Here is a 477,323-nt window from a genome sequence, read left to right as displayed (position 1 = left end):
TGGAGTAAGAAGGAGTGGGGAGCAGGGGGAAGGGGTGGGGATGTGAATAAAGGAGGAGAGGATGGACCATGGTGGGAGAGTGGTCAGATATAACACATTTTCTCTTTTACTTCTTGCAAGGGACTGGGATTGGAAGGCCTGCCCAGGACCACAGGGCCAGGTGGATTCTGGGTCTAAGGGGTGGTATGGGGGCTCAGGGCTTCTTGGCCCCAGGACCAAGGATCTGTCTGCTGTGCCACTCAGCGACCCTACAGCAGAGTCAAAGTGAAAGGAGAGAGAAAATATAGTACATGGTAGTAGAGAAATAAGAAAGGAGGGAATTGCAATCATCAATGGCAATGGTGGAAAAACATGGAAGTAACTTTTGAGATGGACTTATCATAAAGAATGTGATCCACCCGTGACAGACTTGTTGGTGTTAGAACAAAGACTGAAGCACATTTTTTGTTATTATTATTTGGGGGAGGGTGCTGGGCAGGTGGGGCTGGGTGGCCTGCCTGGGGCCACATAGCAGGGTGATCTTTGGGTGTCTGGGGCCGGATTTGGACCCAGGTGCTCCTGGCTCAAGGGCCAATGCTGTCTGCCACCCAGCCACCCCTACTATTATTACTATTTCATTTTATTTTGGGTCTTTTTTTTTCTTCTTTTTGGTTTTTACAGGGCAGTGGGGATCGGGTGGCTTGCATGTCACACGGCTGGGTGATTGTTGGGTTCACAAGGCTGGATATGGGCTCGGGTGCTCATGGCTCCAGGGCTGGTGCTTTGTCCATTGCGACACCTGGCCATACCTAAATTATTACTATTATTTTTTTATTTTAATTTTTTTCTCCCCCCTTTACTTTTTTCGCCCAAGCAAGTCTATCTATATCATGGGGGAGGGGTATTTTGTTTACTTGTAAACAAGAATATTTTATTAATGTAAAAAAACATTTGTACAAAATGAGAATAAAAAACAAATAAATAGATAGGTAAAAAGATAAAAAAAAAAAAAAGAAGACTCAGGGCAGTCACACTACCTGATGGAACAACATTTCCTTCTTCAATATGTATAGGGATTTCATGCATACTAATATTTATAGGTTTATTATTGATTACAATATTTACTCACCCTAATACTGGAATGACTATAAAGGAAGGATTTCAGAAAAATTCCTTGAATAAAACAGATTGTAAACTCTGTCTAAATTTAACAGGACTGCCTTTCCCTGAGGCATACAAAAGGCTTCAATGTGGGTCGGCTAGATGGCACAGTGAATAGAGCACCAGCCCTGGAGTCAGGAGTACCTGAGTTAAAATCTGGCCTCAGACACTTAACAATTACTTAGCTGTGTGGCCTTGGGCAAGCCACTTAACCCCGTTTGCTTTGCAAAAAATAAAAAAATTTTAAAAAAGGCTTCATTATGAAATCTCTGGAAAACTCAACACTGGGAATTCCAAGATGTCAGAATATATACAGGGAAAACAGATACAAGATGGGTCAGATAGAATTCCAGGGAAATTAATAGTTTTGCCCCCCTTACCATACACAGGAATATATGAAAAAGATGGTGAGAAAATAGTTAGTACAGGTGACTGATATGTGAACTCCAGCAGCTTTAGTTTCATGGGAAAGAATAAAAAAGTCACAGAAACTGTGGCTTCTAACAAGGCCTGAAAGAAAAATTGGTTATTGTAAGAGTTAACATATGGGTGGACAAGCATAAAGACCCTCACTATAGATTGTTAAGGGAGTGTATCAAAAAACATTACTTACACAAAAAATATAAAAAACTTTCCATTAAAAGAATTGCTTAATTAATAACTTTAAATGAATTAACAATTATACAATGTAGTAATAAATAAGGTAACAGGTTAAGATCATCATGGTCTGAGTAGGGATAAGAAATCAATTAACTATATGATTATTACTTAAACTTGTAATCACATGATTAAAACTTGTAACCATATGAACTATATGATTGATGATGAAAATTGTACACTTTTGTAACCAAGGAAATGATCTTAGCTTGCTTGCTTGAAACATACATGATCCTGAGACTGTAAAAATAAATCCAAGCAGCTGACAAGTCAGTCAACCTGCTCCTGCCTTTACCCACTTGTTGACTCAACTCATTTTGCTGACTCTATCCCTCCTGTCAGGTTCCAAGGACCCCGCGGAGGCTGGACCCCCACAGACTGGCGCCTGAACAGGGGCTTGAACCCACAATCCCCAACTATACAAGAGACATCCGCACCAGTGTCTAAAATGTCTTGTATATATTTTCCATTAATCCTCAGAGTTTTTAATGGTCTTTGTTTCCCTACAGCTTGAATCCAAAAAGCAAAATCAGATGAACCAAAGCCACGATTTCCTCTATTATGTTTTGTGGCTGGGCTCCCAACCTTAAGTTAAAGGTATTACAAGGAGTTGTGCAATTCTCTGCCCTGAATGAATTTGAACAGTTTTTCCTATTGGTGGGGTAAGCATGATTTGAATCTCTCCTGTATAATCAGAATCTATCACTCCTAGGATTACTGATATCCCCTGTAAGGATGTTGATGATCTCCCTAAAATTAATCCTACTGTATTATCAGGGAGAGGACCATACACTCCCATTCTAATTTTCATGGGGAAAGAATCAGTGGTTAGTATGACTGAGGTTGCTGCTGATAGATCCAATCCTGCGCTTCCTGGGATGGCTTTGAGAAGGTCGTGAATACTGATCTTCGAGGGCCCTTTATTTGTTGAGGGGCCAAGGGCTGGCACCTCCTGAAGTTTCCCTGACCTATAGCAAGCAAGTGCCCATCCTTATGATGTTTAGATCTACAGTCTTTAAACCAATGATAACCTTTCATACATCTTGGGCAGAGTGTTTTTGGCATGTTACCCTGTGGGTCAGTACTGTTCTCTCACCAAATCTGATTATTTCCCCTGGGCACATGCTGCTGTTGATTCTTTGGGCAGTTTCTATTATAATGACCTAATTGCCCACAGGAAAAACAGGTTCCTCTTTCACCTGACTGCTTTTGGTTCTGAGTGGCTTGTTTAATGAAAGATGAATAAGTTTGTCCTTGCAAGGCTGCAGCTAGTGTCATACCTTGCAGGAAGGAAGGGTTAAAATCCTCACAAGCTTTAACATAATCTGAGAGGCTTCCTGTTTTCTTAAGATGCCTCATCATATTTTGACAGGCGGTATTAGCATTATCAAAAGCTAATCGTTTTATGATGAGCTCAGCTGCCTCCTTATTGTTTATCAAGCGTTTAGCAGTATCCATAAGCCGATTCAAAAAGTCCTCATATCTTTCATCTGATTTCTGTCTAATGTCAGACAATGCTGAAGTTTGTCCTGGTTTATTGGGAAGTTTTTTCCAAGCTCCTAATGCTATGGAGATAACAACATGCAACACCTCTTTTGGCAGAGTCATTTGACCTTGGGCCATAGCCCACAGATTTTCTCCTAATAACATATCAGCTGTGGTACCAAGTCTTTTAAAAAGGTGTCTTTGCTTCAGTTTTAGCTAAATCCTCATATTCAGCTTTCCACAAAAGACCCCCATCTAGACAAGCTTTTGCAGTCTGCTTCCAATTATGTGGGGTTATCCATCATCCTCCCAAAGCCTCTATTAATGTTAAAGTATAAGGGGAGGATGGGCCATAAGAAGCACAGGCTTGTTTTATTTCTTTTAATAATTTATATGGGAGTGGTTCCCATTGGGGAACCTCATCATCTTCAAATTCTCCTTCATCAAAAATGACAGGATAACATCCAAAGATGGTATCTCCATTTTTTTAGAGCTTCTTTAATAGCCCCATAAAATCCCACATCCGATAAGGGAGGTGGGGGTCACTATTTTTTTTTTGTTATTCTTACCCTTTTCTTTTTTCTTTTCTACAGTAAATGCACCCCAATCATTATATCTAACTGCTTCATCTTCCAGATCCTCCTCTTCCTCAGGAGTTAATTCATTAGGAGGAGGATCTTCCCCAGGCTCATCTCTAAGAGATGCCCTTGAGTTATTTCTAGATTTTTTTTTAATAAAGGAGTTTCCTCAGTTGCAGCACAAACTACAGATGATAATTTAGTACTTATTTTGGTAATTTCATGGTCAGGATTGAGAGTGTCCTTGACCAGGCTTCATAAACTAAACATATCTGTAGGAACCTTTTCTGGTCCTTGTTTTATATATTTTCTGATATCTTCTACTTTTTGCCAAATGTCAAGATCTATAGACCCACTTTCAGGAAACCAAGGACAGCAATTATGCATGAATGAGATGAATCGAGTGACTTGGACCTTAGAAACCTTGATTCCTCTTTCATGTAATAAATGAGTCAGAATTTAAATAAAAAGAACTCTCTGCCTACTTTTATTATTACCCATTATGTTCTTAAGATTACTGCCCTTTCTTGCCTGATATAACTCTCATCGGGGGCCTGCAGATTCACCCAGCAGAAACCTATCTATCCCGCTAAGAAAAAAAAGGGGGGGGTATATGAGTCTTCTGTGTATTTATTGTTTTACCACAGAATGCCCAACACAGATCATCGTAACTGCCAAAATAGTCAGCTGTGCAAAATAGTATATATAGTGCTTAAGTACAAATAGAAGACATGACATTTAAAAAATTAATACTAAAATTTATGGTCCTACAAAAGAGTATTTAAAATACAAGGTTTAAGTTGATCTGCCTTCTAGGACCCATAGTAACCAATAACCAATAGAATCAATATACTGAATCATCATCAGTTCCATCGTGTGAATGATGGATCACAATAAATGAAACCCTTTTCCTAAGAACTTTTCTTGGCTCCTCTGTAAATATGATCTAGCCTGAATAAAAAGACAACAGGAATTTCTTGGGGGCCAATGGTTCAAATTGCTTAGTATTGATAAGTATTTTATATGAGCTATTCCATTTTTAGTTAGAATGTTTTTTTCTTCAGTTCATCATGCAGAACAGGCCCCTATACCTCTCAGAACACTGGACTACTCTCATCTTTAGCAGTCTTCTTCCAGCAGTCAATTGTCCCATTGTACATGGTAGCAGCTTCTTTACTCCCAGATTACCTTCCTGAATCAAAGGGTTAGAAGACCACACCTGCTCCAGGAGTCACTGTTTGTGCAATCATCCAACTTATCACAATATTAATGTTCTTCGAATCTGGGAGCTTACCTTTTGCTGTATCATAGCTTTCAAAGTAGGCTGCTCTATGGATAAGGTTTCCCTGGACTGAGACGCTGAAAACTTGATACAAGCTTCAAATTCCATCAGACCTGGAGATTTTCACAAGGAAGCCTCCCAGGTCTTTGAATTCTCTCTCACTGCCAGATTTCCTAACATCAGGGGCCAATCAGCTTCTCGCAAAATCCAAGTAGACAAAACAGAGAACAGTGGCTCCAGCTGCACCAGCAGCAGCAAGATTGCCAGCAAAATACCTCCAAAATTGTGTATATTTGTCCACTCCTCCCCAAAACACCTGCTTATACCTCGCTTTAAAGGAAAAGTTTAAAGGCCTGGGTGGGCAACTATCTGAAGACATTTACTATGTTACCCTATCAAGGAAAGCAGCCCTTGTTCCTTTGTCATTCTGCCTATTCTATCCATTATGCCTTGGTACTGCTTCTCTACAGCAATGTGTTTATTTGCATGCTGCACCTGCAATAGCAGTTTGACTCTCTCTCCATGAGGAGTAGTCTCAGAGAAAGCAGCTGTGATGCCCCCAACCATGAAATCTCTGGTGAAGAAGATGGCCTGTTCCATCCTGGTTATAGAAGATGAAGGTGTTGGATTGGAGGAAGAAAGCCAGTGAGAGAAGGTCAATAGCTGGGGAACTTGTTGCTGCCAGCATAGTCATTTGCAAAATCTTGGACCAAAATGCTGTTTGAGGGAATTTAATCTATATTGCTTAGATCCAAAATGCATAACCCAGGGAAATTTAAGAGAAGCTGACAGTGATGCCTGTTCCTTTTTGTTCATTCAGTCTAGGGTGCTAGCAAAGCCTGTTAAAATGCCACATGGTGGCTTGCACATATACATATAATTACATATACACATACACACTTACATAGTACTCTGTCAGACACATTAAGCCCTAACCCCAAGGCAAGGAAAACTGTCCCTTAGGAGTCTTCAGTGGCTCATGAGAGGAAGGTTAGCATTGAACAAAGGACTATATTAGTAATTAAGGAAAGTGAAACTTCATTAGAAATTGTTAAACATACAGGATTTGAGTTCAAAATGGGGTTACAGATTTGCGGCCTCTATGAGGAGAGAGATGCATTTAAATGTAGATGAAACAATGCCACAGATCGCTCTTTTTTTTTACCCACCAAATTGTGACAGGATCCTTCTAGACTCATTGTCATGATGTTGGCCCATCACTGCTATGATGGATTTTTAAAAGGAAATGAGTTTAGTTCAGTATGATTTACTCTTGTAAAAAAGAACAACCTACAGTAAACTTGTCCCTTCGTGTGGATCCTCTAATGGAACTGAAGATTCAAGTGAGAGCAAGCATACCAGAGGCCCTCACATGGGTCATGGGTCCTTCTTTCCATCTGGGCTTTTGTATTTCTGCCAAGGCATGACTTGCCCTTTCTTAATCACTCCAGCCAGGCTTCTCCAAACTCACCCTGCTTTCAGTGGCAACAACATAGTGCCACCTGATACTTGGTGACTCACCTTTCACTTATTTCACAGATATTTCATATATTGATTCAATATACTGATTCAATAAATCTAACCTATGAAATCAGCAATCTTATTCAATAATCCCATAATCTTCAACCAGTTATATGATTTTTTCATTTTGTGAGTTTTACCTTCTTAAATCTTAAACAAGTTACATGCAAATGAACTAAGGGAAATGTCTTGCAGCTCCAGGCATTTATTAATTTTCAAAATAGTCCTCTTATACAGTCTGTGTCTTTGAAAACTGTGTTTCTTTATATTCACACATTACAAGATTTGAACAAATTTAAGTTTTCTCTTCCATATTATTTCACTTGATCTCATCAGCTCCTGTTTCTATGATCATCCCTAGGTGATGATTCTAATCTTCAGATTCTCATCTCTAACTGCCTGTTAGACATCTCAAACTGGATATCCCACAGACATTTTAAACTCAACATGTCCAAAACTGAACTTATTTTTTTCCCAAACTTTCTCCTTTTCTGAACTTCCCTATTACTGATGAGGACACCACCAACCTCCCAGTCCCCAGGCTCACAACCTAGGAGTTATTCTGGACTCATCACTCTTTCTCACTCATATCCAATCTGTTGCCAGGTTATGCCAATTTTGCCTTCATAGCCACCCTTGTGTATGCCCCTTCTAACCTCTGACACTGCCATGGCCCTGGTTTAGGCCTTCATCATTTCACACATGGATTGCTGAAGTAGCCTGCTGATTTGTCACAAATCTCTCTATACTTCTATCTCTTTCAGCTGTCAAATTGATCTTCATAAAGCACAGATCTGACCATGTCAATACCTCTATTCAATTCTGTAAATTCAGTGGCACCCTATCACCTTCAGGGTCAAATATAAAATCCTCTGGCATTCAGAGTCTTTCTTGGTCTCTTCCTATATTCCCAGTCTTCTTACAACTTTCTCCCCTGACATATACTATGATCCAATGACACTGGCCTCCTTGCTATTCCTTATAGAAGTCTCTGAGCAATTTCACTGCCAGAATACTGTTGTGTCACATATGTTCCAGGCTAAGAGCTATGAAGGGTTAATACAGAAATAGTTATGTGCTTTAACCAACAAGATGTACTTCAGAGCTTAGATAAGGGAGTAGCTGCATGTGTGAGCTAGGAGGTACATTCCCAGGCCCAGATAGATAGCTCATTCTGAGATAATTACCTTCTGCACTTTGTTTATCAAATCACTGTTTGGTTCTCAAAACAATCTTCTCTCTGTTTAGCAGAACACTGGTTCTCAAAACAATCACCTAAGACATACACAAGGTATGCATGTGAAAAAAATGCTTGCTAAAACGCTTATGTAATTGGTTACGTAAATGTATGATCAATAAACGAACCAGCTTATGCATCATATTGATGTCGGCCTGGGTTCCCTCCTCCAGACTCGACAGAATACTTTCCTTCCTTATAGCCACCATCCTGGTTTTCTTGGTTTCCTTCAATTCCAACCAACATCCCATGAGAAGCCCTTTCTGATCCCCCATATTGCTAGTATCTTTTATTGATCCTTTCCTATTTATTCCAAGCATTATTTGTTTATACGTAGTTGTTTGCTTGTTTCCTCCAATTAGACTATGAGCTCATTGAGAGCAAAGGCTCTATTTTTTGCTTTTCGTGGTATGCCTGGCACTTAGGGGCTTGGAAAGCCCTTATTGACTGACTTTCATCCCTCAAGTTCTTTTTTCACCTTATATCCTCCCAATATCCTTTACATGGTGATTTAAGGCTTTATACTTATGTCACAATTTATTTTCTGCCTAGTATTGGTCATATCTCTTTTGAAAGATAATTATTTGCACATGGATTTTTAGCAGTTTTTACTTAAACCAAAGTTCTTTTTAGATATCAAACTGCTTATTCACAAAAGAGGCTATATAAGAGGCTATATCCTTTGCCAGTTGATTTATTTCTTTATGCAATTCTTTATGTCTTTTTGTTGTGGTATGCACTACCATAATATTGGGGTTAGCTCTGGTCTGAAAAAGAATTCATGAGACACAGGCTCTCTCTCCCAGGCATGTTGGCATTTTATTGGGCACTGTGCTGGCACAGTGGGCTAAGAGTTGGTAGATACTCTAGCAAAGAGGCATCTGACATACCTTCCTTTATATAGGGAAAGAGTAGGGAGGAAAGAAGAGAAAAGAAATGATCTCAAATGGTTGTGGCTTTGGAAGTCAGAAGTTGGCCACCAGAAAGACAGGCCTTCCAATAGAGTTATAATACATACTTGTAAAAAGGGGTTTTGTACATCAAAGAATACTCTAGATATTGGAAGCGCTTGATTAATCTTTGCATAAGGTTGAAAGACAACCCTATTTAATGTATTTTGTTAACAAAGATGCAGGAAATCAAAGGCCTTGGGCAAAAAATAAGAGATAGGGGTTGTAGGACCAGTCATGGAGAACTCCTGATTTTAGCAAAGGACCCAGGAAGGGCACTCAGAGCAGTTCTGAATGTTGGAGAAGGGGCTCATTAATTGGGACCCCATCACTTTCAACACTAAACTGTGGGGCCAAAATATAACATATATTTCATTAAGGCCTTCACAACTGTTTCTCACACCCTTACCTAGATTTAACTTTCCCCTTTTTTTATCAAGAAAAACAAGGAAAGGGGGCTGCTAGGTGCCTTAGTGGATAGAACACTGACCCTGGAGTCAGGAGGACCTGAGTTCAAATCCAACCCCAGACACTTAATACCATCTTAGCTGTGTCACCTTGGGCAAGTCACTTAACTCCATTACTTTGCAAAAATACAGAAAAAAGGAAAAACAAGGAAAAAATATATCCACCATATTCTATCCTAGTCATCTACTTCTTCACCATGAGAGAAGGGTTATGTATTTCTTCTGTATGACTTTTCTATTGCTCAATTTCCTATTAGTGATCTTGTCATTTATATCATTGTATATTGTTCCCTTGGTTCTATTTATCTCTGTATCAGTGATACAACTTTAATAAACATGTTAGCCCTTGATGATTACAACTTTCCTAACAGGTAAAACAACATGATGTAATAGGAAAGTGCCAAACATACTGTCCAAAATCCACATGTAGCTGGCCCAATGTTAAATTGTTAATTTAATATTAAAATTAATTGGGAAATATTTAAGGAAACAAACAAAAATGTGATTTAACACATAATGTCAATATGCTGTTATCTAAGTTATTATTAGGCCCACAGGGATCCTTACATGGTTTATTGGTGTTCAGTGGATTCACTTGTATATGACTCCATGACCCATTTGGGATTTTTTTTTCGGGTAGATCACATTCTTTATGATAAGTCCATCACAAAAGTTACCTCCATATTTTTCTACCGTTGCCATTGCTGATCTCAACTACCTCCATTCATACCTCCCCACTACCATATACTATATTTTCTCTCTCCTTTCACTCTGTCCCTCTTCTAAAATGTGCTGTAGGGTAGCTAAGTGGCAATCACTGGGTCTGGGGCCAAGAGGCCTCAAGCCCACATACCACTTCTAAGGCTCAGCAACCACCTGGCCCCATGGTCCCAGACAGGCCACCCAATCCCAGTCTTTTGCAAGAAGTAAAAAAAGAAAATGTGTTATATCTGACCACTCTCTCCCATGGTCCACTCTCTCCTCCATCACTCACATCCCCACCCTTCTCCCTGTCCCCCTTCTCTCCTTTTGCTCTAGATGTTTATACCCCATTGAATGTGTATGCTGTTTTTTTCTCTGAGCCATCTCTGATGAGACCGAAGGTTCTCCTATTCCCCCTTGCCTTCCCCCCTTCCATATCATTGCAATAGCTCATTGCAATAAAAAATCTTATTGTACGAAATATCGTAGCATATTCCACCTCTTCTTTCTCTTACTCCCATTATATTTCCCTTTTAGCCATTGACTCCATTTTTACAATATATTTTTACAATATATTATATCTACAAATTCTCTCCTGTGCTTCATCTATAAAAGCTTCTTCTATCTGCTCTATTAAATGAGACGTTTTATGTGAATATTATCAGCATCATTTTTCTATGCAGGAATACAAGCTATTCATCATCATTAAGTCCCTCATATTTTACCCTTCTCCACTCTATGCTTTACCTGAGTCCTGTACTTGAAGGTCAAACTTTCTGTTCAGCTCTGGTCATTTCAACAGGAACATTTGAAATTCCCATTTCATTGAAAAGTCCATCTTTTCCTCTGGGAGAGGATGTTCAGGTTTGCTGGGCAGTTGATCCTCGGTTGCATTCCTTAGTTATTTTTTTTTAGTTTTTTTGCAAGGCAATGGGGTTAATTGGCTTGCCCAAGGTCACACAGCTAGGTAATTATTAAGTGTCTGAGGCCAGATTTGAACTCAGGTAGTCCTGACTCCAGGGCCAGGGCTCTATCCACTGTGCCACCTAGCTGCCCCTTTTACTCTTATTTTTTTTAGGAGTTATTTTTTTTAGGTCTTGGTTGTATTCCAAATTCTTTTACCTTCCAGAATATTATATTCCAAACCCTATGAGCCCTTAATGTAGTTGCTGCTAAGTCCTGTGTGATCCTGACTATAGCTCCATGATATTTGAATTGTATCCTTCTGGATGCTTGTAATATTTTCTCTTTGACTTGGGAGTTCTGGAATTTGGCTATAATATTCCTGGGGGTTGGTTTTTTTGGATCTCTTTCTGGGGGGAGATCAGTGGATTCTCTCAATTTCTATTTTTGCCCTCTGCTTCTAAGATATCTGGGCAATTTTCCTGTAGGATTTCTTCAAAAATGAGGTCAAGGCTCTTTTCCTACATGACTTTCAGGTGTCCCAATAATTTTTAAATTATCTTTCCTGAATTGGTTTTCCAGATCAGTTGTTTTTACAATGAGATGTTTCACATTTTCTTCTAATTTTTCATTCTTTTGGTGTTGAAGTATTGTGGCTTGACTTTTTGTAAAATCAGCAGCTTCCCTTAGCTCCATTCCACATCTGAAGGATTTGTTTTCCTCAGAGAGCTTTCTTACTTCTTTTTCCATCTGGCCAATCCTGCTTTTTAAAGCATTCTTCTCCTCAGTAACTTTTTGAACTGTTTTATCCATTTGACCTATGCTGGTTTTTAACATGTTATGTTTTTGGATCTCCCTTGACTAAGCTGCTTGACTTCTTTTTCATGTTTTTCCTGCATCTCTCTCATTTCTTTTCCCAATTTTTCTTCTATCTCCCTTACTTGATTTTCAAAATCTTTTTTGAGTTCTATCATAGTCTGAACTCAATTTCCATTTTTCTTGGAGTCTTTAGATGCAGGAGCTTATACTGCCTCATCTTCAGATTGAGTATTTTGATCCTTCTTGGGATCATAGACAATATATTTCTCAATGGTGTTCCTCTTTTTTTCTGTTTACTCATTTCTCCAGCCTGTGCCTGGTTTTGGAGTCCTTCCTGAGCTTTTGAGTATTATATTGGGACACCCTCACACACACACACAAGGATCTCAGTGTGTGAAGCTCTGACTTTCCTCCTGTGCCATGGGGCTGAGATGGGGTGTGTGTGGCATGTTCTATGGGTGGGGGCCTAGACTGCAATCAGGATCTAAATGTGGTCAGAGCCCTAGAGTCCTGTTCCAGGTACAGAGGACAGACCTATGAAGTCTTTCTCCACCCCCCTACTTTTGGTGGGCTGAGCACTCAAGGCTCAATTGCCTGGGGACTCCTGCTTATCAGCTCTGCTCCTGCTTACTGGCTCCGCACCTGCTTCCTTTTCCTGGATCTGGGCTTCCATGCGGCCACCACTGCTAAACTGACTGCAGCAACTGCCTTGAGGGTCTGGGCTTTGTGTACTTGCTCTGGCAGAGGTCCCTTCCACTGATCCTCCAATTTGTACCTGGGGTTCTCCGGGGTGTAGGTCAGGAAACTGCCCCTGCTTCTGGCACTGCTGGTGAGCTGCAGCTCCCAGGCACTCGGGAGGCTGAAATTTCTTCACTCTGGCAGGCTGCCCCTCTAACCCTGTGGAGCTGAGCCTTTCCACTATTTTCCAGGTTACCTTGGTCTGAAGAATTGCATCACTGGATCTTTCTGTGGGTTCTATCTCTCGCAAATTTAGTTAAGAGTCTTAATTTTAAGATTTTTGAAATATTATGGCAAGAACACCTAGGAGAGGCTCTTCTCCTGTCACCATCTTGGTTCTGCCCCTATTTGGAATTTTCTTGGCAAAGATATGAATAGTTTGTAATTTTTCTTCTCTAGTTTATTTTCTAGATGAAAGAACTGTGGTGAACAGAATTAAGTGACTTAGTTTACATATTTAATATATGTCTGCTCAGGAAGATGAGTCCCCCTGATTCCAGGCCTGATACTCTATCCTTTACCACCTAGCTGCCTGCCATATGTGTTTTAGTTGAGTCAGAGTTCTCTGTTTCTATTTGAGTTTTATACCACAAATGTAGTCAGAAACCTCAGAAAGACATGAATTTAAATTCAGCAATTGATATTTGCTAGCTGTGTGAGACCACAGAAAAGTCACTATCTCTTTGGCCTTCAATTTCCTCATTTACAAAAGGAGAATGAGACCCAGAGCATCTAACTTAAGGTTGTGATTTTTGAATGAGATAATGTCTATGAAGCACTTTGCAAAGTTTCAAGCATTATATAAAAATCAATGATTATTATTCTGCCCCATTTAGTTTTGGCCCAAGTTCATCTCTTGGACTGGAAATGGCTTAGCTTCTCCCTTCTCTCTTTGCAAATCATATTGTAACCTAGGCTAAACTCATTCACATAAGACTCCTCATTGAAGAAGAATGATTACTAGGTATTTCATACCTGTATGAGAGGCAGCATTGATTAGAGCTTGGGAAAGGAGAGATCTTCTTTAAGCTGCCTTATTCAAGAGAGAAGAACATGTGGTTCTAGGTTCTCTTCAGGGAGACATCCCTGAGGGGAAAACTCCGGGAAGAAGCCAACAAGTAGAGGAGCTGGCATCTCCATCGCATCACTATGTATCCTTAGTTTACTGTGGAGAATTTCCCTGAGGGGGATATGGGACTCTCTATTATGCTCAAACTGTGATCTCACTCCCCATGGAAAAGCTCATTTACTCTATGTATTGTCTGTTATATCCTAAACTACTTAATTTATCAGTTTGGATAAATGGGTTTATTAGCTACTTGCTATATGTGAAAGAGCTAGGAAGACAGTCAAGCTTTTGGATATATAACTTGGAGCTCTCTTTCCCTGTTAAAGGGATAGTAATTAGGAGAGTGATTTGAACCTAAAATTATTTCTCCTTGACAATATATAGGACAGCTGATAGGCTAAGTCGCATTTCCTTTCATGAAGATTTCCCTAATTATTCTAACCCAATGGTTTCTCATGATACTTATAGCCTGTACTTATAGTAATTTAGCGCTTGCTAATGAGTTGTCTGATGAGATTTTTGATTGTTTTGGTCACAACTTCATTCAGGTTCAGAAAATCACAGATTAAGAGCTAGAAGGGGATCTTATAATTCATCTAGTATAATACCTACATTTTACAGATGAGGACACTAAGGTATATGAGGTTCAAATGATCAGATCTGGGTCCTTGGAACCTCAATGGGGAGTCCTTTTCAATATTAGGCTTGGGAGCACTTGGAGGACAAGGATTATGTCCCTTGTCCACCACTTCTCAGGATATTTATTATAAGTATAATAAGTATAATATAATACTTCATGTGGACTGATGAATTTGTAAAAATAAAAAATAATAGCTGATATTTGTAAAATCCTTTAACATTATGAAGTGTTTTTTTTATAACAAAACTGAGAGGAATGGCTTTTCCTTTCCTAATCACCTAATTTTCTCTCCTCCTTTCAGTTACTTTGCATTATTTCACATTTTTGAGTGCAAATTATGTCATCCCAGGAGAATGGAAATTCCTGGAAGATAGGGAGCATTTCCCAACTTTTGTTGTCAGCACCCAGCATAAAACATTGCTTGTAACAGTAATAATAATTTGTTGATTTGGATTATGAGGTAGTTAGAACAGGTGTTACCTGAAAGGAAGAGGGACCCACTGTCATGGGCAAGGGCACTACTCTGGACTCATGGACCAATTTCAATCCTAACAGAGGGGAGTCAAACCTTTTTCACATTCTTGGTTTCATTGATCTTCCTATCTCAGCATTATGGGGAAAATTTCTTCTTAAAACTTAGGTAGGGTATCCTCTAAAAAGGATTTGTAGGATCTCTTCTAGAAATTATATTCAATGTATTAAATAGCTATCAAGTATAGGATGTTTATTTCCATCATTACAAAGGAAATGTTTAAACCATAAAAGGCTGTAAGCATTCAAGTAAAAAATTAAAACAGAAAACAATAACTCATTGCTTACATTATCAGTCCTCTTGCAACAGAGAGGTACTTTTGAAACTGCTAAATTCCTGTTTCACTTTGACTTTTGACTTTCACTGTCCATGAATCTCCTGGCAAGTTAGGATATAATATGTTCTTTCTCAGTCCTATTCACTATAATTCCTCTGGCATTTCCTCCCAGCAATCCAAAAAGCTGATAGTGAGTTGCAGGGGATAGCTAGCATGGACTCAGAAATGGAGGAATATGGATCAATAAAAGATTGACTTTGACTTGGAGAACAAAGTTTCAAATACTGCTTCTGTCATTTACTGTGTAATATAAACTCCACTATCACATCTGTGACCTGGGACCACTCATTTAACCTCCCTGGGCCTCATTTTGCTCAGCTGTAAAATGGAATCTGAGATCCCTTCCAACCCTAGTTCTATGATCTTATGACCTCTCAGACTCATTAGTTAAACACAGGGGCTCAAGACTCATTTCTCAGGATTGCTGCTCAGTCACCTGACCTTAGGGGAAAAAACACAAAGCAGAAAAGGTAGCCCTTTACTTCAGGTCCTATCTCAGGCTCACCTAGGCAAAGTGCTGGGAGGGACAGTGACTCAATCAAGGTGTGGGGGGAAGAAGCAGATATTTTCTCCACCATTCATCTTAAAACTGACCATGTTTTGACACAATCTAGTCTTAGAAACCAAAGGAGCAATCAGAAATTGTTGTCTTGTATAACCTCTAGCAGTGAGCTTGGGCACCATAACAGACAGAGCCAGAAGATATATTCAGACCCTCCATTACATAAGTATTGTTATCCCACATTTTTATAAGTAACAACATATTATTTAGTGATCAAAAGTTTACCAAGTGTTTCATACATGTAGCTTGATGCCTGCTCTCCCTTTTTTCTTTCTGGATTCATAGAGAGTTGAAGAAAGAAAAGGCAGACAGAGTAGAAAAGGAGGAGAGAAGAGAGGAAAGGGAGAAAGTTCAGATGACCCTGGCACAAAAAAAATAAATATATCCACCCAGTCTTCCTCTTCATATGGAGTTCATGGTTCAAATGAGAAAAATGAAATTCAGTAAGATGAAGAGCCTTGCCCAGGTTGCCCAGCTGGTTTACTGAGGACCCTGGAATTCAGACCAAGATCACCTGACTCCAGATCCAAGCAAACACTTCTCTAGTTTATGCTTCCTCTTCAAAGAATCACAGAATTTGAGAGTTGGAAGGGACCCTTGTGTTAACTAGTCCAATCTTTTCACAAACAGAAATTCCACTATAACATACCTGATAAATGATCATTCAGTATCTGCTTGAAGACCTCCAAGGGAGGGGGAACCTACCATGTTTGAAGGCAGCCCATTCCATTTTGGGACAGCTATCATGGTTAGAAAGTATATCCTGACACCAAGCAGAAATTTGCCTCTTTGCAGCTTTCACCATTGCTCCTGGTTCTTCCGTCTGGGACCAAACATGACATTCTTTCAAATATTTTAATACAGCTAGCCTGTCCCCCTGAGTCTTCTTTACTTTGGGTTAACCAGGCCTCTTCCTTCAACTGATCTTCAAGTCTTTGCCTCAAGGTACTTCACTATCCTGTTGACCTTTGTTGGTCACTATTCAATTTATCAATGCTCTTATTTTTTCATTTTTTATTTTTTAATTACCAAGCATTTTTTTCTTTTCCTTCCATTTCCTTTCCTCACTACTGGAAAAAAGGGGGGAGAGAAGGAAAATTCTCTGTAATAAATATAGTCAGGCAAAAGAAATTCACATATTGATTATTTCCAAAAATGGAGGTCTCAGTCTGCTTATTGATTCTATCACTTCTCTTTCAGGAGGTCATCTTTAATTGTGATACCAAATGAAATGACAAGGGCAGGGTTCATGTTTCTGCAACTTTTTTATTCTTAAAAATGTCCCCCTAAAGCAGCCCAAAATTGAATTAAAATTTTTGACTGCCACATCTCACTGCTGCCTCACATTGAGCTTGGAGTATACTTAACTCCTCAGGTAACTATGCCTCCCCTATCTTATATGTGTGAAATTTACTTTTTTGTACCCCAAAGCAAGATTTTACATTTATCCCTTAGATTTTAACTGCTTCTCTTTGTGGAGCTTTCAATTTTGGGGGGGGGGTTTCAAGGCAATGGGGGGTTAAGTGACAGCTAGGTAATTATTAGATGTCTGAGGTTGGATTTGAACTCAGATCCTCCTGACCAGGGCTAATGCTGTTTCTACTGCACCACCTAACTACCCCTTTCCAATTTTATGTAATCAAAAACTGCCCATTTTATCTTCTTCCTCTGATACTTCCTGTCTCTTGTTTTGTAAGAATGTCTCTCTCTTGTTGCAATTGGTAGCTACTTTCCTGTCCCTTAAGTTATTATCTGGCATTTTATTTTAGAATCATATATCCATTTGGAGTTTATTATGGTATTTTGTGTGACTTCAATATCTACCAGCTTGTTTTGCAGTTTTCCCAGCAGTTTTTATTAGGTAATGAGTTCATACCCCAAAAGTTGGAGATCATACTGACTGCAGATTCAAAGAGGACTTCTGGTCATAAACTGCCAGGAATTGTGAGCCATCTTTTGATATATGCATAAATTCTCCTTATGTGCTTTATTTCTATTGTACTCTTAAGTTTGAGTCCACTCTTTCCATGAATTATATTTGTGGAAGAGGGTGTATAGTAACTTTTGGAGAGAATGTTTTATACAAAATGATCTCACTTTAAAATTTTAGTAAATACCTTTACTAAAACCTAGTTAAGTTTATGAGCTCAATGTTAATCAGAAGCTCTACACACCCACTCCCTCAGGATTATTCCAAGAATTCAGAGAAGTAATAGTTCATTTCCCTGGGTACCCCAAGCCATGAATGCAATTTCAAGTTAGGACAGCAAATCCCTATGGGATGCTATTTTTGGGAACGGGGGTCCTGCTGATGGTGGTGATCATGATCACCCACTGCTGCTGTAGCAATTCAAAACAGAAACAGTATCAGAAAAGGCAGTGGGAGAACTGAAATCATATCAGGAAACATGATGTAAACTGAGATTAGATAGGGACCCTCATTTTCCTCTTGATTTTATGATTTCCAGAATTGGAGCCCCAGGGTCCTATAACTAATTCTCTTATTCTCTTTCTATAATTTGTGGGTGGGGAGGAGGTTTGACGATATGGTCAGGTAGAGCCTCAAATATTTTCATGAGATTTTTGATATAATAAATTGAGCAGCCAGTGAACATCATTTAGCAAAGTGATGCCTGACCAACAGAGAGCAAGAAATTTTGCAAGATTAGGTCTAGAGCCGAATTGTCTGTATACTTAACAATTAGAGCAATAGTTTACTTTTCACATCCTAGCATAATCCAGAACTTGGATTAGTGAGGAATTTCTTCCTTCCTCCCAGATCTATTGAAACCAGTATCTTGGTAGGGTTGGTTGACCTGCACATGTGCAGGGAACATTACATGTCCTGGACTGGTGGCTCAAGTAGTATACCATTTGATGGCAAAATTATGAACTATACTTCCCTTTTCGATAATGATAAAGTCCTACTCTTTCTGTAGGCTTACAAGAAGTTTCTAGGGTTTCAAGTGTCTCATGAGACAAAGACCATTCTTATTATCACATGCTTATGTTTCACAAAGTTTAAAAAATAGAAAACTGCTCTCAAGGAGTTTACATTTTTAAGAGTGGTGACTCCATAGAGTGAGCATATGTTTTAGCCACAGACTTTGACCTGTTGAGAAAAATTTTGTACAAGTAGAGGCTCCTTGGTCACCATGATGAGGAGGATTAGCATTTGAGCCAGGAAGCTTTTCTCCCCTTTCTCTCACTTCCCTTATTGGCCCTTTATTTTTTATTGCTTTTTTGCAAGACAATGGGGGTTGGGGCGGCTAGGTGGCACAGTGGATAGAGCACAGGCCCTGGAGTCAGGAGTACCTGAGTTTAAATCTGGCCTCAGACACTTAATAATGACCCAGCTGTGTGGCCTTGGGCAAAGCCACTTAACCCCGTTTGCCTTGCAAAGGAAAAAAAACACCAAAAAAAAAAAAGACAACGGGATTAAGGTGACTTGCTCAAGATTTCACTGCTAGTAAGCATCAAGTCTGAGGCAGAGTTTGAACTCAGGTGTTCCTGACTCCAGGGCCTGTGCTCTATCCACTGACCCACCAGCTGCCCCTCACTTCCCTTCTTTGGAGTGAGCTCCTTAGGACTTGGGGGGGGGGGGGTTTCCACCAAACTTCCTTTAAGGGGGCGGAGCAGGGAAAATCTTTTTCTTTTTCTCCTCCTCCCAGCAGTAATGATGACTCCTTGCACATGGCTTCAAGAACATATGCAGGCCTAGATGTATTTGAGACTTCACCTCAATTCCCTGGCTACTTCTTTTTGTTACTTTTCAGTAGCACAAATAACAAACCGATCCTATTGTATCTATTGCCTCAAAAGACTGGGTCATGGAGACTAGAGATCTAGCTATTCTAAGAAAGCTTTAAGAGCATTTAGAATTTTGAGGAACACAGTTGGTGTGGCAGTTCAAAGTGACAGTTAAAAATGGCAGGAAACAAAGCATAAGAAATAACAATAGCTAGCATTCATATAGAGTTTTGAGGTTTACAAACACTTTGCATATGTTAACTCGTTTGATCCTCAGAGCAATTCTGTGAGGTTGGTGCTATTATTTATTAGCCTTGAAGAAATTGAGGCATTCGGAAAGAATATAATTGCACAGGGAGTGCCTAGGGCAGGATTTGAATTCGGGTCTTCCTGACTGCAATTCCTGTTCTTTATCCACTCTGACCCTTAGCTGCCCACAGCATCTCTACCCCAGTAGAGACAGGGAGAAGGCAGGATTATCTGTGATCCCCTGGGATACACAAAGAATTTGTACCAAGTGAGGCTTTTCCCATGGACTTAAGGAGAGTCAAAGAAAGAGATGATTAAAAGTGTTAGCTCGAGAGAAGTTTAAGACATGGAGAAGAAAGAAATGAAGAGGTCTTTTTTGAGAAAGCTGCTTCCAATTTCATGAAGAGGATTTAAGGCTTTAGACACTGTCTTGAGAGACAGTGAGTGGAACAAGAACTGAGTTTCCTGAGTGCATAGGACTCAATTACTGTATCTTAAGAGTCTGAGGTGAATTTGGTCATAGCCAAAATATTCTAAATTGACTAGAAACAAATGTAGATGTCTATATAGTCATTAGAGAGTGATTCAAAAGTCATAATGAATTTATTAAAGCTTTAAAACTGTACTAAGATTTTTGAGACATCTTATGTGTATTGAGTATACGTTTATTATTTTCATTTGTCAAATTATACACATGTAATAATAGCAAACATTTATTGCTTTAAGTTTTGCAAAGTACTTTTACAATTATCTCCCTTTATCTTTATTACTACTCTGGGAGGAAGGTATTATTTTGATTCCTATTTTACAGATGAGGAGGTTAAGGTCACCCAGTCACAAAATGTCTGAGTTTGGGTTTTAACTTGGAACACCTAACTGTATAAAGGATCAACTGGCCCCTGGGAGGGCATATTCAATACATGTGTATTATAATCTGATGCTACCAAAATACATGGAGATCCTTGAAGAATCTAAAGAGTAGATGAAGCCTTGTTCTGTACCTACCATCTTTTGAGAGTAAAAGGTTAGATAATGATCCCAAGAGCTTCCATGAGCAGCATGGGTGTTAAGAATTCCTTTTGTGATGAAAGAAATGAATGTCTGTTCTAGATTTGATAGCTTCTTTCAAAATACTTATCTAGAAGAGATTTATCTCTTCAAATTTCATTCATAAAAGGATATTATCCATTTTGGTAATATCCTAGACATGTGCCATAACTAAACTTTGTTTTAAAAGATTTTCCTCAGAGTTCTACTCTGCAATGGGGTATAATAAGAGCAGTACCAGTAAAAGCCTGACTCCACTTTAGGGGGATCAATCTCCTGTAGGGCTAAATTCAGCCCTTATGGATGTAGAGTAAGGGTCTCTTGTGGGAAAGAGATGCCCCCTGAGCTATAGGTTTACACATTGTACTGGAGGGATGGTACACCCAAAAGTATGATACAAGGTAGGGAAAGATAAAGTAGTCTAGGAAAATTTGAGGGAAGGCACACTTTCATCACAGGGTAGGTATATGGAAATCAGTTAAGGCTTCATGGAAAGCTGGTGTTTGGTAAAGCCTTTAAGAAACATGTTGACCTCTGCTCTAGCCTCTGTACATTTCAGGAAAGAAGTGGTATGTCTAGTTTGGCTGGAACAGAGAGTGCATGATGGGCAATAATGTTAAATAAAACTAGAGAGATTGAAGTCCTATTGTGAAAGACTTTAATTGCCAGTCTTGGAAAGAAAAGGAATTTATATTTTATCATTATTTTCAACAATACTGAGTTACTAAACCAGAATGATATCACTGGGAGTGGTGAGATAGAGTACAGGAGATAGTGTAAGCAGAATCAAGGAAAGACTTGGCATCCAATTTGATAGATCAAAAAAGGCTGGTCAAAAATGAGAACTGGGATGTTGGGGAAAAGATAAGAACATAGATAAAAACTCTATAAAGCATTTCACAACCTGTCTCTCATTACTCCTGATCATAGAGTATACATTTTAATTAACTGGCCTTCTTGCTATTCCTCAAATATGATCTTCCATCTCAATCAATAAATCAACAATAAATCAATTATTAAGCTCCTTATATGGGCAAAGCATAGTGAAAGGCATGGGACTATAAGTACAAGAAAATGAAATAATATCTACTCAGAAAGAATTTCTATTCTAATGGGAAAGGGCAAGTCCATATATGTACATAAGTGTTTATATGGCATAAATATAAAATGAATAAATACAGAGTATTAAATGGCAGGTAATTGAGGAATAGGGCACTAGAACAGGCTTCATGTGGAAGATGATGTTTACATTGCATCTTAAAGGAAGACAAAGACCATGAGGCAGCGGTAAAGAGAGAGTGAATTCCAGACCCATGGTCCCTCCACTCCAGATGTACAGAGATATAAAGTGGAGTATTATGGGTGAAGAACAATCACATAGAGTATGGGAGGAGAAGTCCACTGAAGCTGGAAAACTAGATTGGGACCGGGCTGTGTAAGGCTTTAGATGCTAAAGCTAGTCAAACCCAAAGGAATTTATATTTTTATCCTAGGAGCAAGAAAAAACCATTGGAGTTTATTAAGGAGGTAAGTAACACTTTGATAGTTGAGTGGAAGGTAGATTGGGGTGGGGAAGAGACTTGACGAAGGGGGAGCAGAGACTTCTTGAAATAGTCTAGGTAGGAAGTAATGAGGGCTTGTGTTATAAATGTAGAATGGAGAGAATTTGGCAACTGATTAGATAGGAAACTGAGAATGATACCTTGGCTGTTCACTTTTAACACACACACACAGACAAACATACCTCAGTGCCTGGAATGTGCTTCCTCCTCCCCAGCCTCTTAGGATCCCTAATTTCCTATTTAGCCATATATAATCTCTTTTTAAATCCCAATCTTTTCAAAATCCCAATTGTCACTTGAAATATCAATGTTTGGGTTTGACTAGCTAGATATCCCCCCTCTTGGTTCTGCCCACACCCTTAAGAGCAGTGATGAAGTTTCTATTCCAATTGTGTTTTTCCCAATATCAACCTTCTCTATATCATTGACTACGACTGAATATGACAGTGATCTTTTTACCAAAGGATATTTGGCTGAAGAAAAGGGTGGCTAGGTGGCACAGTGGATAAAGCACTGGCCCTGGAGTCAGGAGTACCTGAGTTCAAATCCAGCCTCAGACACTTAATAATTACCTAGCTGTGTGGCCTTGGGCAAGCCACTTAACCCCATTGCCTTGCAAAAACCTTAAAAAAAAAGGCTGAAGAAAGTTACAAAGCATTTCCTTCCAACTCCCTATTCTGCCTCAGTCCCAGGAGTGGTCTTAAATTTAATGTGACTGCCACAAAAATTCACCCCATCAAGTTTGCTCCTAGCATAGTCACTGGAAAAATAGCTCCCTTGCTGTAAGAGTTTTGGAATCACTTCACTAGTGGAGTGAGTCAAGTGGGCTGCTCTCCTCAGGATCTCACTGGTGCCTCACCTGGCTAGGTTGAAGACAAAATCTGGTATTGTCTCCAGTTCTTGGACCAATGATGGTTCTCCTGACCTTTCTAAGTCTATGTGGTCTGTTCTTTTGTCAGTCAATACTCTGTCACCTAAGAGCAAGAAAGAACACATGTTAAAGAGGCACCATACCATGTTCATGGCCATATGATAGTCCTGGTGAGAACAGGCACCCAGCACCAGGAAGCTATCACTGCTTCTACTTCTCAATCATCTCAATCATCCTCCAGAACAGACCAAGTTGCTATCTTTAGGAGTATTTTCTTCATTGCAGCAGTAAGCAGCACACACACTCCATATTGCTGTGCATATTTTTATGGACAAGGTTGTAATTGATCATTTCTCATTATACCTTCAGAGTTCCACTCTAGTTTCACTGCCTACATTATGTTTTGATTCTTCTCCAGAATCCAGTTAATTAGACCTCCCTTCCCTTCAAAATTGCTTTCCATTTATTTTGTAAATATCCATGTCTCTCCTTATAGACTGCAAGCACAAAGTTGGTGCTTGTTGGTTGAAAGGTTGTTGAGAGAAAAAGGAGAATCTGGATGCTGAAAGAGGAATTAAAGAAAACAAATCAAACAACTCGGATATTGCGGGAGAATGAGAACCTGAAAATAAGGGTAGGATGAAGACCTATATGTAGTTGGGGTGGACTGTCCCAGGTTAGGGTAGGAGGCAGATGAAAACCTGGCGGGGGGGGGGGGGGGAGTGACAACCAGAATAATTTAGTTTTTTGGGGGGGAGGAAAAGAACCTGAGTGCTATAGATTGGCAGGGGGAAGAATGAGATTCAACTAAAATCTGACCTTCCACTGGAAGCTGGACTGTTTTATTTCCAATTTCTCCTGTATAAGCTTGCTTTGTAGATTTTTGTTGGCATTGTCTCCCCCCATTAGGTGGTAAGCTCCTTGGGGACAGGGGTTGTTCTTTTGCCTCTTTTTGTATTCTTATTGCTCTGCGTGGAAGCAGTGCCCACCTGGACTCTGGCAGACCCGAGTCCACACGTGACCCGAGACACCGACTAGTCAGATCACTTAGTCGCTGCCTCAGTTTCCTCATCTGTAAAATGGTCATAGCAGTCGCACCCCCCTCCCGGCTTTGTTCTGACCTCAGATGAGATAATAACCATAAAGCGCAGTTCACAGGGCTTGGCCCGCAATAAGTGTTTGCTATGATGACGAGGATGATTAAGCGATCTTGGGAGGGGGAGGGGGAAGAGGAGAGCCTCGGGGGTGCGTGGGGGGGCCTCGCAAGTGTGAGAGAACTGGAGGACGCGGGTGCAGGGGCGCCAGTCACGGGATGGGGGGCGGAGGATGCCACACACTCATGACTGGAGGGTGCCGGGGCTCAGGGGCGCGGCACCACCCCTTGGGGAGGGGGAGGGCCTCCGCGGCTTGGTCTGGGAGCCTGTCCCCCTCCCCCGGCTCCCCTTCGCGGGGCGCGCGCCGCAGCCCCCTCCCCCCGCGCCCGCCCAACTGTCAGGTGCGGGAGATCACGTGGCGGCCGGGCCGGGCCGGCGGGGGATCCCGAAGGGCGGCCCGAGAGGAAGCCGGGGGGCGTGGCCTGGAGCGCGCGTGCCCGCGAGCGCGTTGGGCCCTCGGGGCCGTGTCGGGAAGGACCAATCGAAATGCAGATGGCTAAGGGGGCGGAGCCCCGCGTGCCGGGCCCGGCGCGGGAGTTGGCTGAGGCGGGGCCGAGGGGCGGGGCTTCCGCGCCCACCGAGCACGGGCGCGCGGACCGGCGGCGTGACGCGCGCGCCGCGGCTCCCCCTTGCAGCCGAGCTCGGGCGGGCAGTGGCCGCGGTGGCTCGGGCGGGGGCTCCGGAGACGGCTGCGGCGGCTGAGGTAACTAACGGCGCGGGCCGGGGGAGCTGGCGGCCCCGGGAGTCGCTGAGCCGCTTCCCCCTCGGGGCTTCCGGCTCGGCCCGGGAGACCCGGGCGGCCTCCTTCGCCCAAGGTCACGGCCCGCCGGCTCGGGCTCTGCCCGCTCCGATGCCGCGGCCCTTCCCCGTGCAGGTGTGCTCCCGCAGGGCACCTCCGCCTGCGCCCCCACCGCTGCCCTCTTCCCGCAGACCCCGCGCCGGCCCGGCTGTCATCCCCGGCCCTGGAGACCCCGCCCAGGCTGGACCCCGCTCCCCCGCCTCGCTGGGTGTCTCTCAGCGCCGCCCCTCCCCCCCCGTGAGGCCAGACCCCGCTCCCTCACCCCCCGAGGAAGGCGCTCTCACCTTGCACCCTTCCCTCTGCGCCTCCATGCTGCTCAGGGTGTTTCCACCCAAGGAACAGCCCCTTCCCCTCGCCTGTTCTACTGTAAGCCCCGCTCACACAACCCTCTTAAAACCTCTCTTGGAACCAGGTCGATTATATCTGCTTCGTTGACCAGTGAGCCAAGTGGGGTCCATAGAAATCAGTTGTGAGTGACCGTCTGTACGATGCTCTGGAAATCCTAACGATTATATTTAGTTATTAGCAATAGTCATTAGTAATAGCGTGATTATCATCATTACTAGTGTTAGGCAGGGTGCCCAGGTCTCCCAGTCTGTGAAGGATGTTGCAGCCTCATCTGAAGAGGTGGCGTTGGTGGTGGTCAGTAGTCCCAGTAACAGTAGTGTGAGTGTTTGTGTCCGGAAAGACCCCCCCCAGGACGTCACAGGCTCAGGATGCCTCTTCCCGGGACCATAAATTTAGCAGATACCTGTTGACAGGTTCAAGGGTCCAAGACAATGGAAGACCTTGCCATGGACTGTTTGGTGGTGTCTTAGATTTAAGATAAAATTCTGCTTGTGCTTTGTTATTATTTTATTGGCCTGATTTGAAGTTAACTCTTGTAGAACTTTCCAGATTTAGCAGTTTGTATTTCCTTGTGGAGAAAACTGTTAAGCAATAGAGGAGTCCATTACAGTCTAAAGATGTAGAACAGATAAAATTTTACAAGGATAACTGAATGGGATTTTTCACTTTTCTGATCTCTGACACATAACAATATGTTCAGAGTCTCCCCTTCTGGTGAAGTCTTGGTCATTTTGTTCTATTTATAAATTCCTGGCTTATTTTTGTTGGAACTTAGACTCCAACCCAATTCTATGCAACTGAATTTCTTGTACAGGATTGCAGGCATTTATCTGTGCTTATTAAATGAGGAAATATAGGTTTATTTTCCAGATTTGTGTAGGAGACAGGATTTGACTTCTGGATCAACAATAAAAATCAAAACGACAGGTGACTCCATCCAGCATGTGTGCTTTCAATGCCTGTCTTTAACATGAAGCAGTCTCCTTCATCACTAAGCCAGACAGAAGAAACTGGTGCTTACTTTAGGGGATTTTCCAGTTCAATCTGGTAATGCAGCTTGGTGTATTGCATGTCGGGAAATGACATTTACAGGAGACCAGTATGAAGTAAACTCAACTTTAATTCTCTAAGTTAGCAGTGGCATTTTCTTTATTCTACTTCTGTCTGTAATGTGATAAGACTTTTCTTTCCTCCTTTGAGCTCTGTAATAAGGAAGAAAATTTTTTTGTAGTCATGGAGCAGGGAAATGGTTCAACTAGAACCAGTGAACAGTTGTCAGTCTCAAATAATAGGTAAATTTCTATTTAATATTTATTCATAGGCCAACAGCAGCTAAGTGATTTTGGGAATTACTAAGCCATTTTTATCATCTACATGCTATACCACCTCAGAAAATTGTGAGGAGCTAGATAAAGCACTTTTTAATTTTCTTTTCTTTTTTCTTTTTTTAGGTTTTTGCAAGGCAATGGTTGCCCAAGGCCACACAGCTAGGTAATTATTAAGTGTCTGAGGTCGGATTTGAACTCAGGTACTCCTGACTCCAGGGCCAGTGCTCTATCCACTGAGCCACCTAGCCACCCCATGCACTTTTTAATTTCCAAAAATCTATCGAGGCATTTTGTTTTGATACAACAGACATTCCCCAACAAATACCTAAGTCCTCTTATGTGTAAATTTTCCTGAAACAAATTAACACAAAGGAATGTGTGGTCTTTAATTTTGGTAGTATGGTACTAGCATTGACCAGAGGAATTTTAAAAAACATACATTTTCTTGATGCCTTTTGTCTTTGTCAATCATTTCTCAACTTGCCCCTCTAGGTTGAACCCTCCTTTTTGACAGTCAAGAAAAAAACAGTTCCTGTCTGACTGTAAATATTATTTGTTAAGAGTTTTGTTGCCTCTCAATGTCAATTTTATTATTCTGTTGTGTATATTTTAACTATTTTTTTCTGCATCATTTCATGTAAGTCTTGTCTATGGTACAGTAATATTACATTCAGTTCTGATATTTTCCAGTTGTTGGGTACATATATTGTTTCCCAGGTTTAATTATAAAAAACAAAGCTGCTGTGAATATTTTTGTTCAGCTGGGTTTGCTCTTTCTGTCATTAACCTCCTTGGTCTACAACATAGTTCTAATATTGGAAGTTCTGAGTTATTAAAGGGCATAGGAATTTATTAGCTCTTCTTAAATAACTCCATTGACAACTTACTTTTGGGGAAATATCACAGATTTGTGTAATAGGTTTTGGAGGTCTGATGTACCCGCTTCTAGCTGATTGCTTCCACAATCATCCCTTGTCTCTGTAAGTCAATCTTACTCTCTCTTAGGGTTCTTTCCCTATTGTGGAAGAATAGAATGAGCATTTATATAGAGCCTATTGTGTCTCCATCATTGTGTTAAAAGAGCTTTTTATACAAAAACCATCCCAACTGTTTTTCCCCACAATCCTGGAAAGTAGATGTTATTTTTTTCCCCTCATTTGGGGAAACTAGGCAAATAGAGATTAAATGACCTATCTATCTAGCCAGGCTCAGTTCAGTTCAATAAACATTGCTAAGAGCTGGCTCACTTAGTAAATTTAGAAGGCTGTATTTGAACTCAACCTGGGTCTTCTCCGTTCTTAAAAACAAAACCAATATCAGCTCCTGGAGCTATCACCTTATACCTCTCTTCCTTTTCTCACTCAATTTTCTTTTAAAAAGCTATTTTCATTTGAAGTTTCTGCTTTCCCTTCTAACTTACTTTGTAATGTGACTCCCAATGTCTTTACTCAACTGAAATTGTTCTCCAGAGTTACCAATATCTCTTAATTGTTAAATCTGATGGGGAGTTTTTCCACGTTCCATTCTTCTTTTCTGCATTTGACATTGTTGACCACCTTCCCCTCCTGTATACTCTCTTCTTTTTGTGGTATCACTTCTTTCACTAATAGTTTCCTATGCCTTGGATTATTTTACTCATTTTTTTATCTCTTGACTTCTCTGTCTTCCTTCAGGTTCCAACTACAATGGACAATTTAATGCTAGTGCTTTGTCTTTGTAAATTATTCTGTTTATGTCTTATTTATACCTAGTTGTTTGCATGTTGTCTCCCCATTAGACTGGGAGCTCCTTGAGAGCTCCATGTCTACACTCCTTGGGCCAGTGCCTGGTACTTAGTGAGAGCACCTAAGAGATACTTCTTGACTTGGTTCTCTCTAGGCAGCCATATCATATGCTCTAATTGAGAATGTTCTCCAAGGTTCTTTCCTGAGCTTCTCTTTTCTTTCTCCCTATGGGTTTCATTATCATTTCCATATGAATAACTCACATCTATGAATCCAACCCCAGACTTTAACCTGAACTTAGATCTTCCATCAGTAGATTTCTATTGGACATTTAAAAACAGATGCCATAGAGATATTTCAAACTCCTCATGTCCAAAACTGAGCATATACTCATACTTACACAACTCCTCCCCCAAATCCCCTTTTTTATCTTTGATATTTTTGTTAAAGGCACCATCATCTTAGCTGTGTCCCAGATTTATAACTACTTTGTTACCCTTAACTTGTTCCCTTCATTCAGCATATCCTGACCACCATTGCCAAATCTTGCTCTTTCCATCACCAACATCAGACCAAAGTCTCAGCTAATTATTTTTTCAATTACATGTTATGAAAGTTTTTCAGCATCCCTCTACATGCATATTTATAAGTTGCACAATTTTCCTATACCCTCCCTTCCCCCCCTCCCCTCAGTAGTGAACAGTCTAGAGTACCTGTATATTTGCGTTTTAACATGTTTACATCTTAGTCATTTTCTGCATGAGGAATTAGGACTGAGAGAAAAGATTTTATTTATTTTGAATTTTACAATTTTTCCCCTAATCTTGCTTCCTCCCCCCCCCCCATAGAAGGCAGTCTGTTAGTCTTACTATTTTTCCATGGTATGCATTGATCTAAGTTGAATGTGATGAGAGAGAAATCATATCCTTAAGGAAAAAACGAAGTATGAGAAACTTCGGTTGGGTTTAGAATACCTACCAGGAGGGAATTCCAGTTCTGATACAATCTCTGTTATTTGTGCAAATTATTTTTACTTCTTTAGGCTTTAATTTCTTCATCTGTAAAATAAGAGTTGAACTAGATGTTATATACAGTTCCTTCCAACTTCAGACCCCACGATCATGGGATGAAAGAAGGGAGGACCAGGAAGGGATTCAGTTTGGGTTGCTCTTCAACAGAGCAGTAGAGCTGAAAGGTATAATCTCAAAGATAGGGAACTGAGACCTAGAAAGGGAAAGGGACTTATTGCCCAAGGTCACAATGCTAGTGAACTGTAGGTGCAGGCCTCTGTACCTCAGGTCCTCAGGTGGAGTTTTCGGTTCTTTTCATTCTAGCCCAGTTGCAGTAACCAACCAAGTCTTGGTCAAAGTAAGGCTCACCTAGCTCTTCCTTCCTTGTCCTCTTAGTCCTGAGCAGGACTTAGGGAAGTGTCATCCCCCCCAACCCTAGGTCTCAGCTCCCAAGCTCATGAGGACTGAGAGAAAAGAAAGGAAACCATGGTATAGGAAGGGAAAACATAAGAGAAATTTTTAAAAAGTGAACACAGTGTTCATTTAGACTCTAGTGGTTTTTTTTTTTGCTTTGTTTTGTGTTCTTCCCATCTGGATTATCCTTAATTAGGTCTCCCTAGTTTTCTGAATTGCTGAGAAGCTGCATCCATCAAAGTGATCAGCTCACAATGTTGTTGTTAATGTGTGCAAGGGTATCTTGGTTCTTTTTCCTTCACTCAGCATCAGTTTCTATAATTCATGGTTTTCTTATAGAACAATACTATTCTATAACATTCATATACCATAACTTGTTCATTTTCCAATTGATGGACAGCCCCTTAATTTCCAATTCTTTGCCACCATAAAAAGAATATGCATATTTTGGATCATGTGGGACTTTTTCCACTTTTTATATTTATATATTTTGAATATAGGCCTAGTTATTGGTATTGCTGGGTCAAAGAGTATGATCAGTTTTATTGCTCTTTGGGCATAGTCTCATACTGTTCTCCAGCAGCAAGACTTATAACTACAGAACCATATTCTGAATTCCCCACACTTTGGTGGGTAAACTTAGCTGGGGAAGGAATAGGTTTATATTAGAGAGCAAGAGTAGTTTAAGTTCTTTGTTGACTGGTCTCCCTTAAGTTATAATTATAGGTAACATTTATAATAGTGTTTTCTAGGTGCCAGGCACTGTTATCTAATCCCGTTTTACAGTTGAAGAAAGGCAGACAGATTAAATGATGCCATGGTCCTATAGCTAGTAAGTATCTGAAATTGGCTTTGAATTTGGATCTTCCTGATTGTAGACCTTGGGCTCTATTCCTGGCTCCAACAGTTTCCACCTTTGGGGAGTATTGTCGCAAAAGTTATCTTAACTCTGACTTATTTCTTAGAATAGGGTGGACTGTCCATCCTAAGGGGAACAGTTTTCTTTGGCCTCCCACTGTGAAGGGAGGTAGCACTATGTGTTATAAATGGCCTGAGAATATTTAGTCTGGAGTGATTAAAATGGTTCTTTATTAAGATTAAGATGTCTTAACAAAATGGCACACCTCTCTCATGGTGGGAGAGAGGGGCAGGGAAATCCCAAAATACAAGTTCTTTTATGCAGTTTGAAAGGCTTTGTTCCTACCCCTTCATGCCAATCAGAGGCTGGGGTTACAAATCTGATTGATACATTAGTTCCTATACATTTCTATCCCCCCCTCCATCATTATACCAATGAGCAAGAACAGCTAGATTTCCTTGAGCAGCAAAGAAGGCCAAGACCCACCTTAGAAAGGTGCACACCCACCTAATCTTAAATTTTTGATCAGATTGATTAGCTACCTGCCTATAAGGTAACTATAGGCAGAGCCCAGTCTTTGTAATGTAAACTAACAATCCTCCCTTTACATTCTTGTGGAACCCAAACACCCAGATATTCCTCATAATTTCCCCCTTTTTAAAAATTTTTTATTTTTTATTTTTGTACAAATGATTTTTTATACATTACTAAAATATTCCCGTTTAAGAGTAAACATAATACCCCCTCCCCAAAAATATAGACCCTAATGAACAATAAAGAGAAAAAAATTAAAATTAAAAAAATAATAATAATGATAGGAGCAGCTAGGTGGCGCAGTGGATGGAACACTGGCCCTGGAGCCAGGAGCACCTGAGCCCAAATTTGGCCCCACACACCCAACAATCACCCAGCTGTGTGACTCTGGGAAAGCTACTCCAACCCCATTGTCCTGCAAAAACAAAAACAAAACAAAATAATAATAGTAATAATAATAATGATGATGATAGTAGGGGCTGCTAGGTGGTGCAGTGGACAGAGCACCAGCCCTGGATTCAGGAGAACCCAGGCTCAAATCTGGCCTCAGATACCCAACAATCACTCAGCCGTGTGGCCCTGGGCAAGCCACCCAACCCCATTTGCCCTGCAACCCCCCCCAAATAATAATAATAATAATAATAATAATAATAATAATAATAATAATGCTTCAATCTGTGTTCCAACACCACCAGCTCTGTCACAGGTGGATCATATTCTTTATGCTAAGTCCATCACAAAAGCTACTTCCATATTTTTCTACTGTTGACATTGCTGATCACAACTCCCTCCATTCGTACCTCCCTACTACCATATAATATATTTTTTCTCTCTCCTTTTACTCTGTCCCTCTTCTTAAATGTGCTGTAGGGTAGCTGAGTGGCACAGCGGAATGATCACTGGCCCTGGGGTCAAGAGGCCCTGAGCCCACATACCACCCCTCTAAGGCTCAGCAACCACCCGGCCCTGTGGTCCCGGACAGGCCATCCAATCCCAGCCCCTTGCAAGAAGTAAAAAAAAAAAATATGTTATATCTGACCACTCTCCCCCATGGTCCACCCTCTCCTCTATCACTCTCATCCCACCCTTTCCCTTCTCCCTTCTCTTCTTCTTACTCTAGATGTTTATACCCCATTGAGTGTGTATGCTGTTTCCTCTCTGAGCCACCTCTGATGAGAACGAAGGTTCCCTCATTCCCCCTTGCCTTCCCCCTTTCCATATCATTGCAATAGCTCATTGTAATTAAAAAAAAATCTTATTACATGAAATATTTTGGCATATTCCCTCTCCTCTTACTCCCATTACATTTCCCTTTTAGCCATTGACTCCATTTTTATAATATATTACCTTTAAATTCAGCTCTCTCCTGTACTTCATCTATAAAAGCTTCTTCTACCTGCTCTATTAAAAGAATTTTATATGAATATTATAAGTATCATTTTTCTGTGCAGGAATACATGCAGTTCATCATCATCAAGCCCCTCAAATTTTACCCTTCTCCTCCACACACTATGCTTCACCTGAGTCCTGTATTTGAACTTTCTGTTCAGCTCTGGTCGTTTCAACAGGAACATTTGAAATTCCCATTTCATTGAAAGTCCATCTTTTCCCCTGGAAGAGGATGTTCAGTTTTGCTGGGTAGTTGATTCTTAGCTGCATTCTGAGCTCTCTTGCCTTCCAGAATATCATATTCCAAGCCCTACAAGCCTTTAATATAGTTGCTGCTAAGTCCTGTGTGATCCTGACTGCAGTTCCATGATATTTGAATTGTGTCCTTCTGGCTGCTTGTAATATTTTCCCTTTGACTTGGGAGTTCTGGAACTCGGCTATAATATTCCTGGCGGTTGTTTTTTTGGATCTTTTCCCAGGGGAGATCAGTGGATTCTCTCAATTTCTATTTTGCCCTCTGCTTCTAGGATATCTGGGCAATTTTCCTGTAGGAATTCTTTAAAGATGATGTCAAGGTTCTATTGCTGATCATGACTTTCAGGTATACCAATAATTTTTAAATTATCTTTTCTGAATCTGTTTTCCAGATCAGTTGTTTTTTCAATGAGATGTTTCACATTTTCTCTAATTTTTCATCTTTTGGTTTTGAAGTATTCTGTCTTGATTTCTTGTAAAGTCAGCAGCTTCCTTTAGTTCCATTCTATTATCTGAAGGATTTGTTTTCCTCAGAGAGCTTTCTTACTTCTTTTTCCATCTGGTCAAGTCTGCTTTTTTAAAGCATTCTTCTCAATAACTTTTCAAACTCTTTTATCCATTTGGCCTAAGCTGGTTTTTGACATGTTATTTTCTTCAGCATTTCTTTGGATTTCTTTGACTAAGCTGCTAACTTCTTTTTCATGTTTTTCTTGCATCTCTCTCATTTCTTTTCCCAATTTTTCTATCTCCCTCACTTGATTTTCAAAATCTTTTTTGAGCTCTGTCATAGCCTGACCCCAATTTCCATTTTTATTGCAGTCTTTAGATGTAGGAGCTTGTACTTCATCTTCAGATTATTTTGATACTTATTGGGATCATAGACAATGAATTTCTCAATGGTGTTTCTCTTTTTTTTCCCTCTGTTTACTCATTTCCCCTGCCTGTGCCTGGTTTTGGGGTACTTCCTGAACTTTTGAGTATTATTGGGACACCCCCCCCCAAGGATCTCAGTGTGTAAAGCTCTGTCTTCCCTTCTGGTCTGTGAATGACCATAAGCGTACCCCTCTGCCACAGGGATGAGGTGGGGGGGGCTGCTATTCTATGGGGGGCCTAGAATGTGATCAGGATCTGAATGTGGTCAGAGCCCTAGAGTCCTATTCCAGGTACAGAGGACATACCTCAGAATTCTCTCTCCACCCCTCTACCTAGGCTGAGCACTCAAAGTTCATTTGCCTGGGCGCTCCTGCTTACAGGCTCCGCCTGCTTCCTGATCCTGGATCTGGGCTGCCACACCATGCTGCTTGCTGAGTGCCCTGAGGGTCTGGACTTCGTGCACTTGCTCTGGCAGAGGCCCCCCAGCTGATCTTCCAAGTTGTGCCTGGTGCTCCCTGGGGTGTAGGTCAGGAAACTGGCCCCACTACCATGAGCCAGGACTCCCAGGCGCCCCTCTAACCCCATGGAGCAGAACCTTTCCACTATTTTCTAGGTTACCTGGGGCTGGAGAACTGCCTCACTGGATCCCTCTGTGGGTACTGTCTCTTGAAAATTTAGAGTCCTTATTTTATGAGTTTTGAAATATTATAGAGAGCACCTAAGAGAGGCTCTTCTGTCCCCATCTTGACTCCACCCCACCCTTTTCTTTTATAATAAGAATTTGGGTTCCACACACCTTAATAGTGATTTCTTTCTTAAATCACAACCCTTGTTACTAACTATTGACTTTTTCCTTCTATCAAGATTTTTACTTCCTCATTATCAGAGACATGGACCCATCCTATTTTCCAGGTTTGTGCAGGAGCACATGTCAACTTTAAGCTGTCTTTTAGTATTTGCCTATTGTCATGTATCTTGATTCAATATATCACAAACTCCTTCTCCAGTCAACAGATTTGTTTGCATGGCTTAGCCACCCAGAAAATTGAGGGCCCTAGCTGTCTAATTGGTAATTGTTTTCCTCTACTGCTTAGAATTTAATCAGGATATCAGGATATAAACTCCAACTCCCATCCTGTGCCCAGGCCCTTGAGTCTAGATTACAACTCCCTGACCAACCCTTTGGATAAATGGGTGTAGGCAGTAGTCCCACAGATCCAATAATGTCCAAAGGGACAGTGGTTGGTTTTCCAGAATTATAGTTTCCCAGTTTTCAACAGTTGGATAATACTATTCAGCCTTACTTCCAAGGAGCCCTCTTAAATAGGCCATGTAATCATCATGATAATAGGTACATTTCCAAAATTGCTGTACCTCCTTCCACTGGCAGGTTTTTATACCAGTGTTTTTAGATAGGTCTTCCTTGCTCCGAAATTGATGAAAATAGGGCAGCTAGGTGGCGTAGTGGATAAAGCACCGGCCTTGGAGTCAGGAGTACCTGGGTTCAAATCCCATCTCAGACACTTAATAATTACCTAGCTGTGTGGTCTTGGGCAAGCCACTTAACCCCATTGCCTTGCAAAAACCTTAAAAAAAAAGAAAGGAAAAAAGAAAGAAAGGAAAGCAATCATTCATGGGAGGTTTGTCTGAAATCATCTGTTCTAACTCTATATAAAGGTATTATATCAAATTCCCCTTGGCTTGAGACCCCTCCTTCTAGCTAGTTGTATTATACAACAAATAAACACTTCCTTGTCCAGGAGATTGCACAGAAAAATCTCAAATTATCTTGTGTTTATCTTTCTCATATTACATAGGTGCTTTTACTTCAAAGCAAACAACCACAGCTCTGGAATGTATATATGCACAGACACACATCCAAAATATTACCAGTTCACTTATATAGCTAGAAACTTCTATACATAAACTTGTTTAGCTACTACCTGTCCCCAACATACAAATTGTTATTTTTGTTTTGGCAAGACAATTGGGCTTAAGTGATTTGCCTAAGATCACACAGCTAGGTATTAACTGTCTGAGGCCTGATTTGCCCAGGGCTGGTGTTCTATCCTACTGTATCACCTAGCTGCCCCCTAACAATACAAATTACTTTTACTTTTCAGAATTCTTTAAAACGATTAGAATATCTTAAGTGAATTTAAATTTCTATGGTGTTATTAATTTCAAATATAACAGAACAGCAATAAGAGTAACACAAATTACTAGACCGTGCAAACCAATTCTTCCATTATTACATTATTCATGAACCCACAGATCTATCCAAGAAGGGGGTCATACTTTTTGTTATTTCCCTTATTGCCCTTCAAAGCATTCACATGTTAATCCTAGGCTTTAACAATATAGCATTTAAATAACATATCTTCACAAGAGGGACACTGCAGTTACTTCCAGATTTACTTCCTTCTCCCCCACCTTCTGAAATTACTCAGCCCAATTTACAGCTCCCCCAGGTTAAAACTTAAGCTGAGTCCCCAGGCCCAGAAATAACCAACACAAACACTTATGATTAGGACAGGACATACATGAACCCCCCCCCCCCCCCCCCCGGAACATTTGAACTAACTCAAACATCAGACTGTATCCAATCGGTTCCTTGGCTTTCAATTGCCAGTCATGTGGCTCCTTTGCCCCTCATGTCTGGAGGCAACTTTCCTCCTTTAAGATTTTCCACACACTCTCCTTTGGGGTACACTATCATCCTCTGATCTCTCTGGGGCAGATTTCCCACATGGAGGACTTTTCAGCTAGTCCAGGGTGGTTCTAGTCACCATTGCCACCCTGGAAATTGCCCCTTACCAAGGTTCTACTCCCAAACATTTTAATCACTCTTGGCTCCAAACCTTTGCCAACCTTCCCAGGAATCTCTGAGATATTTCCCCCAGCAAAGAACAACAAGAAATTGGACTTGAAATCAAGCCATTTGCTTGCATTATTTTCTTGTGTTCTTCCTGGAAAATACCAGGAAAAGAGATTAACATAAATATCTCAAGACAGGCCCCCAAATTGTTATAAATGGCTCAAGAACACTTAGTCCAGAGTGATTAAAATCATTTTTTATTAAGATATGTTAATAAAATGGGGGGAAAAAGTGATTAAAAAAAGTTATAAAGACTACATGGACTGTGCTGAATAAATTGACCAGGCCAGCTGGCCAGGGTTCAATGAGACTAGAAAGTTAAAAAAAAGGGAAATCCCAAAATACAAGCTCTTTCATAAGGTTTGAAAGGCTTTGTTCCCACTCCCACCCCTCATGCCAATCATAGACTGGAGGTATAAATCTAATTGATACTTTCGTTCCTATATAACCGCCCCCTTCATTATACTAATGAGCAATTACAGCTAGATCTCCTTGAGCATGTGCTAAGAAGATCAAGAAGGAACCTTAAAAAGGTGCACACCCACCTAATCTTAAATTTTTAATCTGATTGAAGCTACCTGCCCTTAAGGCAACAATATAGGCAGAGCCTAGTCTTTGTAATGTAAACTAACACTCCTCCCTTGGGTTCTGGTGGAACCTAAACACCCAGATATTCCTCACTATGTGTTTTTCCTCTTTTCTTTAAAATCCCATGCCTTCCTTCTACCCCAGCCCAATAAAAATCAAACTACCACATTTACCAGTATATGCTTCCAGAAGGAATGCTAGAAAGTAGAGGTAGACAGACTGGAGGTAATGACACATTAAAATGAAAGGGCATGATAGAGCAGATTTAGAGGTTACAAAGGAAAAATTTACCTAGTGTGGAGGAAGAAGTTAGGTGTACTATCTACAAGAACTCTGTGGCTCTGGGCTGTGACCCCCTTGTCACAGCTGATTTGTTTCTTGGGTTCGGTTCTGCCCCTTGATGAATTTCGACACAAACTGGGGAATGAAGATTTTGGAAAGAAAATAGAGATTTATTAAAGGAAGTTACAGCATGTTAAGAAAGTGATAAAAAAGTTAAGAGTTTAAAGAGAAGACCATGTGGACTGCTGATTGAATTGGCCAGGCAAGCTGGCCAGGGTTCAACAGGAGACTGGGAAGTAAAATGGGACTAGCTCCTCCCTTGGATCTCCTTACATTCTCTCCCAGAGTGCATGGGAGGGAGTGGTGATCTGGGAATGATCCAAGTCCCTCTTTGGAGAGTTTGCCTCTTGGGGAGGGTTCTCTTTTGGGTGGTCTTCCAGGACCTGTGCTCCCTGGCTGCCCTACAAAAAAACAAAACAAAACCCAAAAAACACCAATGTAATCCAAATCAGGTTGAAGGTCAGGCCCTCAGGGTGTGGAAGGATGAAGGAAGATACCCTTTGCAATGCAAACAAAAGTTTTACCAAGTTTATTTCCAACTGATCTCATCACTCCCATGCCCAGGTTTCTCTGTATCAACCTGGGTTGGATTTTTCTTTCAACAATTTGAGTCCAGAGAAAGAATTATGGACTTTGAACAAAGACCAAAGACTATTACCATCAAATTGGAGGGGGGGGGAAGCATTATATTATAATATAATTTTGCTATCTCATACTTTATATTTCTTCCTTAAGGATATGATTTCTCTGTATCACATTCAACTGAGATCAATATATAACATGAAACCAATGTAAACACTAACAGAATGCCTCCTGTGGGGGGAGGGAACCAAGAATGAGGGAAAAATTGTAAAACTCAAATAAAATCTTCCTTTAAAAAAAAGCAATATGACGAAAGCCATACGGATTAAATAAGAATGATTCAAGCCATTTGTGTTTCAAGTAATGTTTATTTTTTTGGATAATTTTGAAGGGAATGCTCTCTAGTGTAATTTTGATACTAAGAATGCTTGAACTTGGAAAGTTTTTTAATTTTATACTTGGGGGTATTAGATGGCATTGTCTCTTTTTTATCTTAATAGTATTTTCCCCCATAAATGTATATAGTTTTCAACATTTATTTTTGCAAAATTTTGCATTCCTCCTTTCCCTCCTCCTTCTCCAAGACAGCAAGTAATATGATGTAGGTTTTATACAAGTACAATCATATTAAACAAATTTCCAGTAGGTGGAATTTCTAAGACTTGAGGATAAATGTCTTTAAGCCTTTCTCACATAAAAACTCTTATTTTATTTTATTTATTTATTTATTTATTTATTTTAGGTTTTTTGCAAGGCAAATGGGGTTAAGTGGCTTGACCAAGGCCACACAGCTAGGTAATTATTAAGTGTCTGAGACCAGATTTGAACCCAGGTACTCCTGATTCCAAGGCCGGTGCTTTATCCACTACGCCACCTAGCCGCCCCATAAAAACTTTTATTAAAGTAATCAGTTACATGACTACTGTGTAGAAATATATTTTTGTATGACTTTAAAAGTATACTTGGTATATTGCTTTCCTTTGACATGAGTGGGGAGAGATGAGAGAAAAGGAGAGTGTAGAACTCAAAATTTAAAAAGAAAAAAGTATATTAAAAATGAGGGGAGAGGAGAATAATCAGTTATTGGATTAGAAAGGAAGCATTTCTCTTTGGAAGGACTCCATTCTCCATGAAATTATGCTTTCTGAACCTAGCGAAGAGGGATTTTCTCTATTTAGAAATGGAAAGCAGTAGTAAACTTAATTTGTTAATTTTTTTCCTTTGCAGGCCTTCAAGCAAAGAAAGATGCTCTAGAGAATGATATAATCAATATGTTAACTCCTGGACTGAAGTCTACAAAGAAATCTACATTGAAGTGATGATGGAATAGCTTTTTATTATATGCCAACAGAAACTATCAGAAATTTAAAAACAGAAGATATTAAGCAATTGTGGATTGTTAACGACTGGAAAATCAAGAGAAATTTATTCTTAGTGGATAGCTTATAATCTTCTCTTCCATGGTTAAATTCAGTATAGAAATTTCAGCTTAAATTTTTTTCCAGTAGATTTTGTAGTACAAAGAAAAACATTTTTTTGAAAGCTAAGCCATGGTGTGAACATTTAGGAATTAAAATTTTAGTTCTTTCTGGCATTCCAGGCTTGAGAAGAAACCCATTTTTGTTTTGGAGAAACTTCAGAACACGAAAATGGAAGAATCAAATGTGAAAAGTAAGTGTGTGGGAGTGTGCTCTTGCCTGCGCTCATGTGTGTGCTGCCTAAACATTAAGAATACAGAACCTGAGAGAATCTCACAGATCTATCCAGAGAGGTTAAGTGACAAGCTTTCTGAGTGACAGTTTTAAGATTTAGAACTAGGTCTTCTGCTAGTGCTTTTTTTTTTAAACAAGGTTGTTTGTTTTGTTTTTGCAAGGCAAATGGGGTTAAAGTGGCTTGCCCAAGGCCACCCAGTTAGGTAATAAGTATCTGAGACTGCATTTGAACTCAGGTACTTCTGACTCCAGGGCTGGTACTCTATCCACTGCATCACCTAGCTGCCCTTAGCCAAGTTTTAAATCAGTTTAGTGACTTTCCCACATATGCCTCCTATTTGCCCTGCCCTTAAAGGTAGGCATTGGATTAGGCCGTTGGTAAATCTTGCTTTTAAAGAGTATACTGTCCAGAGTTAAAATAATGTTAAATAGGTGGAGTGAAGAGCAGACCCTTAGTTTGTCTATGATCTTCTGTTCACATTCTCAAAATTTCACATTACTTACATAATCTCAGTTTGGAATATGAGAAGAGCTTCTATGACAGAGAAGACTTGAGGTTCCCAGTACCAATTTCCAGGGAGTGAAGAGTAATGTTTTCCTTCTTACTGATGTACTCTTGTTGGGGCAGAGATTTTAGTGTATACACATATGTGTGTGTATAACATATATTTTTTGTATGATGTATATGTGTAATAGTCTTTGTTTCTCTCCATTCCTTTTTTCCTTTATTAAAAAAATCAGGAAGCATTTATTAAATGCTTGTCTTGTGCCAAGCACCTTAAATGCAAAGGAAAATCATCACTGTCCTGACAAAGTTTATATTATGCAGAGGAAATAACATGTCATAGAAAATAAATGCAAAATATATACAAAGTAGATTAAAATTTCCTGGGGAGGGTATTAACAGCTGAACTCCTTTCAACATTCCTCTCCCATTCTCCTTCCTACCCGCTGGCAGATCAGTATCATTTTTTAAATTAATTATTTTTTTGGTTACATTTTGAGTTCTGAATTGTCTCCCTCCTTCCCTCCTAACCCCAAATTAGAGGTCAATATTTGATAATCTATATGGAGCCATACATTATATACATATATGATATATATTTGATATGCACTCATACATATATACAGTATAATACATATATTAATTCTTTAAGTCTTTCTGTGTTTTTTTCTAAAACCAATCTCTTCAATTCTTATAGTATAGTCAGTAGTATTCTTTCACAATCATCTACCATAATTTAATGAGCCATTCCCCAATTTGATAGACATCCTCTCACTTTTCAGTTCCTTACCAACACAAAGCAGACAAGTATTTTTTTTTTATTTTATTTAAGGCAAAGGTGTTAATTGACTTGCCTAAGGTCACACAGCTAAGTAATTGTTAAGTGTCTGAGGTTAGATTTGAAGTCAGGTCTAAGGGATTCCTGGGCCGATGCTCTATCCAGTGCTCCACCTAGCTGCCCCAGACAAGTATTTTTGCCACAACTGATTACAGTCTTTGGGAATAGCTGAAATCCATTGGGGCTGAAGAATTGCCAAACTAGGAAACAAATGCTAAACTCATAGCTCTGAATCCTTTGGTTGTATTGTCCTGACCTTAAGAAAGCCCCTTTCTACAGGAGAATAGCCAATATCATTCCAAGAACCAATTTAATTACTCCACTTCATGGGTCCTCTTGCTTTGATGGGTTTATTGGAATAATGATCCTTAATGCCTTGGAATTATCTATTTCAATGTATAGTACATACCATTCTCACTTTATATAAGTGGACCATTCCACAGATCTCTACATAAAATGATTTTTTGCATAATGCAATTTGCCTGTGGATGTGAGGAAGAGAGGGAAAGAGTCAGAAAGGAGGTTTTGTGTCTGTGAATGGAGGGAGTGGCCAGCACAGCCAGGGATAGAGAAGTATGATGAATAAAATCTGAAATAATTGAGGAAACACAATCTAAGCTTCTGAGCTCGATTTATTAAGCAGTGCATGCCAGTTGCCCATTTTTGGGGGGACCAGGCTTCCTCACCTTGACATTGGAGGTGACAAATAGAAAGAGGTACTGAAAGACTTTTCTGAGTTTTACCAAATGAGAGCAGAATCAAAACAGCAGTATATACTTGTAATATAAACTATAACAATATTATTTGTGAGATCTATTGCCCCTGCTAAACCAGATTATTTTAGGACATTTAAGGATGAAATGGGACAATGAAAAAAACCTGTGAATGTTTTATTTTTTAAAGATTAAATTTATTTTTCCAACCACATGCAAAGGTAGTTTTCAACATTCATTTTGGAGTAAGATTTTGAGTTCTACATTGTCCTCATTCCCTCTCTTCCTTCTCCCCCCCCCCAACAGTGACTAATCTGATATAGATTATATTTGTACAATTATTCTTTTTAGTTTTTTTTGCAAGAGAATGGGGTTAAGTGGCTTGCCCAAAGCCACACACAGCTAGGTAATTATTAAGTGTCTGAATATGAACTCAGGTACTCCTGACTCCAGGGCTGGTGCTCTATCCACTGTGCCACCTAGCCGCCCCCTGTACAATCATTCTTAACATTTTCTTATTAGTCTTGTTATGAAAGAAAAATCAGAAAGAGAAAAAAGCCATGAAAGGGGGTAAAAATATAAATAATATATAAATATATAAAAATATAAAAAGCTTTGATCTGCATTCAGACTCCAAGGTCCTTTACATGTTATCTCATTTGATCCTCCCATTAGTGCAAGGAGGTAGATGCTTTACCCTATTTTACAGATGAGAAAACTTGGGAACAAAGAAATTAAGTAACTTGCCAAGATAACTCTTATCCATTAATCACAGTGTAGATACTCATTTGGATTTTACTATCACAATTCCTGATTATTCTACAACTTTGAGGGATTGTTTCTTCCTCTTTTTTTTTTGAGGGATTATCACTTTTTTTACGAAGGGAAATTCATTCTTATGGTTATCTAAAAGAAATGGATTACAAACCTTAACCAAAAAAAGTGACTGAGAAAATATAAGAATTCTCAATCCATATTCTCCTTTTTTATCAGTATGTAAATTTTGTGAAAATTTTATATATAGATACCCAAACAAATATATATTTATACATATACATACACATACATATATACATGTACACACGTATATTTACACACAGGCACATATATGGAAGGGGAGAGAGAGAGATAGACTTGATGAAAGTATGAGAAAGGAACAGGTAGAATTGCACAAACTATTCCATAGCAAATCAAATTTTACGGTTAATCAAGTATTACTATACTCTTCTGGTTCCCCTGCTACCTGAAATTCTGTCCTTTATGAAATATTCTTCTAGAACAGGAGTGGGGACCTTTTTTCTGCCAAAACTTAAATTAGTCTGATATATTTGATCAAACATTAAATTAATTCATCCCTAAAAAGCTCCTAGATTTATTGAGTTTCAAATCCTAACTGAGGTTACCTTGGCAGCACCAGACCAAATTATTCTCAGGCTTTATATGACCTGTGGACTGGATGTTGCCCTCCCCTGTTCTAGAAGCTTCAAAGATGTGACATGAAAGATTCTAACCACATCCAATTCCCCTTAGAAATAGGCTTGCAAAGATTTAAAAGGATATCTAATAACAGCAATAGCTAGTATTTATATACATAAAGTTTTTTTAAATTTTATTTAAGGAAATGGGGTTAAGTGAGTGTGAGTGTCTGAGGCTGAATTTGAATTCAGGTCCTCCTGACTCCAGGGCTGGTGCTTTATCCACTTTGCCACTTAGCTGCCCCTGTACATAAAGTTTTTAAGATTTGCAAAGTGTTTTATAAATAATCTCATGATCCTTATAACAATTGTAGGAAGGTAGATGCTATTATTCTCATTTCACAGATAAGGAAACTGAGTCAAAAAGGTTAAATTATTTACCTAGGTCTTCCTAATTACAAATCCAAATCTCTATCCATTGTGCCACGTAATTGCTTCAATGAAATAGTAATTTAGTGGAACCAAAAAGAAATATCTCGAAGTTCCTTTTTCTACATGGTGCTGTGATCAGGGGTATATTTGTGAGGAATGGCATCTGAAAGCAGTTTAGCTTAAGGGAAACAGTCTAAAGCCAAAAGGAAGTCAATCTTAGCCTCTTTGAGCCACAGAAGAGGTCCAAGCCAGCTCCCATTAGATGACTACCCAAAGAAACAAGACAGTTACTTGCAGGCCTCACTTTGAATTGTTAACTCGAGGACTTTGTACCTTCCCATTTACTTCTTTGTTTAAGCAGGGTAAGGAGGTGATCAAAATTCTTAAACTATCCTATTCTTTGATGATGTTGTTTCTCCTTCAATCTTAAAGAAGACCATGACATCAGGGAGATTATGCCATGACAAGCACATGAATTGGATTTGAATGCTATGCTAAATTACCAGCCTCACTTACTCCTCCAGAGACTTCTGGGTCTAGTGGCCAGATATGAATCAGGACAACTGGATGTGAAACAATCGGGGTTTAAGTGACTTGCCCAAGTAACATAGCTAGTAAGAGTCAAGTCTTTGAGTTCAGATTTGAGTTCCCATCCTACTGATGGCAAGGCCAGTGCTCTATCCACTGGGCCATCTAGCTGCCCTGTCTAACATCTTGAAATGAGTGACAGCAGCATCTAGAAAGTAGCAGGAAAAAGACTCAAGCCTTGCCACCCCATTCAAGGGTACACGTAGTGGTAGAACTTGGCCTTGACATAAAATCCAAAACCAGAAATTGATACTGATAAAAAGGAAGCAAGAGAGCTTCTAATACACGAAGAGAAGCTTATTAAAAAACCTAGAACTGGAGAGCAGTTTTTTAACATTTTATTTTCTTCCAATTGCATGCAAAAAGTTTTCAACAGTCATCTTTTTTGTAAGATTTTAAGTTACACATTTTTCTACCTCCCTCCCCTTCCCCATGACAGCAAGTAATCTGTTATAGGTTATACATGTATAATTGTAATGAACATATTTGCATACTAGTCATATTGTGAAAGAAGAATGAGAACAAAGGGGGGAGGGACCCAGACGAAATAAAATTATGTTTTCAAAAGGGAAAATAGCATGCTTTGGTCTGCATTCAGACTGCAAAGTTTTTTCTGTGGATGTGGATTGCATTTTTTATCATGGTTTTTTTTTTTAGAATTGTCCTTGATCCCTTTTTAGAATTGCTGAGAGGAGCTAAGTCCATCATAATTGCTTATCACACAATGTTGCTGTTAGTGTGTACAATATTCTCTTGGTTCTGCTCACTTCACTCAGCATCAATTCATACAAATCTTTCTAGGCTTTTCTGAAGTCTAGCTGCTCATTATTTCTTACAGAACAATAACATTCCATCACTTTCATTTACTACAGTTTGTTCAGCCATTCCCCAATTGATGGGCATCCCTTCAATTTTCAGTTTGCCTTTACAAAAGTTGCTGCTACAAATATTTTTGTAAATGTGGTTCTCTCCCCCATTTTAGTATTGTTTTATGCCCTTTGGGCTGTTCCAAATTGCTCTTTAGAAAGGTTGAATCAGTTCACAACTCCATGGTAAGTGTCCCAGTTTTCCCACATCCCCATCAACATTGATCATTTTCCTTTGGAGAGCAGTTCTACAATGAGTAGAAGTAGTTTCAGAAAAGAAAAAAATGACCTGACCTTAAGAATTAGAAGAATGAAGAAAAAGGTAAAAATGGAATTAGAGCTTTTGAGGGGAAAAAAATGAATTAACAGCTGAGAACAGAAGGTGGAAAACTAATTCAAATAAGACTCCTTGAAAAAGAGAAAAGAGCAAATAGAATTCATTGAATAATTCCAAGAGACATTTAGATATATTTGAACAAAATCAAAAGAGTAAAAACTTAGAATGTAAAAGGTATCTTATCAAAAATAACTGACCTAGAAAACAAGACAAGGAGAATATCTTAAAAATTGAACTTCCTGAAAGACATGATGAAAAAACATATTTCAGTAAATCTTAGGAGAATATAGATCCAACTCTGTTTTACCATAAAGACATTTGATTTGCTAGTGCAAAATGTCTTTCCCCCTTCTTACAATGAATTCCTTATCCAAGTTTCTTTTAATTGGAGATAAGGGGAAGAAGTCATTTAACAAGCATTTCCATAGTATAGTGAAAGATTTTAAATCATGGTGAACCCTGACACATATTGTGTGAATTAGACAAATTATTCTGTGTCCTTGTGAAATGAGCTTCAATTAAATTTTCTGTCTCTTAAGATTCTTTTCAGTCCTCATTCTCTACACTTTGCTAGTAGAGTGACTATTAATTAGTGTTTTCACTAATTCCCATAAGGCATGGTGGTACCTGGAAGTGGTTTCTAAATTATGAATGAAATAGTAAACTTAATTTAGTATTATAATAATAAAGTCAAGTTGTTATATTCATGCTTTGACAAGTGATAATCTCCAATAATAACTTTGCACATGATATTTGTATTATATCAGACTCTGGAACATTGTAGGTACTCCTAGGTGAGAGTTCAAAAGATTTTAGCCTAACTGCATAGGAAAAGCCAGTGTTTGAAGAATGCCTTTCTTACAAAACTGATTTTTTTCTTAAAAAAAAAAGACTTGGAACTGATCCTTCAATCTCTATCTTCTGCAGGTAAGGGGTGTATAGGTGTTCAAGAAGGACTAGTACCTCTGGTGCAAATTCTTGCTGAGTCCTCCTTAGGGCTCCTCATCACCTTTGGTTTCCACCTGATTACCTGACTCACCTATGGCTTCATGAAGCTGTAGCTTGCACATCAATCACATCCCAGTAAAATCATCTCAACAGATGGGCTAAACTGGGTTGAGGGTAACTGGGGGCTCTCAGACCTGTAGGTGAATTAGTGGGGTGTCTGCCTTAAACAAGTGTACCTCTTGCAGGATGGGTGGATGAGAATTATTTGTTCTTTTTTTAAAAAAAAATTATCCATGTTAAGATTTTTTAATTTTATTTAAGGATTGGGATTAAGAGTGACTTGCCCATGGTCATCCAGGTAGGTAATTAAGTATCTGAGGCTGGATTTGAACTCAGTTCCTCCTGACTCCAGGACCAGTGCTCTATCCATTGTGCCATCTAGCTACTCCCAAGAATACATTGTTCTAATGGTTATGAAGGCAACTGAAACCTGTGGAACATTTAAGAGATTAATTAGACCTTGCCTTGACTTTTTTTTTTTGTCTTGCCACTGAACTTTGATGATTTAGGAACAGAGGATGAAGCTGAAGACTTTGTGCAATTCTGCTTCACTTAAATCCCATTCACACACTAATTGAGGCATCATCCCATGATGTCATTGGTCCTCTTCAAAAATGAAGGACAAACAACATCATCCATCTACTCATCTAAGCTTGGACATATATTGCAGATGGACAGTGAACTGGCTCAGAATTGGATGTAGAGGAAAGTGGACTGGATTACCTTTGAGAAATTGCACATACTGTTTTTAATTACCCTAACCTTGCAGGAACAAAGGCCCATCACTGAAACATTAGTATTCCATTGAGGTTATATATCTGCAATTCAAGGGATACCACCATCTTTGTTAGACTTAAAGCTTTACTCAGTCTTTTTTTTTTTTTTAGGTTTTTTTGCAAGGCAAATGGGGTTAAGTGGCTTGCCCAAGGCCACACAGCTAGGTAATTTATTAAGTGTCTGAGACCAGATTTGAACCCAGGTACTCCTGACTCCTCCACTACGCCACCTAGCCGCCCCTGCTCAGTCTTTTCAAAAAGATATTCTTCAATAAAAGCAGTCATACCAGGAGTGATGGCCAGCATTGATAGGCACACAAAGTTAAGAAATTTAGAGGGTGGCTAGGTGGTGCAGTGGATAGAGCACCGGCCCTGGAGTCAGGAGTAACCTGAGTTCAAACTCGGCCTCAAACAATTATTACCCAGCTGTGTGGCCTTGGGCAAACCACTTAACCCCACTGCTTTGCAAGCAAAAAAAAAAAAAGAAATTTAGAGAAAGACCCCAAGAACATGAGGTGGATCCCTTGTTTCATGAAACCTATGTACAAGTCAAGATGATGCAGCATAAATGGGTTGCTACCTGTACCTTTGGGAAGGAATTTATTTCAATTAGATCACCGATCTGTTGAAGTTTTTATTTTAAGTATCTTCAGACTATGTTCACCATAATTTATCCATTGATTGTCTCAAAGAAGATAAATGTGACCAAATTTGGTTCTGAGTCATGTTATATGTCTCAAAAGAGTCTTTCTAGGGTGGCTAGGTGGCGCAGTGGATAGAGCACCGACCTTGGAATCAGGAGTACCTGGGTTCAAATCTGACCTCAGACACTTAATATTTACCTAGCTGTGTGGCCTTGGGCAAGCCACTTAACCCCACTGCCTTGAAAAATCTAAAAAAAATGTCTTTCCTTCACATGTGGCATAGTGTGACCCTAACTTGTGTTTTGGCTTGCCTGTTAAAGCTTTAATCAGCCAATTTAATAACTAGTGGAAAGCAATATTTAAATCTATTCTTGCTGAAATTTTGGAATCCTTAGACCTTGATTTTTTTTTTTCACCTGACTCAGGTAAATTGATAACTAGAACCAAAAGGGGACAGTGTGCCTTTCAGAAGCTTTTCCTCTCTGGCATGGGTCCATTCTCAATTAACTTTTATCTCTGCTCTTGTGAAATTTAGTCATAACTTTTTTTCTTATTTATTCCCATCGCACTGTTTCTTTTGACTAGAGATGTTTATAGTATAGTAGAGTGGAAGAAGTTACATAGTTTCAAGAAGTGTTTATTGGTCATCTTGATGTGAGATACTAGTGTTGTTTATAAAATAATTTTGTGCAAACTTTGTGAGTTTTGGATCAAGTCTGAATTTCATCTTTTCTTTTGAGATCCTTCGTATGTTGGTCCAGTCTATAATCCACCAAACTTCTTTCTCATTCTCTTTAGGTTCTCATCTTCAGCAGGCTGGTCTTGTGAATTGTTCTTTTTTGCTGGTTAATTTGTTCTTATTATTATTATGTTTTACCTCTGCTTTTTTTCTCCTTTCTATAAAGTGAAAACGAATGCTTCCTTAGAAATCCAATTGGACTCTCCTCTTTTTGGAACCTTATTTGCTTTCCCTCTTCCACACAAGTCTTCTCATTTTTTAATTTCTCTAACTCTGACTAATACAGATACTACTATCGTACCATTAAGTATTTCTTGTTCTTTTTTTAAAAATTTTATTTATTTAAGGTAATGGGTTTAAGAGTGATTTGCCCAAGGTCGTGCAACTAGTCAATTAAATGTCAGAATCCTGATTAGAACTCAGGTGTTCTTGACTCCAGGGCGGGTGATCTATCCACTGCACCACTTAGCTGCCCCTCATTAAGCACTTCTTTTCCACTAGTTGAGATGGTGTTTTCAAATGTCTCTAAGATGTCTTGAAGATATTCTCTTGACAGTAGGTGGCAGTGATACTGCATTGGATAGATATTTGGGTCTAGAGACAGGAAATTCAAATATGGTTTCAGGCACTTAGTATCTGTGTGACTGGATAAGTCACTTAAACTATTTCCTTTAGTTTCTCCCACTCTAAATTTGGAATAATTTTATATCTAGCAGGATTGGTGATGATCAAATGAGATAATATTTGTACGACTACTTAGCACAGTGTCTTTTTCAAAGTAAGGGCTATATAAAGGCTTCTTCTTTTCCTCTCCATCTCCCTTCCCTATTAAAAGTAATCCTTTTGCATTGGAGCATTAATCACCAAACATTTATTAAAAATTTACCATCTTCTAGACCTGTGCTAAATGCTAGGGATACAAAAAATAAGTAAGCCCTTGCTCTTAAGAAATTTAAATTCTAATGGGAGGGGGTAAAATATAAGTATATACAAAATACATGATGAAAACAAGATAAGTTTTGTTGGAACAATGAAACTGTGTTGTCATCAACCTAAGTCATACCGTGCCACTTTCCTTAGCCTTTAGATTCCTTGAGAGAAGATACTATAGAGGCTTTTGTAAATACAAATTACCTGCTAATAACTTGGCAGCCACAGAAGAAGCAGGCAGACCAGCCTAGCTGAAGCAGCAAAGCATAATGAGTCAGATCAAAGGTGGCCTTTACTGCCTAGGACCCCAAATCCCAAAGCACTGGTATTCACAGTGTTGCCCAAGCCATATATTCTTCTTGTAGTTACTATGGAGTAGAACAAGACTTCGAGACAAGGAACCTGCCCTCCCTGCCACTACCTCCCATTGTTAGGTAAGCTCAAGAACTCTGAACTAGCAACATCCCCTCAAATCCTGCCTGTACTTCTGGCTTGGTTCTGGCAGCTGTGCTTCATGCAAGCTGCCTTTGTGAGGGTATCGCCAGACAATTTTTTCAGCAAGTGCTTTGGTCTTTGCTTTCTTGGCAGTCATAGCTATTGAAAATCCAGGAAAAATAAAGTTCTCTACATTAGCCGATGGTTGGGCCCTTCTATCATACTTGTAGCTGATACCTTTATGTGTTGGCTCTGATTTTTATATTGAGAACTTGAAAGCAACAATGGTCTTGTCTTTTACTTGCATCACCTGTGCTTAGCACAATTCTTTGCACATAGATGCTTCATAAAATGCTTTTTCATAAATTCATTTTTGAAATGAAAACAATTCTCTGGCATTGATCCTGCTGTGTTCTCTTGGCTCTCTAAAGTATTGCCTTGCACAAGATTGTCAGATAAGCATTTTATAGACTATGAAACAGTGAGGCTTAGGAAGGTTAGCTGGGGGGGGGGGGGGCTTGTGTAGACCTGCTTTGATCTATAATACTTGTGTTATTTCAGGAATTATTGATCATTATTTTTCAATATTCTGCACTTCAGTACTTCATAAAATCTTGAAATTTAGAGCTGGAAGTTGCTCAAAGATCATCAGTCTAATATTCTCATGATATGGAGGAGAAAACCGAGGTGAATGAGGAGAAATTTGAGGATGTTGTCAAAGACCATGGTCACATATTTGAGTTTCAAGCCCCCATCTTCAGATCCAGTGCCCTTCTCCCTCAATGACCTTTCCACTCAAACCTAGAGCCCCAAATTTATGTCCATATTCCAACAAGTGGCTTTGCACTTTGGTGTGCATGTGTGTTCTTCTATCTCCCATATTACTTGATTTTTTTTTTTTAGGTTTTTGCAAGGCAAATGGGGTTAAGTGGCTTGCCCAAGGCCACACAGCTAGGTAATTATTAAGTGTCTGAGATCGGATTTGAACCCAGGTACTCCTGACTCCAGGGCCTGTGCTTTATCCACTGCACGACCTAGCCACCCTCCCCTATTACTTGAGAGGGCAATTCTGTTCTTCTAGATTTCTTGAGTCCTCACTGTCTTTCATCCTTCATATCTGTTGTCTTTTGTCAAGGCCTGATGCAGGCCCTCCTCACCTCACACCTGGACTATTACAGTAGCCTGCTGGTGGTGTCTATGTGCCTCAGTTCTCTTCCCCTCGCCAATCATCCATATAGTCCCCAAAGTAATTTTCTTAAAGTACAAGTCACCATGTCACCCTCCTACTCAGTATTAACTAGTGACTTCCCATTGCCTTCAGGATCAAATACAAACTCCATTGGCATTCAGAACTGTTCATAACATAGACTCTTTCCATTTTTCACTCTTCTTACACATCACTCCCCACTTTGTTCAGTCTTCAGTTCAGTGCTACTGGCCTCTTGGCTGCCCAACAAACAGAACACTTTTTTTTTAAAGGTTTTTGCAAGTCAGTGGGGTTAAATGAGTTGCCCAAGGCCACACAGCTAGGTAGTTATTAAGTGTCTGAGGCTGGATTTGAACTCAGGTACTCCTGACTCCAGGGCCGGTGCTCTATCCACTGCATCACCTAGCTATCCCTCAGAACACTTTCATTGGCATATTTTCTAGCTGTTCACCCATGCCTGGAATAGTCTCCCTTCTCATCTCTATTTACTGTCTTCCCTATCTTTTAAGTTCCAACTAAAATTCCATATTTTATAGGAAGCTTTTTCTAATTTCTATTTATTTATTGTTTGTATGTGTTTTCTTTTTATCCTAGCAGATTGTGAACTTCTTGATACTACTGTTTTTTTGTTTTTTGCCTATCTTTGTATCCTTTTATCCTCCCCAATCCTTCCCACAGTGACTTGCATTTAATAGGTGCTTAATAAATTTTTATTGACTGACTAATGGAATAGAAAACTCTCCTACTTTTTCTCTCATTTCCATTGTACAATTTTTAAAAAGCAGCACAGGAAATGACAGCCAAAAAAGCCAGGACCTAGCTGGATTCCTGGCTGCAGTTTGGAGAGGGATTACTTTTTTTCTCTCTTCCTACATTAGGCTTTACCTTTAGGAACCAGACATAAGGATTTTCCAAATTGGTGAATTGTATACTTTAGCTGGACATTAATGTAGATAACTGCAAAGAAAAAGAAGATTTTAACTTCAAAACTTCCCTGAGAATAAGTCTGCTATTTGAAGCTCGACTTCTGGACAGCGACCTGACATCTGAGACTTTGGCCCTAGGCAGGGTTCTGGTAGTAAGAGTTTGGATACTTGTGGAAGGATGAGGTAGCATTGTTCGTGTTTCTCACATACGGCTGAGAGAAGGGCAGACTAGTTCATGCCTCCACACATGGCAAGTTATGACTATACTTATTACCCTTTATTTGTCAGTCTTCTAAAACCAAATCCTTGGACCTTGGTGGTGATGAATTGCTGAACTATTGTGCTAAACACTGCCCAGAATAGTTCATGGGTAGACAGTTTGAAGATACCTCAGCTTCTCATTTCATAGATGAGGAATTTCCCCCCAAAGGTTAAAATGACTTTCCCAAAGTCACAAAAATAAATGAAATAGCCTGGATTTGAATTTGAGTTTGGTTATTTACTCCTTGTTAAGCTTTTTGTTCCACTTTCTGGAGCAGCCTACACATAGTTCTAGAGGTTACAGATGGAGGAGACATCCAAAGAGACTGGCATTAGAGTCTCACCCTTCCTGGACCAGTAACAGAAAAGGAAGGAAAAAGTGCTGGGACAGGAGATTTTAGTATCTTTGAAGACCCCTGGCTTTGTTCTGATGACACAATACTGAGTAAATAGAACCACCAAGCAAGACAGTATATACCAGTGAAAAGAGGCTACCTAAAAAACCTAGTCCCTTATTATGGAGACAAAGAAACTCCATTTATCTTTAATCAAATGATTAATCCAGGGGAGAACCTAGATCTTTAGTAGAGTCACAACTAGAATAACCATCCTAAGGGAAAAGTGATACTCCCTACCTTGATCCCTTTGGCTTTGTCCTGAACCCAAATGAATAGTAATGGCTTTTAAGAAGGTTGGTTGTTTTTTTGTTTGTTTAATTAAAGAAACTTTTTTTTTTTGCAAGGCAAATGGGATTAAGTGGCTTGCCCAAGGCCACACAGCTAGGTAATTATTAAGTGTCTGAGACTGAATTTGAACCCAGGTACTCCTGAGTCCAAGGCCTGTGCTTTATTCACTACGCCACCTAGCCGCCCTAATTAAAGAAACTTCTGAGAGTCATTCTGTTTGTGAAGTTGACAGATCTGTTGACCAGGTAGAAGATTCAGTGAGAGAGTTCTGGCAGTTTGAGAAAGGTGGGGAGGAATTCTAGAGGAAGACTTCTGTGCTTTGAATTTGATACGCTGTTATAAGTGGAATAAATGCCTCTAGTTTTCTTCTTTTTTTTGTTGCAAGGCAGTGGAGTAAACTGACTTGCGAAGGTCACACAGCTAGGTAATGATTAAGTATCTGAGATTGGATTTGAACTCAAGTCCTCCTGACTTCAGGGTTTTAGTTTTCTTCTACCGACAAACTGCTCATTCCTGGTTTCAGAATTTTATTATTCATATAGCCTGTGTGAAAGTATTTTGTGATTTTGAATGTAGAAATCTTGCTCAGAGGTTCAGCTGGAAATGTTTTCTTTGGGTTTTTTTTTTTTAGGGTTTTTTTGCAAGGCAGTGGGGTTAAGTGGCCTGCCCAAGGCCACGCAGCTAGGCAATTACCAAGTGTCTGAGGTCAGATTTGAACTCTGGTACTCCTGACTCCAGGGCCGATGCTCTATCCATTGCTTCACCTAGCTGCCCCTTCTTTGTTTTTGCAAGGCAATGGGGTTAAGTGACTTGCCCAAGGTCACACAGCTGGGTAATTATTAAATGTCTGAGGCCACATTTGAACTCAGGTCCTCCTGACTCTAGTACCAGTACACTGAGCCACCTAGCTGTCCCCAGGAAATGTTTTCTTGATGGTTATAGCATAGCTGAGTTCTTTACTTAATATTCACTTAGAAAAAAGCTATTTATTTGGCACTTTACAATATATCTGCCCGGGGCCGCTAGTTGGCACAGTGGATAGAGCACCAACCCTGGAGTCAGGAGGACCTGAGTTCAAATGTGGCCTCAGACACTTAATAATTACCCAGCTGTGTGGCCTTGGGCAGGCCACTTAACCCCATTTGCCTTGCAAAAACCTTTAAAAAAAAAACCCCAATATATCTGTGATGACCTACTTTCTTGAAGCTTATGTGTGAAAGAGAAAATACAGTACAAGTTGTGTGACCGTGGGTTTCAGAAAATACTGGCATGAGTGGGAAAGAAATGGTGATTGGAAAACTCTTGGGGAATTAATTGCTTCAGTTTGTAAGTCCTCTTATAATTGGGTTCTAGCCTTGTTTCACATTATTTTCTCACAAATACTGGATATTTCAGCCAGTTTGGCCCACTAGCTGTTTCCTAATCCTGTACTTTACTCTCCGCCCTCTGTATTTTTGTAGCCTGCTACTCATATTTTTAATGTATTCTCTCCTTTTTTACTACAGAAATCCTTTCTTGAAGCTTTAGCTCATGTTACAATCTATTCCACTTAACTACCTGAGATAATATTTGTAAAGTGCATCAGGCACCTCTGTAAATACTAATAAAGTACTCTATAGGTACTCTATACTGATTTCCTTCCTGCCTTGCCTTCTCTTCCCTAACTTCCGACTCAAGTCTTTTGAGATAACATTAGGGATAATATTGCTTTACTTTGTGTTACCTATATTTATGTACGTGTCATAGCTCTAATATTAGCCTCTAAGCTCCTTGAGAACAGAGGATGCCTTGTTTTTATCCTCATTTCATGAATGCCCACCCCAGGGCTTAGCATCGTATGTCAGGTAGCTAGCTAACTCAGATTGATAGGAACTTGGCTTGGAATAGGAAGGTATGAGTTCATATACAACTTCAGATACTTATTTTTTAATTTTAATTTAAAGCAGTGGGGTTAAGTGACCTGCCCAAGGTCACACAGCAAGGCAATTATTAAGTGTCTGAGGCCGGATTTGAACTCAGGTCCTCATGACTCCAGGGTTGGTGCTCTATCCACTGCACCACCTAGCTGTCCCTTATTTTTTTTAATAAATATTTTGTTTTCAAATTATATACAATAGTAGTTTCTACCCATCATTTTTTTCAGAGTTTTAAATTTTGCAGTTTTTTCCCCCTTCCCTCCCTTCCCTCTCTCCTACCCCCTACAGAAGGCAATCTGATAGTCTTTACATTGTTCCATGATATACATAGATCAATATTGAATGTGTTGAGAGAAAAAATATATCCTTAAGGAAGAAAGAAAATATTAAGGTTAGCAAAATTATGTAATACAATAGCTTTTTAAAAATTAAAGAAAGTAATATTTGGTCCATGTTCAAACTCCACAGTTCTTTCTCTGTATACTGATGGTATTCTCCATCACGGATCCCCCCAAATTGTTCCTGATTATTACACTGATGGAGTGAGCAAACCCATCAAGATTGATCAACAGATAACTTATCAGCTGTGTAAGCCTGGGCAAATCACTTAAGCACTACCTGCCCCAGTTTCCTCAACTGTAAAATGGGGATAATAATAGTATTACTTCCCAGGGTTATGAGGATAAAATGAGAAAATATTTGTAATAATAGGAATTTAATATAAGAAGAAAATTTTGTCACAAAAATTTACACTGTGCTTACTAACCTGGTCTCTAACCTCCCTGGGGAAGCTGCCATTTTATTACATCAGTTTTCCTCCAGTAGGGTGAGTCACAGATCTTTTCTGGCCTATCCAGCCTCCTTGTAGAAAGAAAAGTATCATTGAAAACACCATTCTATTGTTCTGGGTCTCCTGACTGACCTGTAACATTTTATGGAAATAGGAGAAACTCCATTACTTGAGATTTTAGTCTGGTCTCCTGCTTCAGGAAAGGAAGTGATACCATTCCTTCCATCTCTGAATACTTGGGGCTCTTTCTAGAACTGATTAAAGCCTTTAGAGAACTCCACCCCATGACAATGAAGATTTAGCCAAATCCTTAAGAACAGTTAATATATCTAAACCAATTAGTAGAAAGAAGTAGAATGAGCTTCCCAATCACCCCCCCCCCAAAAAAAAAAAACCAAAGCAAAATTATCTATACTCCTACAGATAATAGAAACACACCAGACTAAATCTTGGTAAAATAAAAGAAAAAGTCACTTTTTTAGCCTAGTTATGACAAGACATTTTGGACATTGGGGACAGTCTGGCCAGGACAGTGTCATGTGGAGCACTCTAGTGCAGGAAGAGGCTGTATATCTGAGCAAGATCTATACTGGAGCACCTTGACTGTTCAGGGTGTGGGAACAGGTGCCACCTGGAAGGTTTGAAGATCACTCCCCAGTTAGTGTTCTGTGTCAGATCTAGACCCAGTGAGAAAGATCTATACCCAGGGGTAGTAACTATTAGTTTTCATTTCTACATCTGTTATGAGAAACTGAGCAAAGGTGTCTATGTCTTACAGATAACACCTAGGGAGGATGAAGAAAAGTATAGGATAAGTTGATTGTATGACAGGGAGAATGGGGGAATCCATGAAGAAAGAAATCACCTTCTTCTGATAAGAATAGGTAAACTCAGAACAGGAAAGGAAGAAACCATAAAATTAGAATGTTCGGTGAATTAATGAATAAACTGGCACCAGTCTAAGGTGTCAGATTCATATATCTATGTTATACATTATAAGGATCTGTTCACCAAATTGTGGGGAAGGGGATGTTTGATAAGAAATGGGGACCCACATGAAGAGAGAATTAGGCACTTCTCATAGACCTTTGACCTCAATACCCAGCCAACCAGGGACATGAGAGGGACTTACGTTTATAGTTGGGGAAAAAGGCTATACCACTGTGCCCCAGGTGTGCCCCAGGTGTGCCTGACTTTTGGGATACCTGGTTTTTTTTTGCAAGGCAATGGGGTTAAGTGGCTTGCCCAAGGCCACACAGCTAGGTAATTATTAAGTGTCTGAGGCTGGATTTGAACTCAGGTACTACTGACTCCAGGGCCAGTGCTCTATCCATTGTGCCATCTAGCCGCCCCGATACCTGTTTTGGTAAGGATCTTGTTTCTTACAGTAACTCAGAATATCCTGGGTGGCGATTTTTTTTTTTTTTTTAGTTTTTTGCAAGGCAAATGGGGTTAAGTGGCTTGCCCAAAGCCACACAGCTAGGTAATTATTAAGTGTCTGAAGTTGGATTTGAACTCAGGTACTCCTGACTCCAGGGCCGGTGCTCTATCTACTGCGCCACCTAGCCGCCCCTCTGGGTGGTGTATTGAGAAAAAAGAAAGGTCAGGAGCAGAACAGGTTCTAATTTCCAACAATATCTGAAGCCTATAAGAGAAATAAGTAGTACAGGAATTCTAGATGAAAGGGAAGCTTACAGTTTGGTCACTGAACTAGCAGAGCCTTTCCAGTTAGCTAGTCAAATGTAGCATAAGGTCAGGAACTCTTAAAATTCAGATTGAGGAGGCAGTGATCACAGACTTGTCTTAGATCAATTCCCATTTTGGGAGCACTGAAAAACATCTTGCGCATCTCAAATCTTGAGCAGTCCCCTAAGATCCTGGAATAATAAAATACTTAGTACCTCAGGTGATGCAGTGAAAAAAGTGCTGAGCCTGGTATCTAGAGAGCCTGAGTTCAGATGTGACTTCATGGTTAGCTATATGATCCTGGGCAAATCATTTAATCCTATTTGCTTCAGTTTCCTTAATCTTAATTTTTAGGAAGGAAATTGCAATTTATTCTGATTTATTTGCCAAGAAAATCCATGGACCTATAATCAAAGTTTGAAGTCGGGAAATAGACTGGAAAAATAAGCAAAAAAAAAAATACAGCTTGGGCACAAAGTAAACCAGAATTCCAGAAGAACTGAAGTGAGAGTTTAAAAGTATTTTTATAAATGAAATAAGATTACTAGAAGGAAATATTGGAAAAGAGATTAGAGGGGCAGCTAGGTGGTGCAATGGATACAGCACCAGCCTTGGAGTCAGGAGGACCTGAGTGCAAATCAGGCCTCAAACACTTAGTTACCTAGCTGTGTGACCTTGGGCAAGCCACTTAACCCCATTGCCTTGCAAAAATTAAAAAAAAATAGTTGTATTACCATGACCAAAAAGATTGTCTATATCTCAAGAAATCTTACTTCTCAGATCTCTTAGAACCAGTATGAAAAGTAGACATGGAATCACCACCTGAAAGAAATGCTCAAATGAAAATTTCTGAGAACATTGTACCCAAATCCAGAGTTGCCAGGTCAAAGAAAACAAACCAGAAAGAATGAATTCAAGCATGGAAAGCCACAGTTATGAACATATATATGATACAACAACCATCACAATGAGGAAATGGAAAGTTTGGTATTTGGTATTCCAGAAAGCAAAGAATTGGTTTATATCCAAGAATATCTTAGTTGGAAAAACAGAGTAAAATGCTGCAGAGTGAAGATTGGATCTTTAATAGAGAAATTTCTGAATTTCTGGAATGTCCATTTTTCGGACATGAGAATTTTTAAGCATTCCTAATAAGCTAGAGCTGCATAGAAACTGTGAAGTCCAAACATAAAAGTTGAATAATATAAAAAATTAAGCACAGATAAACGTGAAAAGCTAAACAAAATAAAACTTGTTTTATTCAAATATAGAGATGTTCTTCATCAGGGATCATAAAGCCTAGGAGTGGTCTGATTATGTCTTGATATCCTAAAAGAAGAAAGAAAAGAACTGAGAACTGGGTTGGGGTGAGGAGGTTAGGGAGAATATCTCATGTAATCAGGCTGTGCATGGAGAAGTCTTATTCAAGTAATGAAGAAGATGGGGGAGCAGCTTCATGGGTCTGAACTAGTCAAAGAAAGAAAACTAGGAATGAGCTTCATATATATTTCACTCTTGAGGAAAATGGAAAGGAAAGGAGAATTAGAGAAGAGAGGAATTGGTCCATAGAGAAACAAATTCTAAGGATATACAACAATAGCTATAACTTGCTTTGAAATGGCAAAGAATGGGAGTCAGAGGATGCCTATCAATTGGTAACTGACTGAACAAATTATGGTATATCAGTATATTAGAAGACTGTTGTGTTGTGAGAAATGATGAAGGGAATGGTTTCAGAGAAGTCTGAGAAGGCTTGCATAGACCAGAACAGGAGAACAATTTTGAATGACTTAGGGACTTCATTCAGCAAACAACCAACCACAACTCCAGAGGACCAATGATTAAACATGCTACTCACTTTCTGATAGAGATGAAAGAGAACAGGAGACAGCATAAATACATATATTTTGTGCATGTTAATAATAGCTAACATATAGCATTGTGTCAGACACTGTGCCAAGCACTTTATTACAATTATTATGTCATTTGATTTTTACAACAAGCCTGAAGTTAGGTGCTATATTATTATTATTCTCATTTTACAGATGAGGAAACTGAAGGCAGGTGGAAAATAAATGACTTGCCTAGGATCACACAACTTATAAGTGTCTGAGGCCAGATTTGAACTCAGGTTTTCTAGACTCCAGGCCCAGTGCTTGACTGCAGATTACATATATATTATATCATATCAGATATATAAATATTATATAATATGTAATAAAAATAAAAGGGGATATATTTGTACATAAACATATATCATAATATACATATATAATCTGAGAATTGTTTACATTGTAACTTCCCACTTTATCAATTTACTCATTTCTCATGGCCTCTACTCCTCTTTATTCACACACACATACTGATGGTCATACCATTGATCTTACTATCACCCACAAATATTCCACTTTCATGTTCATGAAATTCTCTTAATCTGATCACAACCTACTATCATTCTGTCTTTCCCTCTACCTTGCAGTGTTGTCCTGTTCTCTATCTAAATTGTGATCTCCAACTAGATGCTATTCTCCCCATCTTGACCCCTTGGTGAACCAGTTTAAGTTGTCCTCTTTTCCTATTACTGATTTTGCTTGTCTAAAATTTAGCTTTAGATTACTCCTACAGTGGTATTGCCTTTATTCCTGCACATACTTGCTGCTGAACTAAGGTGGAGAAAATCAAGCAATTGTTCTGAGCAGATTCACTACAAATTTTTATATAGAAACATTGTGTTATGATCAGCTATGATAGACTTGGTTCTTCTTAGCAATGCAATGATCTAAGACAATTCCAAAGGTCTCATAATAGAAAATGCCATCCTCATCCAGAAAGGGAATTGATGGAGTCTGACTACAGATCAAAGCATATTTTCACTTTCTTTTTTGTGTTTTTTTCTTCTATTTCTTTCACAATATGTCTGATGTAGAGACATGTTTGACATGATTGGACATGTTTAACATATATTGGAGGTGGGGAGGGAAGGAGGAAAATTTGAAACTCAGTCTTATAAAAATGTTAAACTATTTTTACATGGAAATTGGAAAAAATAAAATGCTATTTACATTTTCAAAAAGAATGAATAAACCAAATTTATGTTATATACCCTTTATTACAGCAAGACAATAGTCTTACAACTCTATCATTAACTTGTGCCACACACAGTGGCCTTCCTACTTTTCATGTTATGGAGAAGTCTCTGAAAGCACAAAATAATGTATTGAACATAAGATAAGAGTACAATAATGCTATAGATAGTATATGCCTTGAAAAATCAGTAAAAGGAGGACCATGATGGAAGGAGTTATTGGCACAGGTTTCCATGAAGGGGTTGGGAGGATTTAGATAGGTAGGATGGAAGGAAAAAGTCATTTTAGGAAGGGGGTATAGCATGAGCAAAGGTCTAGAGTCTGAAATGAGCCTATTGTAAAAAGGCTTGCCTAATTTCAGCAGAAACATGATCATAGAGAGTAGTGGAAGATTAACTGGAGAAGGTTGCATGGATTCTCACTATGGAACACAACATTTGCTCAGATGAGGAATTTGGTCCTGAGGAACTGGAATCAGCTAGAGGAATGAAATGTTGGAAAAATTACTTAGGAAGTTGAGTGACAGCTGTATACTAGATGGACTGTAATTAAGTAACAGAAGCTAGGGAGACTTAAGTAAGAAACCATTCATATAATCCATGTATGGATTGGTAAAGTCTTTGGATTAGGATAGCTTTAGGTATGGAGAAAAATTTGAGGGCAAAAATGGTTGGTGAATACAACTTTCTGTTCCTTGATTCATAAAGTCTGCATGTTACTCTCTCTTTTTCAGGGCTTGCCTCTATATTAATAGAAGCATTAACAGACAAGGATCCCTTAGTGCAAGAGCAGCTTTGCAATTCTTTGTGTTACCTTGGAGAATCAAAAGCTGAAGAAGCTCTTAATGCTTGTGATGAGTATCTTCGGCAGCATGAGAAGGTACTGTAGACCTCGGCCTATCATATTTGGGAGAAGCTAGGATTCTTAGGACAAAGGGAAAGGGTTAATTTCCATGGTCTTGTTTTGTCAGTAATGGGATTTTCTTTTATCACCCCTTTTTCTTTTCAAAATTTATCCTCTCTGTACTTGCTGCTGTGCAACTTTCCAGAAAGTTGGCTCTATCTCTTGCTGAAGTATATTTGTATATTTAATTTCTCTAAAGTTAATATCTTGTAGCTCTATAAATTACCTGCTTGATGTAAAACATGATGCTTGGGAAAATGTTTCCAGGAGGGGTGAGATACACTTTTCTGTTGTTCCTTTAAGCACCAGTGGAAGACTGGATCTTTACTTCTAGAATACCTGAGGTAATATGGAAGCTCAACTTGCAGGTGCATTTTTTGATTGCTATAAAAGATTTTGTGTGTCGATATTTTTGCCCCTTTTCTCTTGTGAGTTTTTTCCCCTGAGTAGCTAAGCACCCAAGCTAGTCATCCTCATTACATTCCTAGCAATAGGCAATGCTTCCCTTTGCTTTGATTCACTCTTACTGACTGGATGAAAAAAAGCATTAAGTGCTTAGTATGGGTCAGGAACTAAGCACTGGAAGTACAAATACAAAAAGTGAGAAAGCCTCTGCCCTCAAAGAACTTCCATATCTTAATGAGGAATGGGAAGTTACATTTAGTATACAAATGAAGCTGGAACAGGTCACAAAATTGGCTAATCTCAGCTGGCCCCTTGCAGCCAAACAAACATTCTATTCTTCTCTAATTAATTTGTTACCCCACTCTGCACAGTAATTGTTTCAGGCTTTCTCATCTTCTCAAGCCCCAGCCCCCACTATACATTTTCCCTTCCTTCTTAGCTGAAGACTTAATTTCATATTTCACAGAAAAAATTAAGAACATGACCTTACCTTCTTTCTTCCTCTTCACCTATTACTAAGACATCTTCCTCTATTGTCTACCCGTTCATTCCAGTGCATCTCAGACTCAACATATGTGGTAGATAAAAGATGAAATGACTGAGGAAAGAAAGGTTTGAGTTTGTCAACATCAATTTATTGAGAACTGCCTGCCAATTGCCCAACAAATCAGCAGCAATAACTGTGTAGCACTGAACCCTGAATTCAGAGGGAGATAGACTTTTTTATATTTAAAACAATCAAATTAGACCAATTAATTAAGAGAAAACCAGGATACAATAGTAGATAATCTGATTTTTAGTTGGAGGAAAGATTAGAAACTTTATAAATTGAGAGAAAGAGAGTAAACAGGAGTAATTGCCTGAAATCAGAAATGGGCATCACACTCCCCAAAATATCTGTGAACAATCAAAAGAACAGGGAAACAATAACTGATCTATCAGTATGAGACCAACTTTTATATAAAAATATATGAGATTGATTGATACAATTGGGAGGAAACTACTTACATCAGTTTTTGGGTCTGACTGCAGTTTCTGTAGTCTAGTTTTGGGTCTGATTACAAAAACTACAGTTTCTGATCAGCATAACCTCTGTCTGGGGCAGGGAATCTCCAGCCTGCAAGCAGTATTGGTTTGGTGTTGTCAAGGCCACTGCAGGTAGAACTAAAAATTCTATAAATCTAAAGCTTTTTAGGGATGAATTAATTAAATATTTGACCAAATATAGCCCTCAAATAATGTTATAACTATCTAAATAACATTCTCCACTCCAACCTAGGTCAGGGTCTCTAAACAGCTTATAGAGATGGGCTAGTTTCTCAGTCATGCAGGGCTAGGTTCAAACAGTGCAGTAAAGTTTTCCTCCACTCCCCACAATTGATTAAAATTTTCTCACAAGACAGAAACTGGAAAGGAACTATAATTGAATAGAAAGAAAGGGAACTGAGCAAGGTCCAGAATTTAGTCACAAAAAAGAAATCAGGGTGGTCCATTCAATTCCCACATCCTACTCCAATCCCCTCAATTCCCTTACATGTCCAAAACAGAACTCATTATCTCTCAAACCAACTTCCCTTTTAAACTTTCTTATTATTGTTGAGGAAAACTCCACTTTTTTAGTCACCTAGAACTGCATGCTAGATAATGCTTCCTCTGTGAGAAGTAGTGCAGAGGTGGAGTGAGCTTCCAGGACACAGTAGAGAAAGTCCTATGGAACTGAGTTCCAAGTGCAGCCTAGAGAGGAATGAAGGCATCTGTGGCCTGGGTCTCCTTAAATTGGAGAGTCTGAGAGGAACAAGCCATCAGAAGATGAGGCCATGAGGGGAAGCTTTTATGGCAGAGTAGTAGGAAGCAATGCAGCTGAAATTCCACCTACAATTCCACACATATCTAGGAAATGCCCCAGGCTGAATTCTTATGGGGAAATCTAAGAAAAACCAGTGAATCCAGGTTGACATCTAGATAAAGACACTAGGGACTGATTTGAGGCAGGAGCACATCACATGTAGAGCACTGAAGCACTACGGAGAGGCTGAGCACACTAGGACAAGAAGAGATCATACCCTCAGACCAATATTGAGTCATTTCATTGGGGACAAGGTGCAAGCTAGCAACTGTGTTGCCCTTTATCCAGTTGTGAGTCACAGATCTGGATCTACCCTGGGGTGGGTGGAAGAGACCTGAAACATACAGTGGTGATGTTACTGGGTATGGAGGTCCTTGGGAGTGTACCAAGAAAGGGGAAAAGCAAGTAACAGCATTTTACTTAAGATTCTAGGAATAGAACAAGATCTCAGTTCAGCATCTATCCCAGAATGCAGAGATGGCTAGAGCAAGAAGCTCAAACCATTTCTGCCACTCAGAACCAGCAGAACTTCCTGGCTGAGTCCAGCAGCATTTTATTATGACTTTAACTGAAGCCCAGATCAGAAAATTGTAGCGCTCAGACTAGCGGGATAGGAATCAGATTTTGTAGAGCTCATATCACCCTAAGATCACTGAAAATTTGCAGGTGCCCAGACTGTCTCCAAGAATGTCCCCAAAATATATCCCTGTATTTTTATAATATTAAGGACCAAGAAAACAGCAACAAGACTAGGCTAGACCTTTCCTCCAGAAGTGTGGCAGAATCCATCCCTAATATCAAATCTGAAGACAGGAAGTAGTAGGCTGGAAGAATGAGAAAACAAAAAAAAAAGAAATCCATTATGAGCTATTTTTGGTGGCAGAGATGTGTCTTGTGGCTCAAGACAAAAAAAAAAAGACACAAATTAGAAGAGGGGAATGACTCCAAACTGTCTATTCAAAGAAAAATAACAGCTTGACCACAAACTTAACTAAAATTCTTGAAATATATGAAGCAAAAGGTGCAAAAAAAGTTTACATTTTTTTTTAATGAAATGAGAGCACTTGAAAAAATTAGAAAAGAGATAAGAGCTATGGGAGAAAGGAGCTAACAGTTTGACATAGAAGATATAAAACTTCGCTCAAGGAAAAAACTCTGAAAATTAGCATGGATGAAAAAGAAGTCAATGACTCCAAAAGACAACAAAAATAACACAATTAGAAGACTGAAAAATACAAGAAAATGTAAGGTATTACATAGTCAAAAACAGTGTCCTAGAAAACAGACTAAGGAGAAAAAAAAATTTAGAATCATTGGACTATTTGAATTCCATGACCAAAATAAGAGCTTTGACATATTATTTCAAGAAATCTTAAAACTGCTCTGGTTTCTTAGAACTAGTAGGCAGAATGGAACTAATAGAATGAATCCATCAGTTATATCTTTAAAAAACTGCCAAATCAATATGCCTTGGAACATCATAGCCAACATCCAGAGCTTCCAGATCAAAGAAAAAAAATACACCAAGTTCTTAGAAAGAATTTTAAATTGAGGAGCCACAGTCAGGATCACCTTTGATTTAGCAACTATCTCTATAAAAGAGTAGAGAACTTGGAATATAATATTTCCAGAAGGCAGAGGTATGGACTTAAAACAACCAAGAATTAGTTATCCAAGATAACTGAGTAGTAATACTCTTTAATGAAATAAAGGATTAAGCAGCATTCTGATGAAAAGATCAGAGTTGCATAGAAACTTTGAAGTTCAAACACAGGAGTTAAGAGAAACAAACAGTCAACATGAAGATTTGCATTCATGTAAATTATTTACATTTTAATATATGGAGATGATATATGTGCTCCTCTGAACTCTACTATCAACCAGGGTGATAGAGGACATCTACTTAGTTCTGGGAATGATTCTGTTATATCTCAAGTATTTTAACAGAAGAATGGAAAGGAAAGAAAGGAAATTACCACAGAGGAAAAAGAAGGAAGAGTTAGGGAAAATTTTCTCACATAATTAGGATACATATATCCATATAAATTGAGGTTAAGGGGAGCAGCTGACAGTTAAACTTCACCTGAACTTGTTAAAGGAAAGAATAAAACACACACACAGGGATAATTTGAAAATATGTTTTTATTCAACAGAGACAGGAGGGAAAGGGGATATGAGAGACTGAAAATTAAGAGGAGGATACCTTATGGGAGGGATTATTAGTCTTAAGCAAAAGAAACTCTTTAAGATTGTTTTGTTTTTGTTTTTTTATTTTTGCAAGGCAAATGGGGTTAAGTGGCTTGCCCAAGGCCACACAGCTAGGTAATTATTAAGTGTCTGAGATCTGATTTGAACCCAGGTACTCCTGACTCCAGGGCCGGTGCTTTATCCACTGCGCCACCTAGCCGCCCCCCCCCCCCCTTTTTAGAGAAACTCTTTAAGATTGTACAAAAATATTTATAGGTCTGTCTAGATGGTATACTAGGAATTTGAAGGGTTGCCCATAAATTGGAGAATGGATGATCACATTTGGTATGTAAATGTGCTAGAATACTATTGTGATGTAAAAAATAATGAAGAGGATTATTTCAGAGAAACCTAGGAAGGCTCATATGATCTGATGCAGAGAGAAATGAATAGAAGCAGACCAATATGCAGACATCAATATAGTAAATGGCCTAATGGTTTTGAAAGAGCATAATGATGAAACAATTCCAGGAGACTAATGATGAAACGTGATAAAGAAGTGATGGAAATTTTTCTTTGATCATCTAGACATGCCTATAGTGATATTTATTGTTCTTTAATTCTCAGTGTGATGTGAGGGAAGGATTAGAGTAGAGGGTAAGAAATAAAGACATACACATACAAATATTATTTTTAAAAAGTAAGGCCAGCAGATCCAAGATGGTTGAGTAAAGGCAAGGACTCAGCTAAACTCTGCTAAATTCCCCTCCAAGTAATATTAAAATAATATCTCAAAAAGAATCCTGGAGTGGCAGAAGAACCAAAAATGGATGTGGTGAGATTTTCCAGTCCAAAAACTTAGAGGGTTATAGGAAAAGTCTGTTTCACTGGGTGAGAGTAGAGTGTGATCTAGCACAGTGTAATCCTGACCCAACAAGCCAGCAGCAGACCTTTAGTGAGACTGAATCAGAGGCAGCAGCAGCTTCCAAAGTTCTTAGCACACAGATAGTAAGGGGATCAGTCAACTGCTCAGAAGGAGATTACAGGAGTCCCTTTGCTAGTTCTTTGTTTTTTTTTTTAAGATTTCTTTTTTATTAAAGATATTATTTGAGTTTTACAATTCCCTCCCATCTTACTCCCCCTACCCCCATCTTACTCCCCCCCCCCATGGAAAGCAATCTCTCAGTCTTTACTTTGTTTTCATGTTGTACATTGATCCAAATTGAGTGTGATGAGAGAGAAATCATATAGTTAAGGAAGAGACAAGAAGTCTAAGAGGTAACAAGCTCAGACAATAAGATACCTTGTTTTGTTTTTTTTTTAATTTAAAGGGAATAGTCCTTGAACTTTGTTCAAACTCCATGGCTCTTTATCTGGATACAGATGGTACTCTCCTTTACAGACAGCCCAAAATTGTTCCCAATTGTTGCACTGATGGAATGAGCGAGTCCTTCAGGGTTGAACATCACCCCCATGTCACTGTTAGGGTGTATAGTGTTTTTCTGGTTCTGCTCATCTCACTTAACATCAGTTCATGCAGATCCCTCCAGGCTTCTCTGAAATCCCGTCCCTCCTGGTTTCTAATAGAACAATAGTGTTCCATGACATACATATACCACAGTTTGCTAAGCCATTCCCCAATTGAAGGACATTTACTTGATTTCCAATTCTTTTCAAATAAGGGAGAGTGGAAGGGAAAGGGAGGAAAAGAGGGAATTTGGAATTCAAAATTTTAAAAACTATGTTAAAACTTTTTACATGTAATTAGAAAAATATAAAATATTTATAGGGGGAAAAAATGTGAGACCACAGGAACAGAGGATATTTTCACCATGAAAAGTAAGATGTGAAAGGTGGAGTGAGCTTCTAGGGTGAAGAGGCTCTGTGGCATATTAGAGGAATGACTGTACAGATGAATCAACAGTACAACCTGAAGTGGTAGGCAGTAGACAAGAGAACCATTGACAATGATTGCTGTGAGCAAAGTGTATCAGGTGTAGAGGAATTCTTCAGTCCCCTCTTAGAGCATTTCATTAATTAATGGACCTCTCAACTTGACCTGTGGATTGTTCTTGTCTTTTAGCTAGCATACCCATACAGAGTCATTATCCTGAAGGCCATGGAAACGATTGTGAGAAATAACATAGATGAGCTGGATAGGTGCACAGCCAAGATCGTTATCATTTTGGCCTCAAATGAAATGACCAAATCTAAGGTAAGAACTGAACACATTAAAAACAATTTTCATATTCTTTCTTATCTGCCTTGAAGAATGAACTACTTATTTTGCCAGTAAATTCTATCTTTAACTGCAGTTTCTACATTAGCAACAGCACTGAAATATTTAAAATGTGTTCCTCTACTGTCTGATTTCTGAGGGTTTAAGAGTACCTTCTAGAAAAGAGGTATCGAATTAGGACCCTTGAGCTACTCTGGGCACATACATTGCCCAGTGCTGTGGGGACCAGATTAAAATACAATTGGGAAATGTCTAACAAAGTAAATAAAAATATGATATAGATAATGTTAATTTGTGAGTTTGTAAATTAATATGTCACTTGAATTTGACCCCACTGCTCTAGAGGAACGAAACCTTCTAAAGTCCTTGAGATATAGATTTGGATGCAGAATGAACTGAGTTTTTCAAGTGGGAAGCTAAAGTCAGAGCATAGTATTTAATATTCCATAGGAGCCATAGTAGCACCTATTACTCCTTGGAAAACTATACTTTCTCCAGCATATTCTTTTCTCTATACAGTATTCAAGCATACAGTACTATGGAGCTTCTAAACTTCTAAATTAACCTTTATGGAAAGAAAAGGTACGAAGAGAGCATGATATTGTGGAAAAAGCTCTTGAGTAGGAGTTATATAGCCTAGTTTCTAAACATGGCTGAGTTATCTTGAGTCACTGAGTTATCCTGAGTCCTTACTTAAGTCATTTACCCTGACAGGGCCTTAGTTTCTCTATTAATAAAAGGAGGGCAATAGACTATGTGGTTACTTGATCTTGTCAATTCTGACATTCTGTGATTTCAGCTAATTCATTTTTGTTTTGCAACAAAAGTGATGACTGGGATCACTTAAGAGTTTGTAAAAGAATTTGTGTTCTGGCACTCAGGCCATCATTTGGTCACCTAATGATTTTTCTTGTTTATTTGTTTCTCCCTAGAAACTGTTTAACTCATAGTTTCAGGGGCATATACATCATAGGTCTGTAGTGCTTGCTATATTTAACTTTAATTTTATTGATATTTTTTACTTTTATCACCTTCATTTCCAAATAGATCCCTCCATTATTCCCTATCCCAAGATATTCTTTATTTTAAAAAAGGAGTATTTTTAAAGAAAGAAATGAAAAATATTTTCCTGAAAAAAAAAAGTTGACATCAATTCACGCAAACAATGTAGTTAGTCCTCCATTCCTGCCCCTGGGGTGGGGGGGGTGGAGAAAAATTTTCATAGAATCACAAACTGTGGAGTTTGAAGGAACCTCAGGGGTCATCTAGTCTAACCTATATATGCAAAGAATTCCAATTTTAGCATACTTGACAAGTTGATATTTAGCCTCTGCTTGAAGAACCCCCAAAATGAAATAATCCATCACTATGGAGGCAGCCCATGTCACTTTTGGACTACTCTAATTTGAGAGCAGTTTTTCCTTATATCAAGCCTAAATTTGCCTCTTTGCAACTTCTACCCTTTGTTCCTGATGTTTGCTTTCTAGGACCAAAGAAAACAAATCTAATCCCTCCTCTGTAATGCAGCCTTTCAAATACTTGAACACTTGAACAAAGTCTGTGTTTCCCTTGAGTCTTTTCTCCTCCAGGCTAGACATTTTTCAACTAATCTTCATATGACATGGACTTAAGTACTTGCACCACCCTAGTATATTAACAATGGCTTTCTTAAAGAAGACATTCAAAATTGAACATAATATCTGTTCTCCAGGGCCTACCTTAGTTATAATTACACTGCATTCAGGATTGGATTTTGATTGTTACTGTTCCTTTTCTTCATGTGTTGTTGTATTTCTGGTTTTACTTATTTCATTTTGCATTAGTTCATGTAAGTCTTCCTTGAATCTTCAAATTCTTCATAGTGATAAGTTTTTACATTACATTAATACAATAATATCAAATTAACATTCTATAGTATAACTTTTGATAGACACTGAACTTTGTTTTCAGTTCTTTGCTATCCCATATCATGCTTTTGTATGTAAGGAACTTTTCTTATTGTCTTTGTTCTCCTTGGGCACATATCTTTGGATCAAAAGGAACATTTGCTTTTTTGTATAATTCTAAATTGCTTTTGGGAATGACTGTAGTAATTAATAGCTCCATCTACAGTGTATTAATGTGGAGACCTTAATTTTCCATGACATTTAGGATGACCATTGGTTTTTGTGGAGAGTACAGAAAGTTGAAAAGCTTCTCACTCCCCTACCTTACAGGGATTCCAATATCTCATGCACAAGGATCTGTTTCTCTTTTTACCTCCCCTTGGTTTTTAGTGATGTTTTAGATCTGATTTGCCTTTCCTGATTGTTGTTAGAATGTATGGTAATATCTTTTTTATCTGTTATATCTATTCACTATGATCTAGGAATTAATCCCAGATTGGCAGCAGGCTGCAAGCAATGTTCTTGTTGCTGTGGGGAAACGGTTTATCAACAAAGTGATGGAGGAGGTTTTGACCAAATTTCAGCCAGGGATCCTGCCTCATTATTTTGTCATGCAGACATTTGCAAACCTCTCTATCACCAATGGTAGGTTCCAGTTATGTTCTCTTCTTTCTTTCTCCCTCATCTCACAACTTTGATCCTAAGTTAGCAAAAGTAGCTTCATGCTGTGGTGATTAGACTGTTGGACATGTAAGTTAGTCATGAGACCAGAGCTAGAGTCCTTTACCTAACACCCACTAACTGGATCAGCATGGCAAAGTCATTTCATTTCAGTGAGCCATAGTTTTCTTACTTGCAAAATGGTAGTAATAAGACCTATAAGAAACTACCTCTGAAGGTTGTTGTGAGGCTTAAATGCGATAAGGTATGCAAAGTGCTTTGAAAATCTTAACATGCTAAATATTATTGCAGTTAATAAAGAGCTGGTAACTGGCAGTCAGGAGACCAGGCTTTCTAAGTCACAGTGTTCCCACTGACTCACAGTGTGACTTTAGGCAAGTCCTTAATTGCTTTCCCTTTCCAGCTGGTCAATTTGAGTTTTAGATGAGTTGTATTCCTTTTCCAGCTGGTCAGTTTTATTTTTTTGAAGATTTATATTCTTTTTCCAGTTAGTTATTTTTACTTTTACTTTCAGTCAATTTTTTCACCATTTTCTTGTATGAATCTTATTTTGTTTTTTCTATTTTTCTTCCTCTCTTCTTTGGTTTTTAAATTCTTTTTTAAGCTTTTCTGTGAGGTTTTAGATTACTTCCCCCATAGGAAATTTTTCACTGCTTCTTCTGAGGTGGCATTTTTAACATCTTTATTTGCATAGTAACTTTCTATGATTAGCACTCTTTTAGTTTTTTGCTCATTTTGATTGTTTGAGCTCTGTTCTGGGGTATAGGGAATATAGAGCCAAACTCTTTGGGGAGGGGCTGGAGTCTGATTCCTAGCTTATCACTGGCCAAGATGTCACCTAAACAGCCCAGGCATTGCCTGTGCAGAGGTTTGTTTCTTCCTTTATGTACAGGCTCTGTGTTTGCAATGATTTGTTCCCAACCCAGTCCCGTCTTTTGCCCCAATGTTCCCAGGGTTTAGACTTTGTTTGGGGTTGGGACCTTCCTTGCTGGCTTGCTCTCTAGCTGCCAGAACCTGAACTGTACTGTGGCTAAAAGTCTCCCATTGGCTTTCTCCCTCTCCTGCCTTGTTAGGCTTTACTTCTTCTTTTCCTCCAAAGACACAGACCTTCACTGAAGATCCACCACCAAAGATCTACAGTTGAAAACTTCTAAATAATGTTTTACAAAACCTCCAGGTCCAATTCTAAGAAACAGGTTTTTGAGTTGTTTTTGGGAAGAGGGCTGCTGATATTTCATAACTGGTGTGATACTTGCATAGGTGCACAACCTCCCCAAAGATTGAGAAACCCAAAATTAAGCAAACCCTACAGAGCACTGAAGATCATCCCTGTCAAGTCTAGGTGGTTTTCATATCCTTTTGCCCCAGCCTTGGCTGTGGAGTTTCTGGTATAGAGGGTATTTACCAATTTGACACAAACTTCCTGATCTGACTTGAAAAAGGTTTTGTTCCTTGTTCCCTTAAAGAGTTATTTAATCCACAATTCTTTTTTCCTGAGCACCCTGAGAGACACTGTCCTTGAACTCCTATTTTATTATGGGAGACCTAGACCATACCCACTGAGAGAGAGAGAGAGAGAGTAAGTGATATAGCGGAAAAAGTGGAACCACAAAGCCTAAATAATTCTACCTCTGATATTAATTATATAACTTATGGGAAGTTATTTAACCCAAGTTAATCAACAGTCAACAAGTCTTTATTACTTTATCACTAACTATGTACCAAGTACTGTGCTAGTTATACATGCAAGTGATTATATTCAAAGATTTTCTATTCCAGTGGAGGAGACAGTAAGGACATATATCAATATATTCAGAATAAATACGGAGAAAATGAATATAAAGTAGTTCAAGGAAGTTTGAGAAGGCAGGACTGTAGACATTAAAGAGATTAGGAAAAGTGTAATTGTTGAAGGTCACGTCTGAGTGTGATTTGAAGAAAGGGCTATGACTTGAAAGGAGAAAGTATTCTTAAAGTAGAAGTGAGGAATGAGTGCAGATAAGCATGAGAGAAAGCAAGTGTAAAGGTGCAGAGAGAGGAGTTTTAGGGTATTGTAAATGATGAAGAAAAGGCTTGTTTGACTGGATCATCATCAAGGATAAAGAGTAATATGTACTGAATCTGCAAAATAGATTAGGTCAAAATAGTAAAGTGTTTAAAAAGGACTTTTATGCATTTTAGAGGCAAAAGGAAGCCACGGGAGCTTACTGAGGGACATGATTATATATATATATATATATATATATATATATATATATATATCACACTTTTTTTGGTTTTTGCAAGGCAATGGGTTTAAAGTGACTTGCCCAAGGTCATACAGCTAGGTAATTATTAAGTGTCTGAGACCAGATTTGAACTCAGGTCCTCCTGACTCATACACACTTAAAGAAAATAATTTTGGTAACATTATGGAAGGAAGACTGAAATGTAAAGACATTTGAGTCAAGGAGATCAATGAGGAGGCAAATGTAATAATTTAGGCAAGAGAAGATGAATGCTTGATCTTAAGCTGTATGTGAATATTAACGAGTCAGATTTGAGAAGTGTTAGGAAGTAGAAATAGCAAGATTTAACAACTTTTTATACACACAGGATAAGGAAGAATGTGGAGTTAAGGTCACCAGTATTATGAACTTGGGGGTTTTGGGTGGTAGTGCTTTTGAAGTTTGGAAGGGGGGAAAATTTGTGAGTCAGTTGAGTTTGAGATTTCTCTCACACATTAACTTTTAAATGTCCAATATGTAATTAGTAGTGCAAGATCGAAGCTCAGGGTAGAATGAGAATGATAATAAAACCCATGGGAGCTGATAAGTACACTGAGAGAGAAAGTATAGAGGAAAAAGAGTAATAAACATAGGTCAGATCTTTGAGGAACGTACAGGAAACATGAACTGGATGATGAAGTAGCAAAGGAGACTGAAAAGCTGTGGTTAGATAAAAAGAACTACTCAAGAAAATTTTCATAAAACCACAGGGAGGAGTGAGTATCAGAGATGGTCTGCATTGTCACATGCAGCTATTGGATCTTGAGGTATGACTGAGAAAAAACCCATCAGAATTAGCAGTTAACAAATCATTTCTAACTATGGAATGAATGTGAGATGAGCAAATAAAGACAGAAAGGATTCATAGTTTATTTTTTTTTTCCCCTGGAATTTTGAGAAAGGAAGATGAAATAAAAGGTAGTAGTTTGAGCAAATGAGGGAATCCAGGGAAATTATTTTATTTTATTTTTATTTATTTAAAGCAATAGGGTTAAGTAACTTGCCCAAGGTCACACAGCTAGGCATTTATTAAGAAAAGAGTGCTTGTGGTCACTCACAAATTGAAGCTCAGACCTGGAGAGCAATGACCACACCTCTTCTTAGATTTTACCAATTTGAAAGAACTAAAAGTTTACAAATTCCCAGAGTTAATTTGGAAAACAGCTGAACAAAAATCCTGAAGCTTGGAACAGGGCCCCAGCTGAGCCCAACATAAAAAAAAGTCAAGAAATGGGCTGAAAAAAATGACAAAAACAGCAACAAAAAAAAAATCCTAACCATAGGAGGTTACAAAATGAAAACACAAAGTCAAAAGAAGACAGCAAAGTAAAACTGATAAATTCAAAACCTCAAAGAATATGAATTGGTTTAGGCCCAAAACAAATTCCTAGAAAAGCTAAAAAAGGATTTTGAAAATCAACTATGTAAAGGAAAAATTGGGAAAAGAAATTAAAGTGATGAAAGATAATCAAGAAAAAAAGTAATGGCTTGGAGCCACAAAAAAGTACTGAAGAAAATAACACCTTAAAAAACAGAATAGACCAAACAATAAAAGAGAGACTAATGCCTTGAAAAGCAGAATCGGTCAAATCGAAAAATATATATAAAAATTCACTGAAGGAAAGAACATCTTAAAAAGTAGAAATAGGGGTGGCTAGGTGGCATGGTGTATAGAGCACTGGCCCTGGAGTCAAGAGTACCTGAGTTCAAATCCGGCCTCAGACACTTAATAATTACCTAGTTGTGTGACCTTGGGCAAGCCACTTAACCCCATTTACCTTGCAAAATCCTTAAAAAAAAAAGATATAAAAGGTAGAAATAGCCAAAAAGAAAAGGAGATACAAAAAGCTCACTGAAGGAAATAATTCCTTAAAAATTAGAATCAGGTAAATGAAAACCAATGACTTTATAAAACATCAAGAAACAAATAAAACAAAATCAAAAGGATGAAAAAATGTGAAATATCTCATTGTAAAAATATCTGACCTAGAAAATAGATCTAGATGATCTAATTTAAAAATCATTAGACTACTTGAAAAATCACAATAAAAAAAAGAGCCTAGACATTGGTATTTCATACTTTTTTGTTTGTTTGTTTTTGCAAGGCACTGGGGTTAAAGTGACTTGTCCAAGGTCACACAGCTAGGGAATTATTAAATGTCTGAGGCTGAATTTGAACTCAAGTCCTTCTGACTCCAGGGCTTGTGCTCTTATCCACTGTAGACATTGTTTCTGAAGAAATCATTAAGGAAAACTGCCCTGATATTCTAGAACCAGAAGGAAGAACAAAAGTTGAAAGAATATACCCTTCACTTCTTAAAAGAGATTGCAAAAACAGCTAGGTGGTACAGTGCATAGAACACTGACCCTGGAGTCAGGAGGACCTGAGTTCAAACCCGGCCTCAGACACTTAATAATTATCTAGCTGTGTGGCCTTGGGCAAGCCACTTAGCCCCATTGCCTTGTAAAGAAACAAACAAAAAAAAAAGGTAAAAGAGATCTCAAAATGAAAACTCTCAGGAATATATTATCTTCAAATCTAGAACTCTCAGGTCAAGGTGAACATCCTACAAGCAGCCAGAAAGAATCAATTAAAATTTTGTGGAACTTCATTCACAAAAACATTTCTAGCAGTTTTCTACATTAACAATTTGGAAGGCTTGATATATTCCAGAGAGCAAAGGAATTATGATTACAACCAGGAGTCATCTACTTAGCATAATCCTTAGGATGGTAGGGATTTTGTGTATGTGGGGAATCAGGGAGACAGAGAATTTTCAATAATTTCTGATGAAAATTTGCTCTAAATCACTATTGATCAAAGAAATTAAAAACAACTCTAAGGTACCACCCCTCACCTTTGAGATTGGTTAATATGACAGAAAAGGAAAAAAAGACAAATGTTGGAAGGGATGTGGGGAAATTAAAATGCAATGTTGATGAAGTTGTAAACTGAATCAACCATTCTGGAGATCAATTTGCAACTGTGCCCAAAGGGCTATAAAACTGTATACCCTTTGAGCCTTCATCACCCCTACTAGGTCTGTATCCAAAAAGAGATTTAAAAAAAAGGACTTATTTGTACAAAAATAGTCATACCAGGTCCTTTAGTAGTGGCAAAGAATTGGAAATTGAGGGGATGCCCATGAATGACTGACCAAATAATAGAATCTGATTGTGGTGGAATACTATTGTGCTATATGAAATGATAAGCACGGACAACTAGGTGGCACAGTGGATGGAACTTCAGCTCTTGAGTTAGAAGGACCCAAGTTCAAATGTGACCTCAGGCACTTAATACTTAGTTAGGGACCTTGGGCAAGATACTTAACCCATTGCCTTGCAAAAAAATTTAAAAAAATTAAAAAAGATGATGAGCAGGATCCTTCAGAAAAACCTGGAAAGACTTACAAGATCTGATAGAAAGTGAAGTGAGCAGAACCAGGAGAGCATTATGTACAGTAGCAACAATATTGTACAATGATCAGTTGTGAAGGATTTGAACTATTCTCATTGATATAATGATCCAAGACAATTCCAAAGGTCTTAGGATAAAAATGCTATCTATTTTCAGAGGAAAAACTTTTGGAATATGAATGCAGATAGAAGAATATTATTTTTTAACTTTATTTTTTTGGTCTGTTTTCTTTCACAAGCCGACTAATAGAATGTTTTTATGACTGCATATATATAAAACATATCAAATTGCTTGCCTTCTCAATGAAGGGGAAGGGAAGACTGGAGAAAGAAAATTTGGAATTCAGTATTTTAAATAACATATATAAAATTTTTTCAAATGTAATTGGATAAAAATAAAATAGTAATTTTTTTAAAATTTTATTTCTTTCATGAAAGATAAGATCTTTCATCCTGTCTTTATGGAGGTATTCTTAAATTCTTGTCCTTCTGTTTAAGATTTGAATGAGAAGTGATAGCTGAGTAGACAGTCTGCTGGAAAATATGGAAAAGATAGATATGATAGCAAGAACAGATGTAGATGATTTGACTGTCAAGAAGAAGGGTCACCTCATCATTAGAGACTGCTAAAAGGAAGAGAGTGGAGATTGGTTTCCGTAGGTTGAGATGATAGGAGCAGCTAGGTAGCATATTGGATAGAGCACCAGCCTGGAGTCAGGAGGACCTGAGTTCAAATCCGATCTCAGATATTTAATAATTACCTAGCTGTGTGACCTTGGGCAAGCCACTTAACCCCATTGCCTTAAATAAAAAAAATTAAGGGAAAAGAAACGTTGTGTCACGTGATCTGTCTTTGTCAAGAGGTAAAGTCCTTAGCTGAGAGAGGAGGAGGAAGGGTAATTTGGGAGATTGGAAGGAAGAGAAGGTTTGGCACAGTTTCTGTGGAGAGGGAGAGAAGGAATCAATTTGGAAGAAGCATTTGCCTTACTGTAGGGAGGGCCCAGGTGTGGTTGGAGAGTATAAATGTATTTTTCAGTATGGTTGTGTTCTTTTCAGCTTGGTCAAGCATTACTGAGACTAGAGTTCTGTCTTCTGTACCTTTCTGTATTTCTCTGAAGGAGTTGACAGAATGTACAGTATCATATCCAAAAATACACAGTCAGAAAGAGGAAGAGGTAAGACACTTATACAGCTGAAGAAATAAAGGTTTGGAGAGATTATAAAACTGTGATCTTTATAAAATTGAATCAATAGTACTTGCGTTATCTACCTAGGTGATTGCTGAGAGGAATGTGATTGTAGAGCTTACGAGTGGTACAATCTGGTCTAGAACCCAAGCCTCCTGAATCCCTGTTCATTAATTTTTAACTGTGCCACACCCCTTCCTACTTCTCCAGCTGCTCTGGGAAAATCACTTGTTTCTGCCAACTTTGCTCATGCTAAAAGATCCCCTGTGGTCTCTTATATAACAACAGCATTGGATTTAGAGTAGAATACCACCCTTTTGTGAAAGACCATTTGCTCAGTTCTAGTTTGGTACTTGGTGATGTAAGAGGACTGCTGATTATTTATATTGATTCTTCAGGAAGGAACTGCAGTATTCTGTGGTGATCCTTTCTCCAGTTAGTAGCCTACTGTATGACTGAATGCAACATCTCCTTATGGAGATGCCAGGGCCCAAGTACATTCTACAGGTTAAGACAAATCAAATTTTATGAACCTCTCTTTTTTTAATCCCCCCCCCAAATAGTTTTATATAGGTGAGAGAGATGATACCATTAACATCTCTATGGCAGGGGGCACAAAAGGCCAGCCTGAACAAAGGATGATGGGTACTTTGGTAGGGGGAGTGTTTTTCATTAATTATTATCACCTTCAAGCTTTTTTTCCATTACCTTGTGTCAGAATGCCATCTCTTATTCCTTTCTTCACTACCTAGGTAAGACTTTTGGAATTGGTTTTTGGGGACCATGGACCTTATTTTCACCTGTCTTTTCTATGATGAACAGTCTGCAATAGATGCAAAAATGCTTTCCTGTGATCCCTTGGATGGGTTGCTATTTCATGACTAGAAAGGATGAATGAAGGAAGACAAATGATTTGCATTATATTTTTCTTTCTTACAGTGTTTGGTATGGTGCCCTTTTTAAATTCCATTCTGACAACAATGTTACCAATGCTAAACCTGGCTCGGCAAGACCAGATGAAATCTGTATTTTGTTTTGGTAAGAATGGGCCCTCTATAGGCTTTCATCTCTTATTCCAGCTCAGTTTGAAAACCAGAGCAGAGATTTTAGAAGGAGAAAGAGACTGACTGATTAAGGGTAGAGAAAAAGAGCAGAGTTTAGAACCTAGCTCTCTCATTGTGACCTTATCTACCCTCCCTTGGGGCAAAGGAAAGCAAACAGGCACTTTTGACACAGGTTTCCTCATCCCTAATAGTTGAGAAAGTACATATGATTATTGCTTGCTAGCAAGGGTATCCCCTGCCTTCTCAGGAGCCTTCATTTTCTTGACCTCAAGCATTTGACCCATTGAGAGCAGAAGGTACTTCCCACCACCAGACTCAATCCAGAAAGGACATTTGATCTTGATTGTACCTTCCATTTCCTGCTCTGTTTTCCTTTGATCCAGAGAAAAACCCTCTAATTCAGTTGAACAGTCATTTTAGTGATACCCTGTCCCAGGAACTAAAATGGATACAGCATATGCAAAGTTGAAAACTTTCACAGTTCCTGCCCTTAAGAAGTTTAGACTTTAATATATTCATGGAGGGGGTGGCATATTAACGAGTCCTTGTAGAAAGAGGATTTCAGTAGTTAAGAGGCAAAGTGAGTAGTGCTCTTGTACTGCTCACTTGCTAACTTGTTTGATTTTGAAGTGATGATAGCAATATTGATGCTATCTGAACATCAGAAAGCAGATATTCATTTAGATTATTTATACCTCAGCTCTGCAGCATTTCAGTGACAGTATCCTGGAATACCTAGCCAATCTGGATCAAGCTCCAGATCCCACAGTCCGGAAAGACACATTTTCCACTGAGATCTTCAGTGCTTATGATATGCTTTTCAACCATTGGCTACAGAGTCGGGAAGCAAAGGTAAAAGCATTTTGGGTTACTTTTACTTTGTGTTACTCAGAAACTAATCAGTTGTGAAATTTTTTTTTAATTAAATAGTACCTGAATGACTACTCTTGTTATTTTTAAGCACCTTGAGAACAAAAATTATGTTTTAAATATCTTTGTATTCTCCCATCACTCAAACCTTCCAACACAGAATCCTCTCTGTTATATAAAATCTTTGTTAAATAAGGTGAAGGTTTTCTGGACCACCATAGCCCACGGGGCTCTCTTACCTGAATGTGATTTCACTTAGTCTTGGTAGCCCTAAGGGACAGATTCCTGTTATTCCCTTTGTGTCCACACTTGTCTTCCCACTTAGATAGTAAGCTGAAACTCACTGAGAGCAGATTGTATGGTTTCTCATGTACTCCCATAGGGCTCATTTATTGCTTTACACATAATTAAGGCTTGATTAGTATTCTCTAGCAAGTTAATATCTGGTTGGGATGAATTCTGGCTTTTCTTTTCCCAGCTTCGACTGGCTGTGGTTGAGGCTCTGGGGCCCATGAGTCACCTGCTGCCCAGTGAGAAGCTAGAGGAACAGCTGCCCAAGCTCATCCCAGGAATCATTGCCCTCTATAAGAAGCATGCCGAGACCTTTTATGTGTCCAAGGTAAGCCACTGGATTCAAGGTTCTTGGTCTGAGAGGGCCAGCACTTCATTGTGGACATATTAAAGAAGCTAAGTTCTCATTCACATGAGCTAAGCACACACAGCCAGTAGACTTTTCCAAAAGAGCTCACTTTTATTTAAAGAGAAAAGCGGGGTGGCTAGGTGGCATAGTGGATAAAGCACCGGCCCTGGAGTCAGGAGTACCTGGGTTCTAATCTAGTCTCAGACACTTAATAATTACCTAGCTGTGTGGCCTTTGGCAAGCCACTTAACCCCATTGCCTTGCAAAAAAAAAAAAAACCTAAAGAGAAAAGGGGTTTATTTGTGGCCCTATAAGTTGTACATTAGGGAAAAATTTCTTATGGTCAAGTAGTTATTAAAGCTTCTTTCCTGGAGACTTTTAGAACTAGAAAATGAAAGTGATTTCTTTTTATGTACCTTGCTTACCTAGGGTTGGATATACCAGATTTCTTTTAGTTTTCTTGCCAGAACTCCTGTGGGTTGTTAGCCGATTTGGGGGGGGTCTAAAAATGAATCAGACTCTCCTGACACATTAGAATGGCTTATAACATCTGAGTGAGGTCTGGAACCACTTGGTGTCACTTTCTTTAGATGCTTTCTCTCCTGGAAACTAACTTTTCCAACTGAAACAAGCCTTCTGTAGCAGCTTTGCATACCCAAGACACTATGGATCTGGAACTCCAATTCTGAGATTATTTTTGGGATATTTAATGGAGCAAGGGATTCTGTAGCAGGCAATTGCCATTTCTTTGGCACTGAACTGGCCGGGAGGAAGAAGAGTGCTTTTCTCAAATGGATTATTAGGTTCATGTTGTTAGGGAGATACAGGTTTAGTTTTCTGCTCCCCATCCTTGACAAAGAATTGTACCCTCCTAGCTGACTTTATCCATTTTTGTCCTTCTTACTACATGAACAGAGTCTTGGGCAGATTCTTGAAGCTTCTGTGAACATGGGGAGCCGCATGTTGGAGGTACAGGTTGATATGCTTCTGGCTGCTTTGCACCCTCAGGTAAAACTATTTGGTCAGGCAGTCAGAAAAGGGGAGATGAGTAAAGGGAGAGGAGGGAGAGGATGTTTCCTATATACAAGGGATTGGGACTAGACTTGAGCTGAAGTATTGCCTCAGGTTAGGGAAAAATGAGCCTTTAGTTTTGTTGCTCACCTTCTGGAACACTAGACTAAAGACTTTAGGGGAAAAAACGAACATCTTCTTACTTGCATTTGGGTAAGTTAGGACCAGGGGGAAGAGAATATACATTTAACTATTTGTATGCTTTATGGAAAATTTTGGACAGTTCCTTAGAACTTCTTTTGACCCTCAAACCATCCCTATCCACCTTTGAGTTTTTGTGAGTTGGGAAGCAGGGTGACCTCATTGCAGTAGAGTTGGTTTGGAGTCTTTGGTTGAGAGTTTGCTTTTTATTCCGGTGACTCCACAGAGAAAGGGTACTTCCTGGAATCATGTCTTTAGTGCCCTTTATAAGCATAAAGAGTGATTCTCTCATGGTTATCTTATGTTATAAAGATTGTTAAGTGAAGCTACATAATCCTTCTTTCCTCCCAATATAGAAAAATACTTTATAGTCTCTTTGACAGAAGGGTATCCAACTTCTGCTTAGGTGCTGCTAGTGACAGAGAATACTCATTTATTCAAGAATCAATCCATTTATTCAGTCATCAGATGTATATTGAGTTATTCCTTTGTAGCAAAGCTCTGAATAAAACAGGGTTCTTATTTTTAAAAAATGGCTCAGGACCCAAAGGAAACTTATCTTAGCATAGCCATGCTTTAAGAACTGTTGAAGTGGTTGTTTCTTCTGTCCCTCTCCTTTGGCCCTTTAGAGATTTTGTTTCTCTTTAAGATTCTCTTGTCTTCAATGTGGACATGAGTTAGATCAGCTGACAGAGTTAACTGAAATTTCTGTTGAATCCAGGTTATCTATCTCTCCATCTCTCACTCTTTTGTTCTATTTGTCTTTCTGTGTCACCTTTAAATGGCTTGTGAAAACTTAGTCCAGAGTGATTAAAATTTTATTAAGACATCTTAAAAAAAAGGCACACCTCTCTCTTAAGGGGAGAGGAGCAAGGAATCTCAGAAATGTTAGGTCTAATATGCAGTTTGCAAGGCTTTGTTCTTGCCCCTTCATGCCAATCATTGGCTGGGGTCACAAATCTAATTGTTACATTTGTCCCCATACATTTTCCCCTCCCTGCTCATTATACTAATGAGTAAGAACAGCTCCCTCCTTGAGCAAGTGCAAAGGAGGAGGAAGCAGACCCTAGGTTAACTTAAAACTAGATGGCACAGACCTGGCCTGATCTCAGGTCTTCTTTGATCAGGTGAGACTAAGTTTTTTTGTCTTAACTCACATACCTGCTCATAGGCACCAATACAGGCAGACCCCAGTCTTTGTAATGTAAACCAACAATTTTCTTTTCGCATTCTTGTGGAACTCAGATACCCCCATATTCCTCACAACATGAACTCACATATACAAGGCTTGTTTCTGTTGCAACCTTGTACTCTCCTGGTCCTTTCCCATGTCACTATTGAGAAATCTAGGGACCAAGTTGCAAACACTTTAGCTCACAGGACTCTGTACCTCAGCAGGACTCTAGAAAAATCACTGGTAAATTGTAGTCTTGCTGTTTTTTAGTTCTGAAGATTGAAGGAAATGAAGTTTATGAGAAGTTTTCCTATTCTCAGATTCCTTAGATTGATAGTAATAAAATAGAAGAAATGAGTAGAAGTTTCAGAGAGGCAGATATTAGAAGTATCCAGAAGTGAAAATAAACTACATTAGTGCATGAAATTTTCCTATCAGATGTTGGATGGCCTCTTGGTTGGGGATAATTTAGATAGGATTCCTTTTCTGGTACAGATTGCATTTGATACCTTCTGAAGTTTTTTCCAACTCTGGAAATAAGGAAACCCACATTTATCAAGTGCTTATTGTATACCAGACTGTGCTAAATCCTGGGGTTACAAATACAATTTAAAAAAAAAGTAGTCCTTGCCCTCAAGGAGCTTACCATTTGAATGGAAAACTGGTGAACTAGTGGGAGCTGAAAGAAAAGTGGTGTGGGGAGCAGAGGAGAAGGAAACTGAAAATACTTGGTTTCAGACATGGAAGTCAGCAAAGTCAAAAGCAGAACAGGAAGGGAATAAAGTCCGTATAATGTGGTCCCCTACATAAAATGGAGGAACTTCCAAAGAGACAAGGAGGCTTCTCTGGTGGAAGAATATTCTGTATTGAAAAGGCCACCAGGAAATAGATGTTCCAGGATGAGGAGGCCCCAGGGGGACATTCCAGTGTGAGACTATAACTGAGGCATAATTTTGGGATCAAGAAATCATGGAAAGTCAGACCTGTAGAAAGTGATTCTGTCTCAACATCAGACAATACTTTATGATTCCTAGTGGCTCATTTCAATTTTTAGTTATCATAAAGGAGTAGTTGTTCTAAAATGTAGGGTTTCAGCAATTTACAGATGTATATTGTTGGGGCATGGTCTATGGAAAGGAGGCCTGGTGTTAGCGGAAAAAAAAAAAGAGATTTATTAGCTTTGCTATTTCCATCAGAGATAACTAAGTAGGAAAAGGGTTGGTAATTCATTACTGCCCCTGACCAATTATTACCCTAGCTGATGCTAGACTGGCTTGAAAAATTAGCTTTTTCTAAAAATTTCCCCATGTCTTACAACTTAGAGGCAATAGCTGCTTTTTTAAAATTTGCTGATAATTTTTGCTTTCCTTATATCCCACAAGTGAGGAGAGACACTAGAATTGCAAGTCCTGAGGTCTGGCTTGAGAGTCATGATAGAACTTCAGGTATTATCCCAGGAAGGCTCCTAGGAGATCCTAGGAAGTCTGGGCTTTTTTGGTTTGTTTGATTGTTTTTGCTGACACAAGTTCTATTTTCATTTGCTTTCAAAATGTTGGGAGGATGTAGTCTAGAAAATGAAGTAATCTCTAAATTGGGAATACACTTAAGGATGCCATAAATTTTGGGAGAATTCTGGGTGCCTTCTTCTGGCCCCTTCTGCATCTCAAATGCTTCTGTTCGGTCCCATGGACTTACTGTCTTAGCAGATGGTGAAAGGAGGAGATATAGGAGAAGTGGATTTTTCTCAAACACCCCTTTTCCTGTAAGATATAGGAGCCGTGTGTGTGTGTGTGTGTGTGTGTGTGTGTGTGTGTGTGTGTGTGTGTGTATCAGTATTGCACAGGTTGTTGGGAAAGTTGAAAGGTTGTGGTGGTCATTTGTCCCCCATTTTGAGCATTTCCCCTATATCTAGGGACTGGTCCTTTCCAGATACATAGGGGACAACATTAAAATGAGGGTGCTCAGGCAATAGTCATCTTGGTAATTTCTTTCCTCTGTTTCTTGGAGCAGATTTGTGCCCCAGTGGATTCACTCAACCCCTTGGTCATTAAGAATCACAATGAAGTCCTGCGATGCTTCACAATTCTGGGTAAGATGGGGGATTGGGAAGAGATTTGGGAGTGGGATAAGGAAAGAGGAAATTCTATGCCAATGGAGCAGAGTCCAACCTGTTAGCAATTTCTTGTAAGTAAGAGGGCAGAAAATTCTTCAGCATTTCCATTTGGGTCTGCAGCATCTGAATATATTTATTGCTTGCCTAGTTTGGGGGCTTTAAAAATGTTAATCATAAGAATATTTGTGAAAGTGCTGAAACAGAATACAAATGTCCTGAAGGAAAGTGGGACTGACAGATTATGAAAAGTGTTTAATGAGTTTGTGCTGGTGCACCTGAATGTGGACAGCATGGATGTCCGTGTCTCCCTCTTCCTCAATAACTTTCACTTGACTTATTCATCCCCACAAGCTATTATAAATCTCCTACTGTTTTCTTTCACAACATGACTAAAATGGAAATGTTTTGCATGACTACACACACACACACACACATGATCTACTTCAATTGCTTGTCTTTTCAATGAAGGCAGAGGAAAAAGAGAATTTGGAACTCAAAATTTTAAAAAATTAACATTAAAAATTATTTTAAACATAACTAGAGGAAAAGGAAAATACTAAATAAATATTGAGAGAAATCCACCTCAGAATAAATACTTGGTGATTGACTGCTTAGTAATAGCAAGAATTCCTTTGAATAAGTCATAATGATTCTATATAACTTCTAACAGAGACCAAATTTTTCAAAGAGAAGAGAAATTCTTACTTCTTTTGAAAAATCTTTAGTTAAGATACCAAGTGAACCCATTGCTAACCAAGGCCCTGTCCTGTGAGGGTGAAGAAAATCTAAATCATCAGGTCCTTGAAGGAGAAAGTTAAATTCTCAATATAAAATTGGTCTGGGGACGGCTAGATGGTGCAGTGGATAGAGCACTGGCCCTGGAGTCAGGAGTACTGAGTTCAAATCCGACCTCAGACACTTTATAATTGCCTAGCTGTGTGGCCTTGGGCAAGCCACTTAACCCCATTGCCTAGCAAAAACTAAAATAAATAAATAAAAATAAAATAAAATAAAAGTGGTCTGAAAATTATATTTGGAGTACAGGTGGGGAAAAGATCAGAGTTGATATATGATAGACAACAATACTTACTTCAAGCCATCAATCCCACCAAAGGAGTTACTCTAACAAAGAAAGGCTCTAGTAGCCCTCAGTGGACATTCTTTTCCACTCTGTTGCCCACCACACAACATGTCAACCATTGTCCTAATTTACCATGATTTCTGAGATACCACCACAACATGTAACTGCTGCTAAGAATTTATGAATCATACTTAGAAACTTAAGCAATTTAAATAGATTTCGCCCAAGATTATCAGGAAAAAGGATTTACTCAGTGGGAGACCTGTAAGAACTATTAATGTAACAAAAATCTTTTCTTGCTAGAAAAATAATTTCTAGAAATGAAAAATTGCAGAAACACCCTGGAAGAAGAGAAAGAAACTAGTTTCTCCAGTCTATTCTGCACTCCCCTTTCCTCCTAGATCCTTTTATTTTTCTGGACCAGACCTGTGATCTCATCATTATAGGGAGTTCTCCCCCAAGAAATTTCATTCAATAAATGTAGATCAATGACTTTTTTTTTTTTGGCAAGGCAATGGGGTTAAGTGACTTTGCCCAAGGTCACACAGCTAGGTAATTATTAAATGTCTAAGGGCACATTTGAACTCAGGTCCTCCTGACTCCAGGGTTGATGCCACTGAGCTACTCCTGATCAATGACTTCTTTTTAATTTATTGTCTCAGAAAATTTTTTAGAAGCCCTGGGAGATTAAGCAACTTTCCTGTGGTCACATGTCCAAGTGGTTCTTTATCCACAAGGCAGCACCTGCTCCTGTTTCCTACCACATACAAGCATTTGTGTTTCAAGGTCACAGGCTCCATTTTTCTTTTTCTTTTGCCAGGAGCTTTCTCATGCTAAATTTCTTAAAGGTTTGGAGATTCCTAAACCCACCTTTATATATTTGAGGACTAAAATCCCCAAAAGACTGAAAATTACTTGAGGGCAGGGATTGTCACTGTTCTCTTTATTACGGGGAATCTTGAACAAAAGGCTTTGCATATAGAAGACACTCAATACCAAAAATTTATTGAATCAAACTTCTTATGGTTCTCAAAGAACTATACTGCAGAAGCATAAAAACCTTTCCCTTTGGGAAAACCTTTCCCCTAAAGGCTGAAAACTCACTTCACCTATCAATTTATATTCTTTCTCCCTTTTAGCTAGCAATGGAGGTTCTACAAGTATAGGTAGAAATCAGTATTTTTTAATAGTTTACTATGTCCCATGTCAAGCATTCATTCTACTCCAAATTCTAAACTGTGCAAATTACTGTTGATTCCTGGGAAGGCGTTAGAAAATAGGATCTGAATACAGAGCCTAAATAAAGTGACATGATAATGGAACCTTTTAGCTGCTCCAAGAAACATCATCATGCTAAGAGGAAGGGAAGAAGGCTTTGACAAGTTACTCATCCCAGCCTTGCAAAAACCTTAAAAAAAAAAAGCAAATAATAAATAAAAGACAGTTTTCAGTCTTCATGATGATAGTGTGTGTGTCAGTGTGTGTGTGTGTGTGTGTGTGTGTGTGTGTATGTGTATGTGTTAAAAGAATAAATCATGCCAGACTAATTTCCTTATTTGGCAAAATGCTTAGCCTAAATGAGTCAAATGAATGCTAAACTGCCTAGTTTCAAATATTTTATAATAGTAAGTATGCTCATGTCTTCCTGTTCTGCCAGTATTTGGCTCCAATGCCACTTTTTCCCCAAGAGAATCCATTTAACCTTTTTATTCTCATGGAGATTTAGCTTCATTTGAAGTATTATGATAATACAACTCTTGTACCATAATGACAATTGATAATGGATGGATGGTTAATCTAGGGGGACATAGTTTTATCACAGTTATCCTCATTTTACCATTGAGGGAAACTGAAACAGACAGTAATTAAATAACTTGCCCAGGATCACATAGCTAATACATATATGAAACTAGATTTGAATTGAGGTCTTTCTAACTTGAGGCCTAACAATCAATGGACTAGCTGAATTTATTAGACAGCTACAAAAATATGTTCTTTGCCTTCAAGGAGCTAGATAGATAGCTATTGTACTACATAATGTAATGGATATTGTTGTTGAGTTGTTTTCTAGTTGTTTCTGACTACTGTGATCCCATTTCTTAACAAAGACACTGGAGTGGTTTGCCATTTCTTTCTCTATCTCATTTTACAGTTGAGCAACTTCAGCAAACACAATTAAATGACTTGCCCCGGGTCATAGAACTAGAAAGTATATAAGACATGATTTGAACTCATGAAGGTGAGTCTTTGTGACTCTAGATCTGGTACTCTATCCATTGGGCCACCTACTGAATACAGAGGTGAAAAAGATAGTTTCCTGACTCTAGAGAACCTGTAGTCTAATTGAGCAGACATATCATAAAAGTATAAAGAGATCTCACAGGGAAGCATATGGTTAATTGCTATTGAATCAGTATGGACAAAATATGCCATGAATTTGGGGGGGGTGATGTTTTTGTGGACAGAGGTTGTTTGGGAAGGCTTTAGAGTACCAGTGGTGTGACTTAAGCTGAGATGGATTTAGATAAGTGAAGAACAGTCTAGGTGGAGGAAATTATCTGAGCAAATGGATTTTAATCTAAGCTTCATGTGGGCAGGGCATCTTATTTAATCTCCCCCAAATACCTAGCACAGTGAATATATTTGAACCAAACATATTTAGTTGATCCATGATTTCATCCTTTTGACTCCAGAAGATTGAAACCTTGCCACAATTTTTTATTCCATATGAAATTTCATCCATAACTTTGTATAAATCCTCCAAAGAGGAGAGGACCATAGGACTAGAGTTGGAAGGTATCTCAAAGACTTTTTAGTTCAACTTCTTTATTTTATGGGTATGAATATTGAGGCCTGGGGAGGTTTTTGTTGTCAGAGGTCACATAGGGAATTAGAAGTAGGAGCTTCCTAGTCTGTAACTTCCTAAAGGCTTATCCTAAAGAGATAAGGTAGTATTTGCCATATTTGGCAGCCAGTGTAGTACATGAATCATCTATTGTCTAATTCTTGCTATAGACTACCCCACTTCCTTTTCTATGTATAATCATACAATGCCTCTTATACTGATCTAGTTTTGTATAGTAAAATTTTAATTTGAACAAGGCAGGGCATCCTTTCATTTTGTATTGTGGATACACTAATTTCTGGAGATAACTTTCTCAGTAGGGTAATTAATGGAAGAGTTCCTTTTACTTGGCCCCTTGATCATCTGATCTACCCCATTAGAATTTTTCTTGTGGGATCACATCAGAACTGTAATGATGCAACTTAACCTTAATCTTTGGATTGCATATTCAATCCTTTTAGTATCTGAATAGCAGCTGATAAGTTACTTCCAAAGTTCAAAAGTTGACTAGAGTGATGCATACATGGCATAAGACAGTGGTTGTGTTGAATTTTAATCAGAAATATATCAATATTTTAAAATTTTAAAATTATGTTTCAAATGGTTTTTTGAAGTTGGTAATATTCTATTGAAATTATTAAAGCTTAAACTATACTTTGGGGACATTTAGGACTAATACTTTTTGGGATACTCTATGTCATGTTATCTTTTTCGTTTATGTATTTATTTAGTCAACAAGAATTTGTTGAATGTGATAGTGATATACATATGCATAGATTTGTATAGAGATGATTGTTTAATCCATGGGAGCTGTTGGGATCACCAAGAGAATGGTGAAAGATAAAAGAAGTGGTATTTCAGAGTAAATTTATTAATATAAATATTGAATCAGATAGAGAATAGGGACTGGATATGTGATTTCATTAGTATAGGGATAAGATAGGATAAGAAAACTCTTTCTCTACAGTGCAAGTCAGCATTTTCCTTGAAACTCCATAGCTTTCCTGTCACCTGTAAGAAAGGTAAAGGGCCTTGCTCAGAGTCCCACCGCCCCCATGTGTCAGAGACTAGACTTACACTCATCTCTTCCTTGCTCTCTAACCATCTTTGTATTCACTCTGTCACACAGAAATGTTGTCTGATTTAAGTGCTCATGAAATTAAATGTGAAGAAGAGAAAGAGAAAAAGAAGAAAATATATATATAAGACAGTCAAGACAACAAAGTGGCTAGATCAGTGGGAGGGTAAAAAAGAAGTTCATTTCCAATGGCTTGTTGAGCTTGTTCAGTAGAGCAAAATTCCTCTCCTTGGAACATACAGCCTGAGCCCTCCCAAGGATTCATGCTTTAGTTCTAAACTGTGGGAGACAGTCTTGAACTGTCTCTTGAATCTAGACTCTGCCCTCCATTGGAAAACTAATCACATTTATTGTTGTCTTGCAGCTTGCTCCTTTCCTGATCGCCTTTTGGCCTTCTTGCTTCCTAAGTTAGAAAACAGCAATGAGCGAATTCGAGTGGGGACTTTGCACATCATGAGACAAGTCATCAATTCAGCCTGTAAGTAATCTCCTACATATACTGACTATATTGTTGAGCAAATTTGATAATTGAGGAGAGGAAGCAGTTTATGGGACTGTCCAAGAAACTTCTTTCTCTTTCATCTTACCTCCTCTAGTTTCCAGGCTTTGCCCCATTTCAGTGTTCCCCAGCACCTGGAAAGTGCACTTAAATAAGTCTGTTTACCTTTTTAGTAGCAGGTAACTAATTTGATGATCAAAGAGATTGATTGCCTGTTGGCTAAAATTTGATTTATCTGTAGAGTCCAATAATGTATGCCATATGTATTCCTCTCAATCTGACAATGCAAGGAGGGTTAGAGGCAGAACCCTGGGCTGAGAATCCAAAGACCTGGATTCTAATCCTGGCTTTACCATATGATCTTGACCAACTCACTTCTCTACCTCCAGGGCTTGTTTTCACTCTGAGAGGCTACTTAATTTGAAAGTTAGACTAGATAAGGTTCAAGATCTCTTCCAGCTCTGGTTCTGTGATTTTCTGTCACAATTCCCTTTCCCAGGTCTCCTGAAGTAAAAGATTTCATAAAGTCCTATTTCTTTGGAAAAGGAGATTATCAAATTCCTCTCTAAATGAAATACAAAATGATGTCTAAGGGCAGCTAGGTGGCACAGTGAATAGAGCACTGGCCTTGGAGTCAGGAGGACCTGAGTTCAAATGTGACCTGAGACACTTAATAATTACTTAGTTGTGTGATCTTGGGCAAGTCATTTAACCCTATTGCCAAAAAAAAGGACAATGTCTGCATTATTGGAGTGGACAAAATGGCATCTTAGAAATACGAAAAGAGTAGCTTCCTTTCTTTTCAGTATTATATGATCAGAAGCTATCCCTCTGCATACTTCTAACTTGATCCCTTGCTTATCTCAGCTCTCTGACAATTGGGCAACTCTTCTGACTGAGTAAATCCAGAGAGACCTTCCCTCTAAGGAAATTCATTTGGCACAAGATTCAACCCTGTTCCTGCTTATACCCTCCATCCTTAGTATGTGCCTTGTGTGTGAACTTCTTGGGCATAGAGGTCCCAGGGTGATAAAAGCAGTAAATAAAAATCTTTTATAGCATCTCAAAGATAGAGAATGGGTCTTCCCTTTCCCTTTTCCTGCTGTGACCAGAACCTTAGACCTAAAAATAGAGAATTGGTTAAATGAAGACCAGTCATATAAAGAAGTCTTGGTTGACTTGGGTTCAAGGGATTATTCAGATTTATCCTTCTGTCCTGGGTGGGAGAAAAGGGGGATAGGGTTAGGAAGGTTGGGAACAGAGGATGCTAAGCCACACTGATTGGTTTGTTTCAGCTGCTCAGATGGAAATTAAAAAGCCATTTATTCTATCATCTATGAAATTTCCTCTGCTGGACACTAACAATAAGGTAAGTGGAGTGACTTTTATGCCCTTTGAATGAGATATAGGACAGGGTAATAATCACAAAATAGCTCAGCATTGACTTGCCAGGACTCACTCCTTTTTGAGCCTAATCTTGATCAGAGAAATAACAAAGTATAGTCATATGATGAATGAGATTGTCTGGACAATGAGACCTGCACTTAGAGACAATTGGTATCTACTTCTCTCACTGTGTGATAGTTGACTCCTCTGTAGTGTGCCCTATTGGTTTTGGTGCAGAACTTGGAGTTGTGGCTCAATCATTTGTTCCTATGGCTCGTTGTTTGCTGTCATTTGTCTTCTTTGCTTGGTCTTTTAAGAGAAGATATCCAGGGGCGGCTTAGGTGGCGCAGTAGATAGAGCACCAGCCCTGGAATCAGGAGTACCTGAGTTCAAATCCAGCCTCAGACACTTAATAATTACCTAGCTGTGTGGCCTTGGGCAAGCCACTTAACCCCATTTGCCTTGAAAAAACCCCCCTAAAAAACAAACAAACAAAAAGAGAGAATATATCCAACTTGTTTGTGGAACTGCCTGTAAATTGCTGACTTGCTCTGATCGCTGTTTTCTCCTGAATAGGTGAAGAGGGCTGTGGTACAGGTAATCAGTGCAATGGCCCACCATGGATATCTGGAGCAGCCTGGGGGTGAAATGATGATAGAGTATATCCTTCGACAATGTGCCCTGCCACCAGAACCACTGGTAAGGGGTGAATTTAATCCCATCTGAGTTGTAAACAAGGACCTGGAATAACTAACAAACCAATCTGACAAGAAACACTTGGCTATAATTTCACTTGGGCATAATTAGCCTTGGGTACAGACAGATGGAGAAGAAACTTGTAGAAAAGATCATAATTTGGGTGGTTTTTTGTTTTCTTTTTTAGCATAATCAGCTTATAAAGAAAAAAGATCCCCTAGGTGGCAAAGTAGATAGAGCAATGATCCTGGAGTCAGGAGGACCTGAGTTCAAATGTGGTCTCAGACACATAATAATTACCTAGCTGTATGACCTTGGACAAGTCACTTAATCCCACTGCCTTGTAAAAAAACTAAAAAAAAAGGATTCCAATCAATCTTGACCTCTCACTATTTGCATTCTGACCATAGTTCGTATTGTTGATGCCCTTGGCTCTGGATTATGTCAAACTGTATCATTCAACATTTATTAAGTGCCTACACTGTGCCAGGAGCTCTGCTAAGCAATGGGGAGACAAAAAGAGACAGAAGACAGCACCTGCCCTCAAGGAGCACAATCTAAAGGGGGAGACAACATACAAACAAATACACACAAAGCAAGCTGTACACAGAATAGATGGAACAGGAAAGGCACTGGAATTAAGGTTGAGGAAGACTTCCTATAGGAGATGGGATTTTATTTGGGACTTGGAATCTTGGGGGTGGGGAGTCAGTAGTCATAGAGGAGGAGAGAGAGCATTTCAAACATGTGGAATAGCCATTGAGAATTCCCAAACCTCAGAGATGACATGTCCTCTTCTTGGAACAACTATGAGGTCAATGTCACTGAATCAGAGAGTAAACTTTGGGAAAAAGGTATAAGAAAACTAAAGGAAGAAGGTGGCTAACTTATGAAAGGTTTGGAATCCTAAACAGTATTTTTTTTTTTGCTCCTGAAGATAATATGGGATCACTGGAGTTTATTGAGTAGAGAGATGACATGATCAGACTTGTGTTTTAGGAAAATCATTTCAGTGACTGAATGGTACATGGATTGGAACGTGGAGAGATTTGAGTCAGGCAGACCCATCCACAGGCTATTGCAGTAGTCAAGGTGTATCAAGGAGAGAGTGATTAAGTGTCAAAGACTGTAGAGCGGTCAAGGGAGAATAAGGATTGAGAAAAATGCCATAGAATTTAGCAACTAAAAGATCACTAGTAACTTTGGAATAGGGAGTTTCATTGGAATCATCATTGAATAGATGAGGTCAGAAGCTAGATTAAGGATTAAGAAGAGAGGAGAGAAAGTAGAATTACTTTATTGTATAATAATTTTTTGAGCAGAGCTCCAAAGGACAGAGGAGATAAATGATAGGGATGAAAGGATCAAAAAAGGTTTTTGTTTTTTGTTTTAACAGAGTAAGAGAGATGGGTATGTTTGTAGGCTGTAGGGAAGGAGCCAGTAAAGAGGAAAATAGAAATCAAGAGCAAGGAATAACAGAAGAGGTATTCTGTTGAAAGAGAAGAGATAGAATGGAATCATTTGAACAAGTAGAGGGATTAGCCTTGATAGAAATTATAAGGTCACCTCTTCCTGTGAGATGGGTGGAGGAGAAGGTAGCAGAAGGCATCTGAATAATAGTAAATGAGGAAGAAGGGAGAAGAGGAAGCTCTTGGTAAATGGCCTCAGTCTTTTATGTGAAATATGAGGCAAGTTTCTTATCAGAGAATTGGGGGAGGGATACCCATGGGAGATTTGAGGAGGGATTAAAAGATTTGGAAGAGTTGCTGTGGAGAGTAGGAAAGTGAGTTGATAAGGGAGGGCCAATGGGATTGCCTAGCAGCACTTCAGGCCCAGTTGAAGTTGGGTAACAAATTTGTAGTGGATCTAGTTAGAATAGTTGAGTGATTTTATCCTTCTTCTCATTCAGTAATACATTGTGAGAGCGAATTTGTTGAGTATGTATATTTTGTCCTTTCAATTCCCCCAAGAACCACTAGACTAACACTCCTATTAAAGAGCTACCACTCCGGGCAGCTAGGTTGCACAGTGGATAGAGCACCAGCCTTGGAGTCAGGAGTCCCTGAGTTCAAATCTGACCTCAGACACTTAATAATTACCTAGCTGTGTGGCCTTGGGTAAGCCACTAAACCTAAAACAAACAAAAAAAAAGAGCTACCACTCCTCATACTAGAGTACAGTTACTTGAAGCAAATTCTCCCTTAAAAATAAAAACATTTTTATTAAATAGTATATGTATAGTGAATAAATACTAATCATGTAAAAACAAAGTGCTGCCCCATGCAGTAAGGTTAAGATTTAAAAAAATCATACTCCATACTGTTGTTTAAGTCCCCTTGTATTGCTCAGTTGAACTATTAAGCTCTATTTTTAAATTGTTTCTGGTCCATTGATGGCTTTCAGGGATGATTTTGATAATGTTTGTAACAACCCCAGATCTGAATACTTCCTCTCCTGGTTAATATTCCTGGCATGGAGAAACTTTCTGATTTCTTGAGCAACTTTTTTCCATTAAATTTTCAAAGATACCTAATCCCTTATCTTTTATCAATTAACAATAACTTATTAAGTGTATGTGCCGGATGGTGGAAATACAAGTACAAAGAGCCAAACAGTCCTTGTTTACAGAGAGCTTACATTCTTTTTTTTTTTTTTTTTTTTGCAAGGCAATGGGGTTAAGTGGCTTACCCAAGGCCACACAGTTAGGTAATTATTAAGTGTGTGGGACCGGATTTGAACTCAGGGACTCCTGACTCCAGTACCGGTACTCTGTCCATTGCACCACCTAGGTGCCCCGAGAGCTTACATTCTAATGAGGAAAACATACAAAAACATATTATACAAATTTGAAGCTCATATACATAAATACGCACATATGCACAATTCTTAAAATAAGATCAACAGATATTTGTCAGCCTGGCAGAATCTTTCTCAAAATCTAGAGATATTCTTTCCTCCGTATTCCCCCTTTCTTTTGCTCACATCTGTTTACCCAGCTTTTTGAGCTCTGTTCAGAGATCAGAATGTAGTTTAAACAAACTCTGGGATGTTTATGAATTTATTTATTATGCATACAAAATAGCATATTTCTGAAGTTGAAATCTGTCAGTGATTTTTTTGAAGCCAGAACTAAAAATCAGGTTTTAGAGTAGTTTTTGATAATTTTTTTTGTTTTACATCAATTGTTCATCTTTGTGAGCCTTATGGTGTAGAAATGGAATAACAGTAGATCTAAGATCAGAAATGTCCTTCATGGTCACTCAGAAAGAAGGAAATATCTGTGAGAGACCCTCTCCAAACAAACATGAAAAAGAAGAATTATTACTAGTGACTAAATTAGTAGCCAGTATGTGTGTGGTGTGTTCTACCCAGGTTTCATTGTTGGCACCAACAAGGGTTTGGCAACCAGGCATTAAATAGCTCTTATGCTAAGCACTGGGGATACCAAAAAAAGAGATAAATGACAATCCCTACACTCACAATTTAAGAGGAGAGACAATGAATAAACAAATAGATACAAAGCAGACTGTATAGAGGAAAAGTAGGAGATAATTAAAAGAGGGAAGGCACTAGAATTTAAAGAGAAAAGATTTTCCTGTAAAAGAAAGGATTTTAGTTGAGACCTAAAAGAAGCCAGAATGCCAGAAAGGCAGAACTGAAGACGGAGAGCATTCCAGACCCAGGGACCAGCCAGAGAAAAATGCCTGAGTATCTAGTATCTAGTATCTTTGCTCCCTGAGTATCTAGTATGTAGAACAACAAGGGGGCCACTGTCACTAAATCAGAGTCCATTGTGGGGAGTAAGGGAGAAGAAGACTGGAAAGGAGGAGAAGCATAGTTTATGAAGAACTTTGTAACTGATGCTACAAGTAAAAGGCAGCCCCTGGAATTTATTGAGTTAGGGGTAACATGGACACCCATGTGAATATGAGATTTTTATGGGTGTCATGCAGGAGCAATGCTATTGGGCTTTTATCATTCAAATGAACTGTAGTATTTACTCAGTTCTCTTATTGTGAAAGTAAATCAGTAGTACTTGTCAGCAATTGATGGTTATGAAAGGGAGAGAAGAAAGTCAAAGATAATTCTAGATGTTGAGCCTAGGTGACTAGAAGGATTAACAGAAATGGGAAGACTGGGGTAAGGAGCAGGTTATGAGCTGAACCTCATATTGACCTGCAGTGTGGGAAAGAATAGGGTAATGCTGGACAATCATACTTCTGTTTTCTTACATTCTCTTCCTTTCTTGAAATAGCCTAAGAAGCAATTTATAGAAAATGAAGACTTCTTAGCTAGTGACAGTGTCCGGACCATCAGCATCAATACTCTCTATCTTATCAGCACCACTGTGGACAGGATGAATGATGTAAGTGTCCTAAATCCCTTTGTGTAAATAGAGAATATATCCCTGCCACTTTTAGAGAGTAGGTATTTAGCACATCAACTATAATAAGTCACTGACATACCCTACCTGTGTTGATGATTAATGTTCTTTATAAGCTCAGAAGAATGGATTGATTGAACAGAGTAGACTGGAAGGTCATTGAGCATATTATTACAGCAATCCAGGCAAGAAATGGTCAAGTGGTGAGCAAGAGTGGGTCAGATTTAAGTATGAACTTGAGTCAAATCCTGGTTTGCAGATTTGCTACCTCTTGAAACCTTGGATTCAGATTTCATCTCTGATATTTCACCATGTGATCCTGAAAAACTCCTCCCTGGGAATCACTTTTCTCATCTGTAAACTGGGAGTTTGAATTAAGTGGCTTAAGGTCTCTTCCAACTCTATGTTATGATCCTGTGATTGCAGCCCATGTAGGCCTGCTCATCTTGTGCTGTGAACCCAGGTCATGGATGAAATCAATACATTTATAGCTGGAAGTGATCTTAGAAGTCATCTGATCTCCCTACATTTTGGAACTGAAAAAACTGAGACTCAGAGAGATTATGTGACTTGTCCCAAGCTACAGAAAAAATATAATTTCATAGGATATTTGGTTATCATATATTGCAGTAATAATTTTAAATATTTACATGAAATATAATCACAAAATATTTACAGCTTGTGCACAAATATATCCTGAGAATGAAAGAATATAGAGAAATTATAGAAAAACTTGTCTAGAATTTCTAATTTAGAATTCCAACACTCTAATACCTAATGATTTCATTGCAAATGTAGGAAAAGGTAAGGAGGGGGTAAAATATATGAGAAAATATGATCCAGTAGAAACAAAGGAAAGAAACCACCAACTTGTAAGTTATACAGAATACTTCCTTCAGAAAAAAAGAATTGATAGGTTCTGAATGTGGTGAGTAACAGATGACATCAAAAAAGAATTAAATTGATTTCATTTTAACAGGAAAAAACTCACTCTTGACATGAAATGTCAGGTTAAACTTAGTTCTTTTCAGCAATACAATTTGGATCCAAGACAGTTCCAAAAAACTCATGATGGAAAATGCTATTCACATCCAGAGAAATAACTGATGGAGTCTGAATGCAGATCAAAGCATACTATTTTCATTTTCTATGTTGTGTGTTTGTGTGTGTGTTTCCTTTTGTTCTGTCTCTTCTCGCACAACAATATATTTCCACTAATGTGGAAATATGTTTTACATGATTGCAATGTATAACCTTGCTATCTTGGGGATGGGGAAGGAGAAGAGGAGAAAAATTTGGAAGTCAAAATTCTTATAAAAAATTAATGTTGAAAATTGTCTTTACATGTAATTGGGAAAAAAGATAAAATACTATTTACATTAGGAAAAAAAAGAAAGCCTGGCAAGATTCTCAACTAAATAGAGTCATCCCAAAGGCACCCATGTTTGCCTTTTTATTTGTTTCTTAAAACTTGTGTATATACTTCAAAGTTTCTATGTAGCTCTGGTCTTTTTTTATCAGGAATGCTTGGAAATCCTCTATTTTATCTAAGATCCATTTTCCCTTTTTGACCCTTTTGTTGGATTAGTTATTCTTTTGTCTTTTAGAATATCATATTTCAACTTGTTTTCCTTTATAGTGCTGGCAGCTAAATTGTGTGTGAACCTGACTATGGCTCCCTGAGTATTTGAATTGTTTCAGACTATTCGCAGTTTTTTTTTTCACTTGACAGCTCTGAATTTTGGTTCTTCTGTTCCTAGGAGTTTTTATTTTAAGGTTTCTAGGTTCCCAGTGGATTCTTTCTGTTTATGCTTTGCCCTCTGGTTCTAAGAAATTAGATAGTTTTCTTTTATGATATCTTGAAATATAATGTCTAGACATTTTTTGTTTTGTGGTCATGGCTTTTTGTGATTCTTCAGTTATCTATCTGTGATTTGTTTTTAAGTTCTATTGTTTTGGCTATGATGTATCTTAGATTTTCCTTTATTTTTCTACTTTTTTAACTTTGCCAGTTATTTTTTGTTTTATCAGGAGTTATACATTCTATTTACTTCATTCTAATTTTTAGGGAGTTTTTCCTTAAATAAGATATTATGCCTCTTTTGTCAAGCTTTGATTCTCTTTCTAGTGCTTTTCCACTCTCTTTTCCCTCCAATTCTTTTCCTCTACTGTTCTCAACTCATTTAGAAAAGCATCTTAAGCTCTTTTTTAGTACCCTTATGTCATCTCTTCCAGGAATTGAAGTTGAATTTGTGCTCTTGGCTTTTCTTTTCTTTGAGACTCTGCATGTAGATGTTTTGAGGTCTTTTTCTTCTTCTGGTTGAGTATCTTGAACATCTCTGTCACCATTATAACCCATTGCAGTAGAATTTTTTTTTCTAATTGCTCATTCTTTCCACCTGCTTCCTGAGTTTGAACTTTATATTAGACCAAACTATATGTGTTTTGGAAGGGAATGTCTACAGTGCTCCTTTTGCTGCTTTCCTGGGATAGTGAACATTGTATTATTCTTAGGGACAGCTCAAGCTATGACACTGCAAACTTTCAGTGTTCCAAAAGTGGTTTTATCCAGGGCACAGTCTGTTCCCCCACTTCAAGCTGACCTCTGGTATGAGTTCTGCAAGTTCCTAATCTCAAGTCTGAACCACAAGGTCTCATGTTAAGTTTTAGTAGGTTCTTAAGAATTTTTTCAATTTTATGTAATCAAAATAATCTAGTTTATCATATATAATTGTCTGCATCCCTTTGTTAATTGTATTTTGCAGCTGTTCATATGCTTCTTTATGGAAAGCCTCTACCACTACTCCACCACTGCCCTCTGTATAATGTTCATTCTTCTAGGTCTTCTGCTATAGAGCAATATCTGCAAATGTTTGTATTGAAAATATGGATCTTTGCTGTTATGGGAAGCTTAGAGCCAGTATAAAATTTCTCTGATAAGAATTGTTATTGCAAATATATGAATAAAACACAAACACACAAACACACACACACACACACACATATATATATATATACACATCCATCCATATGTACACACATGCATACATATGAATAACTCAAATCCATTCCCTGTCAGATAGGAAAATGAATATTTGAAATGCTATGAATGAGTGATTTTTATTTTTTTTAATTTTTATTTTACTTTTTAGATTTTCTAAGGAATTGGGGTTAAGTGGCTTGCCCAAGGCCACATGGCTAGGTAATTATTAAGTGTCTGAGGCTGGATTTGAACTCAGGTTCTCCTGACTCCAAGGCCAGTACTCTATCCATTGTGCCACCTAGCTGCCCCTAGAACAAGTAATTTTTTTATTTTTTCATTTTTATTTAAGATTTATTCTCATTTTGTACAAATAATGTTTTTTTATACATTAATAAAATATTCTTGTTTAAGAGTAAATGAAATACTCCTCCTCCCATAAATATAGACTCGCTTGAGCGATAAAGTAAAGGGGAGAGAAAAAAATAAAAATTTAAAAAAAATAATGGTAATAATTGTAGGTATGGCCAGGTAGCACAATGGATGGAGCACCAGCCCTGGAGCCATGAGCACCCGAGCCCACATCCTGCCCTGTACACCCAACAATCACCCAGCTGTGTGATATGCAAGCCACTGGAACCCCACTGCCCTGCAAAAAGAAAAAAAAGACCAAAAATAAAATAAAATAGTAATAATAGTAGGGGTGGCTGGGTGGCAGACAGAACATTGGCCCTTGAGCCAGGAGCACCCAGGTCCAAATCTGGCCTCAGACACCCAATGATCACCCTTGCTATGTGGCCCCAGGCAGGCCACCCAGCCCCATTTGCCCTGCACCCCCCCAAAATAATAATAATAAAAAATGTGCTTCAGTCTTTGTTCCAACACCAACAACTCTGTTGCGGGTGGATCACATTCTTTATGATAAGTCCATCACAAAAGTTACTTCCATATTTTTCCACCATTGCCATTGCTGATCGCAACTCCCTCCTTTCTTATTTCTCCACTACCATGTACTATATTTTCTCTCTTGTTTCACTCTGACTCTGCTGTAGGGTAGCTAAGTGGCACAGCAGACAGATCCCCAGCTCTGGGGCCAAGAGGCCCCGAGCCCCCATACCACCCCTTAGGCCCAGCATCCATCTGGCCCTATGGTCCCAGACAGGCCATCCAATCCCAGCCCCTTGAAAGAAGTAAAAAAGAAAATGTGTTATGTCTGACCACTCTCCCCCCATGGTCCGTCTTCTCCTCCATCACTCATATTCCCTCTCCTTCCCCCTGTCCCCCTCTTTCTTACTCCAGATGCCTATACCCCATTGAGTATATGCTGTTTCCTCTCCTAGCCACCTCTGATGAGAGTGAAGATTCCCTCATTCTCCCTTGCCTTCCCCCCTTCCATATCATTGCAATAGCTCATTGTAATAAAGAAAAATCTTATTATATGACATATCTTGGCCTATTCCCCCCTCTCCTTTTTCTTTCTCCCATTACATTTCCCTTTTTTCTATTGACTTCATTTTTACACCATATTTTTATCTTCAAATTCAGCTTTCTCCTGTGCTTCAACTATAAAAGCTCCCTCTACCTGCTCTATTCACTGAGAAGGTTCATATGAGTATTATCAGTGTCATTTTTCCATGCAGGAATACATGCAGTTCATCATCATCAAGTCCCTCATATTTTCCCCCTCTCGTCCAATCTCCATGCTTCACCTGAGTCCTGTATCTGAAGATCAAACCTTCTGTTCAGCTCTGGACATTCCAACAGGAACATTTGAAATTCCCCTGGTTCATTGAAAGTCCATCTTTTTCCCTAGAAGAGGACATTCAGCCTTGCTGGGTAGTTGATTCTTGGCTGCATTATAAGCTCTTTTGCCTTCCAGTATATTATATTCCAAGCCCTACGAGCTTCCAATGTAGTTGCTGTTAAGTCCTGTGTGATCCTGACTGCAGCTCCACGATATTTGAACTGTGTCCTTCTGGCTGCTTGTAATATTTTCTCTTTGACTTGGGAGTTCTGGAACTTGGATATAATATTCCTAGGGTTTGGTTTTTTGGGATCTCTTTCTCTGGGGGATCAGTAGATTCTCTCCATTTCTATTTTGCCCTCTGCTTCTAGGATATCAGGACAATTTTCCTGTAGTAATTCTTTGAAAATGATGTCAAGGCTCTTTTCCTGATCATGACTTTTAGGTATTCTAATAATTTTTAAATTATCTTCCCTAAGTCTGTTTTCCATATCAGTTGTTTTTTCAATGAGATGTTTCACATTTTCTTCTAATTTTTCTTTTTTTTGGTTTTGAAGTATTGAGTCCTGGTTTCTCGTAAATTCGTCAATCTCCCTGAGTTCTATTCTTTGTCTGAAGGATTTGTTTTCCTCAGAGAGTTTTCTTATCTCTTTTTCCATCTGGCCAATTTTGCTTTTTTAAAGCATTCTTCTCCTCAGTAACTTTTTGAACTGTTTTATCCATTTTACCTAAGCTGGTTTTTAGTATGCTGTTTTCTTCAGCATTTTTTTGGATTTCCTTGACTAGACTGCTGACTTCATTTTCATGTTTTTCCTGCATCTCTCTCATTTCTTTTCCCAGTTTTTCTTCCAACTCCCTCATTTGATTTTCAAAGTCTTTTTTAAGCTCTGTCATAGCCTGAGCCCAATTTCTGTTTTTCTTGGAGTCTTTAGATGCAGGAGCTTGTGCTTCCTCATCTTCAAACTGAGCATTTTGATTCTTCTTGGGCTCATATGCAAAATATTTCTCAATGGTGTTCAACTTTTTTCTCTGCTTGCTCATTTTCCCAGCCTGACCCTGTTTTTGGGACACTCCCACAAGGGTCTCAGTGTGTGAGGCTCTGTCCTCCCTCCTGGTCTGTGAATGACCATATGCACCCCCCTCTGCCATAGGGCTGAGGTGGAGGGGGCCCTGCTGTTCTATGGGGGACCTAGACTGCAATCAGGATCTGAATGTGGTCAGAGCCCCAGAGTCCTGTTCCAAGGGCAGAGGACAGAGCTCAGCAGTCTCTCTCCACTCCCCTCCCTAGGTTCAATGGGCTCATGCCCTGGGGGCTCCTGCTTACCTGCTCGGCCTGCTTCTGTTTCCTGTAACTTGGCTGTGCTGGCCACACAGCTCTCTCTGTTCCCTGAGGGCTGGGCTTCACTTGCTCAGCTAGCTCTGGCAGAGGTCCCCCCCCCCTTTCCCCCAATTTGTGCCTGGTGCTCCAGGAAACTCCCCAGCAGCCGGCAGCTGTGGCTCCCAGCGCCCTGGGGCTACCTCCCGAGGCTGAAGTTCTTTCACTCTGGCAGGTCACCCCTCTGGCAGTAGGAGAACTGCCTCATTGGGTCCCTCTGTGGGTTCTGTCTCTCGAAAATTTAGTTAGAGTTCTTAGCTTATAAGTTTTATAGGAGAGCACCTAAGACTCATCTGTTCTTGTCGCCATCTTGGCTCCGCCCCCAGAACAAGTAATTTTTAAAAGAAAAATTACAAACTATTAAGAACCATATGAGGGTAGCTAGGTGGCACAATGGATAGAGCACCAGCCCTGGAGTCAGGAGTACCTGTTCAGCCTCAGACATTTAATAATTACCTAGCTGTGTGGCCTTGGGCAAGCCACTTAATGCATTTGCCTTGCAAAAAAAAAAGAAAAAAAAGAACCATATGAAAGAGTGCTTCTAATCACAGTAAGAGAATGCAAAAGAAAACACTTCTCAGATTTCACCTCAGACCCAGAAAATTAGAAAAGATGATAGAAGATGACAATGATTAGTGTGAATGGGATTATTAGAAGATAGTTTATACATACTACTGCCTTTTTCTTGGAGTTGTGACTTGGTGCAACCATTTTGAAAAAGTTTTGAATTTTGCAAAATAAAGTGACTAAAATGTCTTTACCCTTTGACCCAGAGAGATTTCATTACTACTTTTAAAAATACTCTTTGTTTTATATAATGGCTCTCTGAAAGGAAGGAGGTATAACAAAATATATGAATAAAAATTTTAATAAGAAACTGAAGAACATCTGGTATGGTGTCATCCAGAAATTGTGACAGAGAACATGGACTGGTTATATGGTAAGAGAAGGCTAACCAGTGTATAGCCACAGTGCTCTATTAGCACCATCTTGGTGCTGGGGAAATGTAAGGAAGGCCTCTGACACATTATATGAGCCTCTCTGGTAGACTTTCAGGAGAACTTGCATAAGACTTACTCAGGGCAGGGACAGGCATGGATAGATAGGCTGAGATCTGCATTGTTGGAAGAAACTCCCAAATCAGTGAGATAACGGATTCAGTTGAGTAAGTGGTAAGAACCAAGTCCAAGAGAGAGATTTCCTGGTAGTCAAATATTTATTAAGTACTTAATATGCTTAATTGTGCAATTTTGGGAAGCCAAAATTATTTAATGTTTTGTTTTTTGTAGAGTAGGGTGTTTAGTTGTTACATTAAAAAATTAAGGTAAACTGAGTCAATGGTCTGAGTATGATCAATTTATTAGGCAGACTAGCAGTAACCAATAAATTGGGTCTATGGCCTCTCAATAATCTAATACTCTTGAGTTTTGGAGAGTTTTGGGATGGTGGGGAAAACAATATAATTAGTTACAGAGTAGACAGCATCATGATGGTGGGGACAAGATAACTGGTAGACAATTGGGAATGAGGAGCTAGAAACAACCTCCTCCCCTGCTGTGAGTAAAGAAATATTCAAGGTTAGAGATAATGGACCAGGTTCTTTGAATAATAAACCAAACATTCTTGAAGGATAGCTTGGTGATGTAAAGATACTAGAGCAGACTCCCTTGTGTCCACCTGTATCCCTCAAAGATAACAGATTTCCTTGAGGCAAATATAGAACAGTGATTAGCAGGAGAACTGAACTTCTAAACTGAGTTCATAGGCAGCAACAAAGAAATGAGGTTTGAGCAATCATATAAAATGGGAATAATACAATATATTATAGAATAGGATCAATTACAGATTAGAATCAATTTAACTTCTTCATAATAGATCTGGATTTTGGAAAGCCTCTACCACTACTACAGATTTATTTAGTGGAGCCATGTCATCCAAATGGGTACTACCTCTGATGATGTAGGATGTAATCTACCTGAACCTACCTGTAACTGTCATCCTTGTGACTCCATGTCCTCTTGTCATTTTGCCTCAGGGTACTACCAAACATGTTGGGGGTTCTCTCTTGATGTTTTGATGTTGTATGGGTACAAGTGAAACTTTTGAACTGTTTATTAGCTTCCCCTCATTCTCCCTGTGATCAACTCATCTTCCGAACCCACCCTCCCCCAAAGCCATAATTTATTTCTCAGACTTTGCAGTTCTTCATTTGTTGTATGTTACAAGCTGCATATTACTTCACATATTATTCTCTTTGGGTGATCCTCAAATTTTTTCAGAGACTGTGCTAATTAATGATTTCTGGCCACACAACTTCAGGAAGATTTTTATTGTTCAGTCATTTTTCAATCATGTCCATCTCTTCACCACCCCATTTGGGGGTTTTTTTTTTTTTTGGCAGAAATATAGGAGTGGTTTTCCATTTCCTTTTCCAGTTCATTTTACAGATGAGGAAACTGAGCAAACAGGCTTAAGTGACTTGCCTAGGATCACATAACTAGTAAGTGTTTGGGGCCAGATTTGAATTAGGCACCACCTAACTGCATTACCAAAAGGATATGTATGTTAAAAAGAAGGTCCTTGTTTCAAAGGGAAGCTTGGAGTCTTTAAAATTGCATAGTTTCACAAATGGAATTCTTACCTCCTGCTGCTAAATTTTGGGTCCAAGTTATTGTTAATTTGTAGTTTGATCCAAAGAATATATACTGAAGGAAGTTTTTTATGGTTTGCCCATCTAACATTTTTCATCTGGTTGGATTTCTTATGTGAAGACTTATTCCATACTTTTTTTTAACTTTTGAAAAACTTGTATTGATATGTGTTTTTTTAATGTAAATAGTATTTTTTCAGTTCCCTGTAAAAACAATTTTCATTCATTTTTATAAGATTTTTGAGTTCCAAATTTATATCTCTCCCCAGCCCCAAGACAGCAAGCAATCTGAAATAGGTTATATATGTGCATTCATGTCAGATATTTCCACATTAATTATGTAGTGAAAGAAAAAACAAAACAAAGGGGAAAAACTATAAATATATACACACACAAACACACAAAATCCAAAATCTTCATTCAGACTCCATCTGTTCTTTCCCTGGATACTCTTTCCATCATGAATCTTTTGGAATTGTCTTAGATCATTGCATGGCTGAGAAGAGCTAAGTCAATCATAGTGGATCATCATATAGCCATTACTGTGTTACAACATACTGCTACAATTTTCTCCTGGTTACTGTTATAATTTTCTCCTAGTTCTGTTCACTTTACTCAGCATAGTCTAAGTTTTTCTGAAATCTGCCTGCTTATCATTTTTTATAGTACAATAGTATTCTGTTACAACCATTTACTACAACTTGTTCAGCCATTCCTCACTTGATAGATATCCCTTCAATTTCCAATTCCTTGTTATCACAAAAAGAGTTGCTATATAGGTCCCTTTCCCTTTTTTATGAACTCTTTGGGATACAGAGCTCATTGTGGCATTGTTAACTTCAAGGATATGTTGTCTTGCCCTTTGGGTATAGTTCTCAATTGTTCTGTAGAATGGTTGAATCAGTTCATATCTTCATCAACAATGCATTAGAGTTACAATTTTCCCACATTTTGCTCAACAATTATCATTTTTCTTTTCTGTCATATTAGCCAATCTAATAGATGAGGATTAGTCCTTCATAGTTCTTTTATTTGTACTTCTCTATTCAATAGTAATTTAGAGCATTTTTTCATATGACTATAGATAGCTTAGATTTTTCATTTGAAAACTTAGGCCAAACTCTTGAATGATTGCTGTGCTAAATCACCAACCTCGTTTTCTCTTTCATAGCCAACTAGATCCAGTGGCCAGATATGGATCAGGAGGACTGGAGTTGACACTGGAAATGAGACAGTCAGGGTTAAGTGACTTGTCCAAAGTCACATAGCTAGTAGGAGTCAAGTGTCTGAGGCCAGATTTGAACTCCTGTCCTCCTGACTCCAAGGCCAAAGCTCTGTCCAAACACTTAACCCTGATTGCTTTGCATTCAGGCCATCTCTAGTCCTCCTGATCCATATTTGACCACTGGACCCAGATGACTCTGGAAGAGAAAATGAGGCTAGTTACTTGGCACAACATCCCCTCACTCAAATCCAATTCATATGCTTGTCAAGGTATCACTTCCCTGATGTCAGGATCTTCTTCGAAAATGAAGGACATTTTTTTAAAGTGGACAACAAATAATTAGCATAGTGGGACAATGGGATCCTATATTCTTGAATTGCTTAAAGTAATTTGTGTGATTATTAATAAAGATGAGATATTTATATAATAATGTTTGCAAAACCTGACTCTTTTCCTTTTCATATCTACATTAAGGATGTCTTCTTTATGTATGTAGATTTTCACAAAATATTGTAGTGATGGGAAAGTAACTATATGAGTTGGTAATTATTGATATTTTCTTAGTCAGCTGTTTTTTCTAATAATAAGGTCCAAAGTTTTTATTTTAGCATTGTAATCTTTTCTTTTCCCTCAAAATTATATCATTCCCAGCATATGATGTCTTCTGTATATTTTTGTTGTTCTTCACTTAGTCTATAACTGCTCTTCTCATAGTCTATAACTGCTCTTCTCATCTTTGTTTTCTTGGTTGCTATGTCTGCTAAATCGTACAAAATATCTGGGATTCTGATTTTTCCAAGTTCAAATCTAGTGTCTTCATTGTCTTTGATTATAAAAAAGAGTTTGTTATAAAGTCCACCTTCTAGCTTTACCCTTTGCTTAGTTATATCTTTTTGAACTTTCTTTAAATTTTTATCTTCTTTGCTTTTCATTATTTTAAGAGATGATATTGTTTATAATCTTTCATCATTTTTCTTTATAAGATTTTTACACTCAAATTTTTATTTTAAATTGGTGCTGCTTTTTTGCACCCATGTCTCTGTGTGTTTGTTGGCTGAGGCAGTTTCTAGACTCTCTCCAATATGGCAGTTAAGGTATTTTTTTTTAAGTTTTTCTTCAGGCAGTGGGGTTAAGTGACTTGCCCAAAGTCACACAGCTAGGCAATTACTAAGTGTCTGAGGCCAAATTTGAGCTCAAGTACTCCTGACTCCAGGGCCGGTGCTCTATCCACTGTGCCACCTAGCCACCTCAGTTAAGGTATTTCTTAGTAAAATGGCTGTATCCTGTGTTGATAGTCATTTTTATATACGTGTGTGTGTGTGTGTGTTTGTGTGTATTTGCCTTTTTTTAATCAACAACTTAAATAGAGCAGATTAGAGTTGATTTGATGATCTCATATATGGTCCTATATATTTTTCACATTTTTAATTTTCTTTTTTTTCTATTTTTTGGTATTTTGATCTTTATTTTAACATTTCAGTGGAAATGACTCCAACATTAAGAACCAGCTGTTTGCTGTCAAAATATAATCATTTTCAGTTTTATGATGCTATTCAGTGCTTCCTTTTTCTAGCACCTCCTGACTCATTTCCCAAAGAAAGTATTTATGAGGCTCCTGTGTATTGCAGCTCTTTGACTTCTCTTTGATTGTTCCTGAATTATATTTTACAAATCATATTTTTGCCCATCCTACCAAATGGCCATGATAACAGTAATATCAGATTGTCCTCCTTTCTTTAGGATTAATTTATTTTGCTTATTATTCATAATTCATTTATTTATATAGTTATCTGAAGCTTTAGATTTTTGTCGGCTTATTTATCAGATTTTGGCTTTGAATTTTTAAGCACCTCTGCTAATAATCTTTTAATCTTGTACTCTAGCCACTCTCTTTGGTATGTAACTTGATGGATATTCCTAGGCAGTTTTCTTTATTTTGTTTTTGTTTGTTTGTTTAAAACCTTTTGGGTTTGACTTGTTAGGACTCCAGACAAGTTTATTTTTAATCAACCCTTTGCATTTAACAATGCATATCATCTTATACAAGAGACCAGAAATCCTAAATTCTTTGTCTTTAACTAGTTTTCTTTCCACTATTCACATTGAGATAGGATAATCTGTAGGTTAATTTCAGATAATGAACCTTTTTTATTTTCTCTCTGTGATCTCATCTACTCCTTTGGCTTAAACCAACATCTCTATGTAGATGATCCCACATCTATGTCAATCTATCATCTCTCATCTCAGTCCCAATTTCACATTTCCAACTGCCTCCTACACTTCTCCTCATGGATATCCAATAGGCATCTTAAACTCAACCTATCCAAAACAGAAGTCATTATCTTTTCTGCCTAAGTCCACCCTCTTCCTGTTTTACCACAGTTTTGGGAGGATGGACAAGCAGTCAGATTAAAACTACACAGGATAATTACAGAGGCCAGCTTTTCACAAATAGCACTCTGTATTCTAATCTTAAAATTTTATTTCTTCTCATCTTCAATATCACTGAAAAACAAAACTCTTTAATAAAGGCATAGTCAAGTAAATGAATTTCTACATATCCAAAAATACGTGTTTCATTCTGTACCTTCAGTCTATCACTTCTCTTTCAAAGAGGTAGGAACAAAGTTGTTTTTCTCTTCTTTTTCTTTTTGCTTGGAGGAAGGAAGCTTTAAGGATCAGGAGGGTAAGAAAAGGCATAGATTTTAATTCACAGGTTGTTTCAAAACCTCACCAATTACAAAAAGATCACTGGTTAGGTTCTTTAGCAAAGTAAAGAGTTCTTAAGACAATAATTTTTTTTTTTTTTTTTGCAGGACAAACAGGGTTAAGTGGCTTGCCCAAGGCCACCCAGCTAAAGACAATAAATTTAAGCACAGAAGAACTTTGGCCTGGGGAGAGCAGCACAATTAAGAAAGGGTGGGGGGAGGGAAAGGGACCTGCCAGTGATTGGGTTTAGATTAACACGGATCCACCTTCACGATGAAGGTGGTTGTTCAGTTTGGGGATGATGCTCCCCAAGAGCAGGTTGACCTCCAAAGGAGAGGAGCAAGCTGGGATACATAGGAAAGAAGTACATAGGGGGGTGAGAGGCTATTTGGGGAATTATGTCCCTCAGAGTAGTCTGATCTTACAAAGGAAATAAAGAAATTCAACTGAGTGAGGGCTTTTAAGGAGGACTTGGAAGTGGGTAGCTGAGGTAATTAGGTTATTTGTGTAGAAACTTAATCATTTCAGGCTAAGGCAGCATCCATTGTTTAGTTGCTAGAGGCTTGTTTTGTGCCCGGGGACTGGGATTTACAGGAGTCCTTCCTTGCCAGTTTGGGGCAAGATACTTTACTAAAAATTCACTGATTTCATCTTATAACCTGGACAATTGAGATGGTAGTGGGATCAGTGTTAATGGAAGGTATATGGTCCATGCAGAGGAAAAAGATTAAAGAATAGATTTTTCTTAATATTTTCCCTACTTCAATTTCTTCCAGGTACTTTTATATTCCTTGTGGCTATATATTCTTTTCTCTGAGACTACTTAGATTTCTTAAAGTATTCTTTTTCTTCTGAGGTTACCATTTGGTTTTCTCTTAAGTCATAGTAGTTCTTCATTATGTTCCAGCATTTTCATCTGTTTTCCTTGATTCATCCTCAGTCTTGATTTCTCTATTGGAGCTTTGTGCTTTGGTTATTCTTTATTCACCTCATTTGATAGGTTGACAGGTCATACTTGGTCCTGGATATTGTGCCTAATACCAGGCTCAGGCTTCTGGGAATTTATGTTTTAGCTCTGCTTCCTGCTTCCAGAACATACATTTGGTTCTTTCTTTGTCTCCTATATTATGGAATTAACTCCTTACTGGGAATCTGATAAGCTCTAGTGATATACTGTTGATTGTATTGATAAGGTAACCTCTTTTAAGATGCCAGATACTTCTCTTTCCAGGTGACACCTGGACCCTTTTCTCTTCAGCTTCTCTGGGTTTTCAGGTCTATCCTGTCTCCACTGAGGGTACCTAGTAATAGCTTCTGTGAGTTTGGCCTGCCACATCCATGGTTATCCTAGGTTCAACCATAGTGATGGAAAGGGTGGGAGCCAGATGGAACCCAGGTCAATCCAGAGAACACTAGATAAGAGTTCTGTCAACTTGCCTATACTGAGAAGCAAGTCTTGTGAGTCCAAGCCAAATGCTTTCCTGGTCAGGGAATCAAAATGATGACAGAGAAATGAACCCACTAGGGTGGGCTAGTATTATAAAAGGCTCATGAATACTTAGTCCAGAGTAATTAAAATGTTTTTATTACAATATCATAATAAAATGGCACACCTCCCTCCTTCATGATGGGAAAGAGGGGCCTACAAAGTTGTTTTTCTCTCTAATGTTATCATTGTTAGAGGGTTCTCCTAGTTTTGCTCACTTTAATTTGCATCATTTCATAAAACCTTCCCAATTTCCCTCTTGTCATTCCATTACTTTCATATACTATAATTAGTTCAGTCCTTCCCTAGTTAATAAGCTTCCCCTTTGTTTCCAGTTCTGTGCCACCACAAAAAAGCTATTTTTTTTTTTTTTTGGTACATGAGTCTTTTTCCTCTTTCTTTGATTTCTTTGGAACGTTTATACAGGCTAACTGGTATTGCTGGGCCAAAAGGAATGTACAATTTTGTGTTATTGTTTCAAATTGCTTTTTGGAATGGATTTACTAGTTCACAACTCTGTCACCAATGTGTTAATGTCCCAAGGATTTTTTAATTTTACAGAATGAAAATTGTCCCTCTAATTTTTGTTGATTCTTTCTTATTTAATTGTGATCTTTTCCTCATTCACTTAATCTGAAAGATAATTCTTCCTTGCTCCTCTAAGATTTTTTATTATATATTTATGTCTTAAGTCATGTGCCCTTTTTAAACTTACCTTGGTATATAGTATGAGATATTTCTGCCAAACTGCTTTCTAGGATTCTGAGCAGTTTTTAAAAATCTAATAGGGAGTCAATGGGAAAGAAATAGTAGGACCTTTAGATATATCAAACAGGTTGTAATCTGGTGCTATTAGTTCCCTTTCTTCTCCCCATTTTTTCACTTTTCCTCTTGAGATTCTTGGCCTTCCCCCCCCCCAGATGAATATCATAAATTTTTCTAGCTTTACAAAGTAATGCTCAATATTTTGCTACATTGAAGTAATCCCTGAGTCCTAGGAAGATGATAGTGCTTATTTTTAAGATCCCATCTATTGGCAATTGATCATAATGACTTCAGCTATAGTGGGTTATGAATATGCTCTAGATCTGTCCCTGTCAAATGCAGAGTGAAGCTGTGTGGCATTGCTGAAGACAACTTACAGGAAGAATACATAGAAGACTGCTTCTTTGGGAAGGATGCTGTGTCATCTGGTATCATATCCCCTTCCAGGTTCTTTGGCCATACCTTCTGGAGTTCCTAATCCCTGTCCAGTTCACTAATGCCCTAACACCACTCTGCAAGAGTCTCATGCACTTGGCAATGAAGAGGCAGGAGGAAGGGGAGAATTCATTCCTCATTCAGTATGATTCAAATGGTTTGTAACATTTGTACTAACAATTATACCATTGCAGCCCATAGAATGAAGCTGCTTGTAAACTTGGGGGAATATCTGTAGGTGGAAAACTTGATGTTTTTTTTTCCCCTCACGATGTAGGGTGGGAGGAAGAAAGGAAATTAGCATTTGTTAAGTTCTTATCAAGTATCAAGTGCTGTGCCAAGCACTGAGGAAAGTGGGGAGGAAGCTGGAAGGGAGGAAGGAACAGAATCCCCTTTAGTTAAGTGAATGTTTTTGTTACTTTTTTTCAGTAAATCTGCCATCTCCCTTTGCTCTAACTACGAGACTCTTGGTAAGTGTTTGTGGCATAATCTTGAAGCTTCCAAGGGAACTGGGCTGTTTTTTTTCCCTTTGGAGAGGGTAGGGAGGTAGACTTAGTGGAATCACTGTCTGAATCTCATCTGTTTCTGAAGGAAGTAAAGTTTCCCTGTATCCCATAGGTCTTTCGATAATCTTTCAAGCTTTGTTTGCTCTGCACATGATATTAGGATCACAATCAGTAAAATTTTTATGCATCCAACATTAAACTCTTGCTCAGAATCTTCAGTTTCTGATTTTGATTTTCTGTCTCTTCATTACAGATTGTGTCTTCACACCCTTACTTGGGGGAGGGCAGAGGAGCAGCCTCTCTACGGCTTCTGAATGTTTTGCATCTTAATATCCATCCTCTATTGGGTCAGCGTTGGAAGAAGACCATCCCTCCCTTAGTAGACTATCTAGAAGGTAAAGCTTCACTGGTGGAGGGTGGGGAGGAGCAAAAGAGGGAAGAACCTTGCTAGTAAGGGGAGAACTGTTTCTGTTCAATGAAATGCCTCTTTTTTTTTTTTAATGGCGTTTAGCTGGGATCCTATAAGGAGTATATCCTTGAATAGCATTTCAATGCTCTAATTGGCACCTTGGAATGTTGGTTTTGAAATCAATACTAGGTCAAGTGGGAGGGATGGATTTGACTATTGATCTTCCTTGAAGCTACAGGGGGAGCCAGGGGTTGGGGGGGAGGGAACCTATCTGTCTTTATGAATGATTATGCTCACTCCCTCTAACCAGTCTAACTGAATTATTATTTCAGAACACAATGAAGAAACCCTCTCTCAGAAGGAATGGGAAGAAAAGCTGCTGATGGTAGGAAATGGGAAAGGAAGATTTATGTTTTCTGATGGAAAAAAGACAGGGAAAAGACTGTATAAAAAGAGAGCTTCTAAAGGCAATTTACTATACTGGAAAGAAGATCATATTTGGAAGTTAAGGGACCAGAGTTTCAATCCTGACTCCAACTGTTAGTTAACGTAGAGACAGTGGCTGTGGACAAGTCATTCAACTTATTTGAATCTGTTTCCTCATCTTTAGAATGGGTGTTAATAATATTTGAATTCTTTATATTAACAGAGTTGTCATGAAGAAAGTGCTTTATAAAGTTTAAAACACTGTACAAATTTGAATTATGTTAGGCATCAGCCAAGAGGAATTATTAAGAAGGGACAGTAAAGCCAGAATATCTGTTCACTCCCAAAATGGGTGGCCAGCTACCTAGGTATCATTTTCATAGTGGGTAGAGTTAATGGTTTCAGTCAAGAGTTTGCTGTCCCCCATAGGGTAGATTGCTGTATTCCTTTACTTTCCCCCTAACCCAAAATGGAGAGAAAGATCACAAATCAGGGCAAATTAGTGACCTAGAACAAGAAAATGAGGTATACCCAAACCTTTCTTAGTAGGGAGGTGGGGGCAGAGAGATGAACAGACCAGAGTGAACAACCACTCTAATCTCACCTAACCTGGAGCAGTCTAAGGGGCTCAGCAACTTGGGTGTACATCTGGACCACTAACTTGCTCAGTGACACTGGACTGGTAGCCACACATCTGGATCTCCAGTTCCTGGTCCCTGAAATAGGGGAAGACATTTAATGAATTAATCAGTAAACATTTATTAAGCATCTATGATGTACCAAGTACTATGTTAAGACTAGGCTACAAATACAAAAAAGAATGACAGTCTGTGGCCTCAAGGAACTTTCTAATGGGGGAAGATAGTATACAAAGGGCATCTAGTGAATAGACTGCAAAGTCTAGAGTCAGGTAGAGTCATCTTCATGAGTTCACATTTGACCCTCAGAAACTTTACTAGCTGGGTTACCCCGGGGAAATCATTTAACCCTGTTTGCCTTAGTTTCTCATCTGGAGAAGGAAATGACAAAACACTCCAGTATCTTTGCCAAGAAAAACTCAAATGGGATTATGAAGAATGACTAAGCAACAACAGAAGTACACAAAAGAGGGTGGAGGGAGAGGGACAGGAAAGGTACATGGAGGCATGATGGAAAAGTCATAGAAGTCTTGGTGTGTGCAACCAGGTGAGAAATGAAGGGATGCTTCTGTGCATGCCTGTAAAGATGAGTTTGTAGAAGGCCATATGGCTTTATAATGCTACCTTCCCCATTTATTCCTTCTTTTGCCAACATAAAAGTACAACAAACTTCTTATGTGGCAAAGATTATATTGAGGATCCTTATGACACTAAATGTTTCCTTTTGGAGATGTGAAGACTTCAGAGAAGGCATGTTGGGATCTCCTTGTCCTCCCTTTCTTAAGGCTCTCTTCCTTAGTTGGCCGTTCCTGAGGTGCAGGCTGTTCCATGAATGAATCATTCCATCTCTGACATCTGGAGGTTTCCTCTGTCTGTCTCCTGTATCTGAAACACTTTCCCTTCTTCATTTGGACTGCTGACTTCTCTAGCTTCCTGTAAATCCCAAGTAAAATCCCAGGTTCTACATAAGACTCTTAATTCTAGTGCTAATGATTTCCTATTTATCCTGTATATACTTTATATATTTGTTTGCTTATTGTCCTCTTAATTAGATTGCAAACTCCTTGAGGACAGGGGCTATCTTTTGCCTTTTTGTTGATGGATTGCTGGCCAACACTAGCTACTGAGCATTTTCCAGTGCTTCAGGGAGCCTGAAAACTGATACTCAGGAAGATCCTGTGACATTGGCAGTACCCAATGGCACATAGCTTGGTGATATTAACTGCCATTATTGGGTTGGGGGAGTGGCCTTTGCCAGTGATCAGATAACTTGACTTTACTACTCCCAAGCAGTTTGCACTAATGTCTATTATATATTTACAGTTCCTCCGGGATACCCTGATGGTTGTGTCTGATAACACATGGATTTGTCAGCTGAGCTTAGAGATGTGTAAACAGCTGAACTGCTATAATGGATCACCTCTGGAGAAGGTCTGTTTTTGCTGTTCCAGGGGGTTGGGGGTGGGAGGTGAAGTTGGAGAAATGAACCTTTGAAACAAGCCCCTGACATTAGGGTAGGGTGGGAAAAGACCATCTTACAAGAACAGGTTTCCCTGAGATCGAGAAGACAGCAGTGAAAATAAATTTGAGATCTCAAGTCTTATCAGTAGTCCTAGATCACAAGCCCAGCAGCCACAGCCTGGTGAAATACAATCATATTGACAATTTAATGTCAGTGATCAGTATGATAATGCCATGTGGCACTAGTTCTTGTTCAGTCATTGTACCCTTTCAACTAGCCTTTATTATAACTGTTTTTAGGAAGCAGATCTAGGTCTGGTCCACAGAAAAATCTACATCTGGTCCCATGCTGTTGACTAGAACATAGTATTTAAATGGAAACTACTTCTTTTTGTTTCTTGCTGATTCAGATCTTGCTGCATGTTCTTCCTGTCCTGTATATTTGTATTGTGTGAAACTTGACTGACTGACATTCTCTTGTAGTACAGCACAGGGCTTCATCCCAATGATTCTGTCATAGTTTGTAAAAGATTCTCCCCAAACTATGGGTCCTTCCAAGTATCTTAACCTTTCCAGGCAACCAATTTCTTCTCTTCTTTGTCTTCAGGATCCTATTTCTTTGACCTAGAGCTTCCTTCATTCTTCCCTCTATATATGGAAGTTACTAATTTTTAATGGATGCAAAAGAGTAACCCAACCAGTCTTCTATTTAGAATAATACACTTCAGGATCCAGAAGACCCTTCCCTACTACTAATCCAGATTACACTAACTCTGCCTTCAATTCAGTTTAACTTACTTTGGTATGGTATTGGGGATGCAAAGAAAAAAATAGAACTCTCCTTGACATCAGGGAACTTAATAGTCTAATAGAGTTGGGGGAGGTGTGCCTGTGCTACAAATACATATATTAATTAAGTAGGATACAAAATAGAATTTAATAAGGGCAAAATAGAGATCCAAACAAATGCTCTTGAAATATTGGTTATAGTAGAAATCCTTTTTTGTTGGGAATGATTAGGCCAGGCTTCATGGAGAGTGTGGCTTCTGAACTGAGCCATGGGGGAAGAGAAGACTTTCTGAGAAGGGGATTTCAATTCTAGATATATTGATTTTGAGCTTCCAGTTGGCCATTTAGATGAGAAGTCCAGCAGATAATTCAGAATGTTAGATCATAACACAGAATTGAAACGGGGCTGGAGATAGAGATTTGAAAGCCATTTGAAAGTCATGGGAATAGTTAAGTTTGTTAAGAAAGAAAGTAGAGAAAACAGATAAGTATGGACAGAACTTTGGGAACATCAATAATTGAACAGGAAATATAAACCATTAAATAAGACCAAGAAAAGGCAGTGAAAAAAGAAGAATCAGAAAATAGTTATCCCTTCCACATCTTTATTTTCCTCACTGTGGTTTCAATACATCAGAGATTGGCAAAAAGAATTAAATGAGAATTTGGGGAAGAGTTTTACAGAAGCCTCTATGACACACAAAGGCTATCAGGTGACACAGAAAACGTTTAGAAACTCAGAAATGCATAAAATATATGTATAGTATAATATAGCTTATAACCAAATACTTAATTAACCCATATTTTTACAATATGGTAACTAAAAATACTCCATAAAAGAAAAGGGAACCAAATTCAGGTTTCCTCTCTGGTACAAAGGGAGATCCAAAAAATGCAGACTTTTGATAAAACAGGATTGCCCTATCCCTAGCCCTGTGATGTGGGAAGGGATAACTGTATTATCATAAATTGAGGGAAAAGAGAGGATTTGATTCAGGGTAGTAAGCCATATTAGTTACTTCAGAAACCTCCTGAGACAGAGATTAGGTAAATGAACTGGGAATCTTTAGCTTGGCAAAAAAAAAGAAGGCACAAGAGACATAATAGCTAAGTTCTTGTATTTGAAAGTGTTGTGTGGAAGAGGGAGTGAACTTTTCAATTTGATTTCAAAGGGCAGAACTAGATATAGATAGCAAAGTCAAATTTGGGCAGCTTGGTGGCACAGTAGACAGAGTAGACATCTTCCTGAATTCAAATCTGACACTAGCTATGTGAACCTGGGCAAGTTGCTTAGCCCTATTTGACTCAGTTTCCTCATCTATAAAATGAGCTGGAGAAGGAAAGGGCGTTCAAGTATCTTTGTCAAGAAAACCATAAATGGGGTCAGTAGAAGTCAGAAATGACTGAACAATGATGGAAAAATGGGTGTACTGGGTTGTCTTGAGAGATGGTGGATTCATCTTCCTTTAAGATCAGGGGGCATTATACTTGGGATTTTTTTCAGGTACCAGTTAAACTAGATTACTTTTCTAGTCTCTTCCAATTCAAAATGTATGATTCTGTGAATCAAAAAAAAAGACTAGAACTGAGACTGATAAAGTAGTTAAATAATTATCTTAATTAAATTAAATTAAATAATTAACTATATAAAAATCTGAATGAGAGAAGACTGAGAAAAGGCCTTTCAATTTGAAAAAAATAATTCATAACCTTAGCATGTTTCAGTAGGGTAGAAAGGAGGGTAACCATATTGTAGGAGCAAGGGAAATTGAATAGTCTTTTGAGAAAGAACGAGAAACTGCTTTCCTGGCTTCAAGTTGTACTGAGAAGCTATTAATCCTAGTGATCCTTGATTCCCTTTCTTCCCAGGAATAACTGACTTTCTGTGAATTGAAGAAATAAATTTCTTTTTTTAAATGGTTTTTGAATCATTTCTTTTTTTAAAAAAATTTTTATTTAAGGCAATGGGGTTAAGTAACTTGCCCAAGGCTACACAGCTAAGCAATTAAGTGTCTGAGGTCTGATTTGAACTCAGGCCCTCCTGACTCCAGGGCCGGTGTTCTATCCACAGCACCACCTAGATGCCCCATAAATTTCTTTTTAGAATCAAACTTTAGTTAATTAGAATGGCATTCAAAGAAGTGAATTATTTGCAAACCAGGTATTCACAGAAGGCACTGGAGGGAATGAGATTACCAGGGGAAAGCTAAAGAGAGCAGAAGGCTTCACTCATTAACACAAAGTTCATGCTCCAACTGTACTTTCCTTAGATCATCCATTTATAAGGGCAAGAAAAACATAAATAACAGAATGAGGTTTAGATAACAAGTACAGCTATACTTAGCAAAGACCCTTGCCAAACTTATCCTTTTAGTTAACCTTTCTTTTTGATTGCTGATCATAACTGATATCTTGGCTCAACTTAAAAACTTCAATAATGAAGGACTTGCCTAATCCATGATTAGAAATGTTCTTTTCCTATATGGAGTTGAAAATCGCCTCCCTCTAACTTTCACCATTCATCTTAGTCTTCTCTGGGATAATACAGAACGAGTCTAATCAATTTATTCTTGGCACAAGATTTCTCTCTTGCTGTATTCTATGCAGACATAATTATTCCTTCCCATTTAACTTCAATCTGAGTAATTACCTCATCCCTCTTCTAGGAGAGACCATCACATGAACATTATAGAACATCATAGACAATCTGTACAGAAATACTTCCCAGAGGTTACATAGATAGCTTTCAGGAATGAGGAGGCTGTGTGTGTGGGAGGGTCTGTATCTGTGTCTGACTATATCAGTGTGATTGTGTTTATGTTCTAAGATACTCTGGGTTCTCCTGAGCAAGAGGGTAGAGATAAGCAGGACACAGCCTCTGAAGGGAATGTGAAACCATGTCTGGAGTCTGAGTTTCCTTTTCAAAAAGGAGTTGTATAGAAACTTTGATATTTATAATTTAAACAAATCTCAAATTTCGTTTCCAGAACTTCCTCTATAAATGCATAGGAACTACATTGGGGGCTACTTCAAATAAGGAGATAGTGAGAAAACATCTTCAGGAACTTCTAGAAACAGCCCGGTACCAAGAAGAAGCTGAAAGGGAGGTACTGAAACATTTTTCTTTTCTTTTTTTTTTTTAATCTCTAGAAGCCAAAAATGTCTTAAGTCTGGGCAAACCCTTGTGCAATCCCTATTTTTCCTCCATCAAACAATAAGTATTTTTATTTCCCATATTGTATTTCAAGAATGACTGTTTTAATGCATAGCATGGAAACAATGTAAAGATTATCAGATTGCCTTCTGTGGGGGGAGGGGATTGTAAAATTCAAAACCTTACAAAAATGATAGGTAGAAATTACTATTGTACATAATTAGAAAGCAAATAAATATTTATATAATAAAAATAGGGGGAAAAGAATGTGTTAAAATTAAGGAGGATTAGCATGTTCCTTTCCATTCTAATTATACTAACTTGATGTTCTAATACATTAAATAATAAATGTCACTGTCCCATGCCAGGGCTAAGATTCTTTAAAATATCCACCATTACCTCCATGTGCCCTTCTCAACATTTGTCTTCCCAAAGAAACCTCTCAGATAAATAAATGAGGAAACTTAAGAGTGCTCTCTTGTCCTCAGCCCCAGGACTGTAATCCTTCAGGACACTGGTTCCCCTCTGAACTGCTGTGATCCCAGAAGAACTTGGAGTTCTTCTTTTACTGAGTGATTCACCATTTTCCTTTCATAATTAAAAAAAAAAGTCATACCTTTTCCCAGGCTATATGGAGCAAGTATAACCTCTACCAAACTTGCTAATCTTCAGAGCAGAGGATACATGACTGGCTCTCCCATTTCCCCCTTTTGTGACCTCTTTGGTCAAATGCCTTTAGGGCAAGTCTGTGTGGTTCCTATGAACCCCATGCTTTTTAACCTGGGGGTATCCATTTGAGCAATTAAGAGGAATCTTGGGAGAGTTTCTGAGTTTCTCCCAACAGTTGCTATTACTGTTTTTCTTTTGGGGAAGTTCTTTTCAGAGGACACTCATAGACAGTATTTTTGAGCTCTTAAAAGGGTACTTAGTCCTGTATTGAGGTATTACATGGAGTGGTATAAAGAGGAGCTTGTTCCCTTAGTTGGTAGAGAGTCCCAGAAATCCCCATTGGAGAAACCAAGTAAAGTGGTTTTAGGGCAAGTCAACTTGCACAGAAATCCTAGGCTGGAATATGAAGCCCTTTAACTTGACTCTGTTTGTATATGCCATGCTCAGGGGTTGGCCTGTGGCTTTGGGATTTGTGCCATCAATCACCTAGATGACACCCTGATAAAGCTGGAAGACTTTGTGAAATCGGATATCTTCAGGAAATCTATGGGCATATTTAATATTTTTAAGGTATGTAGCTAATCTTCTTTAGAAGGGAAATTGGAAAGAATGATAAATATTAGGGGAAGAAGATTTATCTTGCTCTCTTGGTCTCAGGCCTCTAGAATCACAGTGTGTTCCCAGTTCTTCTATGTTTGGTATAACTATTATTTTGCCAACTTTTTGTGTCATGATTTTGCATCATTAGATGATGCCCATTTTGTCCCCTTTTCATGTTTGGGCAAACTAATGCACAAAGAATCAAAGAAAGTGAGTGATTAGTCCATGCAGATGAGATAGAGCCAACTTTAAGCCCTCACTGAATAGATTGGTGAACTAGGCTTCCTTTCTAGGGAGATCCTAGAAGATGATTTTGTAGTATTATCTAAGCCCTTTTGGTTTGCCTGGAACGCAGCATGCAAATTACCTTCCTTGGAAATGAGAAGGAAGAGGTCTTGAAGGACAGAAAGTCCAACTTTTTTCCATGATTTCTAGTAATCTAAGAATTAGGGGAGTGAGGGACCCTTGGAGTGCTTCTTCTAAGGGACATTGCCATCAGACAGCAGACTTTTCCTGGGACCTAGAATAGCTGCTAGCACTGAGAAGTTACTCTTTAGCTATTGGCTCTTAGTTGCCTGTCTTTGCTTTCAGTGTTAGGACTGTTCAGTAGGGATTTCTTAGGTTGCCAAAACTTCATCCTAAGTTCTTTAGTTTCCCTCTTGCTGAGGCCACATGGCAGCCTTGAGTTGGGAATTGGCTATCAGAGTTTTTCTTATCAGTCTCTGTACTCTGGTGGCGAAAATGTCTATTTTGAATCATGTTCAACTCTTCATAACCTGATTTGGGATTTTCTTGGCAAAGATACTGGAGTGTTTTGCCCTTTCTTTCTCCAGCTCATTTTACAGATGAGGAAATTGAGGTAAGCTGGATGAAGTGATTTGCCCAGGATCACATGGCTAGTAAGTTGTCTAAGGCTGGATTTGAATTCAGGAAGATGAGTCTTCCTGACTCCAAACCTGGCACTTTAGCCACTGTGCCACCCAATGGAGGCAGATACTTTTGTCAGTCTCTCCTACTTTCTCAGGTCTCCCCGGGCCTGTATTCCTCATTTATGTTTTTTCAGACTTTAACACTCCTTGTCCATCAGCATTTGTATAGGTGGGTTCTCTCCTCAAATGGAGATTCACTTGCCACTAACAATAACATTTGAATTGATTAAATACTCACTGAGCTACATGAAAATAACTCTTCTCACCTTCCATTGTCTCCATCTTTTCCTTCTCTGAGTGGGGGGGGGGGAAGTGTTGATGGTAATTGGGGGCAACACTGGGAAGACAGAACAACACATAGATGTTTTGAGTGTTTATTCACCCCTTCTCTGTCCTGTTAGGACCGCAGCGATACTGAAGTGGATAAAGTCAAAAGCACCCTGATCCTGTGCTATGGGCAGGTGGCCACTCATGCCCCTCAAGAGCTGGTGCTGGCTAGGATTGAGTCTGACATCCTCAGGAATGTCTTCCAGTACTTCAACACCAAGGTAGAGAGCTGGATAGCTTTTGTCCAGGGGAAAAAAGGGCTTGGAGGGTGGTAGGAGGGTACCAGCATGGCAGTTGGCTCCTGTTAGGAATGACCCTTCATGTAGCCCTGCCTAGTATGGGGCTTAGCAGGGCAAGGGTTGAAAATGAGGAGACCTCTAGACACTTAAGTGTTTGATTATATCACAGTTGCTCATTTTAATTTTTTGTTTTACTTTTTTTGTTGTTCAGGTTCTGGGAATAAAGTTAGAAACTAAGGTACAGTGTTGAGGAACTAAAGCTGAACTTTCTGTTCTTTCTTTGCTGTTTCTGTTTTTTCCTCTGTACTTGATCATGAGCATCAGGGAGGAAGGCTCTAGGAGAGAGCTTCCTGGGGGCTGCTGTCTTGGGGCCTGTGTTGAGAAGGAGGAAACTGAACATTTGAGGAAATTCTTTCCACTTTTCCCTCCCTCCTTTCTTTACTGGACTTTTTGGAGCTGGGACTGGCTGGAGCCTATGGAATCTGGGTAGGGGTGGGCCCACAGACCTCCTGCCCTATAGTTATACTTGTCTTGTGGGCCAGGCTTGTCCTGGGTCCTCCTACCCTGTGCTCAGCCTCATCCCTATCATTCAGGATCAGCCAAACAGAGAGATGATCAGAATTATTGCTTAATGCCAGGTCTTCTGAGCCCCCAAAAACCTTAGAAATGGCATTTCAGGTTATTCTTGAATTCCTCAGACCCAAGGGCTCATACTTCTCCAAGCTTCACTAATATGTTTCCCTTCTGCATTCGTGTTGGCACTAACCTGATGAGAAAGGGCTTCTGTAAAATGACTGAGAGTACCTTTCTTTGGGGCAGGTGGACCTTCTTTCTAAGAACAGACCAAGTTTCCTGGCTCCTTCATCTTTGCTTCTGTACTGCCTGGGGGATTCTTAGTGGATGGAGCAAATCTAATGGATGTAATTAAGAAATGTTTATTGATGGGAAAAGGTATTGAAGGCAGGAACATAAATTGGGATTAATGTCTCTCTTCACTCATTTCTTAGATGCTTAAAATGTCAGAACTGGAAAAAGATTTTAGAAATCCCCGAATTCAAGCCTCTTTGTCAGAGGATGAATCTTTAATTCATGGTATATTGCTGAACAAAACCTTCCACCTCCATCCCCAAAGAAAATCACTTGTTGAACAGCCCTTTTGGTATTGGCTCAAACCTCCTTGTCCAACCCAGTAATCCTCATATGATGGGAGGTTTCTGTGGATCAAGGTTTCCTGGGGTCTAGGTAGAGCAGGTACTGACTCCATACTATCCATGGGATCTTGGGGGACTTTTCCTAAACCTATCCTGGTAGCTTGTCTCCCCCTTTTCATTATCTTTAGGAAAGGATACTGACCAGGAATGCAAATTCCCGACTTCCCCATTTAGGGAATTACATTTCACTATTCTCTATAATTAGAGTATATATGTTGGAAACTGGCCTTCTTGGTAAATGGACATTTGATGTATGATAATGCCTTTAGCAGGAATTACATTTTGCAAAAATGTTTAAGTGATAACTATAATGCCTTATGACAGGCAAAGGTTGTTTCTTTCACTCTAGAGAAGCATTCCCCAGTTTAAGATAGTACTGGACCTCATAGAGTAAATGACCCTCAGATTTGGGGATATTGAATCATAGTAGAGCTGAATATCTTAGGATGCAGGGAATGAATCACTTGTCCTTTTGGACCCTCTTTGGTGCAGGTCCAGACCTTCAAGATAACTAGCCAGAGTAGAGGAAGGAGAAGGCAGCTTCTTTTAATGCACCTTTCTGATGGAAGTAGAGAATATTTCTGTCTCTAGAAAGGAAAAGACCAAAGTTTTGCCCTGTGGTAGTAGTCAGCAGCATTGAGTGATGGAAGCCATTTATACTAGGTTCTAAACTTGGGCCTTATTTATTTCAGTCTATTGTTCTCCATTTCAGAAGTTTGGGTAATATAGTTACCCATCTCAGGCACCTCAAGTATTCTGCCTTTAGATCTAGGACACTTAAAAGACATTGTACAGAGACCTGAAACATCCTGTCCTTAGATTCCTTTGTCCCACTTGATTTAGCTTATGTGATTGTCAGCTTTGGTGGTGGTAACTGGCTCTGGCAAGCCTACTGGCTCTTCTTTGGTGGCCATGTCCAGCCTTTTCTCCTGTGGTGTTTGTCATCAGGACCTCACCCTGAAGTTATGCCTCATTCGGAGCATCTGCATGATCAGCCAGGCCATCTGTAAGAGTGTTCAGTCTTCTTCCTTCGTCTTCTCACAGAAAGCAGAGTTGGTGGCTCAGATGATGGTGAGGCAAAACCAAACTGGAACTATTCTTCTTCAATTTAAGGATTAGTGGGATTTTTATAGGGGGGGGGTTGGGGAAGCCTAAGAAGAAACTAAGGTGGTTAAGGTTAGCAGTAGACATTGTTAGGGATTATGTTGCAATAAAATAGGAGAGGGTCTCCTAATGGGTTGTGGAAGGCCTACATGGGAACCAATGCAAAATATTGGGAATATGGTTGGAGTTCATTGGGAGGGTCTGTGAATTTAGATGAGGGTGTTTAAGAGTTGTAAAGAAAGAGTTGGGATGAGCATATAGTAGGGGACAGTAAGAACCTTCCACAACAGGGAATTTGTCTCTAGAGAGGAAAGGAAGTCTTCTCAGCAGGTGAGTAATAAGTGGGTAGTATAACAGAAAGAGAAGCACTGAAACAAGTGCTGTGGGACAGTTGTGGATTGCTTTGCCTAGGAATTTATAAGAGCAGAGTCTATGGATTTTCTGAAGACAGCAATACGCAAGAGAGCCATGATCACCTGTACTTACCTATCGTATCCTTTCTCTTCCTTCTGAAAATTACCTAGTTGGATGGTAGGTTGCTAACTGAGCTGGAGGAGAATGTCTGCTGAGATTGAGGTGATTTTAGCAGACTGCTGTAGCATTTTCCAATTGACCTTAGAGCTAAGGGCACATCCATCTTCTGTGGCTATAGCCCTTTCCTGGTTAGGTGGAATCAGGTGCCATTACCGAAAGGTTCTCACTCCTGCCATAGGTCTCTTTTTTATTTGTCTCCATTTGCCTTCCTTCCTTCCAGTTGAGGAACCTGACACTGTCCAGAACTATCCTCTCAGAGAGGGCAGATGGACTTAAGTGAGATAACATGTTTATCTCTAATGTACTAGATTACAATAACCCATATCAGGGTCCCTGACTGCCTTAGAAAGAAGCTCCTGCCTGTGCTCAGTCCTTAGAAGTCCTATGAAGTCCTATGAAGTGGAGATAAGATTTTAAGTACTCAAGGTGGGCTTCCTTGACTTACTTTCAAGAACATTGGAGCCTCCACTAGAAGATCTGGACAAAGCTGAATTGATCCACAGCTGCCTACATAGTGTGTTGGCCCTCCCTTCAGATGCTGGGACAACCTCCTCTGGCCAGCAGGTCTGAATGATAGGGGTCCTAATCAGACTTAACCTGGGGGCTTCACCTTGGGTGAGGGTCAGGGACTGGCTGGAATTGGCTTCTTTGCATATTCCCAGGTTAGTTGGGATGTACTACTGGGGAAGCTACTGTTGCTTGGGATTTGGCTCCTGTATTGAGCCTTTTCCTATTTCCTCCCTTATAAGACTATTTGGAGGGAAATGGGGGGGGGGTTATTTAAACCAACGGAAGGGTTACTTTTCTTCATCTAGACTCTGTACTTTGATACTATGACTGCACTCAAGGATTTGCTGACAAGCCTTCTACTTCGAAACTTGACTCCCCAAGGCCTGCAGACCATGTTTGAGGTATGATCAGGTTGGGTGGTGAGCTACATAGAACAGAGGGCCTATCCAGACCCTTATAGCTTCATCCTCACAGCTCCAGGAAGTTCAGCCAGAACTCATTCTCAACTCTTGAAATGGTTTTCATTTCTTTTAATGAGGTATGGAACTTTTCTTCTACTTCCTCATTTAGCCTGGAGCTATAGGGTGAGCTGGATAGCCAGTTTTTGTTACTTCTTTCATGGGTCCTGTGTCCCTTTGGGGGAGGCTAGGTGTGCTCCAGGAGGATCCTTCAGGTATTACCTCCTTGAACCAGCAGGAATTCTTGACTAGAACCCACCCTCCTATAACCCTGGTTCTTGTTTGGGAGCAGAGAAAGGGGAGTCCATGACTATGGTTACTCTATGCCATAATATATAACCCTATCTCCTTGACAAGGAGTCATTCAGTTTCCAATTCAGGATCTCCATTGATGGTGAACTCAGTACTTTCTGAAGTAGTCCATTCCTCTTTTGGACAGTTCTAATTTTTAAGAATTTTGTCATAGAGAAATCTGCATCTCTGATGCTTCTCATTATTCCCCTTCTCTGGTCAAGAACAAGGCTATATATATTCTTCTGCATAATCGTCTCATGAGAGTTGTTTGGATGATGAATTTTGGATGATGAAACTACAAGTTTTGTACTTTTTGTAGTCCTCCTAGTTTTTCCTTGAACTGTATTTCTTTTAACAACTGAGTTATGAAAGTTCTTGTCCCTAGTCTGATTGTCTCATATGTTCTAGAATGGTTTTGGTTTGTTGAGCCATTGAAACATGTCCACAGGTTGAATATGGGCATGATTATATTTCTCTGCTTTATGTCCTGCCTTTCTTGGATCATTTCCCTACCCTTATAAATTAGGCACAGGAACCATGTTGCTAAGACTTTCTTGAGTTGTATCGATACAAAGCTAAAGGGAGTTGATTCCTCACTGAGATAGACTTTTGTTTTGTTTTGTTTTTTTGCTTTTTGGGTTTTTTTTAGGTTTTTGCGAAGCAATGGGGTTAAGTGGCTTGCCCAAGGCCACACAGCTAGGTAATTATTAATTGTCTGAGGCTAGATTTGAACTCAGGTACTCCAGGGCTGGTACTTTATCCACTGCGCCACCTAGTCACCCCTTGAGATAGACTTTATACTTGACTCTCATATGAGTTTCCTCTTTATTTATGAGAACTTTGTCTCTCCATTAGATATTGAGCCCACAATGGCCAACCCTATGGAGGTACTTCAAATAGGGTAGTTGTAGGAGCCAGGCAAACCAGGAAACAAGGGATGCTATTCATAAATAGCTGGTTTCAAGCTCCAAGGGCAAAAACTTCACTCATGGCGCTACTTGTCAAAGTGTGGGGTCAATTTGAATGTGTTTCAAAATACTATCACATTTGTTCTCTCACTTGGACATTGTGGGATAGCTAGATCCAGATGACTATGATACTACAATTAACTCCCTGTGCAACACTCACACTTCTCTAAACCTGGAATTGGTCTTGTAGTGGAGCTGACTGAGAGGCTTGTAACCCAAAAGGAGTCCTGCTCAGCTATCTCTTTCTGTGCCTAGTGGGACTTTTATCTCTGAAATCTGTGTACATCTTACCTACCTCCATCCCAGCTGGCAGTGTGGTAAAGCTCTTTTCCTCCTCATCCTACTTACAGCACTTGACCCCATGGATCAAATCCCCCAAAGGACATGAGCGGGAACGTGCCCTTGGGTTGAGTGCCTATCTGTTGCGCTACTTCTTGGAACATTTGAATGTAATTGTAAGTATATTTGTATGCCTCCAGTTATTTCCATGCCCTTGTTACAGGTCTGTTCCCTCATGGCGCCACTGTCTCTTTTGCCTCCAGATGTGTTGGCTATTTCCTCCCTTGCCAGAGTTGGGAGGGACCTCTAGGGTCATTTAGTCCAAATCCCTGATGAGTAGTTATTAATCTGTGCTTGAAGTCCTCCAATAGCGAAGAACTTGCTTCATCCTGAAGTTTCTCATTCCACTTTTGCAAATCTCTATTGAAAAGAAGTTACCCTTTAGTCTGCCCGGCCTATTTTTTCCTCTGGCTGCCTGGCTTTCATTTAGGCCTATTTTTCTGTGTCCCCTGTTTACCCTCATTCTGTTTTGTTTACCTTCCACAGTGGAATCCTTTGACTTTTCTTTTCATCTTTTTTTCTCCTCCCTGCCTTTCTGTTGAACCTTTATGTCTAACTAGGTGTTAAGGATGGGGAAGCAGGAGAAGAGGCATTTTATTAATTGGACAAATATTTACTGAATATTTGCCATTTGCCCAGCACCCCTTCACTCAAATCCAGTTCATGTACATTGTAATATCATCACCTTCCTGATATCATGGTCTTCTTCAAGAACAAAGGACAAACATCATCATCATCACAAATGAAAGATATGAATCAGGATGACTGGAGATGGCCCTGGATGTAAGACAGGGTTAAGTGACTTGCCCAAGGTCACACCATGTCAAGTGTCTGAGACCTATTTCAAACTCCTGTTCTCCTGAATCTAAGGCCAGTGTTCTACCCACTGTGCCACCAAGCTGCTGCCATTTGTGAAGAACTGTGGGGAAATGTAAAAATTTAATATGATAGTTTCTGACCTAGTAAACTTAAGTATCCCATGGGGAAGAGAACTTGTTATTAATCATAATACAGGATACCATAAAAGAAATTAAGTTCTATAAGAATTCAGAGTAGAGAGAGATCACTTTTACTTGGAAGGATCCAGGAAAGTGTCCCAGAGGAGAGTGACATTTAAGTTGACCCAGGAAGAATGGGTAGGATTTTGACAATTGAAGATTGTCATAGGAAAATATGAAAAAAAGGCATTAAGGGAGGGATAGAACAGTCATGTTTGATGCATGGCTTGTAGTCAGGCTGAAGCAGAGTCATTCATAAGATACTGCTCCTCTTGTGGGAGACAAGCTAGAAAGGCAAATGGAAGGGGGGCAACAACAGTGTTTGAACTAACCAGTTTGGACTTGATTCAAGAAGAAATCAGTGGCTATTATTAAAGGTTGATAAAGAGGGTAGTGACTGATTAGACATGCATTAATATGCATTCATCTGATGGTCCTTGCAGAATGGATAAGGATATAGAGAAACCAGTTAGGAAGCTCTTGCAGCCACTCAGATAAAAAGTGATAAGGGCTTGGACAGGGGTGGCATCTGTGGAGATAGATAAGGGTATGAATTTAAGATGTTTTCAATGATACCACCAAAACAAAGGTGAAATGCAAGTAAACTTGATTAGCACAAATAGACTCTAAGCTGGCCATGCACATTTATGGATGTACATTCATATGTACACCCCTGACATACAGTGAATGATGGCTAGAGTGACTAAAGACAATTGGTCAGAGGATTATCCCAATAGGGAGAAGGTTATCTTTCAAAGTTGTAATCTGCTTCTCATCTGTAACTTGACCTCCCTTTCCTGAGTTTCTGGACCTAATTAATTGCACTGGTTCTTTATGTGAAAATCCTGGAGCAGTGATAACTATTCTCAGTTCAGCAAGGTCCAAAATGCCATCTACACTAGCCTTGGACAAAACTTCACTAGGGTCCTACCTGACTTAGCCTCCCAGGTATAAGAGTGAATGATGTTCACAAGACTCCAAGTTTCTTTTCACTTCCATTCAGGGTTTCCCTCTCTCCCCAGGCAATCGTACCATTCCATAACTTGGGGCTCCTTGTTGGGATCTTCTCTCCGAGGTGTGCAGACTCACTGTCTTCTCTCCGACAAGATGCCTTGGATTGTGTTTACTCCTTACTCTACATACAGTTATTCTATGAGGGTGAGAGCCACTGGGCTTTGGGAAGGGGGTGGGGTGTAGGAGGGAAGAATGGTCATTGTAAGACTGCCTAATGAGCCACCAGCTTCTAATCTTGATTCGGATTAGTTGTAGGATCATGGGTAAGTCACTTCCCCTTCTTGTGTCTTCATCTTTTCATCTTTATAATGAGAAAATTTTATTCTGTAACCTTGTGGGCATTTCCCACCTTGTACAAGAATGCTGTCTGGGGATTTAGATCTTCTATTGATGACTAAAGATAAATAAAGTAGGAGCAGTTAGATTTGATATTGGGCATATTTTCTAATGTCTCACAGACCCATGGATAAAACATTTATTGTTCTGTTATTGTTTAGTCATTTTCAGTCTTGTCCAACTTTCCATGGCCCCATTTGGGTTTTCTCAGCAAAGATACTGGAATGGTTTGCCATTTTCTTTTCCAGCTCATTTTCCAGATAAGGAAACTGAGGCAAACAGGGTTAAGAGACTTGTCCAGGGTCACCCAGCTAGAAAGTGTCTGAGACCAGATTTGAACTCTGGTCTTCCTGTTCCAGGTCCTGCACTTTAGCTACAGCACCAGCTAGTTGTGTTTAGGTGAAACCTGCTAGCCAGTATCATATGCACCCTGGTCTAGTCCAGTTTATCCCACCCGACAATGCCCCTCAGGCTTTGCATTTATTGCTTATTTTTTTTCCTCCCCCTAAAGTGGGTTAGACTTGCTGTTCCCTACTTATTGCTTACAAAAACAGGAAAAGAAGTGGCTCTCTGAAGTGCCCTGGAGTCTCATGAAGCCCATCTAGCCCCAGCTTAACTTTCTAGAACTGTTGCTGCCAGGAGAGGGCAACCTGATTCCAGGAATTAGAACTTCCTAAATTGGTTGTGTCAGACTAGAGAAAGGCTTTACTTAGGCTATACTGATAAACTTTCTTTTCTTCCACAGGTTTTGCCCAAGATTATCAGGATGAAGTAGCAGAGAAACTCTTAACTCTCAAAGATAGTCTATCTAATCCCGATGTCGGTGTTCTCTTCCATACTTGCTACAGCATTGCCCAGGTAAGAACAACTAGAACCCTAGCCCTGGAGCCCTGCTCCAATGGGACAGTGGAAGATGAACGCTCAACAGCCAGCCTGTGAACAGCTTCAGCAAGGCCTTCTACTTCTCTGTGAACCAGACTGGTGCCAATAAGTTCAGCGAACAGAGAAAAGAAACAGAGGTTTTAGTAGTACTTGTAAGCAATTAGACCAGTAGATGTGGATCGGGCAGGGCAGGCACAAACCAACTTTCCATGGAGGAATTATCTGGGAAATTCAGGTCAAAATGGAATACTCCCTCTTCTTAATCAGACCCCTCTATAAACTTAGTCTCTCAAGGCTACAAAAAAAGGAAATACCAAGATCTGAATCCATTTTTGAGACCATACCATTCCTTTCCACCTTACTGGAAACCTCAAGACAATACTTGTTGACCATTAACTTCAACTTCATCAGCAAGGGAGCTCGGGCTTCATATAAATTCAGAAAGTGATCCAGGGGCTCCTGCACTTTTAGTTTATGACCCCTCACTACTCTCTTTCTGGAACACCCAGCTGGTAGGGACATTTGTCAAAGCACTTGATCTTTATCCAGGGTTGGAAGGAACATGTACCTATTAGCCTCTGGAAGGTCAACATAGGCTGCAAATTACAGACATAGTCCAGCCTAAGGATCTTTTGAAGCTGTCTGACTTTTGTGAGTGAATTCCCAGGAGGTCCTAGTTAAAGGGCATTGCTGCAGTCTAATATAGTGGCCCCTCAGGCTTGGTTTTGTTCTGGTAGGGTCCACTTCAGAGGGAGGAGGCCAGACTGCCTAGTTGAAAGTGTCTGGTTAACAGCATTTTTGGCTGCAGCTCCCACCTGGAAAAGCTGGAGCTGCTAGGAGGCCAGGAACTGTACCAAAGCTACAGACCTCAGTGGGGAAGGGCCATGCCACAAGAAATTTATTTTGTCCCCTTTCCTTCTATGGATCATCTAGCATCTATCCTTTTTGGACTTAGCCTTATTTGGTGAACTTCACAGTTTGATGTAACTATGTACTTGCTATGGGCAAAGGTGAGAGGGAAATAGCAAACACCCAGAGGGTAGAAAGGCACTGCCTTACTAATTCAGTTATCATCTTTCCCCAGCCTCTGGGGATCAGCCATCCAGATGAGAGTCCCTTGTATAGCTTGAGCCATTTTCTTAAGCATTGTGGGCCTAGCATGGGTCTTGGGAAATGCCATATTCAATTCAATTAAAGAAACATATATCAAGAAGCTACTCTGGGTTTTGATTTCTCTACACTAAACAATGGAGATGCAAAGATGAAGAATCACATTCTCCTTAACTTCAATAAATTTATAAGGAAGTAGGAGAATGACAAGTAGATTCTTATAATAAAGTTAGAATGCAAAAATTATAGGAAAAATTTGACAGAAAGGCTTTAGAGATTGAAGATGTGGAGGGTCATTTTCAGGGAGGAATCATAGAAGGCCTAATGGAAAATATAGTCTGTTGCTTGAAGAAAGAGAAAGATTTTAGTACCTAGATATGCTGAGAAGTCATCCCTTTTAGGCAAGATAAAATCAGGTAATCTGCTTGGTCTTGAAAATAGAATGTAAGGGGCAGCTAGGTGGCACAGTGGATAGAGCACCAGCCCTGGAGTACCTGAGTTCAAATCCGGCCTCAGACACTTAATAATTACCCAGCTGTGTGGCCTTGGGCAAGCCACGTAACTATTGCCTTGCAAAAACCTAAAAAAAAAAATAGAGTGTAATGAATCCCCTCAGTGCTACTTGAACAGGGAACTCTAAGTTGATCTCTGAACTAAATAGGAAGGGGAGAGCTTCACACTTCCTGGAGGATCTTGAGCTGCTGTCACTAGTAATCAAGCTTTGGAGGATAGGATAACTTCTGATGAAGAGGTTGGGCATAATGCCAGACAACAATGAACACCAAAAGCTGTGAGATCAGAGACAGATTTCTTTAGGTACATTATCCAATTCTAATCCCCACCATAAGCTTGGAGGAAGCTGGCTCCTCACTTTATTGGAAAAAGGTTCTGGAGTTAGTTTCTCCCTAACGTACACTCTGATATTTGATTTTCTCCCAGACTTTGACCTGGATGGAATATTTTAATGGCTTCATTCTAAAACCTGGAAGAAAGATCTATGCTGGGACAACAACCCACCCCTTTCCTTTCTTCATTTTAGCTAGCCTCAGAGGCACCTTTGGTGGCAAAAAGGGAGTCATAGCTCATATTTCTCCTTCTTCCCAACTATTCATAATTCCAGTCTTCTTTTGTTTCAAGGGTGCTCTTGCCTTCTGGTCAGAATCCCTCCTTTTTCTTATTTCTAAAAGCTATATTTCTAGTCATTAAATGAAGATTTCTTGCCAGCTACATCCTCCATGATGGCCAAACTGAGGTCATAACCTTTGCCTTGAATTGGGCCAGAGGAATGGGAATACTTTGGGCCCATCTTCATTTCATTTTGAATATTATGTTATTTAGTACAAATTGATGGACTAAGAGTGAAGAAAACTGTTGTTTGATGTGCAGGACCTGACAATCAAATGCATCTTCCCATCTGTCCATCAACTATGCTTTCCCCATCCCATCCCATTCCACTCCCGCTCTTACTCAGAAAAATAGTAATCAAATGAATATTATTGCTACTAGAGAGGACTAGAGAAGACCTAATGTAATGTGACTATACTGAGAATTCTTCGACTGCCTATACCAGGGCTTCTTTTTTTAATTTTATAAAGGTTTTATTTATTTTGAGTTTTAGAATTTTCCCCCCAATCTTGCTTCCCTCCCCCCACCCACCACAGAAGGCAGTTTATTAGTCTTTACATCATTCCCATAGTATGCATTGATCTAAGTTGAATGTGATGAGAGAGAAATCATATCCTTAAGGAAGAAACATATAGTATGAGATATAGCAGAATTACCTAGTAAGACAATTTTTAAAAAATTAAAGGTACATAGAAAATCTTTGGTCTTTGTTCAAACTCCACAATTCTTTCTCAGGATTCAGATGGCATTCTCCATTGCAGATATCCCATATGTGGAGGCTCATTTTCAGGGAGGAATCATAGAAGGCCTAATGGAAAAACATGGTCTGTTGCTTGAAGAAAGAGAAAGATCCTGTTGTGCCTGATTGTTGCCCTGTTGGTATGAGCATGTCCATTAAGGTTGATCCTCATTTCCATGTTGCTGTTAGGGTGTACAATGTTCTTCTGGTTCTGCTCATCTTGCCCAGCATCTCCTATCCCTCCTGCTTTCTAATAGAATAATAGTGTTCCATGACATACATATACCACAGTTTGTTAAGCCATTCCCCAATTGATGGACATTCCCTCAGCTTCCATTTCTTTGCCACCACAAACAGATCTGCAATGAAAATTTTTGTATAGGTGATGTTTTTACACTTTTTCATAATCTCTTCAGGGTATAGACCCAGTAGTGGTATTGCTGGATCAAAAGGTATCCATATTTTTGTTGTCTTTTGGGAATAATTCCAAATTGCTTTCCAGAAAAATTGGATGAGTTCACAGCTCCATGAACAATGTATTAGTGTCCCAGATTTCCCACATCCCTTCCAACACTGATCATTGTCCTTTCTGGTCATATTGGCCAGTCTGAGAGGTGTGAGGTGGTACCTCAGAGATGTTTTAATTTGCATTTCTCTAATAATTAGTGATTTAGAGTAATTTTTCCTATGACTATGGATTGCTTTGATTTCTCCATCTGTAAATTGCCTTTGCATATCCTTTGACCATTTGTCAATTGGGGAATGGCTTTTTTTTTAATTTGACTAGTTCTCTGTGTATTTTAGAGATGAGTCCTTTGTCAGAAATGCTAGTCATAAAAATTGTTTCCCAATTTACTACATTTCTTTTGATCTTGATTAAAGTCTGTGCAAAATATTTTTTAGTTGTTTTTTTTTTTTTTTTAGGTTTTTGCCAGGCAAACGAGGTTAAAGTGGCTTGCCCAAGGCCACACAGCTAGGTAATTATCAAGTGTCTGAGACCAGATTTGAACCCAGGTACTCCTGACTCCAGGGCCCATGCTTTATCCACTGCACCACCTAGCCACCCCACAAAATCTTTTTAATTTAATGTAATCAGAATTATCTAGTTTATTTTTAATGGTGTTCTCCATTTCTTCTTTGCAAAGATCTGACAGGTAAACTATTCCTTGATCTAGTTTGCTTATAATATTGTTTTTTATGTCTAGATTCTGTATCCATTTTGATCTTATCTTGGTATAGGGTGTGAGGTGTTGGTTTAATCTAAGTTTCTTCTAATTTTCCCAACAGTCCCAATAGCTGGACTCTTTGGGTTTATCAAACAGTAGATTACTATAATCATTTCCTGCTATTGCACCTAGTCTATTACACTGATATACCAGGGCTTCTTAACCTCTTTCTGTCATGGACCTTTTGGTAGCTAAGTGAAACCTATGGACACTTCTCAGAATACTGTTTTTAAATGCACAAAATACAATACATAGGATTTCAACTAAATTGAAATCATTAGAAAAAGTGCTTTTAATAAACAAGTTCTCAGGTTTAGAATCATTGGCCCAGACTAAAATTCCATATCCTATTAACCACACTCAAATGGATGCTATATTCCCCTTAGTAAATTGCAAACAGAGACTCTCACTTCTTTATTTTTATCCTTTTTCACCAGCACAATGCCTCACAGGTTAATAGGATCTTACTAAATGTTTGTCTGTTGACTGATTGAAGGATGTGCTGTGGGCTGTTTGAGGCTTGATAGACAATAGAACCCATCCTAGGGGTCAAGTGAAGCAAGTGAGAAGGAAAAAATTTGGTTTAGGGAATGAAGATACAGTTGTATTTTTCTTTCTTTTCTTTTTTTTTTCTTTTTTTAAGATTTTTTTGCAAGGCAATGGGGTTAAGTGGCTTGCCCAAGGCCACACGGCTAGGTAATTATTAAGTGTCTGAGGTTGGATTTGAACTTAGGTACTCCTGACTCCAAGGCCAGTGCTCTATCCACTGTGCCACCTAGCCGCCCCTTGGTGACCTTTATCAACACCCATAAGTTCAATTATTATCTCTGTATAAATGGCTTCAAAATCTAGATCTTCAACCCTGATTGTTATATATCCCCAACTGGATGTTCTCAGCATCTCCAAGTTAACATATATTCAAAATAGAACTTATCCCCTCCTCCATAATTCCTTACTTCCATACAGGGCACTGCTATCTTTTCTAGTTACAATCTCCAAGTCCTTAATTCTCCCCTGACCAGTCTCCTCTCCCAGCTGCCAAATTTTGATAGAGTTAGCTCCATAATATCTTTCCCATCTGTTCCCTTCTCTTCACAATTCTAGTTCAGATCCTAATTGCTTCTTTTCTAGATTATTGTAGTAGCCTCCTAAAGGGTTTTTAGCCTTCTAAATTCTCTCTCCAATCTATCTTCTAGTCAGTTGTCAAAATAATTTTGCTAAAGGACAAATCTGATCAACCTCTGCTCATGAAGCTTCCATTTTTCTCTAGATTAAATTAAAAATTTCTCAGCTTGGCATTTAGAGCCCTTTATTATCTGTCTCTAGCCTTCTTTCCAGACCTGTACTTGTTACTTTTCTTCACCTACTCTGTTTTATCTAATTTGACTTGATTTCTATTCCCTGAATTTGGCTTTCAATCTTGCACCTCCATGTATTTACATATTAAACCTTTCCTGATCTCCTTGTATCTCCTTAAATTTAAGGAGAATGTCACCTTCTTGAGGCATAGACTTTGTCTTTTTGTGACTAGTACAATACTTTGCACATAGCAGGTATTTAATGTTTGTTGAATGAGTGTGTACTTGATCTTTCATTAGATTATAAAATTCTTGAGAGCAGGATTTGTATTGTTGTATTTCTTTGTATTCCTAGAACTTAATGTGGTGCCTTGCACATTGTACTTAGTTAATATATATTTATTGAATTCAATTGCATTCTCTGTCCACTACTTTTGTGTGAATCCTGGGCTGAGAAATTAAGGACCAATCTCCTATATCTGACATATCATGAGCACTTTGACACTTAGAACTGGGTTCTTTCATAGGAATTTGACTCTTGCCATTGCCTGGATCTCAACTAGAGATTTATATCAAGTTTACCTCGGTCTGATGAATAAGAGATCTCTTAGGAATCACCTTCTTGCTTTTCAACCACTGAACATATCTGTACATTAGACTATGTTTGTTCAAATATTTATTTAAATTACACTTAAGGGAAAACCTCATCTTGTGTTGGGTAAGCTTTATTATTGTTGGATGGGTATGGGGTGAAAGTTGCCATTTTTGCCTTCTGTTCTTCCTTGGTCCTTCATCACCTGGCCACTCAGGCAGTTTTAGCAACTTAAATGATTTCCTTATCACTCACAGTGTGTAGTTGATTTTGTTAACCTCTCTCACCCACTGGACCCCATCCTATTATATGGAATGTATATGAATCTTTTTCTCCTAGTTCCTTGTCATCTAACTTTTCTCTCTGCAGATTACTGGGAAGCGCCTCCCCCCAGATCAGTTTATCTCCTTTCTCCTGACAACATTTGAAGGGCTGAAAGACCCTGATATAAATTGTGCCCGTGCCGCCACAGTCATTATCAACTGCCTTCTGAAGGAGAGGGGAGCTGTATTATTGGAGAAGGTAAATAGCTGTCTGGGCTCAGTGAAGGAGCTGTCTAGTCCTTTTCCCCATAGAAACTGATTTTAATGTTTATGAGTCACTAACAAGCCTTCCTGTGCAGAGCCACACCTATTACCTGTCTCTTGGAAGTTGAGAAGGGAAACAGTAGTGAGGTGAATGACATTTTAGGCCCTGTTATTAACCTTCCAGGAGAAGGATCTGCACTGCAACAGCTCAGAGAACTCTGAAAGAGCATGAGAAAACAAGCTTTTATTGGGCAGATCCTAAATTGAAACCCTGGGTCTCATCACAATTTGCCCCTAAACCTGGTGCTTTTTCACAACTGTGCCCCTTCAACCTCCATTTACCTCAAACAAACTAGACTTTAAGGCATCTTACTGCTTGCTGTTAGCCAACCTGGCCAAGAGAATTTCTTTGTTCCCCCCTCCCCCTGCCCCCAAGAGTGATGCTGTTTTGCCAAGGAATAAAGCCAGCATTCTCCTGTTGTTTTTTTTAGAATTTTATTTATTTAAGACAATGAGGTTAAGTGACTTGCCCACACAGCTAGGCAATTATTAAGTATCTGAGGCTGGATTTGAACTCCAGGGCTGGTGCTCTATCCACTGCGCCACCTAGCTGCCCCTAACATTATCCTGTTTTGCCAAAGACTCGTAGCTATGCAAGGATGCTAGAATTTAAAGTACTAGCTTTCCTTTCTTTAGTCAGCAACCAAAAAATTCTTCTCCCCAAACCCTGTTTCCTTGAACCATTCCTTCATGGCACGTCACTATTTGGGATTGTTCTGCCTCCTTCTGCCCGGTAGGTTTTGATTCAAAGCCAATTAGCATTAGGCCCCCGGGGGCAAACCTGGATTTGGGTCCAAATCCTGACCTAGAAAGTTTAGCAGAGAGAGCAGCTCCTGGAGAAGTAGGAGCCTAGGGTTTTAACATGCTTTCTCTTTCCTTAACATGCCTTCTCTTTCCTTTTTAAACTTTGGATTGAATTTTCTTTTCATTTCCACCCACTGACATTTGGGGGTTGTAATTGGAAACACCAGTTTTCTTCCTTCCTTGGCTTTCCTGTTACTTCTAGAATTGCTGCAGAGGTCCAGATCTTTACCTATTAGAGCTGGCTGTACCTGGAATTGCTCCAATCTTGATGACTCACCTTCTAGACCCATGCAATCCAGACTAGATCCTGAAACCAAAAGTGATGTTAATCCTTCCCAAGGGTTTGGGGGAAGGTCCTAGATCAGCTGGTAAGGAGGGGACAAGAGAGATGCTTTTGGCAATGACACCAGAAGATTGGCTATATCTCTAAATTGCTGTTAGTAGCTTATACTTTGCTTTCTTTGTCAGAAATTGTCTGTTTTCTGCTCTGAGGCAGAAGTATCTGACTTGTAGTGAGATTTGACCTTGGAACTAGCCTTTTGTAATCATCTTAGTGAGGGCTTTTAAGGCTATTAAATATGAATAGAACTTGTGGGGTGAATTTGCCCCTTGGGTCTGGAGAGGTCTTGGGGGAAAAAAAGGAAACAAGTATGTATTCTCTGTAAGGCACTGTCCAGTTCACTATAAACAATGCTTGGTTAGAAAGATATTGATGGGCTCTGTATCAGAGGAGCTCTCAGTCAAGGAAGCTACAACTATAATACAAGTTGGAATCTGATGAGAGGTGAGGGAAGGAACATAAGCAAAATGTCATAAGAATTCAAGGAGTGAAAAAAAATCATTTCTTATATAGGTATGAGGCATTTGTGCTGCTTTTTTGAGGCAAAGTTTTGCTATCTTTCTGATAAAAAGATTGAAGGATATTCCAGGTAAGGAACACAGCATGAACAGAAACAGAAAAGTATGAATATGTGCTTACAGAAAAGCAACCATTTCGGGGGGGCAGCTAGGTGGCACAGTGGATAGAGCACCGGCCCTGGAGTCAGGAGTACCTAAGTTCAAATCTGGCCTCAGACACTTAATAATTACCTAGCTGTGTGGTCTTGGGCAAGCCACTTAACCCCATTGCCTTGCAAAAACCTTAAAAAAAAGAAAGGAAAAAAAGAAAGAAAGGAAAGCAATCATTTATGGGAGGTTTGTAGGGGTCAAGTCTAGAATTTTCCATGGTTAGAAAAATGCTCCCTAACCTGTTTCATTATTGACTCAGTAGAGTCTAGCACATAATTCAGCCCATGACTATTTCTTATTAATACCTATATCATAAATTTCTTATTAATAAATTAATTTCTTATTAATACCTATATCTAGTGATCCTAGACTAGGTTGTTGAGGGACTAGAGACCCCAGAAGAAACAAGAGAAAGGCCCTACATCAGTTGCTAACTAGGTTAGGACTTAGAACCATATTTGAACAGGAAAGATTTCAGAAGAATCGTATTTGGGAAGCTGGCTGACTTTGATTTCCTGGAATTTCTTCCCTGACCTGGAAAAAAAAGGGGTGGGGGAGGACTGTTGTTTTTGCTTATCCTCTGACCCCATGATATGTTTGTTATACATTTCTCTGTAGGTGCCTGAGATTATGGGTCTGATTCATGGCAAATTATGTGAGGTCAAGGACGAACATATGGCAAAGGCTATCCAACAGAGTGTATATCTCCTTGCATCTCAGCATAAGGCAGCAGTGGTGGCCAGTCTTTTGGCCAGTCCCTTGCCCTTTGACAGGTATGATTTCTATGGGGCTAATGTGGTCTGTTAGCAGGGCAAATGCTAATCCTATGGTTCTGTAGTCCTGGAGGAGGTTCCCTCAGCATTTTTTCCAGGGCTCAGCATTTTCTCATTTACACATTCTGTAGAATCACTTAATGGATTTAGTGTCACCTGTAGTATAGTGAACTCAAACTCTGAAAAAGTGACAGGATTTTTCTTCCCTGATTCTACTCTGATATCATGGCCACCCACATTGAGCCTTTTACTAACATAGTCCAGATACCTCAGCTTGTGAGGTTCCTTCACACCTCAACTATGACCCTTCCATTTCTTGAGCAGGTTCCATATATGCAGGTTCTCCTGTCTCATCATTCTAGGACAAAGGTTAAAGGGAAGTACAGCCAGCAGCAGGCATGGCAATGATACAGACCTTACCTGCACTAACCCTCTGTAAGTCTGAGGTTATCTCTCTGCATATGGCTTTACATCCAGTGAGGTCCAGTTGGGACCAAGAGGGGAAGAAGGAAAAGGGGGAAGAAAGAAAAAGGATAGTCTATTTAATATTCACACATAGCCTGCACCTGCTCATAGAAATTCTTAATTCTTGCTACACCTTTTTTTTAATTGTTTTTTGCTTCTATACCATAAACTCATTAGATCAGGCCAGGTTTTGGCTTTTAGTAATAGAGTTATGAATGTTAGGTTTGGAAGAAATCTTTTCAAACCTCCCACTCTATACATTGTTGAACTCCCTTCACTGAATCTTTCTCTCTCTGACTTCTCTGATACTGTCCTAATCTCCATCTTCCTCTCCATAGATTCTCTCTCACCTTCACTGACTCCTCTTTTTCATTTCCACCTTTGAACATTGGTCAAGATTCATCCCTTGACCTTTTGCTGTCTTTTCTGTATGTCCTGAATTTCAGCAAGCTAATAGTTTTTTGTGTTCTCATCTATCCATTTGCTATTCAATTAGCTTGATACAAATGATTTTCAAAAATTTATCTCTAGTCTTTTACCTGAGCAGGCATCACAGGACAATTGGATTTGAATATCTCCTCATTTCTTCATTTAATCATTTCAAAACCAAACTTTTTTTATTCTTTATAAATCAGAGAGTTTTTACTTGAGGTTAAGAACTAAAGGTATCTAGGGCTCTGGATAGATTTCAGGGGATTCTGAGAATTATATAATTGGTTTTCCATGATATTTGAATTGTGTCCTTTTGGCTGCTTGTAATATTTTCTCTTTGACTTGGGAGTTCTGGAACTTGGCTATAATATTCCTAGGGGTTGATTTTCTGTGATCTCTTTCTCTGGAGGATCAGTAGATTCTCTCCATTTCTATTTTGCCCTCTGCTTCTAGGATATCAGGGCAATTTTCCTGTAGTAATTCTTTGAAAATGATGTCAAGGCTCTTTTCCTGATCATGACTTTCAGGTATGCCAATAATTTTTAAATTATCTTTCCTAAATCTGTTTTCCATATCAGTTGTTTTTTCAATGAGATGTTTCACATTTTCTTCTAATTTTTCATATTTTTTGGTTTTGAAGTAATGAGTCCTGATTTCTCGTAAATTCATCAATCTCTCTGAGTTCTATTCTTTGTCTGAAGGATTTGTTTTCCTCATAGAGTTTTCTTATCTCTTTTTCCATCTGGCCAATTTTGCTTTTTAAAGCATTCTTCTCCTCAGTAACCTTTTTGAACTGTTTTATCCATTTGACCTAAGCTGCTTTTTAGCATGCTATTTTCTTCAGCATTTTTTTGGATTTCCTTGACTAAACTGCTTGACTTCATTTTCATGTTTTTCCTGCATCTCTCTCATTTCTTTTCCCAGTTTTTCTTCTAACTTCCTCATTTGATTTTCAAAGTCTTTTTTGAGGTCTGTCATAGCCTGAGCCCAATTTCTGTTTTTCTTGGAGTCTTTAGATGCAGGAGCTTGTGCTTCCTCATCTTCAGACTGAGTACATTGATCCTTCTTGGGATCATAGATAATGTATTTCTCAATGGTGTTCCTTTTTTCTCTGCTTGCTCATTTTCCCAGCTTAAGCCTGTTTTGGGGGTGCTTCCTGAGCTTTTGGGACACTCCCACAAGGATCTCAGTGTGTGAGGCTCTGTCCTCCCTCCTGGTCTGTGAATGACCATATGCGCCCTCCTCTGCTACAGGGCTGAGGTGGGGTGGGCCTTGCTGTTCTATGGGGGGGCCCAGACTGTGATCAGGATCTGAATGTGGTCAGAACCCCAGAGTCCTGCTCCAGGGGCAGAGGACAGAGCTCAGCAGTCTCTCTTCACTCCCCTCCTTCAGCTCAATGGGCTCATGCCCTGGGAGCTCCTGCTTACTGACTCTGCCTGCTTATGTTTCCTGGACCTGGAATGCAGTGGCCATGCTGCTCGCTGTGTGCCCTGAGGGCTGGACTTCATGTATTCGCTCTGGCAGAGGTCTCCCCGCTGTTCCCGCAATTTGTGCCTGGTGTTCCCTGGGGTGTAGATCAGGAAACTGCCCCAGCTGCTGTGAGCTGCAGCTCCCAGCACCCTGTGGCTGCTTCCGGGAGGCTGAAGTTCTTTTGCTCTGGTGGGCCACCCCTCCAACCCCGGGGAACAGAGCCTTTCTGCTCTTTTCCAGGTTACCTTGAGTAGGAGAACTACTTCACTGGGTCCCTCTGTGGGTTCTGTCTCTCAAAAATTTAGTTAGAGTCCTTAATTTAGAAGTTTTATGAGAGAGTGCCTAAGATACAGTCCACTCTTGTTGCCATCTTGGCTTCACTCCCTAGCTTTTCTCTTAATATTTAAAATTTTTTTAAAAATATCATTTGATTTTCCAAATATTTTTTGAAATATTTTTTAAAATATTCATTTGTTTTTCCAACTACATGTAATGATAGGTTTTTACCATTCTTTTTTTTGCAAGATTTTGAGTTTTACATTTTTCTCCCTCCCTCCCTTTCCTCCCCCTGACAGAAAACAATCTGATATAGCCTCTATATTTATAATAATGCTAAACATAGATCGATAATGATCATGTTGTGAGAGAAAATCAGATCCAAACGGAAGAAAGAAAACCCTAGAGAGAAAAAAATGACATAATACATAGACAACTTTCAAAAATTTAAAATAATAAGCTTTGGTCTTCATTTAAACTCCACAATTCTTTCTCTTGATATGGATGGTATTTTCCATCACAAGTCTTTTAAAATTGTGTGATTATTGTTCTGCTGAAATGAACAAGTCCATCATGTTTACTCATCACCCCATGTTGTTGTTAGTATGTAAAATGTTCTTCTGGTTCTTCTCATTTCTTTTTTTTAATGATTATTTTCACATTACTATAATAATCTTGTTGTGAAAGTAAACATAAATCTCCTTCCCCACAAAAAAGATAGAGAAACCTCAAGAGAAATGAAGTGAGAGAAAAAAAGTGAACTTTGTCAATGTTCAGATACCACCTGCTCTATTTCTGGGATGGGTTACATATTGTAAGTCCATCTGAGTAGTTGCTTCAGTATTTTTCCCACAGTTGCTATTGTTAACTGTTATTTCCCTCCATACTTTTCCTCCCCACTCCCATTTTTTCCTATTCTCTCTCTCTCTCTCTCACCCTCCTCAGATGTATGTTGTATCTGACTACCCTCCCTCACGATCTTCTCTCTTCTGTCTACATTCTCCCCCTCCCCTTCTCCTTTCCCATTTCTCCCATACCCTTCTTTTTCTTTTTCCTCTAGGGTAAGATATGTTTCTATTCCCCATTGAGTGTGTATGTTATTTCATCTCTGAACCATTTCTGATGAGAATGAAGGCTCACTCATTCACCCTCAACTTCCCCTCCATTGCAAAAACTATTTCTTGATTATTTTACATGAAATATCTTAGCTCATTCTGCTTCTCCTTTCTCTTTATCCCAATACATTCCTTTTTCACTTATTGACTCCATCTTTTTACTATATTATACTATTATATTCAGCTCCCTTCTGTGCCTTGTCTATATATGCTCTTTCTAACCACTCTTCTAAATGAGAAGGTTCATATCAGTTATCAGTATCTTCTTCCCATGCAGGAATGCATGCATTTCAACATCATTAAATCCCTCATAATTTACCCTTCTTGTCTACCCTCTCTATGCTTCACCTGAGTCCTGTACTTGAAGATCAAATTTTCAGTTCAGCTCTGGTTGTTTCAACAAGAAAGTTTGAAAGCCTCCTATTTCATTAATGTCCATCTTTTCCCCAAAAGAGGATGTTCAGTTTTGCTTGGTGTAGTGGATTCTCAGTTGTAATCCAGCTGAAATATTATGTTCCAAGCCCTTAATGTAGATGTTGCCAATCCTGTGTAATCCTGACTGTAGCACCACAGTAGTTGAATTGTTTCTTTCTGGCTACTTGTAGTAATTTCTCTTTGACTTGGGAGTTCTGGAATTTGACTATAATAATCCTGGGAGGTTTTTTGGGGAGATCTCTTTCAGAAGGTGATCAGTGGATTTCTCAGTTTTTATTTTACCCTCTGCTTCTAGCATCTCAAGGCAATTTGGCTGAATTATTTCTTGTTTGTTTTTTTGTTTTTTTTTTTCAAGGCAATGGGATTAAGTGAGAATCTGAGGCCAGATTTGAACTCAGATCGTCCTGACTCTAGGGTCAGTACTTTAACCACTGTACCACCTAGTTGCCCCTGGATTATTTCTTGAAAAATGAAATCTAGCCTCTTTTCCTGGTCATGACTTTCAGGTAGTTCAATAATTTTTAAATTATCTCACCTGGATCTGTTTTCCAGGTCAGTTGTTTTTTACAATGAGATATTCACATTTTCTTTTATTTTTTTATTCTTTTGTTTTTGTTTTATTGCTACTTGATTTTTCACAAAGTCATCAGTTTCTTTCAGCTCCATTCTAATTTGAAGGAGTTGTTTCTTCTAACTTTTTTTTAGGTTTTTTTGCAAGGCAAATGGGGTTAAGTGGCTTGCCCAAGGCCACACAGCTAGGTAATTATTAAGTGTCTGAGGCCGGATTTGAACTCAGGTATTTCTGACTCTAGGGTCAGTACTTTAACCACTGTACCACCTAGTTGCCCCTGGATTATTTCTTGAAAAATGAAATCTAGCCTCTTTTCCTGGTCATGACTTTCAGGTAGTTCAATAATTTTTAAATTATCTCACTTGGATCTGTTTTCCAGGTCAGTTGTTTTTCCAATGAGATATTTCACATTTTCTTTTAGTTTTTTTTTATTCTTTTGGTTTTGTTTTATTGTTACTTGATTTCTCACAAAGTCATCAGTTTCCTTCAGCTCCATTCTAATTTGAAGGAGTTGTGTCTTCTTTTTTTTTAGGTTTTTTGCAAGGCAAATGGGGTTAAGTGGCTTGCCCAAGGCCACACAGCTAGGTAACTATTAAGTGTCTGAGGCCGGATTTGAACTCAGGTACTCCTGACTCCAAGGCCAGTGCTCTATCCACTGCGCCACCTAGCCACCCCAAAGGAGTTGTTTCTTCAGAGAGCTTTTATCGCCCTTTGGACTGCTTTTTCCATTTGACCTAAGCTGGTTTTTAACATGTTACTTTCTTCCGTGTTTTTTAATATCTCCTTCACCAAGGTGCTGATTTTTCTGCATCACTCTTTCCAACCCTGGTCCTGGTAGAATAGACCTTTCTGGTGGATCTACCAAGTTGTCTTAGGCTGGCAAATTGTTTCACTCAGTCTTTCTGTGGGTTCTGCTTCTCTTGTTAGAGTTACAATTTTATGGCTTTTAGAGTTTTGGTGGGGAGAGCTTCTGGGAATTCCTGCCTCTATACTGCCATCTTGGCTCCATCTGTTTCTGCTCATCACACTCGGCATCAATTCACAAAAGTCTTTCCAGGCTTTTCTGAATTCCCATCCCTCTTGATTTCTCATGGAACAATAGTGTCCCGTCATGTGCAGATATCACAGTTTTTTCAGCCTTTCCTCAATTGATGGACATCTTCTCAATTTCCATTTCTTTGCCATTACAAAAAGAGCTGCTATGAATATTTTTGTACATATGTGATTTTTTTTTTTTACCCTTTTCATGATCTCTTCAGGATATAGATCCAGATCTTGCTGGATCAAAGGGTATGCACATTTTTATTGCCCTTTGGGCATAATTCCAAATTGCTCTCCAGAAAGGTTGGATCAGTTCACAGCCCTACCAGCAGTGCATTAGTGTCCCAGCTTTTCCACATCCCTTCCAATATTTATCATTTTCCTTTCTAGTCATATTGACTAACCTGAGAGGTGTGAGGTGATACCTCAGAGATTTTTTTAAAATTTGTATTTCTCTAATCAGTAATGATTTAGAGCAATTTTTCATTTGACTAGAGATAGCTTTTGATTTTTTTGTCTGAGAATTGCCTTTCCATATCCTTTGTCCATTCATCAATTCCTACAAATAATTTAAAGACTTCCCATCCCTAAGAAAAAAGTAAACAAACAAAAACACCACTTTCCTTTTTTTCTTAGAATGACTAGTCTGTACTTCATACATTCTATCTTTGATTTCTTTCTGTAACCATTCACTTTGTTACCCCTAAATCTGACTTCCACTCTCATCACTCAATAGAAACTACTTTCTTTGAGATGACCAATGACTTCTTAATTTCCCAAACCAATAATCTTATCTTAGTTTTTGTCTTCCTTAGTCTTTCTACACTCTTTGACTCCATTTATTTCCATGTTGTCTAGATAATTTCTCTTCTCTTTTTATTTTTGTGACACTGCTCTTTCCTGGGTCTCTTACCTCTTTGACTATTCAGTCTGGTTATCTTTTGCTTTATTTTCTTTCTTTAGCACCTTAAACATAGGTGTCTCCAAGATCTATTACTCAACTCTTCTGTCTTTCTACTTTCCTCTTTTGCAACTTCATGTGTTCTGACCTCAGTTACTTAACCCTATGTATATATCTCCCATATCTTTATGATAACTCCATTGAATTCCAGTCCCATACTTTCAGTTCCTTGCTGAACATCACTTAGATGTCCTGTCAGCATATCCAACCCAACATATTCAAAAATTAACACAATTTCTTCAGAAAATATGTCCCTCTTTTTAACTTTCTCTATTTCTGTAGATGATGCTACCAGTCTTCTAAACAACCAGACTGAAAATATCAAAATGATATTTGTTTGATTTTCTTGTTCCTTGACATTCATTTTATTGTTAGGTATTAGGTTATTCTCCTTATGAAACCTCTTCCATGTTTGAGTGTAAACAAAAGGGCAAGTACTGTGAGTTTTTCACCTCTTTAACTTTCTCATTGCCTTGCAAAAAGTTTATGCTTATAATAAAGCCTCTTTGAATTGCAAACTGAAAATTTCCACATCAGTAATATTAAAAATATCTTATCTTACCTTTCTAATTTATAATCTTGCATGTTTGGCTCTCATTATAGCTGGAGAAAACCAAAACTTTAGAGAGCTACCTTTCATTTAATACCTAAAGGTCTTCTCAATACTTTGAATGTCCTTTTATGCCTATGATTATAAGTTTAGTCCATTTTGACCATAGCTTCATTTTATCAGAGGGGAAAACCAGCCTTCTAACACCTTTAATAAAGTAGGTACAGAATCATAGAAAAATAGTGCCTTAAGCATTATTCTTAAGTTCTCTTAAAGAACTTAGGTAAACATCAAGTTTATTTCATTTATTTTCTCCCTCATTCTTCCCCAACTACCCATTGGAAAAAGAAAGAAAAACAATTTTTTAACATTTTAACAGTCAAGTAAAACAAGTCCCTATATTGATCATATCCAAAATTGCATATCTCATTCTGTTCTATCTCTGTCAAGAGTTAGGCAACATTTATTATCAGTCCTTTGTAATTGTGGCTGACTATTGATCAGAATTATTCATTTTTATGGTATTGATATTAGAAAATAATTTGTTTTTTATAGTTCCCTCATTCTACTCTAATTCTGCTCAGGCAGGTTTTCCCAGTCTTTCCTTTCTCAGAAGGGTTTTGTAGTTAGTTCCATACTCATAGAGAATATTGGACATGGGACCATGAGAGATCTATGACTGGGGACAAACTTACCCCTCTGAACTTCAATTATTTATTTGTAAAAAGGAAGTAACTTGCAACACTATGAAGAAGTGTTTTATAAACCTGAAAGTATTATATAAATGTGAGTTATTTTTTCCATTTTATTTCATTTTTTCCCAATTACATGCAAAGATAATTTTCAACATTCATGCTTTTTTGTTTTTGATTTTTTGCAAGGCAATGGGATTAAGTGACTTGCCCAAAGTCACCTAGCTAGGTAATAATTAAGTGTCTGAGATCAAATTTGAACTCAGGTCCTCCTGATTCCAGGGCCAGTGCTCTATCCACTGTGCCACCTACTCGCTCCAACATTCATGGCTTTTGCAGACTTTTGACTTCCTCATTTTTTCTACCAGCTTCCCTTCCCTCCCCCCTCCCTATGGCAATGAACGATTTGATATAGGTTGTGCATATATAATCATGTTGAACATTTCCTTATTAGTCATGTTCTGAAATAGGAATTGAAACTAGGGGGGGAACTATGAGAGAGAAGGAAAAAACATAAAAGAAGTTAAAAAGGTTGATTTGCTTTGCATTCCGAGTCCATTGTTTTTTTCTCTGGATGTAGATGGCATTTTCATAACAGATCTCTCAGGATTATCCTTGATAGCTGAACTGCTGAGAAGAGCTGCATACCTTGTAGTTCATCATCTCATAATGTTGCTGTTAATGTGTCCAGTGTTCTTCTGGTTCTACTCATTTCATTCAGCATCAGTTCATGCAAGTCTTTCCAAGCTTCTCTGAAATCCCATTTCTCCTGATTTCTAATAGAACAATAGTGTTCCATATTTGTTCAGCCATTCCCCAATTGATGGGCAATATCAATGTCCAATTCTTTGACTTCAAAAGCAGCTGCTATAAATATTTTTGTACATGTTGATCTTTTCCCCTTTTTATGATCTCTTTGGAATATAAATCTAGTACTGGTATTGCTGGATCAGAGGGTATGCACAATTTTATTCCCCTTTGGATATAGTTCCAAATTACTTTCTGAAATGGTTGGATCCATAAATGTGAGTTATTTTAAAAACAAACTTGAGGCCTGGAGAGGTTTAGTAACCTGTCCATACACCTTCTCTCAGTAGTATTTTTTTTTTATGTACCACACTACCTTACTCTGGACCTATTTAAGGCTTCCATCTTCCTCAGGTTCCAGGTGGTGGTCCTATTTTGTCACTGTCAACTGGTAAATAATATGGGTAGATTAGAGTTAGGTGGATGACATCCAAATTTGGCATGCTCTGCTTGGGAACTGGTCCTAAGAAGGCCTTACTGATTTGAGAGTAGTCCCTGGGACTCTGATCCTTTGTCGGGGAGGGTGAGTGGGGAAGATGTTCTGGACTTAACTGTATTTCCCAAGGAACCTCTCATTAATAGGTTAACTCTTAAGGCTCCAAAATGATCTGAAGGTAGATGTTCCTCAGGATTTGGCAGCTTTGTTGAGTGTTTCTGTCATAGTGTTGGTTGTGATATGAGAACCAATGCTTTCCTTTACCACTCACACTGAACTGAGACTGTGGTTGGCTGGTGGAGCACTCAAAAACTTGATTTTCTGTGATTACCATCATCTTGCCACTTCTTTGGTGTTTAACATTTGTTCACATATTATTGTTTTATTACATGTATATTATATCCCTCCAACTAGGCTTTGAGTTTCTTAAGTACAGGAACTATATTTTCTGCCTGAATGTTCCATAAGATCCTATAATATTTTTTTAGATTTTTCAAGGCAATGGGTTTAAGTGGCTTGCCCAAGGCCACATGGCTAGGTAATTATTAAGTGTCTGAGGTTGGATTTGAACCCAGTTACTCCTGACTCCAAGGCCAGTGCTCTATTCACTACCCCACCTAGCCACCTCCAAGATCCTAGAATATTAAAGTGGAAAAAGACCTGTGCTTCAAGCCCATAAATGAGAAACTCCATAGTTTCTCAGTAACTGTCTGTTTATAATCATGAGGAGTAGTGGTAACCTTGGTGTGGTGATGAATTTTTCCCCTATCTTCTCTGCTTTATTTAGTCATACCTGTTCCCTTTGGAGGGCTCTAGCTACAGAACCCACTCTAACATCCCAAGTCCTGGAGCTTCTTTTAGATAAGATGAATAAAGATGTCCCATTCACGGAGAATAAGTCCTTCCTGTTGAGCAGCAGTTATGACCGAGTGGCCACAGTGATCCCACTTGCTGTGAGTATAGTAGCTTTGGTCTATCCTTTTCCCTGCCTTTGATGCGCAGGTATGTCATGGGATTCCAGTGGGCTGTGGTGGTCGAGGGATAGGTGATGGATTGATGACTCGGGAGAGGGAATAAACCATTGGAGTGGGTATATACCAATCCCAGAGGCTCTAGAGTAACATCTGACAGAGGTAAGCCTCCCTTGGCTCCTAGGGCTTACTTTATTGCCTTCTCTCCTCCCATCTGGCACTTAGCCTATCACCAAGCCACCTGATAGCCCAAAGGAAGCTTTTCCCCCTTTTAATGAATATACCCACAAGCTGCTTTTCTTTTTTTGGCACTTAAGTCTATCAGTACTCCTGTTCCTAGGAGTATAGATAGGGAATATTGTGGGCAGGTTCTATACAGGATGACCCTGGAGACCATGGTATGTATTCATCGGTCTTCTTCTAAGGTCTTTCTTCCCTATTTCCATAGTCTCTTGCTTTCTCTGGTGCTGTTGCCTTGGCCTGTTCATATTTTCTCTTTCTTCCCTACAATGTGCTGGGGCAGGGGGATGATGTAGGAGAGGGTTGTAGTAGAGGGCATGAGAGGGTCAGGGAGGAGAGTCTTGACCTTTCTAGAAGCTGTCATTCTGGATATCACTGGCTGAAATGCTCTTTTCATTTCCTCTACTCAGGTGTCTTTGCCAGTCCCTGCTTGGGGAAATAACGCATCACTATATAATGCCTATTAGCTCTAAGCTCTAGCCTCATAAAAGGCCTCTCAGGTGTTCATCCCCAAGGGAGATCATTTTGCATTTTATCCCTTTAAAAAAAAATAAACCCAGCTTGGCAGCTTTTTAAGCAGTAAAACAGCTGTGAAAATTTCCTCCTCTTCTCTGAAGAGCCGAGTACAGATGGTACAGGATCAGTCCCTGTGAAAGCCAACACTTTGCCCCTCCCTCCCTCCCTTGTGCACATTGCAGTCACCCCCAGTATGTTTGGTGCTGGGTAATTACCGCGCTCTTTAAATCAGCCGGAATAAGGTTATGCAAGTGTAATGTTTGCATGTGTGTAGTCTTCCTGCCCATAAAATCTGAGCTGTCAGATCTCCTGTTCTCCCCTCCCCCTGAGCAGAGAATTCCAAAGCATTTTAGTTTCAAAGTGAAATGGCCCTTAATGGTGGCTTTTGTGCTTTGTTTCTATTGGTCCCTTTTTTGATACTATAGGCCTCCAAGCCAGAGTAGCACAGGACCTTTGGAATCATTGTGGCCAGAATTGGAAAAGAGTACTAAGAGCTGACTTCCTTTGTTTTTGTAACTGACTGAGCCTAACCCATTCAGGTATTGTGGTAGTACTGGAGATCCTTTCTTTAATCCTCTTCTTTTTCTCCTCCCCCCATCCCCCTTTCTCCTCCAGGCCACATGTGCTCTGTATGAGATCATGTCTGCTCCAGAGTCTGGGGCAGCAGTGTTGGGCCTTTACCCTGAGCTGTTTGTGACTCTCCTGTTGCGAGTCAGCTGCACCGTGGGTGTCCAGCTCCCCCGGAACCTGCAGGCCAAGGAGAGGAAGGGTGCCAACCCCCGCCTAGCACCCAGAAACCTCGAACCCTGCAGGTAACTCATCTTGAATGAGGTTTCAGCTCTCAAAGGGAGGGCCACCAGCCATGTGGATTTGATTATTTTTCATAAACATAATCATGACAGAGAGAGAGAGAGAGAGAGAGAGAGAGAGAGATTCTCTCTGAGAATATGTTCTAATGGTTGACAAAGTAATTCTAAGTTAAGGCAATGATAGTAAGAGGAGAGGCGCTCCCTTGTTTGTCTTGGGATGGGGGTTTGACCCAGTAAGTGATTCTACTTTGGAAAAAATTATCCTTTTTTTTTCCTGACTGGAAGATGTGTTTTAGGTTTATTGATTATATTTACAAAATGTTCTCATTGCTTATTTAGCTTTCAAATAAATTTATAAGGACCTCAAGAAAAAAAGACTGATGTAATGGTAAGAATCCTCATCTTGGAGTCAGGAGAGACCTGAGGTCAGATTATGACTCTTGATACTCAGTATGTTTTTTTAATCTTTAAAATGAGAATAAACATGCCTACAGTACTTGGCCTTAATATATGTAAATTGTATTGCAAATTATTGTGTAACTATCAGCCATATAATTTCTGTGACTTATACAAGATCTCCCTAAGTTCAGCTTTTCCTTTTTCTGTCATACTTATGAGCAAATCCCTTTGGGCTTGAAGCTTAATTGGGGAAAAACAAGGTCAGGAATAGTGAGCAATTCCTTGATTCTCCTTCTTGTCCCTAACCTAAATGGGAATAAAACAGGGAAAGGGGCATCCTGGAATAAATTTGGATAGTGATCAGGCCTTTCCTCCCCCCCTTGGGCTTTGCCTGAGGTGGGAATATGGTTTGGACTTCAGGCTGGTGGTGGATCATATATCTGTAATAGTGGAAGTTTTGTTAGCTTCAGGAGCCTAGAAGTGCCTAGCAACTTGGGAGCCAAGCCTACCCTCATCTTCCTTCTAGTAGATACTTAATAAATTATCAGTTGAATTGAACTCTAGAAATGTAAGGATGTTGTCTGAATCACAAGTACTTACTTCTGAAAGAACTTTCCTTCCTTGACAGAAGTTTTGGGGGTGGATGAGTTAAAGGTATATTGAGATCCTTCTCAGAAACAGTGATCTTTCAAGATCCTTCATTTTCTGAAATACTCTATTCCTAAAACCAACCAAGGAACTTTAAAGTTCCACTAGACACTTCAGAATGCAATTGATGGAATAATTTCCATAGCTTTGGGTGGGATAGTATAGGGACCCTGGGGAGCCAAGACTAGCATGGACTTCCTAAGAAAACTGCCTTTCAGCAGTCAATTAATATTCATGGGCATTGCCTTGTGGCCCAGGTCAGAAAGGAAAATGGTGTTGATCCTGTTAGGAGCTGACTCTTCCCAGACTTCCTTGAACAAGGTACTAGGTGTACCTTATTGGGATGGAATCACTTTCATATTTCAAGTGCTTTTAGGGGATTTAAGAAATTTCCACAGAAGTTAACTCACCAATAATGCCAAAGCGAGAAAACCTTTTAGTATAGCTACATTTTACCTTAGTCTTAGTCCAGTCACCAGTACTAGGTACTGGGGATACAAAGAAAGGCAAAAAATAGTCCTTGCTATCAAAGAACTCATCTTGTACTGCAAAAAAACACATGCAAAGCTATGACTCCATTGAAGGGAGTTTGGAGAAAAGGCACTGGGATTAATGGGAATTGGGAAAGGCCAGTAGAAGGTGAGGTTTTAGCTGAAAATTAATGAAAGTCAGAAAAGCCTGGAGTGGTGATGCAGAGGGAGAATACTCTAGGCATGGGAGGACAACTCAGGAAAAGACAAAACTGGAGATAGAACTTTATGTTCAAGGAACGATAAGGAGGTTAATATCTGAAAGCAAAATACAGGGTGGAGGAAAGTAAGAGGTTAAGGACACTGGAAAAGTAGGAAGAGACCAGGTTGTGAAGAGCTGTGAAAGCCAAAAAATGGAGTTTATAATTCTGGAGATTACTATTGAGAAAGGGAGTGACATGGTCAGACAAGAGAAAAATAGGGCGCCTAGGTGGTGCAGTGGATGGAGCACAGGCCCTGGAGTCAGGAGTCCCTGAGTTTAAATCTGGCCTCAGACACTTAATAATTACCTAGCTATGTGGCCTTGGGCAAGCCACTTAACCCCATTTGCCTTGCAAAAACCTTAAAAAAAAGTTCAGAAGAGAAAACTAGATTAGAATGAGAAGAAATTTGAGGAAAGATGACCAAACAGAAGGTTTTTGCAGTAATCCAGGAATAAGGTGGTAAGAGCTTACACCAAAGTGGTGGTCTGTGAAAAGTGGCAATGTCAGAGTAAAGAAGAGGTTGTATACAAGAGATGTTACTAAGGTAGAATTGACAGCACATGGCAGTTACTTGATTGCCAAATTGCGGGGGGGGGGGGGGGGGGGGGTGGAGATGGGGAGGTAGTGAGAGGGAACTGAATCAAAGGTGACTTGTCATCATTGCAAGCCTTCATGATTAGGACAATAGTGGTTCCCTTCACAATAATAGCAAAGGTAGGAAGAGGGGGAAAGTGTGAAGAAAAAGATTAGTTCCATATTGGACTTGTTGATTTTGGGTAGAGATTATCTACACAAGACATTCAGGTCAAAATGTTCAGTATGTAGTTGGAGAGCCAAGTCTAGAGGGCAGCAGAGAGTTTAGAGCTGGATGAATATCTATGAGAGTCATCGCCACAGAGGTGATCATTGAATCCATGGGAGCTGAGATCACCAAGTGAAGTAATCTAGAGGGAGAATCAAAAAAGGTCCAGGAATCCAAGATCCCCCTGGATCGCCAAAAGGGCAAGGTTAAAATAAGGGGGTTATGCATGAGCCTGGAGTGAGATGATTTTACAGAATTTATTCTTTTGACAGTGTAGGTTAGAATATCCATAGTTTGAGCTCCCTTTTAGTCTTCGAATTTGCTTGCATTCCCTCCTCCATGAACTCTGCTCTTGGAAGTTCTTTCATAATTTTCATGCGAACCCCCAAGGAGGCAGCCTTGGCTATCTTGTCATCAAATGCTCATCCTCATGAGCCATGACAATCCACCTCCAAAATTCAGTTGTGGCCTGCTTTGATGCCTGTAGAGACCCAAGGCATTGTCCCATGATCCGGTCAGATCTAAAGTCAGTTTGGCATGGCTTGGGTTGGTATTAGAGAGAGGCCTAGGGATTAATTGTGTATTCTGTGTAATCAGACCAGACTTCCTGCAGAGACCCTCATTTCTCAGCCAGAGAAATAATATCTGTCACAATCTGCCACTTCCAGAAGTGGTCCCATGCACTTGTCTATATGGTGCTGCTGCCTCCTTCTCAGCAGCATCTTCTGTGCAGGAAGAACTTTAACACTAGAAGAATGTCAGTTTACCACTCCTAGGTCTATGCTACTCTCCTCTATTAGTACCCAGAGTTTGAGCTCACTGGATGCTGCTGAAACCACAACACTTTCCAAGGCAAAAGCTCCTCTCTTAGTGTGAACTCATTCCAGGATGGCCCTGCCCTTCACAGAGAAAGGAGAGCTCTCCCTGGGGCTCCCACTGGCTTCTCCAGGATCAGACATGTTGCCACACTGGACATTTCTCGGCCTGTATCTCCACCACTTTGGATTTGGAAGTCTTAGCCTGACTGACCCATGTTCTAGCCCACACTGACATGCTGGTACTTGCCCAGTATTGATGAATTGCCTTGGTGCCTTGCTAATGAGAGCAAGAGAAACCAGTTCAAGGCCAAGAGACTCTAGCAGCAGCTAGACCTTCACCAATAGTTTTGTATCCTATCAATCACATGCCATAGGGTGGAATAGTTCTGGTAAAGGTGAGTGAAAAGGATGCCTTGCACAGCAAACCCCTCACTATAATAAATATAATTGTGCAAGTCATGCCACTGATCACTCAATTAGTTGATGTGGTCTTCTTCCATACTAAAGGACAACTAGTCTGAGCAGGAAGAGGAAGTGGCCAGAGATAGGATTAAGATCTTTGGCTAAAAATAAAAACTGAGTTGAGGAGACAAATAGGAAGCCTCCTCCCCTCCCACCCCTCCCTCCAATTTTGTTAATGCTCTCCTTTTTCTGCAATCTTTTCAGAGGCTTGTCTAGTATGACCAGGACCAACTTGTGACTGATAAAATGTCAGGAAGACTTTTCCAATTATAGCTGTTCTGCTTTCTGTATAGCCTGAAAGAGATTTAAACAAAGCAGCATTTGTGGCAAGTAATTTGGCACATTCCACATAGATGGTACTGGAGGAGGGTATCCAGGACCTCTGCTTCTTTGTCTGTCTTTCTCCCACTTAAAAGAATTTTAATCACCTCCAGCCTGCTGGCCTACTAGTTACCCTGGTCCAGAAGTGGCCTCCAGCCTACTGGGGCTGGTACAACCTGTCTGATTAGCCATTGGGTGGTGCATTAAGTCTGGGCAGCTGCCACCGCAGCCTTAGCTCACCCAGTCCTCAGGATCATCTCATAAACTTTATTTATAGGAGGCCCATCTGCCAGAACCTTCTAGGCACCTCACAAAACAAATGGAAAATATGAAAGGGGACAGAGACAGTACTGAGGCTTGAGCAGAAGGATTCAGTCCTGGAGCTCAGGGTAGTAATCCTATTACTACCTGTCTCTATGTTAGTCTAAGGATCCTCTGAATTCTTAAGATTCAATCCTAAAGAAAAGAGGTAGCTACACATCATTGTGGGAGAAGTATTTTCAAGGATGGATGGATAAAGTGATTCTTAGTCTGTCCACTTCACTGTTGTTGTATTTTATACATGAAGCAAAATCCTAGCTGTGTTAAAAATAAATGATATGAAATCATAAACTTAGAAATAAGTATCTTTTAAGGGGGGGAGGGGAAGAGGAGAAAACAACCCTAGGAGCTAAGCAATAGGTAGAAACAACATCTAAATTCCTAATAGATTCCTAAGCCAAAAAATAAGTTTTATCACTTTAAATTTGGTATAACTGACCAAAATTTAAAGTGATAGGCTCTGTTTTCATCTTGGAAAGCTGCCACTAATTCAAATGGTGGCTTTTCCAGCCAAAAAACTGTAATGGATGGAAGCAAGTTATTATTCTGGATAGGAAAGCTGCTATCTGATTAGGATTTTATTCAGGCCACATGTTTAATAAAATTGAGAAGCCATCACTACCCACCTCCTCAAAGAAAGGACTTTAGTTAACCAGGTGTCCTCTTTCTCTCTAAATGGAAATAAATCAGCATCAGACAGAATTCTTTGTCATTATCATAACATTAGTAACACATTTACTTTTCTTGGTCTAGTTCTGTGGATGCCCTCAGCATTGGCTGTCACAGCTATGCTGTTGCACCCAGGCAGGTGGCTTGGCTGCTCTTAGAATGGTGCTAACTTTGCTATTGATGCCATCTTCCTGGCTGCCCTCCCTGTCATGCTCTATGTGAAGAATCCAGACCCACCAAGCCTGAGGAACCTTAAAGGCACTTGGAACAATTATTTGTCATCTAGGGAAAGCAAATCTGGAACCAGCAAATTGGCATCTTGACCACAGAAATAGTGACTACTGTTTAGAACCAGAAACCCTCTCCAATGAAATGTGGTTGACATTTCTATATGAGGTTCTAGACATATGTACTCTAGGGCCAAATTCTTTCTCGACACTTCTCCCTACTCCTGATCAGATTTCCAGTTTGTCCCAGGTGAAAAAGGGCTTGTGATGGATCCAATCTTGAGTGCTAGACTCAGCACATTTTTTTCCTTTGGCCCTTCCTAAATTGCATTGTTTGTTCCTTTGACCCATTAACCCTTTCTTCTCCACAGAGGGTCAGTGATCTGAAAGAACAGAGAACCAAGAGTCTTTCTCAGATCTTGGCTTAAATTGCTCCAATTAATTTGTCCTATTTTCAGAGACTTCTAATTAATTTTACCTTCACATCTCTTGCATTTACCCAGTTCATAAAGAAGCTCAAAGTGAAAACTTTCTGATAACTTTCTGGATTCTGGCTACCTTTTATGTTATTGAGGAATGAAGATATAATCCTGGATGGACTATATGCCCCATCTGACTTTAGGGAGGGGGAGGAGTGGAAGTGACCAGAAGGATCAGAAAGACTTTGACCCTTCTTTTTTTTCAGTTCAGGAACCTGCAGTGTGGTGAGAGAGCTAAAAGAGGTCTTGGACCTGCCTCTCCAGGGCTCCTTTTGTGCTCCAACATCATCTGGAGATCCTCAGAATTGGCTTTAAATGGAAAGAAATGTGATATAGGCTTCAACAGACTTTTTTTTCCCACTCATCTTTGCTTCAAACTGCAGGTGTGATTTCAGAGTCATGGTGTTTGTAAAGAAAGGGTAGTGAAGAGAGTGAGATTTGAGTGAGAAGCACCAGCTTAGGAGTTGAGGCAGGGCTAAAACCCAGTGCCCAGCTATGCAGGCATTGGCCCAGGCGGCCTCATCTGCTTCTTGCCCTCCATGCAAACAGGCAGTGTGAGCTGCCTGGCCTCGACGTCATTGCTGATTAATAGGGGAAAATAGTTTATCCGAAGTAGAGAAAAATGCACAGCCTCTAACTTCCAGACTTGCCCCAGGAGGTGGTTATAATATCAAAGTAATTTCCTGTAGGACTTTTGAATTTGAAGACTTCATGGTTACTAATGCCAGAGAGAGACCATGAAGGTAAATAGGATAGCTTGGCTAGGAGCAATTCTGGAAGCCCCTGGCTTTTGTTGGAAAGGGAGGAAGCTCCTGTGGGATGCTGTGGAGAAAGGAAACTTAGAGAAGGAATACTGTTCATGGTCTACAAGCAAGTATCCTCTCAACAGGCCAACATCTCCCCCAGCCTGAAGAGGAGGGGGGTGGGCATGTAGCTATGGGGGCAGCAGAGTGAACTCAGAGGCCCTCCCCAACATCCTGAGTCCAGTGGGCAGCTGAACAGAAAATAGAAGTACTGATAGTCAAATTTCCCCAAAAAAACAGACAGGAAAGAGCTATGAGTTCCCAACCATCCATATTACATTGTTAGTCAAGTTCTTTCTTTCCTTTCTCCTTATATTCATTGTGGTCTGCCATATCCTAGTGGCAGGTGTGATTTCCTCAGACTTACCCCACCCACTCCTTACCTTTTCCAGCCTCCCCCAGTGTCCTTACTTTTGATCCTTTCCCAGCCTCTTCCACTAACTCTTAACTTTTTGTCTTTTCTCAGCCTTTTCCTCCTTGTATTGCTGAATTTTCCTATCTCTTTTTCCTCCATCTTAGAACATCTTTTCCCATGCCACTGCCCCAAGGCATTCCTTTTCCCTCTTACTCTCTCACAGCATTGCCTTTCTTCTCTCTCTTACTGACCTAATTCACTATGTTTTCTCTTTCTTCCCTCTCTATTACTCTTCTGACTTATTGTCTCCTTCACACACTCCATCCTGTACTCCCGGCCCCTTCTCTCAGCCCAGATGTGGAGACTTCTTCCTTTTAGAAGAATTCCTCACCTCATTTCCCCTCTCTAATCCTGCTTTCACTTTCCTTCCTCCCCATTTCTAGACTTTTCTTCATCTCTAGTCTTGGGAATTTCCAGATCACTATAAATTGAATATAGATTTTAAAACCTAATGTAAGAAATAGTCCTTACCCATTAACAGGCTACTCTACCCTAGCTGTGGATACTCCTCTCCCTTTACCCCAGCTCCTCCACCTCAGTCTTATCTTGGTTATGAGAACACTGAAATGAATGGGGCTTGCTGCTGGAGGGTTAAGTTTGGGAAGAAGATGGGGTTACTGGGGGGCAGGAAACCCAGTTTGGCCTCCAAAAATCTTTGGCATCTTGGAATTCAACAGAGTAGGAAGAAATATTCAGAGGAATGCAAACTCCTTAAGGGCAAGGACTATTTCAGGTTTGTAGTTGTAATATCAGGTCTTAGTACAGTGTCTGACACATGGCAGGAAAGAAATTTGTAAAAGCTTATTGATGAATTGAAGAATGGGGACTCCTTTGGGCTCCAGTGACTGAAGCATTAAACTTATGTAGTTGTCAATTCCTGGAGGAGACAAGAAAGGAGAGGAGATGGAATAGGAAGAGAAGTAACTTTTGTTTGAGAGCTCCTCAGTGAGTAAGCCAGTCTAGGGGTGGTAGAACTTTGATTCTCTGGACAGTAGTGATCTCAGTCTGATTTTTCTGAAAACTGTTTCACAGAGCTTAATGCTATTGAACCCTTACTGAAAGTCATCTGGGGCAAATTGGGCAAGTTATGATGAGAACTTTAACTATAGGACTCTGAAACCTGGCCAACCCAGGAGTGTCCAGATCTCATCCGAGGATTAAGAGTTTTTGCTCTGAATAGTGAAACAGTCACATCTCATCTTTGCAGCATAGGTACCTAGGTGTCTATGAAATATATCTGGAAGGCCAACTAGGAATTGCTCCTTTTGTGTTTAAGGAAAGAGAGAAAGGGTGACCTGAGGAGGGGAGGTAGACATTTATCTGAGATGCATTGGACAGGGGCACAGAGAGAAGGGGGTGGGGAAGTACCCAGGTGTGCCATCTATCCCTCAGCAGTAAAAACTGAAGGCAGCTGGAAGGGATGTAAGAGGAGGAGGGGAAGGTACTTTGGACTGGCAGGGGGCCATAGCAGCTTGGTTGGGCTAAACAAAGTTAGCTCAGAAGTGTTCCCCACACATGGCACAGAAGGTGCTAAAGGAGCAGAGCTGGGCGGCCCAGTGTGCTTTATGGAACAATTAAAATTAACAGTCCAGATGTTGGGCTCTGCCAAGTGGAATGAGATGGGAGCTTGGATTAGAACACTGAAAGGGCCAGGAAGTTTCCTCAAGGCAGCTGGAGACCCATGCAGCCAGAAGGTTCGACCTTGGCACCACACACTAAGCAGTGCCCCTACCCTCATCTGATTTTTTCCTTTATGATCATTATCACTTTCCTGCCCTATGGAAAGCCCTAAGATCTCAGAATCAGATGAGCAACTTGGGACTTAAATTGGCTCATCAGAAGGAGTTGCAGGCTACACACACACACACATATATATAGTCTGAAAGCTACTAGGAGATAAGTCATGGATAGAATTTGCTTTATTTTTAAAATAAACTGTGATGAGGGATGTGAGAGGGCTACCCCAAAAATTATTGTAATAATTTAGAGGAGGGAAGGGAGTAAAAGGCATTTGAGCAGAACTTTGAAAAGGGGGTGGGATTCTACCAAGTCTGATGTTGGGGAAGGACACTGCAGAGGAAATAGCATTAGGTAAAGAGGGTGGGGAAATGCCAGGCATGTTTAAAAAATGCAGTGGAAAAAGCCCTGGACTTGGGTTGGTTGAATCTGGGTTCTGCTACTAACTAGCTGTGTGACTGTAGGTAAGTCTTTTTGAGATAAACCGGGGGTGATAATATTAACATTAATGGGGATAATAATAATGTTCTTTCACGGAGTTCTTGTCAGAAAAGTGCTTTATAAATTTTGAAATGTATTGAATGTTATTTGTTATAGAATCATAGACTCTTAGACTTGGGGGTCATGTAATTCACCTTTTATGTGAAGCTTGCTTAGATAAAAATGTGTTTATAATTGTTCTTGAGGAGATATTACTGTGGCTCTTAACTCAAGAATAGGGTAGGGGAGCCCTTAGAGTTCCCTGTTCATCTTACCTCACTTAAATCCTATTTTTGAAAATATATGTCTCTTTGATTACCACTGCTATCACTGTGTCACAGACTGCTCTCTCATCATTTCTTCCCTGATCATTGTAATAGCCTCCTTTCTGGGCTACTAGTTTTTCTTTTTTTGAAATTGTTTTTCCTCCCATTACTCAAAACCTTGCCTTCCCCCCCCCCTCTTGTATCTGAAGGTGGGTAGTATGTTTTAGCTCTGGTCATTATGCTGATCAGAGTCTTTCAAATTTGACTTTACAATATTGTTTTTCTCCCACTCACTTCACTCCATAACAGTTCATTCAATTCTTTCCAGTTTCTCTAAAATCATCTTCTTCAAAATTTTTTACAGAAAGATAATATTCTATCATCTTTATAACCCATAATTTGTTCAGACATTGCCCAATTGATAAGTGGCCCCTCAGATTCCACTTCTTTGCCTCCTCAGAAAGAGCATTCACTGATTTTTATATATTCCTAGTGAGAATTTGTATTATATGTTCCTTAATCTTCTTTCCTTCCCCCTTCTTCCCTTCCCCTCCTATTTCTGTGGTGTGTGTATGTGTGTGTGTGTGTGTGTGTGTGTGTGTGTTTGTGTATGTTTTGCCTTTATGGGGTAACTAGGTGATATGGATAGAATACTAGATCTAGAGTTAGGAAGAACTAACTCAAAATTCTAATATGGAGGCTGAGTGATCTTGGACTAGCCACTTCACCTCTCTGCCTCAGTTTCCTCCATTATAAAATGAGTATGATCACAGCACCTATGTCCTGGGGTTGTTGAGAGAATAAAGCTATTAGCACAGTATGTGGCATGTAATAAGTGCTATGTTAATGCTTATTCCCTTCCCTTATCTTTTTCACTTACTTGACCAGTTAAGATGAGAGTGAGTTCAAGTGTCATCTGCTTTCCTACCCCTTCTCCTTGTTTGTAAGGCCTTCTATTTGTATACTTGCTTATGTGTGATAATTTTCCCCAACCCTTTCCTCCTTTTCCTCTCCAGTGAACTTCTCCATAACAGAACCATTACTACACCTTTTAATTAGACTCCCTCTATGACCTCTGATGATAATATGGTTCAAAGGGAGCATATTTCTGTCCTCTTCCTATATTAAAATGTAAGAAGTTTGCCCTTATTTAGTTCCATATGATTATTGATTCATGTTTACTTTTTTATTTTTCTGTTGACTCCTGTGTTGGCATATCAAAATTTCTATGTAGCTCTGAACTTTTTATCAGTAATGCTTGGAAAATTCTATTTTTTCTCTTGTAGCATTATACTCAGTTTTACTGGTTAGATTATTCTTGACTGTAAACTCATAACCTTTGCCTTCTGGAGTATCATATTCCAAGCTTTCCATCCACTTCTTTATTGTGGTTACTGCTAAATCGTGTGTAATACTGACTGTGGCTCTTTGGTCCTTAAATTCTTTCTTTCTGGCTGTTTATAGTGGGGGTTTTTTAGATCTGGAAGTTCTAGATTTTAGCTAATGTTCCTACAAATTTTCATTTTGGAATTTCTTCCAAAAGGTGAGCAATAGATGATATGTATTTCCACTTTGCCCTCAAGTTTTAAAAGGTCTGGGCAGTTTTCTTTTATGATTTCTTAAAATAAGATGTCTAGACTCTTTTTTGGTCATGGCTTTCATCACCATTTTTTTCTGTATCATCTGTTCATCACATACTGCCTTCTTTGTCTATGACCCTATTCATGTTTGTTCATTCCCAGAAATGTCTAATGGATAAAATCCAAACTCCTTCATCTAGAACTCAGCTGTCCATGATCTAGACAATCTTTCTTTCTAACCTACTTTTCCAGTCTTACCTCGCACTACTTCCCTTCACATAGGTTATAAACCTGGACTACTGGATCATATTTTTCTGCTTCCTTGTTGTCTTTCATGGCAACTGTTTCTTTTGGTTGGAATCTCCTTCACTTCCTCATTCTCCCCCCCCCCCAACCCCCCAATATTTGTTCATCTTTCATGATTCTGTTCACAGTGCAGACTCCCTTGTGTTGACTTTTATAGTTTTCATTGCCCTTCCCCAACCTTAAGCTAATCTGAATTATCATGAAATTGTATTTCTTCATAGTTTATTGTAATTTCTGTTCATTTGTATCTTATTATCCACTACTCAACTAGAAACTCCTTTGAGAAAAGACTCCACATTTTATTTCTTTGTATTTCATCAAATACTCACTAATGATAATTAACATTTATATGTTTCTTTAAGGTTTACAAAGCACTTTACATACATTATTCAATTGTCATTATTCAGTAAATGTTGAATAAATCAATATTTAAATGAGTGTGAAGGAGTATCCAGAGAGGTAGAAGAGATCCCAGAGAGTTCAGGGTCGTGAAATATAAAAAAAAGCATGAGTAGAATTTGGAACTGCAGAGAAAGAAAGACATTTGAGATATAGTGGACAAAGTCCTGGGTTTGGAGTCAAGAGGTAGGAATTCAGATTTAACTTTGCCTCTTAGTAGCTCTGTGACCTTAGGCAATTTATTTTACCAGTCTGCAGTGCAGTTTTGGAGGATCATCCTTTCATTGCTTTACATATCATGCTGGTTTACAGAAAAAGCATTTTCTAAATTTTAAAGTCTGTTATAATGTCAGAGGAAGTGTGGAATAGTAAAAAGGGAATTTAACTTGTGGAGAACAGAACCAATTTAAATTCAGACCCTAGCTCTCAAACTTCACAGATCAGCCCTGAAACTATAATGGGATGAAAGAGACCTTACAGATGATCTAATTCAATCCCTTCATTCTAGAGGTGAGGACACTGAGTCCCATCAGGATATAATGATTTACCCAAAAAAGATTGATACTAAGTGGCAAAGATTGAACCCAAATCTTCCCATCCAAGTCTAGTGTTCTTTCCTCTATGGTACACTTCCAAGTTAATTATTCTTTCTAAGATTCAATTTCCTCATCTGTTAAATGGTGATAATACTCCAACTTCATGTAATGGTTTGACAGCTTTGTAGCTTTGTTTACCTTAAAAATTCAATAGAAATTTGAGTGTTGAATTTTTCAGGAAGGTCTTTATCCTATTTTCATCACTCAGTGAATCCTGGTGCTTTGAGCCTTCACTAGTCTCTTGTGTTTTCAGGGTATCCTCCTGTTCATCATTCATAGTTCCCATGAAAATGTGCTATTTCACCCCTTGAAGATATTACATCATCATTAATTTCAAGATAATAAACACCCACCAGATTGTACCATAGAGATTTTACTTGGACTTCACATCTGATGTGTTGTGGTGTCTGCTGTCTGTTGTTTACTGAACAGACTTTGAACTCTAGGACTGACTCCTCTTATTTCTACCCTGCCTCCCCCAGGAATGGGGAGCCCTGTACTTCCTCGTTAGGGCATCCAGCTCAGGCCTTAGGTCCTTTGTGTTTTCAAGTAAGAGTTAGTCAAGTAGAAATAGTTTCAAGCTCTTGGATTTTTTCTATCTGTATCATGTCCACCTCCTTTCTTTCCTAGGACCTCTGCCAGGTTTTCTTCATGGACTAGATCATGTTTTTTAGGTTCCTTTGGGGAAGATTAGATCACTGGAAAAGCCTTTTACAAGAAGAGACATAGAGTGGGAGGCAGGGATGCTAGGGCCTAGGGGATTCTGGGTCACCTAAGTCTAAATTTCTAGCATTCTGTAAACTCTCATAAGAAATATGTTCATTGGAGAATACTGCTTTAAAGGTTTGACTTTGAAAGACTTTTTTTTTTTTTTACAGACTTTTTATTTCCTCTTGGAAACTGTGACTTTTGTGTGGGAGGGTGAACTGGTGCCCAGGTATGGCTAGGAACCAACTGACTAGGGGCTTTTCTGTTGCATAGACAGTAGAGATGGGTTTTACATTCTTAAGGAATTGAACAGATCTGTATTCCCATAGACTGTAGCAAAGTAATGAGCATCTATGAAGCTCTTATGTGCCAGGTACGGGGAAATGATAGAACAAAAGATCAATGAAAAATTATCACGGGTAAAGAGGAGGCTTTAGATTCTATAATCTAAGTTCTTGTTGCACCTTGGACAAGACATTGTTCATAGCTGGGCACTTCCCTGTGGCAAACATCCTGATCCTCATTTTATGCTTTTGTCTAATGATCATAAACACTTCTTAATGGAAGAGACCCTTTAAGAGGTCAGGCAGGCAGGCAGTCAGCAACCATTTATTAATATATGTTCAGCATCATATTAAGCACAAGAAAAGTAAAAGCAATTCGTGCTCTCCGGGAGAGACAGCATGTAAATTAAGTTACACAAGGAAGGTATCAACAGAGACCTCCTGCCCCAGATGGAATTTGAACAGAATCTTGAAGCAATCCAGGGAAGTGAACAAGCAGAAGAGAAGAGTCAGAGCATCCCAGGCATGTGGAACAGCTGATTCAAAGGCACACAAACAGTGGGATTGATTTTTAATGTATGAGCAACAGCAAATAAGCCAGTGTCACTTATTTTTTAAATTTATTTATTTAAGGCAATTGAGTTAAGTGACTTGCCCAAGGTCTCACAACTAGGCAATTATTAAGTGTCTGAGGCCAGATTTGAACTCAGGGACTCCTGACTCCAGGACCCATGCTCTATCCTCTGTACCACCTAACTGCCCCATAATGTCATTTATTTTTCAATTCTGAGCTTAACATCTACCAAAATGAGTATTTCCACATGTATGATAGAAGAGAAAGAGTTAAACATGAAACTGATGTACTCTTCTAGTATATAATTTAGCACTTTACTTTCAAAGCTTTACAGCTTTTCTCTTATTCCTTCTGACCTATAGTAGCCTTTCAAGGGCCCTGAGCCACTCTCTAGGTAATTATGCTTTTAAAAATAAAAATGTAGTTTTTATTAACAAGCATAATTAACTTCACATTGATATTTAGAACAAAATTTAATATAATTCTAAAATGCCAGATGGTACCTTTTTCAACTATCAATCATTGCTTGATTGAATTCTGGTTCTAAGAGACTGAGTAAACAACTTTACATTTAAGTTTTCATAAGAGTTCAAGGAGGGAAAAGGGGAAGGAAGTGGGATTTTTTTTTAAGTTTTTGCAAGGCAATGGGGTTAAGTGGCTTGCCCAAGGCCATACAGCTAGGTAATTATTAAGTGTCTGAAGTTGGATTTGAACTCAGGTACTCCTGACTCCAGGGCTAGTTCTCTATCCACTGCACCACCTAGCTGCCCCAGAAATGTTTTTTTTTTTTAAATAGTGCAGCTAACTAATTCTAGCAACTTCCCCTCCAAACCACCTTAACTAAGTTTCCCCCCCCTTTAATAGTGCAAAGTATTAATGTTCCATCCTGGAAAACTGAAGCCCAAGTCATAGGATCATAAATCTCAGTGATGGCCACTTTTCTATCACATCAGTTCTTCTGTATAGAACATCATAATTGAGGTTGTCAAGAAAAATTGATGATCTTCGATTGCTGTGCTATTGACAAAGGTCACTGATGCATAGAGAGTTGGAAAGTTGAAAGCAGTGAGCCTCTATTGACAGAGCAACTGTTTTTGAGACTTACTTAACATAGGCCAGAATCTAACCTTTATTAACTCTTCCTAGGTCATCATTCCTTACTCATTTTAGATTCTCTCTCCTTTTGTCACTTGGCATCCTGGTCTGCCACTTTCTCATTGATTCCCTGGAACCATTTCCTTTCTTGTTCACAGGCCTTGATGAACTTAACCTTCAGCTGTTTTGGGTTTCAGTAGTATCTTCAGAAGACTGGGTCCCCATAATTAGATCTTGTTTTCCAAGATTTTGCACTCATGCTCATTCTCATGTTCTCTTTCTCCTTTCCCTTCCTCCTTTTCCATATCCCTCTTTCTTTCTTTCTTTCTCTCTCCTTAACATTTGTGTGATTATGCTCTGTGGGCTTCAGTTTTCCTAGTTGGAACAAAAGTACTTTGCACTAGACTACACTCCTTTTTATGATTGAGATTTATTCTTGCCCATTCAGGGCTTTCTATTATCACCTGTACCTTCCTACTTGTCTCCAGGAAACATTTCTTGCCCTGTATTCACTGTCCTTCTTATAAGAGTGGAGAATCACTTACCCGGTAGGTAGTGGAGAATTGACCCTAATAGCTCATATCTCCTCTTGCCATAAACTCATGTAATAGGGCTCTGTATATCCATAATTTCCTGGGCTAGGATGTCAATTGATTGTAAATATCTCCTCTCCATACATGCTAGGTTTCTTTATTTTTATAAAACCTGAGTGTGGCTTTAGTTGGTGCTAACATTGATCCCTTTTCTTCCTAAAAATCTCTCTATTCTTTAAGAAATTTCAGAGAGGCAAATAATTTCGGCTTGACAAAAGGAAAATTTTCCCAACAATTTTAGTTGAAATGAACTGTTTAATGGTTAGAGAATTGCCTGTCAATTGAAGTAGATTTGTTGGGGGTGGGGATTTCTGTAATACAATTTGGACTAGGTGACTTCTGTAGTGGAATGGGGACTGTGTTAGGTTTAGAGTTTGAAGATATCTGAATTCAGTCCCTCCTCTGACACTTCCTTGCTGCATGACAATGGGTAGATCATCACATCACCCCTGAGTTCTGTGATCTGTAAAGTGAGGATAATAATACCTGTGGTACTTCACAGTATTATTGTGAGGATCAAATAAAATAAGGTATATAATTGCTTTGCCAACTGTATTATTCAGTCATTTCAGTTGTCTGACTTTTTACAATCCCATTTGGGGTTTTCTTAACAAATATACTGGAATGAATGTCATTTCCTTCTCCAGCTCATTTTACAAATGAGGAAACTGAGGCAAAGAACAAAGTTAAGTGACTTGCCCAGGGTCACACAGGAAGTTTCTGTGGCCATATTTAAACACAGGTCTTCCTGACTCTAACCCTGGCACTCTATCTTTTTCCCTACCTAGCCACTCCTTAAAAATTATAAAATGCTATATAAATGTTTACTATCATTATTATTCTGAGACCTTTAGATGGTTTATTTATCCCCTAACATCTCCCCTTCCCCTATATACACATGTGTAATTTTGAAGGATTGGCAAAATTGGACTGATTGGTACAAGGCAACTGATTTTCTCATTTATGTGATGGAACCATTTTCTGTCACTCTATAATCTAATCTGGACATCCCTGGAAGAAAAGGAAAAGACTTATTCTGGGTTTGTAATTGTTCAAGGTACACCAATGTATTCCAGTATAATGAACCACAGGAATGATTGTGCAGAAGTGTGAGTGCTTTTGTGAATGTCTACCCATGAACATGTTTAGGCCAGCTAAATATCAGTAACAAGCCCAGTGTTCTGTTAATTTGCAGTGATTTGGGGGAGGTTATCTTTGTGTTTGCCTGACTATTTGAGCAGATATAAGCAAGTATATATAGATTTAGATACAGTCTCTCCTCAGCCAGTGAAAGAAAATTAATCCATAAGTTCAATTTATTTAAGTCTGATAGTGTTATACGTATGTTCTACATGATGCTAGCTCTGTGGTGGTCATGGGGACCTCCATCTAACTATAGGTAAGCTGTCAAGATAGTCTTATGTACAAATAGAGGCCTCTGTGTACCTCCAATAACTCATTTAAGCCTTAGGTTCTGTTATGCTTATAAGCAAGGAGAGGAAAGAATGATTTTTCTAAACCCCATAGGATAGAGAGAATGTTGTCCTTGGGACAGGAAAAGTAGAAAAATTCTGTTTCTTTCTAGTTGTGCTGTAGAGACACTGCAGGCCATGCTGTTCCGTGGAGGAAGCGGTGAGGTCATAACATGTATGGGTCTGGAAGGCGGCTGGGAGCTGATGAAGACATCTGAAGGCCATGAAGAGGGAGTTACTCTTCTTGCCAGGTAAGAGGGGTCTGGAGGGGAGAAGGTGGTTTTATGTCTATTGTCCCAATTGACCCTTTCTTGGTCAATAGTAACTTTCCCTTACCCCAAGCCCTCCCTTTGGATCTCTGGTCACATACCCAGAATCATTAAAAACTTAAGAGTTGTATGGGACATTTTAGAGGTCATCTTGTCCAGTTCAGGAATTCTTGAGGTTAAAAACAGAACAGGTAGTCTTAAAGACCTTTCTTTATGTCCTTGATTAGGGAATTGGCAACACCCGTTCTGAGCTTTAAATGGTTTTCATTGCAGGATCTTGAATCCTTCCCAGACAAAATCCTGTACAAAATATTATTGTATAAGACTTGTGCCAGGTAGAACTGGTAGAAGAGATTTCTCCCACCTCTTACCCCCATAACCTCTCCATCGTTCTGCCCAAACTTAGAATTCTCATTAACAGATGAATGAATTCAGAGATAATCTGGCAGGATCATGGCTCTTGATGAATACTTCATTCCTTCAGAAATAGCTTTGAGAGTTGGCCAAGTCAACTTAATTGAAGGGAGAGTTCTCATGATTTGAATATGCTCTCTCTGGAGGCCAGAATCAGCAGGTAAAAAAAAAAAGAGAAGGAAAAGGACAAGTCAGAAGCAAAATAAAAGAAAGTAAATCCAGAGGAGGTGTTTCCCCTAGCTCTGAGAACATAGGGATCAGTGAGCCCAGGCTACTGTTGCAACCACAACAAACATTTACTGAGAACTTAGGTATCATACTCTGAGCTCAGGGCCAGGAATACTGATAGAAAAGTGAGATAGCCTCTGATCTGAAGGAGATTACCTTTGTTCCAGATCCGTCCTCCCTTTCTCAGCCAAACTCCTTCAAAAAACTGTCTACATTTATTGTCTCCACTTCTTCCTCTCCTCCAGCATATTGCTATCTGGCTTCCAACTTCATCAAAGAACTAGAACTACTCTCTCCAAAGTTACCAGTGATGTCCTAATTGCCAAAACAGTTTGCCCCTTCTCAGTACTTGACCTTTCTGCTTCATTTAAAAATTGAATTACTCCCTATTCCCGTGGATACTCCCTTCTCTCTAGGTTTTTGTGACTCTCCTGGTTCTATCTAACTACTACTCAGTTTCCTTTGCTGACTCATCATTTATGGTACAATTTAACTGTGGATATTTCACAAGGTTTTGTCCAAGGCTCCTCTGCTTCCTCTCTCAGGAACTTCATCAGCTCCTTGCTGAGACAAGGCAGGAAAACCAGTTATATGACTGTTGATGATGACCAGCAGATCTATAATATAGCTAGTCCCAATATTCTAGAGAACTTCATTTCTGAATCACTAATTGTTTTATTGGAGATTTCAAACTAGATGTCCCAAACTCAACATGTCTGAAGTTGAATTGATTACCTTTCCCCTCAAAACCTTCCCTCTTCCAAAATTTTCCTTTTTCTGTTGGAGGTATCACCATTTTTCTAGCCTCCCAGTTTGTAACCTTAGCATTATCATCCTCTCCTTTAATTCTCACATGTTCAGTTTGTTGCCAAATACTTGATATTTCTATCTTCATAACATCTCTCATATCAGACCCCTTCTTCCAAATCTAGCTACTTCTTATCACCTCTTGTCTTCATTATTACAACAACCTCTTAATTGGTTTCCTTGCTTAGAATTAGAACTCCAGTCCTTCCAACACAGTGTTACCAAAGTAATTATTCGTAAGCAAAAATGTTACCTTAGGAATCCTTTACTCAATCAATTCCTGTGACTGCTGTTGCCTCTAGTATAAAACAGAAGTCCTCTATCTTTTGAAGCCCTTTTATCACCTGACCTTTCCAGACTAATTGGACATCACTGCTCTCTCCTGCACTCTACAGTCCAGTCAGATTAGTCATCTCCACTTCCCATTTCCATGACTTGGCACTTATTGTTCTTCAAAGCCTTTCTTCATCTTCCCAATTACTAATTCCCCCCCAACTACTTTTTATTTAATTTTACATATACTAATTTTTATTGTCTTGATATTTATGCTATTTATGTTACATATATTTGTTATTTAATTGTTTTTCATTCATGTCTGTCTTTTTGCAACCCCATTTGGGGTTTTCTTAGTGAAAGATACTAGAATGGTTTTCCATTTTCTTCTCCAGTTCATTTTACAGAAGAGAAAACTGAGGCAAATGAGGTTAAATTACTTGCTCAAGGTCACACAGCTAGTAAATGTCTGAGTTCAGATTTGAACTCAAAAAGATGAGTCATCCTGGCTCCAAGCTCAACACTATTTACTGCGCCACCTAACTGCCAACATATATATGTGTAATATATTATATAGTGTTTTATTCTCTTCTTGTATCTCTGTTGCCTTGAACAATACCTGTCAGAGTAGACACCTAATACGTTTCTTATTAATTGATTGATTTACTTGGATGATTACAGTATGTTTACAGATAAGTCCATACTGTTCACATACAAAGTAAATACCAAGTAATTTTTGAGTGCATGGTGGAGAACTAACAACTGGGGAAACATCCTCTTGAAGGAGGTGGCATTTGAACTGAGCCTTGAAAAAAAACTTCTTGGGTTCCAAGAAATAGAAGTGAGGAAGAAGATTGCTCCAACAAGACAGCTCTGTGCCAGAGGCAGGAAATGGAATGTACACTAAAAAGTGAGTCGGCCAGTTTGGTTGGAGTAGACTGCATGAGAGGGAGTAATGAGCTGACTCTAGGTTGTGAAGGGGGGAAACTTGTCCAATGAGAGTTTCTTGGGTGGGGTAGTTAGATAGTCGGACCTGTGATTTAAGCAGTTGTGTGGATCATTATGGAGAGGGGAGACCCTAGATTCCTGGAGATTAATTAATTAATTAATTAATTGATAGGGATCTAGATAAGTATGGCCTTGTTGTGTAAGAAGAGATTAGAAGTCAGATGCAAGTAATGTTTGTACATAGAGGTTAAGTCAAGGATGACTCCTAGGCTGTGAACATGAGACTAGAAAAATTGTTCCCTCTTATAAAAGGAGGAAAGTTGAGGTGGATGAGGAGAGTTGGAGAAAAGAGTTCTGTTTGTGGGGCCTGTTGAGTGAGTTACCAATGAATTGGTCAAATGAAGGTGTCAGGCAGATCAATTAGGAGGCAGAAGTAGAGATCAAGAGAGAAAGTAGGGTTGGATGGGGAGATCTAGGAGTCATCTGCATAGGAAGGAAGGAAGAAAAGAAGCATTTAGTGAATCTCTGCTGGGGTTCCTGGAAGCTAAGTGCTGTTTTTGTCCTTACTTTTCAGCTAAGGAAGGGGAGGCAAGATCACCCACCTAGTAAGTGTCTGACATCAGATTTAATTTCAGATTTAATTAATCAGATTTAATTTCATATCATCCTATATCTGTTATACCAGGGGAGTTACATTCAGGGGAGTTTATGAAATCTTACCAAAAGAAAGACTGTAGCAAGAGAAGAGAAGATGATCCAAGGGAAAGAGTCCTGTAGTACACCTGTACAAAGAGGGAAGGACATAGATAATAATCTTGCATAGGAAACCAAGAAGGATTAGTTCTTTTTTTTTTAATTTTTAAATTTTTTTTAAATTTTTAAATTTTTAAAATTTTAAAATTTTAAAATTTAAAATTTTTTATTTATTTAAGGCAATGGGGTTGAGTGACTTGCCTAAATTCACACGGCTAGGTAGTTATTAAATGTCTGAGTCTGGATTTGAATCCAGGCCGGTGCTTTATCCACTGTGACACCTAGCTGCCTCACCAAGAAGGATTAGTCCAAAAGATGAGAAAAGAAGTATCACAAAAATCAATCAACAAGAATTTGTTAGGCATCTTAACACTGTCTTCTAGTAGGTACTTGGGATACAAGCACAAAAAAGAAAGCAGTCCCTAATCACAATAAGCTTTACATTCTTTTTTTTCTTTTTTTAGGTTTTTGCAAGGCAAATGGGGTTAAGTGGCTAGCCCAAGGCCACACAGCTAGGTAATTAATAAGTAGGTAATTATTAAGTGTCTGAGACCAGATTTGAACCCAGGTACTTCTGACTCCAGGGCCGGTGCTTTATCCACTGCACCACCTACCCACCCCTAAGCTTTACATTCTGATGGGAGAGACATAAGAGAATAGACAGCAGAAATATAAGGTGAATAAATGCAAATGTATATAAAAGAATTAAATACAAGGTAGTTTGGCAGGGAGGGCACTAACAGTTGAAGAGAGGAAGTGTGAGACAGAAGTAAGGAGGAAGTCCATTCCAGTCATGTAGAACAACTAATGTCAAGTCAGTAAGATGGAAGATGGACTATTATGTGTGAGGAACAGAGGGGAAGGTCAATTTATCTGTACTGAAGAATGTAAGAGAGTGAATAGTATTCATTAAGGCTGGAAATTCAAGTTTAAGAGCAGATTGAGGAGAGAGGAAAGAATATCTAGGAAAAGGGATAGTGTACAATGTAAAAAAAATCACAAAGAGGTCAAGAATAATGAGAACTAAGAAAGGGCTTCCCACAAGGGATGTTAACACATACATACACAGTCTTAGTCTCAGTCTGTCTGTCTGTCTGTCTGTCTGTCTCTCTCTCTCTCTCTCTCTTTCTCTTTCTCTCATCTTTTTTCTTACCTTTCCCCCCCTCCCCTTTCTCCTCCTATTCTCTCAAAACTATCTTCTGCTTTTTCATGGCCAAGGTTAGAGAGTGTGACATTTCTCACATAGATAACGAACATAGAATCACTGACTTCTTCTAGGTGAACCTAAAAGAGATGTTTCTAATGGAGAAGGGAGGTTCTGGTGAGCTAAAGGACCTTTTCCCTAATCTCTATTAAGTACTCTGAAGACATACTTATTAAATTTGTGTTCAAAGCTGTAAGGGATAACTAGCATATTGAATGTCAGCTTCGAGGGACCTATAAATAAATGTTTCTAGACCAAAACAACAAGCAGGACTAAGGAGATAAAACTTAGAAGATATAAATGTAAATTCCATCACTTGAATTAAGAAAAGACAACAAAAAACAGTTGTTCATACAGTTCATACAAAAAAGGACAATGGAAAAGGCTCAAAGATAAGAACAACTTGTCTTCCAAAGAATTGCTAACAATTAACAAATATATGAAAAAATGTTCCTAATTTTTAATATAAGTGAAATACAAATCAAAACAACTGTGAAATTTCATTTCATACTCAGCAAATGAGCAAATTTGACAAAAGATGGATAGTCAATGTTGAAGGGATTGTGAAAATGCACAAAAATACATTGTTGTTAGAATTTTGAATTAGTTCAACTATTTTGAAAAGCAGTTTAGAATTATGTAAATAAATAAATGGAATATATGTCCATAAATCTTGATTCAGAGATTTCACTATTAGTAAATACCCCAAGGAGAGCATTGATTTAAGGAATATGCCAGGGGCAGCTAGGTGGCGCAGTGGATAGAGCACCAGCCCTGGAGTCAGGAGTACCTAAGTTCAAATCCAGCCTCAGATGCTTAATAATAATTACCTAGATGTGTGGCCTTGGGCAAGCCACTTAATCCCATTGCCTTGCAAAAAAACTAAAAATAAGTAAACAAACAAATAAACAATTAAAGAAATAAAGAAATATGACAAAATATTTATAGTAGCACTTTTTTTTTTGCAGTACCAAAAAATTGGAAACAAAGTAGATGTCCAACAATTCAGGAATGGCTAAAAAACTGTGGCATATGTATTTTTGTAATTGAATATTACCGTGCCTATCTGAAATGACAAATATAATGAAAACAAAGAATCAGCAAAAGATGAACTGAGGAAAAGGGAAGAAAACCAAAGAAAACTGTCTATATAGCAGTATAGACAGAATTAATACAAAGGAATAAAAAATTAATGTCAAATTGCAATGGACAAACTTGTTCCTACATTCAATAATAGTCTGTAAACATTTCTTAAGTACCCACTATGTGCCAAACACTGTACTAAACCTAAAAGAAGAAATATGAGAAGATTCTTCTCCCCATTCCTTTGCAGAGGTAGCAGAGTCCACAGATGTGGAATATTACATATATGTAGAAATTTTTTTCCTTTTTTTGAAGGAGTGACTCTGGAAGAGGTAAGGAGAAGAGATACCAGAAATTCAGGTGATATGAAAACAAAAGATGTCAGTCAAAATTTATTTAAAAAATAAAAAGGCCTGAGAGATTTAGAGAACTTAAGGTTAACTATAAGTCAGTAGCATGGCATGACAGCCAAAAAAATAAGGGCCATCTTGGACTCCATCAATGAAGACATAATATCTAGACATTGAAGTTTTTAGGAAGAATGTTAGCAAGCAGAGAAAATACCCAGCAGAGCAACCAGAGTGAAAGAGAACTGAAAAGCTTATCATGCAGTATTCGTATTAGCACTTTTTGTAGAAGTAAAGAACTGGAAACAAAGATGCCTATCAGGGAGAGGCTTAAAAAATTGTGGTATAGGAGGACATGGAGTACTCTTAAGAGGTGATGAATAGGATGATGCCAGAGAAGTATGAGGAAAATATGTACGAACCAATTCATAGAAGAAACAGAACCAGGAACAACTTTAGATACCACATTTACCACAATATAAATGGAAAGGACAGCCCCATTAAAACCACTGAAAGTAAACCTTGTAAAATTATAGTGACCAGACTTGGCTCCAAAGAACAGAGATGGAAAAGCCCTTCCCTCACTTATTTGCATAGGTGGATGGCTAGAGAACCCTACATGCATATGTGTGTGTGTGTGTGTGTATGTGTGTGTATAAAAAATATAAAACTATATATAATATCAAAAATTTCTACATATTCATTAGTTTTGCTGAATTGCATTTTTTTTCCTCCTTGGTATGAGTTAGGAGAGGAAGTAGGAATAAATTGGAAAATGGAGGTGCTTTAAAAACAAGAAAAAAATGGGTGAAATGTTTTTCTTGGGGCGGCTAGGTGGCGCAGTGGATAGAGTACCGGCCCTGGAGTCAGGAGTACCTGAGTTCAAATTCCACCTCAGACACTTAATAATTACCTAGCCGTGTGGCCTTGGGCAAGCCACTTGACCCTGTGCCTTGCAAAAAAGCTAAAAAAAAATGTTTTTCTTTTAAAAATGCCATGACTAAAGGAGCGGCTAGGTAGTGCAGTGGATAGAGCACTGGCTCTGGAGTCAGGAGTACCCTGAGTTCAATTTCTGCCTCAGACACAATAATTACTTAGCTTAACCCCATTTGCCTTGCAAAAAAACCAAAAAAAATGCCATGATTAAGGGTGAGAGGGATAAGTTTGAACAAATCTATCAAATTATCCCACCTTACTTAAAGTAGTTGAAAAGATGTCCTGTTAGCTTCATGAACCAAGAACAAGTCTCAAGCAATCTCAGTCATAGGCTTTTGTTTCAATCAATTAATAATCAGACATAGACTTTAAACTGTGAGAAGTCCTTAGAAATGGAACAATATTGCCCACAAATTATGTTCATATTGATTGAAGAAATTTGGTGATGCCTAGGAATTATCTATAAAATATCATTCTAATTGAAAATCTGTGTCATTGCAGAGATTGGAGTAGATGTAGGGTTACAGTAAAATCCCTAAGAAGAAACTGCTTAGTGGTGGGGTAAAGAGGGGATATGACTTTGACTTCAGCATAGGCCTCTTGTCCCTTCTGGCCAAAAACCTCATTAACTTTAAAGGGTCAGGAGGATTTGGGACTTTTCCTCTTCTCTTTGGTATCCTATTGGTATCTAGTAATCAACTGACAACAGTGTCTACATTGTTTTTTGGTTTTACAAAACAGTAGGGTTAAGTGACTTGCCCAGGGTCACACAGCTAGGTAATTGTTGTCTGAGGTTGAATTTGAACTCGACTCCCCCTTACTACAGGGCCAGTGCTCTGTGCATTGCACCACCTGTTTGGCCCTAATGTCTACATTGTTAACCAAGGACAGATTGGATTTAGACTTTTTGTGAATGGATATTATACCTAAGAATTTCTTGAGCATATCCCTGGAACTAAAAGAACTTTCAGCAGTCAGGAGTTATGAGTTACTTCAGTTCTTTGTCACCATATTCTCTAAGCTTGAGCTTCTCTCTCCCTTGGACTCTGTATATTTTTGTGGAAGAATGTGTCATAGTCTTGGGAAAGGGGAAGCTGTTTTGAATGAACTTGGCACAGTGGATAGAATGCCAGGCTATAATCAGGAGGACCTTGCACCTGGGGTTGTTGAGAGGCTCAGATGAGATAATGTTTATAAAATGTTTAGTATAGTGGCTGGTACATAGTAGGTGCTTAATAAATACTGGTTTCCTTACTGTATTTAGTAAATATACCTCTAAAAACTATTTAAATTTGGACTGACTAACTTGATTTTCAACTGATAATCTTGGTGTGAAGCACACCAGAATGGGAACTTGAGCTAACAACACTAACAAAAGACATTCTTCCATCTCCTTTGGAATATTCTCTAGGACCCTGGGTACTCAATCTGTTAGTTCACATGTGAGTTGGGAAAATTAGCCCTGAGTCTTGCATGTGATTAGTCCAACAACATGAAGATCTGAATAAGCTAAGGTGAATCCTGGCCTTTGTCAAAGAATTGGAGGGTAGAAGAAAGTCATACAGAGGAAGAATGGAAAAAGAATTTCTGTTCATTTAGAATTAAGAAGTAAATTTCAGACTATTTGAAGGATAATCCTAGATACTCTGAGTAGGAAATAATTGCTTGTCATTCAAAGAATAAGGTAGATCCACAGGTGTTGCAATGTAAAGTCATCCAATGAGGCTCAGAGGAAGAAAAGTATAGTGGTGGTTGCCTCATGGATGGATTCTGAGATAGCTTTTTGTCAACATGACCATAACAGTGTCAAGAACTCCTGTCTTCTTTTGATAGATACCTAATATATGAAAAAGTTTCTCAGTACGTAGCAAACAGATAATTTGAGCAAAAAATGAAGCCTCAGTATCACTGGTAGGATCTGCTTCACTTTGCTGAACAAAAACAAAAAGCCTATAAAAGAAAAGCATTTGTTAGGCAAGTGAGTTGTATTTAAATGGTCCAAAAAGGGCATTTGGACTTCTGGATTCCAGTTTAAAATCAAGAAAAGATGAGGTCCCATGATAAGATTATATTTATAAATCTAGCCAAACAGCCTTTACTCTGAAAAGGAAGGCAAAAAGAGAAAAAGTTGTCTTTAGGTACTCTAGAGTAGATCAATAGAGTGTCATGTGAGGAAGTATAGCTTTAGAAACCCAGAAATCCAGAGGAAACAAAATCCAAGAAAGTAGTCCATGATAAAACTAGTAGTCTCGAATTGACAAATGGACAGATTCTGACTAACAAGCAAAATAAACGAGCTCCTTATAGATAATAAGATTTGGTAGGATGAGACTTATGATTGGAATCCATCTAAGGGAGGTGCTATATACCTTATTTGAAAACAATAGAGAAAAGGGGATAATAAAAGAGAAGACTCTATTTAGAAGATAGACTTGTGTAAGGAAATTTGGAGACTGAAAGAGGAAAGTATGATAGCATTTTGGTAAAGATGGAAGTAAAAGCAGAAATATTTTATCAGTATAAAATAAAAATAGTAAAGGCATGTTCAAGGTCATAAGCACATATATGATAGAGCTATGGTAGTGATGGGAAATTTCAATTATCCAGATATCTTTGAAGTTCTCTTGTCTTTATACAAATGATTCCAAGATTTATTTATATATCTAGCCCCAAGAGGGCAGTTAGGTGGTGCAGTATTTAGAGCACTGGCCTTTGAGTCAGGAAGACTAGAGTCCAAATCCCACCTCAAATACTTCCTAGCCCTGTGACCTTGGGCAAGTCACCTAACCCTGATTGCCTCATAACGAAGGCTATCTCCAGTCATCCTTATTCATATCTGGCCCCTGGACTCAGATGACTCTGGTAGAGAAAGTGAGCCTAGGGTTTTAGTTCAACTTCCCCCTCCCCCTTAAATTCTAATTATGTGCTTGTTATGGTATCACCTCCCTGATATCATGGTCTTCTTTGAGAACAAGGGACAAACAACTACAGTAAAAGACAATCCAGCCCAGTCTCACCTAGAATCCAGGTCCATAGCTTTCATCCTTATCGATATCACAAACTAAACATGACTAACTCCCACAAATTTATCAGTTCACTAACCAACTTAAATTTTTAAAAGATGCTACAGGAAAAGATGCTTCTTTAACTGAGGGATCAAATACAAATTTCTCAGTTTGGTAAATTTCTTTGCTGTATGGTTCTAAACTATCTTCAGTCATTCTCAGGTCAAGCCAAACCAGTTTTTCTGGTTTTTCCTCAAATCCAGGCAACCATCATTTTCACTATTTACAGGGGTGATGAGGTGACACAGTGGAAAGACCTGGAGTTGGGAAGATTCGAGTTTAAATGCAATCTTAGACACTTAGTAGCTGGATGACCTTAGGAAAGTCACTTAAATGTCTCTTTGTCTCAGTTTTCTCAACTGAAAATGGGGAAAATAATAACACCTTCCTTGCAGTGCTACTGTGGGGATCAAATGAGTTATTTGTAAAGTTGTTGGCACAGTGCCTGGTAGGTAGTACACACAATGAAGGCTTAATCACTCCTCTCCCCTCCCCCATTCTTCACTTCTGTTTTATCTCCCATCTTGGTTCAGACTCTCTTCCAAGCTTGGAATGCACTCCCTTCCTCTTCTTGATCTCTTCAGCTCCTAGGGACTCCCTTTATTCTTGCTCCTTTTTAAGAAATTGCCCCTACAATTTCATTAGTAAAGGGAACTCAGGGTGAGGAACTTAACTGATTGAAGACATGACTGTCTTCTCTACAAATTCTCCTCTTAGAGAATTGCCTAGGAGAGTTAAAGAAAACTGCCTAGGCACCCAACCATTGAATAGAGAAGCTGGTGCTTGATCCAGGACCTTTTGCCTTCAGGCAGGCTCCCTGTACACCATGCTAAAGAGGCCAGAAGCTATCTTTTCCAATAGAATGGAATTCCTATATGGGCAAGCACTCTTGGAATTTTGCTTTTGGATCCTTAGTGCCTGCCTGGCATCCATTAGGTACTTAATAAATGTTTGCTAATTGATTGACAGGTAAAAGAATGTGGAAAATGATCCTGTGAGAATATTTTCAGGAGTGGCAAAGCCTAGATGAGGTTAAGGGTGACAACAAGGGTTTTTTTCAGCTCCATTGGAAAATGGGGTAAAAGGAAGGGGTAAGACCTCTTCTTGGTATAAATGAAAAGAGGGTGCAGGTAGTACTGCTTCCTTTATTTTACTTAGTGATCCTTCAACTGACAAAACAAATAGGAAGAAACTAATAAGAGAACACTTAGCTGCATTTAATGAACTCAAGTCCTCTGATCTAAATAATTCCTAGGTAAACTGACAGATGATACTGAATCTTCTTTAAAAGATTATAAAGAAAGGATAAAACTAGTACTTTCAAACTAGAGAACACTAAAATGTATCATAAAGGGCGAGGGTAGACATCACGAGACATTTAGAAAAAGACATGGTGATCACATAGAGGTAACAACTTCATTAAGGACAAGTCATGCCAGAAACTTTATTTCTTCTTTTGATAAGATTATTAAACCAGCATATCAGGAAAACACTAGAATATCAAACATTTGGCTAAATTAAAAATCTCCAATTCAGTCTATGTGGAAAAAAATGAAAAAATGTGGGCTAAATACTAATCAAATAAGGTGGCTTTGCATTTGGTTGGCTGATACCATCTTGGAAGGAAATTTCCTGTTGATTACCCAAGAATCTATGCTTTACCCTTAACATCTAATGGAGATGGCTTAGATAAATGCATTGATAAAATGCATATTATGGATATTATAAAGTAGGATATAAAGCTGGGAGGGATAACTAAAACACTGAGCGACAGTTTTAGGATCCCAAAAGATCTTAAGGCAGGGCATTGGTCTAAATCAAATATTTTGAAATTTAATTAAATTTCAAAAATTTAAAGTCTTATTGCTGAAATCAGTTTCTGAAACCAAATATAGCATGGAAGAAGTATGGCTACACAGAATATCTAAAATAAATCTGGAGGTAAAGTTAATGTGAGATTGCATTGTTAATGTTAATGTGAGATTGCATTGTTTAGGACAGCTAGGTGGCACCAGGGATAGAGTGCCAGCCCTGGAGTCAGGAGGATCTGAATTCAAATCCAACCTTAGATACTTAGCTAGGCGACCTTGGGCAAGTCACTTAACCCCCATTGCCTTGCAAAAAAAAAAATTATTTAGGAGCCACATTTTAGAAAGGTTATTAAGTTATAGAACACCCGGAAGAAGGCACCCAGAATGGTTGAGTTCATGCCACATTAACATCAGAGGGACTAGGGCATTTTAGCCTAAACAAGAGGATTCAGGGCAATGAGGGAAGTGGAAATGGCAGGACTGAATGCTATTCCATTCCCAACCTATTCCCAGTCTAATATTTGGTGTCTGATGACTTCAAAATGAGGAAACCTGCTACTTTGTGAAGGTTGTTGGTTTTACCTATGTATTAGCTATTCTTGGTCAGAAATTCTTCCTGATGTTGAACCTAAATTGGTTTCTTTAGCTTCCATCTCCTGCTTCTGGTTCTCCCATGCCAAACCAAACAAACCTGACAGCTATTATATTGCCCCTCTCTTGAGTCTTTTCTCCAAGTTCAAGGCCCCCAGTTCATTTCATTTGATTAGTTCTTGTATGACATGAACTTGAAGCCCTTGCCATGTCTCTCAGGTGTGGTACTGTAGAAAAAGAGCTGGAGAATCCAGATTGAAATCCTGCCTCTAATGTTTATTACTTGTTTTTCCTTGGGCACATTTACCTCTAGACCTCAGTAAGATATGGGATTTGGACTGAGAGATACTATGATTTCGCCATACTGGCTGCCTTTGTCTAAACGCCATCAGCTTATTCATGTCCTCCTTAAAGTAGAAAATCAAGAAATCATAATACTTTATACATGGTCTGAAGAGGATAGAGTATGACTTTCTGGGAGTTATGCCTCTTTTCATGCAGCCCAAGGCCACATTAGCTGTTTTGGCTGCCACATTATGATGCTAGCTTGTTGAATGTCAACCCAGTGGTCTTTCTTAGGCAGACTTCTGTCTAACTGCCTTTCCTATCCTGTACTTAGCCTTCTTCTATTATTTAAAGGGTTGTCACTGCAGAAGAGAGATTAGAATTGTACAGTTTGACCCCAAAAGGCAGACTTGATGTAAGGGGAAACTTGCTACCTATCAGAATTTTGAGGAAAAATGGAATGCAACATCTCAGATCATGCTCCTTATTTAATGTCTTCATATAGACCTAGATAGCTAAATCACTGAATATGTTGTAGAGAAACTTATTTTCCACAGAACCCCCTTCCAAATTTGAAATAATTTGATATTGTAAACAGGGGATGTTTAGTTTGAAAAGGATTTTGGTGGAGGACATGAAAGCTCCATCTCTCTTTTGTCTCATACTCATTGTTCTTATTTTATCTTCCCTTGCATCCATCAGGACCACAAAAGCAGGTAGAAATTGAAGAGAGGAAGGGGGGGGGAAATAGAAAGAGAGAGAAAATGAGAGGGAAAAGAAGGAAGGTAGGGAGGTAGAAGAAAAGGAAAGAAAAAAGAAAATGGGAAAGAATATTATGGCACAGTATAAAGAAAAATAACAAAATGCTCTCCCAAAGAGAACTATGAGTTCTCTGTTGTTCATGTTTTTCAAGCAAAGATTAGGTGACCACTCAACAGGAATATTATGAAGGGGATGCCTATTTTAAAGTACAACTGCATCAGACACCTTCTGGGTGCTCTTCCAACTCTGAGATTTTAAGATTCTGTGACCCTGGCTCTAGAGGAATCCGAACTCAGCTCAGTCATTGAGAAAGCCACGACATCCTCTATCTGCAACATTTACTGCTCTCTTTCCTTAAAGTCTGGAGCTGGCATTAATACACCCTTGTAGGGTGTGAGGAAATCCTCCAGTTGTTAGAGAGCTTAAAGCTGAGCCTGCACCTCCTCCAGGTTTTGCCACTCTCTCTGATGATCCCCATGATTTATAACTTGCTGCCCACTCCTGGTGATAGCCTGAAGTACAGTGACCTACAGTTTGGCATTCACTGCTCCTCTTTGCCTGCCTGAAGTGTTTCTTCCTAGGGAGGCCCCAGGACTTATTAGAGTTGAAAGTATTCCTGCAGGGAGAGCTAACGTTATAGACATATTACCTTTGGACTGCAGATGTCCCAATGGGGGAGGAGACTGGGAGCAAGGGAATGTCCTCAGGGCAAAGCCAGCTACATCCCAGAACCCTAGTATCCAGAGGATGAGTCAGGAAGATCACAGAGCAGGGCCAAATATTATGGTGGTAGTTGTCTCCATCTGCCTTCCCGCCTGTCCACCCAGGCATTCATGTGCCTGGCATCTATCTCTGCAGAGCCATGGCCAAGCATTCAGGTCCCAAGCTCCCGTTGATTGTGAAGACGCTTATCCCTGTGCTCAACAGCGTGTACGAGATCCAGAGGATCACCACCATCGCCTACTTTGCAGAGGTGAGGATGCGACCGCCCTCCCACCTCCACTCACTGGGTCTGGCCATGGATGGCCTCATTTGCCTTTGATGCTCCATAGAGACCTTTAGCAAGCCAATGGGCCCTGGCACTGAGGGATGGTTCATGGCTCCTGCTCTTTTTGCTTTTGTCTTGAAAGCCTGCTTCCATGTCCTCTGTTACTCAGGGCAACTTTCAACAAACCAGGGCAAGTAAGGACTGTTGGATTCTTTGGATTTGTAGCCCCAGTGCCCCATCCAGCTTCTGGCAGTTGGTAGATACTTAATGAATTTTTGTTGTTTGATTGATGGTAAAATGAAAAAAGAAAAATTTTATTCCCCTTGCTGAAAGGACACAGTAGAGGAGGGGTGTGTGTGTGTGTGTGTGTGTGTGTGTGTGTGTGGTGGTGGTGGTGGTGGTGGTGGTGGTGGTGGTGGTGGTGGTGGGGTGGTCGTTCTTCTTTTAAACTTGGAATATCTGAAGATTTTATGGGTGCAGTATTAGTCATCTCATGCACATTTGAAACTTGAGTAGAAAAGTCTCTTTGGGTTTGATGCTCCTGAAGAACTACCTTGAGCTGGGGCAGCCACCTCCAATGTGATGGGAATTTGGGCTAGACCCAGGACCTTTCCTTGGTATTCCTAACTTCATGTAGGCTGGCTGAACTTGAAGGTCATGCTCCCTCCCTCCTTGTTCCTGTTCCTCCCATGGGGTAAATTGAGATGTTCCAGAGCCACAGAACAAAGTCCTAGGATGGAGCAAGGTGCTAGGTGGAACATTTACCCCCTGCAATGCTTTGGTGTGAGCTAAGATGAAAGCTAGAAGCTAGAATTTGGCTTGCCTTGGGTAGGTCAAATTTTTGTGTTGAGGCTCAGCAGTTTGATGTTCCTCTGAGCATTCCTAGGGAGAGTATTCATTTGTATTAGTGGTACCCTGAGAGGATCCCTATGATTATCCTCTCACCTTTCAACTGCTGATAGATTCTCTGTGCATTCATCTTTGAAAAGGAAGGGGGGGTGGGCAGGGTGCAGGACTCAGAAGATTTGCAAACAGATTTAGGTTTGATATAGGAAAATCTTCATAATAATTAAGAGCTATTCAAAAATAGAGTGGACTCCCTCAGGAAGCAATGGTTTCCCTCTCCCTTGGGATCTCAAATGGCTACTTGTGGGGTGAATATAGAGAGGATTTTATCTTGGACTAGATGGGCCCCACAGTCCCTTCCAACCCTGAGGTCCTGTGATTCAGAAGCTTAAATACGATAGTCAACAATAGGTGAATTCTATTCCTCATAAAATTCTTCTTTAATAGTGAAGAACTTCTGATAGTCCATCTCCTTGCTCACTCTAAGCAGGGCAATGCCCCGAGCTGGCCCACACTCCTTTTCCCTGCTTGACGTACCACCTTCAAGAATGATGTGACTCAACGCCTCCCCCCCATCCCCTCCCCACCCCTCCGCACTCCTCACCAGGAGGAAGGGGGAATGGATGGGCAGTGCCTGCCTTCGACCTGTAAGCTAGGTCAGGGCCAGCAATATGTAACACGCCCTCTCCTCCTCCTTTCTTCTTATAAACCACCTTTTAAATTTCTCCATGGCTGCTGCTGCTACCACTGCTCAGCCCCAGCCCTGTTTTTGTTTAGTGTTTGGCTGAGGTGGAAGGGAGAAAGGGAGGGAACTGGGGAAGGCCTGCGATTGGCAGGGACCCAGAATCCAGCTCTGGCTGAGAGTGAGGGTGGCTGGCTCCCTCCGCATCCTTGAAGGGTTTAAAATAGCCCTTTGGCTTTTACCAGAGTGATTGGGGGAAGGAAGCCGCTTCCTGCCTCTTTCCCTCTGAATGGCTGATGAGGTGAGAGTGTGAGTGATTTTTTCAATTATGATCCCTTCCTTTTCATTGCAAAGGAGAAAGGCAGGATGGTGAGGTGGTCTTGGGGGCAGGGTAATGTCTGGATCTGAGGCCAGAGGCTCTTCACCTCACAGAACCTAGACAATAGGTCATTGTCCCAGCTCCAAGGTCACATGACCTTGGTTCCATTGTCCTTTAGGTTCCACTTAGCTCTCCTTGGACCTGCAAACAGTGAGGGTCCAGATGGATGAGATGTCTTGGCAGATGCAAGAGGAGTCCTAAAGTTATATTGGATTTGACCTTGGTACCTTCTTCCTCCTGTCCAGGCCCAGCTGGGGGCACTGGATGGTGATTATCATGGTTTGTGTTGGTAATGAAGAACAGTACAGTTATCTGTAGTTAGAGGTCATGGCTTGGAAGAAGGAGGGAGGAAATGGGGGAAGATAGGTTGAGGAGCCAAAGGCTTTGGAACCATGCTGAGGGAGTAAACGAGTTGATGGTCCTGGTCTGTAGTCTGCTGGCTGGAGATGGTTCAAGCCCATATGGTGGGGCTGAGGCTGAGGCTGTCCAAGGCATTTGAAGGCTTTTTCATTGCCTGGGATGGCCAGGGGATACCCATGGTTCCCTGGCCCCTGTAAGCAGTCTTTCATTTGACTTTTCCTATGGACCTAGCCATGTGCTCAGCTGCACCAGGACTGTTAGGGGTAGACCTTGTCCTTTCTCTCAGAAAGCTTCCAATCTGATTGGAACATCTTTGTTCCAAGGACATACTTGAAACACTGGTAAATAACTATACAAGAGATTGAGTATCAAGTGCTCAACTATAAAACGATATCTGAAGGAGTAAAGCAGCATGAACCGGGACAAGTAAGGAGAGCCTCATGGTGAAGGAGCTCTAGAGCAGTGAGTGCCCTGAATGATATCAGATTTGAATAAATAGAAGAGAAGAGCAGGGAGGGCATTCAAAGCTAGGGAAAATGCCCAAAGGGGTTAACCAGAAACCTCTGGTTATTGATGCAACCTAACAGAGCAGGGGATGGAGGGGTTGGGCAGCTTTGAATGTTTGAGGCATGAGCTCCTGAGAATTTCATTGGTAATGTTAGCACTCAGCACAGTCAAGAGGTACCGCCTCTTCCCAAGGAAAACCTACCTTCTTTCTGACCCAGGCTTCTTAGACCCAAAAAAGAATCAGATGGCAGACACCAACCTGAACTCACCTATCTGTCCATCTCAGGGCCAAGAAATGTTTGCCAGGGAGACATTTTGGATTTGGGGGGAAGGAACAGAATTGCCACATCTTGTGGTGATATGGACTTTTCGTCTCTGAGCATTATGAGTATTGTACTGTACTGGTTCCTATAGAGAAGAGTATTTATAAACTCCTCATTTAAATTATGGTGAAAATTCTGATGAGGAAGAAAAGAGGGGAATAGATGTGGATACACAGGGAACTCGTAGAACCTAGAATACATGGCTAAAGTTTATAACCTCTTGCTAAAAACACAAAGCACAGACCTTAAGGATATAGTCTCTTGCCTTTTGAACAAAGTGACTCAGAAAAGGTAGATTTTGGAAGTGACCAGCTAGCTAAGAAGTCGTATCTGTAAGTGGCCTTTATATTTCTTAACCATAGCTTAAAAATAAGGTAATGATGAACTGTTGCCTGGTGAAAGAATAAAATTTCAAGGGATGATAAAAAACATAGCTTTATAGAGTAATGCAAATCTGCACACTTTGTAGTGAAAATGGTAGAGAAGGAAGAAAACAACCTGTGTAGATCTCCCAAGTCTGGTTAGAACAGGTACAATATAAGAAAAAATAAAAGACTAGCAATTCACAAAAGATAAACTATAAAGGAGAGATTGTACAATTAAAAAAACTGCCTCAGATGACTATAAACAAATGTACAGATTATGAAAAGAAAGATACTGATTCAAGAAGGCAAATTTGGCCTCAGACATCACTGAGATTCAGAAGGGTGGGACTCATGAATGTGTAATGGCCCTAGAAAGGGCATATATTAATCAAAAAGAACAGGATAGATTACCTGGGCAGTGGAAGTGGTATTGCATTTGTTAATGAGTCATGGGACTTTAGAAACCAAAGGGAGTGGGAGAGAAATCAATAAGCATTTATTAAGGATTTAATGTACTGACCCCAGAACTAAAGTATTGGAATAGAAAGACAAAAGTGAAAACAGTTCTGTCTCCACAAGGACCTTATATTTTAATGGAGACAACCTGTATAGTCTACACCATATACAATGGTGTACAAATTAACTGAGATGAAGTAAATATTTAAATAAATAAATAAATATTAATTTGAAGAGAAAATGTAGCATAATGAAGTGAGAGAATCAACTTTGGGGTCAGGAAGACTTGAGTTCAAGTTCTGCCTCTGACACATAGGGGCTCTGTGACTCCAGGCAAGTCACTTAATATCTCATTGCCCTCAGCAATTCTCTAAGACTATTAAATTGCAGAAAAATGGGCAACCTGCATTGGTAGAAGATATCTTTTCCCCAGGAGCAATTTATACTAATGAAATCACAGGTATAGCCCCTATCCCTAAAAGAAACCTTGCAACTCTTTGCACCTTCTTTTAAAAAAAAACAAAAATAAAAGCAAAAAACAGCTTTTAATGAATTATATCTTCCTTTTGTTATAATCACTCTTTTTTTACACCATCTGATATAGAGTTCACAAGATTTTGACATATATTCTGTAATTCTTCATCATGAAACTATATCACATTGGATAGTAAGTCTACCTTTCATAAATAATCTTTTTTTCCAAGTCTAAATAATAGATTTTAAAATCAGATGCTTTTCCAGGCCATTGAAGCATTTTCCCTCCATCTCCTGGATAAACTTCATAGCTTTTTTTGTGATAAGTAGCAGTGGTACATGACCATACTGCATACCATCTTCATTTGGGAATTTTTATAATAGTAGAATAATTCTGCTTTGCAGGATATCAACATATGTATTCAAGTTCATAATTCCTTCAGGGAAAAACAAGACTTGTGAAAGTAAAAAATCCCCAAACATTTTTGAAGTAGATGTTTTTGAATCTAAATAAGGTCACCCAGATTTTACAGAATCACATGGACTTTTTTAATAGTAATTTTGATTTAGATTTGAGAAAGTAAGATTGGTCAATAAAAATTACCCTTTTTTCATTCTTTACGACTCTAGTCTTTGTATTGCCTTTGCTTGTAACAAGTGTTTATTCTTTGTTTCAAGTTAGCAGCTTATTGGTTTTTGGGGTTTTTTACTAGTCTTTTTTCCTATTCTTATAACTTAAGGAAGCCTATAACCACTCCAGTTGCCAGATTCCTCTGAAGATCTCTGCTTATTTTCTGAAGCTTAATTTTATTCTATTTTGCAACAATAGTTTCTCATTTCTTTATATTCCCCCCCTTCATTTTCAATTACACTTTGAGGGAAATAATTCTTTTTGACTTTGAATGATGCTTGAAAGCTTCTCCACACCAGCAACTGCAGCTTTATCTGTCATTAAAGTGTGTTCCTTAAGAACTACAGGTTTTTGCATGTTTTCTTGAATAAATAACCATTAAATTAAAAAAAAATATTCAAGTAACTTGTATTTTTAAATCAATCTCTCCTACTGCCTTCCTTCTATTTAAGCAAATTTTAAAAAATACACATACACACACATTTCCACATTACCTTGTTTGAAAGTGTCTTTTTCTGTATTTTAAGTTGATCATCTTTGTGAGGAGTTAAGTGGTTTATATTCATTCTTTTGGACATTGTTTCTGTCTTTCTATACACATTTATTTTAGGTTTTTTTTTTTTTTTTTGCAAGACAATGGAGTTAAGTGGCTTGCCCAAGGCCACACAGCTAGGTAATTATTAAATGTCTGAGGTAGGTTTTGAACTCCAGTACTCCTGACTCCAGGGCCAGTGCTCTATCCACTGTGCCACCTAGTTGACCCTGTTTCTTTCTAAAAGCCTTTCAAACTTGTTTTACTCTATAATATTGTTGTCATTGTATAAATTGTTCTCTTATTTCTACTACTTTTCTCTATATCAGTTTGTAGAATGTCTGAAATTGACCATTTCACAATTTCTTTTGGCAATATTCCATTATGTTCACCTACCACATTTTGTTTAGGCATTCACCATAGACACAGCCTTAGTTTCCAATTTTTAAAAATAAATTTATTTATGAAAAGATAGTGTTCAACATTCATTTTTTGGTAAGGTTTTGAGTTTCACATTTTTCTCCTTTCCTTCCCTCTCTTCTTTCCTTGACAGTGAGTAATCTGATATACATTATACACTACATTAAAAATGTTTCCCTATTAGGAATGTTGTGAAAGAAGAATCAAAAGAAAAGAGGAAAAAAACCATGAAAGGGAAAAAAAACACAAAATACAAGTTTAAAAACTTGAAAATAGTATGCTTTGGTCTGCATTCAGATTCCATAGTTCTTTCTCTGGATATAGATGTTAATTTTCTGTCACATGTCCTTTAGAATTGTCTTTGATCATTCATTGTACTGCTGAGAAGAGTTAAGTCTATCATAGCTGAGCATCACACAAAATTGCTGTTAGTGTACAGTGTTCTTTGTTTCTCACTTTAGTCAGCATCAATTCATGTAAGTCTTTCCAGGCTTTTCTGAAGTCCAGTCACTCATGATTTCTTACAAAATAATAGTGCTCCCTCACATTCACATGCCACAATTTGTTCAGTCATTCCCCAATTGGTGGACATCCCCTCAATTTCCAGTTCTTTGCTACTATAAAAAGAACTATAAATATTTTGTCTTTTCCCCCTTTTTATGATATCTTTGGAATATAGACCTAGTAGTGGTATTGTTGCATGCACAATTTTATTGCCCTTTGGGCATATTTCCAAATTGCTCCCCAGAATGGTTGGATTAGTTCACAACTCCACCAACAATGCATTAATTTTTCCCACATTCCCTCCAACATTGATCATTTTCCTTTTTTTCATATTGGCCAATCTGATAGGTGTGAGGCAGTATACTTCAAAGTTGTTTTAATTTGCATTTCTCTAATCAATAATGATATAGAGCATTTTTTCAAATGACTATGGGTAGCTTTACTTTTTTCATCTGAAAACTAAATATTTGATAATTTATGGAATGACATTCTTATAAATTTGACTTAGTACTCTATATTTTGGAAATGATTCTTTTATCAGAAACACTAGCTGGAAAAATCATTACATTCCTTTTTATCTTAGTTGCCATGGTTTTATTTGTGCAAAAATTTTTAATTGAATGTAATCAAAATTAACCATTTTACATTTCATAATATTCCCTATCTTCTCCCTTTTCCATAGAGCTGAAAGATAAACTATTATTCCTTGTTCTCCTAACTGACTTATGGCATCACCTTTTATGTCTAAATCCTGTATCCATTTCAACCTTATTTTGGTATAGGGTGTAAGATGTCGGTCTATGCCTAGTTTCTGCCATATTTTTCAGTTTTCCCCAGCAGTTTTTGTCAAATAGTGAGTTTTACCCCTGAAACTGGAATCTTTAGATTTATCAGAGTAAATTACTTAATAGTCATTTACTACTGTTTCTTTTGCACCTAATGTATTCTACTGATCCCACCACTCTATTTCTGAGCCAGTACTAGACAATTTTAATGACTACTGCTTTATAATACAATTTTACATCTGGTATGGTTAGGCTACTGTCCTTTCCATTTTTTCATTAATTCTTTTGATATTCTTGACCTTTTGTTCATCCAGATGAATTTTGTTAATATTTTTTCTAGCTCTATAAAATAATTTTTGGTAGTTTGATTGGTATGACACATTTAATTTCAGTAGAATTGTCACTTTTATTATGTTAGCTCGGCCATTGACAGCAATTGACATTTTTCCAATTATTGAGGTCTGATTTTTTTTTTTTGTGGAAAGTGTATTGTAATTGTTTTCATTTAGTTTCTGAATTTATCTTGGCAGGTAAGACTCCCAAGTATTTTATGTTGTCTACAGTTATTTTAAATGGAATTTCTCCTTCTATCTTGCTGCTATACTTGGTTGGTAATATATAGAAATATTGATGATATATGTAGGTTTATTTTATGTCCTGCAAATTTGCTAATGTTGTTCATTGTATCAAGTAGTATTTTAATCGGTTTTCTAGGATTCTCTAAGTTTATCATCTTATTGTCTACAAAGAGTGAGAGTTTTGTTTCCTTGTTGCCTTTTCTAATCCTTCTTTCTTTTTCTTCTCTTACTGCTAAATTTCTAACACAATGTTGCATAATATGGTGATAACAGGCATCCTTGTTTCACCCCTGATCTTACTGGGAATGCTTCTAACTTATCTCCATTATATATAATGCTTGATGATGGTTTTAGATAGATACTGCTTATCATTTTAAGGAAAACATCATTTATGCTCTCTGGTGTTTTTAGTAGGAATGGGTGCTGTATTTTGTCAAAAACTTTTTCAGCATCTATTGGAATAATCATATGATGCCTGTTAATTTTGTTATTGATATGGTCAGATATTGTTGATAGTTTTCCTAATATTGAAGCAACCCTGCATTCCTGGTATAAATCCTACCTGATGGTAGTGTATTATCTTAGTAATAACTTCCTGAAATCTCATAGCTAATACTTTATTTAAAATTTTTGCATCACTATTCCTTAGGGAAATTGGTCTATAATTTTCTTTCTCTGTTTTGACTCTTCCTGGTTTAGGTTATCAACAGCATATTGATATTATAGAAGGAATTTGGCAGAATTCCTTCTTTGCCTATTTTTTCAAACAGTTTATATAGAATTGGAATTAATTGTTCTTTAAATGTGATAGAATTCACTTATAAAACTATCTGATCCTGGAGATCTTTTCTTAGGGAGTTCATTGATGGCTTTTCAATTTCTTTTTCTGAAAATTGTGTTATTTAAGTATTTTATTTCTACTAATGTTAATCTGGACAATTTGTATTTTTGTAAATATCCATTTCACTTATTTGTCAGATTTATTGACATACAGTTTGGTGAAATAGCTTCAAATTATTTAATTTCCTTCTCATTGCTGGGGTCATTCACCCTTTTAATTTTTAATATTGGTAATTTGATTTCCTTCCTTTTAACAAAGGTTCATCTATTATTTTTTCATAAAACCAGCTCTTAATTTTAATGATCAGTTCAGTAGTTTTCTTACTTTCAATTTTATAAATCTCTTCTTTGATTTTTCAATATGGTATTTAATTGGGAATTTTTAATTTATTCTTTTTCTAGTTTTTTTAGTTGCATGTCCAATTCATTGATCTTCTCTTTCTCTATTTTATTTATTTAAGCACGTAGAAATATAAAATTTCCTCTAATAACTAATTTGGCTGTATTCCAAAAGTTTTTGTGTTGTCTCATATTGTCATTCTATTGGATGAAATTATTGAGTATTTCTATGATTTGTTGTTTGATTCACTCATTCTTTAAAATGATATCACTTAGTTTCCAATTTTAATCTATCTTCTCATGGCCCTTTATGACACATGATTTTTTTTATCACAATATGATCTAAAAAGAATGCATTTAATATTTCTGTATTTCTGCATTTGATTGTGAGGTTTTTATATCCTAATATGTGCTCAGTTTTTGTGTAAGTGTCCTTTACTGCCCAATCCTAATCTCTGAAGAGTTCCTTTCTTTGTCCATTTGTTTTCTCCGGTAAGTTTTTGTGTTTTCTTTTGCATGATGTTGAATTCCTGTGGCATTTATTTTCCCCAATTTTTCTATTTGATTTTTAAAATCCTTTTTAAGCTTTTCCAAGAAGTCTTTTTGTGCTGGAAGGGCAACTAAATGTGATAGAGGATAGAGCACTGGTCTTAGAATCAGGAGAACAGGAGATCAAATCCAGCCTCTAACATTTACTAGCTGTGTGACCTTGGGCAAGTCACTTAACCGTGATTACTTTGCATCCAGGGTCATCTCAGATTGTCCTGATTTACATCTGTCCACAGGACCCAGATGGCTCTGGAAGAGAAAGTGAGACAGGTGACTTAGCACTGTACCCCCTCACTCAAATCCAATTCATGTGCTTGTCATGCTATTACCTCCCTGATGTTGTGGTCTTCTACAACAATGAAGGATAAACATTTTGGGCTGGAGACCAATTCATATTCTGGTACTTCACGTGCAATACATTTTCTGCCATGCTCCTCTTCTGAGATGGTGTTGTGATCTTCCTTATCATCAGAGCTTTTTTCTGACTTTTCTTACTTTATTTTGAGCTCTGCTCCCTGGGCCACAGGAATACTGTGCCAAGCATCTTTTGTTGAGGGAGGGACCCTCTTGCAGACTGTTGGGAACAGCTGCAACTTGCTCGATGAACTGGGACTGTTCAGCCAAGTCACACCAGCTGTGCAGGGGCTCTCAGGCTCCTATGTTTGGAGCCTTCCAGCTGACCTGCTAAGCCTGGATGCAGGGGACTCAGTCACAGACCTCTTCTGTACCCCACCAGCATACAGTTGGGGGAAAGATTTTATTTTTGCTTTCTGTTTTTAATCATTGTTTACTGGGAACAAAATTAGTCATTGTAATTAATCTCTTTGACTGCCTTCTAATATAGTCATAATTCGCATCATTATAGCTTTTGTATTTTATTCTCTTGGATCTGCTTTCCACAATTTGTATCAGTTCATATGCACCTACCCATGTTTTCCTGAGTTCCTAATAATTATTTTTATGACATAATAATATTCCATTCTATTAGTCAACTGGACCATGAATTGCGCTGTTAGGGATATAAAGAAAGGTCCCAAAAGTTCAGTCCCCACGGGGCTCACAGTGCAGTAGACATGCAAACATCAAATCTACTTGAGGGAAATGGGGCCTGTACCCAGAGGGACAGCCCTGAAATTCAGGATAGTTAGGGGAGGCTTCGTGCAGAAGATAAGACTCTAGACATGGAAGCCCAGAGAAGGGACTGAGGAGAAGAGGGTTCTAGGTAAGGGTGCAAAAAGAGAAAACAATGGTTGAGAAGTGACCTGATGTTGTATGGGAGGTGTCACTGGAGGGAAGTAAAGGAGTAGAGAGAGAGAATTAAGCATGATGAGATAGGAAAGGTAATGGGGGCAAATGATAAAGAGGTATAAAAGCCAAACAGACAAATTTATGAAAAAAAATCAAAATCTGGAATTTGAGGGAGTTTTTTTGAAGAGTGGGGTAAGAGGGTTAAATCTGTATGATTACATATATGAGAGAAAGAAAAATCAGGATGACAACTTGGATTGGAATAGGGAGAGATTTGAGGGATAAGGACCCATGCCAGGGAGGTAGCAGTGACAGAGGAGAGAACGGGGCATATTCAAGAGATGTAACAAGTGAAATGGATCAGATTTGACCTAGACTAGATATGAGAGTGAGAAAGGGAAGAGTCAAGAATGATACCTTGGTTCTGAGCCAGGATTACTGGGAGGTTGGAAGAGCAGTAATAAGAACCATGGGAAGAGGAGAAAGATGACTTGTGTTTTGGACATATCTAAGATGATATCCAGTTAGTGATGTCTAGAGGACATTTGTGGGAGCAGACTAGAAATTGTGAAAAGTTTAAGGATGGACAATCAACCTGGGAATCCTCTGCATAGAGATAATTAAAAACATAGATGCTGTGAGATCACCAAATGAAATAGTATAGAGGGATGAGAGAAGAGGACCCAGTACAGAAACTTGGAGGACCTCCCCAGAGTTAGTGGATATGACCGGAGAAGCTATAGCGACAGGCAGGGAGAGATTAAGGAAAAGAAAACACTCTTTATAGGTTGCAGAATGCAAAGAGGTCAAGAAGTATGAGCACAGAGAGCAAAAACCATTAAATCTGATAATTGAAAAATCATTAGTAACTTTGGAGAGAACAGTTTCAAGTGTTTTGTAACCAGGCTACAAAGAGTTTCAAAGTAAGAGGAGAGAGGAAGCAGGGGCATCATAGACAGGCAGTAGGGCCTAGTAAGCACTTTTGAACAATGAGGTCAAGAGCCAGAGTGCAAAGAAGAGGAAAAGAAGAGAAAGTATTATAAGACTTAAGGGAAATGAGTTATAAGATAATTAGCAAGGTTAGATGGATCAAGTAGAGTTTTTAAGAATGGGGGAGACATGGGCATATTTGTAGGCAATGCAGAAGCAACTAATAGAACAGGAGAGATTATTTGTGAGAGTGGGTATGATAGAGGACACCATCTATTGGAGAAGGTGGCTTGTAATGAGATCACTTGTACATGTATAGGGGTTTACCTTGTCAAGAAAACAGGTTACCTCATCATGTGAGACAAGTGACAGAGGGAGAGAGTCAAAGGGCATCTTGAGTGATGTGAGATGAGGAACAGGGACAAAGAGGATGCCTCTGAGGATGGTCTGAGTATTTTTAGGGAAACATGAGCCAAGCTTCTCAGTTCAGAAGGTCAGGGGCAGGAGAGCTGTGGAAGGTTTGAGGAGACATAAAAAGTTTGGAAAAGCCACTGAAGAAAGTGAATCAGGTCAAAGGGTATGAGAGAAAGATTGGGTAGCTGGTGGTTTGGTGGAGATTTCCAGATCAGGAAGACCTGAGTTCAAATTTGGCCTAGCTGAGTGTCCCAAGTCAATTAACTGTTTATCTTGGCTCTCTCATCTATAAAATGACCTGAACAAGGAAATGGCAAAATCATTCAGCCAGGAAAACCCCAAACGGGTCTTGGAGAGTCAGACACGACTAAAACCAGTCAACAAGGATTCCCTTTCCATAGTGGGGCCCAGTCAAGGTTAATGGATCCAGGAAGCAGTTTCATGATTTTCTCTAGCTTTGTTCAGCAATGTGTATGTATGAGTGAAGGCAGAGGATGGTAGCAGCAATACGAGGCTGGGCTTTGGCACCCCAAGATCTTTGCCAGGCTAAAGGAGCAAAGAATTTGAGCAAGAGAATGGTGTAGTTTTGAAGTGGGTCACCGAGGTGTCAAGATAGGGAAGGAACAAGAAGAGGTGGAGGGGTTGGAAGAAGGACAAAAGGGCTTTGCCTTGGCCAGGCAGAGGCAGAAGTGGAGTGACATGAGATTTTGATCAGAGAAAGGAATTCGAGAGTTCATAAACAAGGCTGTGAAACCCTTGGGATGATGTCAAGATCAAGGGTGAGTTCATGGATCCTGCTCACTGCTGCATTCCAATAACTGGAGCATCTTCTGATCAGAATCGCGACCTACAACCAAGTCCTTATTTTTGTCTCAGCCTTCTCCCAGCCAGCCAGAATTAATGACACAACTTGACGATAATGCAACAATGACACCCAAAGTAGAACGAAAGTAAATAGAAAGGAATCTTTCAAATTTATTTATTTTCATCCATATCTACATGTATATAATTCCAAGTTACAACATTTCATTCCACCCTCCCTTCCCACCCCCCCTCTTCTCAGTAGGGAACAGTCTGGTTAGCATTTTACATGCATATTTTGTTAAACATGTTTACAAATTAGTAATTTTTGGCATGAGGAATTAGGATTAAGGGAAAGAGATACATAAGAGATAATTTATAATTCATCAGATTTGGAAAGGTTTTTTTTTTTTCCTGTGCGTTTTATTTTGTTTTTCTTCCTCTGGTTGGGGATAACATAGTTCATAACCAGTCAAATATAGTTGTTCTAGCTCTCTTGGCTGCTGAGAGGAGCTGCTTCCATCAAGGTTGTTCATCTCATAATGTTGTTGGTGTGTACATTGTTCTCTTGGTTCTACTCCCTTCACTCAGCATCAGATCCTGTAAATCATTCCATGCTTCTCTAGAATCCAACCATTTATGGTTTCTTATAGAACTATAATATTCCATAGTATTCACGTACCATAACTTGTTTAGCAATTCCCCAATTGATGGGCATCCCCTCAATTTCTAATTCTTTGCCACTACAAAAAGAGCTGCTATGAATATTTTAGAACATATGAGACTTTTCCCATTTTTTATGATTTCTTCTGGATATAGTCCTAGAATTGGAATTACTGGGTCAAAGGGTATGAACAGTTTTATTGCTCTTTGGGCATGGTTCCATATTACTCTCCAGAAAGGTTAGATCCAGTTACAACTCCACCAGCAATACATTAGTGTCCCAATCCTCCCACAACCTCTCCAACATTGATCATCTTCCCTTTTTTTTCCTCATCTGGGATAGTCTAATAGTTGTGAGATGATACCTCATTGTTGTTTTCATTTACATTTTTCTGGTGTTTTGGAGCATTTTTTCATGTGATTATATATAGCTTTACTTTCATTTGGAAATTGTTCATATCATTTGACCATCTATTAATTGGGGAATGACTTATGATCTTAGAAATTTGATGCAATTCTCTATATGTATTTTAGAAATGAGAACTTTATCAGAACTCCTGGTTGTGGAGATTGTTTCTCAGCTTTCTGCTTTCCTTTTCAAACTCTTTTTTTTTAAGGTTTTTTTGCAAGGCAAACGGGGCTAAGTGGCTTGCCCAAGGCCACACAGCTAGGTAATTAAGTGTCTGAGACCGGATTTGAACCCAGGGACTCCTGACTCCAAGGCCGGTGCTTTATCCACTACGCTACCTGGCCGCCCCTTTCTGCTTTCCTTTTAATTTTGGCAACATTGATTTTATTAGTGCAAAAACTTTTTAAGTTAATATAGTCAAAATCATTCATTTTGCACTAATAAAATCAATGCTGCCAAAATCTGCTCTGATTCTTATTTGGTCATAAAATTTATCCCTTTTCCATAGATCAGATAGAGTAATTTGGGGTCTATTAATTTATCTATGGTATCTCTTTATCTAAATACTGTACCCATTTTTGAACTTATTTTGGTATATGGTGTGAGATGTGGATCTATGCCTAGTTTTTGCCATACTATTTTCCAGCTTTCCCAAGGATTTTTGCCAGATAGTGAGTTCTTATCCCAGAGGCTGATGTCTGTGGGTTTGTCAAATAGTAGATTGTTGTAGTCATTTACTGTGACTTCTTTAGAATTTATCCTAATCCACTGATCCATTACTCTATTTCTTAACCAGTGCCAGGCTGTTTTGATGATTGCTGCTTTGTAGTATAGTTTTAGATCTGGTAGAGCTAGGTCACCTTCCTTTACATTTTTTTCCATCAGTTCCCTTACTATTCTTGCCCTTTTGTCGCTCCAGAAGAATTTTGTTATTACTTTTTCTAGCTTGACAAAGTAGTTACTTGGTAGTTTGATTGGTATAGCACTGAATAAGTAATTAATTTGGGTAGAATTTTCATTTTATATTAGCTTGACCTACCCATGAGCTTTTGATATTTTTCCAATTGTTTAGATCTGAGTTTATTTGGGTGAGAAGTGTTTTATAATTGTGTTCATACAGTTTCTGAGTTTGTTTTGGAAGGTAGATTCCTAAGTATTTAATGTTGTCTACAGTTATTTATTTTTTTAGGTTTTTGCAAGGCAAATGGGGTTAAGTGGCTTGCCCACTTAAGTGTCTGAGGTCACATTTGAACTCAGGTCCTCCTGACTCCAGGGCCAGTGTTATATCCACTGCGCCACCTAGCTGCCCCTATGTCTACAGTTATTTTAAATGAAATTTCCCTTTCTCTTGCTCTTGGGCTTTGTTGTTCATATATAGAAATGTTGATTATTTATGTGGGTTTATTTTGTATCCTGTTACTTTGCTGAATTTGTTAATTATTTCAAGGAGTTTTAAAGATGATTTTCTCGGGTTCTCTAAGCATATCATCATATCATCTACAAAGAGTGAAGGCTTTGCCTCCTCATGGCCAATTCTGATTCTTTCAATTTCTTTTTCATCTCTTATTGCTACTGCTAGCATTTCTAATACTGTATTGAATAGTAATGGTGATAATGGGCATCCTTGTTTCATCCCTGAATTTATTGGAAGTGCTCTGAGTTTATTCCCATTAAATACAATATTTGTTGATGGTTTTAGATAGATACTATTTATTATTTTAAGAAAAACTTCATTTGTTCCTAAACTTTCTAGTGTTTTTAATAGGAATGGATGTTGTATTTTATCAAAGGCTTTTTCAGCATCTATTGAGATAGTCATATGATTTCTGTTAGTTTTGCTATTGATATGTTTAATTATGTCGAGTGTTTTCCTAATGTTGAACCATCCCTTCCTTCCTGGTATCCAACCTGATCATGGTGTATTATCCTGGTAATAACTTGCTGTAGTCTAAAACTTTAATATTTTTGCATCAATATTCATTACAGAGATTAGTCTATAATTTTCTTTGTTTTGTTTCTTCCTGGTTTAGGTATCAGCACCATGTTGTTGTCATAAAAGGAATTTGGCAGAACTTCTTCCCCTTCTATTTTTTTAAAATAGTTTATGTAGAATAGGAATTAATTGTTCCTTAAATGTTTGGAAGAATTCACTTGTAAATCCATCTGGACCGGGAGACTTTTTCTTAGGGAGTATATTAATGGTTTCTTCAATTTCTTTTTCTGAAATGGAGTTATTTAAGTAAAGGAATTTTTAAAAGCAGTAGACACCACCTGCTTCCCCAACTGCTTTCTCCTCCAGCTCCGTCCCTGGAGAACCCAGCTCTCCCTTGCCTCTATTCACTGCACTGGCTTCTTTACACTGAAGGTAGATGATGGGCTTAGAGTCCACAGCAGTGATGCGCAGGAACCAGAGCAATGATCCCTGAAACTCTAGGCTTCATTCTCACACCATCTTGACACAATGCCAGGCTGGATAGGAAGGTACATGAAGGTAATAGAGATGACAAAGCTGCTTCTTTTGTTTCTTATTTGTATTCTTTGCCAAGGAGGTTGACCTTTGTCCAAGAAGTGATAAAATAAAAATGATTCAAAGTGACATAAGGTAAGAAGTAATGAGAGCCTCTCGCTGCCCTGGATAAATGACCATCACTTGAGACACCCTCTTGATACAGACATGCCACCTCCTTGAGTACTGAAAGAACTGTTCAGTGTGACTTGCAGTGAGAGTTGAGAGATCAAGGAGAATAGAAAGACCTACAAGACTAGGCTAAAGTAAAGGAGAGATACTTGGAAGAGAGCATCCTGCAAGCTGTAGGCCAGTGAGCTTGATTGATTCCTGGGTTTATTCTAGAAGTAATCATTGAAAAGAAAGTTAGAGTACATGATGAAAAAGACAGTGATTCCCAAGGGACAGCATGGTTTCTTCAAGAACAGGCCGTGCCAGAGTAGGAAACCAGAAGATCAGGGAAATGCTGTACATAGAGTTTATTTAGATTTTAGCACAGTTTTTATATAAAACTATGGATTCTTACCTTTTTTCCCAACAAATCTGTTTGGCAGTATAGTGAAGCCTATGAATTTCTTCTCAGAATAATGTTTTTAAATGCACAGAATAATATACATAGAATTAGGTATAATTTGCAAAGGAGACAATTGCATTGAAATAGCTATCCTTTATAGAGAATTCATGCACCCCTGATCACTACTTAACTTTGGGTTTTTTGAGTTGTGTTTTAAGGGTAAGAGCTATCTGAAAATAGAATGGATTGGGGCTACCAGGTGGTATGATGGATAGAGCACCCGCCCTGGAGTCAAGATGACCTGAGTTCAAATGCAGCCTCAGGTACTAGATATTTATTTAGTCATGTGAACTTGGGCAAGTCACTTAACCCCATTGCCTGACCAAAACAAAGAAAAATATAGAATGGGTTGCTTCAGGAGATATTGAGTTCCCATCAATTGAAGTATTCAGAGACAGAGATAGAAATTAACCAAAGATGACTTCTCAGATCCTTTTCAGAGCTGAGATTTCATAGCTCTTTGATTCTGATCTGTTTTTCAGCTGCTAAGCAGCAATGTGGTGAATGATCTAATCCTCCTTGATTCCCTGTTGGACAACACATTGAGTAGGCAGAAGGATGTGTGCACAAATGTACGCAGGTTGGTACTTCACACACACACACACACACACACACACACACACACACACACTTTGTAAACCTTGAATTACTTACTATATAAATACTTGGTATTATCCTCTTGAAGTCCCTTATAGCACTGATATTGTAGAAAAAGTGACTAGACTGGCTAAATAATAGTTCTTAATTTGGGGTTCATAGACTGCTAAGGAGTGAGTGAATAGGTTCACAGAATCTCTAAATTTGGAAGGTAAAAAAAATAGATCTTTATTTCAATAATTCTTTTCCTTTGCAATCTTATATATTTTATTTATTGAAAAAAAATATTTCTGAGAAGAGGCTAAAAGGCTTCATCAGACTACCAAAGGGGTCCATGACAAGTAAAGAACTCCTACATTAGAGGATGAAAGCCCTTTCCAACAATGAGATTCTATTTTGTATGTACTAAGAGGCAGAAGACTGGGTAGAATACAAAGAAATTGGCCTTCTAAGCACTCTGACTTGTTTTTTCCCTTTCTTGAAAATTCCTTTCTCTGAGACCATGGGCAGGGAACCTTGAACTCAAGGGCCATATTGGTCCAGAGCTGCCAAGGCAACCAGACAGGATTCGAAATTCAATATATCTAGGAGCCTTTTAGGGGTGAATTGTCTGACCAAATATAATAGGTGAATAAAATCATAAATATCCAAATGGCCCCTGACAGAAAAAATTTCCCTATTCCTGTCCTAGACAGAGGTAAGGCCAATAGCAAGAAATGTCCCTTTAAATCCCACTCCACCCTGTCCTCCCTAGGTGAAGAGTCGAAGTTTGCCATCTGCTCCTGAGGAGAAGAGCCAGGGCTGGGTGGGGTGGAAGCTCACATCCAGTACCCCAAGGTCTCTGTTTATTGTGTGGCCTTTGAGAACTTTCACTGGCACCAACAGCGGGTTCTGTAGGAGATCACTGGAAAGAAAGAGAAGGGACATCAGGGCCTGTTACTGGGGCAGATCACTTGGAGGGATGAAAGACAGCCAGATGGATGAAGGATTGTATTCTCTGGAGGCTGATAAAGATAGGGGAGTGGGAAGACATGAAGGGGTGGGGGGAGATTGGGGGGGGGGGGATCTGGCAAAGGGATTAATACTTACTTGTAAACCATGCCATGGCAGACAATAACACTGCCATCATCAGATCCAGAGGCAAAGAGTGGGTACCTTGGATGGAAAGCAACAGCCCTGAGGGCCTTCTTGTGGTGCCTGTAAGATCCAGGTTAGAGGGAAATCACTAAAGGGTAGGTGGAGGTACATTTTAATGTGTATCCCCAAAGCTGCCTCACCTTAGCACTATGGTGTATGTGAATACACTAGCTGACCTTCAGTTCCTCAATTTTTCCCTACTTCCTTGACCCACCAGCTTCTTCACTAGCTTGATTTTTCCTTCAACTTTGTCCTCTTCTTTTGTCCCTCCTGACCCTCTTGTTAGTCTCATCCTGATAACCTCCTACTTTCCACTTCTACTTTGAAACTGGAGAGAATCATTAATCTGTGCTGCCTAGGTCCACTGCAAATCAAAGTAGGTAACCTCAAATGGCCTTCATTCCTTCAGACAATCCATTTAACAATCTTTTATCAACTATCCAATGTTCTATTCTCTTGAGCACCTAACTATACTTCTTCTCTCCCCCCCTCACCAGCAAATAACCTCTTCCTGCTCTCCTGAGAGTGACACCAGCCATCTTTGTGTCCTCCAATCTTAATTAACAGAAACCAAGAATCTCATACGGCTTGCATTTTTAAAAATTTAATAAATTCAACATCATTTTCAAAGCTGTCCTATTTGTCTGTTTCTCTTCTGAAACTCCTTCCTTTTCTCTCCTGTGTGTTTTTTAATCTATTTGGTTTAAAAGAAATGTTTCCCCCAATTCAGTTTTATTTCATTTTCAATCTGTGCATTTTTTAAAAAGCCACAATGACTCTTCTTTCTGGGTTTTCTTGGGGGTGGGGTGGAGGTGGGAGTGAGTAATTCCTATTATTAATCTCCCTCTCTTATCTTTAATCCCTCCTTTTTAATTGGATCCTTGTCTGTTGAGGACTCCTCTCTCTTTTCCTCTGAAACTTGGACCGAGGAATCTCTTCTTCCATGAAGCATCATTCCTGGCCTCTGAATTGTGGTTCTGTTTCCTACTAGCTCTACCTTAAGCAACTCACTTGACTACTCTGGGCTTCAGTTTGTCACATCTATAAACAAAAGAGCTGGACTAGACACCAATTCCTGTTCCTAAGATCTTTTATCTGTGATGAAGCCTTTTTCCTTGATCAGATAACAAACTTCTTAAAAGCAAGATTTGTTCATTCATTAGCTCTCTAGCACCCTCTTACCTTAGTACTTTGTAGGGTTTGGTTGAAAGGTCAAGGTCGAACCAGATCAGTTTACTATCGTAGCTGCCACAGATTACATTGTCTCCTGTGTGGGTAGGAAGGGGAATTATGGGGCTAGGTGACCCAGAGTCCCCAACTTCCCCTCAGTTTTCTCTAAGAGTATTGGGGGGGGGGAAGAAGGGATTTGAGGTCAGGCCATTCCTCAGGCCTGTCCTCTTACCTTGGGGGTGTACAGCCAGACTAGACACCCATTTGCAGTTAGGCATTAATTTCTTTGTGAGTTCCTGGCGAAGCAGATGGTAGAGACGGAGGCTGCGCTGAGAAGCCACAAAGAGGAAGGGTCGAGATGGGTGGAAGGCCACACACTGCACCTGACCATGGCTTCGACGGAAAGGACTTTGGCTGCGCCGACGGCTCACTTGGTGCATCAACACCTGTGTGTGCTCAGCAGCTTCCACCACAGTAGCCAAGTAATCTCCACGGCCATGCCAGGTTACTTGCTTCACTGGCTGGAGAGAAAGGGAAGGAAAGAGGATGAGATTGAAAGAAGACTAGCTCTGATGGCTTCAGCCCACTGCACTTTGCTGCATAGCGTTCTCTCTTATCTAGCCCCATTTTCCCAAGTATCTTGTTACCTTGTTATGATGGATTCTCAGCCTAAGGCCGTGCTCATGCTCTTCGGCTGAAGCCTCCTGCCACTCCACAGGCTGCCCTGCAGGCTCCTCAGGGGGCGAGAATGCGCTCAGCAACTGGTCTGTGCTGCTTGTCACCGACAGGTCCCCTAGACCTGGATTCAACAGCAGCACTGACTCTGCCCTTTGGGGACGCATGAACAGAGAGAGTCCTTTCAGGCTCTTCCCCCTGCAGCCCCACCAAGCCCTCACCATTCTCCTCTCAATGGCCCCCCAAGACAGAGACGTTACGAATAATTAATTTAGAGTACTTAATAAAAGTCTTTCCTCACCATAGCCCTATGAGGAACCACATGAGGATAACTGTCCACATTTTACAGATATGGCTAGTAAAGAGAGAGTCTGGAATCAAATCAAAGTCTCCTAAAACCAGTGTTACTTCCCATACTGCATCTTGAGAGGAGGAGGAAAAATTCTCTTCCTTCTAGGCTTAGTGGGAATTGTATGAACTGAGTCAACCAGATGTGAAGTAGTGGAAGTTAGGTCCACCTCAGGAAGCAGACTAAGAGGAAGAAGGGCAAGGGGGGACAGTTTTGAATGTGAGCTACACTGAGGCAATAATAAGAGGATAACACTGTGATCTGGATCAAATTCTGCTTTAGAGTGCACTCAACCTCTCTTAGTTTTTTCTGTGTGAAAAGGAGAACATTATACCTACTTGTGAAAAGTACTTTGTAAAGTCAGAAAGTGCTATAGCAATGTGAGGCTTTCCTAAGGGGGAGCCAGGCAAGAACAGACCCTGGTCACTCACACAGCCACAGCTACTAGACCGATGGTAGGGTTGGGATTCCAGGCGATGCTCTTCACCACTCCAGACACAGGAATCGTCTTCAGGCACCGCCCAGTGGTCACTTCCCACAGTCGTACTGAATGATCATCTGACCCTAAAGAAGCCAAGTCCCATCACCAGTGGGGTGCTTCCCCAGAGTCTTAGTCTAAGTGCAAGGAAAACTCTGGCCCCAAGAATGTGAGAAGCAGTCCCTGTAAAGCAGTATGCTTTTGGCAGCACCAAGAGCAGCCCAGCGAGGAGGACATGCCTCTTAGCATCTTCCTTTCTCTTCCCCTTGGACATACCTGAAACAAGCCAATGGCCACTGGGGGAAACACTGAAGCATCGTACCAAGTCAGTGTGGCCACTATACACCTGTAACAGGTGAGGAAGGAAGTGTTAAGTCCTAAGATTAGAGAAGAAAGTGAAGATCACTCAGACCTTGGGTCACCCCCACAGAAGGACTCCTCCTTACCTATATTATTATTCTGTATTCCACCCCCCCCAGTCCCACCCCCCCCATTCATCTCTGATCCCCATTACCAGGGATTGGGTAGTGGGAAATGGCTGCAGGTCCCGGGGTTTGGGAAGTTTGGGGATCAGGTCTTCAGGATCCACATTCACCTAGAACATAGAACATAGAGGCCTTTCGCACTCCAGCTTCAGGCTCACAGAATGTGTGACTTGGAGGTGAGAGGAAGAAGTATGGTCTCAGCACAAATAACCCTACCCTCTGTTTCAGTATGCATGATGTAAGGAATGGATTAGTGAGATATGTGTTGCTGACCCCAACCCAATAAACTCAGCCTCTTGAGCAATATTCACATTTTTCCCAACCCCAATAATCTTGATGTCATACAAGGCATGCATGCTCTAGTACTGAAAGCTGGAGGAAAAGGCTTTGATCCTACGTTACTTAAACCCCCACCCCTCAACTTCAGCTTGCCACATTCAAGTGCTCCCAACCACACCCTCATCTTGCGCTGGCGAGGGCAGAGGTAAAGGTCAAGGCAACGTTCAAAGCGCTCATGGATGAAGCGGCCGTATGAGGGCACTGCCCTTAGGCATTGAAACTGCTGAGGCAAGAAGTTCAACTTCCTTTCACCAGGCTCTTGCTGTTCCCAGGCCAATCGCTGTAGGCAGAAAATCAGTAAGAATTAGGGGAAAGAAGAGATGATGGGAGGCAAAAGAATGAGAGTGCTTCCTGCTCCCTAAAAGCCTGATCCAGCTCCACCACCCCCCCCAACCTGCTCTAGAGTTCCTGCCTCTTACCTCTTCTTCACTGAGTAAATACTCAGGTGGGGGGTTATAGGATTCAGCATGGCCAGGCAGTGCGAGTTTTGGGGCAGGCACATGCATCTTGTGGCGCCCCAAGATGGCACTGGGGTCTTCTTGGGCCCACAGGTCATAGTACTGGGGAGTCAGGTCCTTTGGTCGTCGTGGCAAAATCCAGCCCATCTTAATGGCATGAACCATCCGGGAGACCTGGAAAGGCAGACAAAGTGTGAAGCAGTCCACAGGGTGGGAAACAGGGAACAAAGTGGTATATGGAGGAGGCATCTTGTGAGGAAAAAAGTGCTCAGGTATGGGAGAGGCCAAGGGCTGAAGGGCAAATGTATGGAAGGAGTCTATCACAAGAGGTTATAAGGGATGACTTCACCTTCTCCTTCTCAATGAGGGATGGGATAAAACTGCGTTTGTCAGCAGGACGGTTGGTCACTGGGTGGATCATCAGGCTCCCACTGAAGAAATCTATAGCTGGCTAGTAGCAGGAGAGACAGAGTGAGTTTTCACGAGTTCATGTTCCCTTCCCCCAAACCAAGGATCAAGCACTGTTAATGTTTCTGTTCCTCATTTTCCTCTTTCAATCCGCTCCTCCCAAGTCCCATACCTCATAGGGATCAAAACTGGAGTCTCCAAACTGGCCCTTCTGTAGTCGCTGTACCAGGGCCACTTGTTCATCTGTCAACCTTACATCCTGCCCTGTCATCTTGTCCTGTACTGTTCGCCTGTAAGAGAAGGATTAGAGAAAGGTGGGTCAAAGAGAGGCTGTAAGACCACCTAATACCTGATTCCATGCCCTGAGGACCACCTCCTAGCTCTAATATGATTCCCAAAAGAAAGCCAAGACTCCTCCTACTGGCCAATCACCCACCCCTCTTAGTGACATTACCCACAGTCACTGCCTTCAAAGTCCAACTGACCAGTAGTCAGGGTCATCCATCTTATCCAGGAAGTGATCAAGTTCATCTCGGCTACGTAGCGGTTTATAGATTCTTTTCCCATCGAGGTCATAGCCAATGTGGGGAAAATCCTCATACCATTCCAGAGGGACATTCCCTACTGTGTTCCGGATATCCTATGTAGGGGTTACAGGAGAAGGTAGAGATATCAGGTCAAAGGTAGGATAAGGCCACACACTGCCACTCCACTGGACCAAATATCTATTAGGGAGACTGTCCCATAGTCCCTGTGCCTGCATTCTATCTTCTAGGTTTGCCTGTCCCTCAGGAGTTGGAGAATTTGTCCATAGTTTGTTGCTATATAGTTTCTATATCTGAAAACCCCACTTCCCTATCCCTTACTCCCTCCTCTATTCAGACCCTCCCTCCATTTCACCACTCCCCCCCAAAAAACTTTGGATTTCTTGGCTATGGCCCTGGGAAGCCACAGCAGTGACCTCATTGCCCGCTTGCTCATTGCCCTGGCATGTGGGCCAAGTACCTGCTGCCAGGGCTGGGGGCATAGATCCAAGAGCCATTCACTACAGGGCGGAAGGGAAAGGGGATGGGAGGCATGGTGGGGAGACAGGCACAGGAAGACAAGTACTAACAATTTATCCTGCCCAGCTCTAATATCTCTGAGCTCCCAAGAGGGCAACATCCTTGCCCAATCAGAGTTCTTCCCAAGTGGGAATCCTGCAAGTTTCTTGATTATACCTCTGGTGGGCTGGCTGGTTGGCTGACTGGCACTGACCAAGGAAGAGGGAAATAGGGAACGCAGGTGTCTCTCACACCCAAGAAGGAGGTGTGAGTTCTCCCTTGGAATTGGGGATGGTCTGAGTCCAAGCCCCTCCTCCCTCACCATCTGGTCTCCATAAACACCCCTGAGGAACACACACCCCATGGGGCCAAAAGGACAGAGAACTAAAAGAAGGGAATAACACCTATGGGGGGGGAGAAGCCTTGAAATTATTATTTTTGTAACCATTTCAGACAAGACATCAGTTAGATTGTACTTTGCTAATTTCAAATATCTTTATAATAAAAACTATTTGTCTATTTACCCATCTATTTATCTATCTTTTTCTGTGTCTATCATCTATCAACTTTTCTGTGTCTATTTGAATTCCCTTCAACATTCATAGCCAATCCTGATTCCTAGTTATCTTGAGAAGAAAAGAGTTCCCCCAAAAGAACACCAAAATGGGTCCCAAAGATTGCTTTAAAACTAGAGACTGACTCTGTGAGAGAATCATGGCATGGGGAAAGGAGCCTGTCTCTTCTCTCTGCTTCCACTCTTCAGTAGCAGCAGAAGCTGTTCTTGGATATGGCCTCCTTTCCCTCCCCCCCTTCCCCAATCCTATTCTCTTCTCTGAGGATTCCGGGTGTGAGCTCAGCCTCTAAGGGCTGTCTCCCCCACCCCCACCCCATCTTCTCTCCTCTCCTTCGATGATCTGCCGTCACCACTTGCACCCTCCCCAATCCCCCCTTCCCGAAGTCTGGGAGCTGAGCTTGGCCAGAGTCAAAATTACATTCCGAGACGCACATTCCTGGCAGAAGCTCCCGCCAGCCACCACTACACTCACTGCTCCTCCCTAGTTAAAGGCATCCTTCCCCAGGCTCGGATACCAAAGCACTTCCTTCAACAGCCCAGCACATGTCAGGCAGAGAGGGGTGAAGGTGGATTGGGAGAATTAAAAAGGATCCTTTTAAGTGTTTGGTGGGGAGGGAGGGAGGGAGTCAAAGTAATGAGGAGACTTCAGTCAGAACCCTGAGGAAAGGAAAGGGTCAGGGTCATTCTGCCACTGGAGCTTAAGGGGTAAGGGAAAAGGACAGGGTCCAATTTTATTGACCTAGGACAATGTGTGGGTCCCTGCTTGGAACTTCCCGATCACCAGAGACAGATTATTTTATAGGTGCTACCCCACATGCAGTGCAGCACAGTGAATAGAGACAGCTGTCCTAAATTGGACATAGTGGCTGTAACTGCATGCAAGTCATTTAACCTCTGAATATCCTCAGACAACACTCTTAAGTAGAACAAGTACTGACCTGTAGAGGTAGGAAGTTCCTCGTCAAGAATTCCTAGCAAAATCACAGCTGGCCCCCTGAACTCTTAAAAACAAAATTTCCTTTATCAGGTTTCTTTTCCATCTTGTGTAGGTGTGTGACTCATATAGATACAGGTGTGTGTAGAAGGACACGTGTGTATACACATGTGAGAGAAATGGGTGTAACTGAGCCCCTAGGTGAGTGTATCACTGTGTAGACATGATTCCTCTAGGACTCTCAGGTTTACTTACTTTCTCTCTCTCTCTCTCTCTCTCTCTCTCTCTCTCTGCCACATTGGGAAACAACTCTATGAGGTGACAGATGATGAATCCACTAACTAGCACTTTGTAGATGCTTTGCATTTTACACAGCACTAAGTGCTGGAGAAAAACAAGGCCCAAGCCCAGAACCTGCCATCCAGAAGTTCTGGGGCATGAGACGACAAGTATGCACATCTGTGATCTCTGCTGTTTAAATGGGAGGGAACCATAGAGAGAAGGCCTAAGGATAGAAGAAAACCAGAAAAGGTCCCTTGCAGAAGGTCTAGAAGAGGCAGAGGTAAGGGGTGGGGGGGAAGAGGAGGGAAACAGCAGAGAGACAAAGGGAGGGGAGAAAAGTATGGAAGGGACACAGAATGCCAAAGAGAGGAGCCCACAGAGCTCATTGGGAGTACAAGCTCAGACAGAGACTTTAGAAAAATCCCAATGGAAGCTAAGGAGAGGATAGCCTTGAGGAGATGACCCAACAAGAGTTTAAGAGCCACAACTAGGACTATGGCTGTGGGACTGGAGAGAAGGGAACATAGAGATCCAAGGGCTTTTGTGAAGGTGGAATGAACAAATCTGTGACAGATTGGCTAGTGGGAATTGAGGGTGACAAGCCCCTCCTATCCAGATGACTAAGAAGATGGTGGTCCTCTCCAGTCACAGGGTTAGTCAAGATGTCCAAGAGGCAAGACTTCATAATTAGCTCAGGAGCTGGATAAAGGGATGGATATAGAAATCTGGGAATAATTTACCTAGGGATAGTAATTGAACTCATAGGACCTACTGAGACCACCAAATGGTAGTACAAACTCTTTACCACCCACTCCTACTTCATAGATGAGATGGAGAAAGATTAAGTAACTTGTTGAAGAAGGAAACTGAATCTAAGGTTGCTGACTCTGGCAGGAGTGGGAAATGTGAGAGAGACAAAAGTGTGTGTTTGTGTGTGTGTGTGTGTGTGTGTGTGTGTAAGTAACTGAAATGGAACACAAATCAGAGACTATCTGAAAAAATATATATGATGTCTGATTGAGGAACTGACACTATTATGAGAGCATGCCTCTGACTGAGAAGACTGAGATGGTATGTGTGAGAAACATCATCCATCTAGCTGTGTTACTGACACACTTTTCAAGTGACAGTGACTTAGAGATCGTATATATGTGAGAGGAGATTTGAGGGAGACCACCCATGTGTGGACAGAAACAGGATGTGTGTTAACTACTGGCCTGAAAGAGATGGTGTGTATGTGAGGGAAGGAATATGTAGTGTGCATGTATTATACATAAAAAGCACTGTCTCCTATCTAGCCCGCTTAAAAAATAAATTGTCCCCACCTCCAACTATGGGACCTTTAAAGAAAGAGGGAAACCCCTGGCCCTGAAGGAGTTAATACTCTGGCCATTCTTCATACAGCAGCTGGGTTAGTTTGGTCATGCTGGGGTGAGTGTGTGTGTTCAGTGGGGGGGAAGAAGGGGCAGAGAGAAGCAGGTCACTGATGTTATTTGACCCCCTTCTTCCCTCTCAATGGTGCTGAGAAGACGCTCATGGGATTCTTCCCTCACAGTTGCCCCAACACCTTTCTGCTCCTTAATACCCCTTATACCCATGTACTCAGCACCCGAGTCTCACTCCAGAACAGAAAGGAGGGACCCCAATCCTACTCCCCACTGTTAACAATGACCCAAAAAACCCTCCTCCAACTAGCACTCTGACCCTACCTACCATCTCTACAATAAACCAGAGGAATCAACTGTGCCCCCCAAAAATGGTTGGGGAAGATTTCCCCTTCTCCAGAACTGATCTAGAAGAATCCTTGCACACCAATTCTGAGTCAAAAGACTCTAACCCTATTGATAACCACATTAAGTCTTTCTCCCCCTACTTCTGCCTCCCCTTCCCCTCTAGGAAAGGTGCTCTGGCTGCCCCTGTGGCCCAAACTCCAAAGAGAATAAGAACTAGGCAGATGAGCTGTTCTATGGAGGTGCCAAAAGGGTGGCCCCTTTTCCACAAGGGAAAGCCCTGACTCTCTTCCACACAAACACACACCCTCAGGAGGGAGGGAGAAGGGGAGGCTGTGGTACTCTGAGGAGCCCCCTGAGCCAGTTCCAGGCAGTGGGAGGGAGCTGTGTGTGCTGTGGGGGAGGGGCCAGGCTGACCGCCCTGTGCTGAGCCGCTGGCGGATGCCGAGGCTATAAAGCCGCTGGCTCCTGCCACGCTCAGTCTTAAGATGCACATGTGTGCTGAGGAGACAGCAGCAGCAGCAGCAGCATCGGCGGCAGCAACAGCGGCGGCAGCTGCCACCAAAGCCTCGACCTCAGAGTCTGAGAGAACTCAGGCTCTACTCCTTCATCAGAGACCCCAAAAGAAGATACTACTGACCAGAAGAAGACACCTCCATCCTCTAAAGACCCAAAGGAGAGGGGCAAGAGGCATGAGCTGTGGCCAAAGTTGAGGGCCTGTGGCCAGTCCCCAATCCCAACCCTTAATCTCACTTGGCCTTCACACCCCCTCCCCACCCCCACCTTCAACATGTCCTTTGCCATGCTGCGCTCAGCCCCCCCCAGCCGATACCTCTACCCCGAGATCAGCATGTTGTCAGAGGACGATGAGAACGGGAGTGAGAGCTCGGGCTCAGATGAGAAGCCCTACCACCTGGATCCTGAGGGCTTTGGCCTCAAGGGCTCTAAGAGGCGAGCAGGAGGCAAGAAGGGGAGTGGTGGTGGGGGGCGTCTGAGCCGAGAGCCCCGGCAGAGGCACACGGCCAATGCTCGAGAGCGGGACCGCACCAACAGCGTCAACACTGCCTTTACTGCCTTGCGCACCCTCATCCCCACAGAGCCCGCAGACCGCAAACTGTCCAAGATCGAGACACTGAGGCTGGCGTCCAGCTACATCTCCCACCTGGGCAACGTGTTGCTGGTGGGTGAGGCCTGTGGAGATGGGCAGCCCTGCCATTCCACACCAGCTTTCTATCACCATGCTGGGGGAGCTAGTCCCCCACCCCCGCCTCCACCTCCCCGGGACAGCGAGAACTCCCAGCCCAAACAGATCTGCACCTTCTGCCTCAGCAACCAGAGAAAGTTGGTGAGTGGTAAATTTGCTCTGGAATTATATGCATGGGCTGTTTATGAGGGTGGTATGCTCAAAGTCTAGAGGAGAAAACCACGGTTTCCAGTTTTTTCCTGGGCCTGAGCTGGGGACCACAAGAATTTTTAGTTGGAGTAGGCTAGAAGTAGTCTCCCACCCAGAAGGTGCCCACCAGTGCTAGGCTGGGAAGGAGCTCAGCAAGGAAGCTCCTGAAGACCTCTCAAGGCAGGTATTGACCCTTCTCTCTTGTCTGAAGTGATAAAGTGACAACTCTGCTTGGTTCTACTCACATCTATTACGCTAAATTGTGACCTCTTCCTACCCCTTAGTCCCAGGGGCTTCCGGAGGAAGCGCGGCCTGAATCAGTTCCACAGAGATGGACAAAAACAGAGCAGAGACAGTCTCTCCTCTGCCTGGCCCCCTGATGCTGAGGGAGACAAATGAACAGAAGTATGACCATCATACACCAATGGCCCTTAGGCTGAGATGATCAGCTATGGATGTGGGGCTTGAGGGTGGGGTAATTCATCCCATTAATGCAACCCAGCTTCCTCGGAAGCTAAGGCCTAGGGGAGCCCATTAAATCCAAGCCAGCTGTGGCAGCTCCGGAGCTCTCTGGAACTCACCCTCCAGCAGGATTTGGGCTAAGGTGCTTCTACCTACCTAGAGGCCCTCTGATCCAACCCTAACCACTACCTCTGGTCCAACCTTACAATGACTCCTGCTCTTTTATAGCCCTTCTTCAGGGTCCCCACAAAACCAGCACTAGACTCTCAGGTCACTTCCCCAGCTCCTTTTGCTTTCTTGTCTCTGTTCATACATAATGTGCCTTAGCATTGGAAAAGCTTCTTCTCCTTTGCTAACATCCCTGATATACTACCAGCATAGCACAGACAAATCCCCATCCAAATTAGAATCCTATATCTCCCCTTCCTGCTAACCAGAACTATAAGGCTTGTGGGACAAGTTTATGGGCACCTACAATCTCCCCACAGTGAGTGCAGATGGTGGTATACACTCCCTGCATCCATACATTTCTCAGCCCAGTGGGAAGGAGAGAGGGAAAAATGGAAAAGAGGGGAGGGGGGGGAGAGAGAGGGAGAGAGAGAGAGAGAGAGAGAGAGAGAGAGAGAGAGAGAGAGAGAGAGAATAAGAATGCATATAAATGAAATCAGAGCTAAAAAGTAGGAAATTATGCCAAAGACCTACCAGGTCCAGCAGATAAAGAACTAGGAGAGAACAGGTATCAAGCCTCAAAGCTGTGTTCTTCTCTTCTCCTTCCAAGTCTACTCCAACTGGAAGTATGAAAAGATCAGAACCTCTTCTCTAAATCTAGCTTCTCTCACATTTCTTAGATGTGGAAGTTCCTAACATGAGACTCGAAGAGTATGCCCTTTATTCCCCAAACCACCTGTAATCCTACCCTAACCCCTTTTATTTCAAAAGCCTTGTCCCCAGAGAGAATGGGAGGGCACAGCCAAACTCCTGCCCAACATAAAACAAACTGGAAAGGAAGAGTCAGACTGGGAAGATTTTAGGAAAGAATGACACAGCTACTGAGATTCAACAACCAAATAAATTGAGAGACGTTCCTGAGTTCTTTCCCAACAAGGTAGACAGAACCAGGTGGTCTCATGAGAATTCTGTGGGAGGCCCCATTAATATGCTTCACTCATTAGAGTAAACAGTGCTGTGTACTGCGGAGCAGAAAGTCCAGGGGTCATCACAGAACACAGAGGAGAGAGTTGAAAGATGGCACAAATCTTTGGGGGAGATGAGGATTCAGGTTGGATATAGCCTGAGAGGGAGACATCTTCTAGGAAGGAGAGAAGATCTGTGGCTTAAGAGATTTAGAAACAGCTCTGATCCAGGATACTTACCTGATGAGGACTGGACAGACACAGGAAGGCAAGAGGGTGAGAGCCAAGACAGATCAAATTGGAGATGGATACAGAGTACTGCTGGGGACATGGGGAAAAAATGAGGATGGGCACCAGGGAGTTAGTTCCAAAAGGATATCAGGAAGAAGAACCCAACCTGAAACTTAAGGTTTTAGACTTAGAGTGCTAGTGACTGGCTGGCTCCACAGCAGCAAAGAGTGAGGAGGGAGAAATGGAGAGAGACCATAGCAGCAGGACCAGCAGGGGTGGGATCAGAATAGCCTAAGGGACAACAGAAGGCCTCTTGCTTTGGCTGGGCAGTACCAGTAAATGAATGACTGACCAGAGAATTTTGATCTACAGATCAATGAAGGAGAGAGAGGAAAGATAATGAAGAATGGAGTGTGAATGTTCCCAGTGACAGCCTGAGCAAACAGAAATAGCCAGAGGCAGGGGGATGCCAGAATAGCCAGGGGGGTACTTTTTTCCCCCTGGGGCACAGATTTTTAGTACCCCATCCTCCTCCTCCCTGGCAGTAACATCCTTTTGGATGCTCCTGTTCAGCTGCTTACTTATGGACAGGTTCCCTCTCTTTCTCCTACAACCAGAAAGAAAGAAGACCTTGCATTTTCCTCCTAACCTGAAGAGAGGGATGAAACTGTTCCACAATCCTACCTCAGGTATCAACAGCCAGGTCTATAAAAGGGGAAATAATCCAGGATCCAGGGAAGTATTCACTAGCTTGATTCACTACAGTGAGGAGAGACTGGTGGCCCTACCTGGGAAGTGACCAGCTATTTCCCATTCTTACTAATGATAAAGTAATTTGGGGCCCTGTGAACAAACAGGTCAAGTGAGGGATTTCAGGGACCCAAACTATTATGGACTGGGTCATGGAAGGGAGAGTAGGGGAGGAGCAGAGAAGAAAAGAGGAGAGGAAGGCAGAGCCATGGGACAAAGGGCTCAGGAAGCAGTTTGGAGGCTGAAAGAACAGCCTCCAGGGTCCTCACCTCACCCCCTTGCACTATCAGGGAGATGGGCCAGCCCCAGAGTCTAGTAATTTATGGTCCTTCCTGCACTTGGTGGTACCGGAAAGGCAAGGTGAGAGGGGAAAAAATACGAGGCGGGCTTTTCCCAATCCCCATTTCCTCTCCAGACAGCACGAGAGCGAGCTCCTGGGGCCCGAACATCTGGGAAATTTAATTTTACAATTTCTGTTCTGCAGCCCCCCTCCCACTCCAGTCTCCCCCTCCCCAAACTGTGGTAACGAGAGACGAGGCGGTCTGCATGGAAGGAGGCAGGGGGACTCAGGAAAAGTTTCCCCCTTACACCCCCCCCAAGCAGATCCAGCTAGGTGGGGGGGGAGGGGAACCAGGACCTGGTTCTCAAAGGGAATGAGAATATACTAGGCCTTTAGGGCAACCCCTCTCATCATGACCTGCCAACCCCATGATGAGGCCAGCCCAAGGGGAGGGCATTCCATCAGTCTGACCTAAGAACCATGGTTGATGTACATGTGGGGGTAGAAAAGCTCCCTTGGGGCATCCAAATCCCACCCATTCTTTGCAATATGTCTTTCTGTTATCCCCTTAGCCCCAATTTCCTAACGGTACTTTCCCTCTCCTTTCCAGAGTAAAGACCGGGACAGGAAGACTGCGATCAGGAGTTAGGAGACACTCCAGGAAGGGGGTGGGGAAGCAGAAGAAGGGGAGATGACAGCAGATGGAGACAAAGGAAAGAAAAAAGTCCTCTGAGTTATACACCTGCCCCTTGACCTCTGAATCCTCTGGGGACATGAGCCTCGGTGCTCTGTACTTTAGCTCATTGGATAAACCTCCCCCCCTGTCATGAAGCAGACACTGTACAGAATGGAAAAGGCCACTGTGTAGTGGATTAAAGGAAGACTGTGCCCTCTACCTCAGAATGAGGCCATCAGCCAGATCAGCTGTGCCTGGGAGAGGACAAAGGAAAAGAAGGAGGGGTGAGGAGGAGAGGACTGTTGGCATATACCCTCCCCACCTACTCCCTTAACCTAGAGTTAAGCCTTCTCTCCCTAAAGACCCCAGCCCTCAGGGCTTTCTGGTCACTGAAGAACTTTAAACTATTCTGAATTCTGACTTTCTGACTTGGTTTTCTTTCTGAATCAATACATGCTGGTGCTTCATGTCATTGATACAATAATATAAAGTCCAAGTTATTTGTATAATTAAAGTCATAGGGCCCAAGAACAGAGGTAGACCACTACTACCTCCATTCCACCAAGTTCCCCCTTAATCAGATTCAAAGGTCTAGGAAGTTTTCTGCCCCAAGGGAAATTCTAACCTAAGGAACCCCAAGCCTACTATCCCTCAGTCATTGGTCAGGAAGGATCCATTAAAGCTGAAAGGCTCAGCCCAAAATACAGCTGGAAGCCCCCTATAGACCCTAAAGTTATGGGAATGGAAGTGGGGGGGGTAGGGGGAGTGGGGGTGGGGGGAAACAACACAACTTCCCAAAGGCAGAAAGCACTAATTCTCAGAGTACTCTTTATTTTAATGGTCACTATGCCCCAGGCCAACTATCTGCACCAACAACCACCACACTCCTCAGACCACCAGGTAAGCGTTGGCCCTGCTGGGAAACAGAAGGCATCTTACAGAAAGAATGAGAACTTGAAGAAACAGACCAGGGATGCATACAGGTAAGGGAATGGAAAGCAGGGTTAAGAAGGAAGTTGCTGCAGAAAGAAACAAACAGGAAGAAACACAGAAAGGAGAGACAAGGAAATTAAAAAAAAAAAAGGATAGAGACAAGATAAGAATAAGAAAAGACACTGTAAGAAAGAAGGGCTATCACATTAAGGGATAGAGAAAATGAAATAGAATGAGAACCTCAGAGAACATGGCCAGGGGTGAGTAACAGAGTGCTAGGAACTAGCCAAGGAATTGGTAAAGCTAAAAACTTTAGACAATCTCCCAAAGGAAAACAAGATCCCAACCCTGGATGAAGATAAAAAGGGTTGGCTCACCTGTAAACTCCCTTCTCTAGGCTGTACTTTGCCTAGTAGCCCTGGAAAAGAGAAAATCTTTTCAGCCAAAATTCAACCTCTGGTGAGGGTAAAGTGGTGGCTAGCTATGAAGACTTGCCCTAGATAAGGTTAACCCTGGCAAATCTTTGTTCTGCCTGTCTCCCACCCCCAAACAGACACTAGGAAGCTTCCTTGCCCAGAGAAATATTCTTTCCCCATAGAATTGGGCCTGCAGGGAATGCAGAAGGGAAAGTAATACTATTTATTCCCCCTTCCCTAGCCTACACCCAGACAAGGTAGGGAAGAACCAGAGACAAGGAAGTGAAGGCTTTATTCAGACCTCAGGGTGGAGGTCTTTCCACCACAGTCCTAGTCCTAGAGACCTATTTGAAGAATATGCTTAAAAGGATGAGGATTCCCAGGTGAGTGGTGCTCAACAAAAGTCCCAGGTTCTAAGGAACAGAGAGAAAGCCCAAGTATCAGCCAAACAGAATTTCCAGTCAGAATCCCGAAATGGCAGGTCTTCCTTACCTCTTCTGCATCAGCAACCTGGACTAATGTGGAGTCAAGGTTTTCAGACTTAAAAATTGGAGAAATTATGGGTCTGAAAAGGTTCCTGCCTGGGCCAACACTCCAGCCCAGAAGCAGACAGGCTTCATTCCCTGACAGGGGAGAGAGAGGATTAAACAGATCAAGCCTTCAGGATGGTAGGGCAAGCAAGCTAGATGCAGAGTCAGGAGGAACACTCATAATAACTATAACACCTGGTATTTTAAGATTTGAAAAGTGATCAACCTCATAATTGTGGGTTAAAGTTGCTATCCCCAATGTAAATGAGAAAACTGAGGTTTTGAGTAGTTAAGTCCCCCAACCATGGATCACATAGCTAAGAAGTGTCTGAGGGGGGATTCAAACCCAGTCTTCATCTAAACTCATCCCACAGAAAAGCACATGGATGGGGATACCCCCCCACACACATAGAGACACACAAAATGTGTCCTAAAGTGGGTCTAGCTCAGGGCTACCCCAACATTCCCTGTCACTTGCTCTCAGCAGGCATCAACCTAAGGTGGGGCCTAGTTCTGTCACGGATCTGATCTACATTAGAGCTACAGCTCTGCAGCAATTTGAGATAGTCCCTATGTGGTACTTGATTCATTGCTGCCCCCCATTCTTTTTTGACTGCCTGTTCCTCACAGCCATGAGGTTACTATTGGAAGCCAAAGCCACAAGAGGCAATCCTGAAGAGGTGGAAAGAACACCAAGTCATTTATCCCAGCCATGCCCAAACTGGAAACCCTTCTCTGATATCTTGGATAAGCGGCTGCTTAAAAAAGCACAGGCTATCAGGGCTAAAAAAGAACCTGAGCCACATCAAGGCATCCTTTAATCCAGAAATGAAGTGACTTAGGCATAACTAGTAAATAGTAGTGAAGCACTGAGCCCATGTCAGTAGGATAGTGAGTAAGAAGCAGCCTTTCTACCAAACCAGCTTGGGGGAACTATCTGCCTTCTAAGACTATGCATCCAACTTGAGAGTTAGACAGCCCTAATTGTTGGGAAGTTTTTACTTATATTGAGCTATAATTGGCCTCACTACAATTTCCACCCATTTCTCCAAGTCCTGCCCTTTGGGGTCAAGCACAGTTAAGTTTAATCCATCAATCATAATAATTCTCATGCCCCAAGTATTCTTTTCTCCAAGCTAAATACTCCGTTTCCTTTCACCATTCTGATGACCCTCCTTCAGAGGGACATGTCAATGCCATTTCCAAATGTGGAAAGTAAACTCAGAACTGAAACAAATGAACCAATATTCCAGTTGTAGCTGACCCAAGGCAGAGACCAGAGGGACTGTTGTCTCTTTAAAAAGACATTACAGGAAAGCCCTGGAGTCATAACTGAGAGTATACTGGGCCTAAAAAAAAATCATAAAATCAGAAAAGGAAATGGAAGGGATGGTAGGGTTCATCTAATTCAACACCCTCATTCTACATATGAGGAAACAGAGGTCTAAGATTAAATGACTTTGCCAAGCTCACACATATAACGAATATCTGAACTAGGGTTCACTGACTCCAAATTCAGTGCCCCTTTTCCACTGAACTGTGCTAGGTTCAAATCTAACACCTCCAATTCTTAAGAATGGGGTGACCTGGAGCAGTCATTTAGGTTACCGCTCTCACATGTCTAATTCCAGAAGAGGGATAAACAACCATAATATCCACCTCAAAGACTTGTTCAGAGTCTCAAATAAGAAAATGTATTTAGAATATGTCCTCTAAGCATAGAGAATGGAACTGTGGTTTACTGGCATGAGGAACTCCCAACTGAGAAAACTCCATCTTCCAAAGCAGGTAGGCAACTTCTCTGCAACTTAGAATCTTAGAGAGCTGCCTGTATCACTGAGAGGTGAGTGATCTCCCCAGGAGAACTGCACAGCAAGTCTGTATCAAAGCAGAACTTGAACTCAGCCCTTCCTGGTTTGTCGGGGACATCAAACTACCTCTCACTTTACATATTCTATCAATGTCAATTTCAATGATTACCTCTCCTTCGATGCAGCCTGACTACATTGGCTTTACTGGGACGCCAAGGTACTTAAGAGGAGGCATGGTAGTACAGTATGGGTTTAGTTTAGTTCCCCTCTCAATTTTCTAAGTGGCAAAATGGCCTCTATGATCCCTTCTGGACTTTAGATTCACAATCCTACGTCTTCCATTCAATTTAATTCAATAAGTATTAAGCCCTTAATATGTGCTAGCCACTGGGGATACAAAGACAAAAATGAGAGTTCCACCATGGAAGAACATTTATACAGTCCCCAGAACCCAAAGGCTTTTTCACAGGAACCACTTCTCTCCTAATCAAGTAGGTAAGCACATATTTAATATACAGGATATAACAGGTCCTGTGTTAAGCCCTGGGGATTCCAAAAGGGGCAAAAGAAGCCCCCCAAAAGATTCCAGTCTAATGGGGAAGACAACAAAGCAAACAAATCTGCACACACACAAGCTACATGTGAGATAAACAGGAACTTATTAGGAGAGAGGAGGCACAGAAATTCAAAGGGGTTGGGAAAGGCTTCCTCTAGAAGGTGGAATTGAAGGGGATACCTGTGAGAATGCCCAGACACCAGAGTGGCCAGGATCACTGGAAGGAAGAAAACACGTCAGGGAGAAAGGGATAGGAAGACTGCAAAGGCAGACAGAGACAAGTGAATACTAAAGGAATTTGTGCACTAGACGGTTTTTTTTTAATTTTACAATTTCCCCCCAGTCTTGCTTCCCTTCCCCCACCCCCACAAAAGGCAGTCTGATAGTCTTACACTAAATGTTGTTTTTTTTTTTAAAACCAGGACTTCTATTTTTTTATATTCACCATCATTCCCCAGGAAGTCAACTATATGCCTATATGGCCTAATGGAAAGAGGGCTGGGCTTGGAGTGAGAAGATCTAGGATTGAATCCTCCTTCTGTCACTAAATACTTATTTAAGCTTCACAAAGTCCCTTAATCTCTATAGGTCTCCATTCCCTCATCTATAAAATGAAGGAAGTTAGCCTGCAAGGTCCCTCCAGTTCCACAACTACAATGTCAGGATCTTCTGTCCATCCTTATTGCTGACCTCCCAGGCTCTGAATGCAGATGTAGTTGACTTCAAGGATGGATAAAATTCTTTTCAAAGCTGGATGAGATTAGAGAGGCCAAAGAGTATAACCCTATCCTTAAATAAAAATCCCTTTGTAAAACAGCCCCTAGAAAATTTTCCAAGTATAATCAATACCTATCTACTTTATAAAGCTATGATCCTGACTTAGGCCCCCATGCCATGGCTGTGGTACTATGAACTACAGTCTAGTTTGAATTAAAAGTCAGTGATGGTTATGGGAGTCAGATAATTCTTTTAACTCCTACAAAGGTCAGTAAAGATCAAAGAATAATAATTTGCTTTCAAGAAGCCACATAAGTACATTGGCAAAGGAGAGGCCTGGGTATAATAGGGAGAATGGAAATGGAGCTTCTCTCTTAAATATTACCTGTCTCCTAAATACAAACCCAATTTATCCTAAGATTCAGCCCTATTGCAAGAGGTCCAGCGGTGATTTAGAACTGGCTTCCCTCTTCCTCCCTTCTACTATCCCCATCCCCCTCAACCCTGCACAGCTGGTCAGTCATTAAAATCCTGCAGGTGACAATTATAGTTTAGTGGTTAAGAGCAGCACCACTCACTTGCAAGAAGAAAGGCTGAGCGGGTGGGGGTGGGTAAACCTCCCTGGTAAAAATAAGGTAGAGATCTCACCTACCATGACTCCCAACCCTCCCTGGTCCCTGGTACCCACAAGATCTGACTTCTGTACTGAGAATGAAATCTGCCTGAGGAGACAGATAATCTTTTTACCTATAGAGTGTGAATTGGTTTAAGGGTTTCCAGATCCCTGGAGGTGAGAACGACAGTGTCCTTTCCCCATGTCATTAATCCCTGGATCCAACTTCTCAGACACACCCAAGTTCATTCCTCAAGGAGTTGGGGGGGCTGAGGGAGATGGTGGATCAAGACTGTCCAGACACCTCACCCCCTGGACCAGTTGCAAAGGCTGAGTCATTGACGGGAAGGCCTAACCTCAGAGGGCCTAACCACAGGAGTATGAGAGCACCCCTTGTAACCCTGTCACTGCTGACCTCACTCATCCCTTAGGTTGGCAGAGAGGACCTTTGGAAGCCTAGACCGAAGATATGATCAGAAGTCAATTCGGGAGTGGAAAAAAACTCTTCGGCTTAGTGGTAGTTGGTCCCTTAAGCACAGTTAGGTGGAGAGTTGCATCTCAGCCCAAGGCTGAGTTGAAAGTTTCAAGGGACGGAGATATTGGCAGAGTCACAAGTAATTTGAAAATCAGACCCTCAACTATGATCTCAATGAATGCATCTATCAGCTTCAGGTTCATAAAATAATCCATCATTGTAAATCACACTTGGAGAGCACTTTAAAGTCTGCACAGATTATCTCATTTGAGCCTAGCAGCCTTGTGAGATGGGTAGCTCATTATCATCTCAATTCTGATGAAAACACTGAGGTGAATGACTTGCCACCCCAGGCACACACAAAGAGATGTTCTTCTGTGTGCACTCCAACATATGCACACACGTGCGCACACACACACACACACACACACACCCTAACAAGGTCTCTTTCCCCCTGGCTACTCTGCCCAGCAGCAGGCTCCAGAGACCTGTGCAAGCAGGAAGCCAGGAGTGTAATTTTAGAGGAAATTCTCAAAGCCAAAGCCATTAAGGGCTAAAAGGGGACTGCGTCCAATTGATAGAACTAGAACGGGATAAAAAAAATCATAATGGCAGGTTCAATTCGGAGAGAAGTCCACCTCCAGATTTCCTCTCCTTAATCCTGAATGAGCCCCTAGCTGGCTGAGGGGGAGGGGGAGCAGCCAACAGGATAGCTGTCTCCCCAGCTTCAGTTCTCAAAGACAGGCAAGCTCCTTGTGGAGCCAGCTGCTGCCATGTGCCTTAGCTAGATAGAAGGAGCTTCAACCTCAGACTCTGAATGAACCTGCCAGGTTGGCACAGTCCCCTTAGACTAGCATTCTCCAAATCTGGGCATGGGGTCTGTGGCCACTTTCCTGGAGGTCTCTACTGTGTTCTGGCTGGGCAACTAAGTGAAAGACTGAGAAGGAAACCAATAGGGGAGCAGCAGAGAAGGGGGTCAGAAAAAGATTTTAACTTGAAAACTGTCCAGAGAGTTGACATGTTCCAACTGTTAGCAAATATAATTTATTCCTCTGCCACAAACCTATCTCTTTTGGAGGAGAAACCTCCAATAGTTGAATATCCCTGAATGACAGTGCCAACATTTTTCTTCAGGCCCCCTGTCTGCATCCCATCCCACGTTCCATTTCTGATCATAGGATCATGATTCAAGAGCAGAAAAGGATCTCCAAGGTCACTTCCAATCCAAACCCCTCATTTTACAGATGGGAAAACTAAGATTCAGAGAAGGTGAAAAGATTTCTGAGGTCACATAGGTGGTGTTTAATAATCTCTCAGATGCTCAAAGTTCAACTTTTCTAAACTTGTGCAGTGCACATGTGAGGCAGCTCCCACACAATGAAGGGACAGAAGCTTATCGTGAGGGGAGAAATGTCATTTCTTGCCGCTCTAGAGTTTTCCTATCATTTTCCTGCTTCCTAATAAAGAGAAATGGCGAGTAAATGTCTTGACCAGTGACACAGCAGTTCACTTCTTCCCAAGACTGGCACCTTTCTTGGGGTATCTCTTGGATCCTAGCCCTATTACTTTGAGGCAGGGATCCCAGGATTCTGTCAATCAGGAGCCATCTTAGATTGAGCCCTGAACTTACCATCTAGAGGACCTGAGTTCAAAGCCACCTGCAGACACTCTCTAACTTTATGACCTTGGGCAGGGGCCAGGCAATTTTCTCATTTATAAAACAATGTTTCTGACAGCACCTACTTCCTGGGGGGTGCTGTGATAATCATGGAAAGCACTATCTGGAATGTTTGCAAGCCTTAAAATGCTAGGTGAATTAGTAAATTGTGAATGAATTGAGAATTTTAAATAGGTAGCTTCTTAGCAAAAATCTTATCAGCTGACATATGTATTCTGCCTGGTGGCAGCAAACAAAGCCTCCAGAAGCATCACTGAAGACCTAGGGAAAGGAGTCCAGGCCCCAAGAACCCCTCTGCCCTCATTTTGGTTTCTTACTTCTCTATACCACCCCCTCCCCTTGACAGGTCATTAAGATATCTTTTTAGATAGGGTGGGAGAGTCTAATGTCTTCAATGCTGGAGACAGTGGGTTAGTAGAAATAACTCTGGCCTAGGTGTCATAAGACCTGGGTCTCTTTCAGTTCCAATATTCTATGAATTCAAAGTCTATTAGCCTATAAACATCTACATCATCCCAAGAAAAACCAAGTCTTCACCCCACTCCAATCACTACAAGCAACTCATGGTAGACCAGAGATCAGAAGACACTGGAATGGAAAGGGATTTCACAAGTTAACTAACCTTGGCTTTGAAGTATCTGAGACCCAGAGATTTAGTGACTTGTCACATCATATCTGAAATACTCTACTTGGGGGGCAGTTAGGTGGTGCAGTGGATAAAGCACTGGCCCTAGAGTCAGGAGTACCTGGGTTCAAATCCGGTCTCAGACACTTAATAATTACCTAGCTGTATGGCCTTGGGCAAGCCACTTAACCCCATTTGCCTTGCAAAAACCTAAAAAAAAAAAAAATACTCTGCTTTGTTTCAAGAACCACAACTGACAAGTCATATTATAGCCAAAGATATATGAGCAGAATGATGAAGATACTCAAGGAAATGGGAAAAGTTTAACTTAAACTTATACTTGGACATAACTGCTTTCTTCTAGTATCTGAAAGGCAGTAATGAAGAGCAAAAGTGTCAAACTCAAGTAGAAAATGATCTCTGATGACACATATTGACTTAAAACCACAAATTAACATTTAGCTATGTTGTATTTTTATTTTGTTAAACATTTCTCAACTATGTTTTAATCTAGTTCTGGCCACACTAGAGAGTTTTGCAGTCATCATGCAACTCACATGCCCCAAGTTTTGACAGCTTTGATGTAAAAGAATTCTATGTGTTTTGCTTTGACCCAGTATTTGAATCCATCAGAAAGTCAAGGTCTACCTTACCTAGTGCTCAGGTCAATTCAGACCTTTGTTTCACTCTTCAAGAATCAGTATCTTCCTTTGGTTCATTTGAGCATCAACTCTGTTGATGCCACTGTTCCTGGATAAGTTGTGTTACTCTATTTCTAATGGCCCCAACTCACCATCTCAATAATTTTCTAGAACCCTTTGCAGGCTATCAATTTCCTATGAGAAAAGTTTCCCTCATTAGAAATGTAAGTTCCTTGAGGTTGGAACCATCTTTGCATTTATATTCTATTCCTAATACTAGTTAGCATAGGCCTTGGCATGTAATAAAACCTTAATACTATTTTCCATTATAGTAATTTTCACTTATTTGGGTCAGGGGGTTCAATTCTAATACAGTCCAGTTAGTTGGCCAAAGGAAAAATTCATATTCATAGACAATAATTGTAGATCTACCTTAAAAATCTTAAAAGCTAAAGGGAAGAAAAAATGGAAAAATCAGAAAAAAGAGAGTAAGAGCTGACTTACTGCTCTCCTACTTATCTCAGTTCTACTTGTGTCAGGGATAGATTTAAGAGACAGAAGAAGGTGGGTCTGAACTCAATCTCCTACTACAATGAAAGGGCACCATAAAGGCAGACTCTGGAAGCAAAGAGAGCACTTGATTGAGCATCAAAGGCCCTGGCTTTGAATTCCAATTGTGCTACTTATCCGTAATGTGACAGTAGGCAAGTCACTCCTACTCTGGTCCTCAGTAACCTCATCTAGAAAATTATGGGGTTGGAGATGATCTTTGACTTCTCTTTTAGCACCAGAGGTAAGACAATGAGAAAGCACCACTTCAGGGTCGGTCAAATCCAGTCCACATGGATGTGCCCGTCTCACCTGTATGAAAGCCAGTTTTCTCCTCTAAAATCTTGAAGGATGATCAGGGGGCCTCTTTCTCATTCAGCCCAGGGAAAGCAGAGGAAAAACTGACCTGAAAATGGTACCCCCTCAGATCAAAATAACATCCCCAGCAAGCCCATTCAAGCAAAAGGAACCCTGGGGTGGGGGGAGGGTTGATAATGGTTGGTGGGAGAGAAACAGTCTCTCCCAACTCCCCCCCCCCTTTCCCCATCATGGCTCCTCAGGGCATGGCAGCCCAGCCAAAGAACTCAGCAGCTATGAGCCTGTTATTCCTTCCATAGTTTGGCAGGGCTTCGAGCCCGGGCAAGGTTCCCAGCTGCTCCCAGAGAGCGCCATCAGTAGCAGCCGGGATCCTGGCCCGCCAGCCAGCAGGAGGGAAAGGGGGGAGGTAAGCAGAGAGGGAGGGAGAAGTACTCCGTCACCCTCCACTGCTCCGAGAACACAAACCAGACCCTTCAAAAGAAAGGAGGGAAGGAGGTAGGGAGAGAGAGGGTCACAGAAAAGGGAGGTTAAAGAAGATGAACATTCCTTGATTTTCGGCTTCTCAACACCCAATCAATTCTCAAAAATGCTCAAGGTAAATGGGGCCTCTCAATGGTCAGTGAAACAAAGAATGAGCTGGGGACTTGGTGACAGGTGCTTGTTCCAGTAAGTCAGCTTTTACTTCAGTTAAAGGTCTCATACAAGATATCTACTCCAAGCAGAAACCCCACTTGTTCTCCCTTTAGTCTGACTCTTCTGACATTGAAGACATCCTCTCCCACTTTCTGGAGAGAATGATTCTCAGATCAAAGGAACACCCTGTTAATGCTAGTCCCCTCCAGAATGAGAGGTGCAAACAAGAATATAGACAGAGAAGATGGGGTTCAGTTAAGACAGCCTAGAATATACTGAGAAAGGTAGGGACCCTGAAATGGGGATTAGTGATTGACCTTTTAACTACCCCTCCCCATTCCCATCTCACCAGCCTCCTTTTAGAGAGCCCAGACTGGACTGGAAACACTCCACTTGGGGCCCTCAGCTATCAACTCCCTGTCCCCAGGCCTAGGGAATGAGCTGCTGCCTGCGCCACATGATTCATCACAAGGTCCTTGCTCCCTCCCTCCCTCTGCCGCTGCTCAGCACCTGCAATGCTGCCAGGAAACACATGTGACCCTGATCGGGCAAGAGCTGGAGGGCCGCTGCTCCCTCTGATTTAGTTGCTGTAAGCCCACTCCCTCACTCCTAACCTCACCGCCCCCTCCAGGAACCAAATCCCCACCCCACCCCCTTTGCCCCTCAGCCTTCCCTGCTAGCCAAGACGTCTGGCAGCTGGGGCATTTACTCTTCTTGACCTTGGCCAGAGGAATAAACAAGGCAAAGGGCAGGGTTTCACCTCAGGAGCAAGAAAAGGAATTGAGTGTCAACCTCCGGGCTGATGGGCCTAGAGGATCAGGTTTGCCTTCTCCTAGAAGGTGAGGGCAAACCCAGAGGTCCAACCAAAACGGTCAAGGTAGCTCACAACTCTTCTTTGTTTTCTGAACCCATTTCTCTAAGCAGGGCTGAGTAAGGACCAGTTATGGTTGATATGTAGGCTATGATTTTTTCCAATCTCTCCTGAAGCATCCCCCCCACCCCATCCCCCTCTACTCCCCCTTTCCTCTTTCCCTCCCACCTCCTCCCCTCCCCAAAGTGGCTGCAGCTGTCAGGACTACAGATTGGAAGTGCAGGTACAGAGCTGGCCCACTGCCCGCCTCCCTGTGTCTGTCTGCCCAAAGAGGAAGCCAGTCCACCTCTGGAATCCTTCACTCTCTCCTCGTTCCGCCTCTCCCCACCTGTCCCCGGGGAGCACAGGGTCAGCCGCCCTCTCTCGGTCTCTCTCTTTTCCCTTGCCCCCTCTCCGATTACAATGCCGGCAGTGTTCATTCCCAACTCCCCCACTGCACGTTAATTCTGTGCCTCTGTCTCTAAACGACCAAACTGCCTTCCTGTGCCTCCTGTCTTTCCATTCCTCCTCCTCGATTTTTTATCTCTGACAAACAGCACAAGGCAAGGGGGGGGGGGCCTTTCCCCTGCCGGGGTGGGGGTGGGGGTAGGGGAGGCCAAGGGGAAGAGAACCAACCATTCACATTGAGCTTGCCTAGCTAGAGGAAAGGGGTAAGAGATGAGCTCTTCCCATATACTGGTTGGTCAAATCCTGACACCCCTGTACTTCAGACCACTCACCTGTTCTAAGTGACCACAGATTTTGAAATAAATGTTTCTTAAAAGAGAAGAGGGTCAGCTTGAGGAACCATCTAGTATGGCCAAAGCCTGAGGCTGAAGACCCAAGTCCCCATTATGTCAGTGCTGAGCTACCTATAAATCATGCTGTTCAAATAAGTGAAAAAGTTCTTAATAATTCCAAAAGCACTTACTTGGAGCCTATTTTGTACATCAGCTTGAAGTAAAAGACAAAGGTCCTGGAATAAAGAAAAACCAAGTTCCACTTCTTCAGATATTTACTAGAAAGTTATTTGGCCTCTCTAGGGCAGTTTCCTCACCTGTAAAAGGAGAGGACCAAGCCTGACCTCTTAAGTGCCTTCCAGTTCTAAATCTACTTTACTATCCCTCCCGATCCCCAAATGAAACAAACTGGAGTTGGGGGTAAAGGACAGACTGATGCTCTGCATTCTCATAGGAGATCCTAACAGGGACCAGGGGGACAGGATAGAAAAGCTAGAAAACCACCTACATCTCTTCAAAGTTAGCTCTTCATTAGACAGTCTCAAAACATCAGACACACCTAATCCAAAGATTTGTACAAAAACACCTTCCAAAAGAGAAATTATTTCAGGATTATCCAACCTCCATATGACTATCTGATTTGCCCCATCCTCCAATGTCTAGTTCCAATCACATAAAAAAGCAGGGTAGTTTCTTACTCTTAAACAACAAGTTAAAGCTAAAGGAGATGGATGGGAAGAACTAAAAAGACATCTTCTAGGGGAAGCACATGAGAGACTAGTAACTTTCCAAAAAGGAAAGATGTCTTTTCTCCATCACCTGCACACACCCCCTATTCTTTCACCTTATGCTTCTCTCTCTTCTCACCCAACACAATAGGATATTTAGATTATTTCCATACAGGAATTTTTCTTTCTTCTAAGCCTTTCCTCATTGAACTCATGAGACTTTCAACTTTTTCCCAGTAAAATGTGACAAGTAACTTGCCCTCTCAACCTTCTCTTAAAACACTGATGACTCCAGAGCAGCTCAGGTCCTGAAATGATAAAGATCTGACTCTTCTGGCTAGACTGGGCACTCTCAGAGCCCCCCCCCCCCCCAAATAAACACAAGATTTCATGAACACCCACTAACTCCTCCTTGGAAATACTCAGGCCTGGGGCTGCTAGGTGACACAGTGGCCCTGGAGTCAGGAAGACTTGAGTTCAAATCCAGCCTCAGACATTTAATAATTACCTAGCTGTGTGACCTTGGGCAAGTCACTTAACCCTGTTGCTTAAATAAAATAAAAAAAAAGGCAGGTGGAAATACTCAGGCCCAGTATCCTACTCACACAATTCTAGATTCCCTCAAAGTTATGGCAGCAGGCAGGCAAGAAGCATGTATTCAAGGCTTACTCAGAGCCTGACCCAGCAGGCTACTTGCCTCTCCCCAGAGCTAAGAAACTAAAAGTTATAAAGGTACAAAAAGAGTGTGAATGCTTTAAAGAAATTAGAGGCAGAACTGCATTCAGGAAATAGAAAAACCCTCACCACCAACTTCCCAAATCACATTCCCTAAGCATCAAACATCCCTTCAAATTGTGCCAACTGGTCAAAGCAAAGTTTTTTTGCTGTTCAGATTCCAACCTATTGTTATTAGCACCCATGCTCCAACCTCAGAGGGAAATCAACATCTCCACCTCTCAAGTGATTGTGGGGAGGGGGGAAGGAAAAAAAGTTTTTCTAATCAACTGTTCTGAATCAGAAAGTTCCTTGCTTTACTACCAATGAACTCCATTATGGTACCCCAATACCTACCCCCGACCAAGGCACAATTGGCTTTAATCCTATGTCCCATCCTTTCTTCCCTGAGAAACTTCTCTCTCCCCAAATGGAAGCAAAGGAAGAACCAGATGTAAGGCAGCAGCTTTAAAATTCAAAGGAACCCTCAAAAGCAGACCAGAATGACAGGTGGCTAGCTGGTCAAACAGACAAGGCAGAGTTGTTCTTCACCCATCACCTCCAAAAGAAAACATACATATGTACCTGCATCCCACCCCTCTCCCCAAGAGTCCAACACACAAGGACTTGGACAACCGTGAGCACACAGTAGATTTGTCATCGTGGCCTTCAAGAGAGAGACAGACAATTCTTTCATATCAACATGGCTTGGCTTGAATCAAAGAAGACCCATATCATTCTAAACAGAAATGTTACCTACTGGGAGAGAAAGAGGTGAGGATAGAAAATACTAGCCAATTTTGATTATTCTAAGCAAAATTGCCATGGATCCCTACTAACCTTCAGGGTTACTGCTCCCCATTAACTCTCCAGTTTCAGCCAATCAAAAAAACATTTATTAAGTCCCTACTACCTACTAGACCCTATACTAAGCATTGGGGGATACAAAAGAGGTAAAAGACACTCCCTTTCTCAAGAAGCTCAGAATTTTATGGAGATAACATGTAAACAACTATGTACAAACAAGCTCTATCCAGGTTAAAGTGGAAATAATTTAAGAAGGCAGGCACTAGGTCAAAGAAGAACCAGGAAAGGCTTCTTGCAGCAGGTGGGATTGGTCTAAGACTGGGAAGGAAATAAAGGAAGTCAGAAAGTGGAGATGAGAAAGAGAGTATTCAAGGCCTAGGGGACAGCCAGAGCAAGATGAAGTGCTTAATTAAGGAATAGCACTGAAGAGGTCTAGGCTTCTTTAGTTTAATCCCCATTTATATTCATTCCCATTAGACTGGAGAATACTCTCATATAAGGAGAGATAAAGCAGATCATTCCCACCAAAATTAGGGCCTTCACAGATCAGATGTCTCCAAAGGTTGTGTGATTTTGTTAGTAACACATCTCTTCACTGATCCATTTGGTGAGGAGTCTTGCCACACCGAGGCTAATCCTCCAACAAGAGATAGAGAGTTTATGTGTTGGGGGTCATACTTGAACTCTTTCTAGTTTACCCACAACTGACAGAGAGCCTTCAAGAACCCAAGAAATGGTACAGCTCAACTGGCCTGAGGCAAAGGAAATCTCACAATCCAGATGGAAAAGAAAGAAAACAGTCTAAATAAAGCAAAGGGGAAGAGGGTTTATGGGGGACCCTGTCTCCTCACTTTAAGGGCTGTCCTGGTCTATGGAGAGGGGGTCAAATGAAAGTAAAAGATCAACATTTTTTAACCCCTGGTAACAAGGTATGAATGTGAAAGGGTTTAGGGGTGGGAAGCTTTTATAAGTATAGGATGTGAGTGATTTTCAAGATGCAAACAGGAGTCAAAAAGTGCTTCAGGGTTGATCACAAACAGAATGGGGAGGGCTCTGGAACTCAGGAAACCTGAGCAGTGAGAGCTCCCCCTGCCAGAACAGTGGAGACTATTCTGAGTGCAAATGGGGGGGCTCCAGGAGCAGGGGGAGGCCGCCAACACTGTAGGCAGCTGCTAGTTCGGTAGCTGGGAGAAGCCATTAACGGTGTTTGGCTAGAGAGCAGAGGGGATCGTAGTTCCTGGACACACATATAGGCCTGGGTTTCATCCCTATGGAATCTCCAGTTACAATGGAGTTTTGGGAGTGGGGGGAGATGAAGAGCATGTCCAGAGCCATAGGCCCCCATTCCTTCCTAAGAGCCCAGCTTCAAGCCAAATTCAGCCAGGCAGCACTCTCTTATCCCACCAAATCAGCTTCACTGATCCATGAGCCATCAGACCATATTTTTTCCATGGAGGAGTAGAAGGTGGGTACAGAAAGAACTCTAGTCCCAGTAGCATCCCCATCATGTAGCTAGGAATTGAGAACTGGGGTCTTTCTACTCTGCACAGACACCTTCCTTCCCCCTAGTTTGACCTCACTCGGTTAAAGTTCACAGTATCAGTCTGGTGACCCCAACTGCACTTCCTAGAAAAATAAGACTTTGTGAAAATGTATTAAGAAGCAGCAATGGCACTAACAAAGTCTGGTTTGGTAGATAGATGGTAATGCGGAGTTTACAAGGAGGGTGAGAAGGGAGAAGCAGAAGCAGGACTGGACACCCTGTGCCTCAGTTTCCCTCATCTTGAAAAGTAAAAGAATAATCTTTATTGCTGAGGCAGCTGTCTTTCCTTCCTTTTTTCCTCTCCCCTAGACCACCTCCCTGGGGGTCTGGGCAGCTAGATGAGATCATGTCTGTGAAAAATGCTACAGCTTTGTAGGGAGAAATGTGAGGTGGACATAAAGAGAATGGGAGGTGAACAGCTGATCACTGCTACTCGAAAACTCCAGTATGGGCAGGAGGCCCAGGAGATAGAAACGGGGTACAGAAATGAGGACTGGATGGCAATTCTAAAACTAGGGTACACAGACAGATCATTAAGAAGAGCATTCCAGGCCCCTTATCTGTAATCAAAAGATGGATTACCAAATTATCAAACTGCTTCTTGGTCTTGGCTATTCTAGAATAAATAAAATGGTAATAGAGAGTAGGGGGAGAGGAGATAGAGGTGCCCATACTTTTGCTGTTCATGTAGTCTCATTCTTGCAAAGTCATAATACAGTATTTGCTTCTGAGAAAGCCAAAAGTCTTTTGGGGGTGAGGGGGAAGAAGAGAAGATAGTGAGATTTCCAAATTGAGGAGAAGGTCAGCACTGGTCCCCTAAAGGCAAAGAGTTTTGGCTGGCATACCCATACAATTTAATGATGGCTAGAGTTTCCATTCTTCAGCTCAGAGGCAGTGGGTCCTTTCTATTTCCCTCCCCACTAGTGAGGGGAAGGAGATGAGTTCCTACTGATGTCATTTCTTCCAGAATAACACACACGCCACCCCAGCCTTCCCCAGCCCCACTGCCAGGGCTCTGGGTATGCTGTGGGCCAGCCAGAGAGCCAGCAACACCTCCCTGCTAATGGCTTCCTTTTGCTTTGGGGCCCCATCACCACACCCCACCTCTCACCCTTTAGGACCCCACAGACAGAACTGGAAGGTTACAGAATAGGGGGAAGGGAGGAGAGATAGGTTAGAAGGAAAGGCTAAGGGGCCTGGAATAGTAGTGTGGCCGCTCCCCTCCCTCAGTGCCAGCAGCCATCCCAAGGCCAATCTGTTTTTCCATTCAATTGTGCCAGCCCGGTCTAGTGGGGAAAAAGCCAGCTTGGCTGGCTGGCTCAACTGCTATAGGAGGGGATTTTGGCAGAGAGGCTCAATGCCAAGGATGCAGCAGGAAAAAAGGGGTCTGTGAAGCTAAGCTATCTCTTCAGAGCTAGTTCTGACACACATACCTTACCCATCCCCATAATTCCTCAGACTGGAATATGTATTCCAACACACATGTACAAAATTTGTCCCAAGTAAATGTGCCAAGTCTATACAAAGATCGTGTCCCCACATATCATACACAAGGTAGATATCAACAAGGAATGAGGGACTCATACCTTGGAAAAGAGAGGGAAAGTCCACATACCTGAATACACATGCACACTGGGCAAAAGGAAACTTTCCATTCTGGCCCCAAAAGTTGGCAAAGAAAATGCTGCTGATCTGAGCAGACTATTTAGACCATCCGTTGGTCTCAGACTGCAAAAGTTCTCTTCCCACCCCTCCCAAAATTAGGCACCCTGTATAGCAGGGAAGAGGAACCTTTGACCCACGGATAGTATTGGACTAGTATTGCCAAGATAATGGGAGGCAGGACTGAAATTCAATAAATTTAGGAGCTTTTTAGGGGTGAATTAATTGTTTGACCAAATATAGCTCATGAATACCCAAATGGCACTTGGCAGAAAAAAGGTTCCCCACCACTGCTATCTAGGACAATACCTACCCTATCATCTCCCAAATACTCAGTCCTGAAGCAAGGAAGCAAGTCATTTTTGTCACTGGGACATGATAGAGAAGTCCTAGGGATAAGTAAGAGATAGGGCCACTGAGGAAGGATTATTTATTCATGCTCTCGCCCTATTCCAAAGCTCCAGGGACACTCAGGAGGGTTTTGCATCCAATAAAATATACCTCTTGCCTTCCAGAAGTGCACTTGAGTCCAATAATTCTATGAAAAGGCCCATACACTTTCTACCTTGGTCAGCTCTAAGGAGTTAGCAGGGCAGAGGGATATAGTCCTGGATGTGAAGGTAAAACACCTTATTTCAAATCTCAGCTCTGCCACTCACATTCCCCCCGCCCCTGCATTTGTACTCAGAACAGTCTCCACTGTTCTGAGACCTCAGAATTCCTTCACCTATAAAGTAGAGGGTGAACTAGATGTGTTTTGAAGTCACTTCTGCTACGAAACCCTATGGGATAATTTAAAAATGTCAATCCATCTCTTGTCTTTCCATCAGATTAAAAATTCCTTGTGGGCAAAGAACTCTCTCTCTCTCTCTCTCTCTCTCTCTCTCTCTCTCTCTCTCTCTCTCTCCCTCTCTCTCTCTCTCTCACACACACACACACACACACACAATTTAGAACTTAAAGAAATTTTAAAGGTTACCTAATGAAACTCAAATCAATTTAAAGAAAAGTAAACAAGGTCAGAGGTGCTATATATCATGCCCAATGGTCAAATGAATAGTGCTAGGATTCAAATCACTTTTGACCCCCAAACCACTAACTATATCTTCACCTTTCTAAATGCCCCTGTATCCACTCCCCTTCAAAACTCCCAGGAAGAAATGTCCATGACTCCTGGCCAGGCAGCCACCACACTAGAATAACTGAAGATATATTCAAATACTACAGTAAAGAATCAACCCAGAGTAGTGAAGGCACACACACAGCCCCTGGAGATGGGTGGGTGGCTCATCTGGAAACATCACATTCTGGAAGGACCACTCTCTAACTCCTGACTGCTTAGCTCCTGAAAGCTGAGCTCTGACGCCCCCTCTATCCTTCGGTCAGCTGTGTGGCCACAGGAGGTGGGAGGTACAGTGGGAGGGAGGTAAATGCTGGAAGGAGCAGGCAGCACTGTGAGGTGCACTCAGCACACTGTCATTCATTAGCATGGACATATGGAATAGTCATCGTGGAAGGAAGCAGACCCAGGCAGCCCCCAACCTGTTTCCTCCCAGTGCGGCCATGCTGCACCACCACGCAGCTCCCCCCACCCCCCAGTGGGCAAGGGGATCAGACAGTAGGGCTCAAGACAGGGAAAGAAGGGGGACAGACAAGAAAAGAAGAGCTGTCTAGGGACAGAGCTGAGACTCTTGTACCCCTGACCAAATTCTAATTCAACTTCCACCCACCTTCTCACCTCCACACTCTATTTGCTATCATCATTGATTTTGTAAAATACAAAATATAAAAAAGTAGCCGACAGGATGTGGCTGCTGACAGCCAGAACCCTTGGGGTGGGGGGAGGTAAAGAGCCGCACCACTAAGCTTGTTCCCTCCCTCACCCGAAGCGCGCCCGGCTGCTCCCGGCCAGGAAACCAATTTATTTTGTTTTGTCTCTGTTCTCTGAAGGCACAGCAGAGACCGGATCGGGCTGACAGCCAAGGCTCGTGCAGTCGGCTGCCAAGTGAACAGGAGGACAAGCAAAGAGGGGAGGAAACAGAGTTTGGAGAGGTGGGGGTGGAGATGGAGACTCCTCCTCTTACCCTCCCATATCCCAGGAGAGAAGAAAGATTAGGAATCGTCAGAGAAGGACTTTCTGACTTAGTCAGTGACCTGACACTCTACCAGTGCTAGGAAGAAACAGTCACTCATGGGGACCACAAAACAGGTCATTTTGCCCTAAGAGAACTGGACTGAAAAAAGTGATCATTGATAAGTGATAACTCTTGAATCTTGGAGGCAGGAAAAATATAGCAAGTCTCTCCTTAGGGAAAGGTCCAATAGAGTCCAGTCCTTCCCAAATATATAAAGACTACAAATCCCAACATGCAGTGCAGCCTGTACAGCACTCTTACTTAAAAGGGAAGTACTTTTCACCTCCTGGGTAGGGCCACAGTACTACCATTAGCCTTGGGAAGGAAGGGGAACTAGGGAGTCAGTTCCTATTTGTGCAGCTGTGTATTAGGATGTTGGCAGAGTCAAGCAATGTATGAATATGGTGGTGACTTTTCTCTCTAATATTTCATTCAAAAACAATCCCTTAGAGAATTTTTAACCAACAAGAGACAAAGGAAATCAGAAAAAGATACAATACATACTTGCGATTACATGAAACTGAAAAAAAAAATTTAGACAAACAAAACAAATACAGCCTGAGAAAGCATCGAATGGGGAAAAAATTTTGACATCAAATATATATGATAAGCATCTGGTATCCAATATATGCAGTGAATTAAAATAAATATTTGAGACAGAACCATTCCTCAATGAATAGTCAAAGGATATAAACAGAGTTCTCATTAATAACCATAAGAGGGAGTGTTCCAAATAACTAAGAATAAGAGAAATGCAAACCAAAATAACACTACATTTCATCTTTTCAAATCTAGAAAACTGACTACAACGTCAAAGTATGAAAAAGCTGCACAAAAGACAAACACACTATAATATACTACTGGTGGGATCTGTTAACTGACCCAACCATTTCAGAAAATGATTTGGAATTATGCTTACAAAGTGACTAAAATGTCCATATGCCTTAAACCAAAGATGTCACCTCAAGTGTCATCTCAAGGAAATCAAAGATAAAGTCTCATGTGCATCAAAGCATTCATCTCTGTATTTTCTGTGGCAGAAAAAAAACAACAAAAAAGTAGATGCCCATTGGGCATGAAGTAATGAACTATTACTGCACCTTAATAATTAACATAAAGAATTTGAGAAACATGAGAAGATATGTGAATCAAGAGTGAAATCAACAGAACTAGGAAAATAATATACAAGATGACTACAAAGCAAAGAAAAAGAGGGGAAAAATTAAGTCAGCACTATTTAATTACCAAGATCAAACTTGTCCTGCGAGAGGAATTAAGAAGCCATGCCCCTGGAATTGGGAGACTATGAATGTGGAATTACTTTATACACTCTCAGGTTCATCTTATGATTAGTTAATTCGACCGAACTTTTTTCCTCATTCTTTTTTCATCTTTTCTGTAAAGGATGGTTCACTGAGTTGGGGCAGAGAGGAGGGATAATTTGTAAATAAAGGTGATAAAAAAACACAAAAGGTATTAATCAAATAGAATTTTAAGAAGAAAAAAACAAGTGGCACATAGTCAACTGAAGTCTGCCTCCCCAACTCACCCTTGAGAGGAAAAAAGGGTATCCTCCTCTTCCCAACCCTTCCTTAAGTCCTATGTCCCTTGCCCCACAACTAACTTTCCAAGGAGCTATCTCTCTGTTACAGGGTCTGGACTATTTCCCTTGGGAACATCAAAAAGTCCTGAGATCTTTATGGGAAATGAGGAGAGATCCTTACCTGGGGCAAAGAGGAGATAGTGCTGAATAAAGGAAGGGGATCAAATCCAGACCATATTGATCATTCCCATCACTACTGACTGCTCATAGTAATTATGGCCTCCATTAAGCAGCTCATCATTTGATCCTATCTTATAAGGTTCTTTAATAGTTTTCAAATCATGCCTTGCCCCCCCCACCCCAAAATTCTAAATCTCTCAGAAGGTAAGACAGTTCAGGGTAAAGAATTCTGGATTCAGAGGCAGAGAACCTGAGGTTCAAATCCTGGTTCTGCAACTACTACTTGGGTGATCTTAGGCAAATCACTTGCCATCCCTTGGGCAAGTCGCATACCTCAATTCCTCCTCTGTAAAATGAGAGGGTTAGGCTAGATGGTCTCCAAAATGTACATGTCATATACTTTCTTATACCTTCCCAGAATCTAACACTTGTACTGTACATACATACTGTAAGAGGCAAATAAATAGCCACTGAACCTAATGGAAAAAGACTACCAGGCAGATCAGAAACAGTTGCAAACCAAGAGGTAAGCATCAGCTCCCACCAGAAAAATTCCTAAAAACTCATATCCTAAGGCAGAGAAAGAGGGAAAAGGGGATTTAAAAGGATGGTAGGGGATAAGGATCTGGGAATTAGAGGGAAAAAAAGCTCATGGAAGCTACTAATGTCAGCAGATCGTGAATGAACCTCCCCCGCTGGGGTGCTGACGCTGGATGGACTGTGTAGGAGAAGCCTTGAGAGTCTTTCATGCAAAAGCCCTTGGACAGCCTGTGGCTCCCCCACCCCCAGGCATGTCTGAGACATTACACAAGTGCACATTTTCTGTCCTCATATATTTCCCTAACTCCCAAAGCTTTATTCCAGACCCAGGGGCAGGAGACCCTAAGCCAGAATGCTTATTCAGTCAAACCCCTAGTCCCACCAAACACACTTCCCACGCCAGCAGTAGCTTCCTATGGTTAGCAGTAGATGCTCTCCTAGAAGTTAGCCCACCAAACCACTGGCTGTATTCCAGGACTCTATACCTCAATGCCAATCCTTTGGAAACACCAAGAAGACAAAACAGTTCTGATCTGATTCTCATCCTCATCCTCACAGCCTGCATAATATTGTCTGATACTTCAAATGCACCATCTACTTCACCCTTCCACAAACTTTTAAAGGTATTCATTTAAACAAATGGCTAGCCTGGGAGAGGGCAGCTTCTCTTTGAGGCCAACAGTCCCAAAGACAGGGGATCCCCTACCATGCTTGGCCATTCATGGAGAAGTCTCACCAGAGTCACAAGTGACAGAGCCCATACCCCCATGTTCTGAAGATAAAAGAAAAGAACCCATCACCACCCTAATTTCATAAAGCTCTAAAATGGCTTCTGCAGTTTACAAGAAGCTTTGTATCTGTCAAGAGCCTAATAACCAACTCTGAGGCCAGGAAGGGAAGTATTCTGATCCTCATTTTATGAATGAGGAAACTAAGATCCAATAGCATTGTGAACAATGCAGCAAGGACCAGGATCAGGACTTCCTGATCTTCCTTCTCTAATTTATTGGTCCTTATAATTCCACCAAAAAGCCAGTCCCAGTCTGTTGAGGGCCTTTCACTGACAAACCTCAAGAAGGCAGGACTTATTTGTTACTTTTCTTTAAGTACACAAGTTAATTTATTTTCTACAACATTCACTTGCCTGTGAAGGCTGAAGTCTGATAAGCACTTAAGGATTTGAAATAAAGATCCAGGTGCCAGGCCCATGCATCAAGATAACAATATTTCAAGGTCAAGTTCCAGGTCTATCCCCTTTAGAATGACTTTCCTTCCTAAATACATCAGCTCACACTGATCTCTTCCTTCAACCAACTAGTACTGCATTTACTACAAAATTTAGCAACTGAGCATATATTCAGTTATGGATCTCTTAGAATGTGAATTTGTCTTGTTTGGCTTTTGGTGTGTTCATTTTCCTCCCCTGACATACTCATTTAGTGCCAATCTGTAGTATAGAGGGCACCCTGAGAACTCAAAAACTATGCAAACAAGATTCAAGCTCTGACAGATCTTACCCAAGCTAAGATTTCTATGCCCAAGGATGAGATTCCTCAAGAGCAAAACGACATTGAAGAACCATCCAATGTTCATCTATTCAGTTGTGCAGAACACAAAGCAGGTCCCAATTCATTCCTGTTGATTGATTTGCTAAGGGTATGGATATGAGATGGGATGAAGTCCTCAGACCCTTCTCAGCTTCCACCTATGCAAAGATGCATAAGTCTCAACAAATCCCACCACAAAGCTGTCATCTGCACAGTTCAATTTTCCTCTATAAGTGATGGAGGAAAACACACAGCTGGTAGCATAATAAACTATTGCCAAGACAGCTTTGGCTGGCAGAGGGTGGGAAAGCCTGCTTTCAGAAAAAAGATCCAATCCAACCTCAAGGATTAAAGCAAGGCACAGACCACAAGCAAACCAACAAAAGCACAGGACAAGACCAATCTGTAATTGAGAGGGAAGAGAGAGAAAGAAGACTCCCATCCCAGTCAGATGCCCTTCATCCCTCTCTTATCTGCAGGTTGGCAGAGCCTACCTCCTCATCAGAGCTGTCCTCTGCATACTCCTCTTCTTTCTTTGGTTCTTGATTCTGGTTACAGGCTTCCTTTGGATTCTGCAAGATGGCATCAGTCTAAGGACAGACAGGAATGGATTAACTCATTATGAAGGAACAACTGAAACTCAGTCCCAGCAAAAATCCTGCCTCTGAAGACTTCCCTCTGCCCTTGGGAATGACCCAGTGGCCACCATCCCCAACTGTATCTTATTCCCCACAATCATTCCTCTGATAAAGAGGTCCATGGGATAATTCCTAACAAGGAAGACACAGCCCCTAACTGGTGCTGAATCTCAGGTTTCTGGGGTCCTTGTTCCCAATCTACCCCCCCCCCCCCAATCCTCAACTCAGTCAACACTACTCAAGCTCCCGTTCAAAATCTCAGGCATGGCGGAGAAGGGAACTTCACATTTCCGTAGTACCAAGGCTCACTGTGACCCAAGTCTCTCTCCACCAAGAGCTTCTGCAATAAATTTTAGTAGTGCCTCTGCTGCCCTAGCCAGGCATTATGCAAGGGCCTAAGGGAATAAAATACAAATTAAATAGCCCTTGTCCTTAAGGAGTTTCCAATATATCAGGGGAGACAATATGAACACAAAATGTAAGACAGATTCAGGGTAGAATTTTTTTGTTTAGGGAGAGCACTAGTAGTTAGGAGGCTTAGAAAGGTTGACATGTAGAAGGTAGGAACTGAGCAGTTTGAAGGAAATGAAAAGATTCTAAGGTATGAAAGTATGAGAGTACATTCCAGGCCTAAAGACAGGACTGTGAGGAACAGCAAGGTCATTTTGGCTGAACTTGAGAGTGTATAAAGTTTGGAAAGGTAGTTTGGGGCCAGGGTGTGAAGAATCTAAAAAAATAAATACAAAAGCCATCAGAGTTAGACTTGCACTTCAGGAAAATCACTTTGGAGGCTATGTGGAGGATGAATTGGAGAGGGTCAAGGAGGACAATTAGGAGGTTATTGCAACAGTTCAGGGCAGAATCGATGAGGACCTGCAACAAGGTGATGGCCATATGAATAGAAAAGAGACAGAGGCTAGAGATATGGTAAAGATACCAACAGCAAGATCTGAGTTCTTTCTTAATCTCTAGTAGCTTTTGCCACCTCCTTCATGTGAACCAGAGTACAACCTCTAACTGATGAATTGCAAAGTGAGATGGTGTGGGGCTTAGGACTGGTTAAGTAACAAAGCAGTTCAACTAAGAGCTTCAAAAATCCTACCCCCCTCCCCACCTCCCCCACACACTCCAGTAACTTAAAAAACGGCTGTAAGGATGCTGCTCCAATGGCCCCCACACATCCACCCTACTCTGGGCTCAGACCCAGGAGGGGAAACTGCGGCCCCAAGAAGGGGAGGAGGTGGGAAAAGGGTTCGGGGAGCTATTGGAAAACAACAAGGAAGGAAAGAACCGCTAAGATACCAAAGCCAACAGAGCTGCTTACATATCACAAAGCAATAAAGTATCACTACTTTCATCATTACTTTTTGTAATTCTTATGTTTTTGCAAACTTTGACTACTTTTCCTTCCAGAGGTCACCATTTCACTGATGTGATAAAAGAGTTGAACTCAACAACACTTGTGTTATGGGGGCAAGAAGTACACAAAGATATTAGCCTTGATCAAGGGAAAAACTTCAAGGAAAGCCTTTCTGCTTTGTTCAGTCTCTCAAGTAACCTGAAGTTATCTTCTGTTTAATAAGATAAGTCTAGAGAGTCCCTTCTTCATCAAGATCTGAGTGCAATGGGTTCTACTGTGGGGCAGGAAACTCTGAAGTCAACAAGTTTAGGTTTCCTTTATGATAGAGATAGGCAGCATTATCCCAGGCAAAGAGAACTGGGGGCTGGAACTGACACCCCTTTGCCATCTACCACACCCCATCTGGTCCATGCCAACAGCCACTACAGCAGATCAGTGAGTGGGCGCAATACAGCATTCAGATCTTGCCCTGGAAAACAGATTCTTCCCTCTCATCACCCCGCCACCTCCCCCCCCCCACCTCCACCAGGGAGGCACAAACCGGATCGAGTTTACTGGAGGAACTGGGGAATGATCGAAAAAACAGCCCCCATCACTCATCCCCCAGAGGGAAGTAAACTTGTTGCTGTATAAGGATCACCTTTTGCTCACTTTAGCCAATAGTTATGTGCCCCCCCAACCCACCCCCACACCTGATGCAGAGCACTGGACTCTATATCCTTGATGCAAAAACAAAAGACTTGACAAAAAACAAATTTTTTTTTTGTAATAAAGAAAAATGAGAGATAAGTTTTTTTCCAGGCAAAAAACAGGGTGGAATTCAGTTTCCACATTTCTCCCTTTCATTTGCTCCCGCCCTGTGTCCATAAGAACCTCCCAACTAAAAGTGGGTCAGTACTTCGGTAGCACCTCAAATTGAGAAGGCTGAGGGACTGCTTAGACATATTCCCTGTCCAGGTAGTTTTGTCCTTGAAATGACCTTTCTGAAGCCTTTGAGCAGAAGAATGAGACACTTATGGTACTTCCATATCTCTACCATCACATCTTAATGGTAAATCATATATGCCACTGTGAGTTTAATCCCAGTTATACCAATATGGAATGGTTCCAGGTCTAAAGAGGGGTCAATCAATCTAATTACACTGTAGTAGGAAAAAAAAAACTGGAGGACAATCATAACATTCAATTCATGGGGACTACAGCTGCAGTATTCTAGGGAAACTATTCTGGGCCAGAACATGGACATCATTCCTGGCTCTAAAATAGGACATTTCTTCTTCCCCAAATCTCAGTTTTCTTATAGCTATTTGCTTTGATTTTATATATATACCAGAATATTTAAGGTCTGGCAGCCAATTAATGGATTCAATCAGAGGTACTATGGTATAAACTTCTCTTCTCAAAGCTTATGATTTATTCTTTACATTAAGACCTGTCTGATCAAAGGTGTTACTGAGTAGACATAGCTGATAAGCCTGGTTTAAAGTTGGGAAAAGACTCACATGCAAACCTACAGGTGAAATTCATATAACTTATAATCATTTGAAACCCAAGAAGAATCTCTAGAAAAGAATGCAAATAAGAAAGTAATTTGGGCACCATATTTGAGGAAATATATTAACAAGCCTAAGAGTTCAGATTGCTTCAGTTTTCTTGCCAAGAAAACCCTAAATAGGGTCAAACATGACTAAATAATGACTAAACAAGAACTAAGAGTGTTCAGAAAAGATGGATGGATGTTGAGTTAGACTCAAGAACATACTGAGGATGAATATAAAAGAATAGCACAATATGGTAAGAATTCTATCAGAACTGCTAAAGTCCAGAATGAGATGAGGCTAGAAGTGAATACTATGGACAATGAAAGGGATTTTCTAAGCTATGTTGGGGGCAAAGGAAGGATCAAAGAAGGGGTAATATTGCTAAACAGGAGGCTAGAATAGCCTCCTGGTGTCAAGAGATGATCATGAAAAGGAAAAACTGAAGGGTTTTTTTTTATCTTTTTAAAAGAATGATCTTTGTATTAAAAAAGATAAAAACAAGGGGGCGGCTAGGTGGCGCAGTGGATAAAGCACTGGCCCTAGAGTCAGGAGTACCTGGGTTCAAATCTGGTCTGAGACACTTAATAATTACCTAGCCATGTGGCTTTGGGCAAGCCACCTAACCTCATTGCCTTGCAAAAACCTAAAAAAAAAAAAGATAAAAATGGTTAACAGGGAGTATAAACTCCCTCCACCTAAAAAAAATGAAAAGATGGTCAGGCAGCATCTACAGTTCAAGTCACCAAGCTCAAATAAACTACGTCCTACAGAACTACAAGAAGTGACAGATGTGACTGCTAAGATGCTGTCAGTAATCACTGCAAGGTCACCCTAAGCTTAAGAATTTCCTATATTCATACCACCCACAGTATATGCAGCAGAAGGTAGGAACTCTGTATTGGATGTCCTTTCATACTCATGAGAGGTACCGAGTGTTTTCTACCCAGAATAAGCAAATAAAAATCAGGCTAACACAGAAAAGACAATAAAGTTGCAGGCTGTGCAGTGTCCACCAGAGGGCAGCAGACTATCCTTTGAGCTGACCAACGAATACTTAAAGGCTGACTCTCAGGTTCTCCCTTGTTAAGTTCATAGTATATTACACATTTGGTCATCATATACTTTGTAATATCCCCCATACTGATGTCTTGTGCTATTTTTATTTTTTTTGCCTATTCATTGTCTTCCCAACTAGATGTAAAAGGCAGCAGCAGAATCTTATATCATACTACATCAGCCACAGTATCTAGTACAAGGCCTTGAAAGAGGACCTGGAGGAGCATTACACAAGCAACCCCCTTAAAAGCTTCAAAACATACATTAAATGACCCTACTTGTCATTATTTCCAGTCTCTCCGTCTCATTCCTAGCATGCCTCCAATTTAATCCCCCCCCCCCCACAAAAGGGAAGAGATGAGAAAGCTTTATATCAAAACTACCATTAAAGATCCAATGCTTCTCACACATCTACCTCGCTTTGGGCTCAGAAATGGTGTTAAAGTTAGTACAAAATCAATGCAGCTAAAATTAGAAGGGTAGCAGATAACTGGGGGAAAAATATTTGCAGCAAGTTTCTTTGACAATAGTCTCATTTCCAAACTATAATAAGGAATTCATCAAATTTTAAAAATTAAGAGCCCTTCTCCAAAAGAAAAATGGTCAAAGAATGTGAACAGGCAGTTTTAAAAAAGGAAGAAACCAAACTATCAATGAAAATTGCTCCAACACTATTAGAGAAATGCAAATTAAGACAACTCTAAAGTTCTACTGCATATCTATCAGTTGGCAAAAAAAATGACACATATTGAAGGGACTTTGGGAAAATACATACACTAATGCTCTGTTGATAAATGGGTGAATTCATCCAGACAGCTGAGAAATAATTCATGCCTCAAAAGTCACTAAACTATATATTCCCTTTGACAAAGTTATACCACTACTAGACCTAAATCCCAAAAAGATCAAATCTTTAGGAAAAAAGATCATCTGTAGAAAAAAATTTATAGCAGCTCTTTTATACTGGTAAAGAAATGAGGGAATTGGTTGGTTCTTGTCCTTCATAATCAAAGAGACCAAAATGACATTACTTATGTTAGAGACAAATTACAGTGTTTGACTGTGGTTGATCAAACCAATATGAGATGAGAAATGCTCCACCACAAGTTGGGCACAAATAATCCTTGTGATTATCTGGGATGTTTCCTCTAAACTTATACATCTCACATTTCCTTTCAGCTGCTTCAATTCTGCCTTGCTCCTTTAGCACTGCACTCTCTCTATAAGGCCATGTCATGCTGGGACAGTCTCCCATGCTGCAGATTAATTCCAAAGTTCTTAAGAAAGATCTTCAGTGTCCCTATATTGCTTTTTTTTTTGAGTTTTTATTTTTCTGAGACAACAGTTAAATGATTTGTCTGAGGTCATACAAGCTAGTATCAAGTGTCTGGGACCAGATTTCAACTCAGGTCCCCCTGAATCCAGAGTTGGTGCTCTATCCACTGCATTACCCAGCTGCCCCTATATCACTTCTTCTGACCCTATTATGAGCATTTGCCCTGTGTGAGTTCCCCATAAAAGTCTTTTTGGCAAGCATACATTTGGCATTCGAACAATACGGCCAGTTCATAGTAGTTGCACTCTCTATAGAAGAGTTTGAATGCTAGGCAGTTTAGCTCTAGAAAGGGTCTCAGTGTCTGGTATCTCCTGCCAGATGATCTTCAGAATCAGAAAATTTAAATGGAAGCGATTCAATTTCTTAACATGGCTCTAGTACTGTCCATGTTTCACAGGCATATTGCAATGAGGTCAGCACAACTGTTCTGTAGATCTTTTAGTTTGGTAGTTAATCTAACAGCTGTTCTCTTCCACATTTTTCTTCAGAGGCTCCCAAATAATAGAACTAGCTCTGGCAATGCAGGTGTCAACCACTTTATCAATGTGTACTTCCCTGAAAAATACACTACCAAGGTAAGTGAATTTATTATCCATAGTATTCAAAACTTCTCTATTTGCTGTAACTAATGGTTCCATGTATGAATGATGTAGTGCTGGCTGATGGAGCACCTATGTTTTCTTGGTGATATTGTTAGGCCAAAATTGGCACAAGAAGCAGAGAACTGATCCATACTTTGTTGCTTCAAAGCTTCAGAATGAGGGCACAACCATCTGCAAAGATCATGTATCAACACTACCTCCACTTTGGTCTTGGCTTGTAGCCTTTTCAAGTTGAAGAACTTGCCATCAATGCAGTAGGCTGACCTTGAAGTCATGTTCATCCTCAGTGAAGATGTTTGATAACATGGTTAAAAACATCATGTTGAAAAGCATGGGAGCTAAAAAGTATGTTTCACTCCATTGATGACTGGGAAATCTCAAGAGCATCATCCAGAATCCAGGCACACTGGCTGACGTAAGATCAACATACAATACTGATAACTTAGATCTGGGCAACCAAATTTTGACATACATAATTTTCCACAAACCTTCATAACTGATGGTATCAAAGGCCTTGGTCAGCTTTACAAACGTTGTACAGACCTCTGTTTTGTTCCTGGCATTTTTCCTGGAATTGTTGGGCAGCAAACAACAGGTCAACTGTTCCTCAACCCTTTCTGAAGCCACACTGGCTCTCAGGGAGGTGACCATCCTTCAAGTGAACTGAGAGGGACTCTGACAAGAATCTTAACAGCAATAACCAAAAGAGAAATACCCCTGTGATTGTGAAAGGACAATCTATTCCCTTTACCTGGGGAATAACCTCCTCATGCCATATTACCTGGAAAATTTCAGTCAGTTTTTGGATAAGCAATGAACTCCCCATCCCCCACCACCACCTTATAGATCTCAGCTGAAATAGAAATCAGCACCAGGTGTTTTGCCACTTGAAAGGAGCCTAATTGCATTCAAAACTTCTTTATAGTTGGAACTTTGGGTAGAAATGAATTGACTTCAACTTAAGGCAAATGGTCAATGGCCTCAGTATTGATTGATGATGGTCTGTTGAACAATATGAAGTGTTCAGCCCATCTCTCTAGGATCATGTCCTTATCACAATCAATGTGGATACATCAGCACTGAGCAGTTGAGATGCCCCTTATGTCTTTGACCTATAAATAACCTTCAGGGCATCATAAAAGCACTTTGGATTGTTAATGCCTACATAAAACTTTTTTTTAAAGATTTTTTTCAAGGCAATGGGGTTAAGTGGCTTGCCCAAGGCCATACAACTAGGTATTTATTAAGCGTATGAGGCCGGATTTGAACTAAGGTACTCCTGACTCCAAGGGCTGGTGCTCTATCCACTGCGCCACCTAGCTGCCCCTCATAAAACTTTATTTCATCTGCCTTCTTACTGAGTCAAGAATTCTGCATTTTTTAAAGTTTCTTTTGTACATCACTTTTGATGGAATTTAATGTTAGCTTCTGAGAAATGGATAAACTACCCTACAGAAAACCTTGTGGAGTTCTTTTCATTTAGCAGCTTCTGTATTTCTCTAACCTTTTCATCAAATCAGCCTGGATATTTGCAAGTGTTCTTACTCAAATAAGCACATGCAGCACTGTACACCAATTCTCTAAAAGCTGTCCACTCCTTTTCTGTCCATTGTTACCAAATGTAACAATTTTCCCTTCGAATTAGCAACAAACTGTTCTTGCTCAGAGAAACACTCTAATCTATTGTCATTAATTCTTCTTATAATATTTTTGCCTTGGGAGTCACCTCTTCAGTTGACTGTAAATGTTTGACTTAGGATGAGTTTGTGATCAGTCCAGCACTCTGCATCACATATTACCTTCATCATTCTCACATTTTGTCTGTTTCTTCTCCTTACAATCACATAATCTGGGGGCGGCTAGGTGGCGTAGTTGGATAGAGCACCAGCCCTGGGGTCAGGAGTACCTGGGTTCAAATCTGGTCTCAGACACTTAATCACTACCTAGCTGTGTGGCCTTGGGCAAGCTTAACCCCATTTGCCTTGCAAAAACCTAAAACAAACAAAAAAAAAAACCAATCACATAATCTATTAGATGACAATGCTACACAGGTGCATCCAGGAAGTTTTAATATGTTTAGGTAAAGACAGTGTTGGTGAAGGTCATGAGATGCACAAGTCTTCAGTAGTAGGTGACCATTGCTGTTGCAGTTTTCAACTCCCAAGAACTGCCCTATCTGGTAGTCTTGAGCCTAGTCTAGCATTAAAGTCACCCAGAGAATTATAAGCTTCTCCTTATAAAATTTTTCTTTGATTTCACCAGGGTTCATCATGATGGGAGCATAATTATTAATAACGTTGGCATGGCACTTTCCGACAAATGGCAACCATGTCGTCCTTTTGGGAGAGAAACAAGCTTGCTGACTAGATTAGTTTTGACTGAAAACCTGCCCAGCTTCATTCACAGTGTCCTCCCCTTCACTGTGGCCACTCCAGAAAAACATGTATCCATTTCTTACTTCAGTAATCTGGCCTTCAGCTGCCAGCTTTGTTTCACTCAAGACTGCTATTTGTATGAGATACTTGCTGACTTCTCTTGTAACAAGAACTATTTGTCTTTCAGGTCTATTGAATATTGTGTTGTCTGGGAGTGATGTTCAACTTTGAGGGACTTGCTCATTCCATCAGGGCAACAATTGGGAACAATTTTGGGCTGTCTGCAAAGGAGAGTGCCATCTGTATCCAGATAAGGAGCTGTGGAGTTTGAACAAAGTGCAAGGACTATTCCCTTCAATTTAGAAAAAAAAAACAGATAGCTTATTGTCTGATCTTGTTACCTCTTAGGCTTCTATTTAAGGATATGACTTCTCTCTCATCACACCCAATTTGGATCAAGGTACAACAGGGAAACAAAGTAAACACTGACAGAGTGCTCTCTGTGGGGGGGAGGGGGGAGGGAAGCAAGATGGGGGAAAAATGTAAAACTCGAATAATATCTTTAATAAAAATAAATTTAAATAAAAAAAGAATATTGTGTTGTCTATGAGTGTGCAACACATTCCATGTACCGAAGGGAGTGGAATTATCTTGGAAGAAGTTTTGTGCTTTTGTGCTTTTTTGTGTTTTGATCACAGGGTGGAATCCCCATCTGCCACGGTAATCAGACCAGGGTTAAGCCAGCAGACAAATTATAGGGCACCTTTTCGTGCCCCTTTCTCACATCAGGAGGTGAGCAGGGAGATCCTTAAAAGACTGCTCAGATACCCAGGAGGCTGCCAAATCTCACCATAGCTTCTAGTGAGGAAACAACCCTATGATCTGGGTCACCTTTGTGAATGTGATTACAGCTCCCCTTGTATCTGTACCTGCTGCTTCATCGTTTGGCTGTCACCACAGGACTCTAAGATAGGAATGGTAAAATTGTATGGTTGATGTCTTTTGGTTCATACATGCTAGATCTAAGAGAGGCAGAACTGTATGAAGTCATAGCCTCACTCTCTTTTCCAAAGTCATCATAGTCTAATGACAAGACAGAGTCAAGAGAACTTGTGATGGTTCTAGATGCAGTAGATAACCAAGGCACCTTCATTGTCTAATCTGTCAGAATTATGTCTTAGTCTTGGCTTTTCACATACTAACCATATAACTAGGGTAAGATGATGAGGAAGAGGATATTAATCATCATCATCATCATCATCTAATACTTTCTTACAATTGTGGGTTTTTATAATAAATACTTATTATGAGAGACTCAGGTAGGTGGACACAGTGGATAAAAGTGTCAGTTTTGGAGTCAAGAAGACTCATCTTTCCAAGTTAAAATCTGGCCTCAGATACTTAATAGTTTTGTGACCTTGGGCAAATCACTTTAAGACTATTTGCCTCAGTTTCCTCATGTGGAAAATGAGCTGAAGAAGGAAATGGCAAATTATTTCAGTAATCCTTGCCAAGAAAATCTCAAATAGGGTCACAAAAAGTCAGAAATGCCTGAAAAACTATAAGAGAAACTGAGTAGATACAAACATAAAAATGAAAACAGTCCCTGACTTCAAGTAGTTTATATTCTACTGAGCCAAGCTTAAGTCAGAACAAAGATATGCACTCAGATAAGTAAATACAAAAATTCAAAGTCAGATAGGATCCGAAAACAAGCACAAACAACAACAGAAATAAGGCAAAGGCCTAAGGAAGGAGGTAGTATATGAGCCATCTTGAAAGGAAAAGATAGGGAGCAGTCTATCAAAAGTTTAAAAAGAAAAAGAAATGTGTACAAGGAACAGCAATGTAAGCCAGTTTATTTGGACAGTAGAATGCGTGACCGAGAATAATTAGAAATCAGTCTAGAAAGACAAATTAGAGTCAGACTGTGATTGTGCTTGTTTACTTAGTTTATACTTCCTAATCATACCTTACAAATGGATAAGTAATACTTTCCTAATCACTTTCACACATACTATCTCATTAAATCTTTACTATAAAGCCTTCAGGCAGGACATACATTCTCCTCAGCTGAGACCTGAAGAAATAAGAATAATTTGCCCAGTATCTCATGATTTGTTAGTGGCAAAGTCAAAATGAGAACCCAAGTAATTTGGATTTGTTTCCATTATACTCACTGCCTGCTCTGTAAGAGTGCTTGGACACTTAGTTTACAGGCTTGGCTAAGTCCCTTAGACACACCCTATGGACCTAGTTTCCTCATCAGTAAAATGAGGATAAAAATACCTGACCCAGCTAACTCGAAGCATTGCTACAAGAATGAAATGGATTAATACATATGGCAAATATTTTTTTAAAACTGGAAAGTGCTGCCATAATACCAAGAATAATCTTAGTATAAGAGGAGTCTTAGGACCTTGACAAGCTCTCAGATAAATATGCTATTTTTAATCATTTTGCTCAATAGCTGCCAGAGACCCAGTAAATAAATAGTAGTAAACACAGAAAGGGAAGAATTCATGTTTTCTGGTCATATTCTCATGTATAATGCAACAAAGATCCAGACCATTGCTAAAATGCTTTGGGCAAACAGAAAATAACAAAAGAATCTTATTAGATTATGAGGCAAATTCATAACTGACCAGAAGTTCCCTTGACAACTTTAATAAGCAGATAGTCACTTAGCCTTTTCTTTAAGACCTCCAGGGTGGGGGGGGGGGGATATAAATACATTACCCACCAAAGTGCCTATCTCACTTTCAGAAAGTTCTAATTTTTTTGTTTTGTTTGAACTTTTTTAATGTCCAAATTTCACAAATATAAACCTCCATTCAAAGCACAGAAAGGATAGCATGTGAAACTATGATCTTTTCAACATGGAACCTATTCTTTTTCAAAGCATCAAGCAAATTCAACAGGTTAATTTCAAAGCTTTCTTATTTGCTTCTGTCTCCCTATGAACTTCCTTCTATTATCAATGCCTTTTAAAAAATATTCAATGGCCTTTCTTCTAAATCCCCTCAATTAAAAAAAAAATTCTCCCTTGAGAATTAAGTATTGTCAGGCAAAGCAAATCCATGTATTGGAAAAAAAGAGAGAAAACATTTAATAAGCTAAGCACTGGAATGTAAAAACAAGCCACAAACCAACAACTACAACTAAAATTCATGTCCTATTGGAGCTTACATTCTTCTGAGGAGGAGAATATATAAATTGAGTCATCCAAGCTGGCATAGTATGGAAATGCTAGGAGAATGAGGAGACTTCAATAGAGGCAAGTTAAGGTCAAAACTTTTCCTAACCCTTGGGATGGTAAAACTTCTAGTGGAGAAGAAGAGATGATGGCCTGAATGGTGACTGCACTGTGGAGATGGCCACGCAGTGCCACGACCAAAAAGGTACACATATTCTGCAGCTCAAGTCTATCACCTCTGACAGGAAGGAGGTAGCAGTCATCATTCTCAGACCTGTAGGGCAGTGGTTAGGCATTGCATTCATCAGAATTCTTAAGTCTTTCAAAATCATTTATCAAGGGGTGGCTAGGTGGCATAGTGGATAAAGCACTGGCCTTGGAGTCAGGAGTACCTGGGTTCAAATCTGGTCTCAGACACTTAATAATTACCTAGCTGTGTGGCCTTGGGCAAGCCACTTAACCCCATTTGCCTTGCAAAAACCTAAAAAAAAAAACATTTATCATTAAGATATGGTGTATAGACTTTGACTAACTTATTCTATTTCTGCTCATCTTACTTTGAATCAGTTCATAAAGGTCTTCTCATATTTCTCTGAATCCATCTATTTCAACATTTCTTATGGTACAATAATAAAGTTCTAATATGTATTTCCCCTTACACTGAGCCCACATCTGTCCTTCATCAATTTCCCTTTACTGTTTTTCATTCTGTCCTTAGGTTCCAACAGAACAATATGTAATCTTCCTTCCACATGAGAGACCTTCAAATTCTCCAGACTAGGAATACCTAGTTCTTTTAATAGTCTGGTATTGAACATTCTGAAAAGCCCACAAGGGTGAAATTTGTCTAAAATGACATAACTCACATGGCAAAGTGGAGTCAAACCTAGATTCTCTTTTGCCTGTGATGTGGTAAAATACCTCTAGGAGCTTCAGTTATCTCATCTATAAAATGGGGATGATATGATCTGTACCTATCCCACAGGACTGCTGTGAGGCTAAAATGAGAAAATGGATCAAACTGCTGTACTATTTTTAAAATCACCATATATGAGTTGTCATCATCAAGGGCATACAGGGTGGGATTCTGACAGTGCCATAAAGGAGAAACACAAGCAGCTAGTTCTCAAATGTTCTTCCTAAATGTATCAATAACCATGACTGACAAAATCTCAAAGTATTTAAGGGATTTCTGCTTAATAACATTTATTTAGCACTCTTGAGATCTGTAAAGCATTATCCATATACTATGTCATTTGAACACTAAAACCTTATAACAGGGCTGTCCAAAATGTGATCTACCACATGCTGCCTGCAGGGCAATTTTATGTGGTCTGCCTGTTGGTTTATTAAATGCTTTAGTAATTGAAGCTGAGCTACCCCCAGGGCTCTCACTAAAATGGCAAATCAAAATATAAGGAAACTGAAGCTCCCAGAACTTCAGTGACTTACCTATGGTCACACAGCTAAGTAGAACTTGACCCCCAGGGTGGGACAGAAAAAAGTACATATTGCCATGTTTTGGTATATTTTCTACACTTTGTAGAACATAAGCTATGACACAGTAAGAAACAGACACAAATTTAATAAAACCCTGGGCTAATCTTGAAAATCATGGAAATGAAAAGATGTGGTTTCCTAACCTCAAGGAACTAACATAGGAGAAAGAACCAGAAACATAAAAATAACACAATGGTGGACACAATTATGCATCATGAGAGAACTACTAAACACCATGCTTTTATGCTCCTAATCCAGGACCACTACTATAGTTGGTCTATTCAAAATTATGTGATAGAATTTTAATCAAAACCTGGATTATTATAAAACAATTTTAAAAATCCTCAGTCACTGAAGTCTCTTACCCACAAAGGGTTACTTTTTATTTTCTCAACCTCCCAACTTGATATGACCAACCCTCCTGCTTCAATTACTTTCAGGAGTTGACTTTAACTTCAAAGTATTGAGAAACTCAAGGCAGGGAGGGTGAGAAATAACAGATGATTATAACATTGTGAGCCTGAATGAGCAGATAAAAATTGTGAAGTCTGAAAGAGGAGTGAGTTTTGGGGGAAAATAATTCTGTTTTGGACACACTGAGTTGAAAATGTCTGTGGCATCATTTTGTTTTATTTTGCTAGCATTTATATGATGCTTTAAGGTTTGAAAAGCACTTGATTTATGCTATCTCATTTGACCTTCACAACAATTCAGGGAGACAGATACTAGTTTACATTTTATAGACAAAGAAACTGACGTTGAGTGGTTAAGTGATCTGACAAAGTCACACAACTTGTATATGTACAATTTGTATTCAGGTCTTCCTGACAGTGTTCTACCTAGGACACTACCTAGTTACCCAGGCTGAAATATGTAATAGACAGATGATGATGAAAGACTAGTGCAACAGATATAAACATGAAGATCTAGTTATTGTGCATGGAGATGATAATTGAACTTGGGGTAGTTAATGAATCACTGAAAAAAAGAAAAGGGCCAGAATAAAGCTTTGAGGTACACTCACAGGCAGATGGAGCAAAGAAAACTAAGAGGAATAGTTCACCATAGAAGAAACAAAAAAGAGTAATATCACAAAAATCAGCCAGAGTATCTAGAAGGAACACTGTCAAATGCTATAGGGAAGTCAAGACGATTAAGACTTAGGATACAATGGTGATGTAAGAAACAGAAAATATCAATAGTATTTTTATTTTTAAAAAGGGATCATGGGTAACTTTGAAGAGAATGGTTTTGGTTAAATAATGAAGTCAGAAGTTAAGGGGTACAGGAATAAGAAGCCTAGTGGCAAGGAAATGATTGAATGATTGCCTAAAGGGATTCAAATTCAATAGAAAGTATATGATATGGGGTGGCTAGATGGCGCAGTGGATAGAGCACTGGCCCTGGAGTCAGGAGTACCTGAGTTCAAATACAGCCTCAGACATTTAATAATTACCTAGCTGTGTGGCCTTGGGCAAGCCACTTAACCCCATTTGCCTTGCAAAAAAACCCTTAAAAAAAAGTATGAAAGTATATGATATGACCAGGTACTAGTATGTAATTGCTAAGTGAAAGGCACTCTCCTCTTCCCAATCTTTGGACTGGGGATCAGATAAGAGACAGAAGGCAGGTAATTAGATGGAAACACCCATTTCTCCTTTCTTCTTCCCTCAGGAGCCTGGAGAGAGGTAGGAGATGATATGCCTAGCTTGCTGTTCTCACTCATGTGAGGAAATCCAGGAATCATAAGGGAGCCCAGGGGTGGCGCAACAGGATGACACACATTACAAAGACCATTTGGATGAAGATCAACAGAGGGAGAAACAAACGCTATTTTGTCACCAGAGTGTACCATAAACTATCCAAAAAAAAAGAGGAAACAGGTAAACAGTGCAGGAGATAGCACAAACCTGAAACAGGAAATATGACAGCAGTAATGAACTTCAGTTAGTCAAACATTTGCAAAAATGGAACAAATCAATTTCTTGAATTGCCTTTGTGATAATTTCATCCTTCAAAAGGCAGAAGAACCAAGGGAAAATTCTACTGTGGATCTGTTTCTCACTAAAAGGGAAGAACTTGGAAATGATGGAAATTCTAAATGGAAATGATCATATTCTCCTAGAATTCATGATATAGAAAGAAAGTCTGGACATTATCTGGAATGCACTCTTAATTTTGGGAAAATGATTTCCAAAAGTTCAGAGGAATGCTAGGGAGGATTTATCAATATAAGGAAAATCAGCCTAGGATTAATGAGGAAAATCAGCCTAGGATGAAGAGAGGAAATGGGATTTTTTTTTTTAGGTTTTTTGCAAGGCAAATGGAGTTAAGTGGCAGCTAGGTAATTATTAAGTGTCTGAGGCCACATTTGAACTCAGGTCCTCCTGACTCCAGGGCTGGTGCTCTATCCACTGCGCCACCTAGCTGCCCCAGAAATGGGATTTCTTCAGAAAAGATTGATATAGATGCACAGGAACTCATCAACCATTTTAGACTTTTTTTATAAAGAAATGATAAGAAATATAGAAGCACAAAAATGAATTTAATATAAGGCAAAATATCAAAGCATGAACACAAAAGAGTAGTACTCCTATAAAAGCTGTGCCAGGAATTAGAAAGTTCACAATGATCTGATGCTGATAGGAAAGCTAAAATGAAGGGAAATAAAACAATACAAGGGAAAGGTCCTTTGCTCCTGGTGGAAGGGATAAAAACAGAAAACAGAAAGTAGTTAGAGCCACTAAATTGATAATGTTTGTTTTTTTCTTCCAAGAAAAAAGATCTTTGAATTGAATATGACAAGGTAAAATAGTACCCAAAGAGTCAATATCCAAGTATTGAGACAGTAAGAGAACATTTAGTTGCCTTTGATAAACTTCAAGTGACCTAGCTCAGATAAGGAGCAAGAGATGCCAGTGATACTTGAAATTCATCTATAAAAATCATGGAAAATCAATGGAAATGGGAAAATTCAATGAGAAAAATGTGAAAAAGTGGTACCACAAGTTTGGAGATGTACAAATGTCCCAATTTTTGCAAAATGGAAGAGAATAGAGTGATGTCTATTGTGAGTATTAAGAGAGCATTTCAATCAGTCAATCAATAAACATTTAAGTGCCTACTACTTACCAGGCACTGGACTAAAGATAAGGATAGAAAAAGAGGCAAGACAGTTCCTGCCTTCAAAAGACCTTACAGGGGGGCGGAGCCAAGATGGTGACAAGAAGGGATCCAGTTTTAGGCACTCTGATAAAACTTCGAAACTAAGGACTCTAAACTTTTGAGAGACAGAACCCACAAAGGGACCCAGTGAGGCAGTTCCCCTACTCAGGGCAACCTGGAAAAGAGCAGAAAGGCTCTGCTCCCTGGGGTCAGAGGGGCGGCCCGCCAGAGGGAAAGAACTTCAGCCTCCTGGAGGCAGCCCCAGGGTGCTGGGAGCCCCAGCTCACAGCAGCGGGGGAGTCTCTGGAGCTGCACCCCGGGGAGCACCGGGCACAAAGTGGGGGAACAGCTGGGGACCTCTGCCAGAGCAAGCACGTGGAGCCCAGCCCTCAGGGCACACAGCTAGCAGCTTGGTCTTTCCCCAGCCCTGATCCAGGAAACAGAAGCAGGCAAGCCTGTAAGCAGGAGCCCCCAGGGCATGAGCCCATTGAGCTGAGGGAGGGGAGTGAAGAGAGAGAGATTGACCAGCTCTGTCCTCTGCCCCTGGAACAGGACTCTGGGGCTCTGACCATTCAGATCCTGATCCCAGTCTAGGCCCCACCATAGAACAACAGGCCCCCCCCCCACCTCGGCCCCGTGGCAGAGGGGGGGCGCTTATGGTCATTCACAGACCAGGAAGGAGGACAGAGCCTCACACACTGAGACCCTTGTGGGAGTGTCCCAAAAGCTCAGGAAGCACCCCAAAACCAGGCCCAGGCTGGGAAAATGAGCAAGCAGAGAAAAAAGAGGAAGACTATTGAGAAATATTTTGCAAATGAGCCCAAGGAGGATCAAAATACTCAGTCTGAAGATGAGGAAGGACTAGCTCCTGCATCTAAAGACTCCAAGAAAAACAGAAATTGGGCTCAGGCTATGACAGAGCTCAAAAAAGACTTTGAAAATCAAATGAGGGAGCTGGAAGAAAAACTGGGAAAAGAAAGGAGAGAGATGCAGGAAAAACATGAAAATGAAGTCAAGTAGTTTAGTCAAGGAAATTCAAAAAAATGCTGAAGAAAATAGCATGCTAAAAACCAGCTTAGGTCAAATGGATAAAACAGTTCAAAAAGTTATTGAGGAGAAGAATGCTTTAAAAAGCAAAATTGGCCAGATGGAAAAAGAGATAAGAAAACTCTCTGAGAACAAATCCTTCAGACAAAGAATAGAACTCAGGGAGATTGATGAATTTACCAGAAATCAGGAAACAATACTTCAAAACCAAAAAAATGAAAAATTAGAAGAAAATGTGAAACATCTCATTGAAAAAACAACTGATATGGAAAACAGACTTAGGAATGATAATTTAAAAATTATTGGAATACCTGAAAGTCATGATCAGAAAAAGAGCCTTGACATTTTCAAAGAATTACTACAAGAAAATTGTCCTGATATTCTAGAAGCAGAGGGCAAAATAGAAATGGAGAATCCACCGATCCCCCAGAGAAAGAGATCCCAAAAAACCAACCCCTAGGAATATTATAGCCAAGTTCCAGAACTCCCAACTCAAAGAAAAAAATATTACAAGCAGCCAGAAGGACACAGTTCAAATATCGTGTAGCCGCAGTCAGAATCACACAGGACTTAACAGCAACTACATTGGAAGCTCGTAGGGCTTGGAATACAATATACTGGAAGGCAAAAGAGCTTAGAATGCAGCCAAGAATGAACTACCCAGCAAGGCTGAATGTCCTCTGGCCTTTTGGAATGGCCAGAGCTGAACAGAAGGTTTGATCTTCAGATACAGGACTCAGGTGAAGCATGGAGGTTGGAGGAGAGGGGGGAAATATGAGGGACTTAATGAGGATGAACTGCATGTATTCCTGCATAGAAAAATGACACTGATAATACTCATATGAACCTTCTCAGTTAATAGAGCAGGTAGAGGGAGCTTTTGTAGTTGAAGCACAGGAGAAAGCTGAATTCGAAGATAAAATATGGGGTAAAAATGGAGTCAATAGAAAAAAAGGGAAATGGAATGGGAGAAAGAAAAAGGAGAGGGGGAATAGTCCAAGATATTTCACATAATAAGATTTTTTTTATTACATTGAGCTATTGCAATGATATGGAAGGGGGGAGGCAAGAGGGAATAAGGGAACCTTTGCTCTCATTAGAGGTGGCTAGGAGAGGAAAACAGCAAATATACTCAATGGGGTATAGACATCTGGAGTAAGAAGGAGGGGGGAGCAGGGGGAAGGGGTGGGGATGTGAATAAAGCAGGAGAGGATGGACCATGGGGGGAGAGTAGTCAGATATAACACATTTTTCTCTTTTACTTCTTGCAAGGGGCTGGGATTGGAAGGCCTGCCCAGGGCCATAGGGGCCAGGTGGATTCTGGGCCTAAGGGGTGGTATGGGGGCTCAGGGCTTCTTGGCCCCAGGACCAGGGATCTGTCTGCTGCGCCACTCAGCTACCCTACAGCAGAGTCAGAGTGAAAGGAGACAGAAAACATAGTACATGGTAGTGGAGAAATAAGAAAGGAGGGAGTTGCAATCAGCAATGGCAATGGTGGAAAAATATAGAAGTAACTTTTGTGATGGACTTATAAAGAATGTGATCCACCCGTGACAGACTTGTTGGTGTTAGAACAAAGACTGAAGCACATTTTTTGTTATTATTATTTGGGGGAGGGTGCTGGGCAAGTGGGGCTGGGTGGCATGCCTGGGGCCACATAGCAGGGTGATCTTTGGGTGTCTGGGTCCGGATTTGGATCCAGGTGCTCCTGGCTCAAGGGCCATTGCTCTGTCTGCCACCCATCCACCCCTACTATTATTACTATTTCATTTTATTTGGGGTCTTTTTTCTCCCTTCTTTTTGGTTTTTGCAGGGCAGTGGGGATTGGGTGGCTTGCATGTCACACGGCTGGGTGACTGTTGGGTTTACAAGGCTGGATATGGGCTCTGGTGCTCGTGGCTCCAGGGCTGGTGCTTCCATTGCGCCACCTGGCCATACCTACAATTATTACTGTTATTTTTTTAAATTTTAATTTTTTTCTCTCCCCTTTACTTTTTTCACCCAAGCAAGTCTATCTATATTCATGGGGAGAGGGGCATTTTGTTTACTTATAAACAAGAATATTTTATTAATGTAAAAAAAATTTGTACAAAATGAGAATAAAAAATAAATTCAAAAAAATAAAATAAAAAGACCTTACAATTTAAAAGACTGATTGCTTGACTGACTGATCAACTAAACATTCAATGAGTTGGCAATGTGATGTGGCAGCTAAAGTCATCAGATCTTAGACTACAAGGACAAGCAAAATTGCACTCTGCCCTCCTTAGAACACATTTAAAGAATTAAGAATAAATTAAGAATACCGATAAGCTAAAGCATGTTCAGGTAAAACAGGATGTTGAAGGGCTTTGAGACAATGCTTTACTAATCAGAGGCAGCAATGCTACAGTGGCAATCGCTGAGTTCAACTAGATATGGAATCCTGGGGATGTCACTTAAGCTCTGCCTCAGTTTCCTCAACTGTAAAATAGGAATACTAAGAGCACTTACCAAGCAGGGCTATTTTAAGGATCAAGTGAGAGAACAATATAAAGTATCAGTGAATGCCCAGCACTCAGAAGGCACTAACACTTGCTCATTCCTCCCTCTTCCCCTTCCTTCCAACAAACCAAGTGCAACTGTAGGGGCTGGAAACTTGAGAACTGATTAAAGGATGTAGCTTTGAAGCTGAGAAGACTAACAGATAACATAGCTATCTTCAAGTATCTGAAGGACTGAATTTGTTCTGTTTAGCACCAAAGAACAGAATCAGGAATAGAGGGGTAGAAGTTGCAAAAGATAAATCGAAGTTTGCTGTCAGGAAAAACTTCTTGAAAGGCAGTAGAGAAACACTGTTAAAAATCTTCAAACAAAAGCAGTTATGTCACAGGTGGACTAGCTATCCAATGAAATGGCTAAACAAATGATAGAAAATGAATGAAATGGAATACACTGTGAATTATAAATACAATGAATACAGAGAAGCACAGAAAAATTTATATGGATGTGAAGTAAAGTAAGCAGATTCAAGAAAATACACAAAAATGTAAATGTTAAGAAAAAAATCAAATTGAGTACTGTGTAATTATAATCTAGTCCCAAAGAAGAGAGAAAAAAAACACAGCTCATTCCCTTTGGAGAGGTGAGGGATTATGGGTATGGCAAATTGTATAGACTGTCAGATTCAAATGATGTGTTGATTTGTCTTATTTGAACAACTTTTCTTTTGGAGGGGGCAGGGGGAAGGAGGGAAGACATGGAAATAAAGATGACAAAAACAAAATCTATAAATTAACTTCTTCCCTTCTATCAATGCCCAGTTCAAATACTTATCTTCCATGAAGGTTTCCCTGACTACCCCAGGATGGAACACATTCTTCCTCATATTTCTCATCAAATCGCTCTCACTTTGTACTTATTATTTTCTGCTTTACAGGCAAATATTGGAGGATTCCATAACTTTGTGAGCTGTCTGAAATTCTTAAGAGACAAGTATCAAGTTTTCCATATTCCAAATCCTTCACTTTATCCACTCTACTAGATTGCCTTTCAAAATGTCTTTCTTAAAGGACTTTGTTCAGGGTCCCAGAAATCAATATTCAAATCCAGACAATCTAATTCTAAACCCAATGCTACTGGTTATCTTCTCTCTCTCTCTCTCTCTCTCTCTCTCTCTCTCTCTCTCTCTCCATACATACACACACACACACACATATACATATACATACATATATATATATATATGCATGTCAGGAAGACCTGGGCCTCAGACACTTCCTAGCTGTATGGCCCTGGGCAAGTCACTTAACCTGTTTGCCTCAGTTTCTGCATCTGAAAAATGAGCTGCAGAAGAAAATGGCAAACCACTGTAGTATCTTTACCTAGAAAACCCCAAAAGGTGTCACTAAGATTTGGACATGACAGCAATTACTAAACAACAAAAAAAATCTTCCCTAATGGAGTAAGCTCCTTTAGGAGAAACCATGTTTTATATTTAACTGGATCTGCCCTCTAGACCTATTAAAGTGCACTGTACATAATATTTCTGCTGATGATATGCTATCTATTTAGAAATTCCTAAAAATCAACAATGAAACTAACTGAGGCAACAGTTTTAGTAAAGTTTCAGGCTATGAAATCAACCTGCAAAATGAGCAACATTTTCACAGAAATATTACAATTCCAATTTCTAACAACCTAAACTACAAAAGAATTGAGCTGAGTCAGGCCCTGACAAGAATAACTGTCATAGGCTTACAGGATTAGAAAAGAATGAGCTCCTAGAATTGGGGGTTGGACAGTGCAGGTCAACCTAAACTATCCTTTAAGCTTCTGGTGATAGTTTTTTCTCTTTTTTTTTTTACTTATTGCCCAATTACATGCAAAGATAGCTTCCAAAATTCATTCTTCTGCAAGCTTTTAAGTTTCACATTTTTCCCACCACCTTCCCTACCCATCCTATCTCCATCCCTATGGCAACAAACAAACTGATATAGGTTGTTCATAGAAAAATGACATTTAACATATTCCTATGTTAGTCAAGCTATGAAAGAAAAATTAGAACTAAGGGGGGGGGGGAGAAATAAACATGAGAATGAAAGAAAAAAAAAAAGAAGTTTTAAAGAGTAAATACAATATACTTTACTCAACATTCTGATTCCAAAGTTCTTTCTCTAGATGTGGATGGTATTTTCCATCATAAATCTATTAGAATGTCTTTGATTAATGTACTGCTGAGAAGAGTAAGTCCATCATAGCTGATCATCATACAATGTTGCTGTTAATGTGTACAATGTTTGTCTGGTTCTGCTCATTTCCCTCAGCATCAGTTCCTGCAAGTCTTTCCAGGTTTTTCCTAAGTCAAGCCAATCATGATTTTTTGCATAACAATAATACTCTATAACATTCATATATATGGCTTGTTTATCCATTTTCCAATTGATGGGCATCCCCTCAATTTCTGATTCTTTGCCTCTCATTTTACTTTTGGTAATGACTCCAGAAATAATGGTTGCTTATTGTGAAGCAGTCTTCCACACCTAACCATACCTTTTTATCCTTCCCACTCCTTGCAGATTAGTCAGAAAGATACTTGTGGTCATTCAACCAAGAGCACTATGCCAAGATCCCTAGCACTCTATCTTAAGATATAATAGAGGTCCTTAATCCCTCTAAAGATTCTAAATCTCAAAGAGTCAGTGAGAATAAACCCCAAAGGGGAGGAGAGCGCTAACCTCAGTGTTTCAATGTCAGACAAAGCAGAATTGACTATTCCATCTAAAAGCACAGCCATGGACAGAATCAATTCAGGAAATTAAAAGATAAATAAGTCAAAGGAAACACAAACCAGTAAAAAATCATGCAAATCTAGAGATTGCAAAAAGAGAGACAAACTCCATTAATAATTTCAAGCAGAGTTTCAAAGGAAAAAAATGGATTTTCTACAGGGATTACATGAATATCTAGAAGAAATGAAGTGAGAGGAAAAAAATTAAATTAAATAAAAATCTCTGGAGCAAAATTTTAAGAAAAATAAATAGTTCAGAAGAAAAAAGTTCCATAATGGACTCTTTGAAAACTAGAATAGACCATGCAGAAAGGGACACCAGATTCCCCCAAAATCATTACTTTCTGATAAGAGGAACAGTCAAGTAAGAACTCTAAAATGCAAACAGAAAAGTCAAAGGGAAACTAAGAAAAGTAGGTGTGTAATGTAACATTAAAATTCTAAAGAAGCAAGTGTTCCATATGAACCTCAATCTGTTCAAAGGTATTAAGGGAATTATATAAGAAAGAATAAAGGCTAAGATAGTTCTGTTCTGAGGGTTTGTAGAAGGAAAAGCAAAAAGAGAGTAAAAGAAATATACTAATATAGAAAAGGAAAAAAGAAGGGGATGGAACTTCCTGCTTCTCATACTTGAGACATATAAGAAAAAGAGTACACAAGGCACAGAAGAGGAGAGTCAAGGTAACAAGAAATCAGATGAATCTCCCTTTTATCTGAAATGGAGAAAGGGTTGAACAAACACACACACACAAACAATTTGGTGCAGAAATATACTAAATCTCACAGAGAAACAAGCCAGGAAGTTAAGGGGGAAGATAATACAAAGGAAGGAGGGTAGAACCACAATGAAAACAAACCTCCTAACCTGAATGAGGGACTAAAAATGGAAAATGGTGGTGGTGGGTGGGTGGGGGAATTTTAACACAAAGAACTAGAATCTAAGGAGGTACCTTTGGGCTTCTCTTACAGAACTGGAAAAAGACTGAGAACTGTGGTGTATAAATATAAAGGCTATATTTTTTAAATTTATTTATTTTGGGCATATTACTATAAGAGACAGAAGAAAAAAAATGATTTCAGAATGAGTATGAATTGATGAAAAGTGAAAAGTGTGCAAAATCAAGAAAACAATGTGGCTAAGAAAAATATCTTCAAACAACTAATGACCATGTCTCTAGAGGATCTATGACAAAATGTCCAGATTCAGACATGGGTGACAGACTCATGGGACAGAAAGGGACACACATTTTTAGACATGGATACCATGTGCATTCATTTTGCTTGACCATGCTTATTTAATTCAAGGTTGGGTTTTTTTCCTTTTTTCGGTTTTTTAATGGGAGAAGTAGATAAAAAGCAAACCACTGAAACATTTTTCCAAATGCACAGAAGAAAATAAAATGAATTCAGAAGGAAACAGAGAAATAGGCAGTTTTAAACGTAATATGCATAATTCATACTTTTTTCAAAAACTGTATTAAAGTAGATTCCGATTTTTCATATACATCCTATGTATTCTCTCTATATGGAAATGGTCTTTCAGTTTTTAAATTCAAAATTTTAAAAATAAAATGAAATAAAATTCAAGCTTGTTGACTCCCAGCCCAATCTCCATTCTACTGTTTAGAATGTAATCTCCTTGAGAACAGACATCTCTCCTTATTTATCTCTCTATCCATGGCATAGTAACCACCTGTAGTAAGACCTTAAATGCTTTTTCACTGATTACACAGTAACAAAGAATATGGAAGGATAGTCTTTAGTACTCCTGAAGGTTTCAAGGGATAAAGTCACAGAAGAAAGAAATGGCATACAATTTTATTATGTTTCCTGAAGAACCTTTAACAAAAACCATTTTACTTACCAGTGACTTGACCCGAGTCATCTTTGGGATGCTCCTGGGTTGTTCATCTTCAATACTGCTGGCATCATCCTCATTACTGTCACTGCCAGAGTCCTCCAGACCTGAGAACACACTCTCTTCACTGTCAGATGGGCCAGACTCACTGTCTGCAGCACTCTGACTGGGAGCTGGACCGGTGAAGAGAGACAGCTGCCAAAGAAGCATTTATGTTATAGTATAGAACCCCTCAAAACAGCCTCTGTCTATGTTATGGTGCCAGTCAGAAGTGAGAAGGATTGAGAGGCACCATTAGCCAGATAGGCAGATCAAGTTCAATACCAATCAAAGGAGATAATATATGTAAGGTGCTTTGCAAATGCTATATAAAGACTAGCTACTGTTATTATTTCCAAATTCCTTTATCCAGGGGTTATTAAATTGCTCCTATTGAGTTTAGATCTTCTTTCACTTAGTCATTCACAGTCTCTCAACAAGTATACGATTCTGCTAGGTTCTATAGAGGATGACAAAGGGTATAATATATAAACTGTACCCTTAAGGAACTTACTCTTGTTCTCCCAGTGTCACATGTCTATAAAATCCAACCTCTTTACATTTAAATTGAAATATGCCTTCCTCTCTGGACCACCAAATCAGACCCATAATGGAAAATAGCCTTATATAAAACTGACTGCTAAGAAAGGTAGCAATAATCAATCCACAGGTCACATGAAAAAGGCTGGCAAATTCTAGGTGCTAAGAGGTATTTGGATACAGAATGAGGAAATACCTAGCTCCAGAAATTCCCAGTTTACAATCTGGGGTCCACACCTACTATAAACAAAATCTCTGATCTCTCTAAGATGTGAGGTTTACAAAAAAAAAAAAAAGCTATGAAGTGCAAGGGTACCCAATGACCCTAGAGAGAATCTCATTCTGAAAAAATAGAAGCAGAGAAGCAACTGAAGGAGAAGGGAAGGTTTCATTTGTCAGTGCGTTAACACCTCAAGGGCCTCCATCCAAAAAAGACTAGCTCTTTGCCCAGGGTATTCTAGATTCTATATACCTTAGTCCCTTTTCCTTCTTCACCTGGACACTCATCTCTCAAACTCCTTTCCCTCCTCTCTCTCTCTCTTTTGGTTTTTACAAGGCGATGGGGTTAAGTGGCTTGCCCAAGGTCACACAGCTAGGTCATTATTAAGTGCCTGAGGCCCGATTTGAACTCGGGTCTATCCCCTGGGCCACCTAGCTGCTCTCCTTCCCTCACTCTTCTCTTTTCAGGATGCCTACCTCCTCGACAAACCCATCTCAAGGTATCCCTCTCTCCTCAATTTCTCCACCCCGACTCCCCAACACCCCCAAGTCCCACCTCCTCGGATCCATCATCCTCAGCGGTTTTCCCTACACCTTCTCTCCCTACAGCGCCGATTCTTCCCCATTTTACTTCAGCACCACTTCTTGGGGTCCTTCTCCGCTACTCCCCAGCTTTTCGAAGCTCCCCTCAACGTCTCTCCCAACCACTCTGCCCCTGCTCATGGCCATCTGCTGACCCCCACCGGCCCCTTCGCCTAAATCACCCCTTTGGGAATCTCCACAAAATGTTGTCAATCAGCGACGAGGGTCTTTTCTCCGGCTCCCGCTCCCTCGCACCCTCGCACCCTCTCTGAGGCCACCAGCCCTATGTCCTGCTTCTGTGAGCCCGGACACGGCCAGGCCCCCCCCGTCACTTCGGGGCCCCTTCCCCATGCCAGGGCTCTCAGCACGCCCTCGCAGCGCCCTCCTTCCCACCCCTGTCCCCGGTCTCCCCGGCCCCCGGTGCCCTCCGCCCGCGCACGTGGCCCGCCTGGTACTGTCACCTCCTCGCCGGACTCCGCCTCCCGCAGCCCCGGCTGGCGCTCCGCGGGCCTCTTGCCGGCCTTCCCTCGGGCCCCCGCTGGAGCTCCTGCGCCCGTGCCCGCGCGCCTCCCGCCCCGCGCCCCAGCCATGTTCCCGCCGCTCCTCGCGCCGCTTCCTAGCTCCGGCGGCCAGGGACTTCTCTTCCCTCTTCCCTCCCCTTCCTGTCGGGCTCGGGACCAGAAGCAGAGTGCGCCTGCGCTTGGCGCGGCGATGGGTGCGTCCGCATCGCCGAGGCTGCGCAGGAGAGAGAGAGAGAGCCTGCCTCGCCTCGTTCCCGAGGAAGACGAGTGCGCATGCGCTCAGGCGGCCGTCGCAGGGCGCGCCTGCGCCCCGGCGTCCACCGAAGGCGGGGGGGGGGGGGGGGGGGGGGCCGGAGATCCAGGAAAAAGAGTGGCCAGGAGGAAATAAACGCGCACGCGAGAGGCCGAGCCGGGATGCCGTTGGGGCGGAGCGGACGTCGCGGGCGTGCGGGCGTAGGCAGCGCGCGTCGCCGGGGGCGAGCCCGTCGCAAGATGGCGGCGGCCATGCTGGGCCTCGGAGTTCTGTCTGCGCAGCGGGCGGCGGTAGCGGCTTGGGCAGCGGCGGAGTCGGCTACGGCGCCTGAGGCCGAGGCAGCGGGTCCCCTGCAGCCCCAGCGGCGGCGGCGCTAAGCGGCAGCCGTCCTTCCTTCCCTTCCCGGGCCTCTCGCAGCAGGCCGGCCCTGCCCCGGCCGCCTCCCGGCCCGGCCCGGCCCTGCCCAGCCCGCCGGCCCCCGGAATGGAGCTGCCCGGAATCCCCGGCATGGCGGGGCCCAGCAACGTCCCTGCCTTCCTGACCAAGCTGTGGACCCTCGTGAGCGACCCCGAGACAGACCCGCTGATCTGCTGGAGCCCGGTGAGGGCCTGGGCCGGGCGCGGGCTGGCGGCGCCTCCTCCCCCCGGGAGCCCGGCGGGGACCCGGGGCGCCCCGAGGGGCGGGCCTGCCGCAGCCCGGGCGGGGGGTGACGGCCAGGGGCCGGCCCGCGGCGCTCCTGCCGAAGCCCGGCCAGGGGCTGGCCACGCTGGCCGCCCCTCCTCGACTGCACAGCTAAAAGTGGGGGGAAGGGGCTGGGGGGCCGCTTGATGTGGGGGGAAGCACTACTGGGCTGCTGCAAGACTTCTCCGTGGCCGAGGGAAGAGGCCTTCACAGTGGAGCACCAGAGAAGAGCTTGGAGGTCCATGAGATCACTTCCAGCTTTAAGATCTTGTGATCCTGAGTTAGAGCCTGGTGATGAGAAGAGATAGTATTGGCCTCTAAAATCATCAGGGAAAATGCTGTGATTTAAATTTTCATTAGGCAGAATCCTGGTAAGAGATATTCGATTCCACCTTGTTTTATTTTCCATTTAGGGTGGAATTGAAGATGATGGGGTCACCTACCTAGGGAGCACTGTAGTTAGGGTGCAGGGATTGGTGTCAGGAAGACCTGAGTTCACATGTGGTCTCAGATACTTAGGAGCATCATGACCTTAGATAAGTCAGTTAACCCCTGAAAAATGGAGTTGATGGTAGCATTTATCTCCCAGAGTTGTGGGAATAAAATGAGATACTGGTTGTAAATCACTTGGCACAGTGCCCGGAGCATCTTAGAAGCCCTATAAATGTTAGTTATCATCATCATCATCATTATTATTATTACTTCTAATTGATATCAGTCTCATAAAAGTAGTAACAGAACAGAGAGAGATGTATGGTGGCAGTCAGGCATAGCAACTAATTAGAATACTGGACCTGGAGTCAGGAAGATCGATCAGTTCAAGTTTGCTCTTAGATAATTAGTATATTTGTGACCCTGAGCTTGTCACTTCACTTAAGTTTACCTTGCTTTATTTCCTTTGTAAAATAAGGATATTAATAGTACCCACTTCCCAAGACATTTGTGAGAATCAAATGGGATCGTATTTATAAAGCACTGTGTAAAAGATAGCTGGTATTGGCATATCATATCATTACTAACCTTAAGATTCAGGAGTGCAATCCCCTGAAAAATGCATGCTCTCACTAACTGGTGAGCAGGCAGCCGTGGGTTTGTTCCAGGCTGTGGCTAAACAGAGGTAGGTGGAAAAAGTTTTTTTCCAAGCCCATAGAAGTAGAGGTCAACAAAACAATATCAGAGCCCTTGGCTTTCTTCAGTCATATAGCTGCTTGTCAGAGTGATTAACCCTGCATCCCTAAGCTTTTTCTGACTAAGCTTCCAGTTGTTGAGCTGTTGAACTGATATCTACCCTTGGGATGGGCAGAACTAGAAAGAAATGGGTTGGGCCAAGCCTTCTCATTCCTTGGTCTTTACCTAACTGTGAGACAATTAGAGAAATATTTATCAGTCTCAACAAGCTTAACACCATCCCCAGGAAATCATACTGCATGATAATTAGTGTATTCCAGGGTAGTAGCAGTAGAGAATGTGGTGTGATTTGGCCCAAAATATTGGGTTGTGCCATGTTAAACTAAGAGCTGGCTATATGGTGAAAATCCTTACAAGAAAGTTCAGAAACTGAAGATTGAAAGCAAAATGTGACAGAATCTTAGGTGTGGGAAGGAACATCCAAAGGAATAAACAGCTAGAGTGTTTTTGTTGTTGATGATGACTAGAAGCTTGACCCAGGGCACTATAAAGCCCCACTCCCTTGAGCAACTCTGATTTGCAGAATAAATCAGGGTGTGCATCTGGAATTCTAGATCAAAGCTCAACTGGGTAGGAGCTGTTGTTTATATTTTTGCAGCTTTGTCCCAGGATACCCTGTAAATTCCATAGAAACCAGGTGTTTAAGGCTAAGGGGGAAAGGATATCTGATTCTCCTCCCACTTTGAGGATGGACAGCCCTTATACTCTGTGGAGGAGAAGTTACAAGCCAGCTGAACCTGGCAGGGTATGGGTCTTTTGGTATACAGAACCCCTGATGAGATAAAATAACTGCCTTGTGAGTGCCTTTCTCATCTTGAGATATTTGGTTTTTCTTTCCCAAATCAGTCCCTTGAGAAATCAGGAAAAGGAAATCTTTCATGTATGAGCCTTCCCTTGCTGGAGCCTAGCTTGGAACTCTCAGGCTAGACTTACTTTGCAAATTATATACAGCTCAGGTTTTTTTGGTTTGGTTTTTTAGCAGTTAAAGTGAGTTTCTTTATTTTCCTTTGATTCTCTTTGTCTAAAAGTTTATCTTGAAGAAATGTCTCCTAAGAGAGCTCTAGAGGTTGTTTTCTACAAATAAGTGCTTCATAAGAGTATAATTTTATATCTTGCCTGTTATCTTCTGGACTTGGATATTTTTCATCAAAGAGTTCTTGTGGTGGACTGTCCCTGACTGTGTCAACTACTTCTTATTCTTAACTCTTAGTCTGTCTAAAAGCAGAATAGCTACCTCAAGAGTTAGTCAAACAGTAAACATTAGGTGTCTATTATGTCCCACTAAGTGCTAATACAAAGAAAGGCAAAAGATTTCCTTGCTCTCAAGGAGCTCAGAATGTAATGGGAGGAGATTGAATGCAAAACTATATTCATACAAGCTATATAGAAATTAATTTGGAAATAGTCAGCAGAAGGAAGACACTAATATTCAGAGGAATTGGGAAAAGTTTCTTGTAGAAAATGGATTTTTAGCCGGAACTTGAAGGAAGATAGTAGGAAGAGATGAGGAGGTTCTTCATCTTTAAAGGTCTTTAGACAGAGATTGGATGGTTATTTTGGGTATGTGCCATAAAGAAGATTCTCATTCATATAAATATAGAATTAGATACTCTCTGTTAACCCTTCCAGCTCTGGAATTCTTTGATTGTGGGTATAATAAGTTATGAGAAAATGTTTACCTTCTTGTAATTGTTTCCTTATTTTTATGATTATTACTTCAAGTGTCACCTTGGACTTTTTTAACCATCCTTTCTACAACTTTCTTGTCATGAATAACTTGAAAGAAATCATTTCTAAACTCTTTTCTTATTTCTTGTGGCCCATTAGTTCTGGGGGTCTTCCCTGTAAAAAGGGTTATGAGCTGGTGAAAGGAGAATATCAAGGGTCCACTTTCTTTCAAAGAAGTCCTCTTTCCATTTATGTTGCTTGAAGTTTAAAGGAGAATTTAACTGGAGAAAATCCTTACTAGGTCTGTTTCCAGACCAAGTTGCAAGAAAACTCCAAAGAGCCAATGCCAAAAATTGCCTCTGGTTTAAGCTGAAAAAGAAACGGGTTTTTAAATTGTGTGTGTGTGTTTCCAATGACATGCATTGGAGTTTTCACCAATTATTTTTACAAGGTTTTGAGTTTTACATTTTTCTATCTCTTCCCTCCCCCTGACAGAAAGCAATCTATTATAGACTCTACATGTGTAATAATGCAAAGCATAGATCCATATTAATCATATCGTGAAAGAAGAATCAGATCCAGATAGAAGAAAAAAATTAGAGAGAAAATAACGACATAATACATAAGACATCTTTTAAAAATTGAAGATAGTAAGCTTTGATCTGCATTTAAACTCCACAGTTCTCTCCCTGGATATGGATGATCTTTTCCATCATAAATCTTTGATTATTGTACTCCTAAAATGAACAAGTCCATCGTAGTTGATCATCACCCAGTGTTGTTTGTTAGTGTGTACTCATTTCACATAGTGCTCATTTCACTCAGCATCAGTTCACATAAGGCTTTCCAGGATTAAAAAAGAAAAGGTTTAAGTGGTACCTCTGGACTCCTGATGAAGTAATATTCAGGACTTCTGGAAGAATCCTACTTGCCTAGACTCTGTAAATCAAAATGAACAGAGCTAGCTCTAGTCTTCTCAGAACTTATAGCCAGTTTTGTTTTATTGCCTATTGTATTGCAACCCTTTTCTCCTTTTGTGGAAATGCAAGGTAGAGTTGGGACCAAAACCCATTTGTAGTCTGTTGTCCGATCTTGCCTAGTCAGCATTCTGGTTAGACTAGGATTGGTGCATGAGATGGCTGGTAGAGTTCCAATGATGACAATGCAGAAAGGACTGCTGAGTAGAGACAAGAAAGGGACCTGGATTGGTACAGACAACATAGAAATGCATTCCTATTCAAGCCAGGCATCAAACCACAAAACTTCCTGAGGTTGGCAGCTGAGCACTCACAACATATCTTCTGTTTCTGTGACCAGTCTGTTATACCTTCTTGAAACAAGACCCCTAGGGGCAGCTAGGTGGCAGTGGATAGAGCATGGGCCCTGGAGTCAGGACTTGAATTCAAATATGACTTCAGACACTTAATAATTACCTAACTATGTGACCTTGGACAAGTCACTTAACCCCATTGCTTTGCAAAAACCAAAAAGAAAAGAAACTAGACCTCTAGGCAAGAGTCTCTTTAAAGGATTTACTATCCTTGATCCCTCCTGGCTAGGATGATAAACTTTTCTTTGTGAGAACATCAACCCCCCAGGGAGGATTGTCTGTTTGATGGATGACTAAGGTTACCAGGAAGCTAAGTGACTTGGCCACTACTGAGGCCTGCCAACCCTTAACACTCCAATCTGTTGCTCCACCTAACATCTCTAGTGGATGTTTTAGTGAGGCTTGTTAAGGAATGATGGACCTTTTCTAGAAATGATAATCTTATATCCAGGAGGTTTGGGGGCAGGAGGAGAGCTGTCTTATCTGCCTAGTAATAGCCTAGGTGACCTTTAAAAAACCTGGAAACCTTTTTGGTTAATCCCAGTATTGGGAGAAAGAAGCCTAAGACACCATCCACAAGAACTGGAGAGAGATTATAAAGACTGCTTCATTTCTTTAAGTAGGATATGTTATTTCTTTCTCATTTCCACCCCCTTAATTAAGATTCCATTGAATAGAACATCTTTTTCCTGAGCATTCAAAGTCATCTAGTTTATGGTCCCCTTTCTCCTCTCTAGAACTGCTCTAAAAATATGGTTCCACAACATACACACTTAATAGGATATAGAAATCTATCTTACCCCAGAGGAAAAAGGAGAGGAAGGGAATGGGAGAAAGGGGTCAAGGGGAAAAGAAGGGGTGGAGTGTAGGTGATAGAGAAGAGGGAAGATCATCGGAGAGGGTAGTCAGATACAACACACTTTTTTGGTTTTTGGCAAGATGGTGGGATTTGGAGGCCTGCCCAGGTTCATGCTATCTTGTGGTTGTTGAGTGTCTGGGGCAGGATTTGAGTTTGGATCATCCTGTCTCCAGGGCCAGTGCTCTCTGCTGCACCCAACACATTTTTAAGGAGCGATGAAGTGAAAAGAGAGAAAATAGAATAAATGGGAGTGGGAGAAATGGATGTAGAGAAATACAATTAGCAGTCGCAACTTTGGGGGGGGTGGACATTGAAGCAATTTCTCTGGACTTTCAATAAAGAATGACATCCATCCCAGAGACAGAGCTGATGGTATCTGAACACAGATTGAAATGCAATTTTCTTTTTCTCTTACTTTATTTTTTGTGAGGTTTTTCTATGGGGGGAGGATTATATTCACTCTTACAAGACTATTTTGGTCATGTGTAAATAAATAAATTTTTAAATATTGTGGTTCCACCTTGCTGCCTATCTAGAACTGGTTTAGGGACCTTGACATCAGGATTAAAGCAAGAGTGTGTAGGTATGAGAGCAGTCCTTTTAGATCTCTAACATAGGAAAGGAAGTAATAGTAAGATTGTCCCTTTGTCTCTATTTGAGAAGTCTTTTTGTAATAACTTTCAACTCTGAGGTGTAGACTTTTATCCCATCTTATCTCTTCCAATTCCTGCTGTTTTTTTAGCCTACCTTTCTTATGGCTAGGTATTCCTAATACTCAAGCTTACAAAATGGTGAATGTTGAAAGCTATCTTCACATGTAATTGGAAATAATAAAGTAGAATTTTAAAAAGAGAAAAACTACATGTTTCTGCTGCTAACTTTGGAAAGATTTGCTTTGGACCTTTGTTTCCTCCCCTCATAATTGATGTCCATAGGGTATTGATATGCATAATACAGGCTATTATCATCTTCATTATCACTTTTATTATTTGAAAGTAACAGTTTAAAGGTCAAGAATCCTGCTGCTGCTGGTAGCAGGTGTCCTTAAAGAATAAAACTGTAAATGAAAGAAAAGGCTTTTTATTAAGTGTTTACTAAGTGCTGGGATACAAATGCAAAAGAAAAGTCCTCTTATCTTTTCTGAGTTAATATTCTAATCTGAGAAGCCTGGAAGGGGCACTTTCCTCTGGAGAGTTTCTAAATTCTTAGAGTCAAGCTACTAGGGAGTAGATTGACAAACACCCTTCTTCTAGGAACTAAGGAAGAATTGGTTCCTCTTAGTTCTAGTGCTTAGCACTGTAACTTGTACTTAGTAGATTCTTATTAGTAGTTTTTATTGACTTGGTTCTTCATCCCAAAACTGGAGAGAGGGGTACAGTCAAGCAAATGGAGATGGTAACCCAAGAGGAGGAAGTGAAGTGAAATTAAGCTTGGTAGAGTTGTCTCAGAAGGACATATGTAGTAGAGTTGGAAAAATCTTACTTTGTAAAAGGAAAACGCAGAACAACAGGGTTTCTGAGACCAGTCTTCTGAGCATATCCTAAAACAGGAAAGGATCTCCAGAGTCTTATCTCCCCCAACAGTAGAGTTCTGAAAAAGGGCACAGGAAACATCTCAGTCAAGGCAGCTGATTTCCTTCTCTAGAGCTGAGAGCTAAGCATGGAACAATTTGAATATGAAATCACAGGATTTAGAGCTCAAAGTATCCTTAAAGATCATCTAATCCAACCCCTCCATTTTACAGAAAAGAAATTCAAAAACGAAATGTGAATTCAAATCCTGGCTCTGATTCTTACTAGAGTTATGGTAAGAGTTATATTTAATCCTTTCCATTCCTCCATTTTATCATCAGTAAAATAGAGAAACGCCTTAGCCCACCACCACTCTTTTTTTTATTTAAATGTATTTTTATTAAAGATATTATTTGAGTTTTACATTTTTCCCCAATCTTGCTTCCCCATCCCCCCACAGAAAGCACTCTGTCAGTCTTTACTTTGTTTCCATGTTGTAACTTGTTCCAAATTGGGTGTGATGAGAGAGAAATTATATCCTTAAAGAGAGAAGTCTTTAAGAGGTAACAAGATCAGACAATAAGCTATCTGTTTTTTTCTTTTTCTTTTTTTTATTTTAAATGTATTTTTATTAAAGATATTATTTGAGTTTTACATTTTTCCCCCCCAATCTTGCTTCCCTCCCCCCCACAGAAAGCACTCTGTCAGTCTTTACTTTGTTTCCATGTTGTACCTTGATCCAAATTGGGTGTGATGAGAGAGAAATCATATCCTTAAAGAGAAATCTAAGAGGTAACAAGATCAGACAATAAGCTATCTGTTTTTTTTCTTAAATTAAAGGGAATAGTCCTTGAACTTTGTTCAAACTCCACAGCTCCTTATCTGGATACAGATGGCACTCTCCTTTGCAGACAGCCCAAAATTGTTCCCGATTGTTGCACTGATGGAATGAGCGAGTCCTTCAAGGTTGAACATCACTCCCATGTTGCTGTTAGGGTGTACAGTGTTTTTCTGGTTCTGCTCATCTCACTCAGCATCAGTTCATGCAAATCCCTCCAGGTTTCCCTGAAATCCCGTCCCTCCTGGTTTCTAATAGAACAATAGTGTTCCATGACATACATATACCACAGTTTGCTAAGCCATTCCCCAATTGAAGGACATTTACTGGATTTCCAATTCTTTGCCACCACAAACAGGGCTGCTATAAATATTTTTGTACAAGTAATGTTTTTACCCTTTTTCCTCATCTCTTCAGGGTATAGACCCAGTAGTGGTATTGCTGGGTCAAAGGGTATATACAACATTTTTGTTACCCTTTGGGCATAGTTCCAAATAGCTCTCCAGAAGGGTTGGATGAGATCACAGCTCCACCAACAGTGTAATAGTGTCCCAGATTTCCCACATCCCTTCCAACAATGATCATTATCCTTCCTGGTCATACTGGCCAATCTGAGAGGTGTGAGGTGGTACCTCAGGGAAGCTTTAATTTGCATTTCTCTAATAATTAATGATTTAGAGCATTTTTTCATATGGCTATGGATTACTTTGATCTCCTCATCTGTAAATTGCCTTTGCATATCCTTTGACCATTTGTCAATTGGGGAATGGCTTTTTGTTTTAAAAATATGACTCAGTTCTCTGTATATTTTAGAAATGAGTCCTCATCAGAATCATTAGTTGTAAAGATCATTTCCCAATTTACTACATTTCTTTTGATCTTAGTTACATTGGTTTTATCTGTGCAAAAGCTTCTTAATTTAATGTAATCGAAATCATTTCATTGGTTTTTGGTGATGTTCTCCAACTCTTCCTTAGTCATAAACTGTTCCCCTTTCCATTGATCTGACAGTTAGACTAGTCCTTGATCTTCTAATTTGCTTATAGTATTGTTTTTTATGTCTATGTCCTGTAACCATTTGGATCTTATCTTGGTAAAGGGTGTGAGGTGTTGGTCTAATCTAAGTTTCTTCCATACTAACTTCCAATTTTCCCAGCAATTTTTATCAAAGAGGGAGTTTTTATCCCAATGGCCAGACTCTTTGGGTTTATCAAACAGCAGATTACTATAATCATCTCCTGCTTTTACACCTAGTCTATTCCACTGGTCTACCACTCTATTTCTTAGCCAATACCAAACAGTTTTGATGACTGATGCTTTATAATATAATTTTAGGTCGGGTAGGGCTAAGCTACCTTCTTTTGCACTTTTGCACTTTGCACTTTTCATTAAGCTCCTGGCAATTCTTGACTTTTTATTTCTCCATATGAATTTACTTACAATTTTTCCTAACTCGTTAAAGTAATTTTTTGGAATTTTGATTGGTAGGGCACTAAACAGATAGTTTAGTTTTGGTAGAATTGTCATTTTTATTATATTAGCTCTACCTATGCATGAGCAGTTGATATTTGCCCAGTTATTTAAATCTAATTTAATTTGTGTGAGAAGTGTTTTATAATTGTTTTCAAAAAGATTCTGAGTCTGTCTTGGCAAATAGACTCCCAAATATTTTATATTGTCTGAGGTTACTTTGAATGGGATTTCTCTTTCTAGCTCTTCTGCTGTTTCTTGCTAGACATATATAGAAAAGTTGAGGATTTATGAGGGTTTATTTTATAACCTGCAACTTTGCTAAAATTGCTAATTGTTTCCAGTAGTTTTTTAGATGATTTCTTGGGATTCTCTAGGTAGACCATCATGTCATCTGCAAAGAGTGAGACTTTTGTCTCTTCCTTCCCAATTCTAATTCCTTCAATTTCTTTTTCTTCTCTAATTGCTGATGCTAACATTTCTAATACAATATTGAATAGTAGTGGTGATACTGGGCACCCTTGTTTGGCCCCTGATCTTATTGGGAATGCCTCTAGCCTCTCCCCATTGAGTATAATGCTTGTTGATGGTTTCAGATAGATACTGCTAATTATTTTAAGGAACAGTCCATTTATTCCTACACTCTCTAGTGTTTTTAATAGGAATGGATGCTGTATTTTGTCAAAAGCTTTTTCAGCATCTATTGATATGATCATATGATTTCTGATAGGTTTGTTGTTGATATAATTGGGTATATTAACAGTCTTCCTAATATTGAACCAACCCTGCATTCCTGGAATAAATCCTACTTGATCATAATGTATTATCCTAGTGATGACTTGTTGTAATTGTTTTGCTAAGATTCCACCACCGCTCTTGAACAGATGTTGGAAGACATGAAGTTTGCAAATGTTAAAGTGCTGTTTAAATATGAGTATAATTCTTGCTATACCTTTGTTATCCTGTTCAGTTGATGAATATCATACTATACCCAAACAAATGTTGTTGCCCTCATAGAAGCCTAGAGGTGAAATTAGAAATCATGTTTTTCAACTGTCCAGTCAATGAAAGAGCCCTTTTAAAGTATCTGTGACATTTGACTAGTTAGCCTCTGTTTAAATACTTGCAGTGATAGGAAACTCAATATTATTCAAGATGAAACCTTGATTCAGACCTTATTATGCACTCTGTACCATGCTGAGCATATGCCAGTGAAACAGCCCCTACCTTGGTGACCTGGCAAAGGGGTAAGGGATTTGAAAAACAAGGGCAGGAAAAGGGGGAGTACAGAGCCTACCTAAGGGCAGTTAAGGGAAGTCCAACATGGCTGCACCCTTGCTGCAGCAGTAGTCCCCAAGCTGGCATTTAGCAGTCAGAAGAGCAAGCTTCAGGGCAGAGGTCTCTTCAGGGTGCAAAAGTGGCAGCAAGTAGAAGTCAGGAAGGGCCAGCCCTTGTTTCTTCCTTTGAAACTGGGCATATTCCAATCCTTTCCTGTGAGAATCTGTAACAGTCCCAGCTAAGAAGTCACTGAGACAGAGACCTTTTATCAGTAGTCAATTAAACCAGTGGGAGGGGAAACCTCATATACAGATTTGAAGGAGAGCTCAATCATTGGGAAGCATTAAGAATTGATGAAAGGCATTGAATGAAAGTTAGATTGGAAAAGACAAGACAAAAATTGTATATTAGAAGAACAGACACGCTCAGACAACAACATGAAAGTTTTCAGCAAATACCATACAATTTCTAGGATCGTCTTAGTAACAAAACCAAATAAAACAGAGGATCAGCAAACAGAAAAATATGTTAGAATAATTCCTCCCGCTATCATCCTCCCTCTGCCTCCAAACAATACCATCTCAGAATCATAAGGAATTGTGCTCTAAATTTAATCCAGTCCCTCCTAGGGTGTGCTGACCCCCTCCCATTGTCAATCCTAGTGGTGCCAACAACCATGTCTAAGAGGCCTGGGCCCTGAGCTTCCTCAGTCCCAGCCAGAACTAGGAAATAAGCAGCCAGAATCTCAGCCCAGCTACCCCATCTATGACTTTTGAGAAGGAGCAAGGTACAAAGACTGGAATCCCAGGCTTAGACACCCTATCCAGGATTGTGTTATCTCTTGATGCTCCAATACCAACACTTCTGGCAGCTGCTGCTGCTGCTGTTGTGTTCAGTCACATCTAACTCTTCTTGACCCCAATTTAGATTTTTCTTGGCAAAAATACTTAAGTAGTTTGCCATTTCTTTTCCACTTCATTTTACAGCTGAGGAAACCAAATCAAAAAGGGTTAAATGACTTGCTAGTGAGTGTCTAAAGCCAGGTTTGAACTTGACCCTATTCTAGAAATTTTATCTACTGAATAACTTAGCTGCCCTTTGATTACTTTACTCTCCAAGTCTATAACTGAAAACTGAGGGTGGCTTCTTGTAGCTACTCACTTCTTATGATTTCATTTTGTTTTGTTTTTCAGGGGTTAAGTGTCTTGCCCAAGGTCACACAGCTAGGTAATTATTAAGTGTCTGAGGTAGGATTTGAACTTAGGTCCTCCTGACTCCAGGGTCAGTGCTTTATCCAATGCACCACCTAGCTTCCCTGTAGCTTTTCATTTCTACCATTTACTGATATCACTCTTTGAGAAATGATATCTTTATTACAGACACTTGTAAAAGTTTTTTCCCCAGATTTCATTTTTCTTTGTAATATTGGCTACATTGATTTTATGCAGCAAGATGTAGATCTATGGCAAGTTTCTGCCATACATACTCTGCTGCTCCATGTTTCCCAGCAGTTTTAATCAAATGAAAACATGGATTTGGGTGTTTAACCAACACTAAATAATTATGGTCATTCTCCACTGTGCAATCTCTGATGGTGACCAAGACTGGAGTGGAATGTAAAAGCCTTTCCACATTCATTATATTTATATGGTTTCTCCCCGATGTGGATTCTCTAATGTCTAGCTAGACTGTGTGTGAAAGGGTTTCCTCCCGTCTGTGGATTCTCTGATATACAGCAAGATGTCTGCCACCTTGTGAAACCCTTTCCAAATTGATTGCATTCATAAGGTTTCTCTCCAGCATAGAATCTCAGATGTACAGCAAGACTGGAGTTTTATTTATTTTGGGTTTTTGCAAGGGAAATGAGGCTAAATGGCTTGCCCAAGGCCACACAGCTAGGTAGTGTCTGAGAACAGATTTGAACTCAGGTACTCCTGACTTCAGGGCCAGTGCTCTATCCACTACACCACCCAGCTGCCCCAGGAGTTCTCTCTATTGATTACATTCATAAGGTTTCTCTCCAGTGTGGATTCTCTGATATCTAACAAGATTGGACCTCTGGGTAAAAGTCTTTCTACATTGATTACATTCATAAGGTTTCTCTCCAGTGTGGATTTTCTGATGACCTGCTAGACTCCCTCTGTATGTGAAATCCTTTCCGCACTGATTACATTTGTAAGGTTTCTCTCCAGTGTGGGTTCTCTGATGTTTAGTAAGACCTGAGAGATGAAAGAAACTCTTTCCACATTGATTACATTTATAAAATTTCTCTCCAGCGTGGATTCTCTGATGATCACTTACCTAGTCTTTCTTTGCATGTGTAAGCCTTTCTATACTGATGACATTCATAAAGTTTCTCTCCAGTGTGGATTCTCTGATGAACAGCTAGTCTCTCTTTGCATGTGTAAGCCTTTCCACAATGATTACATTGATAAGGTTTCTCTCCAGTGTGGATTCTCTGATGACCAGCAAGATTGGAACTCTGTCTGAAAGTCTTTCCACAATGATTACTTTCAAAAGGTTTCTCCCCAGTGTGGATTCTCTGATGTTTGGCAAGACTGAAGTTCCTTTTGAATGTCTTTCCACATTGATTACATTTATAAGGTTTCTCCCCAATGTGGATTCTCTGATGTACAGAAAGACTGGGACTCAGTCTGAAAACCTGTCCACACTGATTACATTTATAAGGTTTCTTTCCAGTGTGGATTCTCTGATGTTCAACAAGACTGAAGCTCCTACTGAATGTCTTTCCACACTGATTACATTCATAAGGTTTCTCCCCAGTGTGGATTCTCTGATGTACAGCAAGAAGGGAACTCAGTCTGAAAGCCTTTCCACACTGATTACATTCATAAGGTTTCTCCCCAGTGTGGATTCTCTGATGTACAGCAAGAAGGGAACTCAGTCTGAAAGCCTTTCCACACTGATTACATTCATAAGGTTTCTCTCCAGTGTGAATTCTCTGATGTTTAGCAAGACTGGATCTCTCTCTGAAAGTCTTATTATACTGATTACATTCAAAAGGTTTCTCTCCATTGTGGATTCTCTGATGTGCAGCAAGACGGCAGCGCTGTGTGAAACTTTTTCCACACTGAGTACAGAAGTAAGATATCTTACTATGGTGGATTCTCTGATATTGAGCATGACTAGAGTTCAACATGAAAGTCTTTCCACATTCATATGATTTCTCCTCAAGGTGGATCTGGTAATACTAGAACTCTTATTGAAAGTTTTTCCATGTTGTGTATATTTATATTCTTTCTCAACAATGTGAGTTCTCTGATGTTTACCCAGATGATCCCTCTCTTCACTGTAACAAGAATAGTCATTGCAAGATGTCATTTTCAGATTTGTACTCCTCTCATCAAGCCTGGCTTCATCTGGACAGGAGATCCTCACACCTTCTTGCTCCAAGTGGATGAACAAATGTTCTCTAGGAACTGGAAATCCCAAGAAAAGCAAGTTCTGAGCAATCTCCAGCATGACATCCTTGTGCAGCTGTTTCTGAGCATCATCCAACAGGCTCCACTCCTCTGGGGTGAAGTCCACAGCCACATCCTTGAATGTCATCACCACCTGTGGTGCAGGGCTATGTCTCCCAAGGGCCATTCCCTTTGGCTCTGGTCTCCCTGCCTGGGCCAGGCCTGGGTCCTCTGAAGACTGAGCTGAGGAGGAAGAAGGTTCCCAGAAGCAGAAAAGATGAAGTATCTCTTTTTCTTCCTGGGCAAGAGGCTGAGCTGATATTTTCTGTCATTGTCTTTTATCCTAGCTGTGTGATCCTGGGCAAGTCAATCAATCCCATTGCCTAGCAAAAACCTATAGCCGCAGAGGGGCCCCAGGGCACGGGCACGGGGGGGGGGGGGGGGGGGGGGGGGCGGCTCTCTGGCCCTGGAAGGAGGGGCAATGCAGTGGGGCCAGGGGAGGGGAGATGCTGCAGAGCCAGACAAACTGATATCACTCTTTCTTGCATTTATAAAGACAGCTTGCTGAAAGCCAAACTATTGAGCATTCCTGAACACAATACAGTCTTGTGGGGAAAATTTAAAGAGCGTTGGTCAAAATTACTGAATCTTTTTCCAAATAATTCCTGCATTAACATATCATCTAAAAAATAAAAACAAAGTTCAAGTCACAGTCAACAAAAGACAAGATGGCAAATATACTCCAGCTGACAGTAAATATTAGTGTGAAGAGTAATCCAGCATGCCCAAACAAGATCAGATTTGAATTGGTTTCTTTGAATATGCTCATGACTCATGAGTTGTTATTGCTATACTTTGCTATGCTATGGCCTTTGACATAAAATGTGGCTTATCTTGAAGTTAATCATTGTGTTAATGTTTTTAGCCTATATTATTTCATAATAAAAATATAAGCTGATTTTCTAGAAAACTACAACTTTTAAAATATTGAAACAATTCAGTAATTACAAATAATTTATGAAATGTTTAATTAAGTTTAAATTTTAATGTCTTAAATATGTTCAAGTTTATCAATAGATATATTACATTTTTAAAGACTTATGTGGGCTAAAATTATTTTTCATCTACTTTAATAAAATAAGGTTTAATTTAAAATTTCATTAAATTAAAATTTTATTAAAAGGGGGATATCTTGTGGCGGCTAGGTGGTGCAGTGGATAGAGAACCAGCCCTGGAGTCAGGAGTACCTGAGTTCAAATCCAGCCTCAGACACATAATAATTACCTAGCTGTGGCCTTGGGCAAGCCACTTGACCCCATTGCCTAGCAAAAAAAAAAAAAAGAGGGATATCTTGACAGCTTATTCTTAAGGAGGGGTTTGGAAACCATTGATAGTTCTCTCAGCCATTTCTCATATGTCATAGCTTCTGGATACTTCATCTTGCTCTTCTACCTCTGGGCATACCTTAACCCCACTGTCTTGCAAAAAAAAAATTCCTCTCTAAAATGAGGTTTGGATTCCATGACTCCAAAGTTCCATTCGATTCTACATTTATAATCTAAGGCTATAATTTCCTTAGTTCAGAATTCTCTTCCCTTATCAATGAAGTCTCAGATTTAAGCCTCTGACCTCTTAATTTGGTCCTTTGCAGAGCTGCAGAATAACTCATTGTTTTCTTTCTCATAACAGGCCTTTGGAGAGAAGACTGTTAAATTTGTCCCTGTCTTTCCACCTATCCCCATCCTCTTCTAGATGCATTAATTATATAGTTATTATCTCCCATTTCCCTAGCCCTGTGCTAAATAGATACTGGGAGGATATTGAGAAGAAATTCAGTCTTTTTCCTTCCAAAGGCATACATTCTTATTGGGGAGATGAAACACAGAAACATGATTAAAGAACAATATTAGACTACATGTAATTAGTGTACAGCTAATTGTACATCATTGTGGGCAGGAGTCAACAGAGAAGGCATTGTAGAAGGGACCTCAAAGTGTGAAGAGGATTTATAGATGCTTTGAAAGTCTCTGAGATCTCTATCTCATTCTTCATAAGTTACCTGTTTTTTTTTCCCTGAATCTTCTCCACAGAGGTGGTTATTCTTCATTTGTTCAGTTGTGTCCAAGTCTATATAACCTCATGGATTATATAGCATCCAGACTTTTCTATCCTTCACTATTTCCCTAAGTCTGTCCAATTCTTGTTTATTGCTTCCATGACACTTTTCATCTCCTCTACTATCCCCTTCTCCTTTTTCCCTTCAACTGGTCTTTTCCAGTGAGTTCTGTATTCTCTTTGTGTGGAAAAAATATTTAAGCTTCAGGTTCTCTATTTATCCTTTTAGTTTATCATCTAAATTAATTCCTTTTTAAGTATTGACTAATTTAATTTCCTTTCAGTCCAAAGGACTCTCAAATTCTTTCCTAGCTCCACAATTCAAAAGCATTGATTCTGTGTTGGTCAGATTGCCTTATATTCCAACTTTCACAGCCATCCATTTCTACTTGAAAAAACCATAGCTTTGACTATCTGGAACTTTGTCAGCACAGTCATGTCTCTGCTTTTAGTATGCTAGATTTGCAATAATTGTCCTTTCAAAGAGCAAACATCTAAAAAGATAGAAAACTTTAAAAAGCCATAGTATCCTCATAAGAGTTGAGCAGTATGTAAAGAATAGCTTGTAGAGGAAAAGGGGTTTCTAGATTTTGCATGTAATTTTGGGGTAACATTCTAAGTTCAAAATTAATCTTTTTCTTGTTCGGTGTATGTCACAGACTTCACTGGTTCTTCTTCATTGTTCCTCCTCTTAAATCCTCAAACAGCCTACCTCTATTGTACCAAAATATTTTGGCTTTGGTTGCAGTCCTAACTTCAGAATCATAAACCACTTTTGCATCTATAAATAAAGCTTGAGCATTTAGTTCCATGCAGGTCATTAGTAAAGATAATGAGAAATCACTAGATTCAGACCCCAGGGAATGTATTCTTACCAACTCATTCAACTTACCTGTGCCAAACAAGATAGAGGATATAGTTATAATATCTTACATTCCATAATAAATTCCAGAAATCTATGGGTTGTTTTACTCAGAGTAATTCTATCAAATAGGAAGTACAGGGGCATCTAGGTGGCGTAGTGGATAAAGCACTGGCCCTGGAGTCAGGAGTACCTGGGTTCAAATCCAGTCTCAGACACTTAATAATTACCTAGCTGTGTGGCCTTGGGCAAGCCACTTAACCCCATTGCCTTGCAAAAACCTAAAAAAAAAAAATAGGAAGTACATATATTAATTAGCCCCATTTACAGGTGAGCAGGTGCAGCAACACAAAAGCAGACTACACTCCTTATCTTCTGACAGCTTCTAGTCTAGTTGGGATCATGTCATGTATGAAAAAAATTAAAGAAGATTAAGAGGGCAATAAAATAAGATGATTCACTAACCTTATACATATTTCTGTATAATGGGAGACGTGTCCTATTAGTCTTACCAGTTTACTCATGTATGTGATAGAGGACTTTTTCTTTTTCCTTACCTCCTTCCTGGCAGAAATCATGGAAAGACCTTCCAGACTTGACTGGGTTCTGGCAGTAAAGTTGGAAAAGACTGAGTTTTACCTACCAACAATATTCTAAAAAAAAGAATTTCCCAACTAATATGCATGGTTTGACCCAGAACTCCCTAACATTTTCCAAATGAGCCATTTTCCATTTTCTCTTTGTGAATCAGAGCAAGATCAAGGGAATCATAGAATTCCAGATTTGGATAGAGTTGGAAGGGACTAGAAGCCTCAAGTTGAGGAACTGAGGCTCGGGAAGATTGTAACTTACCAAAAATAATTTTTATCATGCAACTAGAAGCCATATTCCTCTACTGATTCGGAATCCTCCTGAACTCAAGAGGATTTGCAGCAATATTTGGTCTGAGGACTGGCCATCTATCATAATTGAATGGTACAGTTGACTTGTATGATTTTTTTTTAAAAGGCTTAATAAACACTTATTTGAGGCTGGAGATACATGTTGATCTCATTGTTGTGAGTGTTCCTATCAGTGGTACAGATTGGATCCCATTTTTGCCTTCTCATCTTGTGCTTAGATTAAGGCCACCAGCAGTCCTGACTAATGATAGATTATTGATCTTGGAGAAACTGAGTCTGTGCCCTATCCCTTACTGAGGTTATAAATAGGATAGCTGAGTTAGAATTCTGTGGTTCAGGTCTCTTCGCCCTTTCTTAGTCTAGGTAGGATTAGAGAAGATGGGAACACCAAGGCCTTTCTAGATAAGGAACCTAAAGCAGGCATCTTCTCATTGCCCCAGTTACCTAGAACAAGATCCTTTAAATCTGAGTTTTGTTTTGTGTTTCTTGTTTGAAGGGAGGAGGGAATTACCCAATTGATATTTGTTTAACTCTATTGATCTTCTGTTTTACTTTGCATTATTTTCCACTGATCTTGAGTGGTCTTAGAAGAAGACCTTCTTAACTGGAAACTTTCATGTTGCCAATTTTGCCAGCAATCTCTGCTCTGCTTTCCCAATTCCCAATTTTTGTCTTGTTCTAGTTTTTCTAATTTTGCTTGTATTCCTAAATGTTACATTTGTTTCTTTGACTCAGCTTACCATCTTATCTTTGTTGAGATTTCTGCATGGTTTTATGGATATTCTGAGGACACTCTAGAGTTTCTCAGTTTGAATATCTGGGGTAAACGGTATATATAGAGGACCATTGAGCTGGGTCCAAAGAAGCACAAAGGAAAATGTTTGGATTGCTGTCAGGAAATTGCCAAGTTCATTTACTGACCCTGTTTCCTAATGAGAGCATAAACCCATCTTTTTAGTACTAAGATTTTGCCAGTGTTATCAGATAGAATTATCTGAAACAGGACTGCCTTCAAAGAATTGAAAAAGAATACATACATAAAATGGAAATGAGGGCAGGTAATTAATAATAAACATTTGTGCTTATTGTAAAGCACTTTTCAGATATCTTATTTTATCTTTGCAACAATCCTGGGAGGTAGGAGCTACTGTTATCCTCTTTTTACAGATGAGGACACTGATGCAGACAGAAGTTGAAATGACTTGCCTAAAGTCACATGTATAGTGTCTGAGACCAGATTTGAACTTGTCTTCCAGACTCCAGACTTAGCACTAATAATTTCTGTAATGTTAAACTCTAAATTGACTGTCATGTGATGTTACTAGAGGTCTTCAGAAAAAATGTAGAGTATGACCTGTGTTTTTATTTCATTGTGATAATCTGAGAGCCTGTGAAGACAAGACTTCACTCCCACTGACCTCTAAATCTGATCATTTATTGTTGCTGTGAGGTGGGGAAGGGCAGGGCTTGAGGGCAAGAATGCCTACCTATGGAGTTTTATAGTACCAAATGTTGGAAAACTCTTTCCTGCATCTGAGAAAGGCTGTGTGACCTTATCAAAACTCCCTAGATGTTCTTTATTATAGCTCTCTTATCATCTCCAAGATTTCTCAGAATTGTCACCTCCAAGTATTAGACTGTGCTTCCACTAACTAGGTCAAGAGAGGATTTCAAATTGATTCTTCTCCCCATCAACTCTTGGGTAGAACATTTAAGGTTATCTGAAATTGTTAAGGTTAGTGGTTTCTTGTTTTCCCTGGCCCCATCCTAGGGGTCGGGCATTCTTAGCCCTCAGGGCTTTGGCCTGCCCAAATCTAGGGCCAACTAAAGAGGCACAAAGCAGTTCCCAGAAGAGAAATTTGGATGCTTTGTCATTCAAATTCCCTTAGTTCCTGATCCCTTGGGGTACACCCTGGCTTTGGCTCTGCCACACTGGAGCTGTGAACTACAGGAGAGTCAGATCCTCTGCTCTCCCACCCAGATCTTAGTGGGCTCCAAAGAATTTGTGACATCTCTTACTTTACATGTTTCTATATTATTCACAATGCCTAGTATTTACATATAGTGGGCAGTTAGTTAATATTTTATTGCTTGACTGATTCAGTGCAATTCTGCAAACATTTTTACTGATGTCTCCTTTATACAGAGTTCTGTGATGAAAACCTAGTCACAACTTTCATGGAACTTGCTCTAGTTAAGACACAATAAGACAACTAAATAAAATTAGTATGGAATACAAAATTGCATGAAATACAGCTGGAAAAATAGATAGCTGTGACTACCAGATGGAGAAATTTAAATTTTATTCCCTAATACTATAGTGAGACATTGAAAGTTTTTGAGCAAGGAATTAATGTGCAGAGCTCTATTTTCAGAAGCCTAATTGGACAGCCTGTTCAGGAGAGATGGAAATAGGGAGTTCCTTTAGGAATCTAAGGCACCAGTCTCAGTGAGGGGAAGTATTAAATTTGGGGTCAGAGGGCCTGAGGTAGAACTTCCCTTTGGGGCCTTATTGATTTCACTTCTCTGGATCTGCTTCTTCAGCTGTGAAGTGAGTGTGTTGGACCTGATGACCCCTAAGTGCTTCCAACTCTAAGATTGTGATATCCTGGGTTTAAGTGAGGTGTATAGGGGGAGAAGGGAAGAGAACCTAATTTGTGGAAAACCCTGTATTGAACAGTGAGGAAACCAAAGTTTAATTGAGATGTAGTTATTATTTAAAAGACTTTAAAATCTAGTAGGGTAATAACAGCTGTAAACAACATTACATGAGAAGTGTTATGTGAGGTGTGAATCAAAGATTGTTCCTCATTGGGACATCCAGGAAGATTTCATGGAAGAAGTAATATTTAATTGGGCTTTAAAGACTTAGTAATAGTTCCGTGGGTTAAAACATAAATGTTGGGCCAGATGACTCCTGAATACCCTTTCAATTCTGTGATTCTCTGGAACAGTGTACAATAACAAGGTTTATTTGATCCTTCTAAAGAAGAGAGTTCCAAGAATGATGAAAACTGCCTGAGTTGGGGCTTTGGGATCAGGGTGAAGTGGTTGACCTAGGTATAGGGTCTGTCCTATCTCAGTCTTGTCTGTTTATAATTTCCATGGAATGCTTTGGTACACTCCCCACCTATTCTATGAAAATCTGTGAGGTCAAGGATGTCTATCACTGCACACCCTGGGAAGCAATTGAGCTTCCCAGAATGAAGGAATAGATTTATTTTTATATTTATCAGTCAGTCATCATTTCAGTTCACCCAAAGGATAATGGACCTCACACACAGTATGCATAAAAAGAGTGAAACCTATAATCATATTACCATTGCACATAAAAAACAAACAAACAAAAGACATCTTCAAAGAGATAATACAAAACCCAAAAGGAAGTAGACTGGTTGTGTAGCAAGGATGAAGCCACAAATAGTTTTTAAATACTTATTGTGTATATGGCACACAAATGCTCTATTGATAGGAACTGATGAGATCACCTCTCTATAGAAAGAAAAGGGAAGAGAACCCCAGACAACTCCTTCAGGTACTCTCTTAGGTACAGGGCATTAAAGGAGGAACAACCAGCAAAGTCCCCTGGTCAGACATAGAATAACCCAGACAGCAGTTTTAGTAGAATCCAAAGTGAAGAAAGTGTACAAAGGAAGGCCAAAGGCAGTTCCTTTCCTCCAGGAACTCCCACTTTACTGGAGGAGACCCACCTGCAAACAGCAGCAAACAAAACAGCTTGATCAAACTGGAAGAACTTCACAGAATGCAAGGAGAAGGCATTAAGAAAGATCTGTAGTATTTGAACTGGGACTTGAAGGAAGCTGTGAAGGAGAAAATAATACCAAGTTGGGAGATGGAGGCTTGCATTTGAAGAATAGTTAAAAAAAAAACAACACATTGTCATTGGATTCCAGAGTGTATGGTAGGCAGTAAAGTAGAAGACTAGAATGGTAGGAGGAGCTGGATTGTTATGAAGGACTCTGAATGCCAAACCAGAGGATTTTACATTTGATTTGATCCTGGAGGTAAAAGGAGCCACTGAAGTTTATAGGGGAGGTGACATATTCAGACCCTATTTGACACTTTGACAACTGAATAGAGGACTAGAGTCGGGAGAAACCTGAGGTAGGCTGTTGTAATTCGAGGTGTGAGGACCTGTACCAGGTTTGTGGTAGTGTCACAGGAGAGAAAGGTGAATATTTGAGAAATGTTTCAATGAACAGTCAACAGACCTTGACAACAAATTGCACTGGAGGGGGGTGGGGAGTGAAGAGTTGCTGATGACACCCAGATTGGGAGACTAGTGGGGTTGATTTGAAAATCATCAGAACCGAGATAATTGTATCATAAGAACTTATGAGATCACCAAGTGAAACAGAAGAATAGGACCCGGGACAGATCCCTGTGGGACACCTATAATTAGCAAGTGTGACCTGGATAAGATCCAGCAAAAGAGACTAGACAAGCAGTCCTGATAGGAAGAAGAACCAAGAGAGAGAAATGTCCTGAAAACCTAGAGAGAAGAGAATATCAAGGAGAATATGACTGGCAGTGTCAGAGGTTGCAGAGAATAAAGCTCAAGAAAAGGCCATTAGATTTATCAATCTTTTGTAATATTGAAAAGAATGGTTTCAGTAAAATAGTTCATAAGCCAGACTATAGAGAATTAAGAAGAAAGTGAGAGGAAAGGAAGTAGAAACTACTGTTGTATGTGGTTTTCTCAAGGAGTTTTTCCCAAAAAGGGAGAAAGAGATATGGACAGCTCACCAGTATAGATGGACCAAGTCATGATTTTTTGAGGATGAGGAAACACAGACATGATTGTAGGTGAGAACCTTTTCTGAAAAATAGTGATGTCATTCATTCTGAGCTTCCCCTTATCTCTTTCCTCCCATATGCCTTCCATTACTATCTCTGACTTCACCTAAGTCTAACATAATTTCCTTGCTTAGATAAATCCTTCTACTTGAACAAGGGGATTCCATTCAGTTTTGTCAAAGTGATCCTTCTATCATCTCCACTGTCTTGTACCTCTGGTACATCTAGCTTCAAAATCCTATAACTAACGAAATACCCATTATGTCATGGGTCAGAGAAATAGAAAAGTTTTACCTAGCTGGGAAGATTTGAAATTTATCCCTGATATCTGTCTCCCAGCTGAGTTCTGAAAGATTCATTTTCATATGGTAAATTTTCTGGTCAAAGCAACTCTCAAAGACTTAAATATTATGTTGGAAATGGGGTATGATTTATAGTCATAGAAGGAAATACTCATTCTGACAAATCACAGATCCCTGAAATATTGAAGTCTAGATTTCTTCTTAAGAATAAACACCGAGCAAGAGTGGGGGGGGGGGGGGGGGGAATTGTAAAAGTCAAAATAAATAAAATCTTTCTTTAAAAAAAAGAAAAAATTCTGCTGCACTCATCTTAAATTTACTTTATTCTGGTACAAAAATTTCAATGAACAGCTCTGAAATACCCTCTGAAACAAGCTTGTTTCTGAAAGTTGATAAGTAACAGCAAGATTTCCTCTGTATTCTAATAATATGTATTCAATGCTTTGGGGAAATGAAAAAAAAAAGAATAAACACTGTTGGGGTGGCTAGGTGGCACAGTGGATAGAGCACTGGCTTTGGAGTCAGGAGTACCTGAGTTCAAATCTGGCCTCAGACACTTAATAATTGTGTAGCCTTGGGCAAGCTATTTAACCCCATTGCCTTGAAAAATCTAAAAAAAAAAAATTTTTTAAAAAAGAATAAACAGTGTTGAAGGAAGTACCTATCCTGATGAAATCACAAATCCATCTAAATGAAGTATTGCTTGATTGTGTAAGCACTTTCAGCTTCTTTTTTGCAAGTTAACAGTGTAATTTCTTCAGAACAGTTCACAGCTCTACTGTCCGTTTACAAAATTTATGAATTTGACTGTTCAACCTTCTGGGGAGGTCTGTATACTGAACTAGCCTGGTCCTTTTTATATCCAGTCCATCACCAGATCAATACACGAAGTCTTCAAGAACTCAGGATTACCTCTTCACAAAGATGAGACATTAAAAGAGAACTTTAGTGGAACCAATCTAAGTTCTAAAAGAAACCAAAAAAAAAATTTCTGTTTATGCTTATCAGGGGATGTGACAACTTCCCAGTAAGTTATTTCTTTGTGTCTCTTTCACAGTAGTCCCATTTTAGTCCTTGAGCAAATGTGAACTACTGAATGCTATTCATTGGCTTAATTTATCTGGAATCTTCTAGTTCAGATTCAAGGAGATTTGGTGTAATTTTCTCCTCTGAAGATTTTTGGCTCGTGCTCATCTCCTCGAAAGTCACAGAAGTTTTCTCTCTCATGTATACTTCCCTACCTCATGAATGAATTTTAAATTACAGGAAATAGATCCTTAAGAAGCATAGTCCCTACCAAATGTCTTTCTTTTCCTGATGAACTTCATATATCCAGTTATTCCATGCATAGTATTGCAATTTCCTTCTGGTTTAATATTTAAAAAAAAAAAAAGCTGTGTAATTTTCTTCTTCCAGAAGTATTTTTTTTCTTCTTGATTACTGGATAAGGATATCATATTTATAGTATGAACAGCCACATTAAAGCATATAGATAGTCTAAAGCATTCTCTTAGAACTCTGCCATCATCACATCAGAAACCAGGAAAGGGACACATTAGACTTAGCTCTGTTTTGCATTTTCTTTTGTTTCATAGGTAGCTGACACAAAAGTATTTGTTTCTGATTGACCTATTGGCAATAAGCCTCTTTATACTTAACCAAACTGTTCCTTGGAGTCTTGGTCTGTACTTTTCCATCATGGTAGAACTACCAGAGTTTTTATTCCAAATGTTACCTGTGTATTATTGTGAGGTATCAAAAAAGAACTTCAGGGAGGTTAGTAGAATAAAAATACTAATTGGAGGAAGAGTATAGTTCTCTGGTTTTAGAATTTCCAGCAATTTTCCATCTCTCTTCCCTGGACCTGATAGACTGGCACTCAAAAATATCAGGCTTTTTCTTTTTTCTTTTCTATTTTTAATTAATGTTTTCAGAGGATCCCATGATTTCTAAATTATCTCTTTATTACCTGTTTTTTTAAGTTAGCTGTTTAAATCTTATATAGTCTTTTAGCTTTTCAGTCACATGATTTTGTTGCCTTGTCCCTCAGTTTTTCCAGATTTTTCTTTGACTGTTCTCTTATATATAAAATCTGTTTTCTAACTAAATTTAACCACTCATTGTTCCCCATAAAGATCTAGTGCTTTACCTTTTCTAGCCTTTTGCCCTTCTCTCTCTACTTGCCTGGTGAAATCCTACCCATCTTTCAAATTCTAATTCAAGTGCTAATTCTCTGATTTCCCCCCAAAAGTAGGTGTATTATTCTGTTGCTACTTGGAACCTCTAAAGGATATTGTATCAAATAAGACAGTATTGTAAGCTCCTTGCAAACTTTAAAGTACTATATAAATGTCAGCAGTTATCTGTTACCCTCTCATGATCTCATACTATATTTCCCGTTTTATGTCTTCTGCGCAACTCTTCCCTACAAAATCTTATTCTGCTGCCTGATTATTGTATAGTAGTGTAGCCTAGGTCTCCTGAGAGTTAAACCAAAGGAATACAAGCTCCAGCATGCTTAAAAGGCTTCAGGTAGAACCCTAACAAGTTATATCTGCTATCCTGCCCATCTCAGTACAGAGAGACACACATTACCACACTGATGAATTCCTTGGTTTCTCTGACTCTTCCATTTCTGCATTTTAGGTGACAGAGAAGTGAGTATTAACAATCACAAAGTTTATAGACAATAAGTACTCATGTTCTCTATATGTGACATCCTTTTCCAAGAATCACTTAATCAACATTTAATTGCAGGAACTAATATCAATATGGAAATTCCCCATGTAAATGAAGCCAGAAGGCATAAGGAAGTTGCATCATTGTGAAAGGATGAGTTAGATTCTCCTTGGAAAGGCAAATAAAAAGTTTCCAGAATTGACTTTATCCTATCCAAAAGCAAGTAAAAATATCATTTCATGAAATGCTTTGTCATCTTAGTTTATAATGCCCGTTATTTGCAAAAGCAAAGACTACCATTAATTTCATTGTAGCTTATTCACCTTTATCAGTCACAGGTGATAAATTTGATCAGTTTGATGAATCTCTCCAAATTAAATCAACATATTCTTTATTATTCAGGATCCTCAATGTAAAAATATCATTAGAGGAGAATAGCCAAAAAAAATTTTTTTTTTAGAAAATGATGGCTCAGGATCAAGAAAATGAAAGACCTGTGGTGGCAAAGAATTGGAAATCAAGTAAGTGTCCTTCAATTGGGGAATGACTTAGCAAACTGTGGTGTATGTCATGGAACACTATTGTTCTATTAAAAATCAGGAGGAATGGGAATTCAGGGAAGCCTGGAGGGATTTGCATGAACTGATGCTGTGTGAGATGAGCAGAACCAGAAAAAAAAACTACTCCCTAACAGCAGCGTGGGGGATGATGATCAACCTTGATGGACTTGCTCATTCCATCATTGCAACAATCAGGGCCAGTTTTGGGCTGTCTGCAATGGAGAATAACATCTGTATCCAGATAAAGAACCGTGGAATTTGAACAAAATTCAAGGACTATTCCCTGTAATTTAGGGGGGGAAACATATCTTATTGTCTGATCTTGTTATCTCTTATACTTTAATAGCAAGAAAAAAAAAGAAATGAAAGTCTTAAATAGAAACCTCCTTCAAGAAAAGTAAGGAAGTGGTACATATGGTAACGAAATAACATCACAAAAAAGTAAAACTGACAGGAAATGATTGGTTTCAAAATTAATTAAGAGATATTCCCCAGTAAATAAATGGTGAAAGGAGATGATCAAGCAGCTTCCAAAAGAAAAACCCAAACTATCAACAATCAGTTGGAAAAAAATCCTCCAAATTTCCAATTATTAGAGAAATGCAGATTAAGACAACTCTTAGATTTTACCTCATATCCATCAGGTTATCAAAGATGTAAAAAAGGAACTTGACAGTTTTTAGAAGGGCTGCTTAAGGATAAGAACACTGTTGATAGAGTTAGGAATAACTGTTTTGTAATGACTTAAAAGTCACTCACTGCACTGTGCACTTTGACCTAGGAATACCACTCATAACCCTCCTTATTTATAAGCAGAACTTTTAGTTGAAGCAAGGAACTAGAAACAAAAGAAATGCTAGTCAATTGAGGATTAACTGAATGAATTGTAATATTATTCTGCCACATTGTCAATTCTTTGATAATTTTGGATGTTATTCTGTCATAAAAAAAATGACAGAGATGATGGATTTCAGATAAACCTAGAAAGACTTATATGAACTGATGTAGAAACAAGTGAACAGAACCAAAACATGTAGGTGATAGCCACAAAGCATGAAAGAAAACTACCTTGGAAAACTCTAGAAATGTGATCCATGCCAAGACTAGTTATGGTTTCAGAAGACTAGTGATGAAGCATACCTTCCTCTGTCTTATTATAGAATTGGTAAGTGTATGAGGTATAGAAAGAAACAGATATCTACAGACATAATTTGTTGAATTGATTTTTTTTTTAATCCTTTTTTGTGAGGGCTTCTCATAGTCAAAGCTATGGATTTTCTAGCAGTCATATGTAGTTGTAAGAGTTGAATTATCGGGAAAGTTGATGAAATGTGGTACTGAGAAAGACTTTCGAGAGTTCCTTAGATAGCAGGGATATCAAATTAGTCAATATTTGGAGAAATTAAGTCCACTGGAGGTACAACTACTAAAGTTGAAACTTAAATAAAAGTCTTTACCATCTAGTACTCACATTCTCATAGAGATGAACAACATACAGAACAACATACAGCAGCAAGTCAGATTGAAAAGGACTGTTGTTCAGATGTGGTGAGGAAGCATGATATGTATTTCCTGTAATGTAATTGGCAAAATTGTATGATTTCTGAAGTAGAACTATTTATTTAATCTGCCGAGATGGAGAATTTTCTATCCACTTCTATCCAATTCTATCCACTGGGCCACCTATTCGCCCCAGAGTTTTGAATTATTAAAAGCTTTATGTATCTATATTTCTAGCCGTTGTGTGTCATCTATCAGCATTTACACTTTTCCCAGATTTTAACTTTAAAAAAAGAAATTGTGTATAATTATGGCATTAAAAGATGAAATATGTTGGTATTATGCAATTACACATATTTTATGTGCTTTTTTTGAGTTTCTAAACTTTCTGTGTCACCTGCGTGTCTTTTGCAGCTTCCATACACCTCACCAAAAAAAAAAAAATAGAATCTAATTTACAGTAATTTCTTATGCTGACCCATGGTTTATCAAAACCACAATGAGGAAAAGTCACAATATAGGAAGGATAATTGTAGAGTTTCAGGAAGAAATTTTTGTTATAAAATAAATTTTATTTATAATGAGAAAAAATGGCAAATTCAGTTCAAACATCATTTGAAGTACTTAAGCATGAAAAGACCAGCATTTTGAGCAACACTACAGAAGCATCCTTATCCCCTACCCCACAATTGTTAATCACATAATTTTGGAAAGAATATTTTTGATGTTTTTTCCTAAGGCTGATTACTCTTATAATGACTTAAAACTATGTGTAACCCTTCATTATATTTTTTTCTTTCTTTCTTTCTTTGAAACAATCAAGATTAAGTGATTTGCCCAGGGCTACACAGTTTGTAAGTGTCTGAGGTCACATTTAAACTCAGGTCTTTCTGACTCCAGGGGTAGTGTTCTTTTTTAGTTTTTGCAAGGCAAACAGGGTTAAGTGGCTTGCCCAGGACCACACAGCTAGGTAATTATTAAGTGTCTGAGGCCGGATTTGAACTCAGGTACTCCTGACTCCAGGGCAGGTGCTCTATCCACTGCGTCACTTAGCCACCTAACTGCCCCCTTTGTTATATTTTTCAGTACAAGTGATTGTGAAGCAAGCAACTTACCCAGATTGCACTAAGAGCTACATTTTATACTAAAATTTTATACTAACAATGTTTTTCAATTATGATGAAAATTATCTCCTAAAGTTATTGATAATAGTTTATAGACAGTCAAGCATCTATAATTGCATTTGTTCCTTCATCTATTCATACTACAAATAGGAAGATTTTGATTTCTCAGTTAATTGATTATAAAGGTCTTCAGACATATGGATAAATATCCTTTCCATTCTATTGTATCTGTAGTTGGAACCATTCAGAGTGCTTTGCTTCATTTCAATTCTGTCAGTAGTTATGGATAGCACCAATATATTTCTCTTATCAATGATGCTTTTTATATTTAGTATTTCCTGCTTATTTTTTTTCTTCTTATTTTCAACTATCCTGGTGAATTTTTCTCTACAAAGCAATGATTTATTCATCATGAAAGGATATTTCATTAATAAAATGGAAAATATAACAACTAAATTGCTAAACTTTTCGATCATAACTTTTCTTGGGTTATCAGTTTTATAAAGATGCAAGTTTTTTTAATAAGCTAACTTACTATATTGAACTGACCAAAATGAATTGGCATTGAGAAATATAGCAACAATTTTGGTTCTTTTGACTTCAACACTAAGATTATTTAGCTTTGAGCTTACACCTTTCATGTTATTTGCAGTAAGCCAAGCAGCATAACTCGACTATGTCATAAGCCTGTGTTAACTGACAGTAACAGTGGCAGATCCCCTTGCATTGAAATCTGACACAGGCTGGTTCACATGTGACCTTGCTTGGATATGCCCTGTTAGATGTTTGTCACACTGAGACAGAGTAAAGTGAACATAATTATCTGTTATATGTGGCATTATGTGTCACATTTGTTTATTTCTTTGATTCTAAATTTTTTTCAATTAAATAAATGCATTATTTATTTCCCAATACTTCAAATGTACTGGAAAATACCCACCATCCCAAGAAATTTTCATAACTTCCTACCATAGAGGCATACCCCTCTTCTAAAAAAGTTCAAGTCATAAGATATCTAAATAAGGGGAACAGAAATAAATGATCAGAAGAAAAATAACTGACTTCATTGCTGCAGGGGGCGATGCAATCAGAGAGCAGCCATATGCTGTATTCTTTCTTTCACGTCTCTTTAAAATCTTTGAGTTATTAAGAATTATCGGGGCGGCTAGGTGGCGCAGTGGATAAAGCACTGGCCCTGGACTCAGGAGTACGTGGGTTCAAATCCGGTCTCAGACACTTAATAATTACCTAGCTGTGTGGCCTTGGGCAAGTCACTTAACCCCGTTTGCCTTGCAAAAACCTAAAAAAAAGAAAAGAATTATCTATACAGTTATTTTACAAAAACACAAGAAGGCATTAAGCATTTTCTTGTAAATTGTATTCTCCTGCAGATGAGATCTTCATATCACTCAATTGAAAGATTCAGAGAATACAAGATCCCACTAAGCTTATTGTCAGGTGACTACAAAAAAAATTTTGACTTGATAGAGGAAAACACAAACTTGGACTTTTCAAACAAAGTGTTTTCCATTCCCTGTGTTTAAGGTCATATAAGATTCATTAATAGGTACAACATAACTTTTTTCAGTAAGTCCTAAGCTAGGTCCCAATTAGTGAAAGTGATGAATCCCCTGAAAGTAGTATCATATATTGAATTTATTCTACTTGTAGTTATAATTATGTAAAATATGGTAATTGCTCCCAGCCCAGTGGAAATATGCTGTGAAAATTAAAATAATGTGACCACTTAGAGTGATTTATTGTTGTACACCATTAAGAAACCTAGCTGTATTTTTATCCAGGAATATAGACACTCAAAACTGAGTTCAGCTTAATGATGCAGAAGGGAAAAAATCAAGTGGATGAACACTTGATGATATCCACTTGATCCATCTGTTCATATAATTTTGTCCAGACACTAAAAATAGTGCCCTAAGTTATGGTTGAAAAGTTAGAAGAAGGGGGCGGCTAGGTGGCGCAGTGGATAAAGCACCGGTCCTGGAATCAGGAGTGCCTGGGTTCAAATCCGGTCTCGGACACTTAATAATTACCTAGCTGTGTGGCCTTGGGCAAGCCACTTAACCCCATTGCCTTGCAAAAACCTAAAAAAAAAAAAAAAGTTACAAGAAAGACTGAATGGGACTTGGGAAATTGTACATTTTCGACAACCCCAGACTTCTCCTTGAAACAAAAATCTGTTTCACATCAATATTCTTAAAGCATTGTTATCTATCAGGGAATGTTGGACAACTTCCAAGAGTCAAAATTGAGGGCAAGCTGAAGGAGAGACTAATGCTTGGCATTAATAAAGTATGCTAGTTTTTAATGCATAAGTGAGGGTGACAGGAATAGGAAATGAATCAGTCAAATATTGAAAAGAGATAACACTTGGTCTGAAGTAACTTGGCATTGGTACCCTCATAATGTTCAGATGCAGAAGGTGGGTTCCTATATGGGATTTTTGAAAGGATAGGGACAACAGCTCCACAGAAAGAGAAAATATGGTTTGATCACAAACTATAACCTTTGAAGAGACTATCCATACCAATGAAATCACAGATCCTTTGAAGAATTTAGAGTAGACTGTAAGCATCTTGAGATCAGGATCTCCATCATTCTTTTCTTTGTAGTTGCACAGTCATACTTAGGCATAGATGGAATAGTAGACAAATGAACATGTCTTCATCAATTCAAGGTTTACAAAGCATTTTATAGGACCTTACCTCATATTTTATTGGAAAAATTGAGTCCATTTGTCACAAGTGCCCTCTCTAGGATCATTCACCCCAGCATTTTTCCCTATTCCCTCCTTAATAAGATAATATATGTATATCATTTTGCAAACTTTAAAGCATTATTTTAATGCTTGCTATTATTAATTACTCCAGTTGCAAAAGTGAAGATATGCCTTACTAATATCAATCCTCTCATCCTCTTAGCAACCTTACCTCTTCTCCCTAATTTTCAGTCTCTAGCTACTAGTTTTTTCTCCTATTATTTATTTTTGTAGAATCATTTTTTAGTCATATCTGACTCTTTGGGACCCCTTTGGTTTTTCTTGACAAAGATACTAAAGTGGTTTGCCATTTCTTTCTCTACCTCATTTTACAGATGAGGAAACTGAGTCAAACAGGGTTGAGTGACTTGCCCAACCTCATTCAGCTAGTAGTTGTTGGGGGCTTGATCTGAACTCAGCTCTTCTTGACTCCAGGCACTTCATTTGTTGCTTGGTAATACAGGAAGAATGAGGTTTTCTTTCTGGACATCTGAGTAGTGGTACCAGGGAAACACTTTTTAATTGTAAGCTGAAAGCTTAGGATTTTGGGGTTCAGCCATGTGCGTAGGGAATGGTCAGTAGCCTGCCTGGCTCTTCCCTGATCTACAGTGTAGCAGAGGAAAAGGTAGAGCTAGGATAAGCCTTGCTCATGAAAGGAAATGTAAGTGATAAAATGTATTCTGGTACAGAAAATTTTCTATCCAGGTTTTATAGGCATTTGTGATTTTTTTGCCCCTTAGTTATTTCCTGCTTCATGTATCAGAAATATAGCTACCTTTTACTCCCCAAAACACTGTCATTGGTTTTCCTCTCAAAGTGTCAAAATCCAGATTTCATTTTGGGAGCAAACCCTTTCAGTGCGCTGGAAAAGAAAAAAGCCTAAGGAAAGGTAGAGTTTAGATTATCCAGAAGAGAGACTATTGTTCATTTGTTTTAGGTGAGTCGAACTCTTTTGGGGTGTGACCCCCATCTGGATTTTTCTTGGCAAAGATCCTGAAGGAGTTTGCCATTTCCTTGCCCTACTCACTTTACAGATGAGGAAACTGAGGCAAACAGGTTGAAGTGATTTGTCTAGGATCACCCAGCTACAAATTGTCTTTGGCCTGATTTGAACTTGTCTCTTCCTGCCTACAGGCCCATTGTTCTCTCCAGTGAATTTCTGAGCTGCCTCACTGGAGACCCTCACCCCTACCCCAGACTTCCTGTAGGGGCCTGGAAATAACCTCAGACCTTTCCAATTTCACTGCCAGGTTGGGTCTACAGAACAATAGTGAATGACTTGTGGGCATTGAGGATACTTTTAATTTTGAGTCTAGCTTCTGGTAATCCATTCAGGTCCTGGGGGCAGCATTCTGTATGAGATTCCTCTAGCTAGGAGAGGACCAGAGTGGTTCTGGGTAAAAAAGAGGAGTAGTTGGGAGAAATTAACAGATCCATGGGGGTAAGCCAGACAGAGGGAGTCTTCTGTGATGAAGGAGTCTGACTCAAAACAATACATGGACTTGCCTTTTATCTAGCCTGCTGCTAGACCTCTGCTTACAGTTGGGGTGGGCGGGGGGTGACCTTGCTACAGTCAAGGTTACAACAAAGATTCCAGAGAATTATCTCCTACAAGCTCCTAAGGCCCAGGAAAGTGAGAGACAGAGAGAGGGCCTATTCTCAGCGGCACATCCACCACTAACTCCCCTCTGCTTTATTTTTCCACAGAGTGGGAATAGCTTCCATGTTTTTGACCAAGGCCAGTTTGCCAAGGAGGTGTTGCCAAAGTACTTCAAGCACAACAACATGGCCAGCTTCGTTCGGCAACTCAATATGTGTGAGTAATGTTGGGTGTGGGTGAAGCCAGGCCAGGACTTGTATGAGAGCAGGAGTCCACTTCCATTCTCCTAGGGGTAGCAGTCAGTCCCAAGCTATCACAAGGAAGACAGACCAGAACTAGAGAAGGAAGGGAGGTGGGGAAGATGGAGACCCTGGGCACCTTAAGAGAACCAGGGTGCTGGAGTTACAATCTTCTTTTCAGGATGAGGCTAGAATAGCATGGTGTCTGGTTCTGATCCTACTTCCTTTGTCAGGCTGGCCTCAGGACTTCCAAACTTCTCTGGACTGGGGTTTCTCTATCAAAAGAAAGATTCATCTAGGTGATTTTTCAGGTCATTCCCAGTGCTAAAATGATTCTGGCAGCAGTCTCTAAGATCTGATTCCCCCAGCACTTGATTTCAAGGGTTATGCAGTTTTCCTGATGAGGGTACTTCCTTCAGAGCAGCTCATACCCATCTAGGTTTTCTCAGTGAGGCATAGAATCTCTATACAGGACTAGCACCAAAGTGTTTTGTGAGGATCACTTGGAGCATTTTACCTGTGCCAGCAGTCATCTCTTGCTCTTGCCAGAATGGTAGCCTGACTCTTCCTTCAAGCACCCCTTTAAAGATGGAGTGACCGCTAAGCTGCATGTCATAGGATAGATAATAGGCATTTTTTTTTATCCATTTAGTTTTTCCTAAATTGATTGTTAAACTAGTCTCTTTAAGATCGTGACTCTTATTGAGGAAATTCCAGTAGGTTCTCTCTAGGACTTGATGAAGTCGGCATAGTATCATCCATGAGCTGGACCATCTAGATGCCCCTATAGAAAAAAATATCTCTTGGACTTTATTTTAAAATGTTCTCAGTGACAATATTTAACACTCTTGGAAATAATACATCTCCATTGAAAATAATCAGAAGAACAACTTTCAACAAATCTTGTGTGATCTTAATACATATATGAGAAACTTCTTGTTCCAGGAGAGTCTTTAAGGCTATGATTTGATCTTATCATGCCCAAGGCTTTAGTGCGATTTTGGTTTTTGTGGATTCCTTGCATCTTTTCACTGGCAAATATTGTTATATCAGTTGCTTTGGGGAATATTAAAATCATCTCTGACTTATTTTATCATCCTTTTGTTTAACTTCTCTAAAATTTCTTATAAATGTATCCTCAATTCCAGATTAAGCATGCTGCTCACCTCCTGAGAGAGAAATGATAGATTCAGCATATTTGTGTGTGTGTGTGTGTGTGTGTACACACACACACAGGGTGGGGTGGCCAATATGGAAGTTTGTTTTGCATGTCTATATATATTTGTAACAGATTTTGTTTTTCTTGCCATCTCAATTGTGGGAGGGAGAGAATGAGGATCTGAAAATAAAAATTTAATTATTTATTAATTTAGGCTTTCAAGTTTATATGGCATACAGCATGGCTTTCTTTGGTGTATACCTGGTTCTGATCCTGTCACTTTTCCTGGCTTTGCTCTGGCAGGGGGTGGGGTGATAAAGGAAGAATCTGAATTATCCCTATTTTTTCCAGTCTATAATTATGGTAGCTACTCAGGGCCAGATATAATAGTGATGAACTTAAAAGCTATAACCTGCTCCTTTTTTTATCATCTGGGCCAGTTCATCCATCCTTAGGTAGCCTATTGACCTTCAGCCTTTGGGAACACACCATAATGGGTTCAGACTTATACTGGCATCTGTTTGACTTTAGGCCTGCTAAATTTAGGCAATCCACAGACTCAGCCTCCCTAGCAGAAGGACCCATCTAGGTTTCACCTTTATAAAGCCATTTTTAATTCTTAACACTGAACACTAAAGTGTTAGGGTCCAAATGCGATAGTTCTTCTGTCACTGATTATGAAAATAGATCAGTATAAAAACTTTTGACTGATTCGTTTCATTTTTATTGTTGTGCTTCTGACAATTTTATTTATTAATGTTCTTTAATTATATGACTCATTTGATTTTCAAGTCAAATTTTCTGTAAACTTGTTTTTACTTTTACTATTTTGTAAAAATGATGTTTGTAATTTTTCTCCATCATAGTTTCTGATTAACTGTATTCTAAACTGGTGTTGCCTCTTGACTAGAATATCTCTCTTCTGAACAATGAGATCAAATATTTGCTGACAATGGCAGTTTCAGACTCTTTTTGACCACCTCTTTGTGGCACCTGCTTTACTTTGTTTAAACACTAATAGAAAATGGTGATACTTAAGGTCAACATCTTTGTCTTCCATTTCTCTCTATGGTTGTCAAAGTTTATTTGAATAGATCAAGTCAAAACTCTCAGTGTCATTTTCTCATCTTTGACCTTCTGATTTATTGATTTTGACCTTTGATATACCTCATCAATATTCTAACTAAAAGAGTATTTATTCTGATTTGGTTTCCATATCAGTAACCATTTTCACTTTTTTGCAATGTTTGGAGCTCACCATGTCCAGCAGCTTCTGACTTTAGTTGAAATAAAATATTTATGATATGTAGGCATGAAACTTCCAGGTAGTCTATAAACTTTGACCATTTCTCAACCTGAACTGTTTTCAACACATTTTTTGTTGTTCCTTTCCTTATTTAGCCTGAAGGATCCACTGACAATAGTTCATATTAAAGAATGTTAGAAATGTCTACATGAAAGACACAAGGCTAGAGGTGTTTATGAAAGGAAATTCAGGAACTAGAAATTAGCAGTCCTATGATTCCATTTCCACTAGCCTAGCAGTGAAAGTCCTATTTATCACACCTGGCACAACCAATCAGTCATTTTCATCCTTAGAATATGTTACAGGCTATTTATCACCTCATTACTGATCCAGCCTGCCTGCCCTTCTGTAGTGATGAAAGAGAAGAACTAGAAGGAAAGAACCAGCATCTTGGCTTGGCACACCCAATGTAGCTTTGAATAGCTTTACGTTAAGGAGTAGGTAGAATCATGGACTGAAAAACAAGCACAATAGCTGTAATGATATTCTTTTTAGTGGGAAAATGATGACCCATGAGAAATGGTACAACCATCTGCCCACCAGTAATACAAATGTTGTTTTCCACATCTCCTGACTTCACATTGAAGACACCGAAAAGAAGAGCTTGTTATGTTCTACTCAGAATTCCTCTAACCTTGTGTCTTGTAAACATATTGACCCAAACTGCAAGTATCTTTGTCGTGATCTTTTTGCTCAAGCTCTTCATGAGGACCTCAAGATACAATGATCAAGTGTTCATGTTTTCTGTTGCCTTTGAGTAAATGGTGAAACCAGTTCCTTTGCTTCCAGCAGAATCTTTTTGCTAAACTTGCAGTTTCTTTTGTTTTTTTGTTTATTACAGAGGACCTCAGTGATTGGTATGGTTATTTTCCTTACAGTAGTGTGTTGGTTCTGTACTGCCTCCTAGAGTACTTGACAATTTTGTTTATAAAGTATGGAAACTAGAGGTGAGAGCACTTTCTGCTCACTTCTGTGCCCCCAGCACTGCAGAGGGGGTTGGAATTGACCTTGTATTTTTGGTTCATGTGTATGCCATGGTCAAAGAATTCATCATCTAGCCTCCCACCAACTCCATTCTTAATTTAGTTAACCCTTGAATAGTAGATAGTCTGTTGCCAGCCCCTTATGTAAGTTAAACCTTTCCAAAAATGATAGGACCTACTAGAATTTTATGCTTTGCTTTGCATAGCCTTCAAAAACTCAGGGTCACCTTCACTGCACAATGAGGCATTGTAGAACATAAGTGTTAATACAGTAAATATTTCCTAAGTTCTTGTTGTATACCAAGCTGCCCACTGTGCAGTGGGAACAGAAATGGTACTTAAAGACTCCATGCCCTAAATTAAGCACTATGGATCCTAATTATTCTTCATAGGCAAAAGGGGTATCAACAAGACCTGAAGTAGTCAGGTATTTCAGGAAGACAACCTGAATGATATTAATTGAAGGATTAATGATATTAATTAAAGGATTAATAGGACTTAAATGGTGAGGAAAAACTAGGATTTTCTTTTTTCCTTTATTTTTTTAATTACATTTTAAAACAATTTTAACATTCATTATTTGAAATGTCAAGTTCTATAGTCTTTCCCTACTCCCACCTTGAGAATGCTAGGAATTTGATTTAGATTATACATCTGAAATCACATGAAATGTATTTCTATATTAGCCATGTTGCAAACCCCCCCCCAAAAAAAAGAAGAAAAAGAAAAATTAGTAAAAAATAAATAAACATACATATATATTTCCATTTTCATTCATATCCTCCTATGGAAGTAGATAATATTTTTCATCGTAAGTCCTAAGGGTTTTCTAGCTAATATTGGGTGATGGAGTCAAGACATTAAATTGACAAGTAAGACCAATGGGCCAAATCTAATAAGATGAAATATAATAAAGATAAATATAAGACTTAATACTTGAATTCCAAAAAGCCTACTTTACTGGTAACAAGATACATATGTGGGTAAAGAAATGTTTTATCTTGAAAGGATCTGGAGATTTTAATGACCTGAATACACAGTGAGTCAGTAGTATAATCCATAAACTAAGAAAACCAAGGTAAACTTTGTCTATATTAGTAGAGGTCCGGCCTCTACCTAGGGACTGATAACCTCCCTGTGCTCCACCCCTGCTCCAGACAGATCCTAACTGGAACATAATGTAGGAAGGACTTTGATGCATAGGTGCCTCCTTCCCCATTACTATTCAAGGCCTCAAGGGCTTTTATGAAGTGCCTCAAAGACTAAGGAATCCTGCTCTGGTTTCTCCTTCCTTCTAGAGAAGACATGTAATGGAAAAGAATGTGTTGGTACACCTGACGTTTCTTTCTCTTCTTTTTGATGCAGATGGTTTTCGGAAAGTTGTCCACATTGAACAAGGTGGCCTGGTGAAACCAGAGAAAGATGACACAGAGTTTCAGCACCCATATTTTATTCGAGGCCAGGAGCAGCTCCTCGAGAACATCAAGAGGAAAGTGACCAGTGTGAGTCCCTGCCTCTCACATCCTCTCTGGGTTTCTCAGCCCTGAAGTAGAGTTCTGGCAAGGCCGAGGAGCTCTTTTTCTTTCCTCCCCTTTACCTACTTGTAAAGATCACCCCTATGGGTCTTTCCCTCCTCTAAGTGATTACTTGAATCAGATTAGGATTTCCTTGGGGATCAGGGTACTGAAATGGTACTTGGCTCCCTCCCTGCACTCTCTCCCTTCAGCCTTCCTACATGTATAGATAAATACAGGTCAGAATTGGAGCCCTAGAATGCCATGAATACCTTGAGGCAACTCATTAGAGCATACTGTTCTATACTACTTTATAGCCAGAGAAAGCATTCCCACCTCCCTCTAAAAATGGACACAGTGTCCAGGTTAGCTTAAGGCTAAGGAAGAGCTGCAGGGATCCCAAACCTCATTCACTCTCCCTCCCCATGGTGCTTGAGGTCAAATAAACTGAGTAGCTGCCACTTCAGAATAAAAGCCAGTTAGTTCAGGGTGGTTAGGTGGTGCACCAGCCCTGGAGTCAGGAGTACCTGAGTTCAAATCCAGCCTCAGACATTTAATAATTACCTAGCTGTGTGGTCTTGGGCAAACCACTTAACCTCATTGCCTTGCCAAAAAAAAAAAACAGTTCAACCACTCCACTTTCTCCCCATTAGCTCAGTGGTTAAATTGCTTCAGCCCTAAGGTATTTGAAAATGAAATGCTTTTGCAGATATGACTGTGTGTTTCTATGTGTTTGCCTGCATAACCAGCCTGGTCCAATCTCACCCTCCTTCCTCTCCTATAAGTTGAAGGGTCCCCTCAGCTGTAGGAAAAACCATAAATCCAAAAGACCTTGTTTTCCCCATCTCCTGGCCTGCTTCAGGGTCACAGGGCTAATTACTTGGTAATGTAGACCAAGCTTGGATGAGGGACTTCATTGACTCAGTCTTTCTTCTCCCGCTCCCAGGTCTCCAGCATAAAGCATGAGGATATAAAGGTCCGACAGGACAATGTCACCAAACTGCTAACAGATGTTCAAATGATGAAGGGCAAACAGGAGAGTATGGACTCAAAGCTCATGGCCATGAAACAGTAGGTACCCCTGGAAGGGAGGGAAATGGGCGGTACAAGACTGCCTGCTTGGGAATTGTGAGCACATGGCCAATATCCTGGGTTTGGTGAGGGGGACAGGTTAGGAAAGCATTTGGAATCAAGGTACATTCATTCTCTCTTCTACTTCCACAACTTGATCATGTGCTTAGGCCCCAGTACCATACTGTGCTGCAGACCTACTACTGCCTTCCTTTTATTTGGCGAAGCTATCTAAGATGCAGACAGCACCTCCCTTCTCATCCTAGGGCCTTCTACACTCCCCATTCTTCCTCTTCTGCCCACCCACCCCAGCCCCATGGTATTGGGCCTTGGAGTTTGTCCTATCCTTATAATTGCTGTCTTTCTGGCTTAGACGCTGAGACCAGTGTGGAGTTTTCAAGGATGACTCAGCTTTGTGCTTGATTCCCAGTTGAAAAGTTGTTTCTTAAGAGATACCTTTCCCCCTTTAATCTTTCTAGAGTCTCTGTGCTGTTCAAAGCACTTTGGCTCTGAGGGTATGGGCAAAGCCTAAAAGTCAGAGCAGTGTCCTGGCTGCCAAACTGAAGGGTCAGAGGATCATAGGTTTAGAGTTAATAGGGATACTAAAGATCCATCATCCCATTCCTTCTCCTCTAAGGATGTCTGGTCTCAGCTCTGCCAACCCTTCGAAGAAGCATCTGCAGATTTTTCTCCTTTATCCTAGAACTTCTTCTGAATTAGTTTTCTGGATCTAGGAGCAGAGTTGGTGTCCAGATTCATATCCCTGACCATTGTCTTGTTGTCTTTGAGACAAGAATCCTCCCCATATAGTGAGCAGCCAAATTTTTTTTAGCTTCCTTTTGTGACCTCAGAGATGTCACTCCCTGGGGAACAAGAGAGAACCAGTGCCCAGAGGGTCCTGCAACTTCATCAGATAGGGACTTTGGAAAACACATGGGACACCTACATCTATTGTCTGCCTTGAAAGGAGACAGGGCAAAATCCTGTACATGTCAGTAACAAGAACAGCTTTTCTTCTTTCCAGAAAAGAAAATGTATTTGGTTATCGTTGCCAGTTATTTGTCATTTCCCTGAAGTATGAGTCAGTGCTCTGCAATGCCCCTAAAGCCTGAAACCTAACTTGGGGGCTGGGGGGGGGGAGGGGATTTGCTCATTGCAACCAGGGAACAGCTGTTCCCACCTTAATTCTTCCAACTCAGAAAGGAAGGAATACTCTGCTACTATCAATCTCCAGGGGTGACCTGCAGGCTAGGAAGACCTTCCAAGCTCAACCTAGAGACATGTTCTCTGTGGCACTGGGATAGAGGCCAGGGACTTTGGAAAGTGCTGACAAGAGTCCTGGGACCTGTTTCAAGGTCCTCCAAAATCTCTATATATTTCATATTTTAGCCCAGGACTTTAATTTACATTCTGTGCTCCAACTTCATGAAATAAAACCATTCTTGGCTATTTCCTATCCCCCACCCTCTTCATTCTGCTCTCTGCACCTGCCTGGTATGCCTTCTTATTTCTAACTTTTGAATTATTTTTCCTTTGAGGGCCAGCTCAAATGTTACCTCCCTCATCCCTGCCCATGAGAGATGATCTCTCCTTCCTCTAGTTGTTATTTGTGTTTATGTTTGCCCTTATGAGCTCCCTAAAAGGGCCAGGACCTGGACTTTTCCATTTGTGTGTGAACAGGGTCTGAATATAAGCATCAAAAAGTACTGGTAGATTGCATGAACGATAGTGATCTCTTTTGGAAGACAAGTCAGACAAAGTGCAAGATGACTCAGAACTGGGAAGAAGGGAACTGCACTAGGGATGTGACCTGTTCTACAGGCTTTTATTAAACATTCATATGTAGTTATGCAAAGAAAGTTCCAAAACTGCCCTTGCCCTCAAGGAACGCATATTCTAATGGAGACATCATGCAAACCATGTTGTAGATACAACTCTGTGCTGGCATGGTGGAGATCGTCTTGGATAGAGGGCACTGGTAGGAAAGCCCCAGCAGTGGGGACAAGTGGAGAGGCCAGCATTTTTGTCTGGGCTTTGCCACTGGCTGTATTTTAGGCTGGTTACATCTTCTGTATTTTGCAGGGGTTTTGCATATTGTCTCTCATTAACTTCCGAACTTTTTCAAGATAGGGACTGTGTTTTTGTCTTTCTCTAAGCCTAGTGACAGAATTAGAATTTAATCAGTATGTGTTATCTAGCTGTCCTCCCCTTCTCTCCAGAAGCTTGTACTCCAGGCTCCCCTTGACAGATTGGAGGAAGCCTGCAACTTCACTCTCTTCTTTCAACTGTTTTTCTCCTCCCTCTCCAGCCCCAGTCTCTGCTACAATAAAACTAAGAGACAATGGGATCTGGGCATGCATAATAAATGGTGAAGGTGAAGACCCCACATACCCCTGAACCAAAGTCCTTAACCCCTGCCTAGTTTCCTCATCTCTAAACTGAAGAGTGATAGCACCAACCTCGCAGCATTCTTGTGAGGATCAAATGAGGAAGTGTTGGGAATTGACTTCGTTAACCTTTTGAAGCATTCTATAAATGTTGCTATTTACTAGATCATACATCTGACCATAGCCACCAGAGCTTATGCCTTCTCCCATCCCCATCAAACCAACCTGACCTCCACCCCCTATTTTTTCTCTGCTCTATCTTTTCAAGCTTCTTTTTTGTTTTTCTTTTGTTGTGTTGTTATTCCATTTAGGGTATCATAACCACTCTCAGATTGAACTATATATATATTCTACCGAGTACCATACACCCCTGAAGGGCCTAGAGAGAGGCCTCATGCAGAATACCTGAGTCTTGGAGAACTAGGGAAGATGTCTCAACTGTTGAACAGTTAAGACAACACATCTCCCCTAAAACGTGTGGAATTTTTGTTGGGAACATGAAATTCATTTGGGGAAATTTCTCCTCAGCTCTGGTCCTTTGAGCCCAGACCATACTATGATCACTCTCTCCATTACTACGAATTCCCTCAACCCATGTAACTCACACAGATTTGTACTTTCTGGGATGTGGCTTCATCTTCTTTAGCCTTTGACATGACACTTCTCTCTGTAATAGTCACATGTCCTTCAGTTTCCCCCACTGCACTAGAAGAGCCAGAAAGTCTTAAGCCCCTATGTAATTTTCCTACGTAGTCTTTATGCCAAGTAGTCCCCTAAATGAAGAGTTTCCCCAATCAGTGGCCCTTGATTTCATTTGTTACCCATTGAATCCTAGGAGGTAAGCTCCAGACATAATTAGAAGTAATGAAGAAATCTTACCTCTTTATCCCAGGGACATGCCTTTTACCATCTCTTCCCCAGCCTAAGCGCTCATATGAAATTCAACTAATAAATCAGACCATACCATTAATGCCCTTAATCTCAACCTGTAAGTGTAACCCGTAGCTGGGAACAGGGTATTTTTTCCCACCCTTATAGAGTTGTTCTCAATCAGGGACTTCACCTGTTGACTCTTAAATATTCCAAAGAAAGTTGCCTCAAAACATGCTGTCATCTACTCAGGTTTTAGAGAGCTTACCATGGCCTCTATTGTTGGCCTGTGAAGAGAGAATAAGGACAGGTGGATCCTTCAGACCCTCTGACTTTGCTGATCTTACTAGGCTTAAGTTGCAGCTGAAAGAACCCAAAAGTAGATATCAGGAAGGTTTTGAATTTTCTCATAGAATAGTTATGAGATTCAAAAGGAATTTCATGTCCATGAGCTGAGGCAAAGTCCTTCCCAGACATAGAGTAATGAATTAAATAATCTCTAGAACCCCTTCCCTAAGATCGTGGTATATTTAGACCTAGAGGACCCCAACCTCCCTTCACTTCCCAAAATATTCCATTAAAGCTCTAGAAATTCACAAGTAGGAACATTATATCCATTTTCTTTGGTTTTCTTTATTATTTCTTTCTCCTCCAGTCTAGAATTACACAGGAAGACATAGAGAAATCAGTCCTGAGTGGAATGAGGGGTAGATAGGATGCACAATGTGTAAGCAACCTGGACCTCTAGCAGGAGTCAGTATCTGGGCAGCACCTGACATCTGGCAGGATGTATGCTCATAGCTCAGTATATATGTGGTTGGAGCCTGTCAGCTCTGAGATTAGAACCATGTAAGGAGGAGAAGTCACCAAGAGACTGAGTCAAAACCCAAAAATAACCATAGAAGAAAGGACTTAGTTACACATCCAGCACCAAGCCAGGTCTGCCCACTCCATGCAAAAGGAAGAATCATAACAGTATTTCCTCCAGCACTTTAAGGTCTGTAAAACACTTTACTTCTATCATTTGATCCTCAAAAATCCCGTGAGGGAAGTTCTTTACAGATGAGCAAACAGTCATACAGCTGGTAAATTTCTGAGATAGGATTTGAACTCAAGTCTCCTTAAGTCCAAAGCCACTGGACTTCCTTAGAAACCCTAATCCAGAAATTAGGCTGGAGATAGATGTATACAGAATGAAGAAATATTCTGGATGGAGAGTAATTCCACAGCATGTCCACAAGAAGAGCCTTAAAGAAACAATAACCTAGCCACAAGGACAAAGACACCTGTGAGCAAGAAGTGACATGAAAGAGAAAAAAAGAAGTTAAATGAACGGAAAGTAGGGCAGAGAGATTGCGAAAGAGAATAGATAGCCTAGAACTGAACTGAAGGTGGTGAACCTTAGCCAGAGTGAACCCTACAGAAAGCAGCACTTTGAGACAACAAAAAATAGTAAAAAGCAAAAGCCAAGGATTAAATCCAGAATTCCGCATCAAAGAAAAAACACTGCAAGCAGTAAGAATGAATTCAAAGGTCAAGGAACCACAATCTAGGGGACTCTGGAAGTGGAAGAAGTTTGATATTCCAAAAGCAAGAGATAAAAGACTTGCAATAAAAAAATAATAGTATTCAAATAACACTTAAATGTTTGTGAAGAGCTTTACAGAGATTTTATCCTTCCTGTAACTGGGAAGTAGGTGCAATTATGACCATTTTATGAATGAAGAAACTGAGGAAGCCAAGTTAATTGATTTGCCCAGGCTCAATGCTTCTAAGCAACTGAAACCAGATTTGTTATTGACAGTAGTCTAATACTCTGTTTTCTGCCTCAGCAATAATTTACAACACTGAAAATAATTTAGGAGAGGAATGGATCTTTACTAGAATTGAGGACTTTGAAGTGTTCCTGACTTAAAAAGAGCTGAGTAGAAGCTTTGAAATTTTCACAGGAAAATTAGAAAGGCAAAATACATTTGAACTTTTGAAAGAGCTTATACAAAGATAAAATGTGGACATTCTAAAGGAATAGATATCAAGATACCAAGTCCTTTCAGAGCTCTGATGTCTTCAAGGGCAAAGAGAGAAAAAGAGATGGTTTGAGACTGATTTTCTTCTGTTTTAATAGTCTTAAGAGAACGAAGGGTGGAAAAAGAATAGATAAAGGAAGAAAGAACTGGGAAAGGAAGGACCTTACTATCATATAAGAGAACATGGAGGGCAAGAGAAATGTTATGTGAAACTCAGTTTCATCTACACTTAACACAAGAAAAGAGAGACTTGGAGGTAGAGGGAGATTTAAGGGGAATGCTAAGATTGGTAATGGAGTAATCATAAATAAAGCAACCCAGTAATAACGGGAAGACATGAAGAGGTAATAATAGTTAACACACATACTGATGACTGCCAGATACTGCTGAGTGCTTTACAATTATCTCATTTGAGCTTCAACCTGGGAGATAGGTGATTATTAACTTCATTTCATAGAAGAGGAAACTGAGGCAAAGAGGTGAAGTGACTTGCCCAGGGTCACATAGCTAGTGTCACAGGCAAGTTTTGAACTCAGCTCTGCCTGATTGTAAATTTGTACTCCATCCATTATTCTACCTCGCTACCCTTGGAAGGAAAAGTAAAAAGTAAAAATTTCTGATGAGGTACAGGGGGAGAGGAAGACAGGAAGGGAAGCAGAGTGGAAATAGAGCTTCAACTGTAGATCACTGGAGTTAAACACATTATTCCTTTTCCTACCTTCAATCTAGAGAAGAAAATGGAAAAGTATTAGAAGATAGTATAGAGAAAAATGCATCATCAGCAGTCATCTGAACATTAACAGGGTAAACTCACCCATAAAACAAAAGAGACAGCAAACTAAGTTAGAAAGCAGAATTTGACAAAGTATGTACAAGAAATACCCTTGAAACCTAAAGATTTATATTGTACAGGGTGGGGGGGAGCTATTATGTTTCAAGTGAATTCAAAAAAAAATAGGAACATAGAGAAATCATCTAATGCAAGGTAGCAAAAAAAAAAAGATCGTTAGCAAGGAAACTACCCTAACCTTAGAGGCACTATAGTTAGTAAACCAATGGCATTGTTTAATACAGTAATATCTCGTTACTTGTGAGCTTCAGCACTAAGCAATTATTTTTTTTATTTTTTTTTTTAGATTTTTCAAGGCAATGGGGCTAGTGGCTTGCCCAAGGCCGCACAGCTAGGTAATTATTAAGTGTCTAAGGTCAGATTTGAACCCAGGTACTCTTGACTCCAAGGCCGGTGCTCTATCCACTGCGCCATCTAGCCACCCCTAGCACTAAGCAGTTTTGACAAGGAAAAAAATGTTACAGCATTTGGCACTTGCCTGAGACTTATCTCACTTGCTTGAACCTCGTATGACTAGTGATAATGTCCTGCAAGAGAAAATGCTTCATCACATGTAACTTGCTTGTCACTCAGGTGCTCTTCTCTTGAGATAAAAACAAGTTCAATGAAACAAGTCCAGCAGTCCCATGGTAGCTCATGGACAGTGCAGAACCTCAGCAGAGCCCAGTTGCTCATTGTTTGGGCCTTTATTGGTTCAGAATGAATGTAAGTAACAATTTTTTCTATTTTGGCCAGAAATCCTGAGGACCTCTCCTCTTAGATTGAATTTTTTTGGATGGGGACTATGAAAACAAGGCTATTCTCTGCTTCAGTTCTGCCTTAATCACTGAGAAGCCTCCTAGTTTAAAAAAAAATTTTGGACTAAGCAAAAGTGACCATTCTTGGCCTCATCTCTTAGCATCCTTAATCTCTGAATGAGCTTTTTCTCAGGACTGGAACCTGGGAAAAATCCTAGCTTTAAAAAATTCCTAATTTAAAAGTCTCCTGCTACATCCAGGACCATCTCCAGTAGTTTTGATTCCTATCTTTCCACTGGATCAGATGGCTCTGGAAGAAAAAGTGAGGGTGGTGACTTTGTATAGCACCCCCTCACTTAAATCCAGTGTAGTTGCATGTTATGGCATCATCCCCCTGACATCAGATGTTCTTGGAGAAAAAAAGAATAACCATTATTCCAGGAACTCTTCTCAGTATGCCTTTTTACCCATGTCCATTTGGTCTTAAGGTTCTATATTACAAGTAACTTCATTATTTAATATTAGCCCATTATATGAAAGTTCAGAAGAACTTTGACTTATTATTTGCAATTATATTATTTCTCATGGCAGGGAAAGCATTCTGGAATGAAGTTTTGTGTGTGTGTGTGTGTGTGTGTGTGTGTGTGTGTGTGTGTGTGTGAAATTGCATCTAAAGAAAAAAGGTAAATCTAGGTTCAAGAAGAATTATACAGTAAAAAATTCATTGTAGTACTTTTAGATCTAGACAACTCTTAACAAATTTAAGCACTTTAATAGAATCTTAGAAAAGTTAGATACTATCTCTAGGTAAGAAATAGATCTCTAGAAATTGAATGGAATCAAAAAGAATTAAACATATCCCTCTACTATACAATCTACCTTTTCAAAAATTTACCATATATTATTAGTGCATGATGTTTGTCCTTTGTTCTTGAAGAAAATCATGATAGCAGGGAGGTGATGCCAAGCAAGTAGATTGGATTTTGAGTGAGAGCATACTATGTTAAGTCACCAGCCTCACTTTCTTCTCTGGAACCATCTGGGTCCAGTGGCCAGATATGGATCAGGACAACTGGAGATGGCCCTGGATGACTTGCAAGGACACACAACTTGGAACTGTCAAGTATTTAAGATTGGATTTGATCTCAGGTACTCCTAATTCCAGGGCTGGTGCTCTATCCACTGCACCAACTAGCTACCTTAGCCACCTAGTGAATAAATACCATATTACTAACATGAAGAAAAACTGTGACACAACCTTTACTCAGAACAGTACAACAAAAGTAGATTGACTAAAGGGTCTTTAAAAAAAAATTAAAAATTAATTGGAAGGGGCGGCTGGGTGGCACAGTGGATAAAGCACCGGCCCTGGAGTCAGGAGTACCTGGCTTCAAATACCGTCTCAAACACTTAATAATTGCCTAGCTGTGTGGCCTTGGGCAAGCCACTTAACCCCATTTGCCTTGCAAAAGCCTAAAAAAAAAAAATTTAATGGAGACTAATCCTGAAGAATTGGTGGATCAAATAACTAATCATAGAAGTACTAGAAAAATTCACCAAAAAATTGGAAATGAGAGAACATAGTAAAATTTTAGGAGGGCGTATAATGCATTGCCTTTAAGGAAAAACATCTTTTAAATAATTTCATCAGCAAAAAAAACAAAACAAAACACTGAGTAGAGCATACAACTAAAAACAAAACTGGAAAAGCAGCAAATCAGACACCAAGTTGGACATTCTGAAGATAAAATATTGGCAAATCTGAAGCAAAAATGCTATTTAATAAAAGCTAGAAACTACTTTATACACTATACCCTACAAAAAAGGGATTGTATATAAAACTGAATCTCAGTTTAACTTGCCTTTAAAAAAAATCCATATATTCTTCTAACTTCTTTTTCTCTGCATTTTTAGAAATTTTTCTATTACCCTATACATTTTTTCTGCTTTACAATCACTACCATACTTCTCCCCTTTAAAAATAGAAGGGGAAGAATCCCTTAGTTACAAAAAGTCAAGGAAAACAATTATAGTCACTCACAAAGCATTTATTAAGACCTGCTGTGTACCAGCAAAAAAAAAATAATGAACAAAAAAAACTTAACTGTACTAAACACTGGGGGAGTATAAGCCTTCCCCATATCATTGCCCCCCCCCCAAAAAAAAGCTATTTTCAAAGAGTTTACAGCCTTAATAGGGTAAAAGAACATACCAGTAACTGAACAAACAAGTTGTATGCAGAATAAATGAGTGATAATATCACAGGCCCTGGCTTTAAGGAGGATCAGCAAAGGTTTCTTGTAGATGAGATTTTAGCTGAGACTTGAAGGAGGGAGAAAATTTTAGAGCTGGGAAGAGGGACAGCCAGGAACAGTGCCTGAGATGAGCCAGTGGTTATCATGGTCCAAGAACATCAAGGAGGCCCCACTCATGTCCCCAGAGACTCCCAGACCAGGTTTTAGATTGTAAGGGTCAAGTCCAGGCTCAGATACTTAGTAGTTCTGTGACCCTGGACAAGTCGACCTCTTTCGGCCCTTTTATTTTTTGTAAAATGGAATAATAGCCCTTGCCTCTCAGGGTTGTTGTGAGAATCAGATGAGACACTTTACCAGTCTGCTATGTAGGTGATAGCTATTTCTACTTAAGAGTATAGTAGTGAAATTATGAGGATTGGGGGTATATTTATGAAGCGTGTGAAAGAATCATCCAGTTATACCTCAGCGGAATGTTTTTGTGCCTCATATTTCATTTAACTTGGAGAACTCAGATAATGAGAGACCCTGGACTTGATGACTTCTCTTCTCCAGCTACATATCCCTACTTCCTTTATCTGACCTTCACATGGCATAGTTTCCAGTTCTCAGTTCTCACCATGCTGATCATTTCCTGTGATTGATTCTTCCAAAGAGAGGAAGATGGGGAACATAGGCCCTTTTCTTGGGGTGAAAGGGTAGGACTTCAGTTATTTCCCAAACCTGCAGCTCCTTCATGTCTCCCATTCCCATCTCCCAGAGAAAAACACAAATGTGTGGCAATCATCATCTAAGAATGCCCTTCTTCCTCTATATTTAACCCCAACCCCTTTTTTGCCTTTGTTTTCACTTAGAGTTTCCCCTCTGATCTGACCACCCATGCTGAATTAGATTCTTTCATACTCTTTTTTTTTTTTTCCTCTTTCTGATCCCAAAGCATAGGCATATGCTTGCTTAGATCCCCAAGTACTCCCAGATGCTAACCTTTAACTACACATTGGCATTTTGACAGCCCCCAGTGCTTGGATCCTGGCAAGGGCTGACATAAGGGTTTTGCTTTGGTTTTGTTTAGAGGCTATGGATAGTAGGTAAAGAATTAAACTGGGACCAGCCCTATCCCATGCTTGCTGCCTCTCCTTCATTTGATCAGGAATTGCCAAGGATGCCCCTTTCCTATATGCACAAAGCTCAATTCAGATGTAGGAGGCTTGAGGAAAATACATTCTAGAAGCCCTCTTTTCCTCTAGACACCCACACCCTTGATGGTACCTTAACTGAGGCATCTTTCCAAAGAGTCAAAGAGCACCATTTCTCAGGGCTTAGAGCCCTGACTTGTGACAGAGTTGGATAGAAACCATGGTCTCCTGAGAGTCTTAGTTCTGCAGCTATCATCCCCAACTTACCTGCCTGCCCAGTGGAAAACACCTCCAGTACTGCTGGGCCTTCCCTTTGCTATTTACCTCCCTCCAAGTTGTAGATTGGAAATGCTATAGGTGGCACAGTGGATGAAATGCTAGGCCTCCAGTCAGAATGACTCATCTTCCTGAGTTCAAATGTGACCTCAGATACTTAACTAGATGTATGATCTGGGCAGTTCACTTGTATTGCTTCAGTGTTTTTCATCAGTAAAATGAGCTGGGGAAAGAAATGACAAACCACTTCAATATTTTTTTTTCCTTTGGTAAGACTGTTAGGATTAAGTCACTTGCCCAGGGTCACACGCTTTTGGCCACATTTGAACTCAGGTCCTGATTCTGGGACTGGTGCTCTATCCACTGTTACACCTAGATGCCCCTCCAGCACTTTTTTCCAAGAAAACCGCAGAGGAGGTCATGAAGTGTTAAGGACATGACTGAAAAACAACAATTATATGTTCCTTTCTGTGGGGCAGGGGAGCAGAGAGTGATAATTGCACATTGCAATTGAGAAGTCCCTCTCTTTGTCATTGAAAAGAGGAGGGGTCTGACCCAGCCACAAAAGCCATTTGTTGAAACCATTCCCCTAGCATTCTTTATCTGATTTCAGAGTGTTGTTTGGCATATATAGGCTGACTTACTGCCCATTTTCCCCACTGTGGAAAGAGTGAGGCCTCTCCCTAACCTGAAAGTCTGTGTGTGGGGTTGGGAGAGAGGCTGGCCAAGATGATCATCAGGGGTCTGGAAAGTATACAGAGTCCTCCTATGGGGGCCACAGCTGGGTCACTAGCCAGATTAGCTCAGGCTAAGATAGAGACAAAGAGATCATTTTCCCTTCTACCAGTGGGATCAAATCCAGACCTATCACAAAAGATAAGCCAAAATTAAATAGAAAGTTTGGTGACCCCAAAATATAAATGAGTGGATAATCATCCTTAGTGACATGGAAAAGGGGATGTTTGTGTTGATTAATATTCTTAATCTTTGCTTTGATTTCAAGAAAACCTTCCCCCATGATCCCAGCCTCTTGAAGTATAATCAACTGGCACCAACTGCCTCTCCTCCCCCTAATTCCTTTCAGTGACTGACTCTAGTAACTCCAGAGCTCAAACTTGACCCGAAAAAGGTCTCATACACATGCCCCCATCTCTACCCCAGGGGCTGCACTTCAAGCACAAGTTGAGTAACAAATTGTATTCCAATGTAACTCTTATTAAATCTTTCAGGGTCCACCTTTTTTCAAAAGGGGTTTGAAGTGGATGATATCTGAGGTCTATACCAGATCAGAGACAACCCACATTGTTTTCTGAATGGGATTCTATTTCCTGGGGCCTTTAAGAATTCAAGTTTCTGGATTGCTAATAGAAACCAGAAAGCAGACTTAAAAAGTAAGGAGTCTGAGAACCAACACATGAAAAGCTATCATGAGGCTTCTGGCACACCCTAGGCCCAGGAGCACTGCCCCATCAGATAACCTGTCCTAATTGCTATGTGATGAGATCCCAGTCTCTGTTTCATTAAGTTGCATCTATGACAGCTCCAAGAAAATAAAATAGTTACCTTGATGTTCCCTTGTCCCTTCCTCCTGATTTTCCAGAGTTGGGAGCTTGGGGTGCTGAGGTTTTCTCCGATTCCTGCCTCTCCTGCTTAGAGCAGTATACATTTGTCCTTCCTTTCCCAGGGAAGCTTTGGTTCAATGAATCCCCCGTTTCTCTAGCAGGACTGGCCAGTGATTCAGCAGCCATGCCATTTTGAGGCCAGCTTGAGACCCCCAGGCATGCTCAGCTCCTTCAGGAAGCAGCAAGGAGCTGGGAGGGAGAAGTTCTCCAGTTATTCTCTTTCCCTCCCTTCACTCCCCCCATAAAGCTTAGTGTGGTACAGGGGAAAGCCCCAGAGTAGGAGTCAGAGGACTTGTGGAGTCAGATCGTGTCTCTGCTATTTATGATTAGGGTAACCTTGTGCAAATCATTTTTCAATTTCCTCATCAGAAAATTAAACTAAATGATCTCTGACATGCCTGCTTCTGTAAAGCACTGATGTACTACTGTATAAAAGGATTAGGCTTCTTTTAGTGTCTTATGCCCATATTAAAGGCTCCATAAGGGTAGTAAATGTGTTTGATTGAGGCATCTCTCCCCCAGGGCCCAGTGGATACTGTGGGTTCTCAGAGTCTTCTTGTTCATCCCCCTTCCTTGCTTTTCTTGCAGTGAGAATGAAGCTCTCTGGAGAGAGGTTGCCAGCCTTCGGCAGAAGCATGCCCAACAACAAAAAGTAGTCAACAAGGTGAGAGCTATGAAAATAGGGTGGGTCAGGGCGCCTAGGTGGTGCAGTGGATAGAGCACTGGCCTTGGAGTCAGGAGTACCTGAGTTCAAATCCAGCCTCAGACACTTAATAATTACCTAGCCTTGTGGCCTTGGGCAAGCCACTTAACCCCATTGCCTTGCTAAAACTAAAAAAAAAATAGGGTGGGTCATCCTTGGGTCCCAAAACTGTTTGCTTTCCATTTCTTGGGCCTAAAGAGAGTCACCATATGCCTGAGACCTAGGAATGTGGGAGCCCAGCCAACAGTCTTTTCTGTTTTCCTACAGCTGATCCAGTTCCTGATCTCCCTTGTCCAGTCAAACCGTATGCTGGGGGTGAAGAGGAAGATGTGAGTAGTTGACTGCTGCCAGCTCTCTGAGCAGACCTTGAGACACATTACACAACGTGCGCACACACACACACACACACACACACACACACACGTCCCCTAGACACTCCCCAGCACTGGGACTCCTCCCCCAGGAGTCCTTGAACTCTCTTCCCTTCCCCCTGACTTCTCCTTGTGACTCCCTCCCTTGCAGCCCTCTGATGTTGAACGATAGCAGCTCGGCACATTCCATGCCCAAGTACAGCCGCCAATACTCCTTAGAGCACGTCCACAGCGCTTCTCCCTACACGGTGAGCACATGGGAAGGCATGGGACCAAGCATCTGTTAACTGCTAGGTGCTGGAAGAGGTGCTTTGCAAATAGGTTTTCATTTAATAATATTCCTGGGAGGAGGGGAATGTTGAAGAGACAGGAGAAGGGAGACACATTAGGAAGGCACCAGGGAGGCTGGGATAAAATCAAGTCCACAATCCTGTTGTCAGGACAGGGAACAGAGAGCTTGCCCCTGCAAAGGAATCCCATGTGGAGATCCTCTCAAGCAGACCTCATCCTATAATCTCATGGGGAAAGGAAGAGGAGGGGGAAAGAAGCTAGGGTTGCTACCTTGACCATCCCTCCAACCCTGTTTGGCTGTTCCAGGCTTCTTCCCCAACCTATAGTGGCTCCAACCTATACTCCTCAGACTCTGCAGCCAATAGTGGACCCATCATTTCAGATGTCACAGAGCTGGCCCAATCCAGCCCCTCGGCTTCCCCCAGTGGCAGCGTGGATGAGAGGTAGGGCCCTGGCACCACCCCCTCCCCTGGCACCACTCCCTCCCCTCTACAGCTTTAGGGACATACTTTGAAGGTCAGGATTTAGAGATGACTCTGCAGGCTTCTGCTCAACCCACAAGGCCATAGGAAATCTTGACTTTAATGTTGGCTTTTCTCCTGGGGGCCTCCCTCCTCTTCCTCCTTAAGCACCCATTGTGGCTTCCTGCCTTCTTCCCATGCTGTTCTTGCTTAGATAAAACCCCTGCCTTACTAGGCCCAGTTCATAGTGGTAGAAGCTGTAGACCATGAAACCCCAGGGATGGAAGAGGATGTAAGGAAACAGGAGGAAAAAACTGGACCTTGGGCTGGGCCCCCCCACAAGCTGTGCTGACCTTGCTTTTGGGGGTGTGGGTGTGTGTGTGTATATATGGATAAAACCATCTTTTCTCAGGATCAGTCCGATGATACGAATTAAGGAGGAGCCTTCAAGTCCACCAAGAAGCCCCCAGATTGAGGAGACCAGTCCAGGCCACCCTCCCTCAGTGGTGGAGACGCCCCTGTCCCCTTGCACCTTCATCGACTCCATTCTTCAGGAGAGTGAGCCCAGCACTGCTGCCTCTGCTTCTGTCACTGTGGGTGGGGCCATCTCCTCTGCAGCTCCAGGTTCTCTCCAGCCTCCCGAGAAGTGCCTCAGCGTAGCCTGCCTCGACAAGTGAGTGTGGGTGTGCAGAGACATCACACACACACATCAGCCTGGATTCAACCTGAGGGAAAGAAATCATACACGGGCCCTGGGACTCCCTAACTGAAATCCCCTGCACCCACACAAACCTCTACCCCACAAAACTACTGCTGTACTGCCGCCACCACCGCTGCCTCTGAGTCTATCACTAACTCTGCTGCTTTCTCTCTACCCCATCTCCCTCCTCGGATGAGAAAAAGAGTTGTGGATGTGCTCACAGACTGTCTGATAGGTACCTACCCCTGCCTCTTCAGACCTCAGCTCCTAGGGAACCAGGCAACTCAACTCCAGCTCACCCAAAGTTCAAGGACTAGGGCAGCCACAAAGGAAGTGAGGAGAGGCTCCACTCTAAGAGGGCCTGGCAGTTCTTTGTAGCTAGAAACACTGGGGTGGGGCGTGCGTGTGCTGTTCTCTTCTGTATCTTGCTGTTTGACTCGCACTCCACAAATGTCTGAAGTCACCCGCCTCTTCCCCAGCCCTGCCTCTTCCTCTCTGCATTGCTGATCACAGCCAGGGTTAGCATTGCCCCCAAAGTGGGGAGGGAGGAAGGGCAAATTTGGAAAGAGCTTCTGATCCATTCACTCAAAGCTCAATCTACTGCCCATCCCCTGCTTACTGATGTCAGTGACTGTGATGACATCCTGTGTGTTCAGCCAGGGTGAACTTTCCCCACAAAAGGAGACTTGCCTGACCAGAAGACATCCAAGGGAAGCCTGGCTTGGATGAGACCAATATAGCAGTCACTCCCAATGAAGCCACATCAGTCACCACCTTCCTGGGCCAGGTGCTCCCAGGAATAGATAGTAGAGCCACCTTAAGGTAGGCTCCCTTGTTGGGCCTAGTAGTGGTAGAGAGCTAAGCTGCCTAACCATGCTCCCAGCCCATTCCTCCCTGGGATAGAGGGGGCTTGATCATAATGCACCCCCTTTCTGCACTCAGACTTTTCTTTGCCTGGTTTTTCAAAGGACCTCACTTCCCCGGTGAGACTGGAATCTTTGGGAGTACAGAAGCACAGTGAGGGTCAAGGTGACCCTAGATTTGGACTGGAACCTAGAGAAAGTTGGACAGCTCTTGAAAGTTTTTGAGTTTTCATTCCTCGCAGGCCCCAGCCACCTCTTCCTTCATTGGTTGAGGGAATGGATCGCTATTCTGATTGGTCAGATAGGATTGGTGTTAATCACATATTAATTTGTGGCCCAAGAAAAGTTTGCTTACTACACTAACCTCTGTCTCAGTCTCCTGTTTGGCACCGCTTCCTTCTCACACTTATTTCCCAAGAGCCTAACACTAAAATAGCATCCAAAAAATCTTGTAGTTGAAAGAAATCTCTCAGGTCATCCTGTCTGGCCAAATACTCCCAGCACACAACAGTCTCCCAGCCTCTACTCAAACTCTTCCAGGAACAATTTGCTCATTGCTTTCCTCTCACCCTGTTCCATTGTTGGATAGTCCTTCTACATAGAGTGAAAATCTTTCTCCTTTTATTCACAGCCATTGCCTCTGGGCCTGATGCAACTTAAAATTAGTCTATGCTCTCATTCCTTATCAGATGCTAAAAGGAATTGGATTCACTCTTCTCTTTAGTTTTCTCATACTATATTATATCTAAACTTTACATGAACTTTTTTTCCTTCCTAAATTCCCTTGATCCTCCAAGAAAAGCACCTACGTCTTGAGTTACCATCAGTCTACCAAAAATCATTCTAGGGTGACTGAGGATTAGTGAGTGACAGAACCTAGCTCTTCCCTGGGGGGATGACAGCAGTTGATCAGTCAATCGTGGAGATGAGTGGAAAGCAGCAATCATGGAGGATGAAGAGGGACCTTGGGGTGCAGAGGATAGGGAAGACAAGGCCTGGGGCTTGGTGGGTGGAGCAGAGGGCTTTTGTCTTAGGGAACAGTGGGAGAAGAGGTTACAAAGTGAAACAACCTGCTTCAGGAAGTAGTGAGCTCCTGTCACTTGATAGCTTCAAGGAGAGCCTGAATAAATATCCAGCATTTTATAAAGTGTGTTCATGCTCTGATCCTAGTTGGACTAGATTTGGAGGGTCTTGAGCAGGGAACTGCCATGGAAATAGTGTTTTAAGTTGATCTGGTGGTAAAGCCAACCCACGCTTAGACATCTGTAATGTGTGGGCCACTTTGCTGGGCTTACGGTGGGCAATCAAAGCCTAGAGGCAGCAAATTAGTCAGATCCAGGGCATATCTGCAGACCTTAAAGGAAAATGGAGAGAGCCCTGGACTGGGAAGAAGTAGCTGCATCCAGTTATGTCCCACTAGCTCTCTTAGCTTCTCGAACCCACCCATTGACTGGGTCAATCATCTTGTCTCAGGGCCCCTTAGCCTGTGAGCCCTGCCTGTCTTCCCCATTCCACTCCCTGCCATGAAGTGATGAGAACGTTTCCTCATGTAGACTCGTGTTTCTTCTCAGAGACAGATGGACCATCATGGGTACCCAGCCTTCTGGTGGGCCGTGATTAGCTGCCTCCCTGCTCTCTCCTTGACCTCTGCTCCAAGTAGCAGAGCTGGCTTTGGTCTGATCCTGCCCCTCATCCTTAGTCCCTTCTTTTTTTGCCTGGTTAGAAATGAGCTTAGTGAGCACCTGGATACCATGGACTCCAACCTGGACAACCTACAGACCATGCTAACCACCCACGGCTTCAGTGTAGATACCAGCGCCCTACTAGATGTGAGTGTTCTGAGCCCGTCTACTTCACTGTCCATCCTCTAGTGAGATAACCTTCCCCTTCAACAATCTGTCTTTTCTCTGATAGCTCTTTAGCCCCTCAATGTCTGTGACAGACATGAGCCTGCCTGACCTGGACAGCAGCCTGGCCAGTGTGCGTAGCCAAGGGCCCCTGGGAGGGGGGTGGGGGTGGGGAGGAAGTGATGATCCTGGGTGCCCACCATCTTTTCTGCCAAAACCCCAGGGCCCCTGACACAGGTGGGAATGGGGTGGACTAGGGTGGAATGGGAAAGGAAGGATGGAGTGGGATGGGAGAAGGGAAGAATGGATAGGGTGGGGTAGGGTGGAGTGGGATGGGCTGGGCCATTACAGGGTGGGGATAGAGATGAGGTTAAGACCTTGGCCCCAGACCCAGCTGCCCCCCCTCCCCTTCCCACAGCCCCTCACTCCCCACCCCCTACAGATCCAGGACCTACTCTCCTCCCAGGAGCAACCAAAGCCTCTGGAGACTGAGACAGGTGGTGCAGATTCAGGTGAGCTGGACTCTTCCTTGGTCCCCTGCTCCCGCCCCAGGGGTCCCAGATAGCAGTGTCTGAGCTCTCCATTTCTCCTCAGCTCTGATCTAGCTTGGGACCTGTTCCCCTTCTCCATGATCCTTCTCAATATCACACCAATCTGGGCAAGGGATCCCCATACTCCCCATAATTTTAAGTCTGAAAGCCTTCATTTTCCCTTTTTCCCCCACACCCATGACCCTCTTCCTCTACCCACCCAGGGAAGCAGCTGGTGCACTACACAGCCCAGCCCTTGTTCCTGGTAGACTCCAGCACTTTGGATACAACAGGGAATGACCTACCCATCTTCTTCGAACTGGGGGAGGGGCCTTACTTCTCGGAGGGGGATGACTACACTGATGACCCCACCATCTCCCTGCTGTCTGGCTCTGAACCCACCAAGGCCAAGGACCCTGCCGTCTCCTAAGACTCCTCTTCCTCTGGGAGGGGGATGATCCAGGCTTCAGGGTCCCCCTCCCTTCCTTGCCAGTCTTCCTGAGGGTGGGAGAGGGGCACTGTCCCTTGTGTTTGTGCTCAGAGAAGTTGCCAGAAATCTAACTTGGGGTCAGTCATGCCTGGTGGAGGGAACCTGGCAAGAGATAGGACCCAGGCTATAAGGGGCCACCCATCTGAGCAAGGGGAGTGTATGTGCCCAAGGGGCTGTTCTGGACAGAGTTTGGTACAATGGAAACAGCCCCAGATGAGCAGAGGTCAACAGGAGAGAGGACCCCAACACCATGCATGCCATGGAGTGGGATCCTAACCACCACCTTTCACACTTTCCCAAGGCTCCACCGGGCAGCAACCTGTGCTTGCCCCATTCCCCATCCCTGGCTCTGTATGTTCTCCTGTTGGTTGGTTTGGGGTTTTCTCGGTTATACTTTGTACTGACCCCGGTGATTGTTGATAGAATTGTATTTTGGATTTTTACACAAGAGAAGTTTCTACTTCTCCCCCTATATAGAGAATATATATGTGCATATATATATATATATACATACATATATATATGTATGTATATACATACATATATGTATGTATATACATACATACATACATATATATATGTATATGAAGACAGACAGATCTATAAACAGAGAGGCTATATGTTTGTGGTTTCTCAGCTAATGGGGAGTGTTTTCTTCCTGGCATTCAGGAGGGAATTACACTTTACTCTGATTCTGTTGAGCTTGCTATAATGGCTTCAGTATTTGGGGAGGGAGGCCAGAGAGGGCAGGAAGCAGTCAGGAGCTGGTCTCTCGACTGGGGACTATACCTAAGTGAATGAACCTTCTGTTGGGGGAAGATGGCTGAGTCCTGATAGGTTTGTCTGTGTTCCCTTGGGATAGATGTTTGAATGGATGCCCTAGGACCCTCCCCTCCAGGACTCTACTATTTAGAACATGAGATTTTTTTATCCAACCTCTTTTTATAGGTGAGGAAATAAGACCAGAGAGGTTGAGAGAGTATCATGCTACAGAAATAACAGTAGATTATTTGGAATCATTGGGCCCCAAAATTGCTGTGTGATCTTGGACCAAGTCCCTTAACTTGGTTTTGAGGAAATGAGATCTTTATGGCAAAAAAAAGCCCTAGTTTGAGGTCCCATTTCTGAATCCTATGATCCTCAGTGACCTGCTCAAGATCACAAAGCTTGGTAAGTGAAACTGGGATTCCTAACCAGGTCTTCTAGATTACAAATTCAGTGCTCCACTACCCCCACTGCCTTCTCTTTTCAGTCCATTCTTGTCTCCTTTTTTCTTGCAAGCCTGCTTCACTGGTAAGTCCATGATGCTTTACCTGGATTTACCCTGCATCCCTGAAGGATCTCTCACTTACTTGGCATTTCATCCTTCCAAAGACAGTAGCATGAAAGGTCTATGGACTTGAGCTGCTCCCAGCCTCCCACAACTAGCTGTCATTGGGCCTCAGGATGCCCACTTTAGTATGGAAGGCAGATGCATTCAGATTTGTAGCCAAATTTGAAAGAGGCGCGCGCACACACCTGTCCCTAGTTCAAAAGGTTAGATACTTTCTCAGATTAATTTATTGAGGGGTTAGAGCAAATATTCCCTATCACCCAGGAAAAAAATGGGGAGAGGGAGCAAGGTATAAGGACCAGGGACAGATTATCATCAGAGGATCCTGGCAGCAACTTCATAGGCCTATAGGAGAGAGAGGAAAGGATGTCAGACAGAGCTTTCTTATTGGGCCCACATACCACCAATCTAAGGCCTATGCTGTCAATCAGATTTCACTTAGGAAAGTGGTCCTATACCAGGTCTCCGGTGTTGCTACACCGCCAGTTCTTCTGCTGAGGTCCTCTCCGTCTCTGAGATGACAAGGAGGGCACAGATACAAATCAGTGTTGACATCTATAGCAGTCACCCATCCACTTGAATTCAACAACTCCTCACCCATTTCCCCCCATGTCCCTATATATTCTCAGTATTGAATGGGGGTAGATCCTTCATAGATGTTCCCTTTCAGGCACTCATCTGAGGAATATTCTGAGACCGATGGGAGTTAGTTCCTGGGATTCTTCCAGTTGCCTTTCCAGTGGTCGGGTTTGAGGGATGTGGAGGACAGGAGAACTTACTCCGGTGCTGTCCCATTAAAGCGAAGGGAGTGCAGGCATCTTGTGCTAACTTGACTTGAATGCAAAGCCTTTCCTTTGACCATATTTCTGATCATCCTTGCCTTCTAGCAAATCAACTCCCTCTTGCCCATGCAAATCCTTCAAGCACTTGGTGACAATGATGATACTAATCCTCCAAGTTAAAGATCCACAATTCCATTAATTCTTTCAAGACCTGAAATTCGTTAATTTTTTCTGACTTTCCACTTCCTGTCCAGTTTCCTTTAATCTTTCTTGACTCTACATCGTGCCTACACACATACACATTCCCTTCCCCTAGGGTCCAAGTGGAAAATGCTGAACTCACCTTGGGTTGTCTTCTGGAGAGGGGATTCTTCTTTCTCATCCTTCTGTTCTCCTTCCTCTTCTTGCATGTCTACAAGGGGTGAAGAAGGGGAGGGGGGGTGAAGAAGGAAGGGTAAGAGGCATTCTTAGATGCAAACTGCTTCATTCCCCATAGCCCTGCCTAGGCCAGGGGAACTTGGCCCCATCAGTTACAGGGTCATTGTCTGATGCTTGGCCTGAAGAATCTCACCAGCTGCATCCTTGCCCACGGAGTTCTGGTTAGAATCAGAATCAGGGCTGTCTGAGGACTGGGACTCGGACTCAAAAGCATTTCCCTCATTTTCATCTTCGGACTGCAGGGCATGTTTGCTTGACAACGAAGCTTCTGCTTTGGGAAAGAAAATTCAGGAGGGCATAATGGAGATGAACCTCTGAAGTTGGGAAACAGGGTCAAAAGGAAGGGGTAGGGCAGAGGTCTCAGGCCAACCTATCCCAAAGTCCTGCCTTCATACAGGTGATCTGATAGGGATCTTCCCAGGACAACCAGGATAGATAGGATCCCCATGGGGCTAAATGGCACTGTGTGGTCCCAATGCTGTTTAACGGATCCCAGATATGTTACTGTTCTCCACCCCTAAGTTCCTAGAATAGACAAAGGAAAAGGGGAGTGAATCTCACCTTCAGCAGCCACTAGAGCCAGAAATAAGATCAGCAAAGAGACAGGTAGCAAGAACCTGGGATTGGAGTAGGGGGGAGTTACCTGGGTGGTTCAGGGACTCCTAAGGTACAAACCCCAGCATCCCCAGTCCAGCAAGACCTATAAACCCTCCTTTCCTTAAAATCTTAGACCCAGTGTTCCAAGACCTCACCGGGGGCTGGGAGCCATGGCTGCGTCCAAATGATGGAAGAAAGCATTAACATCTTGGACCCAAACCCAGCTATATAAAGGGAAGGAAGGAGGGTGGGGCCTGGGCAGGGACTGCCCATGAGTCTCTGAGGCCTCTCCCCTTTGCCCCAAGCCTGTTCCAACACTAACCCCACGATTCTATCTTACATTTACTAATCTTTATGGGTCCTTTAAGGAGTTGGGATAAGGGAGTCAAAGCAAAAAAGACCCCAGAGTAGGACTAGGAGGCAGAGTAAGCAAGACAGTATCAAGGGAAAGGGAGAGAAGTGGCAGGACCAGGCAGGATGGTCCTGGGCTGAGGTGAAGGCCTGAGAACAAGGGGCCCTTTCTAGGGATCCAATTCAATGCCCCATTGTCTTGTCCAGAAGGCTGGGGGAGGGGCCGGGATTGGAGGATACACCCAAGGGCATCTCTGACTCGCTTTGTTTCCCATATTTAACTGAAATGGGATCCTGGCCCTGCTTTGTACCTAGGAAGGACAAGAAGAGCTATTCTTGTATTAGAAGCTGTTCAAAACTGTTGAATTCCCTCAATTTAAATCTTTATTCAAGGCCATCCCTCACCCTCATTCTAGATCTTGTAATGCTGCTTTTCTCTTCCCAAAGTCCATATGTCACCACAACTTAAAAGGTCCTTGGTATGGGGATTAAAAGACTAGTTGACCAAGTGGAGTTGAGAGCCTGGAGCTATAACGAACCTTGGATCTGCCATGGCCTTCCTCCTCCCAGGACCCCCTTCCACAAAAGCTCGACCATCAGGGCTGTACCCAAAATCAGAAGGAAACAAACCTGGGCCAAGTCCTGCCTAGTTCCCAGAAAGAGGCAGGCTTCATTGTGCTTGGGAACTTGCAGGGCTTTCCTGTCAGTCTGAGGAGCCTCATAGGCTCGCTCCCTTGCCTCTGTCTCCCAAGAGTGACCTCTCCCAACAGTGAGCCACTGGAACCTGGTAAGGGTTATTGTGACCTAGACAGCATTCTGTTCTTTGGAGATACCACATATAACTCCAAAAAGCCTTAGCAACACTTCCAGAGTTCCCCTCTGGATGATACCAGAACATCGCTTCCTTTAGGGATGCTGTTTTAGGCCTCGGGTTGAGGCATCTATGCCCCTAGGGTCAGTGTTCTGCCTCAGGCAAGGATGTTCAGCTAGGATCAAGGTTTTGTTGGAGACCAGGGTATCTGCTATCCTTCGGGTTCATGTTCTCCAGGTTGAGGTGTGGCTTGCTTGCCTGGTCACCCCTCTGTCTCAATCCCTAGTACAGAATAATTCCTGGAGTTCCAGTTTTAGGACCTTGGATCCAGTTGGGGTGAGCAGCCGCATTCTAGGTAGAATGTCCACCGTCCCTAAACATCACTTCCCCCATCCAGCTAGCTAAGTCAGGGTCAGTGGAGAATGGAGGGGACTCCCCTAGTAGTTTCTCCTACATGAATTCAGCCAGATTAATCTTGGGCTGTTCCTCATTGTTGACCACTCCTTAGGGACCTGGCCTCCTCAAAGCAGATCTTAACTTTCTACCCTCAGATAAAACGATGGGGAACCCTATTAGCATCCCCAAAAGTGAAGCTAGTTTCCCACTAGGACAGAATACACAGACCAAAGGATACAATCTGATTAGTAGACACTCGAGTTCCCCTAGGTTACAGGAGCTGCACAAGCTCTCTTTTATAATTAGACAAAGGAATAAAATTCACAACAGTCTTCCAGGGTTGGTATACCCATTGGGACTAGCAATAGTTCTTGCAGGCACCTTATATCCTAATTTCCTAGCATGATTGGGAAAGGGTCCATCAAAATCAGTCTTTTGGACATGTTAGTCTCCTGTGGGTCTCAGTTTTCTTATCTATAAAGTATGGGAGTTGAACTGGATATATCCCAGGATCATTTCTAGTTCTAAATCCTGGGAGTTATTTTTAAATCAATTCAGAATTAGCTGAGGGTGAGATCCTGGTGGGATGTGAGTGACAAGCATGGAGGCAGTTGCCTGGCCAGAGATAAGAGATTTAGGCATTCTGTAGTTGAAGCTGGGGGAATTAATATGGAGATTAAGCAAAAGAGCTGACTAATGCACTAATGTAGAGGGTATTGCATGATAAGGTACACCAGTCACAGAAGTACAAAGTATCAGGAAAGGTGGTAGGGGGAGGATAACATCATTCGGAAATCAAGGAAGGTTTCTTGAATAGAGAGCATTTGATTTGAACTTGAAAGAATTCAAGGATCATAGATTTAGAATGAGAAGGCATCTTGGAGCCATGCCTAGTCCACATTTCCCTTTTTTAATAAATGAGGTCCTGGGAATTTTGTAGGTTTTTGCTAGGCAATGGGGTTAAGTGGCTTGCCCATGGCCACACGGCCAGGTAATTATTATTAAGTGTCTGAGGCGGTATTTGAACTCAGCTACTCCAGGGTCAGTGCTCTATCCACTGTGCCACTCAGCCACCCCAGGTCCTGGCATTTTTAGAGGATATAGCTCAGGTCACACAACTAGTTCAAATGATGAAGGTAATGTGGAAGTATAGGTCTCCTGATTCCAAATACAAGACTTAATGGATCTGTGATGCCTTTGCATACATAAAAGACCAGGAAGTTGAAGAGCATGGAGTACTTGTGAGGTGATGGGGGTGCAGCCAAGTTGATCATAATCATTGAATTAGAATGTTCCATGTAAGAGGTGAAGTAGCATGTTGGAGAGGCTAAATGAATAGAAACAGGCAATCTTCCTGAAGGTTTTTACTATTGAGCCCTAGGGATTTGTCCATCAATCAAATATTTATCAACCACCTACTACTATATATGCCGGGAACTGCTAAACCCTGCTTTTTCTAATAGCTCAGAGGTGCCTAGGATATATCGCCTGCCTATGAAGAGCTGTCAGCATGACTGTCACTTGGGACCACCAAACTCTGCCTTTCCTCCCAATCTCCCTGTAAGGGTTCCATAGATCCAGTTTTCCCTCTCCTTCCCACTCTTGGGCTTTTAACACCCCAACCTCAGCTCAGTGGGTACCCTAGAGGGAAATTTAGTACCAAGGTTTCTTGTCCACTCCATCCCTAAACAAGTTGCCACCACAAATATCCCCAACAAATAATAGTCCAACCTCCCCTTGGACATCTCTAGAGATGGGGAACCATTCCCCTCCTAGACAACTGGAATTATTTTTGTTTCTTTTGAATTGAAACTTCCACTGCTCCTAACTCTGGTCCAATTGCTCTTGCACATGACAGGCCTCCAAATACTGGAAAGCTTACCTCTTCCAATCATAAATAACCCAGTCCTGGGCCTCAGTTTTCTGTGTCCTTCAGTTAACTTCCAAGGATCTTAGTTTCTCTGTTAAAAACTAAATCCCAGGGAACCTTAGCATCCTCCTTCCTCTTGTCTTCCACTTCCTCTGTAGCGTTCCCTATCCCCAGGCTTGCACTGCTCTCAGAAGCACCCAGGTGCCTTACCTTAGGTTAAAAATAGCCCTGATGATCCCTTAGTTACCTTCCCGATTCAATAAAAAGTAGTCTTCAACCTGTGTTAAACTTTTCCTGTGCAAAGTGGCTAACATTTGAATTTAAAGGGAAAGTATGTTCATTTTCTACCAAGTATTGTTGTTACAAGCTCTGGTCTCCTTTTTCCCTTTCCTTGTACATCACTCCTCTTCACATTATGTCTAGTCCAAGTGGACAAAATTCTTTTTTTAACTTGGCATGCTATTTCTCATCTCCCTTTGTAAAAGGCTTTCATTCATAGCTAGGATGCTCTTCTCATCTCTGCTTAGAATCTTTTATCTGCCTTTAAGGTGCCATCTCCACAAAGCCTCTGATTTATGCCCCATAGACCACTGATTAATGAACTTTCTCTTTATCTATTTGAGCACATGATACCATACCACTCCAGTATAATGTAATTTCCTAATGGGCAGGGATTCATTTTCTTTTTTATCTTTGTATCTGTAGCAGCACCTAGCACAGAACCATTCCCAAAGTACATCCTAAATAAGTGTTCTGTTTTGTTTTTTAATTTGATAGATGAATCCCAACTCAATACCCCTTGAACCTGTTTAGATCTCTGGGATCAGAAATAAGCCACCCCAATCCCTACTGACCTCCCTTTGGCTGCTGCCCCTGTTGTGATTGGATATCCAATCCTAGCAGTGGCTTCTTTTTTTCCCTTTTGCCTATTGTTACACCCTCCAGGTAATAGGAATGTATTTTCTGGGCTTGGCTTATAAGGAAAAGGAGAATAAACCTTCAACTCATTTTCACAGACATTTGTTAAGTGCCTAAAGGAGAAAAACCACACTTCTTGACCTCAGGGAGGAATATGACTTCTTTGATCAGGGGTCTTCAAGTGGAGGCTGCATGAGCACTTCTCGGAAATGTTGAAGAGGGATTCCTGTTGAAATCTAATCAGTCAATAAATACCAAGGGCTTCCTGTGAACCAGGCTCTTAGCTAAAATATAGATTGAAGGAGGTAATCATTGAGGTCCCTCCTAACCCTCAGATTGTGTGATTCTCTGACATATACACAGATATTCTGGTAAAAGTAAAAAGAAAAAAACTCTAGGAAAAATTGAGGGAATAATCACTTTCAACTATGGAAATCAGGGAAAATTACATGATAGAATCTAAAAACTAGGAAGAACCTCAGAGACCACCTGTCCCTGACCAAAGATCTCATTGTGCTGTTGTTTTTCCAGTCCTGACTCTTTGTGACCCCATGTGGGGTTTTCTTGATAAAGATACTAAAAGTGTTTTGCCATTTCCTTCTCCAGCTCATTTATAGATAAGGAAACTGAGGCAGACAGGGTTACATGACTTGTCCAGGGTCACTCACCTAAGAAGTGCCTGAATTAGATTTGAATTCAAGGTGAATCTTCCTGACTCCAGGCCAAGCACTTTATCCATAGTGCCACCTAACTGCCCTATCCTTTCAATATCCAAAATGATTGATGATACAAGCTCCATTTAAGGGCAGATAAGTGACACAGTAGATTAGATAACAGGATCAAGGTCAGAAAGACCCAAGTTCAAATCTAACCTCAGACACTAACTTTGTCATCCTGCTCAAGTTACTTAACCTCTGACTGCTAATTTCCTCATCTGTAAACCTGAGGAATCACTTTCTTTTCTAGGGTGGTTGTGAGAATCAAAAGAGACAATACATGTATTCTTTAAACTTGTAGAGCTATGTAAATGCTATTTTCTCCAATGAGGTGTGGTGAACTCATCATGTGTCATTTTTCAGTTGTATCTGACCCCTTAGCAAAGGTACTGGAGTGGATCATTTCCTTCTCCAGCTCATGTTACAGATGAGCAAATTGAGACAAGTAGGGTCAGGTGACTTGCCTAGGGTCACACAGCTGCTGAGTGTCTGGCACCAGGTTTGAACTCAAGAAGATGAGTCTTCCCTGCTCTAGACCTGGCACTCTGTGCTCTGTGCCACGATAGCTGCCCTAACCACACCCCTTCCGTTTTGGGATAGGATTCTTTGGATCTTTTTCCTTATATTGAGCTTAAATCTGACTCCACTAAGCCAGTCTAGTATGGCTATGTAAAACTCCAAGAGTAATTTTACTTGGCTCTGGCATTAGTTTCCAAGGTAGATATGGGAGTTGAAACAATTCCAATGTGTGGCTATGGACTTGACTCACAAAAGAAATGCAATAGTCCTGAGGTTATTGGTCATCCTGAGTAGGAATAAGCTGCCTATCAGCCACAGGTTAGCAAAACAGCAGCCTAACAGCATTCAGAATCATAGATGTTAACTAGTTGGAGAAGCAGCAGATGGCAACCTAATAGAGGAAGCAGCCCAGCAGGTGACATCAGAACCCTTGTGGAAGCTTCAGAGGCAGGAACATTGCCGTAGGAGTAGGCTTAGTTTGAGTTTTGGGGGCTTCCTTTTCCAACTGGTAATGTGAGATTCTGAAAGAGTATACCCTAATGTATGCAGAGGAGGTGAGGAGGGAAAGGTTATTTTATTAGGCTTTTTTTTTTTAACTAATGTGTTCTTGCACCAAATCTGATTTGGTCTGCTAGAGAATACCGTTTTTTTAAATAGAAGATTTGAATAGATAACTGATCCAAAGAGTATTGGCTCTGGGTTATAACTTTCAGGAGACTATGTTGAAAAAGACCTGGGCTTACAGTTATCAACAATACCAATGAAATTTTACTCTTCTGATGGTCAGTATATCTTCCTATAGGATATTCTCTAATTCTCTCATTATCTGTAAATTAGGGTGACCCAGTGCAGCAATTTGAAGGAGGGTTATTATATTTGTGAATCCTCAGTTTAAAACAAGAAACTTCTTATTCAGTTTCTCCTGCCCATTTTCTACATTTGATATGAAGACTTCTCAACTAAGTGATTAAGTAACAAACCATCATCTCTGCTAAGAAGAAGAAAATAACTGACACCATAATGTGTCCAAACGATTTATTCAATAATTTTCTTTATACACCTAGTAGAGGACTGCTACAGGTTTGTAAGTCTTCTAGCTTTGAGTCATCCTCAGTTGAATGACAAAGATGTTGACTGACTGCAAAGCAAGGTATTATGTTATCTCCATTTTTCAGATTTTCATTTTAGATCCTTTGAATGTTTAGTTCCTTTGAAGGGACAAAGGAAGGGTAAAGGAAATGGAGGAGAGAATCTGAGTCATTCCATGACTGATTTAGGGCTTATTCTCATAGAGATAATAAAATCTGAGTTTCTAAGAAGTTACCCTGCCCAGATCATCATGAGTTCATACCAAGAACAAAAGTGCCAAAATCTGTTCACAGCCCATTTCTGATTCAACCCTCCTAAACCAATTTCTAGACTTGGCAAAGCAAGCTATAGAGACAGTGAACATATATATGAAAATTCACGTAGGACCTTCCGTTCAGTATTTATGAGACAGGACAATAGGCAGCAGAGTAGGCCCTGACACAACTAGTCACCCTCTTCTAGATAGGTTGAAACTTATTTGTCTTTTCTAATGTAACAGTCTGAACTCCACTCTAGGGTTCCCACAGGATAATTCAAAGGAGGATGAATTATATTTGACTCAAGATGCCCTCCAGGGCAGCCTTTATTCAGAGGCAAATTAGGAGCAGTTACATTAAAGCATTTAATTAGGCATAGTAAAATAGAATGAAGAGGAAAAATCTATAAGCTAAAACCATTCTTAGTCCCTTGTTTAAAACAGAAAATGATCCCCACCACCACCACCACTCAAAACTCCTTCAAACTCTTGTCAATCTCCCTAAGATCCAAAGACTCTCAAAGGAGGGTCACCTTTTGCTACTACTGGAAAACTGGAGATAGCAATGTCGATTCCATTGGCTAGAGTTATACACCACTTTCCTGCTGCATCTATAAAAAGTCAACCCCTCATTTAGCATTAGAGTCCCCAAAGAGCATACTTGGAGGGGTATTATTAGTGGGGGGCGGGGTTCCCAGAATCAGTTCCTCCAGTTAGTCTTCCTTGTGGAGACTGTTATTAGTACTCTTTTATAATAGGTGGTTTTTATAATAATAATCACCTCGCATTTGCATAGCATGTTAAGGTTTGACCCCACCCCAGCTGTAACTGTTAGATTGGTCTTTTGCTATGCCTCATCTCTTTGCTTAAATGACACCGAAGAGTGCAGATCTGGCAGTAGTACAGCAGATTTTTTCCCTTTAATCTCCCTCACCTAGAAGACCCCAGGATGGGTTAGAATGAGTGCTTTTCCCAACTCCAGGTTAAAATATCCTTACCTTTCATTGCCTTCATCTGAAGCTGAGGACAGACTCACTCCTCTTTACATGGACCTTTCCATTCAGTAAGCCCAGGAAGAAATTACTAAAATTGGGAGAATGGCACAGTCTGGCTGGCTCTATCAGCATTTTCATTGGTATGGCAAGGCCATTGTCACCCTTGTAATGTGATGTTTTCAAGTGAACCCAGGTGCTCATATGGGTGTCCTAACAAGAACTAAATGAAGCAGAGAGGCCTTCTTTTGTCCTGGACACTGGCCCCTCTTGTAAAGCAACCTAAGAGAACAGTCACTGCTGGCTGCTGTTGTGGCATCCTACTCCATAATGATCTTGTGCTCTACTAAATCCCTTGCCCATTAGATAATTTGTGAAGTTATTTGCTTTAGCCTGTGTAAAAGCTTACTTGTCCCTGACACATTTTCTCTTATTGGATTTGATCCATCATTCTAGCTTGTTGAAACCTTTTTTGATCTGAACTATGTGTTCTCTACCTCTCCAAGCTTCTTATCTACAAATGTGACATGCACGTTATGCCTTCATGAGTTAGTGATAAAAATGTTAAATAGCACAGAGTCAAGGGCAGAGTCCTGGGCACACCATTGGAAATAGCCCTCCAAACTGACATCAACCCATTAATAATTTATCTTTGGATCTGATTGTTCAAGTTATTTAATTATACTATCATATAACCCAGTGATTCTCAAAGTGTGGTCCAGGAATCTCTGGGGGAAGGGAGCTTCAGACCCTTTTATGAGGTCCACAAGATAAAAACTATTTTTATAATTCTATGAAATTTTAACTTTTAACTACGTATATAGCAATAGATATTACCAGGTGTCCTGGTAAGTGTTTAACAACCACCTCTCAGGGAAAAAAAATGTATGCACTATACACTTTTAAGTTCAATATGCATTATTACCACTTTCTTCATCACTCTTTTAAGTCTAGACAATCAACAAATCAAGCCCCGATTTGTAGCATTTTCTGACATAAGTGCTCACACTGAAAATTTAACAATCAGCTCTCTCAAGTCAGTTTAAGCTGGATTAAAGCACATTCCTGGATATAACTCATACAAAGCTTTGGGGGAGTTGGAGGGGGGGAGGGAAGGTCCTCAATACAAAGTGTAATGGGGTCCTGAAACAATAAAAAAAAATTGAAAATCAAGTGATCCAACCCATAGCTTTCTGTCCTATCTACAAGCACAGCATGTAAGACCTTATGAAAAATTTCACTGAAATCTCACTGACTTTATCCCTCCTCTTATCTGCCCTCCTGGGAAAACATCTCCAGATAAAGAAGCTTCCAAAACGAAACATTCGGGGTTGTGTCAGTACTCTCAAGCTGGGCTTTATTTCACTCCTTATTAGCAACAACAGGAGAGTAAGGCTGCTTCAATATTGAAAGAGGTCTCCATTATCTTAGAAGCTAACCACAGAAACCAAACTTGATCTTTATCAATTCCTGTGGCTCCCTGGTGTTCACACTTTACCTGTTTTCTTTTCTACTACTCAATGCTGTATAAAAATCTTTTTTCCCCCTTTCTGTTTGACTACTCACTTTGACTCCTAGTCTTGTAGATCTGATGGTGTGATGGTGGATGAAACTTCCCCTATGTTGGAAATCTCCCACAAAAGGTTACACAAGGTGCAGCTAGGTGGCACAGGGGATAGAGCCTGGCCCTGGAGTCAGGAGCACCTGAGTTCAAATCTGAACTCAGACAATACTCAGCTGTGTGACCAAGGACAAGTAACTTAACCCCATTACCTTGCAAAAGAAACCCCTCCCCCCAAAAAGGTTATAGTGCTATGAACTGCCATAGATGAAGTTTGTGCTGACTTCTCATGGTCATTGCTTCCCTTTCTAAATGCTCACAAACTATCCTCTTAATAATGTGATTTAGGATTTTTCAAAGGACTTAAAAAGTCTTTGTTCTAATTTGAAGATTCCACAACATTTTTTTTAAATTGGAATATTCATCCTTCTCTAATCCTGAAGCACAAGTGTCAGGATCATAAAAGCGGATCCTTTTGCTGGTCATTGCATACTAACTTGAAAACCACAAATATCTACATTCTATTGTATTTTATTTTAACATTTTCCAATGACATTTTAATCTGGTGTAGGCTTGATACTTCTGAAGAATACTTCTTCCATTCTCCAACATCTGGCTGATCACTAACAGTGGCTTAGCGGGCACAATGACTTGCCAAATATTTCAGTACCCAAAAGCTGTTTGTTTGTCTGCGTCTAGTTACTTGTATTCATTCAGCAAAATGATGTTTGACTAATTGTTAGGAAGTTTTTCCTGACATCAAACCTAAATTGTCTCTTTTCAGCTACTGTCCCTCCTAGTTTACCAAACCCTATATTTATTTAATCTATTAAATTTTATCTTACTCAATTCAGTCTAATGTTCTAGCCTTTTAAGACATTTTTTGAATACTGTCTTTAATGTTATCCCTCCCAGATTTATATTATCTGCAAATATAAGCATATCAACAAACTTTATCCAAGTAAGCACTTGATAATAAGGGAATGGAAATCAAAGGAAAGATTAGGGCTCGATAGATGAAATTTAGGAATCATCTACAAAGAAATGATGATCTAACCTAGAGGAGTAGGTGAGAGCACCAAAGAGAGAGAAAGTTCAGGTCTTGAGGGATATCAATATAAAAGTGCAAGAGATGAGCAAAGAAGCAATAGAGAAGACTGACAAATTCCTGTAAGATCCACAGAAGAGAGTAATGTCAATCAAGGGAGAAGAGAATCTCCAGGATAATGACAAAAATCAACAGTATCAGCTACAGAAAAGTCAAAGAAATATACAGCACCATTGGATTTAACAATGAAAAGATCTTCTGTAAAAAAAAATTTCATCTGAATAGTTATATAAGACCTTAAGTGGTTGAGAAATTAATGAGTGAGGAAATCAAGGCAATCACTCAATAAATCAAGTATTTATGACGCACTTGTGTGGAAAGCACTGTGCTAGGCAATAGGGATGCAAAAAGTATAACAGTGTCTGTTACCAAGGAACTAACATTTTAATGGAGACAAAATGCACATAAACAGGTATGAACAAGATGCATATAAAGCAGATCCAAGTGTCATAGGAATAGGGGAAATTTTAGCAATTGAGAAAAAGTGGCACTTGATCTGAGGAATCCCAAACAGCATCAGGAAGAGCCTTCCAGGCAAAAGTGCAGAGATGGGAGAGGCAGAGGCACATGTGAGAAACAGCAAGCAGACCAATATTGCTGAATTGTAGAATATGTGAAAGGGAACAATGTATAAGACTGGGAAGGTATGGTGCCAAGAGCTTTAAATCACTGGAGAAGAATTTATAGATGATCCTAGAGTTTACTGGGTAGGGATGAAATGGTTAGAGCTGTGCTTTGGGAAAATCACTAGCAGCTGAGTAGAGGATGGGTGGAATTGGGAGAAGCTTGAGGCAGAGAGGCCAGTTAGTAGGCTATTGCAATAGACTAGACCAGAGGCGATGAAGGTGTGAATGCTTTGGTAACCATGAAAGTGGAGAGCAAGGACTATTGAAGAGATGTTCTGGAGATACTTGCAAACAATATTTGGCAACTGACTAGATTTCTACAGTATCTAAATCTGACTATTTGAAGAAAACACTGAAATTGCAAACTTGGATGAAGACCAAAATGATGGTGGCCACAACATAAATAGGGAAATCTGGAAAATGGATGGGTTTAAAGGAAAGAGATGAGTTGTATTTGGATATATTAAAGTTGAGATACCTATGGAAAATCCATTTTGAGGTATCTAAAAAAAGAATAGATATTAAACCAGAGCTCAGACAGAGTAGATCTGGATATATATCTGCACAAATATGATAACTGAGCTGATGGGAACAGAAGAGAATGTAGAAAATGAACCCAAGGTAGAGCTATGGGGTTCACATCTAGTTTGAGAGTGGATGTGGATAAAGATTCAGCAAAGGAAATTGAGGAGCAATGAGAAAGTTAAGAGACACCAAAGAAAGCAGTGTCATGAAAACTCAGAAGTGTAAAAGAAATGACCAACAGTATCAAATGCAACAAAGTAGTAAAAAAAAAAAAAAAAAGGTTAAATTTGGCCATTAAGAGACCATTGGTAACTTTGGACAGAACAGTTTAGATTGAGTGATGAGATCTGAAGACAAGTTGTAGAAGCTTTATTAGTGGGAGGATAGGAAGCATAGATATGAAGTAAAAACTGCTTTTTCAAGATTAGCTGAGAAGAGGAAAGATACAGGACATAGTTAACAGGGATGCTGAAATCAAATAAGATGTTATGGAGGATACTGGACACAAAGTATGTTTGTTAGTAGTAGGAAGGAAGGCAGTAAATACAGAGATCAACAGGGATGACACAAGAGGCAAACTGTTGGGGAAGATGGGAGAGATTAAGATCATGTGTACATGTAGAAGGATTTGCCTTGGCAAATCTGTGCACCATCTGAAGAATAAAATTAGTCTTCATCAACCATACAGACAACTTGGTATTCAATAACATTGACTGAGCCTTAATACACAGCAAAGCAAAAAGAATGGATTAATGTTGAGAAGTTAGGTAACTATAAACCATCAATATTGCTTAGGGGCAATCTGTACAAGTTTGGGTGCTGGGTTTATTTTTCCACCTGCCTGTTAGCCTGTGGCTCTGAAAATAGGACTGGGTAGGATTACAGGAAAGCTTCAAAGGTTCAGAAATTCCTCCATTTGAGAGGAAGGCAAGAAGGGCTTTAAGATATGGTGGGGGAACCTGTCAGAATGAGGGGAGAAGAAGCTCTCAGCAAATGGCCTCAGTATTTTAGGGAAGTATAGATCCATCAAGGTTCTTAGCTGAGAGGGTATTTATATAAAAATGCTATATTATCACCAACAAAAGAAATAAAAATTACATTAACTGGGGTTCTACCTTACATTGATCAGATTGGGGAAAAAAACAGCCATAAAAGGAAAGTGGAAATTATTGAACTGTGGAAGGACAGGCACAATGACGCACTAGTGGTGAAAATTATGAACTGGGTCTGATCACTCTGGAAAATAATCTTAAACTCTACTTAAAAAAAACTAGGCTTATACAAACACACAAGGAGAGATCAACAAAAGTGAGAAAGGACTTTATGCTACAAAAATACCTATAGCACCACTTTTTTATTTTGACAATAAGAAACAAGGGAGTACCCATCAATTGAGGGATGGCTGAGCCAATTATGATATATTAATATAGCTAGAGGGATAAATTCAGAGAAACCTGGGAGCAGCATATAAACTGATACAAGACAACAGTTTAAACAAAACTATGACTTGTAAAGGAAAACTACTCTAAAACACTTAAGAACTCTGATCAAAGGAAATGAACAATAATTCCAAATCAATGTGACTTCCCACATCTTGGATTAGAGATAAAGAAGGTATAGTTCTGACCTGGCTAATATATCTATCTGCTTGCTTTGACTATACTTATATGTATAGTCAGGGCTTTATACAAGACAGGGCTTTATTTTTAAAGGTAGTGTGGGTAAAGTTATGGGGGAAGAAGAAATAGATATGTCCAAAAAAGAAAAAAAGAAAGGAAGAGTATTAATGAAACATTAAATAAATATACAGAAGAGAGTAGGAGAAAGTTCAAAGACAGAGACAAGGAGAGCAGTATTGGAACTGCTAATTCCAAATAGTTCAATTGATAAAATACAGTTATGTGTTAAATTTGTCATACTTAAAAATACAATCTGTGTATCATGATTCATCATCTCAATGCAATTCTCTTTATGTTTTTGGTATATAGAAATGATCATGTGTACTGATAGCTATCAAGGTCAACAAATAAAAAGAATAAATATGATTCAAGGGATGTAAATAAACAATTCTTAAAATAATTGTAAACTATTACCATTTTTAAAGAATGCTACAAATCAATGGAAATATAAATCAAATTCAGGCTGAGGTTGCACTTAGCACCCATCAAATTTACTAAGATGACAAAAGATATAAGAATAATAAATGGCATGATTGTAGAAAAAGAGACACATTACTGTACTATTGATGGAACTGTGAATCGGCCCTATCATTCTGGAAAGAAATTTGGAATTATCTGGCCGCAGACAATAATTAAATTACCTAGTTGTGTGGCCTGGGGCAAACCACTTAACCCCATTGACTTACAAAAAACTAAAAAAAAAATTGACTATAACATCCATACCCTTTGATCCAGACAACCCACTAGTAGTCATATACCTCTAGGAGGTCAAAGATATGAAAGGTCCAAAATAATTCAAAATAATAATAATGCGCTTTTTTTTTTAGTAGCAAAGACCTGGAAACAAGGTAAATTATAAAGAGAGAAGCATGGGAAGATATATGAACTAATGCAAAGTGAAGTAGCAGAATTGAGAAAATGTATGTACAATAATTACAATGTAAATGGAAACAAAAATTACAAAAATGGAAACTGAAAAACTACAAAATTATAATGACCAAACTTGGCCCCAAAGAAGATAATGCATCTCCTCCCTTTTTTGCAGATGTGCAGGGATATAAAAGTTAGAACATAGCATAAATTGTAAATCTTGATTAAAGAGTTAAGTTTTGCTAAGCTGCACTTTTATGCTCTTTTTTTTATTCCAGGGGATGGCCCTCTGAATAGGGGAGATGATGTAAAAATGAGAGATCAACAATTTAAAAAAAAAAAGAGTGAGGGATACCTTAGCAAAGGAGAGATGAAAAGTGAAAAGAATGGAATGATTACTGTGACAGGCTCCTTGTCAAAGAGAAGGGTCCATCTCTTCCTCAGACTGAAACAAAGGAGGAAAGGAGGAGTAAAGATGTGGATGGGTTCTGGAGGAATGGAGTAGGGCAAACAAAGTCATGTAGTAGAATCAATCAACAAGGATTTCTCAAATACCTACTCTGTAGCAGGCTCAGTGTTTAAAACATTAGGGATGGAAGCATAATTAAACAAACCCTGCTCAAAAGGAGTTTACATCCTAATGGGAAAGACAAACATATGTATAAATATACACAGCATAAACATAGAAAGAATACAAATTTTTTTTTTATATTTTTGTATTAATTACAATGTACTCTGGAGAGAAGGTATTTAATAGCAACCAGGGGGCATCATTAAAGTTTCATGATTGACTTAGAGGTGAGGAGGGAATGCATTTTAGGCTTGGAGGATACCCCAGAGTCAAGGCATTGATCTGTGTGATGCAGTGTTTTATATGAGAAACAGAGAGGTCAGTTTGGCAGAATGAATGTTCAAGAGCAGAAAAAAATGGAGAACAAGGCTGCAAATATAGACTAGGCCTTGCCATGTTGAAGAGGCCTTTAGCAGTAAAACATATTTTGTGCTACAGACAATAGGGACCTGCTGGAATTTATTAAGGGAGCTGCATGAGCATAATAAAAATCAATTTGGCAGGTAGCAGTATGTAGATTTAATATAGGGATATGAGAAGGCTTGTTGGAATAATCTAAATGGGAGTTGCTGAGGGACCTGAACTAAGGAAGTAGCTAATATGAATAGAGAAAAGGGTTAATTGAAAGAGAAGCTAGGTGGTACAGTAGATAGAGTACCAGCCCTGGAGTCAGGAGTACCTGAGTTCAAATCTGACCTCAGACACTTAATAATTACCTAGCTGTGTGGCCTTGGGCAAGCCACTTAACCCCATTGCCTTTCAAAAACCTAAAAAAAAGAAAAGAAAAAAGAAAGAGAAGTTGTAGTTAGAAATGCCAACTGATGGGCTCTGTGAGGTAAAGGGGTACGAAGAGTTGAGAAGAATGCCAGGGTTATGAACTTGGAAGACTGGCAGTATGGTGGTACCTTCTACAGAAAAAAGGGAAACTTGGATGGGGGGAGAAGATAAGAGTTCTGTTTTGGACAGGTTGAAATTGCAATGTCCCTGGGAAACTTGAGTTTGGTGATGCAGGACTGAAATTCAGTGGAAAGTAAATCTGTGAATCATTTGCATAGAAATATTTAAACTTGTGGTTGCTGATGTCACTGCAAGAGAAAAGAGCCCAAATCCAAGCTTTGGGTAACACCCACAATTAGGGTGTAGGAAACCACAGAGAAGGAAGGAACCCAGATCCAGGGGTCGGATTACCCAATGTTATCTCAAGAACATGGGTCAGACCTTGAGCAGCAACGAAACTCTAGTGATAAGACTAGGTGAACCTGTCTGAAATGCTGAATGCCAGCCTTGCTTTGTCATTGAGGACCCTGGCCCAATTCTCCATGAGTCAAGTTTAAGAGTGTTTCCTGGTGAATCACTCAATAAGTATTTATTAAGCTCTAACCAAGTGCCAGACTGTGCTAAGAGCTTGCAATACAAAGGCATAAACAGTCCAAGCCCTAAAATAGCTTCCAATAAATAACAGGAGGGAGACAACTGGCAAATAGGTTAACCAGCAGATCTCTCCAGAACAGATGGTCATTTAGAGGGACAAGCCTCTCAGACTGAAGGGGTGAGGGGGAGAGAAAGAGCAACATCTATCTCAGTGGAATTTGGAAGTAAAAATATGTCCCCTTTAATTTTACCTATATGAAAACTGTAGTGATCACTACGCTGTGTCCAAATTATGTGGCTACAGAAGGGTGAAAATTGTAAAAATCGTTATCTCAAGGTATAGAAGGAGAGACAAGATCATCAGAGCAGTGGGTCATTTTTTGAGATGTTATCTCCAGAAGCTAAAGTAGAGGCAGATGCAAAAAGGACTGGAGATGGAAGGCAGCAGTCTAGAGGGCTGGAGAATCTTGGACAACCAAGGCAGGGAAAGAACCGTATGAAACAAGTGCCACCTGGTGGCTACTTCAGAAAATGCACCCCCTTGACTGGATTTTAGATCTCTTCCTTAAGTGTAAAGGAAGCAGGATCAGTTAGTCAAACCAAGCCTAAAAATATTGCAAATTTTAAGGCCCTACCTAAGTGCAGTTATAATTCTGAGGGCAATCCATCCACTAGACAGCTAGATGGCACAGCCCTGGAATCGGGAGGACCTGACTAAACAAAAAAGCAGGAAGTTTATCCTTAATAACTTTGTACCGCTTTCCCTGCTCCTTCCCCACCCTAATTACTTCCAATTCTTCTCTTGAGTCAAACAGAATAAATCTACGACAAGCCATAGCGTTGGAGAACTGGGAGTACAAGAAACAAGGGAGGTGACAGGGTCTTCTGGTTAGGCCGAGTATGGAGTAAGAAATCCTTGGTGTATGAGTTTCCCCCAGGACTGAACTGAACTGACCAGCACCAGGTCCTTAGCCTCAGCCCAAATTGAGTATAGGCTTGAGATACACCCAAGGATGACAAAAAGGAGCCTGGAGTCAGCACGGTCCAGAACTCTGAGCTTTTCTAGAAAGAACCTTTGTCATCCCTCAGGATGGGATCTCTGCTGTTGAGTAACCTGCTATGCTCCCTGCTCTCTCTAGAGATCCCTAGTCTTAGTCCAAGACTCCAGAAATTGTAGATGGTATCCTAAAGGCTTCAGATTTTTTATCAAACTGCCTGAATGAATTCCTTTCTCTGCAGGTCCTCTAGAGTAAGGCTCAACTCTTAGCTTCCATGCCTTCATTAGGGAAGTTTCTTCCTCTGAAAATACAATTCATCTGTATCATCTTTAGGCAAAATGATGACATTTATCCCTCCTCCTCAAGAATTAAGATTAGGGAACCCTGGGAGCCAGCCAACTCAGAGGACCTCATCCTCTCTTTTCTTCCTCCAACTTCCAGCAGTAATTACACAAAGCCATGGTTCTATATGGGATTTTTTTTATCTGCTATTTTCTAGATGGGGCCAGAATGGAATAGAAAAACTCAGGGAAATAACAATATAGCGGACTCAGGGCTTTGTTATGGAAGAAATTTTCAGATAGATGTAGCAGGTCTGACACTGGCCATCTTGGAAGTTATAGCGAGTGATGTCAGCTCACTGTAAGGGAAAATTCCCTAACAATCAGTGAAATGAGCTACCTTGGAGCTAAATGGAGGTTAAAAGTCAGTGAACTAACATGGGGTATTGTAGTTGGGTATCAAGTGCATCAAAATTCCTCCATGATCCTTTCCAGTTATGAGATTCTGTGATTTGTTTGTCAGAGGAAATGTACGTTGTATTTGGGGATATAATATAGCTATATAATCAAACCTACTAAGTAAGATCTTGAGACAACTCAGAGGACAACCATTCAATTTGGAGGCAGCTTTCTCAATTGAGAATTTTTTTTCTTATGACATTTCCATGCATTCCTTTAGTTATGCCCTCTGAAGCCAAGAGAACAATGAGCTCTTCCTTCTGATTGCCAGAAGAATGCCAGCCCAAAATCAATCTTCACCCTATGTGCACACATTTCCCAAAATGGAGTGCCCGAAATGGAATTCCATAGTCCAAATGTAGTCTATGACAGAGGACACCGGAATCATCGCCTCTCTTGATCCTGACAATATGCTAGTATTAATACAGACTAAAATTGAGTTAGCTCTTTTTGTTATGTTGTATGACCCACTCATATTCTACAGAAAATTCATGCCATGTGTTCTCATAAATCCAAGATCTTTTTCACATGGTCTGTAAACTGGTCCTGATTCTGTCATTTATACAGTTGTTTGAATCCAAATATAGAACTCAACATTTTATCCAAATTTAACTTCAAATTAGATTGACCCCACTGTTCTAGATCTTTTTAGGATTCTGTGATCCAAAGTGTTTGCTCTCCCTCTGTCCCCATCATCTGTAAATCTGATCAGCATGCCATCTAAGCTTCTTTTATCCTAGTCATTAATAAGAGGCAAGGCCACATCACTGCTTAAGTCCAAAGAATTCACTCACTCTCTCTCTCTCTCTTTCCCTCCCCCAACTCTCTCAATGACATCTAGTCATTAATTACTATTCTGAGTCACATCATTCAATCATTTTCAAATCTGATTAACCATATATATTTAGCCATTTCACTATCTTCCATAAAAACAGCACAAGCGACTGTCATGTATATTATGTTTACATCATTTCCCTCATCAGTCAGTAGCTCAGTCAAAAAAAGGAAATGATCTTTTCTTGATTAAGCCAAGTTGGTTCTTCAGTACTCATTGCTTTTTCCCCCACTTAATCTATGCTAGCCTAGAGTAAAGGAAGAGAGAGGAGAGAGCAGAAGTGCCCACACAGTGAAGGTGAAGAAAAAGCTAATCAGACCACATATCCAACCCCCCACCAACCCAATGTCCTGTGCCCCTTCTACTGCACAACCCCCATATCCATTTGCCTTCCAGTTCTGTCCCTCTCCTTTCTGTCTTCAATGAAGATTCAATGAAGCTGGGATCACTTTGGACATTGCTTTAATGAGAGACTTGGTCACATGGGCAGAATCATTAAAAAGTCACTATCAGGACCAGTCCTGGGAAGAGGACCCAATCCCTCTTCCTTGGGCTGGGGACAGAGCCATTTAAGGCCCACACATTCTGCGGTCAGTGGGGAAATGAGGGTTGGGGAAGGAGAGAATCCCCAAGAGGATAATCTCCTCCTACAAAAGGAGAAGGGAACCAGAAGAAATGAAACCCATAGGACTGCTCTATCCCTCCCCCACAAGGACAAATGCCCTAAGGGAAGGAGACAGCAGATATGGTGACAAACCCCACAGGAACAGGACAGCTCTTTTCACCCTTCATGGGGATGAATTAGGCATGGAGGAGAGGGGACGATAACCCCAAAGAGGCAAACCTAAGAGGAACGAGAGAATTCCTGCACTCCCAATCCATAAGTAGACTCAAAGCCCTTAGATGAAGGACAAGTCTTTCATAAAGTGCTATGGAGATAGCTGTATCACAGCTGGAGAAGCAGGGGTCACCCAGGTCTGTCCCTTTAATGTTCTTGGAGCAGAAGCCCTGTTTCCTCAACACAGGGCCATGTCCGGGGCTTAGGGAGTCGGCTGGGCCTCATAGTTGAGCACGTAGTAGTCGTGAACATACATAAGCACAGCCACAGGCTGCCCGATGATCAAAGACAGCCACACTGCTGCATTGCCATAGTTCCCCTGAAGAAATCGGCCCACGAGCCAGGCCAGAGGGAGCTGGAAACACATGGAATGTGTCAATTCTATCAATGATCCCAGGATACAAGAGCTGGGTGCCATAGATCAGGGCATGAACGGAGGGATCAAAGAAGGGGCTGACAGAGAGCCTGAGAGTATGAGGGGGTTTGGCAAGGAGGCCATAGATGATGGAAATTTTCAGGGTATCTCACCTGTGCCATCATGCCAGTGAAGGCCCAAAGCCGGAACATCCTGAGAGGGACACTCACAAGGTACTGGGTGGAAGAGAGGTAAAAGAAATGGTCATTTTGGGTCACTTCTGAGGTTCCTTCCTACAAGGCTAAAGGAGCATGACCCAGAATGTCCCCAGTCCTCTCTCTTCTGGGTAAACTAACCTCATGAAAGAAGGCTGAAGCCAGGAACACACCAGACTTTGCCATCCACCTACTGACTCCCATCTTTAATACCGGCTTGTAAAAGTGTCTGATGAGGAGAAAGACAAGAGTTATGCTCTTGATTTCAGGTTCGGCCCAAAATCAAAACAAATTTGTTTTGCCCATTCCTGTCCTCCCATATATAGAGCCCAGAGAAAACACCTCCCCACAGCCCTGCCCAGCTCCCCACCTGAGGCACCATTTGTGGACAGGAATATTCCAGTTCTGCCAAAAGTAAGTGACTGACTCTGAGTTCCTGAGGAAGCAAAGCACTGTCAGGTGCAACAAGGAGCCCTCCCCACCTTCCTCCCAACTCTGACCACATTCCACTCACCACCAGTCTCTGTAGAATTCTCGGTCACCAAACTGCAAGAGTTCAGCCACAGCATTGAGACAGGAATGGAAGAACCAGTAGAAAAAAATGAGCCAGATAAAGTGGTTGGGGACCTAAGAAGAAAAGGGCTGCAGTGAATGAAGGGCTCTCAGAGGTCAGATGCCATGACCTTCTTGCTCCCCTTTCCATATCCTGCTACCCCCCTAAGGCTTATTGTCTTAACATAACACTTACTGCTAACTTCAAAAGCCGCTCAATGATTCGGGAATAGTCCATATCCTAGGGAATGATAAAGGATCAAAGCTCATCTCTTCAGCACATTTGGGGGCAGGGAGAATAACATCCCTCACACAACTTCCCAAAAAGAAATTCTAGTCCCTCTCTCATCTAATACAAATTCCCATTTCCCCATCCACTAAACTTCACCACTCTCAAAGTGTTCTGTTTTCCCTCCTACACATTACACCCAAAGTGTCCCTCACCTTGAATGGCTTCATGGAGTTCTGAATTGTGGGGACCATCCACTGAAAGAAGGGGAGGGATTTTATAAATATCAGTCTCCAAAAATCCTATTAAAAGTACCCTTCTACCAGCTTGGTTGCCCCACAAACCCCAAACCCTATCTTTCTTCTCATACCTGCTGGATGAGCCCCACCAGTAGCTGAGTGAAGAAGAGCTAAGGCAAAAAGACAGGGAAAAGAGGATGACAACAATTCTGTGCCCCCAGAGCCCTTTATCAAACCAAAGGTCCCTCCCTTACCATCTCAAAGAGTCTGCGTAACAGGAAGCGTTTTCGGATCCGGGGGGACCGAGGAAAGTTGAGCTCATAGCACAGAGTAGGGGCAAACAGGAAATAGTATAGATCTGTAAAGGGGAGGAGAGGAGATGGCACTAATACTAGACACTCACCACCCCCACAGCACAACCCCACCAGCCTGGTTCTGCCCCATCATTCTGCAGAGGCTCCAGGGGTGAGTCCTCCAGTCTCTCCCGCCTCCTCTTAGGCTTCCTAGCTTACCTCCATAGGTCAGATTGGCAGGATAATTCACCCCTTTGGATGCTACATCCCCATTGGCCTTTTTGGTTCCTGAGGCTGAAATTCCAAGGAGGATCATTAGGAGAAATTTAGGGGAGATTTGAGGACCCTGATCCCATATGCCTCAGGAAGGCTGGCAGATAGGGGTTTTCTGGCCCTCCTCACCTGCTCGGCTTTTGGTCCGGTATTGCCTGCACCACAGATTGACCTGGTAGTAGGAGACCATCTTTAGGAAGAGAATAGTGTAGACACCCAGAGCAAACACTGAACCCACTGTTGGAAAAAAGAAGAAACGTGGCAGGGACCAAGTAAAGCTCAGGACAGGTTGTCCCCCAAGAATGTCTGCCAATTTCCATTCTGGAGGTAGGGAAGCCTCCCTGAAGAACTGGAATCCAGGGGCAAAGGTAGATATCTGGATAGGAGACAAAAATCCAGGGCCTAGAGAGTGGAGTGTAGGACCCAGAAAATAAAATAGTGAAGGGTATAAACAGGGAGTACCTGGTGTGATAGATTTGACCATAAAGACCACAGCTGGGGGGAAGCAGAGAATGGTGAACAGGTTGGCCAGGTAGAGAAGCAGCCCTACCCGCTCTGTGATGGTGCCCTGGAAGGAAAAATGGAGAGGAGTCAAACTTGTTCTCTCAAAACTATCTCAAAGTTCCTATTGTTGCCCCTAAACATGATTACTGTCTGAGCTTTGTTCTAAGTTCTCTTTTCCCTAATACATTTTCTTTCTAGGACAACCTCATTTATTCTCTGGGCTTCAGGTATCATGCCCATGCAGATGATCCCTTAAATGCATACCTCTAGATTTCCCTTCTTCTGACCTATAATCCTCCATCTTCAACTGTCTGCTGAATATCCCACTGGCTACCCACCCTTCCCTCTCAAACTTGCTCTTGTCACTAACTTCATTATCTATTTATGGCATCATCATCCTCAAAACCTCCATCATGATTACATGAACTGATACAGAGCAAAGTGAGCAGACCAGAGGAGTAACAGCAAAACTATTAGATGAAAAATTGTTAATGACTTAGCCATTCTCAGCATTATAATGATTCAGGATAATTCTGAAGGACTCATGATGAAAAATGTTATCCACCTCTAAGAGAAGGAACTGAAGTCTGAATGCAGATTGAAGCACACTTTTTCATTTTTTCCTTTTTCGGTATTTTTTTTAATTTTTTTTTAAGGTTTTTGCAAGGCAAATGGGGTTAAGTGGCTTGCCCAAGGCCACACAGCTAGGTAATTATTAAGTGTCTGAGGCCAGATATGAACCCAGGTACTCCAGACTCCAGGGCCGGTGCTTTATCCACTGCACCACCTAGCTGCCCCCATGTGTTTTCTTTCACAAGATGAATAATAAGGAAATATTTAACATGATTACACATGTATAGCCTGTATCAAATTGTTTACCATCTCAGAGAAGGTGGAGAGGAAAAATGGGGAGACAGAATCTGGAACTGAAAAATGTTTAAAAATGAATGTTAAAAATTGTTTTTAACTGGGAAACTGGGAAAAATGTAACTGGGAAAAATTAAAATATCATTTTAAAAAACCCTTTGTTGTGATTTATTTTTCTCCTTAATACTCCTGGTCTTTATTGATGCTTCAATATCAGCAAAGCAGAAGGTCTCTACTGGAATAACCCAGGGATCTTTGCTTAGCTCTGTGTTGTTTAACATTTTTATCAATGACTTGGGAATAATATGGATGACAGTATGGATGAAATGTTTATCAAATTTGCAAATGATAGAGTTGAGAGAAAGAGCTAACAGTGCCTGACAGAGACAAGATCCAAAAGGACTTTGACAGGTTAAAAACAGATTCTTAATCTTTTTTGTGCCCTGGATTCCTTGGGAAGCCTGGTGAAGATTATGTGACCCTTCTCAGAAAATTTTAAATGAATAAAGAAAAATATATAAAATTACAAAGAAAACTAATAATATTGAAAGACAGTTTTTCAAATTATAAACAATAGCAAAACAAATTCCCAAATCCCAGGTTAAAAATTCCCAGGATAGGGGCGGCTAGGTGGCGCAGTGGATAAAGCACCGGCCATGAAGTCAGGAGTACCTGGGTTCAAATCTAGTCTCAGACACTTAATAATTACCTAGCTGTGTGGCCTTGGGCAAGCCACTTAACCCCATTGCCATGCAAAAACCTTAAAAAAAAAAAGAATTCACAGGATAAATCGAGCTTGAATCTAGGTAGAATTCAGTTAAGTATAAAAAAGCAGCTCCCTAAATATAAGATGGATTATTCTTAAAAAGATGTGAGGATCTGGTAGATTTCAAGCACAATATGAATTAATAGTGCAATGTGTCAACCATAAAAGTTAAGGCACTATTGGGCTGGGCACAAGGCTTGTAAGGTGATAGTCCCCCCACCCACAACCCCATACTCTGCCTTGTCAGACTTTACCTGAAGAATGAGGTGCAGTTCTCAGCACAACAGTTTAAGAAGAGCATTGATAAACTAAGAGGGCAACCAGGAGATTTAAGGGAGTTGAGTCTCCTGAAGGTCAGGGGAAGGACCTGGGGAGACAGGAGGGCTAGCTGTCTGCAAGTGCTTGAAGACAGCAGTCTGGAGGAAGAATTAGGTTTGTTTTGCTTGACCTCAAGAGGACTGACCTAGGAATAATGGGTAGACATTGCAGAGTGGCAAATTTGGGTTTGATGTGAGAAAAAATTCCTAACTATTACAGCTAATCAAAATTAGAATTGACTGCTTCAAGAGGTGTTGGATTTCTCCCTTGCTTGACAGTCTTCAAGAGGAAAATGGATAACTTCTTGTCAGGTATGTTAGAGCAAGAATTTATTTAGAGAGGGGCTAGAATTAGTGGCCACTAAGATCCCTTCTAACTCTCAAATTCTGTATTTCTGTTCTCTGAAAATTCAGACAATATAGCTCTCTTGATCTAGGGTCAGAGTTCTAGTGTAAACCTAAAACCTCTCCCCTGTACTGCTGAAACAAGCTCCTAACTGCTCTACCTACCTCTAGTCTTTTCTCCCTTCAATTCATCCTACACCATCAGCCAGGGTCATCTTGCTAATGTGTTGACTCTAATTGTTTCTCCCTTGCTTTAAGAAAAATCTTCAATGGCCCGTTACCTACAGAATAAATTTTAAACTCTTTAACTGGAGAATATCAAGACACTATAAACTGCTTTTCCTACAGTCTTGTCAAACTGAGATCCTCATAGAATTACAGAACTAAAAGGAATCTCAGAACCAACATTATCCCAACCTATATCCCAATGCATGAATCCTTTTTATGATATCTAGTCTTAATTGACCAATTGCTGCTACCTTTTGTTGTTTAGTCGTTTTTTCAATGACTTCCAACTCTCTGTGATCTCTCTTTTTTTTTTTAGGTTTTTGCAAGGCAAATGGGGTTAAGTGGCTTGCCCAAGGCCACACAGCTAGGTAATTATTAAGTGTCTGAGACCATATTTGAACCCAGGTGCTCCTGACTCCAGGGCCGGTGCTTTATCCACTACGCCACCTAGCCGCCCCTCTGTGATCCCTTTTTGGGATTTTCTTGGCAAAGTGGTTTGCTAATTCTTTTTTAAGCTCATTTTACAGGTGAAAAAAACTGAGGCAAACAGGGTTAAGTGACAAGCCCAGGGTCACAGAGCTAGTATCTGAGGTCAGATTTGAACTCAGGGAGATAAGTCTTTTCAAATCCAGTCCCAGCTCTCTCTATATATTGCACCACCTAGCTGCCTTTTGCTGCAAATTGGAATTCTTTTATTCTTCCCAGAATGACAATCACAATTCCTCCTCACAAAAGTTGTTCCAAGCCTTTACCAAGATAAGATCCAAATGGTTACAGAACATAGATATAAAAAAACAATACTATAAGCAAATTAGAAGATCAAGGACTAGTCTACCTGTCAGATCTATGGAAAGGGGAACAGTTTATGACTAAGGAAGAGTTGGAGAACATCACCAAAAACCAATTAGATGATTTTGATTACATTAAATTAAAAAGCTTTTGCATAGATAAAACCAATGTAACCAAGATCAAAAGAAATGTAATAAATTGGGAAACAATCTTTACAACTAATGATTCTGACAAAGGACTCATTTCTAAAATATACAGAGAACTGAGTCATATTTTTAAAACAAAAAGTCATTCCCCAATTGACAAATGGTCAAAGGATATGCAAAGGCAATTTACAGATGAGGAGATCAAAGTAATCCATAGCCATATGAAAAAATGCTCTAAATCATTAATTATTAGAGAAATGCAAATTAAAGCTTCGCTGAGGTACCACCTCACACCTCTCAGATTGGCCAATATGACCAGGAAGGATAATGATCATTGTTGGAAGGGATGTGGGAAGTCTGGGACACTATTTCACTGTTGGTGGAGCTGTGAACTCATCCAACCCTTCTGGAGAGCTATTTGGAACTATGCCCAAAGGGCAACAAAAATGTGCATACCCTTTGACCCAGCAATACCACTACTGGGTCTATACCCTGAAGAGATGAGGAAAAAGGGTAAAAACATTACTTGTACAAAAATATTTATAGCAGCCCTGTTTGTGGTGGCAAAGAATTGGAAATCCAGTAAATGTCCTTCAATTGGGGAATGGCTTAACAAACTATGGTATATGTATGTCATGGAACACTATTTTTCTATTAGTAATCAGGAGGGACGGGATTTCAGGGAAGCCTGGAGGGATTTGCATGAACTGATGCTGAGTGAGATGAGCAGAACCAGAAAAACACTGTACACCCTAACAGCAACATGGGAGTGATGTTCAACCTTGAAGGACTCGCTCATTCCATCAGTGCAACAATCGGGAACAATTTTGGGCTGTCTGCAAAGGAGAGTGCCATCTGTATCCAGATAAGAAGCTGTGGAGTTTGAACAAAGTGCAAGGACTATTCCCTTTAATTTAGGAAAAAAACAGATATCTTCTTGTCTGATCTTGTTACCTCTTAGACTTCTCTTCTCTTTAGGGATATGATTTCTCTCTCATCACACCCAATTTGGATCAAGGTACAACATGGAAACAAAGTAGAGTGCTTTCTGTGGAGGGGTGGGGGGGAGGAAAGCAAGATTGGGGGAAAATTGTAAAACCCCTCTGCTTTTGTCTTTGTGCTTATCTGCTTCTATATCTTTAGGGAGCTTGTCCCAAGAATCATTCCCTTTCTCTTTTTACTATCTCCCTATTGCCTACAAACATACCTTATTTTAAAAAAAAAAGACTTTCTGCTATGACCCTGCAGTCCTCTCAAGATAATATTCTATACTTAACTCCTTTTCCCTGCCAAAATCTAGGAAAATTGCATACTCTTGCCAACCATTTTCTCTGTTTTTCAATACCTTGCAATCTTTCTTTAATTCTACCACTCCACAGAAACAGCTTTCACAAAAGGTAATCCATAATTTCATGTGGACTTAGATGGACTTTTCTCAGTCCTCATTTTCCTTGATCCTTCTGGAAGTCTATTTGAGAGTCTATTTCCTGGATATTATCTATTACTTTGACTTCTCTCTCTGTCTCTCTCTCTCTCTTGGTTCTCCTATCAGTAAGCTTTCTCATTCACCTTGGTAAATCATTTAGTATGAATATTCTTCAGGGTTCTACTTTGAAATCTTTCTCTTACTTCTCACTACACTATTCCTTGATGAGTTCATCAGCTCCCATGTACGCAACTATCTCTATTAGAATCTAATATATCTAACCCTGATGTCTCCCAAAAGTCCAATCCCATATATCCAAACATGTAGTAAACATTTCCACCTTGATATAGAATTCAACAATTACAAAATAACATTTCTTTCCTTCACAATCCTTTCTTCCCTTTCCAATTTTCTGTAGAAACTACAAGGTACCAACCTTCTCCCAATCACACAAGCTTCTAATTTCAGTCTCTCTTAATTTTCCTTTTCCCTCACAGATTCCATATACTGTTAGTTGCCAAGCCTATCTTGAAAGTATCCAGCCCTCACAACCCCTACCCGATACATAGTCCCCAATTCAGGCTTTCACTTCTCTTCACAGAATTTTATCACCTACAGTTAAAAAGGTTCTTTAATTGGTCTTTTATATATATTATAACTTTCATACAGCAATCAAAATCTTTCTAATGCACCAATTTACTTCCTTGCCCAAAAACCTCTAAATATCCTCCATTGCCATGAGGATAAAATACAACTCCTCAGGCAGGCATTTATGGTGACTACTATAATCTGCCCCCACCATTAAGGCTCTAACTTACTTTTCTAGCCTTATTTCATATTAATCTCTTTCAGGCACACAATGTTCCAGCCCAACCTAATTACTAGCTATTCCCCAAACTTGGCATTCTATCTCCTGCCAAGAAGCAACTGTTAGTACAGGGAAAAGAGTACTGGATCTGAAGTCAAGAAGATCTGAGTTCAAACCTAGTTGTCTGATCTTGGATAAGACACTTATTTGCCTCAGCTTCCTCAACTGAGGGAGTGACAATAGCATCTGCTTCTAAGTGCATCTGTGAGGATCAAATGAGATATTTGTCAAAAACACTTTAGATGGTAGCTGGCACATAGGAGGGGCTGTATAAATGCTTATTCCCTCCCCTCTCCCCACAAATTATTCCTGTCTTTGGGTGAAACCCCTTCCTCAATCCTCTCAGTCAGGCACTTCTGCTCCTCAATTTAGGTGCCAGTTCTTTGATAATACCCATGCCAAGTGCTCCCTACCGCCTTCCCTCCTAAAATTACCTTGTATTATGCTTCTTTGCATATGCTATTAGGATTCTCACCCCCCCCACTACAATATGTACTGTCTAAGGGAAGATGGTTTCATTTTTGTATTTGTACTCTCCAGAACACCTTCATATGTCTGTGTTTATATATACACATATATATTTTTTAATTTTTTGCAAGGCAATAGTGTTAAGTGACTTGCCCGAGGTCATACAGCTAGGATGTAATGTTCATAACAAGTGTCTGAGGCCAGATTTGAACTCAGGTCCTCCTGACTACAGGACTAGTGCTGTAGCCACTGTGCACATGGCTACCTCTATGCCTACATATATAATAGACACTAAATGACTGTGGAACTGAAGATCCCCTTGACAAATGAGCCTCTTCCTTCCACTTACGATTTCTAGTGAAAGAAACATTATTTCCTGAGGCTGCATATTCTATCACTAAACATTTCTAATTTTTCCTTAAACTGATGCAAAATTCAGTTCCCTTTTATAGAAAAAGTGGGACACTAAGACACTGTTGGTAGAACTGTGAACTGAGCCAATCTTTCTGGAAAACAATCTAGAATAGTGCAGAAAGTTATAGAATTGTGTATGGCCTCTGGCTCAGCACTACCACTATTAGGATTGTTTCTCAAGGGAACAAAATTAACTTCTACATTCTAAAATATTTATAGCAGCTCTCTTTGTGGTGGCAAAAAAACTGGAAATTGAGGGGATGCCCCTCAGCTGGGGAATGGCTAAAAAAATTGTGATGTATGAATATGATGGAATGCTCTAAGAAATGATGAGCAGGCTCATTTTAGAAAACATGGAAAAGTGAATGAAGAGTGAAATGAGAACCAAGAAAACACAGTATACAGTAATAGCAATATTCTTCAGAGAATAACTATGAAGGACTAATTTTTCAAGTTCCATACAAAGGACCTATGAAGGAATATGCTATTAACCTTCAGAGGGAAAAAGTGATAAGGTTTGCATATTATGATTTTTAAATACACACATACATATATTTACACCTGTACATGTATTTGTTTATCTGTGTCAAATGGTAGTCTTCTCTAGGGTGGAGTGGGAAAGGAGGGAGGAAGACAGTTCATAACTTATAATGTAACAAAAAAAAAATTTAATTCAAAACTAAAATTTGGGTCCCTGTAATTTCTATCTATTTCTCCTAGTTCTGTCCTAGTGTCATGTAGAACAAAATTTAAACTGGCACTGTCATAGCTCTTCAAAATTTATCAGTGATTGGGCCCCCACAATCCTTCTTCCTATTCCTCCAAAAAGTTCTGTAGTTTGCTACCACCATGCTCATGTTCACAGTGTCACCTGTGCCTGGATTAATGCCTTCCTGTTTCATCTCTGCCTGATAAAATCCTATACAGTCCCAAAGCCCTGCTAAGGTACTATGGTCCCCATATATTCTCATTAATTTACTCCCCCTCCCCTCAGAATTCAGGAAAATAATCAGTCCTTTTTTGTGATTCTACAGAAGCTTTACTTAAAAGTTATCCTGCCCTACCTATGAGCCATTAGATTTGGAGCAGTTTTTATAGTACAAGCTTTCCTAATAGACAAATTTGTAGAGGGAAGGCAGCATACATTTGGGGAAAGACAAGAGCAGAGGTATCTCTAGTGTATGAAAACATTAAGACAGAGTTGATGAGTATTTGAGATAGAATGAAAACCAAGGAACAAATGAAAGAAAGGATATATTGAAGAAAGAAATGGTTTGAGGGTGGCAGTGTCCCCATTGCCAATGTCAATAATTTTGGATATTCCAGAATACCATCCAAACTGGCACCTTCTTGCTAAAAAGAAGGAAATAGGAGAAAAATAAGATCTGTACCAAAAGAAGTGGGCAAACTGGATAGAAAGCTATATGGAGAATGTGAAGGGATTATTCACAGTCTTATTTGGAAAGGGGATGAACAGGCCCAAACAGTATGCAAGCAAAGGTCCATATCCTCTGATACCTTTAATATCAACAGGGCTTTCCACTTGATTAGCAAGCAGTAACAGCTCAGAGAATGCCAGGGACAGGGTAGTTTGATAAATGACTAAAATAATCATCCAGGATTATATAATGGGGGGGGACCCAAAGATGGAGGTTCCTGGTCTGGTTAAATAAGCAGAAAAAGGTAGATGAAAGGGTCTGAGCAGAAAGGAGATAAGAATCCAATGACAGGTGTCCTCTGATTGAAGGTAAGGACCTTTGAAAAGGAAAGACATAACAGAAAGAAATATGGATGCTTGGGGAAGAAAACAGAAAACCCCACCCCATCTCCAGACACAACAGAATGGCATATGTGTATGCAATAAGAAAAGAGACTCACCATAGCTAGACGCTTCTCCACTTGGAAGGCAGCTAATGCAAACCCATTGGCTACTGAAAAGAGAAATGAAATAGCCATAGTAATTACAGAAACTCCAACATGAAGGCCCCCTGAAAGGGAGGGAATGACCCTATTAGGATGTTTACTCCAACCTTTTCTAGAGGCTTGGCCTGGGCTCCCTGAAGTGACTTCAGGGTCTTATACAAAGATTGCCCTTCCTCCCCATTCCACATATCACCCAATTCAAGCTCACCTATAATGAGGCACAGAGAGGGCCAGCTGTAGGGATCCTTCAGGAACAATGACACCACCTGGATTGGGTCCACCAGAATGCCGTACCTGAGGGTAGGAACCTAGGGCATTGGGGGCTGGGGCACAGGTCTCTAGACTTTACTGTCAAGAAGCTGAAAGCTGAGCTACTATAAAACCTTGTTGCCACAAGGGGGCAATGGCATTCCAGGCTCATGTATCCAGCAAGTCTTCCAGGCTAAGAGGTTTGGGTTAAGGTCCCCCCCCCCCCCCCACAGAGAAGTAGGAAGGGAGGAGGAATGAGGGGAGAGGGAATAAGAGATGGGATGACCCTTTACCATTCTCCAGTTAGGGATATAGGGAAGGTCACAATGAAAAACACTCACTTGATGATGTTTTCCAAAAATAATCTAGCATTGCTCAAGATCTGTAAGAAAAGAGGAAAGGGGGTGAAAAGACACATATCTCCTTAACCCAGGGCATTGCAGAGCCCTGCCAGGCTCACTTTTCTCCTCCAGTCACCCACTTCAGCCCAGGGGAGAAACTCAGAACTCTCAGAGAAGCCAGGCTTGTAGAGGCAGCTAGCTGGTCCTGGAGACAGGAAAATAGGAGTTCAAATGCAGACACTAGCCATGGGCCCTTGGACAATCACTTAACCTCTGGGGATACTCCAGGGTTGTAGAGGGCTTAGCACAGTGCTTGGGGCACAGTAGAATATTATAAATGACAACTGTAATTATTATCTAGTCTGAGGTTCCAATCCATAGACTGAAACTAGCTCAGATGCTGAGGCCATCCTGTCCCTCTTCTCCCCACAAACCCCAAGCAGGTAAATGCTATTTTCCCCATCAAATATAGAGACTGATGTGCATAAAATCTTCTGAGAGGAAAGAGGCATAAACGGTGACCCCCGTAACCCCAGCCTTAGGGTCTCAGGGAGGCTGCCTGCTGCCAATCAGGAACAATGGTCTGGAAATCAGTAGGGAGCTTCAGGAAAGACCTAGACTGATCTCTCCCTGTAGGATTTCCCAACATCATTTGCAACTGTTTCTCCTGCCTCCTGTAATCCTGATTTGGATTCTGTCCCTCTCCCAAACCCAGGGAAAAGAGAAAGCACTGCCTCAATTGTCCCAACTCTGCTAATTCCTCAGGCCTGGCCAGAGGTATATCTTGACCTTTGTAAGCATTGGGCTTTGCTATTTCTTGCTTTGCCCAGAGTTTTGGCAAAGGGTGTAAGTGACTTGACATCTGGATTGGTAATCTAAAGTGGGATGGGTTCCTGCCAGCCAGGTGACCCTGCTATTGTGACCCATGCTTGCCAAGTCTCTTTGGTCAAGTAGCTGGGCCGTGCCAAATGGTCATCTGAGTCGTTCCAGTCAGTGCTCTCTGGCCCATTTTGAGGCTCACTGGGGAACCCTAGAGAACTATGGATTAATTTGGAACTCCAGGTTTGTTGAAAGATAAGGGAACTGAAAGGGGTGATCAGACCATAGGTATCCAAAAAAAAAAATCACTGGTGAAATGGAATTTTAAGATTTAGAGATTGCTGCAGGGTGATGGAGAAGGTTTGAAAATGAACAAGAGGGGCGGCTAGGTGGCGCAGTGGATAAAGCACTGGCCCTGGAGTCAAGAGTACCTGGGTTCAAATCTGGTCTCAAACACTTAATAATTACCTAGCTGTGTGGCCTTGGGCAAGCCACTTAACTCCATTTGCCTTGCAAAAACCAAAAAAAAAAAAAAAAAAAAAAAGTGAACAAGAAAAAAGAGGTAGAGGGAAGGAGGGAGAAGAAAGAGGAAAAGACAAGGAGTGAACAAATGGCAGAGAAGTTAGTTTGAAGCTGAAAGCAAATATGACAGTTAATAATAGGGTTCAGTGAGGGGAAACCTTATTTGGCTGCACAGTGAAGTAGAGGACACTTGAGGTCACAGGCCTTTCTTACTTCTAAACCCAAGATGCCTCTGCTGCCTTCCTTCCTTTCTTTCTTCCAAAAACCAGTTCAACTATCTCCTTCCTTCCAAGTGTTACTTCTACCACATCCCTCCACTCCAGCTCAGATGACTTTCACTGCTGGAATTAAATAAAAGAACCTTCAGCAGATACCCAACAAGCTTCTGAGGCACCTTGTGTAGAAGAGAGAACTGAGGACTTGGAGTCTCAGAAGACCTGGGCTCCTGACTCTGTTCCTCATTGCCTTGAGTAACTTTGTACAAGCTGCTTCCCCTGAGCCTCCAATGCCTCTTCCCAGATTGGACTAGAGGATCTCTAAGGTCCCTTCCAGGTATAAATCTTTGGTTACCTCTTTCAAGGCTCGCTGTGAACTACTCCACTACAGTACTTAGCATGCACTGTTCCACCTCAGATCTCTACCACCCTGTTTTCCCTATAACCTGTGCTTGCTAGGCCTCTTCAAACCACTTCAGCTCCCAGGGCACTCTTCTTCCTCTGTGCTCTTAGCCCTCAGAGTTGGCTTTTACACCACTTGGCTTTAATCATGTACTGTCTTGTATTATTCTCATTTTCCCAGTTGTACTCCTAAAGGCAAGGGTCTGGGGCAAAGTTGGGCCCACAATAAACTCCTAATAAACATTTAGAGGCTGACTAACTGATTTTCTATTGTTTTCAGTTTTTTGGATTTTGCAAGGCAATGGGGTTAAGTGACTTGCTCAAGGTCACATAGCTAGGTAATTAAGTATCTGAGGTCAAATTTGAATTCAGGTCCTCCTGACCCCAGGACTGATGGTCCATCCACTGTGCCACCTCTCTGCCCCCAGGACTAATTGATTTTCCTATGATTCTTGCCTCCCCAGCTTCAATGACTAACATTGTGCTAGGTCTCAGTGAATGCCAAAGACCCTTAGGGAAAGAAGGGTTGTAGTTTAGGTCTGTTCCCTCTCCTAAAACAGGACTCAGCCAGGCTAATCCTTCTCTCTTCCTAACAATCCCTGAAAGAAATGGTCCCTAAACACACAAGAGGCAGATCTCAAAGGCTACAGCACCAATTCTTCCTTTGCAAGTGACTGTTTTCTTGACAATCTTTTATCTTTCTTCAAAGTGGAATTTGAATACCACCTCTTTCCTTATAACCATTTTTGCTTTCTCCAATTCCACCCTGCCTACCCCCAATCAAACCCCTGTTCTCTTTCTTTCCTCAAATGTTCCTGAGGCACTGCTAGATCTTTTCATCCCTTCTTTAATCTGTGTACATGTGCCACATTTCCCTTAGAAAAGAACTTAATTTCCTAGAGAACAAAGACTTTTGTTTTTGAGCTTTTACCCTCAGCACTTTATAGCATACCTGAACTCAGAAGTTTCATAAAGGTTTGCTGAATTGACAGGGCTAGGCCAGCTAACAAGATGCCCACTGTCTGACAATGCCAGGAGCAAAAGAAAGCCCTTAGAGCGTCAAGCCCTCTAGACCTCTAGAGGCAGGAGGCACATGGCTGTGCTCCCAGAGATGGCTGCAGGCAGGCCACTGTGATGAAGAGGGAAAACAGCTGGCTGACAGTTGCCTGACAGACTAGCCAAATCTAGAAGTCAGACATGCCTGCCCATTTGTAAGGGAGAAATGCTGTGCTCTATTTAGCTGCCCAACTTCTGGATGGGCTCTTTCACCTATCTCTGGAGATCTAGGCTTGACCACTAAAAAAAACTGTCAGAAAACAGTCACTTCTACCCTTTCAGGCAGTCAAGTGAGTCCTTTCCTTAAGCAGTAAGAACAGAGTTCACACTCAGACACCTACTTGACCTTTCCTACCAAGATCTGTTCTCCTAAAGTACCTATCTGGCAAGTTCTAAAGTGATAGGCTTCAGAAACTTCATAAAAAGGAGTAATGGTAGGGGCGGCTAGGTGGCGTAGTGGATAGAGCACTGGCCCTGGAGTCAGGAGTACCTGAGTTCAAATCCAGTCTCAGACACTTAATAATTACCTAGCCGTGTGGCCTTGGGCAAGCCACTTAACCCTGTTTGCCTTGCAAAAACCTAAAAAAAAAAAAAAAAAAAAAAAAAAAAAGGAGTAATGGTACAGTTTTGAAAAGTCAAACTCAAATACCTCTTTCTATGAAGTTTTTCCTAATCTCCTTGCCTAAATTCAATTCAAAGAACATTTTATTAAATAACTATAAAACCCACTGAGAATGATATTATATAATGCAATAAGAAATACTGAGAAATTCAGAGTAAGAAAAGACCTAGATTGAATCCTGCCTTAGACATTAACTGTGTGACTGTAGGATAAATTACTTTATTTGTCTGAGCCTCAGTTTCTCCATCTGCAAAACCTTTAGTCCCTAAAAGGATCAAATTGGATGTTATACATTTTCTCTCTCTCTCTCTCTCTCTCTCTCTCTCTCTCTCTCTCTCTCTCTCTCTCTCTCTGAGTACTATATAAATTTTAGCTCTTATCAACAAAATAAGTGCTGATCTCAAGTAGTTTACAAGCATTAGATTAAACATCATTAGAAGTACTCTCTTTCTGCATGGGCCCAAACCACAGCACTTTGGACTACTTTCTTGCCTTTGCTTATCACATTTTATGGAATTCTATTTGTCTTTTCTCTATAGTAAAAATTAAACTTTTTAAGACAAGGAAGCAAAGCAAACTCTAATGCTCAAAGGAATGTTTAGTAACTGCTTAATTGGCCTTTTTATGTTAAGTCACCTTAGTAGTATGACTATTTTGAACAACTGTCTTGTGCATTTCTCTATTCCTATTCTCTTTTATTATCTTCATGCAAATAACTTCCAAATCTATATACTGAGCTCTTAATTTTGTTCTTGAACTTTAGACCCTCATCAATAGTCCACTGGATATCTCCACTGAACAACTTTAGAGGAATTTCAAATTTTGGGCTATAAGAACTAGAAAAGACCTTAAGAATTATGAGATAATCAATCCAAAGGTCCTTTTACTTGCGTTTCCTGCAAGGGTCCATACCTAATCAAGTATTTTATCAATGTATAGTACAATGACCATCATTTAGAGGTCCCTGAAATTTTACATTAAAATGAGGAATACTTAAGTAAAAGGTCGGGAGGCACTGATCCAATCCAATGTGCTTTTTTGACAGATAGGGAAACAGTGGTAGAAAACTAAAAATGATTTGCCCAAGGTTAGGCTTGAACTATTCCACCCCAATACCTTTCTGGGTCCTGAGCCATGTGCCTGAGGCACAGCCACTAGCCAGCTGCTAAAGTTGTTTGCACAACTGGGTGAAGTTCAGTTTCTACCTAAGATGAGGCCACTTGTTTTGGAGTCTGCTTCAGGCAGGGCTATGGTTCAAGCATAAAGAATCTTTCTTTCCCTAATTCAAGCCCCTCTGGAGCCTCCCATTAACTTATTCTAATTTTTAGTTTTCCTATAGGGGCTAAGATAAATATACCTGCTCTGAGCCAAAGAAAACCCACAGGTTTCCTCCCCAGGTTTCAGCTCTCCATTTTCCTCAATGACTTTTGGATGGATCAGTGCTCAAGGTCCCCCAAGAGACATATTCCAGAATTTCATCTTACACCTGTATAAAATCAAGCACCATAGGCACAAAAGGAAAGGCCCTTGAATCAAAAAAGGATCAACACTAGGTTACTGTCAGTAATGTGGAATAAAGAAAATAAAAAGTCAAATAATATCCAGGATACTTCCCCCTCTGGGGTGTCACTCCACTTCCCCACACCAATTACAGATGGGAAGGATCCTGGATTGTCCTTTCACACCTCAGCATACTTGATAAATTTGGGAGACCTTTAACCTTTCAATATGCCCAAAATGTACTTGGAAAAAATCAGAGCACCTCAAAAAACTAAGCACAATGGAGAGGACCATGGTCCCTTCTTTTGCTCTGTGCCAGAGTAGGAAAAGTCAGCTTCCAATTCATCAATAGGAAAAAAAAAATGAGTTTCTCTAATTGAGACCTTGGATCTGGGAAGAGAAGTTGCTGACATTCAAAGCTGATAAATCTGCAAGGGTTGATGAAGGCATAGATTAACCTAAACTGAAGGACTCTATGCCCTAAGAGTACTTCACCCTGATAATGTGCCCCACCCATCCCTCCCATCCAGGGCTTGCCCAAGGAATAGCCCAGACCTCAGGAACAGCATGACCTCTAACCTGCAAAGCAGTAATTCATTAACTGGTCTGTTCTGTCCCCATCTCCTCATAGGACTTCAGAGCATGAGTCACCTATAATCAAACATTTAATAAAAGTTTGTTTTTTTTTTTTAAATGACAACTAGGACTAAGATAGCCAGATCCCAGTTCACTGGCTGCAAACACCTTCCTGCTAAAATGCCCCAAAGCTGGGGAGAGATCCCCACTGTCCCAAAAGGATGGGGAAGCAAAGGGCTGGCTGTCCTGTATACTTACTACCTGAGCAGTCAAATCAATCCTAGTGCTAAGGACCAAGGGGAGGTATTAAAGAGAAATTTACAATTCAGGTGAGATAGTTCTTAGAGGCCAGACTGCTTTATCCTAACCCAGCCTTGTATACTATTTCCTCTACCCAATGCCACACAGAATAAGGCAAAAAGGTTCAGACCAGAAGTCCCAGACTCCTTTGGAGAAAGTAGGTGGAGCCATTAACTCTTGCCAGGATACTCAGAGAATCTTGGCCTAATCTTCTCTCAACCCAAGCTCAGCCACAGTCTTAAATTCCCTGAGCAGCTACCACTCACCAACTGTGTAAAAAAGTTTAGAGTAGAAGCTGTCATCAAACCTAGGAGAGGTCATGTGTAGATCTGATCTCATCCCTTATGTGTTGTTTCATCCATTTCTAACTGACAGGCCTTGGAAATATCATAAGCGCTAACTTCTGAGTTAACCAAGATTGCACTAAACGTTAGAGCAAAACAAAGGTATTAAGAGAGGCTTCTTCCTCATTTATCTCAGGCGAAGAGAAGGGGAAAGCTGGGACCATCTTTACTGGGCCAGGAGAGAGTTCTAGGTTGGGCTCCTGCCAACAGGGACAGTGTTTCTGGGGCTGAGGCAAGCTATTTATAGGTATGCATGTAATCAGTTAGCTCTCCTATCCAGCTTCTCACAAAACCATCCCCTAACTCACAGCTTCCCCTACACAAACAGAAAAGGTGTCTCATCAAGAACTCAGCCCTGAAATTGAGATGCTACCTATCACAGGCACTTTCCAATGAACAGAACTGTGGATGTGCAGAAGTGTATATTCAGAATTGCAGGTCCCAGTAGAAATGAAATAACATCAACCAACATAAGAAAGCCTTCCCTGTCCTGTCTCAGTCAAGAGGTCCTTCTAGCCTCTCTCTCTCTTCCAACAAAGCATAGATTAACTTCTCCGATTGTTTTGGTGAACCTGAGCACTTCTACAGACAGTTTAGGTCACAGCTGACATTATCTTCTTGGTTTGTCTATCCTATATTCTATTGTATTTTACTTACACTCCATCTGGAATTCCTTGAGGATGCAGGCTATTTCTTCATCCCTCTTTCCCCCATCAAGTAGAAAGTACTGAAAGTAGACTGGAGCTCAGCATCACTATCTTCATCCCATTTTCCTAATGACTACATGACCCTGAATCTGGCCTAAACAGGTATAGGACCCAGACCTCTACCTGCTGACTTCAAAGTCTATCTGGGTAGCCACCAGAGCTCAGATAAGTTCACCCACATATGAGGGATAGGAGAACAGAGCAAAGAACACCAAACCCTTGGATTACCAACAGTTTTCCTACCTTAACTGCTCCAAACCCTGGAGAAACCTGGTCTCTCTGACTCCTACAATGCTTTTAAGAAAGTAGTCTGAGCTCTGAGAACATCAATAATATATGGGTCCAACCTCAATTAGGCCTAGGAAGCAAATTGGAAGCATTATACTAAGAGAAAAGACTATTCTGTACAGCTCACAGATAGCCCAGATGCCAAATATTTCTGGTTAACCTCAGTTCACTAGGCTAAAAAATGGTTCTGAAGGAACCATTAGTTCCTGATTGCATAATGATGGTCAGTGTAGTCAGGTATATAACGTGAACAAAGAGTTGCAGAAGCAGCTAGCAAAAGCTAGAAAAGCCTCCTTGAGTGAGGATTTCACAGTGCTAGGTCTAAGTTACACACCTGATAGGAGAGAGACAGACCATTACAAAGAACCTCCTTCCCTACTCCTCCATCCTCTTTGAGGATGGCTGGTATTTGGTACTAAAGGGTATTTAGTACCACAGGAAACATTAGAATTCATGCTCTTTCCCTCCCTAAGAGTCAAGAAGCAAGTGTGGACTACACAACTGGAAGGCAGGGCAAGTCACTGAGGATCTCAAGAATTTATTCAACCAATGCTATCATGTGATTTGACAGGGAAAAATCAGAGCCTAGAAATCCAAGGGCCACTTACCAGCATCACCACACACCAGTTCAGGATACCTCGGTAGTTGCTGAATCCACTAGATGAGCTGAACAAAGATTCCTGCAACCGGTGGCACCTGATGGTTTGGGGGTGGGTGGGGAGGTAGGAGTAGAAAAGGGAGGAATAGGAAAAGTTAGCAACGTGAAGTAAAGGCAGGAAACTGAGACCTAAGTGAAAGTCCTATATCCTGGTCCAAAATGAACTCTCCTCTCAAACTTGTGAAAGTGTAAAGGAAGAGTGTGGCAAGGTTTGGGGAGTCAGTCAGATCCCTCTCAGTACCTGAGCTCTAACTTTATATAGGGTCTTGCTGTCAGTCACTGAGCATAGTGGTCAAAGGTACAGGTCACTCATCTGAACACAACTCCTCAACTTGCACTTGGTGAGTTTAGGATGTAGAAAGGAACTAGACTAAAAAAAGAAAAAAAAAGATGCTCTGAATAGGTCCTATACAAATGAAGATAGAACAGACTAACCATTTTTAGTATTTGGGAGGTCCAAGAACAAAGGAACAACCAGAATCTAGGGTGAGTAATGAATAATCAGAATATAATGCAAAAGTAATCTTGTATGGTTTGCTTTAACTCCTGCAGGGACCAAAAACAGCTGACTGCAAGTCCCTGTAGGAAAACCTCAAATGTTCTGAAAGCTCATTTGGTACTGTAATTTCCCTAGGAGAAAGGAAAAGCCTGGATTTTTCCTTTTCTTTTGTCTGAACAGAAAGGAAGAAAGTTAATACTGGCCCTTGTGAGAAATCACAATTCTCAAACCTGTCTTCTGAAACTCATATATAAAAGCATCAACAAAAAGTTAATAGGAGTAAACAGAGGATGGGGTTGAGAGGGAACAGGTTTTTTCTTTTTTCAATTAATTCTACTTTTCTCTCCCTCCCTACCTCCTGCCCTTTGAAAAAAAATAATAATACCCTAATCCTCATAACAAATAATCATAGTTAAGCAAAAAAAATTCCCATGTTGTACAGCTCCCATGTCTAAAAATTATATTTCTTATTCTATATCCTGGGTCTCTCACCTCTCTGTCAGGAGATGAATAGCATGCTTTATCATCCAATCCTCTGGAATCAATAGCTCACGTTCTAAAGTCTTTTGTCTTTACATACATTCATATAAATTACTCTCCTAGTTCTATTATTTCACTCTAAGAATTCATACAAATCTCAGATTTCTCTAAAACAATCCTCTTCATCATTTCTTAAAGCAAAATAGTATTCTATTGCATTCATATACCACAAATGGTTCAACTATTCCATGCATAAACACACACAAGTTGACAAGCACTTCCTTTTCTGTTCTTTGCTACCACAAAAAAGCTACATTATTTTTGTACATGAATCCTTTCCCCCTTTCTTTGGTTTTAAGCCTAGTGGTCAAAGTGAATGAATAGTTTATTAACTTTTTGTGCATAGTTCCAAATTACTTTCCAGAACAGCACATACAAATCACAGCTCCTCCAACAGTATATCAAAGAATATATGTGCCCACAGGCAATTGCCCACAGCCTATTCTTAAAGTCTCCATCCACTCACACTCTCCCCAAGAAGATAGAAGGGAGGAGATCTTTCTATCTTCTTGTCATAGTTATTTTGATACCTATCCAAATGAGATTTCTTTTATTTTAATTTTTTTCTTTATATACTGAGGTTTTTATTACATCATTGTTTTCCTGAGTACCCCTCTCACTTGTGAGAGAGCCATACCATACAACAATTTATTTTTTAAAGGCAAAAAAAAGTGGGGAGAGGAAAAAAAATCAGAACCAACCAATCACTGGAAAAGTTCAAAAACATGCACAATGTGCAACACCTATGGATTTCCTACCTCCACAGAGGAGAGGTTTGAGAGTATCCTCTCTTACTTCATCATTTGAATCATGCCTGATCTTTTTAATTTTCCTACATTCACTTTTGCTTTACTTTGAGAGTGGTTGTTCCATCCATTTATATTGTTGTAGTCACCGTGTATATATGGTTTCCTGCACTCTGCATCAGTTCATGTAGATGTTTACATATTTTCTGTATTCCATCACATTCATCATTTCAGATAGCATAGTAATATTCCATTGTATTCATGTACCTCAATTTATTTAGTCATTCTCCAGTTGATGAGCATCTTCTTTGTTTCCAATTCTTTGTTATCATAAAACAGGGCTATTATAAATATTTTGGTGTATATGGGGACTTTCTTCTTATCAATGGTTTTCTTGGGGCATAAATCTTGAATAGTCTTTGGTTTCAAAGAGTATGGACATTTTAGTTACTTTCTTTGTATAGCTCCAAATTGCTTTTCAAAATGTATCTATTTCATAACTATCAACAATTAGTGTTATCATCTCTTTAATTTGCAGAATGAGGTGAACCCTCAGAGTTATTTTGATTTTCATTTCTCTTATTAGTGATTTGGACCATTCTTATATGTGGTTGTAAATACTTCACAATTTTTCTTCTAAGAATTGCTTTTTCATATCCTTTGCCAAATGTTATTTCATCACCATCACCATCACCACACCCTGGCATTACAACTTTCTTCTCCAAATGCTCATTTTAGGGGCCCTTTTGCAGATAGAGAAATAGAGAATAAGTAAGGTAGGTTAACTGCCAGATCTTGAGCAAAAGATTTTATAAATTTGACATCTGCCTTAAAGGATCTCAAGACCCCTGGCCACTCAAGATGGTGGGGGGGACATACAGAGACCTTGGCTACCACCCAAACCTCTCCTCAATAGGTCACTGAAGTATAGTAAATGAGAGGAATTGTACTGAGGAAGACAAGTTACCATTTTTGCATTTGTTACCTCTGATTATCAGCTATATACATAAAAGTACATAAGCCTCCAACACAAATGGGCCCCAGGGAACTGCCATCAATAGCTAGGAAGTCACATTTCTTCCCTCTTGGGTTAAGGCACTGTGCATCTGTCTGTCTGGCAATCATCCCTCAGTTTTTTCCTTCACTGAGAGTCCCTTATTGTTCTCATTCTGTCCTAGTAGAATCCAAGAAAACCTGGGGATTCCCCAAAACTACAGAGAAGATACTGACCTGCATGTGAAGAGGGAATTTCCTGAGTTTTCAATATCATAGCACATTCAGTCTCTTACCCTATCCAAATATAGGGCTGACCTAGAAAGACAGGTAGGCCAGCCCACCATCTTCAGTCAATGTCCCCAATTCAGCTTTTCTTAATGCCTAACTTTAGTTTTCTTATCTTGCCTCCAGCTTGGCCCAGATAACCCATCCATTCACTTTCAGTATGCTCACCCTACACAGTAGCCTCATTAAAGACAGGTTTCTCTATAATCACAGATCCAAGCCCTGACTGTGGAGCAGGTCATACTTGAAGGATACAGAGGCTAAGAAATTATTTAGATCCTTTCTGTTTCCTGGTCAGAAAAGATCCCAAGGACTCCCCACCTTTATATTTGCCACTCTCATTGGAAGGTTCTCTTTTTCTCAGTCTGCAAAAGCTCTACAAATAATACTGATTTCTTCAATAACAAATTCTTTATTCATTTAGCCTTAAAAAGGAACCTAAATTCCTTAGAATAGGGAGCAAACTAGTTTCAGAACAAGAGTTCCTCAAGAAAACCTAAGGGACTGGGGATCAGCACAGTTCTACTGTAGGAAGCTTTAGAATTTCTTTTTTTTTTTTGCAAGGCAGACAGGGTTAAGTGGCTTGCCCAAGGCCACACAGCTAGGTAATTATTAAGTGTCTGAGACTGGATTTGAACCCAGGGACTCCTGACTCCAGGGCCGGTGCTCTATCCACTACGCCAACTAGCCGTCCCTTAGGAAGCTAGTTTTAAATGCTAGCTTTGAAATCTCTCCTTATTTCACCAGCCAGAGTAAAGGCAGACTCTTCAGACTCTGTCTTTTTCCTGTGAGAAAAGGCACTTCTGAGAATGGATTTGAACTCAGATGTTTCTTATTTCAGGCCCAGGAGTCTATTTACTATGCCATCTACCTCCCTGTAATGTAGAGGAAGTTAGGAAGGAAAGACAAGGGTAATCAAAAAGGGAGGAAGAAGAACCAGGAGAATGCTAGGTGCCAAAAAGACTGTCTTTTTCCAGTGAGAAAAGGCACTTAAAAAAATAGACTACAGGGGCGGCTAGGTGGCTCAGTGGATAGAGCACCGGCCCTGGAGTCAGGAGTCCCTGAGTTTAAATTCCACCTCAGACACTTAATAATTACCTAGCTGTGTGACCTTGGGCAAGCCACTTAACCCTGTCTGCCTTGGAAAAAAAAAAAACTCTGACCAAAAAAAAACAGACTACACTCTGTGCCTGCTTTGCGTTCTAGATCCTCACTAGTTGAGCGCTGAAGATAAAAATACTTAACACCATTGCCTTGCAAAAAAAAAAGATAAAAAAAAAGATAAAAAGAAAAAGAGAGGATGAAGGAACAACCCACTCAGGCAAAAACCCTAAGGAAGATAGAAGCAAAAAGCAACCCTTGAATTTAAAGAAGGGAGAGTGAAGGGGGTGTGGGGGAAGAGGGAATTCACATGGTACCTACTATGTGCTAGGTACTGTGGTGACTGCTTTACAAATATTATTTAACAAAGGACTCATGCCCTTTGCAGCACCTTCTGATCAACAAAATTGGTTAGAGAGCTCTAAGAGAAGCCTAAATGTTTACTTGCTCTTCTGGCCTAGCCACAAAACTCCTGCACCTCTAAGCCTGCCTTCCAGCTCATTAGAGGCAGTAGACTCAAAGGAAATAGGCATACCTAGCCTTTTACTGAGATGGAGAGACCAGACAGACATTGGTCAGAGTCCCAGAGGAAAGTGACCCTTTCCCAGAGGAAATGAAGAAATGACCTCAAAGAAAGAAATGTGTCTTTTAAAGGAGCCATTCACAAACCTTCAACTTTCTGGGGCCATGCCACACAGGGCCAAGAAGGAGGGTGGGATAGAGAAGAAAGGAGAGGTTACTCAAGTATTTATTTGCCAGAGTGGAGACAATGGACAACTGACTTTTACTTATCCCTGATAAGACCATCACAAAGTCACACTGCATAGGTCCTAATTATTTTTTAAAAATATTTTATTTTGGGGAACGGCTAGGTGTCACAGTGGATAGAGCACCGGCCCTTGGAGTCAGGGGTACCTGAGTTCAAATCCGGCCTCAGACACTTAATAATTACCTAGCTGTGTGGCCTTGGGCAAGCCACTTAACCCCATGTGCCTTGCAAAAACCTAAAAAAGAAAAATTATTTTTTTCCAACCACACAAAACGGTGGTTTATAAAGTCCTAATTCTAACCACACCTCTTTACTGGGTATCCATGATAGATGGAGACCAAAGTGCCAAAGGCCCTCATAGCCAGTCAGAAATCTTGTCTAAGTCCCCAACCAAAGGAGTTTTAAGACCATATCCTATAACACTGAATCCCTTCCCCATCTCTTCTCTCTCTCTCTCTCTCTCACACACACACACACACACACACACAATACAAACACACCTACCTATGCCTTTTTCTTTACCTCCCAATTAAATTACAAGTGGGAATGAAAGAATTGTTAGAAACTTCATTATAATATAAAGCAAGACATTCACTTTTCAAACCCCAGTAATATGATTCCTTGTCAATTATAGTAAAAACCTGCTCTTGAAAGTCAGTGATGGGACAGCTAAGTGGATAGAACACTGGCGTCGGGAGTCAGGAGAACCTAAATTCAAATCTGGCCTCAGACACTTAAATTAGCTAGCTGTGTGACCTTGGGCAAATCACTTAATCCCACTGCCTTGGAAACAACCTCCCCCAAAAAAGAGTCAGTAATGCCAACTCTCATAACTTTTTTAAAAATCTTCATTTTCTCGATAATATTGATGATACAACTGAACATTTTCTCCCTTCTGAAAATTTCATATTTTCAAAGCACAGCATTCTCCTGGTTCTTCTTCCTCCCTTTTTGATTACCCTTGTCTTTCCTTCCTAACTTCCTCTACATTACGGGGAGGTAGATGGCATAGTAAATAGACTCCTGGGCCTGAAATAAGAAACATCTGAGTTCAAATCCATTCTCAGATACTTCCTAGCTGTGCAACCCTGGTCCAATCATTCCAACTCTGTTTGCCTTGGAGTTGTTGTGAAGATTAAATGATTTTTGATGAAGCTCAAATATTTGTAAAGTGCTTAAACCCTGTCTGGCATATAGCAGACACTATGTCAATGTTTATTCCCTTCTCCCAAAGTTTAATCTTTTCTTATCTCCACAGGCTCTCCTCTCAACCATGCTAGAGTTTCAATTCCCTTTCTATAGTCTATCCATAAGCCAGTCTGAATTACTACAAATCCCTTAAACATCATGCACTTATTGCTTCAAGGCATTTGTTCATTTATTGCCTGCAAAGCCCTCCCACCAATTTCCTCTCATCCAGGGTCACCTCCAGTAGTCCTGATTCATATCTGGCCACTGAACTCAGATGGCTCCAGAGGAGAAAGTGAGGCTGGTAACTTAGCACAGCCCCCCCTCACTCAAATCTAATTCATCTGAATCTCAGAGATCTGAACTCAGGTCCTCCTGACTTCAGGTCTAGTATTCTACTCATTGCCCCAATGTGTATATATACAATGTATGTATGTATATGTGTGTGTGTGTGTGTACGTATTACTTCTCATACACATCATAATCCAGCCAAATTGCCCTTCTTGTTCTTCCCATTGGTGATGAATCAGTCTAAGAATCAGTCTAAGTCCTGAATACCAGAAGACTTGCCTGATGCCATAGTCTTCTTCAAGAACTAAGGACAAATGGGGCAGCCAGGTGGCACAGTGGATAGAGCATCTTCATCAAAAATCATTTGATCTTCACAACAACTCCAAAGGCAAACAGAGTTGGAATGACTGGACCAGGGTTGCACAGCTAGGAAGTATCTGAGAATGGGTTTGAACTCAGATGTTTCTGATTCCAGGCCCAAGAGTCTATTTACTATGCCATCTACCTCCCCGTAATGTAGAGGAAGTTAGGAAGGAAAGACAAGGGTAGTCAAAAAGGGAGGAAGAAGAACCAGGAGAATGCTATGCTTTGAAAATAAGAAGTGGAATCAGGAGGACCTGAGTTCAAATCTGGCCTCAGACACTTGATAATTACTGGTTTGACCTTGGACAAGTCATTTAACCCATTGCCTTGCAAAAAAAAAAGACCTATGGACAAACATCATCATCATTGACATCTATTAAAATTCCACCCAAGCTTTAAAACTTTATTCTTCCTTTATGGAGATACCTCAGCCAAAAACTCAAAGGGACCTCAGAGCTGATCCTGTAGAGGACTGCTACTCTAACCAGATAAAAATGTAATTGAGGAATATTTAGCAAAATAAATAAAAATACAATAACACAGAGCTTTTTCTAAGTCACTATGCACCAACATGAGTTTGACACCATTGATCTAGTACATTTAAACCTGAACATGAATCCTCTCCTCTACGCTTCCCTTGTCAATTGGTCTTTGAGCTTCCCTTCACTCCAAGATTCAATTTCACTCAACAACACATTTATCTACAGGCCCTATGCTAGGCTCTAAAGAAATAAAGACAAGAAGCTTACATTCTATTGGAAGGAAACAACATGCACACAGTTAAGTATACATAAAAATCTAAACAAAATGTAAGGTAATTTTGAGAAGAAAAAAATACTAACACTTGGGGAAATCAGAAAATTCTTCCCATACAGACACTTCAGTTATGTTCTGAAAGAAATTAGAGATTACAAGAGTTACAGGTAAGAAAAAGAGCCGTGGGAGGCCACTTACACAAAATGTGGAGACATGTTAGCAGCTCACTTTGACTGGAAAAGGGAGTGGATGAAGGGGAAATAAGATGAGAAAAGTAGCTGAGAGCTAGACTATGGAGAGTGGAACACCTTACATGCCAAACTTTCTATTTTATTTCAGAGTTGAGAGCCACTGAAGATGTTCATATAAAGAGGTGACATAGTTTCATCAGTATTTAAAGAATATCAACTTAAAAACTCTGCAAAAATGTGTTAAAGAGGGGAAAAAACTAGAAGTGGGGAGACCAATTACAAGAACTTGAATGATTGGGAAAATGGTAGTATCCTCAACAGAAATGCTTAAGTTTGAAAGGAAAAAATAAAATTAGTATCCTTTCAAACAGGCTGAATTTGAGATGCTTATGGAATACCAAGGTGGAGGTATCCAGCTGTAAGTTAGCAATAAGGAAATGAAATTCAGGAAAGAGATTAAGGCTAAATATATAGATTTGGATGTATCTGCACAGAACAAAAAAATTATACTTATGGAAGGTAAAGAGATCAAGAAGAAGAGACTCTATGAAAAGAGACTATAGGAGAAATATGGTAATGCCTGCAATTAAGGAATAGGAGAAAGATGATTTAGAAAAGATTGAGAAAGAACTGCATATACTAAGGAAACCAAGACAGAGTAATCTCAGATTCCAAGGTAGGAAAAATGTCATGACTAGGTGGTAGTATTCCAAAATCAAAGCATTGTAGAATTAGAAAGGACCTCAGCAGTCATCCATTTCAACCCATACTTAAAGAGGAATCACTGGGGGCGGCTAGGTGGCACAGTGAATAGAGCACCGGCCTTGGAGTCAGGAGTACCTGGGTTCAAATTCGACCTCAAACACTTACTAATTACCTAGCCGTGTGGCCTTGGGCAAACCACTTAACCCCATTGCCTTGCAAAAACTTAAAAAAAAAAAAGAGAGAGAGGAATCACTACTGAGAGAAACCTAACAAGTAGTCATCCAGACTTTCCTTGAAGGCATCCAGTGAGAGCTCAATGTATTCTAAAGCAGTTAATTTCACTGCCAGAATAGCTCCATTAGTAAGTTTTTTCAGATATCCTAAATTGTCTCTGCAAATCCAAACCATTGTTCCTGGCTCTGCCTCTTCCACATGACAACCCTTCAAATAAAGATACCTATCATCTCTACTGAATCTTCTCTTTTCCTGGTTCTTTTAACTGATCCTTACTTGGCAGACTCATCTTCATTGAACTGGCTGTGTACTCTGGAAGCTCTCTAGCTTAGCAATAGCTTTTCTAAAATGTGGTATCTAGGACCAAACACTGTATTTCAGATGTAACCTGACAAGGGGAGTCTATAGAAGGGTCATTACCATCTCAATCCTGAAAATTAGGCTTCTCTTAATTCATCCCAAGGTCACACTAATTTTTTGGGCTGTCACTTAACATTTAATTCATATTGATCTTGTAAGTCCATTAGGACCCCCAAAATCTTTTTCAGACAAGCCAATGTAGAATTATGATTCTTATAACTTTTGAGCCTAAATGTACATAAGTAAATTTCATCTGTTTAAATTTAGTCATACGTTTTGTTGAGATATTTTTGGATTATGTCTCTGTAGCCTAATTTGAGAGGCTATTCTTCCCACCTTTGTATCCTCTGCATATCTCATAAGCATGAGAGTACAACAGCAAATAGATCCTGAGGTATTACATTAGAAGCCTCCTTCCAAACTGATAAAACAATTAATTATATTATTTTTTGAATCTGGGAATTAAACCAACTAGGATGTGAGCTTCTTGAGAGCAAGGACTGTCTTATCACAATATCAAGCATTAATTAAATGCTTCCTTTCTTCTTTCACTCAAGCACCTATTATATGCATCTCCTTTCTTCAAAGAGCTTACTTTCTGGGGCAGCTAGGCAGTGCTGGATAGAGCACCAGCCCTGGAGTCAGGAGTACCTGGGTTCAAATCCGACCTCAGACACTTAATAATTACCTAGCTGTGTGGCCTTGGGCAAGCCACTTAACCCTATTGCCTCGCAAAAACTAAAAGAGAAAGAGAGAATGAGAGAGAATGAGAGAGAGAGAGAGAGAGAGAGAGAGAGCTTACTTTCTACCAGAAGATACACACTCAAAAGTGAGTAAATATATAACGGAATGTTCCAAAAAGTCTCAGGGAAGTTTTAATCTATAACTTAAAAGTAGACTAAGTCTTTGAGGATAACCAGCGTACAAATTAAATTCAATGAAATTTCAGAGTAGAGAGGATACTAATAACTGAAGGACTAAGATTCTTTAGGTGCGCCAATTTAGGAGTTCCAAGAGGCAAGAGTGAGAAAGATTAGCATTCCAGGCAAAAGCAGGGTGGGGGGGTAGTAAAGGTAATATCTTGCATGTAAGGGAACAACAAAGAAGTAAACAACAGATGGGGAATAATATCTAATCAGACTGGAAAAGTAGGCTAGGGCCAAATCATGAAGGATATGAATACTAAGCAGATGAGTCTATATTAAAGCATCAAGAAAGCTCTAGAGCAGGGGTCATAACCTTTTTGTGCCATTAAACCCTTTAACAGTTTAGGGCAGCCTATGGATCTCTTCTCAAAATAATATTTTTAATTGTGTATAAAATAAAATTATATTGAAATATTAAAAAAAAAGTTTCTGTACTCCACATGACAAGACCCCAAAACTAGAGTTTCTTGAGCAAGATATTGGGCAAAATTTTATATATATATATATATATATATATATATATATATCCTTTAAAAATATCTCTTTAGTAGTTGTGGAGAACAGATTAGAGGGAAAACACTTGCATAAAGAAACCAATTAGGAGGGAGAGAACCTGGCTATAGCATAAATGACATTAAAGTCAGATGGAAGACAATGTCATGAGAGCAGGGGAAGGCATGCTATTTTGCCTACATCTCCAACTTTTCCATTAGATTAGTATTAGAATTTGATAATTTTCACATACTGAATCAGTTTAGTTTTCAAAAATTAAAATCTAGGCAAATTATAACTATAGTATCCCCCCCCCAATCTATTAATTTATTGTCTAACTGGCTAAAAAGGGGGAAGATTAGGCAAGAGGTGCTCTTTATTGTGTGGTGATGGCTCTTTAGGATCTCTGCTTCCTGTTCTAGAAGTTCCCTCATCATCTTTAATTTGTGGGAAATCTAGAGCAGATTAGTAAATCAAGAACACTGGGCTTTTATTTGTAGATTCTATTCTCTCATTTTTGAAGGCCAGAACAGTCTTTCTCAGGTCTTACATACATACCTATCATGTTTATGTTCTTTGAAGTATCAGTAACAGTGATTCAAAGAGACAGTGGCTCAATAATCAAGACTACTAGGTAGTTTATCTGGACTAGTTGCCTTTAATCCTTTTGCATATAGATGGTGCTTTCTTATGATCTCCTTTCTTATCTTGGATATCAACTCCCTGTTAACCGTTTTTGCTCTAAGCTTTCTTGGACAAAGGTCATTCTCCCTTGCCAGAAAAATCATAAGGCAAGCTCTGCTTGAGTGCTCTAAACAGCTCTACCTTTGCTCTGTCATCATTAATCTTCCCCCTCTTCAGAGTAAGCAAGCATTTCTCTCAACCTTAACACAAGAACCCCCCAAATCCTCTTGGATAGCCTTAGCTCTCCTTGGCAATTTAGTCCTCCTGTCAATTCTCTTAGAACTTCTATGTCCTGGTGGCTAGGTGGCGCAGTAGATACAGCACTGGCCCTGGAGTCAGGAGTACCTGAGTTCAAATCTGATCTTAGATACTTAATAATTACCTAGTTGTGTGGCCTTGGGCAAGTCACTTAACCCCATTGCCTTGCAAAAAAAACTAAAATTTTTTTTTTAAAAGAGCTTCTATGTCCTTCTATGTCCAATCTCATTCCTACCCTTACTTTTATCTTTTACCACTCCAAATCATTTAGTGATTTCCAGTGCATTCACATCAATCTGACAAGATTGATAAATCCTATATTTTCCTTCATCAAAATTGCTTTCCTTTGTGTCTTCAGAATTTTATTGCTGAGATTCTTCCTGGACTACGTTACCAATTACAAAGTAGAATTAATTTTAATTTCTCAGTTGGTTTTACCTATAGGATCCTGCATGAGGATCTCCAAGTAAAATCTGCTTTCCAAAGTCTAGGGTTTATGTCAGATTGTGCTGAACCTTGTACACTCTTAGGAAGACTGGTCACTTTCCCCCAAGATTTCCATCCTTTCTACCTTAGTAACCATTCTTCCCTATTAAATAAAACCAAAACCAGAAGAGAACTTCCTAGTGTTGGTTCTTCTACCTTTTAAAGGATGAAATTGTCCTAAGGCAGGTCACAAAATTGTTAGAGAACCCCAGAAAAATCTAGATAAATGAAGACCCCAATCATTATTATAATGTACTCCTGTGCCAGGCTTATGTGTTATTTCTTGAATTCCTCAATTATTTCTTTTTTTCTATTCAAATGTTCTATAGAATAAAGACTTTGAAAAGGATGGGATTTAACTGTTAAGAAATAACTGATATCCTTGAAAAGAGCAGTTTTAGGCCACAGGTGGAGTCAGAAACCAAAATGAGGATTTGAGGACTGAAAAGTGAATGAAAGGTGAGAAAATGAAAGCAATAATTGTAATTGAAACTCTCAAGAACTTTGGCTACAAAAGGATAAAGGATAAAGGAGCTAGCTTTCACCCTTCTTAAATAAATACCTTTGCTAAAGACCAACTAATTCCCCCTTCTAACTGCTCCATGAAGAAAATGTTTGTTCTTCATTTTTGAAGAAGATCATGACATCAGAGAGATGATGCCATGACAAGCACATGAATTGAATGTGAATGAGGAGGTACTGTGGTAAATCACCAGCCTCACTTTCTCCTCTGGAATCATCTAGGTCCAGTGGCCAGATATGAATCAGGATGACTGGAAATGACCCTGAATGTGAGATAATCAGGGTTAAGAGATTTGCCCCCAAGGTCACACAGCTAGTAAGTGTCAAGTGTCTGAGGCTGGATTCGAACTCCTGTCTCCTGACACCAAGGCTAATGTTCTCACCACTGCACCACCTAGCTGCCCCTATAAAGAAAATAACAACAATGAAAAGGGCTGTTAATTTAACCCTAGACATAAACTCTACTTGGAGAGAGACTGGTCCCACAGAAGCTGTGGAGTTAGTCAAGAGGGAAAGAGGACAGAAGAGATTAAGAAAACAAATTCCCTTCCTTCCCCCTTTTACTTAAAAGGCCAAACAAAGCTTTAAACAAGAAATTTTCATTTTCTTCACACCCTCTTTTCTCTACCTTTACCTCAATTAAATTGGGGGGAAAAGAAAGAAGACCAGTTTGCACACCTGGGTCATCTGCCTAGTACCTAACCTAGTATCCTAGTTCTGTGCCCAGTTAGTTTAAAAACCTCTCAGAACTCTCAATTCAAACACCAAACTGTTGCCCTGCTATACCTTTTCTTCTAAAATCAAAGAATATCAAAGTTGGACTAGATGACTGTATGGTCCTTTCCAATCCTATCTGAGCAAGAATCCCCTCAATAATATTCCTAAGGAGCCTCCATCACCCAGGTGAAATTTAAGACTTTCCAAGGAAACTAATTTCCTACTCTATTGTTGGACAGCTCCCAGTCTTAGGAAGATCTCTCACATAAGCTAAAATCTGCCCTTCTCTCCCACCCTCAGATCCCCTTTTATAGTTCTGCTCTCTAGAATCAAGCAGATTCAGTCCAATCTCTTTCCCCTCCTTCAGATGAATCTTCTGAAATTTGAAAACAATGATCATGTCCCTCTAAACTCAGCTCATAATTCAGTGCCTTCATGGAGAATAAAGAAGCTGAAGTGGGAAAAATAAGGGATGTGATTCAGAAAGTGAACAGCAACCCTTTCTAGGTTACGCCCCCACAGCCTCACCTTGCAACAAGGATAGCAGAAACCTAGCTTACACCCCAAACCGGAACTGTTTGTCCTGCCCAAGTTGAACAGGAAGTATTGGGAAAACACTGAAGAACTGTTCTCCACAGGGTCATGGGGCCAAATGAAGGGTAGAAGGTAAGGAAGGGGTGATGATGGGAAAAGGCAGTGATAAGGAAAGGACTGTTTTAAGGAAAAGAGGAAAGCAGTGATAGGGTAGGCAATGATTGGGGGAAAATAGGGAAGAAAAGGTTACAGAGATAATAAAAACACATTTAGATACCACCTAACTGCTTACAAAGTAGTTTACATGTATCATCTCATTTAATCCTTAAAACAACCATGTAAAATAAGCTGACAGCACAAGTACTATTATCCTCATTATAAACTGAGTAACAGATCCAGAGCTGTTAAAATAATTTGCCTTAAGTAACATAACTAGTTAGTGCCAGAGCTGGGGCTCAAATTTAGATCTTCAGATTCCTAGTCCAGTGGCCTTTCCAATATGCTGCTTATTGGGAAGGATAGTAAGAGGACAGGTAAAAAGAGTGAAAAGACAAACAGTGACAGAGCATAGATAAAGATGTGGGAAGGATGGTGATACACAAAGAATCTCCAAACTGGAAGGATCCTTCAGATGTCATTTCATCCACTCTCTTACCTCTAAGCAAGATGCCAACTATCCTTAATAGGGATGAGCAAAAAGTGGAGTCTCTTCTTAGTACAAAGCAAATTTCTCAGTTAATGTTGGCTATACGTTCCAGGACTTCCTACCCACATAGCATGCATTCATTAATCTATCTCCCTTTAATCATTCTAGTCAGAAGTGACCTTTCTCTACTTTAATCTCTCAACACTGTATTCATACTACTCAAATCATATTTCATTTCATTACATTTTATGTCACCCTGAAGCAACAAAGCTGAAGACTTTGCACACAGCGTTTTTTTTTTTTTAGATTTTTCAAGGCAATGGGGGTTAAGTGGCTTGCCCAAGGCCACACGGCTAGGTAATTATTAAGTGTCTGAGGCTGGATTTGAATTCAGGTACTCCCGACTCCAGGGCCAGTGCTCTATCCACTGTGCCACTTAGCCGCCCTGCACATATGTTTAAAAAAATTTTTTTTTTATTTAAGGCAATGGGGCTAAGTGACTTTGCCCAAGGTCACACTGCTAGGCAATTATACATAGTAGGTTTTTAATAAAGTTTGTTGACTTAATGATATGAAAAATTCTTCCTCATAGGATGGGAAGTGGAAATATAGAAGGTTAGTAATGAGGACTAGAAGTAAGACACCCTGATAGGTAAATGTCCCACATCTCCTTTTTCATGTGGTACATAAAGAGGTGAAGGATCCAAAAACTGTGTTTAGATTGGATCAATTCCCCTTTATGTCTGCCATTCTCTTTCCCTCTACTATATAGCTCTAGGATCAAGAGCTTCTTGTCTTGGTTCCAAGGGATCTAAGTTACTTTGGATGAGTTTAGTACCAAGATTGAAGTTGAGATTGAGGAAATGGGAGATCCAGAGATAGTTCAGGAGGACAGGCCCTTTGGGCAGCAAGCAGGAGCCGCTTGTCCAGCCAAGGGAAAAGCAGCTGAAGGTTATAACTATGAGGAACAGTTCTAACAGTCTCAATCTATATCGCATGTGCTGGTTGATTTGTCTTTATGGCTTCTGTGATCCTGATCCCATTACTCTCTTGCTCAAAAATCCTCTAAGTCCTGCAGAATCTGGCTGCCACCTCCACTCCCACACTTCTCTCCTCCTGTCCCCCCTAGACAAATGCACTCTTGTGTGGCCAGGGTGAACTTGCCACCGCGGCCAATCCCTTGGCCATCCTTCGAATGCCACCCCCTCCCTGAACCCTCAACCCTCAGTGCCTCCACGGTCCTCGGGGCCACCCGAGCCCCTTTTCCCTGTCAAGAACACTTTCATTCTCCCTCTTTTTCTGCTTCTGTTCACTTATCGGGCTCCCTCACGGGTATGGAGGTGAAAGGGGCTCCAGATAGGGTGCAACCACAGGTAATCTGGAGAAGTATGTATGGGAATCCACTCGGAACCCCTCTTTCTTGGCACCCCCTCTCCAATTAGCTCCTCAGGGCCTTGAGGACAGGGCCTGCATCCCACCTCCCCCCGCATTATCGATGCACAAAACAGGCATCAGCGGGGGGAGGGGAAGGGGCACCCGGGGGGGGCGCCCTTTACCTCAAGTCCAGGTGCCCCGCGCCCTCTCCGTCCTCGTCAGGGGTCCGGGCGGCGGGGGCCGCGGCCCGGGCCGGGGTCGAGGCGTCCCCCGCGCCGCCCGCCTCGGCTCCCGCCGCCGCCGCCCGCGGCTCGTCCTCGGCCGGGGCCCCCGCGCCGCCGCCGCCGCCGCTCGCCGTCCGCGCGCCCGTCCTCCGGCGCCGAGAGCCGCCCGAGCTGCCCCGGTCCCCCATCTCGGCGGCTTCAGCCCGAGCCACTGCCGCCCCCGCGGCCCCGGCCCCGCACGGCCCGGCCCGGCCCGGCCCGGCCCGGCCCCGCCTCCGGCCCGGCCCCTCAGCCCGCCGCCGCCAACCGCCAACCGCTGCCCCCTGCCGACCGCCGCCGCAGCCGCGCCCGCCGGCCGGGGAGCCAAGGCGCAGGCGCGCGCCGCCCGCGAGGATTCGTAGCGCCCGCGGAGGTGGGGCGAGGCACGTGAGCGTGCGAAGGGCGGGGGGGAGCCTCGAGAGACGCGGGCGGAAAAAAGGCTAGGGCGCAGGCGCGGCGGCGGGGCCCAGGTGCGCCCTGGGAATTGTAGTCTGCAGGCGGCCCAAGCACGTGGGGCAGAGCTGACTCTTACCTCCTGAGTCCGGGTGCTCTTCCACCGATCATTACGGTCCCCAGAATATTGGAGAGCAGGATGGTCGCAAAGACGTAACAGCAAATTATCCGATGAGTTAAGTCATTCTCTTCTACTATGTATCCCCTCGCCCCTAAAATACACCTTGTCTCCAATTGAAAAGTCTCCCAGAAGAGGTAAGTTTGTGTGTTGACAAAATAATCTTTCTGTTACAAAATTACCATGCTACTCCTACCACTATACATCAAAGGAATTGGATAAATGATCTCTAAAGCCCCTCCCATGCTTCTATTTTATGTTTCTACTCTATTTGAAAACCTAGAGTTCCCTTGGGCTACAAGATAAAATAGTTTTCTTTCTTTTTTTTTCAAATTATTAACTCCTTAACCTGCCATTTAAGACCTTTTCAATTTAGCTCCAGCCTTCCTTTCCAGCTATAGCTTTTTTTTTAGTTTTTTTTGCAAGGCAATGGGGTTAAGTGGCTTGCCCAAGGCCACACAGCTAGGTCATTATTAAGTGTCAGGTCGCATTTGAACTCAGATCCTCCTGACTCCAGGGCCTGTGCTGTATTGCCCCTCCAGCTATAGTTTTTATTATTTCCCTTCATGAACTGTACATTCCAGAAAAACTGAGTCTGGTCTCAACTGCCTTGCTACTTTTCCTCAGGTCCTTAGAATGCACTTCATTGCTCAAGAACTTGCTGAAATTCTTCTTTCAGGGGTTTCAGGAAGAGGGGGGAGTGTTCATTACTCATCCCAGCTCCTCTAAACACCTTAAAATCGTGATAAATGAGAAAAATAAAATAGAATAAGGAGAAAGAGTGGAAGAAAAGAACAAAACAAGCACAAAGGAAAAAATTTTTCAAGGAGAATTAATAGCACAATGAAATAAGGAAGCCAAAAACAATACCCCACATCCAAATGCAATGAAGTAAAGATGAGAATGTGTAGGATAAAAATCCACTTAAAAAAATATAGATTCCTCTGAGCAAAATAAGTAAGTTTATTTTGGCTTTTCTGGAGAAAAGGGCATGCTCCAAGTCTCACAAAGGTAGTGAAAATCAAGGAGCTGTCCTGAATTGACAGTCAAGCTGCTGAAAATTTCCAGCATGGCACCTGCTTGTGTGTGTGTGTGTGTGTGTGTGTCCAAGAGAGTCTTAAGGAGGGGGCTAATTCCAGGTCAGGGAACCAAACTGTGTGGAATAAAAATCCACTTTAAAAAAATATAGAGACTGCTCTGAACAAAAAAAGAAAGTTTATTTTGGCTTTTCTCCAGAAAAGGGCACACTCCAAGTCTCACAAAAGGTAGTGAAGATCAAGGAGCTGTCCCAAATTGACAATCAAGAAAGATTATATGGCCTAATGCCATCCCCTCCTCTTCCTCCTTATCATCCCTCTCTGTTGACTCATTGGTTAGTCTTCAGAGTTACATTCTACTTGTGAAAATATACCCCAGCAACAAAGAAAAGAATGAAAGGTTTTCATAAAATTTTACCTCACCATCCAGATGGTGAGAATAACCTTCAGGATTATAACTATCTTATTGAAGTAACAGTTTACTTATCATCAAACAAGAGGAGTCTTATGAGCTTCATTGGAATGCAAGGTTTTTTTCTCATGGGAACAGTCTACTATTCTCCCAGTTAAGATACTTTTGTCATCAAATAGGTGACTAACTAAAAAATGGAAGGTCTCTCTGGAAATAGTCCATTCTTTCCCCCCACCAACAGAATCAGGAGGGTGCCTGGCTTGGAATGCAAGGTCTCTTCCCCCTCTTTCTTCCAAGAATAGTCTAAGAGTAATAGTCATTGTTTTAATGATTTTTTAATCCTGAGAGAACTTCACTAGGAATATTAACTCTTAAGAGGGACTATCGCACTCAAGAAAAAGAAAATGATAAGAGTCTTGGGTTTTGAACTCTTAGGCCAATATACTAAACATTCTATTTTTACAGAGAAAGAAACTAAGACCTAGTAATATTAAGTAAGGTTATACAGAATAAGTGGCAGGGTTGATTCCTCTTCTCCAGAAGGAAAGAACATGACTATAATAACAACTATGACTCTAGAAAAGGTAATAGACATACCATATGACTTTACAAAATTATAATTATAATAAGAGATATAAAGAAAACTTGGCTAGAATTTTAGAATTATAATAAGAAATTAAAGAAAGTTTTACTATTGATAAAATTGGAAATAAGTTACCTATGGAAAAAGTCAATAGGAACATGAGAATTGATTAGTTGGAGAGTGGAGATGAAGTGGAAAACTTCTGAGGAGCAGGGTGACTCAGAATGAAAAAAATACACAGATCAAAAACAAATAACAAAGCCAAGTTGTTTTTAAAAAACAATATTGAGAAATTTCAGTTTTCTCCAAACCAAAGCTACAGAACTAAAGGACTGAAATCAGCAAGATAATCTGAGAATTATTAGTTTAAAAAGAAAAAAAGTCAATGGTATGAATACCATATTCAGGTATATGGAATAATATAGTCTAGAAAAATATCTAGAAGTATAGGAAACAGAGAGCAGAGTGAAAATTTATAGAATTCCAAGATACTAACAAAGAAAAACTCTCAAGTTGACTCCTTAAGAAATATAGTCACCAAGTTTCATAGCTACATTGTTAAGGAGAATTTTTGCATGTCACTATAAGGAAGTATTTCACGTAACAAAAAAAAAAAAATCCATTCACATTGTGTAAGACCATTCAATGAATATAAAAATTGAAAAAACACAGTAGAATGTGATATGCTGAAAATCAAAGGGAATAAGCCTATATCCCAAAATTGATTTTTCCTGGAAAACTGAGCAAACCCTATGAAGAGAAATGATGATTCTTCAATGTGTTCTAAAAGTAGAGTGATTTCCCTGTTGTGAAATCCAGAAGTAGTCTGAATTTTGGTGTGCAAATTGAACAAGAAGTAGAAATGATGTAATCTAGGTTATATTGCGTGCAATACATGTAATACATATCATGAGTGAAGGATGAATCAGTTTATAGTAATTTTTTTCTTTTAGGTTTTTGCAAGGCAATGGGGTTAAGTGGCTTGCCCAAGGCCACACAGGTAATTATTAAATGTCTCAGGCTGATTTTGAACTGAGGTACTCCTGACTCTAGGGTCTGTGCTCTATCCACTATGCAATCTAGCTGCCCTATGTTTATAGAAGTTTTAAAGAGATAAATTTAGTGTAGCTGTGTTTAAGTCCTAGGTTTTTAAGGTTCATTGAAACTGAAGGGAAGAATTCCTTGTAAAGGAAATATATAGAATTAAAGAATCTAGTGGTGTCCTAACTTGATCATGTACTCCATCAGTTAAAAAATAATTGAATGCAGCTCTTATATGTGTATATTTATTTGTATATTAATATGCATACATATATAGCAAAAAAAGAAACTGGTGAGGGAGAGGGAGAGACAGAGACACAGAAAAAGACAGGCAGAGGAGAGAAGTAGAGAGACAGAGAAAGAAAGAGATTAGAGGGAGAGAGACAGACAGAAATAAAGTGAGATTCACAAACAGAGAGACAGAAGAGAGGGAGAGAGATAAAGTGGAAGACAGAGACTCAGAGAAAAGAGAGGGAGAAAATGAAAGAGAGAAGAGAGACAGTGACAGAAACAAAGACAGAGAAGAGAGGGAGACTGAAAAAAGAGAAGGGTGGGAAGGGAAGAGGAGGGATGTTTTCATTCTGTAAAAGATTTAGAAGAAAATTAGATAAGAGGAAATGTCTGAGGTTTGAAGTATAGTATACACAACTTTTTCAAGGAATTTATCTGAGGAGAGAAGAGAGACATGATAGCTGGCATGCATGATCGTATCATGTCTTTGGCAACTATAATGCAATATAAATGTTTTAACTACTATCATTAGTATCTAGTGAGAGTTTTTTGGTAAAGTAGAAGAAACTTGGATATATTTATAAGTAGCAGGGAAGGAACCAGCAGATGGGAAGAAATTAGAGAATGGAGATGATGGTGAGGTAAATCTGCTAGGCCAGAAAGGAGGCCTTGGGATCAAGGATGCATGTAGAAAGACTGACCTTTGCAAATATCATGTCCACCTCATCATCAGAAACTAGAGGAAAGGACTTAGTTGGCAAGATGTCAAAAGAAGGAAGGGGAAAAAAGACATTCTCTACAGAGAGTCTCAATTTCTTCAGTTAAGTATCAGTCAAGTTCCTTGACTGAGAAGCTAGGGGGAGGCAGTACCATCAGTGTGTGTATGTGTGTGGGGGGGTGTTGTGAACACAAAACCTACCTCTAATCTGGGGGTTACTGGTGCCGAAAAAGAGCAAGCTAGAGAGAAGAGAGACTGGACATAAACAGGTTTAATTAATTTCAGAGTATAGAATGTGATACTTGCTCGTGGAAGTATCCCTTCCTAAGAAGGAACTTGATGCTGCTAAAGCTGGGCACATAAAAAGGGTTAGTCCACAAGACAATCATTCTTAGATTTTTTTGATAGTTCTCATGGTTAGCATTTCTTGCGACAATACAGGTATTCTTGGATCCTGTAGGAAGTTATTATCTCAACTCCTGTCAAGGCTACCCACAGAACCAGAGTTCTGTGACGGGAACAGGAATTCAGTACCTGTCAGTGACAAGGAACAGGGATTGTGAAAATGTGATGGATAACTCTGGAAAAATGACGGAAACTAAATTTCTTAATAAACACTTGGTGTGGATCCAAGTGATGTACTTTGCCAGAGGGTAACACATCATTGCAGAACACAAAGGATTATTGTTATGCCAAACTTAAGACAAGAAGACAATTACATTTGACAATTAAATCATTGAGGGGGCAGCTAGGTAGTGCAGTGGATAGAATACACTGGCCCTGAAATCAGGGGTACTTGAGTTCAAATCAGACCTCAGACACTTAATAATTGCCTAGCTATGTGACCTTGGGCAAGTCACTTAACCCTACTGCCTTAAATTAAAAAAAAAGAAATCATTGGTGGGGGAGAGACAGAGTCACAGAGACATAGAAAGAGACAAAGAGGCAGAGAAGAGAGGGAGAGAATGGAAGGAGAGAGAACAGAGACAGAGATAAAGTGAAATTAAGAATCATTGGTGGGGGAGAGGGAGCTCTGGAAAACAGGGTATCTCAAAGTATTTTGACTATACACATATTTCTATGCAAATGTTTGTGTGTGTGTGTGTGTGTGTGTGTGTGTGTGTGTGTGTGTGTGTGTGTGTGTAGACATTTCACTAATCTAGTTGTTTGATAACATAGAGCCTCAGATACTTACTGTGTGGCCCTGGGCAAGTCTCTTAACCCTGTTTGCCTGTTTCCTCATCTGTAAAATGAGCTAGATCTTCTCTTTGCCAAGAAAACCCATGGGGTCACAAAGAGTCAGGCAAAACTGAAGAAGTGCAATTTGAAATGTTGTTTTAGAGAATTGTCTCCAATCCAGAGAAGTTAAGTGATTTACTTAGGGTTACCCAGTCAATATGTATCAGAGGCAACATTTGAAACCAGGTTTTTCTAGCCTCAAGAACATATCCACTGTATTACACAGCCTCTCATCAATTTAGTAACCCTTTCAACATAGGAAATTAGATTATTCCATGACTTGTTTTTTTGGAGGGGTTTTTTGGCAAGGCAATAGGGTTAAGTGGCTTGCCCAAGGCCACACGGCTAGGTAATTATTAAGTGTATGAAGCTGGATTTGAACTCAGGTACTCCTGACTCCAGGGCTGGTGCTCTATCCACTGTAACACCTAGCCACCCCCATGACTTTTGAAAAGCCTCTCTGGTTCTTTGCACTCACCTTTCCTCTTCTGATTCTGCTTCAAACCATTCAGACTTTGCCAGGATGCTTTAGCTGCTATCTCATCCTGTAATATCACTCCATCACAGTAGAACTCATTCCTTCCCCCTCCCTTTTCAGCTTCCTTTTTTGTATTGTTTTCACCCCATGGACCTATCCAGTATAATGGTCATTCTCCTTGGTAGAGAAATAGAAGCAAAGAATTGAACAATTCTGCTATAAGCCTTCAAGACAGGGATTCTCTTTCTGCTTACTATGGGCTGGTCCTGAGTTACGGTATTACAAATGCAACATTTATTAAGTTTGTTGACTGAGGAAGAAGTGATAAACTATAAGTACTGAATCAGATACGCATTTTTAGTCATGGCCAATTTCTTTGTTTCACTTGTCTATCAAGTATTTATTACAAAACAGGCTTTTACTTTTAGGGTAGATGGGGGGATAGAAAGTAGACATGGACTTGGGAAAAAATAACATCCATAAGATGTTTTTAAAAATATATCCAAGAAGGGCAGCTAAGTGGCACAGTGAATAGAACACTGGCCTTGGAGTCAGGAATACCTGACTCAAATCCAACCTCAGACACTTAGTAATTACCTAGCCGTGTGGCCTTAGGCAAGCTACTGAACCCCAATGACTTGAAAAATCTTAAAAAAATATATATATATATCCAATAAAAACAAAAATTAATACCATATTCTGCATTTTAGGCACAAGATTGTAAAAACATTTTAAAATTAAATTAACATTTTCATACTAAATTCAAGCATTTTTTAACTTAGGGAGAGACTGGCATAGTCCTTCCACTGCTCTCAGATATCTCTATATCTTAAGATAATTTACAGGAATTTTGAATAATGAAAAAGTTACAATATTTTAAAATAAAGATTTGAAAGCAACATTTTAGTTCATTTTCTGCTAAAATTATGCAAACAACTTTATTTTCTTACTTGACCTCTCCCCTAGGAATTTCTTCCCAGAAGCAATTTCTTAATAATTTCTGGACTGAAAAGAGGACACTCCTATTAGATAGGTCAGAGATTGGGAAAGGCATTAATCTTTTTTTTCCGCCTTTATTTTTAAAAATTTATTTAGTTTTTTAATTTTTCCTCAGTCACATGTAAAAACAATTTCAACATTCAATTTTTAAAACTTTAACTTCCAAATTCTCTCCCTCCGTCCCAACCCCTTCATTGAAAAGGTGAGCAATTTGATGTTATACATGTATAATTATACAAAACATTTCCATATTAGTCTTGTGAAAAAATAGTCAAAAAATTGTCCTTAAGAAAAATAAAGTAAAAAATCGATATTTATTTAGACATTATCAGTTCATTGTCTGGAAATGAATAGCATTTTTCATCATAAATCTTTCAGAATTGTCCTGGATAATTGTATTACCAAGAATAGTTAAGTGTTTCACAGCTGACCAACTTTCAATATTGCTTTTACTAAGGTAAATAATATATTTCACTTTGCATCAGCTCATGTAAGTCTTTCCAGTTTTTCCTGAAAGCATCCTGTTCATCATTTCTTATAGCACACCAGTATATCATATCATATATCACATCATAATCACATACCACAATTTGTTCAACCATTATTTTATTGATGGGTATCCTCTCTATTTCTAATTCTAAAACCACAAGAAAAGAGTGGCTACAAATATTTTTGTACTTATAAGTCCCTTTCCTTTGCATTTTTTGATCTCTTTTATGATATAGAACTAGTAGTGGTATTTCTGGGTCAGAGGGTAAACATGGTTTCATAACCCTTTGAATATAATTCCAAATTGTTCTAAAGAATGGTTGAATCAGTTCACAACTCCACCAACAATGCATTAATTTCTCACTTTTTCTCATCTCTCCCCAGTATTTGTCACTTTTACTTTTCAGTCCTACTAGCCAATCTAATAGGTATGAGGTTATACCTCAGAATTTTTTTAATTTGCATCTTTTCTAATCAATAGAGATTTAGAACTTTTTAAAATATAGCTATATATAGCTTTGAATAGTTCATCTGAAAACTGTTCATATCTTTTGATAATTTATTAATTGAGGAAAGGCTTATTTTTATAAATTTGACTCAGTTTTCTATATTTTTGATATGACATCCTTATCAAAGAAATTTGCTTCAGAAGTTTTTCCCAGTTACATATTTCTCTTGTTCCTATTTCCCCCTCTCCTCCATTTATTCTATTCTCTCTCTCCTTTTACCCTGTCTCTCCTCAAAAGTGTTTTGCTTCAGACTACCCCTCCCCTAAACTGCCCTCCTAACTATCACCCTTCCTTTCTCTTAATCCCATTCTCCTCCTACTTTCCTGTAGGGTAAGAGCCATTTCTATTCCCACTTGAATGTTTATGTATTTCTTCTTTGAACCAATTCAAAGGAGATTAAGGTTCACACACTCCCTAACACTCCCCATCTTCCTACTGTAAAAACTTTTCTTGACTCTTTAATGTTAGATAATTTACCCATTCTACCTTTCCCTTTCTTTCAGTATATTCTTTTATTAGACCTTAATTTTATTTTTTTCATATTCAATTCACACCTGTGTACTCTGTCTATATATACTCCTTCCAATTGCCCCAATAATAAGAAAGTTCTTATGAGTTACAATTTTAACTTATTAAGTCCTTTAGGGCATTTAGGTGTTGCAGTAGGGGGCATTGGCCTTGAAGTCAGGAGGAAAGAAGTTTGAATCCAGTCTGAGACACTTGACACTAGCTGTGTGACTTTGGGCAAGTCACTTAACCCTGATTGCCTCTCATCCAGGGCCATCTCCAGTCATCCTGATTCATATCTAGCCACTGGACTCAGTTGGCTCTGGAGGAAAAAGTGAGACTAGTGACTTAGCACAGCATCCACTCACTCAGATTCAGTTCATGTGCTTGTCATGGCATCATCTCCCTGATGTCATGGTCTTCTTCAAGAACATAGGACAAATATCAATAAGTCCCTCATGATTTCTCTTTTCTGTTTATCCTTTTAGGCTTCTCTTGAGTCTTGTACTTGAAAGTAAACTTTTTATTCAGCTCTCGTTTTTTCATCAAGAATAATAAGTCTTGGGGGTGGAGCCAAGAGGGCAGCATGAAGGCAGCATTTCCCGGGAACTCTGACTCCCCAAACCCCCCAAAAACAAAGGATGGCTCTAGCCAAAATTTAGAGGCACAGAGCCCACAGAAAGACTGAGTGATACATTTTCCCAATCCAAGATAACTTAGAAGTTCTGTGGGAAAGGTGTGTTTCACCCAGTACCCAGGGGTTGGGAAAAAAGCCTTGGCCCAGCCCAGTGCAGCCCAAAGTTCACCCACAACAACTTGAAGGGGCAGTAAGAGAACTCTGCTCCACCAGAATGAGTGTGGAGTAAGGGAGCACTGGCCACAGAATCTGCAGTGAGAATCAGGAGAAAGCAGCCTGCACCCCCAGAGACAGTAAGGGCAGTCCGCAGAGATTTCTCTGCTCTCCCTGGGGTAGGACTCTGCTGTTTGCCTACACTCAGATATTGCAGTTTCGGCTTCTATACTAAATAACCAAGCTGAATCTCTCCATATAGCCCCAGGGCAGAGGGTAGTACTGTGGTCATCTACATATCAAAGCACAGGCTAGAGAGCATAAGACCTTGGAGGAATAAAAGTCCCAGTGGGGTGTCCCCCCCAAAAAAACTCCAAAGCCTTGGAAGTGCTGTAAATTAGTCTTGGATTGAGGAAATGAGTAAACAATAGAAAAAGAAGAATCTGACCATAGAGAATTACTTTAGTCCCATCTCCAAGAGAAATAGAAAATGGGCTCAGACTATGGATGAGCTCAAAAAAGACTTTGAAAAGCAAATAAGGGAGGTAGAGGAAAAATTGGGAGGAGAAATGAGAACAATGCAGAAAATCATGAAAACCAAATCAAAAACTTGTTGAAAGATATACAAAAAAATATTGAAGAAAATAATATGTTAAAAACCAGGTTAAGCCTAATGGAAAAAGCAAAACAAAAGGCAAATGATTAGAAGAATGCCTTAAAAAGCAGAATTGGCCAGCTGGAAAAGGAGATAAAAAAGCTCTCTGAAGAAAATAATTCCTTCAAATGCAAAATGGAACTAAAGGAAACTGATAACTTTGCAAGAAATCAGGAAGAAATAAAACTTCCAAAAAAAGCCCAAAATTAGAAGTAAATGTGAAATATCTCATTGGAAAAACAACTGACCTTGAAAACAGATCTAGAAGAAATAATTTAAAAATTATTGATCTATCTGAAAGCCATGACCAGGAGAAGAGTCTAGATTTTATTTTTCAAGAAATAATACAACAAGGGGCGGCTAGGTGACGTAGTGGATAAAGCACCGGCCTTGGAGTCAGGAGTACCTGGGTTCAAATCTAGTCTCAAACACTTAATAATTACCTAGCTGTATGGCCTTGGGCAAGCCACTTAACCCCATTTGCCTTGCAAAAACAAAAAAAATATAATACAACAAAATTGCCCTGAGATCCTAGAAGCTAAGGGTAAAATAGAAATCAAGAGAATTCACCGGTCACCCCCTGAAAGAGATCACAAAAGAAATCTTCCAGGAAAATAACAGCCAAATTCCAAAACTCCCAAATCAAAGAGAAAATTCTAAAAGATGCCAGAAACAAACAGTTCAACTACCAAAGCTGCAGTCAGGATTACACAGGATCTGGCAGCATCTACATTAAGGGCTCATAGGGATTGGAATATGACATTCCAGAAGGCAAAAAATTTTGGTTTACAACCAAAAATCAATAATCCAAAAAAACTGAACATCCTCTTTCAGGGGAAAAGATGGATTTTCAATGAAACAGGGAACTTTCAAACTTTCCTATTGAGATGACCAGAGCTGAACAGAAAATTTAATCGCCAAGTACAGGACTCTGGTGAACCATAGAGGGAGTGGAAGAGAGGGACTAACTATGAGGAACTTGATGATGTTGAACTGTTCATATTCCTACATGGGAAGAAGATATTGATAACTCATATGAACTTTCTCATTGATAAGAGCTGTTAGAGCATATATAGACAAGACATAGGAAGGAGCAGAATATGATATGATGTGGTAAAGGGATGGAGTCAATGGGTGATGGGGGAAAGTACTGGGAAGAAAAGGAAATGAAGAAGCTGAGAGATTTCACATAAGAATCAAGAAAAAGCTTTTTCAATGGAGTGGAGGGTGGGGGAAAGGCAAGGGGGAATGAGTCAACCTTCATTCTCACTGGAAATGACTCAGGGAGGAAATGACATATACACTTAATAGGGTGAGGAAATCTGTCTTGCCCTGGAGAAGGATGGGAGGAAAAAGATAGGATTAGGGAGAATAAGTGAGGGAAGATCAAGGGAGAGGGTACTAAGATTCAGCATACTTTTGGACAGGGCCAGGATGAAAGGAGAGAGAGAATAGAATAAATGAAAGTGGGGAGGAATAGAGTAGAGGTACAGATAATAATAGCAACTGTGGGAAAAATATTGAAGCAACTTCTCTGGTGGACTTATGATAAAGAAAGCAACTCACCCCAGAGACAGAACTATTGGAATCTGAACACAGACCAAAGTACAATTCTCTCTCTCTCTCTCTCTCTCTCTCTCTCTCTCTCTCTCTCTCTCTCTCTCTCTCTCTCTCTCTCTCTCTCTCTCTCTCTCTCTCTCTCTCTCTCTCTCTCTCTCTCTCTCTCTCTCTCTCCCTCTCTCCCTCTCCCTCTCCCTCTCCCTCTCCCTCTCCCTCTCCCTCCCTCCCTCCCTCCTTCCCTCCTTGAGGTTTCTCATCTTCATGGGGGGGGGATATGCTTATTCTTATGTTTACTCTTATAACATTCAATTTACATCAATGTATGGCATGGAACTATGTAGAGACTGTCAGACAGCCTTCTGTGGGGGGCGGGGGAGGGAAGGGAGGAAGGGGGGAAATTGTGGAATTCAGAGCCTTGCAAAAAATGGTGGGTACATATTACTATTATATAAATTGGAAAACAAATAAAATGTTTAAATGTTTTAAAAAAAGAAAAAGGAAGTACTCAATAAAAAAAAGAATAAGTCCTCTATTTTACTGACTATTCATTTTTCAGTAAAATAGAGGACTTACTTCATTAATTCCCTTGTTATTCTTGGCCTTTTGTTCCTCCGATTAATTTTGTTACAATACTACTAGCTCTGTTAAATAATTTTTGGTAGTTTGATTGGTATGGCACTGGAGACATTATCTTTCAAGAAATTATCAAACTAATGAAGAAAAATGCAAAGGAAGGTGACCTAGCCTTAGCAGATCTAAAACTATATTATAAAATGACAGCCAGCAAAGCTGTCTGGCACTGGCTAAGAAATAAAGAAATGGATCAGTGGAATAGATTCAGTACAAAATTAATAGTAGTGGATGACTATAGTAATCTATTGTTTGATAAACCCAAAGTTTCTGGGATAAGAACTCACTGCTGGAAAAACTTTAAAATAAAATGGCAAAAATTAGGTACAGACCAACATCTCATACCCTATACCAAGATAAGTTTGAAATAGGTACAGAATTTAGACAGAAAGGGTAATATAAGCCAGTTAGAAGAACAAGGAATAGTCTATCAGATCTATGGAATGGAGAGAAGTTTATGACCGAAGAAGAGATAGAGAGCATAAGAAATTGCAAAATGGATAATTTTGGCTACATTAAATTAAAAAGGTTTCACACAAATAAAGTCACTGCAACCAAGATTAGAAGGAATGCAGAAAGATGGGAAACGATTTTTATAGCTAGTGTTTCTGATAAAGGATTCATTTCTAAAAATTAGATAACATCACATTTGTAAAAATACAAGTCATGCTCCAACTGATAAATGGTTAAAGGATATTAACTTGCAGTTTTCAGATGAAGAAATTAAAATTATCTATCATCATATGAAAAAGTGCTCCAAATCTATTGGATTGGCCAATGTGACAAATCTTGAGAGTATCCTTGTATCATTTTTCCTGACAACCATATGAGCACTTGCCCTTTATGAGTTCTTCATAAAATATTTTTTTTTGGCAAATGTATATTTGGCATTTGAACAAAGTGTCCAATCAGAGTTATGCTCTCTATCTTAGAATTTGAATACTTGGCAGTTTAGTTTCAGAAGGGACCTCACTGACTGTTATCTTATCCTGCCAGGTAATCCTCAGAATCTTCTTAAGAAAATTCAAATGAGGGGCGGCTAGGTGGCATAGTGGATAAAGCACCAGCCCTGGAGTCAGGAGTACCTGGGTTCAAATCCGGCCTCAGACACTTAATAATTACCTAGCTGTATGGCCTTGGGCAAGCCATGTAACCCCATTTGCCTTGCAAAAAAAAAAAAGTAAATTCAAATGGAACAGATTCAGTTCCTGGCTTGGGGACATATACTTTCCAGGTTTCATGGGTATACAACAATGAGGTCAGCACAATGGCTCTGCAGACTTTCAGTTTGGTAGTCAGTCTAATACCTCTTCTTTCCTTTACTTTCCCCTCAGTCTCCCAAACATTAAGTTAGTTCTGGCAATGAATGAATCAAATTAATTATTAATGTATATGTCTCTGGAAAGTATATTGCCAAAGTAAATGAACTTATCCACAGGAATTAAAACTTTTCCATTTGCTGTAATTGATGGTTCTACATATGGATGGTGTGGTGCTGGTTGATGGAATACCTATGCTTTCTTTGTGTTAAATGTTTGGCCAAAATTAGCAAAAGCTAAAAGGAAAAAATTGATCCATAATTTATTGCAACCCAGCTTCAGAGATTGCATTGAGTGTCTAATCATCTGCAAACAAAAATGATATACCAACACTCCCTCCACTTTAATCTTAGCTTGTGGCCTTTTCAAGTTGAAGAAATGATGAGTGTGGGAGCTGACCTTGATGCCATGTTCACCCTCAGTAAGGTGTTTGATAACATGACTGTAAATATCATGCTAAAAAGCATAGGAGCAAAGACACAGCCTTGTTTCACTCCATTGGAGCCTGGGAAAGCATGAGAGCATTGTCCATTATCCAGGACCAGGTAAGTATGCTATTGTGGAATTGTTGTACTATGCTGATGAACTTCTCTGGGCAACCAAATTTTGACATAATTTTCCATAAATACTCCTAACTGCTCGTATCAAATGTCTTAGTTCTATAAATATTGTTTACAGATTTTTGTTCTGCCCCTGGCACTTCTCCTAGAGTTATTGGGCAACAAATACCATATCAACCATATCTTGACCCTTTCTGAAGTTACACTGGCTTTCAGGTAGATGATCATCTTCCAAATGAAGGATCAGCCTAATGAGGAGGACTCTGGAAAGAATCTTGCCAGCAATGACTAAAAGAGAAACACACCTGTGATTGTCACAGGACAATCTATTCCCTTTTCCTTTATAAAAATGGACAATAAAGGCCTCCTTGAACTCCTGGGGGATAACCTCCTCTTGTCACATAAACCCAGAAAATTTCAGTCAGCTTCTGTATGAGCAATGAACCCCCACCTTGTAAATCTCACCAGGTTTTTTTGCCACATTCAAAATCTCTTTTTCAGTTGGAACTTCAACTAGGGCAAGATTGACTTTAAACTGAAGTAAAAAGTCAATGACTTCTGCATTGATTGATGATGGTCTGTTAAGAACATTATGGAAATGTCCAGTCTAGCTCTCTAGGATCATATCCTTCTCACTAATCAATGTGGCTCCATTAGCATTGACAAGTTGAGATGCACCATAGGATTTTGGTCTCTGAATAGCGTTCAGGGCATCATTAAAGCATTTTGGGTTATTCCTTTCAGCATAAAAACTGAATTTTGTCTGCCTTCTTACTGAGTCAAGAATCCTGCATCTCCCTAAGCCTTGCTTATACTTTACTTGTGATGGAATTAAATGCTGCCTTCTTAGAATGATGGATGAATTATCCTGCTGGTAAACTCTGTGGCATCCTTGTTTTTTCATTTAGTAGCTTCTGTATTTCCCCATCATTTTCATCAAACCAGTCTTGATGTCTATGAGTGTTCTGATCAAGATAATCAAAGGCAGTGACATATACCAAATCTCTGAAAGATGCCCACTCCTTTTCTGCTCCACTGTTGCCAGCTGCACTTTGGTGCAACTTTCCTTTCAAGTTAGATGGAAGCACTCTAATCTCTTGGCACTAATTCTTCTGATAGTTGGTTTTTGGTTTGTTTTTTGCTATCACTTTTGTTGAATATGAAAACTTAGCTTGGAGAAGATATGATAAATCGATGATCAGTCTAATGCTCTGCCACATATTGCCTTCATGACTCTCACCTCCTGTCTATCTCTTCTTAAAACCATAAAGTATTTTAGATGCCAATGTTTTTGCTGCCAGGGTGCATCCGTGAAATTTATTTTGTTTAGATAAATGAAAGACAGTGTTGTTGAAGAGAAGGTCATGAGATGCCCAAGTCTTCAGTAGATAACCATTGCTGTTGCCATTTCCAACTCCATTCTTCCCAAGGATTCTCTGCCTGTCTATGCCTACTCTAGAATTAAAGTCACCCAGAATTATAAGTTTATTCCTCTTTTGGCATATTGATGATAAGGTTCTCCAGGTATTTGTAAAATTTTTCTTCTACTGCATCAGTTAGTCATGGTGGGAGCATAGGAACTGATGATGGTGGCATGGTGTTATCCTGGCGTTTCCTACATTGCCATGAACCTGTCGATAACTCCTTTTGGTAAACATACAAGCTTATTGACTAGATTAGGTTTTTTTTTAGGTTTTTACAAGGCAAACGGGGTTAAGTGGCTTGCCCAAGGCCACACAGCTAGGTAATTATTAAGTGTCTGAGACCGGATTTGAACCCAGGTACTCCTGACTCCAGGGCCAGTGCTTTATCCACTGTGCCACCTAGCCACCCCTAGATTAGTTTTGATTGTAAAGCCTATGTCAGCTTCACAATACCCCCTTCACTGTGGCCACTCCAGAAAAACATATGTCCAGTTCCAACTTCAGTAACCTGGCCTTCATTTGCCAGCCTTGTTTCATCAGGGCTGCTATTTATTTGGTTGAGATGCTTGGTGAGTTTTCTTGCAACAAGAGTTCTTTGTCTTTCAGATCTACTAGATTTTATGTTGTCTATGAATATGTGCTCATTCTATGTACCAATGGTGAATGGAAATTTTTATAATTTTTTTCTGTTTTGTTCTCAGGGTGGGAACCCCACCTGCTATGGCAATCTGGGAGGTTGATAAAGCAGACAACTTTTAGGGAATCTTTTCTAGCCCCTTTATCACACTAGGAGGTAAACAGTATCATCCTTAAAAGGCAGCTCAGATACCTGGGATGCTGCCAAATCCTACTGCTGCTTCCTGTGAGATAATCCTTTGTCCTAAGTCCTCTGTGTGCAGTTTGTGACTATGGTTCTCAGAGTTTCTGTACCTGCTTCTTTGTCACTTGCCTGTCATCACAGGATTTTAAGATAGGTAAAAAAGGTTAAAATGAGATGAGTGAATAAGGGCAGTTAGTTGTTGCAAAAGGAAGAGCCAAGTCAGGACTTGAATTCAAATCTGGCCTCAGATACTTACTAGCTGTGTGACCTTGGGCAAGTCCCTTAATCCTGATTGCCTTGTATCGAGGGTCATCTCCAATGCTCCTGATTCATATCTGGTCACTAGATGACTCCAGAGGAGAAAGTGAGGTTCACTCAAATCCAACTCATGTCATGGTATTATCTCCCTGATGACATGGTCTTCTTCAAGAATGAAGGACAAACATGGAACACTATTGTTCTATTAGAAACCAGGAGGGATGGGAATTCAGGGAAGCCTGTAGGGATTTGCATGAACTGAGTGAGATGAGCAGAACCAGAAAAACACTGTTTACCCTAACAGCAATATAGGGACGATGATCAACCTTGATGGACATGCTCGTTCCATCAGTGAACAATCAGGGACAATTTGGGGCTGTCTGCAATGGAGAATACCATCTGTATCCAGAGAAAGAATTGTGGAGTTTGAAAACAGTCCAAGGACTATTTCCTTTAATTTAGAAAATAAACTGATATCTTATTGTCTGATCTTGTTATCTCTTATACTTTGTTTCTTTCTTAAGGATATGATTTCTCTCTCATCACATTCAATTTGGATCAATTTATAACATGGAAACAATGTAAAGACTGACAAATTGCCTTCTGTGGGGGGTTGGGAGAAGGGAAGTAAGATTAGGGGAAAAATTGTAAAACTCAAAAATAAATAAGATCTTTAATAAAAATTAAAAAAAGAATGAAGGACAAACATCATCATCATCACCAAATTGGATTTAAGTGAGGCACAGGGGTTCAATGTCATCATCACTCTCACTTCCAGAGTCTTCACAGAATCATTCCCAGTTGTCTTGGCTAGGCTTGAGATGCAGTGGATGACCTTGGCATCTTCGATGTCTAACCAAATTCTAAGTGCTCTATAACACTTGCTTCAGCCACCTTCTTGTCTGTTGGAACAAATTGTTCTCATCTCATTCCACCAGGGGAAATCCTCACATGGCTGGGATAAATTGCACTAAAAGGTTTGAGACCCCTCAGTTACCCTCAACCTGGTTTAGCTCATCTGATGAAACAGAAGACAGGGGCTGCTGTACATGATACAGCTTCTTGGAGCCCCAGGTGAGAGTAGGTGGAAAGCAGCCTTGGAACAGGCTTGTCAGCTCTCACCACAGAGATAACTAGTCTTCCCTGAACACATACTAAACATATGTGTATATATATGCATATATATGTTAGGGCATATCTATTAGGACAAGACTACATGGGAGTTCTGTAAGTTTGCCTCTGAGTTTAACTGGTGGTAATTGTCGATTTCTTGTAGAAGCACATGTTGGAAGCAGACAGGCTCATAATTACAAAAAGAGAGCAGTGAATATATTTATCACTGCAAGAACGAAGGGACTTGGACCTTATTACAAGTGATCAAGTTAGTATGGGTCTGATAGGAATTAGAGCTGATCATTTAACAAGTCTAAAATATGATTGCCTTTTGGAAGGACTTTATAAGCTTTTGAAAACTTGATGTGTTTTCTATATCTGCTATGAATCTTTTTGTGTGACTCATGTGTTTTTTTTAAATGTTTATAGTCTCATGTGAGAGCTTTCTGTGGAGTGAAACAAAGGCATCCTTTTATGTACCTTATATGTACCTTACATATCTTACAACTATATTATTACATTGAATGATTATCTAGGAATTGGGGGACTTTTTAAACCATATTTGGGGAACCTAGGCATTAGTCCTATTTGGAATTTTTTTATATCGATTTCATAATGAGACAAAGAAAAATTGATCCTTCTGAGGTAGCTCATAGATTGAAGATATTCTATGTGAGCCCAGGATCTAAGGGGTTCCTGGAAAGTAGGTCATAGACTCATAAAGAATTCACAACAGTTCCATTTGGAGAGAACTGAGCTCAGAGTTGCCAACCATTCTGGTGAATCCTTAGCTTTCCCTGGAGTCTTACCTGGCCTCTTGAAGATTCACAATAACCCTTCTGGTTTTTATTCTCTCTAAAAGGCAAACTTGGAACTGCCAAGACAGTAAGTACCTATGCACTAGAACTACATTTTCCAAATGACTCATTGTAATAGATGGGAGTGTGTTTCTGGGGGAGAAAGGAGAGATGAGAAAATTCTGGTCTGCTCCCATTTTGTAGCTTTAACCTTTGCTATTCCTCTAGCTGCAGGGGCAAATGAGTAAGCCTTTTCCTTCTCCAAGAGATAACTCTCAGGGGCTCACCTTTTTTTTTTATTTAAGGAAGTCAAGCCTTTTAACTTTGAACCTTGGAATTACTCACAAGGCAAAACCCAAGGCCAGCATTACCCTGATAAATTTTCCTTCTCTGATCAAAGAATGGCTACATTCTGAGATCACAATCCCTAAGAAATCAAAATCCTTCCTACTTCATCCAGGAGGTTGAAGTTCAAGAATATTGTCCACATTTCCTTCTTGCATCACATAGGCAAGCACATCTCTGTATCTGTAAGAGGTCTATCATTGTCCTTGCCTCTGATAATTCCATATCTGGGAAACTCTCCTATCAGGTTTCTAATCACTAACCTGTATATAGAAAGTTGTGAGCCAGCACATTTAACACCCATGTTCTTCTGCCCCAAGGCAGTCAACTGCCATCCCCTGAGGGGGAAGAGATTGTTTGCATGTACAACTTCCCACTTACATCCTGTAAAATAGTTGAAAATAAAGAATCTGGAACAAAGGCTTCCTCTGTAGCATGCTGCTCTATCCTGAACAGAGAAAAGGGAGAAAAAAATTGAGACCCTTTATTGATTGTCTTCTATAGATCAGCACTAAGTTCTATGAAATACTTACAATAATTAGCTCATTTTAAACCTGAGTCTCTCAGGTCCATGATTCCCTTCTTTAGGTTTATATTAAACAAAAAGTTAGGAATTTTATCACAATTGCTCTGAGGTCCCAGGGAGGACAATTCTGAACATTTAGGCAACAGTTTAGCTCTCTGCCTTAATTTACATTTATATTTATCTCTTGCTAATTCTTTGCCTCTTTGAGGTTGAAACAAAATTCATATTACCAGAAACAATTGGGTAAAGAAGCATCTGAGTATATTTGATTTCTTAGGGATTGTGATCTCAGAATGTAGCCATTCTTAATAAATAGTTCTTGAAAGGAAAAATTGAAGAAATATTAAGGTTTTTCTTGGAACTTCCCTCAGTTCTTGAGGAGGGGGAATAAAGCTGAGGGAATCAGACTCAGAATTTGTTTTATTTAATTATTAATAATTTTTTTTTTACCAACTACAGTCATTTTTTTGTAAGGTTTTGAGTTTCACACTTTCTCCCTTCCTCTCTTCCCTTCCCCCTCTCCCTGACAGAAAGCAATCTAATATAGGTTATAAATGTATAATTATGATAAACATATTTCCATATTTATCGTGTTGTAAAAAGAAGAATCAGAACAAAAAAGGAAAAAAGTCATGAGGGAAAAATTATAAAACAAAATAAATTGTATAAATTGAAAGCAATTTATTGAATTGAAAGCAATAACTTTTGGTCTGCCTTCAGTATGGTTCCTTCTCTAGTTGCAGATGTTTTCTGTCACAAGTCCTATAGAATTGTCTTTAATTTTTGCAGAGATGAGCAAGTCCATCATTGCTGATCATTATACAATTATACATTATACAATGTTGCTGTTAATGTGTACAATGTTCTTCCGGTTCTCACTTCACCTAGCATCAGTTCATACAAGTCTTTTCAGGCTTTTTTGAAGTCTGATCCCTCATGCTTTCTTATAGAATAATAGTGTTCCATCACATTCATATACCACAATTTCTTCAGCCATTCCCCAATTGATGGGTCTCCCCTCAATTTCCAATTCTTTACCACTACAGAAAAAAAAGCTGCTATAAATATTTTTGTACATGAAGGTTTTTTTTACACTTTCTTATGATCATTTTGAGATACAGACCTAGTTGTGGTTTATTTTATTGCTCTTTGCAGTCCCAGGCTTTTTCAAGAAAAGATGCCCATAAGGGCAATAGCCTTTCTCATTTCTCTCCCTCTTCAAACACAGTTCAGTCTAGTTTTCTCCAAGTCAGTTGCGCCTGTGCTGCTAACTCTTTTTCAGTCCAGTCCTTCCTCTTTCTTGACTTTCAAAAAAGCATTCACACAAGCTACTCATGGAATGACCAAGTTCCTTACCCAAATAGATTCTGATTTATTCAAGGAGCTTAGGCTTTCTTCATACCTAGAGAACAATTCTGTGTTCTCCCTGTTTTAGTCCCTTAAATTGAGTAAATTGATTTGATTTATTTATTCAATTCAACCTTACCCTAGAGGTAAAGTTCTCTTATCAGAGGGAGGTTCATTTTCCTGAGTTCAAACTACAGCCAGCCCCTATCTGGCCAAGCTAGTACTGATAGTTCTTGGCTGAATTATATGGTGGTTGATTATCACTATAGCAAAAGCCAATAATCATTTAGTTCTGGTATATCCATATAAAATCTTCCCCCAAAAAAATTCTCTTATAATACACTAGAGTGATAATGGGTCAAAAACCAGTTACTCCTTTTACAATTTGCTGGGGTTTTTTTGTTTTGTTTGCCCAAAGAGGATCTGATTGCTGAAGTAGAAATGATAAGAATCTTGTGGGTAAATGACCAAAGGGCAATCAAATTGTGTATACCCTTTGTTCTAATAATACCACTCTTAGGTCTATATCCCAAAGAGATCATAAGAAAGGAGAAAGGACTCACATGTATAAAAATATGTATAGCAACTTTTTGTGGTGGCAAAGAATTGGAAATTGAGGAGATGTTTATCAACTGAGGTATGGCTGGGCAAACTGTGATATATGAATGTAATGGAATATTATTGTGCTATAATAAATAATGAGCAGGCAAATTTTAGAAAAATCTGGAAAGATTTATATGAACTGATGTTGAGTGAAGTGAGCAGAACCAGAACATTGTTCTCAGTAGTAGTAAAAATGTGTGTTGATCAACCATGATTGACTTAGGTCTTCTCATAATTCAATGATCCAAGACAATTTCAAAAGATTCTTCTTTTTTTTTGTTTTCTTTTTGCAAGGCAATGAGGTTAAGTGACTTGCCCAAGGTCACATAGCTAGGTGATTATTAAGTATCTGAGGTTGAATTTGAACTCCAGCCTTCCTGACTCTAGGGCTGGTGTTCTATTCACTTTACCACCTAGCTTCCCCCAATTCCAAAGAATTCTTGAGAGAAAATGATATCCCCATCCTTAAGAAAGAACTGATAGAATCTGAATGCATATTGAAACATATTATTTTTCACTTTTTTTCATGATTTTTCTCCTTTTGTTCTGTTTCTTCTTTTATGATGATTACATATGTATAACCTATATTAGATTGCTTGCTGTCTTGGGAAGGGAAGAAGGCAGAGAGGGATGGAGAAAAATTTGGACTCAAATTCTTTCAAAAAATGAATGTTACCATAAGCAAAAAAACCCAATTAGTTCATAAACAAACAAAAAAAACAATTAGTCCATAAACAAAAAACCTAATTAGTCCATAAATAAAAAAACAATTAGTCTATAAACAAAAAAATGAATGTTAAAAATTATCTTTATGTATAATTGGAAAAAAGTAAAATGTTATTTAAAAAAATGACCACTCCATCTTTGAAGTTGTGGAAGAAGAAGAGAAAGTCAGATATAATCTAACATGCTCTCTAGACTAGGAGAACAAATTTCAAAGGATTTGGAGAAAGAACAGGTAAGATGTTATCTATGGTGGGCCTGGTAGGTAGTGCAATGGATAGAGCACTGGGCCTGGACTCAATAAATCTGGATTCAAATCCTTGTGACCCTGGGCAAGGGACGCATGACTCCTGAATGGCTAAAAGAGGCTAAGCTCTCATCATTGCATTTATTGGAAAGACATTGGAGAAGGAGAAAGAAAAGATGGGGTGAGGGAGAAAGGAACTTCTGAAAGGTTAGTGGAAGCCCCTAAGACCACAGTTATGTGGGGAAGGCTAGACCCCTAATATGTTCCTTTTTTCTCATTCCTTATAAACTCAGAGACTGTTAAGAGCAAACTTTTCCAGGTCATTTTCTCCTTCAATGAACTAAGATTTTATCTCACTCTTAAGTCAAAGAATTTATTTACTCTTACTCTTGTTTATCTACTCAAATCTGTATAACTTCCTTAATTTTTGTTTACTGTTGGCTTGGATGAATGCGTTTGGTAATTATTTGAAGTTGTCTTTTGCTTTTGGTGGATGAAAGCTAAGCTGGCCAAGAATAAACTGTTAACCTTCCTCTTGAGAACAATCAAGGAAAGTAACCTTTATTCTAAATCCTTAAAGGAGTTCTACAAATAAACATTTATTTATTGCCAGGCACTGTGAATGAGCAGGATGAGATGACAATGAAGAGAGTGGTCCTAATATCACTCAGAGGCAACTGGAAATCAGGGATATAATGAGGAACTTCTGAAATTTCCAGAGTCTTATCTATCATTCTCCCAATATCTGGAGTGAGGCCCCAAGAGAGAGTTTGGTCTCATCAGTGTCCTCTCTGGAAGAAAGAAGAGTGTCTCTCTCAATCTCCCACCCCAGTTCATTACTCAAATAAAAAAGTAAACTTTCTTCAGCATTCCCTCCTACAATTTGTAGTCACGTCATGCAAAATGTCCTAGGCTTGGTCTGAAACTCAGGTCATAAAGGTATAAGTTTCAACCACCTGTACAAATACAGCTATGAAACAATAAACAGTATGATAGGAGAGTTAAAAACAAAACAAAATAAAAACAACTAAGATCCTCCATTTTAGAATACATTAAGAGAGATTGTCTAGATCTAGGTAGATGGTGGTTCTTGAACAATCTGCCTTGGCCAGATCATGTCAAGATTGTGTTTGATTCCAAGCATCACATTTTAAGCAGGACATTTCCAGTTTTTAGATTCTCTAAAATAGGATGTCTATGATAAAATAACCAGAGATCGTGCCAAATGAAGACAGGTCAAGGAACTAGGAAAAATTATCCTGGAGATAGGAAAAACCTTGGAAGGGGCATAATAGCTGTGTTTAGGTAGTTGGAAAGAGCTGTGCCATTGAAGAGGGCTGAGATGTGTTCAAATTTTGATTCCAGAGGACAGAACTAGGAGCAACAAGCTAAAGTTACAAAAATGCAGATTTAAGCTTGATGTAAGCAGGTAGAAGAGTGTTGAACCTTTCTGATTTGGACAAGTTTTTAACTTGGATGGGTTGGAAATAAGGATGGGGGTCCAACCAGTGTGAAATGGCAAAAAAAAAAGTCACTGCAAGAATACAATAGAGTATTACTATGCTGTAAGAAACAAATCTTAATTCAGAGAAGCATGGGAATGTTTATATAGCTAGAAGTCAAGTGGAATAAGTAAAACCAGGAAAATAATATAAACAATAGCAATGGTGAAAACAAAAAGAACATTGTATATAATTAAAATGACAGAAGTTGGTCCTAGGGAAGAAATGAAAATGTCTTTTTCATTGGTCATACTTTCAGATACATTTTATGTGTGGGTTGATTTTCTGAACTGTTTTTTTTCCTTCTTAATTTTTTCAAAATAAGTTTTTATTGATATCTTTTGTCTTTTACAGCAACATAGTTTCCCCCTATATCCTTCCCCTTCTCAGAAAGCTATCCCATATAACAATAGTATTTTCTCTTTACTTTTTTGTTTCTTTATTTGTTTGTTGAGGGAATTCAGGTTAAGTGACTTGCCCAAGGCCTCAAATGTCTAAGGCCACATTTAAACTCAGGTTCTCCTGAATCCAGGACCAGTGCTCTATCTATCCACCGTGTCACCTAGCTGCCCCCCCCTTTTTATTTTTTAGTTTTTGTTTCAAGGATAGTTCAATGAATGGAAGGAGGGAAATAATCAGAAATAAGTAAGATATAAAAAATATAAACTAACAATACAAATATTTTTTTAATTAAAAAAAATGGTGAATTTTCCTTTATTTGAAGTCTTCAAACAGAAATTGGATGTCTTCTTGTTGGGTATCCTGTAGGGAATGATTCCTTTTCATCTCACATTCAAAGTCTTTTGAGGTCTTTTCCGACTCTAGGGTTTTATAATTTGGCTTTCCTTCTCACATTTCAGTCCTACTCCTGATGAAGTGCCATATAGAGATGATGCCAGGAAAGCAGAAACAAGCTTTGGCCTGTGCTGGCTATGGAGGTAGGAGGTGGGGTGGAGATGGAGTGGGTAGACAGAAGGAATCTCATTGAGGGATTTTAAAGAAGTACCAAATCACATAGCATAAGCCTATCCTGGATTCATAGAGGCAAGAAGCTCAGGACAAATGTCATCCAAGGGCCCTTCTTGGGGAAAACTGTAGGATGAGCTAGAATCCACACAGCTTCTCCCCAAGCTTGAAGTTCATGTCCATGATGAAAACTGAGAAGTGGGGGGGCTCATTCAAGACAGGCCCCTAGCTCCTGCTTTCATATAACCCTTTCCATCTCTAGCTTCTAATATATGGGTTTTTCTACAAAAGAGGTCTCATCCTTGGAGCGTTTCTTCTTCAGAGGGAAAACAGATTGGTGAGATTTTGTGAAGGAGAAAAATCTGTGATCAGTTATACTTTATTCCCAACTCCTACCAACAAGGACAGGTCAGGTTACCAGAGGAAATGATATTATTGTTCCCCTCAGCTTTCAAGGGTTAACCTTGAGGAGCTGGAATTTTTATTATTATTGTTCATCAGCCCTCATATAATATGCCTCCCAGTAAATCAACCATTTAACATCAGTTAGCTTTTACAAACAAGAATTTATTGAAAAGATATAAGGACAAAAATGACAATACATTCCTGAAAATAAAGATACACTTTTCCCCCTGTCTATAGATAGTCCTTGGGGAAAGTGGGATCAAACTTAAAGCACAGAGAGAGGAATCAATACAGAGAACATATGGGGGTCAAGGGAAAACTTTCAATTCCCGAGTCCTTTTCTCTCTTTGAAGAGTCACCATCAAGTAGTGAGGGCAAAGTAACTCCAAATGATAAGTCCCTCTCTTGCTCAACTGGTTGAAAGGTCACTCCACTGTGGGAGAAAGTTAAGCAGGTCACTGGGTTGATATGCTTCCCTTCCCTGGTGGACTAAGTTGCTTGGTACTACTAGCTCTTCTACTTGAGAAAAGCCAGACCTATGATGGTTTTGAGTTTTCCTGCTCTCTTTAGCCACCTAGGTACTCTCCCCTTTAAAGATTTATGTAGGGGCAGCTAGGTGGCACAGTGGATAGAGCACTGGCCCTGGAGTCAGGAGTACCTGGGTTCAAATCCGGTCTCAGACACTTAATAATTACCTAGCTGTGTGGCCTTGGGCAGCCACTTAATCCCATCTGCCTTGCAAAAAAAACCCTAAAAAAATTTTTTTTTAAAAGACATGTAGGAGGACTTGAGTTGCACAGTGGATGGCACATTAGCCCTTGAAGTCAGAAAGTCCTGAGTTCAAATCCAGACTCAGATACTTAATAATTGTCTGTGTGACCTTCACTCAACCCCTTTGTCTTAAATAAAAAAAATTTTTTAAAAAAGACTTATATAGGAGCAGTTGGGTTGCATAGTGGATAGCACACTGGCCCTTGAAGTCAGAAAGTCCTGAGTTCAAATCCAGCTTGAGTCACTTACTAGTTGTATAACCCTGGACAAGTCACTTATTCCCATTGCTTCTTTGGAAAAAAATTTTTGAAAAAAGATTCATGTATCTTAGATCATAAAAGACTAAACACAAAAGAAACAGGTATGATATATTTGCAAACCCATTGAAGTCAATGGGAGACAGGGTAGCCACTGTCTTTCTCCCCACCTTGCTTCATCCCCAAAAGGGTTAAAAAAAAAAAAGGCTGTGTCAATCTTTTTGATTGTGAACAGAGTTCTTGTTTTATGTCTGAGTCATCAGTTCTGACTTCTCAGCAAATCAAAAGACTCCACATCAGCACAGAGCCTTAGCCATCGCAGCCATGAAGTAGGCCTACCAAGCTCTATGTATTTAATTGGAACCAGGAAGGAAATATCACACGTGCTCTAAACAAAAAGACATTAGGAAGGGCAAATTTAAATTTATTTCTGAACTGGGCCCTCACTGGCCATTCTCCCATCATAATATACTTCCTCCTTAGATAATTATACCATTACATAATACAATTATACAATACACAAGAGTCCCTGAGGACTATTTGAACTACTGCATATTTACTATGTCCCATACAGTCTATATCTGTGTAACTGATCTCCTGTATTTGATGCTAAGAGTAATAATTAGCATGTATAGGTCACTTACTATATGCCAAACACTTTACAGATGCTTTTGGTTTCCAACTTTGAGAGAGAAGGTAGAAAAAATCAACCCACTTCAGAGTGCTCTGGGAAAACATGGGAGGAACTGGCAGTCTCTAGCATGACCCTGTTCCCAGTTGGCTACTCTAGAGACTCTGGGTAGTTTCCCCTTGGGTGAAATCAAGGACATTCTCTTGGTTGAGCAGAGTTACCTCCTTTCTAGTGGAATAATTCCATCACTCAGTATTGTCATATATTTTCCTAAGTGAATTTTTTGTGATTTCTGTTTGATACAGATAAATGGATTTCATTGCTATTCTCTATGTGTGTTCATTTGAAATGGGTATTTGGTGGGAAAGAAGTCAAGGCTTTATAAAGCCTGGAGGCTTCCTTTCCCCCAAGTGATAAATTAGAAGGAAATTGATCATATCCCCCAGCCTATATTTAAGGAAGCAGATAGATAAAATTCTAGCCCAGTAGCCCCTTTCTCTGAATGGTCATAAAATGACCTCCTATTTTGAATCTTGGCAGGAATTAAAGTTTTCCTTGGAGAAGAGTCAGGGGAGAAGAAATTAGAGATGTCTAGACTATTTCTCTTTGAGCCACACAACAATAGCCCTCGCAATATATGAGTCCTTTTCCATACATGAGGCTCACTCTTATACTTGACCTTTGAAAGTGTATTTCTGCTGGCTCTGCAAGAAGTTGCTCCCTCAGACAGATTGAGGCTCCTTGCTGACTAGCCTTTGACTTTGAAAATCTGATACTTGTGTAGATAGTGTGTCTGCCATTTTTCTCCCAAGCACAGGAAATAAAGAAATATATATGAGTGGGATTGAGGCTCCATGTCTGTCATGGGGGTGGACAGTAGCCTACTTTAAGAGCAGAATATCTATATTATAGCCCAATATAAGGCATACTATCTATGGTGCCAAGATAGAAGACACTAGACTATGAGTGATGACAGCTGCTATGGCTTGAACCTGCCCTTATGACAAGGAGGACTTAGGAACCATTAGTAGAAGTGACTGGATGAGACCAGGAACAGAAGCAGTATGGGACTCCGTTGGAGTTCATCATGCCAGAGACCATTAACTATTGTCAAACTCAAGAGGCATAACACCCTGTAGGGGCAGGGACACCAATCTCTCTCTGGACTGCTCTTGTCTTCCTATTTGCACTCCAATGTCCAAGCAGAAACTTGTCCTCTTCCCTTCCTCCCAACTCCCCCCAATACATCAACACATCCATGTGTGCACACATGGATTCACTTTCCCCCATTTCTTTTGTTATATGAACATAGTGAGCTCTGATGTTTTGGACTTTTTCAGGCTCTAAAGAACTGGAAGGAAATCTGCTTGAGAGCAATACTTCCTGGAAGAACATTGAACTGGTTTCTTTGGTATTTGGCAACCATATTTCATATAATTCCTCTTGTTTAAATTTAGAATTTGGTCAGCAACCACCAAAAAAAAAAAACCTCAAAAGCCTGTGAGATGATAGTGTAAGTATGTGTAGGTAGAGTGTCCTCTGGTGGCCAGTGGAGCTACTGACGCTGTGAATTATTCCATCAAGGCTTCAAGGGTAACTCTTTGGTGCAAAACTCCTGTAGAGCACCTCATTATGGACAACTCACATAGTGCACTTCTTTAGGATAATAAATGACCCCTCTGCCTTCTTGTAGGCTTAAGGAAAGTCAAGCCTATATTGTTGTTTCTAATAGATAATAATCTATCTCCTCTCAAATCTTTGTTGCAAATATCATATGGGCCTTTATCTCTGACCTATGCATTTGATAGCATAGGATTCAGATCAAAAGTAGCATTAAATAAATGTTTATTGAATGATTGGACAGACATAAGATGTTGGTAATTCTGGAAGGTTTCCTAGAGTAGGGAATGAGGGCATGTCAATCAATATTTAGTGCCTGCTTTTTGTGTTAGAGCGAATGGGAGAAAGAAAGAGGCTCCAGGTGAGGGCTGGGGATGAAGGGGAGAATGGAAAAGGCAGTTGGCTCATGTCATAGCTACAGTTCCCACAGAATGCCCAATCATCAGTTTTTCTCTAAGAGAAAATACACTGATTTCAGATGCTTTCTCGCATGCTTTCATTCCTGAGGCCATATACTTTCGTTCTCTTTAGTTTTGCTTGCCTCCATCTGTATTAGTTCATCTAGGCCTTCTCATGTATGGTAAGCTATGGCTAGACTTACCCACACATCAGAAGGGAAAAAGAAGGTACCTAGGAATAGAGAGACTTTCTCAGGGGAAAAATCTCTAACCTACAGTGGAAATAAGATTAACAACCACTGGAGGTAGAGGGCCTGCTTTTGGACAGCCATCCTATCATAGGCAGCTAGAGTATGTTCTTTTGTTTCATGAATAAAGTGTTACACCGGTGACTTATCTTGAATGCCCCCTTCCCCTCCACTCTCAAATTAAACCACGCAAACTCAGGAAAGAGGACCTGGTACCTGCCTCCCTTAGACCTGAGAGTGTACCATCATCACTCTCATTGTCATCTGTTGTCATTGAACCCATCCTCTCTGTTTCACTTGGTCTCGGATGATTTTTTTGTTGAGGAAGGACTTTGAGAAATGATAGCTGCCAGAGATGGTGAGTGGGATGAGGGGACACTGACCCCCAAGATTACACCCATCCTCTCTGCGCCTAGAGCCTGGTGGTTCCTAGGCCAGAGGCTGTTACCCTCTGGGAGTCCAGAAGGAAAAAGGTGGCAGACAGAACCTGCCATCAGACACATCGGCTGTATGGGAGACAGAAGGCATCTCATGCCACAGCTCACGTCTGTATCTTGTAACTACAGAGTGGTCCGCAAGCTCCTTGAGAGCAGGGGCTGTGGTTTCTTCTTGGATGGTATCCCCAGGACCCTTGTGGACTTGCATAGTCTCCTCGCTCTCTGTACAGAACCTGTATATGAGCTAAAAAAAAAATCCACTGATGGAACCCCCCCCCCCACATTGCCACATTGTAACACCCAGGTTTGGGAGCCGCCAAGCCCGCTCGACTTGGCACCTTCTGCTCTCTAATGGGCCGGTCATTTCCATTACATTCCCACACCAGAGGTCTGGGCCCTGTTTTCAGCTTTTTCCTAAAGTCGCCCCATTTTCAGAGCTGGCGGAGCTTCCCAGGCCTCTGACAACCATAAATTTCTTCCAGGAAATCCAGCCCGGGAGTGACTTGCCCCACCCCTGCCAAATTAGGGGAAATTGGTGATGAAAAGACTGCATTTCCCAGAGGGCCAAGGTCCAGCCTCCGCCCTCTGGGACTTGGGCGCCAATTGGCAGAAGAGGAGAGTGATGGACTGGCCGACCAGTGAGTTCCTGGGGCGGTGCCCGCAGGAGCCAATGGGAAGAAGGGGGCGGGGCTCTCCGCAGCCGCCCGGCGTTTTGGACCCAAGAACCGAGGTGGCGGCGGCATGAGAGGGGGCCGCGGCACCGGAGACCGCCGGGGAGGCCGGGACCGGGGCGGGACCGGGGCTAAGGCCGGCCAGGGAGGACTGACATCCCAGCAAGCCCGGGGCCCCAAGAGTAAAACGAGCGCCGGTGAGTGAGAGCCGGGCCGGGGAAGCCGGGCCGGGAGAAGGCCGGTGAGAGGCGGAGCCGACTGGGGGGAGCCAATGGGCAGACGAGTAGTCCGTGGCCTGGCCAATAGCACTAGTTCTTTCGGAAGGGAACGCCATGGCGGCCCGGAAGACCCGGGATCGGGCCGACAGGAGGCGGGGTCAAAGGAAGGGAGGCGGGGACTGTTGGGAACCTGTCCAATCAGGGTGTGTCCTGTAATTAAATTCCATTTAACTTAACTAGTTTTAAATTCTAAGGAAGGCCTCGGCACGTGCTCTGCCCGGAGGGTGCATAGATTAAAAAAAAAAAAACGGCAATCCCCAAACTGTGCGGTTTTAGAGTTTAAGATCGATCTACTGATTGAAAGGACAGATCTGTAAATACAATACCGTGTGCCAAATAGAAATGGGTTTGAGGAGACCCAAATGAGGAGCTCTGGGGGGAGGACTGGCAGGATGCCCAGCCTGCCCCGGGGGTCAGCAGATAACCTTTTTTTTTTCTAATATTGATAACTATTGCAATATATTGGTTGCCTTTATAATCCTATGTTTTAAAAAAAATTTAAAATATTATTCTGAGGAGGGGTTCACAAACCAGACTGGAGGTTGCAGTGCTCTGGAGATCTACAGAAAAAGGCAAAGGGATCCATGAAAGAAAAAGTTTAATCACTCTGGTATATTGATAATTGATTGAAGGGGAGGGGTTGGAGATTGATCTCAGCAAACATTGAACTTGTAAGGAAGGGGGTCTGGGGAGTGTCCGCTGCTTCGTGAGGGAAAGCAGGGGACTGTTTGAGCAAGACGGGAGAAGGGACCTGTCCAAAGAAGGGCAGGCTTTGTTTGGGAGCCCTGGATCAGGTTAAGCCTGTGCTGCTCTCTCTCCAAGGCTCAGCTCCAGGCTCACCACTTCTCTGAGGCATTCCTGGGTTCTCCTTCCTCCCCAGGTCATTTGTGTTTACTTGTGGCTTAATTTATATTTATTGATCCTCTCTAATTTTAGAAAGTGTTAGGGGACGGTCTATTCAGTTAAAGAGTTTTACCTTCAGGAGTGTGGGGGAGGTGATATCTATCTGTCCATCTGAAAGCACCAGTCCCAAGAATCTTAGGGGATCCTGGAGAGGAGAGAAACTGAGCTCCTTGCCACTCACTGCTCAAGCACTCACAGCCTAGTAAAGTGGAGGTAAATCTTAATGAATGAGAGGTTCCCGGAGCACGTTGTACTTGAATTGGGATTGGCCCACCTAAAAGATTGCTGAGACTATGGGGAGGGGCTCTAGGGAATCTTGGAGGTCTGGTAACTATTCTCAGGCCTTCGTGGGGGGGGTGGTTGGCTCTTGTCTCTGCAGAGTCCTGGAGAAGGCAGAAGCTGCTACAGATTCATGAAGCCCTGAGCCAGGACCCAGTAGATGTGGAGTTACTGCGAATGGCTGCCCAGAGCCGAGGGGGTCTACTTAATGACCAGGTCCGGAGGAAGGTCTGGCCTCGGCTTCTGGGCCTCAGTCCTTTTGACCTGCCACCCCATCCAGGTATGAGGGCAAAGGAATGAGGGGGAGGCTGGGAGAAAAATGTTCCCCAAATCTTCCACTGCTTTCCAGTTCCACCCTCACATGTTTATAAGAACCACCTCTGAACATAAAGAGATAGGCAGAATCCCAGAGCTCTAAGGTACCTCAAGAATCCTCTCGTCCCCAAAACACACCTAGTGGGAAATCTTTGGACTTGAGTCTCCTGGTCTGTAAAGTCAGGAAGTTGGACTAGATGGACTATAAAATGAGAAGACCAGAATGAAAATAATGAAAAAGCCCCAGATTTAAAGATGGAGAACTTGAATTCATGAAGATCCTAGTGTGGTTGACATATTCTACTTTTTACGTTGTGTGACCTTGGGAAAACTCACACACCTCTCTGGGCTTTATAGCCCTCATCTTTAAATGAGTGGGTTAGATCAAATGACCTTTAATGTTCTTACAGATTATATCTGTAATCCTATGATCTCCCAAATAGTTGCCCAATTTATCTTTGAAGGTCTCTAGTGAGGGGGAATTCCTTATCTCCAAATACTGTGCATTCTACGTTAGAAAGACTCAGATTGTTGTAAAATTCTTTTCTGCTAATGAATCTGAATTTACTCTTTTGCATTTTCCAGTCCCTGTTCCTAGTCCTAATATAGGACATTCCAAAGTTTTACATTTTGGGGACACCCTGCAGAGAATAGTAGAAAGATTCCAGAGAAACCTAGGTTCAAATCTCACCTTTTCCACCTCCTGGCTGTATGACTTTTATAACCTTTTGAGGCTGTTTCTTTATCTGTTAAAATAGGGACTTAAAAAAAAAATCTCGAGCAAGAAAAAGAATGATATAGAAGAGAGAGCTTTAGGAGTACTCAAGTCCAAACCTGGCCTTTGGCTCTTGAGACCTCTAAACCTTAACTTACATAAAAATTGCTGATCCTTATCAATGGAGGGAGTTCCTTGCAGAAAGGAAGGAAGGAAACAAGTATTAAGCATATCTATGAGCCAGGCATTGTATGCTCTTCTCACTGAAACTTCACTGCAATCCTGGGAAGTAAGTGCTATTTTTATGCCCATTTTACAACTGAGGATAATGAAGCAGACAGTTTACATGATTTTCCCAAGGTCACAAAGCTACGAAGTGTTTGAACTCAGGTCTTCCATACTTCAGGCTCAGTACACTATTCATTGAGCCACCTCTAGCTACAACACTGAAATCATACCTAGGCATCAGAGGGCAGCTGCCTAGGCTATACTTCCCTCAAGTTCCTCTGAGGTGATATCAGGGGCTGTGCCCCTTCATGCTCAAAGTCCATTGGGCTGATGCAAAAGAGCTACCTCTCCCCAGGCCTGTCCTGCCTGCGATATGGACAGATAGATAGAAAAATAGTATGGCACCAGTTTTTGTTAGGATAAAATGAAATAATGAATAAAGTTTATCAGTTATCATTGTTATTACTGTGACTGGGATGTTAGTTGTGGAGCTACTTCAGAGAAGAGGAATTCCTCAGAGAAGATAAATTAGACTCTCTTTTAGGCTCCAAAAGGTACAGTAACCAACAGGACCCCTAAAGTCCTGAGCTCACACACAGACCTGAATTCAATCACAAGACCCAGCCCAATTTTTTTACTGTCTCCTTGTCTCATTATGACTATGCAGAGTTTATTTTGAGAAGTTTCAGAATATGACTTAGATCTCTATCTCTGTAGATATAGGTAAAAGCATCATTCTTCCCACTCCACCTCCTCAGACACAAGCACTTGAGGGAACTTGTACACATGAGATAAGGATAGCCTTTATTTCATAAACAAATGTAGAAAATTCATAAGAACTCCTAATAACCCACAAGCATTCACTAGAATTCTCTTTCCTTTCCAATGGTGCCTTCATTTTCTCAGGGTTCTTTGCAAACCCCCACAATGGACAACACCGTGGCTCAGTGTCACCTTGGTCCTTAGAGAAGAAACACATTTAGTTGATAGATGAACCAACCCTCTTCCCATTGACTCTGTATTGTTTGAACAATTCATACTTTGGAAACAATATTATCCCAAGAGATAACTAGCTTTTATTTAGACCTTTAAAATTGGCAAAAACACTTCACAAATATTGTGTCATACGCTAACTGGATACATTTATCACATTTTCTTTTAAAGAATTTTCTGATAGACTTGGCTTTGATGCAGTCTTCCACTGAAAAATTAAATTACTATGTGAATGGAGCTAAATTTCTCAGGTGAATAAACTATTTACTGACCTGAGTTTCTGCCAGCTCCTAGTTCATTGCTTATGGACAGAGAGAACAAGCAGCACTGGCCAGCTATGAGTTTGGTATATATACATTGTCTGCCTGGGAAAACTAGTGTGTATCCAGATGTCCCATCTCTTAGACCAGGGGAGTTTAATTCCAAGCTACAGAATTGTAAGGGAAGTCAGAACCAAATAAAATGTAATTGAGAAATATTTAACAAAATAAATAAAAATACAGTACCACATAATGTTCTTGTGACTTTGTAAATCAACATATAACCAGGTCTTTACCATTTCTATTTTGAGTTTGACACTATTGCTTTAGACTTTGGGATACTGAAGTTGGCTAAGATAACCCTTAAGGAAGGGGGTGAAGGTTATCTGTTTTACCTGGGGAGCTATTAATTAGAAGAGGAGCTGAGAGTTTGGAACTCCCCTCTGGAGTGTACCATCACTGTATATGATCCTTTTGTCATTGAATCAGTTGTTTCTGCTTCATTTGTCCTTGAATGACTGAGTAAAGTTGACTGATAAGGCACTTGGAAATGTGATTCCAGCCAAAGAGATGATAAGTTTTTTTAATTGGGGGCGATAACCCTCCAAGATTGAGTCTGTTCTCTCTGAGTCCAGAACTTGAGGACCAAAGGTTACGTTACCCTTTGGAGTCCAGCAGAAAAAGTCTAAATTCCTCTTTCCTATCATAGTACTGCTACTGAGGCTCACAGGACTTGGAATCTGAAGATTTTAGCTAATTGTGTGATCTTAGGCAAGATACCCTCTTGGTATCCTTGGTTTTTTGGGTTTTTTTTTTTTTTTTTTTTAGATTTTTGCAAGGAAATGGGGTTAAGTGGCTTGTCCCAGGCCATACAGCTAGGCAATTATTGAGTGTCTGAGGCCAGATTTGAACCCAGGTACTTCTGACTCCAGGGCTGGTGCTCTATCCACTGTGCCACCTAGCTGCCTGGGTGCCTTGATTTCAAAGACTGACTCCAGCTTTAAATCCTAATGATTTTTAAATACTTGAAGAAATGATTAGGTCGTTACCTCTTCTCAAATCTGCTGAGGATATCTGGGAGGGCTAAGGGTGGGTGAAGTGGTAGGAGTGAGTTGAAATCCTAGGACCTTGGAGGAGGGAAGGCCCTCTGACTCTGAACTCCTGCTTCTCCATCTTTCCTTTTCCACAGGCCGAAGCCGACTCCAAGACCACAGAGACTATCATCAGGTGCAAATGGATGTGGCGCGCTCCCTAGCCCACTTTCCTCGGGGTGAGGTCCCTGGCTTGGGCTGGGGTTGAGTGAGGAATTAGACTCAGGGAGACAGGGTGGTATAATAGAGAGAGCACTTGATTTGGAGTCCAGTAGACCTGGGTTCAGGTCTTTTTTAGAACCCATATTTCTAAGGTCTGTTCTATCTCCTAGTCCTATGAGGGAGGAAATCTGGAGAAGGCAAGGAAGAGAAATCAACAGTGATAGTTGTCTCTCCTCCCCTTCTGCCTGGCAGGGATGCGCCCTGAGCAGAGGGCAGTGCTGCAGGAGCAGCTGGTGGCTGTGATCCTGGCTGTCCTGAGCTCCCGACCTGAGCTGCACTATTACCAGGGCTATCATGAGGTGGCACTGGCTCTGCTGCTAGTGCTGGGGCCCCGTGCTGCCGCTGCCTTGCTGGATCAACTCTCCATCCACCACCTCAGGTACCCAAGGAACAAGGGGCATGGTCCTGACAGGAGAGCAGCCCCCCACAGGCTGCTTCAGCTCTCTACGGCCGGGGGTGGGGTGGGGCTGGGCAGGACAGGCCTGGGGAGAGGTAGCTCTTTTACATCAGCCCAATGGACTTTGAGCATGAAGGGGCACAGCCCCTGATATCACCTCAGAAGAACTTGAGGGAGGTATAGCCTAGGCAGCTGCCCTCTGATGCCTGGGATAACCATCAGGGACTTCATGGACCCCACAATGGATAACACTTGGCACATTCTGAACTACCTGTTACCTCTGCTGGCCCGGGAAAGTCCTCAGTTACACAGTTTCATGGAGAGGTGGGTAGTGCATCCTTGAGCACTGTGGGCAGGGGAGAGAGGCATTAGGGTCCAGAGCCCTATGGGCAGGTATATGAACAGAACCAAGCATGACCTGGGACCTGTAGGGAGGTGGTCAAGGGACAATGGGGTCTGTCCCAAGCACTGGTCTGAAGGCTGTTTAGGGGAGAGAGGGAAGGAGTGGATCAGATTTAGCAGGGTAGGAAGATGTTCAGCCTAAGGCCCCAACCTGTTGGTGCCAGGGCTGAGGTGGGAACAGTGTTTGCCCTAAGCTGGCTGCTGACCTGGTTTGGCCATGTGCTACCTGAGCCCGCCCACGTGCTGCGTCTTATGGACTTCTTCCTAGCTTCTCACCCGTTCATGCCTGTCTACGTGGCTGCTGCGGTATGGACTGATCAGGGCCGGTAGGGTTGGGGATGAGGGAGGCTTGGGATTAGAATTGTACCCTGTTCCTAAGTGGGCCTAGGTGGTGGGGGCCAGCTTTGACCTTGTTGGAGGGCCTAGTGGGAGAAGCAGGAGCCAGGCCTAGCTCTGATCTGTGCCACTGTTATCCCCAGGTGGTTTTGCACCGGGAGCCAGAGGTCCTAGCAGGCCCCTGTGACATGCCAAGCCTGCACCAGCTGCTATCTCGTCTGCCACGGCCCTTGCCCACTGAGTCCCTCCTTGCCCAGGCCCTGATCCTCTTTATGCGCCACCCCCATTCCCAACTGGCCCAGGAGGCTGCTGTGAGGACCCCTAGGAGGTGACTTACTATAGGCTGGGGGCTAGGGCTCGGAGGGAGACACCCAAGAGACTCATGGGGGATGGTGGGGCTTTTGGTGAATGGTGGGATGCCAGGGTGAGTCCTGTGGGAAATGGACTGAGGAGGCTGAATCAAGGAATCTTCCATGATCCAAATTCCGTCTGTGTCATTGATTTTTCTATCCTATCCCTCCTTTCCCCCTTCCCCAGCTTATCCATTGAAGGCTCCTTCACAGCTCTACAAGCAGCCTCAGCACACCAGCGGCCAGACTGGGTCCTACAGAAGCAGCGAAGGCAGCCAGGGTGCCAGAAGCCTTCAGGGAGTCAGGGTGGGCCCAGCCCCCTGGTGAAAGCAGCTGTATGGGGTCTCTCAGCCACGTTAGGGGTAGCAGCCCTGACTGTTACACAGACTGCCCTGGGCTGGGGCCCTGAAGTTCTATGGAAGATCTTCTAGAGAGACTTATACCCCAATTGTGACCCCAGTTGGCCCCAAACAATGGACTGGCCTTCAATGGACTGAGCATAGCTCAAATAGCCATGGCTAAACTTACCAATTGTGATAGCACTGGCAACAGTTGCCAGCTGGACAGAGAGACCCAAGGAGATGGCCAGGAATGGGAGAACAGACATTCTCCCCCAAGGAATAGAGGCATTGGAGAAAGGCTCATCTGAGGACACTGGGGGACAGGACTGAGGAGACCTCTTTCTGGATCAGTCTACCCATCTGTCTCCACCATGCCCCAGGGCAAAGGTGAGCCATCATGGTTTTGTACCTGGATCAATAAATTCATAGCAACCTGGCTTCCTGATTCCTGAGGAATGCATCCTCTTCTCTCTCACTGGACCAGGCCAACCCAGACAGACTTGGAGTGTGTGTGTGTGTGTGTGTGTGTGGGGGGGGGTGAATAGTGACTTTCTACCTTCTCCAACTCCTAGAAACATGCTTTGCTGCTGCTCCACGTGGTTAGTTCAGGGAGAACAGCTGGGCATGGGAATCACTGGGCCTGGCTTTTCCACCCTTCCTTGAGGCCTGGTAATTGAGATGACATGAACCACAGAGACTTAGGAAAAAGATACTTGAAAGAGGTTTGACAAACTGAGGTGTAGTAGAAAGGTAGAACTAGAGAGAGGGGTTAGTGAATAATACAGTCCTAGGCAGTATGCTGTTAGACAGAAAAGGGATGGATTCAGAGATCGAGGCAAGGGAGAGACGGGGAGAGGGAAAGGGAGAGACAGGTAGAAAGAGACCCAGACCCCTGAAGAAGAGTGAAAGGCACAGAGTGCCACTGTGATCTAGAATATGAAACCCAGGCGGGCCCTCTAGTTGCCCCCCTCCCTCCCCTAAGACCTGCTTTTCTTCAGGCTAAGGGACCCCAATTTCTAAACACTGCCGGTGCACAGGAAATTAAGTCTCAGGAACAGAAGCAGTTCTATCAAGAGTCGCGTTTATTCTCCTCTTGGAGGTGCGGTGCTCCGGGGAGCTGGTGCTATTGTGCTTAGGAAGGAGGTCTGTCCGTCCGTCCGTCTGTCCGGCCGGCCCCGAGCCCCCCCGGGCCGCAGCCCCAAAAGCGGGGCATGAGGAGGAGTCAGGCGGAGGGGGAGAGGGGGACGGCCCACGTAAAAATCCCAGCCTGTCGGGGCAGGGCAGGGGGAGTATGTACAAGGAAGGGGGAAGGAAAGGGAGTCTTGTGCTGTAGAGGGAAACAGGGGGAGGGCACAGCTGCCCTGTTCCCTCACAGCCCTAGCTCTCCCACTCACGCTGGGTGGCCCCGGGGCCTGTTGCAGTCAGTACAAAAACAGAGGTGCTACCTATACACGTTCCTTCTACCTGAATTCGCTAAGGTGGGATATTGTGCTGATTCAGAGATGGGGACTTGGGGAGGGAACAGGAGGAGGGACCCATGGCTTTCCACGGTAGGACAAGGGGCAAGGCTTTGGGGAAAGGGGGCCCCCGGCCTGGCCCAGCGGCTGTGAGACCTGCTCACTGCTTAGGTAAGTAGGTAGACCATGTGTGTGTGCAAGCACAGAGGAGGAACACAGGGGAGGTAGGGAGGAGCCCAGGGAGGTGTGTTGTGTGTGTGTGTGTGTGTACAATCATGTTTGTGTGGTTCTGGTACTGTGTTCCTGGGCTTGCGTGTGTGTGTGTGTTCCTGTGTTCTATGTACAGCTGCATTGGTGTGCCTGTGTGTGGCTTGTCTGGGTGTCCTACAGGTTGGAAGACTACCTAGCTGTGCTTGAGTGTAAAGTGGATGCGTAGCCCCCTTGCTCTGTGTATTGTGATGGAATGGGATTGGAAGCTCCCTGAGGGCAAGGACCGGATCTTCGCTTCTTTTTATGTCTCCCTTAGTGGCTAATGCAGGCATAGGCTCGGAGTGGGTGTTCTATGAAGATGATAAAATCTAGGAGCTGACTGAGCAGCAGGAGTGGAGTGAACACTGGACCTTGAAGGAGGTGGTCTAGTGAATCCCACCTCCAACCCCTCTGGAGGATGAGTAGAACATTTGCAGTAGCTACTCCATAGGCTTGTTGTGAGAAACAAGTAAGACTTTGTAAACCATGAAATGTTCTAGAAACCTCAGCTCTGATTAGCCCAGCCTGAACTTGAGCTGAAAAATCCTCTAATATCTCTGACCAGACTACTTGAAGACTTTCAGTAAAAGGGAATTCAATTCTTTATGAGGCAACCATTTCTTTTTAGGACAGTTCTAATCTTTAGAAATGCCCTTTTTCCTCCTATCAAAGAGAAATTTTCTCTATGACATCTCTATGATACCCCTTCACTCCCAATTCTGCCCTCTGGAGCCAAGCACCAGTTGAGTATGAATGTGTATGTGTAACTACCACCATATATCTGTGCCTGTGTATATGGTAGTAGTTGGTGGAAAGAGTCGTTATGGAGGGAGGAGAGGGAGAGGAGAATGTTGTGATTGTGTTCTGCTATACAATGGTGTCCCTGGGCGTATCATGGAATGATGGGTGAACCTAAGGCAGAGGAGCAGAGGTCCCTGCACTCCCCTAAACCCTCCTTCTGGGGTTCCTAGAGTTGGAAACCTCATCTCTCAAAGAAGTTGAGGTGGTGACTATGTGTGTGACAGGATGTGTGAGGGGGTTGTCTCTCATTAGTCTCCAATTCTGTTTCTTGAGTTTCTATTTCTGTTTTTCCGTGTGGTTTTTCTCTCGTGTTTTCTGTTTCTGCATCCCTCTGTGTCCATCTTCTCTGGGTCTCCATATAGCTCAGTGTCAATACAGAATTTCAGGGATGGGATAGACCTCCGTAACCATCTAGTCCAACTGAAAACTGAAAAAAAAATAAGAATTCTTGTCCTCCATCTGGATCTAGGATCAAAGGATCACAGGACATCAGAGCTAGAAGGGTCCTTTGGCACCATCTAGTACAAGCCCCTCCTTTTCCAGAGGAGAAAATTGAAGCCCGGTTGCTCAAGGTCATACCCAGGAACGACAAGAATAGTTGTACAGCCGGTTCAGTCCTCTGATTTGCTGTACTCATGCTATTACACACCACGCTGCCCTTGGGTAACTCTCTCTAGAGACGGAAAGCTGTTGCCAAGTCACCCCCCCTCCTTTCATCTCTGTGATTCTTTCTTCCCCATCTTTCTGACTCATTTTTCTCTTCCCTTCAGGAGTGATCCCTCCCTGCTCCTTGAACTTCTCAAATCTCTGGTATTCACTCTTTGTGTCTCCCTATTCTCATTAGAAAAAAAAAAAGCTACATAAACGTGTCGTCCTCTGTCAGGCTTCACTTTCTGTCAGGGTGCAGCACATAGCGGGGGCTCCGGGGGCATTCCTTTGTCTCGGGCCCCCCTCTTTCTCCTTGTCTTTGCGTCCATCCGCGTCTACTTCTCTCTTGCATCCTAGGTTCTCCTTGGGACCCTCTCCTGTTGTGTGTGTGTGTGTGTTTGTGTGTGTGTGTGTGTGTGTGTGTGTGTGTATGCGTGTGTGCGTGCGTGTGTGTGTGACGTGTGGGGGGTGCGTGTGTCCTCCGCCTCTCTCCCCAATCTGGGGTCTGTCCCTTGGTGGTCGCCTCCCCCGCCGCCGCCGGGCCAGCCGAGGGGTCCTGGTTGGGGCCAGGGCAGGGGATTATTGGACGGGTGGGAGGGTAGAGAAAGTCTGCGCGTATGGCCCCCGCCCACCTCGCGCAGTGTCCCTGATATCGGCGCGGGGCGGGGCCGGGGCGGGGCTGGGGGCGGGGCGGGGGGGTACCTGATTCTCTGTAACACTAGAGGCGGCGGCAGCTTCGCATGCAGTGCGCATTATTGCTCTATAGTCGGTATCGGACTATCTAAGGGGAGGGGAGGAAGGGGAGGGAGGGAGGGGAGGAGCAAAGGGGCGGGGCAGCCCCGGGGAGGGCGGGCGGGGCTGCATGCAGTGACGTCACAACGGCGGCGGCCAATGGGGTGGGCCCTGGGGGGGGCGGGGTCGCCGCCGAGGCTTTGGCATAGACGGGCGAAAATTGGCAACTGAGTGGGCGGGGCGTGGATGGAGGCGGGGTGGAGCTCCGAGGAGGGGCGGAGCTCCAGGTGGGGGCGGGGCCTGGAAGGGACGGAGCGAATGGGGGAGGCTTCCTTAGGGGGCGGAGCTCCGGTGACGAGGAGGATAGCATGTGGGGGGGAAGAGCTGCCAGAGGGGCGGAGCTCCGAGGAGGCGGGGCGGGGCCTATCCGAGGGGGCGGGGCGAGAAAGTTCTTGCGGGAACTTTCCCCGGGGCTGCCCGACCCGAGTGCAATCGTTCATGGACGAACATAAATAACAAATAAATAAACCCGACGAGCGAGCATGAGACGCGCCCCGAACCCCCAGGGCTTTACCCGCAAGGCGAATGCTGAGAGGGGATGGGCAGGGGGCGCGGGGTGGGCGGTGAGCGGGGTTGGGCGAGGTGAGCGTCACTCTTACACTTTGCCCCGCCTCCCCCGGGGACATTGAATGCCTGGGGGTGGGGGTGGGGCCGGGAGGAGCGGGAGGGGCCCGGGGCTGGGGAAGGTCGGATAAGTCCATGCGATCCGATATGCGTCATTATTATTCGTTATGGGGAGGGGGTCGGGGGGACCCAGGGGGCTGGGCCGGAAGAGTTCGGATTTGGCGGGCGGAGGCCGGGCGGAGGGGGCGGGAGGGGAGGGAGGGGAGGGCGGGGTCCGGGCGGGGTCCGGGCGGGACCCTTCCAGGTCCGAGCTAGGGAGATGAGGGGAGGGGGCTTCCCAGGCCTCATCTCCCCCTCCCCCCAATCCCTGGAGAATTGTGGGGGAGGTTGCCCTCTGGCCTGCTCCTCCCCCTCCCTGGGGCTCCCCCGGGTGGGGGGGTGAGGCCGTGGCCCGGGGATCCCGCGTTCCTCCCTGAGCCTGCAGGCAGAGGGGGCCGGTCCCTGGGTATTCAGCCTTAAGGAGCCTGGGGTCTGGGGGGGACCCTAGAAGGAGCCGCCACTCCCTTCCTCCAGCTGTGCAAGGCCCCGAGGGAGGACGGGGGCCCTGCGACCCTAGTGCTGGGAAAGAAGACGGTGGGATGAGGGTCCCTGACCCCCAGCCTGTGAGGGGTCCTTATCGGAGAGAGCAAGAGGCAGGGCGCCGCCGCCTCGGTAGCCTATTGCTTCAAGGGGGTGGACGGCGGCACCCGACCCTGCGTCCGTCCCGTTATCCCCTTCAGCCGGTCAAGGCCAAGGTGGCTGGGGGCGGGGCCATCTCCAAGACCCTGTCACTGAGCCGGGGGGATACTTCCCCAGCCTAGGGACTTCCAGTCAGGAGGAGCTTTCCTGGGTGACCCAATTGCTGAAAGAAGTGGGGGACACTCATTCCCCAGCCGGGGGGGGGCGCTTCTCTTAGGAAACAGGCCGGGACCTTTCCAGGGAGACCCTATTGCTGAATAATGACGACTATGCCTCTTACCCAGGTCCCATCCCTAGCTTGCCCCAGAGTGAGGACAGAGGGGTGGAGGGGTCACCTATTAGGACCCTATTGCTGAGTAATGAGGGGGTCCCCCCTTCTCCAGCCCAGGTCTCAAAAAGGGGGGGGAGCTAGTTGAGATCAAGGCAAGCCACCTTCCGTATGGCCCAGTCATTTGAGAAGATGGAGGGACCCTTTTTCCTAGTCTGGGTTCTAAAGGGGAGGGGGGGGAGACACAGAGACTTTGCCTTCACCTTCCCAGGGGACCCTATTGCTGAGTAGTAGGGGCAAAACTCTCCTCAGCCTTTTTCCCCAAAATGAGGGGGGGGAGGGAGAGGAGAGAGAGGTCGCCTTGGGGGGGTCCCCCTCCCCAGTCAAGGGTCCCAAAGAGGGGAGACAGACATGAAGACAGAGAAGAGGTCGCCTTGAGGGGGGGGGAAGTGCGCCCTCCCCAGCCTGGGGTCCAGAAGCTGGGACAGGGGCAAGGCCACCTTTCCCTTCCTCAGGGACCCTATTGCTGAATAGTGGAGGGGGCTCCCTCCCTAGCCTGGAGCCCAGAAAAGGAGGCCAGAACAGAAGCCATCTTTTCCGGGGACCCTATTGCTGCTCAGTTGGGAACACCTCTCCTTCCCTGGGCCCCTCGCCTTCCAACCGGAGAAGCCTGGAAAGGGTCAGAGGCTCAGCCGCCTTCCTCTTCCCTAGTGCCGAGAGGACGGGCGAGGACCCCGGCCCTCCCCTCCCAGGACCCTATTGCTGCCAGAGGGGTGGAGGGAGGACGGAGCTCCGGGGGGGGGCCCCCCTCAGGCCCGAAGCGGGCTGAGAGGCGGCGGGCCGTGCACTGAGGAGGCGGCGGAGGGGGGCGCGGGGCCGGGCGTCGTCGGGGGGCTGACGGTCCCTCCCCCGCTTCCCTCGGCAGCCCCCCCCCCCGGCGCTGCCGCCCTTGAAGCAGGCGGACTCGTAGTGTTTGTTGAGATAGGACTTGAGGGCGAAGGCCTTGTGGCAGCGCTTGCACTGGAAGTGCTTAAAGGCCGAGTGCGTCTGCATGTGCGCGCGCAAGTTGGAGCGGTCGGCGAAGGCTTTCCCGCAGTGCGCGCAGCCGAAGGGCTTCTCCCCGGTGTGCGAGCGCATGTGGCCCTGCAGCAGCCAGGGCCGGGAGAAGGCCTTGCCGCACACCCCGCACTTGTGGCGCAGGTCGTGCGTCAGCAGGTGCATGGCCATGGCGGGCATGGACACGTACACCTTGCCGCACGTGGGACAGCGGCGTGCCAGCTTGCTGTCCAGGCTGCGATGCGTCTGCTTGTGCCGGCTCAGGTTGGACGAGGTGGCGTACGTCTTGCCGCAGTCGCTGCAGGCGTGCCGGCCGGCCCGCGCCTCGGACCCCGGGCCCGCCCCGCCCGCCGCCGGGCCCCGGCCCCCAGCCCCCGCCCCGGCCCCCGACCCTCCTCCAGCGCCGCCGCCGCCGCCGCCGCCGCTGCTGCCACCACCGCCGCCGCCGCCGCCGTCGGGGCCGCCTTGGGCCGAGGCCGAGCCGGCGCCCTTGCGGCGAGACCGGCCGTCGGTGATGAAGAAGGAGTCTGCGGCGTAGCCCTCGCTGACGGCCGCGTCGCCGTTGATGTAGCCTCCCGCCGCCGTGGCCAGCTCCGGACGCGGGGTGGGCGGTGGGGCCGAAGCCGCCGGGGGGCCCAGCTCTCCGCGGACGGCCGCCGCGTACATGGGCTCCTGGGACGGGCCCTTGAGTAGGGAAGCATCTGAGTCTGCGGCATCGTACACGGCTGGGGCGATGTAGTCACTGAGGTATCCTGCTGGGGGCAGGGAGAGCAGGAGGAGACGGAGAGGGGGGCACCGGGAGAAACAGGTGGAGGAGGGGCGGAGAGCGGCCCCGGCAGAGGAGGACCGAGAGGAGGGGGAGGGGAGGGGGGGAAGGGGCGACCGAGGGGGCCCGGGGAGCGGGCGGAAGGGGGTGGGACGGTGGGGAACGGAACAGAGAAGGGGCCGAGAGAACGCGCAAGGACAGGGAAGGATACACACAGAGACCCGGGGGATGGGGGCAGGGGGGAGAGAACAAAGAGGGAGCAGAGGCAGGGAATGAAGCGGGGTGGGTGAGAGGAGCGGGACCACCGGGAGGCCAGAAGACACAGAGACAAGGTGAGACCGGGAGGAGAGGAAGCGAGAGAGGAGGGGAAGACATGAGAAGGGGACTGACCAAATCTAGGCCACTCCCTTTCCCCCCCACACATTCACTTCCCCTGGGGGGAGCAGCTGTGCTTTAATGATTCCCCATTCTACTCGTCCCCCACCCCCCCACCCCCGCCCCATCCAATCCAAGGGAGCCTCAAGGTCGGCGGCGGTGGGGAGGATTGTGGTTGGGAGACTCCCATCTCTTCCTTCTCTCTCCTCTCTTCCTTTTCCTTTTCCTTCTTTCCTCCCTCTTCCTCTTCCTTCCCCCCTCCTCTCTTCACTTCCCTCCTCCCCCTCCTCTCTCTCTCTCTCTCTCTCTCTCTCTCTCTCTCTCTCTCTCTCTCTCTCTCTCTCTCTCTCCCTCCCTCCCTCTACGGGTTCTCCCCACTTCAGCAGTTTTGCCTGATTATGCAACACACTGCAGACGGCTGCTGCCTCCTCCTCCTCCAGGCATCAGCAGTGGCAGCTGCACAAAGCCCTGACTGTGGCCCCTGTGGTACCCCCATCCCTGATGCCTACCTCTTCCATACTCCCTGTCCACTGGCCTCTTCCTCCCACTCACCCTAGGGCCAGGGGGAACAGAGGTGTTTGGACCAAGTAAGGCTAGGGGGAGGTGGGGATAAGGAGGGTGGGTGGGAAAATGGAAGGGGAGTGGCATAGTCATACTGCCACACACACATGGCATCATGTAGGCCACATGCCGTGTCCCTCAAAGTCGCCCACAGAACACACCGAGATAACGTCAAACATTGATATGGCTCCATAGCACAGCCGCACCCACAACCATTAAGCACATGGAGTCACCTACTCATCCTGGGTCATGATTAGTATGGATAGTAGAGGGTCAGATGTGAACTAATAAAGACAGTCATGAAGTTCCATGTAGTATTACATACTGTCACACACTCATAGGACCACTCAGATAATCACACATGTTCTTATACATACAGGATCACCCTCCTTGTCATATAAGACCATGTGTTCATTCATGGTCACATACATATACAGGGGTCAGATACAGTTATACCTGGATGGGGACACTTGTCAGTCAGTCAATCTTGTCTCACACATACAGGGTCACTTGTGGTGATGCATCATCCACTCATGTATATGTATAATGTATGAATACATATGACACATGCAGGGTAACATCCACAGAGAGGGTCACATGCACATTTGAGGTCACACAGGGTCACAAACACACATTTGGGATATTATATAGTTACAGAATCATACACACCCAAGTTCACACACATGCAGTGTCATATAAGGAATATCTTAGCCACAGCCTACCATCTCCCTGGCCTAGATCTAACAGTTGTCCTTGAACTTGTGTGCCCTCAAACAAAGAGGCATCTCTCATCTACCATAGACCCCTGCCTCCTCCCAGAGCCAGATGTCCCCAACTTCTCTATCAGGCTCCCAGTCTCTGTTCTCCACTCCTCTGCATCCCCACATGTCCAGATTCAGCTTCCACAATGATGAGATTTCTTTCAGGACTCCTCAGAGACATCTCTGCTCAGGCTCATTTCCTCATTCTTCTATGACTCCTATACCTAATCGACAGACCTTTTCCACTCAGTCTTGGTACTAGCTTCAGTCTGACTTCATCCCTTTCTGTCCGTGGCTCTTTAGGTCCTGATGTGGAGGATGTCTGGGTTGAATGTGTGACCATGTGTCTGTGTTTCTGTGCATGTGTCCCTGCATGTCAATGTGTTTGTCCCAGCTGTATGTGTGTACCACCCCCATCCTCACCTACCAGGCCCTGGTTTCCAACAGCAGTTTCTGTTTCTGATCCCTGTGTCCTCAGTCTATTCTTGCCCCTAACCCAGGGCTTTTCTCAGTCCCCATTCCAGTCCTCTGCAAACAAGTTCCTTTCCCCCCTTCAATCTTCTGCAGTCTTTGGCTTGCCCCATCCTCCTCATCCTCCTTCTTCCTCTTCCTCTTCCTCCTCCTCCTCCTCCTCCTGTGATTACAGTCTCTGGTGCCTATAGCCTTAGAACTCCCTGCACCTTGGACTCAGCTCTTCAACCCCCTATTTCAGCCGCAGAATCTTTGATCTTCCCTTAGCCCCCACATTCTGTGGCCTCCTTCTAGCCCTTAGTCCTGAATAATATTCCCCCGCCCTTGACTCACCATCCTCTACCCCTCTGATTCACTATTTCCCTATTCTAACTAGCCATGTTTCAGTCCCCCAGAGACCTTGGCCCTATCTTTGGTCCCCCATGCAAATAAATAATCAAGATCCCCTGTACTCCCTCCCCCAACATATCCCAGCATTGTAAAGGCCAGGAGCCCAGCTCTCTAGAGCTCCCAGAGCCCCGGCCTCATATATTTTACCACTCATTTCTGTCCTCTGGAGCCCTGACCCCCATATCTGATAACCCCCCAACTCCTGCCGCCACCTCATATCGGCATCTAGGCTGCTCACGCCCTAGTCCCGGGAGTCCTGTAACCTCAACTTCCCATACCCCGGAGCCCTAAGCTCCCCATGAAGTGGACCCCTTAAAGTCCAGGATTCCCAGTCCTTTGGCCCCCTCACCTTTCTCTGGCAGCCTGGTTCCGAGGTCGCTCCGTGCCCGGCCATAAGGGCCCTCCAAGTCAGAAGACGAGAACGCATCAAGTTTGACCTTTTTGACCAGGAAAGATCTGGGCATGGTTCCTGCGGGGCTGTGGGGCCTCTGCGGGGCCAGGGGAGGGAGGGCGGCCCCGGCTAGGGCCTGGGCCGGGCGCGAGGGGGCTACGGCCGCCGCGGAGCCCCCTCACCATCCGCGGGGCGGTGGCCGTGGGCCAGGCAGAGCTGGGGGGCTCCTCTTCTCACACGGCGTCCAGCGGCTCCCTTCGGCCTCAGCTCCTCGCCAGGCCGCCGTGGCGCGCGCCGCCGCCTCCTCCTCTCCTCCTCCTCTTTCTCTCCTCCTCCTACTACTTCTCTCCTCTCCTTCTCTCCTCCTCCTTCTCTCCTTCTTTCCCCCTCCTTCCTTCCTCCCCTTTTTCTCCTTCCGTCCCAGCCCTCGGACAGGAGAGTGTGTGTATGGAGGGGGGGGGATCGGCTTTGCCCCCAGGTCTCCTCCCAGGCCCGGCCCCGGCCCCCCCGGGGCCCCGCCGCCGCGGCGGGCGGGCGGAGCGACGGTCCCTCAGTGGCCCCCCATAGCCCCGTGGGGCTCCGCGCGGCTGGGGCCGGGGCTGGGGCCGGGGCGGGCGGGCGCACGCTGCGCCTTTCAGCACCACGGCCAGCAGCCGGCTCCGCGCCTCGGGCTGGGGCTGAGGCTGGGGCTGGGCCCGGGGGCTGCGGGCAGCCTGGGCTTTATTGTTCTGCCGGCGGAGCGGGCGGGGGGCTGAGGGAGGGGGCGGGGGGCGGGGGCGGGGCTCAGCGCTCGGACAGCTCCCGCCGCCCGCGATCGCCTCGGTCTGCCTCTGCCTCGGTCTCTGGCTCTGGCCGGGGCCCGGCCGCTCACTTATAAAGCCGGGAAGGGGGGGGAGTAGGGGGATACGGCGGAGGCGGGGCTGGGCTCCCCTCTTCCCCTCCCCCGGGGGCTTCCCCTTCAGCAAAGCGAGTCCTGGGCTTGAGAAAGAAGAGAAGGGGGGTCCTGGTCTCCCCCGGAGGTTCCAGAGATAATGAGACCTAGGCATTGGGGAGCCTTGCCTGCCCTCAGAGTCAGGGTCCTCGCCTCCCCTCCCCCTGGGCTGCGGGTCTCGGAGGCCCCGAGTCCGCGGGGGCGGGGGGGGTTGATGCTGAGGCAGCGGGACTGCATTGGGGCCAACGCGGCGCCCTCTGCCGCAGTCTCCCCCCCCCATCCCCCGCCTCATTCTCGTCCGCTTTGGCCTCTGAAAAGCCTTGGACACTTAAGACTCTCCCTATCCCAGGCTGAGGGAATTTTCCAACCTCCCTCCTCCTTCCTCCAGCAAAGATTAGGACTTTTCTTCTCTATTCACTATTATTATTATTATTTTATTATCTATCAAAGTAAGAGTATTTTCCTCGCCCGCCCGCTCTAAAACCATGCTGAGCCGGAGGCCTGGGAACCAAGGGGACAACACCCTCTCCCCCGCCCCCCACCCGCCCCATTAACGTCTCTCAGTCCCGAACTTTACAGGCCGCCCCCTGACGTCAGGGAGGGCCCTGCCAATAGAGAGGGGCGGCCTGGACCCTAGGAGAGGGGAGGTGGGGGAGGGTCCTCGTGCACAAAGGCCGCGCTCGGGGGAGGGGTTTATGTACATTTTCCCTAGAGGAGCGAGAGAGCTCAATTCGGACCCTTGCCAGGGCTTAATTCCAACCCGATTCTTCCCCTAAATTCCCCAGGCCAGTTAGCCCCCAAATCATTCTGGACCTCTGTGAGTCCAATGGAGAGCCCTGGGCCTTCTGACGCGTGTGAGGGCGTGGGTAACGAATGTTCCAAGGTCACGACCAGGTTTGAGTGGGAGGCCGAAGGGTAGCATCCATGCCACCGACTCTTGGGCCAGCATTGTGCTTATGTAGCTGCGACACATCACTGGTATCAGCAACACTCGGGGTTGTGTGACCCTGATTTTTCTGTGACATCGTGTGTGTGTGTGTGTGTGTGTGTGTGTGTGTGTGTGTGTGTGACCAGGCATCTTACACTATCCTCTGCACTGAATGACATGGACCCCGACTTGTGTGGCAGGGATACAGTGGTTGTGAATGACACTGTGAAACCGGTATTTTGTCTGTGACCTTGTGTGTGACACTAACTGATACCAGCTGTGGGATGTGACACACTCATAAGAGTCTATATGGGTTCAAGAGCTAAAAGGGAGCTTGGAGGTCGTTTAATCTAGCCCACTCGTTTCTTTAAAAGAGGCAACTGAGGCCCAAAGAGATCAGGGAGCTCGTCCAAGGTCACGCAGTGTAAGTGGCACCGCTGGAATTTGAACCAGAGACACGGAGCCCTCGTGCCACCGCAGCCCCCTCGGATACGGTGGGCTGCCCACTTGTGTCGATAGATCAGTCTGGCCTTGGGTGGCTGAGGCTGTGGGCCGGCGTGTGGCTGCCACCAGTTGGGACAAATGCACCAACCGCTGGAACGGCTCTTGGGAGGTGCGTGTTTGGGGCCGTAGCGGAGGGAGCGGCGCGGGCCCCCCGGCCCTGGGCGCGCACGCAGCGGCGGGCCTGGAGCCCGGGGCCGGCCGAGCCGGGCCCGGGGGAAGTGCTGAGCTCAGCTCCAGCAGGCCCCGCCCTCACATTTGCATGGTCCTGGGGGCGGGGTCGGGACTGGAGGCCGCTGGGCCTGATGGCCGAGGGCTGGATGGGCGGGTCTGTGCGGGGCCGCATGTTGCGGGACTGGCCGTCCTTTCCCGGTGTCTGTGTGTCTGTGTGTGTGTGTGTGTGTGAGTGAGACTGTGCGTGCGTGCGTGCGTGCGGGGATCACTTTGTGCCAGCGCCTGGGGAAGGGGAGGAGGCGGGGTCCCAGCGTCTTTGTGGCAGCCGGCTGGGCCGGGGTGGGGGCGGGAGCTGCGGGGGGACATTCATCTTGAGTGTCAGGCCGTCCCTAGGGGTGGAGCCGCCCCCTTATCTCTGCGCCGCAGCCGGGACGGGACGGAACAGAGCAGGGGGAGTGGCGGGGGAGGCTCAGGGCCTAGGAGCCCGATTCATCTGGGCCAGGCCTGGGGTTACTGTGGGTGGACGTGAGTGTGAACAAGCCGAGGGTAGGGGGTGGGGGGGGCGGGGGGACGCAGCCGGAGAGATGAGGCCAATTAGCATTTTGATTGCGGGCCGGGGGCAGCCTGGGGGAGGGGGGGCGCATCTGGGCAGAGCCGCCTCATTACCGCCCACCAGCCCCCCGGGGCTGGGACCCAGGCGCCCCCGGCTCCCAGAGCCAGCCGCCTGCCCCCCCCACGGTCCTCTATTCTCCCATCCTTCTGTCTCGGTACCTCTCTTTTACTCCTCTCCTCTCATTCCCCTATTCCCTTGTCCTCATTCTTTTGTCCCCCAGCTCTGTCCTCTTTCTCACATTTTTGTGTCCTAATCTCTCTCGCTTTTCCTTCATCCTTCCTCTGCTTCTCTATCCTTCTGTCCATCCCTTGGACTCCGTACATCTCCCAAATCTCTACTTTCTTTCTGTCCCTGTAGCTCCATTCTTAGTCCTTCTCATCTTTCTGTTCCCTGTGACCACTTTCTGACCCTTGCAGTTCCTTTCAGACTCTCATCTTCCATTCCTTCAACTTCAACGAGCATGTTAGTTCCTACTAGGTGCTAAACCGTTTCTCTGCCCTTCTTTCTCCCTTCAACTACCATCCCCATCATCATCTCTTTGTCTCTCACATTTTTCCTCCTCCTCATCTGTACCTCTATACCTAATTTTCCTCCACTCCCTCCAAATTCCTATCTGCAGTCATCTACTTCTCCATTATTCATCCACCGTCTCTCTCTCCTATTCCTCATGCCACTCTCAGGCATCTGTGTTCCCTGGACTTGCATATCTCAGGCCCCTCTGTCTGTCTCCACACCTCTCTGATCCCACCCTCTGTCCCAGTCCCTTCATTTCTCTGGCATCCAATTCATCTATTTCCCCCTCAGTTCTCTGTCCTGCCAAATCTGTTTCCATCCCTATTCTTTCCTTGCTTCCCCTAAATCCCTATCTATCCACCGACTTAAAACTTCATTGTCTTTCTGTCCCTAATATTTGTTCAGTTCTCTCTTTTTTGTTACCCAACTTCTTTTTGTTCTCCTATCTCTATCCTTGTTTCTTCCCAGCTCTTTCCTGTCCCATCCCTCATCTCTGTTATCCCATCCTTCTTTCCTGCTCCCCATCAGTGACTGGATAATGAGGTACGGACACATGTGTGTCAACTCCCTCCCCGAGGGAATGCTTGGGATAGCACGTGTTTGGTGAGCCCCCTGAGTCCCTCACCCCCGCTGGGGATGGGCAGCCGGCACTCGGGCAAGACGGACACAGCTGGGCTCAGGGCACTACCATCAGCCAGAACAGCCCAAGCCCAGTACACACATGGGGCCCCAGGTCAATTACTAGGCCCCACCTCCAAACAAGGCTCCATGACAGAACTTACTCTGACTCAATTACTCAGGCCCTGCCCCTTTTTCCTACCTCAATTATCCAGCCTTGCTTCAAATATCCAGGTCTCACTCCAACCCCTTTCCTGGTTCAATTGAAAAATGACCATGGTTGAAAGGGCTGCAGGAAAACAGGCACATTGATGCATTGTTGGTGGAGCTAGTTGGTCCATTCCTTCTGGGAAAACAATTTGGATTATGCCCCAAAAGTAAAGAACTTCCACATATCCTTTGACCATTACTAGGCTTATATCACAGAGAAATTAAAGAGTAACAACCCCAAACTACAAAAATGTATTTATTGCAACTTTCTTATAATAAGGAACCAGAAGCTAAGGAACTGGAAATCAGCTGGGGAATGACTGAATCAATTGTAGTATATGAATATTATGGAATACTATTTTACTATAAGAAATGAAGAAAGGTGGTTTTAGAGAAATCTGAAAAGACTCAACTAATGCAAGTAAAATGAGCAGAGTCAGAAGAACAATTTATACAATTAAAAAACTATAAGAAAAACAGCTTTGATGGGTCAGCTAGGTGGTGCAGTGAATAGAGCATAAGTCCTGGAGTCAGGAGGACCTGAGTTCAAATCCAATCTCAGATACATAATAATTACCTAGCTGTGTGACCTTGGGCAAGTCACTTAACCTCACTGCCTTGTGAAAACTAAAAAAAAAAAAGAGATGGTTGTCTGAAACATGTTATTTGCCTTTTTAAAGAAAGGCAATTGACTAAAGTTGCAGAATGAGAGATTTTTTGACAAGGACAATATAATTTTTGTTTGAAGTATTTATTGCAAGAGTTTTTTCAGTTAGGGTTGGATGAGAGATGGCGACTAGGAATAAAATAAAATAAAGGGAAGGGGCATCAATGAAGCATTAAGAAAATGAACAGAAGTGAACAAAAGGAAGGTCAGAAAGAATCAAAGAACAGCAGAACAACCTCGAAAGTTCATGTTGAATTTATCATATTAAAAAAGAAAAAATGAGATTCATTGTCTTCTTTTTTGTTCCAAGTATATGGAAATGCTCATTTTGTTAGGCATTTGTAAAGTTCAGAACAAAAAATAAAAAAATTTTAAATAGATATCTGAAAAAATAAAAAAATCTTAGGTTTGGGGGGAAAACATTACCTTGACAAGATCCTGACTTCAGGATTTTCACTTCTTATTAAATTGTGCAGACCCTGAGTCCTGTCCCTGGATCAATTATTCTGGCCTTGAGCTCAGCTATTGGGACACTCCCCACTCCCCTCAACTTGGTTCCCTAGAATATGATCTATCTGTCCTTACCCTTGACTCTGTTATCTATCAACAGTCCTGCTACCTACCATTCTCCAGGAATCTTAATTTCTAATGTAGTGTATAAGTAGTCACATAGGAACCAAATTCCCTGCCATTGACCTCTCACAGATTGGTTGGTGCTATCTAGTCTCCGTTTTCCTCCACAGCCCTTCCCCTTCTTCCCATACCTCTACTACATAGAGAAATTGCAAGAGATAATGTGGACATAAGTATTAGGAATTGGGGATATCACTAGAGATAATGAGCTTCCTAACACTAGAGGTGTTCAAGCAAAGAATTGGATTTGCCTTTGTCAGGAAAGCTATGAAAGCAATACCTATGATTCTAGGGATTGATCAACAAAACTCAGTTTCACATTTATAGACACTCCACCTAACATAATCATTTCTTCCTGTTAGGGGCTAGCCCAGTGAAATGACTTACCCTCCCTCCACTGGACTAGGCAGCATAAGAGAATAATAAAATGGGATATAGACTCAGATTTTCTCCTAAGATCATAGAATTTATAGTTGGAAGTAATGTCAACACTTTTGTTTTTTTTTTAAAGAGGAAATATTGGGGGTCAGCTAGGTGGTGTGGTAGAGCACTAGCCTTGGAGTCAGGAGGACCGGAGTTCAAATCTGACTTCAGACACTTAATAATTACCTAGCTGTGTGGCCTTGGGCAAGTTACTTAACCCCACTGCCTTGCAAAAACTAAAGAGAAAAAAAATAGGAAGCATCTGTTCACCTTGAGTTCTTGTCTACCCTTGATCTTAACTTCTCATTTCCTCAAAGACTTTCATGTGCCTAACTTTCTCCTTTTATTTCTTCTCTTACTCTTCTTTCAAAATCTGTTTCTAATAGATTCTAAATTTAAAGAGGAAACAGAGAGGGGAAGGGACTTAGCTAAGGTCATTAAAATGTCAGAACCTGAATTTAAATTCATATCTCTTAACTCTAAGTTTAGAGTAACTTTTATGCCCCACTATCTTTCTATTTCTGTATTTCTTTATATCTCATGCTCTATTTCCCTCTGTATGTGCCTGGTTTGTCATAATCAATTAATCAGGTGAGCATGCATATTATGGTGTAGAATCTAGGCACCTAAGTGGTGTGGTGGATAGAGCATCAATCCTGGGGTAGGAGGATCTGAGTTCAAATTTGACCTCAGACACTTAATACTTACTTAGCTGTGCGACCTTGGGCAAGTCACTTACCCTCAATGCCTTGCCAAAGAAAAAAAACCCAATCTACACCGTAGATCAAGAAGGTAATTAGGTTTGGGGTCATGTTCCTGGTGAACTTCCAGGTGAGGGGAGATCTGGACTAACCTGGTGGTTATTCCCTCCATCCAAGAAAGGACTTGGGGTTTTTCCTTCAAAACCTAATCAGAGACCCAAATTCTGTTTCTGGCTTGGTCACACATTCTATGATTCCAGAAATCCCCTTCTTGTCTTCAGGTTTCCCTATCTGCAAAATATAAGTTAATTAATCCTTTCCTTGATTTTTAAAAAATATGGAAATGTTTTCAAAGTTGTGTTATGCAAATGTATGGAATTATTTTATTTTTAAGACTGGGCCAAATCTGTTGTTAATGAATTATGACAGGACTCTATTTATCACAGATAATACAATGACTATTTTACAATAGGATCTTGAATTTGAAATATTATAAAACAAGGGTACAATCAGTTGCCTCTGCATCATTGCAGGTCATCAAACAGAGAATGGATAAACCATTTAGGATATAGTAGAGGTTACTCCTTCTGATCAGGTATGTTTTGGATTAGGTACCTTTTTCAGTTGCTTTTCATCCCTGAGAGCCTTTGAGTCACCACTATTTGTCTGTCTCTGTCAATCAGACCTCCCTAGATCTCAGCCCAAAGTCATATCTGTTCACCTTGTCCACCCTTGATCTTTACTTCTCAGGTCCTCAAAGACTTCCATGTCCCTAACTTCCTCCTTTTATTTCTTCTCTTCCTCTTTTAATTTCTCCTCTTCCTCCTCCTCCTTTTCCTTTTCCTTTTTTTCTTGCTCCTTTCATCACTTTCTCCTCTTTCTCCTTTTCCTCATTTTCTTCTTCCAACTTCTGTCCTTTTCTCCCTCCCTTTCCTCCCTCCCCCCTTTTCAGTTTTTATTTTCTTTCTCTTCTTTCTTTCTCTTCTTCCTCTTACTCCCTTATTTCCCATTGGAAACAATTATAAGTATGAATCTTATGATGATTTTGACTGTCAAGGGATAGATATAGGGCAAACCTGCTGGAGTAAGGGCTTGGGATTTGTATGAAAAAATGGTTTGCTTTTTCTTTTCCTGAGTGATACCAGTTTTAGATAGGAACAGGAGGGAAAACTCAGTTATGTAAAGTTTGGAGCACTTGCTGATTTGGAAGTGTCAGGGATGCCATACTTAGACATTGGCAGGGAGGCATAGGGAGGAAGAAATGTCCCTTGGTAGGGGAGTAGCTTTATTGGAGACTAATGCCTCTTTGTGTGGGAGTGGCTTGGGTTCCCTAGGGTCTTATGTGAAACATCATGACAAGTGATGCTATTTGGTTGTGGTGATAAAACTGAGTTAGCGATAGGGCAGACAGGATAAAAATGAGCACATGTGCAGCTGCTTGGGTCATATAATACTGGATATAACTGGTCCCTCACATTAGATTGTCTAAATTGGAGCTCCTTACCTCTCCCCAAAACCTGTCCTTTCTTCTTTCTGTTTCTTTTGATAATATTAACATCAGATCACAAGGGCTCCTTTGCTGGCTCTTTCCTCCTCTTGCCCTTAAATATCCTCTTGTCCTTGGCATGTTTCCCAATATCTCTAATCAACTTTTTTCTATTCTTTCTTTCCCTTACTATCTACTGAGAAATACAGATCACTATGATCAGGCCCAGCCTTGATCAGAACACTGTCACTTTACAATTAAGAGACTCTAAAAAATATTATTACGAGGCATAAATGACCTAAGAAAAGTACATATAGACAGGAAACCCCGCTCCCTCCAATGCCAAATAGTTATGAATCAGAAACAGCCCACTTGCTCAGGTTCACTGCTTTCCCAGTCTCAGTTCTGAAGCATTCAGAGCTAGTCTCAGCAGCACCACTAATGCTGGCCATGGTGCTGAATGATTCTCTAATAGTATTAATGTATTCCACCTTCTAGTAGCTAGGTGGTGCAGTACACAAAGTACCAGGACTGGAGTCAGGAAGATTCCTTTCTGAGTGTTCAAATCCAGCCTCAAACATTTATGAACTGTGTGACCTTGGGCAAGTTGCTTAATCCTGTTTGCCTCAGTTTCTTTATCTGTAAACTGAGTTGAAGAAGGAAATGACAAACCAGTATCTTTGCCAAGAAAAACTCGGACACTACTGAAAGCAACTCAACACCTACCACCTTATAAGATCCTCACTCCTTCTTTTCTCTTCCTGGGAAGAGGCATATATGATATGGCTTCCTTGCATACATTAGAAGAGAAATTGCTCACTGCCTGGACAAATTCTGAGTTTTATTGAAAAAATTGACCATGTTTAACCTGGAGAAGATTGACTGAAGTGGATGAAATGGGGAAAAGAAGGGATGCAACTTGTTATGGTTGGCTCTTGAGTTGAGAACTAGAAACAATGGGTGGAAATTACAAAGAGGTAAACTTAGAAAAAGCTTTCTAACATTCAAGAGCTGTGCAAAAATGGAATGGGAAGTCTTCCTCTTTGGTAGTCTACAAGTTTAGAATGGATGATTGCTTGGTAAATATGTTATAGGGAAGATTCTTTTTATGTAATATGTTGGTCTGGATGATCTCTAAAGTCCCTTCTAACCCTCAATTTGTTCTATTATTTAATTCAATCTATTATTCAATCATATTCTATATAACTGCTGACATCTTAATGACTATTGCTGATCAAATACTCTTCTTAGTGTTAACTATTCTGCTTATCTGAAATTCTGCAACACTGCATACCTTAATGTCCCAGGTTCAGAAATTTTTTCTCATCTCTTTCTTCTTGCCTTTTTTTAGGTTTTTTTTTTTTTTGCAAGGCAACTGGGGTTAAGTGGCTTGCCCAAGGCCACACAGCTAGGTAATTATTAAGTGTCTGAGACCGGATTTGAACCCAGGCACTCCTGACTCCAGGGCCGGTACTTTATCCACTGCACCACCTAGCTACCCTTCTTGCCTTTTTTTAAAGAACTGATTAATGCTGATGGCAATGCCAGCCCCACCTGTACTTGCAGAATTTTTCTAGAAGAAGCTGATTGCTAACAGTCACATTGTTGTATGGTCATCTCAATCAAGTCCAACAAAACTCCAGGTGCATAAAACATCAATAATTACTTCTATAAATTCTCAATTCTTTTGAACCTCCCCCACAAACATTCTCCCAGGAATGAAGTGGAATTTGCTCATATTAGAGCAATCACTTTGCCCTAAATACATTCCAAACCTACTATAACTGCTTGTAAGATACTATCCACTTAAGAAGTCAGAAGTTTGTGGAAAGGGGCAGAAAAGGTACTTTTTCATGAAAAATAAGAAATAAATCCAAAGATAGATAAATAGTGCAGGAATAAGGACAAGTAGTGAGAGTCAGGAGGACCTTGGTTTAAATCCGGTCTCAGATACAAGCTTTGTGACCCTGAAGAAGTCAGCCAATGTTTCTTCCTGTGTAGGATATTAATAGTCACATTTACCTTACCAGGGTTATTATGAGACTCAAAAGAAATAATACACATAAAATTTTTTTTAAAACTTTCCTTTTTAAAAAAATACTATTTGTTATATGGAATGGGTCTCTGGGCAGGAGAAGAGGGAATACTTGGGATTACAATGACAATGTAAGAAACAGAATCAATAAAATCTCATTAAAAAAATCATAAATCTACTTGAGAAAATGTAAGGCAATGTCTCTTTTGCAGATGAATAATAAGTTGGTTAAATGATCAGGAAAAGAACTTTGTTTAATTAAAAACTGCTTAACTTCATGTGTTAAATGAACAATTTTTCAATAGAGTATAAATTTAGTTTCCAAAAGGGGAAGAAAATTGACAAATAAAAAGTCTTAAATCAGTTTGTAAAGGATAAAAAGTAATTCCCTTTTCATAGGTGAACAGTGTGATGGTTGAAAAATGGTATGAAAAAATTTTTATGTACTACAAACATAAAAGTATGAAGAACACAGTTTTCAGAGACAGATTGTTTAAGAGGATGAGAATGGCAGAGGCTGCAAGGCTTTGTGGTCCCCCAGTTCATTTGCATATGGGATGATGTCAAAAGAACTTTTAGCTTAATAACTAACATAACTGGGGCATTCTTCACTTTTTTAACCTCACGAGTGAAAGGTGAGTTAGTTCCTGCTTACCAAAAGGAAATGATTTAAGCCCCCCTCCAAAAAAAACTATCAAAAAACCAGTGAAATGATGAGGAAGAACATAGTAGGAATGGTCAACAATGGGCAAGAGAGAACTCAAAAGAAAGCAAATCTATCTAGCTACTGGAACTGTGAAGAAACCAGCAGAAAGGGAGTCAGCAGACAAGATAATATAAGTTACTGGGTCCTGATTATCTGGAGAAAAGTTGATTCTTATTTGAAGATTGCTGAATTTGGCATTATCTATGGTATGAAAATGGAGATGTTTCTCAGAGATTCCTGTAGAAGAAAGAGAGAAGACAAGCTTTGTAGTTGGTTTACGAATAGCTGATTGAATTTGGTAGAAGTCCTTGTGAATGAAGAAAGATGACTGGGCTTGTTTGCTCAGAGATAGCCAATCTGACGAACTTCATAGTTCTCTGACAAAAAGGGAAATGCTGGACAATACAATAACATCACACTTTATCAACCCTCATTTAAGGATGATTGTAAGTTAAAAGTAAAAAGAACTTAGCAACATTTCATCTGAGAACAGAAGGAAGGTATTTGCCCAAACAAAAATTAATGAGGACTAGGCAGAAAGTCATTAGAAAAGAAACTGCTTCCTATGGAAGATACCTACATAGACCAATGGTATCAAGCCCTGCAATCCAAAGTTGTGAGTTAACCCAAGCAAATGGGTTTTCCTCATTTATCTGTCTCTATATCAGGTTTTACATGTGTGTCCACTCTCCCCACATATACAGAGTGCATGTGTGGGAGAATTTAATCTACGTAGATACTGAAAACTGAAGTATTTTTTTCTAAAATTGGATCAATAATAATTAATATTTATATGTTAATTTTTACATTAAATCTCCACATTAATTTAAACCAAACTACTTTTTGGTTTACGAAGAACATTGCAAATATTGTCTTTACCATCAACGATGCTGTGAGGTAGGTCATTCAACCAGTATTTATTTATTTTTTAAATGTTATTTGATTTTATCTTTCAATTACATGCAAAGATAGTTATCAACATTCATCTTTTTTTAAGTTTTTGAGTTCCACATTTTTCTACCTCCCTCTCTTCCCTCCTCCCTCTCCATGACAGCAAGCAATATGACATAGTTATATATGTACGATCTTATTTAACATATATCCATATCAGTCATTCAATCAGCATTTATTAAGCAACTAATTTTATTTTATCAAGCACAGGACTAAGCACTATGTTATGCTCTTAGAATACAAAGAAAGGCAAAAATAGTCCTCGTTTTTAAGAAACTTGCATTCTTTTTGTTTTATTTTTGGAGCCAATCAGGGTTAAGTGACTTGCCCAGGGTCACACAGTAAGTGTCTGAAGTTATATCTGTATCCAGTACTTTCTGACTCTAGGGGTCAGTGCTCCATCCACTGTGCCACCTAGCTGCCCAAGAAGTTTACATTCTAATGGTAGAGACAACATGCAAAAAACCATGTGTAAATAATTTATGTACAAGATATCAATAGAAGTAAATGAAAAATTATCTCATAGGGAAGACACTAACAGTGGTGGGAGAGGGGAAATTGAGTATTAGAAAGGTAGCTAGCTTTATATAGAATACTGTGAGAAGTGGGGAACAATTAGAATTTACTGAGTAGGGAGGTGGTAGTGACATAGTCAAATCTACATTTGAGAAAGATCGCCTTGGTAGATGAGTGGAGGATAGATTGGGGCTAAAATGGATTGGAGGAATTTAAGGAAGGAAAATGAATCAAAAGGTTATTGTAGCAGTCTAGGAATAAGGTGATGAAGGTATGTATTAGGTGGTCACTATCAATGTGGCTAGAAGATGACATATACAAGAGATATAATTTGAAGGAAGAAAAAACAATATTTGGCAACAGACTGGTTATATGGGGTGATTTTGAGTGATGAAATGAGAATGCTTTGAGTCCAGCACACTTCATTTCCTTTTTGTGTCTTTGTTCATACCTTCCACCATGACTGAACCTAAATCATCTCCATTTGTCCAAGTTCCCTCCTTCCTCTAAAATCCAGGTCTGGGCTTAAATGAGAGCTCTGTTGTTTTCTTGATCATTTGTGATATTGATTTAACAAGTATGATCTTTAATCTGTGATTTCTTTGCAAAAACCTTTCAAGTCATCTGTGCATTTTGTGAAAACTAATTTAGTTAAAATTAGAGAGTTTTAATTCACAAATCCATTTAACTGAGCTATACAAAACATTAGAAATGAATGAATAAGCAGGGTACCACTGTTGACCCCTCTGTGTTGTGGAATCCTCACTCTTCCCTCAGGATATCTGGTGACCCATTTTTGACATGTAACCATATAATAGATATCTTGACCAAGTGAGAGAACTTGTATGAAATCCATATGTTCAATATTTGTAAATTTATCAGTGAGAAATTAGATTCTTCTCTTCCTATATTACAATGAATTTTCTTAATTCTAGTACCTTCTCTCTATTAGTTATTTCCTATTTATCTTATATATAGGTTGTTTGTAAATATTTATTTACATCTTGTCTTTACCATTAGGGTGCATGTAGGTGTTGCAATAGATAAAGTACTGAACCTGGAATCAGGAAAACTCATCTTCCCAGATGACCTTAGACACTTCTATGTGATCCTGGGTAAGTCACTTAACCTTTTTTCATCAGTTTCCTTATCTATAAAATAAACTGGAGAAGAAAATGGCAACCCACTAGTATCTTTGCCAAATGAGGTCATAAAGAGTTGGAGACTACTGAACAACAACTTCATCATTAGATTGTAAACTCCTTCAGGACTGTCTTTTCCTTCATTTTGTATTCCCAGTGCTTAACAAGATTGTTATTGTTCAAAAACCAACAGAACCAGTTATCCTGTACATAGTTTGCACATTTTGCTTTGCTTATTGTCTCCTACATTATTAATGGCTTGTGAGCGTCTTGAGGGTAGGGATTATCTTTTGCTTCATTTTGTATCCTCAATTCTTAACACAGTGGTGGGCACAAATAAATATATAAAAATGTTCATTGATTGACTGACTTTTTAAAATTCTCTTTCCCAAGCAATTGCCCTTTGGACTTAATATAGCCATCAACTATTAATCCATTGCACTCATCTTCCCAGAAACAAAGGCTTATTTTATAACTTCAGGCTATATTTCATCATATATTAATTGAATATATATTTTTTCATTCATTCATTTATATATGTGCTTGTTAAAGAAGACTATTGTTAGGGAAAGAAAATAGAGTTGAATGTGGCATAAAAATAAAAAGCATCAATACAAAAAAAAAAAAGATTGTTGTTATTGTTGAATCATTTCAGTTGTATGCCTTTCATCTTTCCTCCTGACATTATGAAGTACCAGTGAAGCACTTTGGTTGTCTACCTTTCATCCTTGTCCTTACTACAGGACAAGTCCATTTTTAGCCCTCTTTTTTGCATATCTAATTGGTTCTATGTTGCAACCTATTCATATCCACTAAGTGTTTCTCCATTGTCCTCTGTAAGATATTAATTTTTAATTTTTTGAAGACCATTGTATTCCAGACACATAATGAAAGTGTTAAATGTTAGTATTAAAAAGATGAATTTTGACTTTCATGAAGAGTCTTAGGTACTTAAAGAGGTTTTGTGATCCCATGAAGGCAAGCCTACTTCTTATTCAGCTCTGATCCCAGCTCATTAGGCCATGAGGTCCAGATATAAAAACATCAATACTTTCCTATGTAAAAAATAGAGAAAGAATATTGCAAATGAAACAGTAAATTTCTACTTCATATAGCTTGTTTTAAAAAAAATTAGACTTTTATTGATATTTTTATTTTTACATAATAGTTTGTAACCTGTTTCCTCCCATAACTCCTCTTCCTCCCCACTTCCAAAGAGCCATTCCTTTTTTTTTTTTTGCAAGGCAATGGGGTTAAGTGGCTTGCCCAAGGCCACACAGCTAGGTAATTATTAAGTGTTTGAGGTCGGATTTGAATTCAGGAACTCCTGACTCCAGGGCTGGTGCTCTATCCACTGCGCCACCTAGCCACCCCAAGAATTTGTTTTAAAAAGGGAAAAAAAGGAAGAAGAAAATAAAAATTCAACAAACCTGACTGATCACTACTTTGAAAACAAATTTAACATTATACGCAACATTCTACTCTTCTGGAAAACTTCTACTAATGCAAAAGAGAAGGGGAAAGTGTCTTCTCCTAACTCTTTTTTGAGGCATTGATTGTTGGGTAATTTTGTAATAATCCTTTTTGGTTGTTTTGTGGTGTTTTTTTTTCAAATTACATTGTTGTAGTCAATAGATATATATTTTTTCTTGGCTCTGTTTCTTTCACTTTTCATCAGATGCTGCTCTGTATTTGTCCTCTTCAGTATTACTTACTAAACAGTTATATTTTATTAGATTCAGATAGCTCATCTTATTTAGCCATTTCCCCAGTTAAATGGTATCTATTTTGTTTTCAGTTCTTTGCTTTTACAACAATTTCTGCTATAAATATTTTGGCATATATGTAGACTTTCTTCTTCCTTGGGACATTGTCTAGCAGTGAAATCTCTGAATCAAAGGATATGGATATTTTAGCCACTTTATTTACAACAATAGATTTTTTAAAGTACATTCAGAATTTAGCATGGTAATTCTAATATTGCTCTACTGTTCTTTTCTTCCTTCTACTTTTTTATGGCCCCTATCAGTCATGTAGGTTATTTTTCCAAGCCAAAAAAAGGCTGAAGGATCCCCAGATTTGAAGGCAAGAGAGGGATCTTAGGAATATAGCAGCCATCTGAACAGTAACCAGCAGGAAAAACAATGAGACAAAGGTTAGCTTTAGCCTTTTGAATGCTCCCTAGATTTCCCGCTCAGCAGTCAGTCAGCAGTACATGGTCTTCATCAAATGGTTAGCAGACTGGAATCAATTATAGTATACCTACTCGTGCTCCAAACTGGGGAGCAGGGCTCTTCTATCACAAATTATCAGTCTTCCTAGAGAAACAGTTTCCCCAGTCTTTTCTATGTGAAGGTTACAACTCCACTCCTTACATTTAAAAAACACAAAAGGGTTCCAATGTGAAAAGAAAAGAAAAGAAAAGAAAAATCATTTGGAGAGGCAGACTTTTACAGAGGAAGTTAAAGGGTAGAACAATGTCACACTTAGGAAAAAGAGGACACATATCTAAGAAATAAATATGAACCCCAAGTCACTAATAAAAGTAAAAATGGAAATGAAAATCAAAACAAACATGACGTTTCACCTCATACACTACATATTGGTAAAAATGATCAATAATGACAAAACTCAATACTGGGGGGATTGTGGAATGGTAGGTCTGTAAAACATTGTTGGAGATGCTGTGAAGTGGGACAACTATTTTGAAAAACAATTTAGAACTATGCAAAGTGATTAAAATATTCATATCCTTTGAACCTGAGACTCCATTACTGAGTTTATGACCTAAGAAAGCTGTCGGTGAGATAAAAACCTTCATTTACACCAAAATATAACATTGCTTTTTGTGTTAGCAAAGAATTGGAAAAGCAGATGCCCATCAATAGAAGAATGACTGTACAAATTATGGTACAAGAATATAATGAAATATGACTGTACTGAAAGAAATTATTTGTGTGATGAATCTGGAAAAGCATGGAAAATCTATATGAATTGATGCAGCATAAAGTAAGCAGGGCCAAGAAAGCAAAATATTCAATAACTATAGAGTAAATGGAAAGAACAATTACACAACAAAAAGAAAGTGAATGTATCAAAATTGCAAAGCTCCAGTAGGACTCAAGTGAATAGATATGAAAGGACATCCTTAAGCCCACCCTTTTAGTGGGGTTTGGAGGTCCACAAAAGTTATTCATGTTTTCAGACTTTTTCAATGTATCAGTTTTTATTCATCTCCAAAAAAATACAATCATATTGTATATCTCTAGGGGAAGGAGAAGGGAAGAGATGCAGGGGATACTATAGTGATTTAAGAAATAGAAAATATAAACAAAAACATTTAAAATAAAGCAAAATAAATAAAGTAATTTGCCCAGAAAATAAAAAAGAAATATGAGATTCTTCCCAAGAAGAAAAATATCTGCTTTTTCTCCAAGGAACTATGATACAGATTTCTAGAGAGGAGATCATCTAGTAAAGGTCGGATCTGTTAACAATAATAGAGATGTCATCTCATGGCATGAATACAAGAATATGATAGCTTCCCAAGATTTATCAAATTGGATGACTATGAGTTCTGATGATTCATAGGGAGACAAATGATACTGCTAGAAGGAACTGAAGTCTTTGGCAAGAAACTGGAGACCTTAGGGGCATGAGTGGTGTGCACAACGGAACACTGAAGACAAGAGCTTCCAAAGACAAAGGCAGATTTGGATTGTGAACAGCTGATTTAAAAGACAATATGTGAAAACAGGATCTGGATTTCCTGACCATGGTTTAAAAGGTGGAAATGAATATTTATATCAAAGACAGACTGGCTCTAAGAAGTGCTAGTAAAAAATAATGTAACTGAAATCTTTTTGACCTACTCTGAAGGCTTTAAACTTTAAAAATAGATCACTTTGTCTCAGTGGGGTCTCCTTTATCCTTTCATAAACACAGTCATTATTGGGCTATCCATCCATAGGAGTTTTGATTAGTTCAGAATGCAACATATCAGTTAGCCACTAGGCGGCACTCTGAACTGGTAACCCAGAATGGTTCTTAGAAGGTGTACAAGTGCTTCCTTATATTTTAAAAATTAAGAATTAATTTTATAACAGAGTTCTGGAGTCTGAAATTCTTGCTATCTCTTGGGCAAAGACTTAATCAGTCTTTCCACTTTCAGGGTGGGATCATAATTCTCTCAGAGCAGATGATTAGAAAACATTTGTTGTATTTATGATGACCAAACCAGGAGTGGAAATGTCTTTTTATTTAATCCAGTTAGGACAGGGGCTCTTTTGTTTACCAGAATGGAAAAGGGCCACTTAAAGGAATGAGATGGTTTGGGGAGGGCATTTTCTCCATGAATTAACATTAATATTAGCACTATTCTCTTTGTTAAATAAAAAATTTTCCATTTAAACTTGGAGTCTTTGTTTTCCTTCACTGTGAAAATTTCATTTTCTGTTTCAAAATTATTACAAAATGTAAAGCTAGAAGTTTCTCAGGTTAGAGAGGATATTCTGATTACTCAGGTCTCTGCCTGTCTGACCCCTTTCCCAGCAGCACTGCATGCATATTATACTGACTGTGACAAATCCTGTCTAAAACACAGAACACAAAAAATTTTCTTCTTCCAGGGTGATTTTCCTCCTCCATCATCTCCCCACACCCTATTAATGAGGAAGTTCAATTTTTCCATTCTTGGCTACGAATCAGCATTTTCAAATCCCCCGTTTATGTTCTAATAGAGTCAAGAGTAAATTTTTCTAAGCTATAGAGTACACACAAAAGTACGCTGGCAAATGTTTTACAATTGGCTCTCCTAAAGGGAAAAAAATTGTACATAGGGTACATTTTTAAGTTTAATTTACATCATTTATGTTTTATACATCAATTTCTTAAGTCTTGAAATCAATAGCAAACAATTAAGCTTGAAATATAACATCCACATATTTTCAAGATATAAATGTTCACACTAAAAATTTGACTAACTCAACCCTCAGATCACACTATTTTTTGGGGGGGATACATTTTGTTAGGGAATTAGAATATTTTTAACATTTTTAAATCTTTTATGATTTATTTATTTATTTTCACATTACTAAAATAATCTTGCTGTGAAAGTAAAGACAATCTCCCCTCCCCCCAAGAAGATAGAGAAACCTCAAGAAAAATTAAGTGGCAGGGGGAAGAAGTGTCTTTCAGTCTATGTTCAGATACCATCAATTCTGTCTCTGATTTGGGTTGCATTCTTTATCATAAGAACATCAGAGAAGTTACTTTAATATTTTTTCCCCACAGTTGCTATTGTTAACTGTATTTCCCTCCATTCCATTCCTCCCCACTCCCATTTATTCTATTTTCTCTATTCACCCTGTCCCTCCTCAAAAGTGTGCTGTATCTGATTACCTTCTCCCATGATCTTCCCTCTCTTATATCATCTATCCCCCACCCCATCCCTTCCCCTGTTCCCTTTCCCATCCCTTTCCTCTTCTTTTTCCTCTAGGATAAGATAGATTTCTATATACCCTTTCTTAAGGCATGAAGCACAAAGCAATGGCCAAAATTATTGATTTCTTTTTACTTCACTTCCCACCTAAATACATCTCCTTTTAAAAATAAAATTAAAATTCAGATAACTAAGAACTAACTCTAGGCTAACTTGGTGAATTTGCTTCAAATGTCAGGGAAAGCAGCATGACAATTTCTTAATAGGATCTGTGCAAATTAGATCACATTTGAATTGTCTGATGTTAAATCTCAACATAAGAACAATCTGATGCCATTTTCTTCAGCCATCTAACTTCATGACAATAAATGACTTGCGTAACTTTGCTGCATTTGTCATGAAGCATATGAATTCATAGTTAATATTTGTGTGGAAGTTTTAAATACATTAAAGCTACATTACATTAAATTACATTAAAGTACAATATGCAGTTATCCTTTCTACATAGTGACTTTTCCCAACAAAGTTTTGATATATCATGGGTTGGCATAAGAAATGTCAAAGTATAGTAATATCTTAAAATTATATATTCTGGTAAAAGATTGGTTTCGACAGTCACATATCAGTAAATAACAAATTAAGACTCCTGAGTATCTCTCTCTATGTTAGTTACAAACTCAGGAGAACAATGATCAGGATGCTAGGAATTTGTCCTGCCAGGAAGAAACAACAAGAGATCTGATAATTTGTACAAGAATGATAATCTTTGAGGAGCAGTTCCAGGCAGAGATATCATACAACTTTCATGGTTAGGCCACAAAGGAGATTAATAATTTCCTCTATTCTCTGTTTTTGTATTAAAAATCAAACCCTTTCCCAGTCCAAAGTGGTCACTACCAAAATGGCCTCCACCTTCAGATTTAGAGGTAAGATCTTAGAAAATAAAACTTAAAAATGTCTAATCTTTATTTTTTTGTCATTTTATTTTTACCCTATATTTTAAAGGTTTTTACAGATTTAGGGTTGACAAAAATTAAATGGGAATTATTTTTGGATTTTTGCAGCAGCCCCAGATAATACATAGGTCAGCAGATGACACAGAGCCTATGACCAAATACCTAGACCAAATTTTATAATACTGTTCTCTAAACTCCCCATAAAAGAAAAAAAAAATTCAAACTTCTCTAGTACAAAGGGAAGGCCCAAAAGTTTTATGTGGATTTTCCTAATGTCAGGGGTACTGTGTCTTTAATCCTCATGATGTGGAAGGGTTAATTGTAATAAGCCGATTTATACCACCCTCCAAAAAAACCCACTGTAACTCAAGCTTAATTATTTTATACCTTTTAGTCAGTCAATTCTGGCAATTAAAAATTAAGAGATATAGTTTCTGGGCAATTTAATCATTTTGTCAATAAAATCAAAACATTTATTAATAAAATTTTCCTAAAAATAAAAAGTTTAGGGGCGGCTAGGTGGTGCAGTGGATAGAGCACTGGCCCTGAAGTCAGGAGTACCAGAGTTCAAATCCGACCTCAGACATTTAATAGTTACCTAGCTGTGTGGCCTTGGGCAAGTCACTTAACCCCACTGCCTTGCAAAAAAAAAACAACCTAAAAAAAATAAAAAGTTTAAAGTAGGTGTGCCTAAGGGATACCAATAAACTATGATTGGTTAACATAATGGGGGATGGGCTATATTAAAATGAGGGTATTTGGATAGTGACTTGGGTCACTCAAATCTTAATCAAAGAAGCAAGAATCATCATCCTATCTGACAAAAAAGGAAAATTAACACTTCCCCAGACCTGTCTGAGCAAATACAATGAACAAGAATGCATTCATTAGCCCAAGCTTTGAATTTCCTTTCCTATTGGATTAGATCTTGGCCTCGGTAAATTTTTAGGAGAGATTTCCTACACTGGTTGGTTTCTGGATGAGGAAGTAGATAAGGGGAAAAACAGTGATCCTAATGCAATAATTAGTTATTGAAAAAGGGGCAATATAATTTCTCACACAAATATCTACTTGTGCTAAATAAATTCTAGAGTTAGAAAAGAGACAAAAAAGAACCCCTATCTTCAAGAAGTTCACAATTGAATAGGGGAAACAATTTACAAATAAATATGTACAAACAAACTTTATGCAGGATAAATAGAAAATAATTAAGAGAGAGAAGACCCTACAATTAAAAAGAGTTGAGAAGAGTTTTTTGGTAGGAGATGGGATTTGATGACCTCTATGAATTTGGCCTTAAAGATAGATAAATTAAATATGTGTTAGCCTTCAGAGTTTGTCCTAATAATGGATAAATGTTAACCTCCAGAGTTTGGTCTCAAGAAAGAGCAAAACAGAATTAACTTAACATACATGTTTATTAATATTTCTCTAAGCTTGCTGATTATACAAGAGTGAATGGGGAACCCAGCTAGAAATCAGAGATATCTCTTAGAGGAGGTGTCCAAGAGAACATGCCAGAACAGGTAGTTCCTTCCAAACCCAGGATTTTTGCACCTTATGGGTTATGCTAAGACCTGCACAAAGCAATGTAAGTTATAATAAGACTTCCATAAAGTATTGTGAATTTTCTTCCTCTAGGAAGTCTGGCGCCACCCAGTGACCATTAGTAGAGATTAATAGGGCATGATATCTACAAAGCATCTATAAACATGAGATTTTAGATGGGATTAATAGTGTGTGGGACAATTGCCACTTAAATAAATTTTGGAGATCTCTCAAGGTATGAAGGGAAAGCTTTAATTCCTTTCTCTAGGAACGGGCCACAATCAATTACAGGGATTGAGGCCAAAGCAAAAGACCCAAGAATCACATTTATCCTAACTCAATTCCCACCCCCCCACTGACCCACCCCCTTTAATGAGGAATGTGGTTTTACAATCTAGACCTGCAAACTAATCGAGGGAAAAGAGCATAAAATTCAAACCGAAACCAGATTATCTCTTCAGCCCCAGGAATTGAATGGTTGGACTTCAACAGATAAGATGGGGTCAGTTGACTCTTCACCAATATCCCAGAAATTGCTTTGTGAAGGGAGGAGGGGCACATAGTTAACTATTCTCCAATCTATAATATTCTGCTGAAGAAATCTCAGACTTTATTCCACTCAACAGGAGAGTGTGTAGGTGGAGGTGAGGAGGGAGAGCATTGAAAGCATGGGACATATCAGAGACAACTCCTAGAGCCAAGAGATGAAATGTCTTATTCTTACAACAGCCAGGAGGTCAGCAATACTGAAGGGAAGAGTATGTTATCACTTACTATTAAGTGAATAAGGTGTGACAAGGACTAGATTATAAAGGACTTTGAATGCTAGAGGATTTTGTATTTGGTCCTAGGGGCTACTGGGAGTCATTGGAGCCATTAACTGAGTATGGGTTGAAACTGTGTTTAGAAAATTACTTCTGTGGTTGAAGGGAAGATGACCCGGAGTGGGGAGACCCAAGGTTGATGCACCAGTAGCTCTTGCAATAGTCCCGACTGAGGTTATAAGGTCTGCACCAGGATGGTGGAAACATATTTGAGAGATGTTGCAAAGGTGAAATGGATAGACCTAGGCAACAATTTAGGTATGAAGAGTTGAGAGATAGTGAGAAATCCAGGAGCACACCTAGCTTAGGAGTCAGAGGAATTGGGAAAATGGTGTTGCTACCTGATGATTGTTCTTTGTTCTCAAAGGGGACCAGGACATCAAGGAGGTGATGCCATAACATACAAGTGAATTGGATTTGAGTGAGAGGGTGCTGTTCTAGATCAGTTATGAATCAGCACAACAGCTAGATGTCCCTAGATGTGAGTCAATCAGGGATAAGTGACTTGCCCAGGGTCACATAGAATCTGAATTCACATTTGAACTCAGGTCCTCCTGACTCCAGGGCTGATGCTCTGTCCATTGCACCACCTGGATGCACAATTGCTATTTACAATAATGGGAAAAGTAGCTGGGGGATAGATAATGAGTTTAGTTACAGACAGGATGTCTCCTGGACATCCAGTTTGGAGAGAAAATTCCCAGAATTAGTTCAAGCTAGAAAAAGAAAAACAACATAAAACAGTTTAATAACAGGAATACAGAATCCCTAAGTAGAAAACCCAAATAACAAAAATTTGGTTTTTGAAAGGTTCAAGATGCCAAATCGAAGCAGAGATGTTAAGGCAGAAGAGGTAGATTTGAGAGTTGTTAGCATAGATGATAATTACATTCCTGGATGCTGATGTGATCATTAAGTAGAGCAGTATAGAAGGAAGAGAGAAAAGGGACAGAGTCCTATCGGACACCAGTAGTTAGAGGACATGATTTAGGTGGGGATCCAGCAAAGGAGACTGAGAAGGAATGGGTCAGGTAAGGGAGGAACAAGGAGAAAGTATTATTCCAAAAACTTAAAGAGAAGAGAGTATAAAAGAGGAGAGGTCATATAGGGAGACCAATAAGAATAATAATTGAGAAAGGGTCATTGTATCTTTTATTGCATCTAATTTTTCAAAAAGTAAAAAATCTTTCAAGGTGGATAAATATATACAACAATTTTGGAAAGAAAGTTTCCAGAATGAGCTCAAACTAGTACAAGAAAAACAATAGAGACAATTTAATAATAAAAACACATAATCTCTAAGTAAAAATGTCCAAATTAAAAAAAAATTCGTGCCATTTTTTACTCCTGAATTCACAAGTAATTAAGTAATCAACTGAGGTAGTCCTATAGAAATATTTCTGATTCTAGTCCCACTTTATAGTGGCTGTGTAACTTTAGACAAGTCACTTAACCCTTTAAGGTACCTCAGATACTCTCTAAAGACCATAAATTGCAGAACATGCGCCAATAAGCATTAGAAAAGAAGGTTTCCTCTTCTGGGAGTTTCTTATACCTATGAAATAAGTTCTATTCTTATCTTGAATCTGCTATGAATCAGGAACTGTGATAATGTTATCTTTTTTAATCACAAATTTAACAATCACCAACAAACAACAATATCCAAACAAAGAACAAAAAATCTGATAAACAAAACTGTGCATTTTTTTATAAAATTGTTTTTAAAAATTATGTTAACTTTAATATAGTAGAACAAAATTGTACAGTTCTTTGATGTATCTTATGAATAACTTGAAAGGGTATTTTGTTATGCTTTATTGATGTTCTTTTAATTCTTTCTTTCTTTTTGCATCTGTCACTTTCCCACAAGCTAGATTTCCCATCTCCCCCAATAGATCCCAAGTCCTTGGATTTCTTAAACCTTATACTATTTTTTTTATTTATTTTTAATCTAATCTGTTCCATTAATTAACTTTTCTATTTTTTATACAATATCAAATAGCTTGAATACCACTTTATAGTTTGAAATCTAGTAATTCCAGATACCCTTCCATCCTAATTTTTTCATTTTTCCCATTATATTCTTAACCTTTCTTTTTCTTTAGATAAATTTTGTGTTTTTTTAAAATAAAATTGGTAGTTTGATAAATATGATAGTAAATATAGTAGTACCTTGTAGGTTGTGTCATCATCATTTTTAAAAATATGAGCAAAGTCCAATCATGAATAGTTAACATCTTTCCAATTATTTGGTATCCCAATCTTTCTTTCTTTGTTTCTGTTTTTATTTCTGTTTTTGTTTTTGCAAGCAATGGGGTTAAGTGACTTGCCCAAGGTCACACAGCTAGGTAATTATTAAGTGTCTGAGGTGGGATTTGAACTCAAGTCCCCCAGCTCTGGAGTGTGTACAATATCTGCTGTGCCACCTAGCTGGCCCCAACCTTTCATTTTGTAGATTTTTGGTGGAGACCAGAACTGATTTAATTGGTTTAAGGAACTCCAGAAAAGAAACTGCCTGCAGTATACAAGTTGGTGCCTGCTCTGTAAGTTAGGGTCTTAGAGATTTATTTAGAACCAAATGAAAGGTTGTAATTTTTGTTATTTGAGTTTTCTACCTGGAGATTCTGTATTTCTGTTATTAAACTATATTATGTTGTTTTTCTTGTGCTACCTTGAGCTAATTCTGGGAATTTGCTCTCCAAACTGGTTATACATTTATCCACCATAAAGAATTTTTCACTTTTAGAAGATTTAGAGGCAATAAAAGATCCAATGACCCTTTCTCAATTATGATTTTTCTTGGTCTCTTGGAAGGCTTTGAATTTTTTGATCACCTTCTTCTCTTTTACACTCTCTTCTCTTTAGAGATTTATTTAGAAGTTTTTTTGACTTGCATAGGGTCATAATAGTCAATATATATTCTATTATTTATATTACATAATAACCAGGTCTTCCTGGCTGCATCAGTTCTCTATCCACTCTGCCATGCTGGCTTCTCATTTTGTAGTGGTATTCACATAAATCCTGAACATGCCTTAGACAGATTAACAATCAAATGTTTTTAAAATTTTATTGTTATTTTGAATGGATTTTTTCTTTTCTTTCTTTTTTCTTTTTTTACTGTATATTGACAGGAATATAAAAAGGTTAATGATTTTTCATTGATTTGTTTTATGTCCTGCTACTTTACTGAAGTTATTATTTCAATTAGTTTTTTAATTGAATCTCTAAGATTCTCCAAGTAAATCATGATATCATTTACAAAACAGATAATTTAATCATATTTTAGCTTCTATTTCTTCCCTCAATTTCCTTTTCTCATCTCATTGCTATAGCCAGAATTTTTAAGGATCAAATGGTAGTAATGACACAGATATTCTTGTTTTATCTGGAATAAGGAAGACATGAATCTAAATCTAACCTAAATACTTCATTACACTGGATAAGTCACTTATCCTCAGTCTCCTGAGGATAAAATGGAAATAATAATACTTCCTTCCCAAGGTTGTTGTGAGGGTAAAGCAAGATAATATTTATAAAACATTTTGTAAATTTTAAACACTATATCAATATTAGTTTCCATCATCATTATCACCATCATCATCATCATCTTGATCTTGTGTTGGTTGAAAGATGAAATGATTGAGGAAATAAAGGTTCAAAAGCTTCCAAGTCTATCAATTTATTAATCAATGCATACCAATTGCATGTGAAATTGGGATCACTCTTCCTCAGCTTGCCACTGGATTCCCAACAGAGGGGGAGACAAACTTTTATACAATAAAAACAATTATTCAAATAAGATAATTAATTAAAGGAAGCAATTAGGCTACAAAATTAGACAATCTGATTTCTAATTGGAGGAAAGAGTAGGGACTTTCCAGGTTGGGAAGGAAAAAATGCAGTTTCCTGAAATCAGTAAAAAGAATTGTCTCCCTCCCTCTCAAGTGTCTATAAACAATCAAAGGAAACAATACCTAACTAATCAGTATCAGACCAGTCTTCAGATAAGACATGTGGTAGGCTTGAGATGAACAACTGTGAGAAATCTCCTCCCAATAATCTTTTGGATCTGACTGGAATTTTGGTCAGCATAACCTGGGTCCTTAGTGAAGTGTCTCTTGTCATTGTCCTTCATTCTCAAAAAGGACCAAAATGACTTCACTATGTCAAGGTCAATATACATGTCCACCTGTGACTGATCAGATCAGTACTAGCTTGGAAGTTTCTATCATAGGCAGGGCACAAATAGTAGATTTGGAAAGAATATGTATCTAAAATTGTGTATCACATTTCTTTGAGCTACAGTTGGCTCATAAGACTACAGTTCCTTTTTTGATTTAGGATCTCTAAACAGCAGTAGAGGTGGTCCAATTTCCCAGTCACATGGGCTAGGCCTAGTCAAATAATGCAACATTCCTCTCACAATTCAATAAAGCTTTCTCACAGGACAGAAATTGGACTAGACCCATAATTGAATAAAAAGGGAACGAGGCTAGCTTCAGCATTGAGTTACAAGTTAAGAGTCAGTATTAATCATTCAATTCCTGTGATCACTTGCTGCTCCAACTTTAGTTGTGGATGGCATGAAATTTAACAAATTGATATGTTAACTTGAAAGTATACATGCAAAAAACATTGAATGAAATAATTTTCCAGAGATAATTACATTCTTTTAATGAGGAATTTTTTTTTTAAATGTCTGTAACAGTTGTCTCAAGGGATAGAGCACCGGCCCTGGAGGACCTGAACTCAAATTCAGGCTCTATCACTTAATAATTCTTATCTGTATGATCTTGGGCAAGTCATATAATCCCAATGCCTTGCAACCCTCCCCCAAAAGGGGGGGATGTAACATAAAATAAATACATTTGTAAGATAGGTATGCACACATAATTGTCCTAATGCAGCTCATGGGTTGCATGATTAGAGATCTGAGGCTTAGCCCACCTCTAAGAAAAGAGGCAAGTCAAGAAAAATATCGATATACGAACAACACATCGTCCAAGTGGAGGGTCAGGCAGGACCTAAAAGCACTATTAAATCTGAACATTCTTTTCTATTATTTCTGAGAGGGTAATTAAGCTATCTCTCTACTGTTACTCAAATTATCTCTATCTGGTCTAGGGGTCAGGGTTTGGATTCAGAAGGAAAGTTGTTCTCTGATGGAAGGGAGTTCAATAGTTTTGTACCTTCTCTCCCTCCAAAAAAATGGTTACACAAAAGGAAACTTATTAATGCAGTGATAGGTAAAGCACACTATACAAAGAATGCTAAGTGCTAATGAGTTTAAAATAATTTTTCAGGTATGTTATTAAACTTGTGGTGACCAAGTATAACATTTTTAAAAAATTAAGATAAAAATAATAAACATTCATTAATATTTTAATATATTAATGCTTAATAATTGGATTTCTAACATGTTTTATAACAGACATACTCCCCCAATCAGTTTCACATTATCCTATGTCTTGTCACAATTATTTAATTTTTAGATATTTAGTTTTGAAAAGCAACCTGATTTTTTTTAAGTACATGTATATTCATAGTATAAAGCAATTAATTACAAACAACAAAGCATGGCTAACTAGCAAAGTCAAACTAACTAGCCATTCATAGCAATCATGATATCAGTTGGCCTGTGTAAAAAATAGCTAAATTATCAATGTCTGTAAAAGAAACAGACTTCTAGAGCATGGATATAACCCAGAACATTATCAAATGAACACAATAACAAAATAAAAAACAAGCAGATAACAGAGTGACCAGGTCCATAGTCTAAGGATGGATTTAAATTTAGGTCTTCCTGACTCTAGACCTGGTACTCTCTCCACTTTACAACCAAATAACAGCTACAAATATCAACATATATTCAATAATTAACTCGTGCAGAAATAAATATTTGCAATTACATTCAAGGCATATTTCATTTGGGTAGTATTATTGTCTGGATACATTTGTTAACTATTTCTTCAAGGTCACTTGCCACCTAAATTGGTCTAGTGACTGGTCAGATAGAGCTCATCCCTTTGCTCTTTTACTTGAGCTAATAGATGGTATAGGTTGGCCATCATGATGATTATAGACTTGCTTGTCAGCAGGGACAGGTGAGCTCTCATTATGTTTGAACTCTGTGAATTAAAACTATACCCTAGGAGTCTCTGGACAGTTCTAGACAAAAAATTTGCCTCTGAGTTCAGTCCTCCTACCTCCTAAGAGAAAATTGGGTCAGAAAACACATTAAGTGTTCATCATTTCTCTCCACTTATTTAAAAATCCAACTAATTCTCCTATGAATAGTAACTGATTGTGGTGAATAGTCTTGATTGGTCTCTTCTATTCTTTGGGGCTGTTCTGTAAAAAGGCAAATTGATCATCCAGCTAACTTGTGGGTTCCTTGAATGCCACAGTTTCTCAACAGAACTATTTTCTTAGTGAAGATCTTGACAATGTACTCAAATATGGTATCTTTTCCCCTGTTTCAGATTGTTTGAGATGATGTAGTGAGTAGTTGATAGACTTCTCTCAACTTTTCTCTCAAGTGAAGGGTATACTTTGAGGAGAGTATAGTTTGAGAAGTCAGTAGGAAAACCTCATTCTCATCCACACATGAGCAAATATGGGTGTCAAGCTGCTAGTATCATTCCTAGTAGAATTGCCTGCATATTCTAGAACTAACTGCTGTTGGCTGCTCTGTTCTGTTGTTTGAGTTCCCAATATGTTCAATGATATGAGGCTGAAACATTCCAGCTATGGGTTAACTCGTGTATGCTAAGGCATTTCTCTAGATTTTTTTTGATACCTTTCTTTAATAGCTTATTCTCAAATTCTTTACCTTTGTCAGAGTGGGTCCTAGCAGGGAATCTGAATATCAAAAAATAATTTTCCCATAATACTGGCAATAGAGGATGCTTTTTGTTTCTTATGAGGCATGCTTGTGTTTCCCTGGTGAAATGGTCAGTCATCACAAAATCTGATATATTTTTGCTTTTCCCTTTCAGAGATAGAATGTCAATACAGACAACTTTCAGATGATTGCTGATATTTAGATTCTCCAAATATACTAGAAAAAGTTATTCTTTACTTTTAACAATCTGATGTAAGTTTCATACTTCTTGGTGGTATCTACTGCCATTTTGGACCAGTAAAATCTGTTTCTTACCAGGTCTTGAGTTCTTTCTTGACTCATATGTGTAAAGTCATGTATGCATTCATGGCTGTTAGGTGTGTGGAAACATTTTTAAGATCTTTTTTAGTTCTAGTAAAACATTAAAAAATAAATGCATCTTTTTTAATCCTTTCCTGTCTTTTTTCTTTAGAAAAGTGATTCATTTTCTTTTATTATTTAATATTTTACTTTTTTCCTAGTTACATGTAAAAACAACTTTTATATTCATTTTAAAATTTTGACTTCCAAATTCTCTTCCTTCCTCTCACCCCAATCCTCCCTCATTGAGAAGACAATCAATGTGATATGTTATAAATGTGTAGTGCCGTAAAACAAAGTGCTTCAAAAGTAAAGACCAAAAGCTAAGAATTTTTAGATGAATTAAGAGTATTAGGGGCGGCTAGGTGGCGTAGTGGATAAAGCACCGGCCTTGGAGTCAGAAGTACCTGGGCTCAAATCCAGTCTCAGACACTTAATAATTACCTAGCTGTGTGGCCTTGGGCAAGCCATTTAACCCCGTTTGCCTTGCAAAAACCTAAAAAAAAAAAAAAAAAAAAAAGAGTGTTAGCCAAACTAAAAACAAGAAATATTTTGACTACGTAAAATCATTGCCTTTCCAACCCCTATAAAGAATGAGAGTTATGACCCACCTAAACATAGTACCCTCTTTCCTTATCCTCAAGTCATTAAGATAAAGATAAAAGGGAGAGGTCGCTTTTATTACTCCAGGAGAACATTTGCTTGAAGTTTTCCTAGAACTTGAATAGTTTTAGAAGATTAAGTGATTATTGTACCATTAAGTGGAGTAGAATCTGGGGTGTACTGATAAATGTTTAACAGTAAAAAATGCAGGCATAATGCCTACAAAATTTGTATTTTTTTCAATTATATGTAAAAATAATTTTTGGCATTACTTTTTTTTTCTGAGTTCCAAATTCGCTCTCTCATTCCCCTCTCTCCTCTTTGAGAAAGTAAGCAATTTAATATAAATTATACAGCCAAATCATGCAAAACATATTTCTATATTAGCCATAATACAAAAGAAAACAGACAAAAAACCAACAAAAATAAGAAAGTTAAAAAATTATACTTCAATCTGCATTCTGACTTCTTCAGTTCTTTCTCAGGAGGTGGATAGCATTTTTCATCAAAGGTCCTTTGGATAAGTTTTGGATCTTTGTATTGCTGAGAATCGCCAAGTCATTCATTGTACAATATTGCTGTTACTGTACACAATGATCTCCTGGTTCTACTGACTTCATTTTGCACCAGTTCATAAAATAAATCTTCTCAGGTTTTTATGAGTACATTGTACTTAACATTTCTTATAGCACAACAGTATTCCATCACAATCATATACCACAATTTGTTCAGCCATTTCCCAATTGATGGGCATTCTCTCAATTTTTTTTTTGTCATCACAAAAAGTTGCTTTATTTTTGTATATATAGATCTTTTTCCCTTTAAAAAAATCTCTTTGGGATTACTAGAGCAAAGAGCATGCATAGGTTTATAATCCTTAGGGCAAATTTCCAAATTAATCTTCAGAATGGTTGGATTAGTCCACAACTCTGCAAACAGTTCATTAGTGTTTTCCTGTCATTTTCCCATGATGAACTTTTAAGTTTAATTTGTATTATTAACATTTTCTCCTTCACTTTCTTAATTCTATAAATCAACATACAATAAATCAAGTCTTGATTTGTAGTTTGAGTAATCCAGTAGTAAATACTCTTATTGAAAAATTAACAATGGGCTGGCAAGTTTGAGCTGGCTCCAGCATACCTATGTAGAATGTCAATTCAGATTTGTATTTTAACACAGAGTGATGTTTTTCCTTATTTTAGTTTCCTATAAATGTTGCTTCAAATTGTCTTGTGGTTGAGAAATGTTTGGGGGAATTTGGGGGCAGGGGGCGATGGGAGATGGATGTCAGTTTGGATATTTCTCTAAGCTAGAAATACTTGAATTTTGAATAATGTTAAATTAATTTAAATTGCTTTTGGCAGATTTATGCCTAAAACATAAGAGTAGAGCATTAATATTTTTTCTTAGATAGACAGTATATTCTTTGTAGCACATGCTACTTGCTGGTTCCTTGTATTGGGATGCCGCCACAGCCATAGAGCATTCCACTATATAGCTCTAGCATCTGCCAGTCAGTTTTCTCATCAGTAAGATGCCTTCTGTTAACTGGAACTTGGGGCTCAAGATGTTTAGAATCGCTACCTTGATTTTTTGGCTTGTATCATCATTTCCCTTACTCCTTCATCAGCCATCTGTTCTCACTGTCAGTCATCTCCAGACAACTGAGGCAAGAAAGATTGGTATTCAGTTTGGTGGAAGTTACAAGTTTTCAGCCATACTTCCATGTGGCTCTACTCCAGTTCCTTGTGTGTCACAGATTGCTCTCACACTTTCTAGTATTACTGTAGTATTCTGGACAAAACTTTACCATCCACACCAGTTTTTCTAGGTCTGTAGTCTATACTGAAATCATAATTGGCTAGTACTGATACCTATTTCTGGCAAGCACTATCTAGCTTGGCATTGGTCAAAATATCTATCATTTATCAGTCAGTACTTAACAGTTTTATTCTATAATGCATAGTCTTTGAACATCTCAGTGATAACCCACTTTAAAATCAAGAATTCAAGCATATGGAGAGGTTAAAGAGTCTGTTGGTCTAAGTTCTGTTGACAAATACAATTAGTCTCTGGTGACCATCACTTTGGTACAAAAAATTCCCAAATTTTCCAGGCTGGTATGGGTGTGTATGTGGGAAGAAAGTTTGCTTGAGTCTGCATAAGACTGATATATGAGTAAGTAGTTAATGAAATTCTTGAAATCCTGGAAAAAAAATTTCCCCCATATCGGCCTATCTCCAAAAGGTGTTGTAGATTTTAGGACTATTTTGACTTTCTTACCCTTTTGCTTCTGGATCTTGTTAATCACATGTATAAGAGGAAAAAGCATTCAAAGGTTTAGCAATAGCTAAAGTGTTGCAGTGAGTAGAGTAAGGAGGACCAGAACTCAAATTCAGTCTCAGATACTGTGTATTAGCTGTAAGACCCTGGGCAAGTCACTTAACCTCCATTATCTCCACTTCTTCATCTTTAAAATGGGGATAATAATACCACCTGCCTCACAGCTTTGTTATGAGGATAGCATTTTGCAAACTTTAAAGCTATTATTATTATTATTAATTATTGTAGTTCTTAACAAACATAATAAATAATCACCAAATCCCTTGGAAGTGCTCAAGTCCTTAAGATTATATGGGTGTGGTCATTTCAGAAGTTGCTTCTACCTTCAATGAATGAATACTCAGACCTTGTTGAGTTGTATGGGGGTATTCAGGAGGACTAGCACTTCTGGTGTGAGGGCTTGCTGAACCCTTTTCTGGGCTGCACCTTTGGTGTCCCTGATTCACCCAACTCTCACCTGTGACTCCAAGAGTTGTAGCATGTGCAGCCACCACACCCTAATGTCTACTTCAAACATGTGAAGACTTCCCCCAGCTGAATGGGAATGGGTAGGTGAGAACAATTTGTTCCAGTGGCCATGAAGCAGATTCTATGGAGAACGTAGCATTAAGTCAGAGATCAAAGAAACCAAGGTCACCCCCTGCCTCCAGGGACTGGCTAGCTATCCTGCCTTTTGTCTTGTCACTGGACTTTGATGACTTACAAAGAGAGTGGGGCTGACAACTCTGTGTCTCACTTAAATCCAGTTTATGAACAAGTTAGGACATCACCTGTGATGTCATTGATTCACTTTGAAAAAAAAGGCAAACAAGTCACTTCTCATGTTTTTTCAATGTTTTTTAAGTTTCTCTAACAATTCCAGGTAGTTCATATCCCTATCAATCATTGGAAAGTAACCAGTGTCCTGAGATACTAGGAGCTTATGTTCAGACTTATAAAATCCAACTGGCAGGTGAAAGCAGTTTTCCCCTTGTCTTCCTCAGGTTTAAGAAGCTGAGCAAACTCAACACTAAAAACCATAGGGCATCTTGTATTCACAGTACAACATGGTCCACTATAGATATTTTGTTCAAAGTCCAGGAATCTTCACACAATCTAACCAATCACTCCCTATCTTTCTTATCCTTGGATAGCATCACTATGGGCAATGCACAAGGGCTTCTGGATTCTATGATGATGTCATTAACCAAAATTTCTTCCATTGATTGGTTAGTTCTTGTCCTTCATTATTGAAGAAGACCAAAAAGATATCACTATGCTAGAGACAAATTGCATTGTGTCCGATTGAGGTTGATCAAGTCAATATGAATTCAGAACACTCTACCACAGGTCTTCCCTATTATAGAGAGAGGAATCACCCTAAGTCTTTCTCTGATTGGTCAGAGATCAATGAGCTGGATTTTGTGGGTTTCACCTCAACCATATCGTACATGCCACTCATTCATTGAGAACATTCCTGTCTTCCTGCCAAGTTTGAGTTTCAGGCTATCCTTGTGCTCATTCTATTGTTTCTGGAGAGTCTGTAAAGACAAATACCCTCAGGATCTAGTTTAGAGGTTGAAAATTCAGTTCTCCTGGGATATTAACTGGTACTTTTTTTCAAGGCAATGGGGTTAAGTGACTTGCCCAAGGTCAAACAGCTAGGTAATATTAAGTGTCTGAGGTTGAATTTGAACTCAGATACTCCTGATGCTAGGGCCAGTGCTCTATCTACTGTGCCACCTAACTGCCCCTTAACTGGTACTTTTTAAAAAATATTTTATTTGTTTTTTCCAGCTACATGCAATAGTAGTTTTTACCAATTTTTTTGCAAGATTTTGAGTTTTACATTTTTCTCCCTTCCCCCTTCCCTCCCCCTCCCCCAAGAAAACAATCTGATATTGACTCTACATTTATAACCATGCTAAAAAATAGATCCATATTGATGTTGTTGTGAGAGACCAATCAAATTCAAATGGAAGAAAGAAAACATTAGAGAGAAAAAAATAACATAATACATAAGACAACTTTTTAAAAATTGAAGATAATAAGGCTTTTAGTCTTCATTTAAACTTCACAATTCTGTCTTTGGATATGGATGGGGTTTTCCATTAAGTCTTTTTAAATTGTCTTTGATTATTGTACTACTGAACTGAACTGATCCATCATTAACTGGTACCTTTTGATTCTATTCTCTTGTAAGCTATTGCACAATATACATAGATGTTCAAAATGTTCGAGTCTTGTATTTTAACTTGTGGCTTGCAGGATACATTTAGAATTTTGAAAAGACTAGAAATATTTCCAATTTGTGCTGACATTCCAGAAACTTGACAAACTGGATCTACTAGAGTCACAATGTCCTCTTCACTATTGAGCCCAAGTCAAGCCAAGTCAACAAGGCTGATTTAGTGCTTATTATAGGTCACGTGGAAATAGCTAGGTGGGTCAATGGATAAAGCATCAGGCCTGAAATCAGAAAGATCAGAGTTTTCAAATCTGGCTTCAAATGCTCACTAGTGTAAATATGAGCAAATCACTTAGACTCTAGGAGCCTAATCCCCTGGAGAAGGAAATGGCAAACCACTCTGGGATCTCTGCCAAGAAAACTTGATACAGGGTCATGAAGAGTCAGATTCCACTGAATGACTGAACAACAACGTATCAAATGCCATGCTGAACTCCGGGCATATAAAGAAAGGCAAAAATAATTCCTGCCCCTTCAGGGGCCCACAATCTAATGGACACCAACAACTTTCTTAGATCAAGTTTACTTAGTATGAATGATCTTCATCATTCATACTACCTCTTACTTTCTTTTTTTTTTTAGGTTTTTGCAAGGCAACAGGGTTAAGTGGCTTGCCCAAGGCCACACAGCTAGGTAATTATTAAATGTCTGAGGTTGGATTTGAACTCAGGTACCCCTGACTCCAGGGCTGGTGCTCTGTTCACTGTGCCACCTAGCCACCCATATCTATTACTTTTGTAATAGGATTCAAAAGTATTTTTTCACAAATATCTGTGATAAAGAGATTGGAAAATGGTAGCGACTTGAGATCCACTGCTGAAAACAACTTTGTTCTCCATGTCAATTTTTACCACTATCATGGCATGAGGTACTATGAGTCCAGATACAATAGAACTGTAAGGACTTCATGATGAGGCCAGTGTGACTATCTTTGGGGGTTCCCTCCAAGGATACAACTTGGTCTCCTGAAGCTATAAGAGAGGTAAACAACTTTTGCACTGTACTCAATACATTTCTGGAACTACTACAATCACCAAATATATGGTGATTGATTCAATTAAAAATTGTCCCAGATAGGGGAAAGAGGGTCTATTATTCTGGTGATTACTTGATAGAAGTTTTCTTTCTTAAAATTTTTTTTGCTAAGTAGTATTTTATTTTTCCCAAATATATATAAAAATAATTTTTAACACTCCCTTCCTCACCTCCTCCCTATCTGAAATAGTAAGCAATTTGCTATAGATTATACATGTACAGTCATATAAAACATATTTCCATATTAATCATATTGTTTTTAAAAAACAAAAATAGTATGCTTTAATCTATATTAATACTACATCAGGTTTTTCTCTGAATGTGGATAGCATTTTTCATAATGAGTCCTTTAGAATTATCTTGGATTGTGTAATGCTGAGAACAATCAATCACGGTTAATATCCTACAATCTTGCTTTTTATTATGTACAATGTTCTACTTTTGCTCACTTCATTTAGTATCAGTTCATGTAAGTCATTCCAGGCTTTTCTGAAAGTATTCTATTCAACATTTCTTATAGTACAATAGTATACCATAACAATTATTTCTCATATCTGATAATCATTCCCCAATCTTCCCTCAATTTCCAATTTTTTGCCACCACAATAAGCGCTACTATAAATATTTTTGTAGAATAGGTTCTTCTTAGCCCAACCCCTTTATATCTCTTTGGGATATAAACCTAGTAGGGGCATTGTTGGGTCAAAGAGTCTGCACATTTTACAATTATTTGAGTATAATTGATGGAAGTGTTCTTCATGCCATCAACTTCACCAAGGAGTATCTCCTTAGAGTTTTATGCACTGATTCTCTCTCTCTCTCTCTCTCTCTCTCTCTCTCTCTCTCTCTCTCTCTCTCACACACACACACACACACACACACACACACACACATCTGCCCATCTGTGGTGCTATAACTTTGCTTTGACCCACTGACTTGTCACACTTGAGGCATTTTTGGCTATGCTTTCTGTGTGATGACTAAGATGGCTGCAAAAGGAATTAGTGCAATACAATTTTACTTGTGTTTTCAAGTTTATATTAAGGGCCTATTATAGAACTCAATCTAGCTGCAACTTCTACAGTTTTAATGGGGAAGTCCATTCATCTACACAGCTCATAATCTCCATTGGTGTGCTTCTCATTACAGTATCTGTAAAACATTCCCCCCTTAAGTTTGGGGAAGATTCTTCCACAATTATAAATATTTTCCATAAGAAAAGTAGGCTCTTTCTCTGTTAAGATGTTACTAAAGTATGCCTTTATAGAAGGTAACAAAACTATAGTCCATTTTTATTAGCTTATTTTAATTCATTAGCTGGTATTATTCTTGTGATTATAAGGGTCTGCTTTAATTTGCAATTTATGTCACTAGATTTTTATAAAATGATTCTTTTTAATATATGATTCATAACAAAATTGTTAGAGCCTATTTTTAAATACATTGGCAATTTCAGGAGACTAAACCAGTTTAGGTTCAATATAGCACTGTGAGTTTTAATTAATGTTCTCTTAGTGTTGGGTGAAATAGGCAAAGGGATTATTGTGATTCCTGAAGTACCCTGATGTAAAATGATTATAATAAATATATATTTATTTACATGCTAAAAAAGAAAAGAAAAAAGTAGGTTCAAATTTGTAGTACAATGGTAGTGAGGCACACATCCAGGAAACATATGTGCCAAGGTATGAGCCAGTGAAAACCAGTTGGGTTTGACCGGTAATGCCTTAGCCACCCTCAGGATACATTCATGTATGCCAAATCTAATAAATCCTGAATGGGCATTACTACCACACCCCAGCCTCTTGCTAGATGATTGGTACAATTAGAGCTAAATTATCTATTTTCCTATCTCTCCTATCTCTCCTTACTTTTTATTAGGCAATTAAATGCTTTTATCTCGGTGCTCCTGATTACTCTCTTTCCTTTGACTATCAGGGCAGTCTTCTATTGGAACCAGTCAGCTCTTTGTCTGAAACTTTATGTATGTTCGAACCTGAGAGGCTCTGGGTCTTAAATTGTGATGTGGAAGGAATAATAGGGTTGTATACTGTTAAGAAATTTGGAGATACTTTGTTTTCTAGAGCTAAGATCCAGCAGACCCAGAGCTGTGCTTTGAGCTTGGCATAACAACAATCCTTTGCATTCACCCTCTGGCAAAATGTATTGCTTTGACCAGCACCATGTTCTATGAGGGATTTATACTTTTCATATTAATAACCTAACTGACTTAAGAGCCAAAATCAGCCAACATGCTGCAGCAAAAAACCAGTCAATCACCTCTCCTGAAACCTGTGCCTGTAAATGCTAAGTGAACCAAACCAGGAGCTGCACTCCTGTTCCCACCACTTTAACACTGGTTTTGTACCCCACTGAACAAGCACAAGGATCAACTTGAGGTAATCATAAGACTCAAAGATTCTAATGACTTCAGGACTGTTTCTACAGGACACAAGAACACTTGTATTATCCTCAAAATACCTTCATGCATGAGCCATGGGAAATGTTTATTTAAGACCTAGGAAAGACTGTATTGGGTCCTGAATTTTTGTGGTTTTTAGTCTTATAAGCTCTACCTCTGTCCCACCATCTTCTCAGGGGAATTTGGTTTGCAAATCTGCTTTTCTTCATTTTGAAATTAATTAAACCACAATTTGATTCCTGATTCATTTGCTTCTGGACTGCTCTGTCCACCTCTGGCCACTCACAATTTAGAGACTTGTCTTATATGGACTTTAAAATTTAAAATTCTTTCATTAATGTTCAGAAGATACCCTGTTATGTTGCTTTCTTCATCTGCCTACACTCCTATGGACTTTCTCTAACATGCCCCAGGAACCTCTATCCTGAAAGATCACTTTAACCCTGGAGTTTATACCTCCTCAGTAGTCTCTGTGCCTGGGACCTCTCCCTCTCTCTGATTGGAAGCTAGAGAGTTTATCTCAGGACCTCCATTTAAGAAGGGTGTCTAGGCCAGGAGTCTCCTCATTTCTTACAAGTTATATTGCTTGGAACAGCTAGATTGAATAGAACACTGGGCCTGGAGTCAGGAAAATTCTTCTTTTTTGTGAGTTCAAATCCAATCTCAGACACTTTCTATTTGAGTGTCCCTGGGCAAGTTACCATACTCTGTTTGCCTCAATTTCCTCACATGGAAAATGAACTGGAGAAGGAAATGACAAATTACTCCAGTATCTTTGCCAAGAAAATTTCAAATGGTGTCACAAAGAGTTGGACAGGGCTGAAAAATAATTCAACAAGCACTATGAACTCCATCATCACCATGTTTCCAGGAACTTCTTAATTTGTAAATGTATCATTCTTCCAGAATATATCACCTTTGTGTGGGGAAAACTGAGATACTAATGCATTGATGGTGAAGTTGTGAAATGACCCAACCTTTCTGGAGAGCAATTTGGAACTATAACTAAAGTGCAATAAAACTCTGACACCCTCTGATCCAGCAATACCACCACTGGGTCTATAACCTGAAGAGATGATGAAAAAGGGTAAAAACATTACTTGTACAAAAATATTCATAGCAGCACTGTTTGTGGTGGCAAAGTAAATGTCCTTCAGTTGGGGAATGGCTTAGCAAAATGTGGTATATGTATGTGATGGAACACTATTGGAAACCAGGAGGGATGGGAATTCAGAGAAACCTGAAAGGAGTAACATGAACTGATGCTGAGTGAGATGAGCAGAACTAGAAAAACACTGTACATCTTAACAGCAACATGGGGGCGATGTTCAACCTTGATGGACTCGCTCATTCCATCAGTGCAACAATCAGGGACAATTTGGGACTATCTGCAATGGAGAATACAATCTGTATACAGAGAAACAACTGTGGAGTTTGAACAAAGACCAAGGACTACTAACTTTAATTTAGGAAAAAAAACCCTGATATCTTATTATCTGATCTTGCTATCTCTGATACTTTGTTTCTTCGTTAAGGTTATGATTTCTCTCTCATCACATTCAATTTGGATCAATATATGCCATGGAAACAATGTAAAAATTGGCAAATTGACTTCTGTGGGGGGTTGGGGGAGGGAAGTAAGATTAGTAGAAAAATTGTAAAACTCAGAATAAATAAAATCTTTAAGAGAAGGGAAAAAAAGATTTTGGTGTGGCTAGGTGGTGTAGTGGATAAAGCACCGGCCCTGGAGTCAGGAGTACCTGGGTTCAAATCCAGTCTCAGACACTTAATAATTACCTAGCTGTGTGGCCTTGGGCAAGCCACTTAACCCTGTTTGCCTTGCAAAAACCTAAGCAAAAAAAAAGAAGGAAAAAAAGAAATCATGAGCGTTGGGGAAGCTAGGTGGTGCAATGAATAGAGCCCTGGAGTCAGAAGGCCCTGAGTTCAAATTTGACCTCAGACACGTAATAATTACGTAGATGTGTGACCTTGGACAAGTCATTTAACCCTATTGCCTCCCCCCAAAAAAACAAAATCATGAGTGGCTGGACTTTAGAAAAGGCTGAAAAGACTTGCAAGAACTGATGCTGAGTGAAGTGAGCAGAACCAGAAAAATAGTAACATTGTGTGATGATCAACTATGATGGACCTGATTTTCTCAACAGTACAATAATCAGACAGTTCTTAAGGATTTGTGATGGAAATACCAATCACATTCAGAGAAGTAACTATAGAATCTGAATGCAGAACAAAGCATACTATTTTCAATTTTTAAAAATTATTTTGTTTTTTCCTCTCATGGTTTTTTATTTTTGTCTAATTCTTTTCTCACAATATGGTTAATATGAAGATACATTTAGCATAGTTATACATATATAAGCTATATTAGATTATTCCCTATCTAGGGGAATAGGAAGGGAGGAGAAAAATGTGGAACTCAAAACATTTCAAAAATGTGATTGTTGAAAACTAGCTTTACATATTTGAAAAATATAATTAGAAAAATAAATTTGTTTTTTAAAAAATTATGATATCTTTGGTATTCTTATGTTTTTTGATATCTTGAGTAACCTCTGACCTTTTGATTAGAGATTTGGAAGGTGGAGCAATGAAATGCCAAAATTTTCATTTAAAGAGGGTTCACAGATCATTCAACTCCTCAGCCTGAATTCTACCATGATAGCTTTTTTTTATTAGAAATATTTATATCCTGCTACTTTGTTGAATTTGTTGTTTCATATAGTTTCTTTTTTGTTTTAAGAATGACTTTGAGGGGCGGCTAGGTGGCGCAGTAGATAGAGCACAGGCCCTGGAGTCAGGAGTACCTGAGTTCAAATCCCATCTCAGATACTTAATAATTATCTAACTGTGTGGCCTTGGGCAAGCCACTTAACACCACTGCCTTGCAAAAACTAAAAAAAAAGAATAACTTTGAATGAATAATTTATTTTGACTATTAAAAATATCCAAATTAAATATAAAGAATGAAGATAGATGTTATTTGTAATCAGAGAAAGAACTGATGAATAGAAGTATGCATTTTTGCAACTTTGCAACTTAGCTATAATCTTTTTTTTTAAGGTTTGTTTTTTTTTTTTTTGCAAGGCAATGGGGTTAAGTGGCTTGCCCAAGGCCACACAGCTAGGTAAATATTAAGTGTCTGAGGCCGAATTTGAACTCAGGTACTCCTGACTCCAGGGCCAGTGCTCTATCCACTGCGCCACCTAGCCGCCCCCAGCTACAATCTTTTTTAAAAATTTTCTTTAATTTATGTACACATTACTAAAATATTCTTGTTGGAAGAGTAAACATATACCATGATAACTTCTTTCCCAACTCAACCCACCCCCCCCCCTTTCAGTTTTCTCTCAATTAGACTGCAAGTTCCTTGAGGGTCAGGATGATCTTTCTTTTTCTTATTTGTATCCTTAGTACATAGTAGGAACTTAAATGTTTATTGACTGACTAATGAATTAAGAAGCCTAGAAAACCTTACTTTGTTCACATAGTTCTCACCTGGCATCACTTGGGTCATCATTTTTTTTGAACAAGTTGATCTCTAAGGTTCTCAGGGCCTGCTTCTCTCTAACTTTTGTTTTTATGACTGGATTTAACTTCCTCTGTCTCTTGAGTACATAGAAAGCTTTCTTTACAACAAGGTTCCTGGGATGACTGACTGCTTTTCTGACTATGCTTATTTGTGGTGAATCTGTTGGTCAGTCAATAGTATTTATTAAGCTACCACGTGCCAGGGACTGGGTTAAATGCTATTAATTCCTCTTTCAACTGTTCCTCAAACTTTCTCAAACTGAGGATGCTTCAGTGGGAGGACTACAGGTATTTCACATTGTATATTTTCAAACGTTTCAATATATTGATCAGTTGTATAGGTTTTTTCCCCTTTCTATTTTTTTGGTCCATAAAAATTATATTGGTATCTGACTCTCTGGGAAGAGGAAGAAGAAGTATCCTGGAGGAAATTTGGTGATATTAACATATATATATATATGTATGTATGTATATATATGTATATATATGTATTACTTTTTTAAAAATCTAAAACTGACAAAAGCTTGAACTGCTGGAATTCTCTCCAGAGTTGAGTTAAAGACCTGCAAAGTCTCTAACAGCAAAGACCTGTCCAATTTTTGCTTTTCCAATGAGATTGCTCCTTTTAATTCCAATCCGAAAAAGGAAAGGGCACTTAAAAAGAGATCATGGGGATGTGGCCTCAATTTTGCAATTAGTTGGGGTTTTTTTTGCAGTTAGTTTAATACTATGTTTCCACATTAAAACCTTATCTTTTGTGACTAAAGCCTGTGTCCATATCAACTGATCCAAAAGAAAATTCTGTACCACCTCCTTTTATGTCTATGTCTATGTTTAAAATCTTTGATATAAATTCATTTAAAAAACAAGATCTTTTGCTTTTATAATCAAATGAAACCAATCTTAGGGGAGATTTGTTACTTTACAAATCTACTGGAAGGCATGTCACATTAAAAAAAATTTTCAATTTAATTAACAGACTTTTTTCCTTTAGAAAGATATTATTTATTTTGAATTTTTACAATTTTTCCCCTAATCTTGCTCCCCCCCCCCCACAGAAGGCTATGTTCTAATTCTTTGCCACCACAAAAAACCTGCTATAAATATTTTTACATATATAGATCCTTTTCTTTTTCCTTTTTAAAAGATCTCTTTGGAATACAGACCTGGATCAAATGTTTTGCTCATTTTTATAGCCCTTTGAGTTTAAATAGAAATTGCTCTCCAAAATGATTGGACCAATTCACAATTCACAATTCTACCAAAAATGCTTTTGAAATTCAAATTTTCCATATTGCCTCCAACATTTGCTTTTTTTTTCCTGTTATAGTAGCCAATCTGCTAGGTGTACCTAAGAGTTGTTTTAATTTAAATTTCTCTAATCAATAGTGATTTAGAGCATATAGATAACTTTGATTTCTCCTTCTGAATACTACCTCTTCATATCTTTTGACCACTTAGCAATTGGGGAATGATTTGTAGTTTTATAAATTTGATACAGCTCTCTATATATTTGAGAAATGAGGCCTTTTTTTAGAGAAACTTACTTAAAATTTTTTTTCCACAGGTATGATTGCTAGCTATATATTTTCTTCCAAATTATCCCCCCCTTTATTCTTTTCTTACTCTTTTACCCTGTCCCTTCTCATTTCCTTCTGAATATTTCCTGCCTCAATCTGTCTATCCTTCTATTAACCTCCCCTGCCTATCACCTATCCCCTTCCTCTCCTATTTCCTTGTAGGGTAAGATAGATTTCTAAGTCTGAGTATTATTTTGTTCCTTCTTTGATAAAGTAAGGTTCAGATGAAAGTAAGGTTCAGATATTGTCTGCCACCCCAAAATCATTTTTCCCTTCACTGGAAAAGCTTTTTAGCACCTCTTTTATATGAAATATTTAGCTCAATCTACCTTTCCTTTTCTACAACGCATTCTTCTCTTATCCCTTAATTTTATTTTTTTTTTAGATTTCACCCCATCATGGCCAACTCACACCTGAACTTTCTTTCCATGAATACTTCTAACTATCCTAATAATAAGAAAGTCTTAGTAGTTAGATCTTTCCACAAAGGAATGTAAGCATTGTAACTTTATTGATTTCTTTATTATTTCTCTTTCATGTTTATTTTTTATGCTTTTCTTGAGTCATATATTTGAAAGTCAAATTTTCTATTCAGTTCTAGTTTTTTTCATCAGTAATACTTGAAAGTCCTCTATTTCATTAAATATCTATTCCCTGTCCTCCTCACCCCCATCCCCAAGGATTGTATTCATTTCTGCTGGGTAAGTAATGCTTGGTTGTAGACCTAGTCTTCCAGAACAGCACATTCAAAGTCTTTTAATCCTTTCATGCAGACACTGATGAATCTTGTGTGATCCTGACTATGGTTCTACAATATTTGAATTATTTCTTTCTAGTTACTTGAGCAATTAAAGGATTCTTTTAATTTCTATTTTTATTCTTGGGTTCTATGATATCAAGGCAGCTTTCTTTGATAATTTCTTGAAACATGATGTCTAGGTTCTTTTTTTTATCATGGCTTTCAGGTAGTCCAAAAATTCTTAAATTATCTGTCCTTTATCTGTTTTCCAGGTTAGTTGCTTTTCCAATGAGATATTTCCCTTTTTCTTCTCTTTTTCATTCTTTTGATTTTGTTTGATTGGTTCTTAATGTCTCATGGGGTCATTAGCTTAGACTTGCTCAATTCTAATTTTTAGGTAATTAGTTTCATTTTTGAGTTTTTGTGCTTCCTTTTTCATTTGGCCAATTCTACTTTTTAAAGAGATCTTTTCTTTGGTGAATTTTTGTATTTCTTTTTCCAATTGATCAATTCTGCTTTTTAAGGAGTTCTTCTTGTTGGTGGATTTTTATGACTCTTTATTCCATTAGGTCAATTCTGTTTTTAATAGTATTTCACTTTTTTCTAATTACATGTAAGAATAATTTTTAATATTCATTTTTAAAAAAATTTGAATTCCAATATTCTCTCACTCCCTTCCTTACTTACTACCCCCTCCCTAATATGGTAAACAATTTTTTACATTATGTATGTATAATCAAAGTAAAACTTATTTATATTAGTCATGTTGTGAAAGAAGAAATAGGTTAAAAGTAAAGAACTGTGAAAAAAAATAAACCAATTCTGTTTTTTGTTTTTAGGTTTTTGCAAGGCAGTGGGGTTAGGTGGCTTGCCCAAGGTCACACAGCTAGGTAATTATTAAGCATCTGAAGCTGGATTTGAATTCAGGTACTCCTTACTCCAGGGCTAGTGCTCTATCCAATGTGCCACCTAGCCTCCCCCAATTCAGTTTTTAAAGGGATGTTATTTTCTTCAGGTGTGTGTGTGTGTGTGTGTGTGTGTGTGTGTGTGTGTGTGTGTGTTTGTGTGCCTCTTTGACTTAACTGTTGACTATTTTTTCATGGTTTTCTTGCATCACCCTCATTTTTTAAGCCAGTTTTTCCTCTTCCTACTTTATTTGCTTTTTAAAATCCTTTCTGAACTATTCTAGGAATTCTTTTTGGGCCCGAGATCAATCCACATTTTTCTTTGAGCTCTTTTAACTTTGCTGTCTTCTTCAAAGTTTGTGTTTTGATCTTCCCTGTCACCATGGTAACTTCTATGTCAAGTTCTTTTTTCATTAATTAAGTCATTTTCCAGTCTGTTTTTTGAGTTTTGACTCTATGTTAAAGTTGGACTCTGTTTCTGGGG

The 477,323-nt window shown here is 40.5% G+C and overlaps 8 protein-coding genes and 3 long non-coding RNA genes across 17 annotated transcripts; 5 read left to right on the top strand and 6 right to left on the bottom strand.

Moving 5' to 3' along the window:
- The first annotated feature begins 24,847 nt into the window (after window positions 1-24,847).
- MROH1 (maestro heat like repeat family member 1) lies at window positions 24,848-201,648 on the top strand. Its single transcript, XM_074202153.1, has 37 exons — window positions 24,848-24,955; window positions 39,403-39,846; window positions 61,405-61,550; window positions 68,096-68,227; window positions 70,620-70,782; window positions 78,629-78,727; window positions 79,454-79,605; window positions 80,102-80,242; window positions 81,179-81,271; window positions 84,660-84,738; window positions 90,131-90,244; window positions 91,561-91,634; window positions 92,228-92,350; window positions 96,603-96,713; window positions 112,113-112,257; window positions 112,530-112,570; window positions 112,860-113,001; window positions 113,348-113,400; window positions 115,403-115,510; window positions 119,317-119,436; window positions 120,600-120,722; window positions 122,083-122,229; window positions 122,459-122,485; window positions 124,407-124,529; window positions 124,974-125,053; window positions 125,549-125,660; window positions 125,912-126,007; window positions 127,677-127,781; window positions 129,686-129,821; window positions 130,759-130,871; window positions 137,355-137,507; window positions 140,003-140,157; window positions 150,196-150,361; window positions 151,751-151,947; window positions 169,245-169,382; window positions 183,766-183,880; window positions 201,493-201,648. Exons 2-37 carry the CDS (start codon window positions 39,825-39,827, stop codon window positions 201,646-201,648), a joined length of 4,200 nt encoding a protein of 1,399 aa, XP_074058254.1. The 5' UTR covers window positions 24,848-24,955; window positions 39,403-39,824.
- Window positions 201,649-202,239: 591 nt separating this feature from the next.
- On the bottom strand, window positions 202,240-267,080 carry BOP1 (BOP1 ribosomal biogenesis factor). The gene is made up of 16 exons (XM_074203085.1): window positions 266,863-267,080; window positions 265,028-265,216; window positions 240,573-240,668; window positions 207,592-207,746; window positions 207,279-207,396; window positions 207,048-207,149; window positions 206,660-206,872; window positions 206,359-206,520; window positions 205,931-206,011; window positions 205,693-205,762; window positions 205,370-205,502; window positions 204,562-204,742; window positions 204,147-204,435; window positions 203,927-204,011; window positions 202,697-202,804; window positions 202,240-202,511 (listed from the first exon to the last, which is right to left on the bottom strand). The coding sequence occupies exons 1-16, from the start codon at window positions 266,989-266,991 to the stop codon at window positions 202,358-202,360; spliced, it is 2,265 nt and encodes a 754-aa protein (XP_074059186.1). The 5' UTR covers window positions 266,992-267,080; the 3' UTR covers window positions 202,240-202,357.
- SCX (scleraxis bHLH transcription factor) lies at window positions 212,167-217,113 on the top strand. Its single transcript, XM_074203084.1, has 2 exons — window positions 212,167-213,014; window positions 216,529-217,113. Exons 1-2 carry the CDS (start codon window positions 212,460-212,462, stop codon window positions 216,565-216,567), a joined length of 594 nt encoding a protein of 197 aa, XP_074059185.1. The 5' UTR covers window positions 212,167-212,459; the 3' UTR covers window positions 216,568-217,113.
- A 290-nt stretch (window positions 267,081-267,370) lies between the features above and the next one.
- Window positions 267,371-352,292, top strand: HSF1 (heat shock transcription factor 1). 7 transcript variants are annotated; one of them, XM_074203079.1, is made up of 13 exons: window positions 267,371-267,775; window positions 300,766-300,874; window positions 305,711-305,847; window positions 306,806-306,930; window positions 319,676-319,751; window positions 320,058-320,119; window positions 320,313-320,409; window positions 320,759-320,895; window positions 321,326-321,586; window positions 324,200-324,305; window positions 324,391-324,456; window positions 324,742-324,835; window positions 342,738-352,292. In XM_074203079.1, the coding sequence occupies exons 1-13, from the start codon at window positions 267,659-267,661 to the stop codon at window positions 342,767-342,769; spliced, it is 1,419 nt and encodes a 472-aa protein (XP_074059180.1). In that variant the 5' UTR covers window positions 267,371-267,658; the 3' UTR covers window positions 342,770-352,292. The 7 variants fall into 7 exon arrangements, with proteins under 7 accessions (XP_074059180.1, XP_074059181.1, XP_074059183.1 ...); XM_074203080.1 differs by having other exon boundaries at window positions 342,741-352,291; XM_074203082.1 differs by having other exon boundaries at window positions 267,372-267,775; window positions 324,766-324,835; window positions 342,741-352,291.
- On the bottom strand, window positions 279,915-281,710 carry LOC141500138 (uncharacterized). The gene is given in 3 exon segments (XM_074203073.1): window positions 279,915-280,299; window positions 280,301-281,202; window positions 281,205-281,710. Coding segments are annotated over 3 exon segments (1,614 nt in total). The 5' UTR covers window positions 281,608-281,710; the 3' UTR covers window positions 279,915-279,990.
- On the bottom strand, window positions 315,242-324,687 carry LOC141500142 (uncharacterized). The gene is made up of 2 exons (XR_012471845.1): window positions 321,857-324,687; window positions 315,242-321,638 (listed from the first exon to the last, which is right to left on the bottom strand). It is a non-coding gene; the product is annotated as an uncharacterized LOC141500142 (long non-coding RNA).
- DGAT1 (diacylglycerol O-acyltransferase 1) lies at window positions 347,741-384,024 on the bottom strand. Its single transcript, XM_074202152.1, has 17 exons — window positions 383,795-384,024; window positions 367,900-367,987; window positions 359,941-359,981; window positions 359,559-359,644; window positions 359,306-359,358; window positions 350,752-350,857; window positions 350,419-350,526; window positions 350,236-350,310; window positions 349,978-350,081; window positions 349,855-349,893; window positions 349,700-349,741; window positions 349,452-349,496; window positions 349,218-349,330; window positions 349,074-349,139; window positions 348,845-348,932; window positions 348,662-348,724; window positions 347,741-348,488 (listed from the first exon to the last, which is right to left on the bottom strand). Exons 1-17 carry the CDS (start codon window positions 384,022-384,024, stop codon window positions 348,336-348,338), a joined length of 1,500 nt encoding a protein of 499 aa, XP_074058253.1. The 3' UTR covers window positions 347,741-348,335.
- Window positions 363,883-367,892, bottom strand: LOC141500141 (uncharacterized). Its single transcript, XR_012471844.1, has 2 exons — window positions 365,656-367,892; window positions 363,883-365,062 (listed from the first exon to the last, which is right to left on the bottom strand). It is a non-coding gene; the product is annotated as an uncharacterized LOC141500141 (long non-coding RNA).
- Window positions 384,025-384,249: 225 nt separating the features above from the next.
- On the top strand, window positions 384,250-408,518 carry LOC141500137 (uncharacterized). The gene is made up of 3 exons (XR_012471843.1): window positions 384,250-384,583; window positions 397,997-398,188; window positions 407,020-408,518. It is a non-coding gene; the product is annotated as an uncharacterized LOC141500137 (long non-coding RNA).
- Window positions 408,519-414,332: 5,814 nt separating this feature from the next.
- Window positions 414,333-421,859, top strand: LOC141500134 (TBC1 domain family member 20-like). The gene is made up of 8 exons (XM_074203071.1): window positions 414,333-414,509; window positions 415,873-416,052; window positions 419,473-419,553; window positions 419,789-419,975; window positions 420,216-420,317; window positions 420,560-420,701; window positions 420,875-421,059; window positions 421,269-421,859. Exons 1-8 carry the CDS (start codon window positions 414,383-414,385, stop codon window positions 421,510-421,512), a joined length of 1,248 nt encoding a protein of 415 aa, XP_074059172.1. The 5' UTR covers window positions 414,333-414,382; the 3' UTR covers window positions 421,513-421,859.
- Window positions 421,860-427,699: 5,840 nt separating this feature from the next.
- On the bottom strand, window positions 427,700-432,027 carry SCRT1 (scratch family transcriptional repressor 1). Its single transcript, XM_074199504.1, is given in 3 exon segments — window positions 427,700-427,874; window positions 427,876-428,747; window positions 431,669-432,027. Coding segments are annotated over 3 exon segments (1,113 nt in total). The 5' UTR covers window positions 431,784-432,027; the 3' UTR covers window positions 427,700-427,748.
- Window positions 432,028-477,323: the final 45,296 nt, after the last annotated feature.

This window comes from Macrotis lagotis, chromosome X (genome assembly GCF_037893015.1).
Source record: "Macrotis lagotis isolate mMagLag1 chromosome X, bilby.v1.9.chrom.fasta, whole genome shotgun sequence".
Taxonomy (NCBI): domain Eukaryota; kingdom Metazoa; phylum Chordata; class Mammalia; order Peramelemorphia; family Peramelidae; genus Macrotis; species Macrotis lagotis.
Note: the sequence above shows the minus strand (reverse complement) of the source record. Positions and strands in the feature narration are given on the sequence as shown.

What these genes read in the sequence shown, in the direction of transcription:
- MROH1 (XM_074202153.1), top strand. Translation starts at nt 39,825, where the DNA reads ATGGAAGAATCAAATGTGAAAA. An exon ending in CAACCTCCTCTGGCCAGCAG is followed by an intron (nt 125,661 to 125,911) that starts GTCTGAATGATA and finishes TTCTTCATCTAG; the next exon opens with ACTCTGTACTTTGATACTAT. An exon ending in GGAGTTACTCTTCTTGCCAG is followed by an intron (nt 169,383 to 183,765) that starts GTAAGAGGGGTC and finishes CTATCTCTGCAG; the next exon opens with AGCCATGGCCAAGCATTCAG.
- SCX (XM_074203084.1), top strand. Translation starts at nt 212,460, where the DNA reads ATGTCCTTTGCCATGCTGCGCTCAGCCCCCCCCAGCCGATACCTCTAC. An exon ending in TCAGCAACCAGAGAAAGTTG is followed by an intron (nt 213,015 to 216,528) that starts GTGAGTGGTAAA and finishes TCTCCTTTCCAG; the next exon opens with AGTAAAGACCGGGACAGGAA.
- BOP1 (XM_074203085.1), bottom strand. Translation starts at nt 266,991, where the DNA reads ATGGCTGGGGCGCGGGGCGGGAGGCGCGCGGGCACGGGCGCAGGAGCT. An exon ending in TGGCCATTGGCTTGTTTCAG is followed by an intron (nt 205,503 to 205,692) that starts GTATGTCCAAGG and finishes TGGCTTCTTTAG; the next exon opens with GGTCAGATGATCATTCAGTA. An exon ending in GGTCTAGTAGCTGTGGCTGT is followed by an intron (nt 204,743 to 205,369) that starts GTGAGTGACCAG and finishes GCGTCCCCAAAG; the next exon opens with GGCAGAGTCAGTGCTGCTGT.
- HSF1 (XM_074203075.1), top strand. Translation starts at nt 267,659, where the DNA reads ATGGAGCTGCCCGGAATCCCCGGCATGGCGGGGCCCAGCAACGTCCCT. An exon ending in CGCTGATCTGCTGGAGCCCG is followed by an intron (nt 267,776 to 300,765) that starts GTGAGGGCCTGG and finishes ATTTTTCCACAG; the next exon opens with AGTGGGAATAGCTTCCATGT. An exon ending in AGTGGCAGCGTGGATGAGAG is followed by an intron (nt 320,896 to 321,325) that starts GTAGGGCCCTGG and finishes ATCTTTTCTCAG; the next exon opens with GATCAGTCCGATGATACGAA.
- DGAT1 (XM_074202152.1), bottom strand. Translation starts at nt 384,024, where the DNA reads ATGGGGGACCGGGGCAGCTCGGGCGGCTCTCGGCGCCGGAGGACGGGC. An exon ending in TGCCAATCTGACCTATGGAG is followed by an intron (nt 350,082 to 350,235) that starts GTAAGCTAGGAA and finishes TCCCCTTTACAG; the next exon opens with ATCTATACTATTTCCTGTTT. An exon ending in CTTCAGCCTTCTTTCATGAG is followed by an intron (nt 348,725 to 348,844) that starts GTTAGTTTACCC and finishes TCTTCCACCCAG; the next exon opens with TACCTTGTGAGTGTCCCTCT.
- LOC141500134 (XM_074203071.1), top strand. Translation starts at nt 414,383, where the DNA reads ATGAGAGGGGGCCGCGGCACCGGAGACCGCCGGGGAGGCCGGGACCGG. An exon ending in CCTAGCCCACTTTCCTCGGG is followed by an intron (nt 419,554 to 419,788) that starts GTGAGGTCCCTG and finishes TCTGCCTGGCAG; the next exon opens with GGATGCGCCCTGAGCAGAGG. An exon ending in GCTGTGAGGACCCCTAGGAG is followed by an intron (nt 421,060 to 421,268) that starts GTGACTTACTAT and finishes CCCCTTCCCCAG; the next exon opens with CTTATCCATTGAAGGCTCCT.